Below are 576,716 nucleotides of genomic sequence, written 5' to 3'. Positions count from 1 at the left end.
AGGGAGGGTCACTGGGCTCAGCAGTGCCCCTGCCTGTGGCCACCCACTAAGCCCTGCCCTGACTGCAAGCAGTCCGGTCACTGGCGGAGCAATTGTCCCCTTTGGGCAACAGCTCCTTGGAGCCTCGGTGTGGAGAACAAGCCACCCAAATGGGAGGCGAAGCCAGCCAGGCAGGCCCATTGCTCGAACTCCTTGGCCTCATAAACAACTGACTTGGCCCGGACTCAAAGACCCCATCACCTTCACTGAGCCCAGGGTAATACTGCAGGTAGTGGGTAAGTCCATGTCATTTCTTGTGGACACCGGGGCTACCTTCTCTGTTTTGCCATCACAGTCTGGACCTCTAGTTCACTCATAGGTCTTGGTTATGGGAATGGATGAGACCCCTTCTTTTCCCCTTTGCACGCCACCCTTGACATGTAATTTGGAAGAATTACACTTTTTGCACTTCTTCTTAGTTATACCATCATGACCTGTACCCCTTCTGGGTCGGGACATTCTACAAAGTCTTGAAGCCACTATCCAGCTGACGGTATCTTCCCACTTACTTCTACCACTCCTTACTGAAAGCTCTCCTCTCACTACCACAGATTACCCTAGCCTGATCACACCCCTTCTCCTTTAAAAAATCCAGATCTAATACTCTTTGTAAATGGGAGTTCTGAACAGATACCTAAAGGATGACAATGGGTGGCCTATGTGGTGGTCACCACCTCCTCCACCCTAGAAGCCCAACAGCTACCAGAGGACACCACCTCCCAAAAAACAGAGCTAATTGCCCTCACGTGGGCTCTCACTCTGGCCCAGATAAAATGCGTAGCTATATATACTGACTCTAAATATGCTTTTCTTATCACTCACAGCCACTCTGCCCTCTGGAAGAAAAGGGGCTTTCTTACCACCAAGGGCTCCCCCATAATCAATGCTACCCTCATTTCTAAACTTTTGCAGGCATTACAGATTCCCACTGAGGTGGCTGTGGTACATTATAGGGGCCATCAAACTTCTCAAGACCTAGTAGCCTTGGAAAATGCTCGGGCCAACCCTGTGGCTCGAAACCTCACCCTGGGAGCCTCCCCCACTCCTCTCATGTTTCTTTCCACTTCCTTGAAAACTTCCTACACTCTTGAGGAAGAACAAAGCCTCTTCAGAAAGGGTGGAGATGTGTGCAACCAGGAATGGATATTTCTCGGAGATAGAATCGCCTTACCGAAAGGACAGGCTGAAACTCTCCTTTCTGATATCCACTGTTCCTTACATAGAGGGCCAAAAGCTCTCTATCAGTTCTTGTAACCACTCTTTTTCTTCCCAGACCTCCAGCAGCCTATCGAAAAGGTACACACAGCATGCACAATCTGTCCCAAAACCTCTACACAAGGGGGACTTAACCCTCACTTCCCTACTCATCAACTGAGGGGGCACATGCCAGGCCAGGATTGGCAAATTGACTTCACTCATATGCCCCCTCACACAAAACTCTGTTATCTCTCAACTTTTGTTAATACCTTTTCAGAGTGGATAGAAGCTTTTCCCACCTCTCAAAAGACGGCAGACACTGTTGCCTCCATTCTTGTTGAAAACATCATCCCGCAATTTGGACTGCCGACTACCATCCAGTCAGACAATGGCCTGGACTTCACTGCCCAAATAGTCCAGCAGGTTGCCACCTCTCTCAACATTACCTGGTAACTCCACATACCCTATCACCCTCAATTGTTGGGTAAGGTGGAAAGGGCCCATGGCATCCTGAAGGGTCAGTTAACCAAAGTTTCCATCGAGACCAGACTTTCTTGGCCAAACCTCCTCCCCCTGACACTCACCAGAATCAGAACAACCCCGTGAAATTCAACTGGACTTAGCCCCTTTGAGCTGGTTTATGGTAGACCATTCCTAATTAACCACAACTCATCTGTCAACCCCCCTCCTCTTGCCACTTACCTCCCCTTTCTGTCTTTATTCCACCATCTTCTCAGGGAACATGAAGAACAGACCCTTCCTCCCATAGGGGGTCCAGATGAAGCATACCCAGCTGTCCCCCTCCAGCCAGGAGACAGGGTTCTTCTGAGGGAGCTCCAGCCTGGCTCTGGTTCACCAAAAGTTTGGGCCCTGCAGATCCTCCTGTTGTTCCTATCCCTCCCACTGGGAACCTGCCACCTCAGTGAGTTAAAGCAGGGAGCAATGCTGTTCAATGAGACTGGCCTGATGGAAGAAAACGTCAATGTCCTCAACTGACTGCAAGAGAAACTGCACAAGGATCTCTCCTCCCACAACCAGCTTAACTCCTGATGGCAGCCACCCATCCTTACCTGAGTTGCTCCTATCCTAGGTCCGTTTCTAATTATCAACATATTACTCATATTTGCTCCTCTTTTTTAGATTCTTACAGGGCCGCATCCGTGAGGTTTCTTGAGTCATGGTCAACCAGATATTCCTACACCCATATACATGACTCCCTTCAGAGCCACCACCTTCCGACCTCCCTTCCCCACAACGCCCCTAACCAGCAGGAAGTAGCCAAATAGCAGCGCTCCTATCTGACATAAAAGGTCAGAATGTGAGGTCGGTTGATAATGGGGGAAGGTCACATAAGGAACCAGGTCCGGGAACTTTGGCTGGAACTGCCCACACCCATGACTGCCAAAAGAAACTTCCCAGGAACACTTTGGAAAAGAATGACTGTCTGTCAGCCAATGAAATTTCACCATGTCATATCAACCCGACCACCCTACTCATGCTATAAATTGCCCCCCCACACACACAGAAGAATCTGTGCGACTTCTCTGGCCCATTTTGCGAACCAGAGAACCTCGTCCGGGTTGCGCTCTACTAAATAAAGCTTTTGCTATTTCACACTTGGTGAATACACCCTTCTTTCTTCCTCGATGGGGAAATACTTTACACTCTGTACCAAGCACTGTTATGAGCACTGAGAATACAGCAGTGAACAACAGACAATAGACAAACTTCCGGGGTCCAACCCCGGGAGAATCCAGGGGTCCCACAGGAAGAGACGGCGTCGGCAAAATCGAGTGAGAGAGCCGAATTCTTCTCTTTATTCTCTAGTTAGCATTTACTGCCAGGCATCTCTGCCAAATGCTGGTCTAGCTTTCTTTTTATGCACACACACTAAGTTACAATCACATGGTATTTTGTTTCACTATGGTTACATATTTCCAGATAACAGTTAATTCATATCTATAAGCTACAAATCAGGTGGTAAGTCATTCAAAGTACAGATATACAATAACTTGAATAGCAATAACAATATCAGTACAAACTTCTAAAAGATTAGTACTAATTAATAACTCTACTTTACTGTTGTTGTGAGTCAAGGGCGCAGAGAGAGAGATTAACAGACGAAATCATCAAGGACTAGCAAAGGACCACCGCTTTCTCAGGCAAATGGCCTTGAGTTCATGCAGTGTTCTAATTTTTCTCACAAAACTTCAAAAGGCTTGCTTATTAAGAAATTGGCATAACATCAAGAGTAAGTTTTGCTTAAAGATATATAGAGTGCACCTGCAAGACAACTTAGTAGCAACATAATATCAGAAGGCATTAATTGCTATTGCTTCTACGGATCCCCCCATATTCCTCTTATTATCTGAAGGAAAAACCTTGGAAAGTATATAAATCTCATGAGAATGTCTCACTGAGAAAGCCCAGCAACTGCCTTCAGTCATAAAACAAGTCTCTTAGCAAAACATTCTTTTCTTGCTGACTGCGCTCCCATCCCAGGCCACGCAACGGGCTATTCCATAACACCTTACCTAAGATTCTATTGTCTAGTCAAATTTTATTTATTTACTATATTCACACACTAGTTAAGTTCTAACTATATTCTTCTCAGAGTGTTCCACCATCTGCAGGTCAGGTAAGCAAGAAGAAAGGAAAGTTTCTCTACTCTATCACATGAAAAGGCTAGGGAGGAAAGATGATGAATTAAGTGAAGGCCGAAAGGTGCTCTGTGCACAGCCACTGCCTCCTATCCATTTACAAGTCACAATCTATTCTTTTTAACATGATTAATAAGAAGAAATTCTCCTACAAACTTAACCCTTTACGAGGGATATCATAGCCAGCCTCTTATGTTTATGAGCCCAGTTCAAGGGGCTTACAGGCTTTTCTGTGGAACTCACACCCTCTTTCTCATTTCCAAAGAAATCACTACGAATCTACAGGGAAAGCACGGTACTATTATCCCTGTGCCACAAATAATAGCACACACCCAGAAAAGGGGGGATATAAGGCCAGATTAATTCAAAAAGTCAAAGGGGGAAGTATCATTGTGCATTTCCTTTGCGGTGACTTTGTCAACCCGCAGCCATTGGTCTTCACTGCGGTGACTTTGTCAACCAGCAGCCATTGGTCTTCTCTGCTGTGACTTTGTCAATCAGCAGTTTTTGATCTTCTTCTGCTGTGACCTTGTCAGCCAGCAGTTGTGGGTCTTCTCCTGCTGTGACCTTGTCAGCCAGCAGTCGTTGATCGGCTCCCGACAACAAACCTTCCTGGTCTCCCTTCCTAAGGCCCGTGTATAGGAGGCTGGATTAATTGGATGTCTTTACAAATATGCACAAATTAAAGAAAGATGAAAAGAGTACAGTAGATTATGGAAAGGGGAAGGAAAGAGGGAGAAGAACCATATGAGTATTAGGCTTTCTTATTTTCCAGTCAGTTCTCTAGTTTCAGTTGTCTTTTCTTTTTTTTCCAGGTATGGCTTCTGCCTCAAAGCCTTATAATGCAGAAACTGTTAGGATCTCTAATTTAAACAGGAAATTGTTGCCCCAAGGGGCCCAATTCCTGCAGTTTCAAACACCTTTCAGCTGCAGCCCCAACTTTCTTTTACACATAAGGAGATTTCCTTTGTAAAAATACAATTGTTGAAAGACATGGATTTGTTAATAATTGCCATTGAACTCAAAATTTTGCCTCAAGAAACCAGGTCACCTCTTGACCACAAAACCAGTTCGTATTCCAGTGTTCCTTCCCACATTCTCCCTCTCCAACCTCCTACCCATCCCTTTCCCCAAACCACCACAACCTTTAGTCCAGGTATAATCTTACTCAGGGAATGCGGTATTCTATAATGTTCAATCCAACTGGTACTCTATAAAGTTCAATCCAACCTGGCATCCCCATTAACTAATTCTTTTTTGACTTTGGGAATATCACCTTAAATCTGGGAATTTCAGAGTTTTTCCGTTTAGAGATTCTAACGGTTTCTGCATTACAAGGCAGGATTTACTGAGCTAATGTACACAAACTGCTTAACTTAATGTTTGCCACACATCATGGGACCATGTATTCACAAATTCACTCAACAAATATTGAGTCTTGGGTGCTATTCTATGAATGGAGATATCAATAGTGAACAGACAGAGCCTCTGGCCTTATTGAACTTATATTCTAGTGGGCAGAGACACTAATAAGTAAATTTTATGGCATGTCAAATCATAATAATACTATTAAGTCAAAGAAAGCAGAAAGTGGCCCTGGCCGGTTGGCTCAGCAGTAGAGTGTAGGCCTGGCGTGCGGGGGACCCGGGTTCGATTCCCAGCCAGGGCACATAGGAGAAGCTCCCATTTGCTTCTCCATCCCCCCCTCCTTCCTCTCTGTCTCTCTCTTCCCCTCCTGCAGCCAAGGCTCCATTGGAGCAAAGATGGCCCCGGGCGCTGGGGATGGCTCCTTGGCCTCTGCCCCAGGCGCTAGAGTGGCTCTGGTCGCGGCAGAGCGACACCCCCGAGGGGCAGAGCATCGCCCCCTGGTGGGCAGAGCTTTGCCCCTGGTGGGCGTGCCAGGTGGATCCCGGTCAGGCGCATGTGGGAGTCTGTCTGACTGTCTCTCCCCGTTTCCAGCTTCAGAAAAATACAAAAAAAAAAAAAAAAAAAAAAAGAAAGCAGAAAGTAAAATAGGGAATGCTGGAAGGTGTTGCAATTTTAGCTGTGGTGGTCTGAGATGATCTCACTTAGAAATAGATACTGAGGACAGAATCCAGAAAGAGGGAACAATAAGTGTAAAGGGAATGGCTATCTTCTGTTGGAGAAAGAGCAAAAACCACAGTATGGCTAAAGAGTAGATGAAGTCCAAAAGCTAACAAGGAATAGGTCATTATAAAGATTCTAGTTTGCTGTAAGTGAGGTAGGGAGACATCGTAAGGATTTGAGCAGAGGAGTGATGTGATTTGACTTAAGTTGGAAATGATCACTATGGCTGTTGGATTAAGAGTAGACTGTAGCCTGACTTAGGGTGGCACAGTGGATGGAGCGTGGACCTGGAATGTTGAGTTTGCCGATTCAAAGCTCTAGGCTTGCCCAGTCAAGGTACACACAACAAGCAATCAATGAACAACTAAAGTGAATCAACTGTGAGTTGATGATTCTCATTCCTCCCCCTCCTGTCTTCTTTCTCTGTAAAATCAGTGCATAAAATCTAAATAAATTAAAAAACCTCGATTGTAAATAGGCAAAACCAAACGAGGCTGGTTAATTTTATAAACTTGCAATAATCTAGGGGAATTCATTGGGCATGGAGAGAAGTGGTTGGATTCTGTACATTGAACCATGCTTTGGAGAAGAAGGAGGAGGTGAAAGAACAGGAACAATTGGTCAACAAAGATTAATGAAAGTATGCAATGTGGGGAAGGAATTAAGGAAGAGGAAAGTAATATACCTGTAGACACTTTTCCTTTATGATCTCATTTAACCTTTACAACAGCTTCATGAGTTATTTATTATAATTCACATTTTATTTTTATTTAAAAAAATTTTAAATTTAATTTACTAAGGTGACATTGGTTAATTAAATTATACAGGTTTCAGGTGCACAAATCTACAATACATTATCTGTATACTGCATCTTGTTCACCACCCCAAGTCAAGTTCTCCTTTATCACCACCTATGCACCTTCTATTCCACTCTATCTCCCCCTCCTTTTCCTCTTGAAACACCCACACTGTTGTCCATATAATTAAGGTTTTTTTCTTTGCTTAATTCCTTCACCTTTTTCACCTAGCCCTTCAACTCCCATTCCCTCTGACAGCTGTCAATCTATTCTCCATATTTATGACTCTTGCTATTTCAGTTTTTAGTTTATTGTGTTCATTAGATTCCACATCTAAGTGAAATCATATGATGCTTGTCTTTCTCTGACTGACTTATTTCATTCAGCATAATGATCTCCAGGTCATATTGTCACAAAATGTAAGATTTCCTTCCTTTTTATAGCTTCGTAGTATTCCACTGTGTAAATATATCACAGCTTTTTTAATTCACTCATCTACTGATGGCCACTTGGGTTGCTTCCAAATCTTGGCTATTGTAAATAATGCTGCAGTGAACAGAGGTGCATATATTGTTTTTTTTTTAATTTTATTTATTTATTTTTTACAGAGACAGAGAGTGAGTCAGAGAGAGGGACAGACAAGGACAGACAGACAGGAACGAAGAGAGATGAGAAGCATCAATCATTAGTTTTTCATTGCACGTTGCAACACCTTAGTTGTTCATTGATTGCCCCCTCACATGTACCTTGACTGTGGGTCTTCAGCAGACTGAGCAACCCCCTGCTGGAGCCAGCGACCCTGGGCTCAAGCCAGTGGGCTTTTTGCTCAAACCAGATGAGCCTGACCTCAAGCTGGAGACCTCGGAGTCTTGAACCTGGGTCCTCTGCATCCCAGTCTGATGCTCTATCCACTGCGCCACCGCCTGGTTAGGCTGCATATATTGTTTTGAATTAGAGATTTCTTTGATTGTATTTCTAGAAGTGGAATTGCTGGTTCATAAGACCATTCCATTTTTAATTTTTTGAGGAAACTCCATACTGCTTTCTACAGTGGCTGCACCAGACTGCATTCCCACAAAGAGTGCGTGATAGTTCCCTTTTCTTCATATCCTTGCCAATGCTTGTTGTTTCTTGATTTACTAATGACAGCCATTCTGGCAGGTGTAAGGTAGTTTTAATTTGCATTTCTCTGATGACTTGTGATGTTGACAAGACACTTTTCATATGTCTATTGGCCATCTGTATGTCTTCTTTGGAGAAGTGTTGATTAAGGTCTTTTACCCATGTTTTAATTTGGATTGCCTGTTTTTTTGGTGAATTTCATAAATTCCTTATAAATTTTGGATATTAAGGCCATACAAGATGTATTGGCAAATATGTTCTCCTATTCACTGGGTTGTTTTTTCATTTTGTTGATGGTTTCTTTTGCTGTGCAAAAACTTTTTTGTTAGATGTAGTTCTATTTCCTTATTTTTTCTTTTGTTTCTCTTACCCAAGGTGCTATATCAGAGAAAATATTACTATGAAAAGTGTTTGAGATTTTGCTCCTTATGTTTTCTTCTAGAATTTTTATGGTCTCTAATCTAACATTTAAATCTTCAGTCCATTTGGAGTTTATGTTTCTGTGTAAGGTGTAAGAGGTTATTCAGTTTCATTTTCTTGCATGTATCTGTCCAGTTTTCCCAACACCATTTACTGCATAAACTATCTTTACCCCATTGCATGTTCTTGATTCCTTTGTCAAATATTAATTGACCATATAGGCATGAGTTTATTTCTGGGCTCTCTATTCTGTTCCATTGTTTTATGTATCTGTTTTTATACTGTACCATGCTGTCTTAATTGCTATGAACTTGATATCAAGTAGTATGATTCTTCCAACATTTTTCTTCTTTCTCAAGATCATTGTGGCTATTCAGGGTCTTTTGTAATTCTGTATAAATTTTTGGAATATTTGTTCTAGTTCTATGAAATATGCCATTGATATCTTGATAAGAATTGCATGGAATCTGTGGAATGCTTTGGATAATATGAAAATTAAAAAAAAAGGATTTTACTTATTTATTTTAGAGAGAGAAAGGGGGGAATAGAAATGGGAAGCATCAACTTGTAGCAGTTGCTTCTCATATGTGCCCTAGCTGGGCAAGCCTGGGTTTTCGAATCTGCAAGCTCAGCATTCCAAGTCAACACTGCACCAGTGCAGGTCAGGCTAATATGGGCATTTTATTTATTTATTTATTATTTATTTTTAAATTTTATTTATTATTTTTTTTTCTGAAGCTGGAAACAGGAAGAGACAGTCAGACAGACTCCCTCATGCGCCCGACCGGGCCCGACTGGGATCCACCAGGCATGCCCACCAGGGGTGACGCTCTGCCCGCCGGGGGGGGCGATACTCTGCCCCTCAAGGGTGTCGCTCTGCTGCGACCAGAGCCACTCTAGCGCCTGGGGCAGAGGCCAAGGAGCCATCCCCAGCGCCCGGGCCATCTTTGCTCCAATGGAGCCTTGGCTGCAGGAGGGGAAGAGAGAGACAGAGAGGAAGGAGGGGGGGTGGAGAAGCAAATGGGCGCTTCTCCTATGTGCCCTGGCCGGGAATCAAACCCGGGTCCCCTGCACGCCAGGCCGACGCTCTACCGCCGAGCCAACCGGCCAGGGCCTTAATATGGGCATTTTAATAGTGTTAATTCTTTTTATCCATGAACATAGAATATGCTTCCTGTTATTTGTATCTTCTTCTTCTTCTGTATATATATATACAGAGAGAGAGAGAGAGACAGGAAGGTAGAGAGATGAGAAGAGAAACATCAACTTGTAGTTGCAGCACTTTAGTTGCTAATTGATTAATTTCTCATACATGACTTAACTGGAGGGCTCCAACCAAACCAGTGAACCCTTGCTCAAGCCAGCAACATTTGGACTTAAGCCAGTGACCGTGGGGTCATGTCTATGATCCCACACTCAAGCCAGTGATGCCATGTTCAAGCTGGTGAGTCCATGCTCGAGCTGGATGACCCTGTGCTCTAGCCGGTGACCTTGGGGTTTTAAACCTGAGTCCTCAGTGTACCAGGTTGACCCTCACTGCGCCACTGCCTGGACAGGCTTCAATATCTTACAATTTTTTGATTACAGGTATTTTACATTCTTGGTTAAATTTATTAAGTATTTTATTCATTTTGAAGCAAATGTGAATAGGATCGTTTTCTTAGTTTCTCTTTCTGATAGTTACTTATGTACAAAAACGCAACTGATTTCTGGATATTTATTTTGTATTCTGCTACTTTACTGAGTGTATTTATCAGTTCCTGTAGTTTTTTGGTGGAATCTTTCGGGTTTTCTAAATACAGTATCATGTCATCTGCAATTAATAAAAATTTTACTCCTTTGTTTCTAATTTTGATGTCTTTTATTTCTTTTTCTTGTCTGACTGCTCTGGCTAGGAATTCCAATACTATGTTGAAAAAGGGTGGTGAAAGCAGACATCTCAGTCTTGTTCCTGATCTTAAGACAAACACTTGTAGTTTTTGCCCTTTGAGTATGTTGTTAGCTATTGGTTTGTCATATATGGCCTTTATTACATTGAGGTATGTTCCTTTTAGTCCCACTTTGGTGGGAGTTTTTATCAGAAATGGTATTGAATTTCATCAAATGCTTTTTCTGCATGTATTGGTATGATAATGTAATTTTTTCCCTTCATTTTGCTTATGTGGTGTATCATGTTAATTGATATGTGGATACTGCACCAACCTTGCATTCTCAGAATATATCTCACTTGATCAAGGTGAATCATCTTTTTAATATAGTGGATATCTTGTTTGTTAATATTTTGTTAAGGATTTTAGCATCTATGTTAGGGATACGGACCCACAATTGTTTTTTCTTTGTAGTGTCTTCTGGTTTTGGAATTAGAATAATGCTAGCTTTGTGAAGTGAGCTTGGGAGTCTTCCCTTCTCTTAAGTTTTTTGAAAAGTTTGAGAAGAATAAGTGCTTTTTCTTGTTTGAATGTTTGGTAGAATTTACCTGTGAAGCCATCTATCTAGTCCAGGACTTTTGTTCATTGAGAGCTTTTTGATTACTGCTTCCATTTCACTAGCTGTAATCTGTCTATTTTTTTAAAAAGACAATGGAAACCTTTTTTATTTTATTTTATTTTTATTTATTTATTCATTTTCGAGAGGAGAGGGAGAGACAGAGAGAGAGAGAAGGGGGGGGAGGAGCTGGAAGCATCAACTCCCATATGTGCCCTGACCAGGCAAGCCCAGGGTTTCGAACCGGCGACCTCAGCATTTCCAGGTCGACGCTCCATCCACTGCGCCACCACAGGTCAGGCCTGTAATCTGTCTATTAAGAATCTCTTATTCTTCCTGATTCAGTATTGGAAGTTTGTATAGTTTTAGAAATTTCTCCATTTTGTCTAGATTTTCGAATTTGTTGGCATATATTTGTTTGTAACATTTTCCTACAATTCTTTGTATTTCTTTGGTGTCAGTTGTTACTGTTTATTCGAGTCCTGTTTTTCTTGACAAGTCTAGTTAAAGGTTTGTTAAGCTTGTTTATCTTTTCAAAGAACCAGTTATGGGTTTCATTGACTTTATATTGTTTTTTTAAGACTCCATTTAAAAAAGTTATATTTTAAATTTATTGTGTTGACATGGGTTCGTGTCCCACTCAATATAACACCCTCTACTCACTGCATCATACCTTATCATGACCAATGCAAACTCTCTTTCCACCTGCATTTCAACCCTTTTCTTCATATATATATATATATATATATATATATATATATATATATATATATATATAAAATTTGGCTAATCCCTTCACATTCTTTGACCCCATTCTCTTTTCCCCCTTCCCTATGACAGTTGTCCATCTGATCCTTGTGACACTGCCTTTTTCTATTTTGTTCCTCAGTTTATTGTGTTCATTAGAATCCACATATAAGTGAGATCATATATTTGTCTTTCTCTCCCTGGCTTATTTCACTTAACATAATAATCTTGAAGTCTATCCATGCCGTCACAAAAGGTAAGATTTACTTCTTTTTCATGGTCATGTGGTATTCCATTGCATAAACGTATCATAGCTTTTTTTATCCACTCATCTACTGAATGGGCACTTAGGGTGTTTCCAAAAGTTGGCTATTGTAAACAAGGCAGCAATGAACATGAGAGTGCATATCTTCTTTGAAATTAGTATTTTGGGATTCTTTTTTTTTTTTTTTTTAGGATTTTATCTTTATTCATTTTACAGAGGGGGAGAAAGAGAGAGTGAAAGAGAAGGGGGGGGAGAAAAGAGAGTAAGAAACATTAACTGCCTTATATGCCTTGACCAGGCAAGCCCAGGGTTTTGAACCAGGGACCTCAGCATTCCAAGTCAACATTTTATTCACTCTGCCACCACAGGTTAGGCTGTTTTGGGATTCTTAAAATATATTTCTAGAAGTGGGATAGCTGGTTAAAAAGGCAGTTCCAATTTTATTTTTTTGAGGAAACGCCATAATGTTTTCCATAGTGGCTGCACAAGTCTCCATTCCCACCAGTAGTGCATGAGGGTTCCCTTTTCTTCACACCCCCATCAGCACTTGTTTGTTGATTTGTTAATGAAAGCCATTCTACTAGGTGTGAGGTGACATCTTATTGTGGGTTTAATTTGTAATTCTCTGATAATTAGTAATGTTTAGCATTTTTTCATATGCCTATTGGCTATCTGTATGTCCTCTTTGGAGAAGTGTCTATTCAGGTCCTTTGCCTATTTTTGTTTTGTTTTGTTTTTGTGACAGACAGAGAGAATCAGAGAAAGGGACAGATAGGGACAGACAGTCAGGAAGGGAGAGAGATGAGAAACATCAATTCTTTGTTGCGGCTCAGTTGTTCATTGATTGCTTTCTCATATGTGCCTTGACTGTGGGGCTACAGCAGACCGAGTGATCCCTTGCTCTAGCCAGCAACCTTGGGCTCTAGCTGGTGAGCCTTGATCAAACCAGATGAGCCCACGCTCAAGCTGGCAACCTCAGGATCTGGAACCTGGGTCCTCCACATACATCCCAGTCTGATGCTCTATCCACTGCACCACCACCTGGTCAGGCCTTTGCTAATTTTTTAATTGGATTGCTTAACTTCCTGGTGTTGAGTTTTATAAGTTCTTTATAAATTTTGGTTATTAACCCCTTATCAGATTAATTGGCAAATATTCTCTTCCATTGAGTGGATTGTCTTTTTATTTTGTTAATGGTGTCCTTTGATGTACAAAAGCTCTTTACTTTGCTATAGATCCATTTGTTTATTTTGTTCTTTATTTCACTTACTTGAGGAGATATATCAGCAAAAATATTGCTTCAAGCTTGACCAGGCAGTGACACAGTGGATAGAATATTGGACTGGGATGAAGAGGACCCAGGTTTGAAACCTTGAGGTTGCTGACTTAAGCATGGGCTCATTAGCTTGAGCACAGGCTCACCAGCTTGAGTGTGGGGTTGTTGGCTTGAGTGTGAGATCATAGACATGATCCCATGGTCACTGGCTTAAAAGCTCAAAGTCGCTGGTTAAGCCCAATGTTGCTGGCTTGAGCAAGGGGTCATTTGCTCTGTTGTAGCCCCCCAGTCAAGGAACATATGAGAAAGTTATCAATGAACAACTAAGGAGCTGCAACAAAGAGTTGATGCTTCTCATCTATCTTCCTTCCTGTCTGTCCCTATCTGTCCTCTCTGTCTCTCTCTCAAAAAAAAATATAATTTCAAGAGATGTTTGAGAGTCTATTCCTTTGTTTTCTTCTAGAATTTTTATGGTTTTCAAGTTACATTAAGCCATTTTGAGTTTATTTTTGTGAATTGTTTAAGTTATTAGTCTAGTTTCATTTTTTTGCATGTACCTGTCCAATTTTTCCAGCATCATTTATTAAAGAGACTGTCTTTACCCCATTGTACACTCTTGCCTCCTTTATCAATATCAACTGACCATAAAGATGTGGGTTTATTTCTGGGCTCTGTTCTGTTCCATTCATCTGTATGCTTGTTCTTATGCCTATAACAGGCTATTTGATTATAATGGCATTGTAATATAGCTTGATATCAAAAAGTGTAATATCTCCCGCTTTGTTCTTCATTTTCAAGATTGCTGAGGCTATTTAGGTTCCTTTTTGGTTTTATATAAATTTTGGAATATTTTTCTAGATCTGTGAAATATGCTATTGGTATTTTAATAGGAATTACATAGAATGTATAGATTGCTTTGGTAGTATGAACATTTTAATGATGTTAATTCTTCCTATCCATGAACATGATATATGTTTCCACTTATTTGTGTTTTTCTCAGTTTCTTTGTTCAGTGTCTTATAATTTTCCAAGTACAAGTCTTTTACATCTTTGAATTTATTCCTAGGCATTTTATTATTATTTTTTGTTGTTGCAATAGTCAATGGGTTTGCTTATTTAACTTCTATTTGTGATAGTTAATTACTGGTATATAAAAATACCACTGCTTACTTAATATTAATTTTATATCCTGCCACCTTGCTGAATTCATTTATTAGGTCTAGTAATTTTTTGAGTAAGACATTAGGATTTTCTACAGTATGTATAATAAATACCATGTCATCAGACATTAATGACAGTTTTACTTCTTCTTTTTCAATTTGGATGCCTTTTATTTTTTCTTTTTATTTGATTGCTGTGGTTAAGACTTCCAGTACTATGTCGAATAAGAGTGGTGAAAGGGGGTGCCCCTGCCTTGTTCCTGATCTAAAGGGGATTGCTTTTAATTTTTGCCTATTGAGTATGACGTTGGCTGTCAGTTTGTCGTATATGGCATATATCATGTTGAGGTATGTTCCCTGTATTCCCACTTTGCTGAGAGTTTTGATCATAAATGGGTGCTGTATTTTATCAAATGCTTTTTCTGCATCTATTGATACAATCATGTGATTTTTATTGTAATTTTTTTTGTATTTTTCTGAAGCTAGAAACGGGGAGAGACAGTCAGACAAACTCCCACATGCGCCCGACTGGGATCCACCCAGCACGCCCACCAGGGGGCAACGCTCTGCCCACCAGGGGGCGATGCTCTGCCCCTCCAGGGCGTCGCTCTGTCATGACCAGAGCCACTCTAACGCCTGGGGCAGAGGCCAAGGAGCCATCCCCAGCGCCCGGGCCATCTTTGCTCCAATGGAGCCTCAGCTGTGGGAGCAGAAGAGAGAGACAGAGAGGAAGGAGACAGGGAGGGGTGGAGAAGCAGATGGGCGCTTCCCCTGTGTGCCCTGACCGGGAATCAAACCCGGGACCTCTGCACGCCAGGCCGACGCTCTACCACTGAGCCAACCAGCCAGGGCCTTTATTGTAATTTTATGTGATGAATCATGTTTACTGATTTTTGAATATTGTACCAGCCTGCTTCCCCAAAATAAATTCCACTTGATCATGATGTATGATCTTTGTAATGTATTGCTGGTTCTGGTTTGTTGAGAATTTTGGCATCTATTCTCATCAGGGGTATTATTGGCTTATAGCAGGGGTAGTCAACCTTTTTATACCTACCGCCCATTTTTGTATCTCTGTTAGTAGTAAAATTTTCTAACCACCCACCGGTTCCACAATAATGGTGATTTATAAAGTAGGGAAGTAACTTTACTTTATAAAATTTATAAAGCAGAGTTACAGCAAGTTAAAGCATATAATAATACTTACTTACCAAGTACTTTATGTCGGATTTTCACTAAGTTTGGCAGAATAAATCTTTATAAAACAACTTACTATAGTTTAATCTATCTTTTTATTTATACTTTGGTTGCTCCGCTACCGCCCACCATAAAAGCTGGAATGCCCACTAGTGGGCGGTAGGGACCAGGTTGACTACCACTGGCTTATAGTTTTCTTTCGTTCTTTGCTCTTATCCATTTATTTCAGAGAGAAGAGAGAGAAAGAAATGGGGAGAGGAGCATGAAGCATCTACTTGTAATAGTTGCTTCTCATATGTGTCTTGACTGGGTAAGCCTAGGATTTTGTTCATTTTAGAAAGGAGAGGGAGAGACAGAGAGAGAGAAGGGGGGGAGGAACTGGAAGCATCAACTCCCATATGTGCCTTGACCAGGCAAGCCCAGGGTTTTGAACCGGCGACCTCAGCATTTCCAGGTCGACTCTTTATCCACTGCGCCACCACAGGTCAGGCAAGCCTGGGATTTTCAACTGGCAACCTCAGCCCTACAGGCTGATGCTTCATCCACTGTGCCACCACAGATCAGTCTAGTTTTCTTTTTTTTTTTTGTAGTGTCTTTACCTAATTTTTGGAATTAGAATAATAGTTGGTTCATAGAATGAGCTTGGAAGTCTTCTGTCTTCTTGAATTTGTTTGGAATAGCTTGAGAAGGATAGGTGTTAATTCTTTGCAAGTTTTGTAAAATATGCCATGTGAAGCCATTCGATTCAGGACTTTTGTTTGCTGGGAGATTTTTGATAACAGTCTGAATTTCATTTGTTGTAATTGGCCTGCTTAGATTTTCTGATTTTTCCAGATTCAGTTTTGGAAGATTGTACATTTCTAGGAATTTATCCATTTCATTCAGGTTGTCCAATTTTTTGGCATATAGTTCTTTATAGTATTTTCTCACAATCTTTTGTATTTCTGTGATGTCAGTTGTTGCTTCTCTTCTTCCATTTATAATTTTATTTATTTGGTTCCTCTCTCTTTTTTAGTGATGAGTCTGGTAAAAGTTTGTCAATCTTGGTTACCTTTTCAAAGAACCACCTCTTGGTTTCATTGATGTTTTGCATTTTTTTAGCCTCTATGTCATTTATTTCCACTCTGATCTTTATTATTTCTTTCCTTCTCCTTCCTCTTTATTTGTTGTTCTTTTTCTAGTTCTTTTAAGTGCAGAGTTAGGTTGTTTATTTGAGCTTTTTCTTGCTTCTTGATGTATGCCTGTATTATTTATTTCCTTCTACTTCCTTTGGGATGTATTATTTATAAAAACTATTATTTATAAAACATAAATATTTTAAGTATAAGGTTATTGAAAAATTTATAACTCTAGGGATAGAGTTTACTGGACAGAGTTCTTTTTGATTGTACAATAAAAATATTCAAACCAAATCTTAATAATTTATTAAACCACTTTCTAGAGTAATGTTGATTATAATAATATTTGTATCTTTAATTATAACCAAAATGATCAGTCATAATCAATCATAATAAATCAGTGAATAAAAATAAGCAATAATTAATTATGACATAGTTGAGAGTAATAATAAATTTATCATTGAATATCACTTTATCCTTTTCAAAGTAACACTATATCATCTCATTACATTTTTACAATAATCCTAAATATCCATGTGGGACTGTAGGGCTTGTCAGGAAACCAAGGCTTGCATATTCTAGAAAATAATTATTTTCTGTTAAGAAGTCATCTTTAATTTAACATCCAGTATTTAGGTATAATCAAATCATATAAAGGGTATGAAATTGGTAGTATGATGATTATCTAACTTGATTTACTTGTATAAATATTACTTACAGAAATTGGATATTTCTCATACATAGACATATAAAAAATGACCAAAAATATTAATGCATCATTGGTAGTCAAATCTAATTTCAAATAGTAAACTGATTTTCATTATAAAAAATGAGAGGTGGGGAGTAAGAAGAGGACTAGTAATCAGAATTAACATATAAGGACACAGGTATTTCTTTGATTTTTAAAATTTTATAAAACAATATTCTTAAACTCCTAAATGTATTACTATCAGTTTAGCAAGTTCTATCCTATTCAGTTCTCAGGTCAGAGGTTGAATCTTTTTGGAAGTAATTTTTAATTTAAAATTTGAACTACACTTTAGAACAATAAATGGAACTCAGTGAAGTAGCAATCTGACAATACTAAGAAGGGTTAAATATCTTTTTCTCTGTCTCTTTTTTTTTGTAGATTAAAGATAAAAATAGTTTGTATGATTAAAATGTGTTTTGAAAATCCCACAAACATGGCAAACAATATCATTGCCAAATAGGCTACATTTAAAATAAATTTTTATGTTCTAGTCTCTTGTTCTTGGAAGTTTAAAAAGAATTTCCCTGTTACTATTGATAATTTAATTTTGATTATGAAGATAGTATAGCTTCAAAAACAGGAAACAACAATATTGCAAGTATAACTTTTAGGTGCTGTTGTTTGGTTGCTATTTTTTATTTTTTTAGACATGTTAGAAATAGTAGGAGCTCGCCAAGGCATATACTGTGTGTGTGAACCTGCATGTGTGAATTTCTGTGTCTGTTTTAAGAAGTGCATTTGTTTGGAGCAAAGAATAGTTTTTCATTAAAATTTTACTGGTCTTCAAGAAACTCTGATATTATGAGGTTGGGGCTTCTCACAGGATGGTGTAATGTCAAACCTTAAAAGATTCATGTCTTAAAATTATGCACATGGGTAATCAGCTAGAGGCATTTTAAGGCCTTCCCCAATTTGAGATTCTGTGAGACTCCTCTTCCTCCGGAGTTAAAAGAGGCTTTGGATCAGTCTGTTTGACTATTGAATCAAAGGTTTTGATCTTCCAGTGATAGAGCTCAATTCAGTCTAGTATAGATTAAGGAGAATTCGGCAGTCATCTTAATTTTTACTGTTTGGCAACATCTCAATCTGTTCCTTAGGATTTCATCTTCCTTAGCCGTCTAAAGGATGTTCTCTATTCAAATTTCCCAGGGGTCTCTGGACATAACCATGTGACCCCCTAGTGAGTAAAAGGTGTATTCCCTATTGGGGCGTTACTTCATTACCCTGCCCCACTTATTTCCTCATTTATACAACTTAAAGTTGACACTTTTACCCATGGCCCTAAGAGAGAAGCTCAAAACTAGCTTCTTTTGAATGCTAATGTTTCTCTCTTTATCCAGGAATTATGAGATCTAAGAAATAGCTTCCTCTAAGTTACTTTTTCTAGGAGGTTGAAGTCTTATCTATCATTTTGTAACAACAGACTCTTTCAGCATTTCACATGGCTTTGATATGCAGCAGGATTCCTCTCTCCCTCCTTTCCTTGGTTCATTTATTACAGGAAAAAGTGAGGATTTTCACAGCAAATAAAAGGGGCTATCCTGGTCTTTTTTTAAAAAAAGATTTTATTTATTCATTATTGAGAGGGGAGAGAGAGAGAGAGAGAGAGAGAAAGAAAGAGAAGCAGGAAGCATCAACTCCCATATGTGCCCTGACCAGGCAAGCCTAGGATTTTGAACAGGCAACCTCAGCATTTCCAGGTTGATGCTTTAATCTACTGCTCCACCACAGGTTAGGCTATCCTGCTCTTTATTGATGTTTTTTCTTAAGGCATTAGGAGGTAGGTGATTTTGACCCATGATATTATTACTGAAATAAACCCTACCAGTTCCTTTCTATCATCAATTTGAATTTAGCCTGGGGTAGATAGGAAGGCCTAATAATTTCTGCAGGATAGGTAGACTCTTCTTCATTTTATCTGAAGAGCACAAAGAAGAGGGAGTGTGGATTGGTTGGAAGAAAGACTCAGATTAGTGAGAGAAAAAAAGAGCTGTATAGTAATATTATATGCTATACTTTCACAACTCTTATCCCTACCTTTGTGCTTTTGTGGGGAGGAGCTGAAACTAATAAAATATACCTGTGTAACTGAGTTTATGTGAGTAGTGTTCTGACTTTGCTTGTCTGACTTAAAAGATATGTCTACAGTTAAAGATTGGGGGATGATTTTAGAGATTCAGAGGAAAGACCAGGAATTTTAATTCAATATCAAAAAGTGTTTCCTAGATCAAAAGGGTTATTAGTGGATTCTAAAGAGCAATATAACATTTCCTAAAACAAACAATTTATAGTGCCAGGAACCTATAAATCCTGAAACTTAAGTCGTTGACTTGAAACTTCATGCAACATGTTTGTTGCATTTTTTCTCTAGTAATCTGGAAGGGATTCCAATATTAATGGCTTGGGAAGAGGAATAAGGAAAGTAAAGAAAGTGATAGGACTGTAACCTGATCTAATGTAAGTACTGTGGTCCTTTAACTTTACAATTCTTTCTTTTGAGTCTCTCTATTAATTTTTCCCATATCGCATTACTTACTCTCTTTGTTTCTTTTTCTTCTTTCCCCTGTTTTGCTCTTATTTCTATGTCAAGAACATTGCTCAGCCTTTTTAACTTCCTATTAATGCTTCAAGAAGAAAGGTCTAGTCTAAACTCTGACACCTGGACAATTATATTTTTCTTGAAATTACCCAGTTTTCTCATCTATAAAGCAGGAAAGTTAGACTTTAGATACTTTCTGAAATTGTGATTCTGATTAAGTGTGGTATTTTTAAAGACATTGAAAAAGCAGGGTAAAAAAATGAGATAGGGCTTCTGCATGCTGGGCCGATGCTCTACCACTGAGTCAACTGGCCAGGGCCACTATTGTATTCTTTTAAAAATGCTTTTACTTTCTTTAACCTTTATTATGTACACCCACAAAAATTATAAGATATTTCAAAATGAGTTTGAAGCGATAAAAAAGAAGCATTTGATTATTTTTTATTAAACAAGAACATCAGCAAAACAAGCAACAAGTGAAAGAAAGTTGTTCAATCATGCAAATGAGATGCAAACTCAACTATAGTGATTAAGTAACATGTGACATATTGGTGGGGGTGAACAGAAGCATTTGACTGTTCAGTAGACTGTATGGTCACTCAAGACTGCCAAAACACTAACAATGATGGGGCATGGACAGGATCAGATTGTCTAGCAGTTCTTGTGGGAACCTCTGTCACTCTTGCTCCAGGGCAACTTCCAGCTCAAGAAGTGTTTTGGGAGGCATTGGACAGTTTGCCAGACATCTTCCCAGTGCATCTCAAGCATGTTCAATGGGATTCAGGTCTGAAGAACTTGAAGGCCAGTCCATGTGCTTGATTCCTGCCTCCTGAAGCATGTTGTTGACGAGATATGCATGGTAGAGCCTTGCATTATCGTCCATGAAAAGAAAGTTGTTTCCAACTGCTCCAGCATAGGGTACCACTCTAGGGTGCAGGACTTCATCTCAATATCTGACAGCAGTCAGTGATCTATTTCTGATGATGTGGAGGTTGGAATGACCACCAATGTTGATGCCAACCCACACCATGATTCCACCACCACCAAAGGAGTCACTTTCTCACATGAAACGTGGATTCTCCTGTGTTCCTCATTCACGCCAGATCAGGACATGATGATTGTCAGGCTTCAGACTGAACTGTGACTAATCAGAGAGGAGGACAGTTGACCACTCATTGCGGGTCTAATGACAATGCTTATCATCCCATCTTCTACGTGTTCTATGGTGTTCAACAGATAACAAAATGCATACTATTTATCACTAGGCATGCAGTCCAACATGATGGAGCCAATTTTGGATGGTCTGGGTGCATATCCATCATCTAGTGGCAGCAAGAAACTGCCCTTGCAGCTTTGTTACATTGCTGCACCTGTTCCTTCTTGCCAATAAGGTCAAATAGCGGTCATCTCTTGCTGTAGGGGCAGATGGGCGACCTTGCTCTTGTCTTCTTCGTACTGTGCCAGTCTCTTGAAAGAGATTTCACAGTCTGCTAATCATGTTTTGGTATGTTCCAAGTGCTGTTGCCACTGTCGTCTGTGTTTGACCAGCTCCAAGACATCCTATGGTTCTCTAGGCTTCACATTCAGGCAAATCGTGTTGCAGGGGCATTGCAAGGGCTGGGAACTTGCAGAAGGTGCACTTTCAAGATCAGGGAACGTGCAGATACTCTAGTACTTTCAGCCTTTTGTATAGTGCATTTTCACCAATGAAATAAAAGTTGTATTTGTTTAATACTCTATTCTGAACAAAAGTTGTGATTACCTGTTTTTATCGTCATCTTACTGATAATTTTGTATCCTTTTTTTGTTTGTTTTCTGCTTTTTTTTTAAATAGAAGTCTTGTCCTGGTAAATTCCCTTAGCTTTTGTTTGTCTGGAAATACATGGAAATACATTTATTTTGCCTTTATTCCAAAAGAATAACTTTGTTGGATATAGTATTCTTAGCTGGTGATTTCTCTCTTTTTGAATATTTGATTCCACTTTATTCTAGCTTGTAGATTTTTTTCTGAAAAATCTGATAATAATCTAATGGAGTTTCCTTTACAGGTTACTGTCTTCTTTTCTCTGACTGCCTTGAGAATTCTTTCTTTGTCATTAATTTTTTACAGTCTGAATATAATGTGCCTTTGAGAAAGCCTTTTTAGATTGAGAAAGGTGTTCTGTTTGCTTCTTAAATTCAAGGATTCATTTCTTTCTAATGGTTTGGGAAGTTTTTATTGATTATTGTTCTGAATAAGGTCTTTGTTGACTTTTCTCTTTTTTACTGTCTTAGAATATCCATTAATCTTATATTGCTCTTTCTAATGGAGTCAGATAGTTTTTGTAGAGATTTAAAATTTTTTTACTCTTTGTCTTTTCTCTTTTACTTGAATTGTTCTTAGATTTCTATCTTCAACATCACTAATTCTTTTATCAGTTTGTTTTGCTCTATTTCCTATGCTCACTTGTTTGCATTAGTCATCTCATATATTGAGTTCTTCAGCTCCACAATTTGTTTTTAATATAGTTTTATTCTTGTTGGTAAAGTATGTTTTTGTTCATTGATTTTATTTATGAACTCATTGAAATAACTTTCTGAGTTCTTTTGTATCTCTTTTAGTTTTTTAGAACTGCAATGTTGAGTTCCCTGTTATTTAAAGCACAGTTTTCTACATTTTTAAGTTTGTTTTCCAGAGATTTTAAATTTTTCTTTCTGAATTTCCTCATTTTCCTGGTTATTCAATGTGTCTGATGGATTATTTCTCTGGGCATAGGTGGGCATGAAATCTTATGTATGTATGTATGTATGTATGTATTATATTGTATTTAAAATATTTAACTCTTCATTGTAGAGGTCTTTCTTATGTTTTCCAGTAGGTGGTGCTGAAGCACAAGTTTTGTTTTTTCTTACCTGCTCTAGGGGAGCTTCTGGGATCACTGTGTGGCAGTATTGCCTGAGCCTTGGATAGCACCCAGTATTCACTGAGGAAGTGAGTATCCTGTTTAAGACTCATTCACTTTGGTCTTGGGCATCACCTCCACGGAGGGAAGATCAGACTATGGTTTTTCTGGCCTGTGTGTTCCCAGTGACCCCTTCCTGTAGCCAGAAGCCACTGGCAGGGCTGTTCTGTCTGATTTGATCCAACTGCTTCTACCAGGCTCTGCAGCTATGGTTGGGGAAGGAGTAGGTCGAGGGAAGTGGCTGCACATGTCTGTGTTTCTTTAGCTACAACGAATACAGATCACTTAGGCTATAGTTTTTTCCTGCCTTTTTGCAATCTGTCACGTGAGGATTTTACTGTTAGGTGGCCATGGGAAGATCAGAGTAGGGGGCAGATTTCTGCATCTTTGAATTTTTTTTTCCATTGATGGTGGTTTGTGAGAACACTGCCACCCTTTGAACTGCTTTTCTGCTCCTTATTCTGGGCTCAGGGTCAGTATGTTCTGGCTTACTGTCATTGCCCCTCTGATTTGCCCAGTGTGAGTCATTTTACCCTAACCCTTAACTGCTATCATGTCTGCTGGAACTGCAGCAAACACCACATTGTATCTGTGGTTCTCACCGCTGTTCTTCCTCCAGTTTGTTTTTCTTATTTGCTCTGTCTGGTACATCTACCTTCAGATATCTCAATCCGTGAATCTCTCAGACATGTCTGTGTGAAGCAGGAACTTGTTTGTTGAGTTATAGCTATGAAACTGTTAACTTCAGAGGTGAGATCTGGGTGAGACCACACCACCATGTGGCTGACATCATTCTGTTCTATAGTTTCTGTGATACCTTTAATTATATTGGCTTTCTCATTCTTAATATAAAATGTCTTTACAGTTTCATTTTAAAATTTCTGATCAGTCTGCTAAGTGGTTGATGAAGTTTATTGCTCTTAATAAACCAATTTTGAGTTCACCAATTTTCTTCACCATTTTTTCCTTTTTTACCCACCTTTATAAGATAAAATTGAAATAAAATATTGTGTAAGTTTAAAGTGTAAAATGTGATGACTTGATATATATTTATTAAGAAAAACTTACCACAATAAAGTTAGTTAAAATATCCATCACATCATATAGCTATCTTTTTTGTGAGAATACTTAAGATTTACTCTCCTACCAACTTTCAAATATATGATAATGTTGTTAACTATACTCACCATGTTGTGATTAAATCGCCGGAGCTATTTCATCTTATAATTGAAAGTTTGTACCCTTTGACTATACCTCAATTCCCCCACATGCCATCCCGTGGGGGGGTGTTTTTGCCTGCTTCTGTTTTGAGATCAGTTAGTAGATTTCTTATATATTTTGGTGCTCCCTCATTCAGTGCGTATATATTAAGAAATGTTATGTCTTCTTGATACAATGTCCCCTTTTCATTATGAAATGTCTATCTATGTCTCTGGTTACCTTTGTTGTCTTGAAGTCTGCATTGTCAGATATGAGAATGGCAACACCTGCTCTTCTTTGGATATTACTTGCTTAGAGAATCGTTTTCCAACCTTTCACTTTGAATCTACTTTTGTCCTTGTAGCTTAGATGTGTTTCTTGAAGGCAGCATACAGCTGGGTTTTGTTTTTTGATCCAATCTGCTACTCTGTGCCTTTTTATTGGTGAGTTCAATCTATTTACATTAAGTGTAATTATTGACACTTGAGGGTTTCCTATTGCCATTTTATATACTGCTTTCTGATCATTCTGTGTCTTGTTTGGTTCTTCTCTTTTGTTTTTTTGTCATTTGTTTTTGTTTGGTGGTATTCCATACTTCTTTCCTCTGTTTCTTCTTTTTTTAAGCTGTGTGTTTCAGTAGTAGCACTTTCAGGGGTGGTTAACATTACGTAACTAAAAAAATAGATATCATATTCACTATAGTCCTTTGCTACTACTAATCTTTGTCCTCTCCCCTTTTTTGTTTTTTTAAATTTATTTATTTAATTATTTTTATTAATTTTAATGGGGTGACATTAATAAATCAGGGTACATATGTTCATAGAAAACATCTCTAGATTATTTTGACATTTCATTATGTTGCATATCCTTCACCCAAAGTCAAATTGTCTTCCGTCACCTTCAATCTGGTTTTCTTTGTGCCCCTCCCCTCCCCCAAACCCTCCCTCTCCTTCCTCCCCCTCACCCCCCCGTTATTATCACATTCTTGTCCATGTCTCTGAGTCTCACTTTTATGTCCCATCCATGTATGGAATCATATAGTTCTTAGTTTTTTCTGATTTACTTATTTCACTCAATATAATGTTATCAACGTCCATCCATGTTATTGTAAATGATCCGATGTCATCATTTCTTATGGCTGAGTAGTATTCCATAGTATATACGTACCAAAGCTTTTTAATCCATTTGTCCACTGATGGACACTTGGGCTGTTTCCAGATTTTGCTATTGTGAACAATGCTGCCATAAACATGGGGGTGCATTTCTCCTTTTGAAACAGTGCTATGGTGTCCTTAGGATATATTCTTAAAAGTGGGATAGCAGGATCAAAAGGCAGTTTGATTTTTAATTTTTTGAGAAATCGCCATACTGTTTTCCATAGTGGCTGCACCAGTCTGCATTCCCACCAGCAGTGCAGGAGGGTTCCCTTTTCTCCACATCTTCGCCAGCACTTATTCTGTGTTGTTTTGTTGATGAGCGCCATTCTGACTGGTATGAGGTGATATCTCATTGTGGTTTTAATTTGCATTTCTCTAATGATTAGTGATGTTGAACATTTTTTCATATGCCTATTGGCCATCTGTATGTCCTTTTTGGAGAAGTGTCTATTCATTTCTTTTTTTGTTTTTTTTCTATTTTTCTGAAGCTGGAAACGGGGAGAGACAGTCAGACAGACTCCCGCATGCGCTTGACTGGGATCCACCTGGCACGCCCACCAGGGGGCTACGCTCTGCCCACCAGGGGGCGATGCTCTGCCTCTCTGGGGCGTTGCTCTGCTGAGACCAGAGCCACTCTAGCGCCTGGGGCAGAGGCTAAGAAGCCATCCCCAGTGCCCGGGCCATCTTTGCTCCAATGGAGCCTCGGCTGCGGGAGGGGAAGAGAGAGACAGAGAGGAAGGAGAAGGGGAGGGGTGGGGAAGCAGATGGGCGCTTCTCCTGTGTGCCCTGGCCAGGAATCGAACCCGGGACTCCCGCACGCCAGGCTGATGCTCTACCACTGAGCCAACTGGCCAGGGCCTCTTTTTTCCATTTTTTTGATTGAATTGTTTATCTTCCTGGTGTTGAGTTTTACAAGTTCTTTATAAATTTTGGTTATTAACCCCTTATCAGACGTATTGTCAAATATGTTCTCCCATTGTGTAGTTTGTCTTTTTATTCTGTTCTTATTGTCTTTAGCTGTGTAAAAGCTTTTTAGTTTGATATAGTCCCATTTGTATATCCTGTCTTTTATTTCACTTGCGCGTGGAGATAAATTGGCAAATATATTGCTGCAAGAGATGTCGGAGAGTTTACTGCCTAAGTTTTCTTCTAAGATGCTTACGGTTTCACAGCTTACATTTAAGTCTTTTTATCCATTTTGAGTTTATTCTTGTGAATGGTGTAAGTTGGTGGTCTAGTTTCATTTTTTTGCAGGTAGATGTCCAATTTTCCCAACACTATTTGTTAAAGAAGCTGTCTTGACTCCATTGTATGCATTTAACTCCTTTGTCAAATATCAGTTGTCCATAAAGCTGTGGGTTTATTTCTGGGTTCTCAGTTCTGTTCCATTGATCAATATGCCTGTTCTTATGCCAGTACTAGGCTGTTTTGGGTACAATGGCCTTGTAGTATAACTTGATATTGGGAAGTGTGATACCTCCTGCTTTATTCTTCCTTTTCAAGATTACTGAGGCTATTTGTGTTCTTTTTTGATTCCATATAAATTTTTGGAATATGTGGTCTTTGTCTTTGAAGTATGTCATTGGTATTTTAATTGGTATTGCATTGAATTTATAAATTGCTTTGGGTAACATAGACATTTTAATGATATTTATTCTTCCTAACCATGAGCATGGTATATGCTTCCACTTGTTTGTATCTTCCTTGATTTCTTTTATCAATGTTTTATAATTTTCTGAGTACAAGTGTTAAATCTCCTTGGTTAAATATACTCCTAAGTACATTATTTTTTTGGTTGCAATAGTGAAGGGGATTGTTTCCTTAATTTCTCTTTCTGACAGATCATTGTTGGTGTATAAAAATGCCTCTGATTTTTGTGTATTAATTTTATACCCTGCCACCTTGCCAAATTTCTTTATGAGGTCCAGTAGTTTTTTGACTGAGACTTTAGGGTTTTCTATATACAATATCATATCATCTGCAAATAATGATAGTTTTACTTCTTCTTTTCCAATTTGGATGCCTTTTATTTCTCCTTCTTTTCTGATTGTTGTGGCTAGGACTTCCAGGACTATGTTGAATAAGAGTGGTGAAAGGGGGCACCCCTGTCTTGTTCCTGATCTTAAGAGGATTGCTTTTAATTTTTGCCCATTGAGTAGGATGTTGGCTGTGGGTTTGTCATAGATGGCTTTTTATCATGTTGAGGTATGTTCCCTGTATTCCCACTTTGCTGAGAGTTTTGATCATGAATGGGTGCTGGATTTTATCAAATGCTTTTTCTGCATCTATTGAAATTATCATGTGTTTTTTTTCCTTCCTTTTGTTTATGTGATGAATCACATTGATTGATTTGAGAATATTGTACCAGCCTTGCCTACCCAGAATAAATCCCACTTGATCATGGTGTATGATTTTTTTCATATATTGCTGGATTCGGTTTGCTAATATTTTGTTGAGGATTTTAGCATCTATATTCATCAGGGATATTGGCCTATAATTTTCTTTCTTTGTGTTGTCTTTGCCTGGTTTTGGAATCAGAATTATGCTCGCCTCATAAAAGGAGCTTGGAAGTCTTCCTTCCTCTTGAATTTTTTGAAATAACTTGAGAATAGGAGTTAGTTCTTTGAATATTTGGTAGAATTCAGTTTTGAAGCCATCAGGCCCAGGGTTTTTCTTTGTTGGGATTTTATTGATAATTGTTTTGATCTCATTTGTTGTAATCGGTTGATTTAGGTTTTCTGATTCTTCCAGATTGATTTTTGGAAGATTGTATGTTTTAAGGAATTTATCCATTTCATCTAGGTTGTCTAGTTTTTTGGCATACTGTTTTTCATAGTATTTTCTTACAACATTTTGTATTTCTGGTGCATCAGTTGTTATTTCTCCACTCTCATTTCTAATTTTATTTATTTGAGCCCTTTTTTTTCCTTGGTGAATCTATCAATAGTTAAAGGTTCATCGATCTTTTTTATGTTTTCAAAGAACCAGCTCCTGGTTTTATTGATCTTCTGTATTGTTTCTTTAGCATCTATGTCATTTATTTTCACTCTGATCTTTACTATTTCCTTCCTTCTACTACAACTGCGCATTACTTGCTGTTTTTTTTTTAGTTCTTTTAGATGCAGGGTTAAGTTGTTTATTTGAGCTTTTTCTAGCTTCTTAAAATATGCTTGTAATGCTATGAATTTCCCTCTCAGTACTGCTTTTGCTGTGTACCATAAATTTGGAGTTGTATGCTCATTATTATTTATTTCTAGGAATTTTTAAAATTTCTTCTTTGATCTCATTGTTAATCAATTTGTTATTTAACAACGTGCTATTTAGTTTTCATTTGTTTGAGAATTTTTGAATTTTTCTGTGTTGGTTGATTTCTAGTTTCATGCCATTGTGATCAGAGAAAATGCTTGATATGGTTTCAATCTTCTTAAATTTGTTGAGACCACTTTTGTGCCCTAACATGTGGTCTATTCTAGAATAAAATAAAAAAAACTCCCTGCAACTGGGAATATATGGAAGAAACAATGTAATAAAAGCCACACATGACAACCCCATAGCCAGCATCACAGTCAATGTGCAAAAACTACAATTGTTTTCTTTAAGGTCGGGAACAAGACAGGGATGTCCACTTTCATTGCTCTTATTCCACATAGTACTAGAAGTTTTATCCACAGCAATCAGACAAAAAGAAGAAACAAAAGGCATCCAAATTGGAAAAGAAGTAAAACTGTCAGTTTTAGATGTACAGTTCAACGGTATGAAGTAAAATCACATTGTGCAATCATCATGAACATCTACAATGTTTTCATTTTTTAAAAAAACAAAACTTTGTACCCCTTAAACAAAATTCCCTATTCTCACCTGTTTTCAGATCCTGGTAACTACCATTCTAGATTTTGTCTCTATGAATTTGAGTACTTTAGTCATATAATATAAGTAAAATCATACAATAATTGCCTTTTTGTGTCTGGACTATTTTATTTAACATAATGTCTTCATCTATGCTGTAAAATGGTCAGAATTTCCAGGACGGTACTAGAAATATCAGGGGAAACACTTTGTAAGGTATGTGATTATTTAACCACTGTGCGATATACCTGAAATTAATACAAAACAATATTGAATGCAAATTGTAATTGAAAAAATGCAAAAAAAAATCATTTCTTTCTAAGGGTGAATGATGCTGCATATATTTCTCTTTTTGTTTAATTATTTTTTTGTCAATAGATATTTAGATTGTTTCAACCTTTTGGCTATTGAAAAAATGCTGCTATGGCTTGACCAGGCGGTGGTGCAGTGGATAGAGTGTTGGACTGGGATGCAGAGGACCCAGGTTTGAAATCCCGAGGTTGCTGGCTTGAGCGTGGGATCATAGACATGACCCCATGGTCACTGGCTTGAGCCCAGAGGTTTTGGCTTGAAGCCCAAGGTCACTGGCTTGAGCCCAAGATCGCTGGCTTGAGCATGGGATCACTTGCTCTGCTGTACTTCCCCCCTCCCGGTCAAGGCACACATGAGAAAGCAATCACTGAACAACTAAGGAGCTGCAATGAAGAATTGATGCTTCTCATCTCTCTCCCTTCCTGTCTGTTTGTACCTATCTGTCCCTCTCTCTGACTCTCTCTCTGTCTGTGTCAAAAAAAAAGAAAAAGAAATAATGCTACTATGAACATGCATACAACAATATTTGTTTGAGACCCTGGCTTCAATTATCTTTGTTATACATCCAGAGATGGAATTTCTGGATCATATGATAATTCTGTTTATTTTTTTTTGCAGACTCAACCATACTGTTTTCTACAGTGTGTGCATCACTTTCCATTCCTCAGCAATGCATAAAGTTTCAAATTTTCCCACATACTCACAAACACTTGTTATTTTCTGTTTTTTTTTTTTTTTTTTTTTTTTTTTTTTTTTTTTTACAGAGACAGAGAGAGAGAGTCATAGAGAAGGATAGATAGGGACAAACAGACAGGAACGAAGAGAGATGAGAAGCATCAATTATCAGTTTTTCGTTGCAACACCTTAGTTGTTCACTGATTGCTTTCTCATATGCGCCTTGACCCCAGGCCTTCAGCAGACCAACTAACCCCTTGCTCAAGCCAGCGACCTTGGGTCCAAGCTGGTAAGCTGTTTTTTCTCAAACCAGATGAGCCCGCGCTCAAGCTGGTGACCTCGGGATCTCGAACCTGGGTCCTCTGCATCCCAGTCCGATGCTCTATCCTCTGCGCCACCGCCTGGTCAGGCTAGTTTTTTTTAATTGTAGCTATTTTATTGGGTGTGATGTGGCCTCTCACTGTAGTATTTATTTGCATATGCCTAATAAGTAATGGCCAGCATTTTTTTACATGCCACTTGCATCTTTTTTCTACAAATATCTATTCAAGTCCTTTGCTAATTTTTAAATTATTTGCTTCCCCCCCCTTATTATTGAGTTGTAAGAGTCCTTAATGTATTCTGGATATTAATCTTCTATTGAATATAAGATTTGCAATTTTTTACATCCATTCCATGGGTTGCCTTTTAACTCTGCTGATACTATCCTTTGATTTAAAAAAAAGTTTCTTAGTTGAAGGAATTATATGTATCTATTTTTTCTATTGTTGCATATGCTTTTTGGTGTCATATACCCTTATTTTATATAATGAAACATATAATTTCCATATTGTGGCTTCTGCGACTGCATTCATGATTATGAAAGACACTTCCATCTTAAAATTAAATGAACATACTTTCTCTGTCCTTTAATAGTTTAGTGTAACTATTACATAACATATTTAAAAACAGTGGATTTTCTTTGAAACTTACATTCTTGGAAACTATTTAAGAACATTAGAATGTAAAAGAGAGAAAAACATTTATAAAAGAGTTTATCCATTTTTATTTTTAAAAAGCCCAAACTAAACACATCACATATATAAAGTTATGGTAAAAGGATCAAATGTACACTTTGGTTCTCTTAGGATTTTGAGATTGCTAGTGAATTCTGTTACAGTTTAAATTTTTTCTCATTTTCCAAATTTTAAAAATCGAGCATACATTGTATTTATTGTCAGAAAATTACAAGGAACGTTGCAACTGCAGAACAAGAAAAATAAAGTTTGGAATTCAGGAGACTCATAACTGTGGAACTAAGAAAATGGTACACGAACCTGAAAATTAAATTTTGTAAATACTATAACAGTATACCGTACACAGAGATAAAATAATTTAAAAAGGAAAATTACTTATGTAATAAGAGAATCTGTAGAGATATACAATATCTAAACAGTATTTATCTCTGGGCTTATAACACAATACAAATTGTTGTTTTGATCTGGAAAATGGTTAAAATGTTAAAAAGTGTTTAATTGATTAATAATCAGCATTAGAAATGTGGACAAAGGAAACATCACCAATGATTCCTGCCCAGAGGAAATTTTGTAGTGATTGCATAGTATCACACTTTAGGAATAGTCTATTATATATTTAAGGCTTTGATGCTGAGATTTAGATTATTTTCAATAACTCAAAAGTGTATAGCAAATGGTGTGGTTTTTTTGAAAGAAGTATTTCTTTATATTTGAGAACTTTTTAAAAAAAATTCTTTAGAGGTTTAAAGCCAGCAACAAGAAAGAGGAAGTAGCAAGTCAGTTTTTAGGACTGGGTTAGTGATAAGTAAAGCAGCTAGATTATTGTTTTTACTTTTTAAATCTTATTATGTATATTTATTTTCATTGTTCTCTTCTTTACTGTGTTCACTTGCCATGTAGTTGGATACAGAACTTTGATTCTTCATCACAGGATCTCTTTCACCTTAACTCCCATCTAACCTCCTCCACCTCCACCCCCACCCGTCACCTACACAGAGAAATGTTTCAAGAATTTCCCCATCTAAATTACTGCTCACTTGTCATCGAGCTTATGAAAAAAACAGAATACAGGATATTTATATCACTGACAGTTACATCACCCTGAGACTCGCATTGCTAATTTTTTAGTATTTTCCTTATAGCTTCTCCTTATAAGCTCCTCCACCACCCACCACTCCCCCTCCCAGAGCACAGGGCTAAAATCAAAGGGACAGAATTTGGACGGATTGCATACCTTGTCCTTTTCCCTAGTGCAATATTTAAGTTACAATTTTCTCTTAGCTTTTTAAAATTATAAAATTATAATGCCAGTTAAAAATTGAAAGGATAAGCTAATAAAATATGGGTTTCTAGAAAAGTCGGGAGGAGGGGATGGTGGAGGATATGGGGGAGGTGAACGAAACAGCCATATTTTGTGAAATTGAGTGGCGTTGAAAACTTGATAGATCTAAAAATTTATTGGCTCAGGGTTTGTCAATTACTACAGCCCAGCAAATGAGATTAGAGCAGGGAGAGAAAGGGGGGGGGAGTGACGCAGCAAGCTATTGGCTCCAAAAAAAATAGACTAGAGACAGCTGCGTTATCACACTGCAGCACCATTTTTTTTAAGCTGCTGCTGTTTGCGGAGGTTTACCTGCTGCAGTTCTCTGCAGTCTCTGGCCCGCTCCTGCAGAACGAGTGACAGCGCCTATCGCCATCCTCTCCACCCCAGCCCAGGCCACTGCTGCCTCTGTCCGGTTCTCACAGCCTCAACAGTAGCCTCGACCATCGCTTTCTCAGTCTGGTTGCTACTGCTGCTTCCATCTCTGCCACAGGCACCGCCGCTTCTGATTTTCCGGTGAGTCTTTCCCTGCGGAGGTCAGATCTCCTGATCTTGGGAGTAGCCACATTAGGCGCACGGTACTCTGAAAAATGGCCGAGTCCGCCAACAACAAGGAATTGATAGAATGCAGTCAAGAAGAGGCTAGTAATGAGGTGATGATGGAGGGGCCTGGGCAAGAGGTAGAGCCCGTGGAAAATGCCGCAGCTGGGCCTGCAGAGGATGGGGAGCGCTGTGAAGAAGCCAGTTCTTGGTCTGGGGAAGAAGGGGGAACATGTGAAGATCCTGCTGCGTCTGGGGAAGGCAGGGAAAAAGGTGAAGATACTGATGAGGACTCAGACTCAGACTCAGACTCAGACCGTCCAAAAGGACTTATCGGTTATCTTTTAGATACAGACTTTGTTGAAAGTCTACCTGTGAAAGTGAAGTACCGTGTGTTAGCCCTCAAAAAGCTTCAAACTAGAGTGGCGAATCTAGAATCTAAATTTCTGAGAGAATTTCATGAAATTGAGAGAAAGTTTGCTGAAATGTATCAACCCTTGTTGGAAAAAAGTCGTCAGATCATCAATGCAATCTATGAACCTACAAAAGAGGAATGTGAATATAAATCAGATTATGAGGACTATGATGATGAAGAGACATATGATGATGAGGAAGACTTGTATGGTAATGAAGAGGATTTGGTACATGAGCACATGGATCAGGATGATGGTTATGACGATGATTATTATGATTATGATGTTGAGGAAGATGATGATGATGATGATGATGATGATGACGATGACGATGACATCGAGTCTACTGAGGAAGATAATAAAGAAGAAGAAGATCCTAAAGGAATTCCTGATTTTTGGCTGACTGTCTTAAAAAATGTTGACACACTCACTCCTTTGATTAAGAAATATGATGAGCCTATTCTGAAGCTCCTGACAGATATTAAAGTGAAGTTTTCAGATCCCGATGAGGCTCTCAGTTTCACACTAGAATTTCACTTTAAGCCCAATGAATATTTCAAAAATGAGTTTTTGACAAAGACCTATGTGCTGAAGTCAAAGCTAGCATTTTATGATCCCCATCCATACAGAGGGACTGCGATTGAGTATTCCACAGGCTGTGAAATAGATTGGAATGAAGGAAAGAATGTCACTATAAAAACCATCAGGAAGACACAGAAACACCGAGTCTGGGGAACAATCCGAACTGTGACCGAAAATTTCCCCAAGGATTCATTCTTCAATTTCTTTACTCTTTATGGAATCAGCTCAAATGGAAAGGAAGAAAATGATGATTTCTTACTTGGTCACAATTTACGTACTTACATAATCCCAAGATCAGTATTATTTTTCTCAGGTGATGCACTTGAATCTCAGCAGGAGGGGGTAGTTAGGGAAGTTAATGATGCAATTTATGACAAAATTATTTATGATAATTGGATGGCTGCAATTGAGGAGGTTAAAGCTTGTTGCAGAAATCTTGAGGCAATGGTAGAAGACATTGACCGCTAAGACAATCTGCATGGTCCTGAAATTAACAGCCGTAGTTACTCAAAATAAAAGAAGTTAATTAGTCTTGTGTTCAGAATTTCTCTTATAGTGTTAGTTAAAGCATATGTCTCAGAAATATAAAAGAAGTTCAAATACTAATTCATTTGACCTTGCACTTTAGTAGTAGAATGCTTTCAAGAAATGTAGATTGTAATAAATGATTTAAAATATTAATATAGTGTGGTACACTTAAATCCTTTTGAAATTCTTTTGTCATGTAGCTTAATTTGTGGTTGTGAATATTATCCAGACTGCTAAATGAAATCAAAATTTATTTGGAAAGAAAATCTTGGAGAACCCACTAAAGGGTTTTGTTGCTATTGTTTGTGTATTTTTGTTTTCTTAGTCCTTTAGCTAGTGGGTTTAATTTTGTTGTGCCTGTTTTATTTTGCACTAAAAATGCAGTAGAATTTAAAACTTCAATGCTTAAGAAGCCTGCATATGGTTGAGAATTTCAGGCAAAATCAAATTTATTGTTGTTAACAGCTTGTTCATAGGCTCTTCTATTATGTGATTATAATAAATAATGAAACTTAGTCACATTGAGATTATTTATCACTGAAGTGTTAATCACAGTGTTTTTGAAAGTTTGCCACATATTGTTCCATGTAGTTTTGTAAGCTATGATTACAGTATATAAATTTTCTTCTTAGTATATTTAATCATATATACATAATGGAAAATGATCACTTTACCATTTTGAAAATGTTTTTCATGTTCTTTCATTGCAAAATAAAGTGAATAAAAGTTTCAGTGTTTCATATTTTAAAACTGATCTTTTTTTCTGATTGCTAAAGTAATGTGTTCATCAGAGGACATTTGGAAAATACAAAAAATACATTAATTAAAACTAAGATGCATATGCTCACTCCACAAAGATAAGTACTGTTAATGTTTTGATTTATTTTTTACCATTATTTTTCTATACTTAGATGTACAAAGAGGGTGTAACTTTATTGTTTTTAACTGATCTAGTCTTAATCTTGGGTCCACCTCTACTGCTCAGGATTTCAGGGAAATAAAAACCTCAAATTTAATCAATCCATTAAACTCATTGTTATTCAGTAATTTAAACACTCTGTATAAACAACAGGTTTTTTGTGTTAGACTATATTTCAGATTAACCTACATTTCCACAGTGTTATCTGGATGTATAGGGGTTTATATTGCTTTAGGGCTTTGTGTATGTGTGTGTGTGGGTGTACACTGACTAGAGACTAAGGGATATGTTTGGTCAGAGAGCTGGCTTCATTTCAGAGCCTAATTTGCCTTCCTCGGGTGTGGAAATTCAGAGATTTGGCTTTCGCCTTTGGCACGGTCTGTGAAAGTCACACCTATCCTTCTGGGACAATAGAGAATTTTGTTGTGCACACATATGTGCATGTGTGTGTGTATGTGTGTGTGTGATTATTTTTCTTTTTTAAATTTGTCAATTACAGTTGACATTCAATATTATATTAGTTCTGGTGGTGTTAAGCACAGTGGTTAGACAATAATATACTTTGCAAAGTGTTCTCCCCTAATATTTTTACTACTCACCACCATAAATAGTTATTACAATATTATTTACTATATTCCCTATGCTGTACTTTACATTCCTATGACTATTTTGTAACCACCAATATATACTTCTTAATCCAACAGAGAACTCCTTAATCCCTTCCTGGTTTGGGAGAGCTGATGGTGGGTAGGAACTGGTAACTCTGCTTTGTTGTGACTGCCTATCCACTCTTCATCCCAGATAGTTGTGATGTGATCCTTCAAAATTATAAAATGAAAGTGGAACAAAAGGTTCTCTGTTTGTGACTTATTTTTCCACTATGAATATGTTTATTCTTTTGGATTTTGACTCAAAGGTAAGTATATAACACTGTTGTTGTTTTTTGTTTTTTTTTTGTTTTTTTTTTTGTATTTTTCTGAAGCTGGAAACGGGGAGAGACAGTCATACAGACTCCCTCATGCGCCTGACCGGGATCCACCCGGCACACCCACCAGGGGCGACACTCTGCCCACCAGGGGACGATGTTCTGCCCCTCCGGGGCGTTGCTCTGCCACGACCAGAGCCACTCTCGCACCTGGGGCAGAGGCCAAGGAGCCATCCCCAGCGTCCGGGCCATCTTTGCTCCAATGGAGCCTTAGCTGCGGGAGGGGAAGAGAGAGACAGAGAGGAAGGAGGGGGTGGGGGTGGAGAAGCAAATGGGCACTTCTCCTATGTGCCCTGGCTGGGAATCAAACCCGGGTCCCCCGCACACCAGGCCAACGCTCTACCGCTGAGCCAACCGGCCAGGGCTAACACTGCTTTCTATTCTTACCTCTGTCTCATCTCTCTACAATCATCTGCACAGGAATATATGGGCTTTTTCTTCTTGTTGTCTGGATATGGTATCACATCTTTCTCCCAGGTACAATGGTAGATGCTCACTGGCTTTTCTGTGGGTTTGCAATAGTTAAAAGTGTGTAGAGAAACAGAGACAGCTTAATATTATAAGGGAACCTAATTATGGAAATACTTCCCATGCATACTTGGTAAATATAGACTTTTTCACACTTTTCATCACTATTAATCTTGACCTCTATTAAATTCCTGACCCCCCCAACCCTTCTCACACAGAAAGATTAGGCCCCCTTTAATTGTGTTTACTTTTACTGTGTATTAAAACATCAGAAATATGGGTGTATCTCTCCTGCTCTTTCACGGAGGAAAACTGGGCATCTTAAAGTCTGTCTTGTGTCTTTCTTTTGCCTTCATGAGACAGAGCAGTAAAAGCTCTGGGCTTTCTATAAGGGCAAGCCAGTCCACTTTGCTATATCTCTCATGTCAGTGGCTTCCAGCCAAAGATCACCAAGAACATAGCCATAGTTGAACAAGTTGGGTATATTTATCATTACTGTGAGGCAGAATGCAGGGTCTATAAAGTAGAAGTTTACTCTGTATTGTAGGGAAAATTTTATAATTAGTAGCTCAAGAAATCTTATTTATAGGGAGGAGAGAATAGTACAAGAATAAAGCTGCAATTGTTAAAAAGATTGTAGCCACTCATTTTAGCTAGAATGATAAAGGTTTAGAATTTTTTGTTTGGCACAGTGACCTTGTTTTTGTCTGTTTAAGCAAAATTAAGTGGCCTTGCTATGTCTCATTTAATTGTAGTCCCAGAATAACCTTATTTGAGGTTGTTATTCTGTGAGATGGTTTATGTCCAATAGGAGAATATCATGGCCTAGCTGTGAATATCAGGCAAGCTTCCTGACTTCAGGGACTGCTTTTTATATTTCTTTCTCTTTCACCCCTTCTCAGAGATGCAATTTGAGGCTATTATTTTCCCCATAGCTTGTGGTGTGATGGAGGCATATATGATTTGGGTATAGACAAGTGTAAAGGCTTTTTAGGCCTTGAGAGTGGGCCATTAACTTCAGCCCACATACCAGTGAGGCCTGTACTGAGGTTTAGGGAACAAGTGTGACTGAAAATAGAATTTTATTGTAATTTTTTTTTTGCAATTGTTCTTAAAAAACTTATCATTCATATAGTCTTGGAGGAGTTGTTGAGGTGAGTAATGGGCCTTGTTAGAGTTTCGTTATTTTTAGGGACTAAACTAAAATATGTAAATATAATAAAATTCAATTTTAGGCTACATAATTTATAGTGTAAATTACAGTATTTAGTATTATATATCATATGGCAGAGAGGCTGCTAATCTTTGAAGCCAGGCTGCTTAAATTCAAATTCTAATTCTGTAAGTTACTAGTTGGGTGACCTTATGCAAACTACTTTATATGTCTCAGTTTTTATATCTGGAAAGATAGAGTAATTATTGTGCACTACCTCATAGATTATTATGAAGATTGATTTGACTTATATAAAATGCTTATAAATATAGGCACATATGTGCTGTATATGTGTATCTTTATTATTTTTATTATTAAGTTTATATCTGCAAAATACTTAAAATGCATAAAATAAGGATGCAGTAAATTCTTATTAAATTATTAACTGTCCCCCTAATTTGTTTTTAATTTACAAAAACTGAAAGCTCATGGTTATGATTTTAGTAACAGACTCCCCAAGATTTTTGCAAATATTAATAAGGACTTAAGTGGCAAGTTTAGCACCAGTGTTTAACTTACTGACAAACCTGGTTAACAAAGAGGAAAATATAGTGATTATTGTGTTACTTCCTCACCCCGCCCCCAAAATATTCATTAGCCTTATAGCTGTGTACAATAAACTTAACAGTCATCACAGGCCATTTGTTCTCTGGCTAATAAATGCATCATTAAATAAAAATATTTGGAAACCAGAAAAAATAGATTATAGAAAATAAAAATCACATGAAATTATATATCATCCATAGGTCTGTAACAGATTTGATTTTTCAGTTACACAGATATATGCAACACACAGCTGATTATTTTAAAGCCAAGTATCTTTTAAAAACAAAAGTAAAGAATAATTTTACATGGAACATATTTCTGAAATGTATTTTTTCTGAATTCTTTGCCAAATAATATACTTTCTAAAAGTAATAGGCAAGAAAAGTCTAAAATTAAATAATCTGTTTTTTAAAACCACACAATCTATTTATTGATCTATTCCCAAGGTCGTTTAAGACAATAAAAACTCTCCAAGTCATGCAGCCAGTGGGTAAACACTAACCCCCATTCTGCGTGTGCACACACCTCCACACTTTTAAACTGGTTCTTTGTGCGTGCATGTGTGTGTGTGTTTGTGTTCGCTCATGAAATGGAAGAGGTGAAGTAGGGTGGGAATGCCAGGGGTAGGGGGTGTCATTCATCATAAAGGACACCAGCCCTTGTAAAATTTCTCTCTAAGGGCGTGTGCGGGTGTTAAGTGGGGAGCGGGATGAGAAGAAGGCAAAGTTGAATCCTCAGAGGCCTGTAGAGTAAATCTCTTTGACTTGTGCGTGCACGGGCATGAGCATGCTAATCAAAAGGGATAAGTGCAGCATCTTTTCAGATCCCTGTGCTTTATAAAACCACATTCTTTAAAAAAATTTTTTTTAATTTATTTTTTACAGAGACAGAGAGTGAGTCAGAGAGAGGGATAGAGAGGGACAGACAGACAGGAACGGAGAGAGATGAGAAGCATCAATCATTAGTTTTTCATTGCGCGTTGCAACACCTTAGTTGTTCATTGATTGCTTTCTCATATGTGCCTTGACCGTGGGCCTTCAGCAGACCAAGTAACCCCTTGCTGGAGCCAGCGACCTTGGGTTCAAGCTGGTGGGCTTTTTCCTCAAACCAGATGAGCCCGCATTCAAGCTGGCGACCTCGGAGTCTCGAACCCGGGTCCTCTGCATCCAAGTCCGATGCTCTATCCACTGCGCCACCACCTGGTCAGGCTAAAACCACATTTTATGTGCAAGAATACCTGTGACCAGTAAGAAAGAAAGCAACTCTGGCCAAGGCATGCAGCTGTCGTGTGCAGTACGTGGCTTTGAGGTAAGTGGCTGTGGAGGTGCTTTCACCCATGTTGAAGTTGAGGTCAGCTTGTATGCCTGTTAAAACACAGGAGGAGATATTACCTTATATTCGTATATCTATTTTGTTCTCTCATTGACTTAGAATACATAGTGATAACAAGGGTGAAGCTTTTTTTTTTTTTTTTTTTTTTTTTTTTTTTTTCTGAAGTTGGAAATGGGGAGGCAGTCAGACAGACTCCCGCATGCGCCCGACCAGGATTCACCCGACATGCCCCCCAGGGGGTGATGCTCTGCTCATCTGGGGCATTGCTCTGTTGCATCCAGAGCCATTCTAGCGCCTGAGGCAGAGGCCACCGAGCCATCCTTAGCTCCCGGGTCAACCTTGCTCCAATGGAACCTCAGGTGCAGGAGGGGAAGAGAGAGACAGAAAGGAAGGAGAGGGGGAGGGGTGGAGAAGCAGATGGGTACCTCTCCTGTGTGCCCTGGCCGGGAATCAAACGCGGGACTCCTGCACACCAGGCTGACGCTCTACCACTGAGCCAATCGGCCAGGGCCAAGGGTGAAGCTTTTTAAGAAAACTTCCCAATGCAGCTTAACGACGTAAAGTATTAAAAAACTAAACCTCATTTTCTCTTAAATAGTCTACAACTTGGACTTTGCTGATGTGACCTTTTATTTCTCACATTATTATGATTTTAATTAATTAATTTTTTCCCTAATAAATTCTCATTTATTTCCTGAGCTAGTCTAGTGCATGTGATTGGCAGTTCTTCAGAGTAATAGGATTGTGGAGAAATTAGGTGGTGACTTCAAATAATTTTATCATGAGTTTAAACAGTTTCAAAAGATACAATTTCTAGTATATTGTAAATATTGACATTTCAAAAAAAAGTGTTATGTGCTTCTTTTTAAATATAGCCTATGGTATCAAAATACCATAGTAACTTGATACCCACCATCAGCAATTTATGAAAAAGTTTTCCTTTGGCAGCCATCATTTTACTCTTCTTAGCCTCCTTAAATTTGTATTTGTATTCTGCTTCTCTTTTATTCCTGAAAGACTTAATTTATCACATTCTCATGCTTTTCTGTTACAAAATTATTTTAGTAAATTTTTCAAAATTTTCTTTGCTTATAAGATTCTAAGCATCAAACAATACCTTCTATATTGTCATCATAACATTTATAATTAACAATTGAACAAACTGACAAACATTAGGGACTTTGATAAATTATCAAATACATATTTTATTAGAAATTAATCTCTAAATAAAATAAAGTCCATTTCTTTCCATTGAATCTAGGTATTGCAAAAGAAAAAAGCACTTATAGGTTTAATTTAAATTTATTGTTTATTAAACCAATATTTTTAATCTGCTTTCTTGTACCTATTGTGAAAGTTGTATATTATGTGACCTGGACATATTAGTAAATCCCACTTGTCAGCAGTTTCCTTATCTGTACAATGGAGAGGATTAGTAACACCTAGGTCGTAAGATTGTTTTGATGATTCATTGTGATAATAATGGCTGTCATACACTTAGCACTATGTGTGGCACATATTAAGCTCTAAAAATTAGGTGATTATTATAATCATCATCATCACTTCTTAAGGTTATTATGTAGGTAAAATTATAATATAATTGATGTAGTATATTATAGGGACTTAATAAAGTATTGCTACTCTTTTATAGATTTATATTCCTGAAATGATTACAAACAGAAGGAAATTTGATGTAGCTATATTAGTTTCTCTTCTTAAACTTTTTATTTGAAATAAGTATAGACTCATGAGCAAGTACAAAAATAGAACATAGAATCACGTGAGCTCAATTGGCTTAAGACTTTTTACCAGATTTTGGAAATTTTCAACTTTTATTTTTCAAACTATTTTTCTAGTTCCACACTTTTCCTCCTTTCTGGAACCTGGATGACATGAATGTTATATCTTTTATCATTGTTACATGTGTCATGGTTCTGTTAATTTTTTTTTTTTTTGTGGTACATATTCTCTTTGTTGTTCAGATTGGGTTAATTCTGTAGGTCTGTTTGTGACTTATGAAGTAGGGAGAAAATGAAGGGAATGGGACTGGAGAGGGCTCCAAAGGAGGAGATGGTAGCTATATTTTATATTGTTTTTATCATTATAAATATTTAAACATCTGAAACAAAAATAAAACAAATTTTATATTTTTCTTATTATGAATGATGTGTACTAGATAGAGTGCATCTTTTGTGAATCTCTTCAACTTTCTGTATGCTTAAAAATCTGTTTATGATTTTAAAAGGATGGAAAAATACAGTTTCAGTTTGATGGAAGACCTCTGCAAGATTAAGCTTGTATCCTGGAGTATTCAGAGTATTATGACAAGGCCCACAATAATGAAAGATACACAGGTGACAATGGCAAAGTTGGCAAGAACCAGGTCATGCAAATCATTATATTTAAGTCACGTTGAAGAGTTGCACTTTACTCGAAGTGAAATGGGGAGCCCTTCTGGGGTTTTGTGTAGGGGAAGTAAAAAGCACCAATCATTTTTCAGAAAGAGCAGTCTGGCTACTGACTGGAGAAGGGAGTTTAGTCCAAGCAGGTGACCAGTTAGGAGGTTATGGAAAGAATCCATGAGAGGCATGGATGTTTGAGAGGTAGAGGGGATATATATGGGGTTGCTGAGGGATAAGACAGTGGTCAAAGGAAGATGGAGTGGGACAGGAAGGAAATAAGGGTGCTTTTCCATTTTTATTTCACTTGAATACCTGGATAGATGGCAATGCTATTCATTGAGAAGGAGCAGACTTCTGTGGGAGGAACAAAATTAGGGAGACTAGAGGACAGAAGATAAAAGAAGCTCAGGATTTAAAAAAATTCCATTTATGGGTGAATGTTTGAGACGTTCCGGTGGAGATTTCAAAAAGCAGACAAAAAAGTATGAGATCACAACCTCATAACCTCCCCCCCCATAAGAGTAAGACTTTCTTTCCATGCAATCTACTGTTTGCACTTAATAATAGCATATTTTGGAGGTCCCCATAAATCAGTCCATATAGACATAACTCATACTTGTTAACGATTGCATGATAATTTATAAAAATGGCTGTACCACAAATATTTTCAGTCATCCCCCAACAGATGAGTCTTACTTTGTGTCCTAGTTTGCCCAATATGAATCCTGTGATAAACATGCTTATGTGTATGTCCTGATGTCTATAGGGCCAATTCCCATTTCTTCTCTGCCCACATACCTGTCTACAAAGGACTGTTTGCTAAATGGTCTAAGCATATGAAACAAAATGTATATTTATTCAAGACAATTTGATAAACATTGTTATTATTTGTTAAATAACAGAGGCACACTCAAACACTTTACATTTCTTCCTAAATAAAAACCTAAGGCTGCATTTTTGTTGGCCTGTATCCCATGATTACTTATTTTCAGAGGGATTTGGTAGGACAATGTGAATTGACAATTTCCCACCCTAAAATACAGTTATGCTTTTACTCTCTATTCCCCTTGACATGTGTCCTACAACTATGTCAATGAGAATTCGCGGAGACTTTGTGCAGATCCCCCTTGTAGTGTTTTGATTCCTTTTTGCATGTAGAGTTGATCTGTTGTTCCCACCACAGTACCCTACACCCCTTACCTCCTTCTATTCTTTTCACCTCTTTTCCTCCACTCTCTGAATGGCATCCCTACTCCTTTCTATTTCTCATGCCTGAGAAGAAGGAGGTGGGCCATATGGAATAGAAGAGGAGTGCCAGCTCCAAACACTCTTTGTCTCCATATCCAAACCTGTTTCTTTTTAAAGCTTCACTGAGAAATGAACAGAAAGAGAAATCCAAACCCTAACACACAGTCTTTGTTGTCTCATTTTAAACCACTTCCATGAACATGCAGTCAAGAGTACCAAAAGCAAGACCAAGGGAGGGCATTGAGGCTAGACGATGCAAGGCCTTGAAGAGAAGTCAGGTTTGGGGTAGGTTCATTCACTGTCAGTCCTTTTCAATCTCTTCTGATGGCTCATATTTTCAACCAAACTTTTTTTTGTAGTTTTTATTTTAGTTTTAAAAATTTTATTGAATTTATTGGGGTGACATTGGAAAACAAAATCATATAGGTCTTAGGTATAAAATTCCATAACACATCATCATCTGCATATCCCACCTTCTAAATGTTGTCCTGTCTCAGGGAATAGCCCTGCACCTTCTTCTGACTATACTCACTCTTAGGTGACCCTGCCTAGGCTCATGGCTTTAAATAGTTTCCTATTGTCTTGATAATTTTGTTTCTTCAGCCTACATTGAAAACAAATAAACTTTAAACCCGTAATATGTGCAAATAGAAGCTCTTGACACTCAACCCTCAACTTTCCTTCTCCCTTCTCCACATCTACCACACCCATTTCATGTAGTGTCTGTGACCATGCATAACACTTCCATGATCAAAACTTCCAAGAAAATCTTCTCATAGTAATCATTTATTGACTACTTTCAATTCATCAGCCAATGATGTCTCTTCTCTTTCCAAAATAACATATGAACTCATGGACTATTCTCCAAATTTGTAGTGCAAGTCTGGGCCAACCCACTGCCATTTCTCAACTGGACTACTGCAAGAGGGTCCAAATTGGTCTTCCTACTTTCTTTTGTGTCCTGCCCACATGTAATATGATCCACAGAGAGCATCCAGAGAAAAATAATTGAGAATAATTAGATGATGGCAGTCCCTTGATTCCATCTTCTCTCTGGCTTTCGGAGCACTTTGAATAAAAACCAAGCTCTTCATCATGGCTCCTTCCCACCACTGCACAGACCTCTGCTCCGTTCCTTTCCTCTTTCACTGTGGTCCAACCACACTGGCATCCTATCTACTTCTCTGATGACCCTCTTTTCTGCCACAAAGCCAGGGAAATTGCAGTCCTCCATTCTGGGCAAGTTTTTCTCTAGTTTGTAGCAGAACTGGCCACTTGTCCCTATCCTCAAAAAGGCCATTCCTAGAGTTTGACAGTTCTCTTGGGGTCTAGGTAGTGCATAGCAAATAGTCTTGTTTATTTCTGTGAGGGCATTTGTAGGAACCTTTCAGTATTTCTATATTTTCTGATATGTTTATTGTCTGCCTTTCCCACCAGAAAATAAGCTTCCTGAGTGCAGGGACCTTCTGACTAGAAGAATGGCTGGTACACTGTAGGCTTTCCATAAACACTTGTGGAATCATTGACTGAATGAAATGAGAAACACTTCCTCCCAAAAGAAAAGGACCTCTCTCTCCCTCCGCTAAAGTTGTACAGAGCTCTTCATTTTTGCCTCTGTCACAGTGCTTATGAGTCAGAACACTTTTGATTGAAAATGGCAGAAATTGACCAGGTTTTAACGAGAAAAAAAAGCCTCATTGAGACCTCTTGGAGAAAGGACCTGGAGAGCAACCCCTTAGCAGCTTTCCTTGTCACTTTAGTTGCCCTGTTCCTGTGCTGGAGGTTCAGGAGCCTAGAGATTGTCTTAAGGATTTATAGGTTTGGGGATTTGTCTGCCACAGCACAATTTCCCTGAACCTCTTCCTCCTGTTGTTTCATTGATCTCTATTGGCTCTGTGGACTGTTAGTTAAAGCCAAGGAAGGAGATCTTGTTGAATCCTGGTCCTTGAATTGATCCCACTTTTCATTTCTGTCCCTAAACAATGGGCTGAAAAGTTCTTGTCATAATCTCCACATCCTCTAACCTCCAGTAATCATGGCTTATGCTTTAGCCTGTGCCTCTTCTGATCTCTCCTTGGATGGCCACCTGGAATGGTGAAGTACAGCTCATCTGCCTCCTGCTTACAAGTAACTTAGATGCCACACCCCTAGAGATGGCTCCTAACAACAGTGACAGTTATCAGTTTGGTCAGGCATCAGCTGTACAGCAAAGTTTTCTTAAGTCTCTATACTTTTCCTTTGCTGACACTAGTCATGTCTAGGGGCAGAGGGTTGTATTTTGCAAGCTGGTGAGATACCTGTCTGTGTGTTTGCTCCTCACCTATCTTGTGAGGCTTTCCAGCCAGCAATGGGAAAGCTTTTACTGCTTCACACCCCACCGTGACTCAGTCAGTTCCACAAGTTCAAGGTTGTTCTATCATGTGCAACTGTCCAGGTCCAGCCAATACCGCCATCACAGAAAAAAGCTTTTTTTTACCCTCCAAAATTGCATGAGTGGGAGTGAGGAAGAAGAGAGAATATATGCTGGGCAGATGAAATTCTTTAGCCACTATAGTCCATTCATATAATACCTATAGACCTCTGTTGGCATTTTTTATTTGTATGGGCAGCTTGAACTTTAGTGGAGTGAGATGTCCTGAGAGAAAGCCCTACGGTTTGATGAATTTTTTTTATATCTTACCTCCTGGCCCACAGTTCAATGACCAGCTCAAAGTAAACCTGAAACCCTCACTTATGGAAAGAAAGGAGGGACAAAGGCAAGGGTTGTTCTGATTCTTCATAAGAACTGATCACATCTGCCTCCTTTTTGTTCTATCAGCTCTCACTCAGTTGTGTATGGGGAGGTACATGTGCATTTATGTGTGTGTTGATGGGTCTCCCCATTTTATCGACATATATAATAACATCGTATAATTTTAAGGTGTACAACGTAATGATTTGATATATGTATATATGGTGAAATGACTATGAGAATCAGGTTATTTTACATTCACCACATCACATAATTACACATTTTCCCCTTTGTGATGAAAAATTTTAAGATTTGCTCTGTTAGCTACTCTCTTTATTGATGTTCAAGTTGTACCCTTTCTAGAGATGTGATCATGCTATGCTCAATGGTGCCTATTAGCTTAAGTATGGAGTCAAAGCACCATACTTGCTTTTGAGGGCCCCATGTCTTTCAGCGCCATCTCTTGCCATTGGCTCTTGGAGACTATGAGGTCTGTCCACTCTGGATTTTAGGCATAACCAGAAGTGACCATGCATGTGCTAGTCTGCCAAAAGGCCTTGGACACAGAGTAATCCTTCTGTCTGGAATGCATTTCCTCCTGCCTCAACATGGTGAACTGATATTGATCTTTCAGAGCTTACCTTTGGGGTTTCATCTTCCGTGCTGCTTCACTTGGTTCCTACCAGAAACAGTTAGTCATTAGGTCTTCCTTTCTAGAAGAAGTGGGATTCTAGTCTCTGCCACACTCTATTCTAATGGTTGCTCACTTGTCTATTCTGTCAGCATTTGGCCCTGTGTGGCCTCTCTGCTATTATAGCACACACTGCTCACCTTTTTTTACCCCGCACAACAGATTCAACACAGCAACAGTCATTGTTCACTTATCACTGTCCCCTAGTCCCCAGTGCTAAGTACTTGATAAATTTCATAAATACTAGCTGGTGAACTGAGACCAGGCATCTCGTTCTAGAGATTTCAGGTTTTGGTTTTGTTTTGAACATGGATGTGCATTCCTTGGTTCGTGTTGGGAACCTCAGTATCTTGGAGGCAGAGCCAAGAACAAACAAGTGCTTGGGTCTAGACCAGGTCATGTCCCTAGCCTTTGGTTTAGCTTTCCTCAGGGTATCATTGAAGACAGCACTATGGGCAGGATGTTCTTGATTCCTCCACTTTCAAGCTGCATTTATTGAAGCTGAGTGAGTGGGAGGAGCTGTAGGGCTGAAGAAACCCAGGCGCCTAGCTATCTCAGTCTGGAGCAGAGGTAGGGTTTCCAGACAAGACTGTGTGCTCCCAAGCACAAGCTAAAAACCAGCCTATGTACTCCTGCCTCTCAGACCTTGGTATCCCTAAGGACCAGCACAGAACCTGCTGTATAAATAGTTTGTGAATAAGTGAATACATGTTCTTGTGTTGTCAATTTCCTCTTTCATTTTTTGCAGCAAAAGTATCTTTATTTACTTTTTAAATTTGTCTTTTTAAATTTATTGAGTTGACACAGTTTGCCAAACTATATAAGTTTCAAGTGTAGAATTCAACAAAACTGTCTTTTGCAAGTGTTGCAGAGGAGGGGAAGAGCTGGTAAGGAGGGCTCTTGAAGAAAATGGGTCAGCAGGCTACATGAGGAGCTTGTCCCACTGTCCTAGCTCCCGCTCTAAATAGAGGTTGTTTCTTTCGTGGCAGTGATGTTGAAATGTGTGTGTGTGCGTTGAGGTGGGAAGAAATCCTGAATATGAGAAAAACACTTTGCTTGGCTTTGTTTGGGCCAGGCAAGTGTATTCATAGTGCCACCCAACCCTTCTCACAACATACTTGGTACAATCGCATAAATGTTCTATGAGGAGAGGAGGGATAAAACAAAACTCCCTAAATTTAAGCTATATTCTTTTAGTTCACACTGGAGCCTTTTCCCTGCATACTCTTTATAAATATCTAGGTGACTTGAGCGGCCCAGGACTGACACTCCTGTCACCCCCAACCCAAGCTTCCTGGTCCCGCCCCTTCCCTGTGCCCCGAGGCCCCCCGACCTTGCAGCCCCCCAACCTGCAGCCTCGCAGCAGCGACAGGGGGAACCAAAGAGACAGAAGCCTTCCCAGCTGCCCGGACCACAGATGCCAACACCCCCTGCCCCCCACCACACACCATTCGCCCGCCCGCGCCCCGCACTCTAGCCCACGACTGAGCGGCGGTGGCAGCAGTAAGCTGCACGCTGTGGCGACTCGCAAAGGCGCGCTACGGGCAGTGCTCACCATCCCAGGTGACTTGGTCTCGCCAGATCTGTTAGCTCTGGGTCCCTCACCTCAGCTCTCGCTCGCCCCCTCCCCCGGCCCGAGTTCCGGCGCCCACCCACCCTCCTGGCCTCTGCCGCCTCTCCGCCCACCAGCTTGTGAGAAGGGAGGTCGCGGCAGCGGCCCGGCAGCAGTGGCGACCGTGGCGACAGCGGCGACAGTGGCGGCGGCGGCGGCGGCTGCAGCAGCGGCGGAGGCTGCAGCAGCGACCGTGGCAGAGGCGGTGGCGGAGGCCTCTGTGGCAGAGGCGGAAGCAGAGGTGGAGACTGAGGTGGAGGCCGAGGCGTCAGTAGAGGAGGCAGTGGCGGAGGCCATCCTGGAGAAGGCAGCAGCCGCCTTGGTCGGTGAGGATGCTGAGGCCACTCTGGCTGCAGCAGCTGTGGCGGTGGCAGAAGCCAGCGCGGCCAAAGCGGGAGCAATAGCAGGGGCTGCGGCGCTCCCTTTGGAGGACGTTGCGGATGAGGATGCGGAGGAGGTGGGAGCGGCTGCTACCACCGCGGATGCGGAGACAGGCGTGGGATCCGAGGAGAACCCAGACTTTCCTATGGCCTCACTATACGTGGGAGACCTGCATCCTGAGGTGACAGAGGCAATGCTGTATGAGAAGTTCAGCCCGGCGGGGCCTATCCTCTCCATCCGCATTTGCAGGGACAAGATCACTCGCCGCTCCTTGGGCTACGCATATGTCAATTACCAGCAACCGGTGGACGCCAAGCGGGCCCTGGAGACCCTAAACTTTGATGTCATCAAAGGCAGGCCAGTGCGCATCATGTGGTCCCAGCGGGACCCCTCGCTGCGGAAGAGCGGGGTGGGCAACGTCTTCATCAAGAACCTTGGCAAAACTATCGACAACAAGGCCCTGTATAACATCTTCTCGACGTTCGGCAACATACTCTCCTGCAAAGTGGCCTGCGATGAAAAGGGGCCCAAGGGCTATGGTTTCGTGCACTTCCAGAAGCAGGAATCCGCTGAGCGGGCCATAGATGCGATGAATGGCATGGTCCTGAACCACCGCAAAATTTTCGTTGGGAGATTCAAATCGCATAAAGAACGAGAGGCAGAAAGGGGAGCCTGGGCCAGGCAGTCCACCAGTGCTGACGTCAAGGATTTCGAGGAAGACACCGACGAGGAAGCCACTTTACGATGAAGAAATCCCAGGAGCGAGCCAGCCAGCAGAGCCAAACCTTGGCTCCCACCCGGTTTACAACTTCCTCTTTGCCCCCCACCCCCAACCCACCAGCAATGTATTGTATTTGGAAGGCAGGTCTCTCTCTCTCTCTTTTTCTCTTTCTCTTTCTCTTCCTCCCTCCTTCCCTCCCTCCCTCCATCCATCCCTCCCTCTTTCCCCGTGTGTGTGCGTGTGTGTGTGTGTGTGTGTGTGTGTGTGTCTTTCTCCCCCCTCCCTTTCACTCTGTCTTCTCTTTCCTTTCCTCTGCCCCCAACACCCACCAAGGGCATTGTGAAAAATTTTACTAATCTGTGCCACTTGATAAATTAGGCTCCTCCTGGTTTGGTTTAAAGCCCTTTCTCTCTATTTACTTCACACGTATACAATTTCATGGTAGAAAGATAAAAAAATAGAAGGAAATCAGATGAGGGAAAACCAAGAGAATAATTGATCCTCGTGATACTGCTACCCAGAGACAACCACTTTTACCTTTTCAGTGTGCTGTTTTGTCAGTCGCTCTTCACTCCCTCTCTCTCCCTCCTACTCTCACCCCCAGCATACCATCCCTTTTAACACACTGTATAGAATGATCCATGTATGTGGTGTTTCTTAACCTTTTACAGAAATTTAAACCAAACAAAAATCAACCCACTGAACTTTCCATGTTATTCCATAGGCTTCGGAAACGTCATCTTCAGTGCCTGCAGAGTGTATCGATGGACCCTAACTTTTTTGTAATTATTACTGCATTGTTGGACATTCAGGTGGTGCCTAGTTTTTTCCCTGTGTTTAAACCCAACGCTGCATACTCTGATGAGTGACCCCTTTTTTGTCAAGCCAAATCTCCACTGGCACACCGGACAGTCATCTTAATCATGTCATCTTAATCGTGGACTTTCAGGACCCACACATGGACATTTTAAAGAATTTTTCTGAGTGTTGCCAAATGGCTTCTTCATTGTATCAATTTGCATTCATGCTAGCCAGCACAGCTAGTAAAAAAAAAAGTATGCCCATTTCCCCTGAATAGTCTCCTGATCATTATAATTGCTGTGTGTGAGATTGTGTGTGTGTGTATGTATGTGTGTGCTGGCCAGCTTGGGCTGCAAACGACATTTTTCTATCCTTGGTTATTTAGCTGGATTTAAATAATGTTTATTACCTCTTTCCCCTCTCTGCCTACTTCCTGTCATTTTCCCCATGTTAAACAAACAAAAAAACAAAAAACAACTCAACTTCATTGCAGGGGAAAAAAATCACAAAGCAAACAAGTTAGCAGAAGAAAATTAATGTCACTAGTAATTAATCCTAATAATTTTCCATATCTTCATGAAACATTTTCATAAGTAACTGTCCATATTTTTATGTGATATATATGGGAATTTTAATGTATAAACTCCTTCAATATCTGGTTTTTCAACATAAATATATACTATAGATAGATATAGATATATGGTTAGATATTCTTTAACTTCTTTTCATGTCATTAAATATTCTTCTAAAATACTTTCCATAGCTGTTTAGTGTTCCAGAAGATGGGCTAGATAGAAGAATAGATAGATGTGTGGAAGCATCTCTACCGTTATTTAGATATAGTTATCTATTTTTTTCCCATGACTTTCTCATTATTGAACATCTGGGTGGTTTCTGTTTTTATCTTTTATTTATCCAAACCCAAACTGCTAATAATATCATTGCGCACATACCTTGCTTATATTCAAGATTATTTTCCTGAACAAATATTGCTAAAAGAATTGAAGTCTCAAAGGAAATGGAAGGTTTAAAGTCTTTTTGTTTTGTTGTTGTTCATTATTAAATGACTATTCACAAAGATTTTACCCTCATCAAGTTTGCAAATATTTTGAGGTGTCCTTAAACTGGACAATTTTCTGAACTTGCTATTGTAATTGTTTTTGCACTATCTTAATATTTTATAAGGGGAAATGTACCTATTTATTTTTATTTATTTTCAACATTTATTTTTATACGAATAATACAGTACCATAATAGAAAATTTTTTAACTGGTTAGGAAAAAAAATCAAAATCACTCCAAATTTTACCATTTGACAAAAAATTGAAAACGTGAAGTATGTACATAAATAAATAATGCCTTCAAATGTAATATGTATGGTTTCATTGTTGGATACTTTCACTATAATCAGTCTTATCATCTTTCTAAATATTCTTTTCTAATTTGTTTTTACTTTATGTTCCATATTCTGGATCAGGGGTCGGGGACCTATGGCTCGCGAGTCAGATGTAGCTCTTTTGATGGCTGCATCTGGCTCACAGACAAATCTTTAATAAAACAATAATAATGTGCCTGACCTGTGGTGGCGCAGTGTATAAAGCGTCAGCCTGGAAACGCTGAAGTTACCGGTTCAAAACCCTGGGCTTGCCTGGTCAAGGCACATATGGGAGTTGATGCTTCCTGCTCCTCCCCCCTTCTCTCTCTCTCTCTTTCTCTCTCTCTCTCTCTCTCTCTCCCCTGTCTATAATGAATAAATAAAATCTTTTAAAAAAAGTGCTAAAAAATAATAACCTTAAAAATATAAAACATTCCCATGTATTACAATCCATCATTTCCTCCCGCTCATGTTTATGGTTCCGGGTGGCTGGAGCCAATCACAGCTGTCCTCCAGGACAACACCAAATTTTTATTGGATAATGTGTAATGTACACGGGTCATTGTATGGCTCTCATGGAATTACATTTTAAAATATGTGGCGTTCATGGCTCTCTCAGCCAAAAAGTTTCCCGACCCCTGTTCTGGATGAACTATAATTTTTAAAACTCAACCTATTGATGTCTGTTTAAATTGTTCTGTTTTCTCCCTGGTAAAAGTAACTCTTTCAGGGACACATTTATAGCTGAATGCTGACATGTGGAAATATTTAATTGCCTAATATACCTTGCCATTTTGTTGCTGAATACTTCTTCCATGAAGGTTATGCCTATGAACAGTGTAAGTGCTCATCTTCTTAAGTTAATATTTTTTAAGTTGTAAGAAATTGGTTAAATACAGAGATTTCTCCTTTATTGATTCATTTTACAAGTGCATTGTTTGAAAAGGAGGATATACGTATTAAATATACACAACAACCAATTTGAAAGATTATTTTGCCTTTGCTTATTTCCCCACAAAATTTAAAACAAATATAGCATCACATTGAATGTATTCTATCAAAATTTTATTTTCAATATATTGGAAATACATCTTTGGTTACTTAGCATTCTCTCACTACTCACTATCATTGTGTAGGTGCATCAGAATTTGTTTAAATGTGTTTTCTTACTTTGGACTTTAAAATAGTTTATAAACTTTCTCCATTAAACCTAATCTCTGATGAATAATTTTGAGGCAGAATTACTGTACTTACATAAATACATGAATGTGTAATTGAAAAGTAAAGGCAGTTTAAAAAGTTTAACTATACCATCAAGTGTACTGGATACACCAATTTACACTTCCATCGATACTTTGACAGAATCCTATTATTCCTGCACAAATTCTTCCTTCTGTATTATAACCTTATTTTTCCGAATATAATAATGTAGAAATCATACCTCCTTTTTTGTTTTTCATTCCATTTTAAAAAATATTTTGTTTTACTTGTTACTCAAAGAATATAAATTCATTTTTAAAAATTATTCAACATTTATAGGCAAAATAGAGAAAATAAAGGTAGCATAAAAAACATTTAAGTTTTATGTATACATACATGTATAAAAGCATTGTATAATGCATACATTATTACATATAACATCTATTTTTTTATAGAAGATAACAAATCATATTTTACATCTTCACATCATTTCAAAATATTTATTCAGTAATAAGTAAACATTGATTATATTTTCATGTTTATTTTTCCCATCATTTATTTATTTTTTGTGATTCTTTATAGTTTTATTTCTTCCCCATTTTCCGTTACTGTATTAATGTTATATATGTGAATATTAAAGCCATTGCTAAAAATTTTGTTATAATTTTTTATGAAAATGTATACGTTTTGGCTGAGAAACAAAATTAGAGTAAGAATATGTTTAGAGTGCTTGTTATATAACCTTGCCATTTATAATCTTTGGCTCTTTTATTTGCTGCTTGTGGATCTAGTGTAACTTTCTTGCTCTAATTTGTTCTTGTCCGTTTCATCTCCTTTACACTATTTTTGTGAAATATGCCATGTGTGTACCATTTACAGTCCCAACAATACATGTTAAACCTATGGTTTTATACTATTGCATTTTATTATTATTATTATTATTATTATTATTATTATTTTAGCGAGAAAGAAAGGGAGACAGAGGTTAAAGACAGACAGGAAGTGAGGGAGATGAGAAGCATCAACTTGTTGCAGTACTTTAATTGTTCATTAATTGCTTTCTCATGCCTGCTTTGACTGGGGGGGAAGGGTGCTTCAGCTGAGCCAGAGGCTTGTTTGACCCTTTGCTCAAGTCAGCGACTTTGGGCTCAAGCCAGAGACCATGGAGATGTGTCTATGATCTCATACTCTAGCTCAGGGGTACTCAACCTTTTTATACCTACTGCCCACATTTATATCTCTGTTAGTAGTAAAATTTTCTAACTGCCCACCGGTTACACAGTAATGGTGACTTATAAAGTAGGGAAGTAACTTTACTTTATAAAATTTATAAAGCAGAGTTACAGCAAGTTAAAGCATATAATAATACTTACTTACCAAGTACTTTATGTCAGGTTTTTGCTAAGTTTGGCAGAATAAATCTTTATAAAACAGCTTACTATAGTTAAATCTATCTTTTTATTTATACTTTGGTTGCTCCACTACTGCCCACCATGAAAGCTGGAATGCCCACTAGTGGGCGGTAGGGACCAGGTTGACTACCTCTGCTCTAGCTGGTAACCTCATGCTTAGGCTGGTGAGCCCGCACTCAAGCTTGTGACCTTGGTAGCTCTCTATCCACTGCGCCTGGTCAGGCTACAGTTGCATTTAAAATAAGAAGAGTCAGATATGCATTTATATGGTATTTTGTAATTCTAGAATTATTTTTAGTGATTTTTTAGTTGTTTTGGTTCATTTTTTATTTCTTTGTAAATTCAAATTTCTGTGTGAAATGACATGCCTTCTTTAATATTTTTGTGAAGTGGGTCTGTGAGCAAAGAATTCTCTCACTTTATATTTATTTGGGAATCACTTTATCTCACCTTCATTCTTTGGAAGATAGTTTGCCTGATACAATAGTTTTAGTTGACAATTTTTTTTTTACACACTTTGACTATTACATTCGATGCCTGGTGGCTCCCACAGTCTCTGGTGATCAGTCACCTGCACATCTGACTCTATTCTGTTTCATTTAAATTTTATTCATGAAAATTAAATTTAATGGTGTGGCATTGATCAATAAGATTACATAGGCTTCAGGTAAACATTTTGATAGCATTTGAACTGTTGATGGTGTTGTGTGCCCATCACCCAAAGTTAAATCATTTTCCATCACTTATATTTGTCTCTCTTTACTCCCTTCCCTCCACCCCTTCTTTACATATCCCTCCTCCTTGTAACCACTTTTATTTATGTCCATGAGTCTCATTTTAATATCCCACTTTTGTGTAAATCATATAGTTATTAGCTTTTTCTGATTTACTAATTCACTTAGTATAATGTTTGCAATGTGCTTCCATGTTGTCATAAATGTCACTATGTCATCATTTCTTATGACTGAGTAGCATTCCACTGTATATATGTACCACATCTTTTTTATCCAATTCTATGTCAAGGGATACTTTGGTTGTTTCCATGTCTTGGCCAATGTGAATAATGCTGCGATGAACATGGGGGTGCATGTGTCTTTACGTACCAATGTTTTTTGAAATTTTTACAGTAGATACACAGTAGAGAGATTGCTGGATCATATGGTAGTTTTATTCTTAATTTTTTGAAAAACCACCATGCTTTCTTCCATAATGGCTGTACCAGTTTACAATCCCACCAACAGTGAAAGGTTGTTCCTTTTTTCTCCACAGTCTCTCCAACACTTGTTGTTACCTGTCTTCTTGATAATGGCCAATCGAACTGGTGTGAAGTGGTGTCTCATTGTAGGTTGGATTTTCATTTCTTTAACAGCTTGCAAAGATGGGCATCTTTTTATATATCTGTTGACCATTCCTATGTCTTCTTGGCAGAAGTGTTTGTTCTAGACTTCTCATTTTTCAATTGGATTGTTTGTTTGTTTATTGCTGAGCTCTGTGAATTCTTTATATATTTTGGATATTAACCCATTATCAGAGCTGTTGTTAGTGACTATCATCTCCTATTTGGTGGGCTACCTTAATGTTTTTTATTTTTTTTGTATTTTTCTGAAGTTAGAAGCAGGTAGGCAGTCAGATTCCCACATGCGCCTGAATAAGGTACACCTGACATGCCCACTGGGGGTGATGCTCTGCCCATCTAGGCCATTGTTCCACTGCAACTGGAACCATTCTAGCACCTGAGGTGGAAGTCATGGAGCCATCTTCAGCACCTGGGCCAACTTTGCTCCAGTGGAGCCTTGGCTGCAGGAAGGGAAGAGGGAGATAGAAAGAAAAGAGAGGGGGAAAGGTGGAGAAGTAGATGGGTGCTTCCCCTGTGTGCCTTGGCTGGGAATCGAACCTGGGAGTTGCACACACTGGGCCAATGCTCTATCGCTGAGCCAACCAGCCAGGTTGGTGTGCTGTCTTTTTGTTTTATCCTTGGTTTCTTTGGTATGCAGAAGCTTTTTAGTCTGATATAATCCCATTCACTTATTTTTGCCTTTACTTCCCTTGCTTTTGTGGTCAAATTCATAAACTGTTCTCTGTGGTGAAGGTCCATGAGTTTAGTACCGTAACATTCATTCTATAAGTGAAATAACAGTGTTTAAAATATTTTCAACCACGTCCACACCTAAAGTGTTTCTGAGAGAGAGAGAACATGCACAAGATCTAAGCCATTTTATAGCCAGCCAGCCTCAGGTTCTCTGAATAATTATTAAAAACTGTTTTTTGTTGTTGTTGCTGTTGAACAGTTCATTCTAATTTCAAGTAACAGATACAGTTACTTTGTTTGGACTGTAAGAAGAAATTCTTATCGAAGTCATCGTCTTTTGCTTGCATTTATCTTTGTATTATCTACTTTCTTCTCTTTAAATTTCTTTAACAACAAAAAATAAAGAGATTTTTGTCTTTGCTGCTGCAAACACAACAATGACCGCAACAACAATAAGGTGGTGATTAGGGCGGAGTGCCAGGGAAGGTCATCTTTAGAGCAAAATGGCTACCAATAAAGTAGAAAGGAATGATAGAGAAGTAGAAAAATCACCATTTTCCAATCATCAAAGTAATAATCAAATCAAACAAGATCTCTGAAAAAAAAATAAGGGCAAGGATAAGAGGTAAAAATATTTATTGAGAGTAGAATACTTACATAGTATCAAAATATCACAAAACAAACTGCTCATAAATCACAGAGAGACAAATATATACCTTTACAATGGATGACCTGTCCAACAACACTTATTAAGGCTTAATAAGTGATTAAACTGAGCAATAAAAATAGCAGCACAGGCAACTAGACACACTAGCCATAGGAGCTTCCAAATGTGATATAATGTGAATTACTCATCACCTGTTCTATATTCTTGCAAAAAAATGTTAAAAATAAATCTAAACAAGAGAAACCCATATTGCAGACACTTTACAAGAAAACAGGCCCTGGCCAGTTGGCTCAGTAGTAAAGCGTCGGCCTGGTGTGCAGGGGTCCCGGGTTCGATTCCTGGCCAGGGCACACAAGAGAAGCGCCCATCTGCTTCTCCAAATCTCTCCCTCTCCTTCCTCTCTGTCTCTCTCTTCCCCTCCCGCAGGGAGGCTCCATTGGAGCAAGGATGACCCGGGCGCTGGGGATGGCTCCTTGGCCTCTGCCCCAGGTTCTAGAGTGGCTCTGGTCGCGACAGAGCGACGCCCCGGTGGGGCAGAGCATCGCCCCCTGGTGGGCAGAGCATCGCCCCGTGGTGGACGTGCCAGGTGGATCCCAGTCGGGCGCATGCGGGAGTCTGACTGTCTCTCCCCGTTTCTAGCTTCAGAAAAATGCAAAAAGAAAAAGAAAAAAAAGAAAAAAAAAAGAAAACAGGCCTAGGTTGTTTCATGTCATTGTCATGAAAGATTTAAGTTGAAGTACTGTTTGGGACTAGAAGATACCAAAGAGACATGACAGCTGAATGCAATGTATAAAACCTGATTGAATTGATAATTCTCAAAAGGATATTATTGGAACAATTAAGGAAATTTGAATATAGATTGTATATGGACTTGGATGAATACTGTCACGACATTGTTAAATTTCTTCACTGTGATAATAGTACTGGGGAGAGGCAAGAGATTATCCTAGTTCTTGGGAGATACATTCTGCAGTAATTGGATGAAGTGTTTGGAACTCAGTGGTTATGCCAAAAAATGAAAAAGAAGAGATAAAACAATGAGATAATACAAATGTAGGTAAAAAGGTGTTCACTCTTCCACTTTGTGCATTTTCAAAATAAAAAATTTGAGGAGAATGGATTGCTTGTATTTTAGAATTATGCCTTGAAATATTTACCATCATAAAATAAGATGATTTTGTTATTTTCTTGAAAATGATCCAGAGGAGGGTGGAGAGGAGAAAATATGTATGAAATGAAATTAACTATGAATTGTTAATAGTTGGATTTGAGCAATGGATGATTGGAAGTTCCTTACGTATTGTCTCTTAAACAGTGGTTCCCACCAGCAGCATCTGCATTGCCAGGGAACTTATCAGAAAAGCAAACTCTGGGTCTCACCCCAGATTTTTTAATCTGAGACTGATAGATGTGGAGCTTAACAATCTATGTTTTATCAAGCCCTTTGAGTGATTCTAATGCAAACTAATGTTTCAGGAACAGTGCTACACTGAAGTGAACCTGAATATTGTTTGACATTTTGTATACTAATCCTATTTTTAAATGTTTGATATTTTCCACAGCACAATTGAAAGAAAGAAAGATAGATAGAAAGAGAAAAAAATAAATAAATAGAGAGAGGGAGAGAGAAATAAACTAAGAAAGATGAAAGAAAAGAAAGAAATAAGAAAGAAAGGAAGAGAAAGAAGAAAGAAAGAAAGAAAGAAAGAAAGAAAGAGAGAGAGGAGGGAGGGAGGGGAGGAAGGGAGGGAGGAAAGGGGGAAGGGAGGAAGGAAGGAAGGAAGGAAATAAAGAAGGAAGGAAGGAAAGAAGAAAGGAAGGAAAAAGGAAGGAAAAAAAACTATGAATCTCAGGAAACACATTTTCATATGGAAATGTTAGCAGCTATCTATTTAATATTAGAAACAACCCAAAGATGCCCAATTTTGCTATCTCTATTGGACCTTGTAATGAATTGTCCTAGACAGTACAGTAAGAAACTTGTGGCTTGATTTTTGTACTTCTGTTACTCACAGATTTGCAGAAAACCATGGAACACCTATAGACAAATCATTAGATATCACTGCAGGGGTCCCCAAACTAAGGCCCCCGCGGGCCACATGCGGCCCCCTGAGGCCATTTATCCGGCCCCCGCTGCACTTCTGGAAGGGCACCTCTTTCATTGGTGGTCAGTGAGAGGAGCATAGTTCCCATTGAAATATTGGTCAGTTTGTTGATTTAAATTTACTTGTTCTTTATTTTAAATATTGTATTTGTTCCCGTTTTGTCTTTTTCCTTTAAAATAAGATATGTGCAGTGAGCATAGGGATTTGTTCATAGTTTTTTTCTTTTTTTTTTATAGTGCGGCCCTCCAACGGTCTGAGGGACAGTGAACTGGTCCCCTGTGTAAAAAGTTTGGGGACCCCTGGAGTACAGCATGGTGACTGACTTTAAGATCAGTTTCTTCGGCCTGACCTGTGGTGGCGCAGTGGATAAAGCGTCGACCTGGAAATGCTGAGGTCGCCGGTTCAAACCCTGGGCTTGCCTGGTCAAGGCACATATGGGAGTTGATGCTTCCAGCTCCTCCCCCCTTCTCTCTCTCTCCCTCCCTCTCTCTCTCTCTCTCTCTCCCTCTCCTCTCTAAAATGAATAAATAAAAAAATAAAAAAATATAAAAAAATAAAATAAAAAGATCAGTTTCTTCTTCTTCTTCTTTTTTATTTTTTTATTTTTCTGAGGTTGGAAACAGGGAGACAGTCAGACAGACTCCTGCATTCTCCTGACCGGGATCCACCTGGCATGCCCACCAGGGGGCGATTCTCTGCCCATCTAGGGGTTCGCTCTGCCTCAATCAGAGCCATTCTAGCACCTGAGGCAGAGGCCACAGAGCCATCCTCAGCGCCCCGGCAAACACTGCTCCAATGGAGCCTTGGCTGCGGGAGGGGAAGAGAGAGACAGAGAGGAAGGAGAGAGGGAGGGGTGGAGAAGCAGATGGAAGCTTCTCCTGTGTGCCCTGGCCGGGAATCGAACACGGGACACCGGAATGCCAGGCCGACACAATACCACTGAGCCAACCGGCCAGGGCCAAGAGCAGTTTATTTCTTAAAGAGTCAAGTGAACTTCTATAAACTAGATACAAATAAAAACTGTCATTTTGAACAGATATCATGGACAAGATCAATAGTACTGTAGAGTATTTTAAGATAAATACAGTAAAAGATACACAAGGTCTGAAGGTACAAAATTAAGCTAAATACTAAACTGGAAGATTAAAAGGTTAAAGAAGACCCAAATAAATGGAGAAACAGTCCACGCTGGTGACTAGGAAGGCTGGCTATCACAAAGGTAGTCAGTTCTCCCATAACTGACCCATACATTCAATAAAAATGCAACCTAAATCTGTCTCAAATGAGTTTTCAGGCAACATGACATGCTTATCCTAACATTTATATGGAAGGGAAAAATGCGGAGAATAGTGAAGATACGCCTGGAGATGATACCTAAGACGCAGGCACTTTCTTTAGCAGAGATCAAGATGTTTTATCAAGAGGTAAAATTTAGGACAGTCCAACACTGGCACAGGAATAGATAAATTATGCAACAGGATTGGGAGCTCTGAAACACAGAAACACAGATATGGACCAAAAGGACTCCAGACACTGCCAAATGTTCGCTAAGGGTGAAAATCGCCATCCACCCAATTGAGAATCCCGGACATAAGAATGTGGATGCACATGTAATATTTCGCATCCAAAGAGAGAATAGTCTGGGAAACAAGGCTTGGAGAGCACAAAGCTCCACTCGACTTCACCAGTTTCTGGCGGGTCTAGTAAAGGGAGCCTGAGGAGCAGGAGGGAGGCAAAGGGGGCGGGACTTTGGTGGGTGAGCTTCCATGGAGCTCGAAGCTCATTGTTGCCCGGCCACAGCCACAGCGGAAAGCGAAGGCAGTGCTGGAAGCTCATGGGCCTTTGTGAAAAGGGCGGGAAAGACAGCGACAGTGTCCCAGTCTTCCCTCAAGTCTCTTGTCTCAGTCTATGGATTACAACCTGCTAGAGGCTGAGGTAAGCACAGGCTGAAATCAGGAAGAGGGACCCTCGGTCGATTGCCACCCTTTGTCTTTCCTCCTGCCCTCCCTCCCTCCCGCTCTGGATCTCCAACCCCTTCTTCTCTCTTCCACCTCAGCGGGGTACCTCCATCCGTTCCTGATGACCCACACTGCCCCTCCCCACTCAGCAGAACTGCTGTGTGAAGACTCATTGCCCCAGCTTCCTGAGCCCTGGCCTCTACGCCCTGAAGCAAGGCTCATGACCCTGCCTTTGATTCTGAGGAGGGTGGGGCAGTGAATGATAGGGCTGCTTGAGAGGAGGTGGTGCAGTCCAGGTGTGTGTGTGTGTGGGGGGGGAGTCGAAGCAAAAGTGTGTTCCAGCATAATTTTTGTAGCATTGAGTAGAGTATGGAAGGTTATTGGGGTTGGGTGCTGCGGGAGAGAACGCATGGCTTTGCATGAAAGCAGGGAAGGTGTGTTGGTGCAAGAGAACAATTAGCATGGTGAGGAGTTGGCTGTTCACAGATCAAGGTGTGGCATTTGCTACGGGGCTCAACAAACACGTATTCAATGAATAATCGAGAGAGGGGATGAATGAAAATAATTATTGAAAGAGGAGCTTAGGATCCATCAGAATAATATGATTTCATGTGGTGGCAAGGTCTGCCAGCTTAAAAGGGGAGCAAGGAAATAATTAAGATTCTGGTGGGCTGCAAGAAAACTACCAGAATAGAGTGTGATAAAAATAATTGAATATAGGGCATACAGAGACTAGTAATAGAATTGAGAGCCAGGGGCATAGATTCATGAGTGGGCAGTGAAAGAATACAGAAGATTGGGGAGACACTCGTGAAGGTGGATGCCAGGAAAATAGTTGAGTACAGCAGAGTATAGGATGATACATGATAAGAGCAACTGGTAATAGTTGAAGGGGGCACAAGAGTGCATGCATATGCCTGAAAATGGGGTCTATGTGGAGTGAAAGTCAGCAAGGGGAATAATAATGAGATTGAAATTATACAGGACCCCAGCCAAGAGTTTCCTGGAACGAGGCTATGCATGAGTGGGGCTTCCTGGGAAAGAGGCTACATGAGCAAGAAGGGGGGTGCAATCTGATTTCAGCAGTGAGCTGGATGGAGAAGGATACAGCCCCTTCAGATGGGGTTTGCCAAGGTCAGAGGAAGTATGTTTTGGGGTAGGAAACTATGTGGCCATCCTGACTTCTACTCCTGGACCTAGAACCAAGAATTCTGATGAAATGCCTGCTATGCCCTGCTGCCCCTGCGACTCCACCACTGGGCTTGAGACCAGAACCCCATGGGTGATTAAACTTGGCCTCAGAAGAGCTGTAAGTCACTGTGCCTGGTGCCACAACTACGACATCACTGACCAAACTGAGAACCAGGAGTGTTTCTACCTCTTCCAGGCTTGTGACTCTCACAAGTGTGACCTCTTCTCGTGAATATGCTGTCTGACAAGGGGAAGGGAGGTCAGGCCTTATCTAAATGTTACTGACGTTAGACCTTCGCTCTCCCACTTGACGGAGAGCCACAAGGTCTTGCCTGCTGAGAGTGCCTTGAGGACAGAGCAGGGGGACCATGTAAAGAGCCGCACCTCCCAACAATTGCAGCTTTGTCAAGAAGTTGGCCATTCAAGGAGGAGTTCCCAGTGAGTGTTTCTGGCCAGGGAGGGAACCTGGGTATGGATGGGTATAGGAAGCATGAGTAGTTCTGTCACCAGCCCTATTACCCAACTTTGATGTGGCTTTGGGCAAGTTGCTCCTTGGGCCTTAGCTTCCCCAACTATAAAACGTCTCCATGTCATCTACCAAGTGTTGGTGGAAAGGAGAAATCCATGCGTGTGTGTTGATGTGTGTGGTGGTGGTGAAAACGTCCAAGGTGAGAAGAGACCTCAGAAGGAAGATGACGTACAGTGGGGTGGGGTAAGGGGGAAATGATCTCCTAAGCTGTTTTCAGTCTCTCACAGCAGGGACGGTAAACGTCATTCCCTAGCTTAAAGCCCACCCATGTGCAACGCCCAGGGAGGTAAAGAGAGTCTGGGGCTAGTGGGGGAGGCTCCCAACTTAGCCACTGCCCAGACCCCTTCCTCTGTGTCTTCAAGGTCTGGGTTCTATCCCTAACCCTACTGCAACTTGCCATCTGGCCTTGGGAGAAAAATACTTCTCTATGGGCCTCAATTTCCCCAGCTGCGAAATGAACAGTAAGACTAGCTGGTCTTCAAGGTGTTCTCAGCTCTGACATTCTGGGCTCCTATCCTCATCCCAAAACATGCCCACATCTCTCCATGGCCTGCCTGCTACCTGACTCCAACCTGTGCTCTCTGCTCCTGCAGACGATCTCCCAAGGAGCTCTGCTGACCGGTCAGACCCCCAAATCTTTGTCTCTGTCCTGGACTCCAGCACCCTTGAAGAAGCAACTGACAAGTTCTCCTTCCAGGAATTCCCACAAGCCACCTACCCTGATCAACAAGATGTGAGTAGAGTGCAAAGGAGCATGGCGCTAGTTCTGTATTGTGTTATTGGGTGCCCATCTTTGTGTTTGATGCCATGGGAGATGGAAGGAGGAACTGGAGGCAGTGGTGGTGGTGGAAGAGGAGGTGGAGTAGAAGGGGAAGAAAGCGGCATCTCAGACTAACCGGCACAGACAGGGCTCTACAAGCTCTGACATTTCTGACTTGTGAGAAACTTTGGACAAGGGAGTTTAGGTCTCCAGGTCTCCAGGCCTCCATTTGTTTCTCAGTGTGCTGTGAAAGCCAACAATATTCTACACCTGTAGCATTGACAAGAGGACTAGCATAACACCTGCCACGTAGCAGGCCTTTAACAGATGGAGGCTTTTATTCCACATGAACCAGATTGATGGGATAGAAGGTCCTGCTGAAAAGGGGTCCATGATAGTGAGGGCCACAGAGGCCGAGGCAGAGTCCAGAGACCATTAGAGAAAGCCTCCTGGAGATGAGCCAACCTGGTCCTTCAAGTCCCATGGGGATTGGGGACTATGGAGGCAAGAACCAGTCCCTGAACAGGGACAGTAACCATACCTGTCCAGGTGCTCTGCAGTTTAAAACACAGATACCTGTGATTTCCCATAATCTTCACTGTTGCTCTGAAACTTTTGAAAAAACTGGCAGAAATTAGGGTCTCGAGGAAGATATAGAGAAAAGAGATAGGAAAGAAAACAGGCCAAGCAGAGGAAAGGACCTGCCCAAGCCCCAACAAGTAATGGTCAGCGGGCATGCATTCAGACTCTCACATTCAGATACTGCAAAATCCGGCCCCTCTCTGTCTACTGGTAGTGTGTGTCTTCCAGAGGGTTTAATCGCCCAGCCTCTCCTTTCATTGCTTCTAGACACTCAACTCTGTTCCTCCAACCCTATCCACCCTTGACCCTCTTGTACTGCAGCCAAGGGTTCTGGGAAAATAGTTGGGTCCAGAACCTTGGCAGGAGCCAAGGGTACAGCAAATTGGAAGAGCAGAACATCTCGGGTTGGGTGGAGCCTTCAGGGGACCTGGGAACTGAGGGGGCACTTGTCACATGAGGCACGGAGGTGTTGTTATGCAGTTCCTGTTCTCTCACTGCCTTTTCTTTGTAGGTCCCCACAGCTTCTGACCAGGGCTCGGTTTCTGACCTTTTAGAGAGGCAGCGACAGCTGGAAGCTGCCGAGGCTCTGCTGATTCTGAGAGAATCTTCCTAGGCCCCTTCAGGCTCCATCCTTGAGTTTCATCAGGTAGTTTGGTCCTTGAAAGGAGAACATGGGGTGGGAATAGCTGGGAAATGGGAGGCTGTTGTGGTAAGCGGGGCATAATTGGAAGGTCAGGGTTGGTGGGTTGAACCTCCCTGGGCCCAGGCACCCAAGCTCCTCAGTCTGAGGCCTGAAATAGCAGTTGATGGTTGTTCAGTGAATCATGAGTTTATCGATCTTTGTACTCAACATCAAATGTCCAGTGCCCTGATGTCAAGAAAGAAGGAAACTGGGGCCCTGAGAGTGGCAGGGACTTGCCCTATGGCAGTAGTCAGCAAACTCATTAGTCAACAGAGCCAAATATCAACAATACAATGATTGAAATTTCTTCTGAGAGCCAAAATTTTAAAACTTAAACTATATAGGTAGGTACAATGTTATTAACTTAATTAGGGTTCTCCTAAGCTGGCCTTTGCTAAACACTGAAGGGGCCAAAGAGCCGCATGTGGCTCACAAGCCGCGGTTTGCTGACCATGGCCCTAGGGCACGTAGCATATCAAGTGGAAGAGCCAGGTCTCCTGACTCTCCACCCAGAGTTTTCTACCCAAACCCTTGTCATCTGCTGTGGCCTGGGGAGGGCATATATAGGTGATAAGAACCTAGTCTGGAAAGGGATTCTGGTCCCTGTCTTCAGGGAACTAACAGTCTAAATGTGGAGCCCGGATGCCTTCACAAGTTGTGTTTTGCAGCTAAATCTCAATGATGGGCCTGTAGAGGAAGGACTGGTGGTGGTCTGAAGAGAGGTAGACACCTGGTCAGGCTGAGAAAGAAGGCTGGCCACTCCCAGACCAAAATGGTGGGTGGGGTAGAGTGTGTGAGTGAAGCAGCAACCCTGGAGGAACTGCTAGAACAGAAGGGGATGAGGTTGGAGAGGTGACCAATCCCCGAGGTCTGTCATGCCAGGCTTAGGAGGCTGGACAAGCAACTGTGGATGGTGAGGAGCTAGGGAATGTGTGAGCTGAGGAGCACCGTATTCAAAAACCCTGGGCTTGGCAAAAAGAAATATGATGGCTGTGATGGAGGGACTAGTGGAGGCACGACTTGAGGTGGGCAAATCAACCGAGGAAGATTTCTGTGCAATAATAATCCAGGTGGCCGAGCCTCGATTGGGTGGAACAAAAAGGAGGGAAAGGTCAAGAGGGGAAATGGATGTGAGCTGACCCTGACCCCTTCCTTTGTGTCTATAGCTCCTGCTGGAGATAGAGGGTTCCACCCTTCTAGCCCCTCTCCAACCCAGGCCAGCCAACTCTCTTTCTCTGCCTATTGGACATCTGGGGCACATCTCCCTCTTGACCTAGAAGTCCAGATGAGGAGACCTGTCTAGAGCACTGCCTGTTTATGTATTTGCAAAATGTTTAATGTTCAAATGCACACACACACACACACACACACACAGCCTTCAGGTAGTTCTATAAGCTTTCAGACCCTTTTTATTATTTGGGGCAATTTCTTGCCTGAGGGAAGATATTCTTGTACCTCCATCACTTACTCCCTTGGATCCTGGGGTCTTTAATGTCATATAAAAACAAAATTATGCAATCTAAGCTGGGTAGCCTCGAAATAGTGTTCGGTGTGTTTATGTCTGTATGCCAGCGTTTTTATCTGACTCGTGATTGTGAACATACCAGTGAACTCATGTATGTATCCATGCATGTGAAAATTTGATGATTCCCCTTCCCTATTTTTGTGTTTATGTTTTTGTGTGTGTGAACGAATAATAAACTCTTGTTGTTGAAGGCACTGAGATACAAAAGTTGTTTGTTACCACAGTATAACCTAGACTATTCTGACTCTAACGGACTTGTTCAATTCACTTTTTTTTCTTTTTTCCGAAGCTGGAAATGGTGGGGGGGCAGTCAGACAGACTCCCGCATGCGCCCATCCAGGATCCACCGGGCATGCCCACCAGGGGGAGATGCTTTGCCCATCTGGGATGTCACTCTGTTGCATCCAGAGCCATTCTAGCGCCTTAGGCAGAGGCCACAGAGCCATCCTCAGTGCCCGGGCCATCTTTGCTGTAATGGAGCCTCGACTGCGGGAGGGGAATGAGAGGGGGAGGGATTGAGAAACAGATGGGCGCTTCTCCTGTGTGCCCTGGCTGGGAATGGAACCCAGGACTTCCGCACGCCAGGCCGACGCTCTACCACTGAGCCAACCATCCAGGGCCCAATTCACTTTTCAAAGTGAAAATCACCTTACTCACTAACTGGAATTTCTTGATATGACTGGGTAAGAAAATGGTAGAGAATTAAGGATAGCAGATTTATTCATTCAGCAAGTAAGTGCCTACCCTCTGTCTGGCATAGACTGTGTCCAGTTGTCTAGAGGGCCACAGATTGAAATGTCTGTAGGATCAAGTAGATCAGATAAATGAGAACAGGCCAGATGGGCTATGGCCAACTAACAGTGCATGTTGAACCTTACGGGAACTTCAAACACAGGGTCAACTCCCTACCATTGAGCCTACTGGCCAGGGACTGTATATGATTTTAAAATTTTTATTAGAAAACTACATTTAATATGTAACGGTGAAAATGAACTACCTGGAGACCAAATGCTCTGAGGGGCCATGAAGCGGCAACAGACCCTGTCCACAAATCAAAAGACTTAAGCCCTGTCCCTAGGGTTCCTCAGATATTTATTATCCAAGACAAATAACTGAAGGAAACAGACAGAAGATGTTTTCAGGGTGTTGAAGTAAAGGACAAGGAACATACTGACTTCTAATAGCCTAAACATTTTCTTTTTGCTGAATCTTATCCTGCTGTTTTGCTGTTTCCAGCACAGGGTCAGACAGGCCTCTGGACTCTCGTTCCCTCAGGGTTTTCACCCTACAGCGCCTTTAATTGTTTACCCTAACCTCGCAAGTCTTCACAGCGTATTCCTACACTAATGGGGTGACATTGATCAGTTTAACTATCTTTACTCTAAACCAGTGGTAGTCAACCTGGTCCCTACCACCCACTAGTGGACATTCCAGCTTCCATGGTGGGTGGTAGCGGAGCAACCAAAGTATAAATAAAAAGATAGATTTAACTATAGTAAGTTGTTTTATAAAGATTTATTCTGCCAAACTTAGTGAAAATCCGACATAAAGTTCTTGGTAAATAATTATTACATGGTTTAACTTGCTGTAACTCTGCTTTATAAATTTTATAAAGTAAAGTTACTTCCTTATTTTATAAATCATCATTACTGTGCAACCGGTGAGAGGTTAGAAAATATTATTACTAACAGAGATACAAAAGTGGGTGGTAGGTATAAAAAGGTTGACTACCCCTGATCTAAACAAAGTACTCCAAGTACTTATGCTTCAGATACCTTTATTGGTTAGGGCCTCTAGTCCTGCAAAGGTGAAATGCTGATTCTCAATATGGACCTACAACATCTATAGTATGTCTCAGATATGCTCCTCAAGAGCATGTGTAGTCTTCATAAAGGTCACTCTCAAGATAGTCACTAGGAGCACTATCTATTTCTTAACATGGTCTCATTTCCCCACTGAACAAGGCATCTAGTTAGTTGTTCAGTGTGGAGTTTTGCACAGAATCATGTCCCTGACATGGCATTCCAAGACATTCCTCAAGTCCTCTGAAGATCTCAGGGAGCAAGTTTTTGAGGGTTTATGCCTTCATGATTGGCAACTTATTTTGTTTTCAGCCAGGAGGAGAGCTATCAACTCAGTTGCTTTCTTGAACAGAGTCCAGGCAAAGTCACCTCCAAAAGTTTCCTGTGTACTGTTGATATTTCATTCTGTTTTGTTTTGGTTTGCTATCTTATGATAAGAAAACTTAACAAATTTTTAAGTGCATAATACCTCTAATACAAAGCATCTAAAATAGCCAAATTCATAGAAGCACATAATAAAATGGTGGTTTCCAGGGGACAGGAGAAGGGATGATATGAAAAGGTGGTGTTTAATGGGTATAAAGCTATAGTTGTACAAGATGAGTATATTTTAGAGATCTACTGTACAACATGGTGCCTATAGTTAAAAGTGAAATCTATATATTTTAAGTGTGAAAAGGTTCAGTGGAAAAGTTTATGTAGATTATGTAGCACTTATCCAAGAAGGAGAAGGGAGGGTAATGTATGTCTCTCTGATGAGAGATACAGATCTGATATCCAGGTAACATTCCTTTAGCCTTTGAGTGAAATAAGTAAATCAGAAAAACTAAAAACTGTATGATTTCACACACAGGTGGGATACAAAGCTGAAACTCATGGACATAGATAAGAGCACAGTGGTTACCAGGGTGAAGGAGAAGTAAGGGAAGGGAGGTTGGAGGAAGGGTGTAAAGAGGGACAAATATAAGGTGATGGGAAATGATTTGGCTTTGGGTGATGGATATACAATGTAATTGACTATTCAAATGATGTAGTGATGTTTGCCGGAAATCTATGTATGTTTGTTGATCAATGTCACGCTGTTAAATTTTCTAAAAAAGAAAAGAAAAGAAAGAAATCTGTTGAATACACCCCTACATGAGTTTTGCTTCTTCTGGTGTTCCTACTTTTCACCTTCCTCTAATTTTGGCTGTCTTTGAGAACATATGTTTGCCAATAAATGCTTTTGACAATTTATTCTGCTAAATATTTGCCTCATATCATTCCATTTTTAAAATTAATAATTAGTACTTCCCCCAGACATTAAGCTATTTTTACTCAGAAACCAGTGCTAGCAGCCCTGTAGTGCCAGTGACCTACTTTAGGAGAGGTGCTTTTCTGAGCAAGGGTTGAAAGCAGTGAAGGGGCTGGAGGAGACTCTTACTTGAAGATAAGAGCAAACTGTTAAATTTTCAGGAATTTTGCAAGCCAGCTATTAAAAACAGTTGTTATTAAAAACTATTTACATAATTAACAACTACAATGCATGCATTATATTGAAAACAGACATTATACATACTCAAACTTCATCAATCTAATTATCTCCCTATGTTTTACTATTATCTTGAGGTCATTACATTCATTGTATCTGAATCATAGAAATATGTCTCTTCACTTGTGACACTGTGAAACCCCTCTTACTCTGTGAAGCAGAGGGCCAGGGTGTTGGAAGACGTGTGCTTCCTGATCACCAGTCACGTAAATAAAGTCTAGGTGTGACAGTCTCGTTCGGGGAGGAAACAGCAAACGTTGTGTTTTAGTCAAAGTTGAACTCTCTGAGCTTTTTTTTTTTTAAAAAATTCCTTTTAGATGTATAACCTGCAATAAAATTGATCACTTTTAGTATAAAAAAAAGAAATATGTCTCTTCCCAGCTCTGCATTAATTGACATTATAGCAGTAGTCTGAAATCTGCAAATACTATAAACACAGTGCATTTCCCCAAAATCTGCTCTACCCCCAGAAAGTCTGTTGTTAACATTTCCCCGGATACCACTGGTTGAAACTGATTCACTCTACAGATGATCTTATCTGGTGGATATTCTCAGATCCAACCAATGCTGCTGTATAACACACAAGAATCAAAATGTAACTCACGCTATTCTATGAATGTGATGTTTTAAAATTGTGAACTGGAGCAGCACATGACAAAGGATACTTCACAACAACAGGTTTGATATTTAACATTCATGACAATGTTCTAAGATGCTGATAATATGTCATTAAGAGACTTTTCTAGAAGGTAGATAGCACAATGCATGGGGAGCTAGGCACCAGGGTCAGGTCTAAATAGCCGTGCATAAAGGGGCAGGTGGGATGCAGAAAACTGAAAGGGCACAAGAAAAATAGACTTACTTTTTCTCCCAACCTCTATCAATTTATTTCTCTATCCTCCCTCTTCTCATGACATACCCTGTAACTCAATATATACTTTTCCTTTTACCAACTCAACTGTGGGACTGTGGCATACCTAGGACACAACTGCATAGCATGGTTTTGAAGTGAAGCAAGGGAAGTGAAGGCAAAAAATAAATGAATGGAACTATATCAAACTAAAATGCTGCTGCACAAATGCATTCTCCAGATAGCACTGCTTCCTTCTTCCACGAATATATGAACTTGTTTATCCGATACTGGGAGAGGGGGAGCTTAAGGACAACTGATTTAAGTAACAAACCTGGGAAATAAAGGAGGCATGAAATGAACATCAGTCTTGCTCTATGGGCTGAGTGGTGGCACATGTTAGTTTATCTGGCATTAAATAATGATTATAAGAAATCTTCCTTCTGAAGGCCTCAAGCAAGAAAGGATAAGTTGTAATCAATATCATCACCATCAATCATCTTGGATGAAAAAGAGAGAGGGAAAGTAGGAAGGAGGAAGCATGATGGGAAGGAGTTGGTGACCAAGCATGTCCAATTGAGTTTTCTATCTTCCGGGCGGCATCTCCAGTTCTTTGTTCATTTGGAACATCAGCAGAAGACTGAGAAACAAGTGCAGGTAAGAGCTGATAGATTCCTGAGCATTGTTACCTTGAAAGCCTACTCTGTCCCAGGAACTTTCACATATACAATCACACCAACTTGTACAAAAGCCCTGTGACTCTCATGTTCATAGATTGGAAGATTCAACATAGTTAAAATAACCATATTACCCAAAGAAGTATACAAATTTAATGCAAATCCCAATGTCATTTTTAAACAAAATACAAACAAAAAAATCACCAGGTTTGTATGGAACCATAAAAAACCTCGAATAGCCAAAGCAATCCTGAGGAAAAATAATGAAGCCGGAAGTATCACACCACCTGACTTCAAATTATACTATAAAGCCAGGATAATCAAAACAGGATGGTATTGGCAGGAAAACGGACATACAAACCAATTGGACAGAATCAAGAGCACAGAAATAAAACACACATATATGGACAAATAATATTCAACAAAGAGGCCAAAAACACACAGTGAGAAGAAAAAAGCCTCTTCAATAAATGGTGCTGGGAAAATTGGAAAGCCACATGCAAAAGAATGAAATTGGACTACAGTTTGTCCTCCTGCACAAAAATTAATTCAAAATAGATCAAAGACCTAAATATAACATCTGACACAATAAATCATATAGAAAAAAACATAGGCACTAAACTCATGGACCTTGGCCATAGAGAACAATTTATGAATTTGCCTCCAAAAGCAAGGGAAGTGAAGGCAAAAAATAAATGAATGGAACTATATCAAACTAAAATGCTGCTGCACAGCAAAAGAAACTGACAACAAAACAAAAAGGCAGCCAACCAAATGGGAGATGATATTTATAAACAACAGCTCCAATAAGGGGTTAATATCACAAAGTTCAGCAACAAACAAGCAAACAATCCAATTAAATAATGGGGAGAAGACCTGAACAGGCACTTCTCCCAAGAAGTTGTACAAATGGCCAACAGATGGAAGAAAAAATGCTCTTTCTCACTAGCGAAAATGCAAATCAAAACTACAATGAGTTAACACCTCACACCTATTAGATTGACTATTATCAACAAGACAGGTAATAACAAGTGTTGGAGAGGCTGTGGAGAAAAAGAAACCTTCATTCACTGCTGGTGGGAATGTGAACTGGTACAGCTATTATGGAAGAAAGTATGGTGGTTCTTCAAAAAATTAAGTACAGAACTACCATATGACCCAAAAATACCTCTACTGGCTATACCCCCAAAACTCAAAAACACTGATACATAAAGACACATGCACCTCCATGTTCATCGCAGCATTATTCACAGTGGCCAAGACATGGAAACAACCAAAGTGTCCTTTGGTAGAGGATTGGATAAAGAAGATGTGGTACATATATACTATGGAATACTACCAGCTATAAGAAATCATGAGATAGCGACATTTAAGACAACATGGATGGACCTTGAGAACATTATATTGAGTATAAAATAAGTAAACCAGAATAAGTTATGGACTATATGATTTCACATATAAGTGGGATATAAAACTGGGACCCATGGACATATATAAAAGTGAAGTGGTTACCAGGGGGAGGAGGACATAGTACAGAAGGTGGGGGAGGGGATAAAGAGGGACAAATATAAGGTGACAAAAATGATTTGATTTTAGGTGATGAGTACACAACAGAATCAACAGTTCAAATGCTATAAAAATTACCTGAAGCCTATGTATGCTTATTAATCAATGTCACCCTGTTAATATAGGAAGCCTGCAGACATTTCAATCTGTGGCCCTGGACACAGTCTATGCCAGACAGAGGGTAGGCACTTACTTGCTGAATAAATAAATCTGCTATCCTTAATTCTCTACCATTTTCTTACCCAGTCATATCAAGAAATTCCGGTTATTGAGTAAGGTGATTTTCAATTTGAAAAGTGAATTGAACAAGTCCATTAGAGTCAGGATAGTCTAGGTTATACTGTGGTAACAAACAACTCTTGTATCTCAGTGCCTTCAACAACAAGAGTTTATTATTCGTTCACACACACAAAAACATAAACACAAAAATAGGGAAGGGGAATCATCAAATTTTCACATGCATGGATACATACATGAGTTCACTGGTATGTTCACAATCACGAGTCAGATAAAAACGCTGGCATACAGACATAAACACACCGAACACTATTTCGAGGCTACCCAGCTTAGATTGCATAATTTTGTTTTTATATGACATTAAAGACCCCAGGATCCAAGGGAGTAAGTGATGGAGGTACAAGAATATCTTCCCTCAGGCAAGAAATTGCCCCAAATAATAAAAAGGGTCTGAAAGCTTATAGAACTACCTGAAGGCTGTGTGTGTGTGTGTGTGTGTGTGTGCATTTGAACATTAAACATTTTGCAAATACATAAACAGGCAGTGCTCTAGACAGGTCTCCTCATCTGGACTTCTAGGTCAAGAGGGAGATGTGCCCCAGATGTCCAATAGGCAGAGAAAGAGAGTTGGCTGGCCTGGGTTGGAGAGGGGCTAGAAGGGTGGAACCCTCTATCTCCAGCAGGAGCTATAGACACAAAGGAAGGGGTCAGGGTCAGCTCACATCCATTTCCCCTCTTGACCTTTCCCTCCTTTTTGTTCCACCCAATCGAGGCTCGGCCACCTGGATTATTATTGCACAGAAATCTTCCTCGGTTGATTTGCCCACCTCAAGTCGTGCCTCCACTAGTCCCTCCATCACAGCCATCATATTTCTTTTTGCCAAGCCCAGGGTTTTTGAATACGGTGCTCCTCAGCTCACACATTCCCTAGCTCCTCACCATCCACAGTTGCTTGTCCAGCCTCCTAAGCCTGGCATGACAGACCTCGGGGATTGGTCACCTCTCCAACCTCATCCCCTTCTGTTCTAGCAGTTCCTCCAGGGTTGCTGCTTCACTCACACACTCTACCCCACCCACCATTTTGGTCTGGGAGTGGCCAGCCTTCTTTCTCAGCCTGACCAGGTGTCTACCTCTCTTCAGACCACCACCAGTCCTTCCTCTACAGGCCCATCATTGAGATTTAGCTGCAAAACACAACTTGTGAAGGCATCCGGGCTCCACATTTAGACTGTTAGTTCCCTGAAGACAGGGACCAGAATCCCTTTCCAGACTAGGTTCTTATCACCTATATATGCCCTCCCCAGGCCACAGCAGATGACAAGGGTTTGGGTAGAAAACTCTGGGTGGAGAGTCAGGAGACCTGGCTCTTCCACTTGATATGCTACGTGCCCTAGGGCCATGGTCAGCAAACCGCGGCTTGTGAGCCACATGCGGCTCTTTGGCCCCTTCAGTGTTTAGCAAAGGCCAGCTTAGGAGAACCCTAATTAAGTTAATAACATTGTACCTACCTATATAGTTTAAGTTTTAAAATTTTGGCTCTCAGAAGAAATTTCAATCATTGTATTGTTGATATTTGGCTCTGTTGACTAATGAGTTTGCTGACTACTGCCATAGGGCAAGTCCCTGCCACTCTCAGGGCCCCAGTTTCCTTCTTTCTTGACATCAGGGCACTGGACATTTGATGTTGAGTACAAAGATCGATAAACTCATGATTCACTGAACAACCATCAACTGCTATTTCAGGCCTCAGACTGAGGAGCTTGGGTGCCTGGGCCCAGGGAGGTTCAACCCACCAACCCTGACCTTCCAATTATGCCCCGCTTACCACAACAGCCTCCCATTTCCCAGCTATTCCCACCCCATGTTCTCCTTTCAAGGACCAAACTACCTGATGAAACTCAAGGATGGAGCCTGAAGGGGCCTAGGAAGATTCTCTCAGAATCAGCAGAGCCTCGGCAGCTTCCAGCTGTCGCTGCCTCTCTAAAAGGTCAGAAACCGAGCCCTGGTCAGAAGCTGTGGGGACCTACAAAGAAAAGGCAGTGAGAGAACAGGAACTGCATAACAACACCTCCGTGCCTCATGTGACAAGTGCCCCCTCAGTTCCCAGGTCCCCTGAAGGCTCCACCCAACCCGAGATGTTCTGCTCTTCCAATTTGCTGTACCCTTGGCTCCTGCCAAGGTTCTGGACCCAACTATTTTCCCAGAACCCTTGGCTGCAGTACAAGAGGGTCAAGGGTGGATAGGGTTGGAGGAACAGAGTTGAGTGTCTAGAAGCAATGAAAGGAGAGGCTGGGCGATTAAACCCTCTGGAAGACACACACTACCAGTAGACAGAGAGGGGCCGGATTTTGCAGTATCTGAATGTGAGAGTCTGAATGCATGCCCGCTGACCATTACTTGTTGGGGCTTGGGCAGGTCCTTTCCTCTGCTTGGCCTGTTTTCTTTCCTATCTCTTTTCTCTATATCTTCCTCGAGACCCTAATTTCTGCCAGTTTTTTCAAAAGTTTCAGAGCAACAGTGAAGATTATGGGAAATCACAGGTATCTGTGTTTTAAACTGCAGAGCACCTGGACAGGTATGGTTACTGTCCCTGTTCAGGGACTGGTTCTTGCCTCCATAGTCCCCAATCCCCATGGGACTTGAAGGACCAGGTTGGCTCATCTCCAGGAGGCTTTCTCTAATGGTCTCTGGACTCTGCCTCGGCCTCTGTGGCCCTCACTATCATGGACCCCTTTTCAGCAGGACCTTCTATCCCATCAATCTGGTTCATGTGGAATAAAAGCCTCCATCTGTTAAAGGCCTGCTACGTGGCAGGTGTTATGCTAGTCCTCTTGTCAATGCTACAGGTGTAGAATATTGTTGGCTTTCACAGCACACTGAGAAACAAATGGAGGCCTGGAGACCTGGAGACCTAAACTCCCTTGTCCAAAGTTTCTCACAAGTCAGAAATGTCAGAGCTTGTAGAGCCCTGTCTGTGCCGGTTAGTCTGAGATGCCGCTTTCTTCCCCTTCTACTCCACCTCCTCTTCCACCACCACCACTGCCTCCAGTTCCTCCTTCCATCTCCCATGGCATCAAACACAAAGATGGGCACCCAATAACACAATACAGAACTAGCGCCATGCTCCTTTGCACTCTACTCACATCTTGTTGATCAGGGTAGGTGGCTTGTGGGAATTCCTGGAAGGAGAACTTGTCAGTTGCTTCTTCAAGGGTGCTGGAGTCCAGGACAGAGACAAAGATTTGGGGGTCTGACCGGTCAGCAGAGCTCCTTGGGAGATCGTCTGCAGGAGCAGAGAGCACAGGTTGGAGTCAGGTAGCAGGCAGGCCATGGAGAGATGTGGGCATGTTTTGGGATGAGGATAGGAGCCCAGAATGTCAGAGCTGAGAACACCTTGAAGACCAGCTAGTCTTACTGTTCATTTCGCAGCTGGGGAAATTGAGGCCCATAGAGAAGTATTTTTCTCCCAAGGCCAGATGGCAAGTTGCAGTAGGGTTAGGGATAGAACCCAGACCTTGAAGACACAGAGGAAGGGGTCTGGGCAGTGGCTAAGTTGGGAGCCTCCCCCACTAGCCCCAGACTCTCTTTACCTCCCTGGGCGTTGCACATGGGTGGGCTTTAAGCTAGGGAATGACGTTTACCGTCCCTGCTGTGAGAGACTGAAAACAGCTTAGGAGATCATTTCCCCCTTACCCCACCACACTGTACGTCATCTTCCTTCTGAGGTCTCTTCTCACCTTGGACGTTTTCACCACCACCACACACATCAACACACACGCATGGATTTCTCCTTTCCACCAACACTTGGTAGATGACATGGAGACGTTTTATAGTTGGGGAAGCTAAGGCCCAAGGAGCAACTTGCCCAAAGCCACATCAAAGTTGGGTAATAGGGCTGGTGACAGAACTACTCATGCTTCCTATACCCATCCATACCCAGGTTCCCTCCCTGGCCAGAAACACTCACTGGGAACTCCTCCTTGAATGGCCAACTTCTTGACAAAGCTGCAATTGTTGGGAGGTGTGGCTCTACTTTTCATCAGTCCTCGAGTCACGTGCCTCTTTACATGGTCCCCTTGCTCCGTCCTCAAGGCACTCTCAGCAGGTAAGACCCTGTGGTGCTCTGTCAAGTGGGAGAGCAAATGTCTAAAGTCAGTCACATTTAGAGAAGGCCTGACCTCCTTTCCCCTTGTCAGACAGCATATTCATGAGAAGAGGTCACACTTGTGAGAGTCACAAGCCTGGAAGAGGTAGAAACACTCCTGGTTCTCAGTTTGGTCAGTGATGTCGTAGTTGTGGCACCAGGCACAGTGACTTACAGCTCTTCTGAGGCCAAGTTTAATCGCCCATGGGGTTCTGGTCTCAAGCCCAGTGGTGGAGTTGCAGGGGCAGCAGGGCATAGCAGGCATTTCATCAGAATCCTTGGTTCTAGGTCCAGGAGTAGAAGTCAGGATGGCCACATAGTTTCCTACCCCAAAACATACTTCCTCTGACCTTGGCAAACCCCATCTGAAGGGGCTGTATCCTTCTCCATCCAGCTCACTGCTGAAATCAGATTGCACCCCCCTTCTTGCTCATGTAGCCTCTTTCCCAGGAAGCCCCACTCATGCATAGCCTTGTTCCAAGAAACTCTTGGCTGGGGTCCTGTATAATTTCAATCTCATTATTATTCCCCTTGCTGACTTTCACTCCACATAGACCCCATTTTCAGGCATATGCATGCACTCTTGTGCCCCCTTCAACTATTACCAGTTGCTCTTATCATGTATCATCCTATACTCTGCTGTACTCAACTATTTTCCTGGCATCCACCTTCACGAGTGTCTCCCCAATCTTCTGTATTCATTCACTGCCCACTCATGAATCTATGCCCCTGGCACTCAATTCTATTACTATTCTCTGTATGCCCTATATTCAATTATTTTTATCACACTCTATTCTGGTAGTTATCTTGCAGCCCACCAGAATCTTAATTATTTCCTTGCTCCCCTTTTAAGCTGGCAGACCTTGCCACCACATGAAATCATATTATTCTGATGGATCCTAAGCTCCTCTTTCAATAATTATTTTCATTCATCCCCTCTCTCGATTATTCATTGAATACGTGTTTGTTCAGCCCCGTAGCAAATGCCACACCTTGATCTGTGAACAGCCAACTCCTCACCATGCTAATTGTTCTCTTGCACCAACACACCTTCCCTGCTTTCATGCAAACCCATGCGTTCTCTCCTGCAGCACTCGACCCCAAAAACCTTCCATACTCTACTCAATGCTTCAAAAATTATGCTGGAACACACTTTTGCTTCGACTCCCCCCTCCCCCACGCACCTGCACTGCACCACCTCCTCTCACGCAGCCCTATCATTCACTGCCCCACCCTCCTCAGAATCAAAGGCAGGGTCATGAGCCTTGCTTCAGGGCGTAGAGGCCAGGGCTCAGGAAGCTGGGGCAATGAGTCTTCACACAGCAGTTCTGCTGAGTGGGGAGGGGCAGAGTGGGTCATCAGGAACGAATGGAGGTACCCTGCTGAGGTGGAAGAGAGGAGAAGGCGTTGGAGATCCAGAGCGGGAGGGAGGGAGGGCAGGAGGAAAGACAAAGGGTGGCAATCGACCGAGGGTCCCTCTTCCTGATTTCAGCCTGTGCTTACCTCAGCCTCTAGCAGGTTGTAATCCATAGACTGAGACAAGAGACTTGAGGGAAGACTGGGACACTGTCGCTGTCTTTCCCGCCCTTTTCACAAAGGCCCATGAGCTTCCAGCACTGCCTTTCCTTTCCGCTGTGGCTGTGGCCGGGCAACAATGAGCTTCGAGCTCCATGGAAGCTCACCCACCAAAGTCCCGCCCCCTTTGCCTCCCTCCTGCTCCTCAGGCTCCCTTTACTAGACCCGCCAGAAACTGGTGAAGTCGAGTGGAGCTTTGTGCTCTCCAAGCCTTGTTTCCCAGACTATTCTCTCTTTGGATGCGAAATATTACATGTGCATCCACATTCTTATGTCCGGGATTCTCAATCGGGTCGATGGCGATTTTCACCCTTAGCGAACATTTGGCAGTGTCTGGAGTCCTTTTGGTCCATATCTGTGTTTCTGTGTTTCAGAGCTCCCAATCCTGTTGCATAATTTATCTATTCCTGTGCCAGTGTTGGACTGTCCTAAATTTTACCTCTTGATAAGACATCTTGATCTCTGCTAAAGAAAGTGCCTGCGTCTTAGGTATCATCTCTGGGCATATCTTCACTATTCTCCGCATTTTTCCCTTCCATATAAATGTTAGGATAAGCATGTCATGTTGCCTGAAAACTCATTTGAGACAGATTTAGATTGCATTTTTATTGAATGTATGGGTCAGTTATGGGAGAACTGACTAGCTTTGTGATAGCCAGCCTTCCTAGTCACCAGCGTGGACTGTTTCTCCATTTATCTGGATCTTCTTTAACCTTTCAATCTTCCAGTTTAGTATTTAGTTTTATTTTGTACCTTCAGACCTTGTGTATCTTTTACTGTATTTATCTTAAAATACTCTACAGTACTATTGATCTTGTCCATGATACCTGTTCAAAATGACAGTTTTTATTTGTATCTAGTTTATAGAAGTTCACTTGACTCTTTAAGAAGTAAACTGCTCTTGGCCCTGGCCGGTTGGCTCAGTGGTATTGCATCGGCCTGGCATGCCGGAGTCCCGGGTTCGATTCCCGGCCAGGGCACACAGGAGAAGCGTCCATCTGCTTCTCCACCCCTCCCCCTCTCCTTCCTCTCTGTCTCTCTCTTCCCCTCCCGCAGCCAAGGCTCCATTGGAGCAGTGTTTGCCGGGGCACTGAGGATGGTTCTGATTGAGGCAGAGCGATGCCCCAGATGGGCAGAGAATTGCCCCCTGGTGGGCATGCCAGGTGGATCCCGGTCGGGCGCATGCGGGAGTCTGACTGTCTCCCTGTTTCCAACCTCAGAAAAATACAAAAAAAAAAAAAAAAAAAAGAAGAAGAAGAAACTGATCTTAAAGTCAGTCACCATGCTGTACTCCAGGGGTCCCCAAACTTTTTACACAGGGGGCCAGTTCACTGTCCCTCAGACCGTTGGAGGGCCGGACTATAAAAAAAACTATGAACAAATTCCTATGCACACTGCACATATCTTATTTTAAAGTAAAAAAACAAAACGGGAACAAATACAATATTTAAAATAAAGAACAAGTAAATTTATTATTATTTTTTTATTTTTTATTCTTTTTTAAATTTTTCTGAAGCTGGAAATGGGGAGAGACAGCCAGACAGACTCCCGCATGCGCCCGACCGGGATCCACGTGGCACGCCCACCAGGGGCGAGGCTCTGCCCACCAGGGGGCTATGCTCTGCCCCTCCAGGACGTCGCTCTGTCACGACCCGAGCCACTCTAGCGCCTGGGGCAGAGTCCAAGAAGCCATCCCCAGCGCCCGGGCCATCTTTGCTCCAATGGAGCCTTGGCTGCAGGAGGGGAAGAGAGAGACAGAGAGGAAGGAGGAGGGGTGGGGGGTGGAGAAGCAAATGGACGCGTCTCCTATGTGCCCTGGCCGGGAATCGAACCCAGGTCCCCCGCACTTCAGGCCGACGCTCTACTTCTGAGCCAACTGGCCAGGGCCTCAATTATTTTTATCACATTCTATTCTGGTAGTTTTCTTGCAGCCCACCATAATCTTAATTATTTCCTTGCTCCCTTTTTAAGCTGGCAGACCTCGCCACCACATGAAATCATATTATTCTGATGGATCCTAAGCTCCTCTTTCAATAATTATTTTCCTTCATCCCCTCTCTCGATTATTCATTGAATGCGTGTTTGTTGAGCCCCGCATCCAATGCCACACCTTGATCTGTGAACAGCCAACTCCTCACTACGCTAATTTTTCCCTTGCACCAACACACCTTCCCTGCTTTTATGCAAAGCCATGCATTCTTTCCCGCAGCACCTCACCCCAAAAACCTTCCATGCTCTCTCAGCGCTTCAAAAATTATGCTGGAACACACTTTTGCTTCGACTCCCCCCCACATGCACATACCTGGACTGCACCACCTCCTATCAAGCAGCCCTATCATTCACTGCCCCACCCTCCTCAGAATCAAAGGCAGGGTCATGAGCCTTGCTTCAGGGCGTAGAGGCCAGGGCTCAGGAAGCTGGGGCAATGAGTCTTCACACAGCAGTTCTGCTGAGTGGGGAGGGGCAGAGTGGCTCATCAGGAACGGATAGAGGTACCCCGCTGAGGTGGAAGAGAGAAGAAGGGGTTGAAGATCCAGAGCGGGAGGGAGGGAGGGCAGGAAGAAAGACAAAGGGTGGCAATCGACCGAGGGTCCCTCTTCCTGATTTCAGCCTGTGCTTACCTCAGCCTCTAGCAGGTTGTAATCCAAAGACTGAGACAAGAGACTTGAGGGAAGACTGGGACACTGTCGCTGTCTTTCCCGCCCTTTTCACAAAGGCCCATGAGCTTTCAGCACTGCCTTTCCTTTCCGCTGTGGCTGTGGCCGGGCAACAATGAGCTTCGAGCTCCATGGAAGCTCACCCACCAAAGTCCCGCCCCCTTTGCCTCCCTCCTGCTCCTCAGGCTCCCTTTACTAGACCCGCCAGAAACTGGTGAAGTCGAGTGGAGCTTTGTGCTCTCCAAGCCTTGTTTCCCAGACTATTCTCTCTTTGGATGCGAAATATTACATGTGCATCCACATTCTTATGTCCGGGATTCTCAATCGGGTCGATGGCGATTTTCACCCTTAGCGAACATTTGGCAGTGTCTGGAGTCCTTTTGGTCCATATCTGTGTTTCTGTGTTTCAGAGCTCCCAATCCTGTTGCATAATTTATCTATTCCTGTGCCAGTGTTGGACTGTCCTAAATTTTACCTCTTGATAAGACATCTTGATCTCTGCTAAAGAAAGTGCCTGAGTCTTAGGTATCATCTCCGGGCATATCTTCACTATTCTCCGCATTTTTCCCTTCCATATAAATGTTAGGATAAGCATGTCATGTTGCCTGAAAACTCATTTGAGACAGATTTAGGTTGCATTTTTATTGAATGTATGGGTCAGTTATGGGAGAACTGACTACCTTGGTGATAGCCAGCCTTCCTAGTCACCAACGTGGACTGTTTCTCCATTTATCTGGGTATTTGTTAACCTTTTTTTTTAATAAATAAATTTTTATTCTAATGGGGTGACATCAATAAATCAGGATACATATATTCAAAGAAAACATGTTCAGGTTATCTTGTCATTCAATTATGTTGCATACCCATCACCCAAAGTCAGATTGCCCTCCATCACCTTCTATCTAGTTTTCTTTGTGCTCCTACCCCCCTCCTCCCCTCCCTCCTTCACTCCCCCCGCCCCCCCCCCCCCCCCCGTAACCACCAAACTCTTGTCCATGTCTTTTAGTCTCGTTTTTATGTCCCACCAATGTATGGAATCCTGCAGTTCTTGTTTTTTTTTTATTTACTTATTTCACTTCGTTTAATGTTATCAAGATCCCACCATTTTGTTGTAAGTAATCCGATGTCATCATTTCTTATGGCCGAACATAACAGCTGTCAGAAGGAGCAAGAGTCCAGGAAAAGTCTACATCCAGGAAAAGTCCGCATGGCACTGGAATTGTTGTCACCATTCTATACTTTGCAGCTCATGTCCAAGTCCCAATGACTGCTGCTTCTAGCTGGCAATGATCCAGGTAGACTGGAATGCCATCTGCAGCATGTGTGGATATGGAGCTTCTGTTCTTCTCTGCCTGGAGGGATGAGACCAGGTTGCTTTTCCCTGGAGCTCTGCGACTGTGGCTTGGTAAAGAGAACCTTGGGATACACTAAGTTGGGTGGCAAAGGTAGATTCATAATAGAAGTTGGCAAAAGGGGGAAGAGAGCTCTAAATTAGGAGTAGGTCCCAGCCTGAAATATAAGTGGGGCATTGAGGTAGAAGGAATAAAGGAAACACTATATATTAAACAAAGCAGCAGAAAGTAGGACTATCAATGCCCACAAGACAGATCTTCGAGGGAAAAATAAAAAATCTGAGTATTCAGGCAAGACCTAGTTAAGTGGCCCTTGTGCAAATGAGATCAGTTTACCTGCTTCTTGGAAGAAATACCCTAGTCCACAGTGTCATAGATGGGGCCAACAGCCCTGGGTACCTTCAGCCTTCAGTGGCCAACCCCAGCTTTCTGGGCAAGGTTAGGTCATAGGTGGCTGGAGCAGGGCTGGAAGAGACTGAACCTTCCCTTAGAGGAGCGAGGGGGAAGCCTACCTTCCAGTGTTCCTGCTTCCTCACAGCAGAGGCATGTAAGTCTGGCAGGCTTTATAGCTCAATGACCTTCCTTTCCACTATTGAAGCAGGACCCAGATGGCATCCTGTGAGACCCCTTTGGGGTGTTGGAGCCTTTAAGGGCATATCCTAAAAGCTGGTAGTTGCCCTGATCTCTGTTGGGCTTTTTCTGCCTCTTGGTATCTTAAAAGCTATGCTCAGAAGATCTCACTGAGCGGTTTGAGGATCCTCATCCGCCTATATAAATCTTTTCCATATATCTGGAGCTGTTTGGAAAAAGACAAAACAGTGTTATTAGCTGGATCAAATAAAGAAGGTAGTAGTTTGCAGGAGAAAAAGATTTGGCATCTCCTGTTCATCAGCATTCAAAAGAAATTAAAAAATTTTTTTAAAAAGCATGATATGGTAGACCTATATGAGTTCCAGGATATGACTACCCCCTTTTAAATTTTTTTGAATTGACCTTAAATTATTTGCTGGGTACACTTTAATAATACCTTAACTTTAAGGGTTGTAAGAATGATGACAAAATACAGTAAATGCTTTTGCTCCATATGTAGGAGCATTTTCAGTTCAACCAGTTTAGGAAATCCAATAATAGAACAATGCATACAGACAATGAGCTATGACATGCTTAGCAACCTTTCCTGTTCTGACAGAGGTCACTATAAATCCAGAATATGTATGCACTGTAACATGGACATAGGACTGTTTGCCAAATGAAGGTATACGAGTAACATCCATTTGCAAAAGTTGTCCTGGTAGGGGTCCTTGGCGGGTTAACTACAAACGAAGGGGCAGATTGTAGTATAGGACCCCTTGGACAGGATTTCCCAATCTGCTGTGATGCTTCCTGAGAAAGTTGAAACTGTTTACACAGGACTGCAGCATTCTGGTGATGAATAGTATGAAACTGAATTGCTCGATCTGTCATGGTTGCTCCAAATAATTTTCTTTTGGGTAGCTTGATCAACAAGGTCATTCCTAGGCCCTGGCCGGTTGGCTCAGTGGTAGAGCATTGGCCTGGCATGCAGGATTCCCAGGATCGATTCCCGGCCAGAGCACACAGAAGAAGTGCCCATCTGCCTCTCCAACCCTCCCCCTCCCCTTTCTCTTTGTCTCTGTCTTCCCCTCCCACAGCCAAGGCTCCACCAGAGCAAAGCCAGCCCGGGCGCTAAGTATGGCCTCGTGGCCTCTGCCTCAGGTGCTAGAATGGCTCTGGTTGCAACAGAGCAACACCCCAGATGGGCAGAACATCCCTCCCTGGTAGGCGTGCCGGGTGGATCCCGGTTGGGCGCATGCGGGAGTCTGTCTGACTGCCTCCCCATTTCCAACTTCAGAAAAATACAAAAAAAAAAAAAAAAAAAAAAAAAAAAAAAAGGGCATTCCCTTGTGCTAAAGCTCCAGGGAGCATGGAGTGAGCTCGATGATGTCCTATAAAACATGGATCTCTATGTTGACATACAAGTCTTTGAAGAAGGAGGAACTTCTGAAATAGTTCATCAGCATTTGTCCCTAAGACAGCAGTCTTTATAGTGGAAACACCATAAGTAAATATTTGCTGTCTGTATATAGATTAAAGGGGGAATATGGCAAATGCTGAAAAGCCATGATAATGGCATATAATTCTAGACTTTGAGCTGAATTTAAGTTCACAGTTTCAGTATAAAGTTGTCCATTGTTTTGCAAGAGCGACTTGCCATTTAGTGGAAGTTTCCCAAAGCTATTGTTGTTAATCCTTTGAAAAAAGGAACAACAGTAATTTTGAGGCTCAAAACCTATAAGCTGTAGCGGTCACCTATGCTCCTTGATAATCCAGGAGGCAACAAGATTAAAATATGGAGGTGTATTCCATGAGCAATTAGATGGCTCAATGTGCCCAAGCTGTAGCTTCTCTTGTACCAATTGAGCAGCTGCCCTAAGTTTCTCCTGAGAAAGCGGCTATTGGTCTACCCATACAGGATTATCTGATTTCCAAGTAATTGGGTCTTCACAATGAATTATTGAGGTAGCAGGAGCTACCAAGGCCCCTATGCTAAATTTTGATATCCTAATCCACACCTTCTGGTATTGGGTGCCACTTCTATGGGGGTGAGAATTCCTCGCTGTTCTTTCCCTAGTCACTTGGTGGGCAAAAATCCCCGATCAAGCAACTGAGTACTGACTAAACCATTAGGACTGACAAGCAACGCTCCCATATTTTTCAAAACATCTTTACCCCACAAATTAACTGGCCATCTAGGAAGCACATAAGGCTTAAAAAATCCAGAATGACCTTCTTAATCTTCCCAATGTAAAGAACTAGAACTTTGTTGAGGGGATTTACTCTGCCCTTTACCTTGTAATTCTGTGGCTGCTGCGTGAGTGGGCCAGAAAGGAGGCCAATGTAGCTTAGCAATAACAGATACATCAGCTCCAGTATCTAAAAGTCCTTTAAATTTATACTCATGTATTATTAGTTCCATTTCAGGGCATTCCTGACCTATTCTTTTTTAAAATCCAATTGGCAAAATCAGAGGAGCCAAATCACCAATTTTCTTGGGGCCCCTTTTGCAGGATGTGGCCTGAGAAGCAGAATTAGCATCCTTATACTATTATTCTAACTGCCTGAATTAGCAGTGAGACACATTCTTTTATTTTTTGATTAATTTTGATGGGGTGACATTGATAAAATTGTCTTCCGTCACCTTCTAACTGGTTTTCTTTGTGCCCCTCCCCTCCCCCAATACCCTCCCTCTCCTCCCCCCACCCTGTAACCCCAACACTGTTGTCCATGTCTCTGAGTCTCATTTTTATGTCCCACCTATGTATGGAATCATATAGTTCTTAGTTTTTTCTGATTTACTTATTTAGCTCAGTATAATGTTATCAAGGTCCATCTATGTTGTTGTAAAAGATCCGATGTCATCATTTCTTATGGCTGAGTAGTATTCCATAGTATATATATATACCAAAGCTTTTTAATCCACTCATCCTCTGATGGACACTTGGGCTGTTTCCAGATCTTTGCTATTGTGAACAATGCTGCCATAAACATGGGGGTACATTTCTTCTTTTCAAACAGTGCTATGGTGTTCTTGGGGTATATTCCTAATAGTGGGATAGCTGGGTCAAAAGGCAGTTCGATTTTTAATTTCTTGAGGAATCTCCATACTGTTTTCCACAGTGGGTGCACCATTCTGCATTCCCACCAGCAGTGCAGGAGGGTTCCCTTTTCTCCACATCCTTGCCAGCACTTATTCTGTGTTGTTTTATTGATGAGCGCCATTCTGACTGGTGTGAGGTGATATCTCATTGTAGTTTTAATTTGCATTTTTCTAATAATTAGTGATGTTGAGCATTTTTTCATATGCCTATTGGCCATCTGTGTGTCCTCTTTGGAGAAGTGTCTATTCATTTCTTTTGCCCATTTTTGGATTGGATTGTTTGTCTTCCTGGTATTAAGTTTTACAAATTCTTTATAAATTTTGGTTATTAACCCTTATCAGACGCATTGTCAAATATATTCTCCCATTGTGTAGTTTGTCTTTTTATTCTGTTCTTATTGTCTTTAGCTGTGCAGAAGCTTTTTTAGTTTGATAAAGTCCCATTTGTTTATCCTGTCTTTTATTTCACTTGCCCGTGGAGACAAATCAGCAAATATATTGCTGCGAGAGATGTCAGAGAGCTTACTGCCTATGTTTTCTTCTAAGATGCTTATGGTTTCACGGCTTACATTTAAGTCTTTTATCCATTTTGAGTTTATTTTTGTGAATGGTGTAAGTTGGTGGTCTAGTTTCATTTTTTTGCAGGTAGCTGTCCAATTTTCCCAACACCATTTGTTGAAGAGGCTGTCTTTACTCCAATGTATGCTCTTACCTCCTTTGTCAAATATCAGTTGTTGATAAAAGTGTGGGTTTATTTCTGGGTTCTCAGTTCTGTTCCATTGATCTATGTGCCTGTTCTTATGCCAGTACCAGGCTGTTTGAGTACAATGGCCTTATAATATAACATGATATCCAGAAGTGTCATACCTCCCGCTTTATTCTTTTTTTTCAAGATTGCTGAGGCTATTCGTGTTCTCTTTTGGTTCCATATAAATTTTTGGAATATGTGTTCTATATCTTTGAAGTAAGTCTTTGGTATTTTAATCGGTTTTGCATTGAATTCATAAATTGCTTTGGGTAATATAGACATTTTAATGATGTTTATTCTTCCTAACCTATACCACGAGCATGGTGTATGCCTCCACTTGTTCGTATCTTCCCTGATTTCTTTTGTTTTTATAATAATTTTATTTTTTTAATGGGGCGACATCAATAAATCAGGATACATATATTCAAAGATAACAAGTCCAGGTTATCTTGTCATTCAATTATGTTGCATACCCATCACCCAAAGTCAGATTGGCCTCTGTCACCTTCTATCTAGTTTTCCTTGTGCCCCTCCCCCTCCCCCTTTCCCTGATTTCTTTTATCAATGTTTTATTATTTTCCGAGTACAAGTCTTTAATCTCCCTGGTTAAATTTATTCTTAGGTACTTCTTTTTTTTTTTTTTTTTTTTTTGGTTGCAATGGTAAAGGAAGTTGATTCCTTAATTTCTCTTTCTGACAGTTAATTGTTAGTGTATAAAAATGCCTCTCATTTCTGAGTATTGATTTTATATCCTGCCACCTTCCCGAATTCATTTATCAGGTCTAGTAGTTTTTTGACTAAGACTTTAGGGTTTTCTATATACAATATCATATCATGTGCAAATAATGATAGTTTTACTTCTTTTTTTCCAATTTGGATGTCTTTTATTTCTTTTTCATGTCTGACTGCTATGGCTAGGACTTCCAGAACTATGTTGAATAAGAGTGGTGAAAGGGGGCACCCCTGCCTTGTTCCTGATCTTAAGCGGATTGCTTTAAATTTTTGCCCATTGAGTATGATATTGGCTGTGGGTTTGTCATAGATGACCTTTATGATGTTGAGGTATGTTCCCTGTATTCCCACTTTGCTGAGAGTTTTGATCATGAATGGGTGCTGGATTTTATCAAATGCTTTTTCTGCATCTATTAAAATTATCATGTGGTTTTTCTCCTTCCTTTTGTTTATGTGATGAATTACATTGATTGATTTGTGAATATTGTACCAGCCTTGCCTCTCAAGAATAAATCCCACTTGATCATGGTGTATGATTTTTTTCATATATTGCTGGATCCGGTTTGCTAATATTTTGTTGAGGATTTTAGCATCTAAATTCATCAGGGATATTGGCCTATAATTTTCTTTTTTTGTGTTGTCTTTGCCTGGTTTTGGAATCAGAATTATACTCACTTCATAAAAGAAGTTTGGAAGTCTTCCTTCCTCTTGAGTTTTTTGAAATAGCTTGAGAAGGATAGGAATTAATTCTTCTTTGAATATTTGGTAGAATTCACTTTTGAAGCCATCAGGCCCAGGACTTTTCTTTTTTGGGAGTTTTTTTTGTTTGTTTTTGTTTTTTTGTTTGTTTTTTTTGAATTTTGAAGAGTTTTATTGAAGGAGGAGATTTGTTAAATACATTGGCTGCATATGGATAACACAGGGCATCTGAAGACCCAAATCGTGCACCTTTTTTGGGAGTTTTTTGATAGCTGTTTCAATCTTATTTGTTGTAATTGGTCTGTTTAGGTATTCTGATTCTTCCAGATTGATTTTTGGAAGATTATATGTTTCAAGGAATTTGTCTATTACATCTAGGTTGTCCAGTTTTTTGACATAGTGTTCTTCATAGTATTTTTTTTCCTGTATTTTTCTGAAGCTGGAAACGGGGAGAGACAGCCAGACAGACTCCCACATGCGCCCGACCGGGATCCACCCGGCACACTCACCAGGGGCCACGCTCTGCCCACCAGGGGGCAATGCTCTGCCCCTCCGGGGTGTCCCTCTGCCGCGACCAGAGCCACTCTAGCGCCTGGGGCAGAGGCCAAGGAGCCATCCCCAGCACCCAGGCCATCTTTGCTCCAATGGAGCCTTGGCTGCGGGAGGGGAATAGAGAGACAGAGAGGAAGGAGGGGGTGGGGGTGGAGAAGCAAATGGACGCTTCTCCTTTGTGCCCTGGCCGGGAATCGAACCTGGGTCCCCCGCACGCAAGGCCGACGCTCTACCGCTGAGCCAACCGGCCAGGGCCGTGTTCTTCATAGTATTTTCTTACAATATTTTGTATTTCTGTTGTGTCAGTTGTTATTTCTCCACTCTCGTTTCCAATTTTATTTATTTGAGTCCTCTCTCTTTTTTTCTTGGTGAGTCTGGTTAAAGGTTAATCGATCTTGTTTACCTTTTCAAAGAACCAGCTCCTGGTTTCATTGATCCTCTGTATTGTTTCTTTAGCCTCTATGTCATTTATTTCTGTGCTGATCTTTATTATTTCCTTCCTTCTACTTGCTCTGGGCTTTACTTGCTGTTCTTTTTCTAGTTCTTTTAGATGTAGGGTCAAGTTGTTTATTTGAGCTTTTTCTAGTTTCTTGAGGTATGCCTGTAGTGCTATAAACTTCCCTTTCAGGACTGCTTTTGCTGTGTCCCATAAATTTTGAGTTGATGTATGCCCTTTATCGTTTGTTTCTCGGAAGTTTTTAATTTCTTCTTTGATCTCATTGTTTACCCATTCTTTATTTAATAACATGCTATTTAGTTTCCACGTGTTTGAGTGTTTTTCAGTTTTTCTGTTGTGGTTGATTTCTAGTTTAATGCCATTGTGATCAGAGAAAGTGCTCGATATGATTTCAATCTTCTTATATTTGTTGAGACTGCTTTTGTGCCCTAACATGTGGTCTATTCTAGAGAATGTGCCATGAGCGCTTGAAAAGAATGTATATTCTGCTGTTTTAGGGTGAAAGGTTCTGAAGATATCTATTAAATTGAGTTGATCTAATATGTCCTTTAAGTCTGCTGTTTCTTTGTTAATTTTCTTTCTTGAGGATCTATCTAATGATGTTAATGAGGTATTGAGATCCCCCACTATTATAGTATTGCTGTTGATCTTGCCCTTTAAGTCCATTAAAGTCTGCTTTATATATTTAGGTGCTCCTATATTAGGTGTGTAGATATTTATAATGGTTATATCTTCCTTTTGGATTGCTTCCTTTATCATTATGTAGTGACCTTCTTTATCTCTAACTATAATCTTTGTTTTAAAGTCCATTTTGTCTGATATAAGTATTGCTACTCCAGCTTTTTTTTCATTTTCATTTGCATGAAATATTTTCTTCCATCCTTTTATCTTCAGTCTGTGTGCATCTTTTGATTTAAGGTGTGTCTCTTGTAGACAGTATATGTATGGGTCCTGTTTTCTTATCCACACAGCTACCCTATGTCTTTTGATTGGATCATTTAAGCCATTTACATTTAAGCTTATTATTGATATGTAATTGTTTATTGGCATTTTATTCTTTAAAACTGTATTCCTCTTTTGCTATATTCTTTTTCTCCTTTGATCTGTTTACAACAGGTCCCTTAGTATTTCTTGCCACCTTGTTTTGTTTGTAGTGAATTCCTTGAGTTTTTTTTTTTGTCTGTAAAGCTTTTTATTTCTCCTTCAGTTTTAAATGATAGCCTTGCTGGATAAAGTAGTCTTGGTTGTAGGCTCTTGTTCTGCATTACTTTGTATATTTCTTGCCATTCCTTTCTGGCCTTAAGTGTTTCTGTTGAGAAGTCAGAAGTCATCCTTATGGGGTCTCCTTTGTAGGTGATAGTCTTTTTTTCTCTAGTAGCTTTTAATATTTTCTCTTTATCACTTAGCTTTGGTATTTTAATTATGATGTGTCTTGGTGTTGATTTCTTTGGGTTTCTCCTTAGTGGAGTTCTCTGTGCTTCCTGAACATGTGAGTTGTTTTCCTGCCTTAATTGAGGGAAGTTTTCAGCTATGACATGCTTGAACAAAGTCTCTATCCCTTGTTCTTTCTCTTCTTCTTCAAGAACCCCTATGATGTGGATGTTATTTCTCTTCATGTTGTCACAGAGCTCTCTTAGAGTTTCCTCAGACTTTTTGAGTCTCTTTTCTTTTTTCTGCTCTGCTTCTGTGCCTTTATTTATTGTGTCCTCTAACTCGCTGATTCGATTCTCCACTTCATCCATCCTGCTTTTAATTCCTTCCATTCTGTTATTTCAGATATTGTATTTGCCATTTCTGACTGATTCTTTTGTATTATTTCAATGTCCTGTTTTAAATTTGCTATCTCTTTATTTAGGTGTTCGTAATGACCATCTATTGTTGTTCTAATATCTTTGAGCATCCTAACAATCGTTATTTTAAACTCTGCATCTAGTAATTTGGTTATATCTGATTCTTTTAGGTCCATTTCTGGGGATTTCTCTTGGTTCATTTGTGTTGCATTTCTGTGCCTCCTCATTTTCTCTTCACGGGAGGGGTTGTGATAATGTGCTCGGGTGCACAAGCCTTGGTGGCCTTGGCCTTTGCCTTGCCCCCGTGGGCAGCGTTATGCTCGGTCCTGAGGGCACTGGTGAGCACCTTTGCTCAGCTGTGGGTCTCTGCCTGTTTCCGGGCTTTCGCCCTGCCCTTTCAGGAGGAGCGTGCTTGTGGAATGGCTGCTAGCCTTGGCTCTACCGGCCGCCGGGCAGGACTGTGTTCCTATTCTCAGCTAAGTAGTGGAACTCCGCCTGTTCTGGGCTTTTGGCTCCCCCCCTGTGGGAGGATCCAGCCTCCAAATCAAACCACAAGCCTCAGTTGCATGGGTGGGGCAAGGCTGTGCTTCTGTGCCCTTGCTCAAGGGCTGGTCTGCACCCCTTCCAATGTTCCCGCTCTTCTCCCACAGGCTGGATTACAGGCTGCCAGCAGCTGGACTTGACCGCTTTTGCATGCTTACTCCTCCCCAGCTGGGCAAGACTGAGCTCACACGTGAGCCCAGTGGTGGCCAGCAGGCTTCTGCCCCTGCCAACAGAAATGCTTCTCCACGTCCCACTGCCACCCGCTCTCCGGCGAGCCCTCAGCTGTGTGGGGTGTGGGCGCTGCAGCTCAGACCGTAACACTCACACTGTTGCCCTGAAAGCTCCCTCCTTCTAAGCAACTCTGCTCTGAGTGCTGCAGGGGAACTTGTTTGGCTGTTCTCCTGCTTCCCTTTGCTGGTATTGCTGTTTCCAGGGGAAATATTCACTTCAGATTTGGGGAGTGAATTGTCCCAGGGGTTAAGGTGGCTGTCTCCCAAAATGTTTCTTCTTATTTGTCCTAGATTACACTCTCTTCCTGCTGCTCTGGTCCTCTCCTCTCTCCCCATCCCCCGGAGCCCCGGGTGAGTGGTTGTGAGAGGTGTTCTGTGCGGTCCCTTTAAGAAGAATTCTGGGTCTGAGAAATCAGACTCTTTCTCACAAACAGTATCCTGACTTGTTTCCAGCTAAATACTGTCCTTACGCCTCTTCTGGGCTCTGGGCTGCAGGCTGGGGCTTTGTTCTTGGGGCTCAGGACCCTCCCCTCTCTGCTAAACTCACTTCCCACCACGCGAATCTCTCCCAGCTGCTGTTCGCTCTGGGGAGCTGGGCAGCCCTCTCTGCGTTTCCGCTTTTCCTATCAGTCTCAGTGTGGCAACTTTGGTGTTCCTTGGTTGAAAAGTCCTCTTAGTTTAGTCCAAAGTTGGTTTTTCCAGATGATAATTCTTAAAATTAGTTTGTAATCCACTTTGGTTCTGGGAGGTGGATGTTGGTACGTCCGCCTACTCCAGCGCCATCTTGTCTTCTCCCTTCTTTAACCTTTTAATCTTCCAGTTTAGTATTTATTCAATAGTTTTATTTTGTACATTCAGACCTTGTATATCTTTTACTGCATTTATCTTAAAATACTCTACAATACTATTGATCTTGTCCATGATATCTGTTCAAAATGACAGTTTTTATTTGTATCTAGTTTATAGAAGTTCACTTGACTCTTTAAGAATTAAACTGATCTTAAAGTCAGTCACCATGCTGTACTCAGTGATATCTTATGATTTGTCTATAGGTGTTCCATGGTTTTCTGTGAATCTGTGAGTAACAGAAGTACAAAAATCAAGCCACAAGTTTCTTACTGTACTGTCTAGGACGGTGTTTCCCAATGTGGGGCCCACACCCCACAGGGGGGCAATTCGATAGTTAAGGGGGGCAATTTGAAAATTGACTCAACACGACTTTAACTCTTTCGCCCTGGGCCATATAAATGCAATGCTAGATATCGGTGCCAAATTTAACAAAAAATGCAATTCTTAAATAATTGCGGTAAATAATTATTAAGTATAATTTCGTTTGACGAGACCAAAATATCAACTGGGTGATTGGTGTCGTCAAGTAAACTTCATCCTGGGTTCACTGCAGAGGGTGCCGTCTGCCGCGGGGAACCCCGGACGTTTTAAAAACTCGCTAAACAATGCAGTTATTCTCACCTAATTGGCCCATCGCAACTTCTGTAGTGTTTCACATCATTCAGTTGGTGTTAATTTGAAATAAGTGTCAGTCAAAACTGTTGTAAAAGCTCATTGATTTAATAAATATAAATATATATATTGTATAGATATAATTGGTAAGTATTTGATTTTATTTTTATCAATATTAAACTCTTTATTAAGTACTTCTTGCATCGGGGCTAGAAAGCAATAATATTTTATAAATATTATTGGGGCTATTGCCTGACCAGGTGGTGGTGCAGTGGATAGAGCGTCGGACTGGGATGTGGAAGGACCCAGGTTCGAGGCCCCGAGGCCGCCAGCTTGAGCGCGGGTTCATCTGGCTTGAGCAGAGAGCTCACCAGCTTGGACCCAAGGTCGCTGGCTCCAGCAGGGGATTACTCGGTCTGCTGAAGGCCCACGGTCAAGGCACATGTGAGAAAGCAATCAATGAACAACTAAAAAGTCGCAACGCGCAACAAGAAACTGATGATTGATGCTTCTCATCTCTCTCCGTTCCTGTCTGTCTGTCCCTGTCTATCTCTGCCTCTGTAAAAAAAAAAAAAATTATTGGGGCTATAATAGTGCATGCACGACAATTTTGATTTTAGAAGCATAACTTTCCAGAAAATTTTGTCAAGTGGAAAAAATATAGATACGTTTTGATTTGCGGTGGTAGTGTAGTAAATGTGTTATATACATTTAAATAAATATGAATTTTTAGTATACGTTTACTCTGTCACATTGAATATATTTTAACACATATTTTAATATTAGTTTTTAATTGATCTTATTTTTATTATAGCCCATAGTAAAATGAGTGGTGCAAGCAAGAAAAAAACTCGTCAATATTCGGAGGAATATTTAAAATTTGGGTTCATACCTGCTGTTCACGATGAGCGGATTCCTTTTTGTCTTTTATGCCAGCAATGATTGACCAATGAATCAATGAAACGAGGTTGCCTTGAGGCGCATTTGAAGGCGAAACATAGTGCTCATATTAATTCAGATTTGAGTTACTTTAAAACTTTAAAGAAAAATTTTGAAAAAAGAACAACATTAAAGTCTCTATTTACTGCTCATACTTCAACTAATAATTGTGTATTTGAGGCTAGTTATCAAATTTCTTTATTCATTGTTAAAACTGGAGAAAATCACACTATAGGAGAGAATTTAATAAAACCGTCAATATCAGCATTTCTTAAAACGGTTCTTGAAAAAGATGACAAAGATGTAAAAGCTATGCCACTCAGTAACAATTCTGTTAGCAGAAGAATAGACAAAATGAGTGAGGATATTGAAAAACAACTTATTGAAAAGCTGAAAACAAGAAAATTCTCCTTGCAAATGGATGAATTAACTTTGAGAGACAGTGAGGCAGTATTGATAACTTACATAAGATATATTGATAAAGGACATTTTGCTGAAGAAATGTTGTTCTGTAAAAGATTAGAAAGCACCACTACCTCCAAAGATATATATAATAAGCTAAAAAACTACTTAGATGTCAATGATATACCAATGAAAAATATAACATCTTGTGCTGCAGATGGTGCTCCCAATATGATGGGCAAGAAAAATGGCTGCTTAAAATTGATGAAAGATGCGAATCCAGAAATGATTCTTGTGCATTGTGTTATTCATAGGGAAAACTTGGTAGCTAAAAACATCTCGCCTGTTCTGAATGAAGTATTACATACAGTAATAAAGTATGTTAATGCTATTAAAGCTAGTGCCAAATGTGAGCGTCTTTTCAAGCTATTTTGTGAAGAACAAAATGAAGACCATGTGAGACTTTTACTTCATACTGAAGTAAGATGGCTATCTAAAGGAAACTGTTTGAAAAGATTTATGGAACTCTTTGATACTCTTAGTGATTTTTTAAGCGACAAACCTGAAATGAAGTGTCTGTTAACAATAGATGGTAAAGCATTTGTGAGTTATTTAGCCGATATCTTTGAAAAACTAAATATATTAAATAAGCAACTTCAAGGAACAAATAAAACTCTTGTCGATGCAAAAGCAAAGATATTTGGTTCATTACCAATATTGAGTTATGTCAGAAACATATTAACAACAAAAACTTTAAACAGTTTCATTGGCTCCAAAAATGTGAGTAACTGATACCGCTTTACTTGTTATTGTCAATCATTTGAATATTCTATCAGCTGATTTAAAAGAAAGATTTTCTGATTTAAAACAAATTGATTTCCCAACATGGATGATGCAGCCAATGTTAGTGGATTTGTCTGATATATCAAATATGCAGTATCAAGGAGAACTCGCAGAATTGCAAAATGATGAGTCAGTTAAAGCTTTATTTAATATCAAAGGAGCGATGGCACGGCTTTGTGAGGAAACAGAAATCAAATACCCAAATTCAACCAAATGTGCAAGAAAACTATTGCTACCGTTTCCATCTTCATTTTTAGCCAAATGTGGATTTAGTGCTGTAAATGATTTACTGGTAAAAAAAAGAAATCGGCTGGATATAACACAACGTGGAGACTTGAGACTAAAGCTAACCAAATTGGAACCTAATATAAAATCTCTGTGCAGCAAGCATCAAGCGCAAGGATCACACTAAATTAAAATAATAAATTCATATAGAAAAATCTGTATTAAAATTATTTGGAATTTAAATTTCTGTTTTTCATTATATGTTTTGAAATTTTACTTACTGTGTTTTGTTAACAATTTCATAGTGATTTCTTCCTAGAACCTATCATTTATGTTTATTAAGTGAACAAATCAATTTTTTAATGTTAAAAATTATGTATGTTACATAGGGGGGACATAAAAATTTTAGAAAGGTTAAGGTGGGGCATGGCACAAAAAAGGTTGGGAAACACTGGTCTAGGACAATTCATTACAAGGTCCAATAGAGATGGCAAAATTGGGCATCTTTGGGTTGTTTCTAATATTAAATAGATAGCTGCTAACATTTCCATATTAAAATGTATTTCCTGAGATTCATAGTTTTCTTTCCTTCCTTTCTTCTTTCTTCTTTCCTTCTTTCCTTCCTTCCCTCCTTCCTTCTTTCCTTCCTTCCTTCCTTCCTTCCTTCCTTCCTTCCTTCCTTCCTTCCTTCCTTCCTTCCTTCCCCCTTTCCTACCTCCCTCCCCTCCCTCCCTTTCTTTCTTTCTTTCCTATTTCTTTCTTTTATTTCTTCTTTCTTAGTTTATTTCTCTCTCCCTCTCCCTCTCTCTATTTTTTTCTCTTTCTATCTATCTATCTTTCTTTCAATTGTGCTGTGGAAAATATCAGACATATACAAATAGGATTAGTATACAAAATGTCAAACAATATTCAGGTTCACTTCAGTAGAGCACTGTTCCTGAAACATTAGTTTGCATTAAAATCACCCAAAGGGCTTGATAAAATATAGATTGTTAAGCTCCACATCTATCAGTCTCAGATTAAAAAATCTGGGGTGAGACTCAGAGTTTGCTTTTCTGACAAGTTCTCTGGCGATGCAGATGCTGCTGGTGGGAGAGCACACTTTGAGAACCACTGTTCAAGAGACAATAAGTAAGGAACTTCCAATCATCCATTGCTCAAATCCAACTATTAACAATTCATAGTTAATTTCATTTCATACATATTTTCTCCTCTCCACCCTCCTCTGGATCATTTTCAAGAAAATAACAAAATCATCTTATTTTATGATGGTAAATATTTCAAAGCATAATTCTAAAATACGAGCAATCCATTCTCCTCGAATTTTTTATTTTGAAAATGCACAAAGTGGAAGAGTGAACACCTTTTAACCTACATTTATATTATCTCATTGTTTTATCTCTTCTTTTTCATCTTTTGGCATAACCACTGAGTTCCAAACACTTCATCCAATTACTGCAGAATGTATCTCCCAAGAACTAGGATAATCTCTTGCCTCTCCCCAGTACTATTATCGCAGTGAAGAAATTTAACAATGTCGTGACAATATTCATCCAAGTCCATATACAATCCATATTCAAATTTCCTTAATTGTTCCAATAATATCCTTTTGAGAATTATCAATTCAATCAGGTTTTATACATTGCATTCAGCTGTCATGTCTCTTTGGTATCTTCTAGTCCCAAACAGTACTTCAACTTAAATCTTTCATGACAATGACATGAAACAGCCTAGGCCTGTTTTCTTGTAAAGTGTCTGCAATATGGGTTTCTCTTGTTTAGATTTATTTTTAACATTTTTTTGCAATAATATAGAACAGGTGATGAGTAATTCACATTGCATCACATTTGGAAGCTCCTATGGCCAGTTTGTCTAGTTGCCTGTGCTGCTATTTGTATTGCTCAGTTTGATCACTTATTAAGGTGTTGTTGGACAGATCAATCATTGTAAAGGTAAGATTTGCAAAGTAAGGTTTGTAAATTTACCATCACCCAAATAAAAATATTAACAGAATCTATTTTGAAAGTATATGAACTGTTTATTAGTTCATATAAGCTCTACTGGGTATTCAAATATTTTAAAGCTACATAAATTAAAAACTGGATCCTGTCTCATTAAAGCATATACAAACCATTTAAATAAAATAGAAATCATAAGGAAAAAGAAATAAATATTGAAACTTAAATATTGTACAGGCAAGAGAAAGATAAAAGGCTTTGAATCTATGAATGGAGAAATAAAACTCTCACATTTTGCAGATGTCAAGATTATATAGAAAATCATTAAAATTCTACAAAAAACTTTTAGAAACAATGAACAAAAAAGTAAAGTTGTATGATACAAAATAAATTTACATAGGCCCTGGCTGGTTGGCTCAGTCTTAGAGTGTCGGCCTGGTGTGCAGGAGTCCCGGGTTCGATTCCCGGCCAGGGCACACAGGAGAAGCGTCCATCTGCTTCTCCACCCCTCCCCCTCTCCTTCCTCTCTGTCTCTCTCTTCGCCTATCGCAGCCAAGGCTCCATTGGAGCACAGTTGGCCTGGCGCTGGGGATAGCTCTATGGCCTCTGCCTAAGGTTCTAGAATGGGTCTGGTTGCAACAGAGCAACACCCCAGATGGGCAGAGCATCGCCCCCTGGTGGGCGTGCCGGGTCGATCCCAGTCAGGTGCATGCGGGAGTCTGTTTGACTGCCTCCCCGTTTCCAACTTCAGAAAAAAACAAAAAAAATTAAAGAGAAAAATAAATGTACAAAATATCATTTCTTTCCTATATACTAACAATAAAATTCCAGAAAAAAATGAAAAAACAATTCTTTTTGCAATTGGAAAAAAAATTAAATAACTAAGAATAAAAAAAATAAGAATTTAATAAAAGATGTGAAAATCCTGTACACTGAAAAGTACAAAGCATTTTAAAGAGAGGTTGAAGAAGACACTAAGCAATGGAAAGATATCCTGTTTTCATGCACTGGAAGAATCAACATAGCTAAAATGGTCATATTACCTAAAGCACTGTACTTATTTAATGCCATCTCCATCAAAATCCCAATGTAAAATTTAAAGAAATAGAAGAAAAAAATCATTATATTTGTATGGAAACATAAAAGACCCTCAAAACCAATGCAATCCTGAGCAAAGCCAGAGGTATCAGAGTCGCTGAATTCAACTTATATTATAAAGCGACAGAAATCAGAACTCATGGTATTGGCAGAAAAGGAGATACACAGACCAATGAAACAGAATTGAGAGCCCACATGTATATAGACGTATACTTTTCAACAAAAGAGCCAAAAACATACAATGGAGGAAAGAAAGCCTCTTAAATAAATGGTAGTGAGAAAATTGGAAAGCAACATGCAAAAGAATGAAACTATACTGCTCTCAGAAAATACCCACTAATTTTTGTGAGCAGTATAGATAGGTGTTTGTCCCCATATACCAAAATTACCTCAAAATGTCTTAAAGATCTAAATATAAGGCTTGAAACAATAAACTATGTAGAAAAAAACATAGGTGCTAACCTCATGGATGTTGGCCATATAGAACAATTTATGACTTTGACCTCAAAGGCAAGAGAAGATAAGGCAAAAATAAATGAATGGGACTATATCAAACTAAAAATATTTTGCACAGCAAAGAAACCACCAACAAACCAAAAAGACAATCAACCAAAAGGGAGAAGATATTTGCAAACAAAAGCTCCAGTAAGAGGTTACTATTCCAAATATACAAAGAGCTTCAAACTGGGATGTGGAGGACCCAGGTTCTAAACCGGAGGTTGCCGGCTTCAGCGCGGGCTCATCTGGCTTGAGTGGAGTCTTACTGGCTTGAGTGGGGGATCAGAGATATGACCCCATTTTCACTGGCTTGAGCCCAAATGTCGCTGGCTTGAGCCCAAGGCTGCTGGCTTGAGCAAGGGGTCACTTGCTCTGCTGTAGCCCCTCGGTCAAGGCACATATAAGAAAGCAATCATTGAACAATTAAGGAGCTGCAATGAAGAATTGATGCTTCTCGTCCCCCTTTTTTTCCTGTCTGTCCCTACCTGTCCTTATCTCTGACACTTTCTCCGTCCCTGTCAAAACAAACAAACAAACAAACAAACAAATAAAAAGATACAAAGAACTCAACATTTAAAAAATACAATGAAAAATGGGCAGAAGACCAGTTGGAGAGCTTGTAAAGAAAAAGGAACCCTCAATCACTGCTGCTGGAAATGTAAACTAGTAAAGCCATTATGGAAAACAGTATGGAGGTTCCTAAAAAATTAAGAATTCAGTTACCATGTGACCCAGCAATTTCTCTTCTGGGTGTCTACCCAAAATATTTGAAAACATTTATTCACAAAGATATATGAAACTTTATGTTCATTGCAGCACTAATCACAATGGCCAAGACAGGGAAACAACTGAAGTGTTTCTCAATAGATGACTGGATAAAGAAGATATAGTACTTATATACAATGAATCCATTTTATATAATCCACTACTCAGCCATAAGAAATGATGAAATACTGCCATTTGCAACAACATGGATGGATACTGAGAATGTCATATTAAGTGAAATAAGTTAGACAGAAAAAGTCAAAAGCCTTATGATTTCACTTATATGTAGGATATAAAACTGAAAGCAACAAATGAAGAAACCAGAAAACCAAACAATAACTCATAGACACAGATAACAGTATGGTGGATACCAGAGGGAAAGGAGATTTGACTTCGGGTGGTGGCACATGATGCAATATACAGATGACGTATTGCACTTATGGGAAAAGATGCAATTTCCCTTTTAGATTTCTCTTTTAAAAAGTTAAATCCAGAATATAGAATTTTTAAAAATTTCTATAAATCAGTAAGAAAAAGGTCTAATAGAGAAATAACTAAGTACATGAACAGTTATTAACTTGAAAAAATAAAATAAAATAAACATAATATAATAAAATATAACATGAAAAGATACCCATTGACAGAATTTAGATAAATGAAACAAAGTAATATATCATTTTGTACTCATCAGCTTGCTCAAAATTAAAGTTCAATAACAGGCATTAGTAAGGATTTGTGTACTGGTTGGTGCAAATAATTTAAATAGCTTTATCACTTAAAAGCTTGTATTAAAAATTTAAATGCCTATTTCAAAAATACCCAAACACATTCACAATATACATATATTTTTTTATCACTAAAGTACTGTTTTCAAGAGTTCTAACCTGCTAGGAAACTAAATGCTCATCAATAGAGGAATGTCTACATAGACCATGGTGTATGAAGTAGATCTCTATATAATAACATGGTTAGATTTCCATGACATAATTTTGGGTGAATAAGGCAATGTACACAACAATAAGTACAGTATAATATTGTTTATATTTAAATAACACAAAGAGAACAATATTTTATATACATTATGAATATACAGGGGGTCCTTGGCTTACAACACAGTTCTATTCCTACAACAGTGATGTAACTCAAATTTTGGTGTAAGTTGAAACAAACCCTAAATTCACCTATCCATCTTATCACAGTTGTAAAATCATAATCTAGAACACAAAAGCACAACAAAGCCACAGAAAAAGGAAAAAGACATAAATATACTGTACCGTACACTATACTATAGTAACAGAAAAAAAGACAAGAAATGAGTAAAAATAATTCCTTACTTTTGTTGTTGTGGTTGGATTGCATACTGGAAGAGGCATTGCAAGGTGGGAGAGAGGGACTTATGGGGAGGAGGAAGCTGGAGAGGCAGGGGAACCTGCAGAAGGTGCTGCAGATACTGGGTCTGGTGAACCAGGATTGCCTAAGGAACATGCAGGAGACACTGGAGATAATTCTACCTGTTTGACAGGTGTTTCATCTTGAATAGCAGCTGATGTCAATGGGGAGGGTACAGGATCTGTTTCAGACCTCTCTACCTTCTTAAAGAATTGTTCCAGGCTAGTCTGGAAGGTTGATGACTTCTTCTCTTCCAAAACCTGCCTATAGCATTGCACAGCATCCATTAACAGCCAAAATATTCATCTTAATCTTTTAAAGTTTTTATGAGCATCGTAAACTCGAAACATCATATGTAGAGACTGTCGTAACCCAAAGACCCTTTGTATATATATGTCCATGAGAAAAAATCTGGAAAGATAGAAACCAATCCCATAATATTGGCTATCTTGGGGAAAGGAGATAAAGGAGATTGTGATTGTGAGTAGCAGATGTAGGTAATTTTAACCTTATTGGTAACATTTTAACTTTTTCATGAAGAATGTGTTCATATATTACTTATATATTTTTTTAATTAAAAAGAGTGGATGGGATATAATGAAAAGGAGATAGCGTGTGAACTACTTTTTCAATAAAATTAATAATAAAAGATTTATTACAGTAATCCCTCTCCCCTACTTCAATTTCTTTTTCTAGGGTTTCAGTTTCCCATAGTCAGCCATAGTCCAAAAATATTAAATGGAAATTTCCAGAAATAAACAATTCATATGTATAAATCGTGAACCATTCTGAGTACCATGATGAAATCTTGGGCAGTGCTGCTCTCTCCTTCCCACGTCTTGAGTCATCACTTTGTCCGGTGTATCCATGCTGTTTATGCTACTCACCTGTAAGTCAGTTAGTAGCCATCTCAATTATCAGATCAACTGTCACAGTATCACAGTGCTTGTATTCAAGTAACCCTTATTTTATTTAATAATGCCTAAAAGTCATTCATATAACTTTTATACCAGTATATTATTATATTTGTTCTATTTTATTAGTAATTACTGTTGTTAATCACTTACTGTGCCTGATTTGTAAATTAAATTTTAACATAGGTATGTATGTATAGAAAAAACCAGTCTATTTAGGGTTCAGTACTATATGTGGTTTCATGCATCCACTGTGGGTCTTAGAATGCATCTCACATGTATAAGCAGGAACTACTTTACTAATTAATGATACAAGAGTAGCTAAGCAAATTGTGGGACTTTTACTAAAAAAGTAAAGTTTAATTCAGACAGAAACATAAAATGTAAAACCTGGAAAATATTTATAAAATGTAAAGCTTTAAAATTTTTGGATTTTTGAAAATTAGTAATTAAAACTTGAAGTAATACAAGGGAGCAATAATAAAATATTCCCAGGAACTTAGAAATAAAATTTTATTTAAGTTAAACTATAAAATTAATGTACAATTAATCAAATAGAAAAATTACCCTTAAGAAACATAATGGTTTCTGGACTGGTAAGACTTGACTATTACTTAGTTCCGTGATGGTGAACCTTTTTATAAAAACCGCCCACTTTTCCAGTGCTGGTCAACCTGGTCCCTCCGGCCCACTAGTGGGTAGTCCAGCTTTTATGGTGGGCGATAGCAGAGCAACCAAACAGCGCTGCGATTGGCCCACCATGAAAGCTGGAACGCCCACTAGTGGGCAGGAGGGACCAGGTTGACCAGTACTACAAAAGTGGGCAGATTTTATAAAAAGGTTCACCATCAAGGACTTAGTCGATAATTTTGACAGATCTAAAGAAAGAATGTGTCAGTGAGTCATGGAAGTGTATAAAAGGGAGAGTTAGTGAAGTCAACATGGACAAAACAGAGTTGTTAGTTACTTAATCCTCATTTGCTTTAGTTTCTCCATCTCTAAAATGGGGTTAATGATAGTATTTACTTCATATAGTTATTGTGTAAAAGAAAATAGTAGTTGGCAAAGAATGAGGCTTATATATTATTAAAGTGAGGGATGTGATGGTCTGGCTAACATAAATTGTCACAATTGTATTTCTCATTATCAACCAGCATCCTGGTTTTCACATATCAGATTATTATGTAATAATCAGCATGAGTCAGTCTCCTGAGTTTAACCAGTTCTGGGACCCTAAAAAGATTGTTTCTGAGTCTACACGACTGAAGGCCCACCTTGGACTAAGATGGAAAAGACCAAGGTAATGTCATCCAGCAAGGGCTCCTGATAGCCAGCCAGTTAGCTTTCTTTGTGACACTGAACCTTTGACATTCCCAATTCTTATTTCTAAATAAGTTTGGGGTCACAGTCTGTGCAGAGGAATAAAAGGACTAGAAAAAAAGAACACTAAAATATTAAGTGGTGGTTATGTGTGTGAGGAATTATGAGTGATTTGTTTTACTTTTCTATACTTTCCAAGTTTTCTTTAGTGACCATATATATTACTTTATTATTTTAAAAACATTTTTAAATGGTGAGGTAAAGAAAAAGAGAGGGCAGTAACTTGCAGCAGACAGGGATAGAGAAAGGGATTCTGAGGCTACAGGGTGAGTGGAAAATGTCAGGGAGCACGAGGCAGAGCAAGGTTGGGGAAATGTTCTTTCCTCCAAAACAAACTATTTTCCATGGAAAAGACTTTTTTTCCCCCCTGTGCACTTGGGCCTTGAAGTGTCTTGTTATGTGCTTGTCACAGTATTTGCATAGCTAATGACTATAATGGAAACTATTTGCTTGAGAATTCTAAGTGCATCACTGTATCATTGAACATTCCCTGTCTTCATCATCAATATTACCAAATATTTGCTGGTCACCTCCGAGGTGGCTTCGTTTCTGCTAACTTGGGAGTCGGTGAGGGTGGGGTTGGAATGGATTAATTTTAGAAAGACAGGCTAAATTTAGAGAAATAAAAAAATAAACAAAGTGAGAAATCACTATGGCTGGCCTGAGAGAGTTAGGTGGCTAGGTGTTAAGCCTAATCCGGAGGGACTTGAAACATTGAAGACCCGAACAAAATTCGTCGGTTACACACCAAAGCTTTATTCTCTAGCTTGGCCAAGCAGCGGCAACTCCGACAGAAATCTGAGGGAGAGCGCGCCGGCCCTTTGTTCAACTTAGTTTTTATAGTTTTGCAAGTGGGAAGTATAGAAGCAAAAATTGTAATTAGGTGCCCTTTACCACTATTGGTTATAGTCATATGTCCTTTAACATGATAGGACCATGTTCACTTTGCAAGCCATACATCATTTTGGAGAAAACAAAACTTACAAGTCAACACAATGATAGAAAGATGTCTCTTTAGATATTAAGAGACATTCCTATATTTTCTAATGTCCATCTGCCATCTCTTTGTCCAGAGTCACACACATTAACTATATGCATTCATATGGGAGAGGTAGTTTCCGTGGGGACAAATACCCGCAAATAGCTCATTGCCATAAGAAAAGGTTTATTTTGGCTTTTCTCTTCCTGCACCTGGCTAGCCATTCACCCCTTTCCCCACAGGTGTTGTGGAATGTCAGGGAATCCATGTTTTCCTTCCCTTTGCATTTACAATACAATGCCAAGGGCCATCCTGGTTTTATGCCAATCACACAGTACAGAGATTATTCTCAAAATTTCTCTGCACACCTTAACCCAAATTAATAAAATGTTCCTTAAGCCTCTTAAAATATTAATATTGATTCTGTAGCTTTTGGTACTTTACAACACCCGCGGGTGAGATGGCGCAGTGGCTCCTCAGGGCTCCTCACTAGGGAAAGCTCAGAATCACAGAAGGTCATAGTTGAGACTTGAAAAGTCTAATTCTATTAACCCCAGTATTCAGAGAGCAGGTAGTACTTAAACTGAGCCTCCAATGGCCCACAGGGTCTTCGGATGAGGGTAAATGAAGAGATGGAGGATTGTTGCTGTAAACGGAGGAGGCAAAAGCCGGGGTGGGTGCGGGGGCGCTCATGACTTTCGGAGTGGTGCGGAGTGATCAGCGTTACCTGCAAGCTGCTTTTGTAGCCTCCCTTTCTTCCCTTTATTTTCAGCTGAGTCTTTGTTGCCTTGGCTGTGTGATTTATATGCGCACGAGGGAGCCTTCCAAATCAGTAATAAAACCTCTTTTAGGTCCTCGCTGGCCAAGGCAGATCTAAGGCAGCGCTCCCCACCCCATCCTTGCGGAGGTTCCCGCAGAGTCATTGGCTTACTCAGAGCTCACTCCTGCGCTGATCTTTCCAAACCCGCCGATTCACCAGTTTCTAAGGAAATAAAACCTGAGGGAGTTCTTTCGTGTTTGATATGGGTCGTAGTGAAGAGCTTAATCTGAGCTTATAGTCAAAAGTATAAAATACCATAAAGACCCGGAAATTACCATTCTGGAAATTCCAATTCATTAGGCATTGAACTCAAGCATGACCCTTTCTTTTTTAGGTTTGGGTTCTTAAAATTTGTTCAGCAGAAGAAATAAACAAACAAACAAACACCCAGCCTCTTCAAGATCCTGACGGTACAGCAAGTGTGGAAAACGGAAATATCCATTTGAGGCGTACAAAATAAACCTCTGAAAGTACACTGCCTATGGAGATACATTCTCTGCCCCGAGGTGGGCGGGGGCATCTACACGGGCCAGGCTGGTGCCACAAGTCGCTGGGGAACAGCGTGCAGCTGCCAGGACCCGGGGCGCTCGCCCCGCCTCCTGTTCTGGGCGCTTTCCGCAAGGTGGAGGCTGCACGACGGCGGATGACTAGCTGCCCGAGGGCTGCGAGGGGAGGCTGAGGGCCGCGGCGGTCTCTGGGAATTGAGCAGAGGCTGCAGGAGCCCCTCGCTGAGGCCGGACGGTTGTTAGGGTGGGCTCGGGCCCCAGAACGCCGAGCCTGGGCGCACAGGCGTGTGGTAGGCTCCAGAGGCGACATTGGCCTAGCTGGCCCCAGACCTGAGCTGGAGTGCTCTGCCGTGGCCTGGCATTCAGGCTTCCCACAGCTAGGGTACAGCTGAGTGTAGCTTCTTTCCTTGGAGGACCGAAGGTCTCTGCGACACCCGGGCCGTTTCTTTGAGGTGATTGGAGAAGTGACGCGATGAGGAGCCGGAGTAACTCAGGAGTCAGGTTGGACGGGTATGCTAAGCTGGTGCATCAGACCATCCTGTGCCATCAGGTAAGTTAAGTGTCGCCTGTAATCACCGAAGATGTCTGCAGTATGATAGTCTGCACGGAGACTCTTGGGTGAACGTGCTGTTTGCGTGTGTAGCAGTTTCTCTTGCCCCCTAGCTGGGAGTCAGACACCCTATCACAGGCCCTGAGTCATGCTTCTGAGCCCCTGCCCTGGAGCCACAAGTGGGTTCCAGGGGACAGAGTTAAAAGATGTGTTGAAGTTTCTTTATTGACAACCAGCCCCAGGTTTGGGCATCATCTCCTTCCCCTCTTGCCAAAGAAAACAAGGGAATGTTTAGCAATCTTAAGAGTAGGCTATTATGAAGATCTGAGGTGCCTTTTATATACTGTTAATTATATTTTTAATGCTTCTTTATGCTAGTTTATCATTGGTAGCTCATTTGAACTGCAGACTTAAAAACACTGCCTTTCTTTTAGTAATACTCACATTTGACTTGTAAGTTTAGACAGCTCCTCCTCCTTATTAAAGATAGCATTTGCTTACACTCAGTCAGAAGAAGAGGCAGTTATAATACTCAGGAAAGGGGAAGTAGATTTAAGAGCAACTCCCTAAGTATCCCATTTGATAGATTGGTTCCTAATGTTAACACCCTATGGTTACCTACTTGTCCTTTTTTTCTTGGCCTTGAAGAATCCAGTGACTGGCTTGCTTCCAGCCAGCTATGATCAGAAAGATGCCTGGGTCCGGGATAATGTGTACAGCATCTTGGCTGTGTGGGGTTTGGGCCTGGCCTATCGGAAGAATGCAGACCGGGATGAGGATAAAGCAAAAGCCTATGAACTGGAGCAGGTACTCAAAAATAGAAAGAGATCAGAGTGTGTGTGTGTGTGTGTGTGTGTGTGTGTGTGTATGTGGGGGGGGGGGATTGAAGGAAACATGTAGCCCAGTCCACAGGAGTTAAGAGAACTTCCTCCCTTTTTTTTTCTCTTTTCTAAAATTATATTCCAAAAATCTTTCCTGCACTGTACTGAATGCTATTACAGTGGAAGCTTGAAACTTGCTGATTTAGGGAAAGAGCACAGTCTGTTCTGATACAGTAGAAAATATTACCCTGATATCTTTGCCAAAATGCATAGTCCCCTTTCTAACTCAATGTAGTTTGCATGCTCCAGTATATTCATTCTCATTAAGAAGAATGCTTGGTGGCAAGTATATACAATTTTGCTTCATTTTTGAAAACGATAGTGGTATTTGTTTGATGGTAACTGACACAAAATGGCAGACCTTCACAATGACACACAAGTAGACTGTTTATTTGTTGATTTTTATACCAATGGCTGCTGTTTTGGAGCCTATTCCCACTGCTTCACCGCCAAAGGAAGGTTAGAGTCAACTTTAAGCTTACCTTTAAGGCCCTTCCCCTCTGTAAAGAAGCATCCTTTATAATACTGTTTAAACACAGGGTGCTTTGTCCTTTTGAATGACCAAGAAAACAATATTCTGGGCTAATGGGACTCTTAGTATTGAGATACTCTGATGTCAGTTGTAAGGTGTATGTGAATTCTTTCCCGTAGTGAGTAAGATTCTCTCTACACCAGCCATTTTCTCAAGTGGTGTCCCTCAGACTTAGGCAATCTGAGCTCCAGTATTCCTCTATAAATTAGAATATTGAGATTTGGTTATTTTAAGGGCAGCAACATGCAGTGGGTTGCAGTCCTTGGCAATAGGGGAGTTCCATTATATTGCCCTCTGCAATAGAAGGCCTTCATTATTCTTTTAGGCCATTATTGAGAGGTGCTTAGGCCCACCAGAAAAAAACTTTGTTGGAGTTTTTCCTCTGCCTGAGAAGCACAGATGTAAAATTTTATGACTTATATAAATAACACATAACCAGTGTATGAAGGTGGAAAATTTACAGGAGTATTTAAAAAGTTACCTATAATATTACTCTTCCCCTTCACGACCCATTTGTATAAAAATCAACAAATAAACAGTCTACTTGTGTGTCCTTGCGAAGGTCTGCCATTTTGTGTCAGTTACCCTCAAACAATTGTACATCTTACTCTAATATTTTGCTACTTTGATCTCAGTATTTTGTTTGTTCTGTTTTTCCAGAAATTAATATCAATGGAATAACACCCAAGATTCCACACTTGGTAAAATTTGACCAATTTTTTTCAATACTATTATAAGAAATCTGATGTAGCTTTGTTGATCAATCATTTTGCAAAGTTGACATTTTTTATTATGTGCCCCAGATAGAAACAATTTAACAAAAGAAGGGGAAAAATTTAGGGAAACATTTAATTGTTTATTCTAAAATATAAATGCTTTTTATGTAATAAAAATTTTTTATAATGAAGATTATATAATAATTTTTACATAACCCCAAAATATTTTTCATATCACCTCAATAATAACTTTAGAATGTCTCAAAAACATTGTGGCAATAGGACACATCTTCAAAAAGGAAACATTTCTCTGGGAACTCAAAATTTTTAATTTTTTTCTTAAGTGTTAATTCATACTAGGAACCACAAAATCATTTCTATAAAGGGCTAGATAGTAAATATTTTTCAGCATTGTGGGTCACATGTGGTGTCTGCCCAACTACTCAGTATTTCCATTAATTCACAAAAGCAGCCAGAGATAATACATAAATGAATGAACATGGTTATGTTCCAACAGACATTATTTACAAAAATAGACAGTAAGCTGTAATTGGTCCCTAATCTACATGAGTAATTTTAACCTCTGGCTGTACAATGGAATCAATTGGTAAGCTTTTTAAGAAATATCCTTACTGCCCTGGCCAGTTGGCTCAGTGGTAGAGCGTCGGCCCAGCATGAGGATGTCCTGGGTTCAATTCCCAGTCAGAACACACAGGAAAAGCAACCATCTGCTTCTCCACCCCTCCCCTTCCCCTTCCCCTTCCCCCTCCCCCTTCTCTCTCTCTCTCTCTCTCTCTCTCTCTCTCTCTCTCTCTCTCTCTTCTCCCACAGCCGTGGCTCAATTGGATTGGTTTGAGCGCATTGCCCGAGTGCTGATGATGGCTCTGTGGAGTCTCCACCTCAGGTGCTAAAATAGTTCAGTTACGAGCATGGTCCCAGATGGGCAGAGCATCAGCTCCAGAGTGGTTGGATCCAGGTTGGGACACATGTGGGTGTTCGTCTCTCTATCTCCCTTCCTCTCACTTGGAAAAAGAAGAAGAAGGAAAAAAATCCTTGCTGAAGCCCACCCAAGACCAATTCAGATAAATCTTTTAAAGTGGAGCTCCGGAGACATGACTATTTTAGATAAACTACTCAGGTTATTCCAAAGTATACCTAGGGATAATAACCAGTGATCTATGGACAATAAATGAGCATATGTTAAGTCTATAGTTTAAACTCCCATCTACTGTCAATTTAAAACAGATTTCTCCATTAATATGGGTTTTCCCAAACAATTGATTGTTAATCATTTCTATCCTTTCTTCCAACTCTCACTTTGGTTTCATTCTGAAATCTGTCAGAACTAAAGGAAATTCTAGATGAAAAGGGTACAAAGGTTTAGATGACTATCCTATCCTAGATTGAGAATAGAATTACACACATATGTGTTTTTCAAATGCCCTTTTCTCTTAGTCACATAGATATTGACTAGCACCCATAAAAATAAAGTCACACAGAGATTCTCTTTAGCTGCCTTCAGTTCTCCTTCTGCCTCAGTTTTATTCTCCTTGTGTAGTCTTTCATCTTTTGCCATGAACTTAACTGTTACTTTTATGAGAATAACTTCCAAAATTTCATCTTTAACTCTGACCTCACTTCATTGTCAAACCCTGATTTTCATTTGTCTTCTGATCAGTTGCCCCTTCATATTGTATAGCTCCTCAAACTCATTATGTCTATAATGCCACTTCCCTACTGAAAGCAAACAGGACAACAGCAACTCACTAAACATTCCTTTTTCTCTTATTGGTATGTTCAGTGTGCTTGTCACTTGGGCAACGTTACTTAGAGCATTTCCCATAGTGTGTTCCATGGAATACTAGGTCAATTAAGTTTGGGGCTATGTGAAGCAGCAGGTTTCTTTACTCCACAATTTCTCAAAACCTTTGGTGTATTAAAGTGCACTTTGAGTCCAAGATGGGGGTGAATTTTATAGCCTTTTCAGAATTTCCTAAACTAGTGTTCTATAAAACAGTGTTTGAAACTTGCTATCTGTTTTAAGGGTGATTTTTGACTTGTTTCTTTTGCCTTTTAATACATGCAAACCGAAGTCCATTGATTCTTATAATTTTCCTTGAATCCATTCCCTCCTTTCTTGTCCCTTATGCCTTAACTCTAGTCTAAATTTTGATTACTTTTAACACTGTTGTGGAAACCATATTTAAATTATACCATTTCCATACTCAACAATCTTTCTGTGGCTCTCATTTCACAACAGGTAAAATGTTTTGGATTGATAGACAAGGTTCTGTAGGGTTTGCTCCTGTTGGTACCCTGCATTATACTTCTAGTTCCAGCCAAATTGGTATCTTTATTCCTCTAACAGTTCCTTAATAAAAATACCCTGCATTCTATAAATACTTTTCATTGTACTACAAACTTCCCCCATAATTACTAGTATTTTATTCTCACAACACCCTGTAAGTTATGTATTATTTTCCCTAATTTATAAGAGAAAAGATCAAAGCAGGCTGGAATTTAGTGGTATGACTACAACCTTGGTCTAAGTAAGACCTCAAATTGAGTCTTTTTAAAATTTTTCCTCCATGGAAGCCACAGATATTCCTACCTCCAAATCTTTTTATGAACTTCTTCTTCTATTCATTTATTTATTTACAGGGACAGAGAGTCAGAGAGAGGGACAGGGACAGACAGACAGGAACGAAGAGAGATGAGAAGCATCAATCATCAGTTTTTCATTGCAACACCTTAGTTGTTCACTGATTGATTTCTCATATGTGCCTTGACCGTGGGCCCTCAGCAGACCGAGTAACCCCTCGCTGGAGCCAGCGACCTTGGGTCCAAGCTGGTGAGCTTTGCTCAAGCCAGATGAGCCTGCGCTCAAGCTGGTGACCTCGGGGTCTTGAACCTGGGTCCTTCCGCATCCCAGTCCAACACTCTGTCCACTGCGCCACCTCCTGGTCAGGCTCTTTTATTCAGATGCATGTTCCCTACTAATCTGGGCTAATACCCTCCTTTCAAAGCCAGCGCCAATCTGACATTTTTTTTTTGTCACTTTTATACTGATAGACCACTTAGTAATCATTTCTTTCCCGGGACTACTTTCTTGGCATTTCTAGAATACTTATGCTGTGCGCTTTTTTTTTTTTTCATTTTTCATTTAGCAGCCTTTGTGCAATTGTTATGTGCTTGGCCCTGTAATGGGTATCAAATAAAATGAGACAAAATTTTCCTATTTAACTCAAAATTTTTATGTTTGAAAAATTTAAATTTACAGAAGGATTGTAGCAAGAGTAAAATAAACATATTTGCATATACTCTTTATGTACACTCACTAGGTATTAACATTTTTTCATATTTGCATCTTTCCTCTCTAAGCATGTGCTTGCGCCCATGATTTATTTGGCAAACCATTTGAGAGTTACTTGTAAGCATAATTATACACACACACAGAGTGAGGAAAAAGTAGTTTTACAGTTGTTTTATGGAAAATAATATAATAATTAACAAATAATACAAGAATAAACTGTTTCACATACAACTGCAAATGTACTTTTGCCCCACCTTATATATATATTTGAAATACAACCTGCTTAGTCCGTTGACTTAAAGGTATATTTCTGAATGTGGTCTCTGCCCCCCCCTTTTTTTTTTCATTTTTCTGAAGCTGGAAACAGGGAGAGACAGTCAGACAGACTCCCGCATGTGCCCGACCGGGATCCACCCGGCACGCCCACCAGGGGCGAAGCTCTGCCCACCAGGGGGCGATGCTCTGCCCATCCTGGGCGTCGCCATGTTGCGACCAGAGCCACTCTAGCGCCTGAGGCAGAGGCCACAGAGCCATCCCCAGCACCCGGGCCATCTTTGCTCCAATGGAGCCTTGGCTGTGGGAGGGGAAGAGAGAGACAGAGAGGAAAGCGCAGCGGAGGGGTGGAGAAGCAAATGGGCGCTTCTCCTGTGTGCCCTGGCTGGGAATCGAACCCGGGTCCTCCGCACGCTAGGCCGACGCTCTACCGCTGAGCCAACCGGCCAGGGCTCTGTCCCTTTTTATTAAGGAGTTCATAGTTTGATGGGGGAAGAAACAGATAAATAGTTACAAAGCATTAGGACAAATAATGTAGATACTCTATGTAGAGAAGATAAGTACAAATTTCTGTGGAAACACAGAGATGGGAGTGTCCAATTCCCATCGACAAGGCAAAGAAAGATTCACAGAGGAATTGGATTTTAAAGGATAACTAGGAATTATTAGATAGAAATGTGTAGTATATATTTTTTAAAATGTCCTGTCTGCCTTGTCATTATGATCCACTAAGCCTGGTAGAGTAGTTTGAATATCTTAGATGATCAGTAAATTCTGTTTGTACATATGCCTGGAGAGAGATACTATTACTTAACATAACTATGGTTGTACATAGTTATATATCTTTACATAACCAATTCACCAATACATAGATCAAAAAGTATAGGTGTGATTAGAAGCGCTGACATATGAATAAACATGTATAATTAATGCCATCTACTGCACCCGAATCAGAATATGACCAGTTTGGGGGGGAATACAAAGTATAGATACCTCTCCTTATTTCTACCTTCCTATGATTCCTATTAACTTTATCCTATCCAACTTTTAAGTTGGAATTTGAGGATAGAAACAGCTGACAATGGACATTTCAGGAGGACAAAAATGGATGGCAATCAGGAATCCTCCACTGGGCCCATGATTCCCCAGGTTTTCTGTTTGATTTAAAGAAAATGTAGGTGCGAGTAGCAGGCCTAGATGGTAAAGTGAGTTGAAAGGATGTGGTATGAACCTGTGAGCACGTGGTGACATGTAAACGATAATTCATACTTGAATGAAGTCTCCCTGCAAAATGAGAAAGCTGTGCTAAATACTTTCTGTAACAGGGTTTATTAGAGGGTAATGTCTTGTTGCCTGACCTGTGGTGGCGCAGTGGATAAAGTATTGACCTGGAATGCTCAGGTCACTGGTTCAAAACCCCGGGCTTGCCTGGTCAAGGCACATATGGGAGTTGATGCTTCCTGTTCCACCCATTTCACTCTCTCTCTCTCCTATTAAAATGAATAAATTAAAAAAAGGGTAATGTCTTTTATTAGGGTAAGAGTAATGATAGAGATTTTTCTATAAGTTGCAATCAGTTTCATTACTTTATAGTGAATGTTCCATGCTTTAAAAGATGGTAAGATCATGCATTGTGACCCCCCCCATCTGTCTCTGTCTCTCATTTCTTCATCTTTAAGGGTAGGAGAGCATTTGTAGGTGGAAATTACTTTAAAAAGATACTCTCCCAAGGAAACATTTCCCTCTCCCAATAAAAATACTTTATGAAGAGTTGGAGCATAATTAAAGTACTTATCCTTACCATGCCTATTGCTTGAATGTTTTGAAAGACTAGCAGAATGATGCATCTCCCAAGTAGATTATTTTGCAGAGGTGTCCTGAAGCCACCCCTGAGCCAACATTCCCTGGAGTAATATAGTTGTATTTCTTCTGAAGTGTGAAACAGAAAGCTTAGAGAAATGAAAAAGCTGTTTGATTATGTTCTTTCAAAATATATTGCCTATCCATGCACCTGTTGATGGTCCCTTCTCATGTCATGTAGTATAATTAGTATAGTATAGTATAATATCATATTGTATGATATCATATAATATTGTATTACTATACTATATTATGATTAAATTTCATTATTATTACTATATTATATTATACCAACTAGTATAGCATATAGTTGGTCATCACAAGTTCGGAGTACTATGATTAGAAAACTACTTTAGAAATTGCCAGGCCCTGCTGAGGATGGCTCCATAGAGCCTCTGCCTCATGTGCTAAAAATAGCTCAGTTGTAAGCATGGCCCCAATGGGCAGAGCATCGGCCCCAGACGGGAGATTGCCAGGGGGATCCCAGTTAGGGAGCACACGGGAGTCTGTCTCTTGATCTACCCTCCTATCAATTAGAAAAAGAAGAAAAATAAATAAATAAATAAGAAATTGTCAGGCCCTAGTAAGAGAAATAATAACTTAGGAACTTAAGAAGTTTGTGGCTTTTTATTTATTTATTTATTTATTTTTGTGGAAAAGGGGTTGAGTTGTACTAACAATTCCCCTTTACAATTATTATAAATTGAAAATCATCTTATTCTTTAGGGGAAATGTCCAGATAAATATTTCTGTGGACTGTTGAAGAAAAGTCTTGACTAGTTTAGAAAAATAAAGGTGGTGATGTTGGCTTTTCTAGGCCATCGGGTATATTTTAGAATATTTTCATAGCTTTATGATTTTTGAACTGATTTGCCCATTTTCTCCAGGTAGAATGTTCTCTAATAGGGTGTTTGGCTTAGTTTTATATAAACCTGTTGGAACTTGGACTTTCTTAGTTTGAAGGAGTCACCAACTGTGGCTTTTGATTCTACTTTTAGCTGCAATCTGTTCTCCTGTGTACTTAAAAAGTAAATGCCATGTAAATAGGAACCCAGGATAGGGTTACTTGTTCTCAAAGGTCATGTACCAACTGCAGTTGCTGAGTAAGTGTTCCTGCATCTAGGGATGTTTATAACAGTCTTCTTTCCATTTATTTTTGCAGAGTGTAGTGAAGCTGATGAGGGGACTGCTAAACTGCATGATCAGACAGGTATGCCATTGTTGACAGCTCCCTGCGTAATAAAAGCACATTATAATAGTATCTTTACCCCTTAGGATTAAATTTCACAAACAGTACACACTAATTTTAGAAAAGTTGTAGAATCGAGTGGGGAAATGGAACTCATGATTTTATTACCCAGTTAACACTGGAATGTATCCTTCTAGTCTTTTTTTTTTACCCCTCTACAAATGATTTTTAAATATACTTTGTCATTGCTGCACATGTAATTACATATGTTGAGTAAAAGATGATACAGCTCTATAATCCCTCATCTGAAACCCTTGGGACCAGATATATTTTAAAGTTCTGAACTTTTTAGATTTTTAAAAGGCACTACAGTACATATATCATACAGTATATTATGCCCTCATCAAGTCTAGAACAAAAATGTTAATCTTTCTGTAGGGAAACATACATTTTCACACTAATAAAATAAATAAAAACTACAATTAGTTCCATGTCAAAATAAATTTTGGAGCAGAATTTAGGGAGAAAATAAGCTTTAGAAGTGTTTCAGATTGTATGATTGGCGATAAGGAGCCAAAAGGTTATATCTTCGTCATTAATTTACATTTTCCTGATCTTGACTTAAGTTGAGCATTCCTTCATGTGTAGATTAAAACTTTGCATTTCTTCTTCTATTAAACTGCCTGTTAGATCTTTTGACTATTTTTCATTGGGGCTCTTTCCTGCCTATTTGAGGAGTTCCTGAACATTATGGATATTAATGCTTTGTCACATACTGCAAATAAATTTTAGCAGTCTGTGGTTTATCTTTTAGGTTGTGCTATGACATTTTTTCCATTCAAAAGCATTTTATTAAAAAAAAGTATTTTCCCTTTATCCTAGGACATCTTTACACAATTTGCACATCTTGAATCTGAACTTATTTTCTTAAAACTAAGATTACATTTTATTAGAAGAAGAAATTGAGGCCCAGATTAATAAAATGACTGTTCACGGGCATTAAAGAAGTCTAAAATAAAAAGAAATCAACTCTAGACTTCTGAACTTTTTTTATTTACTAGTGTTCTCTATTAGGCTATCTTACAGCCATCATTTTTTTTTATCCCCTTCTTTGCTACCTTTTTTATTTTAGATATTTGCACTTTCTATTTTATCAAATATGTTTAAAGTCACCGATTTAACGAACCATATTTAAAGGTATAATACAGGGATAGTCAACCTTTTTATACCTACCGCCCACTTTTGTATCTCTGTTAGTAGTAAAATTTTCTAACTGCCTACCGGCTCCACAGTAATGGTCATTTATAAAGTAGGGAAGCAACTTTACTTTATAAAATTTATAAAGCAGAGTTACAGCAAGTTAAAGCATATAATAATAATTACTTACCAAGTACTTTATGTCGGATTTTCGCTAAGTTTGGCAGAATAAAGTTTTATAAAACAACTTACTATAGTTAAATCTATCTTTTTATTTATACTTTGGTTGCTCTGCTACCGCCCACCATGAAAGCTGGAATGCCCACTAGTGGGCGGTAGGGACCAGGTTGACTACCACTGGTATAATAGTTACTATCATATATCAGATGCACACATAATCAAATCTAAGTTGCAGGAAATGTCTTTCAGTTAGAGTACTACAGAAGTATAGCATTTGGGATGCTTTTTTGCATAGCGTTTAACTGTTTTTGTTTTCTTCAGGTGGATAAAGTGGAGTCCTTCAAATACAGTCAGAGTACCAAGGATAGCCTTCATGCCAAGTATAATACCAACACCTGTGCTACTGTAGTAGGTGATGACCAGTGGGGACACTTGCAGTTGGATGCTACCTCTGTGTACCTGCTCTTCTTAGCACAAATGACTGCCTCAGGTTAGTACAAGGACAGAAGTATTGGGAGCCATGGCATTGTGGAGCACTTGTTTAGCACACATAGTTTCTCCAGATAACAACATAGCTCTTTACATTGCTCAAAGATGCACACTGGAAAAGCAATATTTTGCAAATTTTGTAAAGAGAAACAATTTTTTTTAGATCTAGTTGATATTCTTTTACACTGAGAAAAGAAATCTTGGGTACTAATTAACATTTTTAATTGAAAATCAGATAATCTGGAGTAGATTTTCTTTAGACAAGTATTTTTATCTTTCTTTAATTTTTTTAATTTAGAAATTAAATTTAACAAAGTGACATTGATCAATAAGAGTACATAGGTTTCAGATAAACATTTCTATAGCATTTGAACTGTTGATTACATCAGCATAGTTAAAATGGCCATATTTCCCAAAGCAATATATGAATTTAATGCAATTCTCATTAAAATCCCAGTGTAATTTTTTAAACAAATAAGACACAAAAAACCCCACCAGGTTTGTATGGAATCATAAAAGACTCCAAATAGCCAAAGCAATCCTGAGAAAAAGGAATGAAGCCAGAGGTATTACCCCACCTGTCTTTAAATTATAACACAGAGCCACGATAATCAAAACAGCATGGTATTGGGGGAAAGACAGACAGACAGACCAATGGAACAGAATCAAAATCACAGAAATAAAACCATACTCATATGGACAGATAGTCTTTGATAAAGGAGCCAAAAACACACAATGGAGGAAAGAAAGCTTCTTCAATAAATGGTGCTGGGAAAATTGGAAAGCCACATGCAAAAGAATAAAACTTGACTATAATTTGTACCCATGTACAAAAATTAATTCAAAATGGATCAAAGACCTAAATATAAGATCTGAAACAATGTTTCATAGAAGAAAACATGGGTACAAAATTTATTGACCTTGACTGTAGAGAACATTTTATGAATTTGACCCCAAAGGCAAGGGAAATAAAGGCAAAAATAAATGAATGGGACCATATTTTTATCTTTTATTAATTCTCAGATACCATGAGATGGGAAACAAGGACTAGGGTTATTGCTTGTTTTCATACTATGCAATGACAAGTATGTATTAACAGAAATTGAATCAACTAGTTTATATTAGTCTTTATCAATATATTGTACACAAGGCATCTGTCTATAGGCATCTAAATTGTATTAACAGAATTAACCTAGAAATCAGAACTCAAATGTTTGTTTTTTATTATTGTATAATATAGCCTTTTCAAATAATTTTGATAATACTTTTAGATGCTTTGCCTAAAAAAGGAAAGTATAAGAACCAACATAATTCCCTTTTATTTCTCCTAAATTGGGGAAGACAGTGAATTTGATTACATTCAGCTTGTAAATTAAACAGGACCTTTGCCTGATTTTCCCAAAGTAAGGAAATGTACTTGATACAATACCACGTTTTTTAATTGAATTTATTGGGGTACAGATTCAGGTATGCAACTCCATAAAACATCATCTGCACACTGCATAGTGCACCCATCGTCCAAGCAAAGACTCTTTCCATCTCCATTTCCCACCCTTTGTCCACCTGTACCTATCCTGTCCATCCCCCTTTCCCCCCTGGCTATCACCACACTGTTGTCTGAGTATATGTGTTATATGTGTGGGTGTGTGGGTGTGTCTGTGTGTATATTTGTTTAATCCTGTCACCGCCTGTCATCCAGTCCCCCAACCCTCTTCCCCTCTGACAGCTGTCAGTTTATTCCATGTATCTATGTCTTTGTTAGAATTTTGTTTGTCAGTTTAATTTGTTCATTGGATTTCACATATACGTGAAATTGAATGGTACTTGTCTTTCTTTGACTGGCTCATTTCACCTAGCCTAATAATCTCCAGATCCATCCATGCTGTTGTAGAAGGTAAGATTTTCTTCTATTCACGGCTGAGTAGTGTTCCAGTGTGTAAATGTACCACTGCTTTTTTTGGGGGGGGGGAGAAACTTTTTTTAAATTTTTTTTTAATTTTTTTTTTTTTTTTTTACAGAGACAGAGAGAGGGATAGACAGGGACAGACAGGAACGGAGAGAGATGAGAAGCATCAATCATTAGTTTTTTATTGCATGTTGCAACACCTTAGTTGTTCATTGATTGTTTTCTCATATGTGCCTTGACCGTAGGCCTTCAGCAGGCCGAGTAACCCCTTGCTGGAGCCAGCAACCTTGGGTTCAAGCTGGTGGGATTTTGCTCAAACTAGATGAGCCCACGCTCAAGCTGGTGACCTCGGGGTCTCGAACCTGGGTCTTCTGCATCCCAGTCTGACGCTCTATCCACTGTGCCACCGCCTGGTCAAGCCCACTGCTTTTTTTAATCCACTCATTTACTGATGGGTACTTGGCCTGTTTCTAGATCTTGACTATTGTAAATAATGCTGCAGTGATCATAGGCACATGTATTCTTATGATATATTACCAGAAGTGGAGTAGCTGGGTCAAAAGCCAGTTTCATTTTTTTATTTTTTCGGGAAACTCCATACTGCTTTTCACAGTGGCTGCAGCAGTCTGCATTTCCACCAACAGTACAGGAGGGTTTCCTTTTCTCAAAATCCTTGCCAACACTTGTTATTTGTATGTAGAGTTATTGATGATAGCCATTCTGACAGGTGTGAGGTGATATCTCATAGTAGTTTTTATTCGCATTTCTTTGATAATTAATGACATTGAACATTTTTTCATATATGTATTGGCTCCCTGTATGTCCTTTTTGGAGAAGTGTCTATTCAGGTTCTTTGCCCATTTCTTAACTGGATTGTTTGTCATCCTGGTGTTGTGTTGTATAAGTTCTTTATGTATTTTGGAGACTTATCAGAAGCATCATTGGCAAATATATTCTCCTATTCAGTGGGCCTGTTTTTCATTTTGTTGTAAGTTTTTCTGTGAAAAAGCTTTTTAGTTTGATGTAGTCCCATTTGCTAATTTTTTCCTTTGTTTACCTTGCTCGAGAAGACATATCAGAAAAATATTGCTACAAGAGATGTCTGAGATTTTACTGCCTGCTTTCTTTTAGGATTCTTATGGTTTTATGACCTACACTTAAGACTTTTATCCATTTTAAGTTTATTCTTGTGTATAATGTAACTTGGTGGTCTGGTTTCATTTTTTTACATGTACCTATCCAATTTTCCCAGCATTTTTTGTTGAAGAGACTATCTTTACTCCACTGCATGCTCCTGCTTTTTTTTTTGTCAAATACTAATTGACTACAAAGACATTGGTTTATTTCTGGGTTCTTTGTTCTGTTCCATTTATCTGTATCCCAGTTCTTATGCCAGTACCAGGCTGTCTTGGTTACAATGGCCTTGTAGTATAGTTTGATCAGGTATTGTGATACCTCCAACTTTGTTCTTCTTCAAGATTGCTGAGGCTATTCAGTGTGTTTTTTTAAATTAATTTTAATGGAGTGACATTGATCAATCAGGGTACAATAGGTTCAGAGAAAACATCTCCAAATCATTTTGACATTTAATTATGTTGCATACCCATCACCCAAAGTCATATAGTCTTCCGTCACCTTCTATCTGGTTTTCTTTGTGCCCCTCCTCTCTCCCTACCCCCTTCCTTCCCCTCCCCACCCCCGGTAACCACCACTCAGTGTGTTTTTTGGTTCCGTATAAATTTTTGGAATATTTGATCTAGCTCTATGAAATATGTCAATGGTATTTTAATAGATGTTGTGTTGAATCTATAGATTACTTTGTATAGTTTGGACATTTTAATGATGTTAATCCTTCCATTTCATGAACATGGTATATGCTTTCACTTATTTATATCTTCCTTAATTTCTTTCTTCAGCATCCTATAATTTTCTGAGTACAGGCCATTACCTTGTTGGTTAAATTTATTCTTACATACCTTTTTTTTTCAATAGTAAATGGGATTGTTTTCTTAATTTCTCTGTTTGATAGTTCATTTTTGGTGTATAATAATGCCACCAATTTCTGAATATTAATTTTGTATTCTGCTATTTTGCCAAATTTATTTAATAGATCTAGTTTTTTGGTGGAGTCTTTAAGGTTTTCTAGTAACAATATCACATAATCTGTGAATAAAGAGAGTTCTACTTCCTCCTTTGCAACTTGAATGCCTTTTATTTCTTCTTCTTGTCTGATTGCTGGCTAGGACTTCTAGTACTATGTTGAATAAGAGTGGAGAAAGTAGAATCCCTGTCTTGTTCCTGATTTTAGGGAAAACACTTTTAGTTTTTGCCCATTGAGTATGATGTTGGCTGTAGGTTTGTCATATATATTCTTCATTATATTGAGGAATAATCCCTCTAATTCCCACTTTGCTGAGGGTTTTTATCATAAATGGGTGCTGAATTTTATTAAACGGGTTTTATTTATTTATTTTTTATTAATTTTAATGAGGTGACATTAATAAATCAGGGTACATATTTTCAGAGAAAACACCTCCAGGTTATTTTGACATTTAATTATGTTGCATACCCATCTCCCAAAGTCAAATTGTCTTCCGTCACCTTTAATCTGGTTTTCTTTGTGCCCCTCCCCTACCCCTCTCCCTCCTTATTCTCCCTCCCTCCCCCGGTAACCACCACACTCTTGTCCATGTCTCTTAGTCTCGTTTTTATGTCCCACCTATGTATGGAATCATGCAGTTCTTAGTGTTTTCTGAGTTACTTATTTAACTCTGTATAATGTTATCAAGATCCATCCATGTTGTTGTAAATGATCCAATGTCATCATTTCTTATGGCTGAGTAGTATTCCATAGTTTATATGTACCACTTCTTCTTTATCCAGTCTTCTACTGAAGGGCTTTTTGGTTGTTTCCATGTTTTGGCCACTGTGAACAATGCTGCAATGAACATGGGGCTGCATGTGTCTTTATGTACCAATGTTCAAGCATTTTCTCTGATCACAATGGCATTAAACTAGAAATCAACCACAACAGAAAAACTGAAAAATACTCAAACACTTGGAAACTAAATAGCATGTTATTAAATAATGAATGGGTTAACAATGAGATAAAAGAGGAAAGAAAAAGTTCCTAGAAAGAAATGATAATGAGCATACAACAACTCCAAATTTATGGGACAGAGCAAAAGCAGTACTGAGAGGGAAGTTCATAGCGTTACAGGAGTATCTTAGAAAGCTAGCAAAATCTCAAATAAACAACTTAACCTTGCATCTAAAAGAACTAGAGGAAAAAAAGAGAAAAAAAAAAGAACTAGAAAAAGAACAATAAGTAAAGCCCAGAGGTAGTAGAAGGAAGGAAATAATAAAGATCAGAGCAGAAATAAATGACATAGAGGCTAAAGAAACAATACAGAGGATCAGTGAAACCAGGAGCTGGTTCTTTGAAAAGGTAAACAAGATCGATGAACCTTAAACCAGACTCACCAAGAAAAAAAGAGAGAAGACTCAAATAAATAAAATTAGAAATCAGAGTGGAGAAATAACAACTGACACAACAGAAATACAAAGGATTTTAATAAAATACTATCAAGAACTGTATGCAAAAAATTAGACAACCTAGATGAAATGGACAAATTCCTTGAAACATAATCTTTTAAAAATCAATCTAGAAGAATCAGAAAACCAAAACAGACTGATTACAACAAATGAGATAGAAACAGTTATCAAAGAAACTGCCAAGAAACAAAAGCCCTGGGCCAGATGGTTTCACTGGTGAATTCTACCAAATATTGAAAGAACTAACTTTTATCTTTCTCAAGCTATTTCAAAAAATTCAAGAGGAAGGATGACTTCCAATCTCCTTTTATGAGGCAAGCATAATTCTGATTCCAAAACCAGGCAAAGACAATACACACACAAAAATTATAGGCCAATATCCCTGATGAATTTAGATGCTAATATCCTCAACTAAATATTAGCAAACCAGATCCAGTAATATATGAAAAAAAATCATACAACATGATCAAGTGGGATTTATTCTGGGGACCAAGACTGGTACAGTATTCGTAAATCAATCAATGTGATTTATCACATAAACAAAAGAAGGAGAAAAACCACATGATAATTTCAATAGATACAGAAAAAGCATTTGATAAAATCCAGCACCCATTCATGGTCAAAACTCTCAGCAAAGTATGAATACAGGGGATTACCTCAGCTTGATAAAGGCCATCTATGACAGACCCACAGTGAACATCATACTCAATGGGCAAAAATTAAAAGCAATCCCCGTAAGATTAGGAACAAGGCAGAGGGTCCCCCTTTCACCACTCTTCTTCAACATAGTTCTGGCAGTTCTAGCCACAACATCAGACAAGAAGAAGAAATAAAAGGCATCCAAATAGGAAAAGAAGAAGTAAAGCTATCATTATTTGCCGATGATATGATATTGTATATAGAAAACGCTAAAGTCTCAGTCAAAAAACTACTGGACCTGATAAATTAATTCAGCAAGGTGGCAAGATATAGAATTAATACTCAGAAATCAGAGGCATATTTATACACCAACATGAACTGCCAGAAAGAGAAATTAAGGACACAATCCTCTTCAATATTGCAACCAAAAAAAAATAATAAATTATCTAGGAGTAAATTTAACCAAGGAGATTTAAGACTTGTACTCGGAAAATTATAAAACATTGATAAAAGAAATCAAGGAGGACACAAACAAGTGGAAGGGTATAATGTGCTCATGGTTAGGAAGAATGTAAACATCATTAAAATGTGTATATTACCCAAAGCAATTTATAAATTCAATGCAATACCACTTAAAATTACCAATGACATACTTCAAAGATGTAGAACACATATTCCAAAAATTTATAGGAAACCAAAAAAGAACACAAATAGGCTCAGGAATCTTAAAAAGGGAGGATAGTGGGAGGTATCACACCTCCTAATATCAAGTTATATTACAAGGCCATTGTACTTAAAACAGCTTGGTAATGGCATAAGAACAGGCATATAGATCAATGAAACAGAACAGAGAACCCAGAAATAAACCCACACCCTTATGGAAAACTGATATTTGACAAAGAAGGTAAGAGCATACAATGGAGTAAAGACTGCCTCTTCAACAAATGGTGTTAGGAAAATTGGACAGCTACCTGCAAAAAACTGAAAATAGACCACCAACTTACACCATTCACAAAAATAAACTCAAAGTGGATAAAAGATTTAAATGTAAGCTGTGAATCCATAAACATCTTAGAAGAAAATATAGACAATAAGCTCTCTGACATTTCTCACAGCAATATACAGTATTTGCTGATTTATCTCCATGGGGAAGTGAAATAAAAGGATAAACAAATGGGACTATATCAAACTAAAAATTTCTGTATAACTAAAGACAATATGAATAGAATAAAAAGACAAACCACAAAATGGGAGAACATATTTGACAATACATCTAATAAGGGGTTAATAACCAAAATTTATAAAGAACTTGTAAAACTCAACAAGAAGATAAACAATCCAATCATAAAATGGGCAAAAGAAATGAATAGACACTTCTCCAAAGTGGACATAGAGATGGCCAATAGGCATATGAAAAAATGCTTAACATCACTAATCATTAGAGCTGCAGTTCTCAACCTGTGGGTCGCGACCCCGGCAGGGGTTGAACGACCAAAACACAGGGGTCACCTAAAGCCATCGGAAATACATATTTTATTTAAAATTGTATTGTACAATAAATACATATTTTCCGACGGCTTTAGGCGACCCCTGTGTTTTGGTTGTTCAACCCCCGCTGGGGTCACGACCCACAGGTTGAGAACCACTGCATTAGAGAAATGCAAATTAAAACCACATGAGATATCACCTCACACCAGTCAGAATGGCACTCATCAACAAAACAACACAGAATAAGTGCTGGCGAGGATGTGGAGAAAAGGGAACCCTCCTGCACTGCTGGTGGGAATGCAGACTGGTGCAGCCACTGTGGAAAACAGTATGGAGATTCCTCAAAAAATTAAAAATCGAAATGCCTTGCCTGACCAGGTGGTGGTGCAGTGAATACAGCATTGAACTGGGATGCGGAGAACCCAGGTTTGAGATTCCGAGGTCACCAGCTTAGCGCAGGCTCATCTGGTTTGAGTAAAGCTCACCAGCTTGGACCCAAGGTTGCTGGCTCAAGCAAGGGGTTACTCAGTCTGCTGTAGCCCCATGGTCAAGGCACATATGAGAAAGCAATCAATGAACAACTAAGGTGTCCCAACGAAAAACTGATGATTGATGCTTCTCATTTCTCTCCGTTCCTGTCTGACTCTGTCTGTCTCTGTAAAAAAAAAAAAAAAAAAAAAAAAAATTGAACTGCCTTTTGACCCAGCTATCTCACTTTTAGGTATATACCCCAAGATCAGCATAGCACTGTTTCAAATGGAAAAATGCACCCCCAAGTTTATGGCAGGATTGTTCACAATAGTGAAGATGTGGAAACAGCCCAAGAGTTTGTCAGTGGACGATTGAATTAAAAAGCTTGGTACATATATATAATGGAATACTATGGGGCTACGAAAAAGAAGGAAATCTTACCTTTTGCAATAACATGGATGGACCTGGAAACTTATGTTGGGTGAAATAAGCCAGGAAGAAAAAAAATACCATATGACCTCACTCATCTTTGAAATTCAATGAACAATGAGAACTGAGGATCGGAATTGAGACAGAGGAGAGACCAAAGGGACTAGAGGAAAAGAGAACAGAAGGAAAGGGGATGATAGGATGGGATAAACCTGAAGGGAAGAGTGGAGGGCGCTTTGGGGAGGGGGCAAGGGAGATGTTGAGGGGAATAAGGGAGAGGGGGAATGCATTCGGGGTGACACTAGAATCTGTAAACTCAATAAATTATGATCTATAAAAAATTTAAAAAAATTGGCAAAGGACCTGAATGGATACTTCTCTAAGAGAATGTAAAGGTGGCTAATAGGCATATGAAAAAATGCTCAGCATCAATAGTCGTCAGAGAAATGCAATCTAAAACCACATTGTAATACCACCTGACATGTGCCAGAATGGCTTTCATTAACAAATGAACAAACAACAAGTGCTGGCGAGGATGTGGAGAAAAGGAAACCCTCCTTCACTGCTGGTGGGAATGCAGACTGGTGCAGCCACTGTGGAAAACAGTATGACATTTTCTCAAAAAATTAAAAATGGAACTGCTTTATGACCCAGCTCTCCTACTTCTAGGAATATATCCTAAGAATCCCAAAACACTATTTTAAAAGAAAATATGCACTCCTATGTTCATTGCAGCATTGTTTACAATAGCCAAGATCTGGAAATGGCCCAAGGGAACATCAGCAATTGAGCAGATAAAAAAGCAGTGGTACATTTACACGATGGAATATTTCATGGCCATGAAAAGGAAGGAAATCTTACCTTTTGCAACAGCACGGATGTACTGGAAATTATTATGCTAAGTGAAATAAGCCAGGTAGAGAAAGACAAATTATCTTATGATCTCATATGTGGAATCTAATGAACACAGTAAACTGAGAAACAAAATAGAAGCAGAGGCAGGGTCACAGGGAACAGATGGACAGCTGTCAGTGAGAAGGAAGACGAGGGAAGTGGATCAAAGAAGGTAAAGGGATTAGCCAAATTATATATATACACACACATATATAAGAGACAACAGGAAATTAAGGGGGAATGGATGTAGGGCGAGGTGGTCAAAAGGGGTAAAATGGGAATGGAAAGAGGCTTTGCATAGGATGTGAGGAGCATGATGTAGATGGTTGTAGGTGTCATATTGAGTGGGACATTTGAAACCATGTCAACATAATAAATCAAAAATAAAAAAAGGAAAGAAAAGTTGCATAATTTTTTTGGAAAATATGCATAAATCTGTGACTCATAAATTCTACTAAGAATTTACATTCATATACTAGTACATATGTGCAAAGATATATAAATACACAGATAATCATTGCAACACTTACTGTGGGGATAAAAGATTAGATTCAACCTAAATGTCTTTCAGTAGTGAACTAGTTATATGAGTAGCCATTTAGTGGAAAGCTGTGTAGCTGTTAAAAAAAATGAGACAGGTATATTTAAAACTGTCTTCAAGTAATATATGAAAAATACAAGGTGCAGCATAGTAGGTTCTACTCTTTGTGTAATTTTTATATGTGCATAATATATCTCTGAAAGGATACAGAGGAAACTGGTGAGATTAGTTTTCTCTGGAGAGGAGATTGGTAGGGTGGGAATGATGTGATTCTAAATGGAAGACATTCACTGTATACCTGTTGGTATTTCTCTTAATAAAGACAAAAGATGTGATTATACTGGATATATTGGGAAGCAGTATGATGTCTTGGTTAGCATCTCAGTCTCTGAAGTGATGCAGAAGTTGATAGACAATTGAGTCCTATTTATTAATTACATCATTGGTCCTCAACCCCTGGGCCGTGGACCGGTACTGGTCTGTGGGCCATTTGATACTGGTCCAGAGAGAAAAAATAAATAACTTACATTATTTCCATTTTATTTATATTTAAGTCTGAATGATGTTTTATTTTTAAAAAATGACCAGATTCCCTCTGTGACATCCGTCTAAGACAGGGGTCCCCAAACTTTTTACACAGGGGGCCAGTTCACTGTCCCTCAGACCGTTGGAGGGCCGGACTATAAAAAAAAACTATGAACAAATCCCTATGCACACTGCACATATCTTATTTTAAAGTAAAAAACAAAATGGGAATAAATACAATATTTAAAATAAAGAACAAGTAAATTTAAATCAACAAACTGATCAGTATTTCAATAGGAACTATGGGCCTGCTTTTGGCTAATGAGATGGTCAATGTCCAGTTCCATATTTGTCATTGCTAGCCGTAACGAGTGATATGACGCGCTTCCAGTGCTGTGACGCGTGCGTCCCACGTTACCGGAAGTAGTACTGTATGTGACGTCACGCTTTGCGGCACTGCCACATACAGCACTCCAGGAGCACAGGATGCGGATGCTGACCACCTCTGAAAGAGGTGCCTCCTCTCACTGACCACCAATGAAAGAGGTGCCCCTTCTGGAAGTGCAGCAGGTACCCGATAAATGGCCTCAGGGGGCCACATGTGGCCCGCGGGCCATAGTTTGGGGACCCCTGGTCTAAGACTTACTCTTGACCCTTATCTCAGTCACATGATATGTTGCCGCTAAAATTAAACCCTTAAACTAGCAAAATGAGTGAAAAACAAAATTCCATTGAAAGTTTTTTTGTGAAGTGGAAAAGGGCCAGTGAGGAGACAGAAGAAGAACCTACGAGCTCAAAGAAAAAGAAGGCTTCATTTAACAGGCAATACCAGGAGTCCTACTTGAAGTATGGATTTATCGCAACTGGTGATTCTCGCACACCAAGGCTGCTCTGCATAATATGTGGCAACCGGCTAAGTAATGAGGCAATGAAGCTTTCAAAACTGCTTCGCCACTTGGAGACCAAGCACCCTACCTTAAAAGACAAGCCTTCTGAGTATTTCAAAAGAAAAAAGCATGAACAAGAAGGACAGAAACAATTACTGGTGGCCACAACATCAGTAAATGCGAGTGCACTGAGAGCATCATACTTGGTGGCTAATCGTATTGCTAAGGCTAAGAAGCCATTCACCATTGGTGAAGAATTGATCCTTCCAGCCACTAAAGACATTTGTGAACTTCTAGGAGAGGCTGCGGTTAAAAAGATAGCACAGATGCCTCTTTCAGCTACCACCGTCACACAGCGCATTGAGGAAATAGTAGAGGACATTGAATCACAATTGTTGGAAAGGATTAATAAATCACCATGGTATGCTCTCCAGGTTGACGAATCTACAGATATTGACAACAAGGCAATACTACTTGTTTACATGCGTTATCTTTATCAAAAGGATGTGCATGAGGATATGTTATGTGCACTATCATTGCCAACCAAAACCACAGCCGCAGAACTATTTAAATCGCTGGATGACTATATATAGGATAACTGAAATGGTTTTTTTGTGTCAGCCTATGCACAGATGGAGCTGCTGCCATGACTGGAAGGATATCTGGTTTAACTACTCGGATTAAGGAGGTTGCACCTGAATGGGAGTCTACGCATTGTCTCATTCACAGGGAAATGCTGGTTAGCCAAAATATACCACCAGAACTTAACAGCATATTGAATGATGTCGTTAAATTTATTAACCACATCAAAGCACACGCCCTTCACTCGCACCTGTTCGAGCTGCTTTGTGAGGAAATGAATGCGGAGCACAGACACCTTCTCTTATACACAGAAATAAGATGGTTATCCTGAGGGAAGTCCCTGGCCAGAGCGTTTGAATTACGAGAGCTGCTGCAGAGATTTCTCTCAGAAAAAAAGTCACCGCTAGCAGCACATTTCAGTGACGAGGAATGGGCTGCAAAACTTGCTTACTTGTGCGACATATTTAACCTCTTCAATGAACTCAATCAGTCACTTCAGGGAAAAATGACAACTGTCTTCAAGTTGGCAGATAAAGTAGCTGCATTTAAAGCCAAGCTGGATTTGTGGGGATGATGCATGAACAGGGGTATATTTGACATGTTTCAAATATTCGTGGGAATTTTGGAAGAGACTGAGCCCAAGCCTTCATTGTCCCAGCTGGTGCACGATCACCTGCATTTGCTTTTAAAAGAGTTTAAACACTACTTCCCAACCACAAAAGACCTATGAATTGCCAAGGAATGGATCCGTGATCCATTTGTCAACAAACCAGGTGAATCCAGCATGTCTATGCAAGAAGAGGATCAACTACTGGAGATCGCAAATGACAACGGCCTTAAAAATATGTTCGAAACTACAACTGTGCCGGTGTTCTGGATTAAAGTCATGGCAGAATACCCCGAGATCACCACAAATGCACTAAAAACCCTGTTGCCATTTCTGACATCCTATTTATGTAAAGTGGGATTTTCTGCAGTGACAGCAACCAAAACAAAATTACGAAATAGACTGGACATAAGCAACACACTTCGGGTGTCATTATCTCTCATTACCCCTAGATAGGACCGTCTCATTGCAGAGAAATAAGCTTAGGGCTCCCACTGATTTAGCGTTTTGGTTGTTGAGAGATAGGCTACTATCTCTCATTCTATATAAACATTATAATAAATAACCCTTAATTTACAATATTCATAACAATGGTGAGTTGTATTTTTCATGCACTTTATATTTGTTTTTGTGTTGTATCTTATTTTTAAGGCATGTTTAAACATTACCATAGCGACTGGAAAGTGTAGGCAGAGAGGATGTGACTCATGTTATGTTGTTGGTGCGTTGTTAAGAGGACGCTTCTAATAAAGTTGCATACGAGTACATAGTGGATTCATGTTTATTTTTATTTTTGTAGGTTCATGATTGGCAGCGAGCCTGAACCTATCATATTACATATTGATGTCAGACATGAAACATTGTCAGAACAACAAGTTTAAATACAGCCTGAATAATGAGAACATGCTCATTCCTCCTTTAACTTAGCCCAATAAATATCATAAGTTCGACAATTACATTTAAAAATACCACAGTTTTTATGCTGGTTGCATAATTTTATTTTGTGCATTTATCCGTCCCACCCTAAAGGCCAGTCCGTGAAAATATTTTCTGACATTAAACCGGTCCATGGCCCAAAAAAGGTTGGGGAACCACTGAATTACATGACCTAAGCAAATAATTTCTCTAAGTCTCACAGAGAAAATAGTAGTACCCATCTCTTAGGAATGTTGTAAAAATTATGTGGATAATTCATGCAAAACACTCAGTTGTATGCTGTAACTATCTTTGTATAGTTTACGTTCAGAACAATTCTTATTTTTATTCCAAAAAATATAGTTTTATGTTCTCCTTAAAATCTTAATGTTTATCTACTTCTTGCTCAGTATTTAGATTCTCTCAAATTCTTTTATGAAATATTTGTCTTTTTCCAGATGCATAAGCTTGTACATTTGAACACATTATAAACTAGTTACCTATAGAATTATAAATCTGAGACTTTCTATTAAAACCTACAAAAAACAGTTTAAATTCTTCCACGTTAAAATATGCTGGTATCTCACTTAGTTGAAGACTAGCCTAAGACTGATTTGTGATCTTATTTTTATGGTTTAAAAATCAAAGTATGTCCCATTATTTCGAAGCAGAAGTAGGCTTACTTGGGAGTAGTGTGGTCATTTAGTCACAGTGGCTGTCTGTAAAGCCCATAGTGATCATTGACCATCTCTACTTCTTTATTCTCTTTTTCCTCAGGCCTTCATATCATCCACAGCCTAGATGAAGTCAATTTCATACAGAACCTTGTATTTTACATTGAAGCTGCATATAAAACTGCTGTAAGTACTGATTTGGTAATGTATTTTAAACATATGGTGTTTTTAAAATTCTGGAAACCCATTCTTTCTCTTAATGCTGTCCCTCATGGTGAACCAATCTATAAAGCTTCTGTCAGCTACTGCCTTTAAGCCTCTTTGTTTGCTAAGCTCCATCATCTAATTCACCTTCTTTCCAAGGGAGTTACAGAGGCAAGAGAGGCAAGATGCTATGCTTTCACTCCTTTCAAACTGTATAATACCAGATGGTATGTATTTGGCAATCTGGGGCTAAATTATAGTCTTATTTTAATGACTTAAGGTCTGAAACAGGAGCAAGATGGCTAGGGAGTATTATGGGTCAGTTAGCTACTTAGAAATAATATTTAGTTTTTGTTGAATATTATCTGTAGACATTGATTCAGTATTTACTATTCAGAATAGTTATTTTTTCTTATAACTACTACATGAGGTAAATTTATATTAAATCATAAAATATTAAACATCTCTCTCAGGGATCACTGTTCTTCATTGCATGATGCTCATTGTATTGAAAATGGATGTGTCATAAATAGTCTGTTGTTTTTTTTTTAAAATGTTTAGTTTGTTTAGTTGTTTTTGGTTGTTTTAGGTGGGAGGGTAAATCTGGAACATATCACTCCATATTTGCCTAACATATATTTGATGCAAGCAGACATTATTTTTTTGCCTTCTGCTACCATTGGCCTGCTGTGGTCCAGGGTACAAGCCAAGGTCTCTGACCTCTCCACTGCAGCTAAGGATTGGAGCAGTAAAATTCATGATACTTGTGCCTTCTGATACTCTAATTCAGGGGTAGTCAACCTTTTTATACCTACTGCCCACTTTGTATCTCTGTTAGTAGTAAAATTTTCTAACCACCTGCCAGTTCCACAGTAATGGTGATTTATAAAGTAGGGAAGTAACTTTACTTTATAAAATTTATAAAGCAGAATTACAGCAAGTTAAAGCGTATAATAATAATTGCTTACCAAGTACTTTATGTTGGATTTTTGCTAAGTTTGGCAGAATAAATCTTTATAAAACAACTTACTATAGTTAAATCTATTTTTTTATTTATACTTTGGTTGCTCCGCTACTGCCCACCATGAAAACTGGAATGCCCACTAGTGGGCGGTAGGGACCAGGTTAACTACCACTGCAGTCTAATCTTTGCTGCACAAACTAAGGTAGAGCTGAGTTTGGGGGCAGGTGAGGCTAGCCATGGGATAAATATGGCTTACTTTTCTAAAACTAACTCATAGATTTGACATGAAAAGTAATTTAAGGTACCTACAGATAGATGTGTGAGGTATATGTGTGTGGTATGTGTTTGTGTGCACATGCGTCTATGCACATGGCTATTTTCAAGTTCTGTTCAGTGAGAGGGCCTAGAAGCAATGACACCACAATGACAATGAGCACCATTGCTCAGGTCTTGGATTGTAACTATCATTTGCTAATAAAAGAAACCAAGATTCCTTATAGAAGTGGTTGATTTCTGGGCTGGTATGGGATAAATACAAGATGAGACTGGAGCACCATGTAGTGACAGAAGTGAGGAAGTATTCAAAAAAAAGAATGGGGTATGTCAAACCTGGAGGAACTCCCTAAGGCCAAAGCTAGAATAATTTGAGAAACAAAAATGATATTTTATTATAACCCAAAGAATAACCTAAATATTCATAAGTTTATACTGATATAAATAAACAACAGAATAAATAAATGAGGGAGAAAGAATAACTCTTTCTTAGTAAAGAATGGCCATTAATGACTGAGGTGGTAATGAAGGAACTAGAAAATCACCATTGAAACACGACTAATAATTGCTGCAGGAACGAATCACACTGATGAATGCTGTCAACTGATGATCATTGGCACCAATTCAATGCCAGCAAGAATCTCTAATTTGGGGTTCAGTGAAGAAGGAAACTTTATTCAGTGCAAAACAGCTCAATGGTGATATAACATGGCTGTGAGGCAGCCCTTGGGCCAGATAGTCCTGTTGCCAGGCCCCTCTCCAGCTAGACAGCTCTGCTCTTCTCAATGATCTGCTCTTTTCTGCTCCTTGTTGGTCTATTTGCCTTGTGTGGTCTGCTCCACTCTGCTCTGGTCTGCTTTGTTTCCTGCCAGCCTTCTCTGCTCTGCTCCTGCAAGACAGCTTCACTGTTTCCACTAAGCCAGGGAAATGCAGTTTGCAGTCTTTGGTGGAAAGGGAAAGTGCACTCTCAGAGCCAGAGGGGAGCTGGCTTATGTAGACAGAAATCCCTGCCCCTGGTCCCTGGTTGGTCTGATCTCATGCAAATGAGGACTCCAAATTGTCACAGTTTGATTGGTCCAAAAGGCACTACCTCATTGGTCAGAATAGAGCCTCTCTGGTTGATTGGAAGGGTGCAGCTCTGATTGAATGGGGAACACCTCAGTCCTATTGGTTGAAACAGGATTTCAGGAAGCCCTTTATAAGGGCTGGATCAGATGGCAGGAACAGTGCAGGCCGACAGCTCAGTGCAGGCTTCTGCCTGAAGTGCAATTTGCATGAAAGGTCCCTGTATAGAAATGGCTGCTAAACTCCATTTTTTGTTTTGTTTTGTTTTGTTTTGTTTTAGCTCAGCCACCAGAATCCCTTCTTTATTAGGTGTCTTCTTTGTCATGGTTTACAATGCTAAATTAGTGGGTGGCTGTTAGAAGAGAAACTGGATATTTGCAATTTTAAAATGTCTCAAGCTATTTATTAATTACTAGGGGGAAAATAGTAAGAGTGGAATGGAATAACCCTGATGACACCACCTTAACCAAATGATAAAGGTTAACATCACCAGTGATAAGACATAACATTGTGTAACCCGATACGATGCACTGAGAAGGGCACAGCATAATGTCTGTAGTATCCTTGCAAAAAATACATAACCTCAGTCTAAAGCAAGAGAAGACCTGAGGTAAATCCAATTGAGGAAAATTTATAAAATATTTGACTACTTAAATTCAAAAAGTGTTAAAGTCATGAAAGACATGACTGGAGGAACTGTAAATGATTGGAAGAGACTGAGGAGGCACGAAAAATGTAGCATGGTGCTCTGGCTTGGATCCTGAAATATTATAGAAAAAAGCAAATTGGTGAAATCCTAATAAAGTCCATAATTTGGTTACTAGTATTATTCTGATGTATATTTCTTAGCTTTGAGAGTTGTATTATGGTTATGTCAGGTGTTAACATTAAGAAAAGATGAGTGAAATGTATATGGGAAACCACTACTATTTTTGTAACTTCTTTGGAAGTCTAAATTATTTCAAGATAAAAAGTTTACTAAAAGTAATTTTAACTGTTATCTTTGTATTATCAAGGGGGCCATACAGAGCTAAGGTTAAGAATGTAGGCATTGGCCTGACCTCTGGTGGCACAGTGGATAAAGCGTCGACCTGGGAACACTGAGGTTGCTGGTTCAAAACCCTGCACTTGTCTGGTCAAGGCATATATGGGAGTTGATGCTTTCTGCTCCTCGCCCCTTTCTCTCTCTCTCTCTCTCTCTCTCTCTCTCCCTCTCTCTCTCTCTCTCTCTCTCTCTCTCCCTCCCTCCCTCCCTCCCTCCCTCCTCTCTAAAATGAATAATAATAAAAAAAGAATGTAGGCTTTGGCCTGACCTGTGGTGGCATAGTGGATAAAGTGTTGGCGTGGAACGCTGATGTTGCTGGTTCGAAACCCTGCGCTGTGTGATCAAGGCACATACGGGAGTTGAAGTTGATGCTTCTAGCTCCTCCTCCTCCTCCCTCTCTCCCTCTCTCCCCCCTCTCTGAAATTAATAAATAAATAATAAATATTTTTTAAAAAAAGAATGTAGGGTTTGCAGTGAGAGTACTTGAACTTTAATCCTAGCTCTGCCACTTATTAGCTGTGTGTCCTTAGGTGAGTCACTTAACCTGTTTTTGCACCTCAGTTTTGTCATCTACAAAATGTAATGATTTAAGAAGATAGTATAAGATCCATAGGTTAGTGTATGATATATTGTCAATGCTAATATGGAGTAAAATTAGAATGGATACTTAAGATAATATACCAGAGTGTGGTTTGGGCTTCATTTCTTAGACCTCTTGAGTATCTACTTAGATGGGAAATTTTGAGCAGTATCTCTCTAGATCAGGGGTCCCCAAACTATGGCCCGCGGGCCACATGCGGCCCCCTGAGGCCATTTATCCAGCCCCTGCCGCACTTCTGGAAGGGGCACCTCTTTCATTGGTGGTCAGTGAGAGGAGCACATTGACCATCTCATTAGCCAAAAGCAGGCCCATAGTTCCCATTGAAATACTGGTCAGTTTGTTGATTTAAATTTACTTGTTCTTCATTTTAAATATTGTATTTGTTCCCGTTTTGTTTTTTTTACTTTAAAATAAGATATGTGCAGTGTGCATAGGGATTTGTTCATAGTTTTTTTATAGTCCAGCCCTCCAACAGTCTGAGGGACAGTGAACTGGCCCCCTGTGTAAAAAGTTTGGGGACCCCTGCTCTAGATCAAGTGTAGTCAACCTTTTTATACCTACTGCCCACTTTTGTATCTCTGTTAGTAGTAAAATTTTCTAACCACCCACCTGTTCCACAGTAATGGTGATTTATAAAGTAGGGAAGTAACTTTATAAAAGCATATAATAATAAATACTTCCCAAGTACTTTATGTCAGATTTTTGCTAAGTTTGGCAGAATAAATCTTTATAAAACAACTTACTATAGTTAACTCTATATTTTTATTTATACTTTGGTTGCATCACTAGTGAGCAACCATGAAAGCTGGAATGCCCACTAGTGGGCAGTAGGTACCAGGTTGAATACCACTGCTAGATGATCTGAATTACAGTTCTTAGTACTGACCAACTGTCCAGGAGTCCTCCAACTTCTTGGAAGCCCCACTAAAATGTAAAGTTATCGGGAAAATAACTATGAGAGCAACACTACTCATTGGCATATCCTTAATAAGCATTGTAGGCACATGTAAGTATGGCAGACTTACTATTTTGTGTGGCTTTTATTCAAGATTGTGCATTTAGTAAGCATTTCGTAGTGATGGCTTGTTAATGGTATGTTGCTCATTTTATTTCAGGACTTTGGTATATGGGAACGTGGAGACAAGACCAACCAAGGGATCTCAGAATTGAATGCCAGTTCAGTTGGAATAGCTAAGGTAAGTTTTCTTGCTTTGTTTGTCTAAGGTATGAGGCAAGGAAATTTGGTTCACCTCTGCCATAGATAAATGGACCATCATTAAATTAATTGTTCTTTTAAACCATAGGCAAAATTTGTTTTCTCCCACAGAACGATGAACATGTAGGTGAAGCTGCTTTTGTAACTCCAGATTTATATATCCAAACTGGTTTTGTAGCATATCTCTACTTACATATACCACAAAGACCTCAAAAAAAGATATCTCAAACTTAACTTATCATCTCTACCATTACAAAAACAAACAAAAAGAGGTTTTTGGTCCTATACAAAATTTGATAAGAGAAGCTTTTTCTGCATCTATTGATCTGATCATGTGATTTTAACCTTTATTTTGTTTATGTGATATATTACTTTCATTGATTTGTAAATATTGTCCCAACCTTGCATCACTGGACTAAGTCCCACTTGTATAATATTTTAAAAATATTTTTATTAAAAATTTTAATTTATTGTGTTAACATGGATTCAAGTGTCCCACTCAATATAACACCCTCATCACCCAACAACATGCCCCCCATTACACCCCCTTTGCCCCCTTCACCCTGATGCCCTTCCCTCCTTCCCTCTGGGATTTGCTATCCTGTCATTTGTATCTATTATAGTTGTTATGTATATACAGTTTCACTAATCCCTTCACCTTCTATGATCCTATCCCCTCATCCCCCTTCCTCTAACAGCTGTCCCTCTGCTCCCCATGACCTTACCTCTGCCTCTATTTTATTTCTCAGTTCACTTGGTTCATTAGATTCCACATATAAGTGACATCATATGATATTTGTCTTTCTCTACCTGGCTTATTTCACTTAGCATAATAATCTCCAGGTCCATCTATGCCATTGAAAAAGGTAAGATTTCCTTCTTTTTCACTGCTGCATAGTATTCCATTGGGCAACTGTACCACATCTTTTTTAATCCACTTGTTCACTGATGAATACTTGTGCTGTTTCCAGATCTTAGCCATTATAAACAAAGTTGCAATAAACATGAAGGTGCATATGTTCTTTTGAATTAGTGTTTTGGGTTTCTTAGGATATATTACTAAAGGTGGAATAGCTGGGTCAAAAGACAGTTTTATTTTTAATTTTTTGAGGAAACACCATACTGTTTTCCACAGTGGCTGCACGAGTCTGCATTCCTCCCAGCAGTGCAGGAAAGTTCCCTTTTCTCTACACCCTCACCTGCATTTGTTGTTTGTTGATTTGTTAATGAGAACCATTTTGACAGGTGTGAGGTGGTATTTTATTGTGGTTTTAATTTGCATTTCTTTGATGATTAGTGTTGTTGAACATTTTTTCATATCTCTACTGGCTTACTGTATGTCCTCTTTGGAGAAGTGCCAGTTTTTAATTGGATTTTTTTACCTTCCTTGTCTTGAGTTTTAGAAGTTCTTTATAAATTTTGGTTATTAGCTTCTTATCAGTTGTATTGGTGAATATGTTCTCCCATTGTATAGGTTGTCTTTTTATTTTGTTAATAGTGTCTTTTGCTGTGCAAAAGCTTTTTAGTTTGATATAGTCCCATATGTTTATTTTGTCCTTTATTTCACTTCCCCGTGGAGCTATATTGGCCAAAATATTGCTACAAGGGATATTGGAAAGTTTATTGTCTACATTTTCAACCAAGATTTTTATGATCTCATGACTTACATTTAATTCTTTTATCCATTTTGTGTTTATTTTTGTGAATGGTGTAAGTTGGTGGTCTAGTTTTATTTTTCTGCATGTACCTGTCCAATTTTCCCCAACATCATTAATTAAAAAGACTGTTTTTACTCCATTGTATTCTCTTACCTCCTTTGTCAAATATCACTTGACCCATAAAAGCATGGATTTATTTCAGGGTTCTCTGTTCTGTTCTATTGATCTGTATGCCTGTCCTTATGAAAATATTATGCTGTTTTGATTACAGTGGCCTTGTAGTATATAACTTTATATCAGGGAGTGTGTGATACCCCCCGCTTTGTTCTTCATTTTCAATATTGCTGAGGCTATTTGGTTCTTTTATGGCTCCATATAAATTTTTGGAATATTTGTTCTAGATATGTGAAGTATGCCACTGGTATTTTAATAGGAATTGCACTGAATCTATAGATTGCTTTGGGTAGTATAGACATTTTAATGATGTTAGCCTTCCTATCCATGAACATGGTACAAATATCGATCGACTTACAACCTATGCAACTTACGACCATTCGACTTTACGACCACAATTGCTAGCCATGACTGCTCCACGTCTGGCAGTGCAAGTGTTGCCCAGCTGAGCAAACGACAGTGCAGATCAGCTTCTGGCAGTACTACCATCTCTGCGTGCACCATTTCAACTGTTAGCCCAGACTCAGTACAGCAATTTGTATTTTGTGTCTTGGATATTTTTCATCAAACCCCTCCCAAGATGTCTACCAAGAGGAAATTGTCTTTGCAAATATTAAACCAGTTGTACTGGTAATACAGTGTTTTACTTAAACCTGACGAATATAAAAATAAGAAACAAAATGGTGTAGAGATGATACAAATGGCATAAAATGAACAAAGAAAATTATGATATATAACAATAATGAAAGAAAATTATGATAAAATATGACTTAAAGATTTTTATAATATCATTTCACAGTACTGTACATATAGCCTACTCAACTTATGACCAAATCGTGTTACGACCGGTCTGTTGGAACCAATCGTGGTCGTAAGTCAAGCACTAGCTGTATATGCTTCCATTTGTTTGTATCTTCCTTGATTTCTTTTTTTAGTGTCTTATAGTTTTCTGAGTACAAGTCTTTTACCCCCTTGGTAAAATTTATTCCTAGGTACATTATTTTTTGTTGTTGCAATAGTGAAGGTGATTGTTTCCTTAATTTCTATTGTAACAGTTTGTTGTTGGTGTATAAAAATGCCACTAAATTCTGAATATTAATTTTATATCCTGCAACCTGGCCAAATTCACTTATTATATCTAGTAGATTTTTGGCTGAGACTTTAGGGTTTTCTATGTACAGTATCATGTCATCAACAAATAATGACAGTTTTACTTCTTCTTTTCTAGTTTGAATACTTTTTATTTCTTCTTCTTATCTGATTACTGTGGGTAGGACTTTCAGAACTACGTTGAATAAGAGTGGGGAATGGGGGAACCCTTGCCTTGTTCCAGATCTTAAGGAGATTGCTTTTAATTTTTGCCTGTTGAGTATGATGTTGCATGTGGGTTTGTCATAGATGGCCTTAATTATGTTGAAGTATGTTTCCTGTATTACCACTTTACTGAGAATTTTTACCATAATTGGGTGTTGGATTTTATCAAATACTTTTTCTGCATCTATTGATATAATCATGTAATTTTTATCCTTTTGTTTATGTGATGAATCAAATTTATTGTTTTGAGAATAATGTACCAGCCATGCCTCCCTGGAATAAATCCCACTTGATAATGATGTATGATCTTTTTGATGTATTACTGGATTTGGTTTGCTAATATTTTGTTGAGAATTTTAGCATCTATGTTCATCACGGATACTAACCTATAGTTTTCTTTATTTTTGTGTCTTTACCTGGTTTTGAAATGAGGGTAATACTTGCCTCATAAAATGAACTTGGAAGTCTTCCCTCCTCTTGAACTTTTTGAAATAGCTTGAGAAGGATAGGTGTTAGTTCTTTTTTCAATAAAATTGAAAAAAATCACCTATGAAGCCATTTGGTCCAGGACTTTTGTTTTCTGGGAGTTTTTGATAAATGCTTCAATTTCATTTGTTGTAATTGATCTGTTTAGGTTTTCTGATTCTTCCAGATTCAGTTTGGAAGATTATATGTTTTTAGGAATTTATCCATTTCACCTAAGTTGTCGAATTTTTTGGCATATAGATTTTCATAGTATTTTCTTATAATCCCTTGTATTTCTGTGGTGTCTGTTGTTACTTCTTTACTTTCACTTATAATTTGACTTATTTGGGCCCTCTCCCTTTTATTCTTGATGAGTCTGGTTAAAGATTCATCAATCTTGTTTACCTTTTTAAAGAACCAGCATTTGGTTTATTTGATCTTTTGTATTGCTTTTTAGACTCTATCATTTATTTCTGCTCTGATCTTAATTATTTCCTTCATTCTACTTCCTCTGGGCTTTATTTGTTGTTCTTTTTTTAGTTCTTTTAGATGCAAGGTTAAGTTCTTTATTTGACCCTTTTTTTGCTTCTTGTGGTATGTATATAATGCTATGAACTTCCCTCTCAGGACTGCTTTCTCTGTGTCCCATAGATTTTGATTTGTTGTATGTTCATTTTCATTTGTTTCAAAGCAATTTTTTATTTCTTCCTTGATCTCATTGTTAACTCATTTGTTATTTAATAACATATTATTTAGTCTCCAAGTGTCTGCATGTTCTTCAGTTTTTCTATTGTACTTGATTTTTAGTTTCATGCCATTGTCATCAGAGATGCTTGATATGATTTCAGTGTTCTTAAATTTATTGAGACTTGGTTTTTGTCCTAACATGTAGTCTAGTCTAGAAAATGTACCATGAGCACTTGAAAAGAATATATATTCTGCTGCTTTGGAGTGAAAGTTTTTGAAGATACCAATTAAATAAGCAATTAAAGATAGCAATTGAACTAGTGTGTCATTTAAGGCCACTGTTTCTTTGTTAATTTTCTGTCTGGAGAATCTATTCATTGATGTTAGTGGGGTATTAAATTTTCCTATTATTATAATATTGCTACCTATCTCACCCTATGTCCATCAAAATCTGCTTTATGTATTTAAGTGCTCCTATATTAGGTGCATAAATATTTACAATGATTATATCTTCCTGTTGGATTGTTTCCTTTATCATTACATAATGGCTTTCTTTGTCCCTTATCATAGCCTTTGTTTTAAAGGCTATTTTGTCAGATATAAGTACTGCTACCTCAGCTTTTTTTTTCATTAATTTTGCATGAAATACTTTTTTCATCCCATCACTTTTAGTCATTGTGCACCTTTTGTTCTGAGGTGAGTCTCTTATAGAAAGCATATGTATGGGTCTTGTTTTCTCATCCATGCAGCTACCCTGTATCTTTTGATTGGAGCATTCAACCCATTTACATTTAAGGTTATTGTTGATATGTACTTCTTTATTGCCATTTTATTCTTTAAACCTACAATCCTCTTTTTCTTGATTTCTTTTTTTCTTTGCTCTTTTTATAGCAGGTCCCTTAACATTTCTTGCAGTACGGGTTTGGTTATAATAAATTCCTTGAGTCTTTTTTTGCCTGGGAAGCTCGTTATTTCTCTTTCAATTTTAAATGATAGCCCTGCTGGATTGAGTACAGCAGTTTTGGTTGTAGGTTTTTGTTTTGCATCACAGTATACTTTTTGCCAATCTCTTCAGCCTCAAGTGTTTCTGTTGTAAAGTTAGATGTCATCCTCATTGGTGCTCCTCTGTATATAATTAATGACTTTTCTCTTTCAGCTTTTAGTATTCTTTCTTTGTCTGTTAACTTTGTCATTTTAATTATGATGTGCCCTGGTGCAGGCCTCCTTGGGTTCCTCTTTAATGGGACTCTCTGTGCTTCTTGAACTTGTGTGACTTTTTTCATCAGTTTAGGAAAGTTTTTGGCTACAATTTTTTTTTTCATTTTTCTGAAGCTGGAAACAGGGAGAGACAGTCAGACAGACTCCCGCATGCGCCCGACCGGGATCCACCCAGCACGCCCACCAGGGGCGACGCTCTGCCCACCAGGGGGCGATGCTCTGCCCATCCTGGGCGTCGCCATGTTGCGACCAGAGCCACTTTAGCACCTGGGGCAGAGGCCAAGGAGCCATCCCCAGCGCCCGGGCCATCTTTGCTCCAATGGAGCCTTGGCTGCGGGAGGGGAAGAGAGAGATAGAGAGGAAAGCGTGGCGGAGGGGTGGAGAAGCAAATGGGCGCTTCTCCTGTGTGCCCTGGCCGGGAATCGAACCCGGGTCCTCCGCACGCTAGGCCGACGCTCTACCGCTGAGCCAACCAGCCAGGGCCTACAATTTCTTTAAACAAATTCTCTGTCCCTTGTTTGTTCTCTTCTTCTTTAGGAACCCCTATGATGTGGATGTTGTTTCTCTTCATGGTGTCATGAGGTCTCTTAGAGTTTCGTCTGTCTTTTTGAGCCCATTTTCTTTTTGCTGCTCTGCTTCTGTGCTTACGATAATCTTGTCCTCTGAATTGCTGATTTGATCCTCTGTTTCATCCAGCTTGCTGTTGATTCCTTCTAGTGTAGTCTTCATTTCTGTTACTGTGTTTGTCATTTCTGTCTAATTCTTTTTTATGATTTCAATGTCCTTTTTGATGCCAGCTATCTCTTTATTTAGGTGCTCATTATGTCCATCCACTGTTGCTCTAAGATCCTTGAGCATCCTAACAATCATTATTTTAAACTCTGTCTAGTAGTTTGGTTACTTCCATTTCATTTAGTTCTTTTCTGAAGATTTCTCTTGTTAATTCATTTGAGTCATATTTCTTTGTCTGCCCATTTTGTCTGTGTATTAGGTAGTACTGTCTGACTTTGAAATTTGTTGTGGTATCTTTATGAGGAAGATGGGCTCAGTGGTACTCTCCTGCAGGCTACCAGATTTCCTTGCTCTAGGAATGCTCCTTAAGAGTACTATTTATATTTAGCCTCCTGTTTTATGTGAGTACTAAATTCAGTTGTTTTGTTGTTGTTTTTTTGTGGGTGCTGTTATCTCTTCAAGCTGGCTTGTTCTAAGGGTACCTTGATCAGATGTATTAGACACTGTGCAGTATCTGTCCTGTTGAGTGTATTTATTTTCCACAGTGTCTGGTGACTGCTGGACTCCTCCTTTGGGCATGCTCATTGTGTAGCTAGCTGAATCTATTGTTGGTGCTGTCTGCCACCCACTACTGGTTGTGTTGGTTTGGGGACTTCTTGGGTTGACACCAGCCATTGTTTGTACCTGCCATGGGCTACCTATCTGGAGCTACTTCTCTGTTTGCTATTTGTGTCTGCATTTTCTGTGCATGGGTACTGTGGGAGAGGCCAACCTGTGTATAAGGATCAGCTTCCTCCTGCTTAGAGATGACAGAAGCTCCATAAAAGGTCCTAAGCTCTGTAAGATTTGCCTCTACTTTTCAGCTGCTTGTTGGTCAAATAAGTTTTTAAGTATGACATATATGTTTGCTCGCTTTGGCTGTGGGAGACAGGCTGTAAGCTGGCAAAGTCATTATAGCCTAAGGCAGGCTTCCCCAAACTACGGCCCGCCGCCACATGTGGCCCCCTGAGGCCATTTATCTGGCCCCCCACCACACTTCCAGAAGGGGCATCTCTTTCATTGGTGGTCAGTGAGAGGAGCACTGTATGTGGCGGGCCCTCCAATGGTCTGAGGGACAGTGAACTGGTCCCCTGTGTAAAAAGTTTGGGGACCCCTGGCCTAAGGCTTAGTTTTAAAACTAAGCTTTTCCCCACACCCTTGACTGTTGTATGATAGAGGGTGTTGCACTTTTATGAGGAATCCCATTTATGCCTCAGATAAGTGACTTTGTATCAGAGACTTCCTTATTTATAAATTGGATTAAAGGTTTTGATTTCTACACTGTAAGATGGGGTCAGACTGGAGGCTCATTCTCTCAGTTTCAGCTATCACCATTGTAGGGGCCTCCCTGATCCCTTGCCCTCCATGGGAAAACCAAGTTTTCTGCTTTTCCCTTGTCTTCTCTTGTGGCTTGCCTGTCTTGGTGAAACACCAATAAACAGAATGACCCACCATCCTCCAACTCCGCCATTTCTTTATCATGTTCCTGAATTCAATGAGAACCTGCATGTGAATGGCCACAATGGCAGAACCTAGCCTTACAACTGGCATAGTTTGCAACAGGATTCGGAGATTGGTATGGGGCCACCACCCTTGAGGGGTGGGGTAGAGGACTGGTTGCTGTTCTGGTTCCCCATGGCTGTCCCCTTAGGGGCCTTGGGCTGGGTGTTCTTTACTCAAGAGGAAACTAGGAGTTCTGTACGAGAAGCTGCCAAGCTTCAGTATGAATTGCAAATTGAATGGCAGAAAAGGCTGAAATTGGAGTGAGCACTGGAGAAGTAATTACAGGTTCATGAGTTGCAGTTTTCCCTGGAAGCTGAACGTTTGCACCAGCAGTTATAGGAGAAACAAGTGCAGATTCAAGAGCTCAAGTGTCAGCTTCTGGCCAAAAGCCAGGAACCAGAGGAGCCTAAATGGTCACCAAAGGAGCAGCAGCATCTGTGCCGGTGGATTGGCTTTGAGTCAGCAGGAGCAGGTGCTTGCAATTTCTCTTCTGAGGATGAGAAAGCTCAGGCTGAAGTTGCCATAAGCAGACTGAGAGCCCAACCAGTGGTCACCAAGAAGGTAAAACCCAGCAGCAAAGAGTCCCTCAGAAGCAGCCACAGCCTTCTGTCCAGGTAATGGAACACTCTGTGGTCTGGCCCTATACCCAGGCAGAGCTAATGGAATAGGGGGTACAATTTAGGCAGAAACCTATGAATACCTGGTAGCCTGGTTACTACAATTATGGGACATAGGAGTGGATGGCATCATGCTTTCTGAAACAGAGATGGAGAAGTTGGCCACCATTACCACACACTACTTGAGGCAGCATCTTCAGAACTGCCATGGCAACCCAGGAGACCATACCCTATTAGAATGGGTGATGGCTGTCATTTATATGATCTGGCAGAATGCTGGAGAATTGCCAGGGACAGTGAGTCGGTGGCAGTGCTACAGTGAGTTAGTAAAGTCCTTCGGGAACCAGGTATGAAGAATGCTGTTTTCAACCCTGGGTCCCGCGGGCCAGACAAGGAGGTGTTTACAACAAAAATGAGGGACTTTATCCTTGCTAGTGCCCTGTCAGCCCTTTTTGGGTCACTTGTGGCTATCTTGGGCCCCTATGTGGGGCAGCCCATCAATGCAGTTACACAGATGGTAGCAGATTTGGGAGAGCTGGAGGCTAATCAGGATCATAAAGCAGTGAAGGCTGCTGCCTATGTTCCCCCCCCCCCACAAAACTAACAAGGGAAACGGGCCTGCAAGGGTTACCCGAACACAGATGTGGGTAGATTTGATTACGGCTGGAGCAGATAAGGGGAAATTGGATGGCTAGTCTAATAAAATTCTTTTAGAGCTTTGGCGGCAGCTTAAACCAGAACAGATGTTCTAGCCACTGAGACGAAAAGCCCCAGCAGCTACCAATAAAACGTTTGGTGTGCAGGCAGCTCGGTTATAAGACTATATGATAGAGATGGCCGAGGGAGAGGAGAACTCCCAAGACCCATTGTACCAGTTTGAATAGGCAAAGGGCCAAGGGACCTGTCTAACAGGGATGGGCGGGGACCAGAGGCCACACGTGGAACTGGGTATCCACTGATCCTCTTCCAACATACAATGGGTATTGGCTTTGGTGGATACAGATGCAGAATGTTCCCTCCTCTGTGGGAACCCAAGGAGGTTTGCTGGGACCCCAGTGGCCATTGACAGTTATGGGGTTCAAACTGTTCAAGTGAAGCCAATAACTATTTCATTGGGGATAGGAAGACTGCCTCCTAAGCCATATAAGGTGTATGTACCTCCTATTCCTGAATATATTTTGGGGTAGATGTCTTGCAAGGATTGTGGTTGGAAACTACAGCCGGGGAGTTCTGGCTGTGGATCAGGGTTGTGAAGGCAGTGTTGCGGGAACACGCATCACATTCCCCTTTGCAATTACCCATTCCTCGGCCTGTGACTAACACCGAGCAGTACCGCCTGCCAGGTGGTTGTGAAGAAGTCACAGGGACAATCCTTGAACTAGAAAAGGTGAGGATCATCCGGCTAGCACACAGTCCTTAAAACTCCCCAGTATGGCCTGTGCACAAAGCAGATGGAACCTGGAGAGTGAGAGTAGATTACAGAAGCCACAGCCAGCATCACAGCCACCTGGCCCATGCAGGTTCACATTAGATTCGGACAGTTGGTAATGAAATAACGAAACCAAGAACTGGTGGGCCATTACTTTTAATCCTAGCTTGCACCTGGCAGGCAAGTAAAAACACACACTTGGCTCCAAAACCCACTCATTCAAAGTTTACAAAGCTACTGACCTATCCAAGTTTCCTAGAATCAAAAGTTTATAGCTCAGCAGCCTTATTCACCTCTGTTCCCCATCTCCTTCTCTCTGCACAAACTGGCTTCTCCTTCAACACTCCACCATCTTGGCTGCTTCTCCTGGCCTCCTCCACGTGGACTCTCTCTGCTCTCCTCTCTGCTCTCTCCTCTAATGCTAATCTCAGGACCTGAGAAAGAGCAAGTTCCCGGTCTGCCCCACTTTATAGTGCAGAAATCAAAACCTTTAATCTAATATACAAAATAGGAAAGTCTCTGATACAAAGTCCACCCCACATCAAAAAGGGTGGGAAAGGCTTAGTCCTAAAACCAAGCCCCAGGCTACAAGGATCCTGCCTTCCCACAGCCCGCCCCCAACACACATTAATATAATTATGCCCATTCCAAGCATAAGGACAACTAAACTCATCACCGGGGAGACAAGCTTCCACATGGGCAGCGTCATCTTTAAGAAAGTGAGCATAATATATTTTTATCTGCCCAACAATCCACCTCTATGCTCACTTTACTACCCACAATCTACACCACTGGTATCCCTGTGCAAGGAAATTAGGCACATTACACAAATTACAACATGACAAATCATACAATTTCAACAGTTACAAAGGTACATTTCACCAGTCTCTGAGCACTTTGCCAAAAGCACAAAATATCCTCAGCCTTCTTTCTAGCCGGTTGAAAAGCTTCTTGAGGCAGGGGAGTGCTTCCAGCAAAGCCGCCCCCTCAGCCCCAACAGAGTATTTCACATTGTCCAAAATCTGTAAGTACATCAATGAGCCAGTGCCCACTCCAGTTGTAGTCCAGGAAATCAGTCCACGCACATGGGGCATCAGCCACCCCCCTCATTCCTGCCTTCCTGGCAGGTCTTACACTGTCCCAAAGAGGAGCACGTGGCAATGGCAGTCAGCATTCCCATCTCTGCTCTGGAGAGCATGATGGTGTTCACCTCTATGTCCCCAAATCGCAGACCTACCAGGGACGTAGCAAGTATTCCTTGCTGCTCGGCTCTCATCTTCTGCAGACTGCGGATCTCAACTCCAGCCCGATTCTCCTCATCCTCCAAAGAGGAACTGAAAACACCAGCTACTGCTGCTGGTCTCGAGCCTTGGGCTGCCGCAGCCTTCTGCTCCACAGACCTTGCAGCACCAGACCCGGCCTCAGCCTCAGCCTCAGCTCCAGCCTCCTACCACTGCTGGCTCTCCACAATGTCCAGGGCAAGCTGCAACTCACGAACCTGTGATTCCTTCTCTAGCATCTGCTCCATTTCCAAACGAATCTTGTGAACCTGGTCAGCCTCCTTCTCCAGTGCTCGCTTCAGCTCCAGGGTTGACATCTCTTTCTCCCATGTTTGCTCCAGCTCCTTCCATTGCTTGGTTTGCAGGTCCTGTGCAGCCTCTTCCACAGAGCTTTCGGTTTCCTCATACATGGCTGTAAAAGTCAGCCAGCATATGGTCCCCAAAAGGACAGCCATGGGGAACCATAACAGCAGCCAGTCCTCTACTCCACCGCTTAAAGGTGGTAGTGGCTCCATACTCATCTGTATCGAATCCTGCCAGACTATGCCAAATGTCAAGCCAATATCCATGGCCACCATCACAGCCGCCTGGCCCATGCAGGTTCACGTTAGATTCGGACAGACGGTAATTAAACAACAGAGCCACGAACTGGTGGGCTATTACCTTTAATCCTAGCTTGCACCTGGCGGGCAAGTAACATACACTGGGCTCCAAAACCCACTCATTCAGGGTTCACAAAGCTACTGACTTATCTGAGTTTCCTAGAATCAAAGGTTTCTAGCTCACCAGACTTATTCGCCTCTGTTCCCCATCTCCTTCTCTCTGCACAAACTCTGCACAAACTGGCTTCTTCTTCAACACTCCTCCATCGTGGCTGCTTCTCCTCTCCTGCATGTGGCCTCTCTCTGCTCTCCTCTCTGCTCTCTCCTCTAATGCTAATCTCAGGAACTAAGAGAGAGCAAGCTCTAGGTGTGCCCCACTTTATAGTGCAGAAATCAAAACCTTTAATCCAATATACAAAATAGGGAAGTCTCTGATACAAAATCTACCCCACATCACAAAGGGTGGAAAAGGCTTAGTCCTAAAACCAAGCCCCAGGCTACAAGCATCCTGCCTGCCCACAGCCCACCCCCAACACACATTAATATAATTACGCCCATTCCAAGCATAAGGACAATCTCATCACCTGCGAGAGGAGCTTCCACATGGGCAGCGCCATCTTTAACAAAGGGAGCATAGCCTGACCTGTGGTGGCGCAATGGAATAAAGCATCAAACTGGAATGCTGAGGTTGCCAGTTCGAAACCCTGGGCTTGCCTGGTCAAGGCACATATGGGAGTTGATGCTTCCTCCTCCTCCTCCTCCTTTCTCTCTCTCTCTTGCTCTCTCTTTCTCTCTCTCTCTGTCTCTCGTTCTGTCTCTCTCTCTCTCTCTCCTCTCTAAAAATGGAATAAATAAAGTCTTTAACAAAAACAACAAGAAAAAACAAAGTGAGCATAATATATTTTATCTGCCCAACACCAATAAACAGAATGGCCCACCATCCTCCGACTCCGCCATTTCTTTACCGTCTTCCTGAATTCAGTGAGAACCTGCATGTGAATGGCTACAATGGTGGCCCCTGGCCTTACGCTGCTCTACCTCCTCTAGCAGCTGCCTGATCTTCCCACTGAGTCTTCTGCAAAATGACTGTGGTGTGCGCTCACACTGGCCTCCCTTCACCACCCTTCTACAATTTACAAGCTTGGTAGGTTAGAGAAGCTGAGGTTGGGAATAAAATGTCAGTGGGACCCACTACTTCAGGGGTCTCTTGGTTAGGAGCTCAGTATGGGGAATGTGGCTCCTACTCCACAGACACTGCTGGATACTCCACTTCTATTTCTCCCCAACAAGGTGAGCAGCAGGTTCAGAGTGAGTGGGTCTGACAGTCCCCTCTACAGAAGTTCTTTGAACTGGTGAGCCACTGGTCTCAGGGAGGAAGACTGAGAGAGTCCTCTCCTTGGGCTGACTGTGCTCCTGCAGAAAGTGACTAAGCCCCTTGACCTAGCCCAACAATAGGCTTTCAAGGACCCACACTTTAAATGCCCATGCTCCAAGCCTCTTTCCCTTCCCCCTGTGGAACCTAGCCCGGTAGGGCAAGATATTCAGCCCCCAGGCCTGCTAACTCTGAATCTCCATCCTGTCCAATGCATACAAGCCACTGTGCAGGTGCTGATCACAGGGAGTGGAACTTTTCTCAGCTGGGCCCAGTGTCTGATAAGCCCTCCCTTAGGACACACCATCAGCAAGGTTTGTTAGGTCCTGAACTGATGCTCTCCTCTCCTACTCACTGGATGTGCCAGCCCTGGACCTCCCTGGAGGAAACTTGGTACAGACCAGTGGGGGACACTAACCATAACTGGCTCTCAGCAACCTTCTTGGACCTACAAGTAAACCAGACTTTGTGGCTGCCTTTGCTGGGCCCAGTTGCACATGGAAATACGAAACTGCACTCCTAGGATGGCTTTTTACACACACTGGGCCTGAGGGAAGGTCCACAAAAGGCCAAGGTTCCCTGAGCCGCACCTCGTGCAGCCTCTGTCTGCTGGCTGTTTGTTGGGCTCCACTGAAATAAAACCTTTAGTAGAGTCTAGACTAGAACCAGGGGTAATTCAGGATTTAGGAAGGCTGTTGGGTGTGGCTCTCATCCCTCAGCCCCAGGTGTCAGTCTGTCCAGACTTTTTCCACAGATCTCAGTTGCACTAGAATCCTGGATCACAGTGAATGTGGCCTTTGAGACCCAGAGATGTGGTCTGCCCACAGTCTGGACAGTTTCTACTGGTTCTTTCATGAGGCAGAAGCACCAGTCATAGTCTTGGGAAAGTGTGAGGAAAATCTTCGGCTTCAATGCCAGAAAACTGAGTCACTGACACGCCCCCCTGCATCCTGGCTTACTTCTCAGAACAGCCCAGCCTTCTTAGGGTGGAGCAGGAGGGATTCCTGAGGGCAGGGCAGTTGCCCCCCCCCTCCATGCTGCAGGGAGGGGACTGACCAACCCAAAAGATGTATAATCTTTTTAACGTATTGCTGGATTCAGTTTGCTAATATTTTGTTGAGGATTTTTGTATTTATATTCATCAGGGAAATCGATGCATAATATTCTTTGTAATGTCTTTGTCTGGTTTTGGAATTAAGATAATGCTCATGAAATGAGCTTGGAAGGCTTCCTTCCTCTTGAATTTTTGGGAACAGTTTGAGAAGGATAGGTGTTATTTCTTCTTTGAATGTTTGGTAAAATTTGCCTGTGAAGGCATCAGGTCCAGGGCTTTTGTTTTCTGGGAGTTTTTTGATAACTGTTTCAATTTTATTTCTTGTAATCAGTCTCTTTTCAGATTCTTCTAGATTCAGTTTGGAAGATTGTATGTTTCTAAGAATTTATCCATTTTGACCAGGTTGTCCAATTTTTTTCATATAAATCATAGCATTTTCTTACAATTCTTTCATTTCTGTGATGTCAGTTGTTACATCTCTTTCACTTCTGTAAGCCAGTAGCCACGGCCACCATCACAGCCACCTGGCCAACACAGGTTCACATTTGATTTAGAGAGATGGTAATGAAACAACGGAGCCAAGAACTGGTGGGCTCCTTTAATCCTAGCTCTCACGCTGCAGACAAGAAATACACACAGTGGGAAAACACTTCCCTTTCCAGTCAGGGCTCCCAAAGCCACTGACTCATCCGAGTATTCCTAGAATCAAAGGTTTCTACCTCACCAGCCTTATTCACCTCTGTTTCCCAGCTCTTTCTCTCTGCACAAACTCAGCTCAAACTGATTTCTCCTTCAGCATTCTACCATCTTGGCTGCCTCTTTGATGCAATGCTAATTTCAGGAACCGAGAGAGGACGAGCCCCCAGTCTTCCCCATTTTATAGTGTAGAAATCAAAACCTTTAAACCAATATACAAATAAGAAAGTCTCTGATACAACGTCACTTATCTGAGGCTTAAATGGGATTCCTCATAAGAGTGCACCACCCCAAATCATGCAACAGTCAAGGGTGTGGGGAAAAGCTTAGTGTTGAGAAGATCTTAGTATTAAAAGAGTGGGAAAAGCTTAGTCTTAAAAACTAAGCCTTAGGCCAGCAGTAGTCAAACTTTTTATTCCTACCGCCCACTTTTGTATCTCTGTTAGTAGTAAAATTTTCTAACTGCCCACTGGTTCCACAGTAATGGTGATTTATAAAGTAAGGAAGTACCTTTACTTTATAAAATTTATAAAGCAGAGTTACAGCAAATTAAAGCATATAATAATTACTTACCAAGTACTTTATGTTGGATTTTTGCTAAGTTTGGCAGAATAAATCTTTATAAAACAACTTACTATAGTTAAATCTATCTTTTTATTTATACTTTGGTTGCTCTGCTATCACTCACCATGAAAGCTACAATGCCCACTAGTGGGCGGTAGGGACCAGATTGACTACCACTGCCTTAGGCTATAAGGAAGGACCTTGCCTGCTTACAGCTTGTTCCCCACACCCAATGCAAACTATAAGTGAGAAAACATATATCATATTTGCAAACTTATTTGACCCACAACTTCTAATTTTATTTATTTGGGTCCTCTGTTTTTTCTTTATGAGTGTGGTTAAAAGTTCATCAATCTTGCTTATCTTTTAAATAAACCAGATTTTAGTTGCAGTAACTTCTGTACTGTTTTTTTAGTCTCTATGTCATTTATTTCTGCTCTGGTTTTTATTATTTCCTTTTTTTCTACTTACTCTGGGCTTTTGTTTGTTTCTTTTTCTTTTCCTAGTTCTTTTAGTTGTAGTTCTTTCAAATTGGTTATTTGAGATTTTTTTGCTTCTTGAGCTATGCCTGTAATACATAATCTTCTCAGGACTGCTTTTGTTGTGTCCCATGGATTTTGAGTTGTTTCATGTTCATTTTCATTTGTTTCCAGATAACTTTTTATTTCTGTTGTCGGTTGTAAGGCCAGGAGCCGCCATCGTGGCCATTCACATGCAGGTTCCCATTGGATTCGGGCAGATGATAAAGAAATGGCGGAGTCAGAGGATGGGGGGCCATCCTATTTATTGGTGTCTCACCAAGACAGGTGTTGGTCAAATAAGTTTGTAAACATGATATATATGTTTGCTCGCTTGTGACTTATATTGGGTGTGGGGGACAGGCTATAAGCAGGCCAGGTTGTTGTAGCCTGAGGTTTGGTTTTGGGACTAAGCTTTTCCCCACACCCTTGACTGATTGTATGATCTGGGTGGTGCACTCTCATGAGGAATCCAATTATGCCTTGGATAAGTGACTTTGTGTCGGAGACTTCCTTGTTTGTATATTGGATTAAGGGATTTTGGTTTTCTACACTATAAAGTGGGACAGACCAGGAGCTCAGACACACAGTTCCTGCTATCATAATTGCAGGGGCTCCCCTTATCCCTTGCCCTTCATGGGAAGAGCTGGTTTTCTGCTTTTCCCTTGTCTTCTTTTGTGGTTTGCCTGTCTTGGTGAGACACCAATAAATAGGATGGCCCCCCATCCTCTGACTCCGCCATTTCTTTATCGTCTGCCCGAATCCAATGGGAACCTGCATGTGAATGGTCACGATGACGGCTCCTGGCCTTACAACAGGCAAACCACAAAAGAAGACAAGGGAAAAGCAGAAAACCAGCTCTTCCCATGAAGGGCAAGGGATCAGGGAAGCCCCTGCAATTGTGATAGCAGGAACTGTGTGTCCAAGCTCCTGGTCTGTCCCACTTTATAGTGTAGAAAACCAAAATCCCTTAATCCAATATACAAACAAGGAAGTCTCTGACACAAAGTCACTTATCCAAGGCATAATTGGATTCCTCATGAGAGTGCACCACCCAGATCATACAATCAGTCAAGGGTGTGGGGAAAAGCTTAGTCCCAAAACCAAACCTTAGGCTACAACGACCTGGCCTGCTTATAGCCTGTCCCCCACACCCAATATAAATCACAAGCGAGCAAACATATATATCATATTTACATCGGTCAAATAAGTTTGTAAATATGATATATATGTTTGCTCGCTTATAGTTTGCATTAGGTGTGGGAGACAGGCTGTAAGCTTAAGACTTAGTTTTTTTTTTTTTGTTATTGTTTTTTTTGTATTTTTCTGAAGTTGGAAACAGGGAGGCAGTCAGACAGACTCCCGCATGAACCTGACCAGGATCCACCTGGCACACCCACCAGGGGGCGATGATCTGCCCATCTGGGGCATCACTCTGTTGCATCCAGAGCCATTCTAGTGCCTGAGGCAGAGGCCACAGAGCCATCCCCAGCGCCAGGGCCGACTTTGCTCCAATGGAGCCTTGGCTGTGGGAGGGGAAGAGAGAGACTGAGAGGAAGGAGAGGGGGAGGGGTGGAGAAGCAGATGGACGCTTCTCCTGTGTGCCCTGGCCGGGAATCGAACCTGGGACTCCTGCACACCAGGCCGACGCTCTACCACTGAGCCAACTGGCCAGGGCCAAGGTTTAGTTTTAAGACTTAGGTCTTTCCCGCCCTTTTAAGGGAAAGATCTTTTCAAAACTAACCTTCTCCCTACACCCTTGACTGTTGCATGATGTGGGGTGGTGCACTCTTACTAGAAATCCCATTTGTGCCTCAGATAAGTGGTTTTGTACCAGAAACTTCCTTATTTGTATATTGGCTTAAAGGTTTTGATTTCTACAATATAAAATGGGACAGACCGGAGGCTTGCCCTCTCTTGGTTCTTGAAATTAGCATTGCAGAGCAGAAGCAGCCATGATGGTGAAGTGCTGAAGGAGAGGCCAGTTTGTGCAGAGAGAAGGAGATGGGGAACAGAAGTGAATAAGGCTGGTAAGGTAGAAACCTTTTATTCTAGGAATACTCAGATAAGTCAGTGGCTTTGGGAGCCCTGAATGGAAAGGTAAGTGTTTTCCCACTGTATGTATTTCTCGCTCACCGGGTGCGAGCTAGGATTAAATGTAATGGCCCACCAGTTCTTGGCTCCATTGTTTTATTACCATATGTCCGAATCAAACCTGAACCTGCACTGGCCAGGCAGCTGTGATGGTGGCCGTGGACACTGGCTTTACATCTCTCTTGATCTTATTGTTGACCCACTCATTGTTTAATAACATGCTATTTAGCCTCTGTGTGTTTGAATGTTTTTTACTTTTAAAATTATAGTGTATTTCTAGTTTCATACCATTGTGGTCAGAGAAGATGCTTGATAGGATTTCAGTGTTCCTGAATTTTCTTATGACTTTTATTTTGTGTCCTAACATGTGGTCTTTTTAAAAGAATTTTCCATGTGTACTGAATTAGAATGTATATTCTGCTGAATTGGAATGAAATATTCTTTAAATATCAATTAAATCGATCTGATCCCATTTGTTGTTTAAAGTTACTGTTGCCTTGTTAATTTTTTTTTGTCTGGAAGATCTATCCACTGATAACAGCGAGTTGTTAACATTCCATACTATGACTGTATTGCTGTTAATCTCTCCCTTAATGTCCACCAAGTTTTTCTTTATATATTCAAGTGCTTCTATGTTGGGTGCATATATGTTTACAGGGTTATATCCTCTTGTTGGATTGATCCTCTTTGTATTACATAGTATCCTTCTTTGTCTCTTGTTATGACCTAATTTTGAGGTTTGTTTTATCTGTCACAAGTGCAGCTAACCCAGCTTTTTTTTTATTATTGACGTGGAATATTTTTTCTATCCTTTCACTTTCAGTCTCTGTGTAACTTTTTTTCAGCATTGGGTGTCTTGTAGACATGTATGTGTCATTTTTTATTTTTCTTTTTTTTTGTAGTTTTCTGAAGCTGGAAATGGGGAGAGACTGTCAGACAGACTCCCGCATGCACCCGACCGAGATCCACCCGGCACGCCCATCAGGGGGCGACGCTCTGCCCACCAGGGGGCGATGCTCTGCCCCTCTGGGGCGTCGCTCTGTTGTTACCAGAGCCACTCCAGCACCTGGGGCAGAGGCCAAGGAGCCATCCCCAGCACCCGGGCCATCTTTGTTCCAATGGAGCCTCGGCTGCGGGAGGGGAAGAGAGAGACAGAGAGGAAGGAGAGGGGGAGGGGTGGAGAAGCAGAAGCAGGCAAGTGGCTGTGAGCAGAATTTACTGCTCTTTGCTTTGGAGTGAGATCCCTTCTGGGCTGTCAGCTTCACCCCCCCCCCCTGTTCCTGTAAGCAGGGGAGATTCAGGCGCTCTCTACCAGGTTTGTTGTGGCTTCTTCTTTGCTCTTTGGTTTTTGAGAGCTGTTCTTGTAGTCCAGATTTGGTTTTTCATGCTGATTGTTCATAAATTAGTTTATAATCCAGTTCAGTGGTGTGAGCTGGGAGTCTGTGCATTTGCCTACTCTGCTGCCATCTTCAGGTCTCCTATCTGTCTGATCCTATCCAGATCTTATCTTTAGGAATCCCATATGACCTGAGTCACCTTCTCTATACCAGAACCTTTGGGTGAGTGCCAATAGCAAACTCCTCTCCTTTGGCAATTTAGTAAAGAACCTGTAATTCCAGTAGACTCCCTCCTCTTTCCAGCCAACAGAGTCCCCACTGTTTTTTGATGCCAGGTACTTTGCAGCTTCTCTTCCTGGCCATGGTTCTGTGGTTTGGGGGTCATGGCATGGGTTTGGGAACTTTTGCAGCTGAGATATCCCTCCAGCTTCTCAACCACTGCACCTGAGTGTAAGAGCCAGCCCTCTCTACATCTCTGGCCTTCTTACCAGTCTCTGTATAGCTTCTTGTGTAAATCTGTGTTAAGCTGCCCTTCAGTTGGTCATTGAGGTTGATTGCTCAACAATTTATCTGTAAATCTGGTTTGGAATTGGCAGATGTGTATAGCCTCTACCTACTCCATAGCCATTTGGATTTCCTTGCCCCATTTTATTAATTTTGATGCTATTGTGAAGGATAGTTTTTAAAAATTCTTCAGATGTTTTGTTGTTAGTATACAGAAACACCACTGACTTCTGTATGCTGGTTTTATATCCTGCAAATGTACTGTATTTGTTGATTAGTGTTTTGTTTGAACCTTTAGGGTTTTGTATATATAAGATCATTCCACCTGTAAATAATTACAATTTTACTACCTTTACATTTTGGATGCGTTTTATTTCTTTGTCTTGCCTAACTGCTCTGGCCAGCACCTCTAGCACTATGTTGAACAAGAGTGGTGAGAATGGGCACACTTTTCTTGTCCCTAATCTTAAAGAAAAAGCTTTCAGTGTTTCACTGTTGAGTATAATGTTAGCTATGGATTTGTCATATATGGCCTTTATTATGTAAGGTATGTTCTTTCTATATTGAATTTTTGAGGATTCTTATCATGAAAAGATGGCTACAACCTTCATCCTCACTGTCTCTGGGACAATAAGGGAGGCAAAGAACAACTCAGAGGCCCCTCAAAATAAATAATATATTGTGTTTTATGTTCTGTTGACCATATTTTAAATGTTGTGTGCAGTGATATACTGAGGAGCACAGTATATATATATATATATATATAATTTTTATATATATACTTTAAATTATATATATATATATATATAATTTTTTTTAATGCTAAAATTGACCTCTCCTTGTTTGCTACTTACAGGCAGCCCTGGAAGCATTAGATGAACTGGATCTGTTTGGTGTGAAAGGTGGTCCCCAATCAGTTATTCATGTCCTTGCTGATGAAGTACAACATTGCCAAGTAAGATTATAATGGAGCACATTATAGAAAATTTTATTCTTAACTAGATTCAGATTTAGTATTACTTTAGAATAAGGTGACCTGATTGAGACTACATGTTCTTATTTATTACCATGTGCCAAAAATGTTTAATCTAACATCCTATACTGGGATAGACCTGATACAGCATTAGCTGAAACATACATTATCATCCTTTTCTGCCACTCAGGATTATAAAGGGATCCATCATAGTATGTGAGATTCTTTACTGTTGTCACATCAAATCTATGAATTATGTTCCTGAGTATGTCATTTTCTAAATATAGCAAGACAGCAAGAGGTGATCAATATTGAATGTTATTGATATTGGCTCTGAAGCATTCTCTTGTCCCAAGTTGGCTTGAGGGTTAAATGTTTGGACTTTAGACTGTTTAAATAGTAAAAATCTTCAGTTTTGTTTAAGATTACTCTGTATATTGAAAGATCAAGGTTCTTCTCATTGGCAAAATGATTTTTCTTCTTCAAACCCTGAACAGACACTCATAGTGTTATAGTGAATATAAAACTCATCTTCTAATTGTAAGAACACAAAATTTTTCATGGAAAAGATAAATATCAAGAATATATGAGCTCAGCCTTCTATTTCCTACTTCTCAGCAACTCCATTTTCTCTTATATTTATGCTTAAATAGTTGCTATTCTGTATCCACTGGCAACTGCTTAAGAGTCAGGATTAGAAAACATTGAGAGGAAGATCGAGATAAGGGGTAACATATAAATAGCTATTTTTAAAACCTTCATTATTGAATAATGTTTAGGTTTTTTTACATAAATCTTTTGAAGTAAAATCTGTTAGTTTTATAATCCTGAGTTATTCACTAATGTACCACATATGATTTTCTTTCTCTTAGTCTATCCTTAATTCAATACTTCCCCGGGCTTCAACATCTAAAGAGGTTGATGCTAGTCTACTTTCAGTTATTTCCTTCCCAGCATTTGCAGTAGAGGATAATCAATTGGTAGAAGTCACAAAACAGGAAATCATCACCAAACTTCAGGTATGTTTATATGTGCCTTTCTTTTCTTTAGGGCTGTTATTTTAAGGGAAAATTATTATCTTTTGTTGCCTTGAGTATGACCTGTGCTAGTGAGTTAACCAAGTGATCAGGGTTAATAGCACCAGTAATAAGGCATATTGACATCATGTAATCCTGATACCGTACAATGAAAAGTACAGAGCACCTGTGACATCTTTCTCAATAATGCATAACCTCAATCTAATCAGGAAAAAACATCAGACAAAAAGAAATTGAGAAACATTCTACAAAATGACTGACACACATTACAAAAGTGCCAAGGTGGCACTTTTTAAAAATTTAGACAATTAAATTTAACAGGGAGACATTATTGGTCAACCAGAGTACATAGATTTAGAGAAAACTTCTCCACATCATTGGACAGTCGATTATGTTGTATACCCGTCACCCAAAATCAAAAAATCAAATCATCCTCTGTAACCTTTTATTTATTTCTCTTTATGCTCCTCTTTCATCCCCACCCCCTTCCCTCTCCTCCCTTCCCCTCCCCCTGGTAACCACTGCACTCTTATCAATGTCCATGAGAAAGTGACCCTTTTTAAACATGGAAAGACTGAGGAACTGTCACAGATCAAAAGAGACTAAGGTGACATGACAATTAAACGCAGTGGGATCCTGGCCCCAGATGGGCGGAGTATCAACACGTAGTGGGCTTGCTAGGTGGATCCTGGTTGGGGCACATGCGGGAGTCTGTCTGTCTCTCTGCCTCTCACTGAATAAAAAATGTTCTATAATTTTGTAAGATAGTTAATATAAGGGGAAAGCAATTGAAGGCTATATTGAATCTGCACTGTTCTTGCAACTCTTCTTTAAGTCTCAAACTATCTCAAAAAATTTAAAATATCTTTTAAAAAAATGCCTTGGGTCTCTTATGAGCTGTGCAGGCAGAAATGCATAGATTAATAATTGGGCTATCACACATTTACCCTATGCTGGAAAGCCATGGAGAGAATAATATTAGAAACTTTTCTTTAGGGAATAGCCTGTAACTTAGCCCTCCCTTGAAATCACACTGCTGAAATCAGTTTCTGCTGCTGGGCTGTTATCAGGGTTTTGTTATTATTATTATTATTTTTATTTTCATTATTGTGTCTGTATTGGTGATAGGTAGGCACATATAGCTGTTGCAAGTGATGTATTTCTTCTTTTAATTTCACTTATATGTGGAATATAATGAACAAAATAAACAAGAAAGAAACAGATTTATAGATAAATTGAACAGACTGAAATCATACAATAGTTGTCTTTCTTGGACTGATTTATTTCTTACCATAATACTCTCCAGGTCTGTTCATGCTGTTACAAATGGTAATATTTAATTATTTTTTATGGCCACATAATATTCCATTTTGTAAATTTACCACAGCTCTTTTGTCCACTCATCTATTGGTGGGCACTTGGGTTACTTCCATGTCTTAGCTATTGTAAATAACACTGCAGTGAACACAAGGGTGCATATTTTTCTGAATTAGTGTTTTGAGTTTCTTTGGATATATTCAGAAGTGGAATCCCAAGGTCATGTGGAATACCACTTCTAATTTTTTGATGAACCTTCATATGTTTTTTGTTTGTTTGTTTGTTTTTATAGCGGCTGCACCAATCTGTATTCCTCCAGCAGTGCAGGACTGTTCCCTTTTCTCCACACCCTCACCAGCACTTGTTATGTGTCGATTTGTTAATGAGAGCCATTCTGACAGGTGGGAGGTGGTATCTCATTGTGGTTTTAATTTACATTTCTCTGATGATTAGTGATGTTGAGCATCTTTTCATGTCTATTGGCCATCTGTAAGTCCTTTGGAGAAGTGTCTATTCAGGTCCTTTGCCCATTATTCAATTGGATTGTTTGTCATTTTTCTGGTGTTGAGTCGTATGGTGTTGATCTTTATAAATTTTGGATATTAATCCCTTATCTGATATATCATTGGCAAATATATTCTCTCATTCAATGCATTGTTTTTTCATTTGGTTGATGGTTTCCTTTACTGTGCAAAAATTTTTTAGTTTCTTGTAGTCTCAGTTTATTTTTTCTTTTGTTTTTCTTGTCTGAGGAAATATATCAGAAAATATATTACTTAGAGAAGTGTCTGAGATTTTATGTTTTCTCCTAGGAGTTTTATGATTTTAAATCTTACATTTAAGTCTTGGCCCTGGCCGGTTGGCTCAGCGGTAGAGCGTCGGCCTGGCATGTGGGGGACCCGGGTTCGATTCTCGGTCAGGGCACACAGGAGAAGCGCCCATTTGCTTCTCCACCCCCCCTCCTTCCTCTTTGTCTCTCTCTCCTCCCCTCCCGCAGCCAAGGCTCCATTGGAGCAAAGATGGCCTGGGCACTGGGGATGGCTCCTTGGCCTCTGCCCCAGGCGCTAGAGTGGCTCTGGTCGCGGCAGAGCGATGCCCCGGAGGGGCAGAGCGTCGCCCCTGGTGGGCGTACCGGGTGGATCCCGGTTGAGCGCATGCGGGAGTCTGTCTGACTGTCTTTCCCCGTTTCCAGCTTCAGAAAAATACAAAAAAAAATATCTTACATTTAAGTCTTAAATCTATTTTGAGTTTATTCTAGTATATTGTGTAAGAAGGTAGTCTAGTTTTATTTTTTTCATGTATCTGTCCAATTTTCCTAACACAACTTATCAAATAGATTGTCTTTACCCCACTGTATGTTCTTGCCTCCTTTGTCAAACATTAATTTACCATATAGGTGTGGGGTTATTTCTGGGCTCTTTATTCTGTTTCCTTGATCTATATGTCTGTATTTATGCTAGTACCATGCTGTTTTGATTACTATAAACTTGTATAATTTGCTATCAGATAGTGTGATACCTCCAACTTTGTTCTTTTTCATCATTACAGTAGCTATTAGGGTCTTATGTTGTTCCATATAAATTTTTGGATTATTTGTTCTAGATCTGTGAAACACGCCATTGGTATTTTGATAAGAATTCATTGACTATGATTGCTTTAGGTAGTATGGACATTTTAACAATGTTAATTCTTCCTATCTGTGAGCTTCCATTTATTTGAATCTTCAATTTCTTTCTTCAAGGTCTTATAATTTTCCAAGTACTGGTCTTTTACATCCTTGGTTAAATTTATACCTATATATTTTTAAATGTACTTTTAAATGGGAATGTTTTGTTAGTTTCATTTTCTGATAATTCATTATTAGTGTATAAAAATACAATAGATTTCTGGATATTTATTTTGTATCCTGCTACTTTGCTGAATTAATTTATCTGTTCTAGTAGTTTTTTGGTGGAATCTTTAGGGTTTTCTATATACAGTATCATGTCATCTGGAAACAAGGTCAGTTTTACTTGTTCCTTTCCAATTTGGATGCCTTTTATTTTTTTTCTTCTTCTTGTCTGAATACTGTGGCTAGAATTCCCAGAATTATGTTGAATAAGTGATAGTAGACATCCCTATCTTGTTCCTGATCTCAAGGAAAACACTTGTAGTTTTTCCACATTGAGTATGATATTAAGTGTAGGTTGGTCATATATGGCCTTTATTATATTGAGTTATGTTTCCTCTATTCTCATTTTGCTGTTTTTATTATAAATAAATATCATATCATAAATTAGTGCTGGATTTTGTCAAATACCTTTTTGTTAATCTACTGCTCTGATCATGTGATTTTTATCCTTCATTTTGCTTATGTGGGGTATCAGGTTTATTGATTTGCAGATATTGTACCAATCTTGCATCCCTGGAATAAATCCCACTTGATCATCTTTTTCCTGTATTGTTGGACTTGGTTTGCTAATATTTTGTTGAGAATTTTAGCATCTATGTTCATTAGGGATACTGGCTTATAATTTTCTTTCTTTTTAGTGTCTTTTCTGTTTTTGGAATTAGGATAATGCTGACCTCATAAAATGAGCTCAAAAGTCTTCCTTCCTCTTTAACTTTTTGCAATAGTTTGAGAAGAATAGTTGTTAGTTCCTCACTGAACATTTCGTAAAATACACTAGTGAATCCATCTAGTACAGGACTTTTTTTGTTGGGAGTTTTTGATTACTGCTTCAATTTTATTAGTTGTAATTGGTTTGTTCAGATTATCTGTTTCCTAATTTAGTTTTGGTAGATTTTATGTTTCTAAGAATTTATTCAAGATTTTCCAGCCCTGGCCGGTTGGCTCAGTGGTAGAGCGTCGGCCTGGCGTGCAGAAGTCCCGGGTTTGATTCCTGGCCAGGGCACACAGGAGAGGCACCCATCTGCTTCTCCACCCCTCCCCCTCTCCTTCCTCTCTGTCTCTCTCTTCCCCTCCCACAGCCGAGGCTCCATTGGAGCAAAAGATGACCCGGGCGCTGGGGATGGCTCCTTGGCCTCTGCCCCAGGCGCTAGAGTGGCTCTGGTCGTGACAGAGCGATGCCCTGGATGGGCAGAGCATCGCCCCCTGGTGGGCATGCCAGGTGGATCCTGGTCGGGTGCATGCGGGAGTCTGTCTGCCTCCCCGTTTCCAGCTTCAGAAAAAAAAAAAAAGATTTTCCAATATGTTGGCATATGTTTTTTGTAATATTTTAAAATTCTTTATATTTTTATGGTGTCAGTTGTTACTTTCTCCTCTTTCATTTCTAACTTTATTTATGTGGGCTTTCTCCAATGGTGGGGTTCAAATAATTTAACAACCAGTTCTCTGCCCTAATGACCATTTTAAGTATAAAAAAAGATAAACCAAAAGGTAGTTTATTATTTCATTCATTTAATAATTAAATAAGAACAATAAAAGAGATATACAAAGCTAAATTATGTTATAAGAATATTTTGAATGTTAAGAATGTTTTAAAATATTAATAAAAATATTAAATAATACCTAAAAAATGTACATATATACTATGGAATACTACTCAGCCATAAGAAATGATGACATTATTTAAAACAACATGGATGGATCTTGATAACATTATATGGAGTGAAATAAGTAAATCAGAAAAAACTAAGAACTGCATGATTCCATACATAGGTGGGACATAAAAACGAGACTAAGAGACATGGGCAAGAGTATGGTGGTTACGATGGGGGAGGGGGAAGGGCACAAAGCAAACCAGATAGAAGGTGATGGAAGACAATTTGACTTTGGGTGATGGGTATACAACATAATTAAATGTCAAAATAACCTGGAGATATTTTCTCTGAATATATGTACCCTGATTTATTAATATCACCCCATTAAAATTAATAAAAATAAAAATAAAAAAAAACTGCTTCTTGATTGGTATCCTCACTTGCAATTTTTTTATCTATAGACTGAATGGAATTACTACGGGTACTGAGAATATGCTGTAGTGCAGATGAACGTTAAGAAAGAGTAAAGAGTATGAAATGTAAATTTTTAATTTCCACTTTGGGCAACTGTGCAGCTGCCCACCTTAGAGAAAACCTTGATTACAAGTGTCATTTTAACAACTGGTTCACTGAACTCAAAAAATTAGGTATTGGTTCTGCTGAATGAGTGTAAACTGGCTGAATCCCACCATTGGTTCTCTCTGTTTTTCTTGATGAGTCTGGCAAAGTTTATCAACCTTATTTATCTTTTAAAAGAACCAGCTATTGGGTTTATTAATCTTTTGTATTGCTTTTTTAGTCTCTATGTCAGTTATTTTTTTCTCTGATCTTTATTATTTGCTTTTTTCTACTCGCTTCAAGATTTTATTGGGTTTTTTTTTAGTTTCTTTAAGTGTATGGTTAGCTTGTTTATTTGAGATATTTTTTTGTTTCTTAAGGTAGGCCTGTAGTGCTATGAATTTCCCTCTTAAGACTGCTTTCACATAAAAACGAGACTAAGAGACATGGACAAGAGTGTGGTGGTTACCAGGGGTGGGGGGAGGGAGGACGCAGGAGGGAGGGAGGGAGAGAGTTAGGGGGAGGGGGAGGGGCACAGAGAAAACTAGATAGAGGGTGACGGAGGACAATCTGACTCTGGGCGAGGGGTATGCAATATAATTTTTTATTTTTTTATTTTTTTTGCAATATAATTTAATGACAAGATAACCTAGACATGTTTTCTTTGAATATATGTACCCTGAATTATTAATGTCATCCCATTAACATTAATAAAAATTTATAAAAAAAAAAAGACTGCTTTCAGCCTGACCAGGCAGTGGTGCAGTGGATAGTGTCAGACTGGGATGTGGAAGACTCAGGTTTGAAACCCTGAGGTTGTCAGCTTGAGCACGGGCTCATCCAGCTTGAGCATGGGCTCACCAACTTGAGCGCAGGGTCACTGGCTTTAGCATGGGATCATAGACATGATTCCATGGTCGCTGACTTGAGCCCAAAGGTCGCTGGCTTGAGCAAGGGGTCATTCACTCTCCTGCAGCCCCCAGTCAAAGCACATATGAGAAAACAATCAATGAACAACTGAGAAGACTAAGGAGTCTCAACAAAGAATTGGTGCTTCTCATCTCTCTCCCTTCCTGTCTGTCTGTCCTTATTTGTCCCTCTCTCTGACTCTCTCTCTCTCTGTCTGTGTCATACACACACACATAAGACTGCTTTTACTGTGTCCCATAGATTTTGGGTTGCTATATTTTATTTTCTTATTTGTTTCAATGTATCTTTTGATTTCTTTCTTGATCTTATTATTAACCCATTCATTGTTTAGAAACATATTTTTAAGGCTTTGTGTGTTTGTGTTTTTTAGTTTTTTTTCTTGTAATTGATTTCTACCTTCATACCATAGCTGTCAGAGAAGATGCTTGATATGATTTTTAGTCTTTTTAAATTTATTGAGACTTGTTTTGTATCCTACCATGTCCTCTGTCCTAGAAAATGTACCATGTGCACTTGAAAATAATGTATATTCTGCTTTGGGTTGAAATTCTCTGAAGATATCAGTTAAATCCAGTTGATCTAGTGTGTCATTTAAGGCTGCCATTTTCTTGTTGGTTTTCTGCCTGGAAGATCTGTCCATTGATGTTAAAATCCTCTCTGATGACTTTATTACTGTTGATCTCTCCCTTTATTTCCATCATGATTTGCTTTATATAGTTAGGTGCTCTGAAATTAGGTGCATAAATATTTGCAGTGGTTATAGCAAAGAGTGTTTTTCTGGTTAATTAAATGGCTGGCCCAATGTGCATACTTCTGACCTTTTTTTCCTACAATCTCAGGGACGTTATGGTTGCTGTCGCTTTCTACGTGATGGATATAAAACTCCTAAAGAGGTAGGTTACTTCTCTACAAAATGATTCCAAGGTAGAATGTTCACTACTATCTGCAGCCTCATTCAGAAAAATACTTAACCTCACTAGTGGTACCTGAAACAATTACTATATAGGATAACAATAACCGATGTTTGCTACTTTTGTTGGACTTAGTAGCTAAACTCTGTTTGTCAGCCTTTCTGGATTAAATAAAATAGAAGGAGTATAGTCCATCAGTTTCAGGCTATGTGCTTAATTCAGTTGATGAAAGTTTAGGCAGAAAAAGAATATTTGCATGGTCCAAAAGAATCTTCCCCCAAATACTTAATAATGATATAGGGAAAATCTTTTCATCAGTGGAACTTTTTGGCCTCCTTCCATCTTTTGAAATTGGTTATTTCTAAACAGTTCTTGAGAACATTATACTGAGTACAATAGTAAATCAGAAAGCTAGGAAGTATATGATTTCACACATGGGTGGGATATAAAACTGAGACTCATGGGCATAGATAAAAGTGAAGTGGTTACCAGGGGGAGGGGGAAGTGTGTTAAAGGGGACAAATATAAGGTAATGGAAAACAGTTTGATTTTTGGTGATGGATACACAACTTAATCAACAGTTCAAATGCTATAGAAATGTTTACCTGAAACCTATGTACTTTTATTGATCAATGCCACCCTGTTAAATTTAATTTTCTAAAAATTAAAAAAAACCCAGTTCTTGATTTTGAAAAGTTAATTTTCTTTTGTTACACTTGTCAAATGTTCTCCTTGTAAATATCAATGGAGAAAATTAAGTATTATTAAAGAGAATGAATGATCAATAAGAAGAACTTTCATTGGCAATGTAAATATCATTTAAGGCTTAGATTTGCTAGTCGAGAGCCAGTATATATTTTTAAACAGTCAAGTTCAAATTCTTCTGGTCTACTTCTTCTCCTGAACTTTATTCTTTATCCCTGTTGACTTCTGCCCCTACAAATCTAGTAAAATTATGCTCTAAAACATTATTATAATCTTTTAAGTGATCAATCCAATTTAATGTTCTCAATCCTTATTCTACTTGACTTCACTGTAGCACATTACTATTACCTATCCCTACATTTTCTTGAATTTTTTTTTCTTATTTTAATTTCCACAACACTACACCATCCTAATTCTTTTCTTCTTTCTGTCCTTCATTCACCAACTGTAAGGGTGTTCTAAGATATTTTACTTGGGGACATTTATTCATTATATGTAGGTACTATATCTATAACATGTGCTTCATGTATCCCTCATGAGGATGATTCTCACACCCTCATCTCTTGCTTTCCCCTAAACTTTTCTGTTTGTATTTTCTGATGCTACCTAAAACTTAAGAAGTATAAAATCAAACTCAACTTTATTGCAGATTAATCTCAATTTTTCATACACCAGCCTGTAGCATCATTAATACTCTAGTTCTAGTGGTTAGAAGTCACATCACAAAGTATTTGCTAAGGCAGATGAGTATGTATGTGTTCTTCCTTCTCTGAAACAAATTATCTATAATGAAAGGCTATATTATAATACCTCTGATCTAAAGATATATATCTGACCTTGGAATGCTACAACAGATTGTGTTTATTATGCTTTTACCAGGATCCCAATCGTCTATATTATGAACCAGCTGAGCTGAAGTTATTTGAAAATATAGAGTGTGAATGGCCATTGTTCTGGACATACTTTATCCTTGATGGGGTCTTCACTGGCAATGCAGAACAGGTAATACACTGAGGAAAGAGATTTTTAGTAGAACGTTTTTATTATATCCCCCTGTTTCAGTGAATGGCTGTGCCAACCCTTTGGCCAAATTGAAGTCTTCCTTGGTAGGAAAGAGATAGAGTTGTCTTTTAGAGACTAATGGTTGAGGACACTAAGTTAGTATTTGGAAGAAGTGGATATTGCCATCACTCAGACTTTGCTTTTAACAAATACCAAAAGCAAAATAGCTTTGCCTGATTGGCTCAGTGGTAAGCGTCGGCCTGGTGTGTGGATGTCCCAAGTTCAATTCCCAGTCAGGACATACAGGAGAAGTGCCCATCTGCTTCTCCACCCCTCCCCCTATCACTTCTCTCTGTCTCTCTTTTCCCCTCCTGCAGCCATGGCTTGTTGGAGCTAGTTGGCCCTGGGTGCTGAGGATGGCTCCATGGCCTCTTCCTCAGGCACTAAGAAAAGCTTGATTGCTGAGCAACAGAGCAATGCCCCAGATGGGCAGAGCATCACCTCCTAGGGGGCTTGCTGGATAGATCCTGGTTGGGTGCATGTGGGTGTCTGTCTCTGCCTCCCCACCTCTCACTGGATTAAAAAAATAAGAAAGAAAGCAAAATAGCAAGCCCTGTCTATTTGTCATAGTGAATAGAAGTACTCAAATTTACTTCCTGACTTTCTATGTGTTTTAAAATAAATCTTAGATATGATCCAAATCTTAGATATGATCCAAAAATCCTCCCAAAAACCAAACAAACAAAAAAACAAATAAAGAACTCAGAATTCGTTCATACCTGTCTTTACCCTGAAAACATGGTCATCATTGCTTTTTTTTTTTTTAAGCGACATAAACAAAGTAGTTTAGAAATCATTGTTGGAAAACAGTAAGATTGGGAAATTTAATCAAATAATTTAGTTTCAGGTATTTTCCAAATTGACTATGGCCTAAAATTGTATATAAACCCAATGCATTTGGAAGTCACTTATACATGGCTACCTAAAATACAATTTTGTGTAAGTTGAATGCTTTAGCCAATACTAATCTGTAACTGCCAGTACAAGTTTAAATAATAGGTTTACACCAAGGTTTCAGGGGCTACAAAGTGCTATTCTACTCTAAAATTTAGTAACTTATAAATTATCTATTTTTGAGCAAGCAAATAAAATATGCAATAATAAAAATTGCCTGTCCTATTTTGATCACCCAGATTTTATCTTAGCATTTTTCTCAACCCTCAAATTCTATAAAATTGTTAATCAAAACTTTGCTTGCTCAAAAAAAATTGTTTATCAAATGTCTACTAAGTATAAAGCATTCAGATTATTTGTACTTGGGCCAGGGGAAAGATCGGAAGACCTGAAATTAATTAATTAATTAATTAATTAATTTGCTTCACTACAGTCCATTGAGTAATCAAAGTATTGTCATTGACTTCTTCAGTTTCTCTGTGCAGAATAGTTTATCTCTATTAATTGAAGAAGATATATCTCAAGTTCTTTGAATTTCACAAAGGCATGTTGTAAGTGTAAGATAGAGTTGGTTAAGCTATAATGAGACATATATGTTTCTTAAAATTTACCATGCTCAGGCCCTGGCCGGTTGGGTCAGTGGTAGAGCGTTGGCCTGGCGTGCAGGAGTCCTGGGTTTGATTCCTGGCCAGGGCACACAGGAGAAGCCCCAATCTGCTTCTCCACCCCTCCCCCTCTCCTTTCTTTCTGTCTCTCTCTTCCCCTCCTGCAACCAAGGCTCCATTGGAGCAAAGTTGGCCTGGGTGCTGAGGATGGCTCTGTGGCCTCTGCCTCAGGTGCTAGAATGGCTCAGGTTGCAACAGAGCGACACCCCAGAAGGGCAGAGCATCACCCCCTGGTGGGCGTGCCAGGTGGATCCCTGTCGGGCGCATGCTGAAGTCTGTCTGCCTCCCCATTTCCAACTTCAGAAAAAATACAAAAAAAGAAAAAAATTAAAAAAATTATATATGGGAAAATAGAGTTATATATGGGACCACTTAAAAAGTAGGTCAGAGATATATACAAAATGATAAAACCTTATTAAAAGCAGTGTCACAGCTTTATACAAGTTTAAATGGTTAAGAAATACATTGGATATGACCCTTCTACCTTGAAAAAGACCTGGATTACTTTTAGATATGTGTGGCCACATTCCCACCAGCTTATCATGGCTCCCATACCACCACCTTGTGTGCCAGAGGAGAGAACAAAAGACAGCTAACAAAAGAGTGAGAGGAAAGATAAAAAGGACATAGAACAGAAAGGAAGAATAAAAATAGGTTGAGAAAAAAGAGAATGAATTAAAGAGAAGGGAAGGCAGAGAGCCATTCAACCAGGGTGGCCATGAGGAAAAAGCAGCTCAGCAGTTATGAATTGGTGGAAGGGGGAATTATTTGAAATTGGGTAAAAAATTGTAATACCACATGTGGATGGATGTGGTTCACTGTTTTCCTGAGGTATATGCAACATATATGTTTTGTGTAATCTTTCAAGCCTTAGCTCAACTAAATGTGTTCTCTATTGAAATGATGCATTAGCATACCTAAAATTTATGTTATGCTGCTGAAATTGTTTCTTAAAATATCAGATGCAGTGGAGCAAATTCGTGTTTTCAGAACAATGGTTATAGCAGAACTGACTGTATATTTTTTCCACCATAAATTATAGTGTTTTGCTTTTTTTTTTTTTTTTTTTTTTTTTTTGCATTGGGTGTGGGATATAGGCTGTATTGTCAAAGTCCTTATAGCCTAAGGCTGTTTTAAGACAAAGCCTTTTCCACCCTTTTAAGATCTTGTTGTAATGGAACAGTGGGAAACAAACATCTTGCCGCACAATCACAAAGCCAAATTAAGTAATTAGGGAGCCTTTATTTGCTAGCTATGCACATGGAACACAGGGAGGCTGAAGCCTTTCAACCTTTCAAATCAATGCAGCCTGACTGCAATTTGGAATTAGGTTTTATAGGCAGAACTACATACTGATTGAGGAATGGGGAAGAGAGAAAGCATAGCAATAAAACAGAGCAGTGAAACAAGCTTTCTTACAATGTTTATCTATAGGGTTAATTCAGGGAGAAATATTCTGAGAACACCTCTGTAAAGCCAGTAGCCACCGCCACCATCACAGCCATTTGGCCCATGCAGGTTTGCATTAGATTTGGACAGACAGTAATGAAACAACAGAGCCAAGAACTGGTGGGCCATTAGCTTTAATCCTAGCTTGCACCCGGTGGGCAAGTAAAAATACACACTGGGCTCCAAAACCCACTCATTCAGTACTCACAAAGCTACTGACTTATCCGAGTTTCCTGGAGTCAAAGGTTTCTAGCTCACTAGTCTTGTTCACCTCTGTTCCCCATCTCCTTCTCTTTGCACAAACTCTGCACAAACTGGCTTCTCCTTCAACACTCCGCCATCTTGGCTGCTTCTCCTGGCCTCCTCCACGGGGCCTCTCTCTACTCTCTCCTCTAATGCTAAGCTCAGAAACTGAGATAGCAGTGTTTTACTTTTTATTTTTACTAAATTACAGCAAATTGTTAAGCAAAAAAAAAATGTAAACATAACCATAACAGAAACTTAACTTGTCAGGTAAAATACAGTTTAAAAGCCAGTATATGTGAAGTGAAGAAACTAACCTTAAGGTACTACATAGCGGATAAAATCTGGGCTCAACCTTGCACTCACTGTGTGATCTTCCATGAGTTCATACCTCTTAGAGCCTTCATTTCCCTGTAAAAAGTTTGTAATTATACATACCTTCTAGGATGGTTATTAAAATTAAATGCATTAAAGCATACAAAACTCCTAGCATAGTATCTTATCTGGCCTACAATAAGCATTTAGTAAATGGTACTTCCCTTTCTTCTCCATTTTACTAGGTAAATACATTCATATTCTATAGTACCTTCTTTGGCCACAGCCCTCCTCTATATTCTCAAAGAAAACTTGCTATACATTTTTTCTACCTTTTGTATACCTACAGGTTCAAGAATACAGAGAGGCTCTTGAAGAAGTCCTTATCAAGGGCAAAAATGGAGTCCCACTTCTGCCAGAGCTGTACAGTGTTCCTCTTGACAAGGTGAGCTGGGAGAAGAGGAGCAGTATAACAGGTCTGTTTCATTTGAGTCAAATAATTTTTACCATCTTCTGATTTTCATGTTCTAAAAGTTTGTCTTTAGGTATAAGACAATAAAAATATTATTTCGTTACCTTAAAAATATGTTTTTAAAGTCCTCCCAGTTATGACATTGTTGCACAGCAAGATAAGGGTAAAACCATTTACAGTGGTGATTTCAAGGGTATATACTTATCCTCAAAGTCAGCACAATGCATATATGAAATATATATGGCCTTTTTGTATGTCAACCATAACTTAATTTTTTTTTTCATTTTTCCGAAGCTGGAAACGGGGGAGGCAATCAGATAGACTCCCGCATGCACCCGACCGGGATCCACCCGGCATGCCCACCAGGGGGCGATGCTCTGCACCTCTGGGGCGTCGCTCTGTTGCATCCAGAGCCATTCTAGTGCCTGAGGCAGAGGCCACAGAGTCATCCTCAGCACCCGGGCCATCTTTGCTCCAATGGAGCCTCGGCTGTGAGAGGGGAAGAGAGAGACAGAGAGGAAGGAGACGGGGAGGGGTGGAGATGCAGATTGGGGCTTCTCCTGTGTGCCCTGGCTGGGAATTGAACCCAGGACTCCTACACGCCAGGCCAACGCTCTACTGCTAAGGCAACCGGCCAGGGCAACTATAACTTAATTTAAAAAATCAAATTAATTGTTCAGAGACTGATATTTTTAAAAAGACCAAATTCTATTATTGAGGATAATGTGAAGATCAGCAGGCAGAACCATAATGATGTTCTCTGTGAACTCTTCGATTTCAGCCATTCCTTCACATACAGTTAGAGTACCACTGCCCTAGACTGTAGTCATACTGTTTGACTTTTCAGTGTATTGCATATGTGACTGTTTTATAGGGTATCAATCACAACCCAGACTCAGCCTTTTTATTGTGTAGTATCTTAAATTTTTCATTACCCTTTGTATGGCCTCTTTATCTTTCCTTTAGGTTAATGAAGAATATCAAAATCCTCACACTGTGGACCGAGTCCCTATGGGCAAGTTGCCTCATATGTGGGGTCAGTCTCTATACATTTTAGGAAGCTTGATGGCAGAGGTAAGGGGAAACTCCAAGGCTCTCCTTCTGCTTGAGTAGCTTATTAAATCTTTTGCCTTTTTTATTCTGCTGTAACTATAGATTTTCCTCCAGATCATCAGAGTTAGAGCATGACCAGTCCGTAACAAAAATGTTTCCCCCTGGCAAGTATGTCCCTCATGTTGCCTAGGGCTTCCTACCTTGGTTCCATCCCTGCAGCTGCTCTGGGGTCAGGCCCTAGATCTTTCCCTTTCAAAATACCCCCTTGTGCCTTGCCTGGTGACTGAAGAGTGCAGTTGTGCTTACACAATATGACTAATAATGGATTTAAGTGCTAACTTTTCTAAGCAACATTATGTTTCATTCTTTAATTGAATAAATTGATAACATAATTTTAGGTACCATGACAAGTGATTAGGAACATAATAGTTTTTTTAAATTTATTTTTTCTGATATTTTTTGGTAAGAGTCTCTTTAAATGTTTCATATATTAAATTGTGTTGAGACAGCTCTTAATGGGGCACTTAGAAATTTCTGTTCAGCTTATTTATGACATTTGGACCATATAAGAAAGGTTATCTTTCTCAAAGTTTTTCAAATTTACTGACAAACATATTTACACATTGTAGACTATTATAATATACTATAACCCGATTCCTAGAGGACCTAGGGTGGGACTTAGTTATCCTTTCCAGCCAGACTCTTTGACCTGTCTTTATATGATTGTTGATTTTCTGCAGCTGTTTTTGTTTGTTTTGTTTTTCCCAATTCTATTGAAATATAATTGACATACATCACTATGAGTTTCACGTATACAGCATATCAATTGAGAGTCATTGGTTCCAATTCAACACCAACAGGAATCTCCAATTTGGGGTGTGGTGAAGAAGGAAACTTTTTTTTTAAAGACTTTATTTTTTTATTATTTTTTTATTTATTCATTTTTAGAGAGGAGAGAGAGAGAGGGAGAGAGAGATAGAGAGGGAGAGACAGAGAGAGAAGGGGGGCAGGAGCAGGAAGCCTCAACTCCCATATGTGCCTTGACCAGGCAAGCCCAGGGTTTCGAACTGGCGACCTCAGCATTTCCAGGTAGATGCTTTATCCACTGCGCCACCACAGGTCAGGCAAGAAGGAAACTTTATTCATTGCAAATAGCCCAGTTGTGATGTGGCACAGCTCTGAGAACAGTATGGCTGTAGAATAGCTCAATAGAGTTACAACTCAACTACGGAGTAACATAGCTGTGGAAGACCAGAGCTGTGAGGTGGTCTTGGAGTGAGGCAACCATGAGAGCTCTCTCCAGTTAGACAGCTCAGTTCTGCTCTGCCTGCTTTACTCCTCTCTGGTCTGGCAAGATGTCTTTGGTGTTTCATCTCTAGCCAAGAAAAACAGTCTTCAGTCTTCTGTGGAAAGAGAAACTTTACTCTTAGAGCCTGAAAGGAATGACTTACATAGAGAGAAATCCCAGTCCTGGTCCCTCTTGATCTGTTCTCTTGCAAGTGAGAACTCCAAATCCTCACAGTTTAATTGGTCCAAAAGGCACTGTCTTGATTGGTCAGAATGGAGCCACTCTAGTCAATGAAGATGCTGATAGGGATATAGCTGTGCAGTTTTGATTGCACAGGGAAACACATGGTCCTTGAAATAGGATTCCAGTAACTCCTTAATAGAGCTTGCTCAGATAGTAGGAACACAGTACAGGCAGGCAGTTCAGTGCAGGCTTCTCCCAGAAGTGTGAGAAGCCCCTGTTTAGAAAGAGTTGCTAGTCTATGTTTTTAAATTTGAGCCCAGTTAACCACCAGGAGCCCTTCTTGATAAGTATCTTCTTTCTAAGGTCCACAAGCATAAAGGTTTGATTATCTGTAGGTGACATTATTATGAATTTAGCAATAATAGTAAGAATGATTTGTTTAAAGTAAAATTTCTCTGGTGACTTTCTCGTTCAATTAAAATAATTTAAATGGTATGAAAATAAAAATTCAGCATCAGCAGCACAAACAATCCAATTAAAAAATGAACAAAGGAACTGTATAGACACTTCTCCAAAGAGGACATACAGATGGCCAATAGGCATATGAAAAAATGCTCAGCGTCACTAATCATCAGAGAAATGTGAATTAAAACTACAATGAGATACTACCTCACACCTGTCAGAATGGCACTCATTAACAAATCAACACACAGTAAGTGCTGATGAGGGTGTGGAGAAAAGGGAACCCTTCTGCACTGCTGGTGGGAATGCAGACTGGTGCAGCCACTGTGGAAAACACTATGGCATTTCCTCAAAAAGTAAAACTGGAACTGCCTTTTCCCCAGCTATCCCACTTTTATGAATATAGCCTAAGAATCCCAAAACACTAATTCAAAAGAAGATATGCACCCCTATGTTTATTGCAGCATTGTTTACAGTAGCCAGGACCTGGAAACAGCCCAAGTGTCTGTCAGTGGACCAGTGAATTAAAAAGCTGTGATACATTTGCACACAATGGTACATTTACACACTCCACAGCTGTGAAAAAGAAGGAAATCTTACCTTTTGTGATGACATGGATGGACATGGAGATTATTATGCTAAGCGAAATAAGCCAGGCAGAGAAAGACAAATATCATATGATCTCACTTATATGTGGAATCTAATGAACAAAGTGAACTGAAGAAAAGAATAGAGGCAGAGGCGGGGTCACTAAGAGCAGAGGAACAGCTGTCAGAGAGAAGGGGATTGAATGATGGGACCAAAGAAGGTGAAGGTATTAGTTGAAATTATATATATATGCAACACATAGATACAGATAACAGGGTAGCAAGTACCAGAGGGAAGGTGGGGGGGGTGGAGGTAGAGGGATGGGGGCAAAGGGGAGAAATGGGGGTGGAAAGAGACTACATGGGGCATGGGGGAAATGATGTGGTATGTAGACAGTGTTATATTGAATGGGATACTTGAAGCCATGTCAACACATTAAATTAAAAATTAAAATTAAGCCTGACCAGGAGGTGGTGCAGTGGATAGAGAGTTGGATTGGGATGTAGAGGACCCAGGTCCAAAACCTGAGGTTGCTGGCTTGAGAACAGGCTCATCTGGCTGGAGTGCGGGCTCACCAGTTTGAGTGCAGGGTCGCTGGCTTGAGCGTGGGCTCATAATCATGACACCATGGTCCCTGGCTTGAGCTCAAAGGTCGCTAGCTTGAAGCCAAGGTCGTTGGCTTGAGCACGGCGTCACTTGCTCTGCTGTAGCCTCCCTCCCACCCCCGATCAAGGCACATATGAGAAACCAATCAATGAACAACTAAGGAGCTGCAAGGAAGAATTGATGCTTCTCATCTCTCTCCCTTTCTGTCTATTCCTATCTGTCCTTCTCTCTGTCTCTCCCTCTGTCTCTGCCACACACAAACAAAAAAAAATTAAAATAAAAAAAACTGGTATGAAAAAAAGGAGATGAATGGTTTTCTTAAGGGCAAAATGAGTTAGTTCATCTCATTTCATTGGGCAGTAACTCAAATCAAGTCAAAGAGTATCTGTTGAGCAGAAGCATAGCAAATACATGGATAAATGAGAAGTCAACAGGCCTAATAAGTTAAAACATTGGTATTAATCATGGTAGAGGTGTGTAAAGCCAATAGGCACGGCCACCATCACAGCTTCCTGGCCCAAGCAGGTTTGCATCTGATTCGGACAGATGGTAATGAAACAACGGAGCCAAGAACTGGTGTGCCATTAGCTTTAATCCTAGCTTGCACCTGGCGGGCAAGAAATACACACAGTGGGAAAACACTTCCCTTTCCATTCAGGGCTCCCAAAGCCACTGACTTATCCGAGTTTCCTAGAATCAAAGGTTTCTAGCTCACCAGCCTTATTCACCTTCTTGTTCCCCATCTCCTTCTCTCTGCACAAACTGGCTTCTCCCTCAGCACTCCACCATCTTGGCTGCTTCTCTTGGCCTCCTCCATGTAGCCTTTTGCTGCTCTCCTCTCTCATGCTAATCTCAGGAACTGAGAGAGCAAGCTCCTGGTCTGCCCCACTTTATAGTGTAGAAATCAAAACCTTTAATCCAATATACAAACAAGGAAGTCTCTGATATAAAGTCACTTATCTTAACCATAATGGGATTCCTCATGAGAGTGTACCACCCCACATCATGTAATTAGTCAAGGGTCTGGGGAAAAGCTTAGTCTTAAAACTAAACCTTTGGCTATAATGACCCGGCCTGCTTACAGCCTGTACCCCACACCCAATACAAACTATAAGTGAGCAAACATATATATCATATTTACAAACTTATTTGACCAACGAGGTGGAATTACAAAACTTTTTGTTTATCATTTACACCCTATTTCCAAAAAAGGATTTGTGGCAGCCACTAGAATTTAACTCCAGATAAAGTTAATTAGACAAATATTCAGGGCTTAAAAATTTCATACAGTGAAGGTATTTGTTTCCTTTTCATGCCTGCCTCTTAGATGAAATATAATAATTTGTTTTTCTACGGTTTTCCTTTAGGGATTTTTAGCTCCTGGAGAAATCGATCCCCTGAATCGTAGGTTTTCAACTGTACCAAAGCCAGATGTTGTGGTTCAAGGTATGTATTCTTATTCCCAGCAACAGAAACTTTATGTTAAAGATCTGGTTTGGCCAGTAAATAGTGACTTCATTCTTTATCATGTATTTTATTAGGCTTCAAAAAGTATAAAATGAATTTGGTTCTGTTTGGTTTCAAAATTACTCTTAATCTTAATTATGAACAAATGATTAATAATTGCTGTTATTTGACACTCTTAACCACTCCTTACTTCCGGAAACACTTTATTTCAGCATCATGATGTTGTAACCTAATTATCTCTGCTTTGTTTCTGAGTCTTCCTTCTGTGATTTTTCTACTAGTACTCCTTTCTTCTCACACCCTCCTAATTGTTGTGTACTTAGTCTTATACTCTTGTCTTTCTGTGTTTATACACTGTGTTAGTTTTGTAGGGCTGCTTCCTTTATAATAAAGTTGCTTATATGGCTCCAACTATTGCCTCTTTGCAGAGTACTCCAAATCTTTACTTTTGTTCATAACAATCTTAAAAATTTTTGAGATATCTACTTTATTCAAAATACTAGAAGAATCAGAGAATCTGATTAGACAGAATCCAATCAGTGAAATTGAAGCAAATCAAAAAATTCCCAGCAAACAAATCTGTTCCAGATCTGTTTTCAAAAAAGGATTTGTGGCAGGCACTAGAAATTAACTCCAGGTAAAATTATTTTGACAAGAATTCAGGGTTTAAACATTTTCATACAATGAAGTGTAAAATGTTTGAGGGCATTTACTCCAATGATAAAATCTAGCATTATACCAAGAGTTAGGAAAGAAGAAGAAGGCTGTGAGCCAAGAGTCAAAGTCTTTAATGAATGTGTTAGAGCAACAAGAGATCAATATAGCCAGATGGCATACGCCTCAAAGAAGAACAAGCTTTATCATGGGAGAGGAAGAGGAATTATCTTTTATATCATGTTTTCTATGCACACTGATAAGCAAAGACTAACTGTATGACCATATAGGATGTCAAGTATAACAAGGTTAAAAAAAAATACACAGGATTATTTTTCATATATAACTATCCCCGAAGTCAAGTCACTGGCGATCTCTCAGGAGCTTCACAGCAGGACTTAGTATGATGTTAGATCAAGTTATTCGAGAGTCAAGAATCACCTCAAAATTTTTACCCTCAGAGACTAGGATAATAATGAAGTCATTGAAACATAAGGAAAAGTGGAAAGATCTGCTTTTCTTGGGAGAGGTAAAACAATAGGATAGTGACAAAAAGAGGTCAGGTTTGCATTTGAAGTGGAAGTGGTAAAGACGTTTTATAGGTATTGGGACTAGAATTCTTAATACCATTAATAGAGCTTAGTGAGTAAAGAAAGATCATATCTTTATTACTCTTATAATCCTAGCCCTGGTCTTAAAGGTATGCATATGAAAGAGCCTTGGAGAATCAACTTTCACCAAACCTGTAACACACTTCATGTTTGATTATTTTCCCTATCTAAACACGAAATCCCAGATATAAAGAGAGAGTGGCATTCTGTAGGAAGACATAAATACTTGGCCAAAAACCATAATATGATACTCTGGTTATGAGATCTTTTTTCCATTTTCATTTAGATAATATATTTTCATTAGATAATACCTAGCATAATAATTGTTTCATTTAGGCTCTCCAATAATTATTAATTTCTTCCCCCTTTTCCTCTTCCTTTCAAAAAGAGTATATGGCTTGAGAGATTTTAGATTCTTACTGAAATAAAATTTTCTGTTGGCCTCATTTTTTTTCTTTCTTACAGTTTCAATTTTAGCTGAGACAGAAGAAATTAAGGCCATTTTAAAAGACAAGGGGATTGATGTGGAGACCATTGCCGAGGTGTACCCCATCAGAGTACAACCAGCTCGTATTCTCAGCCACATTTATTCCAGCCTAGGTAAGGAGATGGACCAGCTTGCTAAAATCAAAGCATTTGATACAAGCTGGTTTCTTTTCTTTTTACTTTTTCTTGATCTTATAGTGCTTTATTAAATTGGGTCTTAGAAGGAGTTTAGAGTCTATGAAATTTAAGTTTCTGACCCTATGTATTCTCAGCAGGCTTTATAATTTTAGATGTGTTTTATGAACTCTTTGGTACATAGGGCATGACTATTAGCAGGCAATATTGTTTCAACATTCTAAGCATGTGCTTAACTAATGTGTTCTCTTCTTTCTAGGGACCTATATTTCTGTATTGAATACATGCTAATTTTACATAGAGTAATGGTCAAAGAACTTGTTTTCAGATATTTTATACTTGGTCATGTAATTAATTGTTTGACAGTACTAAAAAATTCTACTTCTTAATATAATACTTTTTTTTAAGTGAGAAGAGGGGAGATAGTGAGACAGACTCCCGCATGCACCCAAACTGGGATCTACCCGGTAACCTTGTCTGGAGTTGATGCTCACAACTGAGCTATTTTTAACACCTGAGGCCAATGTGCTAAGACCAGCTGAGCTATCCTCAGCACCCAGGGCCTATACTTGAACAAGTTGAGCCACTGGCTGCAGGAGCAGAAGAGAGAAAGAAGGGGGAGAGAAGAAGATGATTGCTTCTCCTGTGTTCCCTGACCAGGAATCGAACCCAGGACGTCTATTCATCGAGCCAATGATTTGTCCACTGAGCCACCAGCCATGGCCTGTAATACTTATTTTTGATTAATACTTATTTTTATTCAATTACATATTAAACTTAGTGATAGACACATTAAACAAATTACTATAAATTTCAGATTTACATAATTTATTGCAAATTTCATATTAAATAAATTACTACACTATTAACTAAGAAAGGATATGCAGAACTTTTAAACTACCCTTGTGTAAGGTTGAACAATGGCCTGAAAATATACCCAGATCCTAATTCTTGGAACCTGTGATTACCTAATATGGCAAAAGAGACTTTGCATGCATGATTAAATTAATGATTTAAATTAAGATTATACTGTATTATTCAAGTGGACCTTAATTGTAACCACAAGTGGCCCTGGCGGGTTGGCTCAGCGGTAGAGCATCGGCCTGGCGTGCAGGGGACCCGGGTTCGATTCCCGGCTAGGGCACACAGGAGAAGCGCCCATCTGCTTCTCTACCCCCTCCCCCTCCTTCCTCTCTGTCTCTCTCTTCCCCTCCTGCAGCCAAGGCTCCATTGGAGCAAAGATGGCCCGGGCGCTGGGGATGGCTCCTTGGCCTCTACCCCAGGCGCTAGAGTGGCTCTGGTCACGGCAGAGCGACGCCCCGGAGGGGCAGAGCATCGCCCCCTGGTGGGCAGAGCGTCGCCCCTGGTGGGCGTGCCGGGTGGATCCCGGTCGGGCGCATGCGGGAGTCTGTCTGACTGTCTCTCCCCATTTCCAGCTTCAGAAAAATACACACACAAAAAAATTGTAACCACAAGTGTCCTTATAAAAGGAAGGCAGAGGGAGATGAGATTATAAAAACAAGAGATGTGACAACAGAAACAAGAACTCAGAGTGATGTAGATGTGAACCAAAGATTTCCAAGGAATAGCCATAGCCTCTGGAGGTTGGAATTGGCAAGGATCAGATTCTCTCCTGGAACTTCCAGAAGAAACCAATCCTGCTGACACCTTGGTTTTGTTTTAGTCCTGTAAACTCATTTTAACATCAGACCTCCGTAACTGTAGGAGAATAAATATGTGTTGTTTTAAGCCACTAAGTTTGTGCTAATTTTTTACAGCAAAAATAGGAAGGTGATACAGATTTTGGTACTGGGAAGTGAGGTGATGTTGTGACAAATACCTGAAAGTGTGAAAGTGGCTTTGGAATTGGGTAATGGGTGGAGGCTGAAAGAATTTTGTTCACATGATAGAAAAAGTCTAGATTGCCTCAAACAAACTGTTATAAAGGCATTGATAGTAAGAGTTCAGAAGGAAATGAGGAACATGTTATTGGAAACTTGAAGAAAAGGATCCTTGTTATATTGTGACAGAAAACTTAGCTAAATTATGTCCTGTAGTTATGTAGAAAAACAGGATTGTAAATTATAAACTTGGATGTTTAGCTGAGGTGATTTTCAAGCAAAGTATTGAAATTGTGGCCTGATGTTTTCTTGCTTCTTATAATAAAATGCAAAGTAAAGAGATAAATTGAGGGAAGAACAGTTAAGCAAAAACAAGTAAAAACCACCAAGACTTGATGAAATTCTCAGCCTATTTAGATTGGGAAAATGATAAAATTAGATTTGCTGTCAGGAAAGCATGCTCTGGAAAAAATGGTCAAGGGTGTGACTGGAAAACCTTTTGCTAGTGCTTACAAAATATCAAAATATTTATTCACACAGGGGGCTTTTTGAAGAGATTTGACTTATGATTCATGGATCCCCTCAACCACCTCAATAGGATCCTTCTAGGAATAGAAATAGGATTATCCAGGAAAGATCTTGGGGAGGACACTCTTGTCAAATGGCTTGAACCTCCGTGATGTACATGCAAGACCTACAGGGTTTTTTGGGGGAGGTTTTTATTTATTTATTTTTCTGAAGCTGGAAAAGGGTAGGCAGTCAGGCAGACTCCCACATGCACCCGACCGACCGGGATCCACCCAGCATGCCCACCAAGGGGCGATGCTCTGCCCCTCTGGGGCATCGCTCTGCCACAATCAGAGCCGAAATAATTCTAGCACCTGAGGCAGAGGCCACAAAGCCATCCCCAGTGCCTGGGCAAACTTTGCTCCAGTGGAGCCTTGGCTGCGGGAAAGGAAGTGAGAGACAGAGAGGAAGGAGAGGAGGAGGGGTGGAGAAGCAGATGGGCGCTTCTCCTGTGTGCCCTGGCCGGGAATCAAACCTGGGACTTCCGTACGCCAGGCCGACGCTCTACCACTGAGCCAACCGGCCATGGCCAAGACCTACAGTGTTTTTAAGACTGTTATATTAGCACAAACACTGCCAAGTTGGACTGAAAGGAACAGAGGGAGAACAAGATGAAAGAAGGGTGTTAGACTTGTAAAATTCTACAATCAGTAAGTAGGATGATAAACTGCCCATATGTATTATTCCATAAAATTAAGGTAATTGTTCACTTATTATTGAGTACTTGAATTGTTTCCAAAAATTTTACCCTTTTATGAATGCCTGTTTTTTTAGTATATTTTCAGAAAACAATTTCTGAATAAGACTATAAACAACTTTGTAGATCTTGTTAACTGTTGTCAAATAATACTTTAGAAAGACCAATTTTTAGTGACATCAATAAATATAAATATATCCTTTTTTATTTTTACTACCCACACAGCATTGGTTTTTGTCACTTTTGTGAGATTAGCCATTTTAATATACTTAAGTTATTTTAATTTACTTTCTTTAATTCCCAGTGAATTTATTATTTTTTTATTTTTGCTTTACTTTTTTTTTTGTTTTGAAATGGTATCTCCTGTTGCTTGTGTATCTAGCAGGAGCAGCACATTTTCATATATATTTATCAATATTTTAAGTATATTTTAGGGTAAGCTTTTATCAGTGAGATTTATAATATATATATATATATGTTCTATTCTGTAACTTTCCTTTAGATATTATTTTCTTGACTTTGTATAAATTTTTAAACACCAAATATGCCCATTTTATCAGATACATCTTTCTCCAGGAGTTATTGAATTTATCTCCTAGTTTCTTTTGAATAGATATGTCATTCTGGTTCTCTCAAATTTTCATAAATACTAAGGCATGTTGACTGCAGGGAAATGAGAAATAGAGAAAAGCACAGAATGAAAGGATAAAAACCACCTATAATCCTACCACTCATAGGAAGCACTGACTTTGTTTTGGAACATTTGCTTCCAGTAAATCTTTGGAAAATAAAAACATACTTGTTTCTGAGAAGCAATCAATGAACAACTAAGGTACCGCAACTACAAGTCGATGCTTCTCAACTCTTTCCCATCCTGTGTGTCTTTCTCTCTCTCTTTGTCTCTCATTAGAAAAACAAAAAACAAAAAAACCTTGTTTTTAGAAAAATGGTGTTAGAAATAAGGCTTTGTAATATGTGTTTTGCAAAATAACCTTATATGATAAACTCTATTACATTTTTGTAAATAGCCTTCTACAATGCTATTTTAATATCTATACTAGCATAATTTCTTCAGTTTTTAAGCATATGGATGATAAACTTTTCTTTTCATAAGTTAAGTAGCCTTTTTGCTACTAATTTTGCAAATTATTTATATTTTTTTTAACTTTTTTTTTTTTTTTTGCATTTTTCTGAAGCTGGAAACAGGGAGAGACAGTCAGACAGACTCCCGCATGCGCCCGACCGGGATCCACCCGGCACGCCCACCAGGGGCGACGCTCTGCCCACCAGGGTGCGATGCTCTGCCCATCCTGGGCGTCGCCATATTGCGACCAGAGCCACTCTAGCGCCTGAGGCAGAGGCCACAGAGCCATCCCCAGCGCCCGGGCCATCTTTGCTCCAATGGAGCCTTGGCTGCAGGAGGGGAAGAGAGAGACAGAGAGGAAGGCGCGGCGGAGGGGTGGAGAAGCAAATGGGCGCTTCTCCTGTGTGCCCTGGCCGGGAATCGAACCCGGTCCTCTGCACGCTAGGCCGACGCTCTACCGCTGAGCCAACCGGCCAGGGCCTTTTTTAAACTTTTTTTAAATGGAAAATTGCCATCAGTTTCTTACTGCTTTATACAAGGATTTTTTTTTTTTTTCATGTACTGGGGATGGTAACACTTTGTCTTCCACATATTATTGCAATATTTTGCTGTTTTACTATTTCCCTTTAACTCTGTATTTGATGTTTATATATAGAAAATTTACATTTTTATGTAGTAAAATTTTCCTTTTTGGTATTTTTCTTTGCTATTATGCTTAGACTCTTTCCTAGGTCAGGTACATAATCACTGCATTTTTTCTCCTTTATTACAATTTCACATTTAACTCTTAGTCAAGAATTTTAATTTTAGTTTATCTTATGAGGTAAGAATTGTTATTTGTTTGCCAAATAATTAGCTAGTCTTTTCAGCACAGTTGATTGAATGTTCATGTAAACAATTCTGAAATGCTACCTTTATCATTTATTGTACATATGTATGCTCACTATGTATATATTTTTCCAGTCTTACTTTTTAGTACTATTGATCAGTTTCTTCTTTCCTGTAACTATACTTTTTAAGATATCATAACTATAGCCTCACCAATGAGTCCTGAATCCTATTAAATCCCTAGATGTGGAGGTGATTTTTGAAATCTCCAACACAAGAATGTTCATAATAGCTTTATTTACAATAACAAAACACTGGAGAGAAAACTCAAATGTTTATCAACAAGTTAATGGATAAATAATGATACATTCATAGCCTGGAATATTACACAGCAATTAAAACGAGTGGGCTTATTCCTCTATGTACAACAATATGAATAACTCTCATAGACATAGTGTTGAGTAAAAGAAACGAGATATAAAGCAAAGTACATATTGTATAGTTCTACTATTATAAAGCTTTAAAATGGACAACTCCTACTACTTATTTATGGTAATTAAACTTTGGTGGTAAACTTTGTGAATGGAACAAAAGGGAGGTTTTCAGGATCCTGGTAATGTTTCTTATCTTCATTTGAATTGTGTTTACTATGTAAAAATATGTACTTAACTTCATGTATATTATACTATAAGAAATTACCAAAAAAGACCTAGTGTCCAATGATGGATGAAAAACAAAAAACAACCAATGAAATGTGATGTATATATACCATAAAATGTTCAGCTGTTTTTTAAATTTTTATTTAGAAAATTAAATTTAACAGGGTGACATAGATGAATGAGAGTACATAGGTTTCAGGTAAACAATTCTATAGCATTTGAACTGTTGACTATGTTATATACCAATCATCCAAAGTCAAATCATTTTCTGTCACCTTATTTGTCCCTCTTGACACTCTTCTCCCTACCCAGTTCCTCATGGTCACCTCCCCCATGTCTGTCTCCCCCAGGTAACCACTTCACTTTTAATTATGTCCATGAGTCCCAGTTTTGTATCCCACCTATGTATAGAATCATACAGTTCTTTGCTCTTTCTGATTTACTTATTTCACTCAGTATAATGTTATTGAGGTCCATTCATGTTGTTGTAAATCAGGGATAGTCAACCTTTTTATACCTACCGCCCACTTTTGTATCTCTGTTAGTAGTAAAATTTTCTAACCGCCCACCGGTTCCACAGTAATGGTGATTTATAAAGTAGGGAAGTAACTTTACTTTATAAAATTTATAAAACAGAGATACCACAAGTTAAAGCATAGAATAATAATTACTTACCAAGTACTTTATGTCAGATTTTCGCTAAATTTGGCAGAATAAATCTTTATGAAACAACTTACTATAGTTAAATCTATCTTTTTATTTATACTTTGGTTGCTCCGCTACCGACCACCATGAAAGCTGGAACGCCCGCTAGTGGGCAGTAGGAACCAGGTTGACTAGCACTGTTGTAAATGATGCTATGTCATCATTTCTTATGGCTGAGTAGTATTCCATTGTATATATGTACAACATCTTCTTCATCCTTTCCTCTATCGAGGGACACTTTGGTTGTTTCCATGTCTTGGCCACTGTGAATAATTCTGCGATGAACATGGGGGTGCATGTGTTTTCATGTACCAATCTTTTTGAGTTTTGGGGGTATATACCCAGTGAAGGGATTGCTGGGTCATACGGTAGTTGTATTCTTAATTCTTTGAGGAACCACCATACTTTCTTTTACAATGGTTGTACTAGTTTACATTCCCTCCAGCAGTGAATGAGAGTTCCTTTTTCTCTATAGCCTCTCCAACACTTGTTATTACCTGTCTTGTTGATAATAGCCAGGTGTGAGGTGGTATCTCATTGTAGTTTTGATTTGCGTTTCTCAAATAGCTAGTGAAGATGAGCATCTTTTCATATATCTCTTGGCCATTTAAAAAAAAATTTTTTTTTTATTTTTCTGAAGTTGGAAACAGGGAGGAAGCCAGACAGACTCCTGCATGTGCCCGACCGGGATGCACCTGGCATGCCCACTAGGGGGCGATGCTCTGCCCATCCAGGGCAATGCTCTGCCCATGTGGGGCATCGCTCTGTTGCAACCAGAGCCATTTAGCATCTGAGGCAGAGGCCATGGAGTCATCCTCAGCACCCAGGCCAACTCTGTTCCAGTGGAGCCTCGACCGTGGGAGGGGAAGAGAGAGACAGAGAGGAAGGAGAGGAGGAGGGGTGGAGAAGCACATGGTCGCTTCTCCTGTGTGCCCTGTCTGGGCATTGAACCTGGGACTCCTGCACGCCAGGCTGACGCTCTACCACTGAGTCAACCGGCCAGGGCCACTCTTGGCCATTTGTATGTCCTCTTGGGAGAAGTGTCTGTTCAAGTCCTCTCCCCATCTCCCCATCTTTATTTTTCTTAGTGAGAGAGACAGAGACAGAGAGTGAGATAGAGACAGGGATAGATAGAGACAAATAGACAGGAAGGGAGAGAGATGAGAAGCATCAATTCTTCATTATGTCACCTTAGTTGTTCATTGATTGCTTTCTCATATGTGCCTTGACCAGGGGGCTCCAGCCAAACCAGCGACACCTTGCTCAAACCAGTAGCCTTAGGCTCAAACCAGTGACCTTGGGCTTCAAGCCAGTGACCTTTGAGCTCATGCCATCGACCATAGAGCCTTGTCTATGATCCCATGCTCAAGCCACCAACTTTGCACTCTAGTTGGTAAGCCCGTGCTCAAGCTGATGACCTTGGGGATTTGAATTTAGGTCCTCAGCATCCCAGGCCAATACTCTAACCACTGCGCAACTGCCTAGTCAGGCTCCCCAATTGTTTAGTTGGATTGTTTGCATGTCTGTTGCTGAGCTTGTGAGTTCTTAATATATTTTGAATATTAACCCCTTATCAAAGCTGTTGTCTGGCCCTGGCCAGTTGGCTCAGTGGTAGAGCGTCGGCCTGGCATGCGGGGGACCCGGGTTCGATTCCCGGCCAGGGCACATAGGAGAAGCGCCCATTTGCTTCTCCACCCCCACCCCCCTCCTTCCTCTCTGTCTCTCTCTTCCCCTCCCGCAGCCGAGGCTCCATTGGAGCAAAGATGGCCCGGGCGCTGGGGATGGCTCCTTGGCCTCTGCCCCAGGCGCTAGAGTGGCTCTGGTCGCGGAACAGCGACCCCCCGGAGGGGCAGAGCATCACCCCCTGGTGGGCAGAGCGTTGCTCCTGGTGGGCGTGCCGGGTGGATCCCGGTTGGGCGCATGTGGGAGTCTGTCTGGCTGTCTCTCCCCGTTTCCAGCTTCAGAAAAATACAAAAAAAAAAAAAAAAAAAAGCTGTTGTCTGTAAATATCATCTCCCATTTAGTTGGCTGCCTTTTTGTTTTGTTGTCAGTTTCTTTTGCTGCGCAGAAGTTTTTAGTTTGATATCATCCCATTCATTTATTTTTTCCCTTTACTTCCCTAGCCTTTGGAGTCAAATTCATAAATTGTTCTCCATGGCCAAGGTTTATGAGTTTAGTACCCATGTTTTTCCAGTGTAATTTATTGTTTCAGATCTTATATTTAGGTATTCAATCCATTCTGAATTAATCTTTGTGCAGGAAGACAAACTGTAGTCAAGTTTCATTCCTTTGCATGTGACTTTCCAATTTTCCCAGCACCATTTATTGAAAAAGCTTTCTTTTCTCCATTGTGTATTTTTGGCTCCTTTGTCAAAGATGATTTATCCATATATACGTATGTGGTTTTATATCCGGACTCTTGATTTTGTTCTGTTGGTCTGTATGTCTGTTTTTCTGCTAATATATTCAGCCTTAAAAAGAATAAAATTTGGACACATATGCAAAATGGATGACTGTTAAAAACCATATACTAAATGAAATAAGTCAGTCACAGAAGAACAAATATTGTGTAATTCCATATATATGAGGTACTTTGAGTAAGGAAATTCATAGGGATGGAATGAATGATGGTTGGCTGGAACTGAGGGGACAGGAGCATAGGGGATTATTCTTTAATGGGTACAGTTTCAATTTGGGAAGATGAAAAAGTTCTGGAGATAGGTGATGGTGATAATTTACAACATTGCAAATGTACTTATTGCCACTGAACTATTTAAAATGGTTAAACTTGTGCCTGACCTGTGTTGGCATAGTGGATAAAACTGTTAACCTGGAATGCTGAGGTGGCTGGTTCAAGACCCTGGGCTTGCCAGGTCAAGGCACATACAAGAAGCAACTTGATGCTTCCCATTCATTCCCTCACCATCCTTATTTTTTTCCTCTCTCTCTTCTCTCCAAAATCAATAAATAAAATGTTTAAGAAAAGAATTCTTTAAAAATCATTAATTTGTAAGTTTTCTGCTATGTATATTTTACCATAATAAAAAAGAAACAAAAGGGAAGGCGCAGTGGATAAAACTGGTTGTGATACTAATCGCAAGTAAAATATGTGCTTTATAGAATGGAGCCTGGAATATCACCAAGGCATTGAAAACCCTTTGGTTCTGTCCCTAAGAGTTAAGCAACACTAAAAATATGACATATTTGATAAATTTCACACTTACATAAAGGAGGGGGGAAATTCCCAAGAAAAATATGTTCTAGAAAAAATAAGTAGTACTAATTCTGACATAAAAAGATATTCAATATATGTTTTGTCACTGGCACTCGGCAACCTGTTTGGAGCTACAAGCAATCCACAGTTTGGGTGTGCCTCTGTGGGGCCTGGGTGCATGTAGGAAGAACCAAGCTATGCACCATGGCCGGCTTTTAATAGCACTTGGCCCTGGGGCCATTAACAAAGGTCCCTGGACAACCCAAGTTCTGCCTCCAACTGCCTCTTCCTGCTGGCTGCCTTTTTAATCACAGAAAGTTTCTCTGGTGAGGTTGGGAGAATGGGGCTGATGGATTGCCCCTCTCTCCCCAGAGCCTCACATTTAGTCTATCCTGCATATTGCCCTGACCTTGGCAAGGTGAAGCCACTAGGAATCTGGCAGGTGGGGCCTTTGAAGCCCAGAGGGTGGGCCTACCAGCAGCCAAGAAGGTTGAATCTCCCATGAGGGGAAATGCCAGTCAGGTTCATTAAAACGTGGGAAGAATGGCCTTCACCTCAAACCCAGACAGCTGAGTCACTTACACCCTCTGAGTCTGCTCAGAATGCTACACCCTTGCCAAGGCAGCTGACTCCTCGGCAGGGACTAATCTCTGCATGGTGAGGTGAGAGGGAGTCCATTGTGTTGATTGATGCCACACAGCTGAGGGGAGTGTTTCACCCAAGAAAGATGATGTCTGCAGCATTGGAGAATGACTCAGCAGTGATCCTGCAGGCTGTCCCTCCGGGTCTCTCCTCAGAGCCAAAAACCCGACTCTCTCATGACTCTAGTTGGCTCTGCCCTCCCACTGCCAGAGCCCAGGGTGAGTGACTGAGAATGACATCTTGTGTGTTGGCTGTGTAAAAGATTCCTGCATCTCTACAGACTTCTGTCTCTTTGTGGCAGACAAAAACCCTGCAGACTTCCACAGCCAAATGCTATGTGGGCACTTCTCCCTGGTGCTCTGGGCTGGGGAACCTGGCTTGAGATTTAGGACCCATACCTCTCAGGGAAACCCCCACAGCTGATATATCCTTCCAGAACCTCAGCCACCACCTATAGGAATGGGTCCAGCCTTTTTCGCATCTGGACCCTTTCTACCAGTCTTCATGTGGCTTCTCTAAAGCCTTGGTTATAAGATTTCTCTCTGGCTAGTATGTAGTTGGTTATTCAAGATGGTTGTTCCATAATTTACTTGTAACTCCACTTTGGTCCTGGGAAGAGGTCAGTATAGCTTACATTTATTCCACTGCCATCTTCGGTCTACAAGAGTGTAAAGTTCTTATGAGCTACACAGTGCTTATTATGGTACTCTACATGACATGAACACTAATTTGAGACATAGAACTTAGTTTGTTCAATCGAAAGTATAAATCAATACAAAAAATCTTTGCTGATTTGATTTGTACATTAACAATATGGTGACCATGTCTCATTTCTATCTCAGGATGCAATAGTAGAATGAAACTCAGTGGCCGACCCTACAGACACATGGGAGTCCTTGGAACTTCAAAACTCTATGACATTCGGAAAACGATCTTTACCTTTACTCCACAGGTTGGTGGAATGAGATGACCGCTCACAGAAATTAGGGGATCAGGGAACGTGCAGATACTCCAGTGCCTTCACCCTTTTGTATAGTGCATTTTCACTCATGAAATAAAAGTTGGTTTTGCATCTCATTTGCATAATCAAACAACTTTTTTAACTTGTTGTTTGCTTTTCTGATGTTCTTGTTCAATAAAAAAAAATCAAATCCTTCCTTTTTTATCACTTCATAATCATGTTGAAATATCCCCTAATTTTTCTGAGCTGTATATATTGAGATGAAAGGAAATAAAAGAGAAACATTACAGAAATAAAGCATTTACTGGAGTTTGGAAAAGTGTCAGAGTTCCATAGAGGCCTTGTACAAATTAAGTTGCTCAGTAACTACTTGTTGAGTTGAACTGAATTGAATTTCCAGAACAGAGTTTTGCCAAGTGATTATGGCTATTGAGTAGTCTTAGATGTTGCAGAAGTAGTGACTAGGGATTTTACAAAGGTTTGAGCACTTTAAGAAGTACTCCTTACTTTTAAAAGTTAAGAAGAAGACTATTCTTGTTTGTATTTATCCTTTATAAACAAAATCAAATCTTTTATTTTTCAGCTACCAAAGTATTTGTTCTCTTTGTTTAGGGAAAGGGCCCTTTTTACAAGCCTGGAGATCTTTGATATCCTCTTCTAAACAAAAATGTCAATACTGTTTTAGCCATGATTATTAACATTGTTAATCTGATGTTTATTGTCTATATTATAATAGTGTGCCCAATTATATGTGTATCTGAGGAAGAGAAACTATTTCCTGAAAAGAAAGCTTAAGTTCTACATTGTCATCTTACATCTGAAATAGTGTAGCTGAGATATAGAAAAAAAAACTGAACCATAGTGTATTTCTGATCTTGCCATTGCTAGCCATATGGCTTTGCTAATCTATTTAAAGTCTCTTGGCCTTATTTTTATCTATTGAAAGAATAAAAACATCACTTGGTTGTTATAGAATTAAATAAAATTATGTACTTTAAAACACTTTGTAAATTATAACACACTGTAAAAATATAAAAAATTATGGCATATAACAAATAAACCACCAGACACTGTGGAAATAATTAAGCATTAAATTTGAAAGTATTGTTGCCTTTGTGACAGCTTATATACTCTTCTGAATATATGATTACTTTAAAATATTTTTGAGAATTGTGAGAATAAATTATTCTGAGCTGTTATTTTAATTTTTCTCAGTTTATAGACCAGCAACAATTCTACTTGGCCCTGGACAACAATATGATAGTGGAAATGCTTAGAACAGACCTCTCCTACCTCTGTAGCCGCTGGAGGATGACAGGCCAGCCCACCATCACCTTCCCCATCTCACACACCATGCTTGGTAAGTTTGTGTGAGGCAAGGAATAAATGTTCATTTGGAACAATTTATGTGGTTAGTTATTTAAAATCTTGGAGTCACTGGAGAGCTACTTCTTATCATTAGTTATTTATTAGCTCCAACTTTGTGCCAGGTACTTTTCTGAGGACTGGTAATACATGAAGTGAATAAGGAAAATATTTCTACTCAAGGAACGTATATTACAAAAAAAAAAACATGTAACTAGTAAACCAATATACAAGAATATTTTAGGTGGTTTGAAATCTATAATTTAAAAAAAGTAATAGAATAACTTGGTTGGAGGCTACTTCAGATAATTTGTTTTTATGTCAATTTGCAGAAACTTTATTAATACAACCCCCCCTTTTGGGTATTTTTCTGAAGTGAGATGCAGTGAGGCAGAGACACTGACTCCTGCATGTGCCCAATCGGGATCTACCCAGCATGCCCACCTGGGGGTGATGCTCTGCCCATCTGGGCATTGCTCTGCTGAAACCGAGCCATCCTCAGCATCTGGGCCACCTTTTGCTCCAATGAAGCCTTGGCTGCAGGAGGGGAAGAGGGAGATAGAGAGAAAGGAGAAGGGGAAGGGTAGAGAAGCAGATTGGCGCTTCTCCTGTGTGCCCTGGCCAGGAATCGAACCTGAGGCTTCCACACACCAGGCTGATGCTATACCGCTAAGCCAACCGGCCAGGGCAATACAATTCATTTTAAAGAGAGTAATACTACATTCTGCTTCTGTTTTACTCCAGTGGAGAATCAAAATTTTATAGATATATTCCCAGACATCTCCTTTCAAGACTTGTCTAATTGACGCAGTAAAATCGAGGAGGAAAAAGGCTTTCAGTTTATCTTTCCTTTATTGTCTGGGCTTCCTGACTTACTTGAAACTGAGTGAAAGGTTTTATTGTTCTCAGTTCCTGGAGGACTACAGCCAATGCTGAAGCATTTCTTCCTTTCTGTGTCCCTGTTGTTACTTCAAACAGCCTGTCTGTACTGCCAAAGTATATAGAATTCCTTTTTATTAAAGAAGAATCCTTTGTCATAAATCATTCGAAGTCTGGAAAGACTGTTAGAGATTTTGTTCACATCTCTTAAAGTGCTTCAAAATCATAGGAGTTGAAGAAGTAGGGTAGTCCTTCATTTTGTCTTTCTTCTTTACATAAGACAATTAGCAGGTTCCCATTTAATAACCACTGTGTTCCCAGAATTGTCTTCAGAAAGTGTGAACTCTAATTTGGGAGGCAAAGATAATAACATGAAAATAATAGAAAATAATTCAAGAAAATATATAAAGTAGCACCAAACCATTACATTATTATTTTATAGTGAAAGTAATCAATTGTCAAAGAAAATTTCTTGACTAACGTTGGACTTATTCAGGGTTTTTTTTTTTTTTTGATGAGTAGTATTCATATGACAGGGGGTAGAAGGAAAGGTATTTTAAGTGAGACCTGGAGGGAGGGATGAGCATGACCTGTGAGTGGGCAGTGAAGAAGCCAAACTGAAAAGAATGAGCTTTGTATGTTAGAGTCTAATTATTAACAAAATTGGATAAGTAAGGTGGTATCAGATTATGAAAACATTGAAAATAAGCATATATTTAAAGCAGATTTTCCCAGAAGTATGAAACTAAAGTTCTTGAACATGCAATGATATGATGAAAGTAATACTGAGTTGGTGAATATATTGTATTCATATGTCAAGGCACATATTGAGAAAGCAATCACTGAACAACTAAGGTGCTACAACAAAGAATTGATGCTTCTCATCTCTCTCCCTTCCTGCCTGTCTGTCCTTCTCTCTGTCACTCTCTCTTTCTATGTTTCTCTCACACACACAAAAAAAGGTTGAACAGATATGAACAAAGCCTCAGGGAACTATGGAAGTAATAACAAAGGTTCTAAAATTCACATTATGAGAGTTCCAGAAGGACAGGAAAAAGAATATGGGGCTGAAAAAGTATTATAATTAATAATGGCTGAAAAATAGCAAAAAGCATAAAACTGGAGATTCAAAAAACTGTGAAAACACCAAACAGGATAAACTCATGCCAAATCACATAATAGTCAAACTTCTGAAAATTAAAAGGAATAAATCTTGAAATGAGAAATAGAGAAATGATATTTTGCCCATATTGGAAAAGCAATTAGAATGATTAGAGTGTCTCATTAAAAACCCTAGAGAACAGGAGAAAGTGGCACATTTTTTAAGTGCTGAAAGAAAGGAATTAAAAACTTAAGAATTTAAATCCATCAAAACTATACTTCAAGAAAAAAGGGGAAAATGCCTTCTCAGATGAAGGAAAACTCAGTAAATTTGTCTCAAAAGGATGGCTTACAGCAAATTCTTGAAATGAAAAGGAAGTAATACAAGACGGAACGTTGAAACATCAAGAAAGAAAAAAGAATAGTGGAAAGAGTAAGAATATGGGTAAATGCAGTAGATATTCTCCACTCCAGTTTTGAGGTTGAACTAAAAATTTTAGCTCTGTCTAATGTGGTTCTCAAAGGGGAAGAAATCTTTAAGGCAGTTATATTATAAATGGATGAAAGTAAGGGACTGAAAGGGAGGTAATGTTTCTAGACAACACTAACTGGTAAAATGTTGATATTAGTAGACAGTAATGTACATATAATGCAGTTGTATGTATAATGTAATTCCTAGAGTAACCACTTAGAAATTTAAACAAGGATAAAGAGTTAAAAAGACTATAGATAAATGAGAAACAAACTCACAGATACATAGAACAAACAGATGATTTACAAAAAGGAGCATATATTTAAAGCAGATTTTCCCAGAAGTCTGAAACTAAAGTTCTTGAACATGCAATGATATGATGAAAGTAATACTGAGTTGGTAAATATATTGTATTCATATGTCAAGGCACATATTGAGAAAGCAATCACTGAACAACAAGGAGGGAAGTTGGAGGTATGGGTAAGGAGGAACAAAAGGTACAAACTTCCAGTTATAAAATAAGCTGCTAGGATGTAGTTGACAAAACAGGGAATATAGCCAATAATGTCATAATAACTGCACAGTGAGAGAAGGTGATAACATTGTAACATACAGTGGTCCCTCATCTATCATGGGGCTTAGGTTCCAGACCCTCCCCACAATAGGTGAGAATACACGAAGTAGCGACCTTATATTTATTTTACTATTTATATATATTTTAAGGCTTTATTTTGACTTAATATTCTTTTAATATGTTTTAATTAATATTTTAATATTTTTATATTGTTTTTAATTTTTAGGCTAGAAAATGCTTATTTTACTGCAAAAATAATTAAAATAATAAATATATAAAAATACCTATATACTGCAAAATCCAGCAATATAGTGAAAAATCTGCGATACAAAATTATATATATATATATATATATATATATATATATATATATATATATATACAATTTAAAAATTTGCAATACAGTGAGGCCACAAAATGTAAACCACGATATGGTGAGGGACGACTGTATATAAATATTGAATCATTATGTTGCAGACTTGAAACTAATATAATATGGTGTGCCAACTATACTTCAATAATTTTTTAATTAGACAACTCCATCATGGATTATTATACAGTTATGTTAAAATATGTCATGAAAACACTTAAGTAACTCAAAATGAAATTCTTGTATGTGTTTTAGAAGGCAGGAAAAAGGAAATGGATAAATGAAGAACAGAGGAACAAAGAGAAACAATAAGTAAAATGTCAGACATAACTGTAACATATAAATAATTATATTAACTGTAAATGAAAATTTAAGTGCAGCAATCAAAAGACTGAAATGGGCAGAGTAGGTTAAAATATGACCCACTGGCCCTGGCCAGTTGACTTAGTGGATAGAGTGTTGGTCCAGCATACAGATGTCACAGGATTGATACCTGGTCAGGGCACACATGAGAAGCGACCATTTGCTTCTCTCTTCCTCCTTCTCCCCATTTGCTTCCTCTCTTCCCCTCTCACAGCCAGTGGCTCAGTTGGTTCAAGCATTAGCCTGGACACTGGATAGCTCAGTTAGTCTGAGTGTTGGCCTCAGGCGCTAGGGATATCTTGGTTGATTCGAGCATGGGAACCAGATGGGAGTTGCCATGTGGATCCCGGTTGGGGCACATGTGGGAGTCTCTCTATTTCCTCTTCTCTCACTTAAAAAAAATGACCCACATGTATGTTGTCTTTATGAAATTCACTTCATATATAACAATATAGGTAAGCTGAGATGAAAAGAATGGGAAAAGATATACCATGAAAAATTAATTTTTAAAATTCAGAAGTGGTTAGGTTAATATCTGGTAAAGTAGACTTCAGAGTAAAGAGGAAAAAAGCAGATAATGAAAACATTAGGAGTGAGAAAGGGAATATCCAACAGAAATAGAAGAGACTATAGAAATTATAAAAGAATACCAATTACAATTTGTAAATCTAGATAGAATTGACAAATTTTCTAGAAAAGTAAATAATATAAAAATAAATGTAATGTAAATTATGCATAAAATATACAATAAAATTAAAAAGCTAAAGAAGAGCATAAATTATTTTAATTGCTAGAGAGAAAAACAACCATGTTGCTTAATGGAAATAGTGAATATTGAGAAGATGTTTATTTTCATTAAATTAATCTATCAATTCAGTGCAGTTTCAAATCAAATAAAAATACAAATTTGTATGAACAAGCTAAATCTAATTCTTTTTTGGTGAGAGGAGGAGAGATGGTGAGGCAGACCCCACATGTGCCTCAACTGGGATCCACCCGGCAACCCCCATTTGAGGCCAATGCTTGAGTACTGAGCTATTTTTTTAAATAATTTTATTTTTTTAATGGGGTGACGTCAATAAATCAGGATACATATATTCAGAGATAACATATCCAGGTTATCTTATCGTTCAATTATGTTGCATACCTATCACCCAAAGTCAGATTGTCCTCTATCACCTTCTATCTAGTTTTCTTTTTGCCCCTCCCCCTCCCTCTTTCTCTCTCCCTCTCCACCCTCCCCCCATAACCACCACACTCTTATCAATGTCTCTTAGTCTCACTTTTATGTCCCACCTACGTATGGAATAATGTAGTTCCTGTTTTTTTCTGATATACTTATTTTTTTAGTGCCTGTGACTGAGGTGCTCAGACCAACAGAGTTATCCTCAGTGCCTAGGGCTGACATTCGAACCAATCGAGGCACTGGTTATGAGAGGGGAAGAAAGAGTTGGGAGAGAGAGTGGGAGAAGCAAATGGTCACTTCTCATATATGCCTTGAGTGGAGATCAAATGTAGCATGTTCTCACACCAGCTGACACTCTATCCACTGAGCAAAATAACCAGGGCCTAAACTTCTTATGGAAGAGAAATGTATGAGAATAGCCAGACTTTTAAAAAACTAAATACAATAAAAGAATATAGATCCATCAAGATTAAAATACTGATCTGATAGCAGTCCACGTATAGTAGTCCCCAACTTGCCTGGGACATGAATCATTCCTTTGTCCAATGCATCCATACTGTATATACAACCCACTACTTAGTTACTTAGTAACTGTTGTGGTTATCAGATATTTTGAAAGAGAGAGAGAGACTGCAATTCACATAACTTTTATTACAGTCCATAGTTTTATTTTATTATTAGTTATTGTTAATCTCATACTATGCATAATTTATAAATTAAAATTTATCATAGATGTGTGTGTATAGGAAAAAAACAGTACATGTAGGGTTTGATACTATATATGTATCAGTTGAGATCTTGGAACATATTTTCCACAGACAAGGGGGATTACTGTCAAAGCAAAATAAATACATACATATATACATATATATGTACATGCATACATAAATACATTTGGGGAAATCATTTATTTAGGCCTGCTACTTTACATTTTATACAAAATTAAATTCTAAATATATTAAAAAGCTAAGCAAAGAAATCTATAAAAGTATTAGAAGAAAATATGGGAGAATATTTTTTTATCTTGGACTAAAGAATGTTGTTCTTCGTTAAGCACAAAAAGGAAAAATTAACAAACTTTAAAAACATGAAAATTTAAATAAATATTTTATACAAAAACAAACTGGTTGAGTTTGAAAGACAATAAAGTAGGCCCTAGCCAGATTGCTCAGTGGTGGAGTGCCAGCCCAGCATGTGGAAGTCCCGGGTTCGATTCCAGGCCAAGGCACACAGGAGAAGTGCCCATCTGCTTCTCCACCCCTCCCCCTCTCCTTCCTCTCTGTCTCTCTCTTCCCCTCCCACAGCTAAGGCTCCACTGGAGCAAAGTTGGCCTGGGCACGGCCGACGGCTCCATGGCCTCTGCTTCAGGTGCTAGAATGGCTCCGAATGCAACAGAGCAATGCCCTAGATAGGCAGAGCATCGCTCCCTGGTGGGCATGTCAGGTGGATCCCGGTCGGGCACATGTGAGAGTCTGTCTCTCTGCCTCCCCTGTTTCTCACTTCAGAAGAATACAAAAAAAATGATAGAGAAAAACAATAAAGTAGGTAAAGAATTTTCCAAAAATATGAAAAAAAGGGTAATATGCACAAAATGTAAAAATGGAGACCTTTAAAGTCAATTTAAAAAAAGATAAACTACTTAAATAGAAACATGGGGAAAGGACATGAACAGTCAATTCATAAAAGAAATAGAAATATAGCCAGTATATGCATGAAAGCATGCTCAATCTTACTAATAACAAAATTATAAAATTAAAACTGTCTTTTAAAACATATTAGATAAAGATTAAAAAGATTATTAATGTTGATTGTTGTTAAAGGTGTAAAAAAAAGTCACTTTCTATACTGATGATGGAAATAGAATTGACTCAAATTTTTTGGTGGGCAATTTGGCAATCTCTATAAAATGTTTTGTGAGTGTTCCCTTTTTCCTAACAGTTCTACCTGTAAATATTTCCCCTAAGGAGATAATAGCATACGTGCATATAGATGTAGGTACAATGATCTTTATCACTGTATTTCTTATAATACAGTCTAAATATCTGCTGTGGAGTAATTTTTAGCTTTTACAAAGGATAAGTTAGAAAAAGTTGGATCTGGAAAGAATATATATAATATGATCTCCTAACGTAAAGTCAGATCATTGTTAGCCTTCTGATTATTTTTAACACAATCCAAGGCTCATTAGATGGCATATTATATAAAATATTCAGCACAGTGTTTGGCTTGTAACATTCAACAGATGGTTGCTGTTGTAATTATTGTCAGCATTCAGTAACCAAGTGTTCTGCCATCGGCTTGGTTCTCTGCTAAATATATTATATATGATAAATAAAATAATGTCTTTGAGAAACTCTGTGTATTGGTTATCATCCCTACCATTTGCCCATTCTGCAGTATTGTTGGCTCTCAGATGAGTTGTTGAAATACAGTAGTCAATGAGCAGTATTTATTTGTACCATCTTCACCAGACTGTTGATTTGAAATAATTGAAAATTTTCCCATATTTAAAAGTTAAAACCACAACAATTCTTGTAAAATTCTCTTCAAGATGAAGATGGAACCAGCTTGAATTCAAGTATCCTGGCAGCACTCCGAAAAATGCAGGATGGCTATTTTGGTGGTGCAAGGTGAGTGACCTCTTTAGTGAAATGAAATTTGGAAGCTCGGTACAGTAATTGTAGACTTGTTATATCTTTCTGTGTATCTTTTTTTTATAGCTGCATCTTTTTTATATTAAATTTATTGGGGTGACATTGGTGACCAAGATTATGTAGATTTCAAGTTTACAATTCTATGATACATGATCTGTATCTTGCATTGTGTGACTACACCCCAAAGTCAAATCTTCTTCTGTCACCATATATTTGTATGCTTTACCCATTTCTACCTCCCAACCCTCCTTTCACTCTGGTAACCACCATACTGTTGTCTGTGTCTAAAAGATTTTGTTTTGATTTTCTTGTTTGTTCACTTGTTTTCATTTTTATATCCCTCTTGTAAGTGAAATAATATGTTTCTTAATTTTTTCTGTCTTATTTCACTTAGCATGATATTCTTTCTATGTGTCTTTAACAAAAATTTCATCCTATTCAGGGAAGCTCGTGTTTGATAAATGGAATGATGAAATTTAATTTTATAGAGAAGCATTTGAATTTTTTCTCACTCAGATCTTTGCCTAGATCTTAACAATTCAGTGGACAAGAAAACTTATTCTTTATATTTTATTTTTCATTTATTTTATCTATTTTCTTTATTTTTTTTATTGGGGTGATGCTGGTCAACGTTGTAGAATGGTACACCTGAAAACTTATTTTTTTAAAAAAAGAGCTTCTTGCCTGACTGGTGCTGATACAGTGGATGGAATGTCAACCTGTAACACTGTGGTCCCAGGTTGAAACCCTGAGGTCACTGGCTTGAATGTGGGCTCATCTGGCTTGAGCATAGGCTTTCCAGCTTGAATACAGGGTTGCCAGTTTTACCATGGGATCGTGAACATGATCTCATGGTAGCTGGCCTGAGCCCAAAGATCACTGACTTGAGCAAGGGGTCACTGGCCTGTCTGGAGCCCACCCCAACCCCCACCAGGTACACATGAGAAGCTATCAATGAACAACCAAAGTGACACAACTATGAGTTGAAGCTTCTTGTCTCTCTCCCTGTCTCTCCTCTATCTCTCACTAAAAAAAAAAAAAATAATAAATAAAATAAAATAAAATAAAATCACTGAACTTTTCAATTCTGGTTGGTTTTCCTTTTTTTCCTATGTCTTAATTTTGGAAAAATTTCATGCTAAAGAATTTATATTGAAAATCTTTCTGTCCTCCTTCCTTCCACTCCTCCCTTCCTCTCTTCTTTCCTACCCTTCTCCCTCTCTCACATACATATGTGCATGCACACACACATATACACACACTTTTTTTTGCTGAACTCTGTGAGAGTTAGTCAGAAACATAACTCTTGTACGCTAAATACTCAGTTTCTATCTTCTAAGAAAAAGAGTATTCTCATTCATAACTGCAATGTTATCATAACACTCAGAAAACTTATTACTAATACAAAACTATTGTTTAATATAGAGCTCATATTCAAAATTACCCATTTGTCCCAATAATATTTTCCCATAGCTCCCCCCCCGCACCCACTCCAGAGTCCAATCAAAGATCACCCATTGACATTTAGTTATTATTATATATCCTTGATGTTTTTTTTTAAATAAATTTTTATTAATGGTAATGAGATGACATTAATAAATCAGGGTACATATATTCAAAGAAAACATGTCTAGGTTATTTTGTCATTAAATTATGTTGCATACCCCTCGCCCAAAGTCAGATTGTCCTCCGCCACCCTCTATCTAGTTCTCTGTGCCCCTCCCCCTCCCCCTAACTCTCTCCCTCCCTCCCTCCCTCCCTCCCTCCCATGTCCTCCCTCCCCCCACCCCTGGTAACCACCACACTCTTGTCCATGTCTCTTAGTCTCGTTTTTATGTTCCACCAATGTATGGAATCATGTAGTTCTTGTTTTTTTCTGATTTACTTATTTCACTCCGTATAATGTTATCAAGTTCCCACCATTTTGCTGTAAATGATCTGATGTCATCATTTCTTATGGCTGAGTAGTATTCCATAGTGTATATGTGCCACATCTTATTTATCGATATTTTTAAATGTAGAACAGTTCCCTGGTCTTTTGTTAATATTTTATGAGTGTTTTCATTACAGTTTTGTAAAAAAGAAGATCAGTTATTTTGAAAAATATCTCTCAATTTGGTTGAAGTGTTATCTGTCAGGTTTTTCTATATCCTTTGTCTAATAGTCTTTTACCAAATAGTCTTAGGTTACATTGATGAATTAGTTATTATTAGCGGAGTCATAAAATGATGATTTTGTGTTTTGATCATTCTGCGTACATTTAATATTTGGAACCTTTCTGTTTAAAAAATAGCTTTCCCCTACTCCCTTCTATTTTATAGTTTTAGTGTCAGCATAGATGCATGGATTTTTATTTTGTTTATTGTTTCATGCACCAGTCCTGTCATAATTTATTTTAGTGTTCAAATTATATAATATCTAGGCATTGGGAACCCCTTCCAACTGGCTTCTTTAGAAAATCAGTGCTACTGAGTTTCCCTTTGGACTTTGCAATTGGCTTTATAAGTAGGGGAGGATATGGCTTACAATCTATTATAATTAGTGAATTTTTAAAATACCATCTTTTATTTTCCAAATGGTCTTTCTGAGTATTTTTAAGAATGATGTAGGCCCTGGCCGGTTGGCTCAGCGGTAGAGCGTCGGCCTAGCGTGCGGAGGACCCGGGTTCGATTCCCGGCCAGGGCACATAGGAGAAGCGCCCGTTTGCTTCTCCACCCCTCCGCCGCGCTTTCCTCTCTGTCTCTCTCTTCCCCTCCCGCAGCCAAGGCTCCATTGGAGCAAAGATGGCCCGGGCGCTGGGCATGGCTCTGTGGCCTCTGCCTCAGGCGCTAGAGTGGCTCTGGTCGCAATATGGCGACGCCCAGGATGGGCAGAGCATCGCCCCCTGGTGGGCAGAGCACCGCCCCTGGTGGGCGTGCCGGGTGGATCCCGGTTGGGCGCATGCGGGAGTCTGTCTGACTGTCTCTCCCTGTTTCCAGCTTCAGAAAAATGAAAAAAAAAAAAAAAAGAATGATGTTATTGATATGTGACGATTTTTCTTCATTTCATCCTACTTTCTCTGGTAGCCAATAGAAATTTTAGCCATGTTTGACATAGTTATCAATATAGCCACATAGCAGGGAAAGAAAGAAAAACTGATCTTCTGGTGGATCGTGAACCCATAATTGTAGTTTTTATTAACATAGTACCCTAACCTACAATACATCATGCCAAGAGGAAAGTAAAGTTTCACTTTTGCAAAGTTTGTACTAATGTATAAACATTAGTGATCCCCCAACAAAACATTCTGGGTAGGCTTTTTCACTAAATTGTGTTGTTTTAAAAAGTATATTTTCTCATTTCTTGTTTTCTATTTACTGTCTAATTGTCAGGATTCAAACAGGTAAATTGTCAGAGTTTTTGACAACATCTTGCTGCACACATTTGAGCTTCATGGACCCTGGACCTGAAAGTAAACAGTACAGTGAAGATTACAATGACAACTATAGTGAGCTGGAATCTTGTGACTGGATGAATGACTATGATCCAACCAGTAATGGTAAGAAGGATTCATAAAGGCACAGGCCTTGCTGGACAAGAATACAAGTATTGTTTAGTATCCTTCTTAATATTTCTCACTACATACCTGTTTAATACATGTACTTTTTGTTTGGCTTCACTTTTCATCCTTCTACTTACCTTTGGTTTCTGGACTAATATCCCTGTTGTGATTGTGGGGTATGGAGTTGGACTGTCCCTTACTAAGTCAGGTTAGGGAAGATTTCTCTGATGAGCATATAACATGGCTGGTGATTTCAAAATGACAGGAAACAGTGTGATGAGTGTGATACTTAAGTATATAATAGGAAAACTACACATATATACTACTCCTTTTGATGCTAGAACATAAAATATGAAATTTAGTTAGAGTGCTTTTTATATATAATATTATATGGGAACTTCAGAATCTCCTGGGAGGTCTGCATAGTTTAAAAAAAATGAATTTGGCATATGTGTTGCTTTTCTATTACACACAAGACAAATAAAGCATAACAAAGTCTAATTGACTGTTAGAAATACTAAGATAATATAGTGAGAAAACACCATGGGGGAATATATTAAAAATGGCTGAGAAGTACCTTAGAGTATTAAAATACTGACCTAGGTAGGACAAGCATTACAATGCTTGATTCCCAAAGGAAAAAGGATAATAGGAACAAATTATTCTTCTAGCTATCTAAAACATGGTTTGCCTGCTTTCATTGTCTGGGTAGTTAACTGTTAACCTATATATTAAGGCAGCCAATTTCTTTATCCTCAGAATGGTATGTTGGAGAAAATAAAATAAATAAATAAATAAGTTAGCTTTCCTTGATGGGTAGCAGGCATAATCTCATATACAATAGACCAACATGTTAGTAATAGGGACCATTTTCTTGTTTGGGCTCAGCATTTACTCACTGAAGTACCATTTAATTCACTCTCTATTTGTTTTTGTAATATATAAAATAGTGTGAATTTCTTTGTTGGACAAGTGCATTAAATATAAGGTTATTTCCTATTATCAATAATAACAAAAGTTGTGAGATCTATCTTGGCATAAGCTGAATTATTTTGAAAACCAGACAAGAATAATCATATATTGAGGGTGTTTGTTATTCCATTGGTAATTATGAATTTCATTTGTAGCACTCCTCCTAGATTGTCTAAAACATGTATTTTTAGTGATATATGTTACTTAGCCTGATATTATGCAGTCTGAGTCAACTTTCCTCTCTGGATTTACTCATGGGAGGTTTCACAATGGATGTATCTATTGCTTGCCAACTCTTCCATGGAGAGAGTGCTTCTCTCCATATTCTTTTTTAAAGTATAATTTGTATACTACTTGTATTAGTTTCAAGTCCGTATTCTTTATAATCCTTCCCCTGGGGTTGTATTCAAGGTTATAATATTTGTCATTAGGATCTCATAGAGTATGAGTTTTATTCTTACAGTTTTGCTAATTCACATTAGTCTCATCAGAGCACAGAAAGACATTTAAGAGAACACTGAAGATGATAAAAAACCAGATGATGCATGACTGACTTAGTAGACTTAAGTATCAATTGAAACACTTCATTTTTTCCAATTGTAAATGTTGTGACTGTTCATGTAAAGTATTAAATGTTAAGCATCCACTGGATGTATGTATATTTTTGTTTCCATTATCCATAGCCAGAGATAATATTGTAGAAGATATGTAGAAGAAAGGGAGCCCAAGAAGATAGGGACCATTTCTATCTTCTTCACCACTGAAATGTCAGCACCTAGTACACCACCTGGTACATAGTATTGATATTTGGTCAATAAATGAATGAGGTGGCTATAAAGAGAAATGTATGGCCAGTAGTTCTTTCAACACCAATGCCAATTGTTAGCAGTTGTAGCTTGCCATTTGTAGAATCTGTCTGTTTTCAGCTAGGCTCAATATGTAGTGAAAGATTTTTGCCCTTCCTCACAAAAAGTCTTATCATAACAGTGAGACGGAAAGGGCTCTGTTCTCCTCCTCGACCATCACTGTCACCACCACTATTATCATATGCTTGCACCATCTGTCTTATATTAACCTCATACTGCTTCAGGGGCCCTAAAATTGTCTCAGGAAAGTTGAAGAACAAGTAGGTCCTGGTAAATGGCCATAGCTTTTAAATGGTAAAGATACAGGTTATATAATGATTGTACACACACACACACACACACACACACACACATCATGAGCTAAAACAACCTACTTTTGGTGCTATAATTGTAGTCACAGGATCCAGTCATTCTTTTTGGTGGGTTAGATTGTGAAGTAACTAAATGCTCATTTTTCTCTTTTCACCCTACCCCACAATCTTGCAGCTCACTGTGGTGATGAAGTTGCTCGTTATATAGATCACCTTTTGGCACACACTGCTCCCCATCCTAAACTAGCCCCTACCTCACAGAAGGGAGGACTAGATCAGTTCCGAGATACTGTGCAAACAACCTGTGATTTAATGTCCTTGGTGACCAAGGCCACGGAGCTGCATGTACAGAGTGAGTAATGCCAGAACTCACTGGAGTCAGGCACAGGATGATGTGAAGCCTGGAATGGAGTGGGGTGGTGTGTTTATCACAGTGTAAGCAGGAACTTGGTTTTGTTTACTGCTTTATTCTCAGCACCTTGGACAGTGCTTTGAACATATTAGACACTCAAATACTTGTAAAGCTAATGAACTGGGTATAGTTTTGCTGTGGATAGTGCTATATAGTCTAGTTAAACCAGTTACATAGTGAGAAGAGACATAGAACATACTCAGTTTTAACATCAAAGTATTAAAATGGTGGTGAGTGTTTTTTCCTTTGGGAAAAATTTTATTTAAAGAGAAATTGCAAACTATTAGAAGAGTGCCTTTAAATGGAGAAGGAGCCATTCTCCCTTAAGTAAGCTACATTTCATTCCCTTAGGCGAGCTGCGACTTTTATAGTCAGTGGTTCTAAGAGTGTAGATCTGTTTTTGTCAACTACAGTTCTCATTCTTTAACAATGTTACCATTCACCTCTCCATGACCACTATTCTTTTTCAGTAGTATTTGTAGTGGAATATGTCTTCTGTGACACATTGCCAGGAGTAGTCGTGATCCACAAGAGTGTTCAGTGCCTCTAGGAAGCTACATGTGAAGGGACAGAAGGGATCCTTGGCTACACTTGGAGGGCCTAAATGTTAACATTTACAGATGATGAGAATGATTGAGGTGCATGCTCTTATTGTCTAAAATTTGATTGATTCTTACTAACCAAAGATATTAAAATGAACATTGGAGAGTCATTTAACATTTAGAATAGGGAAAAGCTTAGCGTTCCCCTCAAGTAAGCTTCCTTGACAAAGGCCTTATGTGAAGAAATAAACTTTCTTAAGTTATACTTTCAGATTATAAATCAGGAAACTTGAGCTGCATTTCCAGCTCTCCTACTTACTTGCTTGCACAGTTATTTGAGCTCTGTATCTTTATATCTGTATCTGTAAAATGGTGAAAATGATGAAAGCATCTCTCTTTAGAAATTTGGTATTTCAACAATGGATTGATTCTTACTTATAGTCCATGACACTTTTTGATTCCCTAGATAAGATCATCCATTTATCTGTTCTCTCCTAGGAATGTCAAGAGAATATAAAATGTAACTGTGTTCTTTCTGTGATATGTGGTATTCTATCAGAATATCAGTGATAGTACCATTTTGGTATTGATTACATTTTTAGACTTTTATATCAGCTGATGCTACAATTTTAGACATTCCATTCAAAAATGTTTCTTGATTGATTGAACATTCTTTAAATTATCTGATACTTATATTTCTTTTCTTTAATGTTACCCAGAAAGGATAAACTTCATAAAGAACTGACCACATGTAACTTCATTATTGAAATCAACTGAGTAATGTTGTTAATCTCCTAATTATCTAACCTTTATCATAAATGTCAACCTTTTGCAGATGTTCATAGGTATCTTCCTACAAAGATAGTTCAAGCTTCCCGGCCTTCATTCAACTTACTTGACTCACTTCACCCTCCAGAAAAGGACCAGGTAAACTTGCACATGAGGTATTTCTATCAGCATTTTTTTTAAATTAAATTTAATGCAGTGACATTGATAAATCAGGATACATAAGTTGAGGGAAAATATCTCCAGATTATTTTGACATTTGATTATGCTGCAAACCCCTCACCCAAAGTCAAATTGTCTTCTGTTACCTTCTATCTGGTTTTCTTTGTGCCACTCCCCTCCCCCCAACCCCTCTCTCTCCTTCCTCACCCCATCCCCCCCTCTAAGGTTACCATCACATTCTTGTCCATGTCTCTGAGTCTCATTTTTATATCCCATCTATGTATGGATTTATATAGTTCTTAGTTTTTTCTGATTTACTTATTTCACTCCATATAATGTTATCAAGGTCCATCCATGTTATTGTAAATGATCCGATGTCAGCATTTCTTATGGCTGAGTAGTATTCCATAGTATATATTGAATATGTACCAAAGCTTTTTAATCCACTTGTCCTCTGACGGACACTTGGGCTGTTTCCAGATCTTCACTATTGTGAACAATACTGCCACAAACATGGGGCTGCATTTTTCCTTTTGGAGCAGGTCTGTGTTGTTCTTGGGGTATATTCCTAAAAGTGGGATAGCTGGGTCAAAAGGCAGTTCAATTTTCAATTTTTTGAGGAATCTCCATACTATTTTCCACAGTGGCTGCACAAGTCTGCATTCCCACCAGCAGTGCAGAGGGTTCCCTTTTCTCCACATCCTCGCCAGCACTTATTCTGTGTTGTTTTGTTGATGAACTTCATTCTGACTGGTGTGAGGTGATATCTCATTGTGGTTTTAATTTGCATTTCTCTAATGAGCATTTCTCTAATGATTAGTGATGTTAAGCATTTTTTCATATGCCTATTGGCCATCTGTATGTCCTCTTTGTAGAAGTGTCTATTCATTTCTTTTGCCCATTTCTAGATTGGATTGTTTGTCTTTCTGGTATTGAGTTTTACAAGTTCTTTATAAATTTTTGTTATTAACCCCTTATCAGATGTATTGTCAAATATATTCTCCCATTCTGTAGTCCGTCTTTTTATTCTGTTCTTATTGTCTTTAGCTGTGCAGAAGATTTTTAGTTTGATATAGTCCCATTTGTTTATCCTGTCTTTTATTTCACTTGCCTGTGGAGATAAATCGGCAAATATAATGCTGCGAGAGATGTCAGAGAGTTTACTGCCTATGTTTTCTTCTAAGATGCTTATGGTTTTACGGCTTACATTTAAGTCTTTTATCCATTTTGAGTTTATTTTTGTGAATGGTGTAAGTTGGTGGTCTAGTTTCATTTTTTTTGCAGGTAGCTGTCCAATTTTCCCAACACCATTTGTTGAAGAGGCTGTCTTTACTCCAATGTATGGTCTTACCTCCTTTGTGAAATATCAGTTGTCCATAAAAATGTGGGTTTATTTCTGGGTTCTCAGTTCTGTTCCATTGAACTATGTCCCTGTTCTTATGCCAGTACCAGGCTATTTTGAGTACAATGGCCTTGTAGTATAACTTGATATCAGGAAGTGTGATACCTCCCATTTTATTCTTCCTTTTCAAGATTGCTGAGGGTATTCGTGTTCTCTTTTGGTTCCATATAAATTTTTGGAATATGTGTTCTATATCTTTGAAGTAAGTCATTGGTATTTTAATTGGTATTGCATTGAATTTATAAATTGCTTTGGGTAATATAGACATTTTAATGATGTTTATTCTTCCTATCCATGAGCATGGTATATGCTTCCACTTGTTGTTATCTTCCCTGATTCCTTTTATCAATGTTTTATAATTTTCCGAGTACAAATCTTTACTCACCCTGGTTAAATTTATTCCTAGGTACTTTATTTTTTTGGTTGCAATGGTGAAGGGGATTGCTTCCTTTATTTCTCTTTCTGACAGTTCATTGTTAGTGTATAAAAGTGCCTCTGATTTCTGAATATTATCTAATGCCACTTTGCTGAATTCATTTATCAGGTCTAGTAGTTTTTTCACTGAGACTTTAGGGTTTTCTATATACAATATCATATCGTCTGCAAATAATGATAGTTTTACTTCTTCTTTTCCAATTTAGATGCTTTTTTATTTAATTTTCTTGTCTGATTGCTATGGCTAGGACTTCTAGAACTATGTTGAATACGAGTGGTAAAAGGGGGAACCCCAGCCTTCTTCCTGATCTTAAGGGGATTGTTTTTAATATTTGCCCATTGAGTATGATGTTGGCTGTGGGTTTATCATACATGGCCTTTATCATGTTGAGGTATGTTCCCTGTATTCCCACTTTGCTGAGAGTTTTGATCATGAATGGTTGCTGGATTTTGTCAAATGCTTTTTCTGCATCTATTGAAATTGTCATGTGGTTTTTATCCTTCCTTTTGTTTATGTGATGAATCACATTGATTGATTTGCAAATATTGTACCAGCCTTGCCTCCCCAGAATAAATCCCACTTGATCATGGTGTATGGTTTTTTCCATATATTGTTGGATTCAGTTTGCTAATATTTTGTTGAGGATTTTAGCATCTATATTCATGAGGGTTATTGGCCTATAATTTATTTTCTTTGTGTTATCTTTGCCTGGTTTTGGAATCATAATTATATTCACCTCATATAAGGAGCTTGGAAGTCTTCCTTCCTCTTGAATTTTTTGAAATAGCTTGAGAAGGATAGGAGTTAGTTGTTCTTTGAATATTTGGTAGAATTCACTTGTGAAGCCACCAGGCCCAGGACTTTTCTTTTTTGGAAGTTTTTTGATAACTGTTTCAATCTCATTTGTTGTAATTGGTCTGTTTATGTTTTCTGATTCTTCCAGATAAATTTATGGAAGTTATATGTTTCAAGGAATTTGTCCATTTCATCTGTGTTGTCTAGCTTTTTGGCATACAGTTCTTCATAGTATTTTCTTACAATATTTTGTATTTCTGTTGTGTCAGTTGTTATTTCTCCACTCTCATTTCTAATTTTATTTATTTGAGTCCTCTCTCTTTTTTTCTTGATGAGTCTGGTTAAAGGTTCATCAATCTTGTTTACCTTTTCTAAGAACCAGTTCCTGGTTTCATTAATTCTTTGTATTGTTTCTTTAGCCTCTATGTCATTTATTTCTGCTCTGATCTTTATTATTTCCTTCCTTCTACTACATTTGGGCTTTACTTGCTGTTCTTTTTCCAGTTCTTTTAGATGCAGGGTCAGGTTGTTTATTTGAGCTTTTTCTAGCTTCTTGAGTTATGCCTCTAATGCTATGAACTTCCCTCTCAGTACTGCTTTTGCTGTGTCTCATAAGTTTTGAGTTGATGTAAGCTTGTTATCGTTTGTTCCTAGGAATTTTTTATTTCTTTTTTGATCTCATTCTTAATCCATTCATTAACAACCTGCTATTTAGTTTCCATGTGTTTGAGAGTTTTTCAGCTTTTCTGTTGTGGTTGATTTCTAGTTTCATGCTGTTGTGATTGGAGAAAGTGCTTGATATGATTTCAATCTTCTTAAATTTGTTGAGACCACAATTGTGCCCTAACATGTGGTCTATCCCAGAGAATGTACCATGAGCACTTGAAAAGAATGTATATTCTGCTGCTTTAGGGTAAAAGGTTCTGAAGATATCTATTAAATCGAGTTGATCTAGTGTGTCCTTTAAGTCTGCTGTTTCTTTGTTAATTTTTGTTCTTGAGGATCTATCTAGTGATGTTAGTGGGGTATTGAAATACCCTACTATTATAGTATTCCTGTTGATCTCGCCCTTTTTATCCATCAAAGTCTGCTTTATATATTTAGGTACTCTTATATTAGGTGCATAGATATTTATAATGGTTATAACTTCCTGTTGGATTGCTCCCTTTATCATTATATAGTCACCTTCTTTATCTCTTACTATAGTCTTTGTTTTAAAGTCCATTTTGTCTGATATGAGTATTGCTACCCCAGCTTTTTTTTTTTTATTTCCATTGTGTGAAATATTTTTTTCCATCCTTTTATCTTCAGTCTATGTGCATCTTTTGTTTTAAGATATGTCTCTTGTAGACAGCATATGTACGGGTCCAGTTTTCTTATCCATGCAGCTACCCTATGTCTTTTGATTGGATCATTTAACTCATTTACATTTAAGGTTATTATTGATATGTACGTGTTTATTGCCATTTTATTCTTTAAAGCTGTATTTCTTTTTTGCTATATTTTCCCACTTTGATCTGTTTACAATAGGCCCCTTAGCATTTCTTGCAGCCTTGGTTAGGTTGTAATGAATTCCTTGAGTTTTTTTTCTGTCTGGGAAGCTTTTTATTTCTCCTTTAATTTTAATTGATAGCCTTGCTGGATAAATTAGTCTTGGTTGTAGGTTCTTGTTCTGCATTACTTTGAATATTTCTTGCCATTCCCTTTTGGCCTCAAGTGTTTTTATTGAGAAGTCGGATGTCATCCTTTTGCGGGCTCCTTTGTAACTGATAGCTTTTTTTTCTCTTAAAGCTTTTAATATTTTCTCTTTATCACTTAGCTTTGGTATTTTAATTATGATATGTCTTGGTGTAGGTTTCTTTGGGTTTCTCTTTAATGGAGTTTTCTGTGCTTCCTGAACTTGTGAGAGTTTCTCCTGCCTTAATTGGGGGCAGTTTTCAGCTATGATATGATTGAACAAAGTCTCTATCCCTTGTTCTTTCTCTTCTTCTTCAGGAACCCCTATGATGCGGATGTTATTTCTCTTCATGTTGTCAGAGAGCTGTCTAAGAGTTTCCTCAGACATTTTGAGTCTCTTTTCTTTTTTCTTCTCAGATTTCTTGCCTTCATTCAAATTGTCCTTCAACTCGCTGATTCGATCCTCAGCTCTATCCATCCTGTTTTTAATTCCTTCCGTTGTGGTCTTCATTTCTTATATTGTATTTGTCATCTCCAACTGATTCTTTTTTAATATTTCAATATCCTTTTTTATACTTGCTATTTATTTATTTATGTTTTTGTAATAACCATTCATTGTTGTTCTAAAATCCCTAAGCATCCTTACAATCATTTTGAACTCCGCCTCCGGAAGTGTGGTTATTTCCATATCACTCAGTTCATCTCCTGAAGGTTTCTCTTGTGGTTTCATTTGGATTGCACTTCTTTGTCTTCCCATTATGTCTGTGTGTTTTGGTGTTTTGTTTGTAGAGCTGGTTGAGTCTAGGCTTGGTGTTGCCTGCCTCCAGTTTTCAGTTGTGTTATTTCTAGCTCTTTTTGGGTTGGCATCAGCTATTATTTATAATCCACTTTTGAATTTGGGCTGATTTGGAGTCTTGATTTGTTTTTTTCTTAACAGTCTTGTTTACTGATCTCAGCAGGGGGCTTACTTGAAACTGTATCCAGGAATGTGGTTGGTGTAACCTGAGACTTTGAAGACCTCTTCTACCAGTCAATCTCTTTGGGGGCAGGGTGTTTTCTCAGCTTCAGTAGGGGGAGGTGTATCTCAGATCTCCATGGAGACCTGAGTTACTGCCCCTCCTCCCCACTTCTTGTTTTCAGCTGTGTCTTCTTGTCATGATTGTAACTGGAGAGATTTCTGGAGATCTGTGATCTGGAAGCACTTTAATCTTTTGTTTTGTGGAAGGATCAGTCCCTCCCCCAGCTATGGCCACTGCCAGCATTGGGTGAGTCAGCTTTTTAGGTCATCCCCTGCATTCCTCTGCCCCTCACTGTCTGTCCCCCTCTCTCCCCTTTCTTCTTGGAAGACAAGCTGGTCCTTTCAATACACCTCATTCCCTGGTTGCCAGGCAAGAGGCTGTGAGCAGTATTTTCTGCTCTTTTCCCTGGAGTTAGATCCCCTTTGGGCTCTCAGCCTCACCTCCCCTTCTTTCCTGTAAGTAGGGGATATTCAGGTGCTCCCTACCAGGTTTGTTGTGGCTTCTTCTTTGCTCTTTGGTTTTTGAGAGCTGTTCTTGTAGTCCAGAGTTGGTTTTTCACTCTGACTGCTCCTAAATTTATTTGTATTCCATATTGGTGGTGAGAGCTGGGAGTTTGTGCGTTTGCCTACTCCACTGCCATCTTCCTCTATCAGCTTTTTGCAAAACTGCTATCTTTATGGAAAATAATAGAACTAGCCATTATGGTTTCTGATAGTAACTGGTGGAAGGCAAAATGCTACCCTGGTGAAGATATATTACCTTTTCAGTTCTCTTTTTAAATGGGCAAGTTTTTCTAGCCAGGCTTTATGATAACTAGATTGCTGTATTATAGATCTTGAAGGTTTCATTGTTTTGGATTAACTTTTCATCAAAATTAATAGCATTCTTATGGCAAAATTGCAGAAATGAAAATATCATCACTCTAGGGCATTATTTAAGTTGAGTACTTGTGGACTTAATGTTTTTTATCCTTTTTCAACCTAAAGGTTCCCTCGGTTCATGTAGAAATGCATTTTCCTAGAAATCAGTCTGGGGAGGTGGACTTCAAAGCACTGGTTTTACAATTAAAGGAGACCTCTAGCTTCCAGGAGCAAGCTGATATCCTCTACATGCTGTATACTATGAAGTAAGTGATAGATATTATCAATCTAATGTTCATATATAAGAGAAATAATAGTATAGTAAATATAGCACAGATTTGGAGTCTCACTAATCAGTATTTGAATACAGTTGACCAACCTACCTACTTTGTAACTTCAAAGCCTCAATTGTCCTCATTTATAAAGGTTGAATTATACCTACCTCATAGAATTGTTGCAAAGATTAAACAAGATATAATATCTGCAAAGTCTCTAATACAATCTCTTGTACATAGTGACCAATAAATTATAACTATTATTATCATTATTATAGTTATTTTAAACCTTCATTATTTGGTAAAATCTACTGATAAATATATTCTTAACTCTAAAGAACTAAGATAACGTGGCTTACATGAAAAAGAAACTAACATTTTTGAGTGTTTGCTATGTGTCAAAGCACCCTGTTAGGTACCATAGATCTGGGTACCTTAAACTCAGTAGTCCCAGATTGAACTCTACTCTCCTTACATCCTTCCCTACATCATTTCACACCTTTTGGTATGTGTGTATGACATATTCAGTCTCAACATCCAAACCAAATGGGGGGACGTCCATTCTGCCTCTTCAATATCACAAAAACTACGTTGAATAAGGGTGGAGAGAATGGGCAACATTGTCATGTTTCTGATTTCAGAGGAAAAGCCTTCAGTTTTTACCATTTAAAATGATATTAGGGCCTGACCTGTGGTGGCGCAGTGGATAAAGTGTCGACCTGGAAATGCTGAGGTCGCCGGTTCGAAACCCTGGGCTTGCCTGGTCAAGGCACATATGGGAGTTGATGCTTCCAGCTCCTCCCCCCTGTCTCTCTCTCCTCTCTGTCTCTCTCTCTCTCTCCTCTCTAAAATGAATGAATAAATAAATAAAATAATAATAATAAAATGATATTAGCTGATGGTTTGTCATACATGGCCTTAATTATGTTGAGGTACTTTCCTTCTATTTCAATTTTATTTTTGACTGTTTTAAACATAAAGGGATGTTGTATCTTAGCGAATGCCTTTTTGGCATCTATTGATAGAATCATATTATTTTTGTTTTTTGTTTTGTTGATCTGGTATATTATGTTGATCGAGTTCTGTAAGTTCAACCATCCTTCTGCTCCTGGAATGAATCCCACTTGATCATGATGTATTTTGACTACACTTTATCTTAGCCAAAAGGTCAAGAGGCAATCATGATGTATTTTTAAAAATGTGTTGTTATATTTGATTTGCTAGGATTTTGTTTAGGATTTTTACATCTGTGTTCATTAGAGATATTAACCTGTAGTTTTCTTTTTTTGTGTTGTCCTTGCCAGGTTTTGGTATGAGGGTTATGTTGGCCTCATAATATGTTTAGGGAGTATTGTTCTTTCTTCTATTTTTTGGAAGACTTTGAGAAGTATAGGTACTAAATCTTTTTTGACTGTTTGGTAGAATTCACTAGTGTAGCCATCTGGTCCTGGACTTGTTTTTTCAGGTACGTTTTTGATAGTTGTTTCTATTTCCTCCCTGCTTATAGGTCTATTTAGGTTTTCCATTTCTTTGTGACTCAGTCTAGGAAGTTTGTATAGTTCTAGGAATTTATCCATTTCCTCTAGGTTGTTGAATTTGGTAGCATATAATCTTTCATAATATTCTACTATGATCATTTGTATATCTATGATGTCTGTGGTAAATTCTCTTCTTTCATTTTGGATTTTGTTTATATGAATTCCTTCCTCTTTTTTTCTTGGTGAGTCTGGACAGTGGTTTGTCAATGTATTGATCTTTCCAAAGAACCACCTGTTTGTTGTATTAATTTTTTGTATAGTTTTTTTTTCTCCATTTCATTTACTTCTGCTCTAATTTTTAGTATTTCCCAAACCTTCACCAGTGTAGTGTTATCAAATTTTGGAATTTTTTTTATCACTTTGAAATGTGCTCTCTGACTTTGCTTACAGTGGCATTTACAATAAGAATGGTGTTGTTCTATGTATATAAATCTATCAGTCTTTTCTTATATGGCTTCTGGTTCATAGTTACAAAGTGCTCTTACTTCCAAAGTTGTAAAATAGTTCTCCCATATATTTTCTAGTACATTTATTTTTAAATCTTTTATACATTTGGAATTCTGGCATAGAACCAGCTAGTTTTTTTCAGGTGGCTATTTGATTGTCTTAACATTATTTCACAAATAATCTAACTTTATCATATTAAATTCCTAATTTCATAGTGCTTTATGTATCTTTTATGGTACTTCACAGCTGATTTGTGTTACAGTAATTTTTACAATAACAATTATATATATATATATATATATATATCCTTTAAAAATCATCACACATCCTTCTTATTTCTTCATTAGTTCCCTGAGTGGCTACTTTTTTTTTTTTAAAGTGACCCAGTTTTATTTTGTTTTTTGGAGGCCAGATGGGACATTGCTCCACTCTTCAGGGGTTAGGGGCTGCACCTACAATCTTCCCTCCTCCAGACGGGAGGCCCTATGATCTCAGGGCTCAGGCAGCAGCAGTAGAGGCCCCAGTGGTTGGGCAGCTCCAGGGATCCAGTGTCCGCAGTGGTTGCACAAGGAGAGAGGGGGGATCAGGCAGAGGCCTGGAATGGCTCAGATTGGGGGGTTGGAATGGGGAAAGGTCCGAAAGGAGAAGGCACAGAATCCAAGACCATGGAGTCTGAAAGGGGGTTCAGTGCCCTTTTTACCACTGAGGCTCCGGGTCAGAGAGGTGATGCCAAACTGTCATCCTGCAGGAAGAAGGCCTGGAGTGACGCCAGGTGTCCCAGCCGGTGTTAAATCCATACACTAGGAGGCTGCCTCCACCCTAACTGAGGGTGTGTACGGGGCCCTGCGCTGGGTGCGCTGTCTGGCGAACAGTCAGACTCGGTTCTATTCTCAGGCACTTCAAGTAGGCGGCGAGTCGTGCTCAGCATCTCACAGAGCCCGCGGGTGGGGTCGACCCCAAGTCTGAGAAGTAGTCGAACTCGCTCTGGCCCAGGGAGAGCTCCGGCAGCTCGCGCACGCGGTGCAGCCCGAGCTCGACCTCCAGCGACATCAACGCCTCCTCGTCGATGAGTTCGGCGTCCATGCTGCCCAGGGCATGCGCCGGCGGTAGCGGCGGTGGCGGGGCTGGGGCTGGGGCTCCGGGTGCCGGCTGCAGGCTCGGGGGACCTCCCGGGACGCCGGGGGGCACGGTCGCGCGGCCCGGGTACAGCGTCCCCACGGGATGCAGGTGTGCGCTGCCGGCGGCGGGTGGCGGCACGGCCGCAAAGGGCTGGAAGACAGGCGGCGGTCCAAACGCTCCGTACGCCAGGGCCCCGGGTGGGGGCGGCGGTGGGCCCAGCGGAGCCCCCCGCGGCCGCAACCCGCTATCCAGACCTGGGCCCGCATACGGCTGTAGCTTCCGGAGCGCCTGCGGACCGTGGGCAGGCGCGGCGGGCGGTGGTCTGGGCACCAGGCGGTAGCCCTTGGTGAGCATCAGGTGGTCGGCCATGACGGCGGGCTGGCTGCCTGCGGGGACGACGGGCGGGTGGTTAGCGCAGGCGTCCCCCCGACCGGACGAGCTGTTCCTCTGCAGCGAGTCGTGTGCTCTCCCTGCAACCCGGCCAGACAAAGGAAACCCAGACCGGACCGGTGCTCCTGCCTAGCCTAGAACGCACGGAATTCAGAGTTTCAGTGCGTCCCGTGGCCGCAACCCAGGGCAGCTAGGAGAACGCACACCCACCGGCTCACATTTCACGTTCTGAGACCGCCGCGTGAGTGGCTACTTTCTGAAATTTCAATAGTTAAATCTTTGACCTTATTTTCGGCACTATTGAAGCCCATGAAGAGGGTAAAAGAATGCATTTTGTCCAAACACAGCCGAGACTAAGAGTCATTCTTGTCTAAGTATTTGATTTCCAGGGCTGACTACTAATATAAGGACTTTTGGTAAATAATAACACTCGTTTCCTATTCAGAGAGACCTATCAAAAACAAGCATATCCATTATAACACTGAAACAAAAGGTTGTTGCTGAAAGCTTTACTTACAATTAATGTAGGCCTGTCTTTAACATTCCAGAGGACCTGACTGGGAAACTGGATTGTATGATGAAGGAAGTGCAACAGTCAGAGAACTGCTTACTGAACTCTATGGCAAAGTTGGAGAAATTCGTCACTGGGGCCTGATCCGGTACATCTCTGGAATCTTAAGGAAGAAGGTGGAAGCACTAGATGAGGTACTGTAAATTCTTAAATTTACACCAAGTCTAAATAGAGGGCTTTTTAAAAATTGGTTCCATAATTGGTTCTCATCATTAGGTATTGTCTTTCCCACATAAAGTTTCTAATATTTAGTTAGCTTTCTGTTTGTGAATATCAAATATACAACACTGAAGCATATAAACTGTCTACTTATAGAGATGTTATAAACTATAAGAATTCTAGATCTTGCCTGACCAGGTGGTGGCACAGTGGATACAGCATTGGACTGGGATGCAGAGGACCCAGGTTTGAGACCCTGAGGTCGCCGGCTTGAGTGCGGGCTCATCTGGTTTGAGCAAAGCTCACCAGCTTGGACCTAAGGTCGCTGGCTCGAGCAAGGGGTTGCTTGGTCTGCTGAGGGCCCACGGTCAGGGCACATGTGGGAGGGCAATCAATGAACAACTAAGGTGTCACAACAAGGGACTGATGATTGATGCTTCTCATCTCTCTCCATTCCTGCCTGTCTGTCCCTATCTATCCCTCTCTCTTACTCTTTCAAAAAAAAAAAAAAGAATTCTAGATCTTAAGAATTCATTTATGTGAGGTTAAAACTTCCTATCCCTTATGAGATTAAATACCTCATTGTTTCTTTCTAGAAATCCCTCTTTTCTGATCAGGATATTTCCTGAGAAAGACAGTTTGTTGTGTCATTAAATTAAGGGGGAACAACAGCTTCTAAGCAATAAAGAGTGATTTTCATGGAATTCTGAGGTGTTATGGGAAGTATAATGGTGTTATACTGTCTCCCCTTAGGCCTGCACAGACCTTCTCTCCCACCAGAAACATTTGACAGTGGGACTACCTCCAGAACCTCGAGAGAAGACTATCTCTGCGTGAGTATAGTTTCCGACTTGATTTGATCAAGCTTCTCTTAGTCTTCAAGGAGTTGTATGAACTGACCCCAGTTCTCTTGCTGTAATCTATCAATTAATGATAATGTCCTATGTGCATGAACTTATTGGCATGAGAATGTTGATAATAACAGGGCAGAATAAATAAGAGGAAACTCAGTGAGTAGTACTCAAATAGTCAAATTCTGCTTTTTTAAAATTTAATGTTTGTTTTTGTTTTCTTATTGGATTTTCCAAACCCTCCCATTCAAAACAAAAACAAATAAACCAGGCAACTGCAATTAGCACCCACAAAAAACTTCAGCTGTTCTTTGGACTTTGTTCTAGGCCTCTCCCCTGCCCTATAGGTGACTGTTTTCTCTCTATATTTATATTTCCTTTCTGTGTGTATGTATTTGTGTCCAGATTTCCCATTTATATAAAGACACCACCAGTCCTATGGGATTAGGACCCACATAATAACCATCTCCAAATAAGGTCATTACACTTTGAGGTACTAGGATTGAGATTTTAAAATATGAACTTTGAAAGGACGTAGTTCAGCCCATAACATCTTCCTGGAATTAATTTGGGGCTATAGGTTTACCTTAAAACATTGTGGTTTGGTTCCAGAACACTGTAATGAAGTAAATACCATAATAAAATGAGTGACATGAATTTTTTAATTTCCCAGTGTATACAAAAGTTATGTTACCATTATACTATAGCCTACTGAATCTCCAATATTATTATGTCTAAAAAGAACAATATGCCTATCTCAATTTTAATAATATTTTATTTTTAACTAATGCTAACCATTATCTGAACCTTTAGTGAGCCATATATATATATATACACACACACACATATACACACACACATACATATATATATGGCTCACTATATATGTATATATATATTTATATATTTTTTTTTTTTTGCTGGTGGAGGGTCTTAACTTCAATGTTGATAAAAAAACACAGTATCTGTAAAGTGCAATAAAGTCTGAAAGAAGACAATGGCATGGTCCATGTCCCATTATGCCAGAGTACTTAATATCAACAGGAGAGTCACAAGTGTGGGAGGAAGTGTGTATATCCATGTGTATGAGTGTGTGTGTATATAAACTGATAAAGCTATAGAAAATCAATATAATGGCTTCCAAAAGGCATGCTTAAATTTAATTTATTACTTTCTAGCCATAATAGTTGCTTCTCAAATGTTACAAATTAACCATAAAAGACTAATCTGGAAGAACATCATAGAGTGACTTTTAAATAAAATTGTGTAGGGAAAAGACAATCCAAGTTTAGATAGAATAAAGCAGACTTCTCTTTATTTTTTTTATAAATAAATTTTTATTAATTTTAATGGGGTGACATCAATAAATCAAGGTATATATATATATATATATATATATATATATATATATATATATATTCAAAGAAAACATGTCCAGGTTATCTTGTCATTCAATTATGTTACATACCCATCACCCAAAGTCAGATTGTCCTCTGTCACCTTCTATCTAGTTTTCTTTGTGCCCCTCCCCCTCCCTCTCCTCCTCCCCCTCCTTCCCTCCCCCCCGTACCCCATAACCACCACACTCTTGTTCATGTCTCTTAGTCTCGTTTTTATGTCCCACCAATGTATGGAATCCTGCAGTTCTTGTTTTTTTCTGATTTACTTAGTTCACTCTGTATAATGTTATCAAGATCCCACCATTTTGTTGTAAGTGATCCGATGTCATTATTTCTTATGGCTGAATAGTATACCATGGTGTATATGTGCCACATCTTCTTTATCCAGTCTTCTATTTTTTTTGTTTTACAGTGATTAAAGCCCTTAAGCAAACTCTTGGCCAATACAGCAAGAATTCATAAAAGAGTAGTGTCCTTAACATGTTCACCAAGTTCAAGTTGGCACCATCACCATGCCAAATCCCTGAAAAATGCAACCCAACCCCAGTTCAGTCTGTTAGGAGCAAGAGCAGACCTCTCTTGAGTTGATATGGGCCAAAGTCGTTTGGGGAGGCAATGAACTCTGAAGACTGAAAAAAGCAGCATGCTACCAGTAATGACGAGATGTTGAGGCAGTGACTTGGACTTGAGAGGAGCTTTCTAATTTTTTCAATATACTTAGACCTAAGTAGTTGCAGAATTTTGTCTTTCTTTACCGTCTTCTTCCTCAGACCTCTGCCGTATGAAGTGCTCACTCAAATGATAGATGAAGCCAGTGAAGGGGACATGAGTGTTTCCATCCTAACACAGGTGAGCAGAATTATAAAGCCTAATCCAGTGATATATATTTTAAAGCTTGTTTTTATTATTATTATTCAGTAAGTGGAAGGGAGGCAGAGAGACTCCCGCATGTACCCTGACCGGGATCCACCCAGCAAGCCCACTAGGGGGCGATGCTCTGCCCATCTGGGGCATTGCTCTGTTGCTCAGCAACTGAGCTCTTCTTAGTACCTGAGGCAGAGGCCATGGAGCCATCTGCAGCACCCAGGCCCAACTCACTCCAAAACTCACTCCAATTTAGCCATGGATGCAGGAGGGGAAGAGAGAGAGGGGGGGGGGAGAGAGAGAGGGAGGGAGAGGGAGAGAGAGAAGCGAGAGGGGGAGAGGTGGAGAAGCAGATGGTAGTTACCTTGTGTGTCCTGACCAGGAATTGAACTCAGGGCATCCACATGCTGGGCCAATGCTCTACCACTGAGCCAAACAGTTAGGGCCTTAAAGCTTGTTTTTAATGCATCTGGCAGCTGACCACAAATTAGGTCTTGTGAGGTCTGAGCCATAATTTTTGTCTATATCCATTCCATGCACAGGAAATAATGGTATATCTAGCCATGTATATGCGAACTCAACCTGGCCTCTTTGCTGAAATGTTTCGACTTCGAATTGGTCTGATCATACAAGTTATGGCAACAGAACTGGCCCACTCCCTTCGATGCACAGGTATTCAACATAGTAACTATTTTAAGCATACTTCACTTTTAATATAAGTCTGTTGAATTTGGGATCAGGAGGGAAAGAACGCTTTATCAGTAGCTCAAAAACTGCCTAAAGCAATCTTGTTCTGGGGTTACTCAATCTCTAGATAAGGGACTGATACTATGTCAAATTTAATTTGTTCTGCAACTTCAAAACTCTACCTCTTAGGGGCTCTGCACTCCAAATTCTGCATTCCCCCTAATTCCTAGCATACATGGAACTTGAGTGTAAAAGACAGGGTGGGTTTGATTCTGATTGAGTCAGTGCAGCTTCTGGACACCAGATTAAGTCATTATATCAGTTTGTTCATAGTGTCAGTATTCTGGCTAGTCAACATCAAGATTGAATAAAGGAAGGCAATATTTCTGTTAATATTTATCTGGCAAGATTCTCTTTAAAGCTGTAAAGCAGAATTGTATAAAGTGTGAAAGGGGGAAAGGCAGACCCTCGTGGCATGACTATATTTTCTATTGGCATTTATTTCTTTTTCAACAAGAAATAGGGATTGCATACCCCTCCAAAAAAAAAAAAATCACAGTCACTAAACTCAATTTTAGCCATTTTTAGGTTAAATTTCCCTAAAAGGCTTTTAACTGAGCTATTAACAAGTACCTAATTTTTTTTTTTACAGAGACAGAGAGAGAGTCAGAGAGAGGGATAGACAGGGACAGACAGACAGGAACGGAGAGATGAGAAGCATCAATTATTAGTTTTTCGTTGCGCATTGTGACACCTTAGTTGTTCATTAATTGCTTTCTCATATGTGCCTTGACTGCGGGCCTTCAGCAGACTGAGTAACCCCTTGCTCGGAGTCAGTGATCTTGGGCTTAAGCTGGTGAGCTTTTGCTCAAACCAGATGAGCCTGCGCTCAAGCTGGCAACACTGGGGTCTCAAACCTGGGGCCTCTGCATCCCAGTCTGACATTCTATCCACTGCGCCACCGCCTAGTCGGCACAAGTACCTAAATTTATTGGTTTGAGTCTAACGTATATTACATGAGATAATTTATATTTAAATAATCCTTTAGAGGAAGAGAGATGATTATTTTATACATACAATATGCCAGACCCTGCTTTTTGCTTTATATTTACATACATTATCTCATTCAGTCCTTAAAACAATCCTCTGGAGAAGGTACACTTCTATCAATACAGAACCAAACTCAGAGAAGTTTAATAACTTGCCCAAAGTTACATAACTAGTAAATAGTGGAAATTGAGTCCAAGTCTGCCTGATTCCAAATGATTTCTAGTTTAGCACACTGATACAGAATACATGTATTATATATGTATATTCTTTAGCTATGGTGTCAAGGGATGTTTTATGAGGGTCTGATTATTAAATAATAAAACTCATTCACAGATAAACCCCCAGACATTTTCCACTTTTCCTTAGTTGCTTACTATGGTCTTTTTCCTGTGGATTCATCAAAACCATGGCTATTTATTTCTTATAGGATAAAGTAAAAAATCCCTGGGTCTGATATGGAAGAAACCTCAACAATCTGGCCTCTACCTCCTACTTCAACAATATTTCCCACTAATTTAATCAACCCTCAGTTGGCACGTATTTTATTATTGTATATCTTGTATACATGTCCAATCTCTCCCAAATAATAGGTCAGCCTCTCAAGGTTAAGTATCACATCATACCTGTTTGTACTAACTTTGCTTAAAATCTTCACCTACATGCAGAAAATTCTTAATAAGTGGTTGATGTTGATGAAAAAGTTTAAAATATCTTCTCAATACTCTTTATAATTTCATGAATTTATATCTATTTTCTTTTAAGTCTCTGTATTTCCAGGCTGATAAGCTTTGATTATTTTTGTCCATTTGCCTTTCTCTGACTGGGTCCAGTTCTAGTGTTCTTTCACCTTCATGTAAAGACCCTACTGAGTACCCTTATAGTGTGACAGGAGATGAAAAAGAATTTAAGGACCTGGCTCATCCATAAACTAGTTAGTCAGCCCTTAACTTATTATAAATCTATTATAGTCTCAATACTTAGGCAGTATGGTATTAGAAATCGATTTTACTTTATTCTTCCAATGAAGTGACTCAGAAAGTCTAATTAGAAATATCTCTGCCCCTACATTTCTGCTGACTAGCTGAAGAAGCCACAGATGGCCTGATGAATCTCAGTCCTTCAGCCATGAAGAACCTCCTGCATCATATTCTCAGTGGCAAGGAGTTTGGAGTAGAACGAAGCGGTAAGGCTAAATAACTGCATTTCCATTTCAGAGTGTTTAAGTCTCTCATTGATTTTTAACTGTTTTTTTCTTTTATCAGAGGAAACTTTCCCCCCAAATAAATAGAACCCCGATATATGAAATACTTAAAAGCAAAGTTGTCTTTTGGAACAAGATTTGGAAACTACTGTATTTCTCATTTTTTCCCTTAAATAATAATGCCAACCAAGTAGATTACTGTATGTTTTATTTTGAACTGTTCTATCCATTCCCTTAAATTATACTGAATTGAAGTCTCCACTTTAGGACAACAAATAACTCATCTAAAACTTTCTTGTATTACAATTAATAATAATCTGATAGTACTTAACAGTGTTCTGTGTGTGTGCATTCATACACATGTGTGAGTAGCTGCTTCAGTACATCTGATGTATCCTTTCATGTTTAAATTCAAATACATGTAGGGACCCATCAGAAATTAAACTTTCACCTGAACTTGGCGGTTTCGTAGTGGTATTTGGTGTTGAGTATATAAAACATCAGAGCAAATGAAAAAGGTTATCTTCCATTCTCAACTTTTAAGCTTAGGATAAATAAATATATAATGTCAGATGGATGGATACCAGAACTTAGATTGGTAAATAAAGTTTAAAGCAGTGCTCCTCAAGCCTTACATTTCACCTGGAGATCTTGCTAAAATATAGACTGATTCTGGGTCAAAGATCTGGAATAAGTACTAAGATTATACTAAGAAGCTCCTAGGTGATGCTGATGCTACTGGTCTATGGACCACACTTTGAATGGCAGGGTTATACTGGTTGTTCTTAATTAAAGTAAAAGAAAGACATGTATCTAAGTCTTTTAAATGTGGTAGAGAAAAAACTGAACCTGATTATCCTCTCTATCTTTAATCTATCGTGCTATATAGTGCGTCCCAGTGATTCAAATGTCAGCCCTGCCATTTCTATCCATGAGATTGGTGCTGTTGGAGCAACTAAAACTGAACGAACTGGGATCATGCAGTTAAAAAGTGAGATAAAGCAGGTATGATACTATTTGGGAGATTAGCTGAGATACTGTCATGTTTAAGAACATTCTTTTGGAATCAGACTTTGTTGGGATTATGTATTTTGTTTTATATTCTGAGTTTAATTTGAGTCACGTGTTTTTCAGGTGGAATTGAGTAGACTGTCTATTGCAACTGAGAGTCAGGTGATAAATAACCTAGGATCCTTTCATATAGTTTAACCTGCTTTTAATTTTACATAACATGCATGAGCTCCTGGCCTTTGAACAAATAAGTTGACAAGCCACAGAGTAGTTTGCTTGAATGTCTTCTATACCCATCATTTTGTAGACAACTTTCTTTTCTCTGGGCCAAGCTATTTTGCTTATTTTAGGAGAAAAGTAATTTGTTTCTAATAACAAGATATTAAAATTCCAAGTTCCTTTTGTTAGGATCAACAGGTAATTTTGGAATTAATTATCTTTGTGAAACTACATTTAGATTTTTTACTTTTAAGAACAGATAATAGAGAGAACACCAGATTAGATGAAGGCCTTTTTAAAAAAAATCTGTTTTTAGGTATTGTCCTAAAATTAGGTATTTATTATTGTCTTGATAGAGGTATATGAAAGATGTTATGGACACATAGAGGAAAAGCATTTATATTAGTCTAGGAGTTGGTGGGAGTCAACATAGATCATATTGTAGCTTCTTACTCATTTTTTTTCTGCAATTGAGAATAGATGAGTTATTATGTTATACAAAGAAATAACACAAACTTTCAAAGCTTCTTTCAAAACTCTGGGAAATCATATGATTTTAAAGTCCAATTTGAGAAGGTACTAATTTTGATCTCCCTTAATAGCACTTTTCATGAAAATCTTAAATCTATTCCTCCTCCTTCTTTTAAATAAATGTATGCTAGCTTGCATTATTCTTTTTTACCTTTTTAAAATTATTATTATTGACTTATAATAGTTCTTATTATATTCTAGATACAAGTCCATTATCAGATATATGATTTACAACTATTTTCTCCCATATTTTTTTTTAATAATTTTATTTTTTAATGGGGTGACATCAATAAATCAGGATACATATATTCAAAGATAACAAGTCCAGGTTATCTTGTCGTTCAATTATGTTGCATACCCACCACCCAAAGTCAGATTGTCCTCTGTCACCTTCTATCTTGTTTTCTTTGTGCCCCTCCCCACCCCCTTTCCCTCTCCCATTCCCCCCTCCCCCCCGTAACCACCACACTCTTATCAATGTCTCTTAGTTTCATTATTATGTCCCACCTACGTATGGAATAATACAGTTCCTGGTTTTTTCTGATTTACTTATTTCGCTTCGTATCATGTTATCAAGATCCCACCATTTTGCTGTAAATGTTCCGATGTCATCATTTCTTATGGCTGAGTAGTATTCCATAGTGTATATGTGCCACATCTTCTTTATCCAGTCATCTATTGATGGGCTTTTTGGTTGTTTCCATGTCCTGGCCACTGTGAACAATGCTGCAATAAACATGGGGCTGCATGTGTCTTTACGTATCAATGTTTCTGAGTTTTTGGGATATATACCCAGTAGAGGGATTGCTGGGTCATAAGGTAGTTCTATTTTCAGTTTTTTGAGGAACCACCATGCTTTCTTCCATAATGGTTGTACTACTTTACATTCCCACCAACAGTGTATGAGGGTTCCTTTTTCTCCACAGCCTCTCCAACATTTGCTATTACCTGTCTTGCTAATAACAGCTAATCGAACAGGTGTGAGGTGGTATCTCATTGCCGTTTTGATTTGCATTTCTCTAATTAGCTTGCATTATTAAAGCACATACAGAAGAGGAGAGGCAAACTAGAATTTTATTTTATCTTATTTTTATTTATTTATTTTATTTTTTTAGAATCAGCAACCATTTAGGACATGAATGAGCTTGAAGTTTAAGTTGAAGTAAACTTGTTTTGAGTACAATTATCAGATCCCCTTTTTTGTTTATATTACGCAAGAGCAAGAACACTCATCAGATAGTCTTTCACTTTTATATCATGCAATGGAATAAGAGTGGACCTTGTAATAGAAAAACATTCACTTTACAGGTTGTTTTTTCCCCAGATAATTTGGAAATCTGAACATTTTCCTATTTGAAAGCGAAAGAACTACATTGCATACTGTAATTAAATTGATGTTGTTGGTAAACAATTCTTGTTTTGGTTGAAAGTGATTGGCTAAACATTTTATTGTTGTTTATAGTTACACAGTATTACTTACAAGTCCATTATATATTTAGAACTTGAAGTCCGTGTTCCCAGCTAGATTAATATGATATTAAGGACTTAAACTACCCAGTTATATCAGTTATTTCTTTTTTTACACACTCACTACCTATATGACTTTAAGAAAACCAAAATCATTTTTTTATGGAGAGCTGTAAATTTTCATTACTTTCTTATTTCTAAATATTGATATCTATCACCACCTGCCTATCTGGTGTTTTGTATTGTTCTAAGCTCTTTTCTCTGCTACTCACCAATGCCCTCTTTTCTTTTGGAAAAAAAATATTTTGTCAGGTAGTTTATTTTATCCTTTACCATGTCTTCTAGAGTAAGATGAATTTGTCATCTTTTTAAATGATAATATGCTGGCCAGTTACTTGAATATCTGTAATTCAAATAATGGTTGCTTTGCCTCATGTCTTTTAAAATTGTGTTGTCTCAACTTTTTTTTTTTACAGACCAGTGGTGGTCATGCCCTGGGTATAGATTTGATGTCACCATCTTTTCTGGTAATCACTGTTATCTTCTATTACCTACAACTCATATGTGCTTTAAACAAATTGTTATATAAATCATGACATATACTGATTGGGAAAAAACAAAATGAATTACGAATTAGAATAAATATAAATCAATTTAATGAATGTATGGTGAAATCTTTCCATTATTTCCCCCAATAAGGCAAGAAAGGAGGTTCAATTCCAATCTTTTTTTTCTGTCTAAGAAAACAAAATTTGTTATAAGTATTTGCTAAGTATATGTTTATTCATTTATTCTACAACTAATAATTAATTGCATGCCTACTATACACCAGGCACTGTACTAGATAGTATCAGAATCTCCTGGGAATTTTTTACAAATGGAAAATCTTGCTCTCCGCCCTTGGTCTACTGAATCAGAAAGTCTAGGGGTAGACCCAGTAGTCTGTGTTTTAATAATCTTTCCAGGTGATTCTGATGCACTTTTAATTTTGACAACCACTGGGTTAGCTATTCTGATTATTAATTCATTTAGTAAATATTAAATGAGTGCCAATTTTATGCCAGGCACAAGAAATATAGTAGTGAATAAAACAGTGTGGTCTTCCCTCTCATGAAGCTTAAAGTTTTGGAAGATTGATCTCTGATTAAATATTTCTGGTTTGATCAATGATTCATACTGGCCTATAATTTCAGATCTCTTAAACTCAAGAGATTATGGCCAGATCACAGAAAAACAAAAATGGGAAAAAAAGCTATTGGAAACAATTTTGATATTTCTATTGACCTTAATGAAATACTGGGTGATGAATTAGCAGAGTAAGATTTGGCCAACTCCTATCATATGCATATTAACAAAGGAGGTCAGAGCCATAGAGGAAAAAATCTAAAAACCAAAGTAATGCTATTTGGTTTTGAAAAATAATCTGAATACCCTTTGTGGGTTGTTCCCATTATCAGCAGTCCTGATGGTAGTGACAAAAACAATGAAGATCAATCAACTGGAAGTTCATCTACTTAGTACATTAGTGTGATAGTCACTAAGCAGTACAAATGTCTTAGGGCACTTTTCTCTTTTACTTAGCACTGGCTGGCAATATAAACATTTGGCCCAAATTAAAATGTGAGGAGTCACATTTTAAAATTTTCTCAGGAAATATTTCTATCACCTTTTTTTCTATTTTATTTTTATTTTTTAATCTAAACTCTCAAGGAATCAGTTTCCCCAATGTATTTCATTCTTGACATAGCTTTTCAAAGATTATTATGTTGCAGCATGTAGGAGTACTTCATTCCTTTATGTTGATGAATAATATCTTGTTTCGATACAGCCCACATTTTATTCATTCACCAGTTGATGGATTGTTTCTGCTTTTTGGCTATTATGAGTGATGCTGCTATGAACCTTCATGTACAAGTTTTTGTGTGGACATGTTTTCATTTCTCTTGTATATATAAGGACGAGTGGATGTGCTGAGTTATTTAGCAACTATATTTAGCATTTTGAGAAACTGCTAAACTAGCCGCACCATTTTACATTCTTACCAGCAATGTTTAAGGGTTCCAATTTTTTCATATACTCAGCAAGCCATGTAATTGTTTTTTTCTTTTTCTTTTTTTATTATTATTAAATTTAATGCAGTGACATTGATAAATCAGGGTACATATGTTGAGAGAAAACATCTCCAGATTATTTTGACATTTGATTATGCTGCATACCCTTCACCCAAAGTCAAATTGTCTTCCGTTACCTTCTATCTGGTTTCCTTTGTGCCCCTCCCCTCCCTCAACTCCCTTTCTCCCCTTCCTCGCTCCATCCCCCCCCCACCATTACCATCACATTCTTGTCTATATCTCTGAGTCTCATTTTTATGTACCATCTATGGTTCATATAGTTCTTAGTTTTCTCTGATTTACTTATTTCACACCGTATAATGTTATCAAGGTCCATCCATGTTATTGTAAATGATCCGATGTCATCATTTCTCATGGCTGAGTAGTATTCCATACTATATATGTACCAAAGCTTTTTAATTCATTTGTCCTCTGACGGACACTTGGGTTGTTTCCAGATCTTCACTATTGTGAATAATGCTGCCATAAACAGGAAGGTGCATTTCTCCTTTTGGAGCAGTTCTATGGTGTTCTTGGGGTATATTCCTAAAAATGGTATAGCTGGGTCAAAAGGCAGTTCGATTTTGAATTTCTTGAGGAATCTCCATACTGTTTTCCACAGAAGCTGCACCAGTCTGCATTCCCACCAGCAGTGCAGGAGGGTTCCCTTTTCTCCACATCCTCGCCAGCACTTATTCTGTGTTGTTTTGTTGATGAGCGCCATTCTGACTGGTGTGAGGTGATATCTCATTGTGGTTTTAATTTGCATTTCTCTAATGATTAGTGATGTTGAGCATTTTTTCATATACCTATTGGCCATCTGTATGTCCTCTTTGGAGAAGTGTCTATACATTTCTTTTGCTCATTTCTCGATTGGATTGTTTGTCTTTCTGGTATTGATTTTTACAAGTTCTTTATAAATTTTTATTATTAACCCCTTATCAGATGTATTGTCAAATATGTTCTTCCATTGTGCAGTTTGCTTTTTATTCTGTTCTTATTGTCTTTAGCTGTGCAGAAGCTTTTTAGTTTGATATAGTCCCATTTGTTTATCCTGTCATTTATTTCACTTGCCCGTGGAGATAAACCAGCAAATATTTCACTGCGAGAGAGGTCGGAGAGCATACTGCCTATGTTTTCTTCTAAGATGCTTATGGTTTCACGACTTACATTTAAGTCTTTTATCCATTTTGAATTTATTTTTGTGAATGGTGTAAGTTGGTGGTCTAGTTTCATTTTTTTGCAGGTAGCTGTCCAATTTTCCCATCACCATTTGTTGAAGAGGCTGTCTTTACTCCAATGTATGGTCTTACCTACTTTGTCAAATATCAGTTGTCCATAGAGCTGTGGGTTTATTTTTGGGTGCTCTGTTCTGTTCCATTGATATATATGCCTGTTCTTATGCCAGTACCAGGCTGTTTTGAGTACAATGGCCTTGTAGTATAACTTGGTATTAGGAAGTGTGATACCTCCCACTTCTTCTTTTTTAAGATTGCTGAGGCTATTCGTGTTCTTTTTTGGTTCCATATAAATTTTTGGAATATATGATTTATATCTTTAAAGTATGTCATTGGTATTTTAATTGGTATTGCATTGAATTTATAGATTGCTTTGGGTAATATAGACATTTTAATGATGTTTATTCTTCCTAACCATGAGCACAGTATATGCTTCCACTTGTTTGTATCTTCCTTGATTTCTTTTATTAATGTTTTATAATTATCCGCGTACAAGTCTTTAGTCTCCTTGGTTAAATTTACTCCTAGGTACTTTATTTTTTTGGTTGTAATAGTGAAGGGGATTATTTCCTTACTTTCTCTTTCTGACTGTTCATTGCTTCTGTATAAAATGCCTCTGATTTCTGAGAATTAATTTTATATCCTGCCACTTTGCTGAATTCATTTATCAGGTCCAGTAGTTTTTTGACTGAGACTTTAGGGTTTTCTATATACAATATCATATCATCTGCAAATAATGATAGTTTTACTTCTTCTTTTCCAACTTAAATGCCTTTTATTTATTCTTCTTGTCTGATTTCTGTGGCTAGGACTTCCAGGACTATGTTGTATAAGAGTGGTGAAAGGGGGCACTCCTACCTTGTTCCTAATCTTAAGGGGATTGCTTTTAATTTTTACCCATTGAGTATGATGTTGGCTGTGGGTTTGTCATAGATGGCTTTTATCATGTTGAGGTAGAAGCTTGGAAGTCTTCCTTCCTCTTGAATTTTTTGAAATAGCTGAGGAGGATAGGAGTTAGTTCTTCTTTGACTATTTGGTAGAATTCACTTGTGAAGCCATCAGTGTCCGAATTTTTCTTTGTTGGGAGTTTTTTGATAACTGTTTCGATCTCATTTGGTGTAATTGCTCTGTTTAGGTTTTCTGATTCTTCCAGATTGATTTTTGGAAGATTGTATATTTCAAAGAATTTGTCCATTTCATCTATGTTGTCTAGCTTTTTGGCATACAGTTCTTCACAGTATTTTCTTACAATATTTGTATTTCTGTTGTGTCAGTTGTTATTTCTCCACTCTCGTTTCTAATTTTATTTATCTAAGTCCTCCTTCTTTTTTTCTTGGTGAATCTAGTTAAAGGTTCATCGATCTTGTTTATCTTTTCAAAGAACCAGCTCTTAGTTTCATTGATCCTCTGTATTGTTTCTTTAAACTCTATGTCATTTATTTCTGCTCTGATCTTTATTATTTCCTTCCTTCTACTACATTTGGGCTTTACTTGCTGTCCTTTTTCTAGTTCTTTTAGATGCAGGGTTAAGTTGTTTATTTGAGCTTTTTCTAGTTTCTTAAAATGTGCCTGTAGTGATATGAACTTCCCTCTCAGTACTGCTTTTGCTGTGTCCCATAAGTTTTGAGTTGTTTTATGCTCATTGTCATTTGTTTCTAGGAACTTTTTTATTTCTTCTTTGATCTTATTCTTAAGCCATTCATTATTTAACAAGCTGCTATTTAGTTTCCATGTGTTTGAGAGTTTTTCAGCTTTTCTGTTGTGGTTGATTTCTAGTTTCATGCCATTGTGATCAGAGAAAGTGCTTGATATAATTTCAATCTTCTGAAATTTGTTGAGACTACTTTTGTGCCCTAACATGTAGTCTATCCTAGAGAATGTACCATGAGCACTTGAAAAGAATGTATATTCTGCTGCTTTAGGGTAAAAGGTTCTGAAGATATCTATTAAAACGAGTTGATCTAGTGTGTCCTTTAAGTCTGCTGTTTCTTTGTTAATTTTCTTTCTTGAGGATCTATCTAGTGATGTTAGTGGGGTATTGAAATCCCCTACTATAATAGTATTGCTGTTGATCTCACGCTTTATATCCATCAAAGTCTGCTTTATATATTTAGGTGCTCCTATATTAGGTGCATAGATATTTGTAATAGTTATATCTTCCTCTTGAATTACTTCCTTTATCATTATGTAGTGGCCTTCTTTATCTTTGTTTTAAAGTCCATTTTGTCTGATATAAGTATTGCTACCCCAGCTTTTTTTTCATTTTCATTTGTATGAAATATTTTTTTCCATCCTTTTACCTTCATTCTATGTGTATCTTTTGTTTTAAGGTGTGTCTCTTGTAGACAGTATATGTACATGTCCTGTTTTCATATCCATGCAGCTACCCTATGTCTTTTGATTGGATCATTGAAGCCATTTACATTTAAGGTTATTATTGATATGTAATTGTTTATTGCCATTTTATTCTTTAAAGCTGTATTTCTTTTTTGCTATATTCTTTTCCCACTTTGATCTGTTTACAACAGGCCCCTTAACATTTCTTGCAGCATTGGTTTGGTTGTATTGTAATGAATTCCTTGAGTTTTTTTTCTGTCTGGGAAGCTTTTTATTTCTCCTTCAATTTTAATTGATAGCCTTGCTGGATAAAGTAGTCTTTGTTGTAGGCTCTTGTTCTGCATTACTTTGAATATTTCTTCCCATTCCCTTCTGGCCTCAAGTGTTTTTGTTGAGAAGTCGGATGTCATCCTTATGGGGGCTCCTTTGTAAGTGATAGCTTTTTTTTCTCTTGCAGCTTTTAGTATTTTCTCTTTATCACTTAGCTTTGGTATTTTAATTATGATGTGTCTTGGTGTAGGTTTCTTTGGGTTTCTCTTTAATGGAGTTTTCTATGCTTCTTGAACTTGTGAGAGTTTCTCCTTCCTTAATTGAGGGAAGTTTTCAGCTATGATATGATTGAACAAAGTCTCTATCCCTTGTTCTTTCTCTTCTTCTTCAGGAACCCCTATGTTGCGGATGTTATTTCTCTTCATGTTGTCAGAGAGCTCTCTAAGAATTTCCTCAGACATTTTGAGTCTCTTTTCTTTTTTCTTCTCTGCTTTCTTGCCTTCATTCAAGTTGTCCTCCAACTCCCTGATTTGATCCTCAACTCTATCCATCCTGTTTTTAATTCCTTCCATTGTGGTCTTCATTTCTGATATTGTATTTGTCATCTCTGACTGATTCTTTTTTAATATTTCAATATCCTTTTTTATACTTGCTATTTCTTTATTTATGTGTTCGTATGACTATCCATTGTTGTTCTAAAATCCCTAAGCATTCTTACAATCATTATTTTGAACTCCGCATCCAGAATTTGGTTATTTCCATATCACTCAGTTCATCTCCTGAAGGTTGCTCTTGTGGTTTCATTTGGATTGCACTTCTTTGTCTTCTCATTATGTCTGTGTGTTTTGGTGTTTTGTTTGTAGAGCTGGTTGAGTCTAGGCTTGGTGTTGTCTGCCTCCAGTTTTCAATTGTGTTATTTCTAGCTCTTTTTGGGTTGGCATCAGCTATTATTTGTAATCCACTTTCAGATTTGGGCCACTTTGAAGTCTTGATTTGTTTGTTTTCTTAACAGGTGATAAGTCTTGTTTACTGATCTCAGCAGGGGGCTTCCTTGAAACTGTATCCAGGAATCTGGTGGGTGTAACCAGAGACTCTGAAGGCCTCTTCTACCAGATAATCTCTCTGGGGGCAGGGTGTTTTCTCAGCTTCAGTAGGGGGAGTGTATCTCAGATCTCCATGGAGACCTGAGTTACTGCCCCTCCTCCTCACTTCTTGTTTTCAGCCATGTCTTGTTGTGCTGATTGGAACTGGAGAGATGTCTAGAGATCTGTGATCCGGAAGCACTTTAGTCTTGTGTTATGTGGAAGGATCAGTCCCTCCCCCAGCTATGGCTGCCTCCAGCACTGGGTGAGTCAGCTTTTTAGGTCATTCCCTGCATTCCTCTTCCCCTCACTGTCTGTCCCTCTCTCTCCATTTTCCTCTTGGAATACAAGCAGGTCCTTTCAACACACCTCGCTCCCTGGTTGCCAGGCAAGTGGCTGTGAGCAGTATTTTCTGCTCTTTTCCTTTAAGTGATAGCCCCTCTTGGCTCTCAGCCTACCCCCCCCTCCATTCCTGTAAGCAGGGGAGATTCAGGCGCTCACTACCAGGTTTGTTGTGGCTTCTTCTTTGCTCCTAGGTTTTTGAGAGCTGTTCTTGTAGTCCAGAGTTGGTTTTTCATGCTGATTGTTTCTAAATTGACTTGTATTCCAGTTTGGTGGTGAGAGTTGGGAGTCTGTGTGTCTGCCTACTCTGCTGCCATCTTCCCAAATCCCAAGTAATTGTTTTTTTATTCTAGCCATTTTAGTGGATGTAAGCAGTATCTCATTATGGTTTTGATTTGCATTTTCCTGATGGTTTATCATATGAAGTATCTATTCATGTACCTTTTGGCTCTTATCTTCTTTGGGTAAATTTTCATTCAGATCCTTTTCCCATTTGTTAACTGTGTTACTTGTCTTTTTATTGTTGAGGGTTAAAGTTTTTAAAATATATTCTGGATACAAATTTTTCATTAGATATTTGATTGGAAAATATTTTCTTCCATTCTATGGGCTGTCTTTTCACTTTCATTTCTTTTGTCCCCTCTGGAGAACATCAACCACTGAATTACTTTCTTGATAGTGTCATTCAAAGAATAGAAGTTTTTAGTTTTAATGAAGTCCAATTTAGTTATATTTTCTCTTAGTGTCATATCTAAGAAGGCTTTGCCAAAGCCAAGGTCACAAAGGTTTATTTCTATTTTTTGTTTTGAGAGTTTTATAGTTTTAGCTCTTAAAATTAAGTCTGTGATTATGGTAGGTGTACCAAGGCCACCTACAGATTTTATAATTCACTAGGAGGACTCACAGGACAGCTAAGATTCATTACAGCAAAGGGATGCAAAGCAAAATCAGCAAAGGGAAAAGATTAATTAGACAAAGTCCAGGGAAAACAGATGCTAGTTTTCAGAGTACTCTTCTAGTACAGTCACAGAAGATATGCTTAATTCTCCCAGCAAATGAGTTGTGGCAACATGTAGGTAATATTGCCAACCAGGGAAGCTCATTAGACTCAGCAGCCAGAATTTTTATTGGGGGCTTTCACATAAACAGTCTCTGTCTGGCACATGCCAAAACTCCAGACTCCCAAGAGGAAAGCAAGTGTTCAACAGAAACCATAGTGTTTGCACAAACAGTTTAGGCACAGTAAGCCACTGGTATCAATTCTGTGAAATGTGGGAACCCTCCAAAACTCCAGGTTTCCAAATGCCAGTCAGGGGCCAAGCTTATAACAGGCCTTTTCAGGAATAGCACTTCTGGCCTGCTATGGTAACTCTTTTCTCCATAATAACCCACCTAGATTCAAATTCGTGTGTATGTTGTGAGGTAGGGGGTCCAACTTTATTCTTTTGCATGTGAATATCCAGTTTTTCCAGCACTATTTCTTTAATAATAATAATAATAATAATAATAATAATAAAACTATCTTTATCTCCATTTAATTTTCTTGGCACTCTTATTGAAAGCTAACTGACAAAAATATAATGGTTTATTTCTAAATTCCCAATTCTATTTCATTTATCTATATGCCTAGCCTATGCTTGTGTGACACAATCTTGATTAATGTAGCTTTCCAGTAAGTTTTGAAATTGGAAATTGTAAATCTTCCAAAATTGGGCTTCTTTTTTAACATTGTATTAACTATCATGGATCCCTTGAATTTTCTTTTGAATATCAGTTTCTGCAGAGAACCCAGTTGGTATTTTGATGAAGATTGTACTCAATCTGTGTGTCAATTTTAAGAGTATTACCATCTTAACAGTATTAACTGACCCATGAACATAGGATTTTTTTCCCCATTTATTTAGGTCTTTAGTGTGTTTTAAGAGTATATATTCTATACTTCTTTTGTTTAATTTATTTCTAAATATTTTATTCTTTTTTATGCTATTTTAAATGGAGTTGTCTTCTGATTTAATTTTCAGATTGATTATTGCTACCATCTATTAGAAATACAATTGATTTTTATATGTTGATCTTTTTTTTTTCTTTTTATTTTTTATAATTTTATTTTTTTAATGGGGTGACATCAATAAATCAGGATACATATATTCAAAGATAACAAGTCCAGGTTATCTTGTCGTTCAATTATGTTGCATACCCACCACCCAAAGTCAGATTGTCCTCCGTCACCCTCTATCTTGTTCTCTCTGTGCCCCTCCCCCTCCCCCTTTCCCTCTCCCATTCCCCCTCCCCCCCGTAACCACCACACTCTTATCAATGTCTCTTAGTTTCACTATTATGTCCCACCTACGTATGGAATAATACAGTTCCTGGTTTTTTCTGATTTATTTCGCTTCGTATCATGTTATCAAGATCCCACCATTTTGCTGTAAATGTTCCGATGTCATCATTTCTTATGGCTGAGTAGTATTCCATAGTGTATATGTGCCACATCTTCTTTATCCAGTCATCTATTGATGGGCTTTTTGGTTGTTTCCATGTCCTGGCCACTGTGAACAATGCTGCAATAAACATGGGGCTGCATGTGTCTTTACGTATCAATGTTTCTGAGTTTTGGGGATATATACCCAGTAGAGGAATTGCTGGGTCATAAGGTAGTTCTATTTTCAGTTTTTTGAGGAACCACCATGCTTTCTTCCATAATGGTTGTACTACTTTACATTCCCACCAACAGTGGATGAGGGTTCCTTTTTCTCCACAGCCTCTCCAACATTTGCTATTACCTGACTTGCTAATAACAGCTAATCGAACAGGTGTGAGGTGGTATCTCATTGCCGTTTTGATTTGCATTTCTCTAATAGCTAAAGAAGATGAGCATCTTTTCATATATCTGTTGGCCATTTGTATTTCTTCCTGGGAGAAGTGTCTATTCATATCCTCTTCCCATTTTTTTATTGGATTGTTTGTTTGTTTGTTGTTGAGTTTTATGAGTTCTTTGTATATTTTGGATATTAAGCCCTTATCTGAGCTGTTGTTTGAAAATATCATTTCCCATTTAGTTGGCTTTCTGTTTATTTTGTTATCAGTTTCTCTTGCTGAGCAAAAACTTCTTAGTCTGATGTAGTCCCATTCATTAATTTTTGCCTTCACTTCTCTTGCCTGTGGAGTCAAATTCATAAAATGCTCTTTAAAACCCAGGTCCATGAGTTGAGTACCTATGTCTTCTTCTATGTACTTAATTGTTTCAGGTCTTATGTTTAGATCTTTGATCCATTTTGAGTTAATTTTTGTACAGGGGGAGAGACTGTAGTCCACTTTCATTCTTTTGCATGTGGCTTTCCAGTTTTCCCAGCACCATTTATTGAAGAGGCTTTCTTTTCTCCATTGTGTGTTGTTGGCCCCTTTATCAAAAATTATTTGACTATATATATGTGGTTTTATTTCTGGACTTTCTATTCTGTTCCATTGGTCTGAGTGTCTATTTTTCTGCCAATACCATGCTGTTTTGATTGTCGTGGCCGTATAATAGAGTTTGAAGTCAGGTATTGTTATGCCCCCAGCTTCATTCTTTTTCTTTAGGATTGCTTTGGCTATTCGGGGTTTTTTATAGTTCCATATAAATCTGATGATTTTTTGCTCTATTTCTTTAAAAAATGTCATTGGAAGTTTGATGGGAATTGCATTAAATTTGTATATTGCTTTGGGTAATATAGCCATCTTGATTATATTTATTCTTCCTAGCCAAGAACAAGGTATATTCTTCCATCTCATTATATCTTTTTCAATTTCCCTTAACAATGGTTTATAGTTTTCATTACATAAGTCCTTTACATTCTTTGTTATGTTTATTCCTAAGTATTTTATTTTTTTTGTTGCAATCGTGAAGGGGATTATTCTTTTGAGTTCCTTCTCAGTTGTTTCATTGTTGGCATATAGAAAGGCTATTGACTTCTGTATGTTAATTTTGTATCCTGCGACCTTACTGTATTGGCTTATTGTTTCTAGTAGTCTTTTTGTGGATTCTTTGGGGTTTTCGATGTATAGGATCATATCATCTGCAAAAAGTGATACCTTTACTTCTTCTTTTCCGATATGGATGCCTTTTATTTCTTTGTCTTGTCTGATTGCTCTGGCTAGAACCTCTAGTACCACATTAAATAAGAGTGGAGAGAGTGGACAACCCTGTCTTGTTCCTGATTTAAGGGGGAAAGCCTTCAGTTTAGTGCCATTTAATATGATGTTAGCTGATGGTTTATCATATATGGCCTTTATCATGTTGAGATATTTTCCTTCTATACCCATTTTGTTGAGAGTCTTAAACATAAATTGTGTTTTATTTTATCGAAAGCCTTTTGTGCATCTATTGATAAGATCATGTGGTTTTTGTTCTTTGTTTTGTTGATATGGTGTATTACATTAACCGTTTTACGTATGTTGAACCATCCTTGAGATTCTGGGATGAATCCCACTTGATCATGATGTATTATTTTTTTAATATGTTGTTGTATTCGATTTGCTAGTATTTTGTTTAGTATTTTAGCATCTGTATTCATTAGAGATATTGGTCTGTAGTTTTCTTTTTTTGTGCCATCCTTGCCTGGTTTTGGTATGAGGGTTATGTTGGCCTCATAAAATGTGTTTGGAAGTATTGCTTCTTCTTCAATTTTTTGGAAGACTTTGAGTAGAATAGGAACCAAGTCTTCTTTGAATGTTTGATAAAATTCGCTGTTATAGCCGTCAGGGCCTGGACTTTTATTTTTGGGGAGGTTTTTAATGGTTTTTTCTATTTCTTCTCTACTGATAGGTCTGTTTAGGCTTTCTGCTTCTTCTTGACTCAGTCTAGGAAGGTTGTATTTTTCTAGGAATTTATCCATTTCTTCTAGGTTGTTGAATTTAGTGGCATAAAGTTTTTCATAGTATTCTACAATAATTCTTTGTATATCTACGGTGTCCGTGGTGATTTCTCCTCTTTCATTTTGGATTTTGTTTATATGAGTTCTTTCTCTTTTTTCCTTGGTAAGTCTTGCCAAGGGTTTGTCAATCTTGTTGATCTTTTCAAAGAACCAGCTCCTTGTTCTATTAATTTTTTCTATAGTTTTTCTGTTCTCTAATTCATTTATTTCTGCTCTGATTTTTATTATCTCCTTTCTTCGGCTGGTTTTGGGTTGTCTTTGTTCTTCTTTTTCTAGTTCCTTAAGGTGAGAAGTTAAGTGGTTCACTTGGGCTCTCTCTTGTTTGTTCATATATGCCTGAAGCGATATGAACTTCCCTCTTATCACTGCTTTTGCTGCATCCCATAGATTCTGATATGTCGTATTGTCATTTTCATTAGTCTGTATATATCTTTTGATCTCTGCACTTATTTCTTCTTTGACCCATTCATTTTTTAAAAGTATGTTATTTAGTTTCCACATTTTTGTGGGATTTTTTTTCCTCTTTTTTGCAGTTGAATTCTAGTTTCAAGGCTTTATGATCAGAAAATATGCTTGGTACAACTTCAATTTTTCTGAATTTGCTGATGTTGTTTTTGTGGCCCAACATATGGTCAATTCTTGAGAATGATCCATGTACACTGGAGAAAAATGTATACTCAGTCACTTTGGGATGAAATGTCCTGTAGATGTCTATCATATCCAGGTGCTCTAGTGTTTTGTTTAAGGCCACTATGTCTTTGTTGATTCTCTGTTTGGATGACCGATCTAGAGCCGTCAGCGGTGTATTGAGGTCTCCAAGTATGATTGTATTTTTGTCAGTTTTTGTTTTAAGATCAATAAGTAGCTGTCTTATATATTTTGGTGCTCCTTGGTTTGGTGCATATATATTAAGAATTGTTATGTCTTCTTGATTCAGTGTCCCCTTAGCCATTATGAAATGGCCATTTTTGTCTCTGAGTACTTTTCCTGTCTTGTAGTCAGCATTATCCGATATGAGTATTGCTACACCTGCTTTTTTTTGGATGTTATTTGCTTGGAGTATTGTTTTCCAGCCTTTCACTTTGAATTTGTTTTTATCCTTGTTACTTAGATGAGTTTCCTGTAGGCAGCATACAGTTGGATTTTCTTTTTTAATCCATTCTGCTACTCTGTGCCTTTTTATTGGTGAGTTTAATCCGTTTACATTTAGTGTAATTATTGATACTTGTGAGTTCCCTATTGCCATTTTATATCTTGCTTTCTGTTAGTTTTGTGTCTTGTTTGATCCTTCTCTTTCGTTTTTCTATCTTTTGTTTTTATTTGGTTGTATTCCATACATCTTTCCTCTGTTGCTATCTTTTTTATCTCATGTGCTTCTGTGGTGGTTTTTTCAATGGTGGTTACCTTTGAGTAATGAAAAGGGTCCCTACCCTGTTCATTGTAGCGAACTATTTTGTGAGTACTTTTGCACTCCATCGTCCTTTGCTACTGTTAATCTCCATCTTCTCCCCCTCTTTCTTTTTGTTGTTGTCACAGTTTAAATTTGGTTTTATTGTGTTGTTCTTGGAGCTTTTACTTGTGGCTCTGTTTTTTTTTGTTCTTTGTATCTGATTGGAGAACCCCCTTTAGTAATTCCTGGAGTGGGGGTTTTCTGATGATAAATTCCCTCATCTTTTCTGTATCTGTGAATGTTTTTATTTCTCCTTCGTATTTGAAGGATAGCTTTGATGGGTATAGTATTCGTGGCTGAAAGTTCCTCTCTTTCAGGACTTTAAATATTGGGGTCCACTCTCTTCTAGCTTGTAGAGTTTCTGCTGAGAAATCTGATGATAATCTAATGGGCCTTCCTTTATATGTTGTATTCTTCTTTTCCCTGGCTGCCTTGAGAATTTTTTCTTTGCTGTTTGTTTGTGTCAATTTCATTATGATATGCCTTGGAGTAGGTTTGTTGGGGTTAAGAAAACTCGGAGTTCTGTTTGCTTCTTGAACTTGAGGCTTTAGTTCTTTCCACAGGCTTGGGAAGTTCTCATCTATTATTTGTTTGAGTATGTTCTCCATTCCATTTTCTCTCTCTTCTCCCTCTGATATACCTATTATTCTTATGTTATTCTTTTTGATGGAGTCAGATAATTCTTGTAGGGCTATCTCATTTTTTTTAATTTTTGAGTCTCTTTCTTCTTCTCTCTGTTGTGCCTCAAGTTGCTTGTCTTCTATTTCACTAATCCTCTCTTCTATCTGACCTGTTCTATTAGCTAAGCTTGTTATTTCGTTTTTCAGCTCGTGAATTGAGTTTTTCATCTCTGTTTGATTTGTTTTTATAGTTTCAATTTCCTTGGACATATATTCTTTGTGTTCATTGAGTTGTTTTCTGAGCTCCCTAAATTGCCTTTCTGTGTTTTCTTGTATGTCTCGGAGGATTTTTAGTATTTCTATCTTGAATTCTCTGTCATTTAACTCCAAGGTTTCCAATATATTAAATTTTTTCTCCATAGATTTTTCCTCATCTAGCTGTGTTACCTCTCTTTCTTTTGTATCCATGATATTCGATTTTCTCTTCCTTAATGGCATCTGAGGGTGGTTTTGTTGATAGTATTAATGAGATTTAATAAAGAATAAAAAGTTAAAAAAAATAAAATAAAAAAATAAAAAATTGAAAAGTTTTTTTTTTTTTTAAAAAAATTAATAATGAAATAAAGAAAAATAAAATAAAAATTAAAAAAAGGAAATTATTTCTCCCCTCCTTTTTTCCTCTCCTCTCCTCTCCCCTCTTTTTTGAGAAAATCTTGTGGTGGACTGTGAATTATAACAAACAATGCCTGTGATGGAGGGCCTGAATTGGGGAAAAGTAATAAAGGGGCAAAAAAAAAAAAAAAAAAAAAGGAAAGATAAAAGAAAAAAAAAGAGCGTATGGACCCACAAAAAGCAAATAAGGAAAAAATTTGGGTCAAGAATGAAAAGATTTGCTTTTAGGTGTTGGTTGTCTAAGAGTTATGATGAGAGGAATAAGAGGAAAATGGAAAAATGGGGGGACAAATTAAAAAATTACTATTGTATTTAGTGGAACAAGAACTAGATAATATGGAGAGCCAGGGATGAGAGCACTGCTAGTGAGTTAAAAAGGTGAAGTAAAAACCCCCCAAAATGCCACAAACATAGGTTTGAGTCCCAGATAAGATAATTTGTTTGTTATTGAGGTTTGAATGAGAGGAGATGTAAAGGAGAAAGGAAGAAACTAATATAGAGGGAGAAAAGAAAGAGAGAGAGAGAAAAAAAGAGGTAACCACTAAAAGAAGAAAAAAGAAAGGAGAGAGAGAGAGAGAGAGAGTTAAGGGTTTTGGAGTGCAACCCTCATAGAGAGAAAGGAAGAGAAGAGAAAAGATAATGGGAGATGTAACACTTATGGGTAGTGTAGTTCAAGGAGAGGAGAGAGTAAGACCGGTAGAGAGTTAATCGGCCAAATTGGAGGAGGAAAAAAAAGTATCAAGAATGAAGATAAGAGAAACAAACGAACAAATATAATAAAATGGGATAGGTTATAAAGTCTGCAGATTATTCTTGATTTTGAGAGGTTATCTTCTTGCTTTTTCTTTTCTCTCTCTCTTCCTGGTCGGTGACTCTGTACCCCGGGTTCTGCCCCTTTGGCACGCTCAGGTAGAGGCTTGCAGTTGATAAGTCTCTATGGCAATGTCATGTATTGTGCTTTAGTCTCGTTGGCAGTCAAAGCTCAATAGCATTTATAGGCTCTGACAGTGAGAGAGTCCGTGTTCCTGGAGCCTTTCTCCTAGTCTTTCCTTTCTTAATTAGTAGCCTGATAATCCAGCTATGGGGTTGCTGCTGCCTCTGCCTGGATAGTAAGAGGCTCAAAGAGCTGGCAACTCCCCACTCTATTTCCACTCAGCACAGGGCTCTGGGTAAGGCTCAGTCAGTCAGAGCTGCTAGCATAATCAGGCGGGCTTTCTGCCCACTCAAAGACCTCTGGCTCTGCCACTCTGTCCGGTAACACAAGCGGGCGCCCACTTCCGGGGCGCTTGGAGGAAACTCTCACTCACTGTCTGCGACCAGGCTATCCGGCCAGCAGTCTCACGCTCTGAGTGAAACCCCCAACCGCAGGGAAAAGTTGTAGCGTTGGAATTGAGTCTCACTCCGTCCCCGTGCGCGGCTTTTGCAAGGCGCTGGGGCGGCTCGAGATTCCGCTCTGGCCCACACAAAGGCCCCTGACTCTGCCCCTCTGTGCGATAACACGGGTGTGCACTGCCGAGGCACTCGGAGGAATTGCTCACTCCTTATCTGCGCGCGCAAACCAGGATATGAGGCCGGCCGCGGTTCCCTCTGAGTGAAACACCCTCCAGCACGGAAAATCTCCACCGTTGGAATTGAGTCTCGCTCCGTCCCTGTGCGCGGCTTTTGCAAGGCGATGGGGCGGCTCGAGATTCCGCTTTGGCCCACACAAAGGCCCCTGACTCTGCCCCTCTGTGCGATAACACGGGCGCGTACTGCCGAGGCACTCGGAGGAATTGCTCACTCCTTATCTGCTTGCGCAAACCAGGATATGAGGCCGGCCGCGGTTCCCTCTGAGTGAAACACCCTCCAGCACGGAAAATCTCCACCGTTGGAATTAGTTCTCACTCCCTCCCGTGCGTGGCTTTCCCAGGAAGAAATTCTCGCCCACTAACTGCGCACCGACCAGGAGACCGGGTAAAATGGCCGCTCTGCTTTTCTTTCTTTGTTTGGGTTTGGTGCAAGTGTTAGCTTGTATTGCCCGGGTTGCCACAGGATCAGTTTTTCCTTGGCTAGGATCTCCGTGCCACAGCCTGGTTCAGCCGTTTGTGCCGTGGCCTGGATCTATTCACCCCCTTTGCCCGCCTCAGTTTCTATATTCACAGTTACCAGAGAAAGCCGCCCTGTTTAGGTTAGTGAGGAAGGAGGAGCATTTCTTACTCCCTATTTCCTTCGGGGTTTGGTTATATATTTAGCCAATTTTTCACTCAATCATACCTTTGGGTGTATTGCGAAGCATCTGGAAGCTCCAAGTATAGGTTTTTCTGTTTCTGGTTGAAGATCTTGTTGAGTTTTGGGGGAGATTTATCGGTATCGCTTCCTACCCCGCCATTACTCTGACGTCATCCATTTATTTAAAATCTTAACTGTCTGTTGATCTTTTATGATGCAGCTTTATTGAACTTGTTTATCAGTTCATGTCATCTGCTAATAAAGATAGTTTTACTTCTTCCTTTCCACTCTGGAAGACTTTTATTTCTTTTATTGCTTAACAGTCCTAGCTAGAACCTCCAGTACAATGTTCAATAGAAATAGCAACAGTGAACATCTTTATCTTGTTTTGATCTTAGGGGGGAAAATTGTCCCTCTCCAACCATTCATATGTCAGCTGTGGTGTTTTTGTAGATGTCCTATATTAGACAAGGAGGTTCCTATCCTTTATTCTTATTCTATTAATATAATGTATTACATTAATTGATGTCTAGATGTTAAAACAACCTTTTATTCCTGGAATAAACCCTACTTCATCATGCTCCATAATCTTATTTTTTACATTGCTGAATTTGGTTTGCTGTTTTTTTTCTGAGGATTTTTGTATATGGGTTTATAAGGGATATTGATCTGTAGTTTTGTTGTAATGCTGTTCTCAGTTTGAATAATTTGTGTCTTTCTAGGAATTTTTCCATTTCATAAAAATTATGTAATTTTTTGACAAATGGCTGTTGATGTTATATACTTTATAATCATTTTTATTTCTTTGAAGTTGAAAACGATGACCCCTCTCTCTATTCTCATTTGAATACATCAAATCTCTCCTCTTTTTGGGGGAGGGATTCCATCTAGCTAAAGATTTGTCAATATTTATTTTCAAAGAAACATTTTGGTTTTCTTTATTTTTCTCTATTTTTCTATTCTTTATTTTTTCTTTCTGCTATAATCTTTATTATTTTCTTTTTTCTCCTTGCTTTCTGCTTAGTTTGCTCAACTTTTTTTCATTGTCTTATGGTGGAAAGTTTGGTCCTTAATTTGAGAGATCTTTTGTTTAATACAAGCATTCATAACAAATTTATTTTTAAGCACTTGTAACTGCATCCCATTAGTTTTAGTATGTTGTATTTTCATTTTCAGTATCTTAGAATGTTTACTAATTTTCATTGTGATTTCTTTCTTAACCCACTGGTTATTTAGGGATTTTTTTATAATTTCCACATATTTATAAATTACCTGCCAAAATTTTCCCCCCAAATTTTCTTCTGTTATTGGTTTCTAATTTAATGTCATTGTAGTCAGAGAAATTCTTTCTCTGATTTTAATTCTTTTAAATTGATTGAGGCTGTGTTACGGGTCATAACAGCAACAAATTAAGCTATAGACCAGCTAGAAGTTTAACTGATAACCAGGGAAAGAGACAGCTAAAAACCTATTATGTATTGGAATTTCTATGGCTCTTATGTCTTACAAGATTACTTTCTAAAGAGTTGTACCATTTTACATTGCTGTTAGCTACTCATAAGTCTACGGGCTTCACCATAACTTCTTTATATTGGGTGTTACATTTAATATGTGACTTATAATTCTACAGATTTTTTTTTATTATTCAATGCACAATAAAATGTTATCAGAGGAACAGAGATAACTTTTGATTTATATTCTTTCCTCTCCTTTCCCCCCAAGTCACCTGGAACCTCTGTGACTACAAGTAGTGGCTTCTTTCCTAGTGCGCATGATCAACAGACATTGAAGGATAATCGTCAAGGTCAATGGCAACGCCGAAGAAGGCTGGACGGAGCACTGAACAGAGTTCCAATTGGATTTTATCAGAAAGTATGGAAAGTTTTGCAGAAGGTGAGCATAACACATTACAGATATCTCCCTATTTTCCCCCTTGAAGTCCTCATTCTCCTTGTATGAGATATGACATGACTGTGATGTCACTGTAATTATATAGAACTCAAATGCTAAAGGACAAAACCTAGAAGAAAACATAAAAATGAAAGAACTGATTTGTTATTTTGACATTATTGATAATTAGTCTCTTTCTACTGTTGTTGCTATGGCGTTGTTTATAAATTAGATTTCAGAAATCATCACTTCTCTGCTTTTGGCCACAGTTAGACATTGTGATACATCATGATACATTTGTTGTTAATCAAATGAATTTGGTGATAAATAGCTCACTTTCTTTGTAGCTATTGCAGAATGAAAATATTATTTGTAGAAATGTGCTATTAATAAACAAATGCCACTATAGTAAAATAACTGCAGCATCTGAGGAGTTTGTGTAAGATATTATGACCTGTAATTTTCTTGGGTAAAAACTACAAAACAAATGAAAAATGATGATGATGTTAATAGTCCATACACTTTGTTGGCATGAACAATATTGTTTTTGTTTCAAATGCTTAGTTTGCCAAAGACATTTAAAGAGATTATACAATTATGTTTGTGACAGATTTAGAAGGCCAAAAGACCATTTTACTCATTCATAGGTCTCATTCATGGTCTCTAAGGTGCCACTTTTTGCTTCATTGCCCTTGGCAAAAACCTGAAGAATACTTCATCCTGTACTTCAAACCTTTAGTAATGTTTCTCCCCTTAGCACACTAGTATTCTTCCAGGGACAGAATCATGTGATCTTTTGGAAAGGTAATAGCTAATTCCTTAGACTGTCAGTTTTGTCAATTTTCCTTTCAAATATATAGTGCCTAACACTTGCTTTTCTTCCATCTAACTTCTATAGCACAGTGGTGACAGATATGTACTTAATCTCTCCAGTTATATCTGGGTTATAGAAAATCAATTTCACAGTTGTGTGTTAAGTAGTTATACCCCAAATACCAGGAAGGTATTTGTTCATGTCCCCAGGAGTTTAATCCATATTTATCCTTTTTTGTGACAGAGACAGAAAGAGACACACAGAGAGGGACAGATAGGGGCAGATAGCCAGGAAGGGAGAGATGAGAAGCATCAATTCTTCGTTGCGGCTCTTTGTTGCAGCTCCTTAGTTGTTCATTGATTACTTTCTCATATGTGCCTTGACCGGGGGGCTACAGCAGACCAAGTGACCCCTTGCTCAAGCCAGTGACCTTGGGCTCAAGCTGGTGAGTCTCCATTCAAGCCAGATGATTCCACGCTCAATCCGGTGACCTCAGGGTTTTGAACCTGGGTTCTCTGCATCCCAGTCTGATGCTCTATCCACTGCACCACCTTCTGGTCATGCAATCCATATTTATCTTAATTAGCAGCTATAATGCAGGGTCAAAATGTGTTATGATAAAGATGTAAAACCACAAGGCTGTCAGAATATAAGAGAAGGACATTTTAAATCTGAGTAGGAAGATTGGGTATTTTGTGGCAGAATCAAAACCTGGACTTGGAATGCTGATCTAATAGAAAAAACAACTGCTCTCTCTTTTTCCATTCTTTTCAGACTATGAATGTAACATAGTCACAGTGCACATATACTTGAAGGCTAGTAATTTTCTATATAGAGGCTTGTGGAACATGGGATACAGGTATTGGGAAGAGTCGATAAACCTATTGTATTGAAATATTTCAATTCAATGTGGTTTAATATATTTTGATTTAATTAAAATCTAAAATGGTGAGTCATTAATTCTCATTGCTTTTTAGTAATTGAGTTGATATAGCAAAGAACCAAACAGACAATAATCTCTGATCTTATGGAATTTACCTTCTAATAGGGAGAGACAAACAATAAATGGCAAATAAAAAATAACTAAATTATAGGAAATATTAAAAGATTACAAGTGCTATAAAAGAAGTAGAGTGGAGTGAGAGAATCAGGACTGCTGATGTGAGATGTTTGGATAAAGAAGATGTGGCACATATACACTATGGAATACTACTCAGCCATAAGAAATGATGACATCGGATCATTTATAGCAAAATGGTGGGATCTTGACAACATTATACGGAGTGAAATAAGTAAATCAGAAAAAACCAGAAACTGCATTTTTCCATACGTAGATGGGACATAAAAGTGAGACCAAGAGACATTGATAAGAGTGTGGTGGTTATGGGGGGAGGGGGGAGAGGGAGAGGGAAGGGGGAGGGGCACAAAGAGAACTAGATAGAGGGTGACAGGACAATCTGACTTTGGGTGATAGGTATGCAACATAATTGAACTTTAAGATAACCTGGACATATTATCTTTGAATATATGTATCTTGATTTACTGATGTCACCCCATTAAAAATAAATACAATAAAAAAATATAGTAACTGTGCATGTCTATTAAATGCATATCTTGAGTTTTTTTCTCAGCCTAAAAATCTGAAAGCCTATTTGTGTTGGCTCTGGGACTGAGCATATCCTCCCACATAGTCTCTGAATCTTTGAGACAAGTCTGGCACCGTAGGTAGACCTTTTCTATTCTTTTCACTCCCCTAAATAGAGGATGAAGTTTAAGCCTCCTGTAGCTCAACCCTGCTTCTTGCAACATAGTAATCACAACCCCTTGGCAAGAACACTTGAGTTGCAGGGCCTTTCACTGGCGTGTGACTACTCAGCATCTACCTTGTGAAGCACCCTTAGAAATACTAGGTATCTCTGTACAGCCTTCCAGTTGTCAGCATATCCTTAGTGACAACATGTTTTTGCTGTTTTGCAGTGTCACGGACTTTCTGTGGAAGGTTTTGTTCTTCCTTCTTCAACTACTAGAGAGGTAAGATTCTGTGTCTTTCACATTTATGTGATTGAGAGCGTGTCTGCCTCAAGGATTTCAGTGATCACTTTCCAAAATAACAGATCTATGCTTTTATAAATCAACTGAACATAAAATGCATTTGAAGAAAGGAGAGAATGTTTTTAAAAAATAGAGCCGGAATAATTGTTATATTGGTTATATAAGGACAGCTTCCATTTTTTTTAAGTGAGAGGAGGGAAGATAATGAGACAGACTCCTATATGCACCCCAACTGGAATCCACATGGCAACCCTATCTGGGGGCAGTTCTCGAGTACTGAGTTATTTTTAGCACCTGGGGTTGACATGCTCCGACCAACCAAGCTATCCTCAGTACCCAGGTCCATGCTTGAACCAATTGAGCTACTAGATGCAAAAGGGGAAGAGGGAGAGAAGGGGGATAGGGAGGATGGAGAAGCAGATGGTCGCTTCTCATATGTGCCCTGACCGGGTTTCAAACCTGGGATGTTCACACTCTGGGCCGATCTTCCGAGCCACCAGCCACTGCAAGACAACTTCTTTTAATTATTGACTAAGTTAGGCTTATTTATGAGTGTTGCCAGATTTAGAGAAGGCAGACAGGATAAAAGTGTAAGAGTAAATGACTTCTCATGCCTCTATCCTTCACATCCCCACCATTCTGTAGTAGGATGCTTATACACTATTAGATCAGAAACCAGTGGTCCTTAGCTGTAACTATATGTCACAGTAACCTGAGCTCTTATCTCCAGTTTACTGTATTATGGTCTCCAGGGATGGGGCCTGAGCATCTGTACTTTTCAAAATATAACCATGGTTGGAAAACCTTGCCATGAACCACAAACATAGATTATCAGGCACTTTCATATTTCACTTTTTTTCCCAAACATATGGGAATGTTAAAGAAATTGCTTTTATGCAAAATCCACAAAGAAGTTAGAATTAACAAGTTAGAAATAGTATGATTGAACAGTGGGAAATTCTCAAAAACACTGGAATTGTTACAGATGTCTGGAGGGGCAGTACGGAAAGCTGATGCTACGCTTCAAGTCTTCACTCTTTCCTCTAATAAAGAACACTACGTCCTTTATTTGTCTCCCCTACTTTTAAGCAAGATTGAAATGTTAATAGCATTAATAATAATACATAGCTGAATGGTACCTTTAAGAGTCCTTAGAGGCCCTGGCCGGTTGGCTCAGCGGTAGAGCGTCGGCCTGGCATGCGGGGGACCCGGGTTTGATTCCCGGCCAGGGCACATAGGAGAAGCACCCATTTGCTTCTCCACCCCCCCCCTCCTTCTTCTCTGTCTCTCTCTTCCCCTCCCGCAGCCAAGGCTCCATTGGAGCAAAGATGGCCCTGGCGCTGGGGATGGCTCCTTGGCCTCTGCCCCAGGCGCTAGAGTGGCTCTGGTTGCGGCAGAGCAACCCCCCGGAAGGGCAGAGCATCACCCCCTGGTGGGAAGAGCATCGCCCACGTGCCAGGTGGATCCCAGTCGGGCACATGTGGGAGTCTGTCTGACTGTCTCTCCCCGTTTCCAGCTTCAGAAAAAAAAAAAGAAAAAAAAAGAGTCTTTAGAGCATGTTCTTTAATTTGATCTTCTACACAATATGCGAGGTAGCTAAGAAAGATATTGTAGTTCCTGATTTTTTTTTTTTACAGAGACAGAGAGAGAGTCAGAGAGAGGGATATATAGGGACAGATAGATAGGAATGGAGAGAGATGAGAAGCATCAATCATCAGTTTTTCATTGTGACACCTTAGTTGTTCATATATTGCTTTCTCTTATGTGCCTTGACCGTGGGCCTTCAGCAGACCAAGTAACCTCTTGCTCAAGCCAGTGACCTTGGGTCCAAGCTGGTGAGCTTTGCTCAAACCAGATGAGCCCGCGCTCAAGCTGGGACCTCAGGGTCTCAAACCTGGGTCCTCCGCATCCCACTCCTATGTTCTATCCACTTCTCTACTGCCTGGTCAGGCTGTAGTTCCTGATTTAAAATAAGAAAAATTCAGAGATTAATTATCCAAAGAGAGGAATTGAGGCCAGGATTTCAGATTCTCAATCTATATTGCCACCCTATATCAGTACAATTTTGCCAAAAAAATTTCCCCAATCCCCTTCACCATAAAAAAACTTTATATTTATTTCTTCATGCACTTTTAACCTAAAAGGATATTAGTACTTTACATACCTGTGATCCTCATTAGAGGCGGGTTTAACGGTGGACGCACTGGGCACGTGCTCTGAGCCCTGACTTCTGAAGGGCCCTGCAAACCTCAACTTTACACTTTTTTCTAAAGACACCAAGTTTGGTTTCATATGTGCAATTTTAACATTCATAGTAATAATAAAATAATATTTTTTATTTATTTAAAAATATGGCTAATATGTATTTTTATTTTCCCTGTCTCTCTCTCTCTTTTTTTATGGGGCCCAATATTTTCTTCTGCACCCAGGGCCTAAACCGACCTTAATCAGCTTCTGATCCTCATGTATACACAATTTTAAGTTCTATTAGATTTTCCTCAAAAAGTTAAGAATAGAACTAACATATAACCCAGGAATCCATCTACTGGGTATCTACCCTAAAAACTCAAAAACATTGGTATGCAAAGATACATGCATCCCCATGTTCATCGCAGCATTAGTCACATTGGCCAAGACATGGAAACAACCGAAGTGTCCCTTGATAGAGGATTGGAGAAAGAAGATGTGGTGGTACACATATACAATGGAATACTACTCAGACATAAGAAATTATGACATATTGCCATTTACAACAACGTGGATGCACATTGAGAACATACTAAGTGAATTTGTAAATCAGAAAAAGCTAAGAACTGTATGATTTCACACAAAAGTGAGATATTAAAATGAGATTCATGGATATAAATATAAGTGAAGTGGTTACAAGGAAGAAGGGGATGTCGGAGGAGAGGATGGAAGGAAGGGAGTAAAGAGGGACAAATATAAGTGATGGAAAATGATTTGACTTCGGGTGATAGGTATACAACTGTTCAAATGCTATAGAAATGTTCACCTATAACCTATGTTAAATGTAATTTTCTAAATAAAAAGAAAACAAAAAAAATATTCTTTTTTTCTTTATCCACGATTGCCGCGGACCAGCGCGGCTCCTAATTCTGGATTTTGAATATGAACAGTGCGGAATTAAGAAAACAGACTTATTAAGAGAAAAGGATGGGATCGGGAGGACTCTTCAATGCTGATGGCAATATCCGAGTGCCCTATAGGCCCAGTTTGCTTTATTATATAGCCATATGCAAATCAAGGAAGTCCTTGATACAAAGTTACACATCTGAGGCTAAAACAGGAACTCTCCCAAGGCATAAACAGGAATTCCCCCCACCATGCATAAGTGAAATCAACCAACATCTGAACAAAGAGTAAGAGGAAGGGCATGTAAATTCCTTCCAGCAACTTAAGCAAGCAAGTGAAGTGGGTGTAAATACTCAGCATCATAGCCGATATGGAGGTGGAGTAGGGAGAACTTAGCCATTTGCTAAGCCTCGAATCTACAAAGGCTTTTTGCCATTTACGGTCCACAACACATGGTCATCATATTTATCCTTTTAAATGACTATAAAACTCATGAAGTTGCTATACCATGATACATCATTATTTACACAACCATTCCCATGTTTAGGTTACTTCTAGTTTTGCCCTGGTGACTAATGCTGCTATAAACACTTTCATGCATATATTGTTTTCTCTGTCTTGAATTATTTTGCTAGGTTGAACTCCCAGAAATAGGATTTTGGGTTAGCAGGCATTGATACTTTTATGACTCATTGGCAATGCCAGATTGCCTTCCAGAAAGATTGAACCTATTCACTCAATTACTTTAAAGGGTACTGAAGTAGTGCTCTTTGCTACAGTGTTTTTATTGCCTTTCAGAATAGGTGATTTATGTCTCCTGATGATGGGTTCTTCAGAAGTGATTTTCTTTTTCTCTATACCAGATGACTCCAGGTGAAATTAAATTCTCTGTTCATGTGGAGTCTGTTCTAAATCGTGTACCTCAGCCAGAATACCGCCAGCTTCTGGTTGAAGCCATCCTTGTCCTCACCATGATGGCAGATATTGAAATTCATAGTATTGGAAGCATCATTGCTGTGGAAAAAATAGTGCATATTGCCAATGACTTGTTCCTTCAAGAACAGGTAGGCAAACCTGTTGTTTTCTTAAACGGGAATGTCTGGTACTAACCTGACTGCATTCAGAGTTCTTCATGAAGCCAAGGTCACTTTCTTGTACCCTCCTCCTTACAGCTCTTTTCTGGGTCCCTTTTGTAGTGGCTCTGAGCTGATTGCAAAGGAAGTAGGCGGCGAAATGACCTGTGTTTCACCATGTGTTTTGTGGCTATGTTAGATGGTAAAGTTGCCTGAAACTCAGGAGACTGTTACGCTTTTCATCATATTTCAAACTTCTGATCATAGTACTTTTTGTTGTGAGAAGGACTTAATAAGAGATTATTGGATGTCATATCCTTCCCAAACGATTAAAGGAAACAGATTTCATTTAGTTTTGTTTTTGCTTTTACTGCTTACTCATAGGAAAATATTAAAGTGAACCTTTTAAATGTACACTTTTCTTACTTTCTTAATAACTTTTCTTCCAGGAAAGAAACCATATTTTTAAAATGTAAACTATCTATTGAAAGTTTTCCAAATATTTTCTAGATTAAGTGTAGGAACACATAAGGTGAAAGATGTGCACTGTTCTCAATAGGAAAATCTCCAAAACATGTAATAGGTGTTTCATTATGTTAGGCACTGTGGGGGATGCAAAAGAGATTAAAAGTACCCAGGATTTTCTAAAACAGTCATAATTTTAAATATTTTGTGTTGTAGTTAGTTCATGTATCAAAAATGTGATCTCTTTTAGATATAGACACTGGCTTACAAAGCTTATGGTTTATTTGAATTAAGTAGACTTAGAAAAAAATAATGATCAAATGCAAGATTAAATAATACACAGCTGAAATCAGTAGTATTAGAATGATTCAGGCCAAAGTCACTCTAGGGTGATTTGTAAGTATTAACATTTGAATTTTAATAGATGTTTATATTAATGGTTATATTTAACCATTTAATTAATGGTTATATTTAACTTTTAAAAATTCTAAACAATTAATACTTTAAAGAAAATTTTATAATATTTTTGGATATAGTGAAAAATGCATGCATAGGAACTCATATTCACTGCTTTGTGTATAAACCTGATCCTTTCTTGGCTAAACAGCCTAAGATCCAACTAATTGGTGATGGGGAGGAGGCTCTGAGTTATCCCAATCAGGACTTTAATTAATAGGAATAGTAATTTTTCCTTTCCCCTCTGTTCTCCCACCCTTGAAAACCAAACAGAAAACCCTTGGTGCAGATGACATCATTTTGGGAAAGGATCCTGCATCTGGCATCTGTACTCTTCTGTATGACAGTGCACCTAGTGGCAGGTTTGGCACCATGACCTACCTCTCCAAGGCAGCCGCCACCTACGTGCAGGAGTTCCTGCCCCACAGCATCTGTGCCATGCAATAAGGCCTTTGGGCCCTGGCTACTGGGAGCCTTTTGACAGCTGGTTCCTGCCTCGGTTGATCGTGCGTGGAACTGAAATGTGATGGCCGGATCACTCCCACCCTGCCCCATTTCAATTCATCACTCCCAAGAAAAGTGAACTTTTCTGTTAACTAACTGCTTTAGATGAAGCGAACCCTTGCTCACTCAGATTTCATTGTGGACCTTAATTCTTTCATGGTTCACAAAAGTATGCATGTGTTTTTGTTCTCTAGAGTTGTTACATACTAAGTTTTCTAACTCCTATTTAGGGAGCAGGTATTAATAATAACTTATTCTTCAAGTTTGTTTTTTATTTTAATGTGTGGTTTCTTTGTGTGAATGAATAGTGAGTGCTTTGGGACTTCATTTCAAGTGAGTAAAACCCTAAATGGTTGCATTTCATACTGTTATAAATTGCAAATATCTATTCTAAGTGCCTTTTCTTGGAAAAAGGGAGTAGCAGACTATAGTTTCCTTCTTTACTCATATGTTGCTTCACACTGAGTGATAAATGCCTTTCTGTGTTGAATTATTGTTTCTGCTTTTGCCTTTTCTGTATCTGCACACATAATTTCTACTCTCTCTTTGGTGAAATATCAAAAAAAAAAAAAAAAAAAAAGCAAATCCAGTGTGTATAGTTCAGGATTTGTTTATTAACTCTTGAAATCACTTTTTCATGAAGATTTCTGGGACTCAGATACGTATTTGAAGCAGACAATGCAGAATTAATTACCCAGAGAAATGAAGCCAGGAACCCAATTTCAGAGAGGAAGAGGGCAGAAAAGAAGATTCCTGGGTAGTGTATTGTACCTAGAGAGCAAAGAGAATCATAGGTGGGTAAATGTCCTGAAGAGAACCTCATGACTATACTCCTGGCCTCTTAAGGGTGGGCAGCACGCAACACAGAGACTAGTTGAAGCCTTTGTCTTTGGCAAACAGGAATTCAGCATTTCAGTCTATGGATGCTGCACTGAACACTGTTTCCTTGTGTTCACCTGGTCTCTGTCTCACTCACTTACTTTTCTATAGCATCCACCCCACCCCCAATTTCCTGCCCTCCCATATGTTCTTAAACTCTTTCACTTACATTTTCACTTCCTCATTCTATAGTGTCCTACATATCTTGCTATTTGTGGGCATATATCTGTTTCTTGAACACATCTGCATTTGTGTATCTAAGTATACATGAGAAGTTTTCTGAATATAAGTATTTTCATGTGCCTGTATATCTGTATCTACATTTGACAGACTAAGTAAGTATGATAAATATGAGTGTTGTTTGTGTGTGAGGGGCAGTAACTGTGGCCTCAGGCTGACACACAAAGGGTCGTGGAAGAATCATTAAGTCCTATTTTCTGGTCCCATGTTTAGGTAGCCTTGTTTGAAGAATGTTTCTTCAACTTTCTGTCTTAGTTCAGGCTGCTATAACAAAAATCATAGACTGGGTGGCTTAAAAATAAACATATATTTTCCACAATTCTGGAGGCTGAGAGGTCCAAGATCTAGGCACCAGCAGATTCAATGTCTGGTGAGAGCCTGCTTCCTGGTTTGCAGATGGCTGCCTTCTTGCTGTGTCTTCACATGGTGCAGACACAGATCTCTGTTCTCTTCCTATTCTTATAAGGATATTCATCCTGTCGTGGGGACTCCATACTCCACTCATGACTTCGTCTATTCCTAACTACCAAGACACTGAGGATTAAAGTTTCAATGTATGAATTTTGGAAGGACACATTTAGTCTGTAGAGGGTTCCTTCTGATTTATGTGTTAAGACTACTAATTTCCCTGTTTGCACTCAGAGAATTTCCTACTGTAGTCACCTCCTTTCCCTCAAATTTTTCAGGATTTTCCCCAAGAATGGGGATGGAGATGGGGGACTCTCTAAATAATTCTTACAGTACTAGTGACAAACTTATGAGTACACATAAGTGAGTAGAGTAGGGTGATAGAAAATAGCCAGAAACAAAAGGATAATGGCCAGCAGTCTCAATACCTCTCTTAGAGCAAATGGAAACACGGAGTAAGTAGCTTTCTGCTTACATGATTTTCTGATCACTTATAATTTACAACCTGTTCTGAAGCTTTGTCTTTTCACTAGCTGCGAGTATACCCCAACCACAAGGAGTACATCTGCAGTGGTGCAGGTGAAAACCACCACTTCTTCCCATAGTAACTTGCCTGAACTGACACTAATGGCTGCATTTCTCTGGGTTTACTGAGTTGCTTAGCACTATGCTGCACTTTTAAACCAAATTTTTAGAAAGCTCTTTGTATTTTATTCATTTTAAGCATGTGATACTAAAAGACACATTGGATATTTTTAAAGCATTTCTGTTTTTAAAATAGAATAAAAATAAAATTTCTCATTAAATCATGTCTGGTGCCAATGTGTAATACTTAATGTGTGTTTTTGTTGTTGGAGTTTATTTTATGGCTCTATTTCATATACTCTAATTATACAGTATAGTCAAAACTTATTAATTGGGTCAAAGTAGAATAGTATTAATACATAAATCAAATATTGCACATCATATAATATAAATGTAAAGAAATGCAGTTTTATGATTCAAAATCATACCCACTCAAAGTAGGCTCACTAAATTCAATTGGATTTATTGACATCTTTAGGAAACCTATTCTGATGAATGAATAAGACTGATCTTTACTCAGCATTTACAATTGTGTGCAAATGGTGCTTCTACACTACTAGAAAGTACTTAGAACAATTTGTTCTGTTAAGTATTATAAATATTCATCAGAATCTTGTTTGTACCACTCATTAGCCTTTTGTGTAACAAAAGACGATTTACCCAGCAAGGATGAATAGTAGCAATAGTCTCATTTTGGGCCCTGGCCGGTTGGCTCAGTGGTAGAGCGTCGGCCTGGTGTGCAGAAGTCCCGGGTTCGATTCCCGGCCAGGGCACACAGGAGAAGCGCCCATCTGCTTCTCCAGCCCTCCCCCTCTCCTTCCTCTCTGTCTCTCTCTTCCCCTCCCGCAGTGAGGCTCCATTGGAGCAAAGATGGCCCGGGCGCTGGGGATGGCTCCTTGGCCTCTGCCCCAGGCGCTAGAGTGGCTCTGGTCGCAACAGAGCGACACCCCAGAGGGGCAGAGCGTCGCCCCCTGGTGGGTGTGCCAGGTGGATCCCGGTCGGGCACATGCAGGAGTCTGTCTGACTGTCTCTCCCTGTTTCCAGCTTCAGAAAACTACCCCCCCCAAAAATAGTCTCATTTTGGTTAACTAGGTTTTACTACATTCTGGTAATTTTATGCAGCTGGTGGAACAAAAGTTGTTCTTAGCCACAGCTCACAAAACCTCTACCATCCCTTTTTGCACTTAAAATACCTAATACCGCCTGACCTGTGGTGGTGCAGTGGATAAAGCGTCTACCTGGAAATGCTGAGGTCGCCAGTTCGAAACCCTGGGCTTGCCTGGTCAAGGCACATATGGGAGTTGATGCTTCCAGCTCCTCCCCCCTGTCTCTCTCTCTCTCTCTCTCACTCTCTCTCTCTCTCTCTCTGTCTCTCTCTCTCCTCTCTAAAATGAATAAATAAAATAAAAATTAAAAAAATAAATAAAAATTAAAAAAAACCCTAATACCTGTATGGCTGCTGTGGAAATACAGTGTTTTCCACATTTAGTCTTCGTTTCCTATTAAACTTGAATAACCTTGGGTCTTGGTTTGCCCAGGACAGTCCCCATTTATGTCTGTTGTCCTGGAAAAATTATTAATAGCACTGTCTGTCACTCCCAAAAGTGTGCCAGTTTGGATGATATGATCACCCTATATTTAGCAGAAGACTGATTTCTTTTAAGGTTAAGCCTAAAAGCCACAGACCTATTCTTAAACCACTAGCAATACTCACATAGTAGTGAAGTGGGTGTGAAAACAACAATGAAGGGAGACTTTCCCCCAAATCAAGGACTATTTGGCATAATTCCAGACATTATTATACGGCACTTGGCGAGAACTGAGACACTGAGGCTTTAAGCAAATTGTTCCAGATCAAACAGTTAGGAAGTGCTAGAGATGAGATTTGAGCCCAAGCAGACTGACTCTAGAGTTCACATTCTCAATGACAACACTATCCAAAGAAAAAGACATTAGAAAGTGGTATGAAAACAAGAGTCAGTCTGTTAAGTACAGTTGAGGAGGTATCGCTAGGCAGATTGTGAAATTCATAAAAGAAGGTAGCCAAAGGGGTAGGTGCCTTTTTAATGTGTTTGCTTTACCTTCTGCCTGCTTCCACCAGCAAGTAAGGGCAAGGGAGATCACCAAAAGTGGCACAGCCCAACCTGACCTTGCTGGTTCAAAAACTACCATTAGCAATAATATCTGAAGAAAGTCAGTCAAGGAACTTGCTCAGTGTCACCACACAAGTAAACTTTGGAGCCACTATTCAGACTACTTCCTCTGACCCTAAGTTCTCTGACTGCAAATCCAGCACTTTGGAAAGGGTTTTCTTCCTAACTAAAGGACCATATGGGTATTAAACACATGGAAAATTGAGAGTAAGGACTTGTGGCATGGTTTGTACCCTGTCTTAATCATAAACAAGGGTCTAGCCTCTCTGTGAGATTTGCTGCAGGAATATACTGCCAATTTCAAAGTCTCCTGCAACAATTTATCTTTCTCCATAGTTGAATCATGTTGCTACATTGTATGCCAATTGAGGATACTGTTTCCAGTTTAAAAGCAAAGTTGGAATGTTGAAGTGTTCAGCTACCTGTTTGTTTGCTAGATCTGAAAGAACACACAAAACAATCTTTTTTCATGTCATCTTATTAGAGTACAGATTTTAGGGTATCATTTGGCCAGTGTATATCCTGCCCTGTCCCTTCCACTGCCTATCCAGTAAAGTCCAGGACAAGTTCCATTTTCTCCTTCTATTGCCTACCTGTCATGATATCACCTTTTAGTCAAATCTATAGGCCCAAAGACATTTTCCCCTTTGTCTATAAACACATGCATTTTTTTTCCTTATCCTAAAGAGCATTCCTGGGCTCTGACACTGCCCTCCTCCCCAGGCTGATATACTAACTCCTTTCTGTTATAATCACTAGGAAACTACACTTCAACTAGGAAACTACACTTGACAGTGTTGGCCTCACTCCTGAACCCCTTGCAGTCTGGTTTTATTCCCTACCTCTCTTTTTTTTTTTTTTTCATAGAACACTAAGGAATTCCTAATGGCAAAAAGATTCTTTGCTTCTTGCAATATATGACATTGTTACTACCTCTCCCTTATAACCCTCCAATTCCTCAATTTCTTTGAAAATGTACAATACTTATTCTCACTCAGCTATTCCTTTTTTTTTGTCTCCTTTCTGGCATCTTTTCTTCTTCCTAAGCACCACAATCAGGCATTCCCCAAAATTACATTCTCTTCCTACCTCAAAGGTTCTCACCCATGGTGTAGGACAGGTTTTAAAAAGTGATATCTAATAGATATTTTTTTAAAAAATCTTACTGTGGTGGCTGCTAAAAAGAATGGGTTTAGGTCAGCAGGAGTGGAATAGAAACTAGTTAGAGGGACCTGGCTGGTTGGCTCAGTGGTAGAGTGTTGGCCCGGTGTGTGGATGTCCTGAGTTCAATTCCCTGTCAGGGCACACAGGAGAAGTGCCCATCTGTTTCTCCACCTCTCCCCCTCTCACTTCTTTCTCTGTCTCTCTCTTCCCCTCCTGAAGCCATGGTTCCCTTGGAGCAAGTTGGCCTGGGTGCTGACGATGGCTCCATGGCCTCAGTGACAGGCGCCAAGAAGAGCTCTGTTGCTGAGCAACAAGGCAAAGCACCAGATAGGAAAAGCATCACCCCTAGTGGGCTTGCCTGGTGGATCCCAGTTGGGGCGCATGCAGGAGTCTTTCTCTCTGCCTCCCCACTTCTCACTGAATTAAAAAAAAAAAAAAAAGAAAGTAGAAACTAGTTAAATATTTCAGAAAGTCCAGGATTCGGGTAGCAGCAGTGCTGAGGGAGAGAAGTGGATATACAGTATTTAAGACATGTCTTGTAGGTGGAACTAATGGAAATTGCTGACAAATTAGGTTTGAGAGTGAGGGGAAAAGAGGGAATACAAATAACTCACAGGTTTCTGACTTGGGCAATTTGATAGCTGTTGATTTCATTACTGAGCTATGGAAGATGAGGAAGGGGTGGGAAAGACTTAGATGGGGAAATCAGAAATTTGTTTTGAAAATACTGAGTTAGATGTGACTATTAGATGTTCCAGTGGAAGAAGCCATGTTCCCTTGGCTATTTCAGCCACTCATAATTTTAGTTCTCTCTTATGTAGGAAAAGAATGGGTTAGGCACCTGTTTAACTCATTAATTTATGAAATTAAACACTTAACATTTTAAAAATCAAAGTGATATTTGTTCTGCTCTATCCTGTGAGTTGTTCCTCCTTGTTTTTCTTTTCCTTTTATTGATACTACTAGCCTTCTCTTCACCTAGTCCTAGAAATTAAATTTAACAGTTTTCAGTGACTCTTCCATCTCCCTCTTTCTCGCTAATATTTAAATAGTAAGAAAGTCCTATTGAATGGACCCTGTGCATTTCTCCCTCTTTGTTCCCATTGTCTCTACCTTAGTTTAAATCATCATTATTTCTCATCTAGACCATTGTTATTTTTTCCTCTCTAGTAAGAGAAAGAGAAATAATGTAGCCAAATGCATATCACAATGCTCAATACACATTTAGAAAGTAAGAAGCTAGGTAAGTTTTTTTGTTTGTTTTTTTGTGTGTTGTTATTTTTTTAAAGAGAGAGGGATAGATAGGGACAGACAGGAACGGAGAGAGATGAGAAGCATCAATCATCAGTTTTTGGTTGTGACACCTTAGTTGTTCATTGATTGCTTTCTCATATGTGCCTTGACTGCGGGCCTTTAGCAGACCGAGTAACCCCTTGCTGGAGCCAGCGATCGCGCTCAAGCTGGCGACCTGTGGGTCTCGAATCCCAGTCCAACACTATTCACTGTGCCACCGCCTGGTCAGGCAAAGCTAGGTAAGTTTTGAAGAAAGTAAAGATTGTTGTCTGAGGGATGTTAGTAGGTTAGTTCAGGTTCATATGAGAGTTGGGGATTTTGGCATTGGCCAGCTTGCATCAGTACTCAGGGTCCCCTAAGAACTTGGAAATAATACTGGTACTAATTCTAAAACTGCTTCAGAATATTCTTTAATGTGGACCATCATGTGAAATGTAAAAACAGTTCCCTAACCTTTCAACAGCTGCAAAAGCAAAGGGAGAGATAAATTGGAGTCTCCAAACATCAGTGAAAATATCTGCTTACACCTTTAGTACACGCGAATTTTCAAGGAGTAATTTGACATCATTACTTGATTGGAACTTACCAAGCAATTTTCAGAGTACCAGCCAGCCTCTTAGGAAAGTGCTATCAGCTTTGCCAGAGGGCATTATTCAGATTGTTAACTCTTACATGAACATGGATAGCCGATAAAAGCAACGAGTCACAGAGACACAGAATTCACTATGTGAACTTTTCAAACCCTTTGTACCTTTAGTCCTCCACTAAGCCACTCTGATGTAGCTTGGAGGCCGCAGTGTGTCTGTCTTTAACTATTTATATGGTTATATGGGTCTGCTTTCAGATTAAAACAATTCATAAAGAGTTGAGGCTTTTTTTTCTTTTCTTTTAGAGCTAAAACTTAAATTCGCGGCTATTTTAGTAATTAGTCCCAGTTCTTCCGCTACTCAAACCCTTCGAAACTACACCTCCCAGCATGCTCTGAAGCTGGTCTGACCTCATCTCAAATGGCCCCGTAGGGCAACAAGGATGGTTGATTTTGACCGTGCTTATTTGTGCCATAAAACATCGATCCTAATTGGCAGTTATCAAGGCTTTTTTACCTGCCGACCTCCCGTTTTGGAACTGTGGTCAGTAAATGGAAGAGTTCTGGCCCGGGAAGGCCCATGCATTTCTTCAATTGGATGGGAGTGAGGACAGTGACTCTGGCGATCTCGAGAGCAGGAGGGAATGTTGACCAGGGAGCACCGCTGCGGCCGATCAGAGGAGCAGGAACCGGAGCCCGGGCTGAGTCCAAAAAGAGCCGGATCCGAACGGTGGCTCTGGAACGGCTGGAAGTGGAAGATGGAGGAGCCAGAGGAACCTGCGGACAGTGGGCAGTCGCTGCCCCCGGTTTACATCTACAGTCCCGAGTATGTCAGCATGTGCGATTCCCTGGCCAAAGTCCCCAAACGGGTAAGAGAGGCTGGGATGAAAGACCGTGGGCTTTTGCGGTGGGGGTGGTGGTGAGGAAGGTTGGCCCGGAGGGCGTTAGGAAGCGAAGAAGATACTGGACTGGGAGAATCTTCAGCACTAAGTTGGGCAGCTGTACTAGGTGATGGAGGAAGTGCTTTCTTACTGTTTTTGAGAGCGCAGCGTTTAGCAGCCGGTAGCCCCACAGATACAGGTGGGGGCGAGGAGGGGGGCGGAGGAGGTTATGGCACTGACGGCTCGGGTCTGTACTGCAAGGGGTCCCTGAGGTCGTGGAGAAGAAGGTGCAGGAGAAAGTGGTCCATGGCCTCCGTCAGGCCCGGTAGCTTTCGCTTTATCGACTTAGACACTTTGTATCTTTATTGTCTAAACATTGTAACTGTTAAGTAAAAGGAAGAAAGTGGGGCTAAAAGTTTGTTCCTTTCTTCAGAATGAAGTGGATACAATTTCTCTGAATTAAACATTGAGAGACTATTTTCTGCCTTTTCCCCCTCTTTTTTTTTGCGTTTGTTTTTAGGCCAGTATGGTACACTCTTTGATTGAAGCATATGCACTGCATAAGCAAATGAGGTAAGTTATCTTTCATGAACAAAACCCTGTACCCAGGGATTCCCAACTTTAATATCCTACTTCACAACAGGACTAAAGCTTCTTTTAAAGCTTCTCTGGGGTTCACAGAGTTTGTAATTTGCCTGTAACCTAGTGAAAGCTATTGAAGAATTAAGAAAACTTGACAAAAGTGCATAAGCACGTGATTTTCATTTGAAATGGGACTTGACTGCTGACAGGGAAAGTATCTTAGGCATACGTGCTTTGAGGAGATATTGTGGTGACTACACTTGGGTACTGAATAAAAGGTGTTCAGCGAAGAGGTGTTCTGGTTTGGGTCTCCCCCTCCGCCTAAGCTAGATCTGAGGGTATTGGTTCAACTTAAGACTTTTACACACCCCACAACCAAGAGCAAACTTTAACAAGTGAGGCAGGAGATAAGTTAAAGCCAAAGCAAACTCTTGAATGAGGTTCAGAACGAAGTACTTTTTTTAAAAAAATGAGCTTGCTGTTTGTCATTTTAAGAGTAAGGACTATAGCCCTGACACTTGTAAGATTATTTATGACATTTTCCTGTCAAATAAGTGTCTGTTTATACCTGCTAGTGTGCTGTGCTTCATTTCTCTCCCAGAGGTACTGTAATACACTTTAAAATTTTATCCTTATTAGCGACTAAATTACTTAACAAGTACTTTACTTTAGGAATGCTTTCAACCATTTTTTAAACCCATATATTTGATAAGCATAAAAACTATATGCCTTCCTTTAAAGTCATTTAACATTTCAAAAAGTGACTTTAAGACAAACAAATCAAAACTAAGCCAAATTTCCTTGCAGATTAAGTAGGCTTTCAGTAAGTATTTGTTAAATAGGAGGAAGGTTGCTAGATGAAGGAGCTATTAGGGCTGGAAAACATAGTCCAAGAAACTAAAAATTTTTATATTAAAGGGCAGATTTATCACCTCCCAAGATGTAGACATGATTTCTTGAAGAATTAGCAAGAATCAAATCCTCTGATCTTGACTATATATATTTAATTTTTGAGGCTGAGCCTCAGGATTCTTATGGCCTGTTTGGTGACAGTAGGAACCTAAAAAGATATGCTAATTCACAGGAAACTCAGGGCTCAGTTCACAATCAGCAAACATAAAAAAACACTACTGCCCTCCTGTGGTCTAGGTCATTGCTTTTCAAACTTGAATATGCATATGAATTACCTTGTTAAAATACAAATACTGATTCGGTAGGTCTGAGGTGAGCTTTCTAACAAGCTACCAGGTGATGCTGCTGTCAGTCCATAGCCACCCCTTTGAGTGGCCAGGGCTAGAGAGCATTAGCAACTGTACTGGAGTCAGGAAGTAAATAGGGAGCTAGAGGTTAGAGGTGGTAAGAGGTTGTTAGCTTAGCACCCTCTGTTCTCGCTCTCAGTCACTTCTGTTTGTCTTGTGAGAAGTTGGTTGGAAGATTCTAAGGGAAGCCCAGCTCTGTTTTTTCTTCCTCCTTCCTTTCAGAGGCAAATGCGAGGGACCAAACACAGAAACTTTTATATTTTGGGTTGCCTTTTTGAAGTTCTTTAATATTAACAATGATAATTTTCCACAAAGCATTTTATATATGTTATCATTTCATGTTCACATTAGTTCCATAAGATCTCCCCACTTTACAGATGAGAAAACTGAACTACAGAAGAGTCTTCTTACCTGAGGTTATAAAGCTGGTAAGTACAGTTAGGACAGGAGTATACTTCTGACTTCAAATTCAGAATTCACAACAATACAGCTGCGTATGAAAGTAAAAATGTAGCTGAAAGGATTACATAGCCCAGTTAGGAACTAATTCAAATGACAATATCTCAGCCTACTGGCTTGTTATGAAAGATGTAACTCACAGAATAATGTTTGTCCAATACCTGATTATTTAACTTAAATATACTTTCTTTTACTACTTATAAACTCAAGAGAAAACTCTATCCTCTTACCCCCAATAATGGAGCCATTACACAGATGTGAAGAACTGAAGACTACATAATGCAATGGAAGAACAGAGCATGTTTATTAATTCAGCCACTGGAACCAGAAGCTAGGAGTTGTGTTTTCTGCTCAGATTACTGGGTCCTGCTTCTAGTTTCTTTTATATTCTGGATCTGACTCACTCACCTCTCTTCGTTCTCTGTTATTATTAGAATAGTTAAACCCAAAGTGGCCTCCATGGAGGAGATGGCCACCTTCCACACCGATGCCTATCTGCAGCATCTCCAGAAGGTCAGCCAAGAAGGAGATGATGATCATCCAGACTCCATAGAATATGGGCTAGGTAAAGTCATTATTGAGCAATGGTGGGAGATACACAACTATATCTATAACATAACTACTTAATCTTTTATAACTTGCATGGTGGTCTTTAATACTTTTTAATTAAGAATGGTAGCCACAATCTTAATCTCTCACTTAGCCACATACATCTCACTTAACAAGCAAATCATATGAGTTGAGCAGAACTGAATGATGCATCAGATGGAAGAAAATTGTTCAACTGCTTGTGACCTAATAGCAGTGCCCAGATTGGGTCTGGCTGTATGTATGCTGATTTAACTTTCCTATTACCTTATGTTTTAACTTGAATACAGACTTATGTTCTGACTAAGTTTTCTACTTTATCTTTCATTAAACAGCAGCATTAAAAAAAAAAATTGGAAGTGACCAATAAGAAAATCTAGAGAAATAGCATGGTTTAACAGACTAGATTGGGGACAGTCCTTGCTCTTTGTGACAATAGATAAAACATATCTCCTCTCAGACCTCAGTTTCTCCATCTCTAGCAGTGGTCCCCAACCTTTTTTGGGCCACGGACCGGTTTAATGTCAGAAAATATTTTCACGGACTAGCCTTTAGGGTGGGACGGATAAATGCACAAAATAAAATTATGTGACTGGCATAAAAACTGTGGTATTTTAAAATATAATTGTCAAACTTACAAGACAAGTGTCAAGAGTGAGTCTTGGATGTAACAGAGGCAATCTGGTCATTTTTAAAAAATAAAACATTGTTCAGACTTAAATATAAATAAAACAGAAATAATGTAAGTTATTTATTCTTTCTCTGCGGACCGGTACCAAATGGCCCATGGACTGGTACCGGTCTGCGGCCCGGGGGTTGGGGACCACTGATCTATAGGATGAGACTAGTTATCTTGAAGATTTAATGTTTCTATTTCAACACTTTAATTCTTTTCCCAACATTGGAGATGTTTCTCTTTTGTTTTGAACTGATTTTAGCATACAGCTTTTTTTTTTTTTTTGCATTTTTCTGAAGCTAGAAACAGGGAGAGACAGTCAGACAGACTCCCGCATGCGCCCGACCGGGATCCACCCGGCACGCCCACCATGGGGCGATGCTCTGCCCATCCTGGGCGTCACCATATTGCGACCAGAGCCACTCTAGCGCCTGATGCAGAGGCCACAGAGCCATCCCCAGCGCCCGGGCCATCTTTGCTCCAATGGAGCCTCGGCTGCGGGAGGGGAAGAGAGAGACAGAGAGGAAGGCGTGGCGGAGGGGTGGAGAAGCAAATGGGCGCTTCTCCTGTGTGCCCTGGCCGGGAATCGAACCTGGGTCCTCCGCACGCTAGGCCGATGCTCTACCGCTGAGCCAACCGGCCAGGGCTAGCATACAGCTTTTTGATAGAGTATGTTGTTGTCATACTTCAACCTGTTCCTCCCAATAGAGTTCTGGACCCAATTCCAATATGTGGTAAAGGGGTTTACCCCCACACCACCAAGCAATGCTTATGGCATCAGCTGGGTGTCCTTTTAATCCAACTTCATTCTGACACTGTCTACCTGGAGATGGCATCAGATCCCACAGATAAAAGGCTTAGACCCTCAAGTCTACTGTCCACTTCAGATGCCATTCACAAGCCCAGGTTGTTACCTGTACTTCTGACCCAGTCCTTGGGTTTGACTAGTTTGCTAGAGTGGCTCACAAAACTTGGGAAGCCCATTTACTTTCTAGATTACCCCTTAATTATATAGTTGAGCCTTGAACAACTCAGGTTTGAACTATGCAGATCCACTTATATGTAGATTTTTTTTTCAATAAATACTGTAAATGTTTTTTTCTCTTCTTTATGCTTTTCTTAATAACCTTTTTCTCTAGCTTGCTTTATTGTAAGACTACAGTATATATCATATAACTTAAAAAGTATGTGTTAATTGACTGGTATTGGAAGGTCAATAGTAGTCTATTGGTAGTTAAGTTTTGGGAAAGTGAAAAGTTAATACACAAATTTTCAACTGTGTGGGATGGTTCATCCCTAACCCCTGCATTATTTAAGAGTCAACTAATAAAATGGTATAACTCAGGAACAGCCGTATGGGAAAGATGCACAGGGCGAGGTATGGGGAAAGGATACAAAATTTCCATGCCCTCCCCAAGTGCACCACTCTCCCCAAATCTCCATGTGTTCATCAACTTGGAAGCTTTCCAAACCCTCTCTTATTTTATTTTATTTTATTTTTTTAAAAATAATTTTATTTTTTTAATGAGGCGACATCAATAAATCAGGATACATATATTCAAAGATAACAAGTCCAGGTTATCTTGTCGTTCAGTTATGTTGCATACCCATCACCCAAAGTCAGATTGTCCTCTGTCACCTTCTATCTAGTTTTCTTTGTGCCCCTCCCCCGCCCCCTTTCCCTCTCCCTCTCCCCCCTCCTCCCGTAACCACCACACTCTTATTGGGTTTTTATGGAGATTTTATTACATAGTGTGGTTGATTAAATCAGAGACCAGTTGGTGGTTCTAACTAAATCTCCAACTCTTCTCCTATCACTGGAGATCAAGGAGTAGCTGACAGTTCCAAGCCCTCTACACACAAGGTTGATTCTACTGGCAACCAGCCCCCATCCTTAAGTGTGGTCCGCTTGTCATCTCATTAACAAAGATACCTTTACCACTCATCACTTAGGAAATTCCAAGAGTTTTAGGAGCTGTGTGCCAGAAATGGGGACAAAGACCAAATATATATTTCTTATTATAAATCACAATATCATATCCCTCTTTTTCCAATTCATGATTTAACAAGTTCTTTTAATATTTGCCCGAAGGTTATGACTGCCCAGCTACTGAAGGAATATTTGACTACGCAGCAGCTGTGGGAGGGGCTACAATCACAGCTGCCCAGTGCCTGATTGATGGAATGTGCAAAGTAGCAATTAACTGGTCCGGAGGGTGGCATCATGCAAAGAAGTAAGAACATGACCTTTCTGCTTTCTGCCTCTTTCCTTGAGTCAATTCCTCACTTATAGTTATGTAAACTCTTATGCTTATTGTATTGACACTTATTGAGAGATTTGTATACATATTAGCACTTTACTAGACATTCTGAAGAGATGCAAGGGAAATAGAAGGTGATAATAATAGTGGAAAGCAAACTCTTAAAAGTCAGGACCTTGGGCTTTTTCAGCAACCTTGGCTAACTGACTAGGACCAATTAACCTCTTTAGGCCTCAGTTTCTTTATCAGGAAAATGGCCAGGGCAAATGATAACATCTCAAAATTTCTTTCATCTTTCTGTAAATCTTCGTCTTCAAGGAATTTATAATCTGAAAACATTAATGAAACTAGAATAATTAGGGCACAACATCAGTTTTGGTGCCAATTGAATATGTATGTGAGCTGAAGAGATTTACCAGCAGGGTTCAGTTAAAAATGGGAGTCTTGGAAAAGGTGCCTTGTAGAACTAACTAGGTGTTGAAAAAAGAAGTGACAAATAGATTTTTAAGTAGGTGAATAATTGATAAGATTAGATTTAAGACAAAAGGTTGGAAAATCAAGAAGGAGGCTTTTGCTGCCATCTCTAAGGAAAGTGACAGCCAAGAGTTAGGTGTTACTCTAAGAAGGAAGGGCTGTGAATCAGCTATTCTTAGGTGCTACTTGGAGTTAGAGGAAAAGTCCTGTTGGAGTTTCATGTTAATATTTCAAACAACTACACTCTGTATCTGACAAGGACTGCTGGCCCTTATTCAGCATTTGGCATCTTGCTCAATATATCTGTATTATTTAATACATGTTAGAGAAGAAGAATTTCTAAAACTGAATTAATCAATGTGCTAATGCATCATTTACATACTATTGGTCATGACCTTGATAAGTCTCCAGTGTCCTTGAGACTAGAGAAAACACCACTTTATTTTTTCAGAATAAAACCTTGCACACAATTTCAGCATAAGCAGGTTAAGATAATAACATAGATTTTTTTTCATCAGATAAACAGATTCATAATGAAGGAATTCCTTGAGAAAGTTTATTACTAAAATCTACGTGTTTAGGAATAAGTTTTACAGGTCTTTAAAAACATAGAAACAACCTACCTTTTGTTAGTTTTTGTTCCATTAAAAAAATTTCAGCAGTCCCAATGAGAAAAAAAAATGACCTTCTCTACTTCAAGCTACAGATAAAGTAGAAAAGACCAACTTTCCCTGAACCAAAGACTCCTACACCCTCTTATACTTAGCAAGTTGAGAATAATAGTGTGGTTTCATGGAAAATGCCTGGTACTATGAGTCAGATCTAGTTTCAATGTGACACTTGATGGAGCTTGCTTATTTATTTATTTATTTAAAATTTTTCAGTGCTTCCAACTTATGAGAATAATTCTTAACATTCGAAATTGATTTATCAGTGCTAAATTTGGAAAACATAAGAATAGTCTATCATTTTATTGGGACTACACAATTTAGCACAGTACTAGGCACAATGATTCTAGAACAAAAGTGGTATAATGAGGAGCTTATGTGTTAAATTCACTGCTTGAGGCAGTGGTTCTCAAAGTGTGTGCCAGGGCCTACTGGTGCACCCTAGAAGATTTCCAGGTGCACCCTATGATATTCCAGAGAAATATGTGCCTGTTGGGGACCAAAAACCCAACAGGGATTTTGGAGTTTAGATTTTTGGGGGACAGAGGTGTGGGGAATTGGCTGTGAGCTAACAGTCTGCCCAACCCTCCATCTTACTTGCCTGATTAGGTTGCAAAAGGCTGTTAAGCTGTGATGCTGGATTGTTTACACTACCCCCCATGTTCCCCAGAAAGACTGGAGACAGGTTTCTTCTATCCTTTGTTTGGTGTAAAGTTAAGATGATATGTATGGTGGGGGTTTTCTGCATTCAAAACTAGAGTAAAAAGAGAGGAATTTTTCAATGTATTGATGAGGAAATGAGAGTTTGCCTTTCAAATGTATGCCCAAACATTGAAGAAATTGCTAGGACACATCGAGTTCATGTTTCTCATAAACACAAGAATGACAAAACTTAACACATTCACTCCGGGACTTGCCGAATTTACTAAATCTTACTAAGAATGTATCTATATATATAGAAAGATAACTTTTTGTTATTTTTTAATTTTTTAACACCTTTTTTATGAATTCTAAAAAGCGTAACTCAAAAAATGTAACATAAAAATGTTCTTTAATGTCAGAATAAATTTAATTTTGTCATATTTATTTCATTTAATAAATAAATGAAATAAATATAGCATAAAAGCATGCTTGGACTTTATATGTATATTTTTTAATATTTGACTTAATTATTATAACATATTTCTCAGAAATTTGTATATAGTGTGCCTACAATTATTTGTAAGATTTTAAATGTGCCCCGACTTCAAAAAGTTTGAGAACCACTGGCTTAAGGCCTAGTTTCCAATGGGATAACCAGATACCTGATACTTTTTATCACTGTTTTGCTGCCAAAGGAAATGCAGTCTATCTTAAGCCAATCACTGCTGCTTCTGGGCTTTATGTAGGTATGGGCATATCTATACACTATTATTGTAACTATTTCAGACAACTTTCAGCTGATCCTACTTTGAAACAGACACACCTGTGATAAAAATATAAATTACACAGAGTTTCTAGGGATTGCCCCAATTCATGGGGGTTTTGACACCTCTAGAATCTCTCTGCAGATGAACTATAGGCACTTAGCCCACAATTATACATCTAGCCAGCACTTTCCTGTTTTAGCCAAGTATTTCTCCATCCCCAAATACATGTATAGATTGATTCATGGCTTTTATTCATTCAACATGTATTAATTAAGAACCTATGTCAAGCATATGTTTATCATCACTAGTGAGCACAGGTTTATAAATCAAAGCATGATATATTTTTTCAATTTTGAAAAAAAAAATATTTACCTCAAAATATCCAGGTACTGGCAGGGTTATAGTGAAACTGACACATTATTTTTTGAAAACTTTGGAAATTAGAGTTAAAAGAGTGGAGAAAACATTCATACCTATTGACCCAGTAATACCCTTAACAATATATTCTAATGAAATAAACCAATCTTCCCTGAAGAAATTCATAAAATAGAGGTAAGACAGCAAATAATTAGAAGCTAAAGAAGAGTGATTTTTCAAAGAAAATTCTGCAAAAGAATGGAGTAATGCTATTATATATTAAACATACAAAACTAGAATAATGAAAACACTGGTACCACAGTTATAAGATATGACATGATAATATAGTAAAGTCCACAAAGAGAAGGTGATAGATGAGAATTCAGTCTATTATAAAGTATGTGTTGCAAATGAATGTGAGTGAAAAGAATTGTTCAGTAAGTGATATTGTGACAGCTTGTAGCATTTATACTCTCATCTCCTGTAAAAAACTAAGTAGCAGTGGGACTGAAAAATTAAATATAAAAAAACAAAATCTAAAATACTAGAGTGACTGAATATTTATCAAGCCTCTGAAACGGAATAGTTTTCTAAGTTTTCAGAAAAATTAAAAAAACTCACAACAGATAAGATCAATAGATTTGATGGTTTAAAATGGAAAAGTCAAAATAACCTAAAACTTGTGTGACCATTTTAGAATTAAAATATGATGAAAAGGCATATTTGACATAAATATGATGAAGCATGATAGGTATGTATTTTCTAAGGTATTTGTATAGTATGGTGTATAAGAAGAAATATGAGCATAGAACATGAATAGACAATTTACAGAAGAATGTAGTACATCTCGAATAAATGGGACAGTGTTCATCACTATTAATCAAATAAATGTAAATTAAAATAACTAGGTAGCCTCTTTTTAAGCCTGTGTTTAACAGAACTGAAAAAGATGGTACTCAGTTTGCTAGTAATAGTGTAGTGTGGTTCAGCCCTTAAGAAAGCAGTTTGGAAGCCAACATGTGGTAAAACTCTTTTATGTAGTAAGCAAGCCTACTCCTGGGAATGTTTCCTAAGAGAATAATTTAAAATATAGAAAAAGCTATTTGTATGAAGGTGTTTATCAGTGTTATTTATTAAAAAAAAAAAAGAAATAACGTGAAAGCCTCGCAATAAGGAAATAAGGAATCCTCTCCATGGAATATTATGGTATTATTTTAAATTATAATTATGAAGACTATAGGGCATTTCATAAAAATACTTATGTGCTAATGAAAAAGCAGGTTTTAAAATTGTTTGCACACTGCAATTACAACTTTGTAAAACACACACACCTATTGGGGAAAATCTAGAGGGAATAGTAGTAATGGTTATGTTAGGGTGGCAGAATTATTGAGGATTTTTAAAAAAGTATTTCTCTAGCTTTCATATTTTCTGTAATGAGACTTTATTACTTTTGCAGCCAAAATTTTACCAAAATAAGAAGAGATTAAAAATAGTTACAGCAAATATAACAAAGGGTTAAAATTTTAAACTATTCTAATTGATTTTTAAAAACACTAATATTCAGATAAATGGTCAGAAGACATGAACAAGCAATTTACAAAAGTGGCAATAGTAAACAAACATGAAAAATACTTAGCATCCCAAATAATTAGAGAAAGTGAAATTGAAACATCGTATAAATATATATATATATATATTTTCCTTTTACCAAGTTTGAGCCAAAGGAAGAAAGATCTTTAACTTATGAGATTTATTACTCTTGGTAATTTATTTTAAGGAAATAAACCAATAAAATATATGGAAAAGCTATATGTATGAAGTTGGTAAGTTCTTTCTTAAATTAGACTAAAAATGGGGAGGAAGGAGAGAAGGAGACATAAACATTCAATAACACTGGAATGATTAGGTAGTACACTGCAACCTATCTATTTGTTGGGCTATTATATAAGCATTAAAAATGGTGGTTAGGACAACAGCATTACAAGAAGAAAATGCATATTATTTAAGGTTGGCTTTGTTTTTAAAGGGCAGATAACTACAGCATCATACATTCACTTTGATTAGAGTCATATAAAAATATATACATATGAAAACTATCTGTAAAGGAAAAACTGTTGACCTGTGATCAGCTCAGCACAAAGGTTTGGGGCATGAATCTCCTGAACCATCCAAAGTTCAATTTTAACTACAGTGGGCCCTCCACATTCACCGATTCCCAGATGCAGAGTTGGACTTTCTATGACACGGGTTTAAACTGTAGCAGTCAACTGAAAAATATTGCATTTAAGTGGATCTGTGCAGTTCAAACCTGTGCTGTCTGAGGGTCAAGTATACAACAAAATGATACCAGTGACTCTGTAAGGAGTATAATATTCTGATATACATATATGATATACATATATATGTGTATATATATATATATACACTCTCACACATATATATGTGTACCTTTTTCTATTTCCCCTACTTTCCCTATAATTTTCTCTAATATAATTATATTACTTTTATCAATAAGTTTTTTATAATGAAAACTGCTTGGAACAAGTTGGGAAGCAGCAATAATACACACACAATATGGTTTATGTGTGCTAGTTATGTACACAGTAGTGGATTGTACAGAATATGGAAGAGTCTGCCTTCCCATTGGTAGGGATAGACAATTCCAAGCAGAGGTAATAATAAAAACATAGCATGAGGAAATTATGGGGCATTTGGAGAACTACAAGTAGTTAAATGTAGCTCGAGTGTAAAAGCAAATAGAACAAAACCAAATTATAAAGGTTTTGTAAACCATACTGAAGGGTTGGATTTTTTTCCTGAGGCTGGTGGGGATTTACTGAAGAATTTTAGAGTGGGTGACAGTGTGCTAATGGAATCAGAAGGAAATGGGACTAGAGGCAGAGGAGAAGGCTATTGTAATTATTGTAAATATTAAGTCCCTACTGTATGCTAGAATGACAGGCTTTGAAGTAAGACCTGCGAAACAAAGGGGGGGGGGCTGATAGTATGCTAACTTGAATAATTATAAGCTACTAAAATATGTTTATTTTGTGTTGTTTAATAAATTTGAATGTTATGTATTTCTTACAATAAGCAAAGAGTGTATCAAGACTTGATTTTTTTGTTCTCTGCTAATTTTTCTAACAAAATTCCATGTTTCAAGATGGTACATATTAGTTCCTGGAAGACTTGGAAAATGATTATTTAGAGAGTTGATTCTGCCAAAATGTTCAAGGACTTCGTCAGTTTTCCCAAGAGCTTCTTAATCATTTGGTATTCAAATCACTCTTTTGAATCACTTTTAAAATCGTTATCCTTATTTATGCCTCTCCTCTTCAGTTGTAAGATGGTCTACCAGATCCTTATTAGTAGTTTTGTGTGCTGACTTCATGATATCCTGCATGTTTTTTATAAGATTTGTACTTTCACTTTGTAAAAGATAGGCATTGAATTACTAACTGTTATATCTTACAATGCATGAGACACAAAGTGACTGAACAGATGGATGAGGATGTGTGCTAGAGATTAAAGGAGTAGGTTGTTTGAATGGGGACTGATACAAGTGGCCAATTCATTAGCAAACACTTTCATGCTATGACAGCTTTGTATTCCTAGGAAACCTCAAAACTTTAGTACTGCTTACACTAAGATAATAACTTCTCAGTAAGGAGAAATCCCTGTATCAGTAAACATCAAGTGCAGTATTTTTCAAACTAAGGTTGCAGCATCTCATTAATGGGACAATATATCAATTTAATAAATGGATGGCAACCAAAATTTTTAATATCAAGTTAGATTTCATGAAGCTTGTCCTAGTGTATGTTTATGTATTTGTATGTACTAGGTCATGATGTAAATGTCAAGCCACTGTAGAGTAGAATGACAGGATTTGAAGTGAGACCTGGGTACAAACCTAGGATGCACCGCTTACTGTATGTGTAGGTAACCCTGGAATTATTCCTGTACAGCATGTGTAGAGGCACAGAGATATGAAAGCTGAGGAAACTTCTAAGTCTATAATTAAAGCTGGAACCAAGGGTTCCTATAGGCAAGTGGCTGGAGGTAAGGTGGAAAGAGATGTGAAGTTTCCTTGTTGCCAAGCTAACTAGCTTGAACTTGATCTTTTATGTCAGTGATTCTTGACCTAATTCGGTTAAGGATCCCTCTGAAAATCTGATGAAAGCTATATATACTATCCCTAGAAATATGTACATACACAAATTTTTCTATATAATTTCAGAAAGTTTAAGGATCTCCTAAAGTTCGTGTATGGATCCTTGGTTAAGAACCTTGATTTTAGACAGTGAGGAATCACTGAATGAATTTTTAGTCAGGGGGAGGTAATATGACCAGATTTGCATTTTAGGAATAGTCAGCAGATGAATTGTAGTGGGAGTGGGTATCGGGGTATGCTGATAAATCTGTTAGGTGAAAGCAGTGGTGATGAACACAACAGAGTGACTAAATTTAAGAGTCATTAATAGTTGGAATAAATAGGAATGGTAATAAATATGGTATAAACAATAAGGAAGTAATGATCTAGATTTTTTTTAATAATTTTATTTTTTTTAATAATTTTATTTTTTTAATGGGGCGACATCAATAAATCAGGATACATATATTCAAAGATAACATGTCCAGTTTATCTTGTTGTTCAATTATGTTGCATACCCATCACCCTAAGTCAGATTGTCCTTTGTCACCTTCTATCTAGTTTTCTTTGTGCCCCTCCCCCTTTCCCTCTCCCTCTACCCCCTCCCCCCATAACCACCACACTCTTATCAATATGATCTAGATTTATTGTGTAGATAACTGAGTAAATTGTGTTACCACTAACCAAAACGAGTGGCAAATAAAAATTGATGTCCTTATGGAACATCTAATTAAAGATGTGTATTAGAGAGCTGGCAGCAAGGTCCTGCTCAGTGATTATCAACCTTTAATGTATGTATAAAATACCTGGGATCTTGTTAAAATGCAGACTCTGATTCAGGAGATGTGAGGTGGAACATAAAAACCTGCATTTCCAATAAACTCCCAGGTAATACTAAATGCTGTCATTCTGGGGATCATAATTGGACCAGAGAGAGGCTATAGCTCAGGAGAATCATCTTCACTGAAAGTACAGAGTTGAAATCAACAGCATGATAGGTGGTAATTAAAACTAAGGAAATAGATAAAAATCACCTGAAAAGCATGTATAGAATAACACAGGAAAATAAAAAAAGTCCTGAACCTTGTGGAATGCCGGTATTTATAGGGCAAGTAGAAGAAGAAAGGCCTACAAAGTTGTCTTAAGAAGGAATAGTCAGAAAGCTAAGAAGAATCAGTAAGAACTTATCACAGAAACCAAAGTCAACCTCAAGACCAGTTTGGATAGCAGCTGGGGTTGTGGTGGTGGTGGTAGTTAAATGTTACATGGTTTATGATCCTCCAAAGGGCCAGAGTATAGAAACATGTACAGGTGTATCTGTGATATTAAAATTCCATGGAGGGCTGTTAGGAAAAGGAGTCTAAAAGCTCCTTGGATAAGGGAGCAAAAATGAAAATAAAATGGTTGAGAAACTGAGCTGTAGAGAGGTAAAGTAAGATATATCATTCAGACTATTGTGATGAAGAAGAGTTCAAAAAGTGAAAAGGGGTGTGCTGAGGAGACAAGAAAGAGAACATCAGAGCCACCACCTTTGCAAAAGCAGAACAATGGAGCCCTGGCCGGCTGGCTCAGCGGTAGAGTGTCGGCCTGGCGTGTGGGGGACCTGGGTTCGATTCCCGGCCAGGGCACATAGGAGAAGCGCCCATTTGCTTCTCCACCCCTCTCCCTCCTTCCTCTCTGTCTCTCTCTTCCCCTCCCGCAGCCAAGGCTCCATTGGAGCAAAGATGGCCCGGGTGCTGGGGATGGCTCCTTGGCCTCTGCCCCAGGCGCTAGAGTGGCTCTGGTCTCGGCAGAGCTACGCCCCGGAGGGGCAGAGCGTCTCCCCTGGTGGGCGTGCCGGGTGGATCCCGGTCGGGCGCATGCGGGAGTCTGACTGTCTCTCCCCGTTTCCAGCTTCAGAAAAATACAAAAACAACAACAACAACAACAAAAAAACAGAACAATGGAAAATAGCTTTGCATATTTGGTGAACTACATGCAATCCAGTATTGCTGGAGGGTTAAAGTACAAAGTGGGCAATGGCAGAGGATAAGATAGAAAAGTAGGAAATGAATCATGAAGGGCTTTGTGCAGATTTCTAGGCCTCTGAGATCTTGGTCAAGTAGGTTTTGGGTGGTGTGTCAGAGTGCTCACTTTCAAATTTGGATGATTCTGATACACACACTTTGAAAAATTCTGCAATAGGAAATGGAGGGGAAAGACACTGAAAAATTATGTTAGAAAGTAAAATGGTTAAATTTGTGTTTTAGAAAAATAAATCTGGGCCCTGGCCGGTAGCTCAGGTGGATAGAGTGTCCTCCCAGCATATGGATGTCCTGGGTTTTATTCCCAGTCAGGGCACACGAGATAAGTGACCACCTGCTTCTCCACCCTTTCCCCCTCCCCTTTCTCTCCCTCTTCCCCTCCCACAGCCTCCATTGTTTTGAGCCTGGCCCCAGGTGCTGAGAATAGCTTGGTTGGTCCCAGCATGTCAGCCTAAAAGTAGCTTGGTACTCAGATGGGGTTGCTGGGTGGATCCTGGTCAGGGTGTATGGAGGATTCTGTCTCACTATCTTCACTCCTCTCACTAAAGAAAAAAAGAAAGAAAAATAACTCTGACTGCAGTTGTAGGGAATGGATCGAAGGAGGTGTAGACTAGAGGTAGAGAGACTGAATAGGGTATCAGCAGTCCTACTGACAAGTAATGAGAATGTGAACTAAAGCTGAGCAATGAGATTGGATATGGAAGGGGATGTAAGATGACTCAAGTTTCTGGCTTGTTTGAACAGAGTCCCAAACAAGATAGGAATTAATAACAATAAGCTAACATGTTGAGCTATTGCTAGATACTAGTTTACATGCATCGTTCTCATATTTTCTCACATTAAGAAGTATGTAGATACTGTTATTATCTCTCTTTTACTCATAGGAGTACAGTAAAGTTAAGCAGCTTGCTCAAGTTTGGTAAGTGGCCACATTGAGATTCAAACCCAAGCAATCTGAATTTTTGACCTATGTACTTAATCCCTGTATTAACCACCTCAATAAACAGAATTAGGTGGTGCTATGTAACAGAGGTAATACCGAGGGAAATTGGAGACTCAGACTTGGAAATGAATGTGGAAGGTGGAACTAAAAACAGATGTGTTGCCAGTATATAAAGTGGCAGGGGCAAACCATGAAAATGGATAGGATTAGTTAGGGAAAAATCAAAGAGTAAGGAGGAAAAAAAAAGTAAAGCCTAGAACCCCAGGAAATATCAACTTGTTATGGGCAAGTATAAGAAGAAGCCCCAGTGAAGTCAGCTGACAAGCAAAAGCCAGGGATAGCCAGATACTCAAAATAGGTAGGGATCATGAAATCCCAAGGGCAGAGAAGAGTTTAAAGAAGAAAAAAACTTTCAACAGTGCCACATGCTGTGGAGAGGTCAATCCAGAGAGATACTAAAGTGTCAGTCATATTTGACAGTTAATCTGGTCATTAATGACCTTGGTAAGAGAACTTTCTGGAGACTCAAGGAAATACAAACTGTTGTGGGTGGAGTAGAAATTAAGTAAATAGAGAAGAAAGGAACGTTAAGCTGCCTAAAAGTTTGAATTTGAAAGAAAGGGAAAAAGAGGCAGTGGGCAAGGGAAAATGAAGGTTGAAGGGTGGTTTGTTGAGTTTGTTCTGTTTTAAGAGAATTAAGAATATTTATAGGCTGAAAGGGAAATATTGAAGATGTGAGAAGGATAAAAAATGGAACAAAGTGTCAGAGGAGGCAGGAAGAGGATGGGGTGAGTGGCTTTGGAAGAAGAACCACATTTTCTGAAGCCACAAGAAAAGAAGTTAAGGTGGTATCACAGAGAAGTATGTGGATTGCCCACTAGTGAACTGCTTGCACAATGGCCTCTACTATCTCTATGAAATGACTTATCTTCTTCTATTACTTGTTCACAGGCCTCTTTGAATCCTTTGACTCTACTTTTTATAGTCAGTCTCCTAGGAAGTCATCTTGTCCATTCCAGATTCCCTTAAATGAGACTCACCCTATCCATGTAAAATATGTGCTAGAAGATATTAAAACCAAACACAGGACAATGAGTTCTAACCTGTGGAATTTGTCAAATCACATCTTGTTTGTCCACATTGACTGGCTATTTCTCATCCTTGCCTCTTCTGATGACTCTTATCCTATTTGACTCTGTATACAGCTCCAATATTCCTTCATCTCACTCTGATAATGCCTTAAGGCATACCTTTCTGGCTCAACAATGACCTTCTTCCTCCCACAGCTTTGTTATTTGCCCTCTTGTCCTTTGACATGTAAGCCGTCCACCTGGCAATCCAGGATGTTTGTCAGCTGGGCACCCTCCACGCCTTCCCCCATCCTGCTTTCCTACTAAGAGAGGGAGAGATTATTGTCCTAGAATGCTGTTGATTTCTGATACTTCCACCTGGGGGCAGTATTTGGTAGAGCCATAAAATAGTATCTTTTTAAAAAAAATTTTTTATTTATTCATTTTAGAGAGGAGAGAGAGGGAGAGAGAGAGAGAGAAGAGAGAGAGAGAAGGGGGGGAGGAGCTGGAAGCATCAACTCCCATATGTGCCTTGACCAGGCAAGCCCAGGGTTTTGAACCAGCGACCTCAGCATTTCCAGGTCGACGCTTTATCCACTGCACCACCACAGGTCAGGCTAAAATAGTATCTTGCATCTTGGCAAGCTCTACAAAAAGAGTGCAGAACTAGAACTCCAGCTCTGAGTTGTGACCTACCTGGCAGTTAGGATCAAAGCTCCTAGAGCTGTATTCTCAAGAGTGCCAGTTTCTTATGCATAGATAGACTAAATGTCATTGAATTGCTCTAGACACAGTACAGATTGCTAACCAGGCAGCCAGACCCCCTCCTCTATCAGCACCACCCCTTTACAGCCTCTATAAACAAGTAGATACTTGCATGAAAATGGAGGTCTGGATTCAATGTCAGCCACATCACCTCACTACCAAGGCAAACCTCTCCTTCAACCATGGATGGCACCTGCAGTATGGTACATCACTAGACAAAATGGACAAGCGTTTGCCACATGTAGCCCTGATCATTCTGTCAGTACATGTCCAACCCATAAGGCATCAGGCCTTCCATCAGCAAACTGCCCAGCAAGCCAGCAAATTAGGAACAAGCTAAGATATGCTTTATTCCTATAGCATCTCTACCCCTAGCCTCTAGGGGATGAAACATGGTCCTATAGAACCGAGGAGGACAGTATATCACAGTGATTCAGTGTCACACAGGAAATCCTACTTCTATCAGTTAATAACTATAAAAACTTCTCTGTGCCTCAGTGTGCTCATTTGTAAATTGGTGATGATAATAGTACCCATCTTATAGGGTTATAAGGATTAAATCTGATAATTGCATTAAAGAGCCTAGCATATAGTAAGTGTGTGATAAATCACTTATTATCTCCAGACTGAGTTAAATTCAAGAGGTCTTAGGTAGCCTTTCAGACAAGCCCCTGCTTCAGCAGATCCCAAATGAAGATAGTCCTTATCAAGACACAGAGGGACCACCCCTAACTGGCGGGCATGACTGTGGTATTGCCAGCACCCAGGAGTCTTACTACCAAAGGAGCAGGTGCTCTCTGACTCTAAAATAAAGCCCTTCTATAAAATTAAAGCTTTGACAGCAGCTTGCAGCATGTTTCATCACATCCTCCATCTCTTTCACATTGGTCTTGAGACTCTTTCTGAAAATAAAAAGCAGGGAGTTCTGGTCAAGATTATTCCATCCTCAGTGTTATCACTATTCAAAATACTTTCAGTTAACCTGGAACCTTATAACTCAACTTAATAAGACTCTGGCCTTTGCAGGGCTATCTATACCTTAGTAGTACCTACAATCTCATCTAGATCAAGAAAGGCATTGAGCAGAAAATGCCTGTGTGATGCCCCTACTGTCTTCCAGAAGATGAGATCATGCACCACCTCCTAGAATAGTTATTTGCTTGGGCAATATTTTTGATAAATTCACTTAATTTGACTTCACAGAATATCTGAGCTGCATGGTAATGGAATAGTTACAGTAGCACCACTATCTCCAGGCCAAGCCTCAAAGTGTGAAAGTGCTATTTATAAGATATAAGCCTTTCTAAAATTAAGTTCCCTAGGATGATAGAAGATAGTATTTTTTTTTTTGTATTTTTTTTCTGAAGCTGGAAACGGGGAGAGACAGTCAGACAGACTCCCGCATGCCCCCGACCGGGATCCACCCAGCACGCCCACCAGGGGCGACGCTCTGCCCACCAGGGGGCGATGCTCTGCCCCTCCGGGGCGTCGCTCTGCCGCGACCAGAGCCACTCTAGCACCTGGGGCAGAGGCCAAGGAGCCATCCCCAGCGCCCGGGCCATACATGTTCCAATGGACCTTGGTTGCAGGAGGAGAAGAGAGAGACAGAGAGAATGGAGGGGGGGTGGATAAGCAAATGGGCGCTTCTCCTATGTGCCTTGGCCGGGAATCGAACCCGGGTACCCTGCACGCCAGGCCTACGCTCTACCACTGAGCCAACTGGCCAGGGCCGATAGAAGATAGTATTAACAATCCCTTGATACCACCAACAATTCATCTACCACCTCTGCATCTTCACTACCCCAGTATCCTTTCTTAAGAAAAAGGATGTGGCCTTCAGACGGAAAAATGACCTTTCAATAGCTGAAGGCTGTCTACCCCAGTGCTGGCTTGAACCATTGACTAACACCTTCAACATTCAGGTATAGGGATATGTGGAGGGGAATATGGGAGGGTGTTGTCCTGTTACAGGAGGACCTGGGTGCTTTGGTCTCTGCCTCTGCAATCACATCTCAAGGAAATTGGTCCTAACCAAGGTCTATTATGCCAAGAGGAAATGAGAGCTCTTAGTGATCAAGGCCACTTTCAAGATAAGGAGACACTTTGGTTAAGATGAAAAGACAGTTTGTGATCATAAGCTCAAACCATTGTGATCATAAACCAGAGAAGCCAGTACAGACTTCCAAACTCAACTCATACCAGGTGAAGTAAAACCTTACCAAATCATCTGTTCTGCTTCAGAATTCAGAATATCAAGGGGCAGTAGGAATGTGTTCCTGCCCGAAAATTACAGCTTTTTACCCCAGCTACAACATAGAAAGCAGGCAGATGCATTGTAGAACATAAAGATCCATGTTCATCATGGGACAGCTCAAAGGTTTACGTTGTGCCAAAGTGCCCCATTCTAATAGGATCTGTGGTTGCAAATACCCATTGGAACAACTCTAGTAGGCCAACACAGTGTATTCAAATTTTGAATATAATCTCATGGAGCGTGTTTCATACTGTGGTCTGCAGACCACCTGCATCTTAATTGTAAATGAAGATTTTGAATCAGACCCTCTCTGGGTGGTGCCAGAGAATATTCTTTTTTATTTTTTATTTTTACCAGTGCCTCCCTATGTGGTTCTGATGCACAGCACAGTTTGCAAACTCTTGGTCTTGGTCTAAGGGTCCTTCTGGTTGCTCCATATCTGAAGTAACCTTTAGTATGCCTTAGGACACTGTCTCAGTGAACTTCAGTGGAGATTTCCCTCTTCCCACAATTGTAACATGTTACTGGTGGTGGATTCCTCTTTCCCTGGGAGCTCAATTCATACCAGCCATTGCTGCCCCTGCATGTAAAATGTCTTCCACTTTCACAGGTTCCATGGCCACTTGCTCTCCAATCACAGCTCCCAGTTCACACACTAGTTTTGGAGAATGCCATTTTCAATCCTCCTCCTCCACATTTGCCTCTTCATCATTTCACTACCAGCAGACAACATGCCAGCCCATATAGATTAACCGGTCCTAGGGGAGTAATAGTGCTGCTACACCTCCAGTACTTAATAAAATTGTTCTTCCATCCCAGCCTCCTTAAAATTCATTTCTAACTCACTACACCCTTCCATCCAGACCTATTCCCTCCATGGTATTAATTGTTTCCAGTCCACTATTGCCCTGGCTAGTTGCTGTAATCTTTGACATCTCTGAGTCTGGTTAATACGTTGGCCACACAAGTGTAAACCACCCAAGGGTACATTCAGTTATCCTTCACCATACAACATGTCATAGGGGTTAAAAGCAGGGAATCTGAAGTTGCACTGCCTAGATTTGAATTTCAAAACTGCAACTTTTTATGTGACCTTGAACAACCTAAACTCTCATTTCCTTGATTTTCTCACCTACAAAGTAGATATAATAATAGTACCTACCTCACAAAGCAGTTGTATTACATGAACTAATGTGAAATACATAGAATAATGCCTGACACATACTAAGTACCAAAAAGTGTTTGCTTTACGAATAGTGTTTGAGCTAGACGAACTGGATCATTCAAGTGTGAGACACCACTTAAAACTTCCTTTTGGCATAGCCCCATGTGCCCATGCCAAAAACTGGACTTACCTACACACCTTTGAAGTGAAATTCAGTCATCCATCCACAGACCTCCTATCTCAGCAGTTTTTAGAACTTTATACCCTTCCTACTCTAGGATAACTCACTCTCTGGTACACTTGTCTATGTGTATCCTGCAATTAGCCCCAGAAACCTAAGGCTAAGAGAGAAGTTTCATCATGAAAGAGGTATCTAGCTTTCTGGCAACATCATGATTGTTCTACTGCCTGATTCCCGGAAGGTTGTTGATTAGGAAATAGTTTGGAGGGACCAACCAATTGGACCTTGATCTCAATGATATCAAACGTATGCTTTCCCAGCTCAACCTCAGAATTCTCTGTTAAATGCGGTTCTGCTGTTTGCTTACAGGTACAGGTACCAGGACTGAGTGGGAGTAAATAACACTCTTACTATGCCCTGCCCTTTACCCCTACTTCCACATCTATCTCCTGACCCCAGATCAGCTGGACAACTCTATCCAGTTTTACTAATAAAAGAGAAAATGTCAAACTGTTATGTTCAGACACCAAGTAAGAGATTTTGAAAGTATGAACAAAGGTAGTGATAGTGGATGTGAAAAGGAAAGAAAACACTTGAGAGTGATTTTAAAGGCATAATTGACAGAACTTGGTGATCAATTGGCTGTTGGGGGGTAAAAAGAAAATATAAAAAATACCCAGTTTCTTGCATAAGTAGGTGGTAGTATTGTTGATAAAATTGGAAATGGCAAACCAAAAAAATATAGAGATAGCAAGGGATTTGTGACATAAAGAAATTGAGTAGATAGATATGAGAAGATGGTGGAAAGTAGATTGGTTGGTGGGTGTCTGGTTGACATTCCAAACTTATATATGTATAAAAACTAACACAACCCCCCCCAACACACACACCTATAACAGCCCCTATTCTCCCAGTTGTTCAAGCCAAACACATTGGACTCATCCTTTACATTCTTTCACACCCTATATTCAATCTGTAAAAAACCTGTTAACTCTCTTCAAAATATATGCAGAATCTTACCACTTCTCAATACCTCTAGCACTACAACCTTAATCTAAGCTGCCATTGTCTCTCTTGGATTATTGCAGCTGCCTCCCAACTTGTGTCCCTGCTTCTGGCCTTGCCCCTCTTTGGTCTATTCTCCATACAGCAGAGTGATCCTATTAAGACAGAAGTCAGCTCCCACCATTTCTATGCTCAAATCACTTTTCCCTTTTTTCATTCAGAGTAAAAGCCAAAGTCCCTACCATAGCCTACAAACCCTACTGTCCCCCACTACACCCACCGCCGCCACGTTGTTCTCTTCCTTTTCTTGCTGTTCTCTGGTCACTGGACTCATCTTGTTCATTGAACATACCAGGCTTTTGACCTGGTATGTTTCTACCTCTATCTAGGCTTTTGCCCTTGCTGTTCCCACTGCTTGAGATACCCTTCCCCCACATAATGCCCCTTCACCTCCTTCAACTCTTTGCTCCAAAATCACTTCCCCAATGAGGCCTTCCCTGACCACGTTTTTTGTAGTTGTTTTTAATCTGTCATTGCCCTATCCCTGTTTTATTCTCTATAGCAGGGATTAACCAATCACAAGGATTTTTAAAACATGCCATACCTGACAATTTAGTCAGGGGCACTGACCTCTTTTCTCTCAGATTACCAAATTAAAAAATGACATCTGATGTGAATGCTAGTTAAATTTAGTTTTCTAAATAAAAAATTATACTTATTTTTTTGTCAGATCAATAAAAAATATATATTTTTTGTTGTGCTACAGAATTTTAGGAATTAGTCTATGTGTGCAATGAGATGAAAAGGTTGAAAATCACTGCTCCATAGTTTTTATCATCTAAAATTTATTTAATTCCATTATTATTTATTTTATATTTCCCCCACACACACTAGAATATAAACTCCATAGGGAGTAGGGATGTTATCTGGTTTGTTCATTACTATTCATCCACTGCCTAGAACTCTACTTGGCACATAGTAAACTCTCAATAAATTTTTTTGGATTGAATGATGCAGTGTGAAAGTTGTAGTGGATGGACAGGAGAGAAATGAGTGGGAAACATTGATTACCAATACTTTGTTAGAATGTACATTATGGTACTACCAGTGGATCTACTGAATATCAAATGTTTGTAAAATAAAGAATAATTTAAATTGGAAAGATCAGTTAGTCTCTTCTCATGGTAGACCATCAATAAATATTTGTTGTATCAACAGATATTATGAAGTTAGCAAAACCAGGAGATAAAGGGGGGAGGAAGGAAGGAGAGGAAGAGAGAGACAGAGAGAGAGAAGAACTGCACATGCAGAGAAGAATTCCAAATTGTGTGTAGAGGAATTACACACACACATACACACAGAAGAATTTCAGAGAGAGAAGAGGAGGAAAAGAGGAAGACTACACACACAAATGCAGAGAATTTCACAAATGCTGAGAAAGATAGCATTACACACACGCAATTCCAGAGAGAGAAGAGAAGAATTACACAAACACAGAATTCTACAGAGAGAATTTCACACACACACACAGAATTACACACACACAGAATTCCACAGAGAAAATTTTACACAGAAGAATTACACACACAAAGAAGAATTTTACACAGAGAAATTCACATACATGCACACAGAATTCCACACACACAGAATTTTACACGCAGAGAGAATTCTTTACACAGAAGAATTTCACACATAAAGATAATTCCATATACTAAACAGAGAGAATTCCAGAAAGACAGAGAGAAAAATTACTGACACACAAACATAGAGAATTCAATACACACACAGAATTTTATAGAAAGAGGGAGAGAATTACATAACACACACAGAGGGAGAGAAAGAGAGAGGAATTTCACAGAGAGAATTCTACATACACACACAGAAGAATTATACACACACACAATAGAACTACACACACACAGAATTCCACAGAGAGAAAGAATTACAAGGCCCTGGCCGGTTGGCTCAGCGGTAGAGCATTGGCCTGGCATGCAGGAGTCCTGGGTTCTATTCCCGGCCAGGGCACACAGGAGAAGCGCTCATCTGCTTCTCCACCCCTCCCCCTCTCCTTCCTCTTTGTCTCTCTCTTCCCCTCCCGCAGCCTAGGCTCCATTGGAGCAAAGATGGCCCGGGCGCTGGGGATGGCTCCTTGGCCTCTGCCCCAGGTGCTAGAGTGGCTCTGGTCGCAATAAAGCGACGCCCCGGAGGGGCAGAGCATCGCCCCCTGGTGGATGTGCCAGGTGGATCCCGGTTGGTGCATGTGGGAGTCTGTCTGTCTCTCCCCGTTTCCAGCTTCAGAAAAATACAAAAAAAAGAAAAAAAAAAAAAAGAAAAAAAAAAAGAATTACAGACAGAATTCCACAGAGAGAAAGAATTACAGACACATACACAGTTTTACACACACAGAATTCCACACAGAGAGAATTCCACACAGAGAGAATTCCACACACATCCACACACAAAGAATCACACACAGAACTCTACACAGAGAGAAAAGAATTTCACACAGAGATTTACACACACGCACAGAATTCCATAGAGAGAAAGAGAAGAACTACTCACAAAGAGAAAGAGAATATTCCACATATTAGTCGGAGAGTTGAGTGATCACAAAGTCCAATAAGCAGTATGTCAGAGTTCCTGCATATTCAATGACTAAACCGGTGGGCTATTAAATAAGCTTTGCATTTTAACTAAGCAGCCACTAGAGGGCGCGCAAGGTTAAAGCAAGAATATTTTCCACTTGAGATTCTACTAAAGTCATCCACATTTCCATTTATTGATCTGTTCATCTAAACTGTTTCATCAGTTCATAGTGTTCTCCTGAAAGAATTTCTTTCATTCCAGTGCAGTATCTGGATCATTACAGGTCTTTAATAAATATTTATAAACTGAACGAGAAAATGAATAGTTAGAATCAAGGGATTTTCTCACTTTGAAATTTGTGTTTGACTAACTATGGTCCATATTTCCACTAAAAATCTATCCTTCAGCATTCATCACTTGGCTGATGAATATAGAAAACATTGTCCTTGGCACATAAAAGAATCTTTAGGCAAGAGGAAGGTAAGAGTGTGACTTGTAGTTTACGTACTTTAATTGTATAAGTCATGGTTAAACACCAGTGCACATTTTAGTTCCTGAGCCGGGCGTCATTAAAGCCGGGCGTCATTAAAGATGGCTTCTGATTCCACATCAGCTGCTCCCTCCTGCAGAAGGGGCTGGTAGCTGATGGAGGATGCAAGTCACTTGGGCTGGCTTGCTTCTCCATCCCAAGAATTGTTAGCTCAACTTCTGCAAATAGAAATTGCACTGCTTTTGAAACCTACTGTCCACAATGTGTTCTTGAGCTGTATGGTTGTTTGGGATGAAGAAAGTTAAACAAACTTTGTTTATTGTCTTAATTCTCAATTTTTTCTATTGAAATTCTTTTTTAAATTTTTTTTGTATTTTTCTGAAGTTGGAAACAGGGAGGCAGTCAGACAGACTCCCACATGCGCCCAACTGGGATCCACCTGGCACGCCCACCAGGGGGCGATGCTCTGCCCATCTGGGGCATCGCTCTGTTGCATCCAGAGCCATTCTAGCGCCTGAGGCAGAGGCCACAGAGCCATCCCCAGTGCCCGGGCCAACTTTGCTCCAATGGAGCCTTGGCTGTGTGTGGGGAGGAGAGAGACAGAGAGGAAGGAGAGGGGGAGGGGTGGAGAAGCAGATGGGCGCTTCTCCTGTGTGCCCTGGCCGGGAATCAAACCTGGGACTCCTGCACGCCAGGCCGGTGCTTTACCACTGAGCCAACCAGCTAGGGCCTCTATTGAAATTCTTTGAAAGGATCTTGGGTGCCTGGATTTACAGTCTTATGTGCTGGACTACTGTGGGGCTGTGGATTCCTTGTCTTGTCATTTGATGGCTGAAATCTCTGACTGCCCTTGGTCCCCATGAGCTGGGCCATCAGTATTAGGTATTTTCATTAATGGAATCATTTCAAATAGCCTGAGAAATGTAAAATATTTTTAACAAACTACTTTTAGCATAGTTTTAGATTTACAGAAAAATTCAGTAGATCTTACAGAGTTCCCATGTACCCTATACTTGGTTTCCCATATTGTTAATATTCATGAATACAATATGTTTGTTAAAATTAAGGAACCAATATTGATACATCATTACTAACTGTATTTCATAGTTTATTCAGTTTTTCTTAGTCCTTTCCTAATGTCCTTTTCTTCTGTCCTGTGTAGGATATCACATTACATTTACTCATCATGTCTTTTTAGGCTCCTCTGGGCTGTGACATTGTCTCAGACATTCCTTGTTTTTGATGGCCTGGACAGTTTTAAGAATTACTGGTCATAATACTCAGTATTATGTATTTTTCAGTCTATTTTCTATATTTTAGTGTGTTTTAGTCTATTTAATGGAGTCATTTCAAATAGCCTGAGAAATACAGCCCATCTTTATTGCTCTTCTCAGCACCTATTTTTACAATAAATCTGAACAGTGCCTGAAGCTGGTTCTTGCTATAGAAGGACAGTGTCTATAGCATTGGTGAATGTTCCTAATACAATATGCAATCAGAGTAAATATTTCTATTTATTGTTCATAGTATCCAAACCCATGCTGGTATCGGCTTAGGAAACTTAAATGGAAATTGAAGATGCACATTCAAAGTATGTATCTGGAACTAATTGGTCTTACTTTCTATTTTTTAAGTCTAAATTTTAGTGAGCATCTTTATTTTCAGTTTTACTATTTAAATATAAGAACCAAGAGTTTTGTGAAGGAAAATGGAAGGAATGAGAGCCATAGCTGTTCCATGGCTTTACCTTAATTTTCTACACCAATCTGTCTTTAACAAAAACTGTGTTATTAAGATAAAACTCAGCTTTCTTTTTTCCAGCATTTTTTTTTTTTTGCATTTTTTCTGAAGCTGGAAACAGGGAGAGACAGACAGACTCCCGCATGCGCCGACCAGGATCCACCTGGCATGCCCACCATGGGGCTACGCTCTGCCCACCAGGGGGCGATGCTCTGCCCATCCTGGGCGTCGCCATGTTGCGACCAGAGCCACTCTAGCGCCTGGGGCAGAGGCCACAGAGCCATCCCCAGCGCCCGGGCCATCTTTGCTCCAATGGAGCCTTGGCTGCAGGAGGGGAAGAGAGAGACAGAGAGGAAGGCGCGGCGGAGGGGTGGAGAAGCAAATGGGCGCTTCTCCTGTGTGCCCTGGCCGGGAATTGAACCCGGGTCCTCCGCACGCTAGGCCGACACTCTACCGCTGAACCAACCGGCCAGGGCCTTTCCAGCATATTTTAAAACACTTAATCCAACCACATGCTCAGATTTGTACACAGTTTATACCTCTAAATTTAGTTCAAATACTACTAAGGTATATTCATTGTCTAGCTGGTCTTTGTTAGAATGTAGTAGATTTTTGCTCTGAGAATCTACTTTTTATACTTTCTATATAATATCTTTGAACTTTAATAAAAATGGCTCTGTAAACTCTTCTGGAGACTGGGGACAAATTAAGGTAAGGTATAAATTGAGAGGAATTACCATCACTAATCTTTCCCCATGTACTTTAAGATAGATTTAAATTATTACACAAGGTGAATTACACAAGGTGAATAAATTACACAAGGTGAATTGAGTCAAGTAGTAATTATGGAGTTTATTATAGACAACTAACAAAGCTTCCCTAAGTGATTTTTTTTTACAGAGATAGAGAAAGAGTGAGAGAGAGGGGGATAGATAGGGACAGACAGGAACGGAGAGATGAGAAGCATCAATCATTAGTTTTTCGTTGCGACACCTTAGTTGTTCATTGATTGTTTTCTCATATGTGCCTTGACCGTGGGGCTACAGTAGACTGAGCCCCTTGCTCAAGCCAGTGACCTTGGACTCAAGCTGGTGAGCTTTGCTCAAACCAGATGAGCCTGCGCTCAAGCTGGCGACCTCGGGGTCTCAAACCTGGATCCTCCACATCCCAGTCCGACGCTCTATCCACTGCGCCACCGCCTGGTCAGGCTCTAAGTAATTCTTGCAGCTTCCCTTCAGAGGTGTTTTGAAGGTTGTTAAGCTCTTATTAATGCCTTGACCAAAAATCCCTCTCTGTGAATTTTCTACAGGAGAAGTATACATCCATAAGAAGATACCATAAATACTGTAACTTTTAGAGACTGATGTTTGCACTCCAAGGCTTATTTAATATAAAGATTATTAATGTTTACCAAAAATTTCTTAGAAATACATGTGAATTCTAGGAAATGTGGTGTAAATGTTGGAATTCCAGCCATTATATGAAAAAAACTAATTATTGGAAATAATAGTACAAGTTATGGACTTTTAAAACTGTTCAGGTAAATAAGAGGCTTAATATTGAATTTAGGTTATGAAGACTGAACAATTTATCTATATTAGTACTCAAGTGTATTTTTGTTTCTGATAAAGTTTGATTTTCTCATAGACAATGTCCCTGGTTAGTTACAGTGCTAATAAGGCCAAGACCATACTTTCTGTTTTTGTACAAACCAGTTATTTATTTATTTATTTTTTAACAGACAGGGAGACAGCCAGAGAGGATAGACAGGGACAGACAGACAGGAATGGAGAGATGAGAAGCATCAATCATCAGCCCCTCGTTGCACATTGCAACACCCTAGTTGTTCATTGATTGCCCTCCCACATGTGCCTTGACCGTGGGTCCTCAGCAGACCAAGCAATCCCCTGCTCATGGCCAGCGACCTTGGGTCCAAGCGGGCGAACTTTTTTGCTCAAGCCAGATGAGCCCGCGCTCAAGCTGGCAAGCTCGAGGCCTCGAACCTGGGTCCTCCGCATCCCAGTCCGATGCTCCTTCCACTGCACCACCACCTGCTCAGGTCAAACCAGTTATTTTTTGCTGATTCTAATGTTATTGACTGCAGCATTTACCTTGGCCAACCATCTCTTCAAAAGTATATCCTTAGTCACAGCAGAGGCCAAACTGGGAGGTGCATATTGATAAGTGTAAATCTCTCCTACCTTTGAAAAAAAAGCCAAAAGCCCCTTTCTCTCAGTGTGAGGTCATTTTCACAAGTTTGCTCCACTGTGTTATTATGCCCATTGCCTTCTCTGTTTCATATTCTATTAACTCAGGAAAGATTTTCATTCCATTAAACACCAGACTGTGGGTATAATTTTGGAAACAAGTGTAGGTGTACCAGAGCCAAAAAAGGTTGGAAACAACTATAGACAAACTGATGTCACTGTTCTTAGAGCTGCCAACTCTAGGCACAGAGCCCTTAAAGTGGACTATAAATGTAGAGTGGGTGGTTAAAAGAAAATCCATTATGTGGGACTAATTTCTGGTTTCCCACAATTAGGTGCATATATTTTGTGTGCATATTTTATGGAGAGAGAGCAAGTATGCACAAATCTCATTTATTTAGTTATATTAAATTAGAATAGTGGCCTTAATGAGAGAAAAATTGTGAGATGGATAATTAGGATAGTTAGTACTTTGAATTTTAAAAATGCCTTTATTTAAACTTACTGTAATAACATTCCTATGAAGGAGATAGATAAGGTAAGAACTTTTTGATAAGTCAAAATATTGAAGCAGAGACATGTAGGTCTCCTGGTTCCTACCCCAGTTTCTATCATGGGAACATGTAAGTCTAAAAGGATTTGCTGAACATAACTATGAAATAAAATTACAGAAGGATTTCTGTATTTTCAGTCTCCCTCTTTGATAGAGGAAACAATAACATTATAAATAACACAGAAACTGATCTGCAAAAGTCATTGAGCCAGATCTCACAAGAGACAGCAACATGAACTAAGTGCAGGAGTAGTAAGCAGGGTGTTAGGTAAAGGAGCCCATGTTTTTTAGTAAACATGACGAGATTTGGACATTAGGCATGGAAACACCTGATTATGTAATACGTTAACCAGTCATAGCTATGACACAAGCTGGGACTTGTTAGCTCATTTTTCCTTCTCTATATCATTATACCCAGCAGAGAGGAAAAGAAAGCCAATGTGTTCAAATAGTAATGTCAGCACCATCTTAAAGATCAATACAGGTGTGCTCCAATTTAAAAAAACTCAGGAAATTTAAAAAAGTGCACATTGCAAATGGATAGGTACAGGAGTTGGATGGAGAATTCATTTTATAGAAGGAACTTTCACTATAACAGGATTCGCCTACTGAGTTCCTTAAATTAATTTCTCTGTAGAATTCAAGATGTAATTGGCAAAAAGTCAATTATTATAGGACTTTTGGGGAGCCTGTCTGCTATAAGGTTTACCTTAGTATTACTATTTGTTAAATATACACATATTTTACAATACATATAGCCTATGTACCCATGTAAAGAGCAGATTTTAAAGAAATTATTTTCCTGATTTTTCAGTGCACCATATGAACTTCATAGATTTACATGTAGGTGACATCATAGCATAAAAATAGGATTATGAGTGCTGACTAGAGAGAAGGAGAGACATGATAGTACTAAGAGAGGATTAGAATTAGATGGGTAAGAGATATACAGAAGGAAAGGAACACTGAAAATTTTGGCCATTTTTAATTTCTGGGAAAATCATCTTGCTTTCTATCTCTGGTGTGCCTCTCACAGCTAACAAGTTGAAATTGTCTTTCCTGCTCATGTCTTATAACCATTTCAGCTCTTGAACATAGATATTATCCAAAATGGTACAAATAACATTATTTAACAAAGCAACAATAGAAGCATGTATAAGACATTGTCATAATGATTAAGAGGTTTGATCAGCTAGTACTGAAAATAAAAGGGAAAGTATATTATTTCAAAATAAAAATGAACTTGTTAAACACAATCCTATACCATAAAGGCTACAGGCTTGATGGCAGAGCTCTTAAATACCAAAGTTATAGCTAGAAAAACTGCTATTTTCCTGACTTGCCAACAACCATAGGGATTTACAGAAGTTCCAACAACTTTAGCTTTGTAGAAAATGGTGGACAGAATTTTAAAACCTCATTTCAGAACTCCTGAGTAATGGCAATTAAACATCCAAAATATATGAAGTAAATAAGTCTCTAAAGGGCATCTTCCCACATCAGAAAAAGTATCAGCTGTTTTCAATACCTTTCCTAGCTCTACTAACACATGCCCCTTGAAAATGTGCATTTGAAGAATCATAACTTAATTTCTTTAGATCTTTTAAAAAATTTCTCAACTATGTTTTATAGTTTTTAATATAAAAGTTTTGCACTTCTTTTGTTAAATTTATTCCTACATAAGTATTATATACGTAGAATGTTCTTAATTTCATTTTTGGATTGTTCACTATGATGGTGTAAAAATACAATTGGTTTTTGTTTTTCAGTCTTGTATCTTACATTGTTACTAAACTCGATTTTTACTTTTAATAATTTTATTTAGTAGTAAAGTACCTAGGATTTTTTTTTTCATTCAGTGGGAGGCAGAGAGACAGACTCACGCATCTACCCTGACAGGGATCCACCTGGGAAGCCCACTAGGGGATGATGCTCTGCCCATCTGGAGTGTTGTTCTGTTGCTCAGCAACCAAGCTCCTCTTAGCACCTGAGGCAGAGGCCATGGTGCCATCCTCAGTGCCCGGGGCCAAGTCATTCCAATCAAGCCATGGTTGCAGGAGAGGAAGAAACAGAGAGAGAAAAGCAAGAGGGGGAGAGGTGGAGAAGCAGATGGACACTTTTCCTGTGTGCCCTGACTGGGAATTGAACCTAAGACATCTACACACTGGGCCGATGCTCTACCACTGAGCCAACTGACCAGGGCTAGGATTTTCTATATACAAGTTGTCATACTAGCTTCATTAAATGACTTAGGACTTGTTTTTTTAACTTCTATTTTCTGGAAGACATTCTAGATAATTGGTATTATTAATTCTTTAAATGTTTGGTAGAATTCACTAATAAAACCATTGGGCCCTGGCCAGTTGGCTCAGTTGCTAGAGCATTGGCTCAGTGTATGTATGTTCTGGGTTTGATTCTGGTCAGGTCACACAAGAGAAGCAACTATCTGCTTCTCTCCCTCTTCCTCTCCTCCTCCCTCTCCCCCTACCTCTTCACCTTCTCTCATTCTTTTCCTCCCATAGCCAGTGGCTCAGCTGGTTCAAGCCTTGACCACAGGTACTGAAGATAGCTTGGTTGGTCCAAATATATTAGCCTCAGGCACTAAAAATAGCTTGGTTGATTAGAGCATCAGCCCAAGATAGGGTTGCTAAGTAAATTCTGGTTGGAGTTCATGTGGGAGTCTATCTCACTATCTCCCCTCCTTTCTCTTAAAAAAATAAATATTTGGACCTGGGCTTTTAATAGAAATTGATGATGATGATCTAAAATTCTTATAAATTTTCAAGGTATTCAGAATAGCCAAAACAGTCCTGAAAAAGAACAAAGTTGAAGAACTCACATTTCCCAATTTCAAAACTCACTACAAAGCTTCAGTAATTAAAATACTCTGTTATAGCATAAGGAAAGATATATAGATCAATGAAATAGAATTGAGAGTTGAGAAATAAAGTCATGCATCCATGATCAATTGATTTTTAACAATGATATTAAAACCATTCAGTAAGGGAAAGAATAGTCTCTTCAACAAATGGTTCTGGGATAACTGGATAACCACATACAAATAATAAAGTTGGACCTTTACCTGATACCATATATAAAAAATAACTTAACCCTTTAAATAGTATGAACGTTCATGTACGTCCTTGTGCCTCCTGACAATCTAGAGTACTATCTAACATGTACATCTTTAAACTTTGAGCTGGAAGTACGCAATAATTGCATGAGGTAGCAAAAATTTTTATATTAAAAATGTTTAAGGCAACATTAAAAAAGGCAAATTTATGTTATTCTTGTTTCCATAAATTGGTTATCAAACAAACATTATTTTAAGTTAATAAAACTGTAACTAGAACTAATTTCATTTTTTGAAAACAAACTTACTCCCCGGGGTCAGCAAGCATGAAAAAACTCACTACTCAAGGGGTTAAAATACATCAAAGACCTTTAAACTCCTTGAAAAAAACTTAGGAGTGAGTCTTCATGGCCTTGTGTTAGGCAGTGATTTCTTAGATATAACACCAAAAACACAAGTGACAATACAAAAAAATGAATTGGACTTCATCACAATTAAAAACATTTGTGCTGCAAACAATAGCTTCAAATATGTAGAATGACAACTCATAGAATGTGAGAAAATGTTCGCAAATAATATATCTAAGGATCTTGTATCTAGAATACATTTAAAATTCTTATTACTTAACAATAACCCAGTTGAAAAATGTGCAAAAAATTTGAATAGACATTTTTTGAAAGATATACAAATGGCCAGTAAAGACATTAATAAGTGCAACATTATCAGTCTTTAGGGAAACGCAAATCAAATCTACAGTGAGATATTACTTCACACCACTGCTATGGCTGTAATAAAAAAAGATAAACAATAGCAAATATTGGGGAGGATATGGAGAATTTGAAACTTTTTAAAAATGAAATTTAATGGGATGACACTGATCAATAAGAGTGTATAGGTTTTGGGTGAACATCTCTATAGCATTTGAACTGTTGATTGTGTTGTGTGCCCATCATTCAAAGTCAAATCATTTTCCATAATCCTATATTTGTCACTCTTTACTCCCCTCCCCCTTACCCCCTCTCTCTGGTAAGCACTTCACTTCTATCTATGTCTATGAGTCTCAGTTTTATATCCCACCTATGTGTGAAATCACATAGTTTTTAGCCTTTTCTGATTTACTTATTTCACTTAGTATAATGTTCTCAAGGTTTATCCACATTGTTGTAAATGGCAATATATCATCATTTGTTATGGCTGAGTAGTATTCCACTGTATATATATCACATCTTCTTTATCCAGTCCTCTATCGAGGGATACTTTGGTTGTTTCCATGTCTTGGCCACTGTGAATAATGCTGCGATGAACAGAGGGATGCGTGTGTCTTTATGTACCAATGTTTTCGAGATTTTTTTGGTAGATATCCAGTAGAGGGATTGCTGGGTCATATGGTAGTTCTATTCTTAATTTTTTGAGGAACCACCATACTATCTTCCATAATGGCTGTACCAGTTTACAGTCCCATCAGCAATGAATGAAGGTTCTTTTTTCTCCACAGCCTCTCCAACACTTGTTATTACCTGTCTTGCTGATAACAGCCAGACTAACAGGTATGAGGTAGTATCTCATTGTAGTTTTGATTTGCATTTCTTGAATAGCTAGTGAAGATGAGCATCTTTTCATATATCTGTTGGCCATTTGTGTGTCTTCATGGGAGAAGTATCTGTTCAGGTCCTCTCTCCACTTTTTAATTGTATTGGTTGCTTGTTTATTGCTGAGCTTTGTGAGTTCTTTTTATATTTTGGATATTAACCCCTTATTGGAGCCGTTGTTTGTTGTCACGGATTATCCTTGTTTATGTTGTAACCTTGTACTTGTAGTTTTGTGTTGTTTTGTTCCTTTTATCAGGTAGAATAACCCCCTTGAGTAATTCCTGTACAAATGGGAGTTTTCTGGTGATAAATTTCTCAGCTTCTGTATGTCTGGAAAAGTTTTTATTGCTCCTTCATATTTGAAAGACAATTTTGATGGAAATAGTGTTCATGGCTGGTAATTCCTCTTTCAGTACTTTGAATGTTTGGGTCCATTGTCTTCTGACTTGTAGAGTTTCTGCTGAGAAGTCCAATGATAACCTGATGGCCCTTCCTTTATATGTTAAGTTCTTTTTCCTACATGCCTTGAGGATTCTTTCTTTGTCATTGATTTTTGACAGTTTTATTGTAATGTGCCTTGGAGAAGGCCTATTTGGGTTGAGGTAACACCATGTCTGTTTGCTTCTTGGATCCATGGCTCTAACTCTTTCCACAGGCTTGGGAAGTTCTCATCGATTATTTGTTTGAATAGTCCCTTCTCCCTCTCTTCTTTTTCAGAGATGCCCATTATTCTTATATTGCTCTTTCTAATGGAGTCAGACAATTCTTGTAGAGCTCTCTCACTTTTTTCTTAATTTGTGAATCTCTTTCTTCTCTCTGTAGCATCTCTAGTTGCTTGTCTTCAATGTCATTGATTATTTCCTCTATCTGGCCTGTATTATTAGCTAAACTTGCTAGTTCGTTTTTCAACTCATGTATTGAGTCCTTCATCTCTGTTTTTAAAATTTCAGTCTCCTTGGTGAGGTATTCGTTTTGCTTTCAGAGCTCATTAAGTTGCCTATTAGTGTTTTCTCACATCTCACTGAATATTTTCAGAACTTCAATTTTGAATTCTCTATTATTTAACTCCAAGATTTCTATGTGATTGAGATTGCTTTCTGGAGATTTTTCATTTTCTTTCTGAACTGTGTCTCTTTCTTGAATAGTCATGTTATTTTCTCTCTCTCTCTCTCTCTCTCTCTCTCTCTCTCTCTTTGCCTTGAGAGTGGTATTGTTAAGAAATCAAGCAAAAATCAACCACCAAAAATAAAAGTAAAAATAAATTTAAAAGTTAAAATAAAATAAAAATTGAAAAACATTTTTATATGTTAAGGCATGTTTTTATTATATTATTATTATTTGTGTGTGTGTGTGTGTGAGAGAGAGAGAGAGAGACAGAGACAGAGACAGAGTCAGAGAGAGGGACAGATAGGGGCAGACAGATAGGAAAGAAGAGAGATGATAAGCATCAATTCTTTGTTGAGGCACCTTAGTTGTTCATTGATTGCTCTCTCATATGTGCCTTGACCAGGGGCTACAGCACACCGAGTGAACCGTTGCTCAAGCCAGCGACCTTGGGCTCAAGCTGGTGAGCTTTGCTCAAACCAGATGAGCCTGCGCTCAAACTGGCAACCTTGGGGTCTCGAACTTGGGTTCTTCGCATCCCAGTCTGATGCTCTATCCACTGCGTCACTGCCTGGTCAGGCTAAAAACTGAAAATTAAAAATTAAAGAGAAAATACACAAAAAAGCAAAAACAAGAACCAACAACAAATAATCAGGGCCCTGGCCAGTTTGCTCAGTGGATAGTGCATCAGCCTGATGTATGGACATCTCGGTTTCAATTTCTGGTCAGAACACACAGAAAAGTGACCATGTACTTCTCTCCCCCTTCACCTCCCCCTTCTCTCCCTGTTCCCCTACCTCATCTAGTGCCTCGATTGATTCAAGCATCAGCTCCAGATAGGGGTTGCCAGGTGAATCTTTGTCTGAGTCACATGTGGTAGTCTGTCTCACTGTTTCCCCTCCTCTCACTTAAATAAAAAATAAAAATAAACAATAATAAAAAACAAACAAAACAACAATAACAAAAGAACTAAAGAAAAACAAAGCCTGACTTGTGGTGGCTAACTAGATAAAGCATCAACCTGGAATGCTGAGGTTACCTGGTCAAGGCACATACAAGAAGCAACTACAATGAATTGATGCTTCCCCTTCTTCTCCCCCCTTTCACTCTTTCTCTAAAATCAAATATGAAAAAAGAAAAAAAATTGAAGAAAATACTTCCAAGAGATTTTTCTATCTTTTTCCATTAGGTAGTGGTGGATTAAATGTTTTAGCTGTGTAAAATCCCTGACTGAACTCTGCTGAGAAGCTGCCGTCACAAAAGTAGAGGCGGGGCTGCAATCTCAATGATGGGTGGGACTCGTGAAGTCTTTATGGCTTTAGCAGTGGTGATCTCAAGCCTCCAGGTGTTCCTTCCTATGTCGCAACAGAGCTGAAGACCAGATACAGAATACCACTGTTCTTCAGCTGTGGGGTATGTCTCTGCCACTCTCCATACACGTGTATCTGGGAGGCTGCAGGGCCACACTTTGTATTCTTGTGTCAGTTATTGAGTGTGGGCTGCCACAGACCTTGGGAACACTGGCAGTGGCCTCACACTCTGTCACTTTGGTTCAGTATCACACCAAGTTCCCTCCCAATCTCTCCACTCCTCCCAGCTGAAGAAGACTCAGTCACTCTGGGTTTCTCCCCTCTTCAAAGCCTGACCACTAGTGCTTCTTACCTTCTGCCCCCCCACACCGTTTTTTATCCTTCCCACCTTAGTTGAATGGGTGTGCAAATCATTTAGGCCCCTGAGTTCCTTTGCTGCATTATAGCTGCTCAATTTGTTGAAATTTCAAGGGGAGAGATCAAGTGGATTGCTCATGCTACCATTACTCTGACATCCAACTTGGAACTTTTATACATTGCTGGTAGGAACCTAAATTTTAGAAAAAATACAAATGTCTATTAACTGATTAATGTAAAATGTGGTCTGTTTATACAATGGGATATTGTTTAACAATAAAAAGGAATGAAGTACTGATGTGGACAACATGAATGAACTTTGAAAACATTATGCTAAATTAAGCTAGTCATAAAAGACCATGTATTGCATACTCTACTTGTATGAAATATTCAGAGTAGGTACATCTATAGAGACAGAATGTCGATTAGTGGTTTCCAAGGCCCAGCTTTCAGGAAAAATGAGAAGTGACTGCTAATGAGTACAGGGTTTCTTTTTAGGATGATAAAAATGTTCTAAAATTGATGGTAGTAATAGATACACAACTCTGTGAACATACTAAAAGCCATTGAAAACTCTTTAAATGAGTGAATTGTATGCGATGAGATTTATATCTCACTAAAAAGCTGTTGTTTTTAAAAAGAATCAGAACTTCTGGGGCTTATAGGAGACTTGCCATGCATTTTAGTGACCAAAAAAAAAAAAAAATTATTTTCTCAGAATTCAACATAGTATTTTTCTCTTCAGTAGGATATAGGATAGGGGAAGTGAAGGATTAACTCAAGGATCCCTCCAAACTTACATACACTTTTCTGAAAACTGATTCTCATCAGTATTTTGCTTCTTTAAATAATATCAACTTTATATAGTAATTCCACAGTGAAAATGTCCTCTTTGCAGTACAAATTTTCTACTAGGAGATGCTTTTCACATAAAGTAGAAACCAGATCCATTGGTTACCATTCACATATAAAATGCAAGTCACTCCCTAGGATAGCTTTAAAATAATTAGACTTTGGGTGATGGGAATGCAGCATAATCAAATGTCAAAATAACTTAGAGATATTTTCTCTGAACATATGTACCCTTATTTATCAATGTCACCCCATTCAAATTAATAAAAAAAAAGTTTGGTTTTAGCCTTTCTAGTTTCATCACTTACCAGTGCCACCAGCTGTAGCAATTTTTTTTCACTACTCCTCTGTGCCTTCCCTTGCATTCCCTCTGTCTAGAATGCCCTACACATCTCTTCTCTTCCTGGAAAACTTCTTCTTTAAGGCACAGTTTAATTGTCACTTTCCTGGAGTTCTTCCTGACTCCCATAGACAAAATTAATTGCTATTGCCTCGGTTTTAATAGTATTTGTTTTTGCCTCTAGCACATCGTGTTATAACCTGTTAGTTTAGCAGTCTTTGTCAGCCAAGCCTTCAATAACAGAACCCGTGTTTACTTCTGCATCCACTGAATGTACCAAGTGTATGCCTGGCCTCTGGTAAGATAATAATCAATGTTTGATAGATAAGTAGATGGATGGATGGGCAGACAGACAGATAAATTGAGTTAGCTTGCCAGTTGTGATTGGAAATAAATCTGTCCTACTACCTTCTGGAATGTCTAATGTCATGAAATATACAAATATATATAATTACAGTCCCTGCCCTTCAGGATCTTATGTAATTGAAGAGCTAAGATTCAGATGTATGATGTAACTAGAAAACAACATAAAATAGCATATAATGGAATATTCAACAATTTAAAGCAGAATTACAATTGCCATCAGAGTTCAGTAAAAAGTGAACTGTATCTTGTTCCTACTCTCAGGTGTTAGGGCTACATGACACAGTTATTACAAGCAACTGAGGCCCTAGAAGTGCAGCCCAAGGTGATTACCAAAGTGACAACAGGAGGCTAACAGGTACCAGCACCATGGTGGGCAAGCAGTGAATAATAAATACCCCCCAAGCCAACCTAATCAAGGAAGAAGTGAGCTGAGGCTCCTTGGAGCATTTTTAAAACTTTTGGGCACTTTTCCAATCAGTAAGGTATCCTTGTACTTTTACCTTTTTTATGAAACTTTATATAAAATCTACTTATTTACAAATATTTATTGAGCATTGTATTAGTTTCCTATTGCTACTATAACATTACCAGAACTTTACTGGCTTAGAACAGCATGAATTTATTCTCTTACGGTTCTAGCGGCCAGAAGTCCAAAATGAATCTTATAGGGCAAAAATGAGGATGTCATCAGCGCCATAATCCCTCTAGAGCAGTGATTTTCAACCTTTTTTTTTTCATGGCACAAACACACACTAATTACTAAGGTCAGTGCCCCTGACTAAATACAACCATTTTCATCTCATGGCACAAATAAATTAGTTACTAAAGAAGAAGAGGTCAGGGCCCCTTTTTCTTTAGTAATTAGTTTATGAGTGCATGAGAAACAAAGGTTGAAAATCACTGCTCTAGAGGCTCTAAGAGAAAAATCTGTATCCTTGCCTTTTCTACTGTCTAGCTATATTCTTTGCTCATGGCCTCTTCCTCCATCTTCAAAGCCAGCAGCATATCTTATTCTCTGTCTGACTCTGCTTCTATTGCATGGCCTTATGTGTCAAATCTCCCTCCACCTCCCTCTTGAAAGGACACTTATGATTACATTAAGGGCACACCCAGATAATCCAGGATAATCTCCCTATCTCCAGATTATTAACTTAATCACATTTGCAAAATCTCTTTTAACACATGGTGTAACATTCACAGGTTCTGGGAATTAAGACATGGACTGCTTTGGGGAGCCACTATTCAGCTTTCCACGAATGCCTATTACATAGCAGGCACTATGCTAGGCACTTTATATTGTATATCTACTACACTTATTGTATTCAGTGTAGCTTCTCTCACCTACTACACTGTAAACTCCTGAGAGAGAGACAGTCCATATTGCTTTCTTTCTCTAGTGCTTAGCATGTGGCCTTGCTTATATATAGTATATAATAGGTTTGCCTGGTAAATAATTAATGAATCACATGAGCTATACCCTGCAGTATAGTAGAATTTAAATTAGCTTTATTCAAAAAATACTGAGTCAGTGAGGAGAAGGATCTGAAATATCTGGATAGCAAGATATAATCCAGCAAATAGTTGTTCAGCTCCTACAATGTGCCAGATACCTTGCTAGTTCTTAAAGATAAGAACAGGAGTAGGGTGGTTCTTCCCTGAGGAGAAACAGTGAGAAGGTATGTATGCCCAGACTGGCTAAGAAGGGTCTGATTGGTGGAGAAGCTGTGACCCAATTCACCAGCACCTTTGAGGTGTGAAGGTTAATAGATGCCCCAGCCAAAAGAAACCCCAGGGATCATCTAGCATCACCATCACCCCATTTTCACCTCTCCAGCTGCTGTAGAAATCCCCTCTCTTATAACACTGCTTAGCATTCCCCATCTTCTGATTGTACACCTTTTAACACAGGGAGCTCACATTCCCCAGTGGGAGCCCATTGATTTCTAGAGACTTGGCTAAGTCTTACCTTCTTATTCATCTATTTATTATTCAACAAATGCTTTCTGAGCATCTCTTGTATGCCTGCCACTGTGCTATGGACTGGAGATACAGAGATGAAATTCTTCAAGGAGCTCCCAGTCTGGTATGGAAGCAACAATGTGTATAGGGCAGTGTGGCAAGTATTCCAGGAGCAGGATATACAATGTGCTGTGGGAGCTGGGGGTGACCAACCAGCTGCTTCAGAGCTGTTGAAAGATTGGACGGTAGTATCTGAGCTTGGTTTTACTTATCTATTCAGTATTTACTGAGTACCTACTGTATGTCATGTATGGTGCTGGGGGTACAGTAGTGACCTAGGAATTTACCATGTAAAGTATGCCAGGGAAAGGGGTCAGCATTTCCAAAGTCAAGAAAGCATTCTCTTATTTAAACATTTGTTTTGGTTGTTGAGTTTTTACTGTGGTCCAGGCAACGATGCTATGACCATAATAGAGGTACAGAAATAAACCATACTGACACTATCCCTCACTTCAAGAAGCTTATGATGTACTGAGAGATACTGACAGGTAAACTGGTATTAACACATAATGTGATTAATTGTTATAATAGATGCAGGGTACTAGTGAAGCACATAAATAAAGAGACTAAGCTCAGCAGTGGCATGGGAAGGTACTGAATTCAGGTAGGCTTTATTGAGGCTGATGCTTGAGCTGAGTCTTCTGTGGCAAAAAATATATATAAATCAGGCAAATACAGGGGAGAAGGTTAAGGAAAAGGGAACTGAACATCATCAGTTCCTTTTGAATGGTGCATCTATTAACCTTAACCCCTCAGAGAATAAGATATGTGATGAGAGTTGTCAAGACTTTAGTATGGCCGAGGCAGAAAGTTTGTATGAACCAGTCATAAGGGATAGGGCTGAAAGCTTAGGTGAGGCCAGATTCTTAAGGACCTTGTGTACTGTACTCAAGTGTTTGGATGTTATCCTGAAGGCAGTGGAAAACCAGAAAAGATCATTAAGCAGGGAAGTGACACAATCAGATTTTTCTTGGACAAAAATAGCTCTGTCTGCAGGGTGGAGGATTAAATCCAGGAGGTGAGACTAGAGACAGGAAGACTGGTGTACTCAGGCAGGAGAGTGATAATGAGGACAGTGCCAGAGGAAACAGGAAGGAGAGGCTAGAGGGAGGACTTATGAAGTAGAATTATTAGGAAAAGGAAGAGAGTAATTAAAGTGACACTAAGGTAGCCAGTTTTAAAAATTATTGAGGAATACAAGAGGAAGAGGAATTTCAGGAATAATGATGAGTTCACTGTTCTTCATGGTATCTTTGAGATACCTGACAGGCAGAAAGAGGTCTGGTAAGCAAATGGAGTGCAGCAGAGCGGTCTGGGCATGAACAAGAATGGCATGTGGAAGTAGCAGTCCTTAAGTCGATAAATGTTTATTGAGTACGTATATATATACTGGAGGAGCTTTCTAAAGTTCCTGGGATTCCAGAGATGAATAAGACAGTCCCTTCCCTCCTCCAAAAGCCCCTCCTCATTGGGTAAACAGATATAGAAACCAATAATGATAAGGCAATGGGAAACATGGTGATAGAGGTCTGCACAAGATGTTCTTATGGGAGCAGTGATGAGAAGCACCTAATTTGAGGGAGAAGAGGGAAGGCCTCCTAAATTAAGCACTATCTCTGCTCACTCTTGAAGGAATGGGAGTTAATATGTAAAAAAAGAGAAGAAAGCCAAGTCAGGGAAGCAGGAAAAAACATGGTGTGTGCATTTTAGTATTGATAGAATACAAAATACAAGAAATGAAACTAGACTCCATCATAAGGGATGGTCAGGAAAGGCCTTATATATACCATGTATAGATAGTTTGAATTGTAAACAATGGAAAGCAGTTGAAGGTTTTATGAAGAATGAGCCTGACTAGTGGTGGTGCAGTGGGTAGAACATCGACTTGGGATGCTGAGGTCCCAGGTTCGAAACCACAAAGTTGCCAGCTTGAGCACAGGCTCATCCAGGTTGAGCAGGGGATCATCAACATGATCCTATAGTTGCTGTTTTGAGCCCAAAAGTCACTGGCTTGAAGCCAAAGGTAAGTGGCTTGAGCAAGGGGTCACTGGTTCAGCTGGAGTCCCCTAGTCAAGGCATTTATAAGAAGCAATCAATGAACAACTAAAGTGACACAACTACGAGTTGATGCTTCTCATCTCTCTCCCTTTCTCTCTCTCTCTCAAAAAAAATTAGGAAAATTAAGAAGAAAAATGGCATGGTCAGAGCTGCATACAATTGTGTATGGTTATGTTCCTAGAATACAAGCTATATGAGGACAATAATTTTTGTCTCAGTGCCTAGAACAGACAGTATCTAGCAGACACTCAATAGACACTTGTTAAATGAGGAAATCAACGTAGGAGATCGATGTTAGGGGCCAATACCAAAGATAGGGAGGTTGTGATGATCATTTAAAGCGTAAGTGAGGAAATCCTGGCCTAAGATTGGCAGTAGGAGGTACAAAAAAGGCACTGGAGTCAAGAACTATGTACCAAGCTTTGGTGGTAAATGGTAATACCTACAATGATTTTATCCTCCTTTCAATCTAACATACTGACAGTCAGCTCTGTCTTGGATATTGTTAGATGCCAGGAATGCAAAGATAATTAAGATATGTTCCCTGCTGTTAAGAAATTCTCAGTTTATTGGGGTAGACAGGCCAACCTATGAAAAGATAGATATGGTATAATTTATATATTAGTTCTATGATAGAGTTCTGAAATGGTGGGGCACCATATAGAAATAGCTAATTAACATGGGGAGAGATTTCATGGTAATGATATTTGAGCTGGTTTTCAGACATGGAAAATGGAGTTATCTGGTAGAGTATGGCATTCTCCACATCCTGCTGATTCTACCTCCTAAATTTTTTTTTGACTCCAGCCCCTGCTTTGTACTTCCCATTGCCAGTCTCAGGCCAAATTAAGAAAGGGCTGTGTTAAGAAAGATTCTGAAGCCCCCCACCTAGGCTTAATGGGACCAAATAATATCAATTACCAATGTCTGCCATGGGTGTAAAAGTAAGGAATGGCAGTATGCATGTCATATCCCTAGGCTACAGCATAAGGTATAAGGTTGGCAATGGCAGGAACTGGTACCTTAGAGTCCTGTTTTGCAAATATTAACATTGAAGTACTTATGGCCTGGAGGTGGCCAGTGGACAAGTAGATAGCTCAGAAGATAGATAGGTCAGTGATGAAGATGTAGATTTGTGGAGTTATCTGTTTATAGATCAAAAGTAGATAAACATTTTCTATAATGGTACAGATAGTAAATATTTTAGATTTTGTAGGTCATAAGGTCTGTTATAGATGTGTCAGCTTTGCTGTTGAAGCTTCAGACCTGCAGTAGGCAATATTTAAATTAATAAGTATGGCTGTATTTCAGAAACTTTATTAACAAAAACACATCAGGCTAGATTTGGCCTATGGCTCATAGTTTGGTAACACCTAATGTAGGTGATATATAGTATACAGTCATAGGATGTATAATATAGTAAAGTTGGCACCAGAAAAGTCTTGAGTTTCAGTCCCACCTCTATATGTACTAACTTTGTGATTTTGGACAAGCATTTAAACTTTCCTGACTCTGTTTCCTCCTCCATAAAACAGAGCTTCTAGTACCCGACTAAATGCTTCCTTTGAGGATAACTGAGCTATTCTATGTAAGCGTTAATTGTAGTACCTGCACATAGTAAATGCTCAATACATGTTTGCAGTTATTAACATCACTATTACTATTGGGATTATTTGTGTGGGAGATTTTAATTAAAATCATAAGAGTGGATGAGATTTGTGAGGGAAAGTGGCTACATTGTAGGGAGAAGTAGGAATCGAAGGCAGGAGACTATTTTAGGAAAAGGGTGAGAGGCAAAGGTCTTCTTACACATTAGAAAAATAGGCCAAGAACATGAAAAGGCAGTTATCAAAACACACGCAGATGGATATTAAATATAAAAGATGTTCATATTCACTGATAATCAAATAAATGAAAATAAAATGTTTTTGTTTATGTATGGGATTGGTGAATATTCAAAAGATTGACACAGTGTTTGTTACCAAGGTTGCAGGGAAACTGGAACTCTTGTTTACTTTCTGGTGGGAATGTAAATTTTTTGGACTTTCCAGAGGACAGTTGAGCAATATGTATCAAAATGAAAAATAAGTGTATTCATTTTATGAGATGGTGTTTTTATTTCTGGGAACCTACTCTCGAGGCATTTAAAAATATAGTCCCAGCATCATAATAGCAAAATCAACCTAAAATATTCAAAAGTGAAAGAATTATTGTGGCAGGTACACAGAATGGAATACTATAGAGCCATTAAAAATTATGCCATGGCTCTATACTTACTGACATGGAAAGATGCCCAGGACATAATATATAAGGTTATAAAATAGCAGTGTAACATTTTCTCCATTAAGATAAAGCTGCTTTCTAGCAAATAGTGGTTTTGGTTTTTTCTCAGTAGTGTGATTTCAGGTCATTGCACTTTTTATTAAATTTGGATAGTTGAATATATTTTACTGACCATATGTCACTTAATTGAAACAATAATAAGTAGAGTGCTGGTAAACCAGATTTCTAGGGGGAAAAAGCCCTACATTTGTAGCTTTTGCTAATTTTGATATAAATATTCCCAAGGGCTTACAAAATTCCTGAATATTTAATAACTGGTTCTTAGTAGCTGATTTTGACACATTACTGGCAATAACTCTATTTAAAACAAAAGAAAGAATCAAGGTATGTTAACCAGGTCAGATGCTGATCAAGTTAGATGAAAATTAAAAATTACTTGTCACTGGTGAACCTGGTAACAGGAGTTTTAGGGGAATAGACAGTTGCAGAGTAAATGAAAAAGAAGGAAGAAGAGAGAGGGAGCGATATGGAAGGAAAGAAATAGTCACTTTGGGGAGATATAGAGTCAAAGAAAGTTTCATTTAGTGGGAGTATGAAGAAATACCAGAGATAACATTATGAACTCTTAATTTCTTACTTTTGAATAATCTGGAGAGGTCACAGTGTGCAAGGCATATGACTATTCTTTTTTCTTTTGATTTTAGTTGACATTCAATATTATATTAGTTTCAGGTGTACAGCAAAGTACAGAAAATTATATAACTTACCAGTGACCCCCCCCCCCCCCGATAATTTAAGTATCCAACTGGTACCATACATATGTAGTTGTTACAGCATTGTGTTTTACATCCTGGTGACTATTTTGTAAATGCTCTTAGGATTGGTATCATTATCATTCCCACTGTATATATGGGGAGTTTGAATCTCAGAAAGATGAAGTGGCTTGCTCCATGTGTTACAGAGTGAGCCACATTTGTGTGTGCCTGTTGGGTCCCACCCACTGGTTAAGCCCTGAAAATACCAAGATGGTTAAAATGTACCCACTAGCACATTATACTCCCACCCTTCTTCAACCTGGGTCTTCCTTTCCCATGGTTTTAGTTTCTTTTTCTGCTTGTCCTGGGCAGGCCAAGGGAAGCCATGAACCTGAATGTGGATAGTTTGTCCCTGCTTGGTATAAAAGAAGAAAGCCTAGCATGAGAAGGCAAGTGGTTATTAAGGACAATGAAGTTGAGAACTGAGAAAGGTCTGTTGTATCTGGCAATCAAATGACTACTAGTATATTTTCAGTGGTGTAAAAAGAGCAGACTGATGAGCAAATGAGCAATGAGAAAATAAAGGCAGGAGAAAAAGAGAGAGGGATGGAGGAAGAGGGAGAGAGAGAGAAAGGGATTTATAAATGAGGCCTAGTAAAATATGGATAATTTTAAAATCACTTTGCAATGCCCAACTATCCCAAATTTGGCCAGTGAAAGCCCTTTGCAGCCAGCTTCTCTGTGATTTTTACATACCCTCTCAGTTCTTTAGTGCACCTTTACTTTCTGATGAACAAGGGTTCCTCATTTCACATTGAGCTTTCACTGCTACCTTCTTCAAATCAGCTATTTTTTTAGGAGCCCTCCTTATTAGATGGAAAGAGTACTTCAGTATCACAGTCTAAGTACTAGGTGTGCTCATTGTTACTGATGTGCATTGCTTTTAGGCCTTTCCTGCAAATTGAACTAAGAAATATATACACTGCTCACAAAAATTAAGGGAACAGGGAACATGCAGATACTCCAGTACTTTCAGCCTTTTGTATAGTGCATTTTCACCAATGAAATAAAAGTTGGTTTTGTACCTCATTTGCATAATCAAACAACTTTCTTTGACTTGTCATTTGCTTTTCTGATGTTCTTGTTTAATAAAAAAAAGTCAAATTCTTTTTTTTTTTATAGTGACAGAGAGTCAGAGAGAGGGATAAACAGGGACAGACAGACAGGAACGGAGAGAGATGAGAAGCATCAATCATTAGTTTTTCATTGTGACACCTTGGTTGTACATTGATTACTTTCTCATATGTGCCTTGACCATGGGGCTACAGTAGACTGAGCCCCTTGCTCAAGCCAGTGACCTTGGACTCAAGCTGGTGAGCTTTGCTCAAACCAGATGAGTCTGCGCTCAAGCTGGCGACCTCGGGGTCTTGGACCTGGGTCCCCGCATCCCAGTCCGACGCTCTATCCACTGCACCATCACCCGGTTAGGCAAATTTCTTTTTTTTTATCACTTCATAATAATTTTGAAATATCCCCTTATTTTTGTGAGCAGTATATATAGAAATTGTGAAACTATTAATGGAAATGGGTTATAGCAGTAAAATTAATAATTTATTAGTCCATAGTGATGTTCAGAGAGAAAGAGGAAAAGGAGAAAGATCTTTCTAGTAGAATACTAGCTAATAAAGTAAAAGGAAGCTAGACTAGAAAATCACTATTCTGCAGCCCCCAGTATCATAATTTATTTTGGCAAAAACAACAACAACAACAACAAAAAACCAAAAACCCAAACAACTCATCAAGCAAAAAGTTCTTGGAGGGCCTGACCTGTGGTGGCGCAGTGAATAAAGAGTCGACCTGGAAATGCTGAAGTCACTGGTTCGAAACCCTAAGCTTGCCTGGTCAGGGCACATATGGGAGTTGATGCTTCCTGCTCCTCCCCATTTCTCTCTCTCTCTCTCTCTCTCTCTCTCTCTCTCTCTCTCTTTCTCTCCCCTCCTAAAATGAATAAATAAAATCTTAAAAAAATAAGTTCTTAGAAAATAGGATATTCACACAGTTTCAGCTTATCACCCCATAGATTTCTTGCTATTTACAAAGGGGGAAATACAGTCACTAGGTTAAACAAGTGATTATAACCAGCATTGTCAATACCAGAACAACCTGACATTGTGTCTCCTGATGTGATTTACTGAGAATTGCAGAGCATCTATGAAATATTCTTGCCAAAAAGAGTTTAACTTGACAGTCATTGTGGAAAACATTATGGAGTTTCCTCAAAAAATCAGTAATGGAACTGCCTTATGACCTAGTGTTTCCACTTCTGGGAATAGATATGAAGAATCCCAAAACACTAATTCAAAAGAATCTATGCCCCCTATGTTCACTTCAGTGTTATTTACAACAGCCAAGATTTAGAAGCACCCCAGGTGCCCATCAGTAGATGAGTAGATAAAAAAGCTGTGGTACATTTATACAATGAAATGCTACTCATCTGTGAAAAAGAAGGAAATCTTACTTTTGTGACAACATGAATAGACCTGGAGAGTTTATGCTAAGTGAAATAAGCCAGTCAGAGAAAGACAAGTACATATGATTTCACTTACATGTAAAACCTAATGAACAAAATGAACTAACAAATTTTAATAAAGTTTAACCTGAATCTAAATATGAAGAAACAATTAGACAAACCTAGAGTGTGGAACATCCAACAAGGCAACTGTCCTATACACTTTATTTTTTTAAATTTTTATTTATTCATTTTAGAGAGGAGAGGGAGAGAGAGAGAGAGAGAGACAGAGAGAGACAGAGAGAGAGAGAGGAGAGACAGAGAGAGAGAAGGGGGGAGGAGCTGGAAGCATCAACTCCCATATGTGCCTTGACCAGGCAAGCCTAGGGTTTTGAACCGGCAACCTCAGCATTTCCAGGTTGATGCTTTATCCACTGCGCCACCACAGGTCAGGCTGTCCTATACACTTTAAAAAGCCATTATCACGAAAAATAAAAGAAAGTGGAGGAATGATTGTAGATAGAAAGAGAACAATGAGCTCTAACAATCAAATGTAGCGAGTCAACCATGACTGGATTCCAAATTGTGGGGTAAATCATAAACAGATATAAAAGGCATGTTTAAAATAATTTGGTAAATTTTAATATAGACTTAGATAATATTATTGAATAATGTTGACTTTTTTAGGTGTGATAATGTGGAAGACTTTTTTTTTTCTTTAGAGATGCTTCATGCATACTAAAGTATTTAAGAGTGAAGTGTCATCATATTTGTAATTTACTTTCAATTGGCTCAGCAAAAAGTGAGTGAAAGAGAGAGAATATACATGAGAAATTAATAAGAATTTATAAAGGTAGATGAAAGATATATGATTGCTGGCCCTGGCCGGTTGGCTCAGTGGTAGAGTGTCGGCCTGGTGTGTGGAAGTCCCAGGTTTGATTCTCGGCCAGGGTACACAGGAGAAGTGCCCATCTGCTTCTCCATCCTTCTCCCTCTCCTTTCTCTATATCTCTTTTCCATACTCTCGTTTCTCTTCAGATTGCATAAATCTTTTGCCTTTTATATCTCTTTTCCTGTCCTGCAGCCAAGGCTCCACTAGAGCAGAGTTGGCCCAGGTGCTGAATATGGCTCCCTAGCCTCGCCTCAGACACTAGATGGCTCCCGTTGCAACGAAGCAACCCCCCAGATGGGCAGAGCATCGCCCCCTGGTGGACATGCCGTGTGGATCCCAGTCAGGCACATGTGGGAGTCTGTCTGTCTGCTTCCTCGCTTCTCATTTGAGAAAAATACAAAAAGAAGGAAGGAAGGATGGAGGGAAGGAGGGAAAGAAGAAAGGAAGGAAGGAAGGAAGGAAGGAAGGAAGGAAGGAAGGAAGGAAGGAAGGAAAAAGAAAAATATGTGACTGCTTGTTATATTATTCCTTCAACTCTTTTTGTAGGTTTGACAATTTAAAAATAAAGATTTCACACATAGGTGGGTTATAAAATTGAGACTTATGGACATAGATAAAAGTGAAGTGGTTACCAGGGGGAGGGAGATGAGGGAGGGGCCATGAGGAAGGGCTTGGGGGAAGGGTGTAAAGAGGGACAAACATACGATGACAGAAAATGATCTGATTTTGGATGATGGGTATACAACATAATCAATAGTTCAAATGCTATAGAAATGTTTACCTGAAACCTGTGTACTCTTATTGTTCAATGTCACCCTGTTAAATTTAATTTTCTAAATAAAATAAAAAAAATGAGTTAGGAAAGCACTTCTTTTTAAAGCCTTTGTAACTGTATGGTGATGTGCAATAGTGGTTCTGGGACAATTGAGATGAACATGCAAAGAGAAGAATGTTGACCCTTACCTCATATCATAGATAAAAATGATCTCAAAATGGATAGATCTAAATATAAGAGCTAAAACTATAAAAATTTTAGAAGAAAATGTAGGAAAATAATCTTCAAAACCTTGATACGGCAGTGATTTCTTGTATGCAACAACAAAAGCATGATCCATAAAACAAACAAAAAAGTGATAAACAGGACTTCACCAAAATTAAAAAGTTGTACATCAGAAGACACCATTATCAAAATGAAAAGACAACTGATAAATATAGAAAATATTGCTAATTACATATTCAATAAAGGTCTTATATCCAGAACATGCAAATAACTCTTACAATTCAATAATAAGATGGACAACCCAATTTAAAAATGGGCAAAAAATTTCAATACACATTTCACCAAAAAATATGGATAATAAACATATAAGAATATGCTCAATATCAATAGTTGTTGGGGAAATACAAATTAGAAGCATGAGACACCACTACATACCCACTAGATGACTGTAATAAAAAAGACAATAAATGTTAGCAAGGATGTTGAGAAGCAGGAACCCTCATACATTGCTAATAGGAATGCAGAGTATTACAGATACTTTGGAGAACAGTTTAAGAGTTTAGGAAGGTACACATAAATTCATCAGAGCAATTCTAGCAATTCTCCCAATAGCAATAAAAGCATATATCTACACAAACACTTCCATGTGAATGTTCATATCAGCTCTATTCTGTTCTATTCTATTTGGTTATTCATAATAACTAAAAGTGAGAACAATCCAAATTCAACTAGTGCATCAAGAAAAATGTGGTATATCCATATAATGGGGTATTATTATTCAGGGATTTAAAAATGAGTGAAATATTGATACCTGCTGCAACATGGATGAACCTCCAAAACAGTATCCTCAGCAATCATGTTCATTGGTATTTACTCAATTGAGTTGAAAACTTTATCTATATAAAAACCTGCACATAAATGTTTATAGCAGCTTTATAATTGCCAAAGTCTAAAAGCAACCAAAATGTTCTTCTGTAGGTAAATAGATAAAGCAAACTGTGTTACATTCATAGAGAATAATATTCAGTAATAAAAAATGAGCTATCCTATAGTGTATAATTGAAATTATCTAAGAGAGTAGAACTGAAATATTCTTAACAACAAAAAAAAGAAAGAAAAATAATAAAAAGAAAGAAATATGTTAGGTGATGGAGAGTAAATTAGATGGGAGCAATCCTTTCACAGTGTATATCAAATTACCACTATATACACTTAAAATAACTTATTATGTGTTAGCTATACCACAGTAAAGCTGAAATTTTTAGAAATGAGGCTTTCTAGCCTCAAAAAGCCATGGAGAAAATTTAAATGCATAGTGCTATATATAAGACTGAGAAAACTATAGAAGCAGTAAAAAGAGCAGTGATTGCTAGGGGCTTGGAGGGAAAAGGAGGAATAATTAAGTGGAACACAGGAGATTTTTAGGGCAGTGAAACTATTCTGTGTGATTCTATAATGATGGATACATGATATCATACATTTGCCAAAACTCAATAACTATACAATACCAAGTGAACCCTAATGTAAGCTATAGACTTCTGTTAATAATAATGTATCAATATTGTAACAAATGTACCATGCTAATATAAGATGTTTCCATCTGCTTAATTTTTCTGTAAATCTAAAACTGTTAAAAAAAAAAGAAACTCTATTCATAAAACAAAACAAAAATGCTAAGTAAAAGAAGCCAGATAGAAAAGGCCACATATTGTATAATTTAATTTATATGAAATATCCAGAAAGACAAATCTATAGAGACAAAAAGCAGATGAGTGGCTGCCTGGCTCTGGGGGTAGAATAGGGATTAAATGTAAACAGTAATGTGGAATTTTATTGGAATTTTATCCCACCAAGAGGGATAAAACTATTCTAAAACTGGATTATGGTGATGTTTGCCCAGTTCAGTAAAGGTATTAAAAATCACTGAATTGTATACTTAATAAGGGTAAATTTTATGGTCTCTAAATTATACCTCAGTAAAGTTGTAAAATAATTTTATTTGATCTCATATTTTTAAATTGTTATACATTAGTTCTTTATAACTGTGAATCAAATAATAATGTATAGTGAGAGCCCATGTTCATTGATCAGAAAAGTTAACATTGTTTAGATGGCAATACTCCCAAAATGATCTATAGATTCAACAAAATCCCTATAAAAATCCCAGTTGACTTTTTGTAGAAATTGACACCTTGATCCTAAAATTTATATGGAAATTCAAGGGGCCTAAATCTTGAAAAAGAACAAAGTTGGAGGACTCACACTGCAATTAGGATGGCATGATATTGGCATAAGGACAGATATTTATATCTATGGAATAGAATTTAGAATATAGAAATAAGCCCTCACATTTATGGTCAATTGTTTTTAGACAAAGGTACTTAGACAATTCAATAGGGAAAGAATAGTCTTTTCAACAAATGGTGCTGGGACAACTGGATCCACATGCAAAAGAATGAATTCGGACTTCTACTTTATACCATACATAAACATTTACTCAAAACGGATTACAGAACTAAGTGTAAGCTAAAACTATAAAACTTTCAGAGGAAAGCACAAGACTATATCTTTCTAACTTGGGTCTTCTTAGATATATCACTGGAAGCACAAGCAATAAAATAAAAATAAATAAGTTGGAATTCATCAAAATTAAATTCATTTGGGCTTCAAGAAACTATCAAGAATATGAAAAGATAATCAATAGAATGGGAGAAAACATTTGCAAATCATATATCTGATCAGAAGTTTGCATCCAGAATATATAATGTCCACTTCAATTTCGTAATAAAATGACAAATAACACAAAATATGGGCCAAGATTTTGAATAGATGTCTATCCAAAAAAGATATACAAATGGCGAAAAGCACATGAAAAGATGTTTAACATCATTGAGCATTAGAGAAATTCAAATCCAAACCACAAGGAGGTATCAGTTCACATCCACTAGGATGACTAGAATGAAAAAGATAGGTAATAACCAGTGCAGGTGAGGACAGAGTGAAATCAGAACCCTTATCCATTGCTGCTGGAAATGTAAAATGGTGCTACTGCTTTGGAAAACAGTTTGGCAGTTCCTCAAAAGCAAACCACATAACTGTGGACACACACACCATTTGCTGTTTATTATAACAGTAAGAAGGCCAGTATGGCTGGAGCAAAGTGGGTAATAGGGACAGAGGCAGGAGAAGTCAGAGAAGTTGACATATCATTCAAGGCCTTGTGGACCATGGTAGGACTTTGGATTTTATTGTGAATGAGAAGGAATTTTGAACAGGAGGTGAGTTTTTAGTATCTGTTGTAAGGCACAAGAAAGAGACAATTACAAAGAAGTGATTACAGCTTTGAAGACCAAACTGTGATCAGGAAGCATAAGTGTGTAATGGTGTACACCTGCAGTTACTGTATTTTTCGCTCCATAAGACATACCTGACCATAAGACACAGCTAGGATTTTAAGGAGGAAAATAAGAAAAAAAAAATTCTAAACCAAATTGTGTGTTAAAATACCATATGTTTTGCTCCATAAGACACATGGGCATTTTTCCCTCCACTTTTGGGGGAAAAAAGTGTGTCTTATGGAGCAAAAAATATGGTACATGGTGTGTTTCAATAGTTCTTGGTCATCTAGCTTTGGGAGCAGAAAAAAAAAAAACGGTTGAGCAGAATGATTAAGATTGGGATTTGGAGTTCAGATGCTAGGAGGAAACCAACTAAGTAAAGTAGTTAACCATGGTAAATTAACTAATAAGTAAGTACTCATACAGGTTCTTACAGAGAAAAGTTGAAGATGCAGGAGCCCTTGAGAAAGAAAGTGCCATATTTCTACCTTTTGCCATCTTTCAATGTTTTCCTGTAAGCAATTAGAAGCAATTGATTCAGTGAAAAGAACATTTGAGTGTCAGAAGACTCAAGTCTCTGCTCTCCTAAGTGACGGTAACATCAAGGGTGAATTGTTAAAGCTGACAGCTGTAAGAAGGCTAAAGAAATCATCTTTCTGACTAGTTAAATCATACCAAGAAACTAGGATTATACCATTTAATAAACCTCTTCAATCTTTCTTGGCAATAATATTCCTGAATTTCTTGTCTTACCAAATTTCTCCTGATGTAATTTAGCCCATTTTGACTTGTGCTAATGATCACTTACACACTATCTCTTCATAGAATAAAAAATAGTTTAAATCAGATTGTATCCCTGCTCTGCTCCAATGGCTTCCCATCTCACTGAGAATAAAGTCCAAGCTCCTTGTAATGGCCCCTGTGATTTACTCCCATCAGAACTCATCTTGTACCACTCTCCTTCATTAACTGTGTTCCAGCCACACTGGCCTTTCAGCTTCTCAGATAGGCCAAGGAAGTTCTTTCCTGCTTCAGAGCTTTTGCAATGCTGTTCTTTCTGCCTGGACGACTTCTCCATCTCAGTATGGGTGAGTTTCTTTTCACTTTTTGGGTCTCTGTTTAAATATCATCTACTCAGAGAAGCTTTCCTGAACAACTTGTCTGAAGTGACCCCCCACACACTCCCACCTCTAGTACTTTCTATCATATTACTGTGTGTTATTTTTGTAATATTGCTTTTCACAATACCCTGTTTGTTTCTTTTTGTATTTTATATCTGTTTCCATATACCCCTACCCACCACACATACACTGTGAGATCATTATCTGTACATTCTGCTATTATCTGTATTATCTGTTTATCATTATTCCCAGAATGTAGAACAGAGTGAGTGTATTTTGAAGAAGGAAGGAAGAGAGAAAACTCTTTTGTTACCTGTACCCAATAGATAATTTCTCATTAGGATTGTTTCTCAAGTCCTTATTTATTTGTGTTGCCCTCTTGGACTCTTCTATAAATAAAATAAAATCCTTATTTCCTGACTGATCTTAAATATTAAAGAGAGGCTTATTATATTATATAGCTTTAGAATGAGAAAGAACTGGAAATAATTATTCTAACCTCTCTTTGTATAGAAACCTTTCCACAGCATCTATCCCAGGAATTCCTTGGAGATGCCTCAATGGCAACTACAGAAAGTGAAGAGATGGCTAAATATATAGTGTTCTAGACCCCTAAGTGTCTGCCCTACTCACACTTTAACCAGAGTGCTGACTTTGTCTAATATATTAGAAATCCACATAAAATTTCACTTGGAGAAAACCATTCTGCTGCTTAAGGAAAGTTTAAAAACTACTAATCTGATCTATGTCTGAACATGCTCAGTGACTAGGAATTCACTGTCTTGATATTTCTTCATGCTGTTTTTGCAGCTCCGTCTTTAATATTTAAGGATGACCCTACTGACAGCAATCACCATTTATGTATGTGCTTTTCACTACAAAGACAAACCTACCACCAAATGGTTCTTTGTACATTTAAAGCTTGTCCATTGGTTTGACACAGTAGTTACAGGTTGAAGAGGCCGTTTATCTCATATATTTCTCTTGATACTACACATCAAAATGATTTGTGCAGCCTCCCAGCAGTCTATAGAGCTATGCTGCAGTACTCAGAACTGCCTCAAATATTACCTTACATCATGTCTTCTACCTTCCTTGTTTGACATCACTAAATTACCTTCTGTGTTTCAAAATTAAACTTCAAAAACAAAAACCAAAAAAACTTCACACCAATGATATCCACCCGCTTTGCCAATTGATCCAAGTCATTTTGAACTGTATCTACCAAACAACAGTGCCACATCTAATTTTATTTTGGACATATTAATGCAAAGCTCCCTAGGTTAGCTTAAAAAAAAAACCTAATGGCATGTCTCTAGATCCATGGCCAGCCTCTACATAAATCCATGCTTTGTTATCCTATGTGTTTGTTTGTTCTAGGTGGGGAGGTTGAGCAATGAATTACAGGACTTTAATGTTTCCTGATTTGGGTACTGACCAGTTCATTTTTTAGTGAGCTATTCCAATTTTTTTCTAGCTTATTACATTTGACTTTTAAAAGTAATTTTTAGAAAATTAAATTTAATAGGGTGATACTGATCAATAAAAGTATATACATTTCAGGTAAACATTTCTATTGAATTTGAACTGTTCATTGTGTTGTGTGCCCATCACCCAAAGTCAAATCATTTTCCATCACCATATATTTGTCCCTCTTAACTTTGTAAATATAAAATGTGAATGTTATTTCCCTCTTTTATTCAAGATAAATAATATAAATGCTTTTCTCCATTCTTTGGCTATTTCACCATTCTCATAATTATTTAAAATATTTTTTTCAGAACTGATCATGTGCCAAGTACTTTGTTAGGTACTGAAGGTATAAAGGTGATTAAGATATAGTCTTTGCTCTCAGAGAATTCGTAGTCTAGTGGAAGAGACAAATACATGAAGTAATTATTGCAAGCCAGTTTGATTAAGGACCATGGTAGAGATTTGAATAAACTGATGAAGCTCCAAAAAAGAATCAACTTATTCTGCCTGGGAAAGGAAAGTGGAACTTCAGAGACACCTTCACAGCCAGATCTTTAAGGATGGGTAAGAAGTTGTCAGACAGAGGGGATAGAAGTCATTCTACATCTAAGACTACATAGGTGCAAAGCTCCAGAGACTTGAAGAATATATTGTGTTTGGGATAGGGAGAAAAGTTTAATGAGGTTAAGTTGTGGCTACTTGAGAGGAATGGTAAGATAACAGGTTTGAACAAACAGGCAAGGACAGAATTATGGAGGAATTATGGACAAGATAATTGCAGAATTATCTTGCAAACTATGCTACAGAAACTTTTTTTCCTGTACACATGGAGGGGTTTTAAGCAGGGTAGTGATCTTGTCAGAACCATGCTATAGAAAGTTATAATGAACAGTATAAAATGTGTTATCAAGGAGGGAACAGTGACAGAAACACAGGACTATTAGAGGCTGTGCAGTGTGCAGCCAGTCCTTTTAGTAACCTGGAACATAAATGATTTTTGTTTATCAATTGTAAAAGGGAAATAGCCATTTCTTCCCCTACTTCTCATGGATCTAATGAGAGTAAATGAGATTATATCTTCTCTGAACCTTAGGAGAAAGCTTTCATGTTAGAGTTAGGTGATTGGAAGTTGAAGCAGGCATCATATATACTATATAATCTTATTTACTTATGAACATCTTATGTATTTTTTAAAATGGGCATTACTCTTTTCTTAAAGCTTGATTCAACTCAACTGTAAATTCCTCATGTGCAGGATCCAGGACATCTTGTGTTATCCACAACCCTTAGGACAGAGAAACAGCATAAAACGAGTCCTCAGCACCTTCCTGCAGGTTGATTGCATAGAGTGTCTCCTCTTATGCAGACTGCCTGAGATTGAGGTATCAGGAGGGCCATGTTGCTATTGGGGACTAGTAGTAATGTTATGTTTCAGGGTGCATTCTCTAGCCATGGCCAAAAAGATTGCAAACCTTGTTCAAGCATACATGAGTACCAGCAAGTCCCCTTTACTTCCTTAAGCATGACACCTTCTTATAAGTACTGTATAAGAGGTAAATTACTAAAGTTATTTTTATATCAAATGGAAATAATTACCATTTTCTAGGAAGTCACAATTCTCAGGTGAAAGATAATTGAGTAGAATATATGCATACTATAATTGTGAATAAAATTTCAGAATTTAGCAAGTCATTTGTTTGCAGATAAGGTGTAAAAAGTATGTTCAAAAATTTAATCCTATGGCCAAAAGGATATTTGAGGAGCATCCATATGTTTTTTGTATTATCACAAATTAATCTATATTTGCATCAACAGAGGCCAGAAAGTCTAACAGTATTTCCTGCGTTTTAAAAGCAAGTTCTCTCTATCTCTCTCTCTTCTCTCCCGATTTGGCAGAGGTTTTCATCATTTCGCTGACCACAATGGCATTTGTTCCTATCCATATCTAATATAAACTGCGGCCAAAATACTTGGGTTAATTACATAGGTTGGGGATGCAAGCATATAAAGTTTTTAGCTTTTGAAACACTCATCTTATGTATGTCAGGACCAAGTGCAGAAATACAAATACATATATATTATGCCCAGGATAGCCTGCTTTGCCAGCACTGTTTTTTTCTTTTTCTATTTAACTAGAAGGATTGAGCAGGCACAATTTCCATCAATGAAATTTAAAATGTTGCTTTTTGTGTGGGGGAAGAGAGTACATTTATTTCCTCAACCCCATATTGCTGCCTAAACCATTAAGGTTTTTAAGTTAATTAAATTAGTGTTTAAAGTAAAGAGTGATATTTTTGTTTTACCAGAATGCTCAGGGATGGAATAGACTAGTTAACTGAGTTTTCTGTTTTAGGGGAAAGTTATAACAGACAGACTTCTGTTGTTTTATACGTATTCCTTAACAATTTAAAAAAACATATCTGTATATTTCTGCCTTAGTAAGCACAGTAGACTAGACCTGTTTAATATGCTGCTATTTTAGAGTTACTGTGTACAGTGTTTCTGCACACTCCATTCTAACCAGTTCAGATCATTGAAGATAGTGGACACTGCCTAAACTTGGGGTACACACTGGGTACTGGCTAATATAATATAATATATAATATAATATATTTATTATATATAATATATAATATAATAATATGTATAAATCACTAACCAAGTAAAGATTTTGATTTAATAACCTATACTTTACCTTTACTGAATAAAACCATATTTTAGATAAGGAAAATTCTACCTATGTCATCTGAGGGGGAAAATGTGCTAAAGAAGCTTAGAAACAGCAAAATGACACCTTGCAGCAATTTTCAGGGACCCACTTACTACTCTGACTCTTTTGTGGTGTAAGTGATAGGTTCTGTGTATAAATTAAGATTCTTGGTGGTAAATAGAACTACTTTACACTTTCTCCGTTAGTTTACCTTGTATGCCATCATTTTTCAAAGGGAAATATTGTTTATGGACGCTAAAAGTGGCCTTCTGGCACTTTTCACTATAATGAATTCATAGTCAGTTCTCTTGATTCATTTTCAGGCAAATATTATCTTATTTCTACTCTCCCAAGCCTTCACTTGTCATCAGTAGTGACTCATTATATCAAATGGTGTGGAGAGAGTAGGAACTATAAAGAATTGTGGTGCTGTCACATTTATTTTATTTCCGGGATAACAGTTTTTGTTTTGTCACACAGTTAATGGATTTGCTTCTATTAACAAGAAGGGCCTTTTGACCTAATCTTTTTTTTCACACATATTCCTGTATAAATTCTGCATCTAAAGGTGTTAGGTCAGTTAACTAAATTTGGTTTATAGAAAAAAGAACCGCTGCAAAGTCAATTTGTGCAGATTTGGCCCTGCGTCATTACTTGCTTTGGGGAAGGGAGAATTTTAAAAATCCATTTATTCCCAATGCAAATAACCTGAAAGTTCAAATGATTAAAGTTAGGAGATTTTTAGATGGAAAAATTGCTACTAGAAGGATATGTGGTAATGTGTTTTTTAACCAAAAAACTCTTAAATTGAAATCAGAAAATGGCAAAGGGTATAGAGGCAAATAGGAAGAAATAAAAAGCTGTTAAGTGGTAAATGGAGAGAAGCAAGTTAAGAAGTAACAGAAAACTGACAAAATAGATTTATTTCACCAACATTATACAATTGAAATGGTAAAAGGGAAATAAGCATGAAGAAGAAGTGGAGAAAATTACAAGAAATAAAAAAATAATAATTGACATTGATAGAATGAAATCAAAATTGTTTAACAAAGCGATTAAGCTTGTGGGCTGATTAGCCAGAATTCAAACGCAGAATCACCTACTCATTGTGTGACCTTGGACACCTAAGAGAACTTACAAAAAGAACAACAAACCCAAAAATGAGCAGAAGGAAGGCAATTGCAGAAATCAGAGTAGAAATAAATGACATACAGACTAAAAAACTGATACAAAAGATCAATGAAATTAAGAGCTGATTCTTTGAAAACATAAACAAGATTGACAAACTTTTAACCAGACTCATCAAGAAAAAAAAGAAGACCCAGATACACAGAACAGGTTGACAGCTCTCAGAGTGGAGGGAGGTTGGGGGGCTGCGTAAAAAAAAAGTGAAAGAATTAAGCAAGAAAAATTATGTGTGTTTGTGCATTTATGTATACATACACATACACACACATATATAAAACACATAGACGCAGACCACAGTATGAGGAGAGCCAGAGGGAAAGGGCATGGAGGAAGGCGGAAGAGGGCAGAGGTGGATGAATGGGGGCAGAAAGAGACTTGACTCTGGGTGAGGGGCACGTGCTGCGGTGTGCAGACGATGCTTTGTTGGGTTGTACACTTGAGACCTGTATGGTTTTGTGAACCAGTCTCACCCCAATAAACTCAATAGAAAATTAAAATAAAGTGATTATTGATGTATGAGGATTTCTTATAGCCATTTTATCTTTTGTTTTCCAGTTTTCTGTGTCTCCATTGTTTGTTTTCCCTTTTGTTTGTGTTTTAGTTTGGTGGTATCCTATGCTTTCTTTTTCTCTGTTTTCTATTTTTTTAAGTTATGTGCCTCAGTTTTAGTTTTTTCCTTTTTTATTGAATGTATTGGGGTGACACTGGTTAACGTAATTACTACACAAGTTTCAGGTGCCCAAATCCACAACATATCTGTACACTGTATTGTATGTTCACCCTCCCCAAGTCGAGTCTCCGTCCCTCACCATTCCCCTCCTACCTTCTACTACTTCCCTCATGCTGGCAATCACCACACTGTTGTCCCTGTTCATAAGTTTTTTCTTTTTTGTTTTGTGCTCATTACCTCCACCACTGCCACCAAGCCCTGCCCCTTGACAGCTGTCAGCCTGTTCTCTACCTATGAGTCTGTATCTATTTTGCTTGTTAGTTCATTAGATTCCACATGTAAGTGAAATCATATAGCACTTGTCTTTCTCTGCCTGGCTTATTTCACTTACATAATGCTCTCCAGATCCATCCATGCTGTCACAAAGGTAAGATTTCCTTCTTCTTAATGGCTCGGTAGTATTCTGTTGTATAAATGTACCACAGCTTTTATATCCACTCATCTACTGATGGGCACCTTGGTTGTTTCTACATCTTGGCTATTGTAAATAACACTGCAGTGAACACAGAGGTGCATATATTCTTTCAAATTAGTTATTTGAGTTTCTTCAGATATTTTTCCAGAAGTGGGACAGCAGGGTCATAAAGCAGTTCCATTTTTAATTTTTTGAGGTAACTCCATACTGCTTTCCACAGTATTCCCACCAGCAGTGCATAAGGGTTCCCTTTTCTGCACATTCTCACCAACATGTGTTGTTTGTTGATTTACTGATGATCACCATTCTGACAGGTGTGAGGTGATATCACATTGTGGTTTTAATTTGCACTTCTCTGATGATTATTAACATTGAGCATCTTTTCATATGTTTACTGGCCATCTTTATGTCCTCTTTGGAGAATGGATCCTTTTACCATTTTTAAATTGGATTGTTTTCTTGGTGTTGAGTTTCATAAGTTTTTTATAAATTTTGGATATGAATTTATTATTAGATGTATCATTGGCAAATATGTTCTCTCATTCGGTGGGCTGCCATTTCATTTTGTTGCTGGGTTATTGTTTTGGTTTTTTTTGTTTGTTTGTTTTTATGTTTTGGGGTTTTTTTTTGCTGTGCAAAACTTTTTAGTTTGATGTAGTCCCATTTGTTTTTTTGCCTTTCTCTCCCTTGCCCAAGGCAGTATATCAGAAGAAATATTGCTATGAAAATGTTTACTGCCTATTTTTCCATCTAGGTGTTTAATTATTTTAAGTCTTACATTGAAATCTTTAATCCATTTTTGAGTTTATTCTTTTGTAAGATATAACTTGGTGGTTTTAGTTTCATTTGTATTGCATGTATCTGTCTCATTTTCCCAACACCATTATTGAAGACTATCTTTAACCCATTCTGTGTTTTTTCTTCCTTTCTCAAATATTAACTTACTATAACGATGTGGGTTTATTTCTGGGCTCTCTATTCCATTGATTTGTGTGTCTGTTTTTATGCCAGTATCATGCTGTTTTGATTACTATGGCCTTGTACAGTTTGATATCAGGTATTATTATTCTTCCAACTTTGTTATTTCTCAAAATTGCTGTGGCTATTTGTTTGGGGTTTTTTTTTGTGTGTGACACCATATAAAATTTTGGAATATTTGTTTTAGTTCTTGAAACATGCCATTGTTATCTTAATAGGAATTGTGTTGAATCTATTGACTGGTTTGGGTAATATGAACATTTTAATGATGTTCATTCTTCCTATCCATGAACATGATAGATGCTTCCACTTATTTGTATCTTCTTCAGTTTCTTTCTTTAGTGTTTTATAATTTTCCAAGTACAGGTTGTTTGCATCCTTTGTTAAATTTATTCCTAAGTATTATACTCTTTTTGAAGCAATTGAGAATGGGGTTGTTTTCTTAGTTTCCCTTTTTGATAATTTATTATTGGTGTATAAAAATGCCAACAATTTCTAAATATTGCATTTACTTTGTATTCTTCTACCTTACTGAATTCATTTATCAAATCTAATAGTTTTTTTGTAGAATCTTTAGGATTCTCTATATACAGTATCATGTCATCTGCAAATAAGGAGTTTTACTTCTTCCTTCCAATTTGGATGCCTTTGATTTCTTCTTCATGTCTGTATTTGTGGCTAGGACTTCCAGCACTGTATTGAATAAGCTTGGCAAAAATGGACATCAGCCCTGGCAGGTTGGCTTCGTGGTAGAGTGTCGGCCTGGCGTGCAGGAGTCCTGGGTTCAATTCCCGGCCAGGGTACACAGGAGAAGTGCCCATCTGCTTCTCTACCCCTCCCCCTCTCCTTCCTCTCTGTCTCTCTCTTCCCTCCCGCAGCCAAGGCTCCACTGGAGCAAAGTTTGCCTGGGCGCTGAGGATGGCTCTGTGGCCTCTGCCTCAGGCGCTAGAATGGCTCTGATTGCGGCAGAGCGACGCCCCAAGATGGGCAGAGCATTGCCCCCTGGTGGGCATGCCTGGTGGATCCAGGTCGGACGCATGCAGGAGTCTGTCTGACTGCCTCCCCATTTCTAGCTTCGGAAAAATACAAAAAAAAAAAAAAAAAAAAAAAAAGGACATCATAGTCTTGTTCTTGATCTTAAGGAAAGCACTTTTAGTTTTTGCCCACTGAGTATGATGTTGGCTGTATATTTGTCATAGATGGCCTTTATCATGTTGAGTAATGATCCCTCTAATCCTGCTTTGCTGAGAGTTTTTAACATGAATAAATGCTGGATTTTATCAAATGCTTTTCCTACACTTATTGATATGATCATGTGATTTTTATCCTCCATTTTTTTTTACATGATATATCACATTTATTGATTTGTGGATATCATACCAAGTTTGTATCCCCAGAATAAGTCCCACTTGATCATGGTGGATGATCTTTTTAATGTATTGCTGATTCCAGTTTGCTAATATTTTGTTGAGAATGTTAGCATCTGTGTTCGTTAGGGATATTGGCCTACAATTGTCTTTCTTTATAGTGCCTGTTTCTGGTGAAACCATCTAGTCCAGGACTTTTGTTTGTTAGGAGTTTTTTTCTTTTTTCTTCTTTTTTTTTTTTATCACTGCTTCAATTTCACTAGTTGTAATCTGTCTATTCAGATTCTCTGATTCTCCCTGATTTAGTTTTGGAAGATTGTATGTTTCTAGAAATTTATCTTCTTAGTCCAGATTGTCCAATTTGTTGGCATATAGTTATTTATAATATTTTCTTACAATCCTTTGTATTATTTTGGTGTCAGTGGATACTTCTCTTTTCATTTCTGATTTTTTTTGTTTGAGTCCTCTTTTTTTTTCTTGAGTCTGGTTAAAGATCTGCCAATCTTTATCTTTTCAAAGAACTAGCTTTTGGTTTCATTGATCTTTAGTATCTTTTTTTGTTAGTCTGTATATCTTTTATTTGCTCTCTAATCTCTATTATTTCCTTCCTTCTACTCACTTTGGGTTTGTTTGAAGTTTCTTTAAGTGTAAAATAAGATTGTTTATTTCGGATTTTTCTTATTTCTTGAGGTAGGCTTGTAATGCTATGAATTTTCCTCTCAAGAATACTTTCACTGTGTCTCATAGATTTTGGGTTGTTGTGTTCTCATTTTCATTTCTTTTCAGGTATCTTTTTATTTCCTTTATCTCATTGTTGACCCATTCATTGTTTAGTTACATGTTATTCAGCCTCTGTGTCTTTGTGTGCTTTTCATTTTTTTTTCTTGTGATTAGTTTCTAGTTTTATACATTTATGGTCATAAAAGATGCTTGATATGATTTCAGTCTTCATAAATTCATTGAGACTTGTCTGTGTCCTAACTTGTGGTCTATCCTAGAATATGTTCTATGTGTACTTGAAAATAATATTCTGCTCTTTTGGGGTTAAATGCTCTGAAGTTATCAATTAAATCCAGCTGATCTCATATGTCACTTAAGGCCACCATTTCTTTGTTCATTTTCTGTCTAGAAGTTCTATCCATTGATGTCAATGGGGTGTTAAAATGACCTACTTTGACTATTATTGTCAATGTCTCCCTTTATGTCCATCAAGATATGCTTTACATATTTAAGTGCTTCTATGTTGGATGCATAAATGTTTACAAAGGTTATATCCTCTTGTTGGGCTGATGTTTTTATTATTATATAGTGTATTTATATGTCTTTTATTATATATAGCCTTTGTTTTAAAGTCTATTTGATCAGATATAAGGATTGCCACCCCAACTTTTTTTCTCTTTCCATTTGCATGAAATATTTTTTCTACCCCTTCACTTTCAGTCTATGTATATCTTTTGGTCTGAAGTGAGTCTTTCTTGTAGACAGCATATATATATATATATATATATATATATATATATATATATATGTATAAAATTATATATATATAATTTTCTTATCCATTCATCTACTCTGTCTTTTCATTGGAACATTAAACATTTACATTTAAAGTGATTACTGATAAGTATGTGTTTATTGCCATTTTATTCTTTTAACTATGTTCCCGTTTCTCCTCCTTCTCCTCCTCTTCCTCCTCCTCCTCCTCCTCCTCCTCCTCTTCTTCTTCTTCCTAAAGCAGGCCCTTTAACATTTCTTGTTATACTAGTTTGATGGTAACAAACTCCTTTAGCTTGTCTGAGAAGCTCATTATTTCTCCTTTAATTTTTAATGATAGTCTTGCTGGGCAAAGTAGTCTTGGTTGTAGGTCCTTGATTTCCATCACTTTGAATATTTCATGCCAGTCCCTTATGGCCTGAAATGTTTCTATTGGGAAATCAGTTGACAGTCTTATGGGACCTTTCTTATAGGTAACTAACTGTCTTTCTCTTGTGACTTTTAAGATTATTTATTTGTCTTTAACCTTTGCCATTTTAAATATGACGTGTCTAGATTTGAGCCTCTTCAGGTTTATTTTGTTTGGGACTCTCTGCACTTCCTGGACTTGTGTGTCTTTTTCCTTCACCAGTTTAGGGACATTTTCAATAATTATTTCTTCATGTAGGTTCCCAATCCCTTGCTCTCTTCTCCTTCTGTTGCCCCTGTGATATGGATGTTGTTATGCTTTGTATTGTCGCAAAAGACCCTTAAACTATCCTCATTCTTTTTTTTTTTTTTTTTGCTGCTCTAATTGGGTGTTTCTTTTGTATCTTGTCTTCCAAATCACTGATTCAGTCCTATGCTTCATCCAACTACTGTTTATTCCTTCCAATGTATTCTTCATTTCAAATATTTTATCGTTCATTTATGACTGGTCCTTTTTTTTTAATTGATTTTAATTTATTGTGTTTACATAGATTTTAGTGTTACCATGAATGCATCCCCCCTCCCCCATATTCCCCTCAACATCTCCCTTACCCCCCTCCCCATAGCATCCTCCTCCTTCCTTCCCTTCAGCTTTGTTACTGGTCCTTTTTATGTTTTTTTTCTTTTTCATGCTATTGAGCATCCTAATAACCCATACTCTATATCTGATCAATTGCTTGCCTCCATTTTATTTAACTCTTTTTCTGAAGATATCTCCTGTTCTTTTATGTGTGGCCTGTTTCTTTCTCTCCCCATTTTGTGTTTGTTTCTGTATCTTATATAGATCTGCTCTGACTCCTAGTTTTGATGAGGTGGTCTTATGTAGTATGTGTTTAGTGGGATCCATTGCTACAATCTCCTTGATCACCTGAGCTGGTTGCTCTAGGGATGTCCCTTGTATGGGTTATCTGAGCTCTCCTGTTGTAATTGAGTCGTTGCTATTGACACATTCTGTATGTGATCAACCCTCAGGCTGACTGACTGTGAAGCTCAACCCTGACCTTGACACACTAGCTGCTATGTAGGTGCTGACTACATGAAGCAGAATTCACCTCAGCAGGGTTAGGTGCCTGCTAGTATCTCCCTTTGGATATGCCACTTGTGAAGCTTATTGGATCCTGATCTGATGTTGTCTGAATCTGTCCACTGGGTGTCAGTTCTGGACCTCTTTGCAGGTACTCTGGTGCAGGACAGTGTAAGACACTGCCTATGACTGGTCCTCAGCAATCTGTCTCAATGTGGCTTCTTCTGTAAATTTTTAGTTACTGGGCAGACTTCTCTTCAGCTAGTCTTCAGTTGGTTTTTCAGGATGATTGTTCTATAATTTAGTTCAGTTTTGTTTCTTTTTGTGTGATTACCATTGGGGTTATGTAAAAGAAAGTTTCGTGTATACAGTAGTACTTTTTCTTCTGAATGCATCTTATCTCCATTTCCCTTTGCAAATTTAGATATTTAACCCCATTTGTTTCTTGTTTTTGTTGTCATAAATTATTCCTACCTGTGCTGTGATTTCATTTCCAAATCATAATAGCTATTTTCTTCTTTTTAATTTTTTTATCTCCTTAAACCTTTATGTTATATTCAAGTATATAATACACTATTCTGAAAAAGGGTTGCAATATAGTTTTGTATCCTTTTGTCTTTTTGCAGAATAATCACCTTGAATATTTCCTGGAATGGTGGTCTTGTAGTGGTAAATTCTCTCAGTTTCTGCATGTCTGAAAAAGTCTTTATATTTCTCCTTTATGTCTAAATGATAACTGTGCTGCATATATTATTCTTGGCTGGCAATTTCTCTCTTTCAATACTTTGAATATTTGATTCTACTGTATACTAGCTTATAGGGTTTCTGCTGAAAATTTGATGATAATCTAATGGAATTTCTTTTATATGTTACTGTCTTCTTTTCCTTGGCTGCCTTAATAATTCTTTCTTTGTCATTAATTTTTGATAGATTTAATACAATGTGCCGTGGAGAAGGCTTTTTTGGATTGAAATAATTAGATGTTATGATTGCTTCTTGGATAAGGATCCAGCTGTTTCTATAGGTTCAGGAAGTTCTCATCAATTATTTGTTTGCAAAGGCTCTCTGTTCCCTTCTCTCTTTTTCTGGAATACCCATTACTCTTATTTTGCTCTTTTCTGGTAGAGTCAGATAGTTTTTGTAGTGTTCTTTGATTAAAAAAAAAAACACTCTCATTCTCTGTCTATTCCTTCTACATCATTTCTGGATTTCTATCTTTGATATCACTAATTCTTTCCTTCATCTGGTCAGGTTTACTGCCTAAGCTAACTAGTTCATTCTTCATCTCTTATAGTGAGTTTTTCATCTCTAGATTTTCTATTTGGTTCATTTTTAAGGGTTCAATCTCTTCGGTTAGGTACTCCTTTTGTTTGTGGATTTTATTTCTGACTTTATTAAACTGCCTATTTGTGGGTTTGTTTTTTGTTTGTTGGTTGGTTTTTTGTATCTCATTGAGTTTTTCCAGAACTGCACTCTTAAATTCTCTATCATTTAAATCACATATATCTATGTCTTTTAGTTTATTTTCTAGAGAAATTCTGAGCTGCCTCATTACTTTGATTTCTTTCTGAGCTGCCTCATTACTTTGATTTCTCATGGAATCTGATGGATTATTTCTCTTCCTTATACATCTATGAAAATGAAATTTACTTTTTTTTAATTTAAAGAGTGACATTTCTCTATTTAGTAGGTTGGTTTAATGTCTTTCTTTTGTTTTCCAGTAGGTGGCTCTGAAGTGCAAGTTTCTTAGTTTCTCTCATACTGCTCTAGCTCTTAGAACCCTGTAGTATGGTGTAAAATGCTGTGTGTTCCCTGAGAAGGTGGGTGTCTCATCTGCAACCAGATCGCCTCAGTCTCAGGGCACCACTTCTGTTGGGGAATATTGTGGGCAATGGGGTTCTGAACCTGTGAAATCCCAGCACTTTCCCCTTCAACCAGACTCTGGCAGCAGTGCAAGGGGTAGCGGATGAGCTGGAAGAGGCCAGCTGGTTCCTTTGTGGCTTTGTTCTTCCCCCATTAGTGGCAACTGCAAGACCTCAGCTGCTTTACCTCTGTATCTTCACTCCTGTTACTGGGATTAGCCACAATGTGCCCTATGCCACTCTGGGAAAAATACTTCTGCCTCTCTAGTTCTCAGGGCTGCAGATAATATGCTCTGTAGCCCAACACTGACTGATACCACTGCTTCTGGTATCTGCTGTTAGCTCTGGGTGTGTGTGGAGAGGGGGTCAGCCTCCATGGCTTTGTTTTTGTGTCTGGATATGGCAGCCACCAGACAATCACAGCCACACCTCTGTGCTCTATCTCTGACCAGCTCACTGGGTTCATCCATAGCACCTACCTACCACTTCTTTGGGAATTCTCACTGTATCTCTCTGCTCGTCTGGGCTCAAGGGACTGCCAGTGGCAACCTGATTCCTCTCTTCTCCCAAGACCCACAGCAAGCTCCGGCTACATCTGTGGCAACCATCTCTGCTCTTCTCCCTTATCTCCTCCCTTGCTTGCTCCAACTCACCCACCCTCAGGTGTTCTAATGCACAGATCTCTCAGATGTGTTCTTGTATAGAGCAGAGAATCCTTTGTTCAATTATAGCCATTCAAATTGTTGTAACTATAAGAGAAACCTCTCACACTGTCATTCCTCTGACATCACTCTGAATTTGCTTTTATATGAATACTTTTTTTTTTAACATATCAGAAGTCCTAAAAGTTCAGTTTTATTATTGTCTGATAATTTTGGAAACATTCCATTTAAGCACTTATTTATTTCTATAAATGAGAATTGAGCTCCTTTAACTTAAGAAAATATTAATAAAATATTATATACAAAGGCCTTTCTGAATTCCTGACAACATCATCATCATCATTATCATTATTGAGGCTACTGCCATAGGGAAAATGTTCATTAATGAAGAACATCTCAAAGAAAAGAAAAGGATCCAGGAGTTTTATAGAGATAGGTAAACAAAGAAGTCATCCATGAGTCATATGGGAGTCATGAGGCAGCATGAAGATGGTTCTTCCCTGCGAATATAGCAGGTCAATGTGGTCCTTTGCAGTTAACCATTTCTCAGAACACTAAAGGGAGGGATCTTAACCATTTCTGATTTTTAGTTGCATGACTTCTATATTTCTAGAAGGCTCATACAAGTTTAAAACTGTAATGAAATGACTCTGCTTTGTCAATTTTGTCTATTAAATTTCTCTGTGTTCTTCTTTATATGCCATACCATGTCTGCTTGCCTTTTTTGTTTTGTTTTGTTTTTCTGTGCTTATGACTGATCTCTAGAACTTAATCACAGGTTCTCTGAGGAAAGGAACTATGTCTTGTATTGATTTCTATTTCTCCTCCCCCTCCTCTCTTCTCTTTTTGCCTAACACTTAACCAGAAGTTATTGATGTTCAGTAAGAAGGCAAATTATTTCTTTTTTAATGTGCTAAGACAGTAGCCTTATAAGAGATAAGCTTTTAAGAATTGGAAAATAGCATCCAAGTCACTTTCAAAGTCACTTATTCAACAGTTTTTTATAGAAAATTTATGGATGAACAAATATTTTTCTCTAATTAGTTTTATTCTGGTTGCACACCTAAGGCCAAGCTATCGTTTTGGTAGGTGATCACTGAGATCACCTTTATGTGCAAAAATCAATGTCCAGTGATATTTTTACCAACTTCCTACTCACCAGTATACCTGTCTTACTGATTCATCCTGTGAACCCAGGGCATTGTTCAGATTATAAAACATTATACTAGAAGAGATTTCATGAAGTTTATGCATTGTGTAGGCACTAGGAAGATCTTAAAATCTCATAGTAGTAAAGATGCCATTTTAAATGATGCTCAGGCCTAGAATTCCATTTCAAGTAAAATATCAGGAATGAATTAGAAAAAAAATGAGCTGGATATTTGAAATGAGTGAAACAAAAGAAACTTAAGCATTTAGGATGAGGCTCTAAATATAAATTGTAAATTGTACTGTACTTTTTTTTTTTGTATTTTTCCGAAGCTGGAAATGGGGAGGCAGTCAGACAGACTCCCGCATGCGCCCGACTGGGATCCACCCGGCATGCTCACCAGGGGGCGATGCTCTGCCCATCTTGGGGCGTCGCTCTGCTGCAATCAGAGCCATTCTAGCGCCTGAGGCAGAGGCCACAGAGCCATCCTCAGTGCCTGGGCAAACGCTGCTCCAGTGGAGCGTTGGCTGCGGGAGGGGAAGAGAGAGACAGAGAGGAAGGAGAGAGGGAGGGGTGGAGAAGCAGATGAGTGCTTCTCCTGTGTGCCCTGGCCAGGAATCAAACCCGGGACTCCTGCATGCCAGGCCGATGCTCTACCACTGAGCCAACCGGCCAGGGCCTGTACTATACTTTTGATGATAAAATAATCTTTTCTACCTATTCAACAAGGCTTAATGGAAGCATAATAAAAGAGTAGGTTAATATTTATAAGAGCTTAAAGTAACAAAGTATAATCAATTGCAAAATAGTTAAAGGACATCTATATTGTCAATGAATACAATTTTAGTGAAGGAAACAAAATAACTTCAGAATAGGCTATTTCAGTCTCCATTGCAATAATTACATTTACAGAAAGATAAGCAGATTGTGCTGCCCAGGAGGTTATACATTTGCAAATTCTGCACTTAGCTTTTATGAGCAACAAGTGCCAAGACTTACTCAAAAACAAAAAAACACACTGTTTAGGTTATGTCATAGGGTCAATACAGAGAATCCAGTCTCCAAAATCTTCTACATCTGGCTGAGCAAGTTTATCTTTAAGTCCCCCTCTAGATGCTAGCTTTTTAGTACTGTAAGTGATAATCAGTGTGCATTATGATGACTCTAGGGTACTACTACAGTTTATTAATGAGTCCTGAATAATTAATAATTTGTTGAATATAGTTATAATATTCTAATTCTTTGAAAATCTGGGATTCTGAATGGAAAATGTTACCAATCAACCTGAATATTTAGTTGACCAAACCCTTCATTTCCTGATAATTCTGAGGCATTTATTATACAATCTTTGTAGGTGGATTTTTGTTTTCCTAAAAAGAAGGGGAAATTGTAAGGGAATAGATCTCAAGGGTTAGATCCTTGGCTGTAAAGACTCTCCCTTGGATTGCTTTTGGCTTTTGGCTGTAGCAACTTATTTTCTTGCAGAGATGAAGCATCTGGTTTTTGTTATCTCAATGATGTTGTCCTGGGAATATTACGATTGCGACGGAAATTTGACCGTATTCTCTATGTGGATTTGGATCTGCACCATGGAGACGGTAAGCCCTTCACTTTCAAGGGTGCTTTGCTGCTAGGACAACAGGTTTTTGTCAGTAAAATCTTCTAGGCAGCTGGTAAAAGGTGAAATACCTGTTGCAATTGAAAATTTCCTAACTGAGAATCCTAAAAGTAGAGAATATTTTAACTGATTCAATTTCTCCTTTGCTTATGAGGCTGCTGCTTTAAAATACCAGATTTCTCTGATTTCTCCTCTTCTCTCCTGCAGTAGCAAAGCTCCCCAGTAAAGAATGTTAAGATGTGGAAATCTTACCTAACATTTACTCCAGTGCTCCGTAACCTCCCTCAGGTTACTTCCATATGTTTTCAGTGAAATCTGCAGTTAGAGTTGACAGTCTTGATGTTTCTCTCAAGATTAGAATGGGTGCATGATGAAATAACATTCTGAATTTTTCACCAATAGGGATGCCAATGCACATAGTGATCAGAATCTGTGCCACTTTCTTTGTATTGTTAAAATATTTAGCCCTGCACACACAAATCCAAGGCATCTTCTCTTAACTTTTAATAGCAGCAGAATCTTTAACATTGGCCTTAAATCCATTAATTTCCTCTTAGAAGACTTCACTGAAAGTATGTATCCAGCCTTCCTATGTATAATACTATGTACTGTACATCTTCAATGTAGAGCTTCAGTGACAGTTACCCACATTCTGTTTCTTTAACAAATCCTGTGGGTGGCACATATTTCTATTGATCTAAGAACATTTACCCAGTAAAATTAGTTAAGGGTGTTTCCTCCCATCCCTCATATCAGAAGTTGCTATTTCCCTTTTTCTAGGGATTTTGAGAGACAGATGAACATAATCAAGACATAAAAGAGAGAAAGAACAGTATATGACAGAGGCTAAGGTGGACTCTGCTGCCTAAATAAGAAAAGAAGAAAGAAATTGTGGGGGAAACCTCCCCAGGGCATTCATTGAGATGGATGCTATTATGCGATGATGACAGAAAATTAAAGGATATCAGAGAGAAGACAGAGGGTTAAAAACAATGAACATAATACTTTGACAACAATGTCTACTGAATATCTGAATCCTCAGCCAATGAAAAACTCAGCCTTGCTCAAAATCTTCAGAGGCTCCTTATCACCTATAACAAGGGCAACATTTGGCCCACAGCTTGTTTTTGTATGGCCAGTGAGCTAAGAATGATTTTTATATTTTTACAAGGCTGCAAAGAAAAAACAAAATGTAACAGAGATCCTGAAGTTTGGAAGGGCTAAAATATTTACTATATATCCACTTGATTTGCTAACCGTTGGCCCATAGCAATGGTTCTCAAAGTCAAATGTATATCAAGATGACCTAGGGAAACTTGTGTTAAATTACCAATTCCTGGGCCATATCCACCAAGTTGTTCAGATTTAGTAGATCTGGTATGGAACTTGGGAATCCACATTTTAACAGCACCCAAGTTGAGCTGTTCCATGGGCCACACTTTGACAAACGGGTCTTCACGGTAAAGTCCATACTCTTTATCCTATCTTTCAGGCCCACCTCAAAGAGGCCTCACCTCTTCTCTCCAGCCTTCTCTTTCACAACTTGCTGTCTAGTCTACTCTACTAATGATCACCAAACGTGTCTCACTGTGCCCACCTTCCTGATTTGGCATCACTCTTTCCTAACTTAGTTTTGTTTTCTTCTTCCCTTTTGAATCTCCAAGTTCTACCCACAAGCTCAAGTTCCAAGAGTAGCAGATTTGCCTTGACCATTCCAGCCCATGCGTTCTCTCCCCTGCTCACCTGTATTGTTTATATTGCTGATTTGATATGTAATTATATATTGTTTTATATTGCTAATTCTTTATGTCTTCTCTTATACAAACTCAGTTCCTCCAAAATAGAGTTCAAGTTATTTACCTTTCTGTCCTGAACAATGGCTTGAACAAATAGAACTATGCTTACGCTATAGTAGAGGTTCAGTAAAATATTTGCTGAATGAATGAATGATTATGAAATTCAAGCTATTAGTGTCAGAGTTTAAGAATAGCATTAACTCTATTGAACCACATAATAATGAAATAAGACTGTCACCTGAAACCGTTTTTTCCATTTGCAATGTGATTTCTATACCATTTAGAGTTTCCTGTTTTAGCCAATTTTTATGGTGTGTTTCATTTCAGTTTATTTTCCCTCTTCAGCACCTCCCTTCCAGTGACCCCTGCCCCACCTCCAAATTCTTGCACATTCGGTTTATTTTAAATCTCCCATGATTCCATAACTAGCATTCTGTGGTGGCTTCACTAGCACTCCTACCTGTCCTCACCTTCTTTTGTCTACTACCAACCATTCTTTTCATTCACACCAAGCCCATACCCTCCACCTATCTGTCTATGCAAAGTAGAACTTTCTAATAATGCCTTATGGCATTTTCTGTGAGAAGAGATACAAATGGCTACTAAACATACGAAAAAGTGCTCAAAGCCCTAATACTCAGAAAAATGCAAATTAGAACAAGACCATTCTTTCTGCCTATGATTAAAAAGAATAATAACAACCAGAGCCAGTCAGAGTGTGAAAATAGGAACTCTCTGACCCCATTGATAGAAGTGTAAATTGGTACCAGCTTTCTGGATGTATAAATAATCAGAATTTTCTGGAAGTATAAATAATTATACTTTAGTTTCTAAGTTAAAATGCTATTTCAATTTATTTTGTTTTGTTTTGTTTACTTAATGCTTTGTGCCTGGAACCTTTAACTGGTATTAACTGCCTCCCTAGGGCAAAACATAAGGCTTGGGAAATTCAAACATATTTGTGATATACAAATACAGTTAATACTATTTTAAGGTCACTGTCAGCCTCTAATGAAGACTGAACACATTAAGTAAACACAGAGACAATTTCTTTGTTTGAAATGTAAAAAGAGTATAGTGCACAAATTTGCTAATAATAGTCCTTCCATTTTACAGAGGGATTATCTGGTAATATCTGATGCAGGGAGGAAAGATGTGGAGGTGGGCAGTGGTTTATCTGAACAAGTAGCACTTATAAGAGTTACATCTTTTATCTCCCATGCCTCTATTCATTCTCTGACTCTGTTTAAATGGAAAGGAGACTCCTTTCTAGAAAAGTTTTTCCCCATCTATTTCTAAACTGCTATTGAGGGACAAGGCCAGGGCTGCTTTCAGCCTTCTATGTTTTAGCTAGAAAGATGTACTGTAAGTTACTTAGTATATACTTTGGGAGAACTGCATTTATAACCAAATCTATATCATAGAGAACCAGTTTATAATTAGGTTTCACTATGTAATGCCTAATGTTTGTATTGGCCACATTTTTTACAAGGTTGCCATATTGTACTTATTTTGCACTAAATCCTAATCATTTAACTAGAATGACTGAAACAAAACAAAACATAAAACTCACAAGGCTGTGCCACTTTCTTCTATTTAGTTCTGTTGACAATGCCTCACTTTTGAGCTCAAGCCCTTCCTCAGCTTTTTGAACAGGTCGTCAAAGAGAGCCTGGACATCCCATTGCTTGGAAAGGGGAAGTCCAGTTATAGTTTGCCATGAATTTGAAAAGGAACCTCATTCTGTAATGACAGAGATCAGAGACCTGAGGGTTTTGTTACTTTATTCCTCAGCTTGTTAGCTTCATTATTGCTACCTTCTTGTCTCTCTTCCTTCCCAAAGCTGCTTTCTAGAGTTTCAGTTGTGGAAAACAGAAGTTGCATATATGAAGTGATTCTTCTGTTTCTTTCTCTGGTAGGTGTAGAAGATGCCTTCAGTTTCACCTCCAAAGTTATGACCGTGTCCCTGCACAAATTCTCCCCAGGATTTTTCCCAGGCAAGTGATCTGTGTGCTCAGTATTACATTGAGGAATAAATACTACAGTTCTTCTCTACATTTCTTATATTATATTGAATAGTTCCATACTATTAATGCATTATTGATGCTACTTTATGCAAAATTTTAACACAGGTCATTTCATTTGATAGTAATAAGAGGAATATGATGCCGTTTCTTATTCTAGATGACTTTTATGGACTGTCCATCGATAACTCACTTACACTTATGGTACTATCAGATAATTTGTGTGTGTATCTCCCAACAGCCTGATAATTGTAATGTTATATTAATATTATGTCAATATCAGATATATGGAAAGTCAAAACCAAGAATTAATCTTTTTTCCCAGCCAGATGAAATCTAAGGTTTTCCATTTTCTTGCAATTTTTCTGCTTCCCCAACATTGTTTCCAATAGTCACTTCTCCATATTATTGTCTTAATTTCATTCCCTTAGAAACCATCACAGGATGGTGTTCCTAACTGACCTTTTGGTTTTCTGAATATCTATTAGAGAATTCTCCAACTTTTCTAATTCACATGTTCTGAAAACTATTCATGGTACCCCTCTCTTTTATAGGAACAGGTGATGTGTCTGATGTTGGCCTAGGGAAGGGACGCTACTACAGTGTGAATGTGCCCATTCAAGATGGTATACAGGATGAGAAGTATTACCACATCTATGAAAGGTATGGCAGTGATGCTGAACCAATTACAGGCGGATTACATCTGTAAAATGAAATGGCCCCAATCTCACAGAATTCTTGTTTCCAAAGAACAATTTGCAGGGAAAAAAGATACTATATACTTGTGTAGCCTTTGTACACTTCTCATTACGCTTATTTGATTAGGTAACCATCCCTTGTTTGGGAGAGCCAAGTGATTGGACCAGAGGCACACTGTTGGTTTAATATTACTAGCTACCCCATATGAGTAAGGCCATTCAAAAAACAGAGCTTCTAGGCTGCCTATGAAGTCTCTTGTCTAGTACTTTCTCAGCCTAAACCTGCATATATGCGATCTCATTAGCCTGGGAGGTTCCTTTTCAGTTGTTGTCAATTATGGAGATCTGCTTCTGTCCATTAGTGTGAATATTAGACAGTTCTTTATTACGAATTTTTTTTAGATTTTATTTATTAATTTTTATTAGAGAGAGAGGGGAGAGAGAGAGGGAAAAGAGAGAGAGAGAAGGGAGAGGAGCAGGAAGCATCAACTCCCATATGTGACTTGACCAAGCAAGCCTGGGGTTTTGAACCGGCGACCACGGCGTTCCAGGTAGATGCTTTATCCACTGCGCCACCACAGGTCAGGTTATTATGAGTTTTTGAGTTCTATCTATTGTGTTAAAACTGGGGTCAGAAATCTATTCTTTTTACAGTAGAGTTATTGTATTAAATTATATCCACTTGTAGGCAGTTTGTTGCCAATGTGTAGATCATTGGGGCTGAAAAATTCCACAGAATGGGGGAAGGGGAATATACTCATATTCACAGAAACTGAGATTGGTCAGATATAAATTCACTGCTGATAGTGGCAATAGAGAAAGTGAGTCTGACTAGAAGTCAGCAAGTCAACATGGCTTAAGGTAAGTAATGGGGATTGAGGTGCTTTTGATCTTTCCCCACTCAGCTCAGATTTCTCCTAACTTCTGATAGAAACAGGGACTTCCCAAAGGAGCCTGCACTGGTCATCATCACTGGCAGTTGTATAAACAAAGTAGAAGTGTTAAAAAATTTAAAAAAATCTTTATGTTTCAAAGGTGCCTCTTAGATTGAGAGATTTGGCAAGTCAGGTCATTATGCAGCAGCTCTAGCCTCTTCACAATTTTGATCATGTCTCCTGGTTACCTCTATATTGTCAAACTGAAAAGGCCTCTTTTTTTTTTGGAGGCTGCCATTTATGGTTTTAATTGTCCTTCTTTGTTTGCCTTAGGCTTTGTTTTGTCCTTGAGATGTGCAGATCAGAGCTCCTTGTGTAATTTTACCAATGAACATGTCCTATAGTTCTTTGTTAAAGGAGAATTATTTTGTTTTTCTCTTAATCCCCTTGTTGACAGTGCTCAACATGTTGTTATCCCCCCTTTTTTTGGCCGTAATAGGAAACTAGATTGTCCTTTTCAGAACTCTGTACACAAACTACTATTGAAGCTCATCTGCAAATCACAAAATCTCCTGAGGCATTCCTTTGGTCACATCAACTTGGCACTTCACTGCCTGGAAATGCTGAGTATCATCTGCAGATTAGGACTTTCCTAGTGCCCACCACCAGAGAAGTCTACTATTTACCTTTCTTCAGTCACAAAAAATGTCTGTTTCTCCCCTATATATTTTTTCTCTCTCTAAACCTGTTCCTACTATATGATAAAAAAAACACATATTTTAAATTCCATGATAATTTATGTTTAAAAGTAGCCTTGGTATCAAAATTAATTAGAAGCATTTTAGAAGTGAGATTAGCCCCAACTAAAAGACCCATGGAAGGTCACGCATGACTCCTCTTTACAGAATCCCTGTCACCACCCCCACCGCAGTGTACAAGAGGCCAGTATTTATTAAAGGTTCTTCTAGCATGCCAACTAAAGTACCAGACACTCATAAGTTTATAGTTCCTAGGGCCCCTTTTGCCTGTGGAGCCACCCCAGCAATCTGCACAGTGATCATCCAGGATAACAGGTTCCAGGTTTTCATTAGAGGTACAATAATTTTTTCCTTTGATTTCTTTCAGAAGTCAAGTCTGGTCAGGGTGTTATATGAAGTTACCTGTGATTCCTAGGGTGCCAGGGAGGCTTCCTGATCCAAACATCGCTCCCATCTGTTGGACTGATATTTGAAAATCCTTTAAGAGGAAGCATACTCTTATTCTACAATTAGAAATAGGCCTCAAAATGGAATATTGGCATAACCTCTCATCCTCACCCACACTCTACCATTAGGTGTATGGTTCTCGTGGAGCTTTTCTTGACAACAGATTTTGAAAGGGTTGGAATATGAGCACCCTGAACATTCAGAGGAGCAAGAATTGGGTAACAGCGAATTAGAAGGAAAGGGAAACAAAAATAAAACAATCTTTGAAAACTAAATAGTTTTGCAGAGGGTGAACCCTGGTAACTATATCAGTTAGTTCCAGTCATTATGCTTGTGACTTCTAGTTTGTTGCCTGGTGCCATAGTCTCTTGCACATTTGCCATTATGACCTCTGACCCATCTGCCTACCTCAAAATTTGTAGTAAACATAACAATGGCTTTCTCATGTAAAAAGTCAGTCAGTATATCTGCTATTCTCCTTTTAATCCTTTTTGTTCCATGAGCACTGGTTTTCTGGATCACCCCTTACCTGAGATAAATAAAGGATATCTTCATTGCTGGTTCACATACAAGACGCTCTAATTTTTGTTTGCTATTCAATGTCTAGTTTGCTTCTGGTAACTGCCTCTCCCTGTGGGTTTCGTGAGTCCTTTTTCTCTCCCTTTTTTCTTCTTTTTGTTCCCTTTCTCCCTCCCTCCCACCTTCCTTCCCTCCCTTTCTTCTCCCTCCCTCCCTCCCTCCCTCCCTCCCTCCCTCCCTCCCTCCCTCCCTCCCTCCCTCCCATCTTCCTTCCTTCCTTCCCTCCTTCCTTCCTTCCTTCCTTCCTTCCTTCCTTCCTTCCTTCCTTCCTTCCTTCCTTCCTTCTTTCCTTCCTTCCTTCCTCACTTCCTTCTTTCCTTTCTTCTAAGTTTTTTCCTCTGCTATAACCTTTTTGGCTTTGCTATCTAGTCAGCCAGGAACTTAATGGCTTCATTTTAAAATTGAACATACCCTCTTGATTTTAAAAATGGCTTAGGATTTCTTTTTAAGTAGGCTGTTTATGGAATACTCACATGAATGTTTTCAGCACTGAAAGACCTTGGGTTCCATTTTATGTTAAAGACAATTTCACAGTCAGAGCTTTCTATGTCATTCAACACTAATTTAGAAGGGTAAGGGTCACTGATTCCCAAAAGCTTCCCATAATTTCCATGTGATCTACTATAGTTGGTATTACAAGGAAAGCCCTGTTTTAAACAGCATAAAGGAACATTGACATTGTTCTTGAAAGTATACTTCTTCCATCAAATAGAAGTTATGGCCTCAATATAGAGATGATAGAGGTATATTATACTGTTGATTTACGTGAAAGTCTACATCCCTCCTCAGCCACATGCACATATACACACAAAGTTTGATGAGAGAGGAAGGCTATTTTGCCAAAAGGAGGATTAGCTAGTTTCTGAAAGAGGAAATACTACTTTGCCTATGCTTAACCTGTTTGCTCTCTAATTGTGTTTGAATTCAGTATGAGGTAGTCTTAATAACCTTTAAGCTATTACTTAAAACACTGTGTTGATGACATTGGGAGTGATTATAATTAATGACTATAGTAGAGAGAGACAGTGACTTGCTGTTCATTCAAGAAAGGTTTTGATCAATAGTAAGATGCCACTCTGAACCTCAGATGTTGTAGGATAACCAAAATGCTAACTCACTGTGAACTGTCATGGTACATGCATGGTTTGAAGAAGAAAATTCCAGTTGTGCTCAAACTTCTTAGTTTGTATCCTACTCATAATTTTACAGCCCTAAAAGCCAGAAAGCAATTCTTTACTAAATGTTCAATTATTAGTATGTATCTCAGAGGAAAGCTATATATATGATGCTTATAATGTATATGGATTCAAAATATACTGAACTGGACAGTTCAACATTTTGAAAAAAAACTCTTCACATTTTATTAAGAATATTCAACTATTCAACTCTGTGAGCTAATTAAGTGCAGACTGTATAAATATTTCACCAAAATAAAATTGTTAAACAGAGTTCTCAATGAATAATACTTATGAACAATTCTGTTAAACAAGGCTTCTCATTCAATAGCAGTCTTTATATCCACCTATGCAAAACTTTGCTGGTAGGAGCTATCAACCTAACAAGAGGAATAATCTTATTCTAGGGAACTAGGGTTTATAATGGTAGTTATTAAAATAGAAATCTACCTGTATTTGGTCCTTGGTTCTTTACTTTGAGTCCTGTAGCTTATATTTTATAACTTAAAATGGAAAGAAACTTTTTTTCCTCATCAAAGACCACTGACCTAAAGAAAAATTCAGAGATTCCAAAAAACAAACAAATAAAAACTTAGTATTTTGCCTCATTTTATGAGAGAAATATTAAACTTTTATATTTTAAATAATTTGATAGCTCATCCACTGCTTTTTAAAAACATTAATTCTAGTGTGCATATGGTAATCAGAATAACCTATCCAGAAAGAACTTGTTCTCCAGGAAACAACAAACTCATTAAAGGAATAGCTCATTTAAGCCTAAGTTTTTATTCCTGTGAAGAAGTCCTTTGTCCATCTATACTAAGCCCCACTGTTAAAAACACATATGGCTAATATTTACTATAGATACACTTCTGTAGTATATGTTTATTGTGTGAGAATTTTCCTTAGACCCTGACATGGCCTGAAATACAAGTCAGTGATGTTTTAAACACAGGATTCATTCCTATGGGTCTGGGGCCAAGATTCACCTCTCTGAAGCCACTCTTACCTTCTTACAAAAGAATCGAGCACATTAAGTCACCTTGTAGAAATTTTAAAACATTTATTAACAAGAATAAAGGAAGGGGAGCTACCATGCAACAACATAGGGGATTTGTGTGTCTTTAAGTATAATAATGTTTATTCATTCATTTGGCAAATATTTATTGAGTGTTTCCTTTATGCCAGCACTGTACTTAGGCATTTGTGGTGGTAAACAACACAGATGAGGCTTCTCCCACACCCTGGAATACAATTCCTAGGGAGCACTTGCCTGTGCGAGGAATAGCACTAAACATTTATTTGATTTTTACAGTAACACAGTCTACAATACCTACAAAGGTAGGTATTCTCATTTCCATCTTACAAGTGAGAAAACTGGAGTTTAGAAAGATTGATTTGTTTAGGGTTGCACAGCTAATAGTGCTGAAGCCAGAGTTACAACTCATGTATCTACCTATTTACCATCAGCTACAATGTCCTCAAAGTGTCATGTGGAAGTATGAAATTTCTTCACAAGGAAAAAATACCATCCCAAGACTTCTTAGAAAGTTGTGTCTCAAGGAATTGCAGACCCCCTCCCAAAGAAAAACCAGTTAAATTTATGAAAATAAACCACATGATTTGTAGTATACACAATCTGTTGTGTTTATGTTTTTGGAAGTGCAATTTAGATTTTTCCTACCAAAAGAATATGCTAATCCTGGGAATTTAATTTGTAATTTTATGGATAGAAACCAAGAATAAATATTGCCAGATTTTATGTTTTAAGATTTAAAATTTGGAAGCATGAAGATTCTGTGAATCTGCTTTTTCCTTTATTTTCAATGGAGAAAATCCTGACTTTCTGCTTCAGAAATAGTGTCACATGTCATTTTATAGTGGTCGTCTCATGGAATTAACATCCTTTTCATATGTTTTCTTGAGTAGTATTGATAAAGATTTTTTTTTTTCTGAAGCTGGAAACGGGGAGAGACAGTCAGACAGACTCCCGCATGCGCCCGACCGGGATCCACCCGGCACGCCCACCAGGGGGCAACGCTCTGCCCCTCCGGGGCGTCGCTCTGTTGCGACCAGAGCCACTCTAGCGCCTGGGGCAGAGGCCAAGGAGCCATCCCCAGCGCCCGGGCCATCTTTGCTCCAATGGAGCCTCGCTGCGGGAGGGAAAGAGAGAGAGAGAGGAAGGAGAGGGGGAGGGGTGGAGAAGCAGATGGGCACTTCTGTGTGCCCTGGCCGGGAATCGAACCTGGGACTTCTGCACGCCAGGCCAACGCTCTACCACTGAGCCAACCGGCCAGGGCCTGATAAAGATTTTTGACATTAGCATTTTTGCATCTGTTGACAAAATTTTTTATCATCTCTTGGTCCTGGCAGAAGGACATATCTACATAAAGCAATGAGATTTCTCCATCCAAGCTATAAGTTGTTCATTCAATACCAATGGAATAAAATGAGAACCACGGGACATCTCTAAAGGACATTCAAGTAAAATGTTTCTTTACACTATTGACTTTTAACGTTAAAATTTAAAGAAGAGATGTTTTCATGATGATACATTTTTCTTTTATTGTATTTATCACTCATCTAGAATTTATCTTCCAGTTGGGACTGTAGACTTCTTAGCATTAAATTTTAGAAGCAAGTAGATAGATCCTCAGTGAAAGAGAACCCAACAATTATAACTTGCTTCTCAGGACTTGGTGATATGGCAAAAACAACACAAACACATATCTAAACATAAATATTTTAAGCAATACAAATTTTTAAAATTCCCCTTTGCTTGATAAGAAGGGAAGGATTGTCTAGAAATTTGCATTTGAGAACACATAATTATATAGCCTTACTTCCATCTTCATCCCCATTTTCATCACAATCTAAGAGCTGGTGAAAATTCTTTATATAATTATTCTACCTCTCTTCAGTTAGGTTACAGGTACACCACCTTGATCATCACTAGCTCACTTTGGTCTGGCAATAAAGGTAACAGGAGATGCTAATTCATTTAAAAAGCCTTGCACGTTGAACTCATCCCTCTGTAAGTATTTTTATCAAGTGCTTTTATTCTATTTGATAAACTTTTATCCAGCCTCTGCATGGTATGGAAAATATAAAGTTGCTTGTTGTTTCTGAAAAAAATGGATGACTCAGACACATTAAATTTACTGTTCATGTTAGGCACAGGTACAAATGAGGCCAAGGTGGGCTGTTCATTTATTGTTCCTAATTTGATATGTCTTTTGAAATATTAAATTCAAAACATTAAGTGCCTAAGAATATAGGATAATTTGGAGAGAAGGTGTGTGTTTAATTATCTGAGTTGTCCTGAGCCCTCTGTCACTGAACTCACCCTGCCTGTTTCCAGTATTTAGTTAAAGTTGCAGTGGAGAACTGTATCTTTTCCCCTTACCTGATCCTTTGAGCTTTAAATCCATGTAGTTAGGGATACAGTTCTTATATTGTCTTTCTTCCCCTCTTGGCCAGTGTCTTTCATGACAAGTTCCTAAACATCTGCACTAAGTAGCCCTGATGTCATGACAGCCCTCTACCCCAGCAAACATAGGTGATTTTTTCCCTTTTAAGTCAAGAACAGTCTACTGAAATTCTGTGGGTTCATTCTGTCATTCTGGTATGTACCTTTTCTGTTCTCTTCTTAATACTGAATGATCCCTGCCCCTGGAGAAAGTGACCTGATTCTTCTGCAGAAGTTTAATAGGTTCTGATGCTAGAACATGGTCTGAAACTATCCAGAGACAGGAAGACCTTGCTCATAAATGGAAATTTTGAGAATTGTGTCCTTTAATGTAAGACTGCTCAGTCCCTTCAGTCTAATCTAGAAAAGCTACCCTCTAGGCTCAGCTTTCATATCTTACTTGAATAACTGCTCCTGACATGGCCATTCACCCAACAGCTGCCAGCATTGATGTGCTGCCTTGTTCTGTTCTGTTGACATGGACTGTATAGAGATTAAGTTAAACTAGTGTCTCTTACCTGAAAAAAAGGCCCGAAGCTAAGTTTTGCTGAAGCCATACCCATTGGTCCTTAAAGAAGGACCAAAGAAAAGATTCTTAAAAAAAAAAAAAACCAACATATCAGCTAACCAGCTAAGTTAACAAGTGAAAGGGTGTCCATGTGTGCCAGGCACTAAGGGCAGTACATTTGCCTAGATATCATGGAAGTAAAACTGAGGACTGAGCTGGAGGTAAAGGTGTTTGTGTGTCCGCTTGAGGTGGGAAAATCCTGAAGAGGAAGGTGAAGTGTGGGGGAGGTGTTCAATATATTGGAGATAAAGGTAGAAAAATATCCATTCTATTTAAATATAGGAAAGCCTCACTAACTTGGCCTAATTAGACAAAAGCAAGTCTGAATCCAGGAATATTTTAAAATGCATTTGTATCACTTTCAAGCACTAGATGCACTAGTAATTCAAACTAGACTAACAACACCTCAAAGAAGGGGCTTTAAGAATCACTTGTAATTAGCATATCAATTATTTGTGTATAAATGGATGTGCATAAAGTGCATAAAGCGTTTATTCTCTTAAGTAAGACAAACATTCCCCAGTGCAATCTTGTTTACAGTATTAATTTGCTTATCCAGCCCTTTTTGTGCCAAGATAGATGTATGTAAGAAATACTTATTTCCTCAGGGAAGCATGAATTGCTTCCCTGTGTTTAGTCCAGTAACTAAGAAGCGGAGTGCCACTTGATTGGTTTGGGATTTCCAGGATATGGAGTTTTGAATTTGCATACAGACCAGAGAGATTTCATATGGAGAAGATCTGGCAGCCATTGCCAGAGATCCAGTTTCCCCATCTGGATTTCATTGAAGTGATCTGGATTTCATCAAGCAACAGGACACTGATCCTAAATGATCCACCAGACTCTGTAATGTAGGCATGCTTAAAATACATCCTGCTCCAGAAAAATAACTGTTAAAATATGTTGAGTTGGAGTTATTCTATGTGCAGTACTTAAAAGTAATAAAAATGCATGTCTTTTTAAGTCCCACAAAAACCATGCAATATCAAGTTAATGATGAAAATCAATCCCCGAACTCTTTCTTGCACACCTCATTGTGTGACGGCATTGTAGAGATTTCCAATCATCTGGGAAAGGATATTATATTTTGATGAGCTGCACCAGGTGCTAACTATATGGCAGCATTTCAGCTTTGAATCTTAGGGAGGCCCTCCTGGGTAAGGGTGAGGGAAGGGCTAGGGGCATGTTTATTGTTAACAAATCATTATTGTCTACATAAGTTTAAAAATCAGAGCAATCAAATTGAAAAAAATAAAGATGTATCATAGGTATATAGGAAGTGTAGAAAATATGACTAAGGAATAAGAAACAGAAATAGGCCTATATCTCTAATGATATGTATTAAACTGAGCTCTAGGAAAATTGTGACTTCTTCCAGGCTTAGAGAGTAAAAACTAGTGCAAAGAGCACAGCAGAAGAAGTAAATATACACGCAAATGTTGTAACTACAGTTTGGAATGACTCCAGCTCTCCCCTTTCCCCCCCAAGGGCATCACTATTCAGGGTCTGCAAAAGCCAAATAGCTGTTTGGCTTCCAATCTGATTTTTTGCCTAAGAAATCAGAGAAGTAGTTTTCAATTTTAATAATACTATATATTCTCTGAACCTCTATCTCTCAGAAAGGCACTTGTATTTCTTCCCCTTCTTGAAGTGAATTTTTTGTTTGGTGAAAGGTAATAGATTGGCAGCACTGGAAAAGGAATTATTATACTCTCAGAACAGGTATAACCTGGCAGTGACACTATGAAATTTCTTTTTGCCTTTGGGGAACATTAGAGTACTATTCAGGAAGTCACGGCTATGGTGTGCTATGCTGAACTCAACAGTATCCTAGTGGGCTGAAAAAATTAACATAGCACTCCAAGGGCCTGACTTAAGGCCATTCATTTATTCATTCAACATTAGGGAGTGTTTATTATGTGCCTGGTGCTAGGAGAAGACTTTTGCGAATGTTATATCATTTAATCCTCTCAGTAACCCTGGGAGGGAGAGAATGCTCATGTTTACAGAGAAGGAAACTGAGGTTCAGAGAAGTGAAGTGATTTGTTCAAGTTGCAATGCAAGCACTGGATCCAGCTTTGTGTGACCCCAACACAGCATTCTGCCTGAACCCCATGTTGTAGAAGCTGCAAAAGAAATGGGAGAGACATATGCCCAAATAATAGGACACAGAGCAGAATGCAATAGTGCTATGGGGAGTGGTCCTCATAGTTTCAAAACAGTGAAATAACCTCCCCACCCCCAATCAAATAAAGACTCATTAGTACAGCTAGCCTTAGGATTCATATTCTTTGTATTCTTTCATTTTTTTAAAGCTTACCTCTCCAAACCAGCTTGCCTCTTGGCCTACCGTAAACTCTGACCAAATAATATACACTCTACTTGCTAGGGCATCTGGCCTTTCAGAATAGGAAGAGCCGAAGAGCACTGGGGTTTAGTGAAAAGAGCACTGGATTGAAATTAGAATTAGTGTTCTAATTCTAGCTCTGATGATTCAGTCTACGCCACTGGTAAGGTTCTTTCCTTTCATTCTGGATGACTCACTTTCCCCTGTGTAAATGTGAATGGTTTACTTCAAAGAGGTAAAAAGATAAGTAATAACAAACTAAAAATAGTATACAGTCCTTTTGTTGCCAAGGTGACATAAAATCGATGAGTCGAATTACTTACTGCAAGGCATGTTAGAAAGAGAAGCCAATTAGAATCTGTTTTCATATAATGGCCTTAGCAAGAGAAAAGATGCTCCTGTAAAAGGTTAACAAATTACATCTTGAAAATTTAAACACCAAAAAAACGATGTGAGGATTGTTTGCTTATTTCTTTGGAGGGTTTGGGGTTTAGGAGTTTGAGGCGCGCGCGCGCGCGCGTGTGTGTGTGTGTGTGTGTGTGTGTGTGTGCGCGCGCGCGTGCGCACGCGCTTTGGGATATTTGTTTTGTTTTGTTGTACTAAAGGTGTTAATGGAACCAGTACAGCTTGTTTATACTAAAAATAGAAAGAGAAACTTATAGGAAATAAAATGTCTTCTGGATATGTTCAAGAGGCACCCCTGACCGACCCCAAATAAATTGACACATCAACCTCACCACAGCGACTGCCCCATGAATTTCTTGCATCCCTAAACCATTTGTAGTAGATATTCAGGAATCACTGAGGCATTTAAGACATGCAGCATCCCCTGGAAGGCTGAGTTTTTGCAGCATGAGTCAGCAGTGCCTGAGTTGAGATAGGATTGAGAGAATTTAGAGAAAACATATCTGTGAAAAGCTGAAGAGCTCCCATTTGGGACTGATTAATGCTACTTTGGGTCCTTAACAGAATCTCCCTCTGAATCCCATCTAATACCATAGATTTAAAATTTACATTATTGTAGTAAAAGCTTTTCTGTGGGCAAGAACATTTCTCAGGGTGACCTTGGAAAGTCACAGCATTACTAACAAATGTTTCTCTCTTCTCTCCTTCTGCATCCTATCCTTGGTTTTTCAACTTTAAATTCTTCATTTCTTTAATCTCTGTTGATGAAGTCTCTAGAGCACGGATAGTCAACCTTTTTATACCTACTGCCAACTTTTGTATTTCTGTTAGTAGTAAAATTTTCTAACCGCCCACCGGTTCCACAGTAATGGTGATTTATAAAGTAGGGAAGTAACTTTACTTTATAAAGTTTATAAAGCAGAGTTACAGCAAGTTAAAGCATATAATAATACTTACTAACCAAGTACTTTATGTCAGATTTTCGCTAAGTTTGGCAGAATAAAGTTTTATAAAACAACTTACTATAGTTAAATCTATCTTTTTATTTATACTTTGATTGCTCCGCTACCACCCACCATGAAAGCTGGAACACCCACTAGTGGGCAGTAGGGACCAGGTTGACTACCACTGCTCTAGAGGATGCTGGGAGGGCCTTCTAGAAAACAAAGATGATAGTCTGGTATAAGCTAGTTTGCAAGCTAGACCTCAGGAGACCAAACCTGCTGGGAACTTGCACAGATCAAAGGGACAATTTTGGATTACCACATCCTACCACCAGCATTGATTAAGGATAACTGTAGCACCATCTCTTTGGCATTCCATTGCTTTGGTATTAGAGGTAAAGTGGCACCAGTGAATCATCTCAAGACACACAGTAGAAGCTGGGGTCTCTACCCTGATGGAAGAAAAGAAAAGGGGTAAACTCTATAACTTGGTTCTTGGGCTTTTTCTTTTATCTTAAAGCATCATTAATATCATCACCTCTGGCTTTTATACTCCTCAGGCACCAACCACCTTCCTCGGAGCAATGCCTCTAGAAACAGCTGCCACAGCCTCTCTTCTTCACTTGCATAGCCTTGTCTGAAAAGCAGGCTTCTGAATACTGAGACATTAGTTTTCTCATCAAGGAAAACTACATTTCAAATGATTATCTTGTGTGTTTATAGGGAAGTTCCTAATGTAGTTTAATGAGCTACTTATCCTCCCACTCCTTTCTGGGTAAGAGATTTTATACTTTGCCAAAACCTAAAATTAATGATATACAGTGTAGAACAATGTTACAATGGTAGGGTAACTTTGCCAAAAGCAATCTGGAGTGATATTTCATTCATTTATTCATTTAATGATTATTTATTGAATGCCTACTATGTATAAAGTATTGATTCTACCCTCAAGGAAGTTAGTACAGATATTAAAATTATAGATACAAAGAGAAAGATACACATTCATATTCATAGTCACACATATTTGAATAAAATAAAATGCGGAAAGCTATAAGAACTGTAAGAGGTAAAATGCTTTGGGCACTCAAAGCAATGTCCTGCTCACAAAAATTAGGGGATGTCTTATTACTTCATATTCATTTTGAAGTATCCCCTAATTTTTTAAGCAGTATACTTCGGTGGGGGAGCTTAATTGAGGAGGTAACATTCTATCTGGGTTCTAAAGGGTAGCTAATTACCACAAAGTATGTGAATGTGTATGTGTCTATAAAATTTGAGTCAAGTTTAAATATACAGAGAGTGTAGGGAAAAATGTTCTACACAGATGATACAGCAAGATCAAAGTCAGGAAAGGATGAGCTATGTACAAAGAAGAGCAGTGGTTTAGTTTGGCTCGGCTGTAAAGTGCAGGAGAGGGACCTGTTGCAAAGAGGACTGGAAAAGTGGAGGAGCTAGAATAATCAGCTCTTCCATAAGCATTTGGGGAGCTGCTAAAGGTTTTAGAATGAGGGAATAATATGATCACAACTTACTTGGAAAGATAAACACTCAAAAAATAATAATGCTATGGCTGCTACTGCTATTATTGAGAATAATATTTGTAAAGTGGCTGACACAAGCACCTAATGTATGGTAGCTAAGTAAGTCATAGAAGCATGAATTTGTAGTGGTTCAGAGCATGGATTCTAGTACCAGGATGCTCGAGTTCAAAATCTAGTTCTGCCACTCTGGCCAGGTTTCTCAGTGGCTAGAGCATCATCCCTGCGTCCCAAGGAGCTGGCTCTATCCCTGGTAAGAGCATGTATGGGAAGCAATGAACGAGTGCACAACTAAATAGAACAGCTAACTAGAACAAGGAGTTGATGCTTCTCTCTTTCTTGCTCTTTCTCCTTTCCTCCTTCTCTTCCTCTTTCTGTCACAAATCAGTGGAAAAATTAAAACACACACACACACACACACACACACAATCTAGCTCTGCCACTCAATAGCTATGTGATCTTGTACAGATTTCTTAAGCTCTCTATGCTGCTGTTTCTCCACCTATAAAATAGGGTTAGCTCGGTTGATTAGAGCATCATTCCAGAGTGCAAAGGTTGCCAGTTCGATTCCCTGGTCAGGGCACATATAGGAGGAGCTCAGTGTTCCTGTCTCTCTCTCTTTGTGCCTTTGTATAGTAATAATAATAATAGTAATAATAATAATAATACCTATCTTATAAATTGTTATGAGGGTCAAGTGAGCTAATACATATAAATGCATAAAAGTGCTGTTTTGAATAAAGTGCTCAATAAATGTTAGTTGTTATTGTTTTCATTTTTTATTCATGAAAGAGATGGAACATGAGCTAGTGTTTAAAGGATGCATATGATGTAGACATGTAGAAAGGTGACTTTCAGACAAGGATGTACATGACAAAAAACATAAGAAAGTACAAGGTGGGTGAGGTAAACCAAGAACAGTTCAGTTTACCTACAGAATAATATGGGTTAAGCAGTTATTGATTAATAAGATGAAAAAGTAGGCTGGAGCTAGATCATGAAGGACTTTGAATCATAAGCTAAGAAATTTAAGCATTATCTAGAGATAATAGAGGGACATTGAAGGCTTTTGAGTAAAGAAATGACTTGATCATAACCATTCCAAAGGAAAATTAATCTAATGGTAATGTGTATGTGATGCATTGGAGAAAAAGGAGACTTGAGGCAGTGAAATTAATTAGGAAGCTATTGGAATCCACAGAGGAGATTACAAGGGCTAGGTTAGAGTACTTAAGTGGGAGTGAAGAAGAGGAAATGGGAGAGACATTGGTGAAAGACTGTTAAGAGGAGCAGAGAAAGGAATCAGAAAGAGCTTCAGAGTTTTAAACATGGATGACCAAAAAGATGGGGTATCATTACCAGAGATGGGGAATAGAGGAGAAAGTAAGGTGACAAGTTCAGCATGGTCAAAATGGAGCTATAAATTACAGCTGACTTTTTAAGAAATTGACAAGCTGATCCTAAACTTTATATGGCACTTCAACTCAGATTAGCCAAAGCAAATTTGAAAAGAAAGAATAGGATTAGAAGACACACTTCACACCTTAAAACTTACTACAAAGCTAATGAAGACAATGTGTGGCTGGCATGAGTGTGGACATATACAGCAATAAAAATGGAGCTCAGAGTCCAGAAATATGTACAATAAATTGATTTTACACAAAGGGTATTAATACAATTAAATGGGGAAAGAATAGCCTTTTCAACAAATGGTACTGGGACAACTGGCTATCAGCATGCAAAAGAATGAATTTAGACCCTTACCTCACACCATATACAAAAACTAAGTCTACATAGTCTAAATGTAAGAGCTGAAATGATAAAACTCTTAGAAGAAAACAGATATAAATATTTATTATCTTGAATTAGGTAATGCTGTATAATGCTGTTTTAGATATGATATCAAAAGCACAAGCAACAAAAGAAAAAAATAGATAAATCTTACTTTTAACCACAGAATGGATGAACCTGGAGAGCATTATGCTAAGTAAAATAAGCCAGTCAGAAAAACGCAAATACCATAAGATTTTACTTATACGTGAAATATAATGAACAAAATCAACTAACAAACAATAGAAATAGATTCATAGATATGGAGAACAGACTGACAGCTGTCAAAGAGGAGGAGGTTTGGGGGACTGGGTGAAAAAGGTGAAGGGATTAAGCAAAAACAAAAAAGCTCAGATACAGACAACAGTATGGTGATGGACAGAGGGAAAGGGGGATGGGAGGAGGTAGAAGAGGGTAAAAGGGGATAAATGGTGATGGAAAAAGACTTGGAGTTGTGAACACACAGTACAATATAGAGATGATGTATTATAGAATTGTACACCTGAAACCTATATAATTTCATTCACTATAATGTCACCCCAATAAATTCAATTTTAAAAATATATGCAGGTGAAATAAGATTTTAGTGAATGAATGGCTATTGAACTTCAGAGAATGATGACAAGGAAAAGGAGAGACAGAAAAATTTTGAACTAGATGCTAAAATCCTCAAGGGAGGTGAAAGAGTATATCATAGGTATCTAGATAAGAAATTTCATAATATTTGAGTAGTGTAAGCAAGTAACATTACCTCAAAAAAAAGGAGAGATTGATGACAGGAAGGAATATTGGATTTGGAAGTAGCGACAGGAAAAGGAATATTCCAATTTCTCTTCTTCCTGTGAATTCAGTGGTAATGTGCACAGTGTGTTTTCTCCTTTGACACCCCCAACTTAATCTGTCACCTAGTACTCTCAATATTTTCCAAATTTTTCTTACCTTGCTTTCTGTTGCTCTTGTGCCTAGACTACTTCAATACCCTTTGTGCTAACCTTATCTCCAGACTTTGTCTCTTTGGCCTCACATGAAACAGCAAAAATCAAATTTCCTAAGCATTGTTTTTCAACAGCATCATTGCTTATCTCATACTTTTTCAGTGGCTCGCCTTTGACTGTCAAACCAAACGAAAACTTTCAGTCTTGAATTTTAAAGTGTCTACCATATAGCCCTCTGTAAGCTGCCCTCATTTCCAGTTGCTTTGACATTATACTGTATACAAAATACCTTACCTTTTTCAAAGCTTCTAATTGCCCTTTTCTCAAACAATCCTACTCTTTTATTTACTTTTATTTCTAGATAATCATAGATTCACAGGAGGTTACAAAGAAATGCACAGGGAAGTCCCATGCATCCTTCCTCCACCCTCCTCCAATGTTGAGATCTTGCACAATGATAGTACAATATCAAAATCAAGAAGCTGACATTAGTACAATTCATAGAGATAATTCAGTTTTCACCGATTATACATGTTCTTGTGTGTGAGTGTGTGTAGCTCTATGTGGATTTGCATAACCACAACTACTTTCACAATCAAGATAGAGAACTATACCATCACCACAGGGCTCAGTAATGCAACCACACTCATCCCTAATCCCTGGCAACCACTGATCTTCTCTATATCCCTGTAAATATTTTTTAAACAATATATTTTTTAAAATTTTATTTATTTTTTACAGAGACAGAGAGTGAGTCAGAGAGAGGGATAGACAGGGACAGACAGACAGGAATGAAGAGAAATGAGAAGCATCAATCATTAGTTTTTCATTGCGCGCTGCAACACCTTAGTTGTTCATTGATTGCTTTCTCATATGTGCCTTGACCGCGTGCCTTCGGCAGACCGAGTAACCCCTTGCTGGAGCCAGCGACCTTGGGTTCAAGCTGGTGGGCTTTTGCTCAAACCAGATGAGCCCGCGCTCAAGCTGGTGAGCTCTGGGTCTTGAACCTGGGTCTTCCGCATCCCAGTTCTACACTCTATTCACTGCGCCACCGCCTGGTCAGGCAATATTTCTTTTTTATTGATAGATTTCAGAGAGACAGAGATAGGAGGAGGGACAGAAAGGCATTCATTTGTTGTTCCACTTAGCTTTCATCATTCCTTGTTTGCTTCCCTTATGTGTCCTGATCAGGAATGGAACCCACAACCTTGGTGCTTCAAGATGACACTCTAACCAACTGAGCTATACCTGTGTCAGGGCTCCATTCCTCTAATTAGTATTTCACAAATGGTATATAAGTGGAATCATGCAGTATAAATTTGGGGATTGGCCTTGTTCACCCAGCATAATTCCTTTGAGATCCATCCAAGTTCTTTTACATGTATCAGTAGTTTGTTTCTTTTTATTGATGAGCAGTATTCCAATGGTATGGATATACCACAGTTTAACTATTCATTTGTTGAAGTATATGAGTCATTTCAAGTTTGGATTGTTACAGATAAAGTTCCTATGAACATTTATGTACAAGTTCCTATATAAAAATAAGTCTTAATTTCTCTTGAATAAATGCTGAAAAATGCTATTACTAGATTGTGTGATAAATCTACTTTTAGTTTTGACAGGACCAGTCAAAATATTTTCCAGAGTGGCTATATCATTTTACATTCCCACTCACAAGGTATGTGTGATATAGTTTCTTCCACATCCTCACCAGCAATTGATGTTATTGCTATTTTTCATATTAGCCATTTTGATAGGTGGCTTATTGTAGTTTTCTCATCTTTTAAGACCTAAGTCTAGAGTTACCCCTGTAGGATCCTCTCTAACATCATCTGGAAAAGTTGATTATTCTCTCCTCTGTGGCATCTATGATACTTAATTTATCATTGTATTTTAATTATTTATTGACATAGTTTGAGTCTTCCCCCCTATTCTGAGCACATGAAGATAAGAACGGTGCCAAATTCATCTTTGTTCCTGCAACATCTGGTACAGTTATATGCTGGACACACAGAGAGCCTCAGTTAATGTGTGCAAAGTGAGAGAATGAATGAGAAAGTGTTAGTCTTTCTTGCCTCCCCTTCCTCCCCACTATGCTATAAACCTTTAAGAACAGAGATCATTCCTTCCACTGTGTTCCGGCAGCAGCTAATAGGGTGCTCTGTACGCGTAGATGCTCAGTAAATGTTGGCTAACTATCCAGGTGGCTTATCATTCCTCTGCACCCAGGAGATAAGCACATGAAAGAGAGATAGGACTGAGTATTCCTGTAGTGAGTATCATATGTCATAAGTTTTATAATATTTTTATAATCTACACAATCACTCAATATTTGTCTGCATAGATGAGAAAGCAAAACAAAACAGTTTTTTGAGTCAAACAATATCTCTACAGCTGAACACTTTTCAATAGTTTCAGTGCCCTTGTTACATATGAATTTGAGAGACTGATATTTTATATCCCTGAATTGTTTTTGCAGTTTTAGAAGGATCTGGAATTTTTCTGGTTTTGCTGCACTGGTATAATTTGACATGTTGACTATGAAGGGGTTATTAACCCCAGCATTTTTAATTACTTTTCGACTCTGCATTTTCTCAACTCTGAAGTTTGTTAATTTATACATGTTTATATGTCTCTGTGAGAATTACTCAGGCCCTTGCATACTGGAATATGTTTTGTCTGCGAACTAGATTGTAAGCCCCTTGAGAGCAGGGACCTTATAACTCCTAGGAATGCATTCTGGACATTGTCAGTGTTCAATTAATGATAATACTGGAAACCTGACTAAGTATGTCTGTCACATTGACAACTTCCTTTCCTTTTCACTTATAAGGTTTCTAACTTGAAAAAAGCAGTTAGGTTGATTTGATAGCATTGAATGACTCAACCCAAAATCATGCTCATTTGTACCTGCTACAATTTGTTCTTTAGGCTGCCTTCAGATTTATAATTTTTGATCAGTTGTTGCAGTTTCCTTCCCTATAATATTGTAGTTGCATATGAATTGGAGAGGTCTGCATTTTATAACCCAGAAGTTCTTTAGCATAATAAAAAGTAAGTTGATAATGTTTATGCTTCAAAGCATATAATTTTCTTCACCATCCCCCAGTGATAACTAGGTGATAAAGTATATATTGACAATATTTAGTTATCAGAAATAATAGTTAACAACTAGTCAATATCTATGTCTTATTTTCCCAGATTGTAAAATGGAATAAATGTGTATATTATGTACTATGGTTGTTGGTGTTAAATTAATATGAACATTTCAAAGAAGTTAGTTTACTGAGATATAATTTACATACAGTCTGATTCACCCTTTTCAGATGGACAGTTTGAAGAGTTTGACAAGTTGAATTTTTTTCTTCAACTTATTTCCTGATTCAACTCTCACTGGCTCCATCACCATCCCCACCACTAAACCAGACTGACATGCCTTTTCCTGACGTTTTATATTCTTTCTCTTTTCTACAGTGTACTAAAGGAGGTATACATAGCCTTTAATCCTGAAGCAGTGGTTTTACAACTGGGAGCTGATACAATAGCTGGGGATCCCATGTGCTCCTTTAACATGACTCCAGTGGGAATTGGCAAGTGTCTTAAGTACATCCTTCAGTGGCAATTGGCAACGCTCATTTTGGGAGGAGGTGAGTACAAAAGAAGGTCACCAGGAGAATTTGTTGACCTTCTATATTTTACTTATTGACACTGAGGGGAACTTGACTTTCATAGATTAGATAATATCAACCTGCCTGTGATCCAGAAGCCTGAGTCAGTGAATTCTGCCACCTTCACAGTTCAGCATAAGGAAGTGCTATGATGCCCTTCTGCTCAGTTGTGCATTCTGAAATAAAATGTTCAATTCCTAAAGTAAATGTCTTTGAGTTAAAGGTGACACCAGATCTTATTAAGAATAGAGGATGTTAACAATGGACTTTGATCCATCTTCTTTTGGATAGTCCTTGATTCTCAGTTCTAATAACAATCTTATAGAAACATACCACTAAATATCTAAGCCTACTCAAATATATGTAGTAAACACATGAATTCGTTAAAACTAAGCTGAAATCAGGAATGACTTCTGCCCCATATCCACCTTAAAAAGCATGGATTTGTTACAGTAAAGTAAAATTGAGAGATCTAAAGAGTCTATTGGACATTCTTGCCCTCAGTGTGTACTGATGTTTTGCATTGCTTAACCAACAGAAAGCCGAGTCTGTTTAATAGAAGTATTTACACATCTGTGAAAGGGACCTCTCACAACCTCAACTATTTTTGAAGATACCTTGCTTAGAATCTTCTGTCTGGCACAATCTTTATTTGATGAATGTATTGATGTCTTAAAATCAAGTGGTCAGGTTAGATTGAGCTTAAAATGTGTGTATTATGGAACAGTTGATAGTTTGTTGACTTGTCAACATGTTGTAAAAACCAAAATTAGAAGAAATCATGGGAAGGCCTTATGAATAAGAGTGAGCATTCAATACAAATACACAAGCCCAGTTTCTTGGCAGCCTCAAACTCTAGAGGGATCCAAATTAAAGGTGCTTATAAGAGACAACCTCATAGAATAAGCCAGAAAAAAATGTATTAACTTCAATTCATGGAAAAGATAAAATTAATAAGTACTGTAGGACATATGAATTTCCTTGACAGTACAAAGGATGGTGATTATGATACAGGTACAGTTAGGAGAGGAAAAGACATATCTCTTTGTGAATTAAATTTTTGGTCAAGGCCTTTACTTAGTATTTTCAAAGCTTCTTAACTTTCTCAGCCCGAAGGTTTGGCTTTTGAAATATGCATATTCCTGAAACTGTCTCTGTATAAATGAATTTGTAGAAATCATATTGTATGTATGCTAGAGAGAATTAATTACTTAAAACCTATAGTGACTCTTCTGAAATGAAACAATCACTCTCAATAAGTCAACCTTAGAAATTCAGATTTTCCACATCAGGGGTGTTTAAAGTAATACCTTTAATATTTCACTGAAATGTTCAACCCCCAATAACACATAGATGATTTGTAGAGATGACCATGAGCCCAAGCTTCGGTGGACCTATTGAGCCCTAAAGGAAACATTCCTGAAGCCCTAGCATCCCTGATCTTTCAAAGCAAAGCAAAGTTTAAGAAAATGGTGACCGTATGTCCCAATTTATATGTGTTATCACACTGTAATTATTAATAGTGTCCCCTTTTACTCTTAAAAGTATACCATTTTGGATGATGAATTTTATGGTTACCCTTCCTAAAATAGGCTGGATTCGATTTCCTTTAGGCTGCACTGAGATTATAAAATCATTCCATTTTATTTTTACACTCTTGGAATCTAGCTAAAGGCCACTGTTCTAATGCTTGCATGGCATAACACATTTATTCAGAACAAAAATATGCTGATTATTAGTCAGGATAGTATGGCTTCTGGGTAACTGTGACAGGACCTGACGAGATGGGTCAGTGTCAGTCAACAATCCCTTCCTTATCTCATTCTTTTTGATCTATGCTACTAGGCCTGCACTTTGTGGAGAAAAGGAATGCTGATATTAAAAGAAGGAAGTCTGTTTCTGTTAGCATTTTTCTTTTCTTTTTCCTGTATGTATCTAGTGCTATATCAGGCAATAGGTTTAAAATACAAACCACATCCAGCAGTCATTTTATAGAATTGTTGCCAAATGCATCACAGGAACCTTCATGTTGGGTAGGTCACCTCAAGAGATTCAGGTTCCAGGATCTCATTCTTGCTGATGATTTTTGATGGAATTGAGGAACGTAGCATCCTCAGGTGCATATTTGTTCCCAGATGAGAAACTTTTCAATCTTTGTAGGCCTTGACCTTCCCAGTTCTACACGGTGTATGGTCTTACTGGTCCACTAAAGTCTGCCTACTAGGTGGTTTAAAAATATAAGGGGATGTTTGGGTGAAATTCTGCAAGTGAAAGTGGTCCTTGTAGCCCTTTTATTAAAACATTTTTTTCTCCTTCCTTACCCCCCTTTCCTCTCCTGCTGTTTTGTGACTATTCTTTCCTAACTTCACAATTCTTGGTGGAGACAGGAGGCTATAACCTTGCCAACACGGCTCGATGCTGGACATACTTGACCGGGGTCATCCTAGGGAAAACACTATCCTCTGAGATCCCAGATCATGAGGTAAGTAAGGCTCTGACAAGTCCTCTCTTATTTAAGGGGAAGAGCTGAGTCATTTCACCTAATCAAAATCACGTCCTCACTACTCAATACCGTTTTGTTGAGAGACACTCCAATAACAATAACACACTGTCTTGGCAGAATAGTGGATTCTTGTTCCAAATATTCAAGACCTTCTGCCTTTTTTTTACAAGAGATCTCAAAGGCCAACCAACTTTAATTTCTCAATTAATTACAGAGACTGTAGGAAGGGGTCACCTGTTCACACAAAGAACTCTTTGGAATATGTGCATATTTTTTTCCCCTACCTCAAAAAAGAAGGGGGAATTTTTTAAATGTATAAGCTGGGTTCTTGTCTAGCTTTCAGAAATCCCATAGGCAGTTTGTCGCACCTATGTTATTTGGTGGTTGTCCTGCTCTCTTCGTTTTCTTTGTCTAATGTAAAATTTAAGAAACTCATAATCACCACAAAGATATGTCTGGTGTTTTTCCAGTGAATAGTGGCACACTGAGACTGGGGCAGGACCATTAAAAATGTAAACCATGTCATTGGAACCCTCACCATTTTCTTTAATCAGATGAGATGGGCTTTATGTTTTCCAAAGCAAAGATGTCTGTTCTAGTTTTCCCAAAACAGGTTAATAGAAAGTTATCTGGGACCTCTGAGTGTACTGATAATCCCTTACCCAATGGTGTGTCCCTTCTCTTCCCACCTACTTCTGTACCTGGCAGGAAGCACGTTAGCATAGAGCAGAATGTGCAGCTGCAGATCTATACTGTGTGACTTTATAGTAATGAACAAATACCTGCCTTCCCACTTTCTCAAACCACTTTCCAAGGTATAGAGATAGTACTTTGGTTAACATTGTGAATCCTGCCAGATGAAGAAGCTGTGCACTTGGCAGCATTATGTTTTTGAAAGTTACTATTATTTTTTTTTAATTAGAAGCAACTTAAACTAATTTCTTCTTCCAATTTTCTTCCAACCACAGATGAGGTATAATATGTATCTCAGAAAAAACAATGTGTCTACAATACTAATAGAAGGGAGCCTATAATTTGAGGCAATTTGCTGGTATCTTATCTTGACTTGACTTACCTTTATTCAATATTTGAAAGCTTTATGAAATATAAAGGTAAGCAAAGAGATGTAATCATTATTACCATGGGAGTATCTCAGATTGCATTATAATTTAAAGTACTGAGACTTTAAAAACTAATCAAGTTTTGTCAAAAAATAGTTTTAAGCACATAGAAGCCTGAATTGAAAATGTGTTCTGTTCTTAGGAAACAATGCAAATCCATAGATTCATCTTTCTTAAAAGGTGGATAAAATTTTAATAATGATGAATACTGCCTCTGGTACCTGGAGAAGCTATGTGCCTCAATGGATGTGGGCTTGGCCTTATAGATTGATATGTCCTGTCTTTATACTGATATATTTTGCCAGATTAAATGCTATCTAATGCATGCAAAGTGCCTAATACAGTTCTTAGCACATAATAAGGCACCTTTGAAATCAAATTTCCTCCTTCCCCTTTGCATGATCTTAAAAACTTCTTATAGTCATTCATTTATGACTTTGTCATTCATAAATTTCTCCAACCCCATTTTGTTTGTTTTAAGATTTTATTTATTGATTTTAGAGAGAGGAGAGAGAAAGGTTATGGGGGGGGAAGCAAGAAATTTCAACTTAGAGTAGTTCCTTCTCATATCTGCCTTGACCTGGAAAGCCCAGGGTTTTGAACCAGTGACCTTAGCATTCTGGGTTGACACCTAATCCACTGTGCCACCACAGGTCAGGCTGTCCAAACCCTTTTTGAATCCCTTCTGTCACATCTTTCTGGTATTAGACATGGGAGTCATATAAGAAGGAACAAAGAAAAAAATGCAAATGACAGTCTTCCAAGTACAATAAGATAATATTTTAATGAAAATTGCCAAACATAAACACAGTGTGAAGTATGAAGTTTTGTGCCACAATACATAGTTGCACACAAATATGCTTGTGGTCATCTGTAATCAAATCAACAAAAGGTAGATCAAAAATACTTATTGAAGCAAATCAGAAAAAAACAAGAACTACATGATTCCATACATTGGTGGAACATAAAAATGAGACTAAGAGACATGGACAAGAGTGTGGTGGTTACCAAGGGTGGGGAGGGAGGGAGAACATGGGAGGGAGGGAGGGAGAGAGTTAGGGGGAGGGGGAGGGGCACAGAGAACTAGATAGAGGGTGACGGAGGACAATCTGACTTTGGGCAAGGGGTTTGCAACATAATTTGATGACAAAATAACCTAGACATGTTTTCTTTGAATATATGTACCCTGATTTATTAATGTCATCCCATTACCATTAATAAAAATTTATTAAAAAATAAAAATAAATAAAACAAACAAAAAAAATACTTATTGAGCACCCACATTGTGCCAGGCACTATGCTAGGTGTCTTGGAAGATGCAAAGACACCAAGACTTCATCCCCAACCTCAAGCAGTCAGGAAGGTGGTAGTATAAGTGCTGGGGGGAATGTGTAGATACATAAGTAATTATATTACAGAGCAGAATAAGAACCATAAGATAGTAGAAACAATGGCTATGGAGATGTGCTTCAAAAAAAAATAAAAAGGGGGTACAGAGGAGTGTACAAAACACCCTGCCTCCAGGAGCTGAAAATGTAATTGAGAAATATAGTCAGTGACAAGGTCAAGACACAGCAGCATTCAGCCACAGTCTGGCAGACTCCATCACTATCTTCACTCTCAGTCTTGGGCTTTTGTTTTCCTGTCTCCTGGAATAATAAATAATACTCCTTCTCTTCCAAAATCCTTTCCCCAACCTTTCAGATGCCTACCTAGGTCCAGATTCAAGCCCTATACCTTTAATAATTCCTTACCTAAATATACCAAAATCCTTTCAGCTCTTCCTATTATTTGTTAAATGTTTCTTCATTCATTTAAAAAATATTTATTGGGCCCCTACAACTTGTCAGTTCCTATTCAGACTTAAATTCAGAGATAGAAAGACTAACAAGATAAGCCCAGTGCCCTAAAATAATCTCATCATCTAATAAAAGCAACAGATTAATGTGCTCAAATCCAGGACAGATGAGGAACATAGAAGAAATGTTTTATCAAAACATTGAATTTAATCTTAGAGGCTGACTGGGAGTTTGCCAAGTGAAGAAGTGGCAAAGGCATTCTAGGCAAAGATTGGAAAGAACCTGGTGCCTCATGTGACCACTGAGAGGATTGATATAATATTAGAACATAGGGTTTATGAGATAGAATGGAAAAGATAAAGGCTTGAATGGAAATTGGAGCCAGATATTGAAGACCTTTTAATACCACAGTTAAGAACTTCACTTTTTTATTCTATGAAAACAAGATGAACATTGGTTTTTGGAAAGCTCACTTGGTAGAACATGGAAGATAGATTGCAAAGGGAGAGACTTGAGAAAGACAAATCTGCTAAGTGGTTCATGTATAGTCCTCTAATACTTATAGTCTGCAGCATTCATTTGGTCATTTGTGTTTTGATTATCTGCATTCCCCCTCAATGCCTAGCAGTGATAACCACCCACCTAGTTGGTTTTAATTCATTGAATGAACAACCGAATAAATGAGTGATTGAATAATATATGTCTCAACATTCACATTGGAAAACTTCTATTTTTAAGATGAAAGAATTGAATGTATAATCTAGCCATTTTTTGGAAATAGTTTAACCCTACTAGCAGCTACTCACCCTTTACAAGAAGTACCAGGTATATACCAGCTTTAGGAAATAGGTGTATCCATTTGAAAAATGCCAGATTGCCAAATGATGGAAAGGCAAGCCCAGCACTAATATTAGAAATGATTAGTGGTGAAATTTTGATCATAAACCCCATGAGATTCAAAACTAGTGATGCTATAAATTTAGTGGTCAGGGAGTTGTCCCAACCTAAGAATTAGGGAGCCAGGTTGGCCATCCAGGCATGGAATAAGGAAGCAATTCCAGCTGAAAGAAGCATTGGGCCCAGATGAGAAAGCTGAGAAGAATGGAGCCTGCCTATATGACTGACCCAGATATCTGTACCATAGGGAAAGCCCAAAGGTGATATGAGGTCCCACAAAAACACCAGTGCATGGCTAATTTAAGAAATCACCCACTCTATGTAATAAGGCATATGGGCTATTCTATATACTGATCACAAAAATTAGGAGGCATTTTATAGCTTCATATTTGTTTTGAAATATCCCCTAATTTTTGTAAGCAGTATATAAGAATGTTCTGTAATCTGGTAATACGATTTGGATCCTATGATATAAAATAGAGTAAGACAGTTATATATTGTGTATATATACATATATATACATGTATACATATACATATATACAGATATATCAGTTATATGTATATACCTGAATCAACATGTAAGTTTATAAACAAAATTTAGTGAAAAAAAAATTTACTTAACCAGCCACTTTTGATGGACTGTTAGATAAACTATGCCTCATTTATACAAGGGAATATATGTAGCTATTGAAAAGAATTAAGTGGATTTATATACAAATATATACCGCTAATGTAAAATCACCTTACAGTGCAATCTGTAGGTTACACTGAATCTATGGCTTGGTTTGGGGAGAAAAAGACATTTTAACAATAGTTTAATTATTTAGCTGCCAAATTTGTATTTATAATTTTTTTGGTGTATTTTGTTTGAAAATGGAAGTAGGAAATGGAATTTATGGGTCTGTATTTGGAAAAAAAGTCAGTTGGTTTTCATAATTTTTTATTGATACCCATTTGGGGCTCGTGGAAGGTTCTGTCCAAAGATTTTTGACAGCACAGCCAGTATTACACACACAAGACAAACTCAGTTTCTATGCCAAACAGGAAAGCATTCAACATGTAGTCCTACATTACATTTTCTACACTGCTTGCGCACATTTGTGCCACATACAACACATTTCCTTTGCTTTCCTTCACAAAGTCCTTTCCAATACATGTCCAATTGGATCAAATCTAACACCTTCAGGTACATGGCTTCTCCTTGTCACGCTTGAACTGGGTCTTCTGGTGACTTTAAGATTGGATAATGGGTCTTTCTTCATATATGTTCTTGCAATGTTGCGTCTGAAGTCTAATAATGAGATGCTTTCATTCAAAGCATTATAGAGAACATGGGCGTTAACAACAGCAACATCAATGGCATTTGTAAAAAGAGGAAAATACCACTTCTTTCTTCTAAATTTAATGCGATGCTTTTGGACATTACAGTCCAGCTTGTCAACACCACCCATATACTTGTTATATTGCCCTACAATGTATGGTCTATCTACTCGACATTTTTTCTTTTCTTTCTTAGAGTATCTTTTCACTTTTTCTACAGGTAGTACTCCTAAATAATTTGACATAACTTTGACACAGTTATTGTCATTCTAAATCAATGCAAAAATGTCATTATTTTTATCATAACAGCAATCATATGATCCACGTTGTTCTTTTTTCATAATGCTATCAGATTTTAAGGGACACTTATTCATTCCATTATACCATGCTATTCCTGTCGCCTTTATATTACGTTCTTTCAATCTCAATAATAATTTAAAGATGGTAAAGAAATTGCCAAAAAATACTTCATATTCTTATGGATACTGCAGAAAAGAAGTCATCTTCATTATTACAGAGGCTCTTACACCACTCACAACTTGTTATTCTTCACATTTTCCTTCATAAATATCCATATGAAAACAATACCCAGATTCAGAGCAGCACATGGCCCATTGTTTGAAACCAAACCTGATTGGCTTTCCTCTTATAAATTGTTTCAAGAAGTGGTGTCCATATCTTACCATTAGCTCACCGACTGAAAGCTTTTGAGCAAATATTCCGAACTTTTTAAAATTTGAATTTAATTTGTTAATCAGAGGCCAAATTTTAAAAAGTTTATCCTTCTTTTCCATGGCAACTATGGAACTATTGTTGAAATGCAAGTTTCTTTTTATTTCTAAAACCTGTGCTTTGGCATACAGTTTCTAACACAGGTAAGATTCATATCTTCATCCTCACACCAGTATAATTGTTCCTGTGGTAAGGAATGGTATCCAGATAACAAAAATATTCTAATAAACTTTTTAAGGCAATTTGTTGAAAAGTCAAAATTATGTCTGTTGTTTTTGTCTTGCATACATTATACTTTGGGTTACTATGTAGCTTAGCAAATCTTCATCGAAAAATTCTTCAAATATGTCAACAGGTGATTTATTTTTCAAATGTTAAGTCATTTTTTATTTCAGTGCTGATACATTATTGTTCTGTAATGTACTACTGCAAAACTTTTTGTCCTGTTTTTTCCAGTCATTCTTCGGCAACACTTTACATTTTTTTGTGTGTGTAGATGATGGAATGTCTTCTCAGGCACTAGAATGTACTTCTAATTGACCAGGAACATCCTGAGGAAGAGTGTCTTCTAACATATTTTCATCAAGTTCTTCACAATCTGATACTGTATCCACATTATTGGGAGGCAGTTCAACTATATCAATGGTTTCTTGTTCTAATTTGTCAAAAAGTTTGTCATTTCCGAGTAGTTCTTCAATCTCTAACAATAAGAAATTCTCTAGTAGCCATACTGCCCTGAAAACTGCGGAAACAAAAAAACCCAACTATGAATTACTAAAGTACCTAAATATTGTCAATTTTAAACATAGAACATTCCATGGGCCCCAAATGGGGAACTGCATATTTTATAGCATATCTTTTATAGTAGGTATCATATGGATTTTCATATTATTGTGCTATCTATTAACTAAAAGGATGTGTTAACAGTCTCACACACAAACCTGCCAAAAAAAAACCCCAGAAAAATTATAACCAAAAGTTCCTTGGAAAACAATGTAAACGTTGGAACGCCATTTTACCCCAAAAGTTATACATTTTTATGTCAAGCACTTTTACAGGTTAGACAATATTGAAACAGAAAGTACTTTTGAAAACTAGAAGGTATATGTGTTTAAAAGAATGCACATCTATTTACTATAACCGTACTGTAAGTGAGAAAAAAAATAAAATATTAAAATCCCCATGTGGGAACTGCAGCAGTTAATCTTTCAATCCATGCAGTTGCTATATCTTTTCACTTACTTGTGTTTAATTTCAGTTTTTAATTTATACTTTTCAACAGGTGTCATGTACAAATTTGGTTAAATTTGATGTTGTTATAAATAGTAATTTTAATTTTCAATTGTTTTTGCTAGAATATAGAACTACAATTTATTTTTTATATTGATCTTGAAAAATGTAACAGTGCTAAGCTCATTAGCACTAGTATTTTTTGTAGATTCCTTAGCATGTTCCATGTATACAAACATGTCATCTATGAATAAAGACAGTTTTACTTATTCTTTTACAATCTTCTTGCCTTTTATTTCTTTTTCTTGCCTTATTACACTGGTTGGGACCTCCAATGCAATGTTGAATAGAAGTGATAAGAGTGAACATCCTTGTCTTTTTCTCAGTCATAGGGGGAAAGCACTTAATCTTTCACTATGAAGTGTGATGTTAGCTGTAGAGTTGTGGTTTTGTGTGTGTGTGTGTGTGTGTGTGTGTGTAAGTGTTCTTTATAAGACTGAAAAAGTTCCCTTCTATTCCTAATTTACTGAGAATTATTCTCACAGATGAGTGCTGGATTTTGTCAAATGCTTTTCCTTCATCTATTGAAATGATCTTATGGTGTTCTCTTACCCTGTTAATATAGAAAATTGCATTAATTTTTGCTATATTTTAATGTTAAACTAACTTTGCATTCCTGAAATAAACCCTACTTGGCCATGGTATACTTTCCTCTTTCTATATGGCTGGATTTAATTTGCTGAAATTTTGTCAAGGAATTTTGTGTCTATGTTGGTGAGGGATGTTGACCTGTTATTTACTTTTCTTGTAATGTCTCAGTCTGGTTTAATATCAGAGCAATGCTAATCACATAAAATTACTTGGGAAGTATCCCTCCCTCCTCTATTTTCTGAAACACTTTATATAAAATTGATGCTGTGTCTTACTTACATGTTTGATAGAATTCACTGGTGAAAGCATTTGAGCCTGGAGTTTTCTTCAGGGGAAGGTCTTTTTTTTTTTAATTATAAATTCTATTTCTTTAATAGTTATTTGGCTACTCAGATTTTCTATTTCTTCTTGCTTCCATGTTGATAATTTGTCTTCAAGGAATTCCCTAATTCATACATAGTATTTCCTTATCATTTTTTTAAATGTCTGTATGAGCTGTAGTGATATTGTCTTTCATTCCTAGTATTGCTTATTTCTGTTCTTTTTTTATAATCATTTTAGCTTGTCATTTACCAGTTGTATTGAACTGGAGTTTTTTTCTCAAAGAACCAGATTTTAGTTTCATTGACTTTATTTATCTCTATTTCAATATTTCTGTTCAAATCTTTGTATTTTCTTCCTTCTACTTTGTATTGATTTTTAGGTTTTTTTTTAGTTTTTTTTTATAATAGAAACATAGTTCATTGATTTTAAACATTTACTCTATTTTAAATAAACATTTTGTGCTATAAATTTTCATCTGAGCACTGCTTTAGCTGCATTCCACAAATTTTGATGTTTTTATTTTTATTTGGTTATATATATATATATTTTAGCGAGAGACAGACAGAAAGCCACAGATAAAGAGAGAGACAGAGACAGACAGGAAGGGAGCAAAATGAGAAGCTTCAACTCATAGTTGTTGCACTTTTAGTTGTCCATTGGTGGCTTTCTCATATGTGCCTTGACCAGGGGGCCCCAGCCAAGCCAGTGCCCCGTGCTCAAGCCAGTGACCTTGGGCTTCAAGCCAATGGCCTTTGGGCTCAAGCCAGTGACCGTGAGATCCTGTCTATGATCCCACACTCAAGCAGACAACCTCAGGGTTTCACACCTGGGTCCTTAGTGTCCCAAGTTGATGCTCTATGCACTGTGCCACCAGTCAGGCTGGTTCAAAATATTTTCTAATTTTCTTCTCTGACTGATGGGTTGTTTAGAAGAGTGGGTTTTCAAAAATTAAGTTTCAAGTATTTGAGGACTTTCCAGATATTTTTATTTATTTATAGTAATTTAAATTTTGTTGTGCTCGGGTAACATTTTGCATGATTTCAGTACTTTTATATTATTTGACATTTGTTTTATGACCCAGTGTATGATCTGTCTTGATGAATGTTTCATATGCAGTTTGCAAAGAATGTGTATTTTTGCTGGTATTGGATGGCATTTTCTATCATTATCATTTAGGTTATATTGGTTAAGAGTGTTGTTTATTTAGCCCTGGCCAGTTTTCTCAATCGATAGAGCATTGATCTGGTGAGCAGAAGTCCCAGGTTCAATCCCGGTCAGGGAAGACATGGGAAGCAACCATCTGCTTCTCTTCCCACCTCCCCTTTCTCTCTCTCTTCCTCTCTTGCAGCCAGTGGCTTTATTGGTTCGAACGCCAGACACAGGTGCTGAGGATAACTCGGTTGATTCGAGTATCAGTCCCAGACAGGCCAGGGTCTGTCTCTCTATCTCCTTTCCTCTCACTTAAAAAAAAAAGTGTTGTTTATGTCTTCTCTATCACTGATTTTCTGTGTGCTTGTTTTGTCAATTTCAATTACTGAGGGAATTGAAATTTCCAGCCATAAATTTGGATTTGGCTATTTTCCTTTGTAGTTGTGTTGGTTTGGGCTTCGTGTAGTTTTGAAGCTTTGTTATTACATATATACATATTTAGGGTTGTTATATGCTATTGATAAATTGACCATTTATTATTATCAAATATCCCTTTTTGTCTTGTAATATTCCTTGTTACAAAGCCTATTTTATTTGATATTTATATTGTCACACCTGTTTCCTTATGATTATTATTTGTGTGGTATATCTTTCTGTACTTTTACTTTTAACCTATTTGTATCTTCATATTTAAATTGTTTCTTCTTATAGACTGTACATGGTTGCATACTAATTTGTTATCCATTTTGACAATCTCTGCCTTTTTATTGAGGGTACCTAGATCACTTACCTTTAAGTAAATTATTTTTATGTTATCCACTTTCCTATATGTTTTCTATTTGTCCCATCTGTTCTTTATTCCTTTCCATTTTCCTGCCCTCTTTTAAGTTAAATAAATATATTTTAGGATTTTATTTATCTCCCCTATTTTCTTATTGGCTGTAATGTTTGGTTTTGTTATTTTGTGATTGCTCCGGGGTTTACAGTATGCATGTTTAACTCACCATTGTCTACCATCAACGTTCTTCCATTTTTCCCTTTTCCTTTCTTTGTGCTATTATAGTCAGATATTTTACTTTTGTGTTTGTTATAAACTCCATGATATATTGTTATTGTCTTACTTTAAAGAGTCAATTCTATTTTTTAATTTTTAAAGTATTAATTCATTTAAAATAAGAATAATAGATCCAATACACTTTACCACAAATAATGTTATGATTTAAAAAACTATTTTAAAGACCAAAAGCAGTAACATTGCTATCCATTTGTCCACTTCTATAATATCTGGCTTAATAGATGCCAGTTGACTTTTCATACCTGCTTCTACATTAGTGTATTTTGATTTTGTTTTTGTTAAAGTATGTGAAGAAAATTTAACCTCACATGGATACATAATTGGAAAAGGGCAAAGTATTTTAATAACCTTTTCTGATAATTATAGATATTCTTTGATGCAACACAAAAATTTCTACAAATGGTAATTTCTTATTTTATTTTTACTTAGACAATTAAATTTAACAGGGTGACATTGGTCAACCAGAGCACATAGATTTAGAGAAAACACTTCCACATCATTTGGACAGTCGATCATGCCATATACCCATCACCCAAACTTAAATCATCCTCCGTCACCCTATATTTTGTTTCTCTTGAAGCCCCTCCCTCCCCACTCACCCCCTCCCCCTTTTCCCTTCCCTTCCCCCTGGTAACCACTGCACTTTTATATATGTCTATGAATCTCAATTTTGTGTCCCACCTCTGTATGGAATCATACAGTTCTTAGCTTTTTCTGATTTACTTATTTCACTCAGTATAATGTTATCAAGGTCCATCCATGTTGTCATAAATGATACTATGTCATCATTTCTTATGGCTGAGTAGTATTCCATAGTATAGATGTACCATACCATATTATCTTTATCTAATCCTATATTGAAGGGCATTTTGACTATTTCCTTGTCTTGACCACTGTGAACACTGCTGTGATGAACATGGGGGTGCATGTGTTTTTACGTACCCATGTTTTCAAGTTTTGGGAGTATATACCCAGTAGAGGGATTGCTGGGTCATATGCTAGTTCTATTCATAAGTTTTTGAGGAACCACCATGTTTTCTTCCATAATGGTTGTACTACTTTACATTTCCACCAACAGTGAATGAGGGTTCCTTTTTCTCCACAGCCTCTCCAACACTTATTACCTGTCTTGTTGATAATAGCTAATCTAACAGGTGTGAGGTGGTATCTCATTGTAGTTTTGATTTGCATTTCTTTAATAGCTAGTGAAGATGAGCATTATTTCATATATCTATTGGCCATTTATATTTCTTCTTGGGAGAAGTGTCTGTTCATGTCCTCTTCCCATTTTTTTATTGGATTGTTTGCTTGTTTGTTGCTGAGTTTTGTGAGTTCTTTATATATTTTAGATATTAGTCCCTTATCTGAGCTGTTGTTTGAAAATATCATCTTCCATTTAGTTGGCTGTCTGTTTTGTTTTCAGTTTCTTTTGCTGTGCAGAAGCTTCTTAGTCTGATGTAGTCCCATTCATTTATTTTTGCCTTTACTTCCCTTGTCTTTGGGGTCAAATTCATAAAATGTTTTCTATTGCCAAGGTTCTGGAGTTTAGTACCTATGTTTTCTTCTATGTAATTTATTGTTTCAGACAAACTGTAGTTGAATTTCATTCTTTTGCATGTGGCTTTTCAATTTTCCTAGCACCATTTATTGAAGAGGCTTTCTTTTCTCCATTGTGTGTTTTTGGTTCCATTATCAAAGATGGTTTGACTCTGTTTCTCTCTCTCCCTCTCTCTCTCCTCTCTAAAAATGAATAATAAATAAAATTTAAAAAAAAGACTGTAATGATATGAACTTCCCTCTTATTACTGCTTTTCCTGCATCCCAGAGATTCTGCTATGTCGTGTTGTCATTTTCATTTGTCTGTTTATATCTTTTGATCTCTTCTGTTATTTTTTCTTTAACCCAGTCATTTTTTAGAAGTATCTTGTTTAATTTCCACATTTTGGTGGGTGTGTTTACTTCTCTTTGCAGTTGAATTCTAATTTCAAAGCCTATGGTCAGAGAATATGCTTGGTATAATTTCAGTCCTTCTGAATTTGTTGATGTTAATTTTGTGGCCCAGCAAATGGTCTATTCTTGAGAATGTTTCATGTACACTAGAGAAAAATGTATACTCTGACATTTTGGGATGAAATGTCCTATAGATGGCTATTGTGTCCATTTGTTCTAATGTTTCATTTAAGGCTGATATTTATTGATTTTCTGTTCGGATGAATGATCTAAAGCCATCAATGGTGTATTAGGGTCTCCAAGTATGATTATATGTTTTTCAGTTTGTACTTTTAGATCAGTTAGTAGATGTCATATATTTTGGTGCTCCCTGGTCTGCTGCATATATATTAAGAAGTGTTATGTCTTCTTGATGCAATGTCCCCTTTATCATTATGAAGTGTCCATCTATGTGTCTAGTTACCTTTATCCTGTAGTTAGCATTGTCAGATATAAGTATGGCTACACCTGCTTTTTTAAAAATATTATTTGCTTAGAGAATCATTTTCCAACCTTTCACTTTAAATTTATTTTTATCTTTGTAGCTTAGATGTCTCTTGAAGGCAGCATACTGTTGGGTTTTGCTTCTTGATCCAATCTGCTACTCTGTGCCTCTTTATTGGTGAGTTCAATCCATTTTAATTTAGTGTAATTATTGATACTTGAGGATTTCCTCTTGCCATTTTATATACTGCTTTCTGATAGCTTTGTGTCTTGTTTGGTTCTTCTTTTTTGTTTTTCTGTCATTTGTTTTTGTTTGGTGGTATTCCATACTTCTATCTTCCGTTTCTTCTTTTTTTAAGCTATGTGTTTCAGTAGTGTATTTTCAGGGGTGGTTACCATTAAGTTATTAAAAGAAAAATTATCAGATTTATTAGAGTCCATTATTTCATGAGTGTTTCTGCACTTTATGCTCCTTTGTTACTGCTGATCTTTATCCCCTCCCCTTTTATGTTATTGTTGTCACAGATTATCCTTGTTTTTATTGTATTTTGTTAAAAATTTTACTTGTAGTTTTGTTTTGTTTTGTTCTTTGTATCTGGTTGGATAACCCCCTTTAGTATATTCTGTAGTGGAGGTTTTCTGGTGATAAATTCCCTCAGCTTCTATATGTCTGTAAATGTTTTCATTTCCCCTTCATATTTGAAGGATAACTTTGATGGATATAGTATTCTTGGCTGGTAATCCCTCTCATTCAGTACTTTAAATATTGTAGTCCACTCTCTTCTGGCTTATAGAGTTTCTGCTGAGAAATCTGATGATTGCCTAATGGGCCTTCCTTTATATGTTATATTCTTCTTTTCCCTAGCTGCCTTGAGGATTTTTTCTTTGTCATTGATTTGTGATAATTTCATTACAATGTGCCTTGGAGTAGGTTTGTTTGGGTTGAGGTAACTTGGTGTTCTGTTTGCTTCTTGGATTCGAGGCTCTAACTCTTTCCACAGGCTTGGGAAGTTCTCATTGATTATTTGTTTCAATATGTTCTCCACTCCTTTTTCCCTCTCTTCTTCTAATATAACCATTATTCTTATATTGCTCTTTCTGATGGAGTCAGATAATTCTTGTAGGACTTTTTCATTTTTTTTAAAATTTGTGAGTCTCTCTCTTCTCTCTGTAGTCTCTCTAGTTGCCTGTCTTCAATATCACTGATTCTGTCCTATATCTGGCCTGTTCTATTAGCTAAGCTTGTTATCTCATTATTCAGTTCGTATATTGAGTTTTTCATCTCTGCTTGGTTCTTTTTTATGATTTAAATTTCCTTGGTGAAGTACAGTACTTTTTTTGTTCATTGATTTTTTTTTTGAACTCACTAAATTGCCTTTCATTGTTTTCTTGTATCTTATTGAGTATTTTTACAACTTATATTTTGAATTCTGTCATTAAGCTCCAAGGTTTCTATGTAATTGAGATTTTTTTTCTGGAAATTTTTTATCATCTATCTGAGCTACATCTCTATCTTGTATATCCATATTTGATTTCTTTTTCTTTGATGGCATTTTCAAATGGTATTATTAATAACCCTACCAAGAGATAACTGAAAAATAATTTTAAAAATACAGTGAAAAAATGAAAATTCTATAAATAATAAGTAGAACAAAAACTACAGATAATAAAAAGAAACAGAAAAAAATTCAAAACACAGAATAAATGAAGTAAAAAACAAGAAAAATGCCACAAAAAGAAGTATATTATATAGTAATTTGATGAAAAATGATGTTCAGGTGAGAGGGGAAAAAAAGAAGGGAAAAAGAATATAAAGGTGATAGAAGGAGGACAGAGGGGAGAAGAGAAGAGAGAACAAAGTAGAGAAAGTGTCAGAAATGAAACCCTTGCAAAAATCAAGAATAAAAAATGTAACAACAAATGATAATGAAGTTCACATGGGAAAAGGAGAAATAAGAAAAAGGAAAGAAGAAAAAATGGGATAAAACAGAAAAAGGAAAAAGATAACAAAAAGTATTTTTTTCCCCAATTTTGAGAGGTAACGTATTTTTTTTCTGGTAGGAAGTGCTATACTACAAGATTTGCCTTGCAAGATTCTTGGGTGGAGCTCTGCTGAGGCATCAATGTCATAATTATGCAGGCAGGGCTGTCGTGTTGGTAGGAGGGGCTGGTTGTTAGGGCTTTGCAATTTTATGGCTCTGGCAGTGGCCAATCAGGGGTCCTCTGGGGCCCTCCTCTATGTCCCAACAGAGCAGGGGATCAAGCACCTGGGCACCCCTGCCTCTCGAAAGAGAGAGCAGCCTGGAGACCCAGCCGATGCGGGTCTGCCACCACCACTGTTGGCACAGCAAGTGGAGCAAAGCAGGATGGAGAGGCTGGGGTGACACAGTCCAGTCCCTCCTCCGATACCACTCTAAATACTCAAAGCACAGCCCTGGGTAGAGCAGGGGCTGCATGCCACAAGCCAGTGTCCAAGCTTCGGGAGCAGTTGGGGCAGACATTGCAGATCGGGCATTCCGCCCAGACATGCTAAACTCCACTGGACAAGCTGGTACCCGAACTTCTGAGCCAGTGGGGCGCAGATCCCAGATCAAGTGCATCTGGCACCACAATGCTAAACTGTGCTGGTCACACAGGCAGATCAAGTGTGCCTCAGTGCCCCATGGGCCGATCTCCACAAGCTATTTGCACACAGTTCTTGGGAGCGCGCCATGTTCTCTGTGTGTGCCCAGCACCTGCAATTGCAGAGCGCCTGCAATCACGGTGCGGCAGACACCAGGGAAACAGTCCTGCTCCCCATTCTTGGTCTTTGTGCCTATCTCAGCTTCTTCCCCCCAGATTTTCCTCTTCTCCTGGCTCCAGCTCTGAAACAAAACCTGTGCTAACAGTATCTCCCTCCCTCAGGTTCATGAGGAAAAAGAAAGACTCAGTCCTCTGGCATTTTATTTCTTCTGTGAGCAGATTCTATCTTTGGCCCATCTTCTTGCATAATCATACCTTTGTCTATCTGATGTATGTATATTTCAGGTTCATCTGGGGTATTTTCTCTGCATACAGTATGTCCGTAAAGTCATGGTGCACTTTTGACCGGTCACAGGAAAGCAACAAAAGATGATAAAAATGTGAAATCTGCACCAAATAAAAGGAAAACCCTCCCAGTTTCTGTAGGATGATGTGGCAGCATGTGTGTATGCGCAGATGATGACATAACACCATCTATACAGCGGAGCAGCCCATAGCCATGCCAGTCGAGATGTGGATGGTACAGAGGAAAGTTCAATGTGTTCTGTGGCTCGTTAAATTCGAATCCATGACCAAAGTGCAAGGTGAATATCGGCACATATATAACGAAGCGCCACCACATAGGAATGACATTACTCGGTGGGATAAGCAGTTGAAGGACACTGGCAGTTTGGTGGAGAAATCTTGTTCTGGTAGGCCATCAGTCAGTGACGAGTCTGTAGAGGCTATATAAGATAGCTACCTAAGGAGCCCTAAAAAAAATCTGTGTGTGAACCCACATCGAACTGCACTGAATAGGTATGAAACTGGGAGAGTTTTCCTTTTATTTGGTGATTTCACATTTCTATCGTCTTTTGTTGCTTTCCTGTGACCGGTCAAAAGTGTACCATGACTTTATGGACACACTATATAACTGTAGAATTTGTTGAAATTTCAAGGGGAGAGATCGGGAGTATCTCTCATAGTGCCATTTCTCTGACATCCCTTACTAATGGTAATTTCTTAAAGGTTAATACTGATGGAATCTGAAACCATATCAATGAACTTTATATTGTTACATGGAAATTCAGTCATCTTTTAATTTGAATGGATACTTGACCCATCTTATACATATTGATTTTTAAAGAAAATATTGGTTCACTAAATTATGTGAATATTAAAAATATTGAAACATTTTATACAATATCAAAAAATTACATTAACTGGTATCAGCATTGATTTCATTGGAACAAAGCTTCAGTTTTGCGAAGCTATGAAGCTTCTGGTGGCAGAATGTTTTTGAATATTTCACTGAAAAGCATGAATATTATTATTGGCAACATATAATGTCAGTATTTATCCTAAAGTGATACACTTACTTTATTTATGAGAAAATATCCACCAAAAGTATTTAATCATGGTTTTTCTATCATTCGTTCTTTCAGGCAAAAATGATGTTCCATGGAAAGTAACTACTTAAGCCCCAACTTTTTTTTTTATTTATTCATTTTAGAGAGGAGAGGGAGAGACAGAGAGGAGAGACAGAGAGAAGGGGGGAGGAGCAGGAAGCATCAATTCCCATATGTGCCTTGACCAGGCAAGCGCAGGGTTTCGAACTGGCAACCTCAGCATTTCCAGGTCGACGCTTTATCCACTGCGCCACCACAGGTCAGGCTTAAGCCCCAACTTAATCACAGATGTGCTTTTCCTCAAGACAATTACCAAAGTATAGTTTATACCAGAAGCAACTTCTGTGTTCTTACTATTTTTCACACAATATTAAATCCAGGATCAAGATTTAATAATTTTTAGTGCTTCACCAAAAATATTCTTAAATAAAATTGAATTTAAAAATTTTAAAATATTTTCTTTTTACTGTGAGTACATTACAGTAAATAGTAAAATAACTGCTAGTATACTTTGGTGCTACTGCCTTAATTTGAACCATACTACCAGCAGTTTTTTGTTTTTGTTTTGTTTTTGTATTTTTCTGAAGCTGGAAACGGGGAGAGACAGTCAGACAGACTCCCGCATGTGCCCGACCGGGATCCACCCGGCACGCCCACCAGGGGCGAAGCTCTGCCCACCAGGGGGCGATGCTCTGCCCCTCCGGGGTGTCACTCTGTTGCAACCAGAGCCACTCTAGTGCCTGGGGCAGAGGCCAAGGAGCCATCCCCAGCGCCTGGGCCATCTTTGCTCCAATGGAGCCTCGGCTGTGGGAGGGGAAGAGAGATACAGAGAGGAAGGAGAGGGGGAGGGGTGGAGAAGCAGATGGGCACTTCTCCTGTGTGCCCTGGCTGGGAATTGAACCCGGGACTTCTGCACGCCAGGCCGACGCTCTACCACTGAGCCAACCGGCCAGGGCCAACTACCAGCAGTTTTACCCACCATTGCTTTTGCACCTCCGTGCAAATATAAGCTGAGTTGCTCCAGGATAAATCATGACATTCAAACAAGTTATTCAGCATTTTTAATATTTTAGTACTACTTGTGTTTGTTGCCAATCATTCACATAAAGAAAGGTTTTCTTCAAAGGTTAGTTAGTGCTTATACCACATGACTAAAAGCAAAACAGCAAGTCCAGCCACATTTGTAGACTTGTCTGTAAAGTGAAAGCACAATTCTGCAAATGAAATAACTAAATCATCATGTTTAGAGCTAAATGTTTAAATAAACAAGTTATTTTACCATTGAAAAGAGACAGTACAGTGATTTATTTTACTAACTTTTTATCCAGTAGGCATTGAGCAGTGTCAACTGTCTAAGGCTTTATTGGTCTCTGAGCTATCAAGTGCATTTCTCCAGCCCATGCACTCAATAACTGAGGCATAAGATGCTTCAGTAACATTTTTATTTCTAGTTTGAAAGCTCTAATAAACTTGGTGTTTTGATAAGCTCATAATTTCCACATTTACAATATTCAATTTCCCTTTATCAGTGAATGGTCTGAAAATGATGCCACCACGTAAATAGAAAATTATTTTGAAACTTTGAAAATGTCCTGTACATGATGCTAGAAGGTAAATTAATGACATATACTGTATAAAGATAGTTTTAGTCACATTTTTGTCTTATTTGAAATTTGACCCTATGTCTTTGAAGTAAATGTCTTCTTTCTATGAGTCAGAGCCCTCACTGATTCTTCAGTTTCATCTTTTTCAGCTTAAACATAGATGTTACAACTCTGATTTGAGAAAGCAAGTCTTACAATTTCTCTTTATTTAAGTCTACAATCCATTCTTGTTATGTTTCTCTCTAGGTGGAGGTAAAATTCTGGGATTCCACAATTAATAAAGTTTCAGAAGTTAAATATAATTAAGGAATACCCCTTTCATATCCCTGTTATGACTAGGGTGTCCAGACACAGGTCTATGGTGCTAGTACTTCAGAGGAGAGAACTAAGAAGCTTAAGGAAGTGGCTAAAGTGAAGATTTAGAGCCCAACCAGTCAAGAGGTCTCATAGTAGGGGCATCTGCTGTATGGGTTCCAGCAGGGGGTGCAGGTAGGCTAGACAGTTACTCAAACTTAAGGAATGAAATGCTCAGGCTAGAATGCACGAGCTATGACCAGTTCTAGACCATACCCTCTGTATCACCAGGTGGGCTGTGCCACCTTTTGACTGAAATGCATTACCTCACTCTGCCACCTGATAGCCTGCCTCACTCCTCCATGGCCTTCTATGGCATTTACTTTTAGTCAGCCACCAAGGGACCTGCTGTTCCCAACATGACCCTATGTGATCATTTAAGGAAATTAAAAAATGAGTAAGAAAATACCTTTTACATTTACCTGTATATGTAGCTTTTCTAGATTTTTCCAATTTTTTGTGCTGATTCAGGTTTCTACCTGGTAAAAGTTACATCTGTCTAAAACACCTTAGTTAATTTTTCTTATACTGTAGGTCTGCTAGCAACAAATTTAGCTTTTGTTTGAAAAGTATTTTGTCTTAAGGTTTGTCTTAATATTTTCACTGGGTATAGAGTTCTTGCTTGATAATTTTTTTCTTTCAGAACTTTAAAGATAGCATTCCGTTGTTTTCTTGCTTGCATATTTTCATGAGAAGTCTGTGAAAAATCTTATTTTTTATTCCTTTGGGTAATACATGACCCACCCTCCTTTTCTGGATGCTTTTAACTTTTTTGTGTATGACTAGTTTTCAGCAGTTTGATTATAGTTTGCCCTGGTGTGGTTTTTGTGTTTATTCTGTTTGCAGTTTATTAAGCTTCTAGGATCTGAGGGTTTATGGTTTTCATTAAATTTGGAAGTATTTCAGCTATTATTGCTTTTCTGTCCTTTCTTTTCTCTACTTCTAATTCCAGTTAAACTTATGTTAGACCAGTGTTATTATCCCATAGGTTACTGCAACACTTTAGATTTCTTTTAGCCTTTTATTTCTCTCTGTGACTCATTTTGGATAGTTTCTATTGCTTTGCATCCAAGTTCATTGATCTTTTCTTCTGCAGTTTATAACTGCTATTAATCCCATCTAGTGAAATTTTCCTTTCAAATATATTACTTTTCATATCAAAAATTTCTATTTTTAAAAGTATTTTCCAATAAAATAAAATCTTATAAGAAAAGACAACAAGGAAAAAAATCTTCTAATATTGTATTCTTATTTTCTTTATAGACTTAAATATATTGAGCATATTTATAGTAGCTGTTTTAAGGTTCTGCTGTACTTACAGAAGTAATAGTGTCTCTGTAATTTCTGAATCAGTTTCTGTTGACTGATTTTTCTCCAGGTTATATACACCATTTTCCTGCTTCCTTGTATGATTAGTATTTTTTTCATTGAATATCTGACATTGTGAATTTTATATTGTTGAGTGCTGGATTTCTTTGTATTAATTTAGAGTATTGTACTTTATCTGATAGACAAGTTAATGAGGATCTGTTTGATCCTTTTAAGGTTTGTTTTAAAGCTCATCAAGAGTAGGTCTTGAGTAATATTTACTCTTGGGCTCATTTAGCCCATTTAGAAGGCACTGCCCTTGTGAAGACTCTCCAGATGTTCCATATATTCAGTGAGGTCTCTCCACTTCGGCCCTGTGTGAACCATCTTATAACTCTTCAGAAACTATTTCTATGGAAGTTTTTCTACACTATCTTTGTAAACTTTTACCCTATATATGTTTAGATTGGTATTTATCGAAACTCAAGGGGACTTCAATACATATTTCTAGAATCTTTTTTGCCTTAGCTCCACTCCACAATTTCTAAGTACCTTGACCTTTCTGAACTCAAGTTTCTGTCTCCTCTGCTTAGAGTTTGCCCGACTCTCTTTAAATGCCCCCACCTCTGAAGCTGTGGTCCAGGGATTATATCCAGGCAGAAAGCTGAACTGATGACAGCACTCACCTATTTGTATTTCTTTTCTCTCATATTGCTAGATTGTGTTGCACATTGTCCAATGTCTGAAAATGTGTTTCCTATATTTTGACAATTTTCCAGTTGTTTCTAAAGAGAAGATAATTCCACATTGTTTTTCTCCTCATAGCGAGAAGCAGAAGCCCTTCACTTATATGCTTTTAATTTTTCCTACCTATATTTTCAAAGGATATTTTTACTAGAAATAAAAATATTTTTAAAAATTTTTATTTAAAAATTTAAATTTAACAGGATGACATTGATCAATAAGAGTACACAGGCTTCAGGTAAACATTTCTATAGCATTTGAACTGTTGATTATGTTGTATACCCATCATCCAAAATCAAATCATTTTCTGTCACCTTATATTTCTACCTCTTTACACCCTTGCTTCTCCACCCCAATTTTTCTCCCCTATACTCCCCTCCCCCGGTAACTTTTTCACTTTTATCTATATCCATGAGTCTGTTTTATACCCCACCTATATGTGAAATCATACAATTGTTAGCTTTTTCTGATTTACTTATTTCACTCAGTATAATGTTCTCAGCTTCCATTCATGTTCTCATAAATGTCACTAAGTCATCATTTCTTATGGCTGAATAGTATTCCATTATATACACATAGCATGTCTTCTTTATCCAATCCTCTACCAAGGAACACTTTGGTTGTTTCCATGTCTTAACCACCTTGAATAATTCTGTGGTGAACATGGGGGTTCCTGTCTTTACATTCCAATGTTTTCAATTTTGGGGGGTAGATAACCAGTAGAGGAATTGCTGGGACATATAGTAGTTCTATTATTATTTTTTTCAGGTACCACCATACTTCCTTCCATAATGGCTGTACCAGTTTACATTCCCACCAGCAGTGAATGAGGATTCTTTTTCTCTACAGCCTCTCCAACACTTGTTATTACCTGTCTTGTTGGTAATAGCCAATCTAACAGGTGTGAGGTGGTATCTCATTGTAGTTTTGATTTGCATTTCTCAAATAGCTAGTGAAGATGGGCGTTTTTCATATATCTGTTGGCCATTTGTATGTCCTCTTGGGAGAAGTGTCTGTTCAGGTCCTCTCCCCATTTTTAAATTGGATTGTTTGCTTGTTTGTTGCTGAGCTTTGTGAGTTCTTTTTATATTTTGGATATTAACCCCTTATCGAAGCTGTTGTTTGAAAATATCATCTCTCATTTAGTTGGCTGCCTATTTGTTTTGTTTTCAGTTTCCTTTTGCTGTGCCTTTTAGTTTGATATAGTCCCATTCATTTATTTTTGCCTTTACTTGCCTTGCCTTTGGGGTTAAATTCATAAATTGTTCTCTATGGCTGAGGTCAATAATTTTAGTGCTCATGTTTTCTTCTATGTAATTTATTGTTTCAGATCTTATATGTAGGTCTTTGATCCACTTTGAATTAATTTTTGTGCAGGGGACAAACTAGTCAAATTTCATTCTTTTGCATGTGGCTTTCCAATTTGTCTACTTTCTTTTCTCCGTTGTGTGTTTTTGGCTCCTTTGTCAAAGATAATTTGTTCATATATATATATATATATATATATATATATATATATATATATATATAGTTTTACTTCTGGGCTTTTGAGTCTCTTCCATTGGTCTGTATGTCTGTTTTCTCTGCTAATACTAATCTGTTTGGATTATCGTGGCTCTGTAGTACAATTTGAAGTCAGGTAGTATACTGATACCTACAACTTCATTCTTTTTTACAGTATTGCTTTGGCTATTTGGGGGTTTTGTGCTTCCATAAAAGCCTGGTAATTTTTTGTTCTATTTCTTTAAAAAATAACATTGGGATTTTGATGGGGATTGCATTAAATTTGTATATTGCTTTGGGTAATATGGCCATTTTAACTATGCTGATTCTTCCAATCCATGAACATGGAATAATTTTTTTTAACATGGAATATTTTTTCATTTCATTGTGTCTTTTTCAATTTCTTTCAATAATGTTTTGTAGTTTTCAGTATATAGGTCTTTCATTCCTTTGTTAAGTATATTCCTAGGTATATTACTTTGTTGCAATCATAAAAGGAATTGTTATTTTTTGTTCATTTTTCAAACTTTCATCATTGGCATATAGTAAAGCAATAGACTTCTGTATATTGTTTTTGTATTCTGTGACTTTACTGTATTGGTTTATTGTTTCTAATAGTTTTTCAGTGGAGTTTTTGGGGTTTTCTATGTACAGGATCATGTTATCTCAAAAAGTGGTACCTTTATTTCTTGCTTCCTGATATGGTTGCCTTTTATTTCTTTCTCTTGCCTGATTGCTCTTGCTCAAACTTCCAGTACTATGTTAAATAAGAGTAGAGAGAAAGTCAGCCTTGTCTTGTTCCTGATTTTAGAGGGAAAGCTTTCACTTTTTTACCATTTAGAATGATATTAGTTGATGGTTTGTTATATATGGCCTTTATTATGTTGAGATATTTTCCTTCTATTCAAATTTTATTGAGTGTTTTAAACATAAAGGAATGTTGTGTCTTATCAAATGCCTTTTCTGCATCTATTGATAGGGTCATATGGTTTTTGTTTTTGTTTTTTTCATGTGGTGTAGTATTTTGATCGATTTCCATATGTTGAACCATCCTTGTGCTCCTGGAATGAATCCCACTTGATTGTGATGTATTATTATTATTTTTTATTTAGAAAATTAAATGTAACAGCCTGATCTTTCCTCTTCCATAGTCGTAGAGAAAAAAAAACCCAGTCACTCTGGGCTTGTCTCCTCTCTAGAACTCACCACAAGTGCGTTTTATCTCTGACCCCCATTTCAACCTGTTCCACTTTTAGTCCACTTTTGGTTCCACTTTCAGGTATGCCTGCAAGCCCAACTGGGGTTCCTTTGCTGTGTTATAGTTGTTCAATTTATTGAAATTCCAAGGAGAGAAATCACGAGTATCTCTCACACTGCCATCACTCTGACATCATTCTGAGATATAAAATTGTATTTTGACTTTTCTTATATTCTTTGTCTTCATCATTTCTAATGGAAAGTCAGTCTTTTTAAAAATCATTGTTCTCCTCTATATCAGCATTTTTAAACTACTAGTCCATTGACTGATGGTAGTCCACCAAAAATTTTGTGCCTTTCCTGGAAATAGTTAACCACCCTGATGTTGTATGAAGACTTATACAGTTTATAATCCCTGGGCCTATAACCTTCATACAAAATCAGAGTAATTAACTCTTTCCCCGACTGCCAGTTTATAAACATGCAGTTGAAAAACACTACTCTGTATACTATGTTTTTATTTTCCTTCTGGCTGCTTTTACAAACTTATGTTTAGTTTGTGTCATAAGGTACCTCCGAGTACTTTTTTGGTATTTATCTTGCTTGGGATTGCCTAAATTGTTGAATCTGTGAGTTGAAGTTTTGGATATAATTTGGAAAATTATCAGCTGGAATTTCTTTACATTTAGTTTTTCCCTATTTTGTCTCTCCTATCTTTTGGGACTTATTTACACATGGTAGATGGATTGACACTGTACTATAAGTCACTGAAGCTCTCATTTTTCCCCCAGTATTTCTTCTCTGTTTTAGTTTACTTCATTTCCATTGACCTATCTTCAAATTTAGGAATTCTCTCTTCTTAATATCAATCTAATATTAATCCCATCCAATGGATTTTTTAATCTTCTCCAATGATTGTTTTAAACCTCTTCATTTTGAAATCATTTTTAGATTTACAATTTCAAAAATATATAAAGATGTTCCACATACCCTTCACTCAGTTTTCCCCAGCAATAAAGGTTATATACCTGTATTATAGTATCAAAACCAGGAAATTAACAATAGCACAATCCACAGACCTTGTTCAAATTTCACCAGTTTCACAAGCACTCATTTGTGTGTGTATTTAATCCTGTGTAATTTTATACATTTATAGATTAATATAATCACTACCACAGTCAGGTTATTAACTGTTCTATCACCACAAAGACCTCTCTTGTGTTATTCCTTTATAACCACACCTGCCTCCTCTTCCCCCACTCCATCTCTAATCACTTCAACCACTAAGTTAGTCTTCATGTCTATATGTGTTTTTTATTTAGAGTATGTGATATAAATGGAATCAGGCCATATGTGACAGTTTGAGTACACTTTTCACTCAAATAACCTTGAAATCTGTCCATGTTGTTCCACCATCATTTGTTCATTTCTTTTTGTTACTGAGTAGTATTCCATGATATAGTCCCATTCATTTATTTTTACCTTTACTTCCTTTGTCTTTGGGGGCAAATTCATAAAATGTTCTGTACAGCCACAATCCATAAGTTTAGAACCTATGTCTTCTTCTATGTAATTTATTGTTTCAGATCTTATATTTAGAGCTTTGATCCATTTTGAATTAATTTTTGTGCAGAGGAACAAACTGTAGTCAAGTCTCATTCTTTTGCATGTGTTTTTCCAGTTTTCCCAGCACCATTTATTGAAGAGGCTTTTTTTTCCTCCACTGTGTGTTTTTGGCCTCTTTGTTGAAGATTATTTGTCCATATATATGTAGTTTCATTTCTGGGCCCTCGATTCTGTTCTGTTGGTCTGTATGTCTGTTTTTCTGCCAATACCAATCTGTTTTGATTACTGTGGCTCTGTAGTATAATTTGAAGTCAGGTAGTGTGATACTTCCAGCTTCATTCTTTTTTTCTCAGTATTGCTTTGGCTGTTCAGAGTTTTTTATGCTTCCATATAAACCTGGTAGTTTTTTTTTATTTCTTTTTTAAAAAAATGACATTGCACCTGACCAGGTGGTGGCATAGTGGATAGAGCATCAAACTGATGTGGAGGACCCAGGTTCAAGACCCCAAGGTCACCAGCTTGAGCATGGGCTCATCTGGTTTGAGCAAGGCTCACCAGCTTGAGCCCAAGGTTGTTGGCTCGAGCAAGGGGTCACTCAGTCTGCTGTAGCCCCCCCCAGTCAAGACACATATGAGAAATCAATCAATGAACAACTAAAGAGCCACAACAAAGAATTGATGTTTTTTTATCTCTCTCCCTTCCTGTCTTGTCTGTCCCTATCTCTTCCTTTCTCTGACTCTCTGTCTCTGACACACACAAAAAATAAAATAAATGACATTGGGATTTTAATGGGGATTGCATACATTTATATATTGCTTTGGGTTATATGCCCCCCTTTTTATCTTGATGCACTAAGATTTCTTTTATCATTTTCTTCCTGTTTGGAGAACTTTTTTTGATTCTTCTTTTAAGGGCAGTCTGAAGAAGACATATTTTCTTTGTTTTCCTTCTGCCTTCATTTTTTTTCTTCTTGATTTCTCTTTTACCTTCTGGCCTCCATGATTTCTGATGAGAAATCTACTGTCATTTGAGTCATTATTCTCATATAGGTGAGAATGTAAAATGATGCATTATTTCTTTCTACCTACTTTTAAGGTTTTTGTTTTTTGTCTTTATTTTTCAGGTATTTGATTATGATGTGATTTAGAGTGTATTTCTTTGGGTTTATCCTGTTTAAATTTATTAAGGTTCTTGAATCTGTACTATTCAAACTTGGACCAAATTAAGAGAAGTTTCAGCCATTATTTCTTAAAAATTTTTTGAATACCACCTTATTTTCTCTTTCTGAGACTGCGATGAAAATGTTTGATCTTTTGTTCTTGTCCCACAGGACCCTAAATCTCTGTTCATTATTATTCAGTCATTTTTTGTTCAGGTTGGATAATTTTTATTGTTTTTCAAATTTACTGATCCTTTTTCAAAAATATTGTTATTTTTCCACTGTCTCTTTTCTCTGTCATCTCCATCTTTGTATTAAGTCCATAGTATAATTTTTTATTGGTTATTATACTTCTCAGTTTTAAAATTGCTATTCTTTGTTTTCTATTTCTTTGCTGCTAGTTTCTATTTCTTTTTTTGTTTTTTTATAGCATACTAGTAATTACTTATTAAAATATTTGATTAATGGCTGTCTTAAAATTCTTGTCAGAAAATTGTAACATATGTGTCATCTTAGTGTTAACATCTGTTCATTGTCTTTTCTCATTCAAGTTGAGATGTTCCTGATTCTTGGTCTGATGAGTGAATTTGTATTTGAACCTGGAGATTTGGGATCTTATATTATCAGACTCTTGACAACTCTGTGCTCTGAATCCTCAGGCTAATTAGCCTGCAGATTTCTTCTTGGGTTCTACCACACCACACAAAATTCATATAACTATGACACCCAGTATAGTTTCCTTCTTTCAAAGGTTGAATTCCCTCTTGTTATTATGCCTGATTTTGGTTGTTCCCTAATACCTTCAAGCTATTATGATGGTTAGTCTGATAGAATCTATTCTGTCATTACCGAATCCAAAAATCAGTAATTTTCACTATACCCCTTTTTATACATATAGGTATGTGTGACTTCTTTTAAAAATATGAATATTTTCAACTTAAAATGAAAATTTTAATAAATGTATTTATCAGACAGACCTACTTTCACTGACCAGCTCCAGGGAATGATCATAATAAAAATATATGCTACATAAGTTGAACAAATTAACCAATCTGTGCCTAAATTTCTTCACTATAATATGGGTATTATTATAAGGATTAAATGTATTGGTCTAGGTATACTCTTAGAACAGTAGTTGGAGCCTGACCAGGTGGTGGTGTAGTGGGTAGTGTCAACCTGGGACTCTGAGGACCCAGGTTCAAAACCCCAAAGTCACCAGCTTGACGCAGACTCAACTGGCTTGAGTACAGGCTCACCTGCTTGAGCCTAGGGTCACCAGCTTCAGTGTGGTATCATAGACATGACCCCATAGTTGCTAGCCTGAGCTCAAATGTTGCTACCTTGAAGCTCAAGGTTGCTGGCTTGAATCAAAGGTTACAGGCTTGAGGAAGGGGTCACTGAATCAGCTGGAGCACCCCCCCACAAGTCAAAGCATGTATGAGAAAGCAATCAATGAACAACTAAGGTGCCACAACTATGAGTTGATGCTTTTCATCTCTCTCCCTTCCTGTCTGTCTGTCTCTCTCTCACACATACACAAAAAAGAAAAGAACAATATCTAGAATATATAAATCATATATGAATATATTACTAATATATAAGTAATATAAATTAAATTTTAGATATAGTTATTAATTTCAGAAATATTGGTAAAACTCCTCACAGCCAGAGTCCTATTTCTTCTTATTCCCTCAGTGCTGAATTTGGTGCCCAGCAAGGGCCTAATAAATTATTTAAAATATGAGCTTAATGTTGGTATATTGGATGTTATGTGGAATTAGCCTAAAAGCTCTTGCTGACACTGAGAGCTCACAAAACAAAATATTGAAAACATACCTAAGTAAAATATTATCATTTTATGTGAACAAATGTGTGAAGACAAATACTAGAAATTTTATATTTAGATAAGGTTATAGTACCAGGTATTGGGCAAACTATCCTCCTATTGTGGAAAGGCTTCGTAGTGGTAGGACTTAGGAATTCTTTGAATGATAAACAAACTTAACATTTATTAAGTACAATTTATACCCCATGCAATTATGTATATACATACTAGAAAGCCCGGCGGTCATACAAAATGACCGCTGTTCTAGATATTATAAATTGTAATTAAAATGATTTGTGAAAAGGTGTCTGCTAATTCAAACTGAATTACCCAGGGCAGGCGGCGAGGACTCCCCTTTGCTTAGTGCCCCACAGGGTTTCCCCCTTCTACTTGCTTAATTGCTTAAAGTAGAGTGCAATGAAGGAAACCACTGGTGGTACATTTCTTAAGAGCCACCGCTAGCTCAATAAATAAAGGTGATTTAAATAATAAAATGTTAATTCACATGTCAAAGATCTCTTTGTACACAACATTTCTTGTGTAGATCTTTCCATCATTTTAAAGCTTGCCTTGCAGAGGACCATCAATTATTTTTAATTTTACATCCATTCTCTCACGAACTCTTGAACAGGCAACATAAAGTTGACCGTGTCCAAATGCAGGCTCAGGTAAAAAAATGCCAAAAACGCTTAAGTGTTTGGCCCTGAGACTTATTGATGGTCATAGCAAAGGCAAGTTTTACAGGAAATTGTCTACATCTCAATTGAAATGGCAACCCTGTTTGAGATGGAGCCAAATCAATTCTTGGAATGACATGTATTTCACCTTTAGAGGAGCCAGTCAAAGACTTAGCTATTATGACATTATTTTTCAATTGGAGAACCTCTAGTCTTGTACCATTGCAAAGACCCCTTCTGGTGTTAAGATTTCTTAACAGCATAATAATTGCTCCAATCTTTAACCTCAATTTGTGAGGTGGCATGCCAGAAGGCGGGACTATTTGAATGCCGTGGCAACTTCACTCCATTGGCTAGTACAGTTACGCAAGCAACCAATAAGCTATCGGCGACAAACAGACACTTAAGCCGCATATAATAAAGATGCTAGGTCCTTTATATATATTATCTCATTTATGTTTTTTAGTAATCCTGGGAGGTAGGCATTACCCCTATTTACTTATGAGAAAAGTAAGACTCAGAAAGTAACTTGGCCAGAATTAAAATAGCAGGACCAGTAAAATAGCAGCTCTAAGACTGAAACTTAAATTTTTCAGATTTCTGGGTTTATCCTTTTTTCCCTGCTTTCAGTGATAAAACCCAGAGTTTTAGTATAAAGAATGAATGGGAGGAAAATAAACATTTGTTAAGTATCTACTACTGGCCAGACAATGTGCCATATGCATTATTTCATTTTGTTTTCAAAGCATTATTTTATCAAATCCTCACAATAACCCTATAAAAAGGAAAAAAACTAATATTTGTTAAGCATCTGCTGTGTGCCTAACACTTCCATGGGAATTATATAAATTACTTCATGTGGTTTTGTAACAGCCCAGTAAAACCTGTTTTCTTCACAGGTAGGAAGAAACTGAGCTAAGCTTCCACCACACTTGCCTGACTCCCAAGACAGCTTTTAAAAACACCACTACAGGACACATACTTCTAAGCATTTTGCAAAACATTCATTCCACAAAATGTGACACTTTAAAGTATAGTTCAGACAACCAAAGCTCTGTCTATAGCAGTGGCTTTCTAATATTTTGGGTGATCATGGACTCATTTGAGAATGTGATGGCCCCTCCTCCCAGATAAATGCTTGGAATTACACAGTTCTGGGATACAGGTACAGAGCATTCATCAATTTCCTAAAGCCCATCAATGGACTCTTTGTTTAAAACAAACTAACAGAAACCTCTAAAGAACAAAAACAAATCTTAGAAAACAAGAAAGCTTATTAATTCTTCAATTATTGAGTTTTATAAATCCTTTAGAACACTAACATCTATATTTGGGTAGCCTATTATGTTTCAAAAAGTAGATAGTAGCCCGGTTACTGTTTGTTTTGTTTTTTTGGTTTGTTTTTAACCTCAACACTATTGACTTACCTGGTGGTATAATTCTTTGTTTGGGGGGGCCTTTTTGTGTTTTATAGGATGCTAAGCAGCATCTCTGCCCTCTACTCTCTGTGCCTCTTCCTGTTTTAGTAAACAAGAATTTATCCAGACATTGCTGATTGTCTCTGATGAGTGAGGGGGAAGGCAAAATTGAGAACCACTGACTTGTAGTAATTGCAGTTGTCACTCCTGAGTCTTTTAGCATAAAGAGCCTAAAAACCAGACTTTTAAAAAGTATATCCTTTTCTTGCTTAAGATCTCCTACAATACTTCTCAACTGGGTTGAACAAGATGATTCATCTCAACAATCAAATTGCAAGCTGAAGCTGTAAAATTTCTCTTATCTAAGAGAACAAAAAAAAGTTCATGTTACCCTCCAAAACACACTTAATTAAGCAATTGACTTTTCAAGTCATTCAGTCATTCAGGGAATATTTATTGACTGCTAATAATGTGCTAGACACTATACCAAGTGCTGGGGCTACAATAGTGAACAGTGTAGAAGTGGTGCCTGCATCACAATCCTGTTAGAAAAACAGACAACAGAACACATAAAACTTAAGTGAGAATAATTCTAAACTGCAATAAGTACCATGCCTGATCTGTGATGTCACAGTGGCTAAAGCATCAACCTGGAACACTGAAGTCACCAGTTTGAAACTCTGAGCTTGCCTGGTCTTAATAGACTGGAGTGAGACTGAAGATTTTAACCAGGAGAGGTACCATGATATGATGTACATTTTTAAACTACTCTGACTCTAGTGTAAAGTGGGGGTGAGTAGCAAGAATGGAGGTATAGAGACAAATAGGAGACAGATGCCAGTTGAGAAATGATGATAGTGGCATGCCCTCAGCAGCAGTGAAAGCACGGGTGAACCTGGCAGTGATCCGAGTGGGTGTGCGCAGCCCCAACCCAGGTGGCTGCTGAGGTCTGAGACGACCAAGGCAGCCCCAGAAGTGGTCCAAGTGGGCATGCACAGTACTTCCTGCAGGGGTGAAAGCCAGGGTAGATGCCCAAGCCCATGAGCAAAAGTGCCTGTGGCGCACACTGGCTCTCAGAGGCAGCAGAGGCTGGGACAGCCACAGAAGCAGTCCAAATGGGCATGCAAGCTTGCGTGGGCATGCGTGAGCCCGACCAGGGCAGCGGCAGCCCTGGAAGTGGGCTGGCATCAGCAGCACCTGATCCCAAAGTCCCTGGGCAGCAACAGTAGCAGTGGCCTGGTAGACAGACCACAAAATGGGAACACAGGGGTGACACCCACTGGGCGCCTGAGACTACACCTTACTGAGTGCTGAAAAAGAACAAAAAAAAAAAAAAGGAAAAAAATAAGTAAATAAAATGTCTGCATAGAATGACACCTGCAGCTAAGGATTAGGCCACATCTAATACCATACCTAATCACTGAATTACAGTACTGAGCCCAACAAGTAGCCAGCAAGAAGAGGCAACAGAAAGGGGATTTTAGGGGAACTTGAACTTTTAAAGGAACTTCTCCTAGGCCAAGAGTAGATAAAAGCAAGCCTAGGAGTGCAGCTGATATTTACAATGGCACCTGGATCCAGCAGAGGCAGCCACAAGATCTGGATAACCTGTAGCTCCCAAAAGGTGGATAAGAACCAGTCATAGGCAGTTACCCCCACTGATCTGTGCCAGACCCTGGCCAGGGAAGTCCAGGGTAACACAGACAAAATGGGAAGACAGAGAAGTGCATTCCAAATGAATCAACAAGAGAAACCCAGAAAATGAACGAGATGAAAATAAGCAAACTACCAGATGCAGAGTTTAAAGTAATGATTATTAGAATGCTGAAAGATCTTAGAACAACAGTGTATCAACACAGTGAGCACACAAAAAAGATATAAGCATCAAAAATGACATTGAAATAATAAAGAAGAACCAGTCACAAATGACAAATACAATATCAGAAATGAAGACTACACTAGAAGCAATTATAAGCAGGCTGGATGAAGCAGATAATCAAGTCAGTGATTTAGAGGACAAGATAAATGAAAACATGGAAGCAGCGCAGCAAAAAGAAAAGGAGCTGAAAAAATCTGAGGAAACTCTAAGAGAGCTCTGTGACAACTTAGAGAGAAACAACATCTGCATTATAGGAGTTCCTAAAGAAGAAGAGAAAGAACAAGGGATAGAGACCTTGTTCAATCAAATCATAGCTGAAACCTCCTTAAATTGATGCAGGAAAAAGTCACACAAGTTCAAGAAGCACAGAGAATTCCATGAAAGAGAAACCCAAAGAAATCCACACCAAGACACATCATAATTAAAACACCAAAGCTAAGAATTAAAGAGAAAATATTAAAAGCTGCTAGAGAAAAAGAGGCGATCACATACAAAGGAGCTGCCATAAGGATGACATTTGACTTCTCAACAGAAACACTTGAGGCCAGAAGGAAATGGCAAGAAATATTCAAAGTAATACAGAATAAAAGCATACAACCAAGACTACTTTATCCAGCAAAGCTATCATTTAAAATTGAAGGAGAAATATAAAGCTTCCCAGACCCCCCCCCAAAAAAAAAAATCTCAAGAAATTTATTACAACCAAATCAATGCTGCAAGAAATGTTAAGGGGCCTATTGTAAACAGAACAAAGGGGAAAAAGAATATAGTAAAAGAGGAATATAGCTTTAAAGACTAAAACGGCAATAAACAACTACATATCAATAATAACCTTAAATGTAAACAGATTAAGTGATCCAATCAAAAGATATAGGGTAGCTGCATGGATAAGAAAACAGGACCCATACATATCATATGCTGTCTACAAGAGACACACCTGAAAACAAAGGATACACATAGACTAAAGTTAAAAGGATGGAAAAAAAATATTTCATGCAAATGGAAATGAAGGAAAAGCTGGGGTAGCAATACTTACATCAGACAAAGTGGACTTTAAAACAAAGGCTATAGTAAGAGATAAAGAAGGTCACAACATAATAATAAAGGGAGCAATCCAACAGGAAGACCTAACCATTATAGATATCTACGCACCTAATATAGGAGCACCTAAATATATAAAACAGACTGATGGATATAAAGGGAGAGATCAACAGCAATACTATAATAGTAGGGGATTTCAATACCCCACTAACCTCACTAGATAGATCCTCAAGAAAGAAAATTAACAAAGAAACAGCAGACTTAAAGGACACAATAGATCAACTGGATTGAATAGATATCTTCAGAACCTTTCACCCTAAAGCAGCAGAATATATTCAATACATTCTTTTCAAGTGCTCATGGTACATTCTCTAGGATAGACCACATGTTAGGGCACAAAAGCAGTCTCAACAAATTTAAGAAGATTGAAATCATATCAAGCACTTTCTCTGATCACAATGGCATGAAACTAGAAATCAACCACAACAGAAAAACTGAAAAATACTCAAACACATTGAAACTAAATAGCATGTTATTAAATAATGAATGGAATAACAATGAGATCAAAGAAGAAATTTAAAAAAATTTCTAGAGGCCCTGGCCGGTTGGCTCAGCGGTAGAGTGTCGGCCTGGCGTGCAGGGGACCCGGGTTCGATTCCCGGCCAGGGCACATAGGAGAAGTGCCCATTTGCTTCTCCACCCCCCTTCCTCTCTGTCTCTCTCTCTTCCCCTCCCGCAGCCAAGGCTCCATTGGAGCAAAGATGGCCCAGGCGCTGGGGATGGCTCCTTGGCCTCTGCCCCAGGCGCTTGAGTGGCTCTGGTCATGGCAGAGTGACGCCCCCGAGGGGCAGAGCATCGCCCCCTGGTGGGCAGAGCATTGCCCCTGGTGGGCGTGCCGGGTGGATCCCGGTCGGGCGCATGCAGGAGTCTGTCTGACTGTCTCTCCCCATTTCCAGCTTCAGAAGAATGCAAGAAAAAAATTTTTCTAGAAACGAATGATAATGAGCAAACAACAACTCAAAATTTATGGGACACAGCAAAAGCAGTACCAAAAGGGAAGTTCATAGCACTATAGGCATACCTTAAGAAGCTAGATAAAGCTCAAATAAACAACCTAACCATGCATCTAGAAGAACTAGAAAAAGAACAGCAAGCTCAGAGGAAGTATAAGGAAGGAAATAATAAAGATCAGAGTGGAAATAAATAACATAGAGGCTAAAGAAACAATACAGAGGATCAATGAAACCAAGAGCTGGTTCTTTGAAAGGGTAAACAATAGTGATGAACCTTTAACCAGACTCACCAAGAAAAAAAGTGAGAGGACTCAAATAAATAAAATTAGAAATGAGAGTGGAGAAATAACAACTGACACATCAGAAATACAAAATATTGTAAGAAAATACTATGAAGAACTATATGCCAAAAAATTAAACAAGCTAGGGGAAATCAACAAATTCCATGAAACATATAATCTTTCAAAAATCAATCTAGAAGAATCAGAAGACCTAAACAGACCAATTACAACAAATGTGATAGAAACAGTTATCAAAACACTCCCAAAAAAGAAAAGCCCTGGGCCAGATGGTTTCACTGGTGAATTCTACCAAATATTCAAAAAAGAACCAACTTCTATCCTTCTCAAGCTATTTCAAAAAATTCAAGAGGAAGGAGGACTTCCAAGCTCCTTTCATGAGGCGAGCATAATTCTGATTCCAAAACCAGGACAACACAAAGAAAAAAAATTATAGGCCAATATCTCTGATGAAGGTAGATGCTAAAATCCTCAACAAAATATTAGCAAACCGGATCCAGCAATATATGAAAAAAATCATTACATCATGATCAAGTGGGATTTATTCTGGGGAGGCAAGGATAGTACAATATTTGTAAATCAATCAATGTGATTCATCACATAAACAAAAGAAAGTAGAAAAACCACATGATAATTTCAATAGATTCAGGAAAAGTATTTGATAAAATCCATCACCTATTTATGATCAAAACTCTCAGCAAAGTGAGAATACAGGGAATATATCTCAACATTATAAAGGCCATCTATGACAAACCCACAGCCAGCATCATAATTAATGGGCAAAAATTAAAAGCAATCTCCTTAAATCAGAAACAAGGCAGGGGTACCCCCTTTCACCACTCTTATTCAACATAGTACTGGAAGTCCTAGCTACAGCAATCAGACAAGAAGAAGAAATAAAAGGCATCCAAATTCAAAAAGAAAAAGTAAAACTATCATTATTTGCAGATGATATGATACTGTATATAGAAAACCCTAAAGTCTCAGTCAAAAAATGACTGGACCTGATAAATGAATTCAACAAGGTGGCTGGGTATAAAATTAATACATAGAAATAAGAGGCATTTTTATACACCAACAATGAACTGTCAGAAAGAGAAATGAAGGAAACAATCCCCTTCACTATTGCAACAACAACAAAAAAATAATAATAAAGTACCTAGGAGTAAATTTAACCAAGGAAGTTAAAGACTTGTACTCGGAAAATTATAAAACATTGATAATAGAAATCAAGGAAGATACAAACAAGTGGAAACATATACCATGTTCACGGTTAGGAAGAATAAACATCATTAAAATGTCTATATTACACAAAGCAATTTATAAATTCAATGCAATACCAATTAAAATACCAATGACATACTTCAAAGATATAGAATGCATATTCTTTAATTTATATGAAACCAAAAAAGAACATGAATAGCCTTAGCAATCTTGAAAAAGAAGAATAAATTGGGAGGTATCACACTTCCTGATATCAAGTTATACTTCAAGGCCGTTGTACTCAAAACAGCTTGGTACTGGCATAAGAACTGACATGTACAGTTCTTGACATGTACATGACATGACAATGGAACAGAACAGAGAACCCAGAAACAAACCCACACCTTTATGGTCAATTGGTATTTGACAAAAGAGGTAAGAGCATACAATGGAGTAAAGATAGTCTCTTTAACAAATGGTGTTGAAAAATTGGACAGCTACCTGCAAAAAAAAGGTAACTAGATCACCAACTTACACCATTCACAAAAATAAGTTGAAAATGGATAAAAGACTTAAATGTAACTTATAAAACCATAATCATCTTAGAAGAAAACATAGACAGTAAGCTCTCTGACATCTCTCACAGCAATATATTTGCTGATTTATCTCCATGGGCAAGTGAAATAAAAGACAGGATAAACAAATGGGACTATATCAAAGTAAAAAGCTTTTGTACAGCTAAAGACAATATGAACAGAATAAAAAGACAAACCACACAATGGGAGAACGTATTCAACTATACATCTGATAAGGATTTAACAACCAAAATTTATAAAGAACTTGTAAAACTCAACACCAGGAAGACAAACAATCAATCCAATGAAAAAATGGACAAAAGAAATAGACACTTCTCCAAAGAGGACATACAGATGGCCAATAGATGAAAAAGTGTTCAACATCACTAATCATTAGAGAAATGGAAATTAAAACCACAATGAGATACCACCCCACACCAGTCAGAATGGTGTTTATTAACAAAAAAACACATGATAGGTGCTGGCGAGGTTGTGGAGAAAGGGGAACTCTCCTGCCCTGCTGGTGGGAATGCAGACTGGTGCAACCACTGTGGAAAACAGTATGGAGATTTCTCAAAAAATTAAAAATAGAACTGCCTTTTTATTCATTCATCCCACTTTTAGGGATATATTCCAAGAACACTATATCACTGATTCAAAAAAAGAAATTTACCCCCATGTTATGGCAGCATTGTTCACAATAGCAAAGATCTGGAAACAGCTCAAGTGTCTGTCAGTGGACAAGTGGATTAAAAAGCAGTGGTACATATATACTATGAATTACTATGGGGCCATGAAAAAGAAGGCAATAGTACTTTTTGCAACAACATTGATGGACCTGGAAACTATTATTGTAAGTGAAATGAGCCAGGCAGAGAAAGAAAAATATCATATAACCTCACTCATTTGAGGAACCCAAGGAACAATGTGAACTGAGGAACGGAATTAAACCTAAAGGGAAGGGGCGAGGGAGCTGTTGGGAGGAGGACAAGGGAGAAGTTAAGGGGAATACGGGGGTGGTGGGATGCATTTGGGGAGACACTAGAATGTATGTAAACACAATAAATAAATAATTAATTAAATAAATAAATAAATAAATATTTCTACTGAAAGATTTTGGTAGATGGTAGTGGGGAAACCAGCTTGGTAAAAAAGAAGAGAGCCCTGGCCGGTTGGCTCAGCGGTAGAGCGTCAGCCTAGCGTGTGGAGGACCCGGGTTCGATTTCCGGCCAGGGCACACAGGAGAAGCGCCCATTTGCTTCTCCACCCTTCTGCCGCGCCTTCCTCTCTGTCTCTCTCTTCCCCTCCCGCAGCCAAGGCTCCATTGGAGCAAAAAAAAAAAAAAAGTCCTGGGCGCTGGGGTTGGCTCTGTGGCCTCTGCCTCAGGCGCTAGAGTGGCTCTGGTCACAACATGGTGACGCCCAGGATGGGCAGAGCATCGTCCCCTGGTGGGCAGAGCGTCTCCCCATGGTGGGCGTGCCAGGTGGATCCCGGTCGGGCGCATGCGGGAGTCTGTCTGACTGTCTCTCCCTGTTTCCAGCTTCAGAAAAAAAAAAAAAGAGAGAAGAGAAATATTTTCCTGGTCAAGCGAGTCACAGATTTGAATATGTTACTAGTTATTTAGGGAAAAGGAACACTATTTAATTCAACTAAGATTTATTAAGTATTTACTGTATACTGGGCATGATGCTAAGTGCTAAGTGTATGAAGAAGTAAAGGATATGTCTCTTTGCTCAACAAGATTGAGACAAACAGACAAATTTAATTAGCTGTGTTAAATGCTGAGTTAGAGGCATGCAAAGGGTCTACAAAGTTACAGAAGAGAGCCAATTAGTCCGACTGGGACAGGGGCATGGGGGTCAGGGATTGTATCCTAAACATGATTCCTGAGCAAAGGACTAAGTTGAGGATTAGCCAGGCATATAAGTATGTCTATAGAAGGTTAAGAAAACAGCAATTGAAAGGCACACAGCCGTGAAACAGCTTGACACTTGTATAGAATTCTTCTTTTTAATTATTTTATTTATTGATTTTATATAGGAGAGAGAAAGAAAGAGAGGGGGGAGAGGGGAGGAGCAGAAAACATGAACTCATAATAGTTGCTTCTCATATGTTCCTTGACTGGGCAAGCCTTGGGTTTTGAACCAGCGATCTCAGCATTCCAGGTTGACACCCCCTCCACTGCACCACCACAAGTCAGGCTAGAAAACTCTAAATAATGCAGTATTACTAGAAAATAAACTTGTACACAGGGAATGAGAGGAGATAAAACTAGATACATAATATTAACAATAGCAAATAATTATTGAGCACTTATTATATGGAAAGCATAGATATGTCATGTAATTCAATTGTAATCCTCACAATGGAAACTGAGACAGAAGGAGATTGGATACCTTGCCCAAAGTTGCACACTGCCAGAGCTGAGATTCAAACCAAGCAGTGTAACTCCAGAGCCCATGCTTTTAACTACAAAATGTTGTATCATACTAAAAAAACTGAGAATGTACCCATGGGCAGTATTGAGACACAGAAAGACAATAACATGTTCAGATCTGTGGGTTTTTTTGTTTTGTTTTTTCTTTTTCAGATCTGTGTTTTGATGAGATGACTCAGGATAGATTTAAGAAAGGCCAGGTTGAAGACAAGACATCAGGCAAGTGATGAAGAGAACTTGAAATAGGGAATGGAGACAGAAATAAAGATTTAAGAAATTTTTAGGTGACAGAACTAACATAATTTGGTGATTAGTTGGATTCTGAGGGTAAAGTCTCTGGTGTCACCATGTGTTCTTGTTTGGATGAATACATCATGTTCCTATATGACAAATACAGGAGGAGGAGCATGACAACTGAACCATTTTTCACATTGAGTACTAGATGCCAATGAAACACCCACTTTCACTGAAGTGCAGATGAATGGAAAATTCCAGAAACAAACAGTTCATACCTTTAAATTGTGCACTGTTCTGAATAGCATGATGAACTCTCACACCATCCCTCTCCATCCTGCCCAAGACTGTCTAGAGCAGGGATAGTCAACGTTTTTATACCTACCGCCCACTTTTGTATCTCTGTTAGTAGTAAAATTTTCTAACTGCCCACCGGTTTCACGTAATGGTTATTTATTAAATAGGTAAGTAACTTTACTTTATAAAATTTATAAAGCAGAGTTACAGCAAGTTAAAGCATATAATAATACTTACTTACCAAGTACTTTATGTGGGATTTTCGCTAAGTTTGGCAGAATAAATCTTTATAAAACAACTTACTATAGTTAAATTTATCATTTTATTTATACTTTGGTTGCTCCACTACCACCCACCATGAAAGCTGGAATGCCCACTAGTGGGCGGTAGGGACCAGGTTGACTACCACTGGTCTAGAGTATCCACTCTGCCTCAATGTTGAGGTGTGGGCTGGAATCCTTAGAGGATCATCATCTTTCCATGAAACTATTGTAACCTAGAAGATACAAACTTAACAAGAAGATTTAAAAGGCATAGACCAAATAATAAAATGAAAATAGTTATTAATGGACCAAGGAGTGGAAAGAACCAGGTGTGAAAAGGAAAAACCTTTTGCATCTGTCCTAGATTGATAATATATTTAGGTTGTTTCTAGATATGTCAAAATAGTATATGTCAGAGGTTAGAAAGGGCCTGCCATATAACATCACAAAAGAATTAGTTCTAAGTTTGATGTGGGAGCCCCTCTGTACCTTAGCAAGCTGTGGGGCAGGAGCCAGAGCCATATCTCCAAGGTCATGTCTCCTGGCATAATTTTGCTAAGAATTTCTTTAAGGTATTATTAGCCTGCACTATCTTTCCTAAATACTGAGGCCATCACGAACTGTGTAAATAATAGTTAATGTCTAAGGCTTGGGCTATTTTTTGGATAATTTTGGTCATGAAGGGAGGACCATTGTCACTTTGGAGGCTTTGAGGAAATCAAACCTTGAAATGATCTCTTTAAGGAGGTCTTATAGGTGAGGTGTAAGGTGCCTGAGGGGGCATCCCAGGGGAATCTTGAGATGAGGAGGGGCCTAGTCCCTTGCCTCTATGTTCCCTTGGATTATCTATTGCGTATGATGGAGGCACCAACAGGAGAAGATCATCTAGGATGTCTGTACTTCCCTGAGCAGGGCTAGAAAAAGAGGAATGCACATTATCAGATCTTACACGAGCTTCTTTTCTCTGGGTCTTGGTACAGGGCCATGAAGGTTTACATATAAAGGATTTTTATCCATTTTCCCCTGGTATTTATAGAAGAGATCTAATTGAAGGATAGTATTATAATTTAAGGCCCCATTTTTAAGCCATGTTTCCCTATTCTCTAATTTATATTGGGGCCATGCTGTATTGCAGAAAAAATGAGTTTGTTTGTTTTTCTTTGTTTGTTTTAAATAATCTAATTTGAAGTCCTTCCAGTTGGCTAGAATGTAGACTAGTGATGAGTCCTTGGGAATATATGAGGAGTTTCCCATAATGCCTGGAGAAAAAAAAAGTGGTGTGCTAGTTCAGGCTAGGCATTCCGAATAATCCTCCTACTAGTGGGTGGACTGAGAATCCTCCATGCTCATAAGTCCAGCAGACCTGTCACCAGCATCCCTGGGTTGGACCACTGTGCTCCTTCCTATGATGAGCCTATGGCTCCATACTTGTGGGGATAGAAAGGCCACTAGGAGAAGGAAGGTTCTCAGAGGTTGCAGGTCTGTGACATCCGGGCACTGCCTCCTCTTTTTAGACCAATAAAGCCATGACTAATTATTAAGTCCAGGATGCTAGAGAAAGGGCACAATAGTCATGAGACCGTAGAATAGTCTGTAAGAATTTCAGTTTACACTTGGACCAGGTAAAACTGGCGTATGAGGATTCTGAAGAAAGTGCAGACATCTGGTCTCCAGTAAAAAAGAAATGCAATAAAAGGTGTGTTTATGAAAGGCTGAGGCGAAACAAGGCAAATCCATGTGGGCAAACTTACCAATAAATGTGGACAGAAAACTTACTCCTCTGGGGTTTGGGTCTGAGGCTCTTGGTCACATGAAAGGGGGCCCTGAGGGGAAGGCTGAGAGAGCAAGAAAGAGAAAGAGAGGTTTGATCAGGAATTCCTGGAGACAGGATCAAGGAGGGAGCTGCAAACTGCAGCAGCTCACTGTTCTCCAGTTGCAAGTCTCACAGAGTGCAGCTGTGAAAGAAAGAGACCCTCTTATTTGGCTAGCACACAGTCTAATGCTAGTCCATTGTCAAGCACGACATTTGCCAAAGAAGTGTGCATTGCACCCAGAGAGTCTATCATGTTCCTTAGTGACTTGTGTTGTTAATTCTCATAGCATAGCCTCATGGTAGGCAAGTCCTTGCTAGACAACTCAGAAACAATGGGACACAGAGGGTATCTAACTAACAAGCACCTTCCTGAAGCTCCCTTGTTTGCCATGTTTAATTCAAATTAAGCTAAGGGAAACATTCTAAGATCATTTCCCAAAGCAGGTTTCTCTGTCTGAGTCTCTTGGGTAGGAAAGAGGAATGATCAAAAGTCTTTACGGTGGCTTTTTTTTTGTCTTTTGTTTTCTAATAAATAGCTTAAAATCAATATCCCAAAATAGTACTTTCAAGGTGGCAGAACTTTGGTCCCTTTATTCCTGCCTTTTAAATAATAAAGTTTTACATTCCAGAAGCAAAGTTGGTAAATTGTTTTAGATTTCATTGACTTGGTTATTTAATCCTGAAAATTAGTCAGTTCAGTTAAGTTCTGCAGTATCATTTCAGGAATTGTGTAAAGAAGCAATCAGGTATTTGCAAGAGGTATGCCTATCAAAACAGAAGAAAAAATATAATAACAGAAGAAAAAATTATAAACCACTAAGGCTAGCAGTCAAGACAATTTCTAGATGTAAGGCTCAAAGAAAACAAGCAGTGACATTTTGATAGATTTTTCTTATCTGCAATTTGAGTATCTCTGGTGATGTCATCAGCAGCTCAGGTAAATTCTGCATGGCTTATACAGTCACTGAAATTGTATAAGCTGTTGTTGCAATTTACCAAGTTTATATCAAGTTGTTTGACTGCAATTGGTCATTGCAAAGCTCAGAGGAAAAGTTTTAGTTCTCAATAATTCCAACTCAAAGGATGGGAAAAAATGAAACATTAATGTGGAAAGTTGTAGCCAAATATAAAGCAAACTAGAATAATTCAGTATTCAGTCCAGTTTATAGGTGAAAAATAAAATTTGAAAGATAATTAACTATAATAGAGTCTATTATCCACAACTATGTATTATAGATTCTATTGAAACATAATTCTCTCCCTAAAATCACCCTAATTTTTATCAAAGACAGTTAAGATTATTTACTTCATTAAGCCTAGTTTCAATTTGGCCTGATTGTGTGCATAAACACAACAAGAATAGCAACTGATTATATAGGCCCTCTTAAATCTGCTTTGCTGAAATCACATACGGAATCTCTAAATTAAAACTCAATCTCTCAAGTTCTTTATAAATTTTGGTTATTAACCCCTTATCAGACGTATTGTCAAATATGTTCTCCCATTGTGTAGTTTGTCTTTTTATTCTGTTCTTGTTGTCTTTAGCTGTGCAAAAGCCTTTTAGTTTGATATAGTCCCATTTGTTTATCCTGTCTTTTATTTCACTTCCCCATGGAGATAAATCAGCAAATATATTGCTCGAGAGATGTCTGAGAGCTTACTGCCTAAGAGCTTTTCTTCTAAAATGCTTATGGTTTCACGGCCTACATTTAAGTCTTTTACACCAGGAAGACAAACAACCCAATCCAAAAATGGGCAAAAGAGATGAATAGACACTTCTCCAAAGAGGACATACAGATGGCCAATAGGCATATGAAAAAATGCTCAACATCACTAATCATTAGAGAAATGCAAATTAAAACCACAATGAGATATCACCTCACACTAGTCAGAATGGCGCTTATCAACAAAACAACACAGAATAAGTGCTGGCGAGGATGTGGAGAAAAGGGAACCCTCCTGCACTGCTGGTGGGAATGCAGACTGGTGCAGCCACTGTGGAAAACAGTATGGAGATTCCTCAAAAAACTGAAAATCGAACTGCCTTTTGACCCAGCTATCCCACTTTTAGGAATATACCCCAAGGATACCATAGAATGGCTCCAAAAGGAGAAATGCAGCCCCATGTTTGTGGCAGCATTGTTCACAATAGCGAAGATCTGGAAACAGCCCAAGTGTCCGCCAGAAGATGAGTGGATTAAAAAGCTTTGGTACATATATACTATGAAATACTACTCAGGCCCTGGCCGGTTGGCTCAGCGGTAGAGCGTCGGCCTAGCGTGCGGAGGACCCAGGTTCGATTCCCGGCCAGGGCACACAGGAGAAGCGCCCATTTGCTTCTCCACCCCTCCGCCGCGCTTTCCTCTCTGTCTCTCTCTTCCCCTCCCGCAGCCAAGGCTCCATTGGAGCAAAGATGGCCCGGGCGCTGGGGATGGCTCTGTGGCCTCTGCCCCAGGCGCTAGAGTGGCTCTGGTCGCAACATGGCGACACCCAGGATGGGCAGAGCATCGCCCCCTGGTGGGCAGAGCGTCGCCCCTGGTGGGCGTGCCGGGTGGATCCCGGTCGGGCGCATGCGGGAGTCTGTCTGACTGTCTCTCCCTGTTTCCAGCTTCAGAAAAATGAAAAAGAAAAAAAAAAAAAAAAAAAAAAGAAATACTACTCAGCCATAAGAAATGATGACATCGGATCATTTACAACAACATGGATAGACCTTGACAACATTATACGGAGTGAAATAAGTAAATCAGAAAAAAAAAAAACTAAGATGAATCCATACATAGAAGGGACATAAAAATGAGACTCAGAGACATGAACAAGAATGTGATGGCAATAGGAGTGGGGGGTGGGGGGAGGGGGGAGGGGGTGAAGAAGGAGAGAGGGGTTGGGGGAGGGGAGGAGCACAAAGAAAACCAGATAGAAGGTGACAGAAGACAATTTAACTTTGGGGGAGGGGTATATAGCACAATCAAATGTCAATATAATCTAGAGATGTTTTCTCTCAACATATGTACCCTGATTTATCAATGTCACTGCATTAAATTTAATAAATAAATAAATTTAAAAAACCAAAAAATCTCTCAGAGCAAAGAAACCAAGCCATGACATAGTTGCCATCAGGCTTTGCCTGCAATATTCATAGGTTTGAGTAAATTCCTCGAGTTCTCAAGGACACCAAAAATTTATTGAGATCTTTCTTTACCACCTCCCAGGAAAACAACCTTTGTGTTCCTTACCTGGAAAGACTGCCATGAACACAAGTAAATAAGCAAGATACCAGGCTGTTTTTCCCAGGGGCTTTTATTGACCCCAAAGTCAATCTCAATTCCTTAAAGTTTTCTGGTGACATCCAAATTCTATTCATGTCTCACAAACATGACAGGCCACTCAAAGTCTTGGTTAATAAAGCCAGTTTCTAATTACATCCTGTTACAAAGAGAACAGATTCTCATTGACTTCATGCAAACAAACATATTGCCATAAAAACTAAATAATAATCATTAAGAGTTTCCAAATTCTGGAGGGATCAGGTAGAGAGAAAAATATAAATGCTTTCATATTGCTTATAATTTGCCAAGTTGCTCTGAAAAACAAGTTTCCTTATGTCTGGAAAACAAAAATAATTTAAAATTAGCAATATTTTCAAAAAATTAGAATTTTCCTCAGTTCATTTAGTCCCATAATCAATTTTTGTTTATTCTGATTATTTGCAAGTATTTTCATGAATCCAGTTATTCCTTAGAGGTCTAGTAATTTTCATCCAGTTCAAAGGTATTATCTGAAAATTTATTCTCAGAAATATATAATTTAGATTATGTCAGGGTCTTTTTCCTGGATCATTCTGAAGATGCAACATATTTGCAAAGGCATCAAAGTAAAACAATGACTACCCTATCTCTAAAGGACAAAAAAACCCCAAAACCCACAAACCTTAAAATGACATGGTTTTAGGTCTGATTATAATGCATGTGACAAAGGAATTTGCTTTCTTGTAACATTTTAAGATAACAATTGGAATTACAAATGAAACTATATCATAATTTATAGACTTTTGTGGATTTTATATAGTCTCTACCAGGTGTTCCCAAACTACGGCCTGCAGGCCACATGTGGCCCCCTGAGGCCATTTATCCGGCCACCCCCCCCCACCGCACTTCCGGAAGGGGCACCTTTTTCATTGATGATCAGTGAGAGGAGCACTGTATTTGGCGGCCCTCCAATGATCTGAGGGACAGTGAACTGACCCCTGTGTAAAAAGTTTGGGGACCCTTACACCATCCACTTTAATAATTTAAAAATATATATAAGTAGAATATAGTTATTATTGCTTTATCTGACAAAATTTCACATGCACTTTAAGCATAACAAATAGACCTAATTAGTTTAAAATTTCTCTTTTATAAGGAAAGAGAACAAATCCTTGAGGTATTCCAGAGGGCCATTGGCATAACTCAAAGCCATTTCTTTTTTCTTTTCTTTTTTATGAAATTAAATATAATAGGGTGACATTGGTCAATAAGAGTACATAAATTTCAGATGAACATCTCTATAACATTCAAACTGTTGATTGTGTTGTGTGCCAATCACCCACAGTCAAATCATTTTCTGTCACTGTACATTTGTCCCTTTTTACTCCCCTCCCCCACACCCCTACTCCCATTCCTTTCCTCCCCGGTAGCCACTTCACTTACCTATGTCCATGCATCTAAGTTTTGTATCCCACATATGCAGGACATATTTGTCCCTCTTTACTCCCCTCCCCCCTGCCCCTTCTCCCTGGTAACCACCTAACTTTTATCTATGTTTATGAGTCTCAATTTTATATCCCACCTATGTGTGAAATCATATAGTTCTTAGCTTTTTCTGATTTACTTATTTCACTTAGTATAATGTTCTCAAGGTCCATCCATGTTGTTGTAAATGTGACTATAGCATAATTTCTTATGGCTGAGTAGTATTCCATTGTATATATGTATCATATCTTCTTTATCCAATCCTCTGTTGAGGGAGACTTTGGTTGTTTCCATGTCTTGGCCACTGTGAATAATGCTGCAATGAACAGAGGGGTGCATGTGCCTTTATGTACCAATGTTTTCAAGTTTTGAAGATAGATACCCAGTAGAGGGATTGCTGGGTCATATGGTAGTTCTATTCTTAATTGTTTGAGGAACCATTACCATACTTTCTTCCATAACGGCTGTACTAGTTACCATTCCCACCAGCAGTCAATGAAGGTTTCTTTTTCTCCACAGTCTCTCCAACACTTGCTATTACCTGTCTTGTTGATAATAGCCAATCTAACAGGTGTGAGGTGGTATCTCATTGTAGTTTTGATTTGCTTTTCTCTAATAGCTAATGAAGATGAGCATCATTTTATATATCTATTTGTTGTTTGTACATCTTCATGGGAGAAGTGCCTGTTCAGGTCCTCTCCCCATTTTTTAATTGGATTGTTTGCTTGTTTGTTGCTGAGCTTTGTGAGTTCTTTTTATATTTTGGATATTAACCCCTTATTGGAGCCATTGTTTGTTGTCACGGATTATCCTTGTTTATGTTGTAACCTTGTACTTGTAGTTTTGTGTTGTTTTGTTCCTTTTATCAGGTAGAATAACCCCCTTGAGTATATCTTGCAATGGCAGTTTTCTGGTGATAAATTCCTCAGCTTCTGAATGTCTGGAAAAGTTTTTATCGCTCCTTCATATTTGAAGGACAATTTTGATGGATATAGTATTTTTGGCTGGTAATTCCTCTCTATCAGTACTTTGAATGTTTGGGTCCACTGTCTTCAGGCTTGTAGAGTTTCTGCTGAGAAGTCTAATGATAACCTGATGACCCTTTATATGTTAAGTTCTTCTTTTTCCTATATACCTTGAGGATTCTTTCTTTGTCATTGACTTTTGACAGTTTTATGGTGATGTGTCTTGGAGAAGGCCTGTTTGGGTTGAGGTAACTAGGCATTCTGTTTGCATTTTGTATTTGAGGATCTAACTCTTTCCATAGACTTGGGAATTTGTCATCAATATTTATTTGAATAGGCTCTTCATTCCCTTTTTCCTCTCTTCTTCTTCTGAAATAACCTTTATTATTATTTTTTGATTCTTTAGTGAGAGAAGGGGAGGCAGAGAGACAGACTCCTACATGCACCCTGAATGGGGTCCACCTGGCAAGCCCACTAGGGGCAATGTTCTGCCATTCTGGGGCTATTGCTCTGTTGCTCAGCAACTGATCCATTTTTTTAGTGCCTGAGGTGGAGGCCACAGAGCCATCCTCAGTGCCCAGGGCCAATTCATCCCAGCCTATTGAGCCATGGCTGCAAGAAGAGAAGAGAGAGAAAGAGAGAGAAGAGAGAGAGAGAGATAAGGAGAACTGGAGGGGTCTAAAGCAGATGGTAGCTTCTCCTATGTGCCCTGACTGGGAATCAAACACAGGACTTCCACACACCAGGCTGATGCACTACCACTGAGCCAACTGGCCAGGGCCCCCATTGTTCTTATATTGTTCTTTCTGTTGGAGTCAGACAATTCTCATAGAGCGTGCTCATTTTTTTTTTAATTTGTGACTATCTTTCTTCTTCCCTCTGTAATATCACTACTTGCCTGTCTTCAGTGTTTCTGATTCTGCCCTGTATCTGGATTGTTCTTTTAGCTAAACTTGCTACCTCATTTTTCAATTCATGTATTGAGTTTTCCATCTCTGTTTTTAAAGTTTTGATCTCCTTGGTCAGTTATTTGTTTTGTTTCTGAACTCATTAAATCGCCTACTAGTGATTTTTCATATCTTGTTGAGTATTTTCAGAACTGTGATTTTGAATTTCCTATCATTTTACTGTAAGGTTTTCATGTGATGGAGACTGCTTCCTCGAGATTTTTCATTTTCTGTCTGAACCACACCTCTTTCTTGAGTAGTCATGGTATTCTTTTTCTGCCTTGAGGGTATTTGAAAGTGGTTTTGTTAAGAAATCAAGGGAAAAAAAACCCAAATATAAAAATGAAAACATTTAAAAATAAAATAAAAATTGAAAATTAAAAAAATTTAAATTAAAGAGAAAATCCTCAATAAAACAAAAACAAAGCATAAAAACAGACAAAAATAACAACAACAAAAACTAAAGAAAAAACAAATATTAGGAAAAAAATTTTCCAAGGGGATTTTTATCTTTTTTCCATTAGGTGGTGGTGGGTTACAAGCTTTAGCTGTGTAAAATCCCTGACTGAACTCTGCTTAGAAGCTGCTGTTGCAAAGGTGGAGGTGGGGATGCAATTTTAATGATGGTTGGGATTTGTTGTGAGGGCTTTACAGTTTTAGCAATTACAATGTCAGTCCTGGGAATGCTCCTCCCTGTGTCACAACAGAGCTGGGGACCAGACACAGAGTACCTTTGTTCTTCAGCTGTGGGGTATGTCTCTGCCACTCTCCATACCCATGAGGGGAGGGAGGTGGTATCTGGGAGTCTGTAGGGCCACAGTTTGTATTTTTGTGTATCGGTCCAAGTGCAGGCTGTGAGCAGACCGTGAGAATACTGATGGTAAACCCATACTCTGCCTCTTTGGTTCAGTATCACACCAAATTGCACCCAATCTCTCTGCTCCTGCCAGAAGAAGAATACCTAATCACTTGGGGTTTCTCCCCTCCCTGGGCAGATGAAACCTGGACAGTCCAGGCCTGTCCCTTCTCCAGGTCTTGACCACAAGTATGTCTTGTCCTCTGCCCCACATTTTTTACCCTTCCCACCTTTAGTCATTTGGGTGTTTTATCCTTCAGTTATGCCTGCAAGGCTAGCCAGGGTTCATTTGATGCATATAGCTGCTCAATTTGTTGAAATTTCAAGGGGAGAGATGAGGAGTTTCTCTCACATCCCAATTACTCTAATGTCATCACATCACCATTTCTAGGTTAAGAAAAAGTCTCTTAAAATGTAAACCCTGGGAAGGTTGTTAAACACATTTGACCAAAAAAATCCTGAATCATTATGAAACAACATTATTTATTTAACCAAGGTGACAATAAAAGATATAAAACTAAATACAGGCTAGCAAAACTTTAGTTTTTAGGATCAAGAAGATGGTTTTTTTTAAGTAATCAAGTACCTGATCAACACAATATGACACATAACTATATAAATAAAACAGAATATTTGCTTTCTAGGTAGATACAGGGGGAAAATTCCCTTTTAATAAGCTTAAAAATAAAACAACTTCTGTATTAGCTTACTTTTAATATTTAGATTCATTTACTTAATTATATTTCTTGTACTATTATTTAGCTTAACCATATAAAATTTTCTTTCAAGATTTTTCTTTACAATTCTTCTATAACTTTTCTAGTCCATTTTAGTTTGCATGTTTTAAACTCATTTAGAAATAACCAACTTTAGAAAAGCCCTCGTTTTTCCTATTTCCTTAAAAACCTATCTCCATACCTTATAACTTCAATTACCAAAACTATACATACAGTTTCTTTCCAACCCAGTTAGAATTCTTAAGTCTTAGAAACCTTCATCTCTAGTGACAACTAAAAGTAAATAATATTCTTTATATTGGCAAATTTATTAATATATTTTGTAACTTTTAGAAAAAGGTTTCTTCATTGGCAAATACACATTCAGGAGACATAATGAATATATGTATAATTTTATTAACAGATCTAAATCCATTTTCTATCTTTTCTGTAATAAGAAGCCAAAAATAGGTAAACTTAGATTAATCTGTTTTAGTACTTACATTATTTTAAAATATCTAAATATTTAATAATTTTTAACATTTAATAATTTTTATATATAACTTAGTAAAATTCCAAAGTTTTAAGTTACTAACAGACTTTTATTTATTTTATTTTTTTAATTTATTTTTTTTATTTTTTTTACAGAGACAGAGTGAGAATCAGAGGGATAGATAAGGACAGACAGGAATAGAGAGAGATGAGAAACATCAATTATTAGTTTTTTGTTACGACACCTTAGTTCATTGATTGCTTTCTCAAATGTGCCTTGACTGTGGGGCTACAACAGACCGAGTAACCCCTTGCTCAAGCCAGCAACCTTGGGTCCAAGCTGGTGAGCTTTTGCTCAAACTACGCTCAAGCTGGTGACCTCGGGGTCTCAAACTTGAGCCCTCTGCGTCCAAGTCCAACACTTTATTCACTGCGCCATTGCCTGGTCAGGCAGTTACTAACAAACTTTTAAAAACTATGTTTAGGCATATATGTAATTACTGAAAAACTTTTATCAAAAACCTTTTTTTTTTTTTTTGGTTACATCTACTTATTAGTTCCTAACAACGTGATGAGATTCTTTTTTTTGACACAGAGAGAGAGAGAGAGAGTCAGAGAGGGACAGATAGGGACAGACAGACAGGAAGGGAGAGAAATGAGAGGCACCAATTCTTTGTTGCAGCACCTTAGTTGCTCATTGATTGTTTTCTCATATGTGCCTTGATTAGGCATCCAGAGCCTGAGCCAGTGACTCCTTGCTCAAGCCAGTGACCTTGGGCTTCAAGCCAGCGACTTTTGGGCTCAAGCCAGAGACCGTGAGGTCATGTCTATGATCTCATGCTCAATCCAGTGACCTCGCTCTCAAAGCTGGTGAGCCCACACTCAAGCCGGATAAGCCTGCACTCAAGCCAAATGAGCCCACACTCAAGCCAGCAACCTCAAGGTGTTGAACCTGGGACCTCAGCATCCCAGTCCAGTGCTCTATCCACTGCGCCACCACCTGGTCAGACACAATTTGATGAGATTTTAAAGTCAATTATTACCCAAGCTATTTTCTTGACAAATTTTGTAACAGAGATAACTAATATGACCTTATTTTTGTAAACACAAGCAAAACAAACATATTTTATGTTAATAACTCTAAAAGATATCAACCAAACAAATTAGCTTCAATATCAAATATTTCCCCAGACCACATGATCCTGAAATAAATATTTGGGATAGTTTTTGTTTTTACCGTACATTTAATCTTTTGAGTTGTGAGGTTTTTTTCATGCTCACTGACCCCTGCGAGTGAGGGTTTCTTTCTTTTGAAAAAATGAAATTAGTTCCAGTTCCAGTTTTTTGTTTGTTTGTTTGTGTTTTTACAGAGAGAGTGAGTCAGAGAGAGGGATAGACAGGGACAGACATACAGGAATGGAGAGAGATGAGAAGCACCAATCATTAGTTTTTCATTGCGCGTTGCAACACCTTAGTCGTTCATTGATTGCTTTCTCATATGTGCCTTGACCGCGGGCCTTCAGCAGACCGAGTAACCCCTTACTGGAGCTAGCGACCTTGAGTTCAAGCTGGTGGGCTTTTGCTCAAACCAGATGAGCCCACGCTCAAGCTGGCGACCTCTGGATCTCGAACCTGGGTCCTCTGCATCCCAGTCCAACACTCTATCCACTGCGCCACCACCTGGTCAGGCCCAGTTACAGTTTTATTAACTTAAAATCATGTTTGTTTGATAACCAATTTATGGAAACAAGAAGAACATAAATTTGCCTTTTTTTAATGTTGCCTTACACATTTTTAAAATAAATTGATTGTACTCTGGATGGTCAGGAGTCATGAGGACGTACATGAACATTGTACTACTCAAAGGGTTAAACAGTATTACTAATTATAGAGAAGAGAAGATTTTTTATTTATCCTTCACAACTTTTAAGGATGGTGAAGGAGGCAGAGAGAAAGTATCAGGTTTCAGCTGCTTGAGTTTTAAAAGTACCAGTTTTTTTTTTATATACCTTAGCCTCCTTTACATTTTTATTTTATAAATTTTTAGAGAGAGGAAGTCAAAGAGGGAGAGAGAGAGAAACATCATTTTTTTTAGTGAGATAGAGATATAGAGAGAGGGACACACAGGGACAGACAAGAAGGGAGATGAGAAACATCAATTCTTTATTGTGGCACTTTAGATGTTCATTGATTGCTTTCTCATATGTGCCTTGATTGGGGGGCTCCAGCCAAGCCAGTGACCCATTGCTCAAGCCAGCAACCTTGGGCTTCAAGCCAGTGACCTTTGGGCTCAAGCCAGTGAACATGGCGTCATGTCTGTAATCCCACACTCATGCTGGTGAGCCCATGCTCAAGGCAGATGAACCTGTGCTCAAGCTGGCAATCTCAGGGATTTGAACCTGGGTCCTCTGCGTCCCAGGCCTACTCTCTATCCACTGCACCATCACCTGGTCAGGAATCAATTTGTTGTTTCAATTATTCATACATTGAATGGTTGATTCTTGTATGTGCCCTGGCTGGGGATCAGATCTGCAACCTTGAGGTATCAGGATGAGTCTCTAAGCAACTGAGCTACCTGTTCAGGGCCTTGTTTACATTTCTAATTACCCAGCAGAAAGACCTGTTGAGACTCTCAATGCAGGTTTCAAAGGCTGTGAATGAATGGTAAGAACAAAGAAAGCCTTAGCTTCAATTTAAGGAATTATGTATGTAACATCCTAAAGAGTTGTTTAAACAGGGGGCTATGTGCTGAACATGGCTGTGAATATCCAGTCCGCAAAAGAAATGAAAGAAGTACAAAAAGAAAACGTGCTTGTAGAAAGCAGAAGCAAAACAGGGTGATCCATTTGGTTGCGAGGCTTGATTAGTCCCTAGCTTGCAGTGATACCCTGTCATATGGGAGCCACCCAGGAACAGTCCTGTGGATGTGCTTACCCTGTGCTCTGAGGGCCGACTTATGAATGGTCTTGGAGGTGGCTAGAAATTCTAATGTTAGATTCACTCCTCTTAGACAGGGTACTTAACTCCATACTGGCATTGGTGACAGGAAAAGGTATCAAGATAGGAGAAAGTGAAGACTTCCTGGCTGGCTCACCAAAACCTGATGCTGGGTGGAATCTGGGGAGGGCAAAGGAAGGCTCAACCTGATCCAGATTCTTGTCATGAAACAAGAAGGAATTCCAGGGTTTGACAGAACAATTTAGCAAAGCACAAGAAATTTATTAAAGCAATAGTATGCACTTGAGAAGTGAGAGCAGTGACCTTGTAGAAAAAGACACCCTAATGGAGTCTGTGTGGAAGGTTTTTATTAAATGTGAGCAGGGGTGGGGAGATAGGGTGGTCCTCTGCTTCTGACGCTGGTGGGGTGACTGCGTTTTTGGCTCATCCTTGTCTCTCCTCTGTGGATAGGGATTATTTTTGGTGCTCCCAATTAGAGTTTATTAAGGAGGGGAAAGTAGGGGGACAGGTGGTCAGTGAAATCATGTCTGTGATGTTCCAGCCAAGATATAGAAGGGGTAGAGCTTGAGGTCTTTGTTCCCTATTATAAATTTCCTGCCTCAATATAACTTTAGGCAAAATCCTTGAAATGTCTAAACTTCAGTTTCCTTATGCATAAGTAGGTAAAAATCACACCTGTCTCGCAGGAAAATTAGCACATGGTCATGGTTCAATAACTAGTAATTCCTTTCTTTTTCACCCAGCATTTATTTGGCACTGATTATAAAACATTATTTTCTGGGGACACCTAAATAAAGGTTTATTTACTTCCTTTAAGGGACTCGTGGTTTAGCAGAAGTGACACAAATGCAAAGAGGTAAATAACACAATATAAACAGATAAATTACAGTTCTAGTTTCTAAGAACAATAATAGCAGTATGAAAACCCAGTGAAGGTGTAAGTAACAGTGTGTGATCAAGTAAGGAAGGCTTTCCTGCAAAGCTGTTCACACATCCCATTTTTTAGTTCTAATGTTAGTTGAAAGAAAGTTGCAGTAAATGGGCAGATAACACTTTAAAGGGGAACAAAAAAGAAGCTTTTGCTTTTATTTTTCTAGATAGTTTTCCAACGGGTAATAGGTTCAAGACAAGGTATTTGTTTAGGGAAAATGACCTGTGCAAGTCTATTAACTGAGAAGTATGTAATGAAGTGAGAGACATCTAAGATGATTGAGAGGAAAAGAAATGATCAAGGTTCCAGAGTAGGTAAAATCAGGAGCCCTAGTTTAGAGTTTATTCTTGAACAGGATGCAAAAATCACCATTTTTCTAACATGAAGGAGAAAAACAGATTAAATAAGTCATAAATAATTTACACCTGTAAAAGGAAAGAAGTTAATTTCTGAAAATTGCATTCTATCTGTATGATTTTTTTTCTTTTTTATAAACCAATAATATTTCTTTAATATGTTCACAACAAACACCTACGACCGATGGCATTGCCAACTGTTGATGAAATGGAAGTAACAGAAACACAGAGCTTCCAAGCCCTCCCCCTCCACACCCGGAAAAGCAGAGTGCTGACTGCAGCAGCAGCAGGAGAGAACTGTGACAGAGAACAGCAGCAACCTCCTCTCTTTTGCTCTCACCTTCAGGTCTTAACTGGTTACTACATGAAGGCCTTTTGCCCATTCTAATTTTTTGCTCCAATCCACACACATGAACACCACATGAAACAATTTTCCAACCTGCATTTTGCCCACCTCTGAGTAGAATTAACAGCCCACATAGCAGCAACTCCCCCTTTGATAATCTTCCGCAGTTACTTCTCAATGTAGACCTCTAGGAAATAGACCTGAAGTGAGGCTTGCTGACAGTGTTATCGAGGCTCTCTGCCAGCCCCTCTAGGAACATAGATGATGGGAATTTACCAGCTGGTTTATGCCTAGTCTCTCTTCAAGTTGCACTATTTAATAAAATCAGAGGACATAACTGAAACTGCACTGTAAAGACTCACAATTAATTGCTGCTTTCCTGCTTCTGCTCTAAGTACATGCCAAGGTAACAAAGCATCTGTAGAAATTGTAACTGGACTTCTTATCCTCATATTATCAATGTGGAAAACATCTACATTTTCTGTTAGATCACACACCGACCTTGTAAACTTTAGAAATTTTTTTATTACCAGGAAAAAATTCCAAGGGAGGAAGAATATTTCTGTAAGGAGACAGAGTTTCTTCTGAAGTGATAAAAAAAACCCAAAAAAACCAAATTCTCCTTAGAGGAATAGAGGAGCTGAGGACTTGTAAAGAAACTATGCTCCTTTAAAGGGAATAATCAGACCTCACTGAAAAGACACCAAAAAGAACGGAAACTAACACTTATTAAGCACCTACTATATGCCAGGTACTATGCTAGATGCTTTCACAGGCCTTATTCATTTAACACAATAAGCTTGTGAAGCATTTATCTAAATTTTAGAAGGAAGAACTGTGTCTGAAAAAAAGTTGGCTGGGTGGCTCAAGGTCACACAGCTAGTAAATGAATAGTAGAGGGCAGAAATGGATGATTTATGAAGATACTTGGGCATGAGAGTAGATCCCTGTTATCCCATTTTGAAACTAGAAGATTGGTTTCTTTTAAGATTCATATCAGTGGGCATCCCTTTTCTATTCCTGGAGTGACCTTAGACTTGAAAGTTAGTCATCATTTTTAAAAAAGGAACTAGTATTTCTTGAGCACTTTGATTACTTCTCTCTTGCCTCCATGTTCATTCTCTTAAATCCTTGAAGCTAATCTTCCAGACTATACCCTTCCTTAACTAATTAACACACATCTTCTATTTTTTCTATTCATTTGTTGGTTTATTAGTTCAACCAACAATCATTTATTAAATGACTACTAGGTGTCAGAATTTTCTAAGTGCTAGAAAACAAACATGAAGACTTAGTTCCTGCTCTGGAAAGTCACAATCTAATGACATAGAAACATTGCCTTAAATCCTACTATAGAGAGCAATGGTGGATCCAGGTTTTATAGGCCTAAGCTGACACAAATTGGGATGTACTATTTAAGAAAGAGAACATAAAATTATGAATATAAAATCTGGTACAAGTGAATACTTAGAATGATAAAAGAAACTTCAAAAAATTGTACATTTAAGAAAGTTGAAAGGTATTACAGATATCACAAAATCTAAAAACATATGTTTTATTTAAATATGTGATACATCTGGCCCTGGCTGGTTGGCTCAGTGGTAGAGCCTCAGTTTGGCGTGCAAGAGTCCCAGGTTCGATTCCCTGCCAGGGCACACAGGAGAAGAACCCATCTGCTTTTCCACCCCTCCCCTCTCCTTCCTCTCTGTCTCTCTCTTCCCCTCCCGCAGCTGAGGCTCCATTGGAGCAAAGTTGGCCCGGGCACTGAGGATGGCTCTGTGGCCTCTGCTTCAGGTGCTAGAATGGCTCTGATTGCAACAGAGCAATGCCCCAGATGGGCAGAGCATCGCCCCCTGGTGGGCATGCCAGGTGGATCCCAGTTGGGCACATGCGGGAGTCTGACTGCCTTCCCGTTTCCAACTTCAGAAAAATACAAAAAAAAATATGTGATACATCTATGGTACTATTTTCCTACACTTCTTGGCTACATATGCTTCTGTAATGTCATTTTCAATAGAAAGAACAAAAACATAATTCAATCATTTATCTAGTGTGTTTGATCAAAATTTGTTTTTTTATTATTAGATTTTTGTGTTAATGTGCTCAGGCTTCCAAAAGAAAATACCACAGAACAGGTGGCTTAAATAAAAGAAATATCTTTTGCATAGTTTTGGAGATTGGAAGTTTCGCATTAAGGTCTAGCAAGGATCAGTTCCTAATAAGGACTTTTCATAGCCTTTCCTCTGAGTGTACTTGGGGGGGGAGAGAAAGGGATCTTTTCTTCTTCTTATAAAGTCATGAATCCAATTGGATTACAGCCCCACCCTATAAACTCATCTAACCCTAATTATCTCCTAAAGACCCTCTCTCCAAGTACAGTCACATTGCAAGGTTAGTACAGTCACATTGAACTGAGGTGGGCAGGATATGGTGGGGTGGACACCATTCAGTCCATAGCAATTGGACACATGAAACACACAGACATACTTGCTGTTTATAATACTGCTAGGAGGTTTGGCTTCTTCAAAAACAATAATCATGGTAAATACTACTTTGTACAAATTCCATGAAAAAATATTATAGTTCACTTATAGTTCTATATATTGTATGGACTATATCTTTGAAAGGAGAAAACTCTCATTTTGACGAGGCATCACAAAAAAAATAAGTACACTTAAAATTTAAATGTGATGATTAGAAGAATTTTCAATATACTGACTTGGACATTTTATATTTCAAACTTTATTTCATCTCTGCTACTTAATATGTTTAATACCAGGCACAACAGGATACATTCTTATCACAACTACTATCTCTGGCTCTGTTTTCTTGTGTGTGTAAAGAGTCCAGGCATTGGGTCATGGGAGCATTCCTACACCATTAGCAATAAATTAACTATATAATGAGTCCTCAGTTAATATTGTTGATAGGTTCTTAGAATTGTGGTTAAACAACATTGAATAAAACTAATATTATCATAGGCAAATTGATATAAACTAGAGTTAAGTTCCTGTGGCATCTCATCAATGTTATAATAAAGTGAGATTGAATAAAATAACATCATTATGTTAGGACTGCTATGCACATAATTTATTGCAAACCACATAAATATATCCCACTGAATCCATACTAAATCTATCTACAACTCAATTTCCTGTTATTCACTCCAGTGTCACCCAACACAGGGGGAAGTCTGATTGAGAGAAAGTCAGACTATGGTTTGTATCCGTGTACAAAAATTAATTCTAAATGTCTCAAAGACCTAAATATAAAATCTGAAACAATAAAATACACAGAAGAAAACATAGGTACTTGGACCTTGGCCATAGAGAACATTTTATGAATTTGACCCCAAAGGCAAGGGAAGTAAAGGCAAAGATAAATGAATGGGACTACATCAGACTAAGAAGCTTTTGAACAGCAAGAGAAACTGACAACAAAATAAATAGCCAACTAAATGGGAGATGGTATTTTTGAACAACAGCTCAGATAAGAGGCTAATATCCAAAATATATAAAGAACTCACAAAACTCAACAACAAACAAGCAAACAATCCAATTAAAAAAATGGGAAGAGGAGCCTGACCTGTGTTGGCACAGTGGATAAAGCATCAACCTGGAATGCTGAGGTTGCCGTTTCAAAACCCTGGGCTTGCCCAGTCAAGGCACATACAACAAGCAACCAATGAACAACTGAAATGGAGCAACTATGAGTGATACTTCTCACTCCCCCTTCCCTTATCTCTGTAAAATCAATTAATAAAAATTTTTAAAAAGTGCGAAGAGGACATGAACAGACACTTCTCCCAAGAAGAAATACAAATGGCCAACAGATATATGCAAAGATGCTCATCTTTGCTAGTTAGTAGATAAATGTAAATCAAAACTGCAAGGAGATACAACCTCACACCTGTTAGATTGGCTATTATCAACAAGACAGGTAATAACAAGTGTTGGAGAAGCTGTGGAGAAAAAGAACCCTCATTCCCTGTTGGTAGGAATGTAAAGTAGTACAACCATTATGGAAGAAAGTATGGTGGTTCCTCAAAAAATTAAGAATAGAACTACTATATGACCCAGCAATCCCTCTACTGGGTATATACCTCCCAATCTCAAAATCATTGGTATATAAAGACACATGCAGCCCCATATTCATTGCAGCATTGTTCATGGTAGACAAGACATGGAAACAACCAAAAAAGCCCTACAATAGAAGATTGGATAAACAAGATGTGGTACATATACACTATGGAATACTACTCAGCCATAAAAAATGACTTAGGATCATTTACAACAATGTGGATGGACTTTGATAACATTATAATGAGTGAAATAAGTAAATTAGAAAAAACTAAGAACTATATGATTCCAAACATAGGTGGGACACAAAATTGAGACTCATGGACATAGATAAGAGTGCAGTGGTTACCAGGGGGAGGGGAAGGGAGGAGAGGATGGGGGTGGTGGGAGGGGAGGACCATAAAGAAAACCAAATGAAGGGTGATGGAGGACAATTTGACTTTGGGTGATGGGTATACAACATAATCAAATGTCAAAATGATCTGGAGATGTTTTCTCTAAATCTATGTGCTCTAGTTGACCAATGTCACCCCGTTAAAATTAATTGTCTCAATAAAACTATTTAAAAAATAAAATTCTCTCTACTAATACAAAAAAAGAGAGAGACCCTGGCCGGTTGGCTCAGCGGTAGAGCGTCGGCCTGGCGTGTGGGGGACCCGGGTTCGATTCCCGGCCAGGGCACATAGGAGAAGTGCCCATTTGCTTCTCCACCCCCACCCCCCTCCTTCCTCTCTGTCTCTCTCTTCCCCTCCTGCAGCCAAGGTTCCATTGGAGCAAAGATGGCCCGGGCGCTGGGGATGGCTCCTTGGCCTCTGCCCCAGGCGCTAGAGTGGCTCTGGTCTCGGCAGAGCGACGCCCCGGAGGGGCAGAGCATCACCCCCTGGTGGGCGTGCCGGGTGGATCCCGGTCAGGCGCATGCGGGAGTCTGTTTGTCTCTCCCTGTTTCCGGCTTCGGAAAAATAAAAAAAAAAAAAAAAAAAAAAAAAAAAGAGAGAAAGTCAGACTGGGAGAACAATCTTTATTGAATTTTGTTAAATATCTTACTTTCAAAATTACAAAACAACATATAACCTTGTAAAATTAATGTTAGGGCCCCTCCAAGCACCTTGGAAAGAATCTGTCCAAGTAAGGGGCTTTCAAGGTTTATGATTAGTTCATGGTCAATTAGCCTCCAAAAAAGATATATTCAGCCTGGCCTGTGGTGGTACAATGGAGAGTGATGACCTGGAACACTGAGGTCGCCAATTCAAAACCGTAGGCTTGCCCAGTCAAGGCACATACAACAAGCAACAAATGAATAGCTAAAGTGAGGATCATCCGGGCAAGCTAGGCCCTCCCAGAATAGCTAAAGTGAAGCAACTATGAGTTGGTACTTCTTACTCCCCCCTCCTCTCTCTGTAAAACCAATAAATCTTGGTTTTAAAGATATATTTGAATTACTTTAGGTGATCACAAAAGCTTCACAAGGTAATATTCGAGCTGAATCTTTAAAGGTACTCAAGGGGAAGAATATTTCAGGAAAAGTAATTGCATGTATATACAAAGCCACAGAAGAGTGAAAGAACACAGAATCTTGAGGAGCTATAAATAGTTTACTATTTCTGTAGGGCATCTGAGGGAATGGTGGGCAATGATTCAGCAGAGGTATACCTGTAATCAAAAGACATCAGATTCTTGGAAAGTCATGGAAACTACTACTTACAACTTACTTTCCCTTAGCTACCTAAGTTCTCTGATTTTCATTGAGAGGAAGAAACCTGTCTGTTCCATTCCTATTATGGGTATGATGAAACAACTAGACGAAATCAATAAAGATAAAGAAGACCTCAACACCATCATCAACCAGAAGAATCTAATTGATATATATAGGATTTTATACCCAATAACAACAGAATACATATTCTTTTCAAGCACCCATGGAAAAATATCAAGGGTAGACCATATTAAAAATGATGGAGTAGGCAATGCCAAACTCACATCACCCCACAGAAAGAGAAAAATAAACTGTCATAAACAACTTTGTCAGAACTCTGGAAAACAGTCAAAAGTTTACAGCAGGGGTCCCCAAACTACAGCCTGTGGGCCGCATGTGGCTTCCTGAGGCCATTTATCTGGCCCCTGCCGCACTTCCGGAAGGGGCACCTCTTTCATTGGTGGTCAGTGAGAGGAGCATAGTTTTCATTGAAATACTGGTCAGTTTGTTGATTTAAATTTACTTGTTCTTTATTTCAAATATTGTATTTGTTTCCATTTTGTTTTTTTACTTTAAAATAAGATCTGTGCAGTGTGCATAGGGATTTGTTCATAGTTTTTTTTATAGTCTGGCCCTCCAATGGTCTGAGGGACAGTGAACTGGCCCCCTTTGTAAAAAGTTTGGGGACCCCTGGTTTACAGCAACCAAGCAAATACCAAATTAAGGAAAAGTCTACCTAAAAAATGGTAATAAACCATAATGAGTTACCATCTTGTATCCATTGAGAAGGCTATTTTTTTTAAGTGAGAGGTGGGGAGGCAGAGAGACAGACTCGTGCATGTGCCTCACTTGGGATCCACCCAGCATGCCCCCTACTGGTCAATGCTCTGCCCATCTGGGGCCGCTGCTCCATTGCTCAGCAACGGAGCTATTTTAGTGCCTGAAGCAAGGCCATGGTGCTGTCCTCAGTGCCCGAGGGCAACTTGCTCGAACCATTTGAGCCATGGCTGTGGGAAGGGAAGAGAGAGAGGAGACAAAGAGAGAGAGAGAAGAGGGAGAGGTGGAGAAGCAGATGGTCACTTCTCCTGTGTGCCCTGACTGGGAATTGAACCCAGGATTTCCATGCACTGGGCCAACACTCTACTACTGAGCCAACCAACCAGGGCCAGCTTTTTTTGTGTGTGTGTATTTTTCTGAAGCTGGAAACGCGGAGAGACAGTCAGACAGACTCCCGCACGCCCACCAGGGGCAACACTCTGCCCACCAGGGGGCAATGCTCTGCCCCTTTGGGGCATCGCTCTGCTGCGACCAGAGCCACTCTAGTGCCTGGGGCAGAGGCCAAGGAGCCATCCCCAGTGCCTGGGCCTTGGCTGCGGGAGGGGAAGAGAGAGACAGAGAGGAAGGGGGGATGGAGAAGCAAATGGGCGCTTCTCCCATGTGCCCTGGCCGGGAATCGAACCCGGGTCCCCGGGCACGCCAGGCCGATGCTCTACCACTGAGCCAACCAGCCAGGACCTTATTTTTTTTAAGTGGAAGATTACAAGTGTTGGTGAGGATATGACAAAATCAGAATGTTTGTGCATTGCTAGTGGGAATGTAAAATTGTGCAACTGCTGTGGAAAGCAGCTTGACTATTCTAGAAAGTCTTAGACATAGAATCCTATGATCCAGCAATTCCACTTCTAGGTATATACCCCAAAGAATTAAAAGCAGATACTTTTTATAGCAGCATTGTTACATTATTATTCAAAAAATCTAAAAGGTATAAACACCCCAAATATATATCAAAAGATAAATGGATATACAAAATATAGTATAAGCATACAATAGAATAGATACCCTGGACCACCAGAAAGATGAACAAGAAGGTCCTAGAGCAAATTTAGCCTGAAATATTGTTGAAGACTAAAACATTGCTGGAAGAAAAAGTGACAAAACTGGATCTGTCCTACTTTGGGTACATCATGAGAAGGCTGGTCTCTTTGGAAAAGTCAATGCTGCTAGGAAAAATTAGGCAGCAGGAAAAGAGGAAGATCAAATATGAAATGGAATGACTCTATGAAAGAAGCCATAGGCATAGGTCTACAGGAGGACAGGACATTGTGAACATCACATATTCATTGGGTCACCAGGAGTTGGAAGTAACTCAATGGTACAAAACACACATACAATGGAATATTATTCAGCCTTACAAAGGAATGAAATTCTAATGTGCACTTAAAAGCTTAAAAACATTATCCTAAATGAAATAAGCCAGATATAAAATGGCAAGCCTTTCATCCCACTTATATGAGATACTTAGAATATGCAAATTCATAGTGACAAAAAGTAGCTTAGAAGTTACTAACGACTCAGGGGAAGGAGAAATGGAGAAATATTGTTTTAATGGATACATAGCTTATGTGTAAGGTAATTTAAAAGTTATGGAAATGCATAGTGGTGATGGTTACACAGCATTGTGAATGTACTTAATGCTGCTGAACTAAACACTTAGAAATGGCTAAAATGGGAAAGAAAGAAAGAAAGAAAGAAAGAAAGAAAGAAAGAAAGAAAGAAAGGAAGAAAGAGCGGAAGGAAGGAAGGAAAGAAGGAAGGAAGGAAGGGAGGAAGGAAGGAAGGAAGGAAGGAAGGAAGGAAGGAAGGAAGGAAGGTAAGAAAGAAAATTTAACAAGGGGTTGGAAGGTATAGTTAAAGAAATATCTAAGAAAGCAGAATTACAAGGTAGGGAGATGGGAAATAGAAATGAGAAAAATAGGAAAATTAGAGAATTGACCCATGAGGTCCAACATCAAATAAGAACAATTCCAGAGATACAGAAGAAAATTAAGGGGAGGAAACTCAAAGAAATAATAAAAATAATCCCCCTGAAACCTAAAGACATAACTTCTCAGGCTGATAGGATCCACTGATTGCCCAGCACCATGATGAAAAAAAAGATATCAAGACGAATCATCAAAATTTAAGGAAAGGTGGTGGTGGGGCAGTCTATCCCAACAGCTAAAATCTTTTAGGAAAAAATTTTTGAGGTCACACAAAGTTTGCAAATCAAAATGGTTTGGGACTTATCAACAGTACTGAAAGCTTGAAGACATTGGACCGATACCTTTAACATTCTGAAAATAATTTTCAACCTTTAATTCTTTTTTTTTTTTTTTTTTTTTTTGTATTTTTCTGAAGCTGGAAACGCAGAGAGACAGTCAGACAGACTCCCGCATACGCCTGACCAGGATCCACCCGGCACGCCCACCAGGGGCGATGCTCTGCCCACCAGGGGGCGATGCTCCGCCCCTCCGGGGCGTCGCTCCGCTGTGACCAGAGCCACCCTAGCGCCTGGGGCAGAGGCCAAGGAGCCATCCCCAGCGCCCGGGCCATCTTTGCTCCAATGGAGCCTTGGCTGCGGGAGGGGAAGAGAGAGACAAAGAGGAAGGAGGGGGGGTGGAGAAGCAAATGGGCGCTTCTCCTATGTGCCCTGGCCGGGAATCGAACCCGGGTCCCCCGCATGCCAGGCCGACGCTCCACCGTTGAGCCAACCGGCCAGGGCCTCAACCTTTAATTCTAAAGCAGGCTATCAGTCAATTGCAAGATAAAATACAGATGTTTTCAAACATTGAAGGCCAGAATCTTGGAGTAGGTGTCCAGTGGAATGAGGGCAATGAATCTGGAAAGAACTCTTATGATCCAGGAAACAGAGGATCCAGTGTAGGAGGGATTTCTCAGGATGATAATAAAGAGAATCTCCGAGATACTAGCTGTGCAGAAGGCCTAGAAGTCAAACTGCCCAGATTGGAGGTTTCCAAAGGAAAGGCTTTAAGGAGAAGATGAAATTCACAGATTGCCTATGGTGGTTGACAGTACTGAGAGGAATATTACAGTTTTATAAAAGAGTGTGGCATGAGTTAATGATAAGTACATAGAAATAGATACACATTCACAATAAATACAGTACATAGAAAGCTAGGCACATTAACTAAGGAGACAAGCCACATGATTATCAAGTCATTTGATAAAATCCAACACTTTAATATGACAAAAGCACTCAGAATGCTAGGAATAGAGGAAAACTTCCTCATCGTGAAAAGGGGCATTTATGAAAACCTCCAGATAACATCGTAGTCAAGTGGTAAAAGATTGAAAACTTGGCCATGGGTGGTTAGCTCAGCGGTAAATCGTTGGCCTGGTTTGTGGAAGTCCCAGGTTTAATTCCTGGCCAGGGCACACAGGAGAAGCGCCCATCTGCTTCTCCACCCTTCCTCCTCTCCTTCCTCTCTATCTCTCTCTTCCTCTCCCACAGCCAAGGCTCCATTGGAGCAAAGTTGGCCCGGGTGCTGAGGATGGCTCCATGGCCTCTGCCTCAGGCACTAGAATGGCTCTGGTTGCAGTAGAGCAATGCCCCAGATGGGCAGAACATCGCCCCCTGGTGGGCATGCTGGGGAGATCCCTGTTGGGTGCATGTGGTTGTCTGTCTGCCACCCCCGCTTCTTACTTTGGAAAAAAAATCAAAAACTTCCCTCTCCACCCCGCTATAAAATCGGGAACATTATGCCCATTTTCACCAATGCCATCCTACATTGTAATAGAATTTCTAGCCAAAGCAATTAGGCAAGAGAAAATGGAAATAAAAGGCATATAAATTGGAAAGCAAGTAATGAAACTCTCTTTATTCACATATGACATGATCCTCCATATAGAAACTCCCAAAGAGCCCTGGGTGGATAGCTTGGTTGGTTAGAGCATTGCCCTGAAGCACAGAAGCTGCTAGTTTGATCCTTGGTCAGAGCACATACAAGAACAGATACATCAATGTTCCTTTCTCTCTCTCTCCCTTCCTCTCTCTTTAAAATTAGTAAATAATATTTTTAAAAAAGAAAATCCCAAAGAATTCATATGAAAAGTACTAGAGCTAGCAAACAAGTTCATCAATTTTGCAGTTTATAAATCCACACACAAAATCAGATGTGTTTTTATACACTAGCAATGAACAATCCAAAAAAATTTGTAAGAAAACAATTCCATTTAAAATAGTATCCAAAAGAATAAATGACCCAGGAATAAATTTAACCAAGGAGATAAAAGACTGGTACACTGAAAGCTATAAAATATTTGCTGAAAGAAATTAAAGAAGACCTAAATAAATGGAAAGGTATTTCCATTATGTGTTCATGGATTAGTATAATTAATATTGTTACTATGTTAATATTACCCAAAGTAACCTACAGATTAAATGTACCCTATCAAAATCCCCACATCCTTTTTTACAAAAATGAAAAGATCAACCCTCACATTCATATGGAAGTTTCAAGAGGCCCCAAATAACAAAAAAAATTTTGAAAAAGAACAAAGTTAGAGGACTTACACTTCCCAATTTCAAAACTAACTACAAAGCTATAGTAATCAATACAGTGTAGTATTGGCATAAGGATAGATTTATAGGTCAATGGTATAGAATTGTAAGTCAGAAACAAACTCATACATCTATGGTCGGTTGATTTTCTACAAAGGCGCCAAACCCCTTGTGGGGAAAGAATCATCTCTTCAACAAATGGTGCTTGGACAACCAAATATCTGCATTCAAGGCAATGAGGTTGGACTGCTACCTCACACTATATATAAAAACTCAAAATAGATCACCAATTTAAATATATTCATATGGCCTAAAATCATAAAACTCTTACAAGAAAACATAAGAGATAAATCTTTACGACCTTGGATTTGGCAGAAAACTCTTAGATATGGCAACAAAATAAAAAATAGATAAGTTAGACTTCATCAAAATTAAAAACTTTTGTGTATCAAAGGACATTATTAGGAAAGCGAAAAGGCAATGAAAAAATATTTGAAAATCACATCTGATTAAGGATTTAATACTTATATATAGAAGTCTTATAACTCAACAATGACAAAACAACCCATTTTTTAAATTGGTTAGCGAATTAAATAGATATGTCTGCAAAGATGACATACAATTGGCCAATAAGCACATGAAAAGATGTTCAACACCACTAATCATTAGGGAATTGCAAATCAAAACCACAATGAGATACCACTTCATATTTACTAGGATAACTATAATAAAAATATATACTTAAAATAACAAATGTTAGTGAGAATGTGGAGCTCTTGCATACTGATTCTAGGAGCATAAAATGGCACACCCGCTGTAAAAAATAGTTTAATGATTACTCAAAAAGTTAAGTATAGAATTATCATATGACCTAACAATTTCACTTCAAGTTACATGCTCAAAAGAACAGAAAGCAGATACTCAAACAGGTACTTGTATACCAGTGTTTATCATAACATTATTCATAATAACCAAAAGGTGAAACAACTCAAATGTCTATTACCAGAGGAATGGATAAACAAATGTGATATATCCATTCAATGAAATACTATTCAGCCATAAAAAGAAATGAAGTTCCAATACATCTATGACATGAATGAACCTTGAAAGCATTATGTTAAGTAAAATAAGCCAGACACAACAGGACAGATAATATAAGGTTTTATTTACATGAAATGTCTACAATAGGCAAATGCATAGAATCAGAAAATAGGTTAAAATTTGCCAGTGACTGGGGGAAGAGGGACTGGGAAGTTACTGCTTAATGGGTACAGAATATCTGTTCAGGGTGATGGAAAAGTTTTGCAAATGGTGGTAATATTTGTACAATATTGTGAATACGCTTAGTGCCACTGAATGTTACAATTAAATGGTCACAATGACATATTTTTGTTTTATATATATTACCACAATGATTTAAAAATATAGCTCATCTCAACAAATTTAAAACAAGGAAATCATACAAGGTGTATTCTCTGACCAGAATGGAATAAAAAAGAAATCAATATAAGGAAGATAATAGAATAATCTCTAAATACTTGGAAGCTAAAGAATACACCTCTGAATAACCCATATATCAAAGAAAATGTCAAAATAAAATAAAAATTACATTGAACTGAATTAAAAGAAAAATATAACATTTCAAAATTTGTGGGGTACAGCTAAATCAGTGTTGAGAGAAAATGTATAGCACTAAACCTTTATAAAAGAGGAGTCTCAAATCAATAATTCAGTCACCACTTTAACAAACCAGAAAAAGCAAAGTAAACCCAAAGCAAGTAGAAGGAAGGATATAAGAAAGAGCAGAAATTAAAAAAAAATTGAAGAAAAAAAATAATAGAGAAGCTCAATGAAACAAAAAGGTAGTTCTCTAAAGACATTAATGAAATTCACAAATTTCTGGCAGGACTGACAAACAGAAGACAAATTACAAATATCAAGAATGAAACAGGTTATTACCATAGACCCTGAACATCAAAAGTATAATAGTAGAATACAGCTAACAACTTTACAGACATAAACTTGACAACTTAAATGAAATAAACTACTTCCTCAAAAACCAGAAACTACTGCAACTCACCAAATATAAAATTAATTGAATAGCCAGTAACTATTATGGAAATCAAATTTGTAATTTAAAAATTACTAAAAAAAAAGGACTCTCCTGGCCCAGATTGTTTCACTGAAGAAATCTACCAAATGTTTAAAGAAGAATTTACAACAAATCTATACAATCTTTACAGAAAATAGAAGAAGAAACACTTCCCAACTCATTTCATTAAACAAATATTGAATATTATCCTGACACCAAAACCACACAATAAGAACATAAAAAAGAGAAGACTACAGACCAGTATCTCTGTATTTTCCCTGTATGAAGGATATAGCTAGCAGCATCTCAGGAGCATACAAAACAGAATGAAAAGAAATAAAACTGTCTATATTTGCAAGTGACATGATTATTCATATAGAAAATCCCAAGGAATCTATAAAAACTTCTAGAACTAGTAAATGAGTTCAACAAGTCTCAGGACCAACATATAAAAAAGCATTTGTATTTCTATATATTATCCATAAACACGTGAAAACCAAAATAAAAAATACAATGTCATTGCCTGACCAGGTGGCGGCACAGTGCATAGAGCATCGGACTGGGATACAGAGGACCCAGGTTCGAAACCCCAAGGTTACCAGCTTGAGCACAGGATCATCCAGCTTGAGCATGGGTTTACCAGCTTGAGTACAGTGGGTCCCTGGCTTGAGCGTGGGATCAGAGACATGACCCCATGGTCACTGGCTTGAGCCCAAAGTTCGCTGGCTTGAAGTCAAGGTCACTGGCTTGAGCACAAGGTGGCTGGCTTGAGCAAGGGATCACTCACTCTGCTGTAGCCCCCTAGTCAAGGCTCATATGAGAAAGCAATCAATGAACAACTAAGGAGACAAAAGAGCTGCAACAAAGAATTGATGCTTCTCATCTCTCTCCCTATCTGTCCCTATCTGTCCCTCTCTCTCTCTCTCTCTCTGTCACACACACACACACACACACACACACACACACAAATACAATGCCATTTGCAATCAGAAAATAAATAAAATACTTAGGTGTGAATCTAACAAAATTTATATGCTGAAACTGCAGAACACAGATAAAACACATCAAACATGTAAATACATACAGAGACATACAGTTTTCATGGATTAGAAGACTAAACATAGTCAATATGTCAATTCTCTGTAAATATATGTACAGGAGTAATATAATTTCTATTAAAATGTCAGGGCCTGACTGACCTGCGGTAGCGCAGTGGATAAAGCGTCGACCTGGAAATGCTGAGGTCGCTGGTTCGAAACCCTGGGCTTGCCTGGTCAAGGCACATATGGGAGTTGATGCTTCCAGCTCCTCCCCGTTCTCTCTCTCTGTCTCTGTCTCTCCTCTCTCTCTCTCTCTCTCTCTCTCTCTCTCTCCCTCTCTCTCTACTCTCTAAAAATGAATAAATAAAAAATAAATAAAATTTTTAAAAAATGTCAGCATGTTTTTGAAGATCTAGACAAGATAACTATAAAATTTATCTTAAAAAAACAAAGGAAGTCAAATAGATAAAACAATCTTTTAATTTTATTTTAAAAATTACAGTTAAAGGTGTGACATTGATCAATAAGAGTACATAGGTTTCAGGTAAAAATTTCTATAGCATTTGAACTGTTGATTATGTTACATACCTATCACTCAAAGTCAAATAATTTTCTGTCACCATATATTTGTCCCTGTTTACTCGCTTCTCCACCAAAATTTTGTAAAAGAAAGATAAAGTGAGAGGAATCACTCTACCAAATTTAAGACAATATATAGCTACAGTAATGAAGACTGTGGCATCAGCAAAGGAATAGACACATCAAAAGAACTGAATAGAGATCCCAGAAATAGACACACACAAATATGACCAACTGACTTTTGACTAAGGTCCAAATACAATTCAATGGAGGAAAGACAGTCTTTTCAGTATATAGTGCTGAAGCAGTTGGACATCCATCAGCAAATTGGTAAATTTAGTTTAAAAAGTAAAAAGTTACTGTGTTCTTTTGTAACTTTTCTGTAGATTTGAAAGTTTTCAAAACAAGAGAATTGGGAAGAGACATATAAAATATATTTTAGTTATTTTGATTTAGAGTGGAAGATACACCTGTCAGGTAATCATAATGGTCTTATCTATTTTAGGGGCATTTCTGTCCTTGGATGAAGAAATCTAGGAAACTAAATTAGTAAATCAGGTTACTTGATGAGCATAGAATTAGTGAGGAAAGTGGAATGGTAAAGGCTGTGCATAGAGAAGACTTTCATAATTGAATCTATATCCTCAGGGACCACAGTTTGTGTGTCTGTCACATGAATGGTGTACTGAGCTCCCTCTGCTCTCCAGCTGCTGCACAAATGCACACTCTTTTCTCCTCACCCTTCTCCACCCTTGTGCAAATGAGTATAGAGGGTGCTGGACAACCAGTAACATATCTTTAGCATCTAATTTCTCTTTTTCATGTAACTCTAATACCACCTTTCTGTAACACATTATTCTTCAGTTCACTGTAAAGCTGATTAGATTGAAACTTTCTGAGTACATTCCAGTCCTTGCAGGATGCCCTGTTCACCTTGATTACATTTAGATATTTCCCAAGTCTCTATCAACAACACATCTACAACCATATCTTTGTGTTATTTCATTCTCAAAGCCATTTTATGTCTGTCTCCAAATTCCTGGGTCATCTTACTGCAGCCTAGATTCTGACTACATTTATTTATTTTAGTTTGATTTATTTTGACAAGGCCCCATTATAGACAGATTATTTTTCAATGTAGTGACACTACTACTGCTTCTTTTGATGTCTTTGCCACTGTTCTACAAATGTACTTTTACAAGCAGTATGAACGAAAGAAAGCATAATAGATAAAATGAGAAAATTAGATAATGCATATGAAAGTGCTTTGAAATTTAAAAGCACTGAACAAATGTAAGAGATGATTATTGCTGTAATTTAATAGGTAAATCCAACGGCTTCAAGCCAGATCTCATAGGAGAGCAAACTTGAGACCAGTCTACTCTGTAATTCTGCTACTTTTCATTTCTCTCCCCTTTTCAATCCCATTGTAGAATGATGAGTCTTTGGGGAATGAATCCACATTACCAAAGCCACAGATATCAACTTATAAAGCAGCCCTCAAGATGTTCATTTATAATAAGGAATATATTAGGCAAGACAAAGTTTTTACCATCTGCATAAGGTCCTCTTGGCTGGTGGGTTGTCCCAGTCAAGAGACTTGTTATAAACAAGAAAGCTGATTGGTAAACACTTAATTAGAACAAAAGGAATTGGATATTCTCCAGAGTTTATTTGTTTGTTTGATTGATTGTTTTAATTAAATCTAGGTACCTGAGAAATTGTTCTCCTACAGAAGCAGAAAAGCTATTGTCCATAAACAGACAGCCCTTTCCATGGTTATTCTTGGAGACACACTGACAGATTTTCTTTTCTCCACCCATCTGACTTTGCAAGTCAACTAAAGCTTCTGTCTTTACAGCATTACCTCAAAAAAGTCATGTTATAATTTTCCACATTACAGTTTATCTTAACATAAGTAACATTTTAGGATGATCATTTCTTGACACCTTAGTATCTCCATTTCCCTAAACAGTGCGTTACCTTGGCAGGCAGACCCCATTGTTCACCACTTCAAAATTGGCTCATCTAACAGTGCCACAAAGAAATATGTATTTTATTTCTTAAGTTTATTCATTCATTTTTCCGATCTCAGAAATAGCCCAAGTGCACTCTCTTGCCTATGGGATATTACCAAAAGCTGGCCTGTTGCTCTAATGTAAAAGTGTGGATGCTACCTGGAGGCAAAAAAGGAATACCTGGAGCTGTGTACTCAGTACCAATTGTTTGAGAACCAGAAATCTAGGCTGCTAAAGTTCAAAGGAAGATGAGAAACCTGAAGCTTAAAAAAAGTAAATGAATTAATAAAATAGTATGAATGAAAGTACCTAGCACAGGGCCTGACATGTAGTGGGTTCTCAATAATAGTTTGTAAAAAGAAATGAGCATATTGTCCAAGGTTTCCCAAACAGTGAGTGGCAGGTTCCAAACTCCTGCACCTAGTTGTTTCCCCTCTAATATAGTGCATCAAAATTCATCTTTTGAAATATTTTGTTTTCTATCTAACTTTTAAGAAGTATTTTGTGGCCTGACCAGGTGGTGGCGCAGTGGATAGAGCATTGGACTGGGATGCGGAGGACCCAGGTTCAAGACCCCAAGGTTGCCAGCTTGAGTGCAGGCTCATCAGGTTTGAGCAAGGCTCACCAGCTTGAGCCCAAGGTCGCTGGTTTGAGCAAGGGGTCAGTCGCTCTGCTGTAGCCCCCCAGTCAAGGCACATATGAGAAATCAATCAATGGACAACTGAGGAACTCAACGAAGAATCGATATTGCTCATCTCTCTCCCTTCTTGTCTGTCTGACTCTCTCTGTCTCTGCCACACACACACACAAAAAGGTATTTTGCAGGTAAGAGCTGAAGAGAGTGTCTATTCTCATTTCATTGTTAACTTCAGTGTTGGACTTACTTTCCTCAAGGCCTTCCTGAGCCCCCAGAGTCCTTTGATTAAATTCTGCCTTTTATCATTATTTATACTTCCATCTGTCCTACTTCTGGTTTCTTGAATATAAACTCTTGAAGTGTACACTTACTCATCTTTATAACTCTCACAGTGAGGGCCCAGCATAGAGCCCTGAACATAGTAAATGCCCAACAATTTCTGGTGAATTGAACTGAATTCCACTAGTCCCAGCTTATGTGATTCTCTGTGATTTGGTGCCTGAGGCTCTGTCTTTTGTCTTCAATTCCTTTTAATATTTTATACTACAAGATGAGTGAAACTAGATACGCTATTCTCAAATTTCAATGGAACTCTTCTCCTCTCTTTCTTCACTACTGAATTTTTGATGAATTATGTTCACTCCTTTTATTCATTCATTCATTTATTCACAAATGTTCATTGACCTGTTTCTATATGCAACATAGTAGACATAGTTAGGTAGACAAAGAGGCCCTACCTTTTAGAACGGTAATATCCTAGGAGATAAGCAGTAAACAAATAATAAAATACTTACAGATTGTGGTAAGTGCTAAGAAGAAAATAAACAGAAAATGCTGAGATAAGGACTGACCTCTGAGGGGATCAAATCTAGGTCTAAAGTACCAAAAATGTAAAGAATCTTGTTGGACAAAGAGATGCATTTCAGGGAATAGCATATGAAAAAGTAAGAAAGAGTCTGGCCAGGCAGTGATGCAGTGGATAGAGCATAAATCTGGGATGCTAGGGTGGTAGCATGGGCTCGGGCTCATCAGCTTGAGTGCAGGGTCACCAGCTTAAGCATGGGACCATGGACATAACCCCATGGTCACTGGACACTAGCTTGAGCCCAAGGTCACTGGCTCTGCTGTAGCCCCCTGGTCAGGGCCCATATGAGAAGCAATCAATGAGCAACTAAGGTGCCACAACTATGAGTTGATGCTTCTCAACTTTCTCTCTTCTTGTCTATCTCTCTTGCTAAAAGAAAAAGAAAAAAAAAGGCAAGAAGGAGCTGGATGTGCTCAAGGAAAAGTAAAAAAGTCATATAACTGGGGTGTGTTGAATAAGGGGATGAGATCAGAAAGGCAGGTGGGAGCCATGCCATATGGGAGCCATGTGGGAGCCTTTTGGGCTAGGGTAAGGAGTGTGATCTGGCTGGAAGTGCTGTGGGAGCCAAAGAGTTTTTAAGCAGAGGAATAATAAAAATTGACATTTTAGAAAGATGAGACCACTGTCAAGGCTAATACATACAATTACAGTGTTCCAGGTAAGAACTGCTGGGGCCTGGACTAGGGTGGTAGCCATGAATATGAAGAGAGTGATTGAAGAGATATTTTTTTAGGTACAACTGACAGGATTTGCTGATAATTTGAATATGTAATCTTTTTGTCAACTATTTAGGAAGGTAAGGCACAAAGAAGCCAAATTGATAGGGAATACTTTTGTACTAAAACTGATCCCTTATTCCTAACCCTTGATCTCATGTTCTTTCTCTGTATCTACTCTACCTTTCATAGTCTTCAGCAATTCTTAATACCTTATGTCTTTTCCCATATGGAATCATTCACCAAATCTAGCCCTATCCTTTTCTATATCTTCCTAAACTCCCACCTGTAATTGCCATGTCCAGTCTGCTCTGGGTTATTGTGACTTCAGCCTTGCAGTACAGGTCATTTTTCATGGCTTCACTTCAACTATGTCTCTAATAACTCTCCAGTACTCCCTACTCATTCAAATGAAAATCCAAACTTTGGGCAGTGGCTTCACAACACTTCCCCAACTAGCTCCACCCAACCCTTCCTGTTTGCTCTTGTCTTCAACTATAACCCAACCCACACACTCAATTTTAATCTTTTTGTGGTGACCCCTCCCACCTGTGAACTTTTACAGCTGCTGCTTTGTGTATCAAATTCTGATTCTTTTTCTGTTCTTTCTTGGCTAGCACAGTCAGATATATATTTTTTCCTGAATCTTTTCCATCATTCAGTGTTTATTTTACCAAATAAGAACTGTGTGTCTCCTTTGCGTTAGGTACTATTAGTTACTAGGGTTGAAAAAATCAGTAGAAAATGGTCCCTGTCCTCAAAGAGTTTTCAGTCTGATGGAGGAGACAAATAATCAAATAATCACAGTACATTGTATTAAGTGGAAGAGGGGCTGTAGACACAGAATGCTAGAGGTACATATGGAAAGTAGTAACAACCACTGTTGAGGTAAATGGAAAAAGCTTCACAGAGAAAATGACATTTGAATTGACTAGAAGGGAATGTAAGTATTTTTCCAGTTGAAGAATCTGAGTAAGAGAGTTCCTAGAAGAAAAAACTCTTGTTATGTGATGATGATAATAATAGCTATCATATATTTGTTTTCAGGTACCTGTGCACTTGTAATAGGGCAGAATATGCTTGAATTACAGTAAAAGACTTAGTATGGCTAGATTATGGGCTACAGAGAGAGAAGCATATTGCAAAATGAGGCTAGAGGGAGAGGTTGGGACAAGATTCTACAAGCAGTAGGAACCAGTAGAGATTTTTAAAAGAGGGAGTGACATGATCAGTTTGGGTACTGTAGCAGCTACAGTGAAGTTTTTAGACAGGTTACAGGACTATGGAGGTAATTACAGTAATCCCATGAGAGATGAGAGCTTGAACCAAGGTGAAGGCAGAGGGAACAGAGTAAAGGACATATGTAAAGTAAAACTGACAGTTGGGGAAAGCAGAATCAGGAGATGACTCCAAGATTTCTAATGAATACCATTAACTGAGACAGGGAACAGAAGAGGAAGAAAGAATTTAGGACAGAAGATCATGAGTTTATTTTAGGGCAATTTAAGTTTCACTATTAATATACAAGTAGAAAAGTCCAGGAAGCAAATGGATATAAAAGTGTGTTGCCCAGAATAAAATCAGCTCGCCACTCAGAGCATCTAGAAATTTGTCCATTCTCTAATAGCTATATCTCTTCCTATGTATTCTGAGCATTATACTAATTATATACTTGTCTACCCTAAAAATCAAGGTCCTCCTCAATATCCCGCGAAGTCCTTGTAGTGGCCTGTAAGACCCTACGTGATCTGGCTTCTGTCACTTCTCTGACCTCATTTCCTACTATCTGTCCTTCACAGGACTGGCCCACTCCCTGTTCTTGGGAAGTACCAGGAACAGTTCAGTTTTGCTATTTTGCACTGGGTATTCCCTCTGCTTCAGTGTTTTCCCCTTGGATACTGACATAACTCCTTTACCTCCTTCAAATCTTTGCTCAGTCACCACTTTTGCAATGAGAATTATCTGACCACCATATTTAATACTGCAATTGAAGCCCTCTGTGGCCAATCACAATCATATTTTTTTCTATCTTTTTCACCCATAGTATTAATCATCTCTTAACATGCTGTATAATTTACTTCATTGTGTTTCATGTTTATCAACTCTGCCCCTCTAGAATATAAGCTTCTTCAAGACAGGGCTTTTTCCCTTTTATTCATTAATATATGTCAGGCATCTAAAACAGTGCTTTTGAGCACTATATACACTCATATATATTCATATTTGTCAAATGAGTGAATGAGAATATAGGTTCCTGCACCATTCTCCCTCATAAAATTTCTGTTTGCTGTGTACCCTTGTACCATCAGAGCCAAAGAGAAATATAAGAAGAGGAAATAAGGAAACACAAGAGCCTGACCAGATGGTGGCACAATGGACACAGGGTCAACCTAGGACGCTGAGGACCCAGGTTCCCAACCCTGAGGTTACCAGCTTGAGCACAGGCTCACCAGCTTGAGCGTGGGTTGCCAGCTTGGGCTTGAGATTATAGACATGACCCCATGGTCGCTAGCTTAAGCCAAAAGGTCACTGGGGCTTAGGTTGCTAGCTTGAGCCAAAGGTTGTTAGCTTGAGCAAAGAGTCATAGGCTCAGCTGGAGCCCCTAGTCCATGCACGTTACGAGAAGCAATCAATGAACAACTAAAGTGCTGCAACTACCAGTTCATGCTTATCTCTCTCCCTTCCTTCCTCTCTCTCTCTCTCTCTCTCTTAAAAAAAGAAAATTATAGGTCCTGGCCAGTTGGCTCAGTGGTAGAGTGTCGGCCTGGCGTGCAGAAGTCCCGGGTTCGATTCCCGGCCAGGCACACAGGAGAAGTGCCCATCTGCTTCTCCACCCCTCCCCCTCTCCTTCCTCTCTGTCTCTCTCTTCCTCTCCCGCAGCAAGGCTCCATTGGAGCAAAGATGGTCCGGGCGCTGGGGATGGCTCCTTGGCCTCTGCCCCAGGCGCTGGAGTGGCTCTGGTTGCAACTGGTGGGCGTGCTGGGTGGATCCCGGTCGGGCGCACGCGGGAGTCTGTCTGACTGTCTCTCCCCGTTTCCAGCTTCAGAAAAATACAAAAAAAAAAAAAAAAAACAAAAGAAAATTATATATATATATATATATATATATATATATATATTCATATATATATATGAATGGTAACTTAGTGCCATTTATTTCTGGTATATTAAAGCCTTTCTTAACTGTCCCCTTTCATAGTTTTTATTGCTACTATAAAAAAAATACCACATTCTTATTGTCTTAAAGCAACATACATTTAATTCTCATACAGTTCTGCAGGTCAGAAGTCTAAAATGGATTTTAGGACTACATTCTTTCTGGAAATTCTAGGGAAGAATCGGTTTCCTTGCCTTTTCCAGCTTCTAGAAGCCTCCTGCATTTCTTGGCTCATGGCTCTTTCCTTCATCTTAAAAGTGCATCACTCCAACCTCTGCTTCTGTCACAATATTACCTCTCTGACTTTACCTTTCCTGCTCTCCTACATCCCTTATGAGAAATCTTGTAACTATATTGACCTCACCCATATAATCCAGGAAAGTCTTCTCATCTCAAGATCCTTGACTTATATCTGCAAGCTCCCTTTTGCATGTAAGGTAGCATATTAACAGTTTCTGGGGATTAGGATTTGGACGTCTTCAGGAAGCAATATTCACAAAAGACACAGACTGACAAGAATTTGTTGAAGCATGTAACATAGCTCTTGAAGCCACCACACACCTTGAGAGCATATGTTGATTCAAATATTCAAGAGTAGCACTATCCAATAAAACATTCTGTGATGGTGGGAATAGTTTATCTGTACTGTCCAATATAGTAACCACTAGGCAATGCGGTTATTGAGCACTTTAAATGTGGCTAGTGAGACTGAGTAATTGAAATCTTTGTTTTTAAAAGCATTTAATTTTATTGTATTTTAAACTTAAATGTAATAGCCACATGTGGCTAGTGGTTACTGTATTAGACAACAGAGACCTAGAACTGGGGCAGAGGGACAGACAGTAAGGATAACTTTTTGTCTTAACCTTAGCTTTGGGTGAAATTAAAAACAAACAAACAAACAAACAAAAACTACCTCCCTGAGATTCCGTGTACCTGGTTTATATTATGTGAATGGTCCAAAAAGCCACAGGCCTAGAACGTTAAATAAAGTGGACTTAGGTGCTTGATGCCTCAAGCAACTGGGAAAATCAAATTGAAATCTTTCTTGGGAGCATGTACCCTCACTCCCAGGCCTCATGGAAATCCTAGATTTCTGACAAACATTACTTCACAATAAAAAGTCACAGGTTATGCAAGAAAACTAACTACTAAGAAGATGTCAACAGAAAAAAAGGATAAAACATAATCAAACCTACAACAATTTTGGATATTGTGTCATATGCATAATATAAAATAGGTATTTTTTAATTTAAAGAAATAAGAGTATAGAACAAAGAATAAAACACTATCAAAACTGACCAGAGATATAGATAGTAGGACAACAAGTCCTAGAGGGAAGGGGGAAAAGTGTTGAGGGAAGGGTGGCATAAGGGGGAACACAGGGATAGGGGTGAGGGAGTTATATTCAGTGGGACGCTTGAATCCATGTAAATACAATAAATTAAAATTAATAAAAATTAAAAACAAAACTGACCTGCTAGGTTTTAAAAACTAAATAGTATAACAATAAGTGAAAATAAAATAATTGGCATTAAAAACCTCAATGAAGGTTTTTGCATCAGTTAAAGAAAAATTAGAAAGCTAAACAATAGATCTGACACACAGAATTTAGCATAGAGGTACAAAAACTAGAAAATATGAGTGGTTAAGATTTTTAGGGCTATAAGATCATTTTAAGAACTTTATTTTTAACTATGAGGAAAAAATGGAAGCAATTAGTGAGTTTTGAATAGGGTAGAGATATAATCTAATATTTAATATGACTTCTCTGGCTGCCAAGTTAGAATAGTATTTAGAAGGACAAAATGGAAGCTGAAAAGCTGGTGGTGCTGTTTTAAAAATACATATAAAAGATAAAGATGGGTTAAAGGCTTATAGAATGTTGACATAAGAAGCTCTAGACCCACTGCTCAGCAAAACAACAATATAACTGGTGATGATTATTTAAAAAAAAAAACAATCAGTTAAAGTTTCAGGATGATTTTGTTAGGGCACACAGCAAATGGGGAAAGACTCATTCAAGAAAATCTATTGAATTTCAAAATTAATAATAAATCTGTGGCATTTAAACAGTGACTTGTTCTCTTACCACAAATACCCCTCCCCCAACTCTGCTTTGCAGAATCTTTACCCCAAACTCACCACTCCGGGCAGAGGCAGCCAAGATAGAGGCTCTTTCTTCCAGAAGTTCCCAGTCTGGGGTTATGATTTCACCCAGGGAGGGGCAAGCTGCTGGAATTTCTCATCTCTCCCAGCTCAAATCCAAGCAAGACCAGGTCTCTTTACTTCTACCCAGCAGCCTCTCATAGGGCAGAATCTCTCTGTTAAGCACAAAAGGCTGAGAATACTGAGGTCCTGATTACCCCCAACCGAGCTCACTCAAAGGGCAGAGGTTCCAAACCAGGGAGGGCAATCCAAGAAAACAGGCTGCCACCACGTTCCAGTGCTCATTGAGGCAAGGTGTCACTAATGGAGAAGTGAGTTGCTTTCCTGAGCTAAAGAGCAGTGACACAGGTGTTCAGTCAAGGGGAGAAAGGTCAGCCATCAAGATAAATAACTTCCAGCTCTGCCTGAAGGGACTAACTTTATTTGGAATAGAGAGTGGAGAATTCCATACCTAAGGACACTGCAAACAAAGAATATTGAAATTTTGGTAGAAACTCATTAAGAAAAGACTGATAGCTCCATGATACAAGTAAAGCATCATGACAGTAAGTTTAATAGAGACAACAGAGAAAGAGACAGAAAATAAGAGGCCTCCTGGTATTACAGTTTACTCTTGAAGATAAAATGTTGTATACATGTGCTAAGCTGTTCCCACTCAGGAACAATCAAAGTAGGTCATGGGGCAGACTTAAAAGCATTCCCTTGGCTGCGCACAGACTGATCAACACAGGGCAAAAGCTTCACTGTCACAAGCAGCTTTAAAATACAACTTTTGAGTACACACTGACTGCACAGTAAATTACTGTGACCCAGGGATAACTACTAGGAATCCAGGCTTAAAAAATAACATCACACTCATCCCTGGTAGTTTAGAAGACTGTGCTCATACCCAAACCTGTGACCTCTTTGTAGCCATCACAGAAGAAACTTTTAAACTGCTAATCCTTGGTTGAACAGGAGGCAAAAATTATAAACTCCCTGAACAGCCTCCAAACCACAAGCACATCCAATAATAAAGAATAAAAAATCTAACTAGCTTCGAAGGCCTTAAGCACAACCTTGACAATAAGTGGCTTATGCAAACCCAGGTGTAACCCTTAACCCTTAGGTATTCAGGCTAAAAGATAGAAACAACAAAAACATCTGAACAGGGATGTCAGAAGCTTCACAATGTATGAAAGATAGACTCCACAACATTCATTCAAGTCATCAAAATAACCAAGCAATTAAGTACTGCCAACCCTGAGGTAGGGTAGAGAATCAATATTCCAGAATTCCTAACATGAATTATCTAAAATTTCCAGGTTTCAACAAAAAATTATGCCTTGTGCAAAAACCAGAAAACTGTGACCCAAGATAGAAAAAAAAAGACAAGCCAAACAAAATGTCTTTGAAGAGGCTCAGATGGTGGACTGAGCAGACAAAGATTTCAAAGCAGTTGTACGTAGACCCAAAGAACTAAATATAACCATTCTTAAAGGAAATAACCCAAAAATAATTTTAAAATCATAAAAATTAAAATGCATAATAGCCAGATAATGCAAAATCAGTAACAAAAAAGACATGATATATAGAAAACAAAAGGCAAAATACCAATGTAAATCCAAACATAAAATGTTAATGAATTAACTGATCAAAAGACAAATATTGTCAGACTGAATTTTTAAAAAGACAAGATCCAACAATATGCTACCTACAGGAGGCACACTTTTAATGCAAAGATACAAGTAAGTTGAAAGTAAAAGTATGGAAAATGATACACAGGCATACCTCAAAGAAGTATGTATAAGTTTAGTTCCAGACCAGTGCAATAAAGCAAATACCACATTAAAATGTGTCACATAATTTTTTTTAGATTTCTAGTGCATATAAAGTTATATTTACACTATAATATAGTCTACTAAGTGTGCAATAGCAAAAATACCTTGTTGCTAAAAATTGCTAACCACCAGCTGAGCCATTAGTATGTCATGATCTTCTGCTAGTGGAAGGTATTACCTTCAATGTGTAAAAAAATAAATAAATAAAATGCAATATCTATGAAGCACAATAACGCAAAGCACATTAAAATGAGGTATGCCTGTATATGACTGTGCCATAAAAACAGAAGCCATAAAAAAAGCTAGAGTGGCTAAACTAATATAAAAAAATAGACTTTATAACAAAAAATATTACTAGAGATAAAGAAGGACATTTCATAATGAGAAGGTCAGTCTGTGGGAGCTACAACAAAAATGTGTGTGTGTGTGTGTGTGTGTGTGTGTGTGTGTACCTAACAACAGAGTCCCCAAATACATGAAGCATTAATTGAGAGAATTGACATAGTGGGAGAGAGAAATAATTAAACAATAATAATTTGATAATACCCACTTTTAATAATGGGTAGAACAACTATGCAGAAGATCAAGAAAATACAAAATGAACAAAACTAAACTAGACCTGGTATACATCTTGTAACACTCTATTAAAAAACAGCAGAATACACATTCTTAACAAATGCATATGGAGCAGTCTCCAGAATAGATTATAGGCTAGTCCATAAAGCATGCAAGAAATAAAATCATACAAAGTATGTTTTCTGATCACAATGGAATGGAAATAGAAATCAATTAACATAAGGAAATTTGGGAAATTCGCAAATATGTGGAAATTAACACACTTCTAAGTAACCAATGGGCAAAGACCAAGTCACAGGAAAATTAAAAAAATACTTTGAGATAAATGAAAATGAAGAAACAACATACCAAAATTTATGGGGTGCAACTAAAGCAGTTTTCAGAGGGAAATTTGTAGCTATAAATGCCTATGTTAAGAAAATCTCAAATCAATAACCTAACCTTCCACTCATGTAACCTGCCCTCCCAAAAGAAGAGTAAAATAAAACCAAAGAAAGTAGAAGGAAGGAAATAACTAATATTAGAGTGGGAATAGATGACAAAATAGAGAAAATAGAGAAAAATCAATGAAAATAAAAGGTGCTCTTTGAAAAAATTCAAAAAAATTACAAACTTTTAGCTAGGTCTACTAAGAAAAATAATAAAAGACAAAACTCAAGTTAAGAAAATAAGAAATGAAAGTGGACTCATTACTATCAATTTTACAGAAATAAAAGAGATTCTATTACAATGCAACAGCCAAAAAATTATCTAATTTTTTAAATGGGCAGAGAATCTGAATAGACACTTCTCCAAAGAGGACATATAGATGACCAATAGACATATGAAAAAATACTCAACATCATTAATTGTCAGACAAATGGAAATTAAAACTACAGTGACCAGAAGGAGGGAGATGTGGAGGGGGAGTAGTAAAGAGGGCAAATATATGCTGATAGAAAATGATTTGACTTTGGGTGATGGGTATACAACATAACAGTTCAAATGCTATAGAAATGTTTAGCTGAAACCTATGTACTCTTATTGGTCAATGTTACCCCATTAAATTTAATTTTCTAAATATTTTTTTTAAACCAAAATGAAATGTCACCTTACACCTGTCAAAATGGCTATTATCAAAATGGCTATTGTCAATAAATCAAGTGTTGATGAGGATGTAGAAAAAAGGGGACCCTTGTGCACTGCTAGTGGGAATATAAATTGGTGCAACCACTATAGAAAACAGTATAGATGTTCCTCAAACTATTAAGACTAAAATTACCATATGACCCACCAATTCTACTTCTGGGTATTTTTCTGATGAAAAAAAAACTAATTCAAAAAGATGTATGCACCGCCCCCATGTTCACTGCAACATTATTTACAATTGCCCAGATATAGAAACAACCTAAGTGCCCATTGGTCAATGAATAAATAAAGATGTGACATACACAATTGGCATACTATTCAACCATAAAAGAGAATGAAATCTTGCCATTTGCAACCATATGGATGGACCTTGAGGGCATTATGCCAATTGAAATAAGTCAGAAAGAGAAGAAAAAATATCATATGATCTTATATGTGAAATATAAATAAATAATAACAAATGTATGTCCAAAGCCATGCTATATTTATACAATGGAATACTACTCAGCTGTAAAAAAAAAAAAAAATATTAGTGGTTGTGACAGCATGAATAGACCTGGAGATTGTTGTGCTAAGTGAAATAAGCCAGTCAGAGAAAGACAAATACCATATAATTTTGTTTATGTGTGGACTCTAATGAACTAAATAAAGTAACAAACAAAATAGAAACAGACTCATAGATACAGAGAACAGACTGGCAGCTGTCAGAGGGGAGAGGTTTTTGGGCTGGATGAAAAAGGTGAAGGGATTAAGTAAAGAAAAAAACTCATAGACACAGATGATAGTGTGGTAAGTGTAGGATGGAAAGGGGGTGGGGGAGGTAGAAGAAGGTAAAGTGGGAATAAATGGTGATGGAAGGAGACCTGATTTGGGGTGGTGAATATGCGGTGCAGTGTACAGATGATGCATTATGCAATGGTACACCTGAAACCTATGTGATTTTATTAACCAGGGTTACCTCAATAAATTTAATTTTAAAAAATAAAAACAGAACAAGTTCATAGATACAAAGAACAGATTGATGGTTGCCAAAGGAGGGGTGTGAGGTGTGGGTCAGATGGATGAAGGGGATTAAAAAGTACAAACTTCCAGTTATAAAATAAATAAGTCATGGAAGTGTAATGTACAGCATCACAACTATAGTTAATAATACTATATTATGTATATGAAAGTTGCTAAGAGAGGAGATCTTAAAAATCCTCATCAACAGAAAAAATTAACTATTTAAAAAATTATTGTAAGAGGAATGCATGAACAACTGAACACCAACAAACATAACCTAGACAAAATGGGGAAATTCCTAGAAAGGCACAAACTACTAAATCTCAAGACTCAAGAAGAAATAGAAAAATCTGCATAACTTTTACTCAAGATGGTGACACAGGTAAATATGGTACTCAAATCTTCCCACAACCGCATCAAAATTACAACTAAACTACAGAACAACCATCATTCAGAACCACCTGAAATCTAGCTGAATGGACATCCTACAACTGGGGAATTAAAGAAGAAACCACGTGGAGACTGATAGGAGGGGTGGAGAAAAAATGGGCTGGTCCCACACCCACATGTGGCAGTTTAAAATTGAGAGGGGTATCTCTGCAGAGAACCCCCCCCTAAGGAGCAAGAAGTTCCAGCCCCACACAAGCACTCCTCAGCCCAGGGTTCCAGAGCTGAGAAGAGAAGCCCCCTTAACTGCTGGTTGTAAAAAACCAGCAGGCGTTCTGGGTGAGTGAGACAGAGGGGTACTTCAGTGCCAGGCAGCTCCTTTTAAAGGTCCATGCATGGACTTACTCAGACTCACTCTCTCTCAGCTCTAGCAGTAGAGCAGCAGCTTGAAAGGAACCAGGGACATATGGGAAGAACTGGATTGTCCAACATAGGATGAGTCCTGGGGGCAGCTTCCTGCCAGACAGAAGTGCTGGCAGAAGCCATTGCTCCTTTTCGAGGCAACACACACACACACACACACACACACACACACACACACACACAGAGCAAGCAAGTGGCCACCATATCTGAGTTTCCATCATCCTGGCTCACACTGTTCCCCCAACCCAAATGATTTCCTGACACCTCACCACACCCACATATGGACCCAGCAAAGCCATTTCCAGTGGCTTTTCTCTATAAATGTCTTCTCTTGCGTTATGCTTTGGATTTTCCTAAAATGTGTCAAACAGGCAGCATCTGACCTCTGTGTACCCTGTACTTCTTTCTAAGGGGGCCCAGGCCCTGCACTAGGAGCAACCAGCTTTGGTTCACAGCTTGGCCTCTCCTGGGCACCTCCAAGCCCGTCATAAGTAGCAGCCATCTAAAGATAGCTCTGTAGCTCATGACCCCAGGTAAGGCACAGGTGGCAGCTGACCTTGCACTTCCCAGGAGGCCCAAGCACCTGTGCACCCAGTGGACAGCTTCAGACCACACTGGTTTACAACCCTACTACCTCCATGAGTGACACACTCAAGGAGCAGTCTCAGCGGGCACCAAAGCCCCACTGAGGCAAGTCCTGCTCCATAGGGTTGATGCCTACACAAGAGCTCCTTTGCTATCATCACAGCTGGTCCTTGTAGCCAGTCAGCCTGGGGGTCAATCCATCACAGTGACATCAACAGCAATCAAGGCTGAACTACAAGAGGAGGGTGCACACAGCCCACACAGGGGTGCACCTGGAGTGCCCAGCTCAGGTGAATGCAGAGGCTGGTTCACTGTATTCTACAGGATACCTACTACACAAGGCCACTCTACCAAGTAGCAGCTCTACCTAATAAATAGAAACAAATGTAGCAAAACATCCAAAATGCAGAGACAAAGAAACATCCCAAATGAAAGAACAGGAGCAGTCTCCAGAAAAAGAATTAAACAACACAGAGGTAAGCAAGCTACCAGATACAGAGTTCAAAGCAATGGTTATAAAGATGTTTAAGAAACTTAGTGAGAACATGGAAACCATAAAAGAAGAATCAGTTAGAAATAAAAGATGTACTAACTGAAAGACTAACTTACAGGGACTCAACAGTAGAGCAGAAGAAGCCAAGAGTAAAATCAGTGATTTGGAATATAAAGAAGAAAAAACACCCAATCAGAACATCAAAAATGAAAAAAGAATTCAAAAAAATGAAGATAGGTAAGGAGCCTCGGGAAAACTTCAAGTGCATCACCATTTGTATCATTGGGATACCAGAAGGAAAGGAGAGAGAGAGCAAGAAACTGAAAGCCTATTTGAAAAAATAATGACAGAAAACTTTCCTAACCTAGTGAAGGACACATCATAATTAAAATGCCAGAGGTTAAAGATGAAGAGAGAATCTTAAAAGCAGTAAGAGAAAAGCAGTTAGTTGTCTACAAGGAAGCTATCATAAGATAGTCAGCTGATTTCTCAACAAAAACTTTGCAGACCAGAAGGGAATGGAAATATTCAAAGTGGTGAAAAGCAAGGACCTACAACCAAGATTACCCAGAAATGCTGTCATTTAGAATTAAAGGAGAGATAAAGAGCTTCCCAGACAAGAAAAAGCTAAAGGAGTTCATCACCAGCAAATCAGTGTTACATAAAATGTTAAAAGGTCTTCTTTAAAAAGAAAAAGATCAAATATATGAACAATAAAATGGCAAAAAGCCCATATCTATCAATAATTGAATCTAAAAACAAAAACAAAATAAATGAAGAAACAACAGAAACAGACTCATAGATACAGAGAAGATTTTGATGGTTGCCAGAGGGGAGGGCCTTTGGGGGAATGGGTGAAAAAGGTGAAGGGATTACGAAGTACATAAGAAGTACAAATTGGTAGTTACAGAATAGTCATGAAGATATAAAGTACAGCATAAGGAATATAGTCAATAATCTAATAACTATATACAGTGTCAGATGGGTATGAAATTTGATTTAAAATATAAAATTATACAACTATCAAAATGGATGAGATAGTTCTGTATTATTGACAGATAATAATATGTTATTTGATTGAAAATTTTAAGCTATCTTTTTTATTATAAATAAAATTTTATTAATGTTAATGGGGTGACATCAATAAATCAGTGTACATATATTCAAAGAAAACATGTCCAGGTTATCTTGTCGTTCAATTATGTTGCATACCCATCACCCAAAGTCAGATTGTCCTCCGTCACTTTCTATCTAGTTCTCTTTGTGCCCCTCCCCCTCCCCCTTCCCCTACCCCCTATCCCTCCTTCCCTCCCCCACAGTAACCACCACACTCTTGTCCATGTCTCTTAGTCTCGTTTTTATGTCCCACCAATGTATGGAATCATGTAGTTCTTGGGTTTTTCTGATTTACTTATTTCACTCCTTATAATGTAATCAAGATCCCACCATTTTGTTGTAAATGATCCAATGCATATCATCATTTCTTATGGCTGAGTAGTATTCCATAGTGTATATGTGCCACATATTTTTTATCCAGTCTTCTATTGAAGGGCTTTTTGGTTGTTTCCATGTCTTGGCCACTGTGAACAATGCTGCAATGAACATGGGGCTACATGTGTCTTTACATATCAATGTTTCTGAGATTTGGGGGTATATACCCAGTAGAGGGATTGCTGGATCATAAGGTAGTTCTATTTTCAGTGTTTTGAGAAACACCATACTTTCTTCCATAATGGTTGTACTACTTTACATTCCCACCAACAGTGAATGAGGGTTCCTTTTTCTCCACAGCCTCTCCAACATTTGCTATTACCTGTCTTGTTGATAATAGCTAATCTAACAGGTATGAGGTGGTATCTCATTGTAGTTTTGATTTGCATTTCTCTAATAACTAATGAAGATGAACATATTTTCATATATCTGTTGGCCATTTGTATTTCTTCCTGAGAGAAGTGTCTGTTCATGTCCTCTTCCCATTTTTTTATTGGATTGTTTGTTTGTTTGTTGTTGAGTTTTATGAGTTCTTTGTATATTTTTTATATTAGGCCCTTATCTGAGCTGTTGTTTGAAAATATCATTTCCCATGTAGTTGGCTGTCTGTTTATTTTGTTGTCAGTTTCTCTTGCTGAGCAAAAACTTCTTAGTCTGATGTAGTCCCATTCATTTATCTTTGCCTTCACTTCTCTTGCCTTTGGAGTCAAATTCATAAAATGCTCTTTAAAACCCAGGTCCATGAGTTTAGTACCTATGTCTTCTTCTATGTACTTTATTGTTTCAGGTCTTATATTTAGGTCTTTGATCCATTTTGAATTAATTTTAGCACAAGGGGACAAGCTGTGTTTGAGTTTCATTCTTTTGCTTGTGGCTTTCCAGTTTTCCCAGCACCATTTGTTGAAGAGGCTTTCTTTTCTCCATTGTGTTGTTGGCCCCATTATCAAAAATTATTTGACTATATATATGTGGTTTTATTTCTGGACTTTCTATTCTGTTCCATTGGTCTGAGTGTCTGTTTTTCTGCCAATACTGTGCTGTTTTGATTGTCGTGGCCCTACAATATAGTTTGAAGCCAGGTATTGTAATGCCCCCAGCTTCATTATTTTTCCTTAGGATTGCTTTGGCTATTCGGGGTTTTTTATAGTTCCATATAAATCTGATGATTTTTTGTTCCATTTCTTTAAAAAATGTCATCAGAATTTTGATGGGAATTGCATTAAATTTATAAATTGTGCCTGACCAGGCGGTGGCGCAGTGGATAGAGCATCGGACTGGGATGCAGAAGGACCCAGGTCCGAGACCCCAAGGTCGTCAACTTGAGTGCGGGCTCATCTGGTTTGAGCAAGGCTCACCAGCTTGGACCCAAGTCGCTGGATCCAGCAAGGGGTTGCTCGGTCTGCTGAAGGCCTGCGGTCAAGGCACATGTGAGAAAGCAATCAATGAACAACTAAGGTGTTGCAACACGCAATGAAAAACTAATGATTGATGCTTCTCATCTCTCTCCATTCCTATCTGTCTGTCCCTCTCTCTGACTCATTCTCTGTCTCTGTAAAAAATAAATAAATAAATAGTCTGTAAAATTCCCATCACTTTAAAGAAAAAAATTTATAAATTGCTTTGAGTAATATGGCCATTTTGATTATATTTATTCTTCCTATCCAAGAACAAGGAATACTTTTCCATCTCATTGTATCTTTTTCAATTTCCCTTAGCAATGCTTTGTAGTTTTTGTTATATAGGTCCTTTACATTCTTTGTTATGGTTATTCCTAGGTATTTTTTGTTGTTGTTGTTGCAATCGTGAAGGGGATTTTTTTTTAGTTTGTTTTGTAATATTTCATTGTTGGCATATAGAAAGGCTATGGACTTTTGTATATTAATTTTGTATCCTGTGACTTTACTGTATTGGTTTATTGTTTCTAGTAATCTTTTTGTGAAGTCTTTGGGGTTTTCGATGTATAAGATCATATCATTTGCACAAAGTGATAGCTTTACTTCTTCTTTTCCGATATGGATGCCTTTTATTTCTTTCTCTTGTCTGATTGCTCTGGCTACAACTTCTAGCACCACGTTAAATAAGAGTGGAGAGAGGGGACAACGTGTCTTGTTCCAGATTTAAGGGGGAAAGTCCTCAATTTTATGCCATTTAATATGATGTTGGCTGATGGTTTATCATATATGGCCTTTATCATGTTAGATATTTTCCTTCTATACCCATTTTGTTGAGTGTCTTAAACATAAAGTTGTGTTGTATTTTATCAAATGCCTTTTGTGCATCTATTGATAAGATCATGTGGTTTTTGTTCTTTGTTTTGTTGATATGGTGTATTACATTAACCGTTTTACATATGTTGAACCATCCTTGATATTCTGTGATGAATCCCACTTGATCATTATGTATTATTTTTTTAATATGTTGTTGTATTCGATTTGCTAGTATTTTGTTCAGTATTTTAGCATCTGTATTCATTACAGGTATTGGTCTGTAGTTTTCTTTTTTTGTGCTGTCCTTGCCAGGTTTCAGTATGAGGGTTATGTTGGCCTCATAAAATGTGTTTGGAAGTATTGCTTCTTCTTCAATTTTTTGGAAGACTTTGAGTAGAATAGGAACCAAGTCTTCTTTGAATGTTTGATAGAATTCACTAGTATAACCATCTGGGCCTGGACTTTTATTTTTGGGGAGGTTTTTAATAGTTTTTTCTATTTCCTCCCTGCTAATTGGTCTGTTTAGGTTTTCTGCTTCTTCATGACTCAGTCTAGAAAGGTTGTATTGTTCTATGAATTTACCCATTTCTTCTAGATTGTTGAAATTGGTGGCATATGGTTTTTCGTAGTATTCTGCAATAATTCTTTGTATATCTATGATGTCTGTGGTGATTTCTCCTCTTTCATTTTGGATTTTGTTTATATGAATTCTTTCTCTTTTTTCCTTGGTGAGTCTTGCCAAGGGTTTGTCAATTTTTTTGATCTTTTCAAAGAACCAGCTCCTTGTTTTATTAATTTTTCTATAGCTTTTCTGTTCTCTATTTCATCTCTGAATTTTATTATTTCCTTTCTTCGGCTGGTTTTGGGTTGTCTTTGTTCTTCTTTTTCTAGTTCCTTAAGGTGTGAAGTTAAGTGGTTTACTTGGGCTCGCTCTTGTTTGTTCATATAGGCCTGAAGTGATATGAACTTCTCTCTTCTTACTGCTTTTGCTGCATCCCATAGATTCTGATATGTCGTATTGTCATTTTCATTTGTCTGTATATATCTTTTGATTTCTGCGCTTATTTCTTCTTTGACTCATTCATTTTTAAAAAGTATGTTGTTTAATTTCCACACTTCTGTGGGTTTTTTCCCTCTTTTTTGCAGTTGAATTCTAGTTTCAAGTCTTTATGATCAGAAAATATGCTTGGTACAATTTCGATTTTTCTGAATTTGCTGATGTTATTTTTGTGGCCCAACATATGGTCAATTCTTGAAAATGTTCCATGTACACTAGAGAAAAATGTATACTCTGTCACTTTGGGATGAATTGTCCTGTAGATGTCTATCATATCCAGGTGCTCTAGTGTTTCATTTAAGGCCAATATATCTTTATTGATTTTCTGTTTGGATGAACAATCTAGAGCCATCAACAGTGTATTGAGGTCTCCAAGTATGATTGTATTTTTGTCAGTTTTTGTTTTTAGGTCAATAAGTAACTGTCTTATATATTTTGGTGCTCCTTGGTTTGGTGCATATATATTAAGGACTGTTATGTCTTCTAGATTCAGTTTCCCCTTAATCATTATGAAATGACCATTTTTGTCTCTGAGTACTTTTGCTGTCTTGTAGTCAGCATTATTAGATTTGAGTATTGCTATATCTGCTTTATTTTGGATGTTATTTGCTTGGAGTATTGTTTTCCAGCCTTTCACTTTGAATTTGTTTTTATCCTTGTTGCTTAGATGTGTTTCTTGTAGACGGCATACAGTTGGATTTTCTTTTTTAATCCATTCTGCTACTCTGTGTCTTTTTATTGGTGAGTGTAATCCATTTACATTTAGTGTAATTAATGACACTTGTGGGTTTCCTATTGCCATCTTATAAATTGCTTTCTGTTAGTTTTGTATCTTGTTTGATTCTTCTCTTTTGTTTTTCTAACATTTGTTTTTGTTTGTATTCCATACTTCTTTCCTCGGTTGCTACCTTTTTTAAGTCATGTGCTTTTGTGGTGGTTACCATTAAATAATGAAAAGGGTACCTACCATATTCATTGTAGTACCCTATCTTATGAGTGTTTCTGCACTCCATCATCCTTTGCTACTGTTAATCTCTGTCCTCTCCCCTTTTTGTTTTTGTTTTTGTTGTCACAGTTTAAATTTGGTTTTATTGTGTTCTTGGTGTAGCTTTTACTTGTGGTTTTGTTTTGTTTTGTTCTTTGTATCTGATTGGAAAACCCCCTTTAATATTTCCTGGAGTGGGGGTTTCCTGAATATAAATTCCCTCATCTTTTCTGTCTTTGTGAATGTTTTTATTTCTCCTTCATATTTGATAGATAGCTTTAATGGATGCAGTATTCTTGGCTGAAAGTTCCTCTCTTTCAGGGCTTTAAATATTGGGGTCCACTCTCTTCTAGCTTGTAGAGTTTCTGCTGAGAAATCTGATGATAATCTAATAGGCTTCCCTTTATATGTTGTATTCTTCTTTTCCCTGGCTGCCTTGAGAATTGTTTCTTTGTCGTTGGTTTGTGCCAATTTCATTATGATGTGCCTTGGAGTAGGTTTGTTGTGGTTAAGAAAACTCAGTGTTCTGTTTGCTTCTTGAATTTGAGGCTTTAGTTCTTTCCACAGGCTTGGGAAGTTCTCGTCTATTATTTGTTTGAATATATTCTCCATTCCATTTTCTCTCTCTTCTCCCTCTGATATACCTATTATTCTTATGTTATTCTTTTTGATGGAGTCAGATAATTCCTGTAGGGATTTCTCATTTTTTAAAAAATTTTTGAGTCTCTCTCTTCTTCTCTCTGTGGTGCCTGAAGTTGCTTATCTTCTATGTCACTACTCCTACCTTCTATCTGGCCTATTCTATTAGCTAAGCTTGTTACCTCATTTTTCAGTTCATGAATTGAGTTTTTCATCTCTGTTTGATTTGTTTTTATAGTTTCAATTTCCTTGGTAATATATTCTTTGTGTTCTTTGAGTTGTTTTCTGAGCTCCCTAAATTGCCTTTCTGTGTTTCTTGTATATCTCTGAGTATTTTTAGGATTTCTATTTTAAAGTCTCTGTCATTTGGCTCCAAGGTTTCCAATATATTAAATTTTTTCTCCATAGATTTTCCCACATCTATCTGTGCTACTTCTCTATCTTTTGTATCCATGATGTTTGATTTCCTTTTTTTAATGGCGTCTGAGGGTTTTCTTATTGATAGCACTAATGAGAATTAATAAAGAATAAAAAGGAAAAAAAAGGAAAAATTTTTTTTTTAAAAAATAATTTATTATTTTCCCCCTTTTTTTTCTTCTCTTCCTCTCCTCTTCCCTCCTACTTAGGAAAATATCATGATTAACTGTTAATTATATTATGCTAAATGGAACAAAAACTGCCTATAATGGAGGGTCTGAGTTGGGGGGAAGTGTTCAAGGGGCAAAAAAGGAGGTAGGGACCCACAAAATGCAAAAAAGGAAAAAATTTGGGTCAAGTATAAAATGATTTGCTTGTAAGTGATGGTCGACTAAGAGATATAATGAGAGGGATAAGAGGGAAACAGGAAAAAAATTACTATTGTATTAAGTGGAACAAAAACTACATAGAATGGAGATCCTGGGTTGGGAGGAATGCTAATGAGTTAAAAAGCGAAGTAGAAAGCACCCAAAATGCCACACACACACACACACACACACACAAATTGAGTCCCAAATAAAATAATTTGTTCGTGATTGAAGATTGAATCAGAGGAAAAGTAAAAGGGGAAAAGAAGAAACTAATAGAGAGGGAGATAAAAGAAAAAGGGGAAAAGGAAAAGAAGAAAAAAGAAAACAAAAACAAAAAGAGAGAGAGAGAGAGTCAAGGGTTTTGGAGTGTAACCCTCATGGAGAGTAAGGAAGAAGAAAAGAAATAAAATGGGAAATGTAACACTTATGGGTAATGTAGTTCAAGAAGAGGAAAGAATAAGATGGGCAGAGAATAAAAGGACCAAGGTGGAGGAAAAAAATAATAATAATAAAGGCCAGAAGATGAAAGAAAACAAAAAAAAAATAGTGGAACAAGTTATAAAGTCTGTGTATTTTTCTTGATTTTGAGAGGTTAACTTCTTCCTTTTTCTTTCTTCTCCCTCTTCCTGGTCAGTGACTCTGTACCCCAGTCTCTGCCCCTGTGGCACGCTTAGGTAGAGATTTGCAGTTGATGAGAATCTATGGCGATGTCATATATTAGGCTTCAGTCTCGTTGGTAGTCAAGGCTTGTTAGCGTTTGCAGGCTCTGACAATGAGAGAGTCCGTTTTCCCAGAGCCTCTCTTCTAGTCTCTCCTTCCTGAATTAGTAGCCTGATGATCCTCTATGAGGCTGCCGCTGCCTCTGCCTAGGGAATAAGAGGCTCAAAGAGCTGGCAAATCCCTACTCTATCCCCACTCAACGCAGGGCTCTGGGTAAGGCTCTGTCAATCAGAGCCGCCCACATAATCAGGTGGGGCTGGGAGCCAATTGCTCTCAAGATAACTTTCTATGAGCCTCCAGGCCTGTTCAGCACACCTAGCACTCTGTGGGACCGCTCTCCCCAGGCTTTTTGCACTTTGTAACCTGTTTTGGCTGGGAAGAAGATGCCCTAGTCACTGCCTACAGTACAGGAGGTCTTAACATCTGCCAAGTCCCTCTTTTTAGCATATATCCCTGAGTATGAAAGCTCTGCCAATCAGAAGTTGCCCCCACCCCTTTAGCAAGAGGCACTAAAAAATATCACGCCTCTTGTCTTAGATCACTGAACTGAAAGAGATCTTGTCAGTTAGAGCCGTGCAGGTCAGTTGGGAGGTGAGCAGACCCTGGGTTAAGCTAATTTCAGTGATTGGATCCACCGATCTGCTCCAGGAAGGATTGCAAGCTGCCCACGTGCCCCTCCCTGATGCTTGATTGTTAGCTTGAATGGCTGGGTGAGGCACCCCGCCTGCCCAGAGAAGCTCGGGCGTAGGGAAGTTTGCTTCTTGTACTCCCTGCTTGCTGCTGGCAGCTGCTGCTCACAGCACGGGCTTTAGCTCGCGTGGGCTGATTCACCGCAGGCAAACTCCTTCCTCAGCTTGAATGAACGTCTGTGCTGCAGCCTAGCTTCCTCCACACCCTTAGCTCCCCCGACTCTCAGTTCCAAGTGAAAGCAGCCTTTACTCAGTGAGGAAGGCAGAGAGTGCTCCTTTCTCTGTCTTATTTCCTTCAGGGTTGATTATATATTTAGTCAATTTTTCGCTCAATCATACCTTTGTTTTCAGTATGTGAAACTCCCTGATGCTCCAAGGATAGATTTTTCTGTGTCTGGTTGATGAACTTGTTGAAATTTTGGGGAGATTTGTCAGTCACGCTCCTCACGGCACCATTTCTCTGATGTCACTTTTAAGCTATCTTTAGTACACATAATATCCCCTTTATTAAAAAAATACATATTATATATTTTCAATAAAAAACTGGAAAGGTAAAAGAAGAAGAAAAAAAAATCTGCATAGAACTGTACAATTAAACACATTTGATTAGTAGTCCAAAGCCTTCCACAAAAGAAAAGTCTAGGACCAGACAGATTCATTGTTGAATTCCATAAAATTTTTAGAGAAGAATCAAGCCCTGGCCAGGTGGCTCAGCAGTGGAGTATCAGCCTGGCATGTGGGTTCAATTCCTGGTCAGGGCACACAGAAGATGCAACCATCTGCTTCTCCACCCCTTCCTCTTCCCTTTCTTTCTCTCTCTCTTTCTTCCCCTCCTGCAGCCATGGCTCTAGTGGTTCAAGCAAGTTTGCCTCAAGTGCTGAGGATGGCTCCTTGACCTCTCCTTGCCTCGCCTCCCCTCAGGTGCTAAAATAGCTTGACTGCCAAGCAACAGAGCAGTGGCCCCAGATGGGCAGAGAATCACCTGGTAGGGCGCTAGCCAAGTGGATTCCAGTTGGGGCACATGTTGGAGTCTGTCTCTCTGTCTCCCCACCTCTTGCTTAAACAAAAAAAAAAAAGAATCAAAACCAGTTCTTGCAAACTCTTCAAAAAATAAATAGAAAAGAGAAGTCATCTTAATTCTTCTATGAGGTCATTATTACTTCAGATTTCAAAACTTACTACAAAGCTAATGTAATAAAAAAGTGTGATACTATCATAAGGATAAACATATTTCAATGGAATCAAATTGAGAGTTCAGAAATAAACCCTCAATTTATGGTCAACTGGCTTTCTTTTTTTTGTGATAGATACAGAGAGAAGGACAGACAGACAGGAAGGGAGAGAGATGAGAGGCATCAATTATTTGTTGTGGCACCTTAGTTGTTCATTGATTGCTTTCTCATGTGTGCCTTGACCAAGGGACTACAGCATAGTAGTGACCCCTTGCTCAAGCCAGTGACCTTGAGTTCAAGCCAGCGACCTTGGGCTTCAAGCCAGCGACCTTTGGGCTCAAGCCAGAGACCATGGGGACATGTCTATGTCCCATGCTCAATCCAGTGACCCTGTGCTCAAGGTGGTAAGCCCATGCTCAAGCCAGATGAGCCCATGCTCAAGCCAGCAACATTGGAACTTTGAATCTGAGTCCTCTGCATCCCAGTCTGATGCTCTATCCGTTGCACCACTGCCTGGTCAGGCGATGGTCAACTGATTTTCGATAAGGATGCCAAGACAGTTCAGTGAGAGAAAGAACATAGTCTTTTTAGAAATGGTGCTGAGAGAACTGGTTATCCACATGCAAAATAATGAAGTTGGACCTCTATCGTCACATCATATATAAAATCTCAAAATGCATCAAAAGCTTAAATGTGAGTGCTAAAACTATAAAACTCTTAGAAGAAAACATTATTATGAATCTTTATGACCTTGCATCAGGCAATGGTTTCTTATGTATAATACCAAAAACATAAATAACAAAAGAAACAATAGATTAATTGTACTTTGTCAAAATTAATTTTTTCTGCTACAAGAAATATCTTCAAGTAAAACCACCCACAGAACAGGAGAAAATATTTGCAAATTATATATCTAATATGGGACTTGTATCTATAATATATAAAGAACTCTTACAACCCAATAATAGAAGACAAGTAACAATTTGAAAATAGGCAAACAATCTGAATAAACATTTCTCCAAAGAAGATATACAAATTGCCAATAAGGACACAAAAAGATGTTCAACAACAATAGTTCTTACAAAATGCAACTCAAAATTATGATGAAATACCACTTTACATCCACTAGGATGGCTACAGTCAAAATGGTAGATAACAAGTGCTGACAAAGATGTGGAGAAATGTAACTCTCATACACTACTAGTGGAAAGCAGGCTGGTACTCCTTCAGAAGTTTGAATCTTATGACTCAGCAGTTCCACTCCTAGGTATATACCCAATGAAAACAGTGTGCACACAAATGTTCATAGCAGCATTATTCACATTAGCCAAAAAGAGACAACTGAAGTGTCCATCAGCTGAAAAATGTATAAATAAAAAGCAGTATAACCATATAATAGAATGTTATTTGGCAATAAAGAGGAATAAAGTACCTTACCTAAGGACCATATATTAGATTTAATTCATGTGAAATGTCCAGAATAGTTAAATCTTTACAGACAGAAAGTAAATTACTGGTTGTCTAGGATAAAATAAGGTGAGGGGATGAAGTGGGACTGATAATGAATAATGGTTTCTTTTAGGAGAAACAAAAGTATAAAATTAGATTGTGGTCATGGTCACACAACTCTGTGAATATTCTAAAAGGCATTGAGTTGTATATTGTGAATGGGTGAATTGTATAATATGTAGATTATATCTCAATAAAGATTTCCCCCCAAACTAATGGTGGCTTGAACTATTGTTGTATCCATGTGAGAAGTGATATGAATTTGTATATATTTTGAAAGGCAGAGTGAGGACGAAAGGAAGCAAAGACTCAAATATTTTGTTCTGAGCAATTAGAATGGTGGAGTGAGCAACTGAGAGATGAGTATGGGGTACAGTTTTCAGTAATAAATTATAGAGTTCAGTTTGGACCTGTTGAGTTGTGTGTGTGTGTGTGTGTGTGTGTGTGTGTGTGTGTGTGATGATATATATGAGTTATATATATCTCATGAGGAAATGATATATAATGACAATTCCAGACAGTGAGTTGAACTAGCACTGCAAAACTTGCTGTTAACATATGGATAGTATTTAAAGCCATGAAAATGGATGAGATCACCAAAAGAGTGTAGATTGCTAGAGAAGGGACTGGCTCCTGGGATATTCCAACATTAAAATGTTGGGGAAATGAGAAAGAACCAGCAAAGAGAAAATAACCAGTGAGGTAAGAGAAAAACCAAAAGTATGTGCTGTCCTAGAAACCAAGTGAAGAAAGTGTTTTGAGGAGGAGTGACCAACTGTGTTGTTTGCTACTGAGAAATCAAGTGAAGTGAGTACCAAGATATGATCATTGAACTTAGCGACCATGCAGTCATGGGTGACCTTTCCAAGAGCGGTCATGGTAGAGTTAAATGGGAAAGTCTGATTGAAATACATTTTAAAAAGAATGTTAAGAGACGTCTCATTTCTATACACCAGCAACAAGAATTAAAAATGCAATTTTTAAAATATACTACAGGAATAAAAATATGAAGTATCTATGAAGAAAATCTAACAAATATGCCAGAGATCTTTTATGGAAGAAATGATACAACTTTATTGAAGAAGGGCTATGGCCTGTTCACAAGTTAGTGTTACTCGATATCATAAAGATATTTTTTCTTCTTTAATCAGTCATAGTCAGTATAATTCTAATAAAAATTCCAACAGAATTTTTCATGAATTTGACAATCCAATTCTGAAATTGATATGGGGGGATGCAAAAACAACAACAACAACCAAAAAAATCCAAGGCATTCTTGAAAAGTAACAGGCTAGAAAAACTCTATCAGATATTAAGTTTATCATAGTACTATAATACTTAAAAGAGAGTAATGTTGGCACAGAGGTTTGACAAATAGGCCAATGGAGCAGAATAAAAAACTCAAAAATAGAACTAAACCTATTTAGAAATTTGGTGTATTACAGGTAGCATTGCAGATCAGTGGGGAAAAATTATTAACTTTTGAATAACTGATTTTGGGGAAATTGGTTATCTATAAAGAGATAATAAAAATAGGCTCCTACCTAATGTCACACACAAAAATCAATTCAAACTTTTAGAAGAAAATATAGTTTAGAAATTCTCAACTGGTAATAGGAATCTTTAAAAATGTATTGGAGTGTTTTGGGTTGTTATAATGACAGGAACAGAGGTAAAGGCATTTGGTACCCAGGGTCTGGGGATGCTAAATGTCCTTCGATATGAGAGCCAACCCCACATAAAGAATAATTGTCCTGGGCCCTGGCCGGTTGGCTCAGCGGTAGAGCGTCAGCCTGGCGTGCGGGGGACCCGGGTTCGATTCCCGGCCAGGGCACGTAGGAGAAGCGCCCATTTGCTTCTCCACCCCCACCCCCCTCCTTCCTCTCTGTCCCTCTCTTCCCCTCCCGCAGCCAAAGCTCCGTTGGAGCAAAGATGGCCCAGGCGCTGGGGATGGCTCCTTGGCCTCTGCCCCAGGCGCTAGGGTGGCTCTGGTCATGGCAGAGCGACGCCCCGGAGGGGCAGAGCATCGCCCCCTGGTGGGCAGAGTAGTGCCCCTGGTGGGCGTGCCGGGTGGATCCCGGTCAGGCACATGCGGGAGTCTGTCTGACTGTCTCTCCCCGTTTCCAGCTTCAGAAAAATACAAAAAAAAAAAAAAAAAAAAAAAAAAAGAATAATTGTCCTGCCCTGAATTCAGTAACCTTCCCATTCACTGATACAGGAGAATTTTTCTGTGATTTAGGATAGGGGAATATTTTTTTAAAGAAGTACAAAAACCATCGAACATAAAGTAAAAGAGTAATACATTCAAATTCATTGAAACAGTGTCTCTGCTCACACACACACACAAAACACACACACACACACACAAACCAAAAAATAACACCATAAAGTGAAAAGACAAGCCACAAAGTGGAAAAATATACTTAGTATTCATAACTGACATATGTGTTAGTATTTGCAGTATACAAACTTTATATACCAATACATAAAGAAAAACTCAGAAGGAAAATGGTCAAAAGATATAAACAAGCCTTTCACAGAAGAGGAAATCTAAATTCTAAGTCTTGAAAAGATGCTCAACCTTGTTAGTAATCAGGGAAATGCAAATAAAACCCACAATGAATGACAAAAAAATTCTACTTTAATCCACCAGATTAAAAAAATAATTATTTAAATTAATAATAAGCGTTAGTGAGGATGTGGAACAATTACACTTCTGGCAGTAGTGTATATTGGACAATAGATTTGGGAAACAATTCAGCATTATCTAATAAATTTAAATGTGTTTACTTTACAAGTCATTGATTCCACTCCTAGAAACCTTAAATAAAGAAAGTTGGGCAAGTGTACTATAAGGAAAGTGTATGCCAACATTGTTCAGAACAGAAAGAAAAAAAATGAGAAACAACAGGTGTTCAACAGTAGTGTGTCTCTGTTGTGATAGACACACAAACAGTAGGCAGCAATGAAATCAAATGAATCACTGCTGTAGATAGCAATGTAAAAGGTTCTCAGATACCATTTTGACTGAAAACAAATTGCAGAATTTTTTAGAATGATACAAGATTTAAAGTTTAAGACCAAGCAAAACTAAAGAATATATTGTTAGGGGTACTCATATATGTAGGTAGATGATAAAAAAAATGCAAGGGGTGACTTTTAAAAGCTCATGATTGTGGGTCCCTACGAGAGAAAGGCAGGGTGGTGGCCTGGAGTGAAGCATGCAGGGAGCCACAGTGGTAATGTTCTGTTAAGGCAGATGGACTCACAGCTGTTGAGCCCACCATCAATATTATGCTTCATAATTATATAAGTATTTTTCAGGTAGAAATTACATACAAATATGATTTACATATGTTAAGCATTTTGTGTATATCATTTGCATCATTTCTTTAAATGAAGAATGAAGAATTTTCTTCTGAAACTTTCAGGCTAGTACCTGCAGAAGAAGAAAAAAAAACCTCTCTTTTAAGCAGCTGCATCTGTGCACAGCAGTAGGGTTGCCATTGGAGGCACTATTCTCCCTGATGTCCTCATCTTCTGGGCCTTCTAGCCAAAGGCAGGCTGCAAATGGCAGAATGGCTCTTCTCCAGCTAAGTCAGGAGTACAGGATAAGCATTCCCTCTCTTATAATCAAGGGTGTGCTCAGTCACTGGGCCTGACAACATTGTCACTGGGTAGCAATTGCATTAGCCAGGAGAAGAACACACAGACTTTGCCATAGTTGGCTTATTTAGGGATCTCTGAAGGTGGGGGTTGAGAATGTGGACAGAAAATATTGGGATAGTAGAACAGACTGTGTTGCTTTCTAATGGCATCTTCACTAGCTCATGCAATCCTGCGCAATTTACTCCCCTTCTCCAGGCTCAAATTTCTCTATCCTCCTCAGGGTGTAACCAGCATGCAGTTTTTAAAAAACAATATTCATATAGGCCATAAGAAATGATGAAATATTGCCATTTGTGACAACATAGAATGCACTTTAAAGTCACCTCCATCGTGAACACCTAACTATTGCTATTCTAAGTCCACCTGAGGGGAAAACAGTTTGCATATTTTCGCTCCTAGTCTCCAACTCAGTGAATAATTAAGCTCCTCTCTATTGATCACAGTTGTTGAAAGGATTGTTGAGTTGGATTTCTGGTAGTGTGCAGAATAAACCCACCTGCATGGCCACTCTTGAGTAAGAAACTCCCATTTACACAATTAGCCTTGAGAATATAAATAGAAGTAGAAGCAAAACTGTCCCCAAGCCTTAGTCTGTCCTCCATCCTCCAGACTGCCTTTGACTATAGCAGTTTCTATCTCTTTGGATGTAACCTTCCTTAGGCATTTTGTCCTAGGTGCACATTTTGAGATAAAAAAACAACAACAAACAAAAAACTGTCTTTGTCAAGTTTTCTCCACATAACCTCCTTTACCTCCATATTTTCCCTCAGATTTTAAGAACTACTATCTCTACCAGAAGAGACTTATGTGAGCAAACTGAGCTTTGTTATTTGGGGTATGAACTAAGGGTTAAATTAAAGAGACAGCTGTCTATACAACTGGCTAGAATGAAGGGATGGCTCAGCAGCACTTGTGCCAGCTGCTTCTCACTTTTATTCCTTCCCACTGTTGGTCACCCTCCACTCCTCCAGTCAGGGGTGCTGAGCTGCAAACCTCCCCAAGCTCCTGGGGAGTTTCAAGTGGTGATCTGGGGCTAAGGTAATCTAACTCCCTCCTGTCTAACTTCCCCTGGAGAAAGGTGTTTAAGTCTCAAAATTGTAACTTGAGAGGAACTTTAAAATATATAAGCTACTTTTTCATTATTTGTAGATAACCACCCACTCCTTGTTCAAAACCTTCTAGACTTGTGTAAAGCAATCTTTTGCCCTTAGAACTTTTTCTTTACCTTTAACTATAGTTTTGTTTTGTTTTTCTTAATGGCACTTTTGAGGAACTGCTTTTCTAAAAGAAAGAGAGACTATGTGTTACTCTGGGTGAGTCACTGTTCTTTACTCAATGCTAGTGAGAATCTCAAAGATTAGCAAAGATTGCCAAGGGTGGCTGCAATTCAATGCCTGAATGCTCACATAATTTTCCCCCTTTCCATTTTAGGATGAAAATAATCAGGGACAAGAAAGGGGGGATTTAGGAGAATAAATAACATACTGTCTTACAGCCAAAACAACATTCAGATTGTCAGCTGGCAGAGAAATTCTTGAGCCTGATCTGTAGTGAAAGCATGAGAAAACTGCTAAATGGAATGCAAAGAGAACCCTTGGCTTAATCTCTGTTCCAGTCAGTCTACAGAAGAGTCTCAGGGCAGTACTATTCCTGGAAGGCAAAGTGCTTACCCACACACAGCCCTACCCCCAGTTTGAGAAATCCAGGCCTCCATGACTATGCCAGCACCCTGGCTCTTATTTCTGCAGTCCAGTTGCTTGGGTGAAATAGGAGTGTATACTGCATATCTATGAAAGGACCACTCTGAAAGTGATTTATAAACTGTAAAGTACTAAGAAACATCAGGTGGCCCTGTCAATCACCATTTCTGTTGTATACTTCACTCCTTCAGTTGTCTTTTCTCATTATTGGACAAAAAACACAGAAATTTTTGGTGAAAGGTCAGGCCCTGTATATAATCAATCATACCCAAGTCCCAAGGCATAGAAGCATAAATTGGCCTTAATTCTGGATTTCCCAGTCTACACATGGAGAGCATTTGCCAGTCAGCAGCCTTACAAAGACATTACAAAATGGTCAAGAAATGACCCTAAGAAAGTTTTTGGTGGAGGATAGCTTTAAAGCCTTTTGAAGGAAAACTCTCAATTTCAACATTCTATTATTACTTATGCATTGAAGTAAAATGCCCTGGTATTTATATAGCATTTGATTTCAATATCAAGTATCTGATGACTCCAAACCTCTGCTCTAAAGTAAAGAGAAGGCAGTCATGGAAGTGCCTCTGTATCCCACGGTGGGCTGTGCCCAAATGACTGCACAGTAAGATCAAAGAGCCGAGCGCCATCCCTTTTGTAGACTGGCCATCCTTGGGTCCTTGGGCTGTATTAAAGGACTTCCATCTCTGGCTAGCACCTCGCCGCAGGCTCTATGCTTAGTAAACAGAGGAGCTTAAAATTTGTGATAAAATGAAATTAAAAAACAAGAACTTTGTTATTCCATTCACCCATCTGGCCATTGCTTATTTTCAGTGTGTACTTAAAGCATTTTCCAGTACAGAGGAATCCCTACGTAGAGACAAAGATGGCTCTAATACCAGGGCATGAGGAGAAGGAATTTTACATTCCTTCCCTCCCCATCCTCCTTTTCCCAGAGCTCCTCCAGATGACAGGTGCCAGAAGGGAAGAAATGTTAGCAAATGTTAGTTTCCAGCCCCAAAGAAGCTGTCACAAAAGGGAGACAGAACAAGGCAGCTCATAAAATCCTTCAACTGAGGGATGTAGCGAGACCTATCTAATTACACAAGATTAGAAACAGTTTAACTTGTTGAGAATGTGCTACATGTGAAATGAAACAAAATGACACCTCTGGTACCCTGTAATGATACTGTATGGGGAGGAAAGCACAAAGGGTTTGTTCACCCCATTAGTAACACCAGTTTTTCTCATCCCACATTTTTGACACATCTGGTTTTAATATGGTGGTTTAAGTGAAGTAAGTTAACTTTTCACCCACTCACTGTTCAGGCCCTCCTTTTCCTTGTTCACTGTATATTTCCATTTGTGTTGGCATTGTCCTTCTCTAACACCTCCCCAAGGTAGCAAAGGTAGAAGATAATTATGTTGAGAAACTTTGCTTATCTCCCGGCTCCTGATTATTTTACTGTTCAAATAGCACTAACAGTGATTTGAAAGCAAGGCTAGTCTTGGTTCCAGCTAAAATCAACAACATTTAGCTTTGTCATTCTACCTAATTTTTTAAACTACCAATAATGAATAAGCTCTCCTTATATAATCAATGAGTCACTAAGCATCCTGATTTTCAAAATGTTGGAAAAGATCATCTCAGCTACTCTTAAGTGGAATGCAGAGGGAATCTGGTATCTCTCTAACCAGCTTCTAGCTAACACAAGAGTAATTGACTATTTTGTGCCTGTATTGGCAAAAAATTTAAAAAGTGTTTGGTGATTATATACTGAAGATCTACAAGATAGGTGAGTTTCCCATGAAAATAGAACTTTCAAACTACAAAACAAGTTTTCTTCTACACATCCCTTATCAGAACATGACAGGGATTTACTTCCCCACAGCCAGAGAATAATAGTAGGATTTTGCAAATGGCTATGGTTAAAAACCAAAGTCTAAGTTTTGTTAGTGTTTTGATACAAAAAAAATGTTAATGTTTACTCAGTTTTTCTTTTTAGCCTTCTTTGGATTTGTGCTTCACAGGACTCTGCAAACAGCAAAATTTGTAACTCTAAGCTAACAGGGATTATCTACTATAATTATAAATACAATTTAAATTGTGTTCAATCTTGATGTTTTATAGGACCCTTTTCTGTGTTCTGAATTCTCTCCAGACTGTACATTGTAGTTGGAAGGACAGGGGCATGAATGATCTACAGGTCCTCTGAAAGATTCAAAGTCTTTCAGGTGACTTCTGATGGATTTTTTTTTCCTGTCTGAAAGCCACCTAGCAGGGAACTTCTGTAGCAAATGCCTTAACTCCAAGAAGTGACTAATAACAGGACATTTTATGCCTCTGGCAAGCCAGTGGGGGTAATAATTTGGGGCACATGTACCATTCAGTACATGAATCAATTCAAGGATGTCTTTGGAAGACCGATTTCTGCTGTGTGGCACCATGAAGAAGCTACCAAGAATTGCTGTCGATAGCCTTGACCTAAGAGAAGCACTGTTTTACTACATTCAAAGTCAGCAAACCTTCATTAAGAATATACTATATGCAAAGCCTTATTAGGCTTCTATAATATTCTCTGTAATTTGTCAATAGATTTATTTTTCAAAGTGGTCATCAATCATAAACTGACTAGCGGTATGCACAGACATTGTGCTGGAGATACCAAGATAAATCAGAGGTGTTCCCTGACTTATGGAGCTCAGAATATAGTGTGAGAAAGAAAAAATTTACAAAGGGGTGTGAGGGTAGTGTTTCCTTGTAAAGAGTTCTGTGAGTGTAGATAAAGGAATGATTAATTCTCTCAGGAGGGATCAGAAGGTCTCACACAGGAGATGATATTTGAGCTATATTCTAAAGGATGGGTAGGATTTCACCAGGCAGACAGAAAAGGGGGAAAGAGAAAGAGAATTCCAAGCAGAGGGAACAGCATGTGCAAAAGCTGAATAAAGCATGGTAGACAGCACTTTTTAACATCACTTGAGTTGGCAAATATAAGTTATACTAATATTAAGTTTGGATTTTTTTTCCTCATGATCACACTGCCACTTTTAAATATAGGACATGATATTTTAAGGCAATGACAAGAAAAGGCCTGATAGATTTGAACATTCTTATTAAGTCGTGATACTTATCTAGTGTCTTGCACATAGCAGGCCCTCAATAAATGCTTGCTGAATGATGAGTCTTGTATCTCTTTTCATTTATAAATTGCTACTCTATCAAGAATCAGCTTACAAAGCAAAACTCCTGCCTGTGACTTAGGAGTGGATGTTCACAGTTCTGCTCTCTGTCACCCCAGCCTCCTTTACTCTTGAGAAATATGTTAATGCCACTGGACCTTAATTGTGTTTATGAGACACAGGGAAAACTTGCCTTGGTTTGAATTCTAAGTAACACAGATTTCTACTTGGAAGGAATCTACATAATTGAAATCCAAAGAAAGCATCATTTGAATGGGACAGTTCTTATGTTAATGACATGGGGCTGGTGTCTAGTAACTTTAGTGACACTGGCTAATATGGATAGGTATACCTCACATTTTAAATTTTATAGTAGAACCTAAACACGATTTATCAAGCACTTTATATATATTGACAATGATAAAGATATGAGTTGCCTGCACTGAACAACCTTGATAGCATAAAATGGTACTACCTATTCTTTTCTTGTTAAGAAAGAGAAGATAAAATTTATTATTTTTATAAATTATACAATAACCTTAGGGTAGTAATAACTTTTTGCCTTGAAAATCATCAGTAGATAGATGACAGAAAATATAGTTAGATATAAACCATTTGCAAATTATAAGCAAGTACACTTGTATTTCCTTTATTGGGTGTGTGGATCCAGTCCTTGGGAAAATTCCTACCAGGAAATCTTGTTTCATTCACTTGCTCTTTCAGGCCTAATCTCTATAGCTACACCTTTCTAGAGGCCACAGTACCAGGCCACAGAATGTACTCTTTCAGCCCCTGCACTTCACCAGGTAAATTCTTTCCATAAATAGTTATTGAGTGACTTCTAAAGCCAGGCACAGTACTAGACTGTAAGAATACGGAAGTAAGTAAGGCAGCTTCTCCCTGCCCTCATAGCACCCTTGGCCTAGTGAAATGGCTCATAATCTCTTTGGAGTCATGGCCCCCTTTGAAAATCTGATTCTGACTAGCCTTATATTGCTTAAATATTAGGGTGGCAGCTTCCTTTTTCCTCAAATAAAGACAAGAATTTTTGTCTCTGATATATACTGTCTTGTAAAATATAATGTAGAAGGTTATTTTTTTCTAAACATTAACCTTTATCCTGTTTTGGGGCCTATAGCATGGTATAAAGAGTATGGAATTTTGAGCCAAACAGTCTGGGATTTTGATCCTCTAAATAGCAGTGGGACTCTGGGTAATTTACCTAGTCTCATAAGCTCAGCTTCCTCATCCCTAAAACAGTGATCCTCATATGCACTTTGCTGGATGGCTGTGAAGATTGAATGAATCAATGTAAATGAAACACTTCACACAAGATCCATGTTCCAATCAATGTTAGTAAGTAGAAAATGAAAATTTAAACCCAGGGCTTTCTGACTCAGAAACCTAGTCTGCTTCCTCACAATGGTTCTGAAAATAATGGAGTATATTTAAGTCTCACCAAAACTGTAAGGGTGAGAAGCAACACCACAGCTGAAGAAACAAATGGATAGAAAGGGGAAAATATGCTAATTTGTTTAGAGACACTTAGGACATCTGTGACAAAACTGGCACCAACTCCAGAGTGTCAGCATCCTTTTCTAGCTGTGAACACTTAGCATCTCTCTAAGCATTTATTGACGACCCCTGTGTGCTCAACTTCATTGTAGGTATTTATGGTGATTTAAAAGACAAGATCCATGCCTTCTAGGGGAGAACCTAGTGGGGAGATATAAGCTGTACCCAGAAAACAATTAGAAAAAAATGACACAAGACACTACATAACCAAGGACAAATACTGTAGCCAAAACAGTACACTAGTAAACTTAAGACTGTCATAACAAAATGCCATAGACTGGGTAGCTTAAACAACAGAAATTTATTTTCTCACAACTAAGGGGGCTTGAAGTTCAAGATCAAGGTGCCTACATGGTCAGTTTCTGGTGAAGGCACTCTTCTTGGCTTACAGATGGCTGTCTTATTTCTGTGTCTTCACATGGGAGGAAGAGAGAGAGAGAGAGAGAACAAGCAAGCTCAATGGTGTCTCTTATAAGGGTATTAATCCTATCATAAGGGCCCCACCTTTATGGCTTTGTATAAACCTAATTATCTGCCAAAGACTTTGTCTCCAAATGACACACTAGGTGTTAGGGCTTCAACATATGAATTGGGGGGTGTGTGGATTCCGCAATAGCACTGTTAGGATCATGAGAGTATGACTTCTCTTTACTTAATTACAAATTTTACTACTAATAATATTTTTAAATCCAAATACATAGGTGTAGTCATTAAGGCTTTTTTTTTTATTTTGGAAACAAGTTGTAAATTGTATTCTAGTCACCATAGTGTCACTGCTATGGTTTATACCCCCATTGCAATAGTCTCTTTCACTCACTCACTCATTCATTTATTCATTCAACAAGTAATGTGCAGTGGTGGGATTTAGCTGGTTTGCACAGGTTCAGCAGAACCAATACCTAATTTTTTGCTGAGTTCAGCAAACTGGTTGTTAAAATGGCACTTGTCATCAGGGTTCTCTCTAAGGTGGGCACCTGGGCAGCCACCCAATGTGGAAATCACAAATTTACATTCTTTACTCTTTTTTGACATTCATCTGCACAACAGTGTATTCTAAGCACCTATAGTCATGTTAATTCCAGACATAGGTGAAAAAAATTGCAGGCGAGCATACCAATCAAGAAGCAACATGGACATACCTTAAATAACAATTTTATTGGTTTTTGTCAGGTATTATTTAATATTTTTATTAATATTTTAAAACTCTTTCTTGTAACAATCTAGTTTTGTGTACCTCTTTTATTATTGTTGTTTAAGTATTAAATGCATAAAATAATAAACTATCTTTTAGTATATCACTTTTTATACTTAAAACGGTCATTAGGGCAGAGAACATGTTTTTAAATTATTTCAATCACACCACTGGTAATGTGTGCTTAGTGTATGCCACACACTCAAGAACCCAGTGGTTAAAAATATTGGTATAAATCCTGTCCTGAAGTGCTTACATTTTAGCTGGGTGGACAACATTAAACAAATTACCAAATTAATTATTTAAATTCAACTGAGATGAGGTCTGCCAAGTAGAATTAGAGGAAGTTGAGAACATATGACATGAAAAGGTACGCTAATCTGGGGAAGCATCAGTGAGCCTTCAGTAAAATTAAAGCTGAGCTCTGAAGGCCAAGTGGAAGCAACTAGTCAGAGAGCCTGGAAGAAGAGCTTTCCTGGCAAAGGATGCACCCTGTGTGAGGACCACAGGTGAGAATAGAGCAGTGCCCCTTAGAACTGAGGGAGAGACAGTAATGGGAGCTGAGAAATCCAGGAATGGGAGGAGATGTTGGAGATGTAGTCATGAGCCAGAAATTACAGGACCTTGTAATTACTAAGCCATGGTGAGGACTTAGACTTCTGAGCACCAAGTAATGAGCTGCTAGCTACTAGAGAGTTTTAAACAAGGGAAGACCAAGATCAGGCGTGTGTATGTGTGTGTGTGTGTGTTCATGTGTGTGTGTGTGTGTGTGTGTGTGCATACTCCAGCTGTTCTTATTGCCATAATGGAATACCCCAGGATGTGTGGCTTAAACAACAGAAATTGAATCTCTTACATTTCTGGAAACTAGTTGCCCCAGATCAAGGTCAATTAGACTCAATTCCTGATTAAGAGCTCTCTTCCTGGTGTACAGAGAGCCACTTTCTTGCTGTGTCCTTACATGACTTTTCCTCAGTAGTACATGTGCATGAAAGTGCTAACAAACTCTGATGTCTCTTCTATTATTTTTTTTAGTTTGGCTTTATTTAGATTTTTTTATTCCTTTTGAGAGGGGGGAAGGAGGAGCAGGAAGCCTCAACTCCCATATGTGCCTTGACCGGGCAAGCCCAGGGTTTCAAACCAGCAACCTCAGCATTCCAGGTCGACACTATCCACTGCGCCACCACAGGTCAGGCCTAGTTTGGCTTTTTAAAAATTTATTTTTCTTTTTTATTAAATTTATTAGGGTGACACTGGTTAATAAAATTATACAGGTTTCAAGTGCACGATGCCACAACAGATCACCTGTGTACTGCATTGTGTGTTTACCACCCCAAGTCAAGTCTCCTTCTATCACCATCTGTCCCCACTATACCCTTCTCCATGTCTCACTGCCCCCCTCCTTGCAATCATCCCACTTGTCAATGTCCATGAGTTTTTTCTTTTCTGATTAATCCCTCCACCCATTATTCTACTTCTGGGAATTTATCTAAAGAAATTTGAAACACTAATTCAAAAGAATATATGCACCCCATGTTTATTGCAGCATAAAAAGAAGGAAATCTTACCCTTTGCAACAGCATGGATAGAGCTGGAGAGTATTATGCTAAGTGAAATAAGCCAGGCAAAAAAAGACAAGAACTATATGACTTCACTCATGTGGAATCTAATGAACAAAATTATGTTTCTTCTTATAAGGGTACTAATCCTATGGGATCAGGGCCCTACTCTTATGACCTTATTTAATCTTAATCTTTTTCTTATTCTAAATACAGTCACATTGGGGATTAGGGATTCAAAATATGAATTGAGGGGGGCACAATTCAGTCCATAGCAGTGTGTGTGTGTGTTAAATGATGCTAGCATTTGCATAGATAGACAACAGATTAGAGAGGTGCACTAGTGGAACTAGAATGGCCAATTAGGAGACTGTTGTTGTAGTTTAGATTCCAAATTAATTTTGAAAGTAGAATCAACAGGGCTTGTTGAATTAGATGTAGGGGTGAGGGAGAGGGAAGTGTCATGGAGGACCTTAAAGTTCTTTCATAGGCAACTAAGTGAATGATTGATTAATAAAGGGAACACTAGAGAGGAGGTATGGGTTGGGTGTCGGAATGTCAGTGCAACTTAACTGGTCTTTCTCCCTCCAGTTTTTCCATCCATAATCCATCATTCAGATAAGTTATTTTTCAGCAATGCAACTTTAATTATGTTATTCCCCTACTTGAAATACACACACACACACACACACACACACACACACACACACACACACACACAGCTCCCAGTGCTTATCGGTCCAAAATTCTTAGAAGAGTACACAGCATCATTCTAGATTGGACCCTAATCTATTTTTTCTACTATATCACCCTTCCTCTGTTCTTCACCATGATTCCAGCCACAGCCACACCTTTGACCAATATATTCCTTCTACCAGGAATGTTCTTCCTCCTAAATGGCTGCCTGATGAAATCCTACTCTTCCTTAAAGCTCCAACTGCTATATCTGTCTATGAAGTCCTGCCTAGTCACTTCTCCCCTTCAGTTAATCACATCTTTCTCTGAGATCCTATAGTACCCCTGACATATTATCATATTGCATCTGACCTCTTATCATATTGCATTGTAATTCATTCACTCATTTCCCCAACTAAACTAAATGCAAAGGCAAATACTGTGTTTAGTACTGGAAACAAGTAGGTACTCAGATACAATGATGATGATAATAATATCAAACATTTCTAAAGTGATTACCGTGTACCTGGCACAGTTCAAAGTGCTTTTGATGCATCTGTATCCTTAACAATTCTATTATCCCCATTTCACAGATGGTTTGCCCAAGTTGGCAGAATGAATAAGTGGCAGAGCCAGGATTCAGACCCAAGCAGGCTGGCTCTGGAGTCTGAACTCTTCACCACTGTCCTGTATGTCTCCCAGTGTTTTTTGTTGCTCATATGATTGGCTGTTGCTCTTCAGACTCTCTTCCCAGAAGAGCAGTATTCATCTCTTCCCACCCTACTGTTTCCTTGTCTGTAATTTACTTAGAGCCTAGAAGCTGCTTTCATGGTAACTCCATGGAGCGGGGGATGCTCTACTAAAACCAGATACTAAAGCAGAAAGAGTTATGAAAACACCTCTTGCCCCCTCTAGCCTTCTATTTTCTCCTAGTACTCCATTCCTCAGCACCATATACCTACTTCCTTCTGTCTTAGGAAGAGTTTCTCTCCTTCCTCCCAGTCTCATTTTTCTACCTTACTTGGTTGCCAGCATCTTCCCACTCAACCTTTTGTAGTCTAGGAACTAGGCTTAGCTAACTCCTATGAACTCCAGTTCACACACAGGCTCAAATTGAGTGTGTGCCCTACAGTGCCCCCAACTGAGACTGTCTCATTTTGCTCCAACTGATGTTTTGTTTTTGAGGGGGAGGGGAGTTTTTTATTTTGGTTCCCTCAAGAGAGAGAGGATCCTCTCACCTAGCTTAGCTCCAAGGTGGAGCCCTCACTACCATCCCTAGTCTAATATAAAAAATACAAAGAAAAGATGGCTGGTAAGGTAACAACTGCACAGTTGTGTTCATTCTCCTAGTTTGCATTTTCTCAGTATTTAGGAATTTGGTTTTGTGCTGTTTTATTTAAAATTTCAGAATTTTAAGAAAGGTAAAGGTAATATAGGGTAAAAGCATAGTTCCTGGAACAAGATATACCCACCATTTTCTAACTGTGTGACTTGAAAGTTATTTAACCTCTCTGTGCTTCTATTTCCTTATTTGTAAAATGGCGTTAGTGTGGTACCTACTTGATTATTTGTAAGGATTTAATGAGTCAACCGATGTGAAATACTTAGAACTATATATATCTGTACATAGTAAGTGCTCAGTGAACACCAGTTGATAGTATTCTTAGGTACAGTATAGTAGCAGAGAAAAATATAACAAATGCACATATTCCCACTATTCAGAATTGAAATTCATTAAGACTTTTTTAGATTTATATCTTTTTTTAAAAATAAGTTATTATAGGTAGTTTAATATTCTATGACTCTCACACTCAGTCCTATCCTGTTCCCAACACCTGAAAGGCATCCATCAGCATGAATTTGATATGTATCTTTCCAGTCCATTTTCACAGTAATCAAAAATAAAATTTAGTTGGGAAGGAATGATGAATGGAACTTTTTTTTAAATTTACACAAATGGTACCATGATGTATATATCATTTTGTAACCTGTTTTTTTTTTTCATTTGATGTTGTTTTTTAGATGTATCCACTCAGATCTAGTTCAGTTCATTTAACTGCTTTGTAATATTTCTTTATATAGAGGTTCTATGTTTTATTTATCCATTTACATCCGCATGGACATTTGCACCAGTCCTGATTTTTTATACTACTGATTTCAGTCAGTTGCAGTGAGCATTCTTGTACTTGTCTCTTTGGGCACATATAGAAGTTCCTATGGAGTACAGAGCTGCAAATGGAATTATGGGGTCTTAGGATCTATTCATTTTCAATTCTTCTAGGCACTGAAGACTGGAAGAGGCAGTAGAGTACATTGAGTAAGAGCATGACCTGGGGTCCAATAGATCTAAGCTCACATCCCAGTCCTAATACTTCTTAAGCTGTGTGACTCTGAGCAACTCTTTGTGCCACAGTTTTCCTATCTATAAAATGAGGAGAATAGTCCATACCTCCTATGGTTGTTGTGTGCATTAAATGGGATGAGGCTCTTAAGGTGTTTTAGTGACTAAAATATGGTAAGCTATTATTGTTTTTTCACTATATTTTATCACATATTTTCCCCTCAAATATGACAGTGGACCATTTGTAAAGTATAAATATGTATATAGATAAAAAACAATACTAGAAGGACACTCATCAAAATGTTAACTAGTGTTAGAAATATAAGTGATCTTTTTGTTTTTTAAAATATCTTTCATGTTATCTGCAAATAAAATGTATTACCTTTGTAATTAAAAAATAAAATCACAGTAAACACAATTTTTATTGGAAAAAATATAATAAAATTGAGATTTTGAGAAAAGCTTCCCTTCTGATGAGCAGGGGTACTGCAAGAGTATGCATAAGGTCTAAAGAAATAGTTTTGCCTCTGCACAGCAGAAAAAAAAAGAATCAATGAAACAAAAAGGCAATCTCTTGAATAGAAGATATTTCTAAATGATACTTCTGATAAGGGGTTAATATCCAAAAATATATTTTTTAAAAACTCATATGTCTTAACAACAAAAATTAAACAAACAGTTTGATTTAAAAAATAGGCAGAGGATCTGAACAGACATTTTTTCCAAGGAAGACATACACATGTGGCCAACAGGCATATAAAACAATATTCAACATCACTAATTATTAGGAAAGTTTAAGTAAAGACCACAATGAAATATCATTTCATACCTGTTAGAATGGCTATCATCAAAAAGACAAGGAATAACGTGTATAGAGAAGGTATGGAGGAAAGGGAACCCTCATTCACTGCTGGTGGAAATGTGAATCAGTACAGCCACTATGAAAAACAGTATATAGGTTCCTCAAAAAATTAAGACTAGAACTACTAGCAATTCCTCTTTTGGGTATATATCTGAAGAATATGGAATCACTAATTTGAAAAGATATATGTACCCACATGTTCATTGCAGCATTATTCACAGTAGCCAAGATACAGAAACAACAAAAGTGTTCTTCAACAGATGACTGGATAAAAAATATGTGATACATATACAATGGAATACTACTCAGCCATAGAAAAATATGAAATATTGCCATTTACTACAGCATGTGGGTCTTTAGGGTATTATGCTAAGTAAAATAAGTCAGATAGAAAAGGACAAAAACTATATAGAATATAAAAAATAAGTAAGAAGTGAACTAGAAATAATAATAACACACTCATAGATACAGACAACAGAATGGTGGTTACCACAGTGGAAGGGGGCTGGAGGAGGACAAAGTGAGAAAGGGGGTTAAATACACAATAATTGATGGAAACTATAGTAGACTTTTGGTGGTGAGTATACAATGGAGTATGAATTATATTGTTGTACACCTGAAATTTATATTTAGCCAAAATTACCTCAGTGAAAAAATAGATTAAAAAATGGGTAGCTTTATAAAAGTTTAGAAACAATCTAAATGCTTACCAGTAGAAAATTGGTTAAATATAGTACATTGTGAAAGGATCTCCAACAGAATATTGTTAAATTAAAAAAGTAAGTACAGAACACTGTGTAAAGCAGGATATCATTCTGTGCTAAAATTATATTTTTATGCTTACATATGCAATCCATCTCTTTTTTATTTTTTATAGAAATTATTTGGGTGACATGGGTTAATAAAATTATATAGGTTTCAGGTATACAAATCTATAATATATCACCACCCTAATTCAGGTCTCCTTTTACCACCATTTATTGTCCTTTACTATCTCCTACCTCCCCAATCCCTTTTCCCCCTGGTAATCACCATGCTATTTTCTGTATCTATGAGTTTTTCTTTCTTTCTTTCTTTTTTGCTTAACCACTTTACCTATTTCACCCAACCCCCAAGCTCCCTCCCTTCTGACAGCTGTGAATCTCTGTTTTCTATATCTATGAGGTTTTTCTATTTTATTTGTTTATCTTGCTCGTTCTATTTCACATATAAGTGAAATCATATGATATTTGTCTTTCTCTGACTGGCTCATTTTAGTTAGCATAATGCTCTCCAGGTCCATTCATGTTGTTGCAATGTAATTCTTTTTATGGTTAAATACTATTCCATTGTGTAAATGTGCCATAGCTTTTTTTTTGTTTTAATCCACTCGTCTACTGATGAACACGGGCTGCTTTCAAGTCTTGGCTGTTGTAAATAATGCTGCAGTGAACATAGGGGAACATACATTCTTTTGAATTAGTGTTTCTGGTTTCTTTGGATATGTTCCTAGAAGTAGAATCATTGGATCATGAAGAAGTTTCATTTTTAATTTTTTGAGGTAGCTACATACATTTTCCACAGTGACTGCACCAACAGTGCATGAGGGCTCCCTTTTCTCCAAATCCCAACCAACTTTTGTTTGTTAATTTATTGATGACAGCCATTCTAACAGGTATGGGGTGGTGCTTCCTTGTGGTTTTAATTTGCATTTCTCTGATTATTAGTGATATTGAGCATCTTTTCATATCTATTGACTATATTTCCTCTTTGGAGAAGTGTCTTTTTACTGGTGTTGAGTGGTATAAGTTCTTTATAAATTTTGGATATTAATCCCTTATCAGATGTGTCATTGGCAACTTTGTTCTCCCATTCAGTGGGTTGTCTTTTCATTTTGTTGAAAGTTTCCTTTACTATGCAAAAACATTTTAGTTTGATGTAGTCCCATCTGTTTATTTTTTCTTTTGTTTCCCTTACCAGAGACAATAGAGCAGAAAAAATATTGCTATGAGAAATGTTTGAGACATTACTGCCTATATTTTCTTCTAGGTATTTTATAGTTTTGAGTCTAACATTTAAATCCACATTGAGATTATTCTTGTGTACAATGTAAGAAGGTAGTTAGTCTAGCTTCTTCTTCTTTTATTTTTTTTGCATATATCTGTTCACATTTCCCAACATCATTTATTAAATAGACTATCTTTAAATCATTGTATGTTTTTACCTCCTTTGTCAAATATTAATTGACTATACAGATGTAGGTGGATTTCTGGGTTCTCTATTTTGTTCTATTGACCTACATGTCTGTTTTTATGCTAGTACCATGCTGTTTTGATTACTATGGCCTTGTAGTATAGTTTGATATCAGATATTGTGATTCCTTCAACTTTGTTCTTCTTTCTCAAGATTGCTGAGGCTACTCAGGATCTTTTGTGATTTCATATAAATTTTTGAAATATTTGTTTTAGTTCTGTGAAATATGCCTTTGATATCTTGATAGGAATGGCATTGAATCTATTGATTACTTTGAATAATACATTTTAATAATGTTAATACTTCCTATCTATGAACATGGTATATGCTTCCACTTATTTGCATTTTTTTCACTTTCTTTAGTGTCTTATAATTTTCTGAGTACAAGTCTTTTACGTCCTTAGTTAAATTTATTCCTACATATTTTATTGTTTTTTTAAGCAATCCTGAATTGGATTGTTTTCTTGGTTTCCCTACTGATGGTTCATTATTGGTGTATAAAATTGCTATGGATTTATGGATATTTATTTTGTATCCTGCTACTTTACTGAATTCATTTATCAGTTCTATTAGTTTTTTGGTAGTGTCTTTACAGTTCTCTATATTCAGTATTATGTCATCTGCAAATAATGACAATTTTACTTCTTATTTTCCAATTTGAATGACTTTTATTTTTCTTCTTATCTGATTAATGTGGCTGAGACTTCTGGTACCATGTTGAATAAGAGTGGTGAGAGCAGACATCTCTGACCTGTTCCTAATCTTGAAGAAAATGCTTGTAGCTTTTGTCCATTGAGTGTGATGTTGGCTGTGAGTTTGTCACACATGGCCTTTATTACATTGAAGTATGTTCCCTCTAGTCCCATTCAGCTGAGAGTTTTGATCATAAATGGGTGCTGGATTTTATCAAATGCTTTTTCTGCATCTATTGATATAGTTATGTGGTTTTTATTTTTCATTTTGTTTTTGTGATGTATTACATTTATTAATTTGTAAATATTGTACCAACCTTGCATCCTCAGAATAAAGCCCACTTGATCATGGTATATGACTTTGTAATGTATTCCTGGATGTGGTTTGCTAATATTTTGTTAAGGAATTTATCATCTGTGTTCATCAGGGATATTGCCTATGATTTTCTTTCTGTGTAGTGTCATTATCTTGTTTCAAAATTAGGATAATGCTGGCCTTATAAAAAGAGCTTAGGAGTCTTCCTTCCTCTTGAATTTTTTGAGAAAGAATAGTTTGAGAAATAAAGGTGTTAGTCCTTCTTTGAATGTTTGGTAAAATTTACCTGTGAAGCCATCCAGTCTAAGACTTTTGTTTATTGGGAGTTTCTTTATTACAGTTTTAATTTCTCTAGTTGTAATCTGTCTATTCAGATTCTCTAATTCTTCTTGATCAGTTTTGGAAGATTGTATGTTTTTTGGAATTTCTACATTTAATCCAGATTGTCCAATTTGTTAGCATATAGTAGTATATAATATTTTATTATAATCCTTTGTATTTCTTTGGTGTCATTTGTTACTTCTCTTTTATTTCTGATTTTGTTCATTTGTGTCCTCTCTTGTTTTTCTTGATGAGGCTGGTTAAAGGTTTGTCAATCTTGTTTTTCTTTGCAAAGAACCAGCTCTTGGTTTCATTGATTTTTTAATATTTTTAAATGTTTTGTTAATTTTAGGTAGAGAGAGGGAGGGAGGGAGAAAGAGAAAGAGAGAGAAATTGTTTTGTTGTTCCACTTATTTCTTCATTAATTGGTTGATTCTTCTATGTGCCCTAACCTGGGATCAAACCTGCAACCTTCGTGTATCATAATGACATGCTAAACAAACTGAGCTGTTTGGCCAGTTATGTTGCTTTTTTAGACTCTATTTTATTTGTTTCTTCTCTGATCGTTATTGTTGCCTTTGTACTCATTTTGGGCTTTGTTCTTTTTTAAGTTTCTTTAAGGCTAATGTTAAATTGTTTATTTGAGATTTTCTTTTCTTTATAAAAATAAACCCTTAGTGCTATGAATTTCCCTTTTAGGACTGCTTTCACTGTCTCCCATACATTTTGGGTTGTGTTCTCATTTTTATTTGTTTCAAAATATCTTTTTATTTCTTTCTTGATCTCACTATTAATTCATTTATTGTTTTAGTAACATGTTATTTAGCCTCCATGTCTTTGTGTGCTTTTCACTTTTTTTTCCTTGTGATTGATTTCTAGTTTTATACTATTATGGTCTGAGAGGATGCTTAATATGATTTCAGTCTTCTTAAATTTATTGAGACTTGTTTTATACCTTAATATGTGGTCTATCCTAGAAAATATTCCATGTACAATTGAAAAGAATGTATATTCTGCTGCTTTGGGGTGAAATGCTCTGAAGTTATCAATTAAATTAATCTGATCTAGTGTGTCACTTAAAGCCACTGTTTCCTTTTTGATTTTCTATTTGGAAGATCCACCCATTAATGTCAATGCAGTGTTAAAATCCCCTACTTTGACTTTTATTGTCAATCTCTCCTTTATGTCCATCAAGATATGCTTTACATATTTAGGTGCTTCTATGTTGGATGCATAAATGTTTACAAAAATTATATCCTCTTGCTGGATTGCTCCCATTATCATTAGCTGCACTTAGTTCTCTTTTACTATATATAGTCTTTGTTTTAAAGTCTATTTTGTGAGATATATTCTTCTGTCTTCCTTTTCCTCCTCCTCCTCCTCCTCCTCCTCCTCTTTTTCTTCTTTTCTTCTTCTTCTTTCTTCTTCTTTCTTATAGACCCTTTAACATTTCTTGTAATACTGGTTTGGTGGTAATGAATTCCTTTAGCTTTTTCTTGACTTGGAAGCTCTTTATTTCTCCTTCAATGTTAAATGATAGCCTTTCTGGGTAAAGTAGTCTTGGTTGTAGGTCCTTGCTTTTTATCACTTTGAATATTTCATGCAAACTCTTCTAGCCTGAAATGTTTTTGTTGAGAAATCAGCTGATAGTCTTATGAGAGTTTCCTTGTAGGTAACTAACTGTCTTTCTCCTGTAGCTTTTAGGATTCTCCCTTTGTCTTTAACCTTTGCCATTTTAATTATGATATATCTTGGTGTGTACCTCTTCAGATTGATCTTGTTTGGGACTCTATACTATCTGGACTTGTGTGTCTGTTTCCTTCACCAGGTTAGGGAAGTTTTCAGCCATTAATTTTTCAAATAGACTCTCAATCCCTTGCTTTCTTTTCCTCTTGGTGCCCCTATTATGTAGATGTTGTTACACTTGATGTTGTCCCAAAGGTCTCTTAAACTGTTCTTACTTTTTAAATTCATTTTTTCCTGATGCTTTGATTGGGTGTTTTTTTTCTACCTTGTCTTCCAAATTGCTGATTTGATCCTCTGCTTCATCCAACCTACTGTTTATTTTTTCTAGTGTTTTCTTCAATTCAGATATTGTATTTTTCATTTTTGGCAGTCCTTCTCTTAAAAGAGTCACAAAAACACTGGTAAAGAAACTCAGTGTCTAGGGCATGGCAGAATTTTATTCTTTCACTAAATACCCTTTTCTGCTCTTTGAACTTTGTACCATATACATCTTTTACTTTCTCAGTTTTTTTAAGTAAAATACTTTTTAAATAGCTCATGCTGGAAATTAACTTTTTTTTTGTTTGCTATTATTGTCAATATCTCAACTGCCTTAATCTAGCTTCCAAAGTTAGGGAAAAGAGGCTAGAATAAAAGTCTAACTTGTCCTGGCAAATGGCTCAAGAATTTGTACTCATACTAGTTATGCTGCTACTCTCCCACAAATGCAAATTGACTCAAAGTAAACCAGACACAGAAGGATGGAAGTGGTTCTAGGTATCATAGCAGCCTGAGTAGAGGAGTAGGTGCACTGTGTATCTGTCTGTGTGCAAGTACAAAAAATATGTGAAAAGTGTAAGGTGGATAATGGTAAGAGATATCATTTGAGAGGTGTGTTGGGGCCAAGTTATGGAGTCAATGTTTTATGAGTCATGCAGAGTAGCTTAGACCCTCCAATACAAGATATGGTATCACTGAAGTGTTTACAGTAAGATTTAAAATTTTCAGTTTTCATTATTGAGAGGTAATATAAGCTGCTGTGCAAAGGATTGCTTTGAGAGATAAGAAGAGCAACTCAAAAGCTGTTAAGAGAACAAGGCCTGAATTAAAAGTGTGAGCTAGATTTGAACCCAGGCCTGCCTAACTCCAAAGATCAAATGTTCTTTCTCCATACAACACATTGCTAGAAAAAATAAATAATTAAGTTCTGTTGTACCAGCTTTTCATACACCAACACCAGAAGTATTACCAGCATCTTCATTACATTGACAAAAAAAAAAAAAAAGAGAAAAATGTCACCTCTTAATTAACCCTGTGGATTTAAAAAAGTAATTCCTTTTAAAGGAGGAATCCTCAAATATATGTTTTCACATTCCTGTTCTGGCTATTTTTATTAAGTACTCTTACTTACAATATCATAGAGAAACAGGAAGTTTGCTTTCTTCCTTGTTCTTTAAATATTTTGCTTTACTATTATTATAAATTGCCCAGTATACTTTACACTTCAGGTACTGAAACTTTTAAATTAGAAGTGTACCATCCATGAATTCCCAACTTTCAAAAAAAGGAATATAAATGACACTAATATTTTCATTAGCGTATTTTAAACTTTGATGATTCAAATGGCAATTCATGAATCTAGGATATCTCAAGGTCTATATCAAGTACATCATTGTCTTATCCTCCTGATAAGAAGGTCAGGCTTCATTCATGCACTATTTATCCTCAGGGCCTGGTACATAGCAGACTTTCAATGAATGAATGAATGAATGAATGAATTATAGAGGACTTGTAGCAATAAACAGGATAGACCCTCCTTATCCTGTAGCTTTCCTAGTACCAGCTTGCATGTCTTCCTTTTTTCTTTTTTTCTCTTATAAATAGAATATAGAATAGGAAGGCTGAGAAGATTGATCTATAAGAGTTTGACAGAGGGGAGGAAAGAAGACATTTAATGACCCTTAATATTTTGGACCTTTATCAAGATATAATTATCATACCATACAGTTCACCTATTTAATGTGTGCAACTCTGTGCTATTTAGTGTATTTACAAAATTGTGCAATCACTACAACTATCTAATTCCAGAATTTTTTTTTCATAATGTGAGTGGAAGAAAGGTAGTCTCCAAAGGCAAGTTGGGGCACTGCCACCAGAAGCAAAAGGTCTAGATGGTGAAAAAGCAGAAGCAATACATGCCCACCAGTCCCCCTCTATGAAAGAGGATTTGGGGTTGGGACATCCAGAAACCACCAGGGCCCCATAGTTTCAGAACATTTTGCACCCCAAAAGAAATCACATACCCACTAATAGTCAATCACATTCCTCTCCCCCCAACCCTAGTGACAACTAATATACTTTCTGTAGCCGTAGATTTGCCTATTCTGAACATTTTATATGAATGGAATTCTACAATATATGGTCTTTCCTCACTGGCTTCTTTTAATTAGCATAATGTTTTCAAGGGTTATCACATTGTGGCATCTATCAGTACCTCCTTTCTTTTTATAGGAGATTTCTGAGCCAATAAATTGTGGTTTAGATTATCATAGTATTTTCTACATTTTGGACAAATAAAGGAATTTACCTGAAACTGAAGAGAAGCCAGCATGAATACAACCCAGAATGAATGAGATTACGTCTATCCTCATCTTTGGCAGTAGCACAGTTGTCTTAATAGGATGGCAGGCCCAAATTATGTATTATAACCTCCTATTGGCATTAATTTAGTCTAGAAAGGGCTCATGGGTACTGGTGGGATGAGGCAAGCACTTCATAGTTTGTGTTTCTGGCTTGGCCAGAGCTTGGGTGCAATTCCTCGTCTTCAGACAGCTGAGAAAAGTATGTCGGGGATCTCTTCATTCCATTTGTTCTGTTTGCCAGTGGGCAGAGTATACTGCACTGTGAAGACAGGTTAGACAGTTTATTGTAGGCTGATGAAAGCAGATTTAAAAACCATCATCTTGGTGGGAAACTAGCTCAGAATTCAATCCAAATGTCCAATGAAATATTTACACAGCCAAGAGATAAACCAAGGGAAACAGTGTGCCCTTTGTGTATGCCTCTGAGTGTGCAGGCACACAGAGAGCTGCTGACCATTTGTCAACTTCCAAGATTTATTCTGCTGCTTCTGGCAAGGGACAGCCTAATGATTTAATAGCTTGTCAACACCTACACACAGAAACAAGGACTGGCACTTCCTTGTTTTTATTTTCTTTGCTTTAAATAGGAATTCCTATTATAAGTCACTGGAACCTGGAAATCAGACTGTCAGGTTTCTCTTGACTTGAGTGCACAGTTCCTGAATTTGAGCATGATGAATGTTATAACTTTCCTATTATACAAACACAGGGTGGCTACCCTTTGAGAAGAACCCTTTGAGTTCATGTCCTAAAGCCTGAGAGCTTGCTTCAGACCATTGCTGTGAGCCAGTTTGAAATGGAGTGAAACTGTTTTGTTTCTGTCCCATGAACCTCTTGAGTTGAATGCCTGTTTGGTCAATCCAGTGCCTAGTTGCCACATTTACATTTAAGATGGAAATGTTATTTAGTATATTTAATGGAGAAGAATACTAGACTTCTTGTATGGAGTATTATTTCTAGTCATCGTTTGACAGTTGTAAGTTTCCTGAAAGCAGTGACCATGTTCTCTTCACCTCAGTAAACCCTACAGTGTTTACTCAACCAGAGGGTTACATTTTATATTACAATAATACTTATGGTATACTGGACCTTTATCCCCAAATGAGGTGGTATAGAGTTTTACTTTTCAAACTTCAATATTCATGCTATATTACCTAGGACCTGTTAAATGCAAACATTGATTTCAGTAAGTCCAATTGAAGCCTGAGATTATGCCTTTCTTGCAAGCTCCCTGTGATACAATATTGCCAGTCCAGGGAACACACTGAATAGCAAGGATCTAGAGCTATATTGCCCAATATAGTAGTCACCAGCACTTGGAATTTGGTTAGTCCAAATGAGATGCATTGTAAGTGTAAGATGCGCATTGGGATGCAAAGACTTACTAAGATATCTTAATAATTTTATATTGACTACAGTGGTACGTTGAGATATGAATTTAATTCATTCTGTAACCTAGCTCATAAGTCAGTCAACTCGTATATCAAACTGCTGATACTGGACCCATGCGCCAATGTGCCAACTAGCGGCAGCTTCCCGAATCACGACTCATATCTCAGAATTTCGTTCTGATCTCAAACAAAAATACGGACCAGGTCGCAGCTTGTATCTTTAAAAATTCGTATGTTGGTCTGTCCGTATCTCAAGGTACCACTGTATATGTTGAAATGATAATATTTTGAATAATTGTATTAAATAAAATATAGGGGTGGGGAAAAGTAGCTTTACAGTTATAAGACAAATAAATAATACAATAATTAAAAAATAATACTGAATAAACTCTGTTTCATGTACTCAAAACTGTAAACCTACTTTTGCCCACTGCTGAATATTCTTACTATTAACTTCACCTGCTTCTTTTTACATTTTTTTTTACTATCTTCCCTATGCTGCACTTTATATCCTCATCACTGATTTGTAACTACCAATTTGTACTTCTCAATCCCTTCACCTTTTTTTACTCAGCCACACTCACCTACCTCCCATCTGTCAACCTCAGTTTGTTTTCTATTTCTATGAGTTTCTTTGTTTTGTTTGTTCATTTATTTTGTTTTGGGTTTTTTTTTTAAGATTTCAAATACAAGTAAAATCATATGGTATTTGTCCTCTCTGACTTCTTTCACTTACCATAATAACCTCTAGGTCCATCATGTTGTTACAAATGATAATATTTCATTCTTTTCCACAGCCAAGTATTATTTCATTATATATGTGTTCTGCACCCCTTTTATCCAATTGTCTATCAATGGACACTTGGTTTGCTTCCACATCTAGGCTATTGTAAATAATGCTGCAATGAACATAGGGGTGCATGTGTCTTTTCAAATATGTGTTTTGGATTTCTTTGGATAAATACCCAGAAGTGGTATTTCTGGTTCATAAGGTAGGTCCATTTTTAATTTTTTGAGGAAACTCCAGGCTGTTTTCCATAGTGGATACACCGATTTACAATCCCACCAACAGTGAATGAGTATTGCCTTTTCTCCACATCCTCACCAACACTTGTTGTTTGTTGATTTATTGATGATAGCCACTCTGACAGATGTAAAATGGTAACTTCTTGTGGTTTAAGTTTGCGTTTCTCCAATCATTAGTAACATTGAGAATCCTTTGATATGTATGTTGGTCATGTGTATGTATTTTGGAAAGATAACAATTCAGATCCTCTGCCCATTTTTAATTGGATTGTTTGGGCTTTTTTTGTGTGTGTTATGTTGTATGCTTTCCTGATACATTAGGATATTAACTTCTTTTTTAATTTTTTTTCTTCTTTTTTTTTTTTTTTTTTTTTGAAGCCGGAAACGGGGAGAGACAGACAGACTCCCGCATGCGCCCGACCGGGATCCACCCGGCACGTCCACCAGGGGGCGACGCTCTGCCCACCAGGGGGCGATGCTCTGCCCCTCCAGGGCGTCACTCTGTTGCGACCAGAGCCACTCTAGCGCCTGGGGCAGAGGCCGAGGAGCCATCCCCAGCGCCCGGGCCATCCCCGCGCCAGTGGAGCCCTGGCTGTGGGAGGGGAAGAGAGAGACAGAGAGGAAGGAGAGGGGGAGGGGTAGAGAAGCAGATGGGCGCCTCTCCTGTGTGCCCTGGCCGGGAATCGAACCCGGGACTTCTGCACGCCAGGCCGACGCTCCACCACTGAGCCAATCGGCCAGGGCCTTCTTTTTTAATTTTTAAATTTTATTTAGAAAATTAACTTTAACACTGTGATATTGATCAATACGAGTACATAGGTTTCAGGCAAACATTTCTATAGGATTTGAACTGTTGATTACCACATCAACAATACAATGAACAAAAATCATATGACCCACCTGACCATGTGGTGGTGCAGTGGACAGAGCTTCAAAATGGGACCCAGAGGACCCAGGTTCAAAACCTCGAGGTTGCCAGCTTCAGCGCAGGCTCATCAGCCTTGAGCATGGAGTTGCTGACTTGAGTGTGGGATCATAGACATGACCCCATGGTTGCTGGCTTGAGCCCAGAGTTGCTGGCATGAGCAAGGATCACTTGCTCTGCTGTAGACCCCTCTGTCAAGGCACATATGAGAAAATAATCAATGAATAACTAAGGTGCCACAACAAAGAATTGATGCTTCTCATCTTTCTCCCTTCTGGTCTGTCTATCCCTATCTGTCCCTCTCTCTGTCTCTGTCACACACACAGACAAAATCATACAATCCTATCAATAGATGCAGAAAAAAAGGCATTTGGTAAGATACAACGTTCCTTTATATTCAAAACACACAAAAAATCATACTAAATGGTGAAAAAATGAATGTTTTTCCTCTAAAATCAGGAACAAAACAAGGCTGCCCACTCTCTGTACTCTTATTCAACATAGTACTGGAAGTTTTAGCCAGAGCAATCAGGCAAGAGAAAGAAATAAAAGGCATCCATATTGAGAAAGAAGTAAAGGTATCACTTTTTGCAGATGACATGATCCTGTATATAGAAAACCCTAAAGTCTCCATCAAAAAACTGTTTGAAGCAATAAACCAAGACAGTAAAGCCTCAGGATACAAAATCAATATACAAAAGTCCACTGCCTTCCTATATGCCAACAATGAAACATTGCAAAATGAACTAAAAGGAAAACACAATTCCTTTAACAATTGCAACAAAAAATAAAATACCTAGTAGTAAACTTAACAGATTTGAAGGACTTATATACTGAAAACTACAAAACATTATTAAAAGAAATTGAAAAAGACACAATTAAATGAAAATATATCCCCTGTTTATGAATTGGAAGAATCAACATAGGTAAAATGGCTATATTACCCAGAGCAATATATAAACTTAATGCAATCCCCATTGCCATTTTAAAAGAAATAGAACAAAATTACAATGCCACTTTAAAAGAAATAGAACAAAAAATTATCAGGTTTGTATGGAACCATAAAAAACTCCAAATAGTCAAAGAAATCCTGAAGAAAAGAATGAAGCCAAAGGTATCACACTACCTGACTTCAAATTATACTACAGAGCCACAATAATCAAAATAGCATGGTATTGGCAGAAAAACAGACATACAGATAGATGAAACAGAATCGAGAGCCCAGAAATAAAGCCACATATATATGGACAATTCATCTTTGACAAAGGAGCCAAAAACACACAATGGACAAAAGAGAGCCTCTTCAATAAATGGAGTTGGGAAAATTGGAAAACCACATGCAAAGAAATAAAACTTGACTACAGTTTGTCCCCATGCACAAAGATTAATTCAGAATAGATCAAAGACCTACATATAAGATCTGAAACAATAAATTACATAGAAGAAAACATAGGTGCTAAGGTCATAGGTCATGGACCTTGGCCATAGAGAACAATTTATAAATTTGCCTCCAAAGGCAAGGGAAGTTAAAGCAAAAATAAATGAATGGGACTATATCAATCTAAAAAGCTTCTGCGTAGCAAAAGAAAATTTAAAAAATAGGATATTAACTTCTTATACAATGTATTATTGGCAAATATCTTTGCCCATGAGGTAGATTGTCTTTCCTTTGGTTGATAGTTTTTTCCTGTTCAAAAACTTTTTAGTTTGAGGTAGTCCCATTTGTTTATTCATTTTTTGTCTCCCTTGCCTTAGAAATATATCATAAAAAATATTGCTAAGCCTGATCTGTGGTGGCGCAGTGGATAAAGCGTCGACCTGGAAATGCTGAGGTCGCCGGTTCAAAACCCTGGGCTTGTCTGGTCAAGGCACATATGGGAGTTGATGCTTCCAGCTCCTCCCCCCTGTCTCTCTCTCTTCTCTCTCTCTCTCTCTCTCTCTCTCTCTCTCTCCTCTTTAAAATGAATAAATAAAATAAATAAATAAATAAATAAATAATAAAAAAATATTGCTAAAAGAAATCAGAGGTTTATGGTTTTGAGTCTTACATTTAAGTCTTTAATCCATTTTGAGTTGATTCTTGTATATAGTGTAAGAAGGTGATCTAGTTTCATTCTTTTTTGCATGTATCTATCTGTCCAGTTTTCCCAACACCGTTTATTTTTTTAACTTATATTTTTTATTTTATTTAGAAGTTTAACAGGGTGACACTGATCAATAAGAGCACATTGGTTTCAGGTAAACAGTTCTCTAGCATTTGAATTGTTGATTATGTTGTACATCCATCACCTAAAGTCAAATCATTTTCTGTCACCATAAATTTGTATCTCTTTACTCCCTTGCCCCCATCCCTTTTCTTACCCCCCTCCCCCACATTCCCTTCCCCCTGGTAACCACTTCACTTTTTTTTTTTACAGAGACAGAATTAGAGAGAGGGATAGATAGGGACAGACAGACAGGAACGGAGAGAGACGAGAAGCATCAATCATCACTCCTTCATTGCGACACCTTAGTTGCTCATTGACTGCTCTCCCATATGTGCCTTGACCGCGGGCCCTCAGCAGACTGAGCAACCCCCTGTTTAAGCTAGCGACCCTGGGTCCAAGCTGGCGAGCTTTTTGCTCAAACCAGATGAGCCCGCACTCAAGCTGGCAACCTCAGGGTCTCGAACCTGGGTCCTCTGTGTCCCAGTCCGAAGCTCCATCCATTACGCCTACGCCTGGCCAGGCCACTTCACTTTTATCTATATTCATAAGTCTCAGTTTTATATACCACCTATGTGTGAAATCATATAGTTCTTAGCTTTTTCTGATTTACTAGTTCACTCATTATAATGTTCTCAAGGTCCATCCATGTTGTCCTAAATGTCGCTATGTCATGATGTCTTATGGCTGAGTAGTATTACATTGTATATATCTACCACATCTTCTTTATCCACTTCTCTATCGGGTGACACTTTGTTTCCATGTCTTGGCCAGCACCATTTATTAAATAGACGTTCGTTACCCCATTTGTATTCTTGCCTTTTTTGTTATAAATTAATTGAACATATAGATGTAGGTTTATTTCTGGACTCTCTATTCTGTTCTATTGATCTACATGTTTTTATGCCAGTATCATGTCATTTTGGTTACTATAACCTTGTAGTATAGTTTGATATTTATAGCATGATTTCTCCAACTTTGTTCTTCTTTCTCAAGATTGCTGTGGTTAATTGGCTTTTGTGGTTCTATATAAATTTTAGAATTATTTTTTCTAGTTCTCTGAAAAATGCCCCTGTTCTTTTAATAGGGATTGCATTAAGTCTGTAGATTGCTTTGCATGGTATTAACATTTTAATGATGTTAATTCTTCCTATCTACAAGCATAGTGTATTATTCCATATATCTATACCTTTAATTTCTTTCTTCAATGTCTTATAATTTGGGGGGATCTTTTACCTCCTTATATTTATTTATAGCAGTGGTTCTCAACCTTTCTAATGCCATGACCCCACAATACAGTTCCTCATGTTGTGGTGACCCCAAACCAAAAAACAATTTTGGTGGCTACTTCATAACTGTAATTTTGCTACAGTTATGATTCAGAATGTAAATACATGATATGCATTATGTATTCTCATTGCTACAAATCAAACATAATTTAAACATAATGATTAATCACAAAAACAATATTTAGTTATATATTGAAAAATATTTATTACTAATGGACCTCCTTACCTAGTGTATTGGGCTACCATTCCGTAAATAGCTGCTTAACTAATGGATCTGTTTTTTCCAGATTAGTGACAAGTTTTCTATATAGAACAGTGTGAACTACGTCATAGGATACACTGCAGTTTCTGCACAGCATGGTATCTTTCAGGGCTCTTTCACACTATAAAGCAGTGGTTTCTGCAGTGGAATCCACATCTCATTTACTTCAATGGGAGACCCGTGGATTCCGCAGAAGAAAGATCCCCTATAAGGCAGAAATGCAGTTCTGACACATTTCTTCCTTTCCTATTCAATTCAATGGGAGGCCACAGCAGATTCTGCTCAAATATAGAGCATGTTGCTTAATTTTTCCCACGCTAGAACTTTTCCTAGAGCAGAAAAATTCCAAAGGTGGAATCCGCCACCCCCAATAGACTGAAAGAGGCCTCACACTGAGGAATCTGCTATGCGGATTCTGCAGTGTAAAAGATCTGCCTCCTATAGAAGTCTATTGGGGGTAGTCATATCCTGGAATTCCTACGGGTCTACCATATTATGCTTTTTACTTAAAAAAAATTACATTTCTTTTGAATGCTGATGAACAAGAGACACCAAATCTGTTTAGCCTGCAAACTACTACCTTCTTTATTAGATCCAGCGAATAACACTGTTTTGCCTTTTTCCAAATAGCTCCAGATATATGGAAAAGATTTATATAGGCGGATGGGGAACCTCAAACCCCTCAGCGAGATTTTCTGAGCATGGCTTTTAAGATACCAAGAGGCAGAAAAAGCCCAATAGAGATTAGGGGAACTACCAGCTTTTAGGATATGCCCTTAAAGGCTCCAATGCCCCAAAGGGGTCTCATAGGATGCCATCTGGGTCCTGCTTCAGTAGTGGAAAGGAAGGTCATTGAGCTAAAGCCTGCCGGGCTTACATGCCTCTGCTGTGAGGAAACAGGGACACTGGAAGGTAGGCTTCCCCCTCGCTCCTCTAAGGGAGGGTTCAGTCTCTTCCAGCCCTGCTCCAGCCACCTATGACCTAACCTTGCCCAGAAAGCTGGGGTTGGCCACTGAAGGCTGAAGGTGCTCAGGGCCGTGGGCCCCATCTATGACACTGTGGACGAGCCTAGGGTATTTCTTCCAAGAAGCAGGTAAACTGTTCTCATTTGCACAAGGGCCACTTAACTATGTTTTGCCTGAATAGTCAGGTTTTTTATTCTTCCCTCAAAGATCTCTGTTGAGGGTGTCGATAGTTCTATTTTCTGCTGCTTTGCTTAATATATAGTGTTTCCTTTATCCCTCCTACCTCAATGCCCCACTTATATTTCAGGCTGAGACCTACTCCTAATTTAGAGCTCTCTTTCCCCCTTTTGCGAACTTCTATTATGAATCTACCTTTGCCACCCAGCTTAGTGTATCCCAAGGTTCTCTTTACCATGCCACAGTCGCAGAGATCCAGGGAAAAGCAATCTGCTCGCATCTCTCCAGGCAGAGAAGAACAGAAGCTCCATATCTACACATGCTGCAAATGGCTTTTCCAGTCTACATGAATCATTACCAGCTAGAAGCAGTGGTCATTGGGACTTGGACATGAGCTGCAAAGTATAGAATGGTGACAACAATTCCAGAGCTATGTGGACTTTTCCTGGATGTGGATTTTTCCTGGACTCCTGCTCCCTGTGACAGCTCCTCACATACTGAACTGTGGTTGGGTTGCATTTTTCAGGGATTTGCCATGGTAATGGGGCCAACTTGGACTTGGTGAACATGTTAAGGACACTACTCTTTTATGGATTCTTGATGTATTGGCCAAGAGTTTGCTTAAAGGCTTTTAATCACTGTAAAAAAATAGAAGACTGGATAAAGAAGATGGGGCACATATACACCGTGGTATACTATATTGATCTAGAAGAAATGATGACATCGAATCACTTACAGCAGAATGGTGGAATCTTGATAACATGCGGAGTGAAATAAGTGAATCAGAAAAAAACAAGAACTGCAGAATTCCATACATTGGTGGGACATAAAAGTGAGACTAAGAGACATGGACAGGAGTGTGGTGGTTATGGGGGGTGGGGGGAGGGAATGAGCGAGAGGGGGAGGGGGAGGGGTACAAACTGGATAGAGGTTGATGGAGGACGATCTCTCTTTGGGTGATGGGTATACAACAGAACTAAATGACAAGATAACCTGGAAATGTTTTCTTTGAATATATGTACCCTGATTTATTGATATCACCCTATTAAAATAAAAATTTATTTATTAAAATAAATGTATAAATAAAGTGACAAAAATTGTTAAATAAAATTAAAAACAAATTTCTGAATTGAAAGGAATAATAGCTGAAATGAAAAATTCACTAGACATGCTCAACTATATTTGAGCAGTCAGAAAAAAAGAATCAGTAAACTTGAAAACAAGTCAATTAATATTATGCAGCCTAAGGAACAATCCTGAAGAAAAAGAATGAAGCTGGAGGTATCACACTACCTGACTTCAAATTATACTACAGAGCCACAATAATCAAAACAGCATACTACTGGCAGAAAAACAGACATACGGACCAAAGGAACAGAATCAAGAGCTCAGAAATAAAACCACATATGTATGGACAAATCATCTTTGACAAAGGATCCAAAAACACACAATGAAGAAAGCCTCTTTAATAAATGGTACTGGGAAAATTGGAAAACCACATGCAAAAGAATGAAACTTAACTACAGTTTGTCCCCCTGCACAAAAATTAATTTAAAATGGATCAAAGACCTAAATATAAGATCTGAAACAATAAATTACATAAAAGAAAACATAAGTGCTAACCTCATATACCTTAGCCATAGAGAACAATTTATGAATTTGATCCCAAAGGCAAGGCAAGTAAAGGTAAGAATAAAGGAATAGGACTATATCAAACTAAAAAGCTTCTGCACAACAAAAGAAAGTGACAAAAAAACAAATAGGCAGCCAACTAAATGAGAGATCATATGTGCAAACAACAGCTCCAATAAAGGGATAATATCCAAAATATACAAAGAACTCACAGTGCTCAGTGACAAACAATCCAATTAAAAATGGGGAGAGAGTCCTGGCCATTTGGCTCAGTGGTGGAGTGTTGGCCCGGTGTGTGGATGTATTGGGTTTGATTCCCAACTAGGGTACACAGGAGAAGCATATATCTGCTTATCCACCCCTCACCCTCTTGCATCTCTCTCTCTCTCTCTTTCACCTCCTGCAGCCAAGGCTCAAATGGAGTAAGTTGGCCCCTGGGGCTGAGGATGGCTCCATGGCCTCTGCCTCAGGCTCTAAGAAGAGCTCAGTTGCTGAGCAATGAAACAATGCCCCAGATGGGCAGAGCATCACCCCCTAGTGTGCTTGCCAGATAGATCTGGTCAGGGCACATGCAAGAGTCTGTTTGCTTCCCCTCCTCTCACTTAATAAAAAAAAAATGGGTAGAGGACCTGAACAGACACTTTTCCCAAGAAGACATACAAATGGCCACAGATACATGAAAAGATGTTCATCTTCACTAGCTATTCAAGAAATGCAAATCAAAACTACAATGAGACACAAGAAGATGGCAATGGAGTAGGCGGACGTACCCACTTCCACCTCCCAGAACCAAAGTGGATTACAAACTAATTTTAAGAACCATCATCTGGAAAAACCAACTTTGGACTAAACTAAGAGGACTCTTCAACCAAGGAACACTGAAGAAGCCACACTGAGACTGGTAGGAAAATCAGAAACGTGGAGAGGGCTGCCCAGCTCCCTGGAGTGAACGGCATCTGGGAGAGGCTCACGTGGTGGGAAGTGAGTTTAGCAGAGAGTCCCAGGAACAAAGCCCCAGCCTACAGTCCCAGAGCCTAGAAGAGGTGTATGGACAGTATTTTAGCTGGAAACAAGTCAGGATACTGTTTGTGAGGAAGAGACTGATTTCTCAGACCCAGGATTCTTCTTAAAGGGACCACACAGAACACCTCTCTCACAACCACTCACCCGGGGCTCTGGGGGACAGGGAGAGAGGACAGGACCAGAGTAGCAGGGAGAGAGTGTAATCTAGAAGGCAGAGGGAGAAACACTTTTTTTTATGTATTTGTTGGTTGATTTTTCTTTTTTTTTTTAATAATTTTATTTTTTTAATGGGGTGACATCAATAAATCAGGATACATATATTCAAAGATAACAAGTCCAGGTTATCTTGTCGTTCAATTATGTTGCATACCCACCACCCAAAGTCAGATTGTCCTCTGTCACCTTCTATCCTGTTTTGTTTGTGCCCCACCCCCTTTCCCTCTCCCATTTCCCCCTCCCCCCCCCGTAACCACCACACTCTTATCAATGTCTCTTAGTTCCACTATTATGTCCCACCTACGTATGGAATAATACAGTTTCTGGTTTTTTCTGATTTACATATTTCGCTTTGTATCATGTTATCAAGATCCCACCATTTTGCTGTAAATGTTCCAATGTCATCATTTCTTATGGCTGAGTAGTATTCCATAGTGTATATGTGCCACATCTTCTTTATCCAGTCATCTATTGATGGGCTTTTTGGTTGTTTCCATGTCCTGGCCACTGTGAACAATGCTGCAATAAACATGGGGCTGCATGTGTCTTTACGTATCAATGTTTCTGAGTTTTTGGGATATATACCCAGTAGAGGGATTGCTGGGTCATAACGTAGTTCTATTTTCAGTTTTTTGAGGATCCACCATACTTTCTTCCATAATGGTTGTACTACTTTACATTCCCACCAACAGTGGATGAGGGTTACTTTTTCTCCACAGCCTCTCCAACATTTGCTATTACCTGTCTTGCTAATAACAGCTAATCGAACAGGTGTGAGGTGGTATCTCATTGCCATTTTGATTTGCATTGGGAGAAACATTTTGAGAGACAGCCACTGTAACCTCTGGGACGAGTCACTCCCCAAATCTGAAGCGAATATTTCCCCTGGAAACAGCAATACCAGCAAAGGGAAGCAGGACACCAGCCAAACAAGCTCTCCTGTGGCACTCAGAGCAGAGTCGCTTAGGGGGGAGCTTTCGGGACTACAGTAATGAGTCTTAGGGTCTGAGCTGCAGCATCCCCATCCACATGGCTAAAGGCTCGCCGGAGAGCAGGCAGCAGCAGGCGTGGAAGCGTGGTTCTGTCGGCAAGGGCGGAAGCTGGCTGGCCACCACTGAGGCCCAGATGTGAGCTCAGTCTTGCCCGGGTGGGGAGGAGGGGGCATGCAAAAGTGGTCAAGCCCAGCTGCGTGCTGTCTGTAATCCAGCATGTGGGAGAAGGGCAGGAGCCCCGGAAGGGGTAGAGAACCGCCCTTGAGCAAGGGTGCAGGAGCACAGCCTTGACCCGCCCACGGAACCAAGGCTTGTGGCCTGACTTGGGAGCCAGCTCCTCCCACGGGGGTGGAGCCAAAAGCCCAGAACAGGCAGAGTCCCACTACTGAGTGTGGGCACACAGTCCCGCCCAGCCTGTGGAGCCAAGGCTTCCAGTCCTCCCACGAACGGGCTCCTTCTGCAAGGCCAGGGCGAAAGCCTGGAATCAGGCAGATACCTGCAGCTGAGCAAAGGTGCTCACCCCTGCCCTCAGGGCCAAGCACAATGCCACCTGTGGGGGCGGGGCAAAAGCCAAGTCCACTGGGGCTTATACACCCGAGCACATGATCACAGCCACTCCCATGAAGGAGAGGTGGAGACCACAGCAACAGCCCCAGTGGGCAGGCACCGGCAATGCCCATACCCGAACACCCTAGGCAGCAGCAGCAGAGGGAGTGGGGGCCTGCAGACAGACCACACCTAGGGAACACAGAGGTCACACCCAGTGGACTCCAGTGGCCCAAACCTTCTTTTACCAGACAGAATGAGAAGGCAGAGAAATGCAACACAAATGAATCAAGAGTAATCCCCAGAAAAGGATCTGAATGAGTCAGATATAACCAAATTACCAGATGCAGAGTTTAAAATAACAATTGTTAGGATGCTCAAAGATATTAGAACAACAATAGATGGTCATTATGAACACCTAAATAAAAAGATAGCAAATATAAAAAAGGACATTGAAATAATAAAAAAGAATCAGTCATAAATGACAAATACAATATCAGAAATGAAGAACATAATGGAAGGAATTAAAAGCAGGATGGATGAAGCTGAGAATCAAATCAGTGAGTTAGAGGACAAGATAAATGAAGGCATGGAAGCAGAGAAGATAAAAGAAAAGAGACTCAAAAAGTCTGAGGAAACTCTTAAGAGAGCTCTGTGACAACATGAAGAGAAATAACATCTGCATCATAGGGATTCCTGAAGAAGAAGAGAAAGAACAAGGGATAGAGACTTTGTTCAATCATATCATAGCTGAAAACTTCCCTCAATTAAGGCAGGAAAACATCTCACAAGTTCATGAAGCACAAAGAACCCCATTAAAGAGAAACCCAAAAAAATCTATACCAAGACACATCATAATTAAAATACCAAAGCTAAGTGATAAAGAGAAAATATTAAAAGGTGCTAGAGAAAAAAAGACTATCACCTACAAAGGAGCCCCCATAAGGATGACTTCTGACTTCTTAACAGAAACACTTGAGGCCGGAAGGGAATGGCAAGAAATATTCAAAGTAATGCAGAACAAGAGCCTACAACCAAGACTACTTTATCCAGCAAGGCTATCGTTTAAAATTGAAGGAGAAATAAAAAGCTTTCCAGACAAAAAAAAACTCAAGGAATTCACTACAACCAAACCAAGGCTGCAAGAAATGCTAAGGGGCCTGTTGTGAACAGATCAAAGGAGAAAAAGAATATAGCAAAAGAGGAGTAGTTTTAAAAAATAAAATGTTAATAAACAATTACATATCAATAATAACCTTAAATATAAATGGATTAAATGATCTGATCAAAAGACATAGGGTAGCTGAGTGGATAAGAAAACAGGACCCATACATATGCTGTCTACAAGAGACACACCTTAAAACAAAAGATGCACATAGACTGAAGATAAAAGGATGCAAAAAATATTTTATGCAAATGAAAATGAAAAAAAAAGCTGGGGTAGCAAAACTACAATGAGATACCACCGCTGTTAGATTGACTGTTATCAACAAGACAGGTAATAACAAGTGTTGAAGAGGCTGTGGAGAAAAAAGAACCTCATTCACTGCTGGTGGGAATGTAAACTGGTACAGCCATTATGGAAGAAAGTATTGTGGGATCTCAAAAAATTAAGAATAGAACTACCATTTGACCCAGAAATCCTTCTACTGTGTATCTACCCAAAAAACTAAAAAATATTGGTACGTAAAAACACATGGACCCCCATGTTCATCGCAGCATTATTCACAGTAGCCAAGACATGTCCAAGGTGGATAGGATAAAGATGTGGTACATATACACAATGGGATACTACTCAGTCATAAGAAATCATGACATAGTGACATTTACAACATATATGGACCTTGAAAACATACTGAGTGAAATAAGTAAATCAGAAAAAGCTAAGAACTGCATAATTTCACACATAAGTGGGATATAAAACTGAGACTCATAGACATAGATAAAAGTAAAGTAGTTACCAGGGTGAGGGAGATGTGGCACAGGAGGTAGGGGAAGGGTGTAAAGAAGGACAAATATAAGGTAATGGAAAATAATTTGACATTGGGTGATGGTTGTACAACATCAGGGGTCCCCAAACTTTTGACACAGGGGGCCAGTTCACTGTCCCTCAGACCGTTGGAGGGCCAGACTATAAAAAAAAACTATGAACAAATCCCTATGCACACTGCACATATCTTATTTTAAAGTAAAAAAACAAAATGGGAACAAATACAATATTTAAAATAAAGAACAAGTAAATTTAAATAAATAAACTGACCAGTATTTCAATGGGAACTATGCTCCTCTCACTGACCACCAGTGAAAGAGGTGCCCCTTCCGGAAGTGTGGCGGGGGCCGGATAAATGGCTTCAGGGGGCCACATGCGGCCTGTGGGCTGTAGTTTGGGGACCCCTGTACAACATCATCAACCATTCAAATGCTATAGAAAGGTTTACCTGAAACATATATACTCTTAATAATCAATGTTACCTTGTTAAATTTAATTTTTTAAGTAAATTTTTACAAAAAGGAGAAGAAATTAAAAATAATTTTAAGTAAATGAACAGTGCTTCAGCGACCTGTGTGACAGTATCAAGTGTACCAACAAACACATAGTGGGAGTCCCAGTAGAAGAGAAAAAGGAAAATTAAATATTAAAATAATCATCCAAACTTACCAAATTTAATGAAAGGTATTGATCTATACATCCAAATAGCTCAACAGATTCAAAGTAAAATGAACTCAGAGATCCACATTGAGACACATCATAAACTCTATATGATTTATAACACTATTTTATAGAACTTGGGTGTTTTTTTTTTTGGAAGAGAGACTTAGCAAAAGAAGAGAATGGATGTATTTAATATCTACTTATAACTTCAGAAAACTGAAATAAGAATATGAAGAGAATCATTACGAAATTATTTAGCATAATTTTACACTGGTGGCCATCAAATATATATATATAAAAATCACTGTTCACAAAATACTAAATATCTTGAAAACCTAATCTAATCTTAAAATTAATCCATATGAGGATAATTTCACTAAGAATAAGGAGAGCAATAAACTAACTTTTACAGTATTATAAAAATTCATACAAGAATATTTTAATCAACAATGCTGGGTTTTTTTAATGAAAAACGTGAGAATACTCATGCTAAAACAACAACAAATACCTATCATACAGAATACTGAAGTAATATTAATGTCACTATAGGAACTACAATTAAACCAAGTCCATTAGCCCTCTTTGTTAAATATTCACTATTAATAAATAAAAATAAGATTTAAATTATTTTCCTACATACCTCCTACTCTATGGGAGGTTAAAGTACTTAATTTATTGAATGTATTAATGTCACTACTACTCTTATAAACTGCAAAACGTTTTAAAATATACAGTTTCATATATCCCCCTTACTATTCAGGTCCTTAGCCCATTTCTTAATTGGATTGTTTGTTTGGTTTTGAGTTTTATAAGGTTCTTATGAATGTTGGGTATTAAGCCATTATCAGATATATCGGAGAATATGTTCTCCCATTCAGTGAATTGTCTTTTAATTTTGTTGATGGTTTACTTTGCTATGCAAAACTTTTTAGTTTGATGTAGTACCATTTGTTTATTTTTTTTTCATTTCCATTACCTGAGGAGATATATCATTAAAAAAATATTGCAATGAGAAATGTCAGAGATTTTACTGCCTATGTTTTCTTCTAGGAGTTTTATGGTTTCAAGTCTAACATTTAAGTCATTAACCCATTTTGAGGTTATTTTTGTGTATGGTATAATAAGGTGATCTAGTTTTATTTTTTACATGTATCTGTCTACTTTTTCCAACATCATTTATTGAATAGACTATCTTTACCTTGTTGTATGTTTTTGCCACCTTTGTCAAACATTAATTGACTATAAAGGTGTAGGCTTATTTCTAGGCTCTCTATTTTGTTCCATTGATCTATATGTCTGTTTTTATGCTAGTACCATGCTATTTTGATTACTGTGGTCTTGTAGTAGAGTTTGATACCAGGTAGCATAATTCCTCCAACTTTGTTCTTTCTCAAGTTTTCTTTGGCTATTCAGGGTCTTTTGTGGTTTCATATAAATTTTTTGAATATTTCTTCTAATTTTGTGAAATACTCCATTGGTATCTTGATAAGAATTGCTTTTAATCTATAGGTTGCATTAGGTAGTATGGACATTTTAATTATGTTAATTTTTATGAAAAAATGTTCAGTGTCACTAATCATCAAAAAATACAAATTAAAACTACAATAAGATATCATCTCATATTTGTCAGAGTGGCTATCATCAATAAATCAACAAATAAGTGTTGATGGGGATGTGGAGAAAAGGGAACCCTTGTGCACTATTGGTGGACAGATTGGTACAGCCAATGTGGAAAGCAGTTTGAAGTTACTTCAAAATTAAAAATGTAACTGCTTTATCACCCAGCAATTCCACTTCTGGAAGTATATCTAAAAAACCCAAAATACTAATTCAAAAGAATTTATGCACCCCTAAATTCACTGCAGCATTATTTACAGTAGCCAAGATTTGAAAGCAGCCCAAGTGCCCATCAGTAGATGAGAGGATAAAAAAGCTGTGGTACACAATAGAATACTTCTCAGTCATAAAAAAGAAGAAATCTTACCTTTTGCAACAGCATGGATGAATCTGGAAAGCATTAGGCTAAGTGAAATAAGCCAGTCAGAGAAAGGCAAGTACCATATATTTTACTTATATGTGGAATCTAATTAACAAAGTGAACTAACAAGCAGAAAAGAAACTAACAAGCATAGATACAGGTAAGAAACTGACAGCTGTCAAAAGTTATAGGAAATGAGGGCTGGATGGAAAAGGTGAAGGGATTGAGCCAAGAAAAAAACTTAGACACAAACAAGAGTATGGGAAAAATAGGGGGGTAGAAGAGGGTAAAGGGTGATACATGGTGACAGAAGGAGACTTGACATGGGGTGGTGGACACACAATATAACATACAGATGATGTATTATAGAACTGTACACCTAAAACCTATATAATCTTTTAACCAAAGTCACTTCAATAAATTCAATTAAAAAAGAAAAAAATGATAAAATTAAAACCAAGATTATGTCAAGAAAATAAAAACTAAATAAAGGTGGTTAGTAGAATTCTGCAAAGCAGAATGTAGCACAATTTGATCATTTTCTTCAAAATGAAGATATTTATCCATCTCTGATTAATACCAATCTTAAGACATTTAAATGTCAACATCTAAGTCTGAACATGTCAAAACCTTGAATTGGTTCTGACTCTTTTTTTTTTGCTACCTTGCAGAATTCCAGTGAGAAACTTTGGAGTCTCTCTTACTAATTTCTTCATTTCCTATATTCAGTCTGTCCCAAAGTCAAAATAGTTATTCTTTTGATTTGTCTTTTCAAATTCATCTCCTTCTTCCCCATATCTCACTAACTCCAGCTGCAAATAGAGCTTCCAAATTTATGTTCCTAAACGTTATATCCATTCTGTAGTCTGCTCAAAAAAAAAAAACAAAACAAAACAAAAAAAAAAACAATGGCTTTCTGTAGTCTACACTTTGAGTGCCAGCCTATCCTTGCTCTTCTTTCCATGTGCTGCATACCCATATTTCCCACTTCCATTTCCATCCTCCAAATGCAAATACTGTTTCAGACCGATTTGTTTACCACATTATATCCCACTTTCATGTGTTGGCCAATGAAGTTTGCCTCTGTAGTTGGTTGAATAGTGGCCCTAATGATATGTCTGCCTCCTAATCCCCAGAATCTGTAAATATGGATTTATATAGCCAAAGAGTGGGTATTACATTAGATGGCAAAACATATAATTATATTTAGAATCCTGAAAGAAGGAGCTTATCCTGGATTATCCAGGTGGGCTCTAAATCCATGATAAGTGTCTTTGGAAGAGAGAAGCAGAAGGAAAGTTAACATGATGAAAATTGGTTATGTTGCCACAAATTAAGGAGTTTCAAAGATTGCCAGTAAACACCAGAAACTAGAAGAGTCAAGGAATTGATTCTCCCTTAGATTCTTGGGAGGGAGTATGGTCATGATGACATATTTATTTCAAACTTAGGGTCTTCAGAACTATGAGAGAATTACTATTGTTTTAAGATACCCAGTATGTGTTCATTTATTATAGCAGCCCTAGAAAGCAAATATGCCCCTCCTTTGTAGCATGTGATGCTATTTGGTAATATTTTAACCTCAATAAAACTTTGCAAAATTGGAGTAGTCTTTTCCTGCTGCTGCTTTATCAACTGAGTTCATGAAATATTCAAAATCCTTTGTTGTCATTTCCATAATTTTCACAGCATCTTCACCAGGAGTAGATTCCATCTCAAGAAACCATTTTCTGTGCTCACCATCAGAAGTAACTTCCCATCTATTACAGGTTTATCCTGAGATTGCAGCATTCAGTCCCATCTTTAGGCTCTACTTCCAGTTCTAGTTTTCTTGCTATTTGCACCATGACCATGTCTGCAGTTATTTCCTCCACTGAAGTCTTGAATCCCTCAAAGCCACCCATCAGGATTGTAGTCAATTTCTTCCAAACTCTTGTTAATGCTGATATTTTGGCCTCTTCCCATAATCAGAAGTGTTCTTAATGGCACCTAGAATGGTAAATCCTTTCCAGAAGATTTTTAATTTACTCTGCCCAGATCTATCAGAAGAATCACTCTGTATGGCAACTATAGCCTTGCAAAATATATTTCTTAAATAATAAGGCTTGAAAGTTAAAATTACTCCTTGACCCATAGGCTATAGAATGGATGTGATGTTAGCAGGCAGGTAAACAACACTAATCTCATTGTGCATCTCCATCAGAGCTCTTGGGTAACCAGGTGCATTGTCAGTGAGCAGTAATATTTTGAAAGGAATCTCTTTTTCTGAGCATTAGGCCTCAACAGTGGCCTTAAAATATTCAGTAAACTATGTTGTAAACAGATGTACTGTCACCCAGGCTTTGTTTTTCTATTTATAGAGCACAAGCAGAGTATATTTAGCATAACTCTTAAGAGCCTGGGATTTTCAGAACAGTAAATGAACATTGGCTTCAACTTAATGTCATCATCAGCATTAACTCCTAACATGAGAGTCAGCCAGTCCTTTGAGGCTTTGAAGCTAGGCATTGAAAGCTGAGGTAGGCTGAAAGGTAGGCCTCTTGTGCCAAACAAGCTAGGCCTCTTGTGCCTCTCTAACTATGGTGGTCCTAGGTGATATCTTCTGATATAAGGCTCTTTACTTATACTGAAACTCTGTTGTCTAGCATAGCTACCTTCATTAATTATCTCAGTTAGATCTTCAGGATAACTTGCTGCAGCTTCTACATCAACACCTGCTGCTTCACCTTATACTTTTGTTATGGAGATGGCTTCTTTCCTTCAACCTCATGAACCAACTTCTGTTAGCTTCAAATTTTTCTTCTGTGGCTCATTCACCTTTTTCAGCCTTCATAGAATTGGGGAGAGTTAGGGCCTTGCTCTAGCTTAGGCTTTGGTTTAAGAGAAACTTATTAGTGGCTTGATCTTCTATCCAGACCACCAAAATGTAAAATGTTCTTCAGATTAGCAATAAGGATGTTTCTCTTTTTTTATCATTTGTGTGATTACTGGAGTAGCACTTTAAATTTTTTTCAGTAACTTTTCCTTTGCATTCACAATTGGGCTGTTTGGCACAAGAGGCCTAGCTTTCAGCCTACCTCAGCTTTCAAATACCTTCCTCACTAGCTTAATAATTTCTAATTTTTTATTTAAAATGACAGATATATTCTTTCTCTTGAACACTTAGAGGCCATTATAGGGTTATTAATTGGCCTAATTTGAATATTATTTTGTCTTAGGAGATAAGGAGGACAGGGAGAGAGACAGGGTAATGACTGGTAGAGCAGTCAAACATATACATTTGTCAGTTAAGTGTCTTATATGAGTATAATTCATGGTACCCAAAACAATTATAGTAGTAATATCAAATATAACTAATTACAGATCACCATAACAAATACAATAATAATGAAAAAGTTTGAAACTGTGAAAATTACCAAAATGTGACACAGAAACACAAATTGAGTAATTGCCGTTGGAAAAATGGCACTAATAGACTTGCTCAATATAGCCACAAATCTTCTATTTGTTTTTTTTAAAAAAGCAATATCCATGAAGCACAATAAAGCAAAATGCAATAAAGCAAGGTATACCCATGATAAAAAGTTAGAACAAAAATAAGTAGAGAGTAGAAAAATAGAGAAAACTAATAAAACCAAATCTGATTCTTTGAAAAGATCAATAAAATTGTCAAACCTTTAGACAGACTGACAAGGGAGAGGTGAAAGATGATTCAAAGTACTAAAATCAGAAATAGGAGTGGGAAACATTACTATCAACCCTACAGAAATAAAAGAGTATAAGTGAATATTATGAACAACTGTATGTTAAATAACATAACCTACATATAATAAATAAATTCCTAGAAAGACACACACAACAGAAACTAGCTCAAGAAAAAATAGAAAAATCTAAATAAACCTGTAGCAAGTAAAAGAGATTGAATTAATATTTTTCAAAATCTCACAAAGAAAACCCAGACACTTATGGTTTAGCTGGTTAATTCTACCAAAAATTTAAAGACTTAACACCAATCCTTCATTTAAAAAAAAGTAGAAGAATAGGTAACACTTCCCCATGCATTCTGTGAAGACAAAATTACCTTGCTACCAAAACTAAACAAAAATTTCACAAAAAACTACCCACCAATATGTCTTATGAATATGGATACAAAAATTCTCAAAAAATACTAGTAAACCAAGGCCAACAATATATAAAAAGGATTATATACCATGACCAAGTAGGATTTATCACAGGAATGTAAAGTCATTATAGCATCTGAAAAGTAATTAATGAAATACACCACATGAATAGAATAAAAAACAAAAACATAATGACCTCAGTAGACACAGAAAAATCATTTAACAATATCCTGTACTCTTTCATCATAAAAACACAACAAATTAGGAATACCAAATTGATCTACCAGTTCAACATAATCCCTATCAAAATCTCAGCTAGTTTTCCCTTTTTAAAATAAATTGACAGACTGAACCTAAAATTCATATGGAAATACAGGGTACCTAGAATATACAAAACAATCTTGAGAAAGAATAAAGTTAGAGGGCCCACCCTTCCTGATTTCAAAACATACTCTAGCACTGCAGTAGTAGCTGAACTAGATTGTCTAGCACTCTAGACAGTGGTATTGACATGCAGGGGTACATATAGATCAATGGAATAGAATAGAGTCCAGAAATAAACACATTCATCTGTGGCCGATTGATTTTTGATAAGAGCACCAAGACTATTCAATGGGAAATGAATAGTCTTTTCAAAAAATGCTGCTAAGACAACTGAATATCCTTATGCAAAAGATTGAAGTTGGACCCTTGCCTCACACCATATATAAAAATTAACTCAAAATGGATCAAAGAAATACCTAAATGTAAGAGCTAAAAGTATAATACTCTTAGAAGAAATATAGGTGTAAATTTTCATAACCACGGATTTGTTTCTTTGATATGTCATCCAACACCCAAGCTCCAAAAGCAAACAAACAAACAAAAACAAATAATGCTCTTACCATACACACATAAAAAACATAAATTGAACATCATCAAAATTAAATAACTTTGTAAGTCAAAGAACAGTATCAAGAAAGTGAAAAGACAACCCACAGAACAGGAGAAAATATTTACAAATCATATCTCTGATAAGGGACTTATATCCAGAATATATTTTAAAACTTTTGCAATTCAATAATAAAAAGCAAAATTACCCAATTTAAAAATGGGTGAAAGGATATGAATTGTTATTTCATCAGAGATGTACAAATGGCCAATGAATAAATGAAGAAAAAATGTTCAATATCACTAATCATTAGGGAAATGCAAATCAGAACCACTATGAAATAAAGCCTCACTCTTACTAGAATGGCTATAATCAAAAAGATAGACAAGAGCAAGTGTTGGCAAGAATGTGGAGAAATTCGAACCCCATACATTATTGGTGGGAATGTAAAATGGTGCAGCCACTTTTAAAAGCAGTCTGATAGTTCTTCAAAAAGTTAAATGTAGCCCTGGCCGGTTGGCTCAGCGGTAGAGTGTCGGCCTAGCGTGCGGAGGACCCGGGTTCGATTCCCGGCCAGGGCACATAGGAGAAGCGCCCATTTGCTTCTCCACCCCTCCGCCGCGCTTTCCTCTCTGTCTCTCTCTTCCCCTCCCGCAGCCAAGGCTCCATTGGAGCAAAGATGGCCCGGGCGCTGGGCATGGCTCTGTGGCCTCTGCCTCAGGCGCTAGAGTGGCTCTGGTCGCAATATGGCAACGCCCAGGATGGGCAGAGCATCGCCCCTTGGGGGGCAGAGCACCGCCCCTGGTGGGCGTGCCGGGTGGATCCCAGTCGGGTGCATGCGGGAGTCTGTCTGACTGTCTCTCCCTGTTTCCAGCTTCAGAAAAATGGAAAAAAAAAAAAAAAAGTTAAATGTAGAGTTATCACATCACCCAGAAATTCCACTCCTATGTCTGTAACCTCATATGTTCACACAAAAACTTGTACACAAATTTTAAAAAATGGTAACAACCCAAATGTTCATCAACTGATGAGTGGATAAACAAAAAGTGGTATATCCATACAATAGAATATTATTCAGCCATGAAAAAGAATAAAGTACTGATGCAAACTATAACATGGTTGAACCTTGAAAACATGCCCAGTCAAATAAGCCAGACACAAAAGACTACATGTTATATCACTCCTTTATATTAAATGTCCAGAATAAGCAGATCTGTAGGTACAGAAAGATTAGTGATTATTGGGGATGGGGAGGGGAAATGAATGCTTAATAGATAAGATAAAGGGGTTATTTTGATAAGTGATTAAAATATTCTGGAATTAGTGGTGATGGTTACATAACCTTATAATACTGTGAATTGTGTTTCCAAAAGGGTGAATTATATCTTCAAGGGATGAGAAAGACAGAGGGACAGATTTGGCCCATGGACAATAGTTTGCCCATCCCTGGTCCAAAACAATGGCTTTTGGAGTCACATAATCCAGAGAGAATCATAATTTTCAAGTTATGAGTTTTGTGACCTTGAATAAGTTACCTAACAGCTTTTAGCCTCAATTTTCTTTATATAATGAATATAGTACAGTACCAACCTCTTATGGTTTGAGGATAAAGTTAGGTCAAATACAAGATCAAGCAACAGTAGGTTAACAGTTGTTCATATGAGAAATTATACAATAACTAAAAATAGTAATAAAAAATAAATTCAGTTTCATGAACTCACCACTGTAAACCTACTTGTGCCCCACCCTGTGTAAGCTCTATGAAAGCGCTCTTTCCACAGGGCTTACAATTGACTTGGGTTTAATGTACATAAATGAATAAGTAAAATATTTAGAACAGTATCTGGCTCAGAATAATAAATAATAATAGCAAATTCTTATATACAGTTTATTGTATGCCATGTACTAAGTACCTCACAAAACTTTATCTCATTTTAATACATAGTGTTATCAACTTGATTTTCCAGATGAGAAAACTGAGCCCCAGAAAGTATAAGTAACCTGCCCAAACTCACAAAGCTGCCAAATGGTAGAGCCAAAATTAAAATCCAGGTGCTCTGGCTCCAGAATTCATGCAGTAAATGTTGGTGTGAATATAGTTATTATTATCATCATTTTATAATTTATTATATATGCAAATATACTGATCCCATACCTCCCTTTGGTATCTGAGCATGCATTAGCACCTCTATTTCCCCAGCATTTGATTTAAGGTGAGGATGCCTAAGTCTCTACTCTGCTAAAGAGCATATTCATTCTTTCATTCATCTATTCTTCATGTCTTCATTAAGCATGTGTAGGGTCCTTACTGTATTTTAGGTCCTGTGCTATATAGATATAAGACATGCTCTCTATTCTCAAAGAGCATGAAATCTACTAAGAAAGAGAATTATAATCCAGACAGTAAGTGCTGTAGTAGAGATTCGTGCTGCTGTGAAAGCAGAGAAGGCCCAAGGGATAGTGTGGAAGTAGGAAGAAGGAAGAACTATGAAAGTTTCATGGAGGAAGTGGTACCTAGAGAAGAATGCGGATTAATTGAGTGTAGGCAGGGACAATTAAGTCAAGAATGAGGTTAAAAAATATATATATATACACACATACAGACTGAAAGACCCAGGAGCCCTTGGTGAAACTCAGGTTCAGAGACTAATACCACTGTATGCCAGGCTGCAGGGGATACTGGAAAAGCTCAAAAGGGCCTAAATACCATGCAAGTTTGGTCCTGAGACCAAAGCATTCCACATACACCTTACCCTACATTATTACTATTATTATTTTTGCAGCACTTACTACCATCTGACATATATCCTTGCTGTTTACTTATTGTCTGTTTTCTCTCATTAGAATGTGAGCTTCTTTTCTTATGGCTGAGTAGTATTCCATAGTATATATGTACTACATCTTCTTTATCCAATCATTATAATCAAGTGTCAAAATAACCTGGAGATGTTTTATCTAAACCTATGTACCCTGATTGATCAATGTCACCCCATTAAAATTAATAAAAAAGAATGTGAGTTTCTTGAGGGTAGGGACTTTTTTTTTTCACTGCTCTACCTCTTTTGCCTACCACATACATTCCCTGGATATAGTGGGCACTCAATAAATATTCCTAAATAAATGAATGAGTGAAATAAAATGAATAAACTAAATCCTGAGAGCTTTAGGGAACACAAAGAGCATTAAGATACAGGCCTAACCACCAGGAGTTTACAAGCTAGTAGGGGATCTAACACGTGGACCTGAGCACCTATTACATTCTGTCTCTCTTCTTTTACTTCCTGCCTTCTTTCCTAGAAATTTCAAACTGTCCTCTAACCCTTCAAATTCCACTTCCTCACACACATTTCTTCACCCCATTCAGGACTCTGTACTTCCCAACAGAGGCTCATGCTCCAACACACACGTGCCTATTCTCCTGGCTCTGCCCATCCCAAATCCCATTCCTGATAGCTGCCTGCATCTGCTAGGTGTTAGCCTGATCACACTAATTTTCACTAATGTATGAGACATTGCCAGAGAAATCTAGGGTATATGTCTTCTTTTAAGTTTTTGCTATGGAAATTTCAAACATCTACACAGCAGAGATAAGAGTATAATGGACCCCATGTGCCCATCACCCAGTTTCCACAATTATCAGCATTCTGCCACTCTTGTTTTTCTATTCCTTATGTTTTCTTAAAGAATTTTAAAGCAAATTCTGGGTGTCACACCATTCCACAGTTGCTGGCCTATAAATATTTCAGTATGTTTCTCCAACAGATAAGCACCTTTTCTAAACCACAGTAACATTTTTAAACTTAACCAAATTAATAATTCCTTCACATCATCTAATAGCAGTCACTGTTAAGTTTTACCCAATTGTCTCACAGATATCTTTATGCATGAATTTGTACAAATAAGAATCCAAACATGCTTCACAAATTAGGCATATACTTTATAGGTTTAAGGCCCCTTGGTAGAATTTCAGGCCTTATGGAAAAATGGGGACTAATCAGCCCAAAGGCCCTCTAAACATTCCAAATTCCCTACTAACCTCACGGTAGTCTCTCCATGGCTGAAGAAAGGAACTATCCATCCAAAACCCTCATCAGACCTTTCTTCTGTACCCCAATAAAGGACAGAGATATTATTCCTGAGGGTGAGATAGGGAGGGGAGAGGAAGGAAAACCAGAGATATGCCTTGCAACTAGGTTTCTGCTCTGCATCCTATCCAGACACCCCCAATTCCCATACCCAACCTGCCTGACCTCAGAAGTATTTGGTTCATCTGTTTAAAAGTAGTTGTAATTACAGTCATTCCTGGGAGCTGCTTGCTAGTATGCCTAATTACAGCACAATAATCATTATCTGTATCATTAAAGATGTGTCAGATTGGCTTTGTCATGAGTTTTATCTGATTTCAATACAAAACTGTTACAGTATACACAACCTTAAGAATTTGTTGTTGCCCCTGGTCCCTACCAGGAAGCAGGAGGCCAGCTGTCAGCAAGCCAGCAGCTGAGCATCCCATCCAATCCCATTCTGTGCCCTCCCTCCCATCCCATCTCATCCTGTCCATCTATCCACTTCCGTGTGTACTGGCTCTGCTGCAGCCCAGGCCAGAGGTGCCCACCTGACTGCCTTTCCTCTCTTCCTCTCCATGGGCTGCACATCTGGGCTTGAGGCAGAATGATTCACACTTACAAACAGAAACAAGCAAAACAACAAAATCCAGCAGGCTCTGCCAGCATCAACTGATGCTTCCCTTGTCCCCAGGGATCTCAGTCAAGCTTTTTTTTTTTGACAGTGACAGAGAGAGGGACAGACAGGGACAGACAGACAGAAAGGAAGAGAGATGAGGAGCATCGATTCTTCATTGCGGCACCTTAGTTGATCATGGATTGCTCTCTCATACGTGCCTTGACCAGGTGGCTACAGCAGACCAAGTGACCCCAGTTGCTCAAGCCAGCAACCCTGGGCTCAAGCTAGCAACCATGGGCTTCAAGCTAGCAACCTTTGGGCTCAAGCCAGCAACCATGAGGTCATGTCTATGATCCCATGCTCAAGCCAGTTACTCTGCATTCAAGCCAGCGAGTCTGTGCTCAAGCCAGCGACCTTGGGGTTTTGAACCTGGGTCCTCTGCATCCCAGTCCAATGCTCTGTCCACTGTGCCACTGCCTGGTCAGGCTTAGTCAAGTTTCTTATTGACTCAATCCATGCAACATCTTTATTATTCTCCCCATTTGGAGGATGGGGAATGTGGGATGAGCCAAGTGTCCAAAGTTATCAAGTTCATCATTAGCAGAACCAGGAGAACCACAGGCTATAGCTGCTAAGCCAGAGCTTCTGTGAGAGGCTAAACCAGGTCAGGCTTTGCTCATTAGTTATTCATCTCTGGTAATGGATACATTTTCCATTTTCAAACATACTAAGCAATGCTTTCTATGCTGCTGGGCAACTTCCTGAAAAGCAAGCACATGAGAGATCAAGGGTAGGGTGGAGAGCAGCACTTTTCCTGCTCATGTTTGTAAGTTGTGGGAACCAAGTCAATAGCATGGATCAGGAGGCTGCCCAGGCCTTGCTATATCAGTACATTGTCAGGCAGCCTCTGCCAGCAGGTTTCTTGCTGCTTGCCAGTCCCGAAGCAATTCCTAATCAGGTGAATAAGTGTGGAAGAAGTACAAATGCCATATCAAATCACTGCCTAATGAGCCTTCCCTTTGGGTTCTCTGCAAATCCAATAAATGAGTGAGGGTCATCTTTGTGGTCTGTGCTAAGTAAAGCTATTATGTGCTATTATGTGGTTCTTGATCCTGAGAGCTGCACTCACAGGCTAATGAAGAAGGGCATTTAAATCAATGTAGCCAAGTGGGCAAGAGGGCTGCAAAGGACCTTGTGGAGGCACAAGGAGGTAAGAAGAAATTGTGCCTTTGGAAAGTCAGCTAAGACATCAAAGAGGTTACACTGGACCTGGGTCTTGAAAGATGAGTAGTAATGGCCTAGGCTGAAATGGGGGGGGGCTGCACATTCTCTGCAAGGGAAACAGTGATCAGAAAGGCAGGGAAGTGTGACACATCATGAAGGCACCCAGGATCCATTTGAAGATGTAGGGGAAACAAATTTCCATTAATATAACTCAAGGCCTTAACAATTTAAGGTCAGACTTTCAGGTGAACCATCACTCCAGTTTACTGAGTTCCCATCCTTTGCTTCCCTGCCCTACTTTTGTGCCAGCCTTTTGCAGTTCCTCTGCACTTATATGAAAAGCTGATACGTTTCACTTTATTCTTTCTAAATTTTGCACCAGTCACATTAGCCCACTGAATGGCTTAGCTATATATTCTAGATTTGTTACAGCATCAAAAGGAGGCTAGAGTCAAACCTAATGGGGTGGGGAAAGTAGCACAAAATCTCTGAGGACACCTGGACTCCATGTGCTAGGCCTTTGCTGCCCCGTGTCTGTTCTCAACCAAATGGCCTGTTTATTTAGCTGCTAACTGCTGACTTCATTATAGGGACATTAAAACACTGTTGGTTTGAGTGTGGCAAGGTAATGAATCATCCTTATGTGGACTCAAAGAAACTATTAGGTGGCAAGCCTCAATGTACCATTACTAATCTCCTCATGAGCCTCAGCTCCATCTAGAACATTGAAGAAACCCAACAGCCACAAGCTAGAGTTTTTGTAATAAAAATGAAACCTCATCCATATGTCTAGCTCCGGACCTAGAGCTTTTCACAAAATTTCTTCCACTGTTTCTCATAAACAACCCTTAGAAGTTGTCAGGGTGAGGGTTTATGTCCCCATTCTACCAGTGTGCAGACTGAGTCTCGAGTGATTCCAAGTGCTTCCAAAGTTATTGAAACTGATTGCACTGCTGGGAGTTTTCTACTGCCCTGAGCTGCCTGCTGCTGAGCCAGCCTTTCCCCCACAGCAGGGTGGGTGTAGGCAGAGGCAGCACACAGTCTACAGGCTCTTCTCACTGTTCACAGCACACTCACCTTAAGAAGGACCTCCAGATGTTTGCCATGTTAGCACCAAACTAGCACAGTACATAAAGAGTGATAAACAGCAACCTTAGGAAGCAAATGCACCTCCAAGATGTAAGTCATTTACTCCCTTCTTACTAGCAGGATCAGGTTCAACCTGCATAAATCTATTTTAGTGTATTTTAATTGCTTGTAAACCAAGTGTTTCCTGGACATGCCAGTGACCATGAATAATTAGGATCATTTTAATGACTGGGCTTTCGAAAGTGAATGGGAAAGCAGACAAAAAGGGGCTGCTCAGAAGGGAAAGTCATTTGTTAGAGCCTGAGTGGGAGCATTGTCTCAGCCTTCTCTAGTTTTGTTTTGTTTTTTTTTCATAATGTCACCAGAGCTGCCTGTTTTTCAGCTACTCTGGCTGCCTTTTATTTTTTATCTATCTCTCATGTTAAGTAACGCCAGCTGCTGACAATGACTGGGCTCAAGTGGCCACATGGCAGAGTTATTCATTTACTCAACAAAGATGTATGGAGTGCCAGGCCTGTACCAAATAACATAGTTCCCCATATATAAGATGCACCCTTTTTCAAAAACTTTGGGGTCTAAAAACTGGGTGCATCTTATACAGTGGTTGTAGAGTTTTTTGCTTGCATTTTCCGCTTTTTCACACTTGTCTTTGCTCTCATTGTTTCGCACTTGTTACCAGTATATTACGGTGGGTTATATTTTGCCACATCCTGCCCAGAAATGGCTCAGAAAAGATTTTCATACAGTGCTGAACTCAAGTTAAAAGTGATCCAGTTTGCAAAAGTGAATGGAAATTGTGCTGCTGACCATAAGCTTGGTCCTCCTCCACCTGAGAAATCAATCCGAGACTGGCTACGGGAAAAAGAAACCCTACTGAAAATGCCACGGCAGAAGAAGGCCATGAGAGGCAAGTCAGCAAAATGGCCTGATTTAGAAAGGGAATGGAAGATACGAATTGAAGGGCAAAGGGCAGTTGGAATTCCTGTGTCCACAAAGATGGTTCAGCATGAGGCAAGAAGAATTGCTGATGAAAAAGAAGTTACTGATTTCAAAGGAGGTCACATCTGGTGCTTCGGGTTCATGAAGTGGAATGGACTAAGCATGCACACATGCACCAGACTTGCCCCAAAGATGCCTGGAAGCTATGAGAAGAAGGTCCTTGAATTTCATCGTTTTGTCATTCAATGTCGGAAGACACATCAGTTTGAGTTGGGACAGATTGTAAATATGGATGAAGTCCTCCTTCAATTTGATGTCCCAAGTAACAGAACTATTGATAAGAAGGGGGTGAAAACTAACTGTGAAGACAAGTAGACATGAAAAGGGCCATTATACAGTTGTTCTAGTTTGTTGTGCTGACGAAACCAAGCTGCCTCCTATGCTGATTTTCAAACGCAAAACAATGCCAAAGAAGATATTCTTCGAGGAGTGATTGTCCATGTTCATGACAAGGGTTGGATGATCAGGATGGGATGAAGATCTGGTTTGAGAAAGTCTGGAGAAGGAGACCAGGTGGGCTCTTAAGCAAACCTGCCCTATTGGTGCTTGATCATTCAGAGCACACATAACAAAACACACAAAGAAGATCACTGCAGAGCAAAAAACAAAACTTGCCATTATACCTGGAGGCTTGACATCTGAGCTTTAACCACTTGATGTCAGCATTAACAAACCCTTCAAAACTGCCATGAAAGACAAATGGAACCAATGGATGAAATCTTCGGGGTACAATTTGACACCAGCATGAAGATTAAAGAAAACAACTATAGGAGAAGTTTGTACTTGGGTGAAAAGATTCTGGGATAATATCAAGATTGAGATCATTGTCAAGTCATTCAAGTAGTATGGCATTTCAAATACCATACATGGAGCTGAGGACGAAGCAATATATATGAAGACAGTGATTCGTCATCAGACACAGATGAGGACAAGCTAATGAATGGGAGTTCTGACAGTGATGAGGAGTTGTATAAATTTTATGATGAATAAAACTTGAGTTCAATAACTTTATGTAATACTTTTTTTTTTTCAAATTTCGGGCCCCCAAATTAAGGTGCGTCTTATACATGGGAGTGTCTTATACATGGGGAAATACAGTATTGAGGATAAAGAAAAGAATAAGGTGCAGTTCCCAACCTTGAGGACACTGCCTACTAGGAGAGACTGGCACATAAATAAACAATTACACTATAATGCGATAGGCACTAGAATAGAGAAATTGACAGCAAATTGTGGGAATGCAGAGGAGGAACTTAGTCCATCTGAGGGAGTTAGGGCCAAGGCAGCAGAGAAGCAACATTTAACAAAAGCTCAAGGGAAGCAGGGGAGTTGACCAAATAAAGAAGAGCAAGAATACTACAATTCAGTGTGGCTACAGTTTGGGGGCCATAGCCTGGACCGCAGTATGAGATAAGACTGGAGAAATTGGTTGGGCCACCCTGTGAAGGTCTTTGTATGTCTTGCTTTCAAGTTTGAACTTGGTCCTGCGGTCACTGGGGAGGCAACCACAGCGTTTAAGCAAAAAGAATGACATGCTCAGATCTGCATACCTAAAAGAAAGCTCAGGGAGGGAGGGGAGACAGGGAATCAGTTAGAGATTGTCTTCCCTCTGGACTTTAGGAACTCCTTACCTGCATGTCTATTATAGCACTTACCACAGAGCATTCGAATTAGTGTTTGCACAGCTGTCTCCCCACCCACTCCTAGATAGCAGGGACTGAATCTCATTCATCTCTTCATGCGCAGAGACTGGCACACAAGAGTGCTCAGTATCAAGTGAATGTTGGTATCAACAATTGAATAAGTAGGTTCTAAGCAAGTACAATTTAGATTGGCTCCCAAGTAACTACTGTGCTGGCTGTATCAGAGATAAATCCTACTCAGATAGCAGATCAAGACCATCCATGACTTCCCTTGCCTCTGCCAAGCCCATCAGTGTATCACTGTCCATCACAAAGGGAGAATGTGCTATTCAGAGAAAACAAGAAAGTTGCTTACAGTGCTGTGCTGGCACTGCTTATGACCCAGTACTTTGTTCTTTCTTATAAATTAATTTTTGATAACTTGTTTCTTTATTATCCTCATTCTGTTCCTTCTGCCTTTCTTATGTTCTCCCTTTCCTGTTTAAGTTTTATCATTCAAGGCCAGTTCAGTTGCTTCCCATGTTCCCTATAGCCTTGTCCATTAGCCAGTCTCCACAGTGAGAGTTAATTCCCACTTCAGTTCCCATAGCTCTAGAGAAATGACTCACCTCTAACATTTATCTTACCGTAGTTATTCCTGTACCTCTCTGCCTTCTTTACTAGACTGTAAGTTTCTCAAGGCCAGGGATTGTATACTTCATTATTGTCTCCCCAGCACCTGCCACCTGCAAAATAGAGAGACTCATATAGAGAGCAGGCTGACAGCTGTCAGGGATGGTTGGGTAAAGGAAGTTGAGGGATAGAGCAAAAAAAGGACAAAAAAGAAAAAAACCTCATGAACAACAGTGTGGTGATTGCCGATTGGGTAGGGTGTAGAGGATAGAATAAGGGGGATAAATGGTGATATATGAAGATTTCACTTGGGGTTGGTGAATACACATGGTGCACAGAGAGGTGTTGTAGAAGTGGGCATCTAAAACCTGTATAATTATGTTAACTGTTGTCACCCCAATAAACTCAATTTAAAAAAGAAAAAAAATAGGGCTAACTAGAAGCAGTGTCCTTGTATCCCCTACTGACTAGGAGAAACATATGTTAGTTTAGCCACAGGAGCATATTGCCAGCATGTCAGATCTATTCCTTTAAGCATCTTCCTTATGCTGAATGTCATCCCTAAGGCTCCATGAAATTTCATTTTACTATTCTCTTTCTTCCTCTCTGGTTGCTTTTATTTTTCTATTCACTGGATCTTTTTATCCCCACACTACCATAGTCATTGACCATGACCTCACTTCTACACACTGTCATTAATCACACCTCTAGCTGAGAGCTAGACATGATGACTCAGATGCACTACTGTCATTTCAAACCCAACTAAACCCAAGCCCATCACCTTCCAATAGCCAAATTAGCTATTCCTACTGATTTGTCCATACTCTATCAGTGGCCCTGTGATTCTCCCACTTACGCAGACTCAAAATCTAGGAGTTGACTGTGACTTCTCCCTTTCTTTTTTCTTCCACAGCCAACCAGTTACCAAAGTCCTGATGAAACTACCTTCATGATATCTCTTTCCATTATCTCCATCCCCCAGCAATTGCCCTTGTTCTAGCACTTATTATCTCCCCCTTGAATGATTGCAGTAACCCCCACACTGGGTACCAGCCTTTGTCTGCTGCTCCCAGATTTCCTACAGCACCACTCAGGTCCTGATGCTGCCCCAGCTCCTGTCACATCAAATTCTGACTCTTCAACCTGGGATTCAAGACATCCCATGATCTTATTTGCCATCTTTAGCCAACTTACAGTACTTTATGGTCTCCAGACTTGCCCTTCATTCTCTTACTTACACTGACTACCCCCTACCCAATCCCATCTTTGCCCATTTATAATCACCCCGTCCTTCAAGACCTTTACTCTCCCTACTAGGTGTGAATTTCCTCCGAATCCCAAACACATTTTATTTTATTCATTCAACAAATATGAATTGAGCACCTATTATTTTCCAGCCCCCATGCTAGGATCTATAAAGTAATATAAATAAAACAGTATCCTCCCTTGTGACACTCTGGCTAAGGGGCCAGAAAGACAGATATAACTAACTCTAAATCCCCAGCAGGCCGCCTCTGACTCCCATCCTATGGACTCTTCTTCTCATCCTATAAATATACTTAAGACCCACCCATCTTAAAATATCTACCCTAACCCAGCTCCATCTCTGTATCAAATTCCTTTAAAAAAAAAAGATTGTATACTTATCATCATTCTCATCTTCACCTCCTCCCGTCCAACTCTTTACACTCCAGTCAGGCTTTGCCCATAATTTCCACTGACTTTGCTATGGCAAAGGTATTCTTCCCAGACAAATCAGCAAGCTGCCCTCCTCTTATTTAACCTCTCTACAATATCTCAAATTGTCACCAGAATTGTTTCTACTACCTCTGTCCATCTCTAAAGTGTTGGCTATTCCCTATTATTCTTTCCTTCCCTCTCTTCTTTTTCTGTAGAAAGCCTTTCCTGCCAGCTAAGGGACAATTTCTTGGTAATTCTCATCCAATTCTTTTATGTCATTTATAATTCCCAAATCTCTAACACTACCCTGTATTTTAGGCTCAACCTTTCTCCTAAATTTCAGACTACTCTATCATCAGGGTCCTGACCCTCAACATGCTCCCACTAAACCCCCCAATACACAAATACCCTAGTACAAACTCTTGTCCTCTGCCTGTATTCCTCATCCCAGTAATGTGGCTCCTACACAACCAGAAATCTTTGACTCTCTTTTCTTCCACACTTCCCACATCCATAATGGCCTGAGTTCCCACACTTCCCACATTTGTTTAGTGCTATTGATGCTATTTTTTAAGTTTTTCAATCTCTCCATTTTCCCCAAAACTATTGTTGTTCAAGCCCTGTTACCACTGATTATGACTCTAAGACAAGACTTCTCACTGATCTCCCTACTTGCATTTTTCACTTCAAATTTCATTCCATTCTCCACAGAATAGTCATTGAGTCCATTAAAGTACACAGTTGACCTGTTCGTTCTCTAATTTACAAGCTCCCCAACCTTCCATTTACGTATCCCACAAATATTAGTTATTTACCACCTATCAAATGCAAGCACTGTTTTGGGAACTAGCAATACAGCAGAGAGCAAAACAATGTTCTGCCTTTGTGAACCTTCTAGTCTAGGGTAAGGCCAAATGCCTTAGTGTGGGGAGCAAGCAGCACCTACCATGAAACTCATGCTTGCCTCCCCAGCCTTGTGTCCTAATTCTCTGTGAGCCTTATCAGATTGATTTTGGTGCCTTAATTGTGCTATTCTGTTCTATACTCCCTGCCTTTACCCAGGCTGTTTTGGGAATGCCTGCCTCCCACCCACCATTAGCCCTTTGTACCCCCCCCCATGTAAACAGTCACTTTCTCTGAGGTGGTTTAGAGAGTGCTGTAGGTAGTGCTGATCTCCATAATGACCTGGGTTCAAATCTCAGCTCATATATGCCCACTGTATGACTTCTGTCAAGTTATCTGACTGTACAGTGCTTCAGAGCATCATCTTAAAATGGAAATTATTATAGTACCTCCATAAGAGTTGATTGTGAAAATTAAATTAATCAATTCCTAAAAAGTGGTAAGATAATTTAGGTGCCTGACACATAATAAGGCTTTAATAAATGTTAACTGTTATGACTTTTATCTTTAGTAGTAGTAGTATTATACCTCTTATCTCTGTGCTCTATTCTATAATAATCTCTCCTTCTAAACATGTCTTACCATCTTTGTACCCAGATGATTACCCTAGTCAGGCACATAGTACATACTTAATAAATGTTGAAGAAAAGATTGACTAATCCAGGTTTATTGTTTGGTGTCCTATGACTAAATAAAATTATGGAGGAATGACAACAACCTTAAGGCTTCTTCTGAATATCATTGTGACTAAATGTCCAAGTCTATACTGTTGGCATTGCATGAGCAAGAGCTGGAGAGGAGTGAGCAAGAAAACTGTGTTGAACTGGCCTGAACTAAACAAGAACTGAGCAATCTTCATTTCTTTTTTTTTTTTCTCTCTGAAGCTGGAAACGGGGAGAGATAGTCAGACAGACTCCCACATGCGCCCGACCGGGATCCACCCAGCACGCCCACCAGGGGGCGATGCTCTGCCCCTCCGGGGCATCACTCTGTTGCAACCAGAGCCACTCTAGCGCCTGGGGCAGAGGCCAAGGAGCCATCCCCAGTGCCCGGGCCATCTTTGCTCTAATGGAGCCTTGCTGTGGGAGGGGAAGAGAGAGACAGAGAGGAAGGAGAGGGGGAGGGGTGGAAAAGCAGATGGGCACTTCTCCTGTGTGCCCTGGCCGGGAATCGAACCTGGGACTTCTGCACACCAGGCCGATGCTCTACCACTGAGCCAACCGGCCAGGGCAATCTTCATTTTTTTATTCATTGACTTTTGGGTCTAGAGGGACCAACTGTCCTAAAGTAGCCATTATCTTTAACTCTTATCCCTCAGCTCCACCTCATCCTTTCTGTTTAACACCTTCCCTCTACCATCTTCCCCTCAATTATGTATAAACTGAAACCCAAAAGCAAAAGGAGTGTTGAGAGAAAGGGGGGTAGGATGGAGAAGGGTTAGTACCCCCTTCCTTCCTTTGCTGAGATCAAAGCCCGTGTTTTCACTGGAAGACTACTGACCTCTTTCATCCCCTACTCCACCTGTCTGGGAATGGGATTGCTGCTTGTCCATTTCCTCTCCTCTTTAGGGCTGGAGGGCAGTTTTAGGGTGGGGCCTCAAGCTATTTCTAGTGCTGGCCAAATCCCTCTACCCTAACATCTCTTTTGCCTTATGTGATCAGATTTCCTTTCCACCTCTCCAGTAAGTAACAAGTGGCAGGAGCATCAGGCAAAAAACTGTGTGAGAGGTTAGTTTCTCCACAGGCCCTAAACTGAGCTAATGGTTTAAGCAACTGGGGAGGACCCTTGGGCTGCTGGGCTTTGTCTGGAAAGAGGAACAGGCTCTACTACAAAGCAACTCCAACATCCCCCAGAATATAGGTGAGGAACCAGTTAAGCAATGGTCTCTTTCCCAGGAGAAGGAAATTCACATTGTTGAAAGCCTACTAAGTGTGTATTTTCTCAATGATTCCTAACAGCCCAGCCAGGTAAACCCTTATCATCCCTCTGGTAACAATGATGAAACAGAGATTAAGAAATTCTCCTGAGGCAAGCAGCTAAATACCAGTATGAAAATCCATCTCTGCCTTCACTCTAAAACCAGGGCTCTTTCTACCTCATCGTGCTGCCTCAAGAATCTAGAAAAGCTCTTAATGCTCTAAGTTGGCTCTTTGCATTATTACACAGAATTAACTCAATAATCAGCTAGACCTTTTGAGAATTACTTTAATTTAACATAATTTTAAAATAAAGGTTTAAAGAAAAACATTAATTACTTGAGTTCAACTCTACAGGCTATGCAAAGAGAATGTGACAGAAGGTTCTGCCTTTGCAGAGTTTATTGTCTAGTAGAAAAGAATTAAGTGCAAAAATATAACACAGAAACAGGGAAATTCCATGAGAGAGCCAGAGGGGGGATAGGGCACCACCTTTGCCTTGTATACAGCCTCTACCTTCCCAGTACCTGTTGCTTCCCACAGCCCCGAGCAGAGCCTACCAAGCCTGGGACTAGCCAACTTCCATGTGGAACTGGATCATAAAACAGGAACTTTCTTAAATCTTCTGTGCCCCCTAGCCTAAATAGAGTGCAAATAAGCATGACCTTGGAGTGATATTTGATTGGCAAATGTGGGAAGGTATTTAGGAACGCAATCTGCGCTATTACCTGCAACCAGCCTGCTTCAGCAAAGAATGGGTTATTTAGTGGTTAGCTGAAGCCTGATTCTAATGCAACCAAGACAAGAGGTTCATTTCCTGGCAAGGTCGGTTCTGTTACATGGCATTTCTGACCACAGCTGGCTCTCTTGTAACCGTGTGCTCTTGGTCAGAGGAAATTAAAGTTCAGAGAGCGCAAGTGACCATGTAGTTGACACTCACAATGAAGACATGTTGTTCCAAATACTCAGCCCTAAACAGACAGCTCACCACACATCTTACTGACAGGATCAGAAGTGTTCCTTTCATAAATGGAAGCAGCAGCCCTCTACCTCTCTCTGATTTTCATGACACTTTGATGCCAGGACTTTGGGTCTCTCAGGGTGGCTGCTTCATTGCAGCTGCCTTTCTTCTGTTGCTCTCTCTAAACCCATTTTTCCGTACTCATGAAATGAGTGTACAACTTGACACCCTCTGGAGGAGGTGAAGCCACCTAAAGAGAGACGGCCACACCTGTTTGAAGCCTTCTTGTCCAGAGCCAAGCCACAACATTTCCAGCCTTAGACTGAGGGGCCCTCCTTGAATAAAAATACAAACCTCTCAAGTTTCTCTGATCATAATGGGGGTTAGTTTCTGAATGTGTCATCCAGGTAGCCCTTCCTGTTCCATATCTGTGTTTGGTAGAGACAGTCTCTACTCAAGGCTTCCTCTATCTCTTGAACTCGGGACTTCAAACATCAGAGAGTAATAACTCCTGGAGCAAGAAACCAGGCCTCTCTCTTCATTCTATAAGCATTGACACATTATAAGTCTTGGACATTTTTCTTTTAATTTAAATGTATAGAGTTTTCTGTCTTGGATTCCACAAAGATGCTATACTGTTAGAATCCCTAGGGATTGTTCTACAACCTCTCCTACAGTGCCAGATGCACAACCAGAGTCTTAACTAGGATAATTTGGTATCAATGACAATAACCTTGCATTATTTTTTGGGCCTCTTCGAATAGACATCAAATTCATGGCACATATCAAGATCCCTTTTTTATGCCCTCTGTACCATTTTTTTTCCTGTGGAATTTGAATTTCCCTGGCTTACTTACCATCTAACAATATCACTATTGAAAGCACATAACGCTAAGGACCATATGCTTTCTCTCTGGAGAGTGTGCACAAATACTATTTCTGTTAAAAACTAAACAGAAATAGCAGCTTTGCATATTTCCCATGCAAAGACTTAGCCCAATTGAATGATTTCCTTTGTTGTTGAGTGGTTTCCCCAAGCAGGCCGTGATAGAGAAGCTGAATCAGATATTGTGACTCACCAAAGGTCACAAGGAGTCATCTAGTGAGTTAGAAATAGAATTTAAAAACCTTCATTTTGATTCCCTGGATTTAAAAACAAATAAACTCTACTACAGAGAAAGAAAACTGAAGTAGAGAAACTAGACTTGTTTGACATTGCCAGGTCAGGGAATTCAAGACAACCAGAACTAACAGGCAGTTGCTATGGTCTGTGTGGACCAATGACATGAATAAGACATAGGTGCTCTCTGCCTTCAAGGAGCTGATAATCCAGTGTGGAGAGATCAGGTCACTAGTGAAAAATCTCTATCCAAAGCAGAATATGCTTGTGATAGCTACAGGACCCCAGAGAAGATCTTGTCCATCTTCATAGCCCCCATAGCAGATGGAACAGTGACCTGTATGTGACATGCAGGCAAGCACTATCTATTTGTTGAATAAGGGCCATAAGAGAGGTACTCACAGAATGCTCTGAGGATTGGTGGAGAATGAAGGACAGCTTTGTGAAGAAAGTGACATTTGAGCTGTGCCTGGAAGGATGGGGAAGTTTTTTAAAGGCAGCAGGGATTGGGGGAGGGCCTTTGTAAGCCCCAGGAAAGAGCAATGGCAAAGACCCTAAGATAGGAACAAAATATGGTATGATTTAGGCTAGAGAAGGGTTCCACGGAGACAGAAAGATCTAAGGTTAGAGAGAAAAGTTGAGGACTGACCAGAGAGAACCTTGAACAACAAGCCAAAGAATTTAGTAGTGGACTGTCACTGGAAGTTTTAAACAAGGGGAATGGCACCACAAGGACAGGGCTTCCTGTTGTATTATCCTGCCCTGCCCACCTGGGCCTCCCTTGCTTTTTCAACGGTGGTGGGTTTCTTTTTATTGTCCTGTTTGTTTGTGGTTTAGTTGGAGGTTTTTGTGGTTTAGTTTGTTTTTTGGCCTTTTCCTTTCCCTTACAGTTTTTCACAGCATATGGTCCTGATTATGTGCTGGAAATCACGCCAAGCTGCCGGCCAGACCGCAATGAGCCCCACCGAGTCCAGCAAATCCTCAACTACATCAAAGGTGAGCACCACCCCTCGAGTCCTGCCCTCTTCATTCCACCCAGCTTGTGGTGGCCCATCAGTGGGGCTTCCCCAAATACCATTTGTCTTGGTGGCTAATCCTTTCACTGATGGGTAAGGGAAACCTCTTTTTGGCCTGCTAGATTATAGTTGGAATTCTACACTGGCCACTCTGATTGGGATTGTTATTTGGCCAGCTAATGTCACCTTTGGGGACACAAAAGGTTCAGTTTTAGGCACCTCCAGTGGAAAACAAGTTCTGAAGTATATCCTGGAACCCTTTTTTCTTTCCAAAGGGCAACAGTAAAACCCTCTTGAGACAAGGTAAGTTCAAGTCAATTCAGACTTGTCAGATGGGGGTGGGGGTGCTCACAAACAAATTGTTCCAGTGTGGTCCATTATAGCCTTGAGAGACTGTGGGCCTACAATGAATGTTGGGGATTCAGATGCCCTGGAAGTGGGTTCCCCAGTCTCACCAGAGCACAGAGCACTATAGATGGGACTGTTGCTCTGTCCTTACCTTCCCTAAGGCTGGCCTACAATTATTCTTGCCTCTGGAAAGAGGGAAAATGGCAGTCATCAGGTTATTGCCCTCTCGATCACTCTATCTACTAGCTGTTTGGGAACATTGCCCTCAGCCTTCCAATAGAGTCCCCCTCCCAACCCTAGCTGCTGCTTTACAAGTCAACTCACTTTACCATTTTTAAAGTAGTTTTGACATCCATTTTCCTGTTTGATTAAATTTGTATATATGTGTTAATTTTTGAGATCCTAAGTATTTACAGAATTGAGAAGCTAAGGGTATCATATTGCCCATGCTGGAGCATGAAATCCCAATGTTTATTCATATAATGACAACATAGAACTAATTCTACCTTTGAATAGTCTTTCATTGGAATAGAACCCAGCATGAAAGGATTCTGTGCCAGAGTTAGTCTGAGGGGACACAATGTGTCCTGGGTTCTTTGTCCAGGAGTATATTAAGTCCCTATCCTCTAATAAAGCCCAGTCTGTGACAACAGCCAAGTCCATAGGGAAGGACCCCATGTCTCAGGATCCTTTGGCTAAAAAAAATCTAAGCTCATAAGTTATAGACTCATAAAATTATACTCACAGCAATGCTTATGGTCTCCCTAAAGTGTCCCATAGCCCTTTGCCTTTCCCTGACCCTGTAGTTTCAAGCCACCTCCCTCTGGCCTCTCAATGGCTACTGACCCCATAGGTCCTCACTTCTTAACCAAATCTTCCTCCCCGTCCAGCCTCTAAGGCCTTTAAAATCCTGTGTTCCTGGCCCTTTTCTGGTCCTTCTCACTGTGCTGCAGCCCTAATTAACACTGCTGTTCCCATTCTAGTTTCCTTCTGCCCCTCTCAGACCCAGGACACATTTCCTGTTTCCTTTGGGACTGTACCTGATCCAACTTCTCTTACCCCTCTTCCTTCAACCTTGCCATTTCCCCCCCATCCAGGCTCTAAATCCTGGTAAAGCACATACAAAGCAATAGAAACAGAAACTAAACAAGCCTCTGCAGCTACTTGCTCACATCTACATATGTGCAGATATCTGTATGCCCTCATGCTTTCCTGCACACGTACCCAGACACATATCTCCAGAGAATGGTGACATCTTGCTATTGAGGAAATGGAAATGACAAGCAAGAGAAGACATAAGGAAGGTAATTCAAAGGGAAGAGAACTAGGAAAGGTAAGAAACCCAAAAGAAGAATACATTTTTAAAATATTTGAGATAAAAGACTAGTTTGAGGGTTGGTGAAAAAATAATAAAAAGTCTAAGAAGACATGTAGGTAAGTCAATATTTTTAAAAGATCCTAACTGGTTAAAGCAATATTCTGACTGAAACACAACAAAATTGAAGTGAGAGAGAAGGTATGAACCAGGAAATGGATCCTCAAAAGCAACTGGACACATGTAAGATAAAAAGACATGGTTTAGGTGCATTTTCTCTGAAAGAGAGTTAGGGATTTTAGTCAACATAGAGCTCAGTGTGAGTCACCAGGGCAAGGTGGCTTACAGATGCTGGTACTAGAGATGCTGATACATTATTAACCTCACCTTAAAAGGGCCCTAGACAAATAGGAGCTTGCTCCAGAAGGTCAGTCAGGACGGGAAGAGAACTGAAGTCCAGGATCCAAGAGGTCTGGTTGAAGGAGCTGGGGCTTTTGGAAAAAAGGAGAACTAGGCACATGTGGTTTCCACTTCATGTCTTTGAAAGGCTGTCACAGAGCAGCAGAAGACATTGACACACACACACAATGTGGTCATGGGGCACAGAACTAGGACCTAGAACCCATGGGTATATATTATAAAAAGGCATATTTTCATTCAGTAGAAGGAAAATTTTTCTAACAATTAGAGCTGTCCAAAGTGTAACAGTCTGTCTAAAAAGGAATGAGGTCTTTGTCCCTGGAGATTTACAAGTAGAGACTGGACAGTCATTTGCCTATCAAATATTAAAAAGGTTTCTGCATTGGAGGAGAGTGATTGTACTCAATTATTGTTACGGTTTCTTCCAACCCCAAGATTCTAGGATACTGTTTATTAAAATGAGAGGGGAAAATAATCAAAGAATATGATGAGAGTGCACAGGTTAGCAGATGAGTTACAGCTGTTGTGTATAGGAAAGTATTGATGAAGAGAAGAAAGAAACTAAATGGTTGAGAGTGGGCAGGGAGGAGCCAAAGAGGACAAACAGCAAGTAGAGTGACAATAGCATACTAGGAATCTTCAGATTTTCCATTCAGCCATTCTTACCATATTGACAAGGTCTTGTGTTCTAGCCATGCAAATGAGCAGAGCACACAAGTCCAAAACCAAAAAGAAATTCAGATAAACCTAGAAGAAATTAGGCTACAAAGAAGTTTAAATGTTGCTTTTAAAAAACAGGCTAACCTGCTGTTCTGAAACTGTGCCCCTCCAGCCGTTGTGACACATGCTGCTATCAGATAGTGCGTTGCCATGACAATGGTCAGTGTGGAAAGGCTGCTGAATTTTCTGCATTCTGAAAGGTTTTCCTGAACGTGCTGACAAGACTGTCATTTTTTCTTACATATAAAAACCTCAGCAGGGCTGGCCATTTCTCAATGTGCCTCCCTACCTACCCCCCATTAAAAACAAAGGGGGGACACAGGCATAGATTGCATTTGGGGAGGGAGTGGATGAATTAAGCTCCACTCTATGAGAGAGAAGTGAGCCAGTATGTTTAGTTAAATTTGTTTAGCTTTTGAGCTTGGGTTTTTTCTTTCTCACCACATCCCTCAGAAGCACAAAAGATGGAAATTGTAACCTACTGGAGATCAAAGATGAACCTGAGGAGGTTCATCTTACAGATATGCATTCCACATGCCACAGGATGACTGGAGTGACAGACAAATTTAGACTACACCTTATTCCATCTTTTATGCCCATTAGTCTATCCAAAAGGAAAAAAAAAGACAAAAATAAAACCAGGAATAATCAATTCAAGTTTCTAGCCTTATAGAGAGAAAAGCAATGTTTTGCTCCCACAAATTGCTGTTCTCAAGCCAATGAATCTTGAAGATATATCATTGTTCATAGGAAATGTTGGTTAGAGAGTGGTTCACTCAGCCTAGCTCATGACCACTACTGCACAATCATCTTCACACGATCTTCATGAGCTCAAACTTGTTTGCCTTTCTTCTGGTTGAGGTACTCTAGAGGGGTTGGCTCACAGTAAACCTTCCAGAGCTACAACAATGCTGATGTGATCAACCTCAAGAGGCGGCTAGCTCTGCATGGGGAAAAAGGAGTAGAGGTTTTCTAGTCCGTTACTGATGACATTTTTTTTTTATAATAAATTTTTATTAATGGTAATGGGATGACATTAATAAATCAGGGTACATATATTCAAAGAAAACATGTCTAGGTTATTTTGTCATTAAATTATGTTGCAAACCCCTCGCCCAAAGTCAGATTGTCCTCCGTCACCCTCTATCTAGTTCTCTGTGCCCCTCCCCCTCCCCCTAACTCTCTCCCTCCCTCCCTCCCATGTCCTCCCTCCCCCCCCACCCTTGGTAACCACCACACTCTTGTCCATGTCTCTTAGTCTCATTTTTATGATTCCATACATTACTGATGACATTTGAATCAATAAAGATCCCAAGGGGGCAAAAACTTCATGTTGCCACCCAGACCCAATCTTCTGGGGGTGGAGACAGGGAAGGGAGAGGGAGTTGTGCATATGCATGTATTGGAATTGTAAGGTTTCTGCACTTGCTCTGAGTTCCCAGACAGTACCCCAGGTTTGCCTGTGATATGAAAGGAAACAAATTGGGCGAGGAGGTAAGAAGGAGCAGGGTGGGAGGAACACAAGAGGGAAAAGAAGGCCTTGTGTGCATCTGCCCTTTTTGACCCTTAATGAAGGAGGCTTACTATGTCAGCCTCTCCAGTGCAGAGTTGGGGAGATGGACCAGCAAACTAATGCAGGTGCAGGGAGAGACAACACAGGTGAAATAATAAGAATAATAACTATTATTTATCTTATAGATGAGGAAACTGAAGATTAGAGAGAATAAGTGAGCTGGCCAAGGTCATCTATATTCATTCATTCAGCAAGTAATTACTGAGTCTCTACTATGTTCCTAATACTGTGCTAATAAGTGATGGAGTGAATATTTAAACCCAAGTCCGTCTGAATTGGGGCTTTGGAGTCAGGCTTTTTGGCCTTTCCAGTGCCCTTCTCTCTTTACAGTGTTATCCTGTCAAGTCTACCCATCATCTCCCATGTGCTTTTTCTAATTGCCCCTATTAAACTCTTCCCACCCTATACTGCACACCTGGTTCCTTCCGTGTGCTGACAGAAAAAAGCATCTAAAATCTGATGTCTCCCTGGAAATGGGACGAAGATAGCCATGGGTAACACTTCACATCCTAGTGCCCAACCTAGGCCTTTGAGCCCTCTTTAATCCTCTACCACTGCCATGATCCCACCATACTGTAATTGAAACTTCCAGCTCTATTTTTAGCTGAGTAGATAAATAAAACAGAAGAACAGAAGATGAAAGAAGCCAACTCACCCAGTTCCTTCTGCCTGAAGTGTGCTGTGGTCACCAGCCCATCTGCCATTTATGGTTCCTCAGGCACAAGTTGAGACTCTTTACACATCTACCAGTAACATTCTCCAGAGGACCATTGTGCTGGCTGTGACCAGAACCTCCTCTAGCAGCCTGAAGTCTGGGATTGACATTCCTCTAGGGACTAACAATTGGGGCATCAGGTCTGGGCATGTCCAAGGCCTCCTGAAGCCCCAAGCTTGAGGTAGTACTCCTGCCTGGTGGGACTCAAAACCATGGCAACTCAGCTTACTTCCGTACTTTCTTGTGCTTCCTGAGAAGCCATGAGGATAAGTTGAAAGGCAAGGTTTGTTCTAAGATAGACTGATCATTTGCTTCAAGGCTTTTGAAGGAACTTTGGAGCAGTATTGTGGAGGATACCTTGAGCCAATTTGCATGATTTCAGGTGAGAATCTCTGTGATACCCAGCCTTTATCTCTCCTTGCTGTCTCTGGGTTTTCCTTTATTTCTCTTTAGCCTAGTATGATGCTTTTCAGCTTACCACCAACCTGTGCTTCTCCAATGACCAGGTTCCTCTCTCTTGCTTTACCAAACAGTATAATTATTAAAAATATTTGTTGTTGTTGTTGTCATTGCTGTTCTTAAACAGAAAGATAAGTTATAAAAATATCATGCTGCCTGACCTGTGGTGGCACAGTGGATAAGGTGTCAACCTGGAACACTGAAGTCATTGGTTCAATACCTGGGCTTGCCTGGCCAAAGCAGATACAGGAAGCAGCTACTACAAATTGATGCTTCCCGCTTCTCCTCTCTCTCTCTCCCTAAAAATCAATAAATAAAAATTTTAAAATATATATCATGCTGAAAATTTTATAAATTCTAAAATAAAAATGGAGTCTGTTAACAATGCAGTTACTTACTAGCTTTTAACAACAAACCATGAAAACCATTGCAGGTTATTTATGAAGACTTCAAATATCTACCTAATTCCAGGAGGTGGGAACTACCATTATTGAAAGCCTACTGTGCCGCACCATGTGCCAGATTCTTTACATACATCATCTTATTTAATCCTCACAATTACCTTACAAGGTAGAAAACTCATGTGAGAAGATGTAGTGTAACATGCCCATAGTCACATAACTAGTAAGTGGTGACCACAGGATTTAAATCCAGGCCTGATGCCCCTCCTCTCCTTGGCAGTGTTGCTTAGTCTAGTCTACTCATCAACACAACCTGCAATGTCTCCCAAAATGGAGTTCTGAACCAGTTTAATTCTAAAAAGTATTATTTTGTCTCCACTGTAAAGCCTAGATAAATCACTCAATGAATAATCTTTGACATGTCTCATGTGCTTGGTGCCATGAGAAATATAAGAGAAATTTAAAATGTGGTCCCTGCTTCTGATAATCAGCTGAGAAGTCTAAGTGAGGATATAATGGCTGACACTATGTAGAAGTGGGGGAGTATGACTTTAGAGAGGCTCCTTTCAGAAGGCTATGAGGATTTGACTATATAGGACTAAGGAAGTGCTTGTAAGCAAGGGAAACTTAAATGGGTTGGGGTCAGGGCAGATTGCGGGTTTCCTTGAATTTCTGACTAAGTACTGAAAAGTGAGGGCCATTCTCATTCTGGAATTAGGATATGACTCGATGTAGTGATATTTGGATGGATCATGGTGCTATTCCAACAATGAGCCTACAAGGGCCTGAACTGAAACTGTAGTGGTAAGATATTTCCTGTCCTATTCCTTCCGAATGGCTGAGAGCTGGTAGGAAGAGAATATCAACAGCGCTTGAAAGTAGGTCAAGGAGAACAGAAATAAGATGACTTTTAAGTTTCCCAGCCTGGCTATGAACTGAGATAGGGAGCTGTTGGGGAAGGAGGTTAGTTTTACAGAAACACGTATTTGATGTGTTCTGTTTTGACATGTTGAATTTGAGGTCTGATGCAATGTCTCAATACATCTACATGGAATCATTTATTGCAGCTGATTAAAAATAAATGTTTAAAGGTGATTTTTTTGACATAAGAATATGCTCATTATAACAATGTTAAGTGGAAAAAAACAGGATTCAAAATTATTTAATAATATATAGCCTGAATTTTGTAAATATATGTAATCTTTGTATGTGAGTGTTAGCCATGCACAGAAAAAACTAGAAGAAAATATGCCAAAAATACTAACAGTAATTATCTTTGGTGGTAGAATTGGAATTATGGGTAATTTTTTATTTGTTCTTTATCCCTTTTCTATGTTTTAAAGATACATTAATATTTTATCACATCTTATGTCCCAATTTTTTGTTTATAAACTCTGGTCATTACACCTGCACACAACTGGAAAAATAAGGGACTGGAGAATGAATATTTTACATGTCTCTGATGCTGTTGCCTTTGTTAGGTATACCTAGTAAATCTAGGGTGCTTCCATTTGTTTTGCAAATCAGATCCCCCCTTAACTCACAATGTAAAGCCTCTTCTGTTTGGTACAGGGGGAGAAAATCCAAATAGCTCCCTATGACCACATCCCTTCCCAAAATTCTCATTCACTACAAGGTAACTTCCTGTCTTAGTCTCAATCTTTCTGGGTTTTCTCTTCTTCCCCATTGATCTATATATCTATTTCTCCCAAAAGTCTTGAATACTATAGGTATATAAAATATCTTAAAATCAACTATAGTGGTTCCTCTTTCTTCTTTTTCAAAATTGTCTTAGCTATACTAGTTCCTTTGCCTTTTCATATAAGCTTTATAATAATCTTGTCTTCTCTACAAAAAGAAATCTTGATATAATTTTGTTAGGAATTGTGTTAAACCTGTATATCAATTCAGAGAGAATTAATATTTTTATAATGTTGAGTCTTCCAATCCATGAGCATGATATGTCTTACCATTTATCTTCTATAATTTCCTTCATTAGCATTTTTTAATTTTCAACATACATATCCTGAACAGGCTTTATACTTAAGTTTTTCTTTTTTGGAGTCATTCTGTTTTTCACTTTGGCTTTTATGTGTTTCCTATTAGTACATAGAAATATAGTTTTTGTATATTGTGTTTATATCCTGTGACCTTGCTCAACTCATGTATTTGTCCTAGGTTTTTCTTGTAGATCCCTTAGGATTTTCTACATTGATTACCATTTATCTGCAAAGAGACAGTTTTATTTCTTCCTTTTTAATCTATATGCTTTTGTTTTCTTCTCTTACATTATTGTGCTAACTTTGGCTTCCAGTATTGTGTTGAATAAAAGTGGTGAGAGCGAATATCCTTGCCTTATCCAGAACTTAAAGGGGAGACATTCAGTTTTTTTAAAAGATTTTATTTATTGATTTTGCATAGAGAGGAGGCAGGGGGACAGGGTATAAGAAGTAGTTGCTTCACTCTATCTGTTCATTGGTTGCTTGTTGTATGTGCCTTAACACAGCAACCTCAGTGTTCCAGGTTGGTACTCTATCCACTACACCACCACAGGCCAGGAAAAACATTCAATCTTTCACTATTAACTATATTGATAACTATAGATTTTTGTAAATATTCCTTATCAAGTTGAGGCAGTACCCCTCTATATTCCTAGTTTTCTGAGCACTTACAATATGTCGTGAATGTTGGATTTTGTTAAATGCTATTTCTAAATCAGTTGATACCAATACTGATATATATGTAATTTTTCTCCTTTAGCTTTTTAATATAATACATTAGATTGATTGACTTTTCAAATATTGAACTAGTTTGGTATACCTGAAATAACTCCCACTTGGTCATGGTGTATATTTTTATATAGATTGCTGAATTCAATTTGCTAATATTTGGTTGATAATTTTGCATATATTCTGGTCAGAAAAAAATACTGTGTATAATGTCAATTCTTTTCAACTTGTTGAGGTTTGTTTTATGGCCCCTTATGTGGTCTATCTTGGCATATGTTCTGTGAATGCTTGAAAATAATGTGTATTCTGTTGTTGTTTGGTGGTGTGTTCTGTCTATGTGGGCTAGACCTTGCTGAATGATAGCATTGTTGAATTCTTCCATATCTTTGTTCATTTCCTGTCTTCTTTTTCCTTTATCGATTGCTGAGAAAGGGATGTTGAAGTTTCCAACCCCAACTGTAGCCCTATCTATTTCTTCCTATACCTCTATCAGTTTTTGCTTCATGTATTCTAAAGCTCTGTTGTTTGGTGCTTACTCATTTAAGATTGCAATAACATTTTGGTAGATTGACCCTTTTATCATTTTGTTATGACCCTCTCTTGTCCATAGAAATTTTCTTTGCTCAGAAGTCTACTTTATTTGATGTCAACATAGCCACTCCTGCTTTCTTTTGATTAAAGTGTGCATGGCATATATTATTCTATCTTTTCACTTTCAACATACTTATATTTGACACTGCAGAAATACAAAGGATTGTAAGAAAATACTATGAAGATCTATATGCCAAAAATTGGACAACCTAGGTGAAATTAATAAATTCCTAGAAACATACAATCTTCCAAAACTTAATCTGGAAAAATCAGAAAACCTAAACAGACTGATTACAACAAATGAAATTGGAACAGTTATCAAAAACTCCCAAAAAACAAAAGCCCTAGACCAGATGGTTTCACAGGCGAATTTTACCAAACATTCAAAGAAGAACTAACATTTATCCTTCTCAAGCTATTTCAAGAAATTCAAGAGGAGGGAAGACTTCCAAACTCTTTTTATGAGGCGAGCATTATCCTTATTCCAAAACCAAGTAAAGACACTACAAAGAAAGAAAACTATAGTCCAATATCCCTGATGAACATAGATGCTAAAATTCTCAACAAAATATTAGCAAAGCCTGACCTGTGGTGGTGCAGTGGATAAAGCATTGACCTGGAACACTGAGGTCACTGGTTCAACCTAGGCTTGCCTGGTCAAGGCACATATGGGAGTTGATGCTTCCTGCTCCTCCCCCTTCTCTCTCTCTCATTCTCTCTCCTCTCTAAAAATTAATAAAAAAAGAAAAAATTAAAAAATATATTAGCAAAACAAATCCAGCAATACAACAAAATCATTATACATCATGATCAAGCGGGATTCATTCCAGAGAGGCAAGGCTGGTACAATATTTGCAAGTCAATCAATGTGATTCATAACATAAACAAAAGAAAGGATAAAATTCACATGATTATATCAATAGATGCAGAAAAAGCATTTGATAAAATCCAGCACCCATTTATGATCAAAACTATCAGCAATGTGGGAATACAGGGATTATACCTCAACATGGTAAAGACCATCTATGACAAACCCACAGCCAACATCATACTCAATAGGCAAAAAAAAAAAAAGCAATCCCCTTAAGATCAGGATCAAGGCAGGGGTTCCATTCCCCTATTTCCCACTCTTATTCAACATAGTTTTGGAACTCCTAGCCACAGTAATCAGACAAGAAGAAGAAATAAAAGGCATCCAAATTGGAAAAGAAAAAGGAAAACTATCAATATTGCTGATGACATGATACTGTACATAGAAAATTCTAAAATCTCAGTCAAAAAACCTACTAGACCTGATAAATGAATTTCACAAGGTGGCAGGATATAAAATTAATATTCAGAAATCAGTGGCATTTTTATACACCAACAATAAACTGTCTGAAAGAGAAATTAAGGAAACAATTCCCTTCACTACTGCAACAAAAAGAATAAAGTACCTAGGAGTAAATTTAACCAAGGACGTAAAAGACTTTTACATGGAAAATTATAAGACATTTAAAAAAGAAAACAAGGAAGATACAAACAGGTGGAAGCATATACTGTGTTCATGGATAGAGGCATATACTGTGTTCATGGATAGAAGCATATATTGTGTTCATGGATAGGAAGAATAAACATCATTAAAATGTCTATACTACCCAAATCAATCTATAAATTCAATGCAATTCCTATTAAAATACCATTGGCTTACTTCAAAGATATAGAATAAATATTCCAAAAATTTTTATGGAACCAAAAAAGAACACAAATAGCCTCAGCAATCTTGAAAATTAAGAATAAAGTGGGAAGTATCACACTTCTTGGTATTAAGTTATACTACAAGACCATTGTAATGAAAACAGCCTGATACTGACATAAGAACAGGCATACAGATAAATGGAACAGAACAGAGAATGCAGAAACAAAACCATACCTCTATGGTCAATTATATTTGACAAAAGAGGTAAGAGTATACAATGGAGTAAAGAGAGTCTCTTTAATAAATGGTGTTGGAGAAATTGGAATGGTACATGCAGAAAAATAAAACTAGACCACCAACTTACACCATTCACAAAAGTAAACTCAAAATGAATAAAAACTTAAATGTAAGTTGCGAAACTATAAAACATCTTGGAAGAAAATATAGGCAGTAAAATCTCCGCTATCACTTGTAGAAATATTTTTGCTGATTTATCTGCAAGGACAAGTGAAATGAAGGACAAAATAAACAAACGGGTCTATATCAAACTCAAAAGCTTTTGCACAGCAAAAGGCACCATTAACAAAATAAAAAGACAACTCGCAGCATGGGACAACATATTTGCTAATACATCTGATAAGGGGTTAATAACCAAAATTTATTTAAAAACCTCTGAAACTCAACACCAGGAAGGTAAACAATCCAATTAAAAAATGGGCAGGCCCTGGCCGGTTGGCTCAGCAGTATAGCGTCGGCCCAGCGTGTGGAAGTCCTGGGTTCGATTCCTGGCCAGGGCATACAGGAGAAGCACCTATCTGCTTCTCCACCCTTCCCCCATTCCATTCTCTCAATCTCTCCTTTCCCCTCCTGCAGCCAAGGCTCCATGAGAGCAGAGATAGCTCAGTGCTGAGGATGGCTCCATGACCATCAGACGCTAGAATGGCTCCAGTTGCAGCGGAGCAATGCCCCAGATGTGCCAAGCATCGCCCAATGGTGAGCATGCTGGGTGGATACCGGCCGGGCACATGCGGGAGTCTGTCTGTCTGCCTCCCCTACTGCTTCTCACTTTGGAAAAGTACTAAAAAAATAAAAAGAAATTGGCAAAGGAACTAAATAGACACTTCTCCAAAGAGGACATACAGATGGCCAATAGGCATATGAAAAAATGTTCAACGCCACTAATCATCAGAGAATTGCAAATTAAAACCACAATGAGATATTACCTCATACCTGTCAGAATGGCACTCATTAACAAATGAACACATGATAAGTGCTGGCAAGAGTGTGTAGAAAAAGGAACCCCCCTGCACTGCTGGTGGGAATGCAGACTTGTGCAGCCACTGTGGAGAACAGTATGGCATTTCTTCAAAAAATTAAAAATAGAACTGCATTTTGACCCAGCTATCCTGCTTTTAGGAATGTATCCTAAGATTACCAAATCTCTGACTCAAAAGAAGATATGCCCCCCATGTTTATTGCAGCATTGTTTACAATAGCCAATATCTGGAAACAAAACAGCCCAAGTGTCTGTCAGTGGATGAGTGGATGAAAAGGCATATGATTACTTCTCATACTGCCTTGACCGGGGGCTCCAGCTGAACCAGTGACCCCTTACTCAAGCCAGTGACCTTGGGCTTCAAGCCAGTGACCATAGAATCATGTAAATGATTCCACACTCAAGCCAGAGACCCTGCATTCAAGCTGGTGAGCCTGCACTCAAGCCAGGGACCTCAGGGTTTCAAACCTAGGATCACAGTGTCCCAGGTCAGTTCTCTACCCATTGCATCATCACTGGTCAGGCTATAGTGGTTTTGGCATATCTCTTTGCATAGGCTTTTTATTTATTTATTTTTATTTTATTTATTCATTTTTAGAGAGGAGAGAGAGGCAGAGAGGAGAGAGAGACAGAGAGAGGGAGAAGAGGGGAGGAGCTGGAAGCATCAACTCCCATATGTGCCTTGACTAGGCAAGCCCAGGGTTTCGAACCGGCAACCTCAGCATTTCCAGGTCGATGCTTTATCCACTGCGCCACCACAGGTCAGGCTGCATAGGCTTTTTAATAGTTGTTCTGGGTATCTTACCCACAGTCTACCAGTGTCAACATTTTAGCAGTTCAAGTGAAGTGTAGAAATTTTGTCTGCCTTTAAGTCCCTTTCCCTCCCCCAATTATAGTATAATTGTCTTAAATATTTCCAATATATATATTTGGAACTATATCAAAGTGTTTTAATTTTTGCTTCAATCATCAAAATGATTTTAAAAATTCAAGAGAAGAATAAAAATCTATTCTATTTACCCACAGTTTTATTCTTTCCATTGTTCTTTCTTCTTTCTTGATATTGCAAGATTCCTTGTTTTATAACTTATTTCCATTTTAAAAACTTCCTTTAGCTATTCTTTTAAGTTAGGTCTAGCAGCAGCAAATTCTCGTTCTTTTCCTTCCTCTAAGAATATCTTCAATTTCTTTTCATTTTTGTAGGATATTTTTACTAGATATATAATTGTGGGTTGATAGTTATTTTCTTTTAGCACCTGAAAAATATCATACCACCTCCTTCTGGCCTCCATGGCTTTTGATGAGAAAACCAATGACATTCAAAATATCTTTCCCTTATAATAAACCTTTGTTTCTGTTTTTGCTACTTTACAGATTTTCTCTTTTTCTTTAGTTTTGAGGAATTTGATTGTGATGAGTCTTGATGCAGATTGCTTTGGGTTTATCCAGCTTGGAGATCCAGCTTGGTAGGTATATGTCTTTTGTTAAATCTGGGAAATTGTTAGCCATTGTTTCTTCAAATATATGCTTTTTTTTCAGTCCACTGTCTTTCTCTTTTCTTTCTGGGACTTTTGTGACATGGATATTAGATCTTTTACCATGGCCCCACTGTGTCCTTATGGTTCTGCTCATTTTTTAAGACAATTTTTTGTCTTTTGTTCAAACCAGATAGTTGCTATTATTTTATATTCCAGTTTTACTGATTCTTTTTCTGCCCCACCATGCTGCTATTGAGCCCATCTGTTCAGTTTTTTATTTCCTCATTGTATTTTTCAGTTCTAAAATTTCTGTTCAATTTTTCTTTTCTTTATCTCTTTGTGAGACTGCTTACTTTTTCTTTTGCTTCAGGTATGTTCATACTTGCTCAGTGAGTGCATTTATGATGGCTGCTTTCAACTTCTTGTCAGATATTTCCAACATCTCTATATTGGCGTTTGTTGATTGTCTTTTTCTCATTCAAGTTGAAGGTCTCCTGTTCTTGGTATGACTGATTTTTCTAATATATCCTGAACATTTTATATACTTTTATGAAATCCTGCATCTTATTTAAATCTTCTGTTTTAGCAGGCTTCCTTGCATACCACATAGGCAGGGGAGTGTGGCATAACCCCATTACCTTCAGGTGGGGATAAAAGTCTAGATTCCCCACTCAACTGCCATTTACAGCCCTGGAGGAAGATGGTTACCTCATTACTGTTTGGCAAGAGTAGAAATTCAGGGTCCCTACTAGACCTTCACTGATACCAACCTAGCCAGGAATGGGAGTGACACATTGTCACTGCTCCCCATGTGGCCCCTTCAGGCACAGTGGTGTGTGGCCCTCCTTGCCATTGAGCAGGAATGAAAGTCCTAGCTTTCCATTCTGTGTTCTCTGGCACAACCCTGGTGGTATGGAAGGGGAACCTAGTTACTGCTAGGCCAATTTTTTTGTGTGTAAATGTTTCATTTATTAAACAAATATGTATTTGGTGTTAATATATGCCAAGTCCTATTCCAACCGCTGGTGATAGGAATGTAAATAAAGATAGAAATAAATAAAGATAAAAATGTAAAATAAAGATAAAGGCCTTGCCCATAATGGAGCTTACATTCTAGTGGGGAAGATAGACAGTAAGCAAATAAATAAATTTTTAGTGTTGGTTACTGATAAATTCAGAAAGGGTGCTTCTTTAGATAGGGTGGTCAGTAAAGTCCTCCCTGAGTAGAAGACATTTGGGAATAGAGCTTAATGAAGTAAGGAACAGTTCTGCAAATATTGAAGTGAATAACATTCTAGATTAAGGGAAAAGCAGGATCAAAGACCCCAAGGCAGGAATAAATTTGGTTTATATATATATGTTTTAATGTAAAATAGAATTATAACTATCTCATCAAACTCTTTGATTTCACAGATATCATTGTAAGATGAGGTGAAGTTTAAAAAGAGTCTGCATAAGAGATATAAGTGGTATATTAATATGGTGAATTTTTTTTACAGTATCAGAGTTTGGAAAGCAAATCTGTCTCTGAGGTAGATAACATTATTACCCCTACTTAACAAATAAGATAACTGAGGCTTAAGGAGGCTGATTATATTGTGAAAAGTCATACAGCAAGTACATGCAGAGCTGGGATTCCACAAGAGAAACTGAAGATCATACTCAAAGTTTAGAAGAGGAAATATGGAGTTTTTCTTCTGCCTGATAGAGCTGTTGCTTGTTGTATACAGCAAACCAAGAACTTTTGAAGAACAATTAGAGGCTTCTAATGTATTTAATTAAGCATTTTTTCCTATTTGTCCAAAGTACATGCATAAAACAACTAGATTGCTTATTCCTTCTAGTCTTTAGCTCTAAAATAACTAAGGGGCAAAAGGGAGGTTAGAACTTACTGGAGAAAATAAGGTGAACTATTCTGGGTTCTGGAATGCCTAACTGTTGACAATTCTCTCAGTCTACCCAGAGACCCTTTAACCAAATAAGACTCAGGTGCTGTCTCAAGGGGCAGCCTTTTCAGGATTCTCACCATAAAGTTCCAGAGGAAGATCTGCAGACAATTTATCACATGGACTCCTCTTCTGTCCCTGAACAGGGAAATCCCCAATCCACAGTCAGGCCACCAAAGAGCTCTTACGTGTTTTGAGAAAATGTAGCATCTTTATAGTCTCCTAGTTTCCAATATCCTTCTGCCTCTTTTCAGCTTCAAGTATATTTTGGAGGGAGATTTCATAAAGATTTCTAAATTGAGTTAGAATTTCAAGTCTATTGTGACATGCAAATTAGTCCTACTTGCCCGTTGGCAGCAATGCAACTGAAGCGCCTAGAGACAGGGTATAAAAGGAAAACATCAAAGTGATTAAATGTGCCCGAAGAGCATAATTGAGTGCATGAATAAGAGAAAATAAAACAAATTGATTTTCTGCCGTGCCAGAAAAACAGAATAATTGAGAACAAAATAATAGACTTTGAAGTAATCAAAGTGAGGAATGCACCATAGTGACATAGAAACAGCCAGTTGTGGGAGAGATTTATTGTGTTTCTGTTATCATTTTTACAACTTTAATTTCATTAACCAATAAATACAAATCAATTTAAAAATCAGTCAACCAGAGAGGAGGCAGTCCCAAGCCAAGATTTTTATTCACATCTCTGAAACAGGCTGAGGCAGTGATCCTTAATCTATTTTCCTAGGCACACATATCCCCCGTGAGCTGGAAAACAAGTGTTTGGAGGCTTCTGTCCTTTGGAGGGATGATGTTCTGTTCTGCCAGTCACTTTCCACATATACGTTTACAGATTCAACTTTCAAAAGGGTCTCTGCCAAAATTTCCAAAAGACAGGATTGCCCGAGTGCAGTGTTTTGGTTTACAAAGATTTTTTATGGCACTAACCAACATCTATCATCTTGCACTGGTGGTGGTGGCAGCTACAGCATCAACGAGAGTAGTATCACCTACTCTCACAATAGTATCACCTACTCTCACAATATAGCTGAGCACCCGTAGCTCACTGCTTCCATCATTGTCCTCCACCCCCCCACACACACACACAAACACACAAACACAGAGAGCACTGAAATCTAATCTAAAACCAAGAAGACCATCTTGACCAGCGATGGCACAGTGGATAGAACATCATCCTGGAATGCTGAGACCCCAGGTTCGAAACCCTGAGGTCGCCAGCTTCAGTGCAGCTCATTTGGCTTGAGCGTGGCTAATTGACTTGAGTGCAGACTCACCAGCTTGAATGTGAGGTCACTGGCTTAAGCCCAAAGGTCTCTGGATTGAAGCCCAAGGTCACTGGTTTGAGCAAGGGGTCACTGGCTCGGCAGGTGCCCACCCCATCAAGGCACATATGAGAAGCAATCAATGAACAACCAAAGTACCACAACTATGAGTTGATGCTTCTCATCTCTCTTCCTTCCTGTCTTTCTCTCCCCCCCCTACCACATGCATGCATGCTAAAACAAGAATAATAATAAAATAAAACAAGAAGGCCAAGCAAGAGTATGACACCCCTTCAGTTTCTGGCCTGGCCTGGCAGCCATGATGCTGGCGTGGGTCAGGGGAGGGAGTTAGGCCAGGAGACCTCATGCTGACTTGGAGCACTGGGGACTTCAAGCTATGCTGAGACCAGGTGCTGGAAGATCACAGAGCAAACATGAGACCACTGCAGAACTATTTTTATGGCTCCTCCAAGGAAAGAATCCCTCCACCACACTCCTCAGCTGTTCACAGCTGAGTTCAGTGACCCTTCACTTCAGGGTTCGTTGTGATGGCTAATATGACTCGAATTGTGGTTTTTCCTTTCAGAGGGCCTTGAGCTACTCTGGCAGCTGTTGGCACTTCCAGATGTTCATGACACACCCTACCTTCAGTACTCCAGTTAGCAGCCATGCCTTTGGCTCCAGTAAAGGCCTTTGGGACCACTGGGACTGTAAACCAGAATGTGCAGAAGGAATTGGCAGTGCTAAGACTGGCAGTCCTTACTGGCTCAATCAGGATGGCATGGTTAATAGATTGTGCCTGCCAGGCAATCATCCTGAGAATTTACCTTCCAGGAAGCACCTAGAAGCTGAAAGGAGTCTCTCTGACTTTCAGGTGGCATCCAAGGCCTAATCATGATATGCCTTGAAGTGAATGGGGACTGTCAGCATTTAACTTCTTTATGCAAGAGAGCAATGGTTTGTCTCCGGTTCAGGCCTAAAGTCCCAGCTTCCATTTCCCACTGGTGTTTGGGTGGAGCAAAATGGAGCAAATGGCTTTCACAAGTCTAAAACATTATACAGATGTAAGGTGGTATTATTCTTCCTGCCACTGCTATTCCCATTATGCTGGATTTCCCAGCCCTGAAGTTTTGTCTGAAAAAGAAATACTATGGAGAAAGCACATGGACCAAAGAACCTGGAGCTGTAACTCCAAAATGCCTAGGAGACATTTCCCAGCAGATAAACCACTTGGAGGGTGAGCTCCATAGGCTGACTGGCTGGCAGGCAAGCAGCCCACTTCTGTGATGTCACCTCAATTCCTTGTGCCTATCCCTCCACATGGATCCAACAGATTTAGGCACAGGAGGGAAGAAAAAATGAATCACAGGCTATTTTAGAAATTGCTTTGATTCCATTTGAGGTTACAGCAGTCCCTTGCAAGCTAAGACCAGAGCACCCTAACCATCAGGGTAGCATGCTTTAAGTGCTGATATCTTGTAAATGCCAGAAGCCTGATGGGATTAATCCACAGTCTCAAGTTCTAATTCAGGTCAGAGGCAGGCAAGTGGTAATTGGTGGTTATACTTAATTATCATTGAAAGGCTTTCTGATGACAAGAGAGATCTACATTCCAAGGGAAGCAATAGAGTTGACAATTAAGAGCTAAGACGAAATCAGCCATCCATATCAACACATGCCCCATAAAAATCTTTTGTTCTGCCATAATTTCTAGGTAGAATGTGAGACCCTCAAGCCTGGTGGTGAAGGGACAGCAGCTGCAAAACTTTCTCTAGCCCTCAAACACACCAGATGGATCTCCTCTTCATCTTAAAAAATTATTCACAGGCTCCCCATGTCCTCTAGGATAAGACCATGGCCTTCTCGACTCTGGATATTCTGGCCTCTGACCATCTCTCCATCCCTTTTGTCCCCTGTCCTGACCCTCATCCTGTGCTCTGCCACAAAAAGTTCACAGCTACTTTTATACATCCTTGCTCTGTTCCTACTGCCTGGAACATTCTCTCCCTCTATGCTCATCAAGATGCCACTTCCTCTATAAAGCCTTCCACACCCTCTATTTGTATGCCCTGGGCACTCTTTGCAGACTGGTATTTAATTGCCTTGTTGTTATGGACTATGACAGGGGTCAGGAAACTTTTTGGCTGAGAGAGCCATGAACGCCACATATTTTAAAATGTAATCCCATGAGAGCCATACAACGACCCATGTACATTACACATTATCCAATAAAAATTTGGTGTTGTCCCAGAGGACAGCTGTGATTGGCTCCAGCCACCTGCAACCATGAACATAAGCGGTAGGAAATGAATAAATTGTAATACATGAGAATGTTTTATATTTTTAACGTTATTATTTTTTTTATTAAAGATTTGTCTGCAAGCCAGATGCAGCCATCAAAAGAGCCACATCTGGCTTGCGAGCCATAGGTTCCCGACCCCTGGACTATGATGTGTTTGTCTCCATATATGCCTTCCTCACTAGACTAAAAGCTCCTTGAAAGAAGAACTGTGTCTAGTTCTCCTCTGTGATCCCAGAACCCAGCATAGGGCCTAGCCCATTATAGACATCAGTAGTAAAGGCTTGTGAAATGAATTTAGAGATAAAGACCAGATTGGGCTGAGGGAGCTGGATGATGGGAGATGGGTGGGGTGGAGGTGTGCATCATCCAAGATTCTCAGATACTAGAGGCTACAGAGGCTAATGGTGGCAGAGCAGTCTGGGACCAGCTTTCCAAGAACAATCCCTATAATGATTTTCCCCTCAAAATGTGCCTCAAGTACCTCTGTATGAGAGACCATTTGAGTGACACAAACACATTTTTTTCACTTGAATAGTCACTTTATTTTACTTTATTTTATTTTTAAGATTTGATTTATTGATTTTAGAAAGAGAAGAGAGTGATAGAAGGGGGAAGATGAGCGAGAAGCATCAACTTGTAGTACTTGCTTCCTGTATGTGCCTTGACCAGGCAAACCTGGGGTTTCGAACCTCAGTGTTGCAGGTCAACACTTTACCCACTGTGCCACCACAGGTCAGGTTGAGTAGTCATTTTATTTTAATGTGTTTTTAAAAATATAGTTAAACATATCAAGTCTGATTACTACCACCACCACTACTACTTAGGGTAGATGACCCAAAATAGGTATTAAAATTTTTAAAGTGAGGTGATATAAATCAAAATATTGTTGCTATTAATACAGATGTTAAGTAGATATGACAATATTTCTGAGAGGGGTATTCACATGGTGGAAGCTTTGAAAATACTTTTCAGCAGTCCTAAATTCATTTCTTTGTTCCTTTGTGATGCTATTCAGCCTCCAAGTGTTCTGGGCTCACCTCCAGCATTCCTCCAAACTGCTTATAACACTGACTGTGTTCAGAACTCAATTGCCACTTAGCCCAGTTGTATGGATTCTCCTTTTGTTAACATATGTTGGCTCACTTCAACCACATGTATAAGGGCCTTAAGAGCAATGACAAAGCTACAAGCCTTTGTGGACTGAATGGGAAAGTGCTTTATCAGCTGCCCCATAACTCTACAGATGTTTATTTCTTCTATGAATATTTATTTACCCCTATTCATGTATCAGATACTGTTGAGGGTGCTAACAGTAGAGTGCTGAACAAGACAGACAAGGTCCGTGCTCTCCTAGAGGTTGTGACAAGAGACAGACCACAAGCAAATAAATACACAAGATGTTTTCAGTATGCTAAGTGCATTGAAGAAACTAAAATAGGACGATGGGACAGAAAATGAGTTAGTGGCGGTGGCCACTTAGATTTGGTGGTCATAAGACCTGTCAGGGGTGACTTTTGACTTGAGATCTGAATAATGAGAAGAGTAAGAAATGAGACTATCCAGGGATAGAACATTCCAGGTGGAAGGTTGCAAGTACAAAGTAGGAAGAAGCCCTAAGAAGGAAAAATGGCTCATGTGTTCCAGCAACACAGAGATGCCCCATATGGCTAGAACAGAGTGAGTAAAAACGATTGTGGTAGGAGACAGGAGACAGACCCTGTAGGGCTTGATAGCTAAGTAATTCAGACTTTATTGTAGATGTGGTTGAAAGCTATAGAGGGTTTTGAGCATAGGACTGATGTGTTCTGGCCTAAGGTTTAACAAACTACTCTGGCTGCTATAGGATGGTGATGTAAGAGGTGATAGTGGTTTGAAGTAATGTTATAGCGGTGAAGGATAGAGGGAAGTGGGTGGATTGTAATATATTGTGGAGGCAGAATTCACAGGACTTTCCAATGGATTGAAAGAGAGGTTGTAAATAAAGGAATAAATGAAAATAACCCCAATCAATGTCATAAAGAAAAAAAGCATGTGAGGGAACTGTTCTGTATCTGTGCTGTCCAATATAGTCAACACTAGCCACACGTGGCTATTCAAGTCAATTAGAATTAAATAAAATTTAAAGTTCAGTTTCTCGGTTAGACATTTCAAGTGCTCAGTAGCAACATGTAACTGGTGGCTACCATATAGGCAGTCCCCAGGTTACGAACAAGATAGGTTGTTTAAGTTTGAAATGTTTAAGTATTTATATGCACAGAAAGGTAAAAATAAATACCATACTAAGACAAACATCTTCTAAGTTGTATTTAATAGGTAAATGTACTTGTTCCAACTTACATGCAAATTCAAATTCAACTTAGGAACAAACTACAGAATCTATTTCATTCATGACCCAGGGACTGCCTGTATTGCGCAGCACTGATATAAAACACTTCTATCATCAAAGAAAGTTATATTGAAACAATGCTGCTCTGCATTAAAAAAAAACTAAAAAAAATTTTTAAAAACCTAAATATTACAGGAATAAAAAGACAAGCCACAGAGAGAAATAGTTACAAAACCCATATCCAACAAAGAACTAGTATCCAAAATATACAAAGGCCTGACTGGGCAGTGGTACAGTGGATAGAGTGTCGGATTGAGATGTGGAAGACCCAGGTTTGAGACCACAAGTTCGCCAGCTTGAGAGTGGGCTCATCTGGTTTGAGCGAGGCTCACCAGCTTGAGCTGAAAGTCGCTGGCTTGAGCAAGGGGCCAGTCAGTTTGCTGTACTCCCCCCCCCCCAGTCAAAGCACATATGAGAAAGCAATCAATGAACAACTGGGGTGCCACAACGAAGAATTGATGCTTCTCATCTCTCTCCCTTCCTGCCTGTCCCTGTCTCTGTCTCTGTCACAAAATAAATTTAAAAATAGAATTAAAATGCTTTAAAAAATATACAAAGAACTCTTAAAAGTCAACAAGAAAACAAACACCCTAACACCCTGACCAGTTTTCTCAGTCGATAAAGCATCAGCCCGGCGTCTGGATGTCCTGGGTTTGATTCCCAGTCAGGGCACAGCTGAGAAGTGACCATCTGCTTCTCTTCCCCTCCCTCTCTCCCTTCTCTCTCTCTTCCCCTCTTGCAGCAAGTGGCTCACTCGATTGATTTGATCATTGGCCCCAGATAGAGGTTGCTGGGTGTATCTCAGTCAGGGTGTATGAGGGAGTCTGTCTCACTATCTCCCCTCCTCTCACTTAAAACACACACACACACACACAATTTAATTTAAAGAAATGGATCAAAAACTTTAACAGAAACCTGACCAAACAATATATACAAATGGCAAGTAAGTGTATGATAATATGCTTTCTATCATGTCACTAAGGAATTGAATGATGGAATAGCACTACACACCTATTATAATAGCTAAAAACCAAGCACTAACAGTACCAGATGCTGGCAAGGATGTGAAGCAACAAGAGCTCTCATTCATTGCTGGTGGGAATGTAAAAGGATGCAGTCACTTTGGAAGACACTTTGGCAGTTTCTTACAAAGCTAAACATAGTTTTAACATATGATCCAGCAATTGTGCTCCTTGCTATTTACTCAAATAAGTGGAAAACTTATGTCCACACAGAAACTTGCACATGAATGTTTATAACAGCTTTATTCATATTGCCAAAACTTGGTAACAACCAAGTTGTCCTTCATTAGGTGAATGGATAAACAAACTGGTACATCCAGACAATGGAATATTTTTCCGAGCTAAAAGAAATGAGCTATCAAGCTACAAAAAAAAAAAAAAAAAATGTGGAGGGAACTTAAATGAGTATTGCTATGTGAATGAAGCTAGTGTGAAAAGACTACATGCTGTATGATTTCAACCATAAGATATTCTGGAAAATGCAAAATTATAGAGACAGTAAAAAGATTCGTGATTGCCAGGACTTTGGGGGAAGAAAGGAAAAGAAAAGATGAATAGACGGAGCACAGCTTTTTTAAGGGCAGTATAACTATTCTGTATGATACTACAATAGTAGATACATGTCATTATACGCTTTTCAAAACTCAGAAAATTGTAGAACACCAAGAATGAACCCTAATGGAAGCTATGGACTTTGCTTACTAATAAAGTACCATTATTCATTCATCAACTGTAACAAATGCACCACACTAATGCAAGATGTTAATAATAAGGGAAACTACCTACCAGGGGAAGAGGGAAGCAGGGGGGATACAAGAGCTCTCTGTACCTTCTTCCCAGTTTTTCTGTAAACCTAAAACTGCTCTAAAAATAAAGTCTATTAATTAAAAAAGATTAAAGAGAGTGCTCACTAACATCTTACTTGGCAAAGAATAAACACTCCATAAGTGTTTATTGAATAAAAAGATGAACAAGTGAGTCAGTCAGTTGATGAATCAGTAAAACCCAGACCTCCTGAGTCCCAATTCAATATTATTTCTTATACATCAGAGGTAGAATGACAATATAATTTATTGTCCAAACCAAGATGTTTGAGAATGGAATAAGGTTCCATAGATGTAAGTCAAAACCGTCCCAGAGATCACAAACTGGGAGCCCATGAGCCATATCTTGTCTCAAAAATTGTTTTGTTTGGCTTCACATACTTATGTCCCACACAACGTTCTTTTTTTATTATTTTAGTTAGAAAATTATATTTAACAGGGTGACATTGATCAATAAAAGTACATAAATTGCAGATAAACATTTCTATAGCATTTGAACTGTTGATTATGTTGTATACCCACCACCCAAAGTTAAATCATTTTCCAATACCTCATATTTGTCCCTCTTTTACATCTTTCCCCCCATCCCTTCCCACACATCCCCCTCCTCTATATCCCTTTCCCCCACATACTCTTCCCCCTGGTAATCACTTCATGGAGCCAAAAACACACAATGGAGAAAAGAAAGCCTCTTCAATAAATGGTGCTGGAAAAATTGGAAAGCCACATGCAAAAGAATGAAACTTGACTATAGTTTGTCCCCCTGCACAAAGATTAATTCAAAATGGATCAAAGACCTACATATAAGATCTGAAACAATAAATTACATAGGAGAAAACATAGGTACTAAGCTCATGGACCTTGGCCATAGAGAACAATTTATGAATTTGACCCCAAAGGCAGAAGTAAAGGCAAAAATAAATGAATGGGACTATATCAAACTAAAAAGCTTCTGCACAGCAAAAGAAACTGACAACAAAACAAATAGGCAGCCAACTAAATGAGAGATGATATTTGCAAACAACAGCTCCAATAAGGGGTTAATATCCAAAATATATATATAAAAAAAGCTCAGCAGCAACATTCTTCAAAATTTCAAATCAGGGCCCTGGCCGGTTGGCTCAGTGGTAGAGCATCGACCTGGCGTGCGGAAGTCCCGGGTTCGATTCCAGGCCAGGGCACACAGGAGAGGCGCCCATCTGCTTCTCCACCCCTCCCCCTCTCCTTCCTCTCTGTGTCTCTCTTCCCCTCCCGCAGCCGCAGCCGAGGCTCCATTGGAGCAAAACATGGCCCGGGCACTGGGGATGGCCCTGTGGCCTCTGCCCCAGGCTCTAGAGTGGCTCTGGTCGCAACAGAGCGATGCCCCGATGGGCAGAGCATTGCCCCCTGGTGGGCGTGCCGGGTGGATCCCAGTCGGGCGCATGCGGAAGTCTGACTGTCTCCCCGTTTCCAACTTCAGAAAAATACAAAAGAAAAAAAAATTCAAATCAGTTGTCCACATTTAACGCTGTGGAAATTCTGTATTAAAATGTAAATTTATCACATCTTTTGAAAAATAGAAAGTTATTGGCCCACATTCTTGCACAGTTGTGAATGGCTAGAGCTGAGTAGCAGCTGCCCTCCATGTGAATATGTATCTTACTGTTAGCCACAAACCCCACCACTCCCTTTTGTATCTCTTATTCTAGGCCAAGTGTGAGTTTTCATTTATCATGTCACTTATACCATTTTGGTTTTGTTTTCTTTTGTAATACAGTTAAGAAAAAGAAGAACTATTTCCTATACTCATATCATGATTCAAAGTAGGAAAAAGAAAAAAGAAGGATCAAGAAGTCTCCATATAGCCCTGGTCAGATAGGTCAGTTGGTTAAAGCATCATCTCAATGCACAGAGGTTGCCAGTTCGATCCCCGGTCAGGGCACATACAAGAACAGATTAGTATTTCTTTCTCTCTTTCTCTCTGTCTCTCTCCTTTCCTCTATCTCTAAAATCAATAAATTAAATATATATATATATATATATATAATTTAAAAAAAGAAGGCTCCATATATCTTGCCCCCAGTCTGCTGTACTCACATATGGTACATTATTGGTGTCTATAAGCATTTGACTTTACCCTTCTGATTTATACACTGTATCTCCCCAGACCCCAGAAATGCTGGCCTTTAGAATTTTCTCAGGCTACCACCCACTGCTGGAAAAACTAGAAGTGAGGGGAAAACAATGGGCATTATTTAAGCTTGCATTTTTATTGTTACCCAAACTCAATATTGCTCAGCATCAACTTTTGGTGGAAATCTTTTCTGTTGTTTTTCTTAATTGCCTCCAAATGTAACTGGAGAGTGAGACAGAGCAGCAAAGAATAGAGCACCCACCTTTCCTTTTTGTAAACATGTGTTGTTAGAATACTTGGACATTGAATTATGTTTATCCTTGCATCTACTCATTCTAGCTATACCCACAGATGGTAAGACCCTAGTGTCAGCATAAGGATCCCCTGTAGGTTTTCTTCAGCAGAGGCAACAACACAAGCAAAGACCAATGCAGAGACAGGAAAGTATGGATAAGGCAAGGTTAAGTTGTGTTGTACTTCATTCATAGGTAGTTGGGAGCTGCTGAAGTTTTGTGTGTTTTCTTGGAGGCAGGGGAGGCATGTGGTCATAGCTATCAAATTGGGTGGGTAACAGCTCCAGTTAAGAGCACCAGTTAAGAAGCTGTTGCAGTGAACTGAATAATGAGAGAGAGAACTAAAGTGGACACAGTGGAACAGAAAGGAGAGGGCAGATTTGAAAGACATCTTGAGGTTAAGCTTGGCAACTCATAAAATGTGGAGGAGGCTTGAAATAAGAGATGAATAATCAAAGATTATCTACAGCTTGGGAGCTTAGAGGTTTGACACACCAAAAGCATGACCCCCCAAAATTAACTTTTGCTTTGCAAGAATTAAGAGAATAAAGATACAAGTTACACACTGATATAAAATATTTACAGATTATATATCAAACAACAAATTTGTATCTAGAATATATAAAGAACTCTCCAAACTCAACAGTAAAAATCCAATTAGCAAAAGACATAAAGAGGATGTCCAGACAGCAAATAAGCACATAAAAAGATGTTCAACATCGTTTGCCATTAAAAAATGCAGATTGAGACCACAGTGAGAGATCCCTACACAGCTATCAGGATGGCCAAAATAAACACTAGTGACACCACCAAATACTGACAAGAATGGTGAGAAAGTAGATCAGTCCGATATTGTGGATGGGTATACAAAATGCTACAACCACTCTGGAAAACAGTCTGACAGTTTCTTATAAAACTAAATATGCAACTTTTATACATCCCAGCAACTGCACTCTTCGGCATTTATCCCAGAGAAATAAAAACCATGTTCACACAAAAACTTATACATGAATGTTCATAGCAGCTTCATATGTGAGAACCAAAAACTGGAAGCACCCAGATGTCCTTCAATGGCTGAATAATTAAACTGTTCTACATCCATACCATGGCATTGCTACTGTGCAATAAAAAGGTACAAAGTTAATGCACACAACTTGGGTGCATCTTAAGGGCAGTATACTGAGTGAAAAAGCCAATCTAAAAAAGTTGTATAGCCTGACCTGTGGTGGCGCAGTGGATAAAGCGTCGACCTGGAATGCTGAGGTCGCCGGTTCGAAACCTGCACTTGTCTGGTCAAGGCATATATGGGAGTTGATGCTTCCTGCTCCTCCCGCCTCTCTCTCTCTCTCTCTCTCTCTCCTCTCTAAAATGAATAAATTAATAAAAATAAAAAATAAAAAAGTTGTATACTGTATGATTCCATTTATATAACATTCTCAAAATTATAAAACTGGAGACCAATTTAATGATTTTCAGGGTTTGGCAGGGTGGGAGGTGGAGGACTACTGTAACAAGGTAGCATGAGAGAGATCTTTGTGGTGATAGAACAGTTTTGAATTTCCTTGTGCGAGGATTACATATAGACTTGTGATAAAATTGCAGAGAATTATATACATTTGCATGCCCACACACACACACACACGCACATGCACACACACATACACAAATGAGTACATGCAGAACTGGTGAAATGTGAATAAGGTCTGTTACTAATGCCTATGTCAATTTCCTAGGTCCATTTTTTTGTTGATTTTTACAGAGAGAGGAAGAGACAGAGAAGGACATCAATTTGTTGTCCCACTTATTCATGCTGTCATTGGTTGATTCTTTTATGTGCCCTGACCAGGGAACCCACAACCTTGGCATGTCAGGATGATGCTGTAACCAACTGAGCTACATAGCCAGGACTCAATTTCCTAGTTTTGATATTAAATAATAATTATGTAAGATTTTGCCACTTGGAGAAACTTGATGGAATGTACCTCTTGGTACTTCTTTTTTTTGTAACTTCCTGTAAATCTATAGTAATTAAAAAATTACAAAGTGAAGGACCCAAATAAAAAGGAATGAATTATTGACCTACCAAAAATTTTGCATGAAATTCAAAGGCATTATCCTGCAAGCAGTTTCAAAATGTTACACACTGTTGATTCCATTTATATGACATTCTCCAAAAGACAGCACTTATAGCCTGACAAGGTGGTGGTGCAGTAGATAGAGCATTGGACTGGGACACAAAGGATTCAGGTTCAAAATTCCAAAGTCGCCGGCTTGAGTGCAGGCTCATCCACCTTGAGCACAGGTTCATCCAGCTTGAACACGGGCTCACCAGCTTGAGCACGGGATCACTGGCTTGAGCATGGGATCATACACATGACTCTATGGTCGCTGGCTTGAGCCCAAAGGTCGCTGGCTTAAAACCCAAGGTCACTAGCTTGAGCCTAAGGTCACTGGCTTGAGCAAGGGGTCACTCACTCTGCTGGAGCACCCCCCCCCCAAGTCAAGGCACATATCAGAAAGCAGTCAATGAACAACTAAGGTGCCACAATGAAGAACTGATGCTTCTCATCTCTCTCCCTTCCTGTCTGTCTGTCCCTATCTGTTCCTCTCTCTGTCTCTCTCTCTCTTTCTGTCTCTGTCACAAAAAAAGACAGTACTTATAGAGATAGAGAATAGGTAAATGGTTGCCAGGTGGTAAGGATGGGGTAGGATAAACTACAAAAGGATAGAACAGGGAATTTTGGAGGTTGATGGAACTGTTCTGTGTCATAAATCTATGCATGTGTTAGAAATCATAAAACTGAACATACAAAAAAGTCAATTGTTCTGCATGTTAATTTAAAATTAAAATTAGAACCAGATAGGTAGTGAGTGCTAATTTGGTTTTTTTTCTTTCTTTCTTCCTTTCTTTCATTCATTCATTTATAGTCATTTATTGAGCACATACTTTGTTTGAGGCACTGTACTAGACTTTGGAGATCAACCAAAAATAAGACAGCCCAGGTCCCTGCCCTCAAGGAACATTCTTCCTATTTCAGAGGAGAAATGGTTAGTAGGGGTTGGAGCCCAGTGTTTCTTATTGGGGAAGTGAAGCAAGTAGAACACTGCAGAAAAACCAAGTGAGAAAACTTTCCATTCCTAGAGCCTACTCCTATAAGATTTCAAGTGGTCACTTGTCCCTCAAAGATTCTTAGGCCCAAAGGAAAGGAAAAGCCCCCAATTTATATTTCATAGATATTCATAAGAGAAAATACTAGGAGGGTGTAACCTGCTAAAGGGGAAGAAAAATTGGGAGTGGAGGAAGATTTGATGCAGTTACTGAAGTGTAAACTCTGAATAGTGTTGCATGAATTTGTGTATGTGTGTGCATATGTTTCTGTATGTGTGTGTGTCTTAAAACAATCATTTAGCTCATGACTCTGTAGATTGGTAATTGAGCTGGGCTCAGCTGGGCAGTTCTTCTGCTGATTTGGGCTGGGTTCAACCAGCACCGCAGTCAGTTGGCTGTCAAAAGCCTCAGTCACATGTCTGATAGGTGACTGGTGCTTGCTTGGGTAACTGGGCCATATGTCTCTTACCAACCAGCAGGCTAGCCAGGGCTTGCTGGTTCATATGCTAGGGTCTCTTGGTTCCCCAAAACAGCAAAAGAACAAGTTCCAGCATGCAAGTGCTTTTTCTTTAACAGCTTTATTGAGGTGTAATTCACATATGTTACCTGAGTTTGAATTTTGTTTTCTCTCCTGTTTGCAGGGAATCTGAAGCATGTGGTCTAGTTGACAAAAAGAGATCAGGTTTCCAGAGCCGAAGAGCAGTGCCTATAATGAAGACAGCGTGTTTATGTGAACAGTGTGTGGAATTTGTGACTGCAGGGAAAATTTGGAAAAAATTGCTTCCTGAAAATTTCCAAGGGGCACCGAGTGGCAGCTGGCCTCCTGGGGTGAGGCAGGCAGGCATCCCAGAGGCTTAAGTAGGCCTAGGGGAAAAGGGAGATTTCCAAAATTTAAAGTGCTTATTTTTTAAAATACACATATATACACACACTCACACATACCGTTTATAATCTTTGAAAATTATTTTTAAGCAAGTTGGGGAGGGGGTATTTTTATTTTCTTAAAGGAAACAGATCAGAAATTAGAGGAAAGCATGTAGGTTTAGTCAACAGTTTGTGGGGTCAGGGGGAGCTGAAAGGCAGGGTTTGGGCCTTGGGACCATCCAAGTGTACCCTTTGTGAAGGGGAATGGTAATAGATTGGGAGGTGGGAAGAAGTCCACTGCTGTTATTTTTAGGATTATTGATCAATTTTGTTTTTAATAAAATCTTTGAAAACCTACCTCTTTGTCCTGTTGTCCTCATTTAAAGTACAGCTGACAGCACACAACTCTAAACATTCCCTCTTCCAAAAGTGTCAAGAATAACCATGCTGGTTCCATGTTCTGCTCTGGTCCAGCCTAGGAAGCTAACTCTGAGTGCTGGACCTCACTGAGAAACTAATGTGTCCCCACTAAGTCCTGGGAACAGAAGACTAAGTTCTGTCTGTGCTAAGGCACATCTATGGATTGCAGGAATACAGGTGCTGTAACCATGGGGAGGGTCTTGTTGGCACCCAGGGAGGATCGATCCCTGCCTGAGGAGCAACTCAGGGATGGGAAGGGCATGTGGCATGTCACATCAAAGAGGGGCACTTTGATGATTAGAAAGCTGGGTTCACTAGCTTGAGTGCGGGGTCACTGGCTTAAGCCCAAAGGTCTCTGTCAAGTGTAGACAGTCAGCACACTTGATGAAAATGTGTTACAGTTGTGATGCATTCATGTTACTGTAACCTTGGGAAGAAGGCAGGATAGCAAAATGGGAATGGGGTAATGAGAGAAAAATGAGGAAGCCAAACATCATAACTTTGTAACTTGGCTCCCCAAATATTTATGAAGCTCCTTCAGCTACTCGGTCTGGGATAAGAGAAAAGGACACAGCCCCATCCTGCCCATCTAGGAACTCCCAGACAAGACAAAGGAGGAAGGAAAGAATTAGATCCCAATATGTTTCATGCTCTGTCACCAACCTGAACTCAGAGCGGTGGGAGCACTGAGGACAGAGCAAGTCGCCCTACCAAGGTAGCATCCGGGAGAGGTTCAAAAGGGATGATATTTGAACCGAGCCTTGTAGGGTAAGTTGTATTTCTTTAGGCCACTGAGCAGGGGAGGGCTTTCCACTGAAGGCAGTGGAAAAAGCCTTGAACATGTCCCGTGATGGGAATAGCCAAGCTTTTATTAAACAGCATTGGAGCCTGACCAGGTGGTGGCTCAGTGGATGGAGCATCGGACTGGGATGTGGAGGGCCCGAGTTCGAGACCCTGAGGTCGCCAGCTTGAGCGCAGGCTCATCGGGTTTGAGCAGGGCTCACCAGCTTGAGCCCAAGATTGCTGGCTTACGTAGGGGGTCACTTGGTCTGCTGTAGCCCCCTAGTCGGAGCACATGTGAGAAATCAATCAATGAACAACTAAGGAGCCACAGTGAAGAATTGATGTTTCTCATCTCCCTTCCTGTCTGTCCCTATCTGTCCCTCTCTCTGACTCTCTCTGTCTCTCCCAAAAGAAAAAATAAATAAAAATAAATAAAAATATTTCTATACATTTAAAAATAATAAATAAACAGCATTGGGGTGCCTGGTCATCTGGGAATACCAGTCACTTCAAATGCCACTATTCTAATTATATATTCTCAGCTTCAGGGCAGTTTGACTTATACCAAAAAGAAGGAGTATTAAAAAATAGAAGAGGAGGCCCTGGCCAGATGGCTCAGTGGTAGAGCATCGGCCTTTCATGCAGGAGTCCTGGGTTCGATTCCTGGCCAGGGCACACAGGAGAAGCACCCATCTGCTTCTCCACCCCTCCCCCTCTCCTTCCTCTCTGTCTCTCTCTTCCCCTCCCGCAGCAAAGGCTCCATTGGAGCAAAGTTGGCCCAGGCACTGAGGATGGCTCTGTGGCCTCTGCCTCAGGCACTAGAATGGCTCTGGTTGCAACAGAGCAACCCCCCAGATGGGCAGAGCATCGCCCCCTGGTGGGCATGCTGGGTGGATCCCGGTCGGGAGTATGCCGGGGTCTGTCTGACTGCCTCCCCGTTTCCAACTTCAGAAAATACAAAAAAAAAAAACCCACCAAAAAATAGAAGAGGAGGTAGGCACTGAATGGGGTAGTTGAGGGTGGGGGGAGGCCAAGGAAAGGAAATGGGAACCCTGAATACCCAGCCTGCAAGAAACCATCCACCAAGGTCTGTCATCTCAAAGGCTCCCTTTCCTAATGCTTTGTAAGGGACCCACACCCATAGTCATCACCCAAATTCCTATAAAGACCTCAGTCCTGAGGGGCAACCACCTGGTAAAGTGGTGAGTAACTAGTGATCCATTTTCCTTTCAAGGAACGGGCTCCTGTTGCTTAGGCCAATGAGGTGGTGTTTTCTGTTAAGAACAAAGCAGACTGCTTTTCATTAGATTCTTTTTTTTTTCATTAGATTCTTGTTGTAAAAAAGTAGGCTTAAAGAATCTCATAGATAGAACTAGAAAAAAGTTTAAATTTTTTTATTTAAAAAGAAATACTCAAAGGTGGGCATGGCATACATGAAGCAAGGAAGGCAGATTAAGAGTTGCCCTGCTCAAGTCTAAACTCATCAAGTTTGTACACTTGAAATATGTGCAGCTTTTCATTGACCTGGGACACTGAGGTCCCAGGTTTGAAACCCCGAGGTTGCCGGCTTGAGCACAGGCTCACCAGCTTGAGTGTGTGGTCACTGGCTTGAGCATAGGATCATAGACATGAACCCATGGTCACTAGCTTGAGCCCAAAGGTCTCTGGCTTGAAGCCCAAGATCGCTAGCTTGAGCCCAAGGTCACCAACTTGAGCAAGGGGTCACTGAGTCAGCTAGAGCCCGCCCCCACACACACACCCCATCAAGGCATGTATGAAAAGCAATCAATGAGCAATTAAAGTGATGGCAGCTACGAGTTGATGCTTTTCATCTCTATTCCTTCCCCCCCTCTCAAAAAACATATATATAGCTCTTGGTATATCAATTATACCTCACTACAGGTGTAAGAAACAGAACCACTCTGCTGAGAGTTATAAGTACCTAGAAGGAAAAAAAGAGACTGGAAGGAAATACACCAGAGTATTGACTGAGTTGAGCTTCTGTGAAGGAAGATGGTATAAGGATGGTTTTATTTTTTTTTTCTTTCTACTTTTCAATATTTTCCAAAATTTCTCTAGTAAGCATGGTCTAGTTTTATAATAGTAAAAATAAATCAATAAGCTTAAAAAATTATCTGCAAGGCCCTGGCTGATGCTGCATTAGTTGGAGCATCATTCAGATGCACAAAGGTTGCAGGTTTGATCCCCAGACAGGGCACATACAGGAACAGATCAATGTCTCTGTCTCTTTCCCCTCTCTCCCTTCTTCTTTCTCTAAAATCAATATATAAATTTATTTATTTATTTATTTATTTATTTATTTATTTACTTTTTGCAGAGACAGAGAGATTCAGAGAAAGGGACAGACAGGAAGGGAGAGAGATGAGAAACATCAATTCTTCGTTGCGGCTCCTTAGTTGTTCATTGATTGAGTTCTCAGATGTGCCCCGACCGGGGGTGGGGGGCTACAACAGACTGAGTGACCCCTTGCTCAAGCTGGTGAGCCTTGCTCAAACCAGATGAGTCTGCGCTCAAGCTGGCGACCTCTGGGTCTCAAACCTGGGTCCTCCACATCCCAGTCCGACACTGCGCCACCACCTGGTCGGATTAAATTTAAAATTTTTGATCTGCAGGTAAAGTTACAGATCAAAGTGAATTCAAGACACCCACTGAGGAAGAAAAGTTTGTGCTCAGGCCCCGGGGCTGTTCTAACTACCCAGGTATTTCTGAGCTGGCAAGAAAGAGCAGTCAGGCTGGATGGCTTCTAATTTCCAATTCACTGGGCCAGAGAGAGTCTTTAAAGATAAGGTGGTTAGAGGGCGGGAACTTTGTGCCCAGTGTGAGCCTGTCTTCCCTTCAGAAAACCGTTACCTTTGTGCCAGCAAGGACCAACCACAACAATCATAATAATAATGCAAAACAAACATTGGAATATGCCTCATTTTACAAATCACTTACATTTTTACCATGTCACTATCCATCCTGCTGAGTGGGTATTATCATCCCCACTTCATAGATGAACAAACTGAGGTTACAAACTATGAAGTAACTTACCAGGTTTTAAGTGAAAGAGCCAGGAAGCAAACCCAGCTGGCACTGCAAGTTCCCTTACATTTTCCACTGCCCCATACCTAGTGCCACTAAAATATTTTTACACTGTGACTTTGGAGTAAACCACTTTCTTATTGCGCCCAAAGTCCAAGCTGGACCAAACCACACGCTGCTCCCAGGGCCTCACCACACGACAACATTAATTAGTTATGCACTTTTCACAAGTTATTTGATCTTTCTGGGTTTATTTCCTTGCCTATAAAGTGAGGCAAATAGTTCTTTCACTTCATGGGCTATTGTGAGTACCTAATAAATTAGCACAGATGAAAAGACTATGAAAAAAGTCTAAAGCAGTGTGTGCAGGAGGGACTGCCATGAAAAGGCCTACCCCTGAGGAAAGCTCAGTGCTCACAGGAGTCCCCTGGCCTCCACTTTCTCCAAGGCTCACATGGGGGCCAGAGAGATAGAGAGAGAAGAAGTTTAGCTGTGCCTGAAACTCAAGGGTTAATAAAATAACAATTTAAAAAATATACATATATGAGGTCGCCGGTTCGAAACCCTGGGCTTGCCTGGTCAAGGCATATATGGGAGTTGATGCTTCCAGCTCCTCCCTTCCTTCCCTCTCTGTCTCTCTCTCTCCCTCTCTCTCTCCTCTCTAAAATGAATTTAAAAAATTAAAAAATATACATATATATGATATATATATATTGGATATGACCTATATTTGCTTAAAACATCTTTGGAAAGCTACACAAGAAACTGGGACACCTCATTTGCCTCCAGGCAGGGGAAGCAGGTGGCAAGTGGCAGGGAAGTAAGGGAGACTCGCACTATGTTCCTTTTTGTACCTTTTGATTTTTGAACCACATGAATGCGTTACCTGGTCCAAAAAAGTAAATAAATAATTTTTTTAAGGCAACGAAAAAATCCCAAGCCAGTTTCCCTTTGGGGGAGTGGATCTGCCTCTGTGGCATTTATCACGAGCTGTCAGAGAGAGAGCAGTAGCTTTCCAATTCTGTATTTAAAAGATTCTTTCTAAGGCAGAAAGACTTCCTTATAAGAAAATTAAATTTTGTCATTCAACAAAAAAGGAAGAAAGGGAAAGAAGAGGAGGACAGCAAGAAGGAAGAGAAAGAAGGAAAACAAACAACTAAGTAGACCAAGAGAGTTTTGACATCTTTAAACCCCTGCACAGAAACTTTCAGCAGATCCTCCTCCCCTGTCTTTGCCAATAGCAAGTCTCCAAACCTCCTGCACAGTGCTGGGCCCCAAGCTGACCTGAAGAGCCTTGGCATGCATGCAACACAGACACTTGGGCTTCAAACTAGATAGGTTTAAGTCCTTTCCTTGTCACTTACTAGCTACGTGATGTTGGCCAAGTAACTCACTCTCTCTAAACCTAAGTATCATCTATCAAATGGGGATAAAACCTGTACCTACTTCATGAGGTAGTTTCAAGGGAGCAAAGAGATAATGAAGGGAGGCACATATTAGCTATTAATATTAGACACTGTTTTTGCCCTAAATGTGAACCCAATCTGATCAGACAATCTTCCTGTGGTTCCCTGGCCTCAGGAACCAAGAAACTGATGTGCAAATCCACGTGACTGTGCATTTGTACATTCTTCTGAGGCAAGGAGCCAGACCTATCATCAGATTCTCAACACTCAAAAGGGATTTTATGATCCTCCAAAGGATGAGATCTACAAATGTAAAGGTAAAGACAGACATAAAGCCTGCTAAAACAAGGGCCCTTCACTTTAGGGTCTCTGCACATACAGGTTCTTCTGCCTGGAATGCCCAGATCTTTCCCAGACTATCTCTTTCTCATTCAGTTCTCAGCCACAATCTCACTACATCAGTAAAATACCCCGGCCATCCCATCCAAAAGTAGCCAACCTGCTCTCTCTATTCCAAAGCATCAGATATTTTTCCACCAGTTATAATTATCTTATTTATGTTTTATTGATTCTACACACACACATGCATGCACACATACACATACACACACACTCTTTAGGAGTGTAGGAGCTTGGGAAGTTTGATTATTGTATCCTTCCCTAGTGCCTGGCATGATACTTGGCACCTTGAATTCTCAAAACATATTTATGGAATGGTAGAACTATATGTACAAACAAAATGTCTTATATTCTGAATATTATAGGACACAGAGGAGGGACAACTCATATAGACTGGGGCAATTCTGAGGACTACAAGCAAGCAATCACACTCAAGCTGATCTTGAGCCAGATGACAGGGACATGCATTCTAGGCAAAGGTACATGAAATTTAGAGAAGTAACAAGCAGTTCAGTGTTGCCGGAACAGAGAATATTAGATAATAGTCAAACAAACCAACTACAAAAAGATATTTTAAAAACAGTAAGGGAAATTCTTAAATGGGCTATGTGATGTTAAGAAATTACTTAAATAGGTAAAAGAATTAAGAAAGAAAAACTCGTAAACAACAGTATGGTGATCACCAGAGGGAAAAGGGATGGTAGTGGTAGGGGAGGGTAAAGGGGGATAAATGGTGATGGAAGGAGATTTCACTTGGGGTGGTGAACACACAGTACAGATGATGTATTATAGAATTGTACACATGAAACCTATATAATTTTATTAACCATCATCCCAGTATAGTCAACAAAAACATTTTTTCAAGAAAAATTATTGGCCTGACCTGTAGTGGCGCAGTGTATAGAGTGTTGACCTTTAATGCTGAGGTCGCTGGTTCAAAACCTACACTTGTCTGGTCAAGGCATATATTGGAGTTGATGCTTCCCACTCCTCTCTCTTTCTCCTCTCTAAAATGAGTAAATAAATAATAAAAAAGAAAGATAATTTTGTTAAGTACAATAACAGCATGGCAATTATATATTTAAGTCTTCATCTGTTAGAGATACAAAGTAAAGTATTGACAGGTAAAATAATACATTTAAAGTTTATTTTAAAATACTTCAGAGAGGGAAATATGTATGTGTGTGGCAGCAGGTAGTGTGTGGAAATAAATGAAACAATTTTAAAGATGTAGATGGTTGTTGAAGTTGGTTTGGTGGACACATGGAGGTTGAATATACTATTCTCTCTACCTTTGTATGTTTTTAAATCTCCAAAATAAAAAGTTAAGATATTTGTTACTGAATGACATGAAGTAAAATAACAGGGGCCAGATCACAAAGGGCCTCTTTTGCAAGGTAGAGGAGGCTGGACTTGATCCTGCAGGTAAGGGAGTCATCAAAGACATTTAAACCAAAGAGTGCTTTAATGACATTTACATCTTAAAAAGACTGTTCAAGCTACTAGGACAATAGAAATGAACTTGCTAAATAAAGCCCAGCTCCAAAGTGGTTACCTATAAGAAGCCTCTATTTACCTCAGAGTCCCAGGGCCTTCCTCCCTTAGCCTATAGTTTCTTTCTTTTTACCACTTACTTGATGAGAAAAAAAAAACAGTTTAATGGAAATACACTGTTAATATATGCAATATATTAAAAACAGTATTAAATGCAATACAGATAATGATTCCCTCATAATATTACACCTCAGTAGTAATCACTGTTAGAATTTTGGTGTTTATCTCTCTAGAAATTTTTTTCATTTATTCCGTAAATACTTATTGAACACCTACTATGTACCATGCACTGTATCTAGCACTGGGGTTACATCTGCGGACAAAATAGAAAACAATCTCTGTCTCTATAGATCTGGCATTACACATATATTGCCATGTGACTTTTACATGAATGTAGTCATACAGTTTGGTAACCTGCCTTATCTCACTTTATTATATGCCATAAACAGCCTTCCATATCAATCCACAAAAAGACATTTTATTTATATTTTATTATGACGTATTTCAAACATACCAAAAAGATGGCACATTGATTCCTTAAAGTGGTCACATTATATGGATGCTTCAAAGTTTAACTTGTCCCCTAATACTAAACATTAAGAATTTTCTCATTTTTTTCTTTACAAATAAAAACACTGCACAACAACAAGTATACTAGAGCAAATAAATTCAGCAAAGTTGAAGGTTACAAGGTTAACAAACAAAAAGCAGTTGTGTTTCTATATCAATGAACAATCTGAAAAGGAAATTAGAAAAACAATTCTATTCACAATAACATCTGAAAGAATAAAATGCTTAGGAATAAGCTTAACCAAGGAGGCCCTGGTAGGTTGGCTCAGTGGTAGAACATTGGCCTGGCGTGTGGAAGTTCCGGGTTTGAGCCCAGTCAGGGAACACAGAAGAAATGACCACCTGCTTCTCCACCCCTCCCTCTTCTCTCTCTCTCTCTCTCTATTTCTCTCTCTTCCCCTCCTGAAAGCATGGCTCCATTGGCTTGAGCGATGGCCTTAAGCACTGAGGATGGCTTCATGGCCTCCATCTCAGGCACTAAAAAATGGTTCCTGTTGTAACCAAGTAGTGGTCCTAGAGGGGCAGAGCATCAGGCTTGCCTGGTGGATTCTCGTCCGGGTTCATGTAGGAATCTCTCCACCGCCCCTCCTCCCACTGAATTAAAAAAGAAAAGAAAAAAACTGAACCAAGGAGGTGAAAGACTTGTAAATGGAAAACTACAAAATGTTACTGAAAGCATTTAAAGAAGACACAAATAAATAGAAAGACATTTGTATTCATGGATTTGAAAACTTAATATTGCTATGGTGTCAGTACTACTCAAACTAATCCATAGATTCAATGAAATCTCAAAAACGTTTTTCAGAAATAGAAAAATCTATCCTGAAATTCATATGGAATCTCAACGGACCTCAATAGCCAAATCTTGAAAACAAAGAATGAAGTTTGAGGTTTCACACTTCCTGATTTCAAAGCTTACTACAAAGCTACAGTAATCAAAATAGCATGTTAATGGCATATGTATAGACATATAGATCAATGTAATAGAAATGAGAGTCCAGAAATAAACCCTGTGGGCCATTCATCTGTGGTCTATTGATATTGCACAAAGGTGCCAAGTCCATTTAATGGGGAAAAAACAGTCTCTTCAACAAAGGATATAGTTGGGCCCTTTCTTGACACTACATACAAAAACCAATTCAAAATGGATCATATACCTAAATATAAGAGCTAAACCCATAAAAAATTCTTAGAAGGGGCCCTGGCCAGTTGGCTCAGTGGTAGAGCGTCGGCCTGGGTGCAGGAGTCCCTGGTTCGATTCCCGGCCAGGGCACACAGGAGAAGCGCCCATCTGCTTCTCCACCCCTCCCCCTCTCCTTCCTCTCTGTCTCTCCCTTCCCCTCCCACAGCCGAGGCTCCATTGGAGCAAAGATGGCCCAGGCGCTGAGGATGGCTCTGTGGCCTCTGCCTCAGGTGCTAGGATGGCTCTGGATGCAACAGAGCAATGCCCCAGAGGGGCAGAGCATTGCTCCCTGGTGGGCATGCCAAGTGGATCCCAGTTGGGCTCATGCAGGAGTCTGTCTGACTGCCTCCCCGTTTCCAGCTTCGGAAAAATGCAATAATAATAATAATAATAAATTCTTAAAAGGAAACATAGGAGGACACCTTCTTGCCCTTGCGTTTGGCAATGGATTCTTAGATATGATACCAAATGCAGGAAAAAAAACAAAAACAAAAAGAAAAATTGGACTTCATCAAAATTAAAAACCTTTGTACTGTAAAGAACATGATCAAGAAAGTGAGAAGACAACCCACAGAATGAGTGAAAGTATTTGCAAAACATATAGCTAAGAAAGATCTGGTAGCCAGAATATATATATATATATATATATATATATATATATATATATATATAATCTCCAACAAGAAACACACAACCCAGCTTTAAAATGGACAAAGAACTTGATTAAACATTTCTCCAAAAATGATTTAGAAATATACAAGCATATGAAAAGATGGACAACATCATCAGTCATTAGAAAAATACTAATCAAAAACACAATGAGTCACCAGTTTATTCTTAGCTGGACAGCTATAGTTTAAAAAAAAAAAAACACCAGAAAATAATAAGAGTCTACAAGAATGTGGAGAAATTGGAACCCTCATACATTGTTAGTGGGAATGTAAAATGGTACAGTCACTGTGAAAAGAGTTTGGCAGTTTCTCAACAAGTTAAATGTAGAATTGCCACGACCCACCAACTCTAGTCTTAGGTATATACCCCTAGAGAATTGAAAACAGATGTTCAACTATGTGCACATGAATGTTCATAGCAGCATTATTCACAATGGCCAAAAATGGAAGTGACTCAGATGTCCATTAGTGGATGAATGGATAAACAAATGTGGTATATGTATACAATGGAATACTATTCAGCCATAAAAAGGAATAAAATTCTGATATGTTAGTTTTGAATAGCATCATGTTAAGAGAAAGAAGCCAGACACCAAAAGTCACCTAGTGTATGATTCCATTTCTATGAAACATCCAGAATAAGCAGATTGTTGTTTGCCAGGGCCTGGGAAGAGGGGAAAATGGGGAGCAACTGTTTAATGGGTACAGATTTATTTTTGAGATAATGAAACTTTTTTTTTTTTTTGCATTCTTTCTGAAGCTGGAAACGAGAGGCAGTCAGACAGACTCCCACATGCGCTCAACCGGGATCCACCCGGCATGCCCACCAGGGGGCGATGCTTTGCCCCTCTGGGGCGTCGCTCTGCTGCACCCAGAGCCACTCCAGCACCTGAGGCAGAGGCCACAGACCCATCCTCAGCGCCTGGGGCCATCTTTTGATCCAATGGAGCCTCGGCTGTGGGAGGGGAAGCGAGAGACAGAGAGGAAGGAGAGGGGGAGAGGTGGAGAAGCAGATGGGCGCTTCTCCTGTGTGCCCTGGCCGGGAATCGAACCCGGGACTCCTGCACGCCAGGCCGACGCTCTACCGCTGAGCCAACCGGCCAGGGCTTGTTGGAATTTTTGTCTATGTAATTTTATTTGTGAGGTTGGACATATTTTTATATGCTCGATAGTAAGTTATTATTTAACTAATATACTTGAGACCTTTCCCACCTCTTCATGTCAGCACTCCTGACCAGGACAGAGTAGGACCTTAGTCAATGTTGTCAGAAACTAAAGGAAAAATCAGTGACTGTAAGCTCCTCCTGGTTCCCCCAGGGACCCAAGCTAGTTCCAGACATCCCGTGCAAGTCTAATATATCTTCCTCCAAAACTCACTTAAATGCTTTTTGAAATGTGGTGTTGGAAAGCACACTGGAAGTGGCATGGAGGGTCTGGGTTTGCACTGCTTGGAAATGGAGATCAAGGCCAAATAAAAATGAGAATGAGGCCCTGGCTGGTTGGCTCAGTGGTAGAGCGTCGGCGGCCTGGCGTGCAGAAGTCCCGGGTTCGATTCCCGGCCAGGGCACACAGGAGAAGTGCCCATTTGCTTCTCCACCCCTCCCCCTCTCCTTCCTCTCTGTCTCTCTCTTCCCCTCCCACAGCGAGGCTCCATTGGAGCAAAGATGGCCAGGCGCTGGGGATGGCTGCTTGGCCTCTGCCCCAGGCGCTGGAGTGGCTCTTGTCGCAACAGAGCGACGCCCCAGAGGGGCAGAGCATCGCCCCCTGGTGGGCAGAGCGTCGCCCCCTGGTGGGCGTGCCCGGTGGATTCCGGTCGGGCGCATGTGGGAGTCTGTCTGACTGTCTCTCCCCGTTTCCAGCTTCAGAAAAAAAAAATGAGAATGAGGGTTGAAGTGGGGAGTGGGGATAATGCTTACATGTGTATGTAAATGGATACAAGCAGAAGAGAAACCACTAAAAACACATCTGTGTACTGTAGGGTTTGGAGCAGGAACAACTACCATTTCTCAAGACCTACAGTCCTACTCCAGTCCTCTATGGCTTGCTCCTCTGCCAGGCTGGTAGCAGCACTCACTGCCCTGCAGTATTCCTGCCAGACTAAGCTGCCTGCTTCAAAGTTTTCTATCAGCTCCATAGCATGATCCTGGGGTTACCAGCCTAGAAGGCTGGAGGGAAGAAAAAACTGTCATCTTTTCAATCCCACACTCTGTCCACGAATTACTGGGCTCTCCTCTACCACCCTCCATCTGGTTTTCATTCATCTTTTTCTCCTTTGAGGAATATTCTGCAAGATCTGTGACACTTTCTACTCCTAAATCCATTTATCTAATCTCTTTCCCATCCCACCTCTGACTCTCCAGAAACTTGTCTCTCACACATCCAGAAGCCATTGCTCAGCCATTCCTTCATCCAAGAGATATTTATTGATGACCTGCTATGGGCCAGGCAGTGTACTCATCATCAGGGATACAAAGGTAAACAAAACAGAGAAATCCCTAACCTCATGGAGTGTGCATTCCAGCTGTGGAGACAGATGATAAATGTAGTATGACAAGTGGTGATCAGTACTATGGAGAAAAATCAAGCCAGGTATATGTTGAGAGTGATGAGTTTGTTACTTTAGATAAGGGTGCCCAGGGAAGGCCCATTTGAGGAAGTGACATTGAGCAAAAACCTGAATGCGGTGGGGTGGAAAGCCGTGTGACTGTCCAGGAATGAGTGTTTTAGGCAAAGGAAACAGCAAATGTAAAGAGCCACAGACAGGAACCACGTCACATGTGAGAAACAGCAAGGCCCATGTGCCGGAAACTGAGGGAACAAGAGGAAGAGGAGAAGGACAAGAATGTGGAGAAATAGGAGGGACCAGGTCATATAAGACTTTGACTTTTGCCCTGAGTGGAATGGAGAGCTACCGAGGCTCCTGAGCAGAGGTCAGGAGCCCTCTGGCTGCTATGTGGAGAACAGAAGGTAGAGCACAAGGCACAGGGAGGCAGAGACCAGTCATAAAGCTGCAACAGTGATGTAAGTAAGAGATGACAGTGACTTGGACCAGAATGGTGGCTCTGGAAGTAATGAAAAATGGTGGATACTGGATGTATTTTAAAGAGCAAGCTGACATAATTTTCTGATCAGTTTGACATAGAATGAGAGAAAAAGAAAGATGAAGGCAAGGTTTTTGCTGTGAGAAGCTGGATGAGCAGAAGTATCATTTACTGAGTTGGGAGGCTGGGGGTGGGGGAACAGGACAGGTGCCTTATTTGTGCCGAGTTCAGGAAAGGAATGAGATTTCTCCTTGAAGATTAGAATGCAGCTAGATTGCTTGTTGGTGGGGGTGGAGGGAGGATGGAGAAGGTCGAGGCAAGGAACATGTTTTACTGAGTAACAAACAAACTGTACCAGACTTCATGTATCTCTGCCCACGTAACCTTCAGTGAGCAAAATATCAAAGCTGAATTTCATAATGCATCATCCAAGTCTGGTTCCCGTGATCTCAGCGAACCCATCCTGTGCTGTTCTTCTCATTCCTATCAATGCCTTTGCACATACTGTTCCCAACACCTGGAGAATGCTGGCCCTCAACTCAGAAGTCACTATGCTCCTATCTCCCACTTGACTTTATTAATGTCTGTTTTTTTTAATCTCCCCCACTGTATTGGGAACTCTTTGAGAGCCAAAGTGTACCTTGGTCCCATCTAAGGCCTTGGTGACTAGAGCAGAGCCAACCAGGGACTCAGCTGGCATTTGTGGCCTGAAGGGACAATTGCATAGGAATAACAGTGAGCCTACTCTGGTGGGTTGGGAGGCCCGACTTCCCACACAGTCATATGTGACAATGAGGAAAACAGGGCCAAGAAGGTGAAGTCAGGCTTGGAAGTGGACTCAGATTGAAAGGCTGACTCCATCCCCCAAGCAGCAGTAAACAGGGGTCAGAGAAGAGTAATTACTCACATGTGTACAGCATCTGAGAGTTTATGGCCACAGACATTAGCTCATTCAACCATGGCACAACTTCATAAGGTAAGTATTCTCATTTTCCCCACTTTACATCTAAAGAAACTGAGGTCCAGTGAGCTAAAGTCACTTACCCAAGGTCACACAGCTAGGAAGTGGCAGCCTCCAGACTTGAATCAAAGTCAACCTGATGGCAGATTCTCATGCCATCAGTCTTGATGTCAGACTAGGCCAATGCCTCCAGCTGGCTAGGCAGCTATTTTCCTTGCCTTACCTATCCGTACTGTGTTCCGGCTGATGCTAACAAGAACTAGCATTTACTCATCCCCTCAGACCAGACAAGGTGAGGGGTGCAAAATACCTAGGATTCAAACATAGCAGGGAATCATCCACATTCAAGACTCCAAAGACACCACTTGGGAGAGGTTTGAAGAAAATGCAAGGGAAGTACAAAGAGATGCTATAGAAACTTCCTCCCCCAGGAGCTCTTCAGAGGCAAGACCCATTGGGCCTGTTGAGGGTCTTTCCCATTTCATAGGAGAGGGCAACTCCCTTTCATTACCCCAGCCGAACGCCTCCTGGGGAAGTCTATTATGGGAGCCATGCCTTCTTTCTGGGTGGGCGCTGGGCCCTCCCACCTGTCAGTCCAGCTCCACTGCTTCACTAACTCACACCCTCGATGTTTAGTGTTGCTTACAGATGGTTGGTCACTTACATCTTTACCTCACTTGGGGCCCTTTTCTTTCTCATTTGATTTCTTTTTTTGTCTTGTTTTCTTCCCGGGCATTCATTCTTTATCTCTTTCACTCTTTCTCATGCTCTCATTTGTTCTTTATTTCTCTCCCTATTGAATATATTTTTTCTGCTAAGTCTGTCTGTCTCTTCCTCTGAGTCTAACTAGGTACTGATATAGAGTACTAGCTTCCTTCTCTATAACAGTGAGGTGTTCAGATGAGGTCATCTTCCCACCAGGTCTGAGAAGAGAAAGGCTTTGACAAAGGCAAGAACTTTGGAGAAGAAGAGTAGCTGAAGAATGGGAAAGAGAGAATCAGGCAAGACTTGATTCAATTTTCAGCTCCCTCCCTTGCTATTTATGTGATCTCAGTAAGATTGCCTCACCTCTGAGCCTATTTCTTTCGTCTGCAAAATGGGATTGATAATAATAGTGAAAATGGCCTGACCAAGTGGTGGCGCAATGGATATAGTGTTGGACTGGGATGCAGAAGACCCAGGTTCAAGACCCCGAGGTCGCCAGCTTGAGCGCGAATTAATCTGGTTTGAACAAAGTTCACCAGCTTGGATCCAAGATCGCTGGCTTGAGCAAGGGGTCATTCAATCTGCCATAGCCCCACGGTCAAGGCACATATGAGAAAGCAATCAATGAACAACTAAAGTGCCACGACAAAAAATTGATGCTTCTCATCTCTCTTTGTTCCTGTCTATCCCTCTCTCTGACTCTCTGTCTCTGTCAAAAATAAATGAATAATAAAGAAATCCTCACATAAAGGTAGAGGGGGTATGAGAATTGATCTTGACTGTGAATGGCAAAGGCCTGTATGGACTATAAGGAGCAAGTCCCAGCAGTTGTTACTTGGGAGTCAATGAGGACCGCTGGTCACTGACACAAGCTCTGGGGCCAATCTGCCTGGCTTGAATCCTCAGCCCAATACACACAGAGTGTAAAACACTGGCAAGCTGTCTAACATCTCTATGCCTCAATTTCCCTACTGACAAAAGAAGAGTGATGTAACAATAGTACAGCAGGTCCTCAAATAACATCTCTGTTTAACATCGTTTTGCTATAACATTAATAAGATGTCATGGGAACTTAACTGCTTATATCAATTGGTTTCCTTGTACATCATTTCATTTACAGTCCAAGAACTTATCAATGATATCAAGTGACTTACTATACTCGCTTAACACACGTTTTTGTGGAAATTAAATGAAAGAGTAAGTATGGAGTACTGAGAACAATGAGGCTTTGCCATCTAATAAGTGCTCAGGAAATGTTACCATTGATGTTTTTAATTAGAGATAATAGGAATAAACTCTCCTGAGGTGGTTGGTGTTCTTAGTGGTGCAGGACCACTGCAGGAACCTAAACTGTGTACTGATCCAGACTCATCTCTTTGCAGGACCTCCAACAGTGCTTCTGCAGGTTTTGTACTACACGAGGACACCCAAAATTCAACTTGTGTCCCTCTTGCAAAGTCATGTGCACTGTGGTGAGGGTTGTGTAAATCCCAAAGGAAGAAGCACTTATTTCTGATTGGTCCTCCAAAGGAGATGCCTTCTTGTGATTAGCACAAGGAGATTGTGTGTTCTAGTTGAGGAGCATTATCACTGTGTCAAAGCAGGAGAGGGACCTTGGGTAACTGGCCTGTGGTCCTCTCTGCATGACTGGAAGCAAAGTCTGCAGCCTGACCCCCTGAGGTACTCAGATTCTCGATTCATCTCCAGTTCTGGTCACTGAGGCCAAGACAGATAACTCTCTCTCTGTGGGAATTTAGAGAAATATTTTCAGCCCACCAGGTAGTACACACAAAATGAATTCTAACCATGTCCACACAGTCATGTTTGTCTAAGCTGACCCCAGGCCCAGAGTTAAAGTCAAGAGAGGCAATATGGGCTACTGGTCCAAGCTGGGAGACTTCTCTATGCCAGCAGGGGCTCTGATTGGTGAAATACTGACATCCATGGATAGATGGTAAGTGGAAGTTTGACACTTTAGATATGATGGGATTGGGAAGCTCGGAAGGCAGGACCCCAGAGCCTAAGAGAGATGAATGTAGAGAAGTGCTCATAGGATAGAGATGAGATTGGGATCAAGGTGCTACCACAGCACCTTAGGGCACGTAGGGGGAGCAAGTTCAGCCTGACACCACATCAGGGCCAGACTTAAGTGGCTTCACCTTTATAAGGATGAAGTAAGCTGAGAGACTGCTTTGGCCTAAGAAAAGGAAGAGCAAACAAAACCTCAAAGACTTGTGTTCTAGAAGAAGTGAAGCTAAGAAAGGACTGGCATGTTTAAGGCCTAGTCAAAATGTATTTAGCAAAATGAGATGAGGCCCTTGTCACTCCCTGGCATGGGAAAGTTATGAACTGAGATCCCCTGACACTGCCCTTCAGAGGTTTGAAGCATGTGTCCATCATTTTGCATGGCTGGAGGGGCCAGGAAGGGGAAAGAAAGGGAGAACTGTGGTGGAAAACCAGTGTCCTGTCCTGGGACCAGAGGAGAAAGCCCCTCTTTGTGCTGGTGGAGAGGGTCAGAAGAAAGTTCCCCACTGTTTGGCCAAAAATCATCCTGCTTATTGCTCTTTTTGACACAACCTCACACTTTCTTTCCAGTCCTATATTCCTGGCTGTGTGCAAGCTATTTCCACTTGGATGTTCTGCCAACAGCTTAAACTAAACATGCTTAAAGCAGAGTTTCTCTCCCCTCACAAAGCCTCACACCTTCCCAAGGCCTCCTGCTTCACAGCTGACACCCGAACAGCTCAGGGCCTGGCCAGCCCGACTGCTTCTCTGCCCCTACACCAGCACCTCTCAGCCTCCCTGCCTTTGAACCCTGTGCTCTTCCCTAGGTGATGTTTTTCAGAGTCATCTTTGTCACACCCAGGCTGAAGCCCTCTTCCACCCTGTACCTCACCTCTTGAGATTCCTGCCACAGCTCCTAAGTGGGCTCCCTCCTTACAGTCTCTCTTTCAACTTGGGTCGTGCATACATTCTGGTCACATATATTGACCATTTACTGCAATGGGTATGGTAGCGCATCCACTCTAGAAGAACAAAAAGCAGATACACAGATAACAGAGGAGCCGGGAGCCTACTAGGGAGAGTGAGTCAGACTTGGCTGCAAATCCCAGGTCTGCTACTTACTAGCTGTGTGATCTTGGTCTTGTCTCAATGCCCTTGTCTCGAAATGGGATTGATAATGTTGACTTCCTAGGGTTCTTGTGAAGTTGAATGCTAGATGTTAGAAGGGAGCACAGAGAAGAGCATATACTAGGATGTTCTCCCCCAAAAGCTGGAGTGGGCAGAGCCATGGAGATGGTCCCCAAAGATATGAAAAGCTGGGTGGCCAGAGCTGTTTGTATATTTGTGGTTTTACCATTACATATAAAAACAGGAGCCTGACCAGGCGGTGATGCAGTGGATAGAGCATTGAACTGGGATGCGGAGGACCCAGGTTCGAGACCCCAAGGTCTCTGGCTCGAGCAAGGTGTTACTCGATCTGCTGAAGGCCCGTTGTCAAGGCACATATGAGAAATCAATCAATGAACAACTAAGGTGTCGCAATGCGCAACGAAAAACTAATGATTGATGCTTCTCATCTCTCCGTTCCTGTCTGTCTGTCTCTGTAAAAAAAAAAAAAAAAAATTGGAAAAACAGGAAATCAAGTAGGGAATCAATTCAACTAGACCCAATTCTTGGCCCTTCGAAACTTCTCCCACCCTCTTGTGTAAACAGGAAACCAAGGCCACAATCTACGAAGCTCACTCCAGTGCCCAAGGATGCCCTGTTATCTCTCTGCTCACTTCTCAGTTTTCTGTTTTTCAAGGCCCTTTCCTCAGTATTAATCTTGTTCCTACTCTTCTTTGTCTTTTCTTTTCACTCTTCCTCTTCCTCCTCAGCTACCCGCCCCCCACAATTTCCTCATCTTTTTTTTTTTTAAACACAGGAGCAGAAGCCAGTTGTCTGCCCAAACCCCCTGGCCTGGGACAGAGGAATGTAGCCGCTCTCTGGGCATGGGGTGGCCAGGCCCAGGCACTCACTCAGGCTGGCAGTCAGCAGGAGAAGAGCTGGGGAGGCTCTTCCTGCAGGCACCTTGCTCTGAGGGGCTGGAAAGCACTACAGACATTAGCTCATCACTCCCTGGCAGAGACCCACCAGCCTGCTATTCTCCCTAGCATCTTCCAGATGGGGAAATGGAGGCACAACCACAGTTGGCAAGGTTGTAGATTTACAGGATCCCAAGGGGCCTGCTGGGCAGGATCTCCAGATGAAGTGAAGGGAAAAGGGCCACCTGGATTTCTCCAAACATTGCTTGAGATTGTAAGAGACAAGGAATGTTAAAGGAAAGAACTGTGATTCAAACTGCAATATCTGAAGGAAAGAACTGTGGTTCACACTGCAATATCTGAAAAGGGTACCAAGGAAGAATGGGAGGGCAGTGGCAAGGACCCACCATCTCCTGACCCCCACAAATGAAGGGGTCCCCAAACAGCTGCAGTTTTGCTAATCTCTCTACTGAGATGTTTGCCTCGCCCATTACCTCTGGAGTAAGAGGCAGCTTAGATGAAGTCTGCATGGCCAGACACCAGGGAGTTAACTCTGATTAGGTTGAGCTTATTATGTTTTCCTCACGATGCTTGTTTGTTATTTCCAAGTTCTTTGCAGGGAACATTTATGACATTTATAACTAACCAAAATGTTAATCATTTTTAATTATTAAAACGAAGAAGCAACTGGGATGTGATGATGGTTTCTGGGCTTGGTATTTGAAGTCCATATCACTCCCACTCTCTCACCTGCCATTGTGTGACCTAGGGCAAGTGACTTCATCTCTTTGAATTCTAGTTTTCTATAAAATGGAGATAACCCCACAGGGTTAGCATAGTTTGAAAGAGATAATGTATGCAAAAGTTTTTTTAAATATGTATGAAACTTTTCAAACATATACACAAATAAACATTATAATAAAGAAGGTCATGTAGCCATCTTATTTTATGTATATCTCCACCCACTTAACCCTTTCTCCACCAGAAGATGTTAAAACAAACACCAGACATGCCCTTTTGTTCCATAAATACTTCAGTATTGAACTGCTTTTTACATTATTCATAACTGAAAAAATAATACATGATGACTATAAAAAATTGGAAAATGAAGAAATCCTATATAAAGGAGAAAACCAAAAATCATCCCTATTACCCAAAATCAACCATGTTTTGGAGTACTCTATTATTTATTCTATGCACATATATATATACACAAAAGTGAAATTCTGCTGTATATGCCATTTGTTGGTGTCATTTTATTTTAATTATGAAGGTAATAAAATCATATTACAGAAAATCAGAAGGGAAAATTATCCATAATCCTTTATCACCTAATATAAAAACAATATTTTCATGTATCTCCTTCCCACTTATTTCAATTTATATACATATTTTTAACACAAGTGGGATCATACTTATTATCCACTTTCCAAATTATAAATTTGTTTTAATTGTAAGAAAATAATATATTGCAGAAAAATAAAGAAAAAGAAAAATAGTACTATACCCCGCTATTCAATTATAATCACTGTTATCATTTTGGTATATTTACTTCCAATATTTCTTCTATGCACATACAATTTTTTAATTAAATTTAATGCAGTGACATTGATAAATCAGGGTTACATATGTTGAGAGAAAAATCTCCAGATTATTTTGACATTTGATTATGCTGTATACCCCTCACCCAAAGTCAAATTGTCTTCCATCACCTTCTATCTGGTTTTCTTTGTGCTTCTCCCCTCCCCCCACCCCCTCTCTCTCCTTCCCGCCCCATTCCCCCCACCCCCCCAACCCCATTACCATCACATTCTTGTCCATGTCTGAGTCTCATTTTTATGTCCCATCTATGTATAGATTCATATAGTTCTTAGTTTTTTCTGATTTACTTATTTCACTCCATATAATGTTATCAAGGTCCATCCATGTTATTGTAAATGATCCGATGTCATCATTTCTTATGGCTGAGTAGTATTCCATAGTATATATGTACCAAGGCTTTTTAATCCACTCGTCTGCTGACGGACACTTGGGCTGTTTCCAGATCTTCGCTATTGTGAACAATGCTGCCACAAACATGGAGGTGCATTTCTCCTTTTGGAGCAGATCTATGGTGTTCTTGGCATATATTCCTAATAGCTGGGTCAAAAGGCAGTTCAATTTTCAATTTTTTGAGGAATCTTCATACTGTTTTCCACAGAGGCTGCCCCAGTCTGCATTCCCACAAGCAGTGCAGGAGGGTTCCCTTTTATTCACATCTTCGCCAGCACTTATTCTGTGTTGTTTTGTTGATGAGCGCCATTCTGACTGGTGTATGCACATACAATTTTAACAAAAATGGGAGCATACTGTTTATACAGTTTGTTAACTATAAACTTATATTTAATTATAAGAATAATATTGTATGGTATGGAAAAAAAAAGAGAAAACATCACTCATAATTCCACTACCCACTGACACTGTTGCTTGTTTGGTGTTTTTCTGACCATGGCTTCATTACCCATATTTATACATGTCTGGAAACACAGTATTTAATATTCTACTCTTTGTGCCCTTTGCAACCTGGCATCATATTTATGCAACTTTGTACCCAGAGGGGTTTTTTTAAATTTAATATTTTGTAGTGAACATTTTCCCATAAATGAGTTTGGAAATCAGTTGTGTTTTGTTTTGTTTTGTTTTGTTTTTTTAAGTATCAATGTCCTAAGGGACACTTCCTTACCATGGAAATTTAGATTGTTTTCTATTTTTTACTATTATAAACAATTATGTTCCAATTATTCTTGAACAAAGACTTATGCTTTTTAACTTTTCTACACACATATTGAGTATAGGTTTCTGTAGACCATTCTGGATGTTTGTGGCCATGTGGAAAAAAATGATCACCTTGTATTGGTCTTTAATTTATTCCTGTCATGTGACTCAGACAGCTCTTGGTTCCGGAGGGTAGAATTTTGACTACAAATCTGCATTTTCCTCTCCCTCCCTTTCCTGAGTTTATAGACCTCCTTCATCCCCCTCAGTCCAATTATTATTATTATTATATTATTATTATTAATCGATTTTAAAGAAAGGAAGAGATAGAGAAAAATAAAAACATTAATTTGTTGTTCCACTTATTTATGAATTTATTGGTTGATTTTTGTATGTGCTCTAACCTGGGATCAAACTGCAGCCTTGGTGTATGGGGAGGACACTCTTAACCAACGGAGCAACCCGGCCAGGGCATCAGTCTATTTCTTTAATTAATCAGTCAGCAAGTATTACTGAACCTGCAAAGTGTGAGCTGAGGCAGGACTTGGAGGCAAAAGAAAAAGAATCAGAAGGCACAATAACAACACTTTTTAACCACTCATAATGCTGTACCACCCACTGACACTGTTGCTTGTTTGGTGTTTTTCTGACCACACAGCAAACACCAAGCAGGATGTTTTCCTTCAATTCTTTCAACAACTCCACAGAGTTGCTACCATTATCCCTCATTTAGCACATTGGAAAACTAAGGCCCTAAGAATGAAGCCATGTGGCCTAAGATCACCCAGCTAGTAAATAACAAAGTAGCAGTTTAAACCCAGGCAGAATGACCCCTGAACCTGTACTCTGGATACAGGCTGCATGGTTCCTTGCCCTCCCAGGCAGCGAAGTGCAAGCGTGAAGGTAAGGAGTTTGCAGTCAGTTTGACCCGGATCCAAACACCTGCCTCCAAGCTGTGTGAAATTGGGCAAATCTCTGGGACTTCTTTGTCTCACAGGTGGGAATTAAATGAGATGATGGCTGGGAACATGCCAAGCCCCATGCTGGCTCACAGAAGAGTCTTGCCAGGTGGCCATCCCTGTCCTCTACTTGCTACGGGAGCTCGAAGTGTGGTTGCCAAGTTGGAGGGAAGAGTTCAGAGGAGAGCTCTGAGCTCGGCTGGAGCCGACTAGAAAGTCAGAGATTCGGCGCTCCTTTGCAGAGAAATGCAAATGTCTCCTTTGCTCTCTCCCTGACTCTTAAACTAACCTCTTCTCCCCCAAAAGAAAGGGGTGGCTTTTGTGCTTTACAGCTGAGCGCTTGAAGTCCCTCTTTCCTACTCTCTGGGAGGTGGACAGGAGAGATGACAGAAAGGCCCCAGTGGGGAGACCCTTTCTGGCAAGTGGGCACAAAAATGGGGCGGAGGGCGCTCTTTTTTCTTCCCTTCAATGGTCCGGATGGGGGAGGGGATGGCTGTTGAGCAACTGCTCCGGAGACACTCCAGAAGCCGAGATGAACATATGCCTCTTTCTAACAATTGGCCCGAGAGCCATCCAATAGATGGAGGGCGGATTCGCCACCTCTTGGATCTGGAGCCTGCAACGAAGACGCTGCCGTTGTTTCTAGATCTGCTCCCCAGAAAGGGCTGAGGGGCGGATAGGTTGCAGGTCCAAATTAGCAAAGTACAATTTGAAAACCTAGGGTCTCTAAACGCAGACAAGCCACAGAGGTGGCTTGAGGGAAACTCTGTAGGGTTTTATGGTCCTGACAGATCCCGCCTTTTATCAGAGGAAAACTGGGCATAACCTACAATCTTTGGGTGAAGTGAGAAAGTGCGGCGACGGTGTGGCTGTTACTGGGGTTTGTGTTGGGGTTGGGGAAGGGGGAGAAATGGAGCCGCGCAAAGCGGCTTTGGGGGAGGAGGAATAGGTTTAGCTGACTTCCAGAGAACTCGCCCCAGCTTCCTCCAGGTGTCAAGAAAGGACCTTGACCTGTCCCTCTGTTTGCTGCCCATCTTTGTGTCAGTAAGCCGGTCTGTCCGTCAGCAAACAGAACTTTGTTCAAAGAGCAATGCAAGGCACTTGGGGATGAAAGAAAGAAAAGAAAGGAACCCCGGGGTGGGGGGAGGAAAAGATCTTTAGGTCTTCAAATCCAATTCATAAGAACAAATACATAGTAAATATGCTTCGGTGACATCTCCCACTTTTCCCTCAACATCACTTAACATTTTTTTTTAAATCATGTTTTATAAAGTGTAAAGTGAATAGTTGTTGCTGAAAGGAGCCACAAAGGGGAGTGTGGTAGAGGGGTAATCCTGGTGGCCTTCCTGTAAGAGGTGAGAAGAGGAGCTTCTTGGCTACAAGGAACGCGAACTGAGACGAAGGAGAAGGCTGGACCTCTTT

General features: G+C 38.8%; 6 protein-coding genes and 3 non-coding genes across 23 annotated transcripts; 5 read left to right on the top strand and 4 right to left on the bottom strand.

Moving 5' to 3' along the window:
• Window positions 1-32,570: 32,570 nt before the first annotated feature.
• NAP1L2 (nucleosome assembly protein 1 like 2) lies at window positions 32,571-34,823 on the top strand. The gene has a single exon (XM_066250072.1). The coding sequence runs from the start codon at window positions 32,920-32,922 to the stop codon at window positions 34,330-34,332; it is 1,413 nt and encodes a 470-aa protein (XP_066106169.1). The 5' UTR covers window positions 32,571-32,919; the 3' UTR covers window positions 34,333-34,823.
• A 13,943-nt stretch (window positions 34,824-48,766) lies between these two features.
• On the top strand, window positions 48,767-49,816 carry PABPC1L2B (poly(A) binding protein cytoplasmic 1 like 2B). The gene has a single exon (XM_066250046.1). The coding sequence runs from the start codon at window positions 49,066-49,068 to the stop codon at window positions 49,666-49,668; it is 603 nt and encodes a 200-aa protein (XP_066106143.1). The 5' UTR covers window positions 48,767-49,065; the 3' UTR covers window positions 49,669-49,816.
• Window positions 49,817-73,694: 23,878 nt separating this feature from the next.
• Window positions 73,695-78,338, bottom strand: LOC136317712 (doublesex- and mab-3-related transcription factor C1-like). Its single transcript, XM_066250489.1, is given in 10 exon segments — window positions 73,695-73,767; window positions 73,769-73,805; window positions 74,726-74,789; window positions 74,945-75,142; window positions 75,327-75,361; window positions 75,364-75,386; window positions 76,263-76,402; window positions 76,813-76,961; window positions 77,087-77,242; window positions 78,314-78,338. Coding segments are annotated over 10 exon segments (900 nt in total).
• A 2,311-nt stretch (window positions 78,339-80,649) lies between these two features.
• On the bottom strand, window positions 80,650-80,725 carry TRNAF-GAA (transfer RNA phenylalanine (anticodon GAA)). Its single transcript has one exon. It is a non-coding gene; the product is annotated as a tRNA-Phe (tRNA).
• Window positions 80,726-89,433: 8,708 nt separating this feature from the next.
• TRNAA-UGC (transfer RNA alanine (anticodon UGC)) lies at window positions 89,434-89,509 on the bottom strand. Its single transcript has one exon. It is a non-coding gene; the product is annotated as a tRNA-Ala (tRNA).
• Window positions 89,510-106,552: 17,043 nt separating this feature from the next.
• PHKA1 (phosphorylase kinase regulatory subunit alpha 1) lies at window positions 106,553-257,165 on the top strand. Of its 5 annotated transcripts, XM_066248705.1 has the most exons (32): window positions 106,553-107,001; window positions 107,650-107,808; window positions 115,739-115,786; window positions 117,464-117,632; window positions 131,848-131,930; window positions 137,012-137,092; window positions 157,826-157,924; window positions 158,815-158,961; window positions 166,107-166,160; window positions 167,763-167,885; window positions 171,861-171,956; window positions 172,950-173,057; window positions 177,531-177,609; window positions 179,361-179,495; window positions 190,596-190,705; window positions 191,930-192,074; window positions 199,576-199,654; window positions 203,050-203,216; window positions 205,544-205,720; window positions 207,158-207,249; window positions 213,586-213,725; window positions 217,777-217,933; window positions 218,712-218,791; window positions 220,980-221,058; window positions 221,616-221,745; window positions 223,892-223,993; window positions 224,901-225,016; window positions 227,716-227,766; window positions 246,205-246,375; window positions 249,164-249,217; window positions 253,195-253,395; window positions 254,599-257,165. In XM_066248705.1, the coding sequence occupies exons 1-32, from the start codon at window positions 106,924-106,926 to the stop codon at window positions 254,770-254,772; spliced, it is 3,684 nt and encodes a 1,227-aa protein (XP_066104802.1). In that variant the 5' UTR covers window positions 106,553-106,923; the 3' UTR covers window positions 254,773-257,165. The 5 variants fall into 5 exon arrangements, with proteins under 5 accessions (XP_066104802.1, XP_066104804.1, XP_066104805.1 ...); XM_066248707.1 differs by lacking the exon at window positions 107,650-107,808; XM_066248708.1 differs by lacking the exon at window positions 205,544-205,720.
• LOC136317163 (cbp/p300-interacting transactivator 4-like) lies at window positions 216,144-217,441 on the bottom strand. The gene is made up of 2 exons (XM_066249750.1): window positions 217,374-217,441; window positions 216,144-217,224 (listed from the first exon to the last, which is right to left on the bottom strand). The coding sequence occupies exon 2, from the start codon at window positions 217,205-217,207 to the stop codon at window positions 216,641-216,643; it is 567 nt and encodes a 188-aa protein (XP_066105847.1). The 5' UTR covers window positions 217,208-217,224; window positions 217,374-217,441; the 3' UTR covers window positions 216,144-216,640.
• Window positions 257,166-262,574: 5,409 nt separating the features above from the next.
• HDAC8 (histone deacetylase 8) lies at window positions 262,575-553,164 on the top strand. 11 transcript variants are annotated; one of them, XM_066249900.1, is made up of 13 exons: window positions 262,576-263,006; window positions 263,539-263,591; window positions 265,753-265,883; window positions 268,675-268,816; window positions 317,716-317,823; window positions 334,863-334,975; window positions 338,710-338,787; window positions 339,369-339,477; window positions 358,857-359,029; window positions 361,438-361,532; window positions 522,848-522,953; window positions 536,592-536,664; window positions 552,593-553,164. In XM_066249900.1, exons 1-13 carry the CDS (start codon window positions 262,782-262,784, stop codon window positions 552,807-552,809), a joined length of 1,623 nt encoding a protein of 540 aa, XP_066105997.1. In that variant the 5' UTR covers window positions 262,576-262,781; the 3' UTR covers window positions 552,810-553,164. The 11 variants fall into 11 exon arrangements, with proteins under 11 accessions (XP_066105998.1, XP_066105997.1, XP_066105999.1 ...); XM_066249902.1 differs by having other exon boundaries at window positions 536,573-536,664; window positions 552,593-552,724; XM_066249901.1 differs by lacking the exon at window positions 317,716-317,823 and having other exon boundaries at window positions 262,575-263,006.
• Window positions 553,165-554,617: 1,453 nt separating this feature from the next.
• Window positions 554,618-554,693, top strand: TRNAE-UUC (transfer RNA glutamic acid (anticodon UUC)). Its single transcript has one exon. It is a non-coding gene; the product is annotated as a tRNA-Glu (tRNA).
• The last annotated feature ends 22,023 nt before the right edge of the window (window positions 554,694-576,716 follow it).

Source organism: Saccopteryx bilineata, chromosome X (genome assembly GCF_036850765.1).
Source record: "Saccopteryx bilineata isolate mSacBil1 chromosome X, mSacBil1_pri_phased_curated, whole genome shotgun sequence".
NCBI lineage: Eukaryota > Metazoa > Chordata > Mammalia > Chiroptera > Emballonuridae > Saccopteryx > Saccopteryx bilineata.
This window is presented reverse-complemented; position numbering and strand designations above follow the sequence as displayed.

Coding starts and splice junctions, on each gene's coding strand:
- HDAC8 (XM_066249900.1), top strand. CDS start 262,782: ATGTTGACCAGGGAGCACCGCTGCGGCCGATCAGAGGAGCAGGAACCG. Junction 263,007..263,538: donor TGGCCAAAGTCCCCAAACGG/GTAAGAGAGGCT, acceptor GTTTGTTTTTAG/GCCAGTATGGTACACTCTTT. Junction 317,824..334,862: donor ACTTCTCCATCTCAGTATGG/GTGAGTTTCTTT, acceptor ATTTTCTTGCAG/AGATGAAGCATCTGGTTTTT.
- PHKA1 (XM_066248705.1), top strand. CDS start 106,924: ATGAGGAGCCGGAGTAACTCAGGAGTCAGGTTGGACGGGTATGCTAAG. Junction 249,218..253,194: donor CTTCTTCAACTACTAGAGAG/GTAAGATTCTGT, acceptor TCTCTATACCAG/ATGACTCCAGGTGAAATTAA. Junction 253,396..254,598: donor ACTTGTTCCTTCAAGAACAG/GTAGGCAAACCT, acceptor AAAACCAAACAG/AAAACCCTTGGTGCAGATGA.
- LOC136317163 (XM_066249750.1), bottom strand. CDS start 217,207: ATGGCCGACCACCTGATGCTCACCAAGGGCTACCGCCTGGTGCCCAGA.
- NAP1L2 (XM_066250072.1), top strand. CDS start 32,920: ATGGCCGAGTCCGCCAACAACAAGGAATTGATAGAATGCAGTCAAGAA.
- PABPC1L2B (XM_066250046.1), top strand. CDS start 49,066: ATGGCCTCACTATACGTGGGAGACCTGCATCCTGAGGTGACAGAGGCA.